The following is a 576,716-nucleotide window of genomic DNA, read 5'->3' as shown; positions in this document are numbered from 1 at the left end:
CATTCTACTTTTCTCAGTTAGAAAACCAATTAATTTACCTTAAATATTTCCACTTGTTAATTTTCTCCCTAAAAGATTTGATGTATAGGAAATATACTCGTGTATTTTTTTTGGTTATCACAAAGACTCAAAGTTTCAACAAAATTCCATTCCTTTGTAGAGGGCCAGTATGTATGCTGAAGGGGAAGCAGTGTTTGTTGTGGAATTTGAAATCCCAGCTAATGTAAAAGATTAATAGTAATTATTTGAGTCTTTTCTTGGTTCATCTTTTTCATATCATGAGAGCTCCTCTTACATACACACTATCCACGGGCACATTTATAAAATACTGTATATTTACAGAGTTTAAAAAGCAAGAGGAGTGCAGAGACACAATAGAAAGACTAGGAGATAACCAAGTGGAATAAATCCAGTTAAGTGTTCCCATCAATTCTCATGAATTTGAGAGCAGAATGGTCCAGTTTGGGATGCTTCCATGGTGGCAAATAAGCCAAAGTTCTATGGATAAAAAACAGTCTTATAAAAGTTCAAGAGCCTATGAGTAAAAGGCTAAAAACCTAGTGAAACCTTTCCATTTGCTCTTAATGCATTGGAAAGTTACAAGCCATCTGAAAGAAAAAAAAAAAGCTTACATTCACCATACACACAATAGTTTTCAATATGGTCTATTCCCCTCTAAATATCCCATGAGTTATACACAAGTAGGCAGCTAGGAAAGCTTAGCACTCATTCATACTTTTAATCAATATTTGGGCACCTCGTATTACACACACTCTGGCAAGTTCTGGGAAGACAGAGGGAATATCAGGATAAATAGGTAGTCTCTAATGAGGAATGCATGGCAGGTAAACTAATAATCATCACATAACATAATTTACTATCAAATGAGAAAGGAGAGTATGAGAGAGAGAGAGAATAGTTAACTGTTTCAGAAGAAGGGATGACATCCTAGAAGAAATACACTGAGTTGCACAAGAATGAGGATGCATTAAGGTAGGGAGTAAAAAATGATCACCCTGGGGTCACCCCTTGAATGAAGAGCAGAGAGATCTTAATGGCCACAGGAAATGAGGAGCTCTGTCTTTAACTTCTGGTCCAACAAATGCAGAGCTGAGAAATGGTGGTGACAAATAGATTTATAGACATGAGAGAAGAGTGGTGGCTTAGGATCTGGATGACAGGGCTATAGACTGCAGGGTCAGACAATACAAGTCCAGGCAAATTTGAGGTCGACAGTCTTCTTTGGCTTTCAGTAAAGCACGTGACCACTGTGACACACTGATTGCACTGGTGGTTTTAGCTTGGTGAGGATACAGAGCCCCTCCTCAAGACCTCACTCACTGTGCCCCATTTGGCACCAATAAAATGGTGGGGATGAACATTCCACATGCAGGTCTTTGTAATGATTTTATAAACTACAAAAAAGAAGAAATGAAAGGGAGACTTCACCCAATTGTTCATCCAAAACAATAATGAAATCTCTTTTAAGATCGTAAAATCTTCATAAATTTGATTTTGAAATTTTGCCTTCATCTTACAAGCTTTTGTCAGATTGCAAAACACCATAATATGACCCAATAATAATAACACTTCTACTGGAGTGTTCAGTGTTTATGGCAACATAATTTGTGATGATAAAACATTCAAAACAGCCAATATATAGGACAAATCAGAAATGTTAAAATAAATTATAACTAACTGCTGTCATTTAAAAATTATCTTAAAAATTATCTTACATTTAATGATATGGAAACTGCCCATAATATGAAAAGAATTAAAGTTTACATGCTATATATCTCTTTTGGTCCCACTTTGGTAATACGAAAAGAAAAAAAAAATTGGAAAGCAATTGCCTCGGGATCAACAGTGATTCTCTGTAATCAGTGCAATCAAAGATCAATTGATTTTTTTTCTTTACACTTTTCATCATTTTCTAATTTTTCTGCAATTAACACCTATTCACTTTATAGTCAGAGAAATACTTTGCATTTTTAATCAACTGGATAATAATCAGAGAAATACTTTATATTTTTAATTAACTGGATAAGAATAATTAACTGGATAATAATTAAGGAAAACATAGACGCTCAAAACTCTACTTGCAAAAGATGTCCTGGAATTGTAGCGACAAAAGTTCACTTTCTACACTGCTGAAGCATTCATGCCAGGTTTTGACAATAGTAGTGATTAGGGCATGTTATGTGCTATTAGGGGAAGATCCTCCTGTTGACCCATATGATGAGGAAACTCAGTAATCTATGGCTGACAATGATGTTGAGAAAGCAGAGATAGATGACCGTCCAACTAATGTCCCTAGAGTCATGGGGAACCATTATACTTGGACCAAGCAACATGAATTCCACGTACAAACCAAACTTAAATGCTTTAAAATGTTCCAATTTAATGAATTAGAAACCATCTCACAAAATTCAAGCAGTAGCCTCGGACCACCTAAAGGTCCCTAACCACAATAGCAAAACTGCTTCAGCAGCCTTTTTGGAACGGTACAACGGTATTCTAAGACTAATTTGACAAAAAAAAGCCTTAAGTATGAGGCTAAAGACCAATGAAGCACCACAGAGGGAATTATCTCTAAGTTGGGAATTGTTCAGGAAAGGGTATTAGAAAAATGAAGATACTATATTGCAAGAAGGGAGAAGAGGAGGAAGAGAGGAGAAAAGAGTAGATTATTCAAAATAGTGATTACTTGCATGGTGGAAAAAAAATCAACATGGGGAAAGAAATCTGAGTCAGACCCAGAAATGGGACCAGCAGAAACAGACACCAAGAGTAGGGAATCTAGATAGCTAGATGTTAAGTATGAGCAAAGAGTGGAATTTTTTTTCAGAAATCTACAAAAAGAGAGAGAGAGAACAAAATTCTATGCATTCAATTTCATTCATTAGCCTTTAAAATGCTCTGTCCAAAATAAAATTTATAGCACTTTCCAACTTCTAATGGTGTTCTGTAAGCCAAGCATGATCAAAGTTGGCTTTCTCCTAGTAGCTGGAAGCCAAGACCAGGTTCAGAGAATGACACAAAAGCTGAAAGCCTCCAGGCAGAAGAGGTGACCCCAGCTCTCTCCCTGAGAGGAGGTCAGACATCTGGCAGCCACAGCTGGCCCCGAGCGAGGCAGCAGAGAACGGTAGAACCATGTGCAGATGGTTACGAATGAACCTCCCAAGGAGAAGGGCAGTGAAACGGAGCAGAGAGGAGTATCTGGACAGACTGGTTTACAACTCTACAGCTCCGAGAGGTCCGAGGTGGCTGCAGCAGCTCCCAAAGAGGAAAAAAGGCCACAGCCTGAGAGTGGAAAAGGGCTCCTCGATCCTAAGAAATCTCATTTAGGAACTAAAATCTGACTCAACTGGTGGTCTTGTTTTAAACAAAACATGTATTTATCTTCCTCCACACACTTTTTAATGGTTTTTTCTTTCAAATACCAAAAAAGGACAATAAAAGACATTTGAATCTTTTTTTTTTTTTTTAAGTATTTTCCTGTGGTTTTAAACCAACCTTTTGAGTGAGTTTCCTGTCACTGTAGATGACGCTCCTGGTTCCCTCGCGTCCTGTGTTCCGCCCTCACCGGCACCAGCTCGGAAATCTGTGGTCTCTGTTTCCGGCGCTCGGAACCCCTAAGGTCCAGTGCTGGCAGGTGTAGTGTTGTTGCTCCAGGACTCCACCAGGGCTTACGGTCCACTGGTCTGCCTTCACCGTCCCTTTCTCACACCTCTCTTTAGAACCTAGAATCTAGGATTTGTCATTATGCACACCCCCTTGAATCTCTCCTCGCCCCTCTTGCCCCTGCTTCACCTTATACTCACCAGCTGCAGCGGGCGCTGTGGCCCACTACCCTTTAGAATGGAGACCATGGTCCCATAGCTGCCAGAATCACTGCTGCCTGAAGACTCACAGCTCACCTGCTTTCTGGGAATGGCTTTTGGCAATAGGGATTTGTCCTGTCCAATCGTCCAAAGCATCACTACCACCACCACCGCCCCTCTCCAAGGGCAGCTTGCATCCATGACAGGGGTGCAGAAGCCTGGCTCCCTAGCCTTGACCTCAGATAACACTGAACAAGCCCAGCTCCAGAGTCTGGTAGGACTGGCTGAGACCTTGGTTGCACCTGTGTCACAGTACCTTCACCCTCGGCCCCATCCTGCTTCACTTGCTTCTTTGTCAAAGGATTTCCCAATAAACCTTCTGCTCGCAAATGTTCTCTCAGAGTCTCCTTCCAGGGAACCAGACTTAACACCTAGCAAAGCCCAACTCTGCCTCATCAGTCAGGGTTCTAAAAACAAAAAATGTCCTCACATCCAAGAGGGGTGAAAAGTGAAAGTCAGTTTTACAAAGTCATGAGCAAGGTTGAATGGAACAAGGAGTGTTGTTGAAATGGGGGGTGGTATAGAAGAAAGAAAAGAATCTTCTTTAGTTCTTTAGCTATTGATTCTAAGTCTAAGTCAATCCCACTAAATAAAAAATGAACATTCATGACAGCAAGGCTTTACTTTGTTTTCCATTCCAGTTGTATGAAAAATCAATTAAATCCAAGAATATGTACTGAGCATCTACTATGTATCAGATAATATGCTAGGCACAGTGCAACACCAGAATAACCAGTTATTAGCAGAAAGAGTCAAACATTCAGCAAATCTGGGTACATGATACTCATTGATTTGAAAATTAAATGTACTGAATCAACACATTCTTTTGGAATCTGGTAAACAAAACCATAAAAATATAATTGGCACACCATTCTCCATACAAGATTAAATTTAATCACAAGGATAAAATTGTCTTGCAGACATTTCTTTAATCCACCAACAAATGTAAATATACCAGCCAGCCTATAAGAGAGAAAACTACCTCTCTCCACTGCCTTCACCTGTCATCAACTCTGCCTTTTGTTATGTTATACTGTGATGCTATATTCAACCCTTTACTTCTTAATTGATAAATAAAGCTCCTCACTATGTTCATGTTAAAGTTTGGGGGCTTGATTTTAGAGTCCAATAGTTGTGATTTTTTTTTTTTTTATTTTTTTTTTTTTTTAAATTTTTTTTTTTTTTCAACGTTTTTTATTTATTTTTGGGACAGAGAGAGACAGAGCATGAACGGGGGAGGGTCAGAGAGAGAGGGAGACACAGAATCAGAAACAGGCTCCAGGCTCTGAGCCATCAGCCCAGAGCCTGACGCGGGGCTCGAACTCACGGACCGCGAGATCGTGACCTGGCTGAAGTCGGACGCTTAACCGACTGCGCCACCCAGGCGCCCCGTAGTTGTGATTTTTAATGAAGACTTTATAGTTTCAGAGAAGCTGTAGTATTACTTAACAACGACTTGAGTGTTTTGGCAACATCCAATTCATTAATTTCATTAAAGATTTCAGTCCAGTGTCTAATGGGGATGTCCATTTTCATAAATTTGTTTTCTCAGTGTCACCATTTCACTGCTAGAGGATGCTCCTTACCTATTCACCATTCAATGAAGTAGAATTTCTTGAGTATCTGCCATACTCAAGACTGGGAGGGCACTGTGGGATGTCAATGAACTAGAATGATGGGACGATGACACGGACACTTAAATACTGAATGATAGTGACAAATCCTACACTTTGTACTAGGCTGCAACCCACTGGATGTCTCTTGCTTGTCAAAGGTAACTCACTGGAAACCACAGAAATGACCACATTTTTCTTGTATTCATTACTTGATTTCAGGAGAGATATTTGAAATCTGTGCCCTGGAGTCAACATTTTAAGGGGAAGCCCACCAATCTTTGTTAATTGCAAAATAAACATCTTTCTAACAGAAATAGAGCCCACATTGGCATTATCTGTTGGGCATACATGTTCACTCTAGCTAGACTCCATGCTAAGTTTAAAGAGGAGAGAGAAATTTGAAGTGAGATTTGAAAACAAAAAGTGCTCTGGAGGCTCATTAAAGATGCATATGTCATGCTAAAGCAAGTATCCGTAAATGGCATCGGACTGAAATCTGACCGCAATGGAATTAAATCAGAGATCAATAATATGATGCTTTTAGCAAAGATTGCTAGAAAACATCCAAGTATTTAGAGATTAATGACACATTTCTAAATAACAAATAGTTTTTTTTAAAGGAAAGAGTCATCAGAGACCTAGAAAGTATTCGCACTGAATGATAATAAAAACTCAGCATGTCAAAATTTGTATGTAGATGCAGCAAAAACAATCCTTAGAGAGAAAGGTGTTCTTTTAAATGCCTATATTAGAAAAGAAAAATGTTTAAAATCAGTGATTTAAGTGTCTACCTTAAGAAGCTAGAATAAGAAAGGACAAAGGAAAAGAAAGGAAAGAATATAGATAAAAATGGAAATCAAAGTAATAGAAAAAAAAAACAATACAGAAAATCAACAAAGCCAGATGCTGGTTTGTGGAAAGACTTACTTTAAAAAAAATGCTTCATCACACATATAGCACATGTCCACTCTTATGTTTTGTTCAGAGGGGAAAATTGCTCCAGAAAGATTAGCCATTAATATTTATTCCATTAAAAAAGCAGGAAAAAAATCATATTTATGCATGCAATAAATAGTTTGGTTTCATATGTCTGGTCAAATTGAGTAGCCCACAGAAAAAGACCTAAACCACATTTTAAATTGAAACACATACACATACACACCACATGTGGGAATTTGCCCAAAATATTGCTATTTTTATTAGAAAAAAAAAAATTAGATCCAAGGTTGCTTTTAAAAATAGAGGATTATTTCATTTCTATATTTTTTCATCTCATATATGAAATAGAGCTGTTTGAAATCATTTATAACTACAGTGTAGACACTTTTCTCTCCACCCTTCTGGTAGTTTTCATGCTGCATTATTTTTTAGTATAAAACTCTCTACATAACTAAGAAAACTTTCAGGGCTCCATTAATGGCACACTTGTCAGAAATAATGCACTAAATATATAATTTTTAAAAGCTATAGTTTAAGCTGCTTAGAATTCATCTTGATGAATTACTGCCTATATTCAGTAGGAACAGGAGATCTTGGTACACTAGGAAGCTTTCCAAAAATCCAGCCTAATTGTAGACGAGTGGCAATTGCTCAGCAACATGGGAGGTGATTGTCGTCACAGTGACTGGATGGGCGCCCCAGGCGGTAGAGCCTCCTAGGTTGTGGGCAGAGAGACCAAGAAGGGGAGGATGGGAGTGCCAGGAAGGCCAGCCGTGGCATAGATGAACAAAGAAACAACAGGTCACTGTGAAGACCAGGCTTCCCTGTGCCCTTCTGTCAGCGCTGAGGCCAGGAGAAGGCAACAGAAAGAGAAAACACCCAGGGGCCAGAGGAATTCAGGAACAAGTTTCAAGGCAAAGGTAGACTGGACCTGTCTTTACATGGACATGATGTGGGCAGGAACATCCAGGTTTTGACCAGTAACTCCAAATAAAGGACTGAGAAATGATTAGCTAGAAGGTTCTGTCGTGTTGCCAGTTTGCATGAGCTAGGAGAAACAGCAAGTTTACTTAAAACTATGCACAATAAATTCCCTTTTACATTTATTTATTCAATCAACAAATATTTATTGAAGGTCTTACATGTGCCAGCTCCCACACTAGGCATGGAGATAATTAGGACAAGCTTTTGTAAAGTTTACATTCTCGTGGTGGAGGCAGACAACAAAAAGAGAAAACAGATTAAAGGGATACTTTTGGAACATAATATTGCTATAAGAGACATAAAATAGGGTGATATGATATGGTGTGCCTTGCACAGTGTGTATGGAATGGGGCTATTTTAGATCTGGGATCTGAGCAGGTCCCTGAGACAATGCAGTCACATAGGACCCTATGTTCAAAGGGGCCCCCCCACTCTGAGATTAATACCCTGCAGTTGCCATATTAAAATTCTTGGTAATTCTATCTTTAGCTCTGTGTTTTGTAAGTGGCGTCTGATGGGTAATGGAGCATATGCTCGAGGATGGTTTCTCAGGGTCTGTGCCCAGCAAGGGCTGTGGCACCAGTGCAAGGAGGCGCGAGGTTAAGCGTGACCCCCAGGAGCCTGTGAGGGTCTGCACTTGGCCTACAACTTTCTTCATGCCCAAGGAAGCATGACATTAAATAGCAAATAGAAACCCCATGACGGTCAAAGAAGAGACCAGAAGAAGAAAGGTACAAGCTTGTTTCCTGCTTTTAAAACCAAGGGACTCACATTTTCATTTTGCACTGAACCCCACAAATTACATCCTTGGTCCTGCTCTGAGAAGGGGCATTTGGAGTAGAGGTTGGATTATTCCAAAGAGGGAGAGCTGCAAGTGCAGAGGTCCTGAGGTGGGCATAAGCTCAGTGTGTTCACAGAACAGAAAGCTGACAATGGCAGGAAACTCTGATCAAGGCAGAGGCTGGAATGAGGGACAAGAAGAAAAGGCACAACCAGGAGCTGAGGGAGGACTCCATGGGGTGGTCCAGGAGGAGTTTTCAGCTCTGGAGAGAGGGGACAGTGATGGGGAAAGGGAGTAGGGGAGGAGCTCAGGTGTAAAGATTGTCCACTTCACTTCCTGAATTGGCCCAAAAAGTCCCAGGGGGCCTCAACCTTCTGAGATCTGTCACCTTCCTGGGAAGCTGGGAATCCCATATTCTACACCCAAGCTGGCTTTGAGCTATGGGCTGCTTCAGTCGTCCACATTTGTCTCTCCATAACACACACTAAATGATGTGCCCCACCTCTGTGTCACAGCCTATGTTCCGTGTGCTGCTCTCCCCTGCCCCTGCCACTGGATCTTCATCCCAGGCTCCCAGGCTCCCAGGCTCCCAGGCCTTCTTTCCGTTTTCAGAAGGACTACGCTTAACCTTGCCCTGGGCTTGCCTCCACTCAATGACTTCTCCTCTCTGCCACACCCAGCCAATTCTGCTCCCCTCCTAAGACTCTGCATAAATGTCCCTTCGGAGTCCTTGTGCAAACCCCCAGCCTGGCTTGGGTCTCTGCACTGTTGGTCCACTTCTTCTGTAGCAGTTGTACATTTATTCATGTGGTCATTTGATTAGTATCTGTCTCTCCAAATGAACTGTGAGGTCTTTAACGGCAGGGAACAGGTCCCTTTTGCCTACACTGGAGTGCTTAGCACCCTGCCCAGGGGAGGCATATGCAGGCTGTCAGTCATGAAGGTCTAGAGGAGCATGGGGTGGGGAATGAGCCCTGCTGCAGAGCTGGTACTTTGAGTTGGGCTTTCAGAAATGCAAAGAAGGGAGTAAGGGATCTGCCTTAAAAAGGGATCTTAAAAAGGTCTGCCTAGTTTAGAATGTACTCAACTATGAAGGCAGAGAGGAGGGAAGAAATGGACAGGAGAAGACCTTTTCCCTATTGCATGCAAGGTCCTGGAATGTGAGAGGTGGCCCGCAGAGCAGCAGAGGCCTGCCAGCCAGGACAGTCGCCCATCCCTTCCTTCCTAGCCCTTTCAGATCTCCTCAGCAGACTTTCTGGTCCTGTCTTATTCACCGGCAAAAAGCAGTAAACCAGGTCTCTCCTTGGAACATTTGGGGTGAAAACCCAACACCCTGGGCTGCTCAGAAAAAAAGATTCATGGAGTGCCTTAGGTGGCTCAGTCAGTTGAGTGCTTGACACTTGTCAGCTCAGGTCATGATCTCACAGTTCATGGGTTCGAGCCCTATGTTGGGCTCTGTGCTAACAGATGGGAGCACATCCCATCTGTTAAAAAGATCCCTCTCAAAAATGAATAAACATTTTTTTAAAAAAAGAAAAAATGATTCATTGGAAAAGAAGCTTTAAGTATCATATCACTCTGATAAGAATATAAATTAAGGAGAAAATAGCTCTGTGTGGTAGGCAGCCTCTAACAGGTCCCTCGGAACCCCCACCTTCACATAGCGACACCCTGTGCAGCCCCCCTCCCCCTGAGTGTGGGCTAGACTTAATGAGTTGTTTCTAAAGACAGAATGACAGCAATGATCAGGTGACCAGTCTGGGATTCGGTTATAAAAAGATTTTGCCTTCTGCCTTACCTACCTTCTTTCTCATGCATTGCTTGCCCTGGGGAAATGAGGCAGCAGCCTCATGGAAAGGCCCATGTGGCAAGGGACCGAGGGCTGCCAGCAAACACCTGGGTGGGCTTCAGAGAAGGTGGCCCCCACAGACCTGACCTCAGCCCCAGGCAACAGATTCACAGCAACCTCATGAGAGATTTGCACCAGAGGCACCTAGTGATGCCAACTCAGATTACTAATCCACAGAAGCTATGAGACTAGAAATGTTTGTTGTGTTAGGCCATTAAGTTTTGCAGTAATTTGTCACACAACACTAGACGCCATACACTGCTATGCGTCATTTCTGAACTCTACACCTGTGCTGAGGTTTGAGACTTGAGCACCAGCAATGTGCTCGGCACACTGGCACGTGGCACAGTGCGAGTTGGAATTTCTGCCCAGTGGGGTTTAGCAAATAGCAAACACAAAAGGAACTATCTTGCTGAGGAGTTTTTATAGTGCTGGTTATGTGAGCAATGTTTAGAAATCCACAATCATTACCGATATCCTTTCCTTAAAAAGAAACTCATGAAAGAAAAAGGAATTTGGGAGTTTTGATTCCCTTTTTAAGAATATATTGAAGCATGTGTCCACAATATGTAATGCTCAGTGGACTGGGCCAGTTCTTTCTCATCCCAAATTCACATTGTGAACAATCCATTGCATACGTGGCCTTTGAAGGTCTTGCCTGTTCCCTCTCTCTCCTTCTCTCTCTCTCTTTTCCCTTCCTTCCTTGCCTCTCTGCCTTCCCTCCTTCCTTCCTTAATATTACAGGTAAAGCATTAGGAGCCCTTTGTCCATTAAATAAAGTATCCCTAAATTATGGCAGCCCTCAACCTAACTTTTTTAACTTGGGCATCTCTCCTAACCCACGTAGATAGAAAAAGTTTAATACAAACAAGGAAAGTTATTACAAATCATATGTTTAGTTTAGTACTAATCCGCCTCTGCAATGTAGTGAGCTCCTTAGAGTAGTGCTTCTCAAATCTTATTTATACAGATCACTTGGGGAATCCTGTTAAAACATAGTTCAGTAATTCTGGGAGGACCCGAGATTTTGCATTTCCAACAAGCTTCCAGTCAAAGCCCATGCTGCTGGTCCCTGGCTCACACTTGAAGGAGAAAGGCCACCCCAGATGGAGACATCTTCTTATTTCTGGGCCTGAGTAACTGCCACTGTCAGATGAAGGGTTGCGTTTACTGACCTCTTAAATCCTACGAACTCATGACACTCCCCTCGAGTCTGCCCTTCCTTCTCTTCCCCCGTGACCCCCGTTGCAGTATTTGGTGCCACCACCTACAGTGTCACTTTTCCCCTCTCAGGTTCCCCTCATCCCCCGGCACACCCACATCTGATCCACGTGCAAGCCCTGTCGCTTTTATGTCCTGTATCCTTCCTTACATCTCCACCTACCTGTCTTTACCTCCACTTCCAGCCTCTACTCCACCTGAGCCATTTGCCCTCCTACCCAAGCCAATGTCACCAACCCCCAGGGTCTTTGGATAAGGCTCATCTAACTACATCATCTCTCTGCTTAAACCCTTCAATAATTCCTTAAGGTGGCCTATGTGAAGTTCTTTTAATAACTCAAGATCTTTTCAGCTCAGAGGCCTCTGCACAGGCGATCCATTTGCCCTGAAAACACCGTTCCCCAAGTTTGTCATCCTGTGGGTGGGGCTCTTTTGAAAGGCCTGCCAGACCTTCAGAGTAACTGAGGTATCTTTATTATGCAGTCTTTCAACAGACTGTATTTTTCCTTCATAGCATGTATTACAATTAATTTATTAAATCTCACGTGAGTGTCTGGTCTGTGACCGGGCTGACATCCACACTCACTCTGGGTCGCTGATCTATCCTCAGTGTTCAGCACAGGAGTGGCACATGTGGGCACATGATCGAAATTCTTTGAATGAATAATTATCTCCCACCCACATTCAGAATTCCAGATAGATATCTCTATAGCGTATCTATTACGTTCTAATGGGAACTAAACATTAGTTAAAGATTTAATCTTGGCCTCGCAACATGGGGATGTTAGACATACTGCCTTATAATTATTGTACAGTTTCCTTTTTAGGAAGGCTGTGCATGCTGTGGCTAAGTGTGATAATAATTAGTGGATAGATGCGAGGGGCGTATGGCTCATATACTGAAGTTCCAAATAATTGACACAGGAATTCTAAATATTGACACGAACAAGGCATAGAGAACACGTGGTTTCCAGGCCTCCTCGTTTAGAACTTTAGTTTGCCTCTGCTTTTTTTTTTTTTTTTTTTAACAGTGAATTAAAGAAGTAAATCCCTTGTCTATCAAAACCCCGGACCAGTCGCAGACACAGACAAAATTCGTGGCCAAGGGGTGTCTATCTGGGAGGTCTGAGTAGAGGGCTGGGGAGCCCCCCCCCACAACGTGACCACAGTACCTTCCTAGTCACCTCAGTTCCACCAGAATAAATGTGTTTCTTTAGAATTTGAAGAGCCCTGTTAAAATGCAAATACCTTTTGGATAGCTGAGCCATCCAAGGTTAGAGAAACAGTTTCTCCTCAAGCCAGAGTTATGTGTACACAGACAAAATAGGTGCATTTTCCTAAAGTGTTTGTTTTTTCTACCCTAACAAACTCTAACGTAATTTATATTTTAAACCAAATACAGAAATATTATAGAATAATACCAAAATTTGCATGAATCTTCAAATGAAAGGAGAGATTCAAGGAAATGTTATGAGGAACACTAATTCAGGCCTGAGGTATTAAGGACCTGTCTTTGGCATACTTACAAAGCACAGACAAGAGTGTTCTCTAACCAAACCAGTCAGCCGGTGGGGTTGGTGGAGGGCGGCATGGGTTTGCAGGGAGGGTGTGTGCTGGGGACTGCTGTTATGTACTGTCCTTTCAGAGTAATAGATTCCTTATTTTATTTTATTTTATTTTATTTTATTTTATTTTATTTTATGTTTTATTTTAGAGAGAGAGAGAGAGAGCATGCAAGCAGGGGAGAGGGGCAGAGGGAAAAAGAGAGAGAATCTTCAGCAGGCTCCACACTCAGTGTAGAGCTTGACATGGGGCTTGATCCCGTGACCCTGGGATCATGACCTGAACCAAAATCAGAAGTCGGATGCTCAACTAACTGGGCCACCCAGGTGCCCCTACATCCCTCATTTTAACCTTGATCCGTCACCAGCCATGCCCAATTCTGGATTTCCCAGCCTCCTTTGCAGCTAAGCACGCTTCTGTGACTAAATTCTGGCCAAGGTAACAAAAGATGAATTGTGATGAGACAATTTCTGAAATTTTCCGTAAAGACAACTGGCAAATGGCCCATCTTTCTTTTCCCTTTGCCTTCCTTCTGGCTGACTGCCGATTTCCTGTGGGGCTGAGGCTGGAACAGCCAGACCTGGCAGTGGGAACTCCTTACACTGGATGAGTCAGACAGAAGGGGCAAGACTTGCATGCAGGCCCTGGACGGTCGGCCCCAGACTTTACAAAAAAGAGAAACAGAAGCCAATCCCTTGCTGAGGCCGCTGCTGTTGGGAAAAACAACAAAACCTGGAAACCTAAGCCTAATGAGTACAAAAAGTAAAAAGAATTACAAAGCAATTTATTACCCCACCTGGGACACTTTTGGAGGGAATTGGGCATTGAAACAATTAAAGTTATGTCATTTTGAACTATTTTTTATTGACTAGCATTGGTGTTACTATTTTGATGGATCTACAAAATAGTTCAAGAACTGTTTCCAGAAATAAACTTTTTAAAATAATAATTAATACATACCTGTGGAGTCAAACTTGAAAACTTCTTCATATTGATTATCTGAGTGCTGGAAAGTAACATAAGTAGCATTATTCTTGGTGCATAGCCCCTTGCTCTAATTAGTTTCTTAGCTAGCTCTCTCTTGAATGTCATGCCACTAATATTTTTGTCTGAAAAATATACTTTCTTCAATTTGGTTTTGGTATTACCTTTTATCTTTTTTATAAAACTGCCAGCAGTCTTCTTCAAAGTCACTTTTTGTGGTTAACAAGTCTTAAAGCATTAGCATCTTCAAGGCATCTCAATAGACCATAATATTTTTAATTGAGAAAACTTTTCTCTACACGTAAGTAGTATATAAATTCTGCTAGCCAGAGAATATTCTCAATTCTAATTTCTGTAATGGAAATGTGTAAATATTTCCACCCAAGCTTTTATAGTCTCTTTTTAACCTCTACTCAAAATAAAGTTTTACTGATTTCCACTTACCAAGGGGCAAGGAGCAATTGGAGAGCTAGTGGAGTGAATTTCACTGTTGCACATGGGAACATAAAGGAAACTTTTTTTCTAGAAGCACATCTTAATCCACAACTCCTACGTTGAAAGAATAAACCACTTAAGGTTTTCAAGGTGCTTTAACAGATAAGTCTTCCTCCAAAGGACCAGGTTGGCCTAACTGTCCTCTTATTTTTGTATCACATGGGCCATCTATTATTTGCAATAAATAACATACATGCAGGTAATTCTAAACCACAAATTGGCCCACAACATGTCTGTGCTTAAACTTTTTAGTCACTCTGCAGTGCCTGCAGAAGAAAATGTTAAAACTCCTTAAGCTGACTTCGTATGGAAGCCCCCCTAGCTTCAACCTCTTCTCTCTTCAACCCACTGCTCTTCTCTTACACAGTTGTGTTTTCTGCACTCTCCCTGCCTCAACATGCCCATCCTTAATCGTGCCCATGAGGCTAACTCCTCCCTGACCTTCAAGATTCAGGCCATGCTTTATTTCATCTTGAAAACAGCTTCCAACACCTCTTTCCCATCTCCAACCCCTCCCCAGTCTTTCTCCAGGCCCCCACCTGCTTGTTGTACATATGTTCACAGTCCTCAGGATGCAGATCTGTGTTAGGTGACTGTCGTGCTTGTCACCCCAGGGCCAGGAACCCCTTGAGGGCTGGCTATCAGGACTGTGTCCCTGGAAACAAACACAGCATCTGGCCAAAGGTGGAGACATTCATGGAGGGTTTGGTGGAGGAGAAAATCTCAATCATGGCTCTCAGCTGGCTTTGGATGCATTAAAGTTCAAAAAACTGAATTTATTCATCACAAGAATCACTTCTTATTTAACTTCAAGATCAAATTTCATTCAAGCTTGAAGCTGTATCTGCTGACATATTTCTTAGTTTAAACTATGGTTTTATAAATAGTCTTCAGGTCTCTAATCAATCAGTGTTGTCCAGCAACTAGAGGATCACCACACCAAATGCCTTCTATTCTCATGCCTTTGAATGTGTCTAAAATAGAGCAACTTGGGAAACAGGGATGAGGGACCGTTTCTTCCCTTTCCAGCAGAACTTTCTGAGCTTCTGTGTGCTATTGAAATGAGAGACACTGAGAGATGAGACCACAAACCAAAAGTTACACCCTTTTGGTCTGAAAGGTTTGGACAGACACTAGTGTTTCTGGAAGACAAAGAGAATCCGCAAACATGAGAATGTGGGAATGGATGTTTGCACACAAAGGAGGGCACGTTCTGGAAGCATATTTGTAGACCATGGTGTAAAAACACTTAAAACTCACCAGTAAGAATACATGTGAGACAAAGGGCTTTGACTATAGGGAAGGGGCTCGAGCGCACTCAGAAGAAGGCTAGCAGATTCATACTTCCACAGATGAGCAAAACAAAGTATAAAAGCGAAACTCCAATAGTCATTTTCCCTATACATTACATCCTGGTAGAATTCCCATCTCTTAAGAGGAAACCTCTGTGACCACATAAGAAAAAAACGTTTTTAATTTCATTCCAGTTTTTAAACGAGTCCAAACTAAAACAAAGATTTTATGACTCTCTCAGTCTGCCATGCGGATTTCCGCCTCTGACAAATGCCAGGAATCCTTGTGGCTACTTTAGATGTTCAAACCATTTATTAAGAGTAAAAGAGTGCCATGTCGGAAATCGGGCTCCAGAAAGGTAGCTGAGGCCACCACTTTGGACACCAGCCAGAAGAAGATTTCTTGGCAACCAAATGGGCAGTTTTAGGAATTTCACAATTGTTTAAACTCTCCTGTGCAGTTTAAGAACAGTGTTTTCAGTGGCAAGGAGGTGCCATAGAGCTGCGAATACAGATGGAAGTATTTTCTCCAGATCATTGTATTAAGCTGAAAATGAAAACTAAAACACAATAAAAATGCTGCCATTATCCACCAGAGGCTTCAAGAGGAGCCAATTCTGTTCTAAGAATTATTGGGCTATTGGATAAGCAGAAGAAGAAACCGAACACGAATTTTGAAAAACACAGACTTTGATTTTCAGTCGAATTGACACCAGAATTTTGGTGGGAGGGAAAGGTGTATACTGTACATTGGATACAGCTGTCTTTAAACCATGCAGTAACTGGACATTGAGAAAATTATCTCCTCTGGATCTATGTGAGTCCAGGATTGAATACCACTGGAATGCATTTGGATGTAGATATAAGGAGGCAGGAAAAGAAGTGAGATCATATGGTTAGCTGCCGGCTAGATGGAAGAAACACTTGGCAGTGATGGAGGCCATTCAGTTATCCAGACAGCCTCTGGAAGCAAGTCTACCACAGTGTCTGAAACGCACACACACGTTCACACACACGCATGCACAATAATGTCTCATTTGGTGAGAAGTAAGGCATATTTTCAAAAATGCAGGTGCAATCTGGTGAAAGCCAAATTAGGTCCGCACCTGACTTAATAGTATTGTATCAATGTCAGTTTCTTCGTTTTGCTAATGTACTCTGTTTCTGTAAGATATAATCACTAAGGGAAGTGCAGGAACTCTTTGTACTATTTTTTGCACTTCCTCTGAGTTTGAAACTATTTCAAAATAAAAAAGCTATATATATAAAAAAGTAAGGTGTAAGATACATTCTTGACATGCCACACGTTGAAGATGACAGTCTCCATCAGCTTAGGCCCAGGGTGGCTCTGCTCAGGAGGACTGTCCCACTGCCTCACTGACCAGCCTAGTACCATCATGTGAGTGAGAAATAACTTCCATATTGTTGCCATTACATATTTAGATATCTTTGTTACCACAGCCTAGCCTACCCAGATTGATACGGTCCCTCCTTCTCCCACTAGTCCATGACTGAGCTCCATCTATCAGAGTTCTAAAAGAAGAGAAGGAAGAAAGACAAACTTTCAAATGAACTAAGCTTGTGAAAAAACATTGAAGGCAATTTAAATGTCTTCCTTTAGTTATGTTCATGCAGCAAGAGCTGACTAGGCAGAGCTTTAGCTAGAGGAACTGCAGTTCAAAAGTTGTCTTCTAGGCAGAGGGGCGCCTGGGAGGCTGTCGGTTAAGTGTGCAACTCTTGATTTCGGCTCAGGTCACAATCTCATGGTTTGTGAGACTGAGCGCCGCATCAGGCTCTGCACTGGGCATGGAAACTGCTTGAGATTTTCTCTCTCTCTCTCTCTCTCTCTCTCTCTCTCTCTCTCCATCCCTCTCCCTAGATCAAAGCTCTTGTTTTCTCTTTGTCTCTCCCTCTTTCTCAAAAAAAAACAAAACAAAAACAAAAACTGTTGTCTTTTAGGTAAGGACAGGAAGACCCCCTTCAAGCAGGACAGAATAATGTGGTCATGGCTGTCTTGGTCATTCAAATTTAGGGAGTCCCAGCCCCCTTTGCCCTGGGAGGGAGCGTGATGGGGCTTTTGTGGCATGGCAGAGACTGCCTCTTCTCCTGTGGTTTGGAGACCTGAAAAACTGGTAAACTTGTACTGGAGACCAGGACAAAGAACTCAACCCCCACCTTATTGGATTTGGGATGTTCTCACTGATGTCTACAAGAAAAGCATGAAGGGCCTTACAAAAGAATATATCATGAGGGAGAGGAATGTGGCTGGAGATATGGGCTCACACCAAAGTCTGGGTGATCTTGAGAAGAGAACTCTTTCTGGGCCAAAGTATGGCTGAGCTCAGATGGACCTTCTGACCCAGCCACCCTGGTATTCAGACCACTTTGGACAGTGAATGGCTTAGGAGGATAAATCCAAAGATTCTTACCTTGGAAGACCAAGAATGGAGTATAATGCTTCGGGAGCCAGGACTGTCCATCTCAGAGGCACTGAACTAGCAGAAGCACCATCCCAGCAGTGCACAAGGGTAACAAACTGGTGTGGGAGCAAGTGGAGCTAGTGAGTAAATCAGATTCTCCAACAGTGTGTACACCAAACAAAATAGCACCCTGAACTGGCTAAAACCCTGGAAATCTTGAAAAACTGTCACCGGAAGATGGGTTAAGCAAGTATTCCAGAGGAACTGAGTATCCTGCTAATTTAATACATATTTGACTCTGAAAAGTAGCCATAAACTTTTTTTTTTGCAGTTCTAAGCTATGATGGATCATATCAACTTCGCTTGAAAAACATGTATAGAAGAAGTAGATCTTCCATGGAAACCTATATTGTAATGTTGATGGATGGCAAAAAGCAAGTATAAGTTTGTATTCTCTTTCAAAGACATTACTTTAGCAAAAAGAGTATTGGTTAGAGGGAATGGAACTCTGTAGCACTCTAAGATGAATTCTAGTCTTCTGATCCAGATAAATCATACGTGAGGCTAATGGTAGAATCAATGCCTAGCCATGACCTTGGAAAATAATGAAGACCAGGAGAGGGGCCAAAAGACAAGAAATGGGCAAATGCTATTTCAATTTCCAGAAAGAAGAAAAAGGCATATTCTGAATACCATATGATTTCAATCTCAGGCAAGCAACATGAACAGATTATTTAAAGACCAGTGTGATTGTTATGAGCTTTGATAGGCTCACTGAGAACAAGCCATTTTAGATTAACCTCATTTCCTTTTTTGAAATGGTTGTTAGACTAGTAGCTTAGAGAAATGTGGTTGATGCAGAAAATGTTGATATCAGAAAAAACATTTGACAAAATCATGATAAAATGTGGGCAATGTGGATGAATGGGGATAGTGATGAGTGGGTTGATGTATGACTGAATCAATTAATTCATTCGTTTCATTAGTGATACGTCACAAGATTCAGACCTGGGAATTGTCTTGTTCAATGGTTTTTATTTATTTTTAATTTTTTAAGTTTATTTATTTATCTTGAGAAAGAGAGAGAAAATGACAAAGAAAAAGGGAGAGAGAGAGAGAGAGAGAGAGAATTCCAAGCAGGCTCCACACTGTCAACACAGTGCCTGATGCAAGGCTCAAATTCACAAACCTCAAGGTCATGACCTGAGCCAAAATCCAAAGTCAGACACTTTAACCAACTGAGACACCCAGGTGTCCCTAACATTTTTTAATGATATAAATGAAAACATAGACTACGTATTTATTAAAATCTCAGATGATGGACAGACTATCAGAGTCCAAAATTATATCAAGTTGAATCAAAGGACCAACTAACAAGATAAGGATTTTAAAAATTATTCAATTTTCTTAATAATCAAGTTTCGATTCCTTTTTTCCCCTAAAAATAGTGAAAGCCAAAGCTAAAAATTTAAAACTGTTTTGTAAACTTAGTAAATCATTTCCAAATTATTCAGGTAAGGATATATTGCCCAGTGTACAACAGAACATAATAGGAAATGACATTCCTTTGAAAAGGCTAATTTCTTCTTAAATCTCTTCTAAATCAGTGCATTTCATTTCTTGGTAATTCATAAGAGCCAGAAGAACCCTGTATTTTCTTTTTCTTAATCCTCTCAGAAAAGATTCTTTAAATGAAAATTTTTGTGCTAAACCAGATGGATAATTTGTTTCCCAAATGAGTAATTTAGAGAACGCTTTTCCATGGAGCTTAATATGGATGGCAAGAATAAAGTGTTCCACAGGCCAATAGATTGGGAAACCTTGGGTCAAACTTGGCTGATGCATTTCACTTCTGCAGAGTTTTGCAGTCTTGGAATGTGGTTAACTATGCTAATATAAAAAGGAAAGCCCCACCAGAGGCTACAGCAGGATTCCAACCAATCCCATAGTTGGTCTTTCTAGTGACCAGTCCCATCCTGAAACCATCTAGGAGTAACCAGGATTGCCTCATTAGCATAACAAAACACTTAGCTGGGTGAATTCCAAGAGTTTTTGAAGCTCTGAGACAGGAAACAGGGAAAAACACTAGATATATTTGTTTATTATACTACATTCTGTATCCTATAAATTGATATATCAAATCTAGGCTTGACAAAATGTCAGGTTTGAATTTTTGGCAAAAATACTGCATAGGTGGTGTTTCATGCTTCTGTCAGGAGACACACATAATGTCTGGTGGCTGGAATGGGACATTTTAAAAACCAAAACTAGTAGTCCTATTAGCTACAGAGGAAAGCTTTCTTTCAGTCAAGGTACCAGAGGTTTGTCATCATATTCTCCATCCATGGTGCAGTACCTGCTAAGGACCTCTTACCACCTGTAACTCATTTCCTTTTCTTAGTTACATTTTGCTGTTACCATGTTCAGTTCCAAATTGTGTAGCAGGGGTGTGAGAAATAAGTCCATTGCCACAATCAAAGCGGGGACATGGAGACTCGGACACAGTGCAGCAAGGTTTTAATCAACGTTCCTGCAAGAGCAGGTGTCTCATGGACAGGCATACTCCAGGCCATTACAGCAGGCAATTTATCTCCTAGCATGAAGTCCCTCCCCTGGTTCCTCATTGGCTAAGTACTACAGAGGTTACAGCCTCATCCAGAAGTCACCTATGCCCACATAAGGCCAAAAAGTAGTCTGATTGGAACAAATGTACATTCCTCGAGGTGATGCAGACACTTCAGTTCTTTGGTGCCTACTCATTGCAAAGCCCGTGAAAAATAAGCCCAAGAAATGGAGAGGGGAAGAACCAGGAAGTGAAGTGTCTAAGGGTTTGGGACTCCATTGTGGGGGGGGGGGGATGGGTTCATACATCTTTCCAATAGGTTGTAAACCTACTATTAACTAGACAGACAGCACAGCTTTTATCCGGTATTTCTGAAAATGAATCATCTCACTTACATCTCACAAGGGATAAGTCTCTTTTAGCCCCTGCAGGAGAAACAGCTTATAATGAGAGAGGTGATCTACAGCTTTTCCACTCAGAATGTGTCCTCTTATTTCTTGGGGTTTCTGTATCCAGTCAGTCAGAAAAAGAAATGGATGCTTACATCTTGATAAACACCTCCTACCCATAAGTTGGTATCTTAGAGAAGATCTACACAAACGGTCTTTCAGACTAAGTGGAAATACAGGACAGTGCTGTTGAGGTGTCACTGAATGTGGGTCAGCATCAGCAGCAGGGTGGCAGCCTGATGGCACAGAAGACATCAGGAACTCAAGTCCTCTTGAGAAACATAACCAATCACTTGTTTTGAAAGAAGGAAATCAACCTCATCCTTCAATAGATGGTTGATCAATGGGCACTTAGAACCCCTTTGATTTCAGAGATTAGAGGAAATACAGTCTAAGACTGTGCTATTGAGGATAAAGTGTCTGCATTCCAGGTGCCTGGGTCACCGATGATGCTCAGTCGGTTAAGCATCCAACTTGGGCTCAGGTCATGATCTCACCATTAGTGAGTTTGAGCCCCACATCGTGCCCTATGCTGAGGGCTCAGAGCCTGGAACCTGCTTCGGATTCTGTGTCTCCTGCTCTCTCTGCTCCTTCCCTACTCATGCTCTGTCTCTCTAAATAAATAAATAAATAAATAAATATTAAAAAAAAAAAAAAAAAAAGAATGCCTGCATTCCAAACCAAGATGCCATTCAGGGAATCTAAGCAACAGTAAGTGGAGTAAATGAGATGGAAGTAAAATTCTTTTTCATTTTCCTCTAATGCAGGTGAGCCATATGGCCACCTGCATGATAAATAATAACCCCTTTTCCCAGACAAGGAAGCCAGAACGCAGATGCAGTCAGCAACAAACACCATGGGAAGTAGGAGGAAGCCAGTAAGGCAGGGGGAGCCCTGTGCAGAAACAGCGAGTTGAAATGCCATCTTGAGGACAGCTGCCACAGCCAGGGAAAGGGAATCCACGGATAAGCACAAGGCTGCAAAAAGCAGAGTCTGTCCCTGCATGTCTAATACTATTTCAGGGGCTGAGGGGTTCTTTCCCCAAAATACTCCTCTTAACACATTTAGTATCACCTGAAACTCCTTTCAAGAGGAATCATCCCAGAAGAAGACTTTTGAAAGTCACTGCTACGCACATATTACATGGCAGAGGTGTTACTACCACAGGTCTGACTAGAGCCATGGTGACCAGGCACTAACCTTGTGGACGTGTAAAGAAGAGAGTTCTTGGGACCAGTGCCTCCAGATCTCCTGACCGGCCCTCACCTTTTCCTCTTCTTTCTTTGTTCCCTCCCTTCTCAGCAGCAGAGGTGGTTTGGGAGGGAGAGAACCAGAGCTGAACTCATCTTCATACCCCCCCTTCTCCCATAGCGGCATCTGGGAGGCTGGGGTAACCCAGTGTCACTTCCTAGCCTGGGACTGGGATGGTGGAATTGCTGCAGTGAGCTGGTGCCATCCAGATCACAGGGCTCAGATGTTTATCCCTGACATTCAAACAGATTCCTCACACTGGTGTTGTGACTGCACTATGAATAGGAGAAGATCACTTATAAACCATCTGTAGGACTTTAGAGAGTCAGCACAAGAGTAAAGGCTGTGGCATTCCCAGCCTCAATGGAACAATTGTTTTCAGCAGAGAATACTACCCTCTGCTATAAGGCTAGTCTTTAGGAGCAATCTAGACTTTTCCAGTCTCATGGCTCCTCCCCAGTGTGTCCCCTACAATGCTTGGTCAAGTCTCCCTCCTACACATCCATGTGCATAAGCACACACACGCACACACTCCCACACACGCACGTGCTTGCATACACACTGCTAAAATACTCAGCTTCTCAGACTCCCAGGATGTCAAGTGAGCCATGAGATGTGGAGGTCCCTGGGATGGTCTTACCTTCCTGAATAAAATGTCAGTAGGAAACAACTCTTACTGGTCAGTCTGCCCCACCTTGTTCCGGCCTAGTGTTGCAGTAACAATCCCATGACCCTGAGGATAAAAACCACACACTAAAGACAGTGAAGCAGCAGACAGAAGGAAACCAGCTCCTGGGGCACATTTGATCACATTTGGCATCAGCCAATCAACTGCCTACCTACAGACTTCTGCTTATAAAAGAAAAAAGAATCCCTTTGTTGAACATATTCTTAACTGACAGTCCCCTGACACCCTGGATTTCACTGACGTGCACATTGGCATCATGTCCTTGGCTGTCATTGAGAGATGCACTAAGGAACTCTGCTGTAACTGTTGCTATTGATTCTATTGCACAATATAACTTGTCTCTGTGTCTGGTCTTGACCCCTCCAATCCACTCTCCATTCTGCGGTCAGGATGGCCTTTGTAAAATTCAAACTTGAGCATACCACGACCCTGTTAACAACTCTCCAGGGGCTTCCTGCAGCAGAAACAGCTGACTGTCCTCCAAATCCCACGCCCCCTTCCAGAGTGGGGAGATATTGCTGCCAAGTGGCTGCCCAGCCAGGGATTATCTTTCCACTCCCCCCTCCTCCGGCATGTAGGGGAGACTCTGGGACAACTTCTTACCACTTACCAGCGAATTATGTGGAAGCAATAGGAGTCATTTTCAAGGCCAAGGTGATTAAGACATACCTATGTTCTCACGACTTCCCTTTCACCCCCACTATCAGCCGAAGATGGAGGAGACACCCAATAGAGTCACCATCTGAGGTAAAACTGCCCATCTACCAGAAATACGGTGTCAGAGCACTATGAGGGTTCTAAGTACACTAGAGTGTGCACTGAGCCACCAACATCTTGGGTGTTATTCACTACAGCAGCTGACAGTACACTAATACACTTTACATAAACTGTAAGGCAAAGTCCAAAATCCTTAACATGGGCACAAGCCTTATCTCCACCTTACCTGGAAACTTCCTTACCTGCTCTTAGACCCCTGTGCCTCGCTGTTCTTCCACTTCTTTGGTACTCACTGCACATGTCAATATTTGCACCCAGTGGCAGACTGTGAGCACCAAAAGCACAGAGGCATTTCTCTCTGGCTTACAACTCTCTTCCTAATTGACTAGTACAGAGCCGGATAGGTACTAGGCAATCAGTGAATACCTGTTGAATGCATGAGTAAATGACCTCATATTGTTAGAACAACTTTAGTCTCCCTGTTTAGGGAGGTTGCTGGGAAACATCACTCATGTTGCAGGCATTGCTAGCAATTTTTAAAATTCTATTAACAATGTTATTCTTACATGATCATCTTTCCCTCTTTGCTCTTGCCACTAGCAAACTCAGAGACAGAATTACAGCCTACCTTTAGGAATTGCACAAGCCCTAAGCGTATGGCTTTACATATTTTCCCTTGATCTAGTTCCACATAGTAATTCAGTCTTATCTCTCTCACTATCCTGAGTTTATTATTCTTTACCTGCAAGTTCTTAAAGTACTTTTGTGGAGTCTCTGAATGCTTTTCTGTGCAGAGCGGCATGTAAAAATTTTTGTTTCATTCTTAATGAGAGGGTTGGCTTATAATTCCTCTATGCTTATGTTAACTTGGGAATAGTTAAAATTTATCTCTTCCTTTATTTTGCTGGTAAGTATTGAATCTTCCCTGATACAACTTAGCACAAAGTTGCCTAGAATGGATTTATATTACTTACCATAAAGGTCACTGTGACATAAGGCAGACGTTTAAAAGATATTCTTTATCAAAATCATAAAATGTAAAGATGATAGAGCTCAAAAAGCATGTAGGGACCATATAGTCTAATTCCTTCACATCATAAATGAGAAAAGCTAAAAGCCAGAGAGGTAAAATGACCCTCCAAAGGCCATACATACGGTTCTGGATCTGGGGCCCAACTCAAGTGAGCTGGATCCTAAATTGGTCTTCTTTTTACAGCAGCCCCCAAGCCTCCAGTTACTTTGAACAGGGAAGTGGGAGAATGAACAATGGCCCCCAAGATAGCCACATCCTAATCCTTGGAACCTGTAAATGTACTTACATGGCAAAAGAGACTTTGCATAAATGATTACGTTAAGCACCTTGAAATGGGGAGAGTATCCTCAGTTACCCAGGTGGGCACTAAATGCAATCACGGTGTCCTTGTAAGAGGAAGGCAGAGGGAGATGTACCTACAGAAGAGGAGAAGGCAAAGTGACAACAGAAGCAGGGACTGATGTGGCCACCAGCCAAGCCTGCTGCCATAGAATCCAGAAGAGAAGGGAACCTGAATCTCCCCTGGAGCTTTCAGGGTGAGTGCAGCCCTGCTGATATCTGACTCTAGCCTAGTGGTAGTGATTTCCTGCAGTGTGAGAGAAGAAAACTGTGTTGTTTATGTGCCACTAATCTGCAGTAATTCACTACAATGTTAAGAAAAGACTAATACACGAGAGTTGGCAAATGATGGCCAATGGACCAAATCTGGTCTGTTGCTTGTTTTTTGTAAATAAAGTTTTATTGGAACAGAACCTTGCCTATTCCTTTATGAAATGTTGCTGATTGTTTTTTGCTACCCTAGCAGAGTCAAGTGGTGTGACAGAGACCACATGGCCTGCAAATCTGAAGCTATTTACAACCTGGCCGTTTACAGAAAAAATTTACTGACCCTGCTTTCAGCTACAAATTATTTCCATCTTTTCTCATATTTTCATTGTCCTCTTGCACTGGAAATAATGCATGTTCATTATACAAAATTAAAACACTACAGAGTAATGTTTTACCTGGAAAGTAAATTTCCCCTGACAACTCTCATCAAAAGTGTGGGGCATGTTCCCCATTGGTTCACTTTCTCTACACATATGATAACCTTTACCATTACAATTGTGTTATCAGTGTTTGTTACATTGATATATATTCATAAATTACAAAGGACTAAAAACTTCAGAAAGATGATACAGTCGTGACATGTTTTAATACGTGAGCCAGCGGCAAAAAGAATAGCATAAATTTGACAGGTGCCAAAGGTCTGTGCTGGAGATCCACGTGTGATGTCCAACTGGGAGCAAGTGGAGTGAGTGGTTAATGGCTGAGACTTTTCATCTGCCAGACCCAGTCCAGATACCCTTTCCTCCTGTGGGGCTGCCCCTTTGCCTCTCTGTGTATCAACTGCCTCATGGATAAAATGGAGATAGTAAGATACATGGAGCAAGGTCATTAAGTAACAACTGTAAGAGATAATAATGTGAAGCACTCCACACAGTGCCTGGCACACAGTCAGCCTAGATACAAAATGTTGCCATAATGTAATAAATATTGCAATGTTTTGGTTTAAAATAGCTAAAGAAAATGATCTTTTAAAAATAACTGCACAGAAGCACCTGGCTGGCTCAGTCAGTACAGCATGCAGCTCTTGATGTCAGGGCTCTGGGTTCAAGCCCTATGTTGGATTTGAAGATTACTTAAAAATATAAGCTTAAAGGGGGGCCTGGGTGGCTCAGTCAGTTGGACAACCGACTCTTGATTCAGGCTCAGGTCATGATCTCACCATAGTGAGATCAAGCCCTGCAGTGGGCTAGGCGTGAAGCTTGCTTGAGATTCTCCCTCTGCCTCTCCCCCCAGCCCACCCAAATAAAAATTTTTTTAAAAACTGTCTTTTTAAATCAGTCACTCAATCAATCAATAAAATCTTTAAAAATAGATAAAATCTTAAATTAATAAATAAAATTCAAAAAAATAAAAATAACTGTGCAAAACTTTTCAAGTTTAGTTTTTTCTAACTATAAAATTATTATTGTAGATAATTTGACCATAAGTGAAATCACAGAAGCGTTAAAATTAATCTCATCACCCTAAAATTACTATGCTTACTATTTTATCATATTTCCTTCCAGTCTTTCTCCTGTGTCTACATATTTATGCTCATTTACAAAAAAAGTGAAATACCGTTATAGGTAACGTTTGTGCCTGGCTTTTTTCATTAAAACCATTTTTCTCCATGCCATTAGATGTTTTGGGAAAAAAGATTTTAAGACCCAAATACTGACTGAAGTGTTTTCCATGGGTGTATTTCAAGTATTTTAACCATAAGTATGTCCTAGGCACCTACCTATTCCATGTTAGCCTTTCTGGCTGATGTTGAAACATGAAAGAGGAATTAAATGTTTTGCCTGCCTTCAAGGAGCTTATAATTTTGCATATGCAAAAAATTTTTTAGAGAAGCAAGGACATTTGTAGCTCATAATACAAGATAGAATAAGGTAGATAAGCATGAATTTTAAAAATAACAGCACAATGGGCTCAGGGATGAGTACAAAGTAAAGTTTTTCTCCCCCTTTGAATTTTTAGCTACCTAGTTCCTCAGTCAGATTTGAAAAAAAAAAAAAAATAAGTTACCATCATTTGAGGGGTCACAGAGCTAGCAAGAACATTTTTTGCCAAGAAAGGAGAATGCTACCCCCCAGTGAGCACTCTCTGGGAGATATTTTGGAAAATGCCACAAGTTCTTTTAAAGAAAAGGAAATGAGGAGATTGTCATGTCTGTCTCACCTTAAATAATAAAAGCTGGGTCGGCATCAGAAATTAGAAACAAATTCTAGGAAACGTCTCTGAAGTTTCCACAAGGTGATCCAATTAAGATATGACTGGCAGCCATGAAAAGCTATGATATTGCCAAACCACAGCGAAACTGTAGATGTAGAAACACAAGAAATATCTTGCTGGATAACCAAATAGTTTTTAGAAGAGCCATATAGTATAGACTTAAACTTCCAAGACATCACTGACTATTTTTCTTGCCCTCCAGCCAAAGATAACCTAAGACAAGGGAAAACACTGGCTATCCCACGAAAGCCAGACAAGTAAACAGAAATTTGCAATGAATCTTTCTTACCCTCAGCAAAGGCCAGGCCTAAAATCCATCTTCAGCACATTAGAATGGAATCTCTTAGGTCAACTAACAAGACCCCCCTCCTTGCAGGGGTGCTGACATCGAACCACTCTGGAATCCCCTGTTCCACACACCTCCATCTGCTGTCATAAAGCGCTTTGTAAACTGGGCATCAGATATTCCGGGCATCTCAGAGAGCTACCAGCTCCCCCTGACTCCAGAGAAAAACCAGCTCCCAGCTCAAATAACATCTGGTCCCATATATAGTGAACGCATCAAGGCGGTATCCTTCGAATTGGATCATTCTAGATGACAGGTGATAGCACTAATGAAGGCCGGAAGAAGTAGACATCAAACCCACTCCACAAGCAGGGACATCAATTTTTAAAAAGTCAAAGTTCTCCTGATTCTTTCGTATTCTTGAATGGTCACACTGAAGACCAAGATAAGCAGGATAACCTGGAAACTTAGGAAAATCCCCCCAAAATAGGATACGCTAGTTGGTTGTATAATAAAATCCCATTTTTCTTAAAAATACATCATTTTTATATGATTTCAGTTGTACTCTTATTAAACTTGTCCCATCAGTTAGAACATTTTGAGATCATGAAACATTTTGAGATTATTTGTTGAGTGCCTTTTGAGAAGAATTAGATTCTTTCTGGAATGTGATCAATCAAGCAATACTATGAAGGGCTGGCCTGCTGTGAGTACACAGTAGGCTATTCATTGTGTATATAGGGAAATGGGGCAAAGAGTCTCTATCCTCAAGTTTAAGTTTCTGAGGAAAACAGAACAAACACAAATGTCACTGCAGCAGATATTTTTAATTGCCAACCCAATATCCATCAAGACTGCCATTTCCAGTCTTCTAACAGACATTGATTATGGCCAGGTGTAAACCCTACAGTATATGCCCATGACTTCAAGGAGAGTGGCCCAAGTACCACCCTCAGGGGAAGGGCCTGGTGAGTCTAACTCAACAATGACAGTCCCATTTCCCTTTGCATGTCAGGCCAATGAGATGGCCAAGTGAGGTTTGCTGAGTGGCTTCTGAGAAAGATCCTCTTGCTTAAAAAAAGAAAAAAGACAATAAGAAATGGATCTTCATGCTCTAGATTTTTCTTTCTTGATGTGATGCCTAGAGCAGCAGCAGCTGTCTTGAAACCATGAGGTACAACCATGAATAGGAATACTTACTACCTCAGGACAAAGCTGGTTGTGTTGAGAATCGCAGAAAAGGAAGACTTTGATGAATTATTGAGCTGGTAGTGTAACCCATTCTGGACATGTCTTCTCTGCAAACTTCTCGTAACATGAGATAATACATTTTTCTTAAAGAATATGCCATTCCAGGATGAATTTTTTAATACACACAGCTGAAAGCCTCCTGGGTGATACAGATACATAAACAAAGATGCTTTGTCAAAGCGTACTGTCAGCTGATGCAATGGAATAAGAATTCTGAAAAGAGCAACTTGGCCATAAAGGAGAGCATATGCAGAGATGTGTAACTCAGCTGTTAACAATCCAAGTGTTTTGGGGGACATTGTAAGAAATTCCTTTTCCTGTTTTTAGTTCCAGGTTACCAGTTAGGCAGGCCAAGCATCTTATCTAGACAGAAATATCTTTGGAGAAAGAAATTTAATAACAAATAAACTAAGAAATATTTCAATTTACACCAGTTAGAAGAATGTGTAAATTAAGGAAGTAGGTGAAGTGAGATGAGTAACTTCTTTAGGTTCTTCTGATAAAATGGAACCCAGTAAGTGAATTTTAAGAGCATTTTATATTTTAATTATTTTCCTTTTTTATTTTTATTTTTTTAACATTTATTTATTTTTGAGACAGAGAGAGAGAGAGCATGAACAGGGGAGGGTCAGAGACAGGGAGACACAGAATCCGAAGCAGGCTCAAGGCTCTGAGCTGTCAGCACAGAGCCTGACGCGGGGCTTGAACCCACAATCTGCGAGATCATGACCTGAGCCGAAGTCGGACGCTTAACCGACTGAGCCACCCAGGCGCCCCTATTTTCCTTTTTTAAAGCATGATTTATACAGTGTAGATGTGCTGATCTTACATGTACCATTCAGTTTTGAAAAATGCTTATCAAGACACAGAACATTTCTGTTGCCCCCAAAATGTATCCTCATGCTCCTTCTAACTTAAGTTATTTTTATGATCTGTGCTTTCTGTATCCTTTCCAATGCATTTTGCTTAGCCTGAAGTCATGAAGATATCCCTCTAGGTTTTCTTCTAGTAGATTTATTGTTTTAAACATTACATTGAGATATTACATCTATGTCAAGTTGATTGTTCTGCATAAAGTAGAACACACATAATAAGATACACACATAATAGGATATTCATATACGTATGAGTCTCATTGTTCCAGTACCGTTCCTTGAAGAGATTTTCCTTTCCCCATTAAATCACTTTAACATTCATATCAAAAACTATTTAGTCATATATTTGTGGATTTATCTCTGGATGCTCTATTCTGCCCCATGGATCTACATGTCCAGCCTGTCATCAATACTCTAATCTAATTAATAGTGTGGAAGTCAAGTAGCATGAGTCTACCAACTTGGTTCTTTTTCAAGATTTTTTGGGCTGTCCTTGGTCCTTTGCTTGTCCAAATAAATTTTATAATTGTCTTATTCAATTTCTGGATAAAAGTCTTCCAGCAATATATTAAAGGTGATGGAACAAGGCTTTGCTATGAGAAAGATGAAACAAACTTTGAGGTGAATATCCTGGTGGCAAGCATGTGCCTGGGGATAAAGGGAGCAAACAACATGTGTGTCAAGGGCAATTAGAAGCTTTTCTTGATTAAAATCTTTCACCATGAGCCAGAATGGGGACTGCTTAGACTGAATCATGTCCCTTCAAAAATCTGTATGTGGAAGCCCTTAACCCTCGGTGTGATGGTGTTTGGAAATAAGGCTTTTTTTTTTTAATGTTTTTATTTATTTTTGAGACAGGGAGAGACAGAGCATGAGCAGGGGAGGGTCAGAGAGAGAGGGAGACACAGAATCTGAAGCAGGATCCAGGCTCTGAGCTGTCAGCACTGAGACCGACACGGGGCTTGAACCACAAACTGGGAGATCATGACCTGAGCCGAAGTCTGACACTTAACCGACTGAGCCACCCAGGCGCCCCGGAAATAAGGCTTTTGAGAGCTAATTAGGTTTACATGAGGTCATGGAGGTAGGTCCCTTATGATGGGATCGGTGCCCTCATAAGAAAAGATACCAGAGAGTTGCTTCCTCTCTCTTTCTGCCATGTGAGGACCCAGTGAGAAAACAACTGTTTACAAGCCATGAAGAGATTCCTTCCCAGGGACCCAAATCACCTAACACCTTGATCTGGAACTTCCAGCCTGCAGAACCATGAGAAATAAATTCATTGTTTAAGCCCCCACCCAGTCTATGATATTTCATTATTGCAGTCTGGGCTGGCTGGCACAGAGATCTTAGGGGAAATTATCATGGTCCTTAAAGTTTCAGGTTTATTTTAAGTCAAGGGGCCATTAGAACTTACAAATGGCAGATTGATTGTATGTATTTATTGCCATTCCCTTCCAAACCCTACTAAAATGACAGGAAAGACAAATATCCAACCCATAAATGCTAGAAGAATGGGAGAGGAGATATGTCAATCAACTTTTTTAAGGTGGAAAGCTGATGGGGAATAACTGACCTAAACAGAGCAGAGGAAGCAGAAGCCGTTGAAACCAAGAGCCTACACTGAGGAGAAGCAAGTGATTTGTTGTGCACAGCCCAGAAAGGACTGGGAACTGGAAGCAATGGCTCCCATTAACACGTGGGGCTGAAACAGTAACAGTGTAGCCATGGGTCGCATCCCTGCAACCACAGAAGAACAGCTCTTCTGTGGAAATAGGAATATAATGCAAGCCACGGATGTGATTTCAAATTTTCCAGCAGCCACATTAAGAGAGGTAGAGCTAATCTTAATAATACATTTTACTTAACCCAATATGTTATTATTTCAATATGTAATCAGTATTTTTAAATGTGTAATGAGATATTTTAGTTTTTTTCATAAAGTCTTTCATGTTTGTGTTTTACTCTCACAGCACATGTCACTTCTGACCAGCCATTTTTCTGTGGCTTCATGGCCACATGTAGCAGGGGATGATGGTATTAGACAGCATGGGTCTAGAGCAATGGAACCAAAAACCCCTGAACTCAAAGACACAGGCACATGGCAGTCTCAGTTCCTGAACTGAACTGAACTGAACTGAACAGGAGTTTTAAATAAAAGTCTGCATTCCAGCTTCCTCTTGCCCCAAAACCAGAATATAAGCACCTGTCTCTTGGGGTGCCTGGGTGGCTCAGTCGGTTAAGCAGCCAACTTTGGCTGAGGTCATGATCTCACGGTTGGTGGGTTTGAGTCCTACATCAGGCTCTGTGCTGACAGCCTGGATCCTGCTTCAGTTTCTGTGTCTCTGTCTCTCCCTGCCCCTCCCTCACGCACGCTCAGGCTCTCTCTCAAAAATAAATAAACATTAAAAAATGTTTTTTCAATAAAAATAAAAAATAAGCGTTGGTCTCTTCTCTGGCCCCAATTCAAGAGATTGGGTCCTTCTTAGGGCCTTGGAAGAAACAAAAGCAATTTAGAGGGCTAAATAAAAACTTCAGAAATCACAAACCTCAGAGAACTACTAGAATATATTGCATCCATAAAGCAATACCAGGATACTGTAAATATTAATAAGAAAAGTATTTTGAAAATTAGAAAATATGGTAGCTAAGTAAAAATGTCCATGGAGAATTGGATAACAAAGACAAAGGAATCCCTTAGATGAGTGTAAAGATAAAGAGATGAACATGAGAAAAGATAAAGAATTTAGAGGATCAACCCAGGGGATTCAACATGCAAGGGAGTTCAAGAACAAGACAGGAAATTCACAAGGAAAATGAGGAAAAATTTCCCAGGAGATATTACTTTTTTTGTTATAAGCCGTGTGGTGCTATTTAACTTTCAGAAGTATGTACATATATAACTTTGATAAAAATTTAAAATCATTTTTAAAAAAACAAAAACTGTTATAAAAAGGAAAAAGGACTTTGCTTAGGATGGGTCTGACAGAATAATGAACTGTTCATGATGTTACTAGTACCTGATAAATATTACATGACCAGAGGCAACAAAACCATCAGAGAGGTGGCCTCCTCCCCACCCCATGCCTGGTTTTATAGCACTGTTTTAATGCAATAGCAACAACAAAGGTCTCTAGGCTTCAAACTGACGAAAATCTCAGGTGCCTGGCTGGCTCATTCAGCACAGCATGTGACTTTTGATCTCAGGGTTGTGAGTTCAAGCCCCACATTGGGCATAGAGCCTACTTAAAAAAAAAAAAAAAAAAAAAAAAAAAAAACCAAAAAAAAAAAAAACCTCTAAAAAAATAATTTAAAAAATTGCAGAAAATCTCATTTGAGCTTCAAGACATTTTCGTTTCTATTCAGAACTTGTGGTCTACACATTTCTGTGGCACTTGTCATCATCCTATCAGAGAAAACTCAAATGAAACAAAGGACAGAATATGCTTTGGCATCCCCTGGAAGGGTCTCTGCAGGAAGCGTCCACACCTTGACAGGCAGGGCCTGTCCCCAATGCTGACTGTGCCAAGGCTGCCAAGAATGAGGAAGGCAAAGTGGCAGCCAAGTTCCCATGTTCAGGGGGCCTCAAGGGGCGGGATTCAGGGGTTCAGGGGCGGGGAGCATCCACGAGTGCCCTCAAAGGGTCTCCATCTTTGAGAACCAGCCATATCAGAATATGGGGAGCAGGCTGTCAAAGCACAGATTCCTGGCCCCATCCTGGACCTGCTGGATTGATAGGTCTGGAGATGAGACTCAGGAACTGGGTTTAAAAGGACCCCCGTACCTCCAACGCTGCCCCCATTAATTTCCACGCATGCCAACCAAAATTAGAGAAACAGCATGCAACTGTGGGAACTCAGCATGGAAAAACCTAGCTTCAGGCTCTGAAGCTTACATTAACCTCAAACTGTGTCTCCATGAGGTCCTTCTGGTGGGCCTCTTGAAGAAAACATTTCAGATGAGATCTACAGGCCAGAGCAGCCATCTACTTCATAGGCTAGAAGAACTTGACATGGTCATCTGGGTCCAAATATCCAGATATATCCCAGGCAAACACTCACCCATTGCATCTACACTCATGAGTTTAAAAAAAAGCAAAAAGAAAAAAAGACATGTTGCGAATAGGGCTTGCCTTGGACTTAACTATCAAGTCAGGAACTTTTATCCCATTTCCTTCTTGTTGGGTGACCTTGAGCACATACTGCTGGGAGAGGAAGTATTTATTCTATCCATTTATTTAAACCATCTCTGCTGAGAAAATAGGCTCATCATATGCTTGGGACCTTCATGTCATGACGGTGGGTGGTACGGCCACATGTGTGAGGGTATGTGCGTGTTTATGCAAATGCCTCTCACACACAGCACTCGGGAATTGGAGCTAAGCCAAGGGCAGATATTAATGAGACACTTGATTAAGATCAAGCCCTGCCCACTCATTTGAAGTGTGTGTTAACAAAGCATCAAGAAAACGGGCCTGAGTGCCAGTTCTCCAAGAACATGTGGGGGGCAGCCCCAGTCTGTGTGTGTGCTGGCCGGGAGGCAAACATTCACATTTCCAGCTGCTGGGAACCAGATGAGAGAGTGGCCCGTGTCACACTGCTGCTGCTGCGGGTGAGGGAATGGGCCTCTTGAAGAAAACATTTCAGATAAGATCTACAGGCCAGAGCAACGCTCCCGGGAAGTTCAAAGGCCTGCGGAGAGAATGCAGCTCTCTCCAAAGGCGAGTGTTGGCCTTTGCCTCCCTGGGGCACTCTGGTTGAGGCTGTCAGCTCTGCATGGAGAACAGAGACTGAGAGGAATTATAAAAATGACCAGAATGAGGGTGCCCGTTGGTCTCCAAACAAGACAAAGCTGTCTGTGTCTAGGAGCTCTGGCTGCCCTCTTGCCTCCGGGAAGCAGGATGCACCAGAGGCTCTCAAACTTGGGCCTTAATTCATCCTTCCGTGTCTCCAGGGCTCTGAGTGTGAGCATCAGGCAAGACTGCGTGCAGAAAATCTTACACCTAGAACATGTGAGGACTCGGATCGTACTCAGGGATGTCTTGGGCGCTAAATATGATCTAAGCCCATCTTTGGCAAGGTTTGTTAATGAGCTCTCACATTCTTCTGAAAGAGATAAGTCTATCTGGGAAAGGTAGGTCAGATGATGAGAGATATACGTGGCATTTGGAGGGAGGGGACAGGTAAAAGTTTGCAAGACAGAAAGAGGGAGTGCAGTCTGACTATGATTAGAATTTTGCACCAAGGATATGTATCAAGATTAGACTTTTGCACCAAGGTGATGATGGTGACAATGACACTATTTTCTGAGCACTTCCTATGAACCAAGCCCTAAGTACTTTACCAATATTTACTTTGTTTATTGTTACAAAAGTCCTGGTACCACCTCCCTTTTTTTTTTTTTTTTTTTTTTTTTTTTTTTTTTTTTTTTTTTTTTTTTTTTTTGGATGAGGAAGCTGAGGCCCAGAGAGGTTTAATTACTCATCTAAGGCCACACAACTATTAGAACTGAAGTCGACCTCACACCAGTACCCCTGAGAGATACTATCACCACAGTTCTATCCACATGAAAGATAGCTTATTGTTTTCCAGTTTTGCTCTTTCTTGGAGAGAAGAATAAAAATGAAAAAACTTAGAATGGTTTTGAGAGAAATCTGGGAGGAGTTTAAATGCGATGAAAGAGTTCTGGATATGCTAAGAAGTGAGAATGATGCAGTGAATCTTACAGGCACTACCTTCCTGGTGAAGGAAAATATTGAGTCAGATTGCTCCAGGGCCTAAACCTCACTCTTGGGAGTAACATAAACCGTTTTGGAGTACTCAGATTAGCCAGAGGAACATCTTTTGCCTATGAGCCTAAGTGCCCTGAGACATCACCGCAGACTTCCAGGAGGGGTGTTCCATGCAGAGGCCTCAGCAGGATGACCGCAGTGGGCACCTTTCAGCCCAGTGATACATGACTGGAGGGTGTAAATGCTACTTTTCTCAAGGTTGTTTTGTGACACCGACTGTCTTCACTGCAGATTCCCACCCCCCCTTATTTTTTAAAAAAATTCTGCATGTATTTCTTTGTTATAGAATATCTATTTAAATATTATAGAAGTGCCCCATGGACCATATGCTGGTCTGGGTGCTGTTGGTGGTAACAAACATGAGACAGGCTCTTCCTTCAAGGATCTCACACTCCCATTTCTGAGACAGGATTGACTCACATCATGCAACCAGAGAATGAAATAAAGAGAGTTCTTCTAGCCCATCAGATGCTCTGTGCAAACTGGAAAACAGAGATGCTCCCTACTCCAAGGGGATTTACTCCTGCTCCCACTGCTTGTGAGCAGAGAGCATGGACTGAATTTTTGTCTCACTTCATCCTCTTAGCCAGGTGCCCTATGTGGAGTGAACAACTTACACAACCTTATATGAAGATAAGACCCAATAAATTAAATTTAATCAAATTTCACTATGCTGATTATCAATAGCTGAAAAGAAGATGACTAGGCTATAATTATCAAAGAGCATTCCACACTTTAACGTCTAAATCTACCAACGTCACTGTGCCTGCCTCTTATGCTCCACCTTCTTCCTGACTTTAATGTATGGATCATCTGGGCTTCTAACTTAAGGTGCAACTTCATTCTCTGTCACTGACTCAGAGACCACACACCTATACTCGAACAAGGGCCTAGCTCATCAGTTTCCTTTTTCTATTAAATAATTCCAATCAATAAACAAATACTGGGCTATCTTTCAGCTTAAAAAACAAAAGTTGACCTCATCTTTTTCAACTGTTGCCCCAATTCACTCTGCTCCACTTCTCAGCAAAACTCCTCAAAAAGTTGTCTAAACTCCATCTCCATTCTCCCCACCCCCATTTGATTGTTTTCCCCTTTGCAAGCCTGGAACAGACCATGTCCAACCCCTCACTTACAACATGGTGGTACCTGGCACTTACTGTATCCTCTATCCTTGGCCTTTGGGCTTTAGTCACAGCTGAGATAGAAAGAGTCCCAGTTTATCATCCTAATACAGGACTATCAAGGAGCTCTAAATCTGGGAAGCAATGAGACTCCCTGAGTTTTTCTTACAGCCTTCAAGGTTTTTATTCCTCTTTTCTTCTTTTGTATTTAAATATCTGTTAGATCAGTCTTTCCTTATCTTAAATGTCTTTCAGCAACTTTGAGTTTGAAGCATAGAAGCCCCTTAGGGCATGACTTGCGAATACCCACAGTGTCCAGGCAGGGGGCGTGAATGAATGAGACTTGCTAGGAAGAAGCAGGTAGTAGATAAAGAAGATAGACACTGGGCTTAGAGTTGGGGGTGCAATAAGGAGTAGTGAGACCACAGTCAACTGCAAGGGGACAGCCACTGTCCTATCCAAATGGGACAGCCACTCACTAGTTCAGACCAACTATTGCTCTGCTGCTTTGCTAATGTTGCTTCAAATTTTGATTTTTCAAAAGAAGTCGTAAATCTGCCTTTTTACGTGAAATCTCCAAGTATTTAGATACTGGCTACTAATTCAGATTGTCTACCCAATGCTGTGTGGACCAACCAACCAGAAGCCCATCAAAATACGTATGGGGACTGGAGCTGGCCTCCAGGTCTTCCGTTTGTAACCTCGATCTGATATTTTCATACTGAATTCAGCCTCTGGTTGATTATGTCTCTCAAGTTTCCCCACAGTTTTATTATTTCTTCCTCATTCTCTCAAGCTCTTTTCTTGGTTCTTGGAAATTAGAACCAGGAAATAGATGGACAGAAAGCAATGTTTTATCCCACACACCAAACGTAGAGCTTTGTTACTGATTCACATTATACTTGTGAGTCAAGATTTGTTGCCCTTTTTCTTTCTTTAGCTTATTTCTGTTCTCAATCAGAACACAAAGAATAAAGTTCCAGGGTGACCTACCAGATGACAGAACCACCCAATGGAAATCACTCCCATTGTGAGCTGAAAAGCCCCAAGCATAAGTCTGACTAGAAAATTAAAAGGCAAATGAGACAAGCTCTGGACCCAAAAGATGAGTGCCTAGCAGTTTTTCCCTCATTCAACGTATCACCAGTGAAACTTCCTTCTGTGTTGATTTCTTCTAAGAGTGATGGCTCTTCGAGCAAGGGTTGAGTACAGTGCAGCAAGCCATCCTTAACATGCATTCGCCTAAATTTCAGGGGCCTGGAAATGAAGAAAACTCCAATGTCAACCAGTAAAGCTAGAAAAAGACCTCTCCCTAATCCCTTAAGGTTAAGAAGTTTAGCCTTCCCTAAAATACAAAATTTCTGAGGCGCCTGGGTGGCTCACTCAATTGAACGTCTGACTCTTGATTTCAGCTCAGGTCATGATCCCAGGGTCTTAGGATCAAGCCCCATGTCAGGCACTGCGCTGGGCATGGAGGCTGCTTAAGATTCTCTCTCTCACCCTCTTCCCCTCCCCTACTCATGCTCTCTCTCTCTCTAAAATATTTTTTTTTAATTTTTAAAAAATATTATAGAATTCTTTAGGAAGAGGCCATGTTACTTTTGTATCTTAGTATCGAGTAGGTTTCAAACCGTTCCTGAAAGACTTATTGCAGAGGAGAAGTTTCACCAGGAGGTGAGAGGGACATTTACTGCAGACCTTTCAGAGTGCATTAGTGCTCACTGATATCCACATGTGCCTTCCTATTTCCCCTATTCCTTCACAGTTAAGTTGATTACATGACTAGTTTGGCCAATGAGCTAGCACTTCTGGTTGAAGTGATCAAGTATCTGGTATTCCTTTTATCTTCTCTCTTCTGCTCACATGACTAGAAGCATTTGGCCCAGACAGCAAAGTCACGCGATGATTTCAGAGTCACTGCTTTGGAGGACAGCTGCCATGGACTTCACAGAGTGAATAAGAAACAAACTAGTATTAAGCCACTGGAATCTGGGGATATTTGTTACAGCAGCTATCATTACTCTAACTAACACAAAGAGAAAACAGAAAGAATAGTGAAAATTTGCTGCTAACCATTTCAGTAGCCACTATGCTACTGGAGTTCTGGGAAAGAGAAGCTATTTACTATTCCACACATACAGGAAAAAGTGCAACTTATAACTCATTACCCAAGTTCTCAGACCAAGTTATGAGACAAGGTCCATCTTTTCTCTGGGATTGTGTTGTCCAGACTTGCAGGTCCTTGAGACCCATCTCAAATGTGGCTCTCTCCACTGAAAAGCTCATATGGTTACCACAGTTTTTCATTGTTGGAACTTTAACATTGTTTGTAAGCCCCATGCAGTTCTGCTGAGGTAAGTACAGCTCACATCAAGGTTGCCAGTGAGCTCAGGCAATGAAAAGTTGTTTTGAAAGAAAACTGTCTCTCCAAAGCCCAGGTGGAACAAAGGAAGATTCACGCCTGACTGCAAGAAAACTATGTCGTCTGCCATAGGTGATGGAAGAAAGAGAGAGACGCCATGACTTAGGTCCTTCAGCTTGTTTTGTTCAACTGGTTTGACATACTTTCAGCACTGGCTTCAATTCCAGAGAACCTGCTTCAGAATGACGAATTTGGTTTTCAGACTCCAGTTATGGAAGCTGAACCCCTCAAACTCTGATCATCCAGATATAAACAGAGACCCTTCCCTCAGCTAAATAGATACACTAGGACAAAGAACTGTAGCCTCAAACAAAAAAAGGCCCATCTTTGTCCATTAAAAGAAAGAAACAAAAAAGAAAAAGAGGAAAAGGAAGAATAGGAAGAAGAGGTTCATGCCCTATCTTCCTTATTTGACACAAATGCAGAAAGGCGTGTATATTTGGCCATGCCAGAATCCAGTATCCCATTATTTGTTGAGAGTTCTCCCAGTATTTCTAACTCATATTCTCCCTCAGTCCACCACTATTTGAGGATTAACTTGCTCCCCTCAGCTCACCAATTCAGGTAGGTAAGAAGAACTCTACTTCCTGCTAATTTAGCACCAGGCCAATAGGAAACATTAACTGTAGTCTTTCTCAGAGCCAAAATGAACAGGAACCATGGCTGCTGGGTGAGGGAGTGCATGTATCAGCTCCAACACATGTCCTCACTCGTGACACTGCTCCAGATTTGACACCTAACAGGGAGAATCCAGCCATCCCAGCTTGAACAACAAGCCCACCTCCTGGCTGGGGAGAGTGGGGCACTGTGATTGACAGTCTACCAACTCGGGTGAGCTAATTCCCTGGAATGCACAGAATGGGGATGAGGTAATTTCCTGGAAAGGAAATGGGGTGCTATTAGTATGAATGGGGAACAGCAAAAATAACAAATGTCCACCGCACCTCCTCCCTAAGTTAATATATTTGATTTTAACCCAAGGCTCCTGGAGACAGATTGACATCCGTGGAAAAGCAGGAAAGTGTCCCTTGGCTTCATCATAAAGGAGAGAGCACCATCCCATAAAACATCCCAACACTGGAAACTTACAAGGTGCCTGTATGTATATTTCCTCCTGGGAAATTATTAGTCTCCTATTTCACAAATGAAGAAAGGCAGGCAGGGAAGAGAGAAACCCTGCCCAAGATCATCAGCTAAGCAGAAAGCCTGCCTGCCATGCACCAAAGAACTCAGGCATCTCTCCCTATTGAAGGGAGAATTCATGGGTATCTCTGCAGAGCCCCTCACTACCATTGGAAAAATTTCCCAAGATACACATCCTCTTGGGGGTGGGGTGTGCAGCTGTAAGACAGGCCTCTATGTTGACTGTTACTGCAAGGGTTTGAGGGGTTAGGCAGCGGGTTGGGAGGGGAAGGGACCCAACATGAAAATTTTCAAAGGTGAAAATATTTTCCTGAAATACAGTGTCTGTGTGCAGTAGGTGTCAATATAACTGACCTTCTGTCTTGAGCTGGAGCTGGGAATGGATTTTTTTACAGGAAAAAGGAAATGCATGGGTGTGGAGCTGCCAGCAGCAAAGGAAGTTTCCAGGCGACCTGTCATGGCGCAATTTATAGACATAAGTCTCTGAAGGGCTGTAGCGAGGCTGTGGAGAGGGTGTGATTTGTTGGTTGTGGAGCCTGGCACCTGGCATCCGTCCATGCTGACTTAACTCAGCATGCACGTGTATCGCCCCTATGCACAGCAGTATCTGGGCAGTTAGAATGAAAGGAGCAGAAAGAAAACGCACTCATCCAGAGGGAAAATTTAAAATGGAACCCAGAAAGGAGCAAAAATCATGATTGTGGGGACGGGTTGCTGGAGGAAATGGCTGGAGGGTAATAAGCCTCCCATGGCCTGAGACTTGACTTAAAGCAGCAAATTCAACTTGCCTTTCCATCCCAAAAGACACATAGGACTGATGCTTCAAAGGTCTTCTGAAGAGAAGGCAAGTCCCTCTTAGCTGTTAAGTTGGGTCCACTGGGAAGTGAACAAATGAACAAAGGGACAGAACCAAATAACTTGACACCCATCACCACCCCCAAAGCTTCCCCACAGAACAAGGGAGTCCAGAAAGAAGCAGCCCGTAGCTCTTCAGCAAGAACCAATTAGGCAGTAAGGCATGACAGTCAACACACGTCCTGGGGGAGAGGCCATGCAGTGTTTACAGAGCCTGGCAGCTGGTGCCAGAGCTAACAACCCACACGCACGGCCCATCTGGGCAAGTTTGAAAAAGTAAACTCGTTTCCTCTGGGTCTCGATGGCTGCAGCTCAAAACATTCTGCACAGCCACATTTGCTTCCCGCCTCTCAGATTCCTTCCAGAAAACCCACACATCTGTATACACACTTTAAAATAAATATGCATAAAAGCAGAATCCAAGCTGAGGGGAGTTGGGGGGGGGGTGGTGGGAAGGGCCTCTGAGGTTCTTCTCTGGGTGGACCCTGACCCAAAGCTGCTTTCCTCCCCAAGGAGAGCCACCCTGGACAGGCTCTAATTGTAGCATTTTCGAGAAGTGTGAGAACTCGTTAGAATATCATACCTGCTTTGTGGTTCCCCATTTAACACAAATACAATTTTGAGGTCTGCAGCACAAATTTTCTCCCCCCAAAGACATCTACAAACTTCTGAACTCAGCTCAGAGGGTAAAAAAAGCCTGAGTTTCTCTTCAAGTTCATTGGAAACTCTCCAACCCAAGACCCATACCCACCCCATCCCCCCCACTTTGCCAAAGGTTTTTCTTCCCACTAAGACAGGAGAAGCCAAAGATCTGCTCCTGCTCTTTGAGAGCTTATTCTTGTCCATTGTCCAAATCCAGTCTGAGATTGACCCCACAGATCACAGGGATGGAAAATGCCGCCCCGAGTTGTGGAAGGCTGAGGATGAGTAGCTGCTCTTTTGATATATTGTGGACCCTAAGATTGCACTTGAGGGCAAGAGAAAGAATGAGGTTGGAGCCAAGCTAATTCAGGGCACAGCTGAACAATGAAAAGGTGCTACAGTTTGGTCAACGGGCAGAGAAAGTGGAGAATAATACTTAGCACATCTGCCAGCATATGGCAGTGTCTCCTGGAGGCTAAATTGTGGACCCATCACTTAACTTCTTCTTTCACTCAGGTCCCTATAAAAGGGCCAAGGTATTAGTTCTCACATTCATGAGGCTCAAAGTTATGGTAATGGGCATACTGGTGAAAATGTCAGGAGCTGGCTTCATGCCCATAAAACATCAGCCTCCCCAGGCTGGCAGCTGCCAAGGGCCCTCCTCCGCCTGGCAGACACCTTCCGCCATCTGTCTAGGTCCATCTCACACATCACTCCCTCTTAAAGCTCCACCCATCCGAGCAGATCTAGTTGCCCCTTGTCTGGCCCCCAAGAGCTGTGGCCTCCTAAGTTTTTGGTTTGCGTGCTCCCTAGAAGCGGTTTGAATATCCATACACCCTCTCACACAGTTTTAAGATGACATAAAAAACTTTTACTGGAAGTTTAAATAGTTCCAGAGGATGTCATTTCCTTAGTATTGTAAATATTAGCATTTTAAAATAAAATTATTACATTGCTCTTTAAATGTTGCCAAAGGGATCTAGGTATCCGAGCAATTCTACACTCCGAAACTTTATCAATTTTAAAAATACGTGAAAAGTCTTCGTTTTTATTATTTATTTATTTTCTTTATTTATTTTTAACCAATCTCTATGCCCAATGTGGAGTTGGAACTCATGACCCCAAGATCAAAAATCTCACACTCTTCTGACTGAGCCAGTCAGGCGTGCTCATGAAAAGTCTTCTTTATCAACTTATTGGTCCATTTTCTACTTGAACTCACATTTCCATTCTATTTACTCTTTGTACATTTTAGCAATTGTCGTATACTTTCATGTTGGAATGTTTTTTTTCACAAGTGATCGTTGTACCATTCTTTTCTGGAACAGAAAATGTAAATACATTGAAATTTTAATTTCATTATCACTGTAAATAAGTCTGTGAGTTTTAAGCAGCTTTTTCTACACCAACTTATAACTTCAATAATTATTTGTAAATAACCATTAAGCACAAAGGTAAATTTTATTAAAAATTCACATCTTAAAGAATTGAAATGGCACTTTTTTTAATCCAATTAGATGTATCCATGGATGAAAAACATTTATTACCAGGATGAGATAGGGTTCAGAGTCACTTCTATTCCTATTTAATATTTCTCGAGGCACTTCTGGCTGGCTCAGTCAGTTGAGCATCCGACTCTTGATTTCAGTTCAGGTCATCTCAGGGTCATAGGATAGAGCCCTGCATCAAGCTCCGCACTAAAAAATAATAAATAATAAAATAATAAAATTTAAAAAGTAACAATGGAAAAAAAAATTTCTAGAGAGGAAACTCTGAGAAACATTGTTCTCCCCAAAATAAGATATGAATGAGAAGTTTTATGATGCCAAAAATTCCATGACAATCTCTAAAGTTAGTAGTGACCTATCAGCTGACAAACCAGTTTGATCCTTAAATTTTGTTGAAAGAAAAGAATTAGAAACCATAAGAGCTGAAAATACATTTGTTACCCAGTCATTAGTCATTTGTTTTCCTGATTCTGGGAAATACACCAAAAAGACTGTACCCAAACTTCTCAGATGACTGCTAATTATACCTGCTACTCATTTACTTAGAGCCCTCTTGTTTAAACTGAAAGGGTTCAGAAAATTAAAATACTTGTTATTTCAATACAACTTTGCCAATACAATATTTTTTTTTTACTTTTGAAATTGAAATATAATTCGCATATTATAAAACTCATCCCTTTAAAGTGCACAACTTAGTGGGTTTTAGTGTCTTCACAAAGTAATGCAGTCATTGTCAGTATCTAATTCCAGAACATTTTCATCAACTCAATTAAGAACTCCTACACTTTATGAGTACTGTTCCTCATTGCCCATCCCCCAACTCCAGCCAAAACAATTTTTAATAAAATCACATGCTTTAAATATATTTGCTTCAAAAGCTTGGATTTTCAGATTTAGCTGATTCTGTTCAGGGAAATGTCTCCTATATAACCTGTCTAGCAAAGTAGTCCACACTGTCAAGCCAAGCAGCCAAACCAGATTTAGTTTCAGTTAGAAAAATGCTGATTTCAATTTCAAATATATGTGTTAATATGCATCCCTAGCCAACAACCTTATTTCTGAATTTGAATTCTGAAACAAGAGATCAATACATAGGCAAATAAATGGTAGACCAGTTGTCCAATCAAGAAGGCACGGCACCATGTCATGAATTATCTTGAGGAAATAGGCCTCTGTTATTGCTTATTGGTGCCCCCTTTACTTCATGTTTGAGACTCTTTCTTTAGGAGGTATATATCCTTTGATGTTATTTTGAGGATGGAAGAGGAGAAGTTGTTGAGCAGAAATCCTCATCACCCCCACTGCCTCACTCTACAAAACATCTAAATTCACAGGCCCAAATACTTCCTTTCTGAGCATCACATTTCACCCTTAGCAGAACTGCATACAACACAGCAAAAGTGTGGTAGACATAACGATGCACCATGAAGATCCCCTCTAAGGAAACCCTGGCTGCCCAAGTGTGGGAAGTGAGCCAGCAGATGACCTGCAACTGTCAGCTCCTTCAGGGTTGGCCTCAGCCTCAAGAAAGCCAGCCTTGTGTGCCTTTCCTGCCCAGTGAGGACCCATCTGGTGGCCAGTGTTTGCTCCAGAGCTCCCCAAGAGTTGCCAAGCCTTTGTCAGGCCTGCATCTCAGTTTGACTTCTGCCCAATCTTGTTTCTTCCCCTCTCCTATGGCAGGTGTTGATTCCTATAAATAGCTGGCATCCCAAACTCTGTTTCAGCTTCTGCTTCTGGAGAACTCAGCTTATAACACAAAGACACTAGGTTCTCTGCAGGTCAGTGGTGTCCAGTTACAGAAGGTTTGCCAACACCAATATGTTGAATCATAATTTTACTGCCCCAAAGACTTTTACACCCCTGTGCAAGACCCCATGGAGAGACTCATAATGAGTAAGAGCCCATACCTCTCTCTGGCCAGGTGAATTGGGAGTTGAGGAAGGTGATAGGCAGCCATTTTTTCAGCCAATGTGGAATTTGAGCATCTGAATTTGATTCCCTTAAAACCAGCTCAGCCCACATACACCCTGGAAGGCCTTTGGATTTGCAGTTCAAAACTCCTTCCTATACACGTTGTTTGCCCTAATAATCACACACTATATTTTAATTGATCCATGTGAACACCTTTCTTCTCCATTTCACAGAGAGCTTAATGGAAAGCACTGAGCTTCATTCATGCATTCATTCATTCATCCAGTCAATCAGTTACTCAATCAGTCACCAATAACTTTTTTTTCAAACAAACATGTCCTGAGTACTCTCTATGAACTGAGGGTCCATGGGTGAGTGACACCTGACATCTACCCGGTGTAGATGACCATGCTCCCAAGAAGCTCACAGTTTTGTAAGAGAAGGAGGGAAGAATGAGGGGAGTGTAAAGAAACCAATGACCCAGAGGCAGTGAGAGCGAAGGCAGACTCTAGACTCAGTCACACTGAAAAAGGGAAATGATGATTTTTATTACTTAACTCTTGAAATCTCAGTGTCTCCTTAGATAAAGTAAACATTGTCAGCTGTTTATCAAATAGAATTTTATTTAACTGAAGTAAATACTGGAGAAATATTGGAGCACTTAGATTTTCCCCCTTTAGTTTACACAGATTTGATTTGATGTGATGTGATTTGATTTGATTTGATTTGATTTTTAGATAGAGAAAGAGAGAGCATACATGCCCATGAGAGGGGGTAGAGGAAAGATTAGAGGGAGAGAGAGACTCAGCACAAAGCCCAACATGGGGATGGATCTCACAACACTGAAATCATCACCCAAGCCAAAACCAAGAGTCAGATGTTTAACTGACTGAGCCATCCAGGTTTCCCAAGCATAGATTTTAGTAAATGGTTAATTTACATGAACATTCAAGAGCTTTAGTCTTTAAGAGTTAGTAAAATATGGTCCAATTGACATTTAAATTTATCTCAAACTCCTGATTGTCAATGGTACTTTTCTCCTTTTTGCCAATTTTCACTTCAAATCTCAAAGTACTCTTAAAGAAAGGTAATATTACATAAAAACAATAGTAGCTAATGCTTATTGAAGCTTACTATGTTCAGACACTCAACTAAGTGGTTTTAACCTTCATCGTTATTTACTCCTTGAAATAATCCTATGACACACATACCATTATTGTCTCTACCAATGAGGAACCCAGGCTTGGAAAGTTCAAGATGCTGCTGGAGGGAGGTGCTCTGCAGCAGGTTAAGGGGAGAAGAGAGTCACACCCCCACCTGGCTGCGTGCCTCACCTGCCCCTGCCTGAGATGCTCTGTGCAGGTCTCAGGTGTCCAGAGTCTTTCTCTGGCTCTTCAAAGCATCAGGTCCATGCCGCCCCAACAGAATGAAAAGGCACAGGCCAATGTCACCCACAAAGTCCCAGGCTAAAAGGAACCTCATCTACAGGCAGATGATTGGAAGTAAAGTTGTCAGTAGCTCTTCAGCTATAGCTCTGTCTTGACAAACTCATTTCCAAAATAGCAGAAAATGTTCCCCAAGGTCCCCCTCTTCTCTGTGACTTCTCAATGCTGGAGGTGCACAGCTCTTCTCTCAATGACATCCATATGCTACAGGCTGGCCCTGGTACATCTCCAGCCTGAGCCTTGCCCCCAGTCTCCAATCATGTATATCCGCTCACCCTTTTGGACATTCTTACTTGGGTGTTTAAAAGGCTTCTCACACTTAACATGTCCAAAGGGGGTTCAGAGAGTCTCCCAAAATAACCTGTCCTTCCACAGACTTAGTTCATGGCAACCATCTTATGTTCTCTGGGGAGATTTTAGGTTCATTTTGACTTCTGCTTTCCCTCACACCCTACACAAAACCCATCAAGTCTATCAGAACCCAGTCACTGTGATCTCTCCTTTGATTAGTGCCCTGGCTCCCAGACTGTCTTCCTGTTTCTGCCCCTGCCTCTGTTGTGTCTCTTCTCAACACCAGCCAGTGATTATAGAGCACAGGACTCCACTGGTGAAACGCTTAACAGGTTCCCATTTCACTGAAAGGAAAAGCCAGACTCCTCTCAGATGGCCCTTGGACCCTGAACAATGGGCATCACTGCCCCACTCTGCCTCCATAGCCCTCCCCCCTCGGTCCCAGCAATGTGACCTCCTTCCTGTTCCCTCTGCTGGAATGTTCTACCCCAGGTACCTTCCCAGTTCATCCCTTGCTGTCTCCGTGACTTTACCGCATGGCATCCCCTTGGCAGCACCTCTCTGGCCACTCTGCTCCAAAATGCAACTCCTGCTCTTCCTGTCTGTCCTCCCACTTTCCTGCTCTTATTCCTCTTCACAGCACCTACCACCATGTGATACTCCACACTTTTACTTAAAAATCCTGCACCCTTGGGGTGCCTGGATGGCTCGGTCAGTTAAGCAGTCAAACATCTGACTTTCGCTCAGGTCATGATCTCACGGGTTCATGAGTTGGATCCCTACCTCGGACTCTCTGCTGCCAGCACAGGACCTGCTTCAGATTCTTTGTCCCCCCCTTTCTCTGCCCCTCCTCCACTCACTTTCTCTTGAAAATAAATAAATATTTTTTTTAAAATCCTGCATCCTTTGCCATTCGGACAGAGAGTTCTTGTCTGCTTTGGGCTCTACTCTTTCCAGATCCCAAGATATCAGGGCTGAGTAAGGAGTCACATGGCAGGAGAGCTGAGAAGGGCTGCCTGACCCCAGTGAGAGTTATAGGTGTGGAGTTTGTTCCCTTAAAGCCAGCACACCTTAACCCAACGCTTTGTGTTTGTTGAGCTTGCCCTTCCCTGAGAGGTGGCAAGTCAGTTACATACCTTCAGGCCACGGAATCACAACTGCTAATCGAGATGCTACCTTTCAAGTAGCTCCAATTCCCCAGCAAAGCTGTTTCATGAGCTCATAAGCTATAAAGGAGGTGAGAACAGGATTCTGCCAAGGGGTACACATACCCTTGGCTGGAGACCCAAACTGCCTGCACCTTGGTGCCATAGATGGGGAGAATGCCTACCTTGTCCACCCCAGGAAGTATTGTGGAATCAGATGGAATGAGGTCTAGGAAAGGATCTGAACTGTTCTCCACACTGTTAATACAGTGATAAGTTCACTTTGCCCCACAAGGTGTGTGTTCTTGCCTTTGAATCCAGAGTACAGTTTACCCCAGGAGCTCACCAAGGACTTTAGTAAGCTGCCTGACACTTCATGACCTTAGTGTGTGCCCCCATGAGCAAGGCAGGGAAAAACCATCACAGTTTTTCACTAGCTGAAGAGGAATCCATGCATCTCTTTCTCTCTCTCTCTCTGTCTGTCACACACACACACACACACACACACACACACACACACAGAGAGAAAGCAAAAATAAAAGAAAAACTGGCATCCTGTATTCTTGATTTCCTTCTTGATAATCTTTCCTTCTAACAACTCTTGCAGAAATTTCCTAGTGGATCAAATGGAACCTCTCCCAGGGAAGACCCTCTACTCACAGATGGCCACTGACGAAGCAGCCAAGAGCGATCTGCGGTGATTTTCCTTCCTCACACAGCCCAGCTCGCTCACCCCACTCCCAAACTCTGCCAACAGGAGATATAAAGAACCACCAAGCAAAGCTATTTATTTCAGACTCCCCACTTGGCTAAGACTCCTCCAATCACAGACTTCCTCTTTACCTTTGACAGTTCTCCCACCCAAGCTGTGGGTACAGATATTTTTCTCTTCCTGGTGTAATCCTGTCACCCTGGCACCTTATTGTGGCTACAGCTTTTGGGGGCCAACACCCACTGAGCATACCGCTTTCACTTCTCTCTTTTTAAACATCTCCAAATATCAGGAGGTCTCTAATCCTTCTTATTTAGGTTGGTGGCTTTCACGGGTAGAATGTTTTGGGTTTCTATATGAAAGGTGTTTAGGTTGGCACAGTCACAAATGGCACGCCAACAATGTCAATTCTAAAACCAGTTCTCCCCTTTTTGGGTGGCAATGGGGTCTATGAATTCAGACACTCCCTGAGATGCCAGACAGCCTCCACTGCTCCCTTCCAGTTAAATCTAGATAGCGAGAGATAAACACCTCCCCTCTCCCATGAGTATCTCCCCCTCATGTTAATACTGCCAAGGGAAATGCCTCTTAGAGCCAAAGCCTGGCCAGTGAAGGAAAGAAGAGACGATACTTGCTAACGACCAATGTCAAGACATGATCCCCAGGGAAGACTCTCATGGGCCCTGAATCACCCACTGACCTGGCAGGGATTTTTTTTTCTCTTCTGGAACTCATCTTTGTACCATCCAAGAGATGTGAACCAAACTCAGTGTCTTTGAAAGAGGAAACTGAGAGCAAGAAAGTTTCCCTGTTCTGTAAGTGAGTTTGTTTCCAGCATAGGAGCTCTTTTCAGGAATGGAGAGGTGGCCACCAAAAAAGCAAAAGTAAGCTGAGCAAAGCCAGAAACAGGCAGCCATGCTGTGGTATAAATTAAAATCCAGCAGCCCAGAACCCTGGTTCTAATCTTAGACCTTCAAAACAGCCTGCTCTCTGGCCTGCCTTTCAGCTAAATTATAACACAGAACAGAAGCCAAGTAAAATTCAAAAAAAAAAAAGTGTTTTAATCTTTAAAAGGCTTCCCAGAGCATAAATTAACAGGCCATGATAAAAATATGGGGTGAAGGAAGCAATTTAAGTGGCTGTTGAAAATTCCTGTCTGTATGATTCTGAGAGAGTCATCTCTCAGATAGAGCCTTGCTGGACACTGGGTTCCCATCTGCTTGGAGAAGGAGAGAGTTTAGTCTTTTCTGCCTTTGCTAATGAATTCTAATCCATTCACATATAATGTTGATGTGCTAGCAGTGCTGAGATTCTGAAAATTGCAGTGGTGAGATCTGACTCCCAGATCAAGCTGCAAAGCCTCTACACAGAGCTCAAGGAAAGGTTGGAGAGCAGGAAGGCCAGTTTTAGGGGCAGAGAAATGAATTCATTATAAGGCAGGTCACACCTCTGAACCACAACCCTAGATCCAAAGCAAGCAGTTAGAGTGTGTCTACTGGTTGGGAGACCTTGCTCTCAGATCCATAGAAAATGCTTGTGAGGGCATTTTGTGAGCTCAACAGCACTCTTTGAAATCCAGTTCTTATTTTGGGCTGTGAAAGAAGAACTCCTCTGGAGGCTTGAACCCTTGGAGTGTAAGCGGCTGATATTAAGCTTTGATTGCCAAGGCACCCATTTTAAAGACAACATCTCAAATAAATGTATTGCCAGCTGTGTGACACAGCTACTAGTGAAACAAGCAGATAAGGAGCCAGGCTGCCCCCACCTGTGAGGTTCCCTGTTTAGAAAGCCCTGGATGAACTAAATAGGAGATCACTTAAGGGACCCCACTCTTCCCTTCCCATGGCTTAATTCCACTCTTATGTTTTAAATTCACCAATGAACCTGCAAAACCCTAGACACCAACCCCTCAGCCCCAATAATGGCATAACCCCAGGTCTGCTCGCCCTCTTTCTCTCTCCCTCCCCCACTCCACCCCACACCTCACTGCCCCACAGGCATGCTATGTACCCTCCAGCACTCCCAGGCATTCCTAGTTGATAGCATCAGTATTTATAGGCAGAGACCAACAGGAAACAACCCTTCATGACATCTGGTCAGGTTCCTTCTGCCAAGAAGAGCTTCCGCCAAACATGACCACTCCCTTCAAAGTCCATCTCAATTTCCTATCCTTCATGAAGTGGTTTTCAGCTCCCAAAACATTTATCCTTTTCTGAATCCCCCATAGCCTTTTATATATTTTCAGTAGCATTCATATTCTGTCTTGCATCAGTCGTTTGTGCACTTATTGTGCCATTCAGTAAGGGTTTGTGTCTCTATGTCATTGAGTTATGCTGTTCAATCATTGTGGAAGTGGAGCAAATCAAACCCAGTGTTCTGTGATGGCAGGAGAAACTTGTAGCATGATAGGAACTTCCACTTTCAAAGGTGCTCAATTAATACAGAAGGAATGGCGTATGTCCTGGGGCAATATGCCTAAAGCAGGTTGGGGGCCTGGGGTGTCCAAGTTCCCTCCACATTGATTGTAAGAACTGAAAAACATTTTCTAGAAGTCCATTCCAATTGCTTTTAAAACTCCAGCATGGAGGCACCTGACTGACTTAGTTGGTAGCGCATACAACTCTTGATCTTGGGGTCATGAGTTCAAGTCCCTTGTTGGGCATAGAGTTTACTTAAAAACAAAACAAAACTGCAGCATGATCATTCACATGGAAATTTAGGATGTTGTCCACTTTCAAATTATAATCCTACATATCCGTTAAGAAGTACTTGTTAATTTGCTCACTCATTTGCATTTCTGAAAAACTAGAGAATCAGAAAATTTACAAACAGCGATTAATGGCAACGCTCTGTGGAACAGTAATTTTCTTTTTTTTTTTTTTTTTTTTAAATTTTTTTTTAACATTTATTTATTTTTGAGACAGAGAGAGACAGAGCATGAACGGGGGAGGGCCAGAGAGAGAGGGAGACACAGAATCGGAAGCAGGCTCCAGGCTCTGAGCCATCAACCCAGAGCCCGACGCGGGGCTCGAACTCACGGACCGCGAGATCTTGACCTGAGCTGAAGTCGGACGCTTAACCGACTGAGCCACCCAGGCGCCCCGGAACAGTAATTTTCCAAAGCTGTCAATCATGCAATTAGAGAATCTACCGACACCATGCCCTTGTAATAGGAGTCTTTTGTTTGTGCCTGCCCAATATCTATTATCCCTTCTTCTGATAATGACACCCAACGCAGTTCTCCTTAGGATTATCCCCCCAAGCCTCCTTCTGGTTCATGTGAGTTTACCAGTCCCTGGATGCAAGGTCAGACACGCGACCACAGCATGACAAACATAGTCAAATATTCTGGACACAATAATTGGAGTAGAGGTAGGAAGATAATATACCTAAATCATTCACATTAGAATAATATGTGAGATGCCTGGGTGGCTCAGTCAGTTAAGCATCTGACCTCGGCCTAGATCATGAAATAGTAATTTTTGAGTTCACGCTCCTTGTCGGGCTCTGTGCTGACAGCTTGGAGCCTGAAGCCTACCTCGGATTCTGTGTCTCCCTCTCTCTCTGCCCCTCCCCTGCTTATGCTCTGTCTCTCTCTCTCAAAAATAAATAAATGTTAACAAAATATTTTTTAAAAGAATAATATGCAAATATGCTAAGCAATTGGAAAACATGTCCTTTTTCTCCCAAGTTTGCTCAACTGTTAGAATATAAATATGGATCTATTGATGTCTATCTTTGCTCTCACTTGAATGAAGCCAGCTCAAAGGGAAGCAGCCTAAGAGGTGGAGAAAAAGAAAGACTGAGTTCTCATGAAAATCAGTTTGAGCATTTAGATTAAGTCATGCCTGAAATTCTAGACTTTACAGTTAGATAAACCAGTGAAGTCCCTTTTGCTTATGTCTTATTGTGAAAAGGTTGACGTCACTGTGACTATGAATCCCGACTAATGCAGCACAAATGATGATATGTTAATAGTAGCTACCATTTATTGAGGACATAGTATGTGCCAGGCAGATTAAACATATATTCTCTCTAAGGTTTAGAGCCATGTAAGATGGCCATTATAAGATTGGTTTTCCTGGTGAGGAAACTGAGGCTCAGAGAGATGAATGTTTTGTCCAAGATCACACCATTAGTTAGTAGGAGAAGTGAGATTCGAACTCAGGTTTTCCTGCCTCCAGAATCCATATTCTTTTCCCTACACCAGGCTGTCTCATCAAGGAAAGGATAATTTTTCACCAAATCTTTTGCTGTGTTGTGTGACTTCAATGCCCAACAAGGAACTCTGGCTGGTCTTACCATTCAGAAGGAAGGAAGGAAGGAAGGAAGGAAAGGTATGTGAGATCCAGACTCCAACACCCTCTGTTAGGCTGTGTGGTTTGGACTCTTGGAATATGAAGACTGGAGCTCTATTACACAGCCAAGGGAGAGGCGAAAATTTTACTCTGACACCAGATCAACTTGCCAGCTCCAGGGTCCCATCCATTCACTGGAGTCAGCACCAGAGGGAGACAGCTTGTACTTCAGCAGGCATCTGGCTGCCCAAACCTTGATGATGTATGAGTCAACCCGAGGACTGTCATCTTCAGTAGGGAGATTATCTGGGATTATCAGAGATTAAGGAGAAGGGAAAAAAGGGTACCTGTTTAATCCCATGGCTAATGAGTTGAGAAGGAATTCTCTGTTAAAACGAATCTGCCTGTTTTACAGACCACAAGTCTCTTTTCTCCCTATGGCCTGAGGCAAAGCCAGATTCGAATGCCAGCTATGGGATCACTTGCATAAAACTGGGTTGCCAGTGTCCCGGACTGTGCTCATCCTTTCCTCCAGAATGCCTTCTTTACTCCTTAGTGAAACCTAGATGTGTATGGAAAGGAAGATTCTTTAAGCCTTTACTATTTATTCTTCCTGTAGCAAACTGATCAAAGACACTTAAAAATGAGAGAGTAGAAGGAGGAAAAAGCCTGTGAGAAAGCAAGGGGCCACCAACTCTGGGGAAGGACTTCCCTACTTTACTAAGGCTGCTGCTGGCCCAAACCATAAGAGCAATGGGAACTTGGCAGAGCCTCCACCTGTTTTGTTTCGGAGTCAAAGACTGAAGTTACAGAACTGCAGCAAGAATCCTCTGCTCCTCAGTTATTCAGGGGATGGTCAATGCAGAGTTGTCAAAATAGCACCTCTCAACCAGTGATCATAGAATGAGCTGCTTTCTCTCTTTTAACCATCATTTTTAATTTAGTGTTTAATTGCAAAAATAACACACAAATCCACTCTACTTTTAACAATTAAAGTATTTGGATATTTCTCCAGTCCACCACTCCAATCCCACCCCCTGAGGTAGCCAGAGTTAGGAGCAACTCCTTCTAGATACTTGTGTGCACACACGTATACATGCACATGTGTGCACATATATGCTCTCAGAAACCTTATAGCATTTTTGTGTGAATTATATGTCTTTACATAAATGGTATGTTACCCTTCTATGATTTGTCTTTTTCACTCAGAGAAGCATCCTGGGGGTCCATCCATGTTGAAAGCCACTGTACCCTCCACCTGGACTTCTTGAAGCAGAGCCAAGTACCGTGACATTGCATGGCATTAGCTCATCCACTCACCATGTTCCTGCTCTTTCTTTCTCACTCAGGCCGGGTCAACACTGCTTCAACAGCATTACTTAATCCACATTGGGTCCCAGTTAAGTCCAGATAAAAGGACATGCCCACTGTGGCTCAGGAGTGTCCTCCAGCACCTTTCCACACCTGTGGATACCCACCAGTCTCTCTGCCAAGTGGCCTGAGGAGGTGGGCTTGGGGACACCACAGCCACTCCACAGGAGTCCTCTCTCACCGGCCCATTCCTACTATAGAAGATTCCCAGGGGCTGGGCCTTCCATGAAAGCCATCATAGAACAGCGAAAAGGACATGTATTTTAGAATTGGCAGATTTAGGTGTAGATGCTTTCACCCAGCCCATTTACTTACCAGCTGTGTGTTCTTGGGCATCTTATTTAACTTCCATAAGCCCCAGTTTCCATGTCTGGAAAATGCAGTTAATTCTAGCTACCTTGCAGGGTGTCTCCTTATACCAGTATCTGAGAAGAGTAAGCTGCTCTTTTGATGACATCATGAGCTGATGCATCTGCAGGGGGGCTCAAGTTATCCAGTTTAGGGGTCAACCCAGGAACTTTCCAGACCTTGACAGAGGGAACTTTGCAGGCAGAGTTGCAGATGCTTCACAGTTACATCAGGCCTGAGAATTCACCTAATAGGCACCAGGACCCCAATGAACCCCAAACTACCACCAGAGAAGCTTATTGGCCATGCAGCACCCACCACCCATGGCCTTCCAACCAGCCACACTATGGGGACGTATGGCCTTGGGTGCCACAGGCCTTCTCTGAAGCATCAGTAGCTCAGGCTTTCTGCCTTTAGCCTCTCTCTGCCCCTTGCCCCTCGCTCATACATTGGTGTCTCGAGGCAAGAAACTCAAGATGAAATGAATCACGCCCTTGGACTTGCCAGTTCAGAAAACAGCCTGAGCTGTGATAGAAAGAAGGCAAAAGTTTTCTTCCCAAATTTAAATTTTTTAATAAATCAGGGGTAGATTTTGGGTTGGGTTTGACAGGCATGGCAATACAGCAGAGTGGTAAAGAAGCCAGCTTTGGAGACTGAGCCGTGTGAGCTCCAACGCAAGCTTGAGCACAGTATCTCTGATCTGAGCCTCAATTTCCTCCTCCCTCACACCTCTACACACCAGCCCTGGGATTGGTGCATGGTCAGTGCTTGATAACTGGAATCTATTCTTCTTTTTCTCTAACACCCCTGACTCTTCAGTAACATGTGTGTCCATGAGCCGGCTGAACAACCAATTTCTTAAACCCTTTCCAAATGCTTTAATGTGAGTCAAAAGAAGAAAAGAAACAAAATGAACTCCAACCACAGGTTGTCATATTTCAAAATGAGGAGGACCACCTCGGAACCAAGATTTAATTCCACCAAAAAATAATGTTCTGCAAATTGTATGAGCACTTCAGAGTTAAACAGAAATCACAAGAGTGTGTCTTTGCCTGTGAAATTTCTAAAATCAATGTGAGAAGTGGCCTCACTATCCTCATACTGCTAGTATCTTCTCTTATTTACTGGGAATTCTAGTAACACCTTACTCGGTGACAAACCCACCATACACGTTTAATCTTTGGCACAACCTCTGAGATAGAAGTACTATTACCCCTGTTTAATGGATGGAGAATTGGGTGCCAACTCAGTGATTGGACCTCAAGCTCTCAGCCTCTATTTGGGGACTCTTTTCTTCACCAAGGTTCCTTCTCTGTCTCCTTAAGGTGTGTGTGTCCCACTGCCTCACAGCATTGGGACAACTTCATGACAGGAAATGGAGTCAGGGTGAACAGGTTGGGACTCCGCACCCAAAGGTCTGGCTTGTAGTCTATACCCAGCCTTTTGAGCATGAGTAAGCTCCCATCTCAGCCTCCATTTATTAATGTGTAAAATGGGCAAAACCATTCCCCACTGGGCCAGATGACATAATGCATGTAAATTATAGTTCACTCCACAAATATAATGCAAGGCATGTAAATTATCAACAGTCCACAAATGTAAAGCTGCCAAGGCCTTGGCAAGAAGTGAGATGAAAACTGGACATCACGAAGTATCTCATCAAACATTTACTGGACCCACCAGACCTGAATCAGAATCTCTGAGGGTGAGGATCAGCATGTGAACAATACCCGCAAGTGATTCTCATGCACGTTCAGGTTTGAGAGTTGCTAGTTCACAGGTGTCATGGCCTAGCATACTTTCTGTCAGTCACAAACAAGTAGATTATTAACACACCTCACCAAGATGCAGAAGAGTCTTTAGGTTAAAGTGGACTTAGGGCAAGGATGCGCCTGTGACCCGGGCAGCTGGAGATCACTCACCATGAGGAGCTGGGGTCTGAATTTAGCTTGAGAGAACAAAGGTAAGGAGAAATTAGTGGTGGGAGACAGCAGTGGGGGAAGCATGGGCCAAGGATGGAGCTACTGATTTGAGGGGTGGTCTCCCTTGATAAGACAGCTGTGACTGGCCTCCCAGCAGATTACATGAGGCTGAGTGTCGTTGCAAGAATCATGCAAGGTACTATATGTAAAGCACATGGCAGGTGTTCAGTTAGCTCCTGTGACCTTCATTGTGATTTCCACAACAGCCTCCACTATCCAGCACAGGCTGTGTCCATGCACATCTGTATGAGTCAACTTCTCCCCTTCGTGTGTACCCGTGTTGAGAAAGAGGTCAGGAAAGGGCATTTGCATGTTTTAAAACAGGCCCTTTGATCATTTGTAGAAACGCCTATCGTCAATAGGAACCTCAGAGGGAAATTGGGGTCCTGTTTTGTGCCCTCCAGGCCTCTGCTAAGAGTGACCCCATCATCAAAGGGATCGTGGTAAACCAACTGCAAACCAAACGAAACTGGTTTCTAAGAGGAGAAGTGATTCAGAGTGTGTAGCAGCTCATTAAAAAAAAAAAAAAAAAAAAAAAAGCATTTGCTAATGACTGCAGAAAATGCCAGTAAATGAGAAGGACCCCCTCCATTATGATGGTCTCAGGGTTGCTCAAACCTAATTTTGCAACAGCAAGGACAGAATAAAAGCACTGAGAGCCGGTTGTCCTCCGCTCAGAGACAGGATAATCTTGGAGAAACATTTTACGGTGTATCGCTTGAAGAAAAGTGCATTAGTCTTTCCTGAAAAAACATTTGGTTGACCTTGAAAATAAAAGCATTCATGAGAAGTATGAGCAGAAGTTTTCATTCTTCCTTAAGCCCTCGCTTCAGAGGGACAAAAAATTCCACCCTCCATTGCAACGCCACAATGCCAAGTTGCCAAGCAACTGATCTTTTATGGTGGATCGCCACGGAGACCGATGTAAACAAAATCATAAATCCCATTACCCTGCTAAATACTGGGTCTGGGTTAGAAAGGGAGCAAAAAAAAGCTGCTTTTCAGGTTAAAAGAGATCATATGAAACGGTGAGCAGCGAGATTTTAGTCAGAGTAAATTGTCATGGGTGAGACTGTAATTAATGTAGCTCTTTTTTTTCTTTCAATGGACAACAGCCCTTGATTCTCCTGTATCAAAGAAAGCAGTCATAGTTGGAAGAGTCATTTCCACCTGAAAAATTAACTCCACCACCCCCGGGGCCCAGGCCCAGCCATGGAAGAACCAGTCCATTGTGGCTCTTCCCAGATGGCCTCCAAGTGGACCTTCTCCAATACCCACTCAGATCAGCGGTCAGCCATGACACAGCTCCTTGAAGAAGGCTCTAGAAACTACACTGTGTACTTTGTACCTTTTCAAACAAAGGGAGAGACAAATGGCATTTATGGAGTGTGACTCTGGTAGACACTGTGGCGATGACCGGTTTGTGGGATTTCATTCATTCTTACGACCGTCCTGAGAGGTAGACAGTGCTATTCCTACTGAATCTACAGGAAGCCAGAGGCCCAGAGGTTGAGGACATCTTATCCCAGGTCACACAGTTAATGATCAGAAGAACGGAAATTCTAACTCTCAAGTTGAATTAAAGATTCCATGAGGCCCCCACCAGCTTGGACCTAAGGCCCTCTGTGTGCAGAGTTTTCTGCCTCAAACTGGGCAACAAATCTCACGTTGGGAATATTAATCCCTCTGAAGGCCACAGCTCGTGTCACATTTCCCATTAGAATGACATGGGGCTCTTTAGGGGTGTGCTGGTTAATGTCTAACAACAGGCTCCCTGGAGACACAGAGTGAGCTCTGGTCACTGCGGTGTAAATACTTCTACCACAGTCCATTTCAACAAAAGACACACCATGGGCTCTCCTGAGCTGTAAAAGCCTACTCTGGCACACACCAGCTGTCTTAAAAAATATCAGTACCCTGGGCCAACCCCAGACCAGTCAAACCAAAATCCCTGGGGATAAGGCCCAAATCTTGGTATTTTTAAAATGTTTATTTATTTGTTGTTTTTTTTTTTTTTATTAAAATTTTTTTTTTTCAACGTTTTTTATTTATTTTTGGGACAGAGAGAGACAGAGCATGAACGGGGGAGGGGCAGAGAGAGAGGGAGACACACAGAATTGGAAACAGGCTCCAGGCTCCGAGCCATCAGCCCAGAGCCTGACGCGGGGCTCGAACTCACAGACCGCGAGATCGTGACCTGGCTGAAGTCGGACGCTTAACCGACTGCGCCACCCAGGCGCCCCTATTTATTTGTTTTTGAGAGAAAGAGAGAGAAAGAGAGAGAGAGAGAGAGAGAGAGAGAGAGAGAGAGAATCCAAAGCAAGCTCCACTCTGTTAGCGCAGAGCCTCATGTGGGGCTCAAACTCACAGTGAGATCATGACCTGAGCCGAAGTTGGAGGCTTAACTGAATGAGCCACCCAGACACCCTGAAATATCTTGGTATTTTTAACAAGGCCAGGGGTTCAGAACCACTGGACTAGAACCTTCATACTCAAGGACCTGTTGGCCTTTTTGGCTTTGTTCAGTTAAGAAGGCACCAGGCTCCTGAAATAATCATAGTCCATGCATCACCTAACAGCAAGCCCAGAGCTCAGCAGCCCCAACATCACCATTCTGTCAGTGTGATTTAGCACAGGGCCATATGCCTTTGCCCCAAGTCTAGGACCCCGGCCATCTCTAGACAGGATCTCCTCAAGCCAAGGAAACCAACCAAACCAGGTCAGTGGAGATGTAGAAACCTGGAACACACAAGCCCCATCTGAAGGGGGCGGCAGCTGCTCAGTTAGGGTGGCTTGTTGGCATGATGAGAAAGTGCTGGCATCATCAGCTGCATCTTCCAACTTTTCCAGACGAGACACAAATGTGGACTTTTATGTGAACTCTTCTGGGTTTGGCAACTAAATCAAGTTCAAAAAATTACAGGCCAAACAAAATCATCCCATGGGCCAAGTCCAATCCAAGGGTTCTCTTCTGCAACCCCTGCATCTGGATCCTTAGGCTGTGCTTCCTGTCCCTTTGGCCTCCAGGAGAGGGGGTTTGCTCTTCTGTGTTCTCAGCAATGACACTGCAGGCCTGCAGGACAGCACAGGTCCTCATGTGCCTCTCTCACCCCTGCTCCTCAGGGTTTTCACTCAGCCAAAGATCTAACCCAGAGCAGCAGTGACCAAGAGGAGATAGCATGCTCTGCTGTCCTGAAACAGACCTCAAGAGAACGATTCCAGTGCTACTGTTTTACTTGGGAGGTAATTCCAAGAGATGCTGGTCGGAAAATGGGGAATCAGTAGAGGAGGCAGTAAAAGGTTTGCTTAAGCCATCTATTCCAGAAGGCAATCCCTGGGGGAACCTTGGAGGCAGTGTGGAGCATCCTCAGAATTATCCCAACCAAGAGGCAAGAAGCTAGGGCATTTATCCGATGCCTTGTCTGTCTTTTGGAACATCAACTTCACAGCACTTCTGGCCAGTCTTGAGCATCTCCCATGACCAGAAAAAGCTTTCACAGGTGTCTACTATGTGCAGCCTTGGTGCATGGAGATGAATGTCAAGGGGAAGTGGCTAGGGCACGGACAGCCTCTACTCTAAAAGGAAACCAAAACGTCAGTGTCAAAATCAGAAAGCTGGGTGAGGAGCTCACTCTGGGGTACAGAGAATAAGAAAGTGACCTTGACATCAAGTTTTAACTTACAAGATGGAGAATGAGGACCCCAGGCATGATAGAAGAGATAAGATCAGCGGGGTCAGGGTCAAGACCTGCTACACCTCCCCAGTCTGGTTGTGGGGTACAGCCTCTGTTTCCTGGCCCTGCCCTTCCTTAGCCTCTTGGGCGGGCTTCCAAGGGAGGCCAGGACGCAGCACCTGAGAGAGGAATCCTAAAAAAAAAGAAGGCCCCTAGAAATTTGTCAAGCAGCCGGATGAACCCTTGGGGCCTCTTTCTCTGCTTTCTTCTCTCCCTTTGGACACTCCAGCCCCTGCCTGCAGAATGCTCCAGCTGGGGCCAAAGCCGAGATGGCCAGAGACAACCACAAATTGTGGAGGAAGCGGCAGTTACCCCCTAAGAGGATGTAAGTACCTGTGTTGGTACAGGTCTGAGAAGCAGATGCCGAGACAGGATGAAACATGCAAGGATTTTGTTAGGGAAACGCCCAGAGAGAAAATTGAGCTGGAGGCGGCTGGGAGAACCAGCAGACGCAAGGCAAGGCGGACTGGTTAGAGAGGAAAGAGGGAAGGAGAGCTGGGTGGGAGCAGCCCCAGGGAGGCAAGGCCCTCGGGGAGTCTTCAAGCCAGTCAGCTGTCGGGCTCTCTCCAGACAGGTCTGCCCTGCAGAGTCCTGGAAGCCGCCTCAGCACAACCACTGTGATGGATTTCAGAGCCCAGAGGAGGAGGGTGGCCTTTGGCCAGTTAGCTCCCCCTTCTCCACTGCACACGCAGAATGCTGGGAATACTGAGAAGGGCACTGGATTCCCCCAATTCGAACTGATGAGGACCCAAGTAACTTTCACTCAGAGTTAAAGGAAAGAGGAAAGGATAATTAGGTATATAAAAAGGAACAATTATTATCTCTAAGTTGTGGGATAAATAATCATTTTTCCTTAACCTTCCCTATATTTGTCAATTCCCCTATAGTAAGAATTACTCCTGTAACTGGTGGTAGAAGGTATAGTAACTTGGATCCCATTCGTCAAGCCAGCACACCCACCCATCCCAGCCGTGTCCGCTAACAGCTTACAGCCTTCTCAGCCTGGACGCCAGCCGCTGGCCCTGGGTGTTCGCCCATCTTCCATCTATCTCCCCAGCAACTGACACAGGAGTGGGAAAGGGCGCCCCCTGCCTCAGTGGACCAGTGCTGCTGTGCAAGTCCAGCTCCAGAGTCCCCTGGGGCCGGGATCCTTCCCTGGGCCCTGCTTCCCTAGCCCCCCTCTCCTGAGACCGCCAGGAAACAGATCCCTTGCACAAGAATCTTTGGCTTGGGCTCTGCTTCTAGGAAACCCAAGCGAAGACAGGGAATTATTTGTTTCCATCCCCGCATAGACTCCAGTGAGGCGTTACTCTCAGGTTTACAGCCTTTGGTCTGCTGTACAATTTATTTGTGCTATGAAGCAATTGCTTTAATTTTCAAATTCCCATGCTTGCTTCTTGAAATGAAAGATGACTTTATCTCAAGAGTGGCAAAATACAAAATCCAGAAGGCAGCGAATGGCAGTACAGAAGGCCCCCCTGGTGGGGACTGAGATTGGCTGGAGAGTGATGGCCTCATCTCAAAGGGGCGCCCCTGGCTGCTGCCACACTGGAGTGTGGACTGGAATGCCTAGGCCTCCTGAATTGTTAGGACATTCCAAAATGCAGATATTTATGTGAAATCACCCGATTTTTAAATGTTGGCTCAGAGTTTTCTAAAAACCCAGTATAGGCCAAGCAAAACACATCTGCGACTGAGTTTGGCCTGAGAGCTGTCATTTCAAGTCCTTTGTTTTCTTGAACAAGTTGGGAAAAAGAAAAAAAATCCCCTCTGCCATGTACCCCCACATGCTTACTGAAAAGGGGATATTTCTTTGCCATTGTCCCTTGTCCTTTCCCCAAACCCAACCAGAAACCTCTCAGGGGAACCCCAGGAGACTCTGATCCATGTAAGAGGAATTCCAAACACACACTCCATCTGCATTTCTGAGCTGACTTGGGGGGTCCAGAGGCTTGCTGTCTCCCCATCTGCACTGAGATGTTTCTAGGGTGTTCACAGAGGCAAGAAATGAACTCATTCCTATTTCCTGATCATAAACTCAGGAAATACTAAAGGTTTCCCACACAATCTCCTCAAAATGCTTTTTCAGGTCAAACTTCCCAACCCTGGCCCTAAACTAGGGTTCTTTAGTGCAGAAGGCCCTGCTGCCTTCTAGAGGCTCTATGGGTCGGAGGAAGCCACACACACACCCCCCCAAGGGTAGCCCCCACCTCCGCTCTGTGCCTGATGAATACTTTCCCCGAAGTAGTCAAAATTGACTTCAGTGAAGGGATTTTACCACTTCCTTGGGACCCAGTGGCACCATATAATCAGCTTTCCTGTGAGAGCATTTTCCTTTGCTCAATTTCACCCCATTACATGTAGTTATATCCCTCTGAGTTCAGAGACCACCCAGGACCCTCCAGTTGTTTGGGCTAGTTTTTAAAGTACTCCAACTTTGACCAAATATTGTTCCCGTAAAATCAATCTAATTCTATTCATCCCTTTGACTCATTTTCTGCTGTCCCATGCCGAGGCGGCTCCCAGGAGGCCGGGAGGGGAGGTTCTTCACTGATTCAGTCAGCAAACACAGAGCCAGGCACTGAGCTAGGCTCCTGTGACCTCTTGGGTGTCACTTCCAGTCCTGGGCCCTTGTTCTCCCAGGTGCCCCAGGACTTCAAATTGCCCAGGACCCTTGAAGGGTCAGATTGGACAACGTTCCATCTCTCTATAAGCTGGGGTTACAGTGTCAGGGAAGGACTCTCTAAGCCTAGAAGAACTCAGGAAGTGGCCTTGGGAGACCCCAGGACTCGGCCTAGGGGCACCCCCAGCGTTGGGGGTGACAGCATCTGACTCCTGAGGAGGTTGGAAAATTAGATGAGACAGAGGAGAGGAAGCGCTTGGCACAGGTAAGTAGAGTGTCAACATCAGACTTGATGCTGACAGAGGCTGTGTGGGACAAGCTGGATCCATCCCCAGGGCAGAGTGTGACAAACAGGGTGGCGTTCACCAGAATACACTTTCCCTGAGCGTCTAGCTCATTCATTCATTTTACAGGTATTTATTGTGTCCCTTCTGCCCTGAGAATATGATTTTTGAGTGAAGACCTTCAAGAAGAAGCGAGGGAGCCACACTGAGTCCTGGGGAAGGAAAGGTATTCCCAGCAGCAGGAACAGCAAGCACAAAGACAAGGCATAGTCTGCGAGAAGCAAGGAGCCCAGCCAACTAAATGAAGTGAGCAAGGGGACGTGGGGACTTGCATATGTCAGAGCAGGAACTTTGTCTTTTGCTGTGAGTGAAATAGGAAGCCGAGGCACGACATATCTGACTTACATCCGAACGGAAACATTCTGTCCACTGTGTTGAGAATAGACTAACAGCGTCCAGGGTTTAAGCAGAGAGATGGTTAGTGGTTCATGGTGGCCTGAGCCAGTGATGTGACCTTGCTTGCAGTGAGAAGTGGTTGCATTCTGGGGCGCCTTGGTGGCTCAGACGATTAAGCGTCCGACTTCAACTCAGGTCATTTTCTCGTGGTTTGTGAGTTCAAGCCCCACGTCGGGCTCTGTGCTGACAGCTCAGAGCCTGGAGCCTGCTGCGGATTCTGTGTGTGTGTCTCTCTCTCTCTGCCCCTCCCCCGGTCGAACTCTGTCTCTCAAAAATAAATAAACAAAAAAAAAGCTATTTAAAAAAAAAGAAGTGGTTGCATTCTGGCTACGTGTTGAACAGAGTCCACATGATTTGTTAACAGATTGAACATAAAGGAGTGAAAGAATGAGAGAAATCAAAGTGGCTCTTTGGTTTCGGACTGAGCAATCAGAAGGATAAAATTTACTTTGAGACAGAGTGAGAAAGAGTGCACACACACAAGTGGGGCAGAGAGAGAGAGAGAGGGAGAGAGAGAGAGAACGAATCCCAAACAGTCTCTGTACCATCAGCACAGAGCCTGACGTGGGGCTCAAACTCATTAAACTGTGAGGTCATGACCTAAGCCAATATCAAGAGTCAAACACTTGACCAACTGAACCACCCAGGCGCCCCAAGGATGAAATTTCTATTCACAAGGATGGAAGAGGAACCAAGGATTCTTTTGGAAAATTAACATCAGTTCAATGTTGGGCATGCTTAGTGGGTGAGAACTATTATACTTATCAGTAAAGTCCTCAAATTAACAGTTGTATAGGACTGGAGTTCTGAGGACAGCCCTGACTGAAAACTGATATATTTCAATTTATCAGGTTCAAGATGGGATCTATAGACATGGAATTGAGTGGGATCACCCAGAGGGTGAATATGGAAAGAGAAATAGAGGCCCAGGCACAGAGGCCAAACATGTCGTCACAGGGTGGCTTTAAGAGGTTATTCAAATACCAGTTTACAAAAGAAGTAATCCTTTCTAACAAATCCACAGCCAGAGAGTGAAGAAAAGAAATCAACAAAAACAGCCCACATACACACACACAAACCATTCACTCCTCTCCCAGAAGGTAGTCTTGAGGAATTTAGTCCTGGAGAATATACATAAAATGTTCCTTTTTTTCTCTCAGTATTTTTTTCATGATTTTAGCTCAGCCGTGAACTTCACAGCCCCGTTCATGACTGCTACATTTCATTCCCTCTGGTCCTTGCCAGGCCAGCTTTCTTAGATGGCCATTGCTGAGCCTTAAAAGTTATCCATAAATTCTGTATTATCAGATCTCATCGTTTGCGTTTCTGCACGAACAGTTCTACTGCAGGCCTGATTGGGTCAACTGGAGACTCCTCCAAGCTACATGGTGAAGCTGTGGCGTGGGCATTCATGCTTTCTTGAGTTGTGTTAATGAAATAAAGGGCACAAATCTCATCTCTAACGACTCTGTGATATTTAACATTATGTGTCAGCTTGCCTGAGTTAAAGGATGCCCAGATAGCTGGTGAAACATCATATCTGGGTATGTCTGCTAGGGTGTTTCTAGAAGAGATTCGTATTTGAATTCATAGCCTGAGTGAAGAAGATGGCGCTTGCCAATACAGGTGGGCATCTTGCAATCCACTGAGGAAGGGGTGGAACAAAAAGGATGTGGAAGGGTAAGTTCGCTGTCTGCCTGAGCTGAGCTATCACTCTTCTCCTGCCTGTGGACATTGGTGCCCAGTTCTCAGTTCTTCAGTTTCAGACTGGAACCACAGTATCACGGACTTTCCAGAGCCTTCAGCTTGCAGACAGCCATGGTAGCAGGTCTCAGCCTTTATAATCACCCAAACCAATCCATCATAACAAACCATCTTCTATATATCGATATCTATATTGATATCGATATATAGATATAGATACAGATATATATATATCTTATTGGTTCTGTTTCTCTCAAGAACCTTGATAGACTGTATCTGTTAGCTTTCTCAGTGTCGCTGCAAAACAAAACGCCTCCAGCTGGTAGTTACAACAATAAGCATTTATTGTGCCTTCCAGCTCACATTTCTGTGGTCAGCCAGGCTTTGTGCTGAGCCTGAGTCCAGGCTGCAGATTCGCTTTGGTTCTGCTTCTCACATTTCCTTGTCTTTGGGGATGAACAAGATTTCCAGAACACATTATCATGGTGACAAAAGAAGCACCAGAGGACAGATCTAATCTCACAAGCACATTTCAAGTTTTTGGTTTGTTTGTATTATTATCTGCTAAATAGCCCACTAGCCAAGCAAGTCACGGGGCCAAACCCTACATCATTTGAGCAGGAGAACAGTCACCATGTCCAGTCAAAAGGAAAAAGACATACACAGAAGGAGAGGTTAAAAAAAAAAATGGGAACAATTCTGCAATCGGCCATATCGGCTTTTCTTTGACTCTACTCTATAGCAATGTCACATGGTGTCAGACATTTCACAGTTGAGAATACACATGCGTTCATAGTCTTTGCAAGTCAGTAACAACAAGATCGAATATGGCCGGGGAACTCTGTTCTTTGGAAGCAGAGCTGCTGCCTTGAACCTGACTTGCTAATGCACCCAGAACGTTTGTGAAGTTGAATAAAGAATTACATCTCCAGGGGCGTCGGGGTGGCTCAGTCCATTGAGTATCTGACTTCAGCTCAGGTCATGATCTCACGGTTCGTGGATTCAAGCCCTGCATCAGGTTTGCTGCTGTCAGCATAGAGCCTGCTTTGGATTCTCTGTCTCCATCTCTCTCTGCCCCTACTCAACTCATGCTCTCTCTCAAAAATAAATAAAACAATAATAATTAAAAAAAAAAAGAATTACATTTCCAGATGAGAAATCTGGGTCACAGAGGTAGACGAGTTTCTTACAGGATGGTTGGATTTCTGCAGTGTGCCGTAGAGGAGGCTGGGATAAGTGAAATAGGGAAACCACTCAAGGTATCCTGTTATGGTTATTAATATAACTTTTCTCACCCGGGTTTTACAAATAGAGGCCATAAGGAAATTGGCCCTGGACATTTCACACCCAAGTGTTTGCTGATTTGACCTTCTAACCACAGGATTAGCAAGACCCATTTACTCTGGCTAGTTCTGCAAATTCTTCCGGTTTCATAATTCAATCAAAGATAGTAGTAAAAGGGATGAAAGGCTGCTCATGGGAAAGCCAAATGCAGAGGGGGAACAAAAATAAGGGGAATCAAAGACTTAAATTTTATGGATGTCTTGAATTGGTTTGGCAACAAACCAAACAGAAAAAATTCCTTCCCCTCCTTAGCTGGCATATTTCCACATCACAAAAGCATTGTGCGGTCAGGTTCAGCTCTGAAGCTTCTTCTCACAGAAGCCCCAGCCTAAGGGAAAGCCCAGATGTGAAACACAACTTTCAGACTGCGGTGTGCAGGAAAACTGGTTGGTGGCTCGCTTCCTGCATCAGGGATATCCCGTCCCCAGATGAAGAGGCTCCCAGGAACCCACTAGTTAACAATTCAAAGAAAAACGATGTTGTTTATGTAAGATCTCCTCAAGTGTAATGGTCAAAAGCATGTGCTTTAGAATTAAGGAAACCTGGGTTCAAACCCTGAAACTGTGATGTTGGGCACGTTACTTAACCTCTCTGATCCCCAATTTTCTCGTCTGTACATTGGGGGAAATAATGGAACCTGCCTCATAGGGTTGTGGTAAAGATGAAAGGAAATGGTGCATGGACAGCATTCACACAGTGCCTGGGTACCTGGCAGTTATTATACCTAGGAAGTTCTGGAGGAAATTTCGTGCAATCACAAGTACTGCTGTCCAAGAATCCTTCCAATTTCCTATCTCCCCTGCTTTTATTGGAACTGAAAACAAAATACAGATCATCTTCATAAACCCTAAAGACATACAAGGGCAATATTCCACCTACCTGTGGAAATCTATCCAAATCAACCCAAAGAAAGCACCCTCAAGGCTGGCAGAAGAGGCAGGCCTGCAGCCAGTTGGGATAGACACCAAGCTGGACGCCAGTGGGTCCTGTGCCTCTCACACTTCAAAGGACTCGTTTGGCCCTTCTCTGACCACCCTGCGCCTCCCCGTCCTCCACATGGAGTGAAGAGGCCACGGGCTCAGGACAGGCCCACCTAGAGCCCAGATCTTCTTTTTCTAAACTACACTCTTGGTAACTGGGACCCCGGTTTCTCTGCCCAAAGAGTTTTCACGCCTGCTTCCGGGGCCTGTGGGTCTCTTTTCCTGATTTATCTCCCATGATGACTTTTGCTTCCTGTGCATACATGTTAAGCCCAAGAAATGACCACGAGGTGGCTGTTTGCAGGAGGCACAGATAAGGCTTGAATATGCCAACTGGCAGATTCACCCTCACACATTCAAAGCCCGTGTGGTGGGAACAGCTGCGCTGTGAAGCAAGCAGGGTTTGGGCTGAGGGCTGAGGACTGACTTGTTCTCCTCACTCAGGAACTCCCAGGAATCCCAAGAAATCCCAATTCAAATGTAACCTTCCAGGTTGTTATGAAGAGTATTTGACAAAAGGGCAAGGTAAGATATTTATTTAAGAATTAGTTCATAGGGCGCCTGGGTGGCGCAGTCGGTTAAGCATCTGACTTCAGCCAGGTCACGATCTCGCGGTCCGTGAGTTCGAGCCCCGCGTCAGGCTCTGGGCTGATGGCTCGGAGCCTGGAGCCTGTTTCTGATTCTGTGTCTCCCTCTCTCTCTGCCCCTCCCCCGTTCATGCTCTGTCTCTCTCTGTCCCAAAAATAAATAAAAAACGTTGAAAAAAAAAAAAAAGAATTAGTTCATAAATTTTATAAATACAATGTATGTATTTGTAAATTGTAAATGTTCAGACATCTGGTAGGTAGGCCACCATGTGTACATTTGCTTTGAGCCCTATAAATGTTAGGAGCGGGTCTATCACCTAATAAACCCCAGAAATTTGATGAATATTGACTGGAATCTGACGTTTCTTCCGTTTATTCACTTAGAGATCTCTGAAGCAGAACTCTCTGGTAGCTCACCCAAACCCCAAACACCTCCACACCACCCAGGAGCATAGGGAGCAGTCATAAATGGTGGTCTCATTTTGGCTGGCTAATTCCAGTAACAAATAATGCCAAGAGGCTCATGAGAGTTCCAGAGTTTGCAGAATCCCTGGAGTTGCACCCCACCCCATAGACCAGGGCCCAGTTAGGAGATGGTGGCACGTTACGTTTTCCAAAAATGGCTGTAACATTTTTTTCCTTTCTCATGCTTTTCTAGGACCTTGCAACTAACCCACCAAGAGATGGACAAGCCTTGAACCTGCTCACACTGGTAGAGTCTGTGGAAGTGATGCCCCTTGATTTCTAAAGTTAGATCATAAATGGTGACAGAGCATCTCTGGGGTCTCTCCTTCTGGGGATTTGCCTCTTAGGAGCCCTGAGCCTCTCTCTAAAAAGTCCCACCGCTCTGACATGGACATGCTAGAGAGTCCCCATGGAAAGACCTTGTAGAGATAGAGATGCTTAAGGAAAAGACCCACCCTTAGAGTACTGACATGCAACCCAAGATAGGGCTGCACAGATAGAGGCCAGTGCCAAAACCACAGGAACCTACAATCAGATTTTCTATATTTGCAGAGACTAAACAATTGTTCTGATGATCTTTGATGGTAGCCTGTCCTGAATTCAAGGTGGGAAGGTGAAGTCTATACAAGTGACTGTTGTCACTGGTTTCCATGGCAACTGAGTACTGTGATGCTACTAATAGGTATCCCCAAATCTGTACAAGACCCCCAGCCTGGCCCCCTCTCTGGACTTGTAGGCCCCAGGTCACACAGTGTCAGCATATTTCTCCAGCAGACAGCACCACCAAGCCTTGGCCCCAGGCCAGGCCCAGACCAGAGACTTCACACAAGGGCTGGCCTGTTGAGTCCTCAAGTGTCTCGGGCTTGGTCATGCAAGTCCGAGGGTCGGTCATGCGAGAAGGGCCCAGGATCAAAGTCCTGGCCCGTCCTAGGTTTGAGGGAGGATAGAAGGAACTACATATATGAAAATAATGGCAAGAGTTTTCAGTACTCTCACAAGCCAAGCATGTGCAGGTCATAGCTCTCTGGGGAGAAGTGGGGGAAAAAATCCATTTATATCTTATTTTTCTTTATGCCATTTTTCATGGGTACATCAGGTCAGCCATTACTTATGCACCCTGGGCTGGGAGTTGTGTGGTCTCAGGCAAGAATCACAAATGTAAGCACCCACCAGGGCCATGGCAGAAATGTGACCAAGTGCAGGAGACTGGAAAGAGCTAGTGAAGAACTGGAATATAATCCACTTCCAACAAGTGGAAATGTCAGCCTACTATTGCCAGCTGTTCACATTTCTTCTTCAAGAAACCAGAAATTTGGGGCCCCTGGGTGGCTCAATTTGTTAAGTGTCCGATTTCGGCTCAGGTCATGATCTCACAGCTTGTGAGTTCAAGCCCAGCACTGGGCTCTGTGCTGACAGTGCGAAGCCTGCTTCAGATCCTCTGTCTCTCTGTCTCTCTGCCCTTCACCCACTCTCTCTCTCTCCCTTAAATAAATAAACATTTAATGGGGAGCCTGGGCGGCTCAATTGGTTAAGCATCCAACTTCAGCTCAGGTCAGGGTCTCTTGGTCCGTGGGTTTGAGCCCCGAGTCGGACTCTGTGCTGACAGCTCGGAGCCTGGAGCCTGCTTCGGATTCTGTGTCTCCCTCTCTCTCTGCCCCTTCCCCTGTTCATGCTCTGTCTCTCTCTGTCTCAAAAATAAATAAACAATAAAAAAAATTTTAAATAAATAAACATTTAAAAAAAGAAAAAAAAGAAACCAGAAATTCATATTTTGCATAAAAGCTCTCATTTTTAAAATTTTGGCAACCAAAAAGAAACAGTGGGTGCTATGCTCAAATCCTAGGGCCTCACCATTTCAGTGTGTGCAAGTTGACTTCCCAGCTGCCAGTAACAGCATCTCTGGGCCTGGGAGTTTCTCTGAAGCACTGGAAGGCCCTGTTGTCTGTGTGCAGAGGCTGGAATTATCAGGGAGTTAATGTCCCAGGAGCAGGCCTCACCAGCTGATAGGACTTGGTGTATAAATGCCCCAGCTCCCTCTCTCTAGGCTGGGATAATTCCGAGGCCTGTATCCTACAGTGCTTCCCGGACTTTCCACCAGGAGAAAGGACCATCACTAAAAAGTTTGATCATGGACCTTAGTTGTCTTCTCAACTTTCTCTCTCTTATGTCCATAATCCTCTGCTGGCGTTTTCTGGAATCACCTCCCATATAAGCTTTATGCACTTGAATCTTGAAACCTACTAATGGTTTTTTTAATGCCCAGAGCCACTGTATAAGGTTGTACATCACGTCCATTTTTCAAGGACATCCATGAAGGGATAGAATGTGTGGAGGGTAAAATCCAGCCTAGCTTCTCCCACCAAGCCCACTTTAACAGCACTTGAGTGAGAGTGGTGTCAGCCAGAGACCAAAGCACCTTTCTGGAATTCACACATAGATGTCAAATGTACTGCCAGGAGCCAGAGAAACATGTCAGAGGCCAGAATGGCTCCTGGGTGACCAGTCTATACCTTCTGACATAGAGGATGCCTGAGTCTGCCTTTGCCATGGAACAGAGCCCAGTCCTCGTTGCCATAACCCATCCTGCCTCCTCTCCCATGGATGCCATGTACCTTCCAGAGTTTTCTTATTTTCTCCACTATTTCTCATCAAAATTCCATCTGAAGGAGGTAGTAAATTAATTCCTTTGCAGGTAGGTTTATATGATGAGCCAAGGTAGCACTATTGCCCAATGCAGAGGTATTTATGTTTTTTGGAAATGAAAAAGTCAACACAAAACATTCCTGTATTCCTTCATATAGTAAATATTTACTGAGCACCAGGCATTGTTCTATGTGCTTGGAAATAAGTGAGTGAAGAACATAGATAAGGGGGCATCTGAGTGGTTCAGGTGGTTGAGCATCCAGACTCTTGATTTTGGCTCGGGTCATGATCTCACAGTTCATGAGATCAAGCCCCACATTGGGCTCTGCACTGATGGTGTGGAGCCTGCTTGGAATTCTCTTCCTCCCCCTCTCTCTGCCCCTCCCCTGCACTCTCTCTCTCTCTCAAAATAAAGAAATAAACCTAAAAAAAAAAAGAAAACAGGTAAGGGTCCCTGTCCTCATGTCACTTAAATTCTTATTAGAGGAGGCAGTCAATAAACAAGCATACTTTATTTTACAGAGCTTTATTGAGATATAATGCACATACCAGAAAAATCCATTTAAAGTATACAGTTCAATGGTTTTTATTATACTGAGGTTTGTGCAGCCATCATTTTCTTCACCGCAGAAAGAAACCACATTCACATAAGCAGTCAGTCCCCATTCCACGACCCTCCCCCTCACTTCAGCCTCTGGCAACCACTAATCTGCTTTCTGTCCCTATGGATTTGCCTATTCTGAATATTTTGATATAAATGGAATCATGTGACATGGGACTTCCTGTGACTGGCTTCTTTCAACATTAGCCTAATGTTTTTAAGGTTTATCCATGTTGGGGTATATATCATTCATTCCTTTTTATAGTCAAATACTATTCCAATGTATGGATATACCACATTTGATTTATTCATTCACAAATTAATGTTTATTTGGATTGTTTACACCTTTGGGTTGTCATGAAGAGTGCTGCTGTAAACACTCATATACATGTATTTGTTTGGGGACCTATTTTCAATCCTTTTAGGTATATTCTTGGGTGTAGGATTGGTAACCCTGTGTTTCACTTTTTGAGGAACGACCAAACTGTTTTCCACAGTCACTGCACCAGTTTGCATTTCCACCAGCAATGCACGAGCACTCCTATTTCTCCATACCCTCGCCAACACTTACCTTCTTTTTTTTTCTGTTATTGCCATCTCGGTGGGTCAGAAGCAGTATCTCACTGGGATTCTAATTCCTATCTCTGCAATGACTAATGACATTGAGCATCTTTTTTACATGCTTGTTGGCCATTTGTACATCTTCTTTGGAGAAACGGCTCAAGTCCTTTCAGCGTTTTTGAATTGGGTCATTCGTCTTTTTGCTGCTGAGTTAAAAGAGTTCTGTATATAATCTGGATACTTCTCAGTTGTAGGATTTGATAAATATTTTCTTCAACTGTGTGGGTTGTCTTCCCACTTTCTAGATGGCATCTTTTGCAGTACAAGCTTTTTTCAATTTTGATGAAATGCAATTCATCTACTTTTCTTTTGCCATCTGTGCTTTTGGTATCAAATAAGAAAGCTTTGTTAGCCCGAAGTCACAAAGATTCACTGCTCTGCTTTCTTCCAAGAGTTTTATAGCTTTAGCGGTTACATGTAGGTAGAGGTTTAAGATGCATTTTGAGTTAATGTTTTGCATACTGTATAAGGTAAGGGTCCAACTTCAGTCTTTTGCCTGTGGATATTCAGTTGTCCCAGTACCACTTGTTGAAAAGATTTTTCTTTCATCATTTAATTGCTTTGGTACCCTTGTTGTAATCAATGGAGCATAAATAGAGGGGTTTATTTGTGGACTCTCAATTCTATCCCATGGATCTATACAGCAAAAAAAAAAGGGGGGGGGGCAGTTAAAATTCAGGTAGAGATTGTATTGTCTATAAATCAATTTGGGGACTATTTTCATCTTAACACTATGATGTCTTCCAGACAGGAACAAGAGATGCCTCTCCATTTAATTCTTTGAGTTCTATTTTCTGGCTTTCAGTGTACAAGTCTTGCACTTCTTTGTTAAATTCATTCTTAAGTATTCTATTTGTTTTGACACTAAGTAAGTGGAATTGTTTTTTTTAATTTCATTTTTGGATTGTCCAGTACAATTTTTTTTACTTTTTAAATTTAAATTCAAGTTAGGTAACAATAATTTTTTATATTGATCTTGTATCCCACAACCTCACTGAACTCATTTATTAGTTTTCATAGTTTTTTAGTGGATTTTCTGTATATCATGTCATCTGCAAATAGAGATAGTTTTACAACTTCCTTTACTATCTGGTTGCCTTTTGTTTTTTCCTTGCTTAATTGTTCTGGCAGACATAATTTTTATTTATTTTTATTTTTTTTTTTTATTCTTTACTTATTTTTGAGAGAGAGAGAGATACAGAGCGCAAGTAGGGGAGGAACAAAGAGAGAGGGAGACACAGAATCTGAAGCAGGCTCTAGGCTCTGAGCTGTCAGCATAGAGCCCAGCACGGAGCTCAAAGTCACAAACTGCAAGTTTATGACCTGAGCTGAAGTCAGACACTTAACCGACTGAGCCACCCAGCACCCCAAGCAGACATAATTTTTAAAAAGTAAACAACACAGTATGTTAGAAAGTGACATGTACAATGGAGAAAAGAAAAAGCAGGGGTGCCTGGGTGGCTCAGTCAGTTCAGCGTCTGGCTCTTGGTTTCAACTCAGGTCATAATCTCACAGTTCATGAGTTGGAGCCCCATGTCCGGCTCTGTGCTCAGAGTGCAGAGCCTGCTTGAAATTCTTTCTCTCCCTCTCTCTCTGCTCCTCTCTGTCTCTCTGTCTGTCTCTCTCTCTCTCTCAAAATAAATAAATAAACTTAAAGCAAAAGAAAAGGCATATCCAGATAAGGAGTATGGGGTTCCTGGGGGTTAGAGTTGTGATTTTTAATTGCCAGTGGATTTTAAATTGCCACAAATTTAATTTGTGATTTTTAATGTCAGTGAGGAGGTGACATTTGAACATTTGAAGAAAGACCTGAAGGAAGTGATGGAGTTGCAAGGGTTGAACATCCCGGCAGTGGGAACAGCCAGGGCAAAGAGCAGAGGCAAGAATGTGACAGGCAGGTTCTTAAGGAACAGCCAGAGCCACTGTGGCTGCAGCAGAATAGCAAGGACGTCCCACATAGAGTCTTGTGATCGGAGGGGCTGGAGCAGAAGAGTGGCCTCACCTGACTTACGGTTTGGAAAGGATTGCTGAGGTTGTTGTGCAGAGAACCTTCCAAAGGGGTAAAGAAAGAATCAGGGAGGTTAGCTGGGGGCTAATGCAGTAATCCTGAGAAAGGTGACAGTGGACCAGGGCAGTATCCAGGGTGATAGTGATATTGAATTCTACATATATTTTATTTTATTTATTTTTTTCAACGTTTTTTATTTATTTTTGGGACAGAGCGAGACAGAGCATGAACGGGGGAGGGGCAGAGAGAGAGGGAGACACAGAATTGGAAACAGGCTCCAGGCTCCGAGCCATCAGCCCAGAGCCTGACGCGGGGCTCGAACTCACGGACCGCGAGATCGTGACCTGGCTGAAGTCGGACGCTTAACCGACTGTGCCACCCAGGCACCCCAGAATTCTACATATATTTTAAAAACAGAGTTGACAAGATTCATTGACAGTGTAAAAAAGAGGAACCAAGATGAGCCCAAAGTTTTTGGCCTAAGCAAGTGAAAGGCTAGGGTTGTCATCAGCTCCCTGGTGACAGCTGCAGAAGGAACAAGTTGGGGAAAGACCAACAGTCACTTGACACGTTGAATTTGAAATGTCTATTCGACTTCCAAGTAGAGCTCTCGGGTAAAGAATTAGATAAACAAGTCTAGATTCCAGAGAAAAGCCTGAGTTTGAAATATAAATCGAGAATCTTTACCAACTAGATGGCATTTGAAGCCATGCAATGGAACATGAGCCCCAAGGGAGTGTGTCCATAGAGGAGACAGGAGGCCCGAGGTCTTAGGTGTGGAGTCTTCTGGTATCAACAGGTTGGGAAGAAGAGACTGAACCTGGAAATGAGGCTGAGACGGAGTTGCCAGTGAGGTAGGAGGGAAACCAGGACTGTGCAATGACCTGAAGACAGGCGAAGAAAGTGTGTGGAGGAAGACCAAGTGATCAATTGTATCAATCACTTCTAAAGGTCAAGAAAGATGAAGGCCAAGGTCTGACCGCTGGCAAATTGCCCAAGGAGGGAGCTTATCATTTTAGATATCACAACATGGAAAAAGAAGGCTTTTTTCTCTATATTCCTTATTGTTGCAGAGGGGCACAGGTGGGCAGGGCTATGGGACAAGGGTAAGGGCCATAACGAAGCATGCAGCCAGAGATAGTACCTGGTTCTCTGGGGTCTGTTTAGCTTCCTACTGCTGCATAACAAATTACACCCAGCTTAGTGGTTTGAAACAACCTTCTCATCTCAAAGTTTCTAAAAGTCACAAATCTGGGCATGGCTCAGTTGGGTCCAAGGTGTAAGAACTGTGGTCTTATCTGAAGGCTCACCTGGACGAAGGAGCTTGATTGCATGGTTGTCAGCAGGACTCAGTTCCCGCTGGCTGTTGGCCAGGAACAGAGAGCTGACAAGATGGAAGTCAGGCTTTTTGTTGCTTAATCACAAAAGTAACATCCCAGCACTTTTTGGTTTGTATGTCATTTTGTTTTTATGGGTTTTTTTTTTTTTTTTTTGACATTCCAGCATTTTTGCTGTATTCTCTTTGTTAGAAGCAAGTCACTAGGTTGAGCCCACACTCAAGGGGAGGGATTACACTGGAGCATAAGTACCAGGAGGCAGGGGGTCATTACAGGTCATGACAGAAACTGCCCACCACAAGCAGGTCCAGTGCTTCCAAATGGAATTGGGGGGAGGGGGGGTGGGAGCCCACACAACATTGACTGGCATTTCTTTAGTGCATATAAACAATGAAAAACAAGGAAGTTATTTCTACTCAGGAAATGAACTTATCAATGAAGCTCTTTGTCAATACTTTTCATGTAAATCCAGGTCTTAATATGTCAAAAAAACTTACCGGAAGGAAATGTCTATTCTATTGATGGTTTTATTCAACTTAAAGCAATGATGCTCATCACGAGCACCACAACTAAATGGAAAGTTCTTTGAGCACAAAGATAATCTTCTTACAACTCAACACCAGCACGCCACCTTGCATACAATTTGCATACATGAATGACACATTTTGCAATGTGGTAATTCTCAAAAACAAGAGTGGCAAATTATAGAAGAGGTAGGTTAGGTCATTCCTGTGAGTCCATGAGGTCAAATTTGGGCTCTGCCACTTATCACCCGTGTGATGTGGAGCAAGTCACTCCACTTCTCTGTGCGACAGGAGCTGCATATATAGAATGCAGGTACTAATCCCCATCCCCCAGACCACTATGTTGGTTAAATGTGATACTGCATGCAAAGATACCAAACACAGTCTTCGACATCTGGTCTACCACAAGTGCTTGATCAAAGAAGGTCATCATTATTACTGCTATTTTAATGAACATAAACTGTTTTTTTTTATTTTTTTAATGTTTATTGTTTATTTTTGAGACAGAGAGAGACAGGGGAGGGGCAGAGAGAGAAGGAGACAAAGCAGTCTCCAGGCTCTGAGCTGTCAACACAGAGCCCAATGTGGGACTCGAACCCACAAACCGTGAGATCATGACTTCAGCCAAAGTCTGATGCCTAACTGATTGAGCCACCCAGGTGCCCCTAATGAACATAAACTATAATAACTGAAGGCATTTGTATGGAATGAAATGACTAAATAAATTAAAGCATAAAAGTTCCTTTACAGGTATACAATGTATACCTGGCTCATAGCAAGTGTTTAATAAGTGGACATTAATATTATGACTATTAGCTTTAGGCTGAAAATGATAATTACTGAAGAAATTTGCATGCATGCATCCTCATTTACTCTTAACCATATCCATTCTTCAAGAACAGTCCTCAGCACACCTCTTCCTGGTATCCTTCCTGATTGGTCATATCTAGTTTCAGTGCCTTTAATAAAACTTTACCTATCACTTATCTGTAAGGAAAATTTGCCATGCTCTATGCCTATGTGCCCCCAGATGCTAAATGCTATTCTTAGGCCTGTTCTGGGCATGCCCTATTTCCCTCATTTGGTTGTGGCACCTCAAGAGCTGGAGCATGTTTTCCTCCCTCCACACAACCCCAGGACCTGGCCCTCTGTTGTATGCCCAGTCCTGAGCCACCCAATCCACGTGCCATACCGCCCCAGACACGGTCGTTCAGGGGCACAGCCAGATACTACTGCTGGGAGATCATTCGAGCAGGCTGCCCAGAGGGTGAACAGCAAGGCTGATGGAGGGCTTTGGAGAGGGCAGGAGATAGACGAAGAAACAGAAGGATGCCGCCAAAAGGGCAAAGGCAAGCTTCATGGTCACATTCATCCTTACAGAGAGTGGTGGCCATGGGTAACAGCTGCTCCTGTACCAAAGCCTCCCACATGGCCATGAAGTTGAATGATGGGGATTCAAACACGGCTCTGTCTCAGCCTGCTTCATGAGGTACAGTCATTCCATGGTGAGGGGAGCCTTTGAAAGTGAATTTGGTCAAAAGGAGAAGGAATGTTCTTGAATCAGCCAGCACAGCTCTGTCAGAACCTGTGTGGCTTTAAGCTAACTTAACCTCTCCGAGCCTCTCAGTTGTCATAACAGCTAATACTTACTAAGAAATTCCCGTGTACAAGGCACTGTTCTCAGCGTTTAATATCGTGATAAGCCAAGTAGATAAGTATCTATTTTAATGATGAGGAAACTGAGGCAAGGGGAGGTGAAAAACTTACCCTGGCTCATGTAGCTCAGAAGTGATGCAGGCAGGATTTGAATCCACATTCCCATTATGGTTCTAACTTCATGCACTAGTGAGGGTTCTCCAGAGAAACAGAACAAATGGGACATGCAAAAAGAGATTTATTATAAAGAATTGAGGCACACAATTAGGGAGACTGACAAGTCCCAAGATCTGCAGAGTGAGGTGGCAAGTTGGAGACTCAGAAGAGCTGTTAGTGTAGTTCTAGTTTGAAGGCCAACAAGCTCAAGATGCAGGAAGAACCAATGTTTCAGTTTAAGTCTGAAGGCTATAAAAAGCTGATGTCCCAGTTTGAAGGCTGTCAGGAAGAAAGAATTCTCTCTTACTTAGGGGAAGGTCAGCCTTTTTGTTCTATTCAGGTCTTCATGATTGGATGAGGCCCACCCCCATTAGGGAGAGTGATCTACTTTATTCAGTTTTAATTTAAATGTTAAACTCATTCAAAACCACCTTCACTGATACACCCAGAATGTTTGATTATATATATCTGGACAGCCCATGAGCGAGGCAAGTTGACCGTAAAGTTAACCATCAGGTCTCACACGTGCTACTTAAGAATTAAATGAGACACTATTTGCAAACGTTTAAAAAACGGGGGGGGGGGGGGGGGGGGAGGGGGGCTGGCAAACAGTGATCAGTAAATGGTAGCTTAAAAAGAAAAGAAAAGAAGGGAATGCAAGCTGGTGCAGCCACTCTGGCAAACAGTATGGAGGTTCCTCAAAAAACTAAAAATAGAACTACCCTACGACCCAGCAATCGCACTACTAGGCATTTATGCAAGGGATACAGGTGTGTTGTTTCAAAGGGACACATGCACCCCCATGTTTATAGCAGCACCATCAACAATAGCCAAAGTATGGAAAGAGCCCAAATGTCCATCGATGGATGAATGGATAAAGAAGATGTGGTATATATATATATATATATATACATATATATATATATACACAAATATATATACACAAATATATATATATACAAATATATATACACAAATATATGTGTATATATATATATATATATATATACACACACACACAATGGAGTACTACTCGGCAATCAAAAAGAATGAAATCTTGCCATTTGCAACTACGTGGATGGAACTGGAGGGTGTTATGCTAAGTGAAATTAGTCAATCAGAGAAAGACAAAAATCATATGACTTCACTCATATGAGGACTTTAAGAGACAAAACAGATGAACATAAGGGAAGGGAAACAAAAATAATATAAAAACAGGGAGGGGGACAAAACAGAAGAGACTCATAAATATGGAGAACAAACTAAGGGTTGCTGGAGGGGTTGTGGGAGGGGGGATGGCTAAATGGGTAAGGGGCATTAAGGAGTCTACTCCTGAAATCATTGCTTCACTATATGCTAACTAATTTGGATGTAAATTTTTAAAAATAAAAAATAAAGTTAAAAGAAAGTAAAAAAAAAAAAAGAAATGTAATGACTCTTAGGTACATCGAAAATATATGCATTCATGAGACTGTATGCACACACAACTTTGAGTTGTCCAATTATAAAATTTAAAAATATATATTATAATGTATGTGTATTATTAATTATGTATTATATAACTACAGATTTTACTCAACTTATAATGGGGATGCCTCACAATAAATAAGTGCATCATAAGTTGAAAATTAAAAAAAAAAGAAAAGAAGTTTAAAAAGAGGTGAGTGACTCAGCCTCATTATTAATAAGTAGGTTTGAGGTTCAGGGTTTGGCATGGGTTTTACTCATTTGTTATTAAATGTGCAGCCTGGGACGCCCTCCTAAACCAGAAAAATCCATACAGGGGACATTAGACTTCCAATATTTGGTACGAGAAGGCCATGAGAGAAGGGTCACCCATTCATTCAAACTAAGTTTCAGCAGGCATTTATTAAGTGCTTGCTGCTTGCCAGGCAATGTGCTGGAATCTCATCTGCTCACTTCCTGCAATCTTCACAGTGCCCCATGCACAAGTCGCCATCATTCCCACATGACAGACAGAGATAGAAGCACAGAGAGCTGGAGTGCCTTACTCAGGATCTCTGAGCTGATAAGTGATAGAGTCAACACTTGAGTTCAGATCCGCAAAATATGTCCCTTCATTTCTATGCCAAAGATGTCTACCTGGTTTCCAAGGATCTGGCAAATGCACCCCAAATCAGGGCTAAGATCTTGCCCTAAGACCTTCCACAAACTCACTTTGGTCAAGACGAAATAAATATGCATGGGCTCAGGTTTTAGTAATCGCCACTTTGGAACCTACTCAGTCGAGCAGAGGAAAAACATCAGTTATTTCAGTAAAAAACGTTTTTTTTATTCTAGTCCCTCAGTGTATCGTCCAAAGTTACAGAGGAAAAAAAACAACCTGAGGGAAGTTCTGTCCCCTTCCTGTATGCTTACTCTACTCCAGAATCAGATGGACGTGCTAGAGAGGTTGACTGTCATACCAGCTGTTTTTAATGGTAACTGCACTGCCTTGCTCCCCACCTAAGAGCTCTCTGTGGGAGAGAAGAAAACCTGAACTCAGAGCTTCTCTGCGAGGCAGCCCACAGCAGGAGTCAGGATTCTGCTCTGCAGAGGAGGACCCAAGGATAGAGAGGAAGAGACCTGTTCCAGGGCAGAAGGTGGACACAGGGGATCTCTAGAGGTGAGCCTTAGACCACAAGTATTTTAAAGAGATGGACCTTTCAAGGGAAGGGAGTGCAGATGGCCTGACCTATGACGGTGGCTTCCCACTCTTCCCTGTGCTGTGAAGCAGCCTCACTGGTGGGTCTCTGTAGCCCTCAGAAGCACATCAAAAGTGCCTGGGGTGAGTTTAAACATTTGGAAACTAAGATAAGAATCAGAGGCAAGCAGCCGATGCTTTTCTCTTCCTCTGGGGTCAGTTCCATTTTCAGAGCCCTCCTGGGTCCAGTGAATGACCTTTGACTGCCTCCAGAGAGGCCAAGACCAGGAGGGCAAGTGGTCTGGCAAAGGGCATGAACCGTCTCCAGAAGTCCTGGGCGTCTCTTGTTACTTTCACACAGCACATGGGGTTAACATTCCTACTGACTCAGGGAAGATTCTCCAAGGATAGTGAGTGCAATATGAAACAGGGCTTCCCCCTCTCCCCCCCCCCCCCCGCAACTGGGCTTGAAGGGGGGGAAACAGCAATCAGGACTCACTCAAGTTCCAGGCTTCTCCAAGGAGGGAAGAGCCCCCAGAAGTTTCATTTCTTTTGCTCAGTTTGGAGACATTTTCCCCCAAATCATTCTGTTCAGCCCATCTTCAGCCACAACTGGCAGAACCTACAACATGGTTTTCATGAGCTTTAGGAATCCAGCTTCCTAATTTTTTCCAATTCCAAATATAAAACAAACCAAAAAAGCATTAAAATAATTGTACTTCAAAGACTCTTTCTAATTCCTAGTGGCCACAATGAAATTAAATAAGAATCAGTCTCTCTCTTTCTCTCTTTCTCTCTCTCTCTCTCTCACTCCCTGTCTCAATCTCTCCCACTCTCTCTCTACTTTTTCTCCCATCTTTAAGGAAAGGAAAATAAAAGCTAAAGGACACAAGGCCCATGCAAGTCCAGGAAATACTTGCATGAAGCTTCTTTAGCTTCTAACTAGCATTTGTAACTGGGGATTAGCAGAGCAGCCTCTTGTAATTACTGCTGTTGCCCCATTTGTGGCTATCTCCGTGAGGCCAGTAAATCTTGAAATTACAGGCTGACCACCCTGGAGAACTGAGACAGAGTCAGCCACATCTCTCAAAGGCACTGCCCTGGGCGATTCCCACCCCCCTCAGCTGACTTGCTTGCCAGGGAGAGGGCCCCGCCTGGGAGTGACTCCCCAGACCTCACAGTGGCTTGGAAGTAAATAAAACCAGGGTGGGTGGCCCAGGAGGCCCTGCACCCCTTGTGAGTAGAACATGGGGCAGCTGGCTCCTAAGGTCCCCGTCACACTTCCATCACCCTGCCCCAGCTTGGACTCCTGGTTAGGGCCCCAGAGATGAACCAGGAGGACAGACACATAGAACTGAGAAGGGGAATGTAGAAATGCCTTGAAAAGGAGACTTTGTCTCTTGAAATACTGTTCCTCTCTATTGAGGAACATGGTACCTGCAGAGGACAATTAGGTTAACATTATCTGTCATTTTGTATAAATGGAGCTCAACATATGACTTGAGATTTAACCACAATCGTGACCATGACTTTTTTTTTAAATTTATTTATTTATTTTGAGAGACAGAGAATGTGCCTGTGCGTGGGGGATGAGCGGAGAGACCAGGAGAGAGCATTCTAAGCCGACCCTATACTGTCAGCCCAGAGCTGGACATGGGGCTTGAACCTATGAACCGTGAGACAAAACCAAGAGTTTTGGCTCTAAAAAAATGTCAAAGTATTCAAAATCAAATAGCCAAGACCTACTGACTGTTGTTCAGGATGCTGTCTGGGCTATTTTTGAAATGACACTCTTAGTTCACCTTACACCTTCACGAGGACAAAGATCAGGAATGACATTTACATTTTCTCTCTGCAGGTCCTTTAAAAGGAAATATTTTTTGTTATTTCCCCCTATAGTCTGAGGCCTTAAACACCACATTTAAATACATTAAGACAGGACCAGGATTAGGAGATGTTAAAGGCCCTCCCAATGCCAAGAGCCTATGATGATGAAAGGCAATCTCAGTGTTCTGCGCCTGGTGATTTTGCCCCCTTACATAACGCATTTCATTCAGCTTTTTCAGTTCGGTTACAGATACCTACGAAATCTACTTTACGACTGCCTCTTTCAATTCTGCCACTTACAAAAGCACAGTAGCATATTATTTTGTGTGAATTCGTATAAATAACACATGGAGGTATACATTAAAATAATATTTCCCAAGCCATTTAGCACTTAGTAGTGGCTGGCTGTGCAGATAATCTGTCTTATCTACTCTCAGCTGAGGTCTGCCAGACCCTGCACTCAACGTCCTAATTCCCCACCTACACTCCCTTCAGCATCTCAGAACAGGTGCCACTGGGGGCTCTGAGGAACCCTGCCTGACAAGGCATCCCGTAGGGCTTGAGCCTTTGCCTTCTTGCGAAGAGAATGACCCAGAGGTCAGGAGACTTGTCCAAAGCCACAGAACAAAAAAGCCTAAATAAATAAAATGCTTTCTTCCTACTGTCCCTTCTGCTGTCCTCAGAACACTGGAGGTCTGAGAAGCGCCTATTCAGACCTGGATACTGCTGGCTTTTCACTTCAGAGGGGAGATCCATCCACCACACTGATTGCCGCACTACACAAAAGACTTTCTGTACACAGACAACAGGAAGTTCTGAATTATGATTCTTACACAACGTTGCATTTTAAAAAATGACCGAAAACGAAAAAGAGAGAAAGAGACGAAACAGGGCAAGAGGGCGGAGAGAAATGTAGGAAGGGAGGAAGAAGAGCAGGGGAAGTCCCAGGAAGCTGTTTTGCAAAAGAGGTCACAGGGCAGTTGCTCCAGGAGCTGCTGGGAGGGAAAGGGTGGAAGCCCAAGAATTCCCTGCCGGCCGGGGATCACTTTGGAACTGTTTACCGCGAGAGCCCCCAGGGCGGGAGCAGTGCACCCTGCGGCGCAGACTTCAAAGTGCCGGCCGGACATTAACATACTGATCCTTCCGCCCCTGCCACCCCCAGCCTCGTGGAGCCTCGGGGGGTGGCAATCTGCCGCGGGGAAACTGAGGAAGAAAAAGGAGCCAGTGGAGAAAGTGGGGATAGCTCCGCGACTCTGCCAAGACCCATTACTAACACCAGCCATCAAAGGTTACTGCCCTTTGTCATCAGCCGCCGGCCTGCACGCCCCAGGGCTTGAAAGAGACAGTTCTCTCTGCGGCCAGAGATACAGGAAGTCCCAGGTGAATAATAAAAATCCAGTAGTTTCCAGGCCCCTTCCATTCAAGGCGGGCTGTCTCGGTGGCCCACTTTGATACCGACCCTTACTGAATTCCTAAGGACTGGCAACATCCCGGCATGCCCTCCCGCAGCCCCCCAAATATTTGCATCCATTCAATGCTTGGATTCCCTCTCCGCCTCCTACAGAGAAAAGGCTGCTGGAAACCCAGACGCCCCGTGGAGGGGACTGGTGCCAAGTCGTCTGGGGCCCCCTCCCCCGGGGAAGCAGGAAGCACAGCCAGCCTTGTCACCATGCCCTAAAGTAGGATGGATGGCCCCGGTAAGCCGATCCTCGCTAATGTAACCATAGGTGCTATTTCATATAAATACATCCACCCAGACATTTCCCATCAGCACAGCGCCTTTCCCCGAGGCCGGCTCTCCCGCCTCTGCCCCCTCCACAGCCTCCAACCACCCGGGTTAATGACATGCTCCGGGTGGGGACCCGAGTGTGTGAAGTGTCTTTGCAATGGCAAATAAGGGGCCCCCAAAGCCTTCCTTTTCTTCATTTATCATTTTCTATAATGTACCTATCACATCCCCTGCTCCTCTCGTCTTTGCCAAACTAAACAGCCTTAGTCGGGCTAATCTCTCCTCAGATGGAGACCAGGGCCATAAATCTAATCACTGTGCAAAGAAGGCCTTCCCTGACCATGCCTTGGGCGCTCGGCACAGCACATATTCTAACACACACAGCAGATAATGGTAGAGCCGCTGTCACAGGGCACATTATAAAATACAGATGTTGCAATAATGCCCCTGTTGTGAAGTTTCAGCTGTAAATTGGCCAGCCCACTAAAGGGATAAAGGCCATTTAATTTGCTCATCAACCCCACCCTCTCTCTCCTTTGTCCTTTGTCTCCTTTGGCACATTATGTTTGAATGAAATTTGGGGTGGAAACTGGAAAAAGAAGACTCGGCTCTGGCTGTGTGAGGATAACACGGAATTAAATCCTATTAGCGTCTTGAATTAATTTTAAAAGGTAATGACTTCAGTTAAACATGCTGTCTGGGTGCATTTTTTAAGAAACAGGATACCTTCTCAAGTCCCCAGATCTGATTTAACACTTCCCACACACCCGTGACGTGCGGAGGCATACTTCCCATTCACCTTTTTCTCCCAGTCATCCAGGCATTGACAAGGGATGTCGTGAACTTATTAATGTCTTTTTCAACAAATACTAAATTTTCCTGGTGTTCTGCTTTCAGAAAGTGAGAGGAAGGGCGACTTTTATACATCTTTAGAGAAGAGCAGCAGTGGGCTAAATCTCACAGAACATATCTAGGGATGCTAATGTAAGGTCTTCAAGGAAGGCAGGTTTACTGAGAGCTTCCCTGAGTCACCAAGGAAACCACATTCTCCTTTCATCTTTCTCCTCTCCCAATCCTCCTCAAAAGAGGCGAGTAGTTCCAAGAGATAGAAAGTACTGGAAAGAGGAAATATGAAGACTTTGTTACTTTTCATGCTTTAAATGTCTGCCTGGAGCAAAGAGCTGAGTTTGAGACTTGGGAGGAATGAGTTATGGGCCACCACCGGCGCCCAAGAAACAAATCACCTGGCTCAGCTTTCCCCACACAGGGCCATGGAACTGAAAAACCCCACTGTTTGTCTGGCTCTCATCTTGAACAGTAAATAGCCTGGAAAAGACCTAGGTCCCAAGTTACCTGATGACCCAGGATTCCCCAACAGGTCAAGGTGAGAAGCTGGGAACTACCAGAAAACCCTCAATTCTAAGAGTAAGTGTGGACCATCTTATCAAGCCATCAATTTATCTGATGGTAAGCACTTGAAAATATTAACGCATACCTTAATTTTCTGTAAATGTACACACCTAATGTATGTACCTAAAATATTATGCATATATTTATTTTGTATTAAATGTAAAATTCACATAAACCTTTATAGAGAGATGGAACAATGCAACAAATTTTGAACGTATCCCTTTAGAAGTCTCACAGCTGGCAGGTGCATCCCTTCCTCCAGAAGTCAAGTTTGAGAAGCATCTTAGTGGGCCATAGCCCATCCCCTAGAAACACAGAGCCAGGAAGGAGTTGGGGCCTAAAGAAGAAAATTAATGCTAATATTGCAGAGGCCTGGGTGGGGAGTAGCTGAGCAGCACAGGAAGCTGCTCAGAGGAACACAGGGTCCAGGATTGGAGTCCAGGTGTTCCAAGAATTATCCCGATGAGGTACAGGAGCCATAACAAGATAAATAGCAAGAGTCAGGACCTTTCTTGTAGTAGATCAGGGAATCTTCCTCTCTCTCTTAGTTTGAGCCCCCCCTCCCCCACTGCCCCAAGCACACCCTGAGATAAGAATTCAAACGCAAGCAGTTTACTTAGTAGGGGATCCTAGGAAACACCAATTGGGAGTGGAGAAGTGAGATGGAGTAAGATAGGCCATCCATTAGGCATGCATAGTCAAGCAAGCTACCACAGTGAACAACTGGAGCTTGATGTCTCTGGGGAATTCTGGAAGATACCATAGAACACATGATTCCACAGCATCTCACTTGACGTGCAAGGGCACTGGGGTACTTTACACACCAACTTCCAACAATCACTGGTTGGAGGCTGTTGGGGGTGAAGAGTGGTCATGAATTCCCTGCACTTGGGCCTGCTTGAGTAGAGCTCACTCCAGAAGACCAAAAAAAGCCCTCAGGCAAAGAGAGGCCAGGGCTGGCAGTTTGAGATGAACATGCACTGAAAAGGGTAAGGGTGAGGGGGTATGGGCAAGGTGGACACAGCAACTGCTGTAGCCTCTGCATGGAGGGCTCTGGTCCTCCTAATGATTGAGCATCATACACGGTGGCTGATCTTTAGATAAAATGATGTACTATCACCACCAAAAGCTTTTGTATCAGGCAATGTAGATGCTTTCTATTTGGTTCTCCCAACAAACCTATGGGAAGATGCTGTGATTACAGACAAGCTAATTGGCCATTACAGTTGAGGAGCTTCTGCAGAGTCCTGCCACGGGTAAAACTGGGATCTCAGCCTCAACTCTGTGGTTATAACCTCTGCATATGTGGCCAATATAGAATGCCTGCCCAGTCACACCTTCTTCTGCAGGTTACTGCCCTACCCATGGCCCTGCCAGGAGGCACAGTTAGGTTTTTGTAACATGTGCCTGAGCTTTCCCACCTTACCTGTCACTTGAGGTCCCTCATACAGTTGTAGCCAGCCTATAGCTGAAGCTAAGTTCATCTGAAATCTTCTCCACTCACCCGCATGGTGCCTGGTCTGAGATGGCTGAAAACGCTTGAGACTGGCTGGGCATCTCTCATTCTCTCTCTCTATGGCCTCTTCATATAGCTAGCTTGGGCTTCCTCACAGCATGGTGATCTTGGAGAAGTTGGAATTCTTCCATGGCTGCTGGTTTCTCCCAGAGTGAGTGTGCCAAAGCATTGCTTTCACTGTATTCTATTTCTCAAAAGCCACCAACCTGCTCAGACTCAAAGGATAGAATACCTTCCATCTCTCCATGAGGGGATGTATGCATACAGGGAAAGAGCAAATTGAGGGAGGGTAGCCATCTTGGAGACAAACCATCCCATAGCTACTGGCTTTTTACTTCAAGCACTGACAACTCTATTTGAGACATTACCTGCCTATGGCAGATGGCATTCCAGAGAGTTCACACTCCCAGGAGCAGTTCTTAACTGCAACTCAAAGGGAGTCTAAATGTTCCAACTTCCTCACACTTGACTGAGCTAAATCAGAGGTAGAATCTGCATAGTCCCCAGAGTGATTGAGCCACAATCACCCAGAGTAGACACCTGCTTCTTGCCATACCCACAGTGGTTGCCTTACCCTCTCCAACTCAATTCCCCACTGTTCTACCTGCACCTCCTGAGATCTCCTCTCCAAAAAAAACAACTTCACCAAAAAGACTATTAGAACTAGTACACAAATCCAATAAAGTTGCAGGATACAAAACTAATATACAGAAATCTGTTGCATTTCTGTACACTAATAACGAAGTAGCAGAAAGAAAAAATTAAGAAAACAATCCCATTTACAATTGCAGCAAAGGGGCGCCTGAGTGGTTCAGTTGGTTGAGTGTCCGACTTTGGCTCAGGTCATGATCTCAGGGTTTGTGGGTTAGAGCCCCATGTCAGGCTCTGTGCTGACAGCTCAGAGCCTGGGGCCTGCTTCAGATTCTGTGCCTCCCTGTCTCTGCCCCTCCCCCACTCACACTGTGTCTCTCTCTGTCTCTCAAAAATGAATTAAAAAATTACAAAAAATAAAAAAAATTACAATTGCAGCAAAAATAATACAATATTTAGGAATAAATTTAACCAAGGAGGTAAGATACGTGTACTCTGAAAACTATAGCACTGATGAAAGAAATTAAGAATGAGACAAACAAATGGAAAGATATTTCCACCCTTACGGATTGGAAGGACCAATATTGTTAAAATATACATACTACTAATGCAACCTACAGATTTAATGCAATCTCTATCAAAATACCAATAATACTTTTCACAGGACTAAAAAAAATAATCTGAAAATTTTTATGGAATCACAAAAGACCTGAATAGTCAAAGAAATCCTGAGAAAGAAGAACAAAGACAGAGATATCACAATCCCAATTTCAACATATACTACAAAGGTATTGTACTCAAAGCAATAAGGTATTGACACAAATATAGACACATAAATCAATGAAACTGGTTATAAAGTCCAGAAGTAAACCCATGCTTATATTGTCAATTAATCTTTGACAAAGGGGGCAAGAATATATGATGGAGAAAAGACAGTCTCTTCAATAAGTGGTGCTGGGAAAACTGGACAGCTACATGCACAAGAATAAAACTGGACCTTTTCCTCACACCATATATAAAAATAAATTCAAAATGGATTAAAACCCTAAATGTAAGACCTGAAACTATTAAATTCCTAAAAGGAAATACAAGCAGTAATCTCTTAGCAACTTTTTTCGGGATACCTCTTCCAAGGCAAGAGAAACAAAACCAAAAATAAACAAATAGGACCACACCAAAATAAAAACCTTTTGCACAGCAAAGGAAACCATCAACAAAACAAAAAGGCAACCTGATGAATGGGAAAATATTTGCAAATGATATATACAATAAAGGGTTAGTATACAAAATATATAAAGAGCTTATACTACTCAACACCAAAAAAAAAAAAAAAAAAAACAATGAAAACAAGCAGATGACATTTTAATAAATATACATTTTCCCAAAGGAAACATTCAGATGGCCAACAGACACGTGAAAAGATGTTCAAAACCACAACGAGACATCACCTCACACCAGTCAGAAAGGCTCGTATCAAAACGACAAGAAATAAGAAGTGTTGGCAAGGATAGGGAGAAAAGAGAACCCTCATGCACTATTGGCAGAAATCTAGACTGTGGTACAGCCTCTGTGGGAAACAATATTTGACTATTCGGGGTCTTTTGTGATTCTATAAAAATTTCAGAATATTTTTTCTAGTTCTATTAAAAATACTATTGGTATTTTGATAAGGATTGCCTTAAAACTGTAGGTTGCATTGGTAGTATGTATGTTTTAACAATATTGGTCCTTTCAATCCATGAGGGTTGAATACCTTTCCATTTGCTTGTCTCATCCTTAATTTCCTTCATCAAAAAATTACTAGAAAATACCATATAATCCAGTGATTCCACTACTGGGTATGTACCTAAAGAAAATTGAGAAAACACTAATTTGAAGAGATATATGCATCCCTGCATCTATTGCAGTATTATTTGCAGTAGGCAAGATATGGAAGCAACTTACATGTCCATAGATAAAGATGATGTGGTTTATATACACAATGGAATATTACACAGCCATAAAAAAGAACAAGATCTTGCCATTTGCAACAACATGTATGGACCTAGAGGGTATTATGCTAAGTAAAATACATCAGGCAGAGAAAGACAAATACTATATAAGTTTAAAAACAATTGAACAAACAAACAAACAAAAAAACCAAAATAGACTCATAAATACAGAGAACACACTGGTGGTTTCCAGAAGGAAGGGGACTGGGGGGATGGGCAAAACAGGTGAAGGGGATTAAGAGGTACAAACTTTCAACTGTAACATAAATAAGTAACAAGGATGAAAAGTACAGCAGAGAGACTATAGTCAATAATATTGTCATAAGGTTGTACAGTGACAGAGGGTAACTACACTTATCATGACGAGCATTAAGTAATGTATAGAACAGTCGAATCACTATATTGTACACCTGAAACACTGCATGTCAGCTATACTTCAATAAGAAAAATTAAAAAAAAAAACTTGCACCCAAATCCTTTTCTCAAAGTCTGCTTCTGAGAGAACCTACCAAACACATACCCCATATTCTCCCAAAATATTCCTTTCTTGGGTAAATTAACTATAGTTGCTTTCTTTTGCTTTCAAGCAAAGAACCATAAGTGATAGAGTGTAGAAAGGAGACAGAGAGAGAGTATGAGAGCCACAATTGTCTGAGTGCCAGCCGGCATCGTGGAGGGACATAACAGTGAAGCCACAGAGGAAGCTGCTCTGTGGAAGAGATTGGGGCAAGCCCATACAAAAAGAAATGCCTCTTCAGGGAGGCCATACTGCAGTTTTGTTCCACTTCTCACTTGTGACTCTCAGACTTTATGGACTGTCTTGCCCTTGGAATAAGAATGTGATTGGGTCGCCTGGGTAGCCCAGTTCGTTGGGCGTCTGACTCTTGATATCAGCTCAGGTCATGATCAGAGCCCGCTTGGGATTCTCTCTCTCTCTCTCTCTCTCTCTCTCTCTCTCTCTCTCTGCTCCTCCCCCTCAAAATAGGTAAATAAACATTAAAAAAAAATGTGACTCTGTCTCTTCTCTCCTGTCCCATCCCCTATAAGGATCGGCCTTATGTGTGAACTCTGTGACTTAAATAACAAATGGAATGTCCTCTTGTCCCAAACATCTCCACTAACAGGGACATAGGAGGATTAACAGAAATAAGGACATCTTGTCGCTTTCCTAAGGTATGTCTGGAGACAATAAAGTTGATAAAATTTGACCTTTAATGGGATATAGTGAGAGATTTAGTGAGGGCTGATGGAAGAGGTTATAGAAGCCCAGAGGACAATCTGGGGGACATTTTGGCACGATTTGTAGGATTTCTGGTCAGAATTAGATGGCAAAGGATTGTGTGGGTATCTAACCAAGGCTTCTATTCTACATTAGGTATTTATATCTGGGGACCCCAAAACTCTAAAAACACAGACATTCCTCTTCCATAGAGGAAAACATTGATTTGAAAAACGCAGGAAGCACCTGATATAGAAAGGTTCAGTGACTTATCCAAATAAATCCTATGAGACTGGGTTCATAGTAGAGTATCCAGACAATTTATCATCTAAACTGGAACACTTTTGAAAGTGAAACAGGGAACTATGAATAATTAAGCCAGGACAACTGGCACAAACCAGGATGTTCCAGGCAAATTGTGACATCAGTTTAGGAGCCCAGGGCACATTCTGCTTCCCCAACTGGAAGTCATATTTGGCTGCAAGTGAAAGTCTAGGATCTGCAGTTAAATAAAAGTGGTAAGTCCCATATTCCTGCTTGGTAGGTATGGAATAGTGGAAAATGTGGGAAATGCGCTGGTCTTAGAACTAAAAAGACCAGCATCCAAGTCCAACTCTACACCTCCTTAACTGACAGGACTTGGGCAGATCTCTTTACCTCAATTAACCCAATTTCCTCTTCTGTAAAATGGGGGTGATTCCCCACCATTCACAGGGGGTGTTGTGGAGATCAAAGACTGATGTAAGAGAAAGCACTTTGTAGGCTCTCGTCCAACAAATGGGTGGTGGTGTTGTTATTTGTCCATTCCGCAGCAAATCTGGGCAACCTCATTGCATGAAAAAGCTCAGATCTGATATGTGATTTCTAGCAAAGTTATGGGAAAAATTGCCCCCGTATTTCCATTCTGTTGACTTCATCTTGAGGCATGTCCTTTTTCAGACCACCAGGCCCCTCCTTTCACTCAATGTGAAGGCAGTTTTGACCCTTGAACTTTTAGCACCTTCCTCATTGGGGAGAAAGAACAGCTCCACATTTAAGTGAAAACGCATGTATATTCCTTGACTCTCTGCCTGACACCACTCACTTTCACCAAGAACAGGCAACAGGAGTAGCTTGTGTTCAGCACTTGGACGTCTGCGTGGCCAGCTTGAAGGGTAACATGGAAAAACTTATAGGGGCATGAGGAGAATAATATGGAGGTTTTCAGCTGTAAAAGAAGACCACACACATGGTCCCATGTGGATTGCGCCCTGGACCCTCTTCAAAAACATGGAAGTTGCACGCTCTGCAGCCATGCGTAGGCCTGGTTTAATTAACTGTAGGCCACAAACGGGCTGGCAAACACGACGTCGAAAGGCTGTCCATTTCTGTGGTAGAAATTTCCCATTGCTCTGTGTTCCCTGATAAGATAGTATGTGTGGAGAGTACAACCTGAATGTTTGGCAGATGGTTCCATCTGTTTTTCCATCATTTTGAATTTAGCAGGAAAACCCCAAGATGTGTTTTGACACAAGCATGCTTTTTTCCTTCTCCGAATTTTGAAATGGCTGTGTTTGGAGGCTAATTAAATCCATATGCTTCTGATTCATTTACACTTAACTCATCAAAATGTTGTTTTGTAATAGTCATTTGAAGTCCAAGGCGCCTCTCTTGAGCCTTTTTTTCTAAAAACCAGGAAGCTATGGTTTGCCAGCCAACAGCAGGGTTCTCATACCAAAAGGTTCAAATATGGTTCAAGACAAGACCCTACACCCTGGAGATTCTAGCGGTTAGGAATTGTCCTAAAACATCACCGTCAAGTGTAGGGTGTGACTGAATCTGCTGTTACTCTCCAAAGACACTGTTCAGAATGGTAGAACACAATTTGTGAGAGAAAAATTGTGCTAGAATCACTGGGCCCCATAGGGAAATTTAGTTTAAGTGGCAATTGGGTGGTTCTTCCATTTTTGAAGAAGAGTTTTCATTAAGCATCACTAAGATTTATAACTGCAGGTTTCATGCCAACCCGTTAATAGCCTCCCCACCGTTGATTTTTGCTATCAAATCTCACTTATGCTTCTTAAAAAAGTATCCATAATGAGGACTTAAAGCAAAATCATAACTCCTATTCTTTCAATGTCATAGCAGAGCATTATCTAACCAGCCCACCTGATTTCTGAAGTTGGTAGTCTATGTTTGACTCAATATTTACTACAGTTTGGGGCCTAGACTCTGTAAAGTAAGATATTAAGTTGTAGAGTTGAAAATTAGTGTTGTCCACTAAAAAAGCAAATATCTCTATCCAGGAAAAAAGATACCTGCAAAGCTTGCCATTTTGCTGGGCTGTAGGACATTAACCAGTTTCGTAGCTAACTTGGCAATATGATTTCAGCACTATTTTCTTTGACTGACTGTATACACCAGTCTTTCCTATCCTCCCTCAAACCTGCTTTACTATCTGCTTGGTTTTCTCATTAACACAAAGATTTATTTAATCACACTCAATGTGTGTAGGAGGGTCCTTTAACTCTTTGAAAATGATACTTTGAAATTTCCTAGGGCTCGATCCTGGCTCATCTCATAGACCCTTCCTTCTGCTGCTGCTAGTCGGATACCTATGTAAAGCAAATAAGCACTCAAAGAGTTGAAAGTTGAACAGATGCAGCACTAGAAAAGGCCCAGAAACTCAGTCTAGAAGGAGGGAAAGGAGAGGGTTTTGAACACTGAATGAGTTAACCTATGTGGTCTCCTTTCAGCCATGTAACAGCTCTGATGCAAAGGCATCAGCCCACTTTCTAGGTGAGAAAAGTGAGGCAGGGAGTGGTTAAGTAACTTACCCAGAATCACACAGCTTGTGGAAATGGCAACACCCAGGTTTGAACAGGGAGCTGTCAATTCCAAACCCACGTGTGCTCGTCCCTCCACATTTCCCTCTGCCATATTGTTAAAGACTTCAAGGGGTGAGGCTGTAAAAGAATCACTGAAGTGGAGAGGAGAAGCAGGCCCCACCAGGCCAGGATGGAGAGCAAGACAAGCGGGGCTTGTTCCACGGAGAAGTAAGTCATGCATGTTCACACTGACAGGAAGTATGCCCAAATCTCCCTGTGATTGGACAGTGGCTCAGAATAAATGTTGGTTTTTTTTAACGTTTATTTATTTTTGAGAGACAGAGCAAGACAGAGCCTGAGTAGGGGAGGGGCAGAGAGAGGGGGAGACACAGAATCCAAAGCAGGCTCCCAGCTGTCCGCACAGAGCCCGATACATGGCTAGATCTCAACCGCGAGATCATGACCGGAGCCAAAGTCCAAAGCCTAACGGACCAAGCCACCCAGGTGCCCCAGAATAAATGCTTTAAAAACAAAAACAGGGGCGCCTGGGTGGCTCAGTCGGTTAAGCGGCCGACTTCGGCTCAGGTCATGATCTCTCTGTCCCTGAGTTCGAGCCCCGCGTCAGGCTCTGTGCTTGTGGTGACAGCTCAGAGCCTGGAGCCTGTTTCAGATTCTGTGTCTCCCTCTCTCTCTGACCCTCCCCCGTTCATGCTCTCTCTCTGTCTCAAAAATAAATAAACGTTAAAAAAAAATTTTTAAATAAAAACAAAAACAAAAACAAAAAAAAGTCTTACAAACCTAAATGACAACCTGAGTTACCTCTTTTACATTATATAAATAAGTACAAGCATAAAACCAGGGACTCATCCATTAGCTTAACACTTGGGAGTCCCTGGCTCTGGTCTGGAAAGGGTTGGGGCGGGGGAGGGGAAAGGGTTGGTTGGTTGGGAAGAACTGGGCATGCTCAGTGCTGCCCCCCCATCTGCTGGAATTGAAGGTGTCTGCAGGGGCTGGGTTGCTGCTCTGCGGCATCTGTGATGCTGTCCAGCTGAGTCTAAGGCCAGGTGGCCAAGTTCCATTTTGGGGTGACATGTAACACATCCAGGCCACAACCTCCCATCTACCTTGTATCGTTACAGAGCTGACATTTTGATCATCTGTCTGACTCCTGCTTTATCTATACTTGTTAGGTTTTACTGGTGTGAATCACACCTCTCTTCCTCCACTGAGTTTGGAGTACTTGATGCTATAGGAATATGCTACACAAATTAACAAATTATACATAAAAATCTATAGAATTCAAGGTAGCAACACTAATTAACATGATGTGAGAGATGGATTCTGTTGTCTCCTAGACATTAAACCACTGGCGCTCTTGTTGGCATGGTCCCCTAGGGAGCCCCACCCACTCCATCATTCTCTTTCCTACCAATTTGACACTTTCCTTGAAAGGTACACCTTGGTATCATTTTGCCTTCATTGAGTACAAATTCATCATTAATAAGACTACCTCAATTCTTGCCCTATTAACTCAAGGTAATGAAAATTCTATTTGGCACTAATATGACCCCAAACATAAATGCAGACACAGGCCTATACATACACAGTAGTTCTTGGGTTATAAGGTGTTGACCTAGATCAGTGTTTCTCGAGTTTTTCATTATTACCCACTCAATGAGCTTCTTGAGACATATTTTTCTCCTAATCCCATCCATGAAATTTTAATACCACAGACATACGGTATATCCGTTATATGCCATATGTATAGTTAAAGATTTTAAAAGATTACAAATTTTTCATCACACTCCTCTAAGAATCAATTCTTACCCCCTAAGGAACAATATCATGCCCTTTGATAATGCATAATCTAAATCAGTGCTGCCCAACAGAAATCTAATACAAGCCGCATACTGCATATAATTTTTAAATTTTCTATTAGCCATATTAAGCAAATAAAAAGAGACAGGTAGAATTAATTTCATAATATATTTTATTTAATTCAGTATATCCAAAATGTTATCTTCCAGCAGATAACAAGTACGAAAACTTCCTAATGAGATATTTTATGTACTTATTTCTTACTCAGACTTTAAAATGTGTTTTACACTTCAATTACAATTCAATCTCTATTAACCACATTTCAAGTTCTCTATAGCCATATGCAGACAATGGCTACAGGCATTCACATAACTCGAAATGATCAACTCATCCAAAAGCCAGGCTTACTTTCAGAAAGCTTGCAAACTGCAGAAGATATGTGTGTGGACCTCCAGAGACCCATAGGTTGCAGTTTGGAGAAGCACTGACTTGGACAGTAAGAGTTTATAAGAACCCATCTAGTCAAACTTCAGTGAGCAAAGGAACCCTGCTCCTGCTGGTCAGCAATTGCAGCAGATCAAATGGTCAAGGGAGACTCTCAAAACCACTTGTCTCCTTACTCAGCTCCTGAGTCCCCACCGCTACTGTCTACTCTGTTCCTCGCGTCATACCCCATGCTCCTCTGCCTCATGGCTTCTCATTCTTGTCTTCCTTCCAAGTGTACCCTCCCCATACCCCCCGCCCTTCCACTGGCTGCCTCCAATTCCAGCTCTGATCTGACAGGAGCCGATTGGGTGGGGAGGTGGGCATCTCTCCAGGTTGTGGCACCTCTTCGAAGTGGAGCGCTCCCTCCACCACCTTGATGGAGGTCCCCTCATCAGAACGGGCTCCAGGCAGGAGGACAAAGTGAGGGAAGAGCCTGCCTACGTTGCCCACTCTAGACCCCCTTTTCTTGGAGCCCCAGCCAGCCTTCCTGGCTTTCCAGAGCTGAAGGTGTCTCCAGAGTCTTACCTCACCAGCCACACTGAGAGGAAAGAGAGAAGGGGGAGTAAGAGAACAAAGAGACAGCCACTATCCTCCTAAAGTTGCAACTCAAAACTTGCCACACACACACACACACACACACACACACACACACGCAGTGGTCCCATTTTTTATGATCTTCAGGACTCTACTTTGTCCTTGACCTGTTTTCAGAATGCCACTTGCTTGAACATGGGGCTGGGTGGAAGAAAGGAAGAGAATGGAAATAAGAGAACTTCCAACCATCTGGTTTTGGATTGCATCAGAGAGCTATTTTTGTGGCACAACCCCCTACACACACACACACACACACACACACACACGTACATATAGCTACCAGTCTTTGTGTTTAGGAGAACATTAAATGCAGTTTGCATTCCTTTAGGACAGTGATTGGACTCTCTGCTGCCCAAGAGGATATTTGCAATATCTGGGGACATTTTTGGCTGTCACGATTAGGGCTAAGCATGCTGGTAGCATGTAGTGGGGAGAGGTCAGGCATGCTAAGTATCCTGGAGTACACAGGACAGCTCCCCGTAGCAAAGAATTATCTGACCCAAATGTCAGTAGTGCCAAGGTTGAGAAACACTGAGCTTTAGGGAAAGAAAATTTGTTTCACTGGTGAGGGGTTAGGGAGACCTAAATGCAGAAGAGGGGGAGTAAAAGAATGAGGGGATCTCAAAGCATGTTGGACAACTGAGAGAGAGCAGCCTGCCATTGAAAACACAACCCCCATTTGTATGCTGGAGAGATGTTTTTGCTACGTTATTGCAATAGGGGGAAGACACGGGTCGCTAGGATGACCCAGAAATGGGATGGAATGTAAGCCTCTGAAAGTCTGGGTGCCACGCTTGGGCCAGAATCCAGAACTTGTTGAAAGATGAGAGCTTGTCTACTGCCCCTGATACTTCACAGAAGAAATGTAAAAAATACTGGCGTGAGTGGGGTGCCTGGGTGGGTCAGTCCGTTAAGCGTCTAATTATTGGTTTCAGCTCTGGTCATGATCTCATGATTCTTGAGATCAGACCCTGCGTCGGGCTCTTTGCTGGCAGTGTGGAGCCTGCTTGGGATTCTCTCTCTCTCTCTCTCTCTCTCTCTCTCTCAAGAGTGACCTCTCATCACACTCTCTCTCTGTCTCTCTCTCAAGATAGATAAACATTAAAATAAAATAAAATAAAATAAAATGATTAAAAAAAAAAAATACCAGGGTGAGAGATGGCCAGCCCATAAAAGAACACAATAGCTTGTGTTAAACTTCTGAACCAGTCAAGGGTAAATCTGAGGGGCTCTCCACCCTCTCTTCTCAGGGCACATCGCACATTGTGTACACACACAGAGCCTTGTGGAGATGGGACTTCATGATTCCTGGTAGTTTCCCCATTTGTTCTTCTATGAGTCCAGCCTTCCTCTAAACTCTTTTCAACATGCTGGGGAAGGCCCTACCGCCATCTTAATCTTGCAGGTGGGAAATCTAAGGCACAGAGAAGTTAGATCAGTGGCCCACGGCCATACAGCTGGTGAGACGTAGAGGCAGGATTCAAACTAGGCCTGTCTGATTTGATCTGTCCTGGCTTGACACTTGACCACCAGGCCATGATGCCGTTCGGCATGGAGATCTCAGTTAATGGAGGCTGACACCTTCAGATTATTAAAGCCAAGACAAGCAGATGTTTGAATCCACCGAGCATCTCCCCTAAACCATAGCACCGACAGTTCACTGGGCCCAGGGAGAGCACAAGAGGCCAAGCTCTCACAGACTGCCGTGTTCTTCCCCTTCCCCTCTCCCCTTGTGCCTACTAATTGGAAAGTCCAGGCACCACACTTTATCTGCACGATAGAAAGCAAATTTCAAGGCACAAGAAGGCAAGCTTGTTCCCAAGGACTCTCTCAGTAGTTTTAAGGAGTAATTGAAACTCGTAGTTGACCCCAAGCCTGTGGAGTTGGCACCAGGAGGAACACAAGCATTTTATAAATGCTCTTCCAGGAGGGGAGGTGAGCTCACTTCCTGAGGGAATTACTGCAGGGGGTGTCTGCGGGGGCCAGCCAGGCCCGGCTTTCAAACATCTGAAACGGCCCACGGTGTAATCAGGCATGAATATTGATTCAAATAAATTATGCATGTTTATACACTCGTTTATTATTTTATTCACACGCTCGGTCCATGTAGTTAGCCTGGGCAAGTGCCATGGGGCTAGTCAGCTCTTGGATGCTGTAAAAATCAGTTGCTTTGAAATATTTGGTGGCCAAAAGGAAATCCAAGTCGTTAGTGAAAATTATAAGCAAAATGACAGCAAATTTCTATCATCTGGAAGGGCCTTGGCAAGTCCAAGTCATCGGGGTCAGACATTGCCCTATTCCTTGGGCTTTCATGAGACCATGGAAGAGTGAATATGGACGGCTCCAGAGCATTCTAGCAATTATCATTTTAACAAATAGGGCTCTTTTCTAATATTCACATTCCTTTCGCATGGCCTCATGAAAACACAAACATTCACTCCATCCTCAAAAAATGCAGGCGCTCTGGGAGGAAAGAGCTACCCGCTCAGCCCCGAAGCCAAGCTGGAGGAACCAGAGATTGGTGTCAGGTCTTGGGTTATGAAGCTGATGGTTTGCGACTCAGTTGACAAACTAAACCATACCTCTGGGGGCATTGTCATGCCCTGCTCCAGGGGCCCTTCAAGAAAGAAGACATCTCTTCCAGAAGAGACCCTTGGAGGCACCCTTCCAGAAGCTTTGGCTTACGTGTTGGGTGACAGTAGTCGAGAGTGGGCAGACAGGCCTGTCTGCTCCCAGATGGGAAGTAAGGTCACCGGGGAGAGCCAAGACCCTGACAGTTCTGTGAGCCTAGATGCGCAGACTAAGACCTGAAGGAGACCCTCCACATGGGAGGCTGAGCTCTGATGGTCAGGGTCTGCCCTACAGATGGAGCTTTCCCCCAAGAAGCTGCCTTTAAAGCTATTCCCGAAGCCTTGTGTTTTGAGGACTAAAGCTGATACTGCCTTTTTCACCCTCATCTGATTTCTGGTGCTTTGTCATTCAGTTACCAGCCCAAAAGGGAAATAGAACAAAGAATTCCGCTTTCCTCAATACATGATACAAGGAAACTTATATGCTTCAACTTACTGAAAAGTCCCTGAAATCAACCTCAGTACACTATTTTTTCTCTTGATAATTATTTCAGAAGGTACTCACACCCCAGAAACTTGCATTATGGGTTATGAATGTTTAAATTAATACATGAATTTACGTCTGTACTTTTTATGGATTATTTTCAAATTTCATGGTCTGAGAGAATTGAAAGTAAAGTAGATAAAACCCAAGAACAACAAACTCATCTCTGAAAGAGATAAAAGTTTTCACTTTCTATGTTATGTGTTTCTACAGTTTTTTAAAACAATGAGGTGAATTATTTATGTAATAGGAAAAAAATTGTTTTTAAAGAAACAAAAAAGCAGCAACACTTAATTGTAAACACTTAGACTCTTGGAGAAAAGAAACAGTATCCCAAAGTTGGGAGGGAGAGAAGGAAGGAAGTTTAAAAATTGTGTCACTATAATCCCAAAGTAAAATTCTCAATAGTTTTTCACTGAAAAGATTGATCGCTCTGGTGTCATAATGGACCCAACCTCAGAGTTAGAATCCTAAGAGCCTGAGATGGAAAGTGGTCCTTAAGTAAGTGCCCTCAGCGGCACGTGGACTCAGCTGTGGCTTCCAGGCACTAAATATTAATGGAATGGGCATCTGGACATCTCCGGACACCAGCGGAAAGGAAATTTTCTAATGGAAAATTCTAGGTGCTAATGGAAGAGAAAATGGTAAATGTGAACCAAATTAAGAAAAAAGATCAGCATCGGGCTAGTTACATCAGTAGAGTGTATCTCTCTAATCACAGAAAACAGTGTGGCCAACAGGCCTTTGAAGCCAAATGTCCAAGCGACAGATTTGAATGAAATTAATCCCCAAAACTCATTGGCAAGCTACATGCTGCATAGTGTTTCCTCTGTAGCGATACCTCCTAGCGAGACATTTTTCTCAACCTTTTCTCACAAGGAGATCCTATATTGGCAGATTTATTAGTCGGTGTTATTATCCTTACAGAACGTTCTATACAGAAAGGGAAATACTTGTTCGTTAATTTCTTTGTACATTCTTGACTTGGAAATAGTTGTTAAAAGAGTGATGAAATGGAGTGAGTCCTAGAGCAACGTCCCTCTACTGCGTCATTCCTTGTGAGCCCTCCTTCCCCTGGACCCCCCCCCACACAAGTAGGCCAACACAGAGGAGGGGCTGGCATCCACACCCACACACACAGTGCGTGCATAGGCAGACCACACGTGTACATGCACCACACACACATACCACATACACATCACACATACTACACACACCACACACACACTACACACATACACACACACACACACACCACATACACACCACATATACCCACACCACACAAACTACACACACCACACGTACGCAGCCACACACACTACACTCACACTCCACAAACACATATACATCACACACACACACTACAAGCCACACACACACACACACACCACACACTACATACACTACACATACCACACACATACACACCACACACACCACATACACAGAAATACACCACATGCACTACACACACCACACATATAAACCACACACATACATACATAACACACACGTACCACATACACACATACACATCACACACACGCTACACATACCACACATACACATATACACCATAACACATACCACACAACACCACACATATACACACCCCACATAGATGCAACCACACACACCCCACACAGCACACATACGCAACCACACACACAATCCACGCACATATGCGTCACACACACACACTCCACACACCACACAGACACACCATACACACATATACACCACACACTAAACGCACAGCACATATACACGCACTGAACACATACCACATATACACACCACACACACACATACCACACACACAGACACACCACTTACATACACCACACACATATAAATACCACACACACCCCACACACACCACGTATACACATATACAGCAACACATATACACATAAGCACACACATACACATACCACACACACATTCACACACCACACACACACTACATGCCACATATACACGCCACACCACACCTACACACACACCGCACACACACACACAGGTACACACCACACATACCACGTGTCCACGTATACCACAGACCGCGCACACATACACACACTACACATACCACACATACACACATGTGCCCGTAAGCCCTGATTGCACAGGTAGCAACCCCACTGTGCCAGTCTGTGGTCAGTATCTGAAGAGTGAACAAGGGCTTAGCTAGTGCGGGGCCTAATTTCGGAGACCTTTGTGCCACTGGGTAGCCAAGTGTAACAACATCCTGTGCTACTTCCAAGAGCACAATAGGCTGGGCCTCTTTCAGCTGGGAGGGGTAAAGAGAAGGGGGAAGACATTGTGAGTCACGAATTTTACCAAAACAAAGTGGACTGCATTCCACATTCTAGAAAGTGTGAGCAGCACCGATTGTATGAGTGTGTGAAAAGGAGCAGGAAAGCCCAAAACAAGCTGAGCATTCTTCTCAAGCATTTTTAAAGCAAAATGAACACTTTTTTAGAGAGGCAAGCTGTGATTTGCCATTTTTCTGGGAAGTCCCTACGTTTCCATCATTAAAGGAAGAGTTAAAAGATGGTAAATACTATGAGCCCTTAAATAAAGTGAGATTCATCTCCAAAATCTAGTGTCCAGCAGGGAAAAAAAATCAAGTGACAAAACCATGCACAGATTATCATCCCACTTCTGAGGAAAGAGAACTTTATTCCATGGCCACATCTATGTGTGTGAATGCACAGAAAAATGACTTGAAGGATCCACCCCAAACTGCTAACAACTGTTATCTCTGAAAAAGGAAATGGAATCCCCAGTGAGGAGAAGCCAGTGATGAAGAGGCTTTTCACAGTATTCCTAATTCATTTGACTCTCCAAGAAAGAAAAATTCACTCTGGTATTACCTGCAAAATGACAAAGGCAAGAAAAAATAATAGAGGAGGGAAAAAAGAAATTGGATTTACACACATAAATAAGAATTACAACTTTTTTTTGAACGTCATGCCTCAGTCGGCAGGATGCCCTGGTATTTTGTGTGTTTTTAAGCCGAAGGCACTTTCAAGGTCACTAGTGGAAAGCAAAAGACTTATAAGACACCGGGAGCCTCATTGTAAGTCTCTTGTGGGTCCCTAAGCTCTGAGCCGAGTCTAGGAGCTCCAGGGGCTTGATGGCAGCAGACATCACTGTAGGCGGAAAGGTTCCAACTCCACCTTGGCCTCTTACCTGTTGGGTGGTCTGGGCTATTCCCTTCCCCTCTCTAAGCCTCGATTTCCCAGTCTGTAGAATGGAGTTAAAAATAGTATTTACCTCACCGGTTGAAAAGAGTGACAGAGATAAAATTCTATGATTCAGAGAGGCACTTAATGGGGCACTGAGGGTATACAATAGTTGTTCTAGAAATATTGACTACCGTTATTAAAGAAGCACCATGAGGCATTCCCACCAGAATGCATGATATCATCCCAAATCCAGAATGAACAAGAAGACTCCACTCACACACTCAGCCGTCTACAAGGAGTTATTGAGCACTTTCCATGCACCAAACGCTCCTGGTACTGCACTCCAGGAGTACTCACTCCAGGAAAGGAGCGGCAGTTCCAGCAGAAGGAAAGGTGCTAGGTGCCTCAGGAGCACATGGGTGTGGGTGGCGGAGAATTCAGGCCAGTCTTAAGAGAGGGGAATCAGGTCAGGATTCTCAGAGGAAGCAACATCTAAGACTGGAAAAAGTCAGGTAGAATGAGAATATGTCCCAGACAGAACTCAGGAGCAAAGCTTAGCCGTGCAAGCAACTCAGCAGGTAGCCAGTAACACAGATAGTTCAGGTGGAGCAGGCGATGCGAATGCAGGGGAGAAGCTCGGGAGGTAAGCAGAAATAAAAGATCGTGTATATCTAATAAATTCTCCTCCCTGGCACATTACACACCCAGTTATAGGTTTTCCCTGCTGGGCTGAACACTGCAGACTGGCTCATTGCTCTGTCAATGGAAAAACTATGTGTCAGGTCAGGGGAGGAGCCTTTACAGCAACAAAAAGGCAGGACCGGGTTGGGAGATATTGGGGGAAACTAATGCCCACAGGTAAGAAGAGACATCGTCGAGTGTTTGTGAGTGTCAGGTATGAGCCACAGACAGATGAGGGTAACTAAAACCTAAATGATATGAAACTCCCACCTTAGTGTCCCTTTGCAGACACTTGCAGGTCAAGATTTCCCAAGCCTCATCTCAGGGAGTTTCTAACGCAGTGTACTCAGCTGGGCCAACACAGTAGGAAAGTGCCAAAGTGACATGTAGTGGGGAACGGGTTCTGGCTCCTTCCAACAGAGCACTTATGGTGCCCAAGAGAAAATCAACAGACCTACACTTTGAGTTTGAGCAGATGAGCACGGGGAAGGGTGAATTCTTGGAACTAGAATGAAGCCCAGGAAAATGAAGAGGTTGATCTGATCCCAAATTCTCTAGGAATCGAGAATAAGGTCATCAGTATTCCTACCTTACCTTTTGCTCCCTTTTCGGTTAGGTTAGAAAACTATGGCCCACTGTCTAGTTTTCCTTTCTGTCATCAACACTGGTCTATGGATTGTTATGGACTCAGCTTCAAAGCAATAACAGGTTGAGGAATCCCAATGTCCAGTGCTGACACAGGACCCACTGTCTCCAAAGACCTAGGAGCCATATGTTGTATCACAGGCTCCCACCCCCACCATCCACATGATCGGACCTGGGTGTAGCCACTCCTTGGACTAGCCAAGTGAGAAGGAGCTGGGCCAGTGAGATTCTCTCACTCTTGCAAACTTTACTTGAGAGACAAGAGAATCCAAGCTGAGAACCCGAGCCAAAGGGATGCAGAGAGAGGAGACACATGAAGTACAGTAGAAGCCACAAGAGGCCATAAGCAAATTGAAGTTACAAGGAAGCCACGTTTTGAGGAAGAAGACAACATGAGCCGAATGGAGAGGAGCTGGTTGGTAAACAAAAGAGGAGCAAGAAGAGACCATTAGAAGGAAAGGCTGAGAGAAAGGCCACGAAGGAGAATGTAAAACACTCACGAAGAGATGCTGGTGCTCTCAGGAACAATGCTGCATCAGGGAAGGAGCCCCAAGTGTTTCCCAGATCGCTATCTTTCACCTCCCGAGAGGCTGGCTCCTTCACTAACATGGTGGGCTCAATACTTCTCACCTACCTCAGCCAGCCTGAATGCACTTCCTGTCCTGGGGTCCAAAGAACCTGGGAACACAGATGAGAGACTCCGAGAGGCCTGGAGGAAGACATACACCCTAAGGACTAGGAGAACATGGGTATTTTTCACTAAGTCTCTGCCACCAATTTCTGAGGAACTGTGAAACATAGGAGTAGTGCCAAAAATACAGACATAGAAAATCTTTGTCTGGGTTTTATGAGGGTGGGCAGGTCGTGGATCCTACCACCTTGTGAACTTTGACTCTATTTTGTGCAAGATTCTAGGGCAGAAAAATCAGACCAAAGGAGGTGGTCATAGGAGCCAGCAATGGCTTATGAAGAATTGTTTGTAGCAGATTTAACACATCTGCTTTTCTAAAACTGGAATGGAAATTCAAAGAGTTTCTGCTAGACTATGCTTTTAGAGGAGCTCACTTTTTCCACCTTTGCCCCCGTGTGGAAGCCATTCTTTAAAATACAGACTTTAAAATCAAACACATCCCAAAATGTGGTGAATTAGGCACTATGACTCCTCAGTCCTTGAACATTGTGTCCTTCAAGTTTGACTTTCTACATCCAATAACATGTGATTTGTCAGCCTTCCTAAATTCTTCCTAATTACCACTACTTTTGTTAATAAGAGAACATACCAAATATGTACCAGATAGCCAGATAGCCAAATTCATTAGTTTGCTAAGACTCTTCCTCCTGCAAGTTTTCTTTTTTTGAATAGTAAGCAGCTTTTATCAGTAATTTATTTCCAGAAGCCAAAAAGGCTGTATATCAACTTTCAACTACCTCCTGTCCCCAGAATCCCCCACTCTCACAAGCATAGAAAAACTAGTTTATCTTACTGTTTTCAAGGGGCCCAGCCCTGTCTGCCTTCTCCTTGGGCATCCCAACTATGAAACCTGGCAGCAATTCTGGTTTTTGCATCAGTGCCTGATGCAACTCTTCAGTGAAACTGGGTTAGGGTGGGAGGAGACATGTCAGAGCTCAGGTCTTATTGGAAGCTGAACCATGACTAAGACATAGGAAGTCAGGACTGAGGCTACCAAAGATCTCTCTCTTCTGTCTCAATAGCTTGGATCTTCACTGGTCTTATCGTTCTTTATGTTTCTAAATCCGATCGAGGATTTCCACTGCCGGCCACGGACCCAGCTGAGATGAGATGAGATCATCTCAATAAGATGAGCCAATAAACTTGAGCACATTCCTGGTTCAAAAGCTTGAAGTGATCAATAAGACATTTGCTACTGTCCCATCTATCTCATGGAATGAAATTTATGGAGCCATATTGGGATATATGGTGATATTTTCAAACCTGACATCAGACTCATCCTTGAGGAGATCATGGAGGTATTAATATTTTGAGCCATCAAGATCTTTCTTGGTTGAACTCCAGTTGAAATCAATCGTTGCCCACATAGTCTTGTTCTCTTCCTATCAGATGAGGAAATGCTAGTACTGCTTGAACCACTGCATCACAGCCTCAGCACTGGGGGCTCTGACACAATGGAATACAAGATTTTTTTAATTCTGTCACTGTATTTTTGGTCTCTGACTTATTTTTGTTGTTGTTGCTGTTTCTAAGGATTTCCATCTTTCCACTTGCACCTGTTCTTGCATACTGTCTACTTTATCCATTAGAGCCCTTAGTATAATTTTTTGAAATTCCCAGCTGGATAATTCCAACATCCCTTCCATATGTGCTACTGATGCTTGCACTATCTCTTATATTGTGTTTTTTGTCTTTTGCTATGCCTTGTAATTTGTTCTTGATAGCCTGACATGGTGTACTGGATGAAAGGAACTGCCATAAATAGGCCTTTAGTAACATGGTGGTGAGGCACAGGGGGTGGGGGTGGGGGGTGGGAGGGAAGCATTCTATAATTTTGTGCTTAGGTCTAAGCCTTTTAGTGACACTATGACCCTGGACTGTGAACTTCACAAGTGTTTCTCAGTTTTTTCTCCTTAGATGGGACAGGATGGCTACAGTGGGCTGGAGTTGGGTATTTCCTTCCCAGGGTCAGGCTCTGGTAAAATAGTTTCCACTGAGTGCAGGCCCTGTTAAGAAGAGCTAAGTGCTCTAGCCTATTTCAGAATGGCTCCTTTTCTTGTCCCCTGCTGGGCAAGGGAATTTTTCCCAGATATTTGATGTTTACTGTGAGGACCTGGTCAAGTTCCTGGAGGTAAATCTCACAAAATTGTGGAGAGTTCTCCCCCTGGAGAGTTTTTAACTCTTAGACTTGTCTACTCTGAGCCCCCCACCATTTACCAATTCCAGTTCCTGCTCTCCCAGGTGGCACTGGTTCCCATACAGCTTCTACTTGGCTCTGCTCTAGTTTGCCCTGTGTCCTCACTTCTCTTACAGATCCAAGAAGAGTTGTTGATTTTCCAGTCTGTTCAGGTTTTCACTTGTTCTTAGGATGGAGTGGTGGCCTCAAGCTCCTTCCATGAAGAGCTGGAAGCAGAAAGTCCCAAGAATTTTTTTAAATCCCCTTTGTCTCCACCATTATACCATGAAACAAGACAGGGAGCATGACTACCACCATCCACATTTTATGTTATCTTTGTTTTTAAGATGTACTTATTTGAAATGTATTGGGGAAGTTGCAGCGAGTGGGGAAAGCATGACTTTTAAAATTATAACAGCTTCATTACAAATAATTATCTCCATTACACTCAACATTTTTTTGAGTTTATTTATTTATTTTGAGAGAGAAAGAGACAGCACAAGTGGGAGAGGAACAGAGACTGAGAGAGAGAGAGAGAGAGAGAGAGAGAGAGAATCCCAAGCAGGTTCCATACTGCCAGCACAAAGCCCAAAGCAGAGCTTGAACTCTCAAAACCGTGAGATCATGACCTGAGTTGAAACAAAGAGTTGGATGCTTAACTGACTGAGCCACCCAGGCGCCCCTCCATTGCACCCAACGTTTTATGTTATCTTAGAGTACATTCTAGAAATATGCTTGAGAAATAAAAAATACCCTCTGATCCATGATCTGACCTAAATCAAAAAACCTAACAGAAATCAGGGAAAATAAAGGCCACTGAGCTAAAAGTAAGTGCTTGACCCTTTGGTGTCCAAGGGCCTTTCATGGAAAGTAGGGATCGTCAAAGTCTACTGGCTTTACATGGATGCTTAACTGGTGTGCTCTGTGCATAGTGACGCAACTGGTTCTGGCAGAGGGAATGCCTGAAAGGACAATGTTTGGGAAATGCAAGCAAGACCCAGGTAAACATTTCTTCTGAATGGAATTAGTGCTGGGAGGAGAACAGTGATCCGAGAAGACCGTTTCTTTTGGTCATTTTGTTAATTGTCTGCGGCAGATACTGCATATTATTTCAAACATCATCTCCTACTCTGTCTAGTACAGGTCCCTGCTCTATAGAGGCTTAAAAGGGGGAAATCCACCCTTCCCAGACTCCCTGAAGAAGCATTTGTTGCTCTCCAATTGGATCCGATTATTGTCTGCATTTTTATGGGAGTAAGCAAGCGTTCTAGATTATACCAAACAGATGCATCCATGAGAGACTTGGAAAGCGTCAGTGAGTGATGGAAGGCAGCACTCATGAGGGAAGAAGGATCTGTGGCAGCCATGGCCAAGGTCTCCTCTATGGTCCCAGCAGCATGTGGTCTGGTTAGTTGGCAGTGGGGGCAGTGAGGTTTCTGCTAGAAAAGTCTCATTGTGTGGTTGGTGTTTCTTCTGGTTGCTTATTCCTGACAATGTAGTGTCCAAGCTTAGCTCCCTGGTCCTACCAGAAATTCTGTACTAACTCTGTTTGAACTAGCTGGGTGGATTCTGTTGTTTGCCTTTGAGAAAACTTGGCCTCTTCATGGTTTCCAGGCAATGAGGTGGCAGGGAATGGCCGCACAATCCATTCATATCTTTCTCTCTTCTACAGTGCTTCCACATGACCAGATAAGGCTCTGAAAGATGAATCATCTGAAAGATGATTCTGATGGGCCAGCTAAGAGACCTGAACCTAATCTTTAAAATACACTAGAAAGACCAATGTGAAAAGTTCAGAATTTCCTCACAAACTCTATCCTGAAAACACTGCTGATATCTTTATGTTTGAAGGAACCTATCTTGAAGAAATTAATCATATCCTATATTTTATACAGGAAGCCCACTTCAATGAGCTTCATAATAGTTAAAATTTTTTTTAAGAAAAAGAACACTTAAAGGAAAATATGCAGTCCAATTCATTAGTGAAGAGTTTGATAAGTTGTTTTTCTTTCCCCTGTCACTTCTTTTACATCTCTGAATTCAGAACTTTTTATTAGGCTTTAACATAGGGTTTCCATGTTTCATTGAGGTTCTCCTCAAAAGATTTTTTTTAAGCAACTGCATTTATTCTGAGAACATATCTATCTCTGCTACCTTCCCTATTAGGGCAGCTTACCTTATTTAAAATCTGGAAGCTGACCTAGGGCTATAGGTTTACATAATAAAAAGAACTCATGGGGCATCTGGGTGGCTCGGTCAGTTAAACATCCAACTCTGGATTTTTGGCTCATATCATGATCTCATGGTTCGTGAGATCGAGCCTGTATCAGGCTCTACACTAGCAGTGTGGAGCCTGCTTGGGATTCTCTCTCTCTCCCACTCTCTCTGTCCCTTCCCTGCTTGCTCTCTACATCAAAATAAATAAATAAACTTAAAAAAAAAAAACTCATTCACTGAGTCACACGTGAAAACCATGACCCAGAAGCTCTGGGCACAGAGCACATAAATAGTAAATAAATAATAATTATGGAAGAAAGTATGAGTTTGTAAACAAAAACTAGATGTCTCTTATTTTGAGCCTGAGTATAGAACGATGTCAGGAGGATGGGGACGAGAAGGTTTTAAGCACTAGAAAAGGAATTTGATATCCATAAAAAAGATTTCACCATCTTAGGAAAGGATAGCTCCTCTCGCTCAGTTACCAATGGCAAAAACCTGGTAGTTATTCTCCACTCCCGTCCCTTTCTCACTTCTCATAGATGATCCATCACCCAACTTCTCCGTTCCAGCTCCAACATGTTTCTTGAATTCATCGATGTCTTTCCAAGTCTTCTGGCAACGTCAAAGTCCAGCTGAATATCATCTCTGGCCTGGACAACCGAAGCAGCCTCCTGACCAGCCTGCCTGCTTCCTTGCCAAGCCTCCTACCAGCCATTGTCTTCATAGTAGCCAGAGCCAACGTTAGCCACAGGGCAGCAGGCCACACCTGCCTCCACACCCTGCTTGGGTCCTGCCCACCTTGCCAGGTTCATCTCAGTACCATCCACCATGCTTCATCACGTTCCCCTTCCCATTAATTACAGGCCAACCTCCTTTTTTTCTCAGAGCCCACACAGGAGAACATCTTATCTGCCTGGAATGTCCTTCCCTGACTCTTTGTGGCATTCACTCAGCTCTGAGCTAACTGCCACTTTTCAAGCCAGGCTCTCTCCCACCCCCTCCCCCATATCCCCATACCTCATGGTATGTCCCACCCCACTGCCCCTTATACTCTCCCAGCACCTGTTCTTTTCCCACAGATTGTCTCAGAGTTTGTAATCATATATTTACTCGTATCTTATCCTGCTTATGTCACTTCCCCACTAGACTTTAAGCTTCTCAAAGACTGACCCTTCCCTATTTTATTCACCATTGTGTTCCTAGAATGTAACATTGTGCCTGGCACATAGCAGGTTCTTACGTGTATCCATTTTAACTTCTGGACAGATCAAAAAGCTGCTTAGGATATTAATTCAGAAGGATTTAGCAATAAGCAACAAAGGGGGAATTAAACTTAAATGAAGAAAACTCTGGTTGAAAAACGGATCTGGCCAGTACCTCCAGAAGCTGGGGGGAAGAAATGACAACTAATTACATATACTGCTCACTCTGTGTTGTTTCCACCTGCCAGTCTTCAAAAATATAGATAACGGTCCTTGAAATTGGAGTTGCAATAACCAGTTTGTAAAGCAGCTCACATTATCTACTAATGTTACAGATAAGTGTATCCAGAAATCCACTCTTACTGTATAAGCAACAGACGCATGTGCAGGAATGCAGGAATAATACTTAATTATTCATAACAGTCCTAAACTGGAAACCACCCGGTGACCACCAACAGTAGGCTAGATACATAAATTATGGTTTAGTCATGCAGTATAACACAACTATAAGGATGAATTTCACAAACTCAATGATGAGGAGGCAAAAAAAAAAAAAAGTCAGATGCTCAAGTCACAAACTATATGATTCCATTTATACAGAACTCAAAAAAACAGACAAAATTAAACTATGGTGTTTAGGGATACAAGCTTAAATGTAAATGTATTGATCCTATTGATCCTAAGAAAGAGCAAGAAAGTGATTGTCATAAAATCAGGGTACTAGTTACTTTTAGGGAGCAGTGGGGCCATGAGGGGGTCTCTAATTGCTGATAAAGTTCGATTTCTTGACCAGTGTGGTAGCTAAATAAGTGTTTGCTTTCGGGTAAATATTGAACGGTGTTTTAAAAAACTAAATATGCATAAGAATCACTTATTTTTGTTTTGGAATAGAGAGAATGAGAGAGACAGTGGGGAAGGGGCAGAGAGAGAGGAAGAGAAAGAGAGAGAATCCCAAGCAGCATGGAGCCCGATGTAGAGCTCAAACCCACGAACCCACAAACCGTGAGATCATGACCTGAGCCGAAGTCAGACGCTTAACTGACTGAGCCACCCAGGCGCCCCTAAAAATAACAATTCTCAAGCCCGAGACCCAGAGAGGATTCAAAGAGTATAACTCAGGCCCAGGAAGTTACACTTTTTTTTTTTTAATTTTTATTTATTTTTGAGAGACAGAGTGTGAGCAGGGGAGAAGCAGAGAGAGAGGGAGACACAGAATGCGAAGCAGGCTCTAGGCTCCGAGCTGTCAGCACAGAGCCGGACGCGGGGATCACTCACGAACTATGAGATCATGACCTGAGCCAAAGTCGGACACTCAACCGACTGAGCCACCCAGGTGCCCCCAGGAAGCTACACTTTTAACAAAGGACTTGAGAGATTCTAAGGCAGGTGGTCCTCAGGCCAGACTTGGGAAAATAAAGATTGACAACCTCAAAGTTGGAAAGGACTTTAAGGGACAGTCAGAAAGCTTACCCAGATTCCCAATTTATCGCTTTGGCATGAAGGGCTCGGGGGCTTCAAGATCCTTCCTTCAAGCCCTCCTTTGATCCAGGCATGGAGCCCATTGGTAGGGGACAGAAATACAAAGACCACTTGCAACCCAGCAACAGTTTAAGTAAACTTAGAAACAAAGTGAGGGAGAAGCTCAGAATTGTACTGCAGTGTCTCTAAGGTCACAGCTGTGTGTCTCATGAGAAAATTAACCATTGCAGAGTTTCTTCACTACATTTGATCACTTTTGTAGCTTTTAAAAGAGTGGCCTTATAATCATCACTGGGCTCAGCGTTGCTTATTTGTCAGGTGCGAAGGGCCATGATCTTGCGATGTGCGATATAGAAAACCAGGCCCGTCTTGGTGGAGGTGTTAAATCTGCAAGCACCCATGTCCAGTACAGCTGTGCCCTGCTGGAAAGACTGGTTTTCTAGGGAAATGCAGGCGGATGGAATGCGCAGACCCATTGTTTCCTTGTCTCTCTAACAGAGAACTTCCCAGAGCTTTCTCTCTGGGCAGCAGCTCCTGGGCCCCAGGCCTCTCCCAGGTGCCCTCCCCACCCCCACCTGCACCCGCAGGGCTCTGTGCCTCACAGAATGGTATGCAAGCAGTGGTGATAACAGGGAGGCTGCCGATCAACTCTGCTGGGCTGAAGTCACCATTGAAAACCACTCAGCCAGAACTAGCCAAATATACCCATTCATCAGAACCACTTGCCTCTTAAAGTTAGGTCCTAATCCCTAATGCTACTCACTGAAGAAGCCTGTGTTGTGTTGTGTTGTGTTGTGTTGTGTTGTGTTGTGCTTCAGTTCCCTGGAGACTTGTGATATCTGCACGCGGTGGGGTCTTCCCTTTATTTTTTGCCTGCTCCTCAACCCCTCTTCGGTTCTATGATTTTTCAAGGACCTGTGCTCAGGATTCCTCCAATGTTGACTGGAGCCAGACATGTCTGGGCACATCTGGAATCCCTATCTTTCCTTTCCTGGACCGAGCGGACAGCTTTCCCTGAAAACCCCCTTACTCTGATGATCCCACCTGCCACCTGGAGTCCTCTCACAGCCAGTCCCCAACCCCAAGCTTCCCAAGCCTTATTGTTGCCCGGATTGTTTCCCACCAGCCAGAGGAGTGTGTTCTGTGTTTCAACCTCATCCTCCCATCTATAACCCCATAAGCAAAGGGAAGCTGCCGGAAAGGGTGTATTCCTAAGCTGGAGAGTTACAATCAGGGTGGGCTTTGAGGAAAATGATCAGGGGGCAGTAAGCTTCCATTGCTTTATTGAATTTGGAAAGTCTGTGAAGGAAAAAGTATTATGCATATGCAAGCATAACCTCTTAACGCATTTTCCAAGGATCTCAAATGAAAAAATTTAATACACAAAATGGGAAGAACTGCAACTTTGTGGGTGGTATCCTGGAAAAAGCTTTGGGCCAGGACGAGAGAGAGAAGGATTCTCTTCTCACTTCTGCCAATAAATAGTTTGAGGCCTTACGCAAATTGCTTGGTCTTCGGTTTCCTTATTTCTACAAGGAAGCATTTGGATTTACCAACAATTTCTTCCAGCTCAGAAATTCTATAAATTTATGGGTACACATTATTCGTATTCTATTACATGTAAGGACTATGTGAGCAAAAACTGGACCTCAAGACTTAACTGTGCTACTTGTCTCCACCCATCTTTTCCCTCCCTGTCCCAAGTAATATTAAATTTCCAGCAATGCCTGCTGGGTCAGCGTCCCACCTGCGCACCACGCATGTATAGTCATTTGTGTCCTCAGTAATTAGCTTATTCTCTCCCACCTCATCCCTGGATTGCAAAAAAGAACAAGCTATACAGTATAACATAACATAATAGGAGCAATTAGGGTTGGGGCAATGTCAATAAGCCTTGAAACTCCCAACGAGAGAATAAGATATTCAAGTCCCATAAAGTTGTTATCGTTCCATCTCAGATTTGGCCCCAAACTTCCTGGAAGCCAAGGAGAAAAAGGAAGCCCCACAGATAGACAATTAGCACCTTAGAACAGAAAGTTCACAAACATATGAACCAGCGCTTTCAGGGATGTGCGGCTTCCCTATATCCTATTTCCAAAAGATCTCTGGGGCTTTTCATATGGGAACAAAAATCAACAAAGTGGATCCTGCACTCAGCAGCCGGCCCTCAGTGAAATCGGTGGGAGAGAGCATCTGGCTTATTTTTGTACCATTTCTCATAAAACCTGCAGTAGTCTGACTATAGCTACAAAGTCAGGTGATAACCAGTGCTATGCACGAAAAGGAAGAGGCTTAAGGGGGACAATGAGTGATGAAGTTGACCAGAACTGTTTTCACAGAATAGTTAGGCAAGTCCTTTCTGACTTGATGGCATCTGAGCAGAGATCTGGAGGAAGTAAGGGAGAGAGTCTCCAGAATCCCTGAAAAGAGCATTGCACGCACAGAGAGAGCAGCAAGTGTAAAGGCCCTGAGGAAAATACCAGCAGGAGGTCAGGGTGACTAGAGTCGGGTAGGTGCTGGGACTAGTGATGGGGAGATGGAAGGAATAAGGTCAGAGGCAGCGTGGAGGACAGATTGTGTGTGGCCAGCAGGGCTTTGGCTTTCACTGTAGGTGAAATGAGAAGACATTGGAGGCTTTCAAGCCCAGTGTGATTGATGTATGTAGCCAGAAATAACTGCAGCAGGGGCATCTGTGTGGCTCGGTTGCTTAAGCCTCCGACTTGATTTTGGCTCAGGTCATGATCTCCGGGTTCATAGACTCGAGCCCTGCATCAGGCTCTGTGCTGACAGCATGGAGCCCCTGAGGGATTCTATCCCTCTCTCTCTGCCTCTCCCTTGCTTGCACTCTTTCTTTCTCTCTCAAAATAAATAAGTAAACTTTTTTTTTTTTAAAAGAAATAACTGCTGCAGCTTCTTCCTCCTTCTGAAACCCCAGAAGCTACAGAGAGAGCCAGGACCCCTCCTCTGCCATTGATGGGATCTTCGCAATCCAACCTGAAGATTCAAGGTATGCATAGCCCTGAGAGTGAGCAGCTCCTTAAATTTTGCCTCACCCTGGTCCAGAACTTGGCTCCCAAGACCAGAACCCCAAGAGGGCTAAGACAGTAGTTTCCAATTGGTCTTTGTTCCTTGTATCCTGAGGGTTCTTCAGAGAGATAAACACCCACCCCTGCTTGCTTGAACAAGTAAGTTCTGTTTCCATCTGTGTCAGAGCTTCTGTTTTTTTGTTTTGTTTCGTTTTTAAGATTTTATTTTTAAGTAGTCTCTACACCCAATGTGGGACTTGAACTCACAACCCTGAGATCAAGAGTTGCAAGCTCTGGGGCGCCTGGGTGGCTTAGTCGGTTAAGCCTCCGACTTCAGCTCAGGTCATAATCTCGCGGTCCGTGAGTTCAAGCCCCGCGTCGGTCTCTGTGCTGACCGCTCAGAGCCTGGAGCCTGTTTCCGATTCTGTGTCTCCCTCTCTCTGACCCTCCCCCATTCATTCTCTGTCTCTCTCTGTCTCAAAAATAAATAAACGTTAAAAAAAAAAATTAAAAAAAAGAAAAAAGAGTTGCAAGATCTACCAACTGAACCAGCCAGGCGTCCCAGAGCTTATGTTCCCTGTCAGTCAGTTATTGCTTGCAAAAAAATCTGTCTGGGAAAAAGGATTGCAGGATATTCACCAGACTGTCCTTGGTTATCCGTGGTCATCATAGGTGGGTATGGGAGGGAGGATAGAGGAAGCCAGCAGGCAAGGGTAGAAGTTATTCTAAATTGTTGCAACTATGTACTATAACCAGGCATAAATTTTGTTCCTTTTAAGGGAACATGAGGGGCACCTGGGTGGTTCAGTCAGTTAGTGTCTGACTCTTGATTTCTGCTCAGGTCATAATCTCACAGTTCATGAGGTTGAGCTCCCGAATAGGGCTCTGCACTGACAGCGGGGAGCGTGCTTGGGATTCTCTCTTCCTCTCTCTCTCTGTGCCCCTCCACTGCTCATGTTCTTTCTCTCTCTTGCTCTCTCCTCTCTCTCAAAATAAATAAATAAAAATTTTTAAAAAATAAAGGAAACATGGTATGAAAAAACTAAAACCTGTAAAATTATTGGAAGATGCTGGGATATGACCATTCTGAGGTGGTCCTTCATGGGTGCTGTTCAGTCTGGATAAGGAAGAGAAAACTGGAAGGGAGAGAGGACGGGGAGTGCTTTGTCCTGGTGGGCACCCCAAAACTTTCTGGATTTAATAGTAATAAAAGGCTGAACTTGATGATTCCACAGGAAGCGTGTTGAATTGGATGGTTGTCTGCCACAGACACAACCAAACAAGAGGCAGGGTATTGAGAAAGCAAGCCTCTTTATTGGTATCCTCAGGCTACCTTAACAAATGCTGCAAACTAAGTGGATTAAAATAAGCAAGTTGTATCCTCTCATCTTTTGGAGGCTGGTGGTCTGAAATCAAGGTATTACTAGGGCTATGTTCCCTCCAAAGACTCATGGGGAAAAGCCTTCCTTGCCTCTTCCAGCTTCCCACAGCTCTGGACATTCCTTGGTTTGTGGTTCCAGTTTCGGCCTCTGGCTTCACATGGCCTCTTCTTCCTTTTCTCTAAGGTGTCTCTGATAAGGATCTTGTGTTGGACTTAGGGCCCACCCTAAACCTAGGATGATCTCCTCTGGACAGCCTTCATTTAGATATGACATTCCAAGATATGACATATCTTTTTGGGAGCCACAATTCATCCCATCCAAGGGACACTTCTAGAGACAACAGCCCACAATAAATGGTAGATGTTACAGCCTCCACCACCTGGGAGAAGCAGGAGTGCAGCCCGAGGGTGTTGCCAAGATAAAGTGAGATGTCGAGCACAAAGTAACTGCACATAGTAAGAATTCAACCCCCCACGTGTAAGAAGCAGGGGAGAAGCAGGAGAGAAACAGGAAGGGGCACGAAGCCAGAAAGCAAGCAGCTAAATGAAGGCTCTGAAGTCAGGCGAGCAGGTGTGACGGGATCAGCAGGTCAATGAGGTAGCTGGCACAGGGGACAACGTGATGACTGGGTGTGGCACAGCAGTTTGGGACCCTGGCTGCACTTTAGAATCACCTGGGAACTTCTTAAAAAAAATTAAAACTCAGTCCCCTCCCTCAAAGATTCTGATTTAATGGGGTTGAATTGGTGCCAGGGCATTCATACTTTTTAATGGTCCCCAGGGGATTCTAACGTGTGGCTCAAGTGGAGGAACACTGGTAGCTGATAGAGAAGTTGAGGGAAGTTGTCCAAGACCTGGGTTCTTCTCCAGGCTCTGATGCTCTCCTTGGACCAGTAAATTCACTTCTCCCTGGTGATGTGGTGTCGCTCAGAGAAAATAACTAAGGTTGCTTTTTTTGTGCTTGTTAAACACTCCCTCCACACGATCATCTTAGCTCTGCTCCTGCTGCCGGGCCAGTTTTGAGACCTTTCGTGAATGCATACTGCTCTGATTTTGCTTTCCATAGGCTTCTGCACAACTGGAGTGATTGCACTATGCTTCCGGACTCCAGCGTGGCCAGCTGCTCAAATTGTTACAAGATTTTAACGTCCATGTGATGTGTCTATCTAAGGAGACCCGTATTCTTTCAAAGCATTCCCCAAATGTCAGCCACGGTTATTTAAAGACCCCCTCCCCATCGACGGCAAAGCACCATGGCTCACTCCTTTGTCCCTCTATTCTGAGTACTCTTTCCTCTGGGGTCTGAGGAAACCTCTTTTTTTTTTTTTTAAATGTTTAAAAGAGAGACAGTGTGATCAGGGGAGGGCAGTGAGAATCCAAAGCAGGTCTATGCTCTGATATGTTAGCACATAGCCCATTATGGGGCTCAAACCCACAGACCTTGAGATCATGACCTGAGATGAAGTCAGACACTCAACCGACTGAGCCACCCAGGTGTCCCTAAAACAAAATCTTTCATTCTCATATCTAGCTTGAGCAAGAAAGAAGACACAAACTCACCAGAGCTCTTTGTATTGCAATACTTACTCATCTCTAGGCCTTAGAGTTTTATTACCCATGTAAAAGTGTTACGGGTGACCATACAATATCTTGAGATACTAAATTAAGTGTATTTTTTTTTAACCCTCTCCCCCATGCAAGAAAGTAACCAGGCCTGTGTTGATCCTCACAGTCATGCCCTGGATCCTCAGAGGGCAGCTCAAACAGAGCACAGTCTTGGGTGTGCCCTCTTGGGTGTGTTCCCCACGAGAAGCAAGCCCAATGAGCAACATCCAGCATCCTGGGCTCTGAGATAAACCCACTGAGTGTGGCCAAGGAGCTCTTCTATTCAGAAGGGGCCCTGCCATCCTGTTTAGACATTCTAGACACCACATCTGAACTGCAAAACTAAGCTACATTGGGAACAGGATAAATAATCTGTCAGGGATTGAGAACTAACATAAGGCTGAAAATAAAGATTAAATGAGCCCCTCCTGGGACAGAGAAGAGGTAGAGGTAGGAGTTTCCTGGGATTGGTATCAGCATAAGATTTGAGTGACTTTATTTTTTTTTTTTAATGTTCTGAAATTCCACAGTGAAATATCCAGGTTTAAAGATAATGCTAAGCCCTCATAAGAATGCAAGTAACAGAGACAGGAAACAAACAAATCTCCTAAGTTACTGTGCTGTGGTAGAAGAGCACTGAATTGGGAATTGATATAGTTGAGCCGGCCTTCAGTGCTACCTTGTCATTAACTACTTATGCGACCTTAGGTAAGATTCATAACCTTTCCAGGGCACATGTTTTCTCACCTACAAATGAGGAAGTTGAATTACGAATTATTAAAATGGCCTCCTAGGGCACCTGGGTTGCTCAGTCAGTTGAGCGTCCAACTCTTGGTGTCAACTCAGATCATGAGCTCATGGTTCGTGAGTTCAAACACTGTCAGTGCAGAGCTGGCGTAGAATTCTCTCTCTCCCTCTCTCTCTTTCTGCCCTCCCCCACTCACTCTCTCTTTCAAAACTAAACATTAAAAAAAAACTTTTAAAAAATAAAATAAAATGACTTTATACGGGCGCCTGGCTGGCTCAGTCAGTTGAGTACCCAACTCTTGATTTCAGTTCAGGTTATGATCTCATGGTTCATGAGATCAAGCCCCACATTGGGCTATGTGCTGACAGTGTGATGCCAGCTTGAGATTCTCTCTCCCCCTCTCTCTCTGCCCCTCCCCTACTTGCACGTATGCACTCTCTCTCAAAATAAATAAATAAACTTTGAAATAAAAAATAAAGTAAAATAAGCGCACCTGGGTACTCAGTCAGTTAAGCGTCCAACTTTGGCTCAGGTCATTGTTTCACAGTTCATGAGTTCAAGCCCTGCATTGGGCTCTTTGCTGTCAGCATGGAACCTGGAGCCTGCTTGAGATCCTCTGTCTCCCTCTCTCTCTCTCTCTCTGCCCCTACCCCACTTGCTCTTGCACACTATCTGTCTCTAAAAAATAAATAAACATTAATAATAGTAATAATAATAGATAAAATAAAATGGGTTTCTACATTTAGAGGTACAAACTTACTTTATTTACAAGGTAAATAAGTCATGGGGATGAAAAGTACAGTATAGAGATTATAATCAGTAAGATTGGAGTGGTGTTGTTTAATGACAGAAGATGACTACACTTATGGTGAGCGCTGAGTAATGTATAGAATTGTTGAGTCATTATGTTGTATACCTGAAACTAATATAATAATGTATGTTAATTATACTTCAATAAAAATGAATAAATAAGTAAAAGAATTATGTTAGACTCTTAACAATGATAGGTAGATACATACATACATAGAAAGATACATAGATACATAAATACATAAGTAAATAGATAAAATGGCTTTCTACATACACCATAATCCAAATCCATGGGAGTAAGCTAAAAATTAAAAGGGAATTATTATTTGTTTATAGTGAGGACCAGCATTGAGCTGGGTGTTCAGTGAGATCTGTTATCTCAATAAAATTTTACAAGCTATAATGACACAGGTGGTTGCCCCACTCTATATCCCTTCTACAGCCGAGAAAACTGAGGTTTCTTGGCTTAAGTAATTTTTCCCAAAGTCACACAACTTGTAAGAGGTGAAGTTTGGGATTGCCTAGCTAAGGTTTATTTGACTCCACAACTCGTTAAAACATGATTCTCTATACTTGCGATTTTGTTTGTGAGTTTTCATTGTTAGTTGGAGCCTAGCACAATCCATGAAACACAATCCATCCAAAAACATGGTTTTTGGGGAACGAATGTTGACTCTATAATCCGTAATCAAACTGGTTCACCAGAAACCCACAGCAGCTAGAATAGTGCTTAGCACACAGTAAATGGTCCATAAATATCTGTTGTTAGTAGACTACTCCCCCAGCATATTAGCCCAACATGCTGCTACAGCGAAAAGGACCAACAGGTTCAAATGTTTGGTCTAGAAGGATACCGGAAACCATGAATAAAGCAGAAATAGCATATCCTTAACACAACAGGCTATGTGCTATTCACCATGCGTTGTGGCTGGTCCTGCGAGGCTTTATCTCCCTCCACTCTCTGTACCTGCATAGAGAAGTGAAGGAACTGGAGAAAATTCAGAGTTGAAAGTGCTTTTGTGAGTGAACAACCTTAGACTATGGACTCTTCAGGGATCCTGGGTGGCTCAGGCAGTTAAGCGTCCGACTCTTGATTTCGGCTCAGGTCATGATCTCACGATGGTGGAATCAAGCCCCACATCAGGCTCCACGCTGGTCATGGAGCCTGCTTAAGAAACTCTATCTCTCCCTCTGCCCCTCTCCTCATTCACACTCTCCTTCTCTCCCCCCCACCAAAAAAAAAAAAAAAAAAAAAAGAGTATGGACTCTTCAGTCTCCAGTGCTCTCTTCTCAGTCATCATTGTCTCAGCCAATCAACAGAGTTGCTACTTTTTCAATCCGTGGTTTGTCTCTAGTCAGAAAGCTACCAGATGATCTCCAAGGCGATGTTTGTGTTCAAACATTCCAAAAAGCTAAGCTGAAAAAAGGCAATTGTGCTTGACATGACACTTACACTGATTCAAAGATATACTGAATTAGATCACCACAATCTAATTTTAGAATATTTCCAATGTCCCTCAAAGAAACCCTATACACATTTGGAGTCTTCCTGGTCCCTGCTTAGCCATCCCCTTCTCCAGGCATGGATTTGTATAGATGATAGCTAGCTAGCAAGCTAGATAGAGATTCATTTATTACATACATGTATTATGTATGTAATGTACTACATGTATATTTTGTTATGTATACACTACCTATATATTATATATTATATATTATATATTATATATTATATATATACACAGTTGACAAACAACATGGGGGTTAGGGGTACTCACCACCCACTCAATAAAAAAATCTGTGTATAACTTTTGACTCCCTCAAAACTTAACCACTGATAGCCTGTTGACCAAAAGCCTTACTGATAACATAAACAATTGATTAACACATATTTTATATATTATATATTATATACTGAATTCTTACACTAAAGTAAGCTAGAGAAAATAAAATGTTATTAGGAAAAGCATAAAGAAGAGAAAGTACATTTAGAGTACTATACTGTATTTATCGAAAAAAAATCCACGTGTGAGTGGATCTGCCCAATTCAATCTTGTGTTCTTCAAGGGTCAACTGTATATTTTCCAGAGAAACAAAGTCAATAGTATATATGGAATGATGTAGAATATATGATATTTACATATATAAGGATATATATTATATGGCATATACAAGGATATATATCCAACATATTGAGATATACATTATATGAAACATATATTAAGATATAGATGTTTCTCCAACTGGTAATATTTCTCTGAAGAACTCTGGCTAATATACCAATCTTTCCCCTGAACTGATTCACTGTCTGATTCCTGTGTCTTAGGCTGGATTTCTCAGGAAAGACTTCTGGGACTCAGATATATGTGGGCAAGTCAAGGAAGCAGCATACCTTGCTCAGGCAGCTTTCTTGGGCTGACATCAATTCCCAGAGAGCGACTTCCCTGTGAGTTGTTATCAGCAACATTCCTGGCAGCTTGGAGAATGAGTGCCCTGTCTTGAAGGGGGAAATTGGGCAGCATACGACAGCATCCACTCTACCTTAAATGTTCCCATGTTTGCCAAATCAATGTGAAATTTGAAGATGTTTTGACTAAATCAATCGAGAGATAAAAGTCATCCTTTGTAGTCTGTGAAGAGGTCTTCCTTAGCTGTCTAAGAGCTCTAGCAAGCAAAGCTGAACAAGAAACAAAGAAAATTCGTCCTTGCTAAGGGACAAAAGAATTGTACAGCAACTGGCAAGGGCATGGAGAAGCTAGTGTTTAGATATTAAAAGAAAATCTTTACTTACACAAAACACTGGCAGTCAAAATGGAGAGTCTCACACACAAACACAGGCAGGCTGACAGACTGACAGAAAGACCAGTCGTTCTCAAGGCAAACATCTTAAGTTACAGCAGCTCTTGGCTTATTTATTTTCCCCATTAGGTAGTGCATTCAAAGGACCTTCATGTGATACACTGAAGATCAAAGTACATTTTTTCAGAGGAGAGAAAAAAAAAAACCCAGAAAGGACCAACTATTCCAAATACACATATGTTCTGAGTTGTGAATATTTTCCATCCTTTGTTGTAGGAAAATAAGTTGAAGACAGGAAAGAACTAGGTGATAGAATCAATTGTGTACATATCTTTGTCAAGAGAGGACGACGCCAGATTCAGTACAATGTGAGCCTGTCTGGAAGCCGAAGCTTTCAGAATGTAAAATAATCAGTGACTCCCTTGCTGGCTATATCGTCTGCTGCTATTACATTTGAGACATTTGTAAAAGTCAATTTTCTTTTAAAGAAAAACAATAGCATATTGTGACTTCTAGATACCAAAGCATTTTCATGGTCTCAACCTTTTTTTTTTAGCCACAGACAAGAGCTTTTTCTTGCAGAAAGTCTTATTTCTCCTTCTATTTCAAATATAGTTTAGATTAAAGGGCCTCTTCTACATTACACTCGTGCTCCCACGAAAAGAAAAATCACACATTACATTCTTGAAAATTCCCCAATAGAAAAGTATTCTAATGTACATTTAGCAGCACAGTTCAACACATATTGATTATTGGCCTTCTGTGTGTCAGATATTACGGTAGGCACTGAGGCTATACTCATTGGCTAAGACACAGTTCTTTTACATATATATATATATATATATATATATACACACATACATTTATTTATTTATTTATTTATTTATTTAGAGGGTGGGGAGGGGCAGAGGAAGAGGGAGAAAATCCCAAGAAGTCTCCAAGCTGTCAGCGCAAAGCTCGACGCAGGGCTCAAACTCATGAACTGTGAGATCATGACCTAAGTCAAAATCAAGAGTCAGGCACTCAACGGACTGAGCCACCCAGGTGCCCCAAGATACAGTTCTTACTTTCAAAACATGAGGAAGACAGGCAGCCCCAATGCTTGGTGGGAAGTTTCAAGACAGCACATAAAGGACCGCTCTCATGACGCCGTGGAAGCCACCTGCCCGGTCCTGGGGAGGGAGTTAGAGGACAAGGTAAGGTTTCATGGAAGAAATGGCACATGAGCCTAGTCTTAGAGGCTGAGCAGCAGTGATGCATGGGATGCATGAAGCAGGGATGCATGAAGAATCCCGGGAAGGACCTTCTAGGTTTGGGGAATTGTAACCTCAGGCCCCTCCTTGTTATTGTCGTTCAAAGAAAGGACAGGGTGGGAGGAGGTGAACTGGAGATGTGGGCAGAAGACAATCGTGGAGAGCTTTGAATGCCACATTAAGGAGCTTAGAGTCATTAAAGAGGATCACAGCCAGATCTGCTTTTAAACTAGTCCTTCAGGCAGCCGCACGGAGGAATAATTTAAAGGATATAATACAGAATCAGAGAGACCAGCAAGGTAGTTCTTACAGTCCAGGCAAGAGATGGTGAGAGCCAACCAACTTCATTAGGCAGGGGCACTTGGGAGCCAGACAAAAGGGCAAATATGACAACAATTTTCGAAGCATTAGGAGGACTGGATTACTGACAGGTTTCAGGAGTGAGGGACAGGGAGAAATTAAGGGTGGTTCCCAGGTCTCCGGATTGGGCAACTGGGTGGAAGGATGGATGCACAGGCTGTTGGACAGTCAGAATTCAAGAGAGTAGATAGCAGAACAAAAGGATAAGGAGTTTGATTGTAGGTATCCTGAATTTGAAGAATAGTTAGATGTAGATGTGTCTAAATCTTTAAAGAGAAGTCTGAGCTGAGCATGAACTTGGGACTCATTCTCATTTTCAAGCATTTTAAGGGTATGGATTTTTGTCTATTGTTATGTGTTTTATTCACTGCTCTATATCCAGCCCCTGGACCAGTGCACACCATAAGTAACTATCAGGTGAACAGCAGTAAGTTTATGGGAGTGAGGGAATTGTTTAGGTAGAAATGCAGAATAAGAAGTTGCCAGAGGACACACAGTCACATTGAAACAGATACTCATTGGGCATCTCCACTTCTCACACTGCCAACACCAACTTTATATTTCAAGTTTAGTAGAAACTACAAAGGAATTGCCAGTTAAAATTACACATCACAATTTCAGTACTTACTGGGGCACCTGGGTGGCTCAGTCAGTTGGGCGTCCGACTCTTGATTTCAGCTCAGGTCATGATCCCAGGGTCATGGGATTCAGCCCCACATTGGGCTCATGGAGCCTGATTAAGATTCTCTCTCTCCCTCTCCTCTGCCCCTCCCCACATGCTCTCCTCTGCCCGCATAGGCACACACACTCTCTCTCAAAATTAAAATTAATAAAAATTTTAAAAAATAATTTCAGTACTTCCCGTCATGCAATTACCTCCAGAGTAATAAAGCACAAGAAAAGCATTTTCTTAATCTACAGTGGGGAGACAAATCCATTTTATGTATTTCAACTGATTTTTATGAGTTAACGTGGATATTACAAATGGATGAGAAATGCACACAAGCCCTTGCAAACACAAACTCCTAGTGTTTCATCTAATTTTTAAAAACTTGGAAAGAACAAATTATATAATAATAAAAATGAACAGTTTGGTCTCCAGATCTATGTATTCGTGCCAACTCAAGAAATCCACTTAGGTGGCACCTGGGTGGCTCAGTCGGTTAAGCGTCTGATTCTTGGTTTTGATCTCCATTTCGTGAGTTCGAGCCCCGCGTCAGGCTCTGTGCTGGCAGGGTAGGGCCTACTTGGGATTCTCTCTCTCCCTCTCTCTCAGCCCCTCCCCAACTTGTGTGCACACACTCTCTCTCTCTCTCAAAATAAATAAATAAACTTAAAAAAAAACCCTCCATTTAGAAGACTCAAATGCACTTCAAAATTATTATGTTGAAGAGCGAATTTATGATCTTGCCCCCAACTCCTGGTGAATGGCACCATCGTGCATGCAGAAACACAAGTCGGAAAACTGGGAGCCATCTCCCACACCTCCCTCCCTCCTGCTTGTCATAGCTACACTATCCCCAAGTCCTGTCAGCTTCACATCTTACCTACCTCTAGAGCCAAGTCACTTTCTCCCCCATCACTCCATGCTACTCCAAGGAACTGCCATCTGCCCCCTGGATTTCCCCCACAGCCTAGTAATTCTCCATCCCTCCCCGTATTGTCTCTGACCTTTCCTCCCTCCACCCCAGTGTATTTGGTGCCAATCTGAGTATTTCTGTTTTTTCAAAACACAAACCTGTCACATTTCCCTCCTATATGAAACCCTTCATTGGCTTCCCAAGGCTCACCCAATAAGGACAGATCTCCTTAAGTGACCTAGAAAGCCTTCAAAACACAGCCTCAGCCTCTCTCTCCAATCTCAACTGGCCCACTGCCCACACTTGCTCTGGGCTCAGACTTCCCTTCAGAATCTAATTACACCATCCCCCTCCTACCCCAGGGTCTTTGCACTTGCTATTCTCTCCATTTGGAACTATCTCAGCCCCCACTCTGTAACCTAACCCATTTGGGCCTTGGTAACCCTACTATCCTTCATGTCTCAGCACAAACATTCCTTCCTCAGCCTAGGTCAGATTCCACTATTAGGGGATTTCACGGAACTCTACTGCTATTCGTCAGAACACGTGTCACTTTATAACTATACACATTCTTCACTATATAATTATACATTCATTTGTTTAATTAAATAATATCTGTTGGACCGTAAGTCTTATGTCTGTTTCTATTTTTTTAATTTTTTTAAATGTTTATTTATTTTTGAGAGAGAGTGAGCATGTGAGCAGGGAAAGGGCAGAGAGAGAGACACAGAATCTGAAGCAGTCTCCAAGCTCTGAGCTGTCAGCACAGAGCCCCACGTGGGGCTTGAACCCACGGATCATGAGATCATGACCTGAGCCGAAGTCGGACATTTAACCAACTGAGCCACCCAGAAGCCTTCATATCAGTTTCTTGAACCCTATTATACACCCAGCTCCTAGGTCAGTGCTTGGTACATAGTAGCTGCTAATAAATATCCACTGAAGTAATAAATGCATGAATGAGTAGGTCTGTGCATTTTTCTCTACAATGTCTATTTTGGATATTTGGGAGGATTGGGAATTATTAACCAAAAAATATCTCCCAAAACATAAGTACCACATGTTTTTGCACCTACCTCAGTTATTATACAAGCTATGCCCACACCTACTCCTTGACAAAAACGTTTATTTATTGGTGATTCATCTGATTTAACCTTTCAAGTTGAAGTGAAAAACTAGATCAATACTCATGTAAAAATGTCAGAGTCCCTCCCCTTAAACATTCTGTCACTAAAAAGAAGGAATCAATGAGAAATGGCAAATCAAAAGCTAATTCATTCCCTCCTTACCATAATACATAATATGGACACTTTTTAAAGTCAAAATAAAAAAAAATATTTTTTAATGTTGCTTTGAACAATCCATATAACTTTATGGAAAGTTAATCAGGATATTGCTGGTTAAATATAGAATTTTAAAAGTGTTAGGCAAGCTTTGTAAATATATTTTAAAGAACCCATACCTATATACCTTAGTCAGTGTTTCACATGGTTGTTTTCTCAGCCATAGCGGGAGCAGGACTCACTGATCTTTTTATTGCCAAGGGCTCAGGCCCACATGCTCACCACCCACTAGCAATAAATGCTCCTGGAATAAATAACTGCCAGTTTCAAAACTTTCATTAAATGTTTCCTCTTTTTTCAAAAATAACTAGAAGGCATTCAGTTCAAAATAGTGTCCAGAGATTGAATCTTCAGTGTTTATATTTATTATTTTTCCTATCTTCCTCAAAAAAAAAAAAAAAAGATACTCTGTTTAATCAGAGAGAGAGTTGTGATGTTTTTCGCACCACCTTCTAAGGTCAAAGCTGCCTGACAACAGATAACTCTGTCGCAAGGTAAGAAGGATGGCAAATCGAACATCAAGAATTACTATGTCAAGAGAACAAATCTGGAAGAGATGGGTAGTCTTTTCACTGCAGCAGCCCCTGGAGAGTTGCCCTTTAGATCAGTTGTGCTAATTAAGAAGAAGAAAAAAAACAATTTATGACTCAATTGGTTAAAAGGCCTCAAATCCTGCTGGCAAGAAGGTTTCTTGTAGAAATTTTGGGACCTGGACCTGTCTAAATAGGCATAACTCAGTCCAACATTGACAACGAAAGTCTTTCCTCATGTTCAAGGTGAACGTCTTAATGTATGTTTCCCCAGAAGCAACTCTGAGGAAGGATTTGGGTACAAGTAGCTTATTTAGGAGTGGCAAGTGGAGAAGTGCAGTAGAGAGAAAAAGAAGGGAAGACAGCCAGCAAAAGGTCCATTATCAAGAAAGTCATCCCTGTGTTTTACTGGAACTCAGTCCCACTGGGGAATTCCAGAGCCAGGCAGAAGCATGGGATTCTAATTTATTCCAGTCAAAAGGCAGGAGATCTGGGGTATGTATATACCAGTCTGACCTTACTAGAAGGCTACCTCCAGAGTTGTTCATCCCTCAGCTTCTCCAGCCTGCTGTGAGGGCAACAGAGCTGGTTTGGTGGCCAGAGAAAGCCCTCTGGCAGAGATAATGCAGCTACCAACAGTTGGATTGGGCTAGCATGTTCTACTGGGGTAGGGACAGAGGATAGAGCAGGGGCACCCGTTCATAGCATCTGCCACGCTGATGAATGGTACAGAAATAATTCCTATGCCTTGAGTGCTTGCTCTGGGCAGAGTCCTTTACATTTATGATTTCGTTTTCCAAAGCACAGCAGCCCTGGGAGGTAGATATTATTATGATAATTTTACAACTAAAAGGAGAGGGTAGGAACGTCTCCAAGGTCATGCACTAATGTACCTCTCCAAAGTCTAAGTTCCGAACCACTACCCTATGCTGGAGGGATTATCCCTGCACCTCAATAAATATACACATACCACCCATTCCTACACCGTGGAATTCACGCAAGACCAGAGTAGCCTTCCTAACCGTCGGGCCATTGCACTCTTTGCCTTTACTGGTTCTTTCACGTTGGCATCGAGAGCTGTGCCAATTATTCAACAGTCAGTTGACCAAATACAGGACAACTTTGTGCAGGGTAGCAGAGCTCTATGGGCCTTTCACTGAAACTTCCAAATGAACATTCCGTGTGGCCAAGTGCTCAGCGAGAAAGAAGGTCTAATGAATCTGCATGGCGTATGACTAAAAGCAGCGCCTGAACCACCCAAGCTTGAATACAATTATAAGGGGGTCGTCCCAGTGCTCAGGGCACAAAGTAACTGTTATCTGAAGTTGGAAAGGAATTTCCTGAAATAGCTGGTAATTGTACAATGAATCACATCATAAATGCTTCCTATCCCCCAGTCCCTGATCATGACGACAAAATTGGACCAGTTAGGGCATTGATCTAGACCATGAAATTATTTTCAGAGGCTTTCCCTCCAACAGAGAAAAATCCATGTACCTAAAATAGCCTCCCTTTAATAGACTGTTACAGTAATAAAGGGGTTTATTTGATGGAACTTGCTGTGTATACTCAAAGTGAATTTGAACCAACCAAATTTCCATCCTCCTGAGAAAGTATGATAATAACTTCCTATGCATTTATGCATTAAAGTCATAGCATTTTTATTTTGTTTTGGGAAAAAAGTTGAATTATTCAGAAGTTATACTTCTAACTTCTCAGAATCCTCACTTTTTCTTTTATAATTGCTTAAAGAATCTCCCTAAATTCTTTGACTCTATGGAAAGCCCACTACTAAGAAAAAAATAATAATCTGTCCCATAATCCTTTTTAAAACTACAAAACTATTAAAAAACAACTAAAAAGGTAATCGCATCCAATACAAGATCAAATGTTTAGGAGAAGCAGGAGCTAGGAGCTCAGCTGACCCAAGGAATCTTCCAGGTTCTGCCAGATGCTGTTAACTTTCTCTGTCATGCAAAGTTTCTACCACAGTTTGCATTCTCAGGAGGCCAAAAAAAAAAAAAAAAAAAAAGTGTGAGCGGACCCCACTGTCTGTGACAATTAATTACTAGAAGTGTTACTGCAGAAAGGCATCTGGAACAACTTGAAAATCAAATTAGATCATGAAACATTAGGGTCTTCTGAATTCCAGCTGATAAGGAGTCCCCTGAGATCACCTCTTCTAGAGGGAATTTGGTTTGTTCTTTTAACATAGACGTTGTAAAAAGGCCAGTGTGTAGTAGCATGAAAGAACATTTTAGCTACCCTTGGGAGGAAACCACCAAAACGTGGCCTTAGAAATGACTGTTTCATAAATGCAGTGGTGGGGACTCCTGAGGTCTCTGTGATGTCCTCTCCCATTTAACCAAGGACCATCTCCTTTTCTCCCAGCCACAGCAGGCTTCCTTTAGAGACACACTCTTCTGAATACTAATTCAAACGCACTGTGGTTCATGCTCAAATGTAAAGGATGCCCTTTCTCTACTAAAATGTTCTCCTCCGTAAAGCAGTGGAATAGCTCTAATTTTGAGACGAACTGGTTAGACTTCACATGAAATAATAATTCCTAACTCATAAAACCTCAGTCAGAAAAATAAATGTGGATGAAGAGTTTGTGGTATGGGGAAAATCATGAGGTATTGGCATCGCCATCATCAATGTTGTCTTGATTGTGACTTGTGCCAGCCAAATACATCACCTGTGCATATCAGCACAGATGTGGCCATAAAAGCACTAGGCTGTGCTAAAAAAGATGCTAAGAAATAAGAGACTCATTTTTTTAAAAATGAGTGAGGGTAAAGCTGCAGTTTATCTCATACCTAAAGAAAAGCAATTCCCTATCTTCAAGCTCAGCAGATAAAAGATAATGCAAAACATTAGAAACTATGTACATTGATATGGAAAGGAATATTTAAAATTTTTTTAATGTACAAGATAGAGCAGCAGTTTGATACATTACCTTTTGTATAAAAAAGGGGCATATATGTATACAGGCTTAATTATATTTAAAAAAATCCGGAGCCCCTGGGTGGCTCAGTCAGTCACCTGACTTCAGCTCAGGTCATGATCTCACAGTTCATGGGTTCAAGCCCCACATTGGGCTCTGTGCTGACAGCTCAGAGACGGGAGCCTGCTTCAGATTCTGTGCCTCCCTTTCTCTATGCCCCTCCCCCGCTTGCGCGCGCTCTCTCTCTCTCTCTCTCTCTCTCTCTCTCTAAAAAGTAAGCATTAATAATAATAATAAAAATAAAAATAAAAAAATTTTAAGAGATAAAATCCTAAAATGACATCTGCCTCTGCAGGTAATTTGGAGAATTTGAAGTCAAGAGTAGAACAAGGACACTTTTCATTCTCTCTATATACCCTTTCATGCTGCTTGGCTTTTTATCATGTCCATATATCTCTTCTTTTTAAATACTGAATATTTGGAAATGCACAGCCTGTTTAGAAAGCAGGAGCAGAGGGGTGTCTGGGAGCATCGGTTGGTTAAGCATCCAACTCTTGATGTTGGCTCAGGTCATGATCTCATGGTTCGGTTCTTGAGTTCGAGCACTGAGTCGGGCTCTCTGATGACATCATGGAGATTGCTTGGGAATCTCTCTGCCCCTCCTCCCCCCCCTCAAAAATAGATAAACTTAAAAAAAAAAGAAATTCCTTATTATAAAAAAAAAAAGAAAGCAGGAGCAGAGAAGCAGAAAATCCAACCTCACACATGTTAGGGTTCCAAAAATTACACAGATTAGAAAGAATAAGTGGCATGGAATTAGTATTCATTTTAAGGAAAATTAAGACCTTGATAAGACACTAATTTGGGGGGGTTGGTGAGAGGCAGAATACTGGTTCCCCACATCCTAATCCTGAGATTAATTATTGATTAATATGTTACGTTACCTGGAAAAAAGAGACATTGCCAATGTAATTAAGTTAAAGGTCTGGAGATGGCGAATTTATCTCTTGGGTGGGTGAGTGATTGGAGAATGAAGCTTAACCCTGCAGGGAAACTCTGGGCACAAAACACAAGCCTCGGAATTATCCAACCCAAGCTGAAATAGCGGGGTGTTGATGCACCATCCTCCAGCATTCTGTCTGAAACAGACGCCGCTTTGATCTGCTACGTGGGTGGGGGTGAGGGTGGGGTTTGATTCCTGGGCCCTGTGGGGCAGTGTGGGTTTGGTTCCTGGGAGGGAGAAGAATCTTCAGGCACAGTACTATGATTTGTTTCTACTCACAACACTTCTGACACAAAATGTGTGCGGTTTCCCCACCAAGTAAGTCTCTCATTCTCCATGGACACTAACTGGGTGTCCTACAAGTTGATTCAATTTTGACCCTAACTACCCAGAATTAGCACAGATCCCACAGGTTAAGGGCTCAGCCCCACAGGATTGCCCCCCACTTCAGAAGCTAACCACAAGCAGTGGGTCCCCAGGTCATGCACACCTTTGTGTGGGGTTCCTACAGCCCTATCCTCAATTTGTTATAATGACTCTCAGGACCCAGGAAACTGTTTTACTTACTGTTTCCAATTTATTATAAAGAATAAAAATGAACAGCCAGGTGAAGAGGTACATATGGAAAGGTCCAGAAGGGTCTGGAGTACGGGCGTTTCTATTCCCATGGAGTTGACACATGGATATGTTCACCAACTCAGAAGCTCCCCAAACCCCCACACTTAGGGGTTTTGTAGAGCTTCCATCACATAGACACATTTGATTACATCATTGACCGTTGATGATTGAACTCAGTCCCCAGTCCCTCTCCTCTCCTCGCAGGCTGTAAAACGCTACTGATACAAATGAAGGCAGGGAGGCTGGTGGTCCAAAACTTCCAGCCTTCTGAACACAGGGTTGGTTCCTCTGGCAACCAGCCCCCTCCCTAATGCCCTCCTGGGGCCCACGAAGAGTCAGCTCATTAGCATAAACTCAGGTGTGACTGAAAGGGGCTTATTATAAGACATTCTTCTCACCACTGTCACTCAGAAAATTCCAAGCGTTCTAAAAGCTCTTGTGCAAAGTCCAAATATGCTCCAGTACAATATCACACGCAGAGATGCAGATTCTAGCAGCTGGAAACTGAAGAACACACTGATGAGTCATGGAGGTACGACAGAGCACTGCTGGCAACCACTCTTTAAAAAAAATTTTTTTAATGTTTATTTATTTTTGAGAGAGAGAGCGCACGCGTGCACTTTTGCGCACAAGCAGGGAAGAACAGAGAGAAAGGGAGACAGAGAATTCGAAGCAGGCTCCATATTGTCAGTACAAAGCTGGATGCGGGGCTCGAAACCACAAACCATGAGATCGTGACCTGAGTCGAAAGCAAGAGTTGAGCACTTAACGGACTGAGCCACCCAGCCTCCCCTCCTGGCATCCATTTCTGAGGTCAATGTAGTGACCTACCAACCATCACTGGGTGTCTCTGGCAGATACCTGTGGATGGTTCCTAACATTTCTGGGGCAGCATCTGACCAGGAGCTTTGTTTATGCTTTTACAAGTTGTGACAGCAGGATCCGTGGAAAGCAACACAGGAAATAAAAGAGTTAAAAAAAAGGGTGAATGTTGAGGCCAGAACAGCAGTGGCAAACACGAGGTCCCTGTGCTGTCATCCCACTCATAGAAAACACTACTGATCAGTTATGTCACTCTCCTCTTTGACCTGAACTGACTCAAAGTACTCTTCAACATCAGATGATTGGAAGCCACTCACAGACTATCAAACTTGGCTCTTAAATTTTTAGCTACAAACTTACCTAAAACAACACATACGTATTATTTTATTGTCTGTAGATTAGAAGTCTAACTCAAGTCTCACGGGGCTAAAATTTAGTGTCAGCAGGGTTGTGTTTCTTTCTCTAGACTCTGGAGAAAATCTGTTTACCTGCCTTTTCCAGCTCTTGGAAGCTGCCCATAATCCTTGACTTGTGGCCCCTTCCTCCAAAGCCAGCAATGGCAGGTGAGGTCCTTCCCAAATGGCATTTGACCTCTCTGTCCCCCTCTTCTGCTTTTAAAGACTCCAGTTTGGACCCACCCATCCAAAAAATCCAGGATAAACTCCCCATCTCAAGGCCCTAACTTAATTACATTAGCAATGTCTCTTTTTTCCAGGGAATGTAACATATTCACAAGTTCACAGAATTAGTATATGGACCTCTTCGGGGAACCAATAGTCTCCCACAACATCCCCTCCCCCCCAGTGGTGTTTTATCAGTGTCTTAAGTTTTCTTAAAATGAATCCAGATTCTATGCCATCTCACTTATTCTTTCTAATCTTCATAATTTTTGGAACTCTAACATTCACAAAGTGGCATAAAATTTTTACCAAAGCTGTTCTGGGTGAGTAGGCAGAAATACTCTAAAGGTTTGTTAGCTATACATTGTGAAGACTAATTCAAATCGTAAAGTCATCTAAGCGTTTGAAGTAGACAGAACTCCCTCAAATAATGCAAACTGGATCAGAATCTATCTTCTAAAATCAGTTTTATTATGGGGCGCCTGGGTGGCTCAGTTGGTTAAGCATCCGACTTCAGCTCAGGTCACGATCTTGCTTTTTGTGAGTTGGAGCCCCGTGCTGGGCTCTGGCTGACAGCTGCTGCTTCGGATTCTGTATCTCCCTGTGTCTCTGCCCCTCCCTTGCTCATGCTCTGTCTCTCTCTACCTCTCAAAAATAGATAAATGTTAAAAAAAAAATTTTTTAAGAAAATAAAATAAATAAAAAACAAAATTAGCTTTATTATGGAAGAACTGACACCAGCAAACACTGGCTCGACCAAAACTCATATTGATGAACATGTAAAATATCTTCGAGCGTACAAAGAGATATTTGCACACCCATGTTCATGTAAGTGTGGTCGGTAATAGCCCAAAGGTAGAAGCACCCCAAGTGTCCATCAATGGATGCATGGATAAACAAAATGTGGTAAATCCATACAACGGAATACCATTCAGCCTTAAAAAGGTATGAAATTATCACAGGTTACAACACAGATGAACCTTGAGGATATTACGTTAAGTGAGATAAGCCAGTCACAAAAGAACAAATACTGTTTGATTCCACTTAGATGGGATACCTAGAAGAGCCAAATTCGTAGAGACAAGAAGTCAAATGGTGGTACCTAGGGACTTGGAGGAGAGGGGATAAGGAGTTAGTGTTTCATGGGCACAGAGTTTCTGTTTCACAGATGAAAAGAGCTCTGGGGATGGATGGTGTGATGGTCGCGCGTCAGTGTGAATGTACTTCATGCCACTGAACCAAATGCTTAAAAACGGCTAAAATGGCACGTTTTAGGTTATGTGTACTTTACCACACTTTTAACAATGAAGATTTTTAAAAAGTGTTTAAATATCTGTAAGCCTAATTGTTTTAAAAATTGTTTACAAAACGGTTGCAAGGTTTCCCATGATAATATGAGAATACAGAAAAGTTCTTTCCTACGAGCAGACGCTTTTCAGCAACGCAGAAACTGGAGAGTGAGATTTACATACACTTCCAATGCTTAACAGTCTGGAGAAAAGCTATTACCGCATTGCCTCCACCAACTCCTTTGTCCTTTGCACAGGAAGTTACAAAGCCCCAGAAAGTCCTAGAGTTTTGTTTTATTTTGTTTTGTTTTAACCTACAGGCTCTGTGGCGCAATACCCAGGCAGCGATTATTGGTGTCTGGGCATGAGCACAGGTGAGAAAGTAGGTCACCCAGGGGAAGCACCTGGGGTTAGGGCTTCCAGTCAGTGAGCAGGCACTGAGTTAGACAAGGCTGTGGATGGACATTGACAGGAAGGTGCTGGCAGCTAGGCTGGGCATTCGCCTTCCTTCAGAAAGTGCTGGGACCGATTGAAGGTTTTTGGCATAGGGCTTGCTTGAAAAACCTGTGCCTGAGGAATGGGATTTTGTCATCATGCATGAGAACCAGCTGGAAGACTATAATAGTCGTGAGAGAAGTCCTGAGTGCCGGGGGGCCAAGAGGCACCTGTGAGGAAGAGAATGAGCATGAGCGAAAGGACAGCGGGAGGGGTGGTGGGGTGGAGGGAGCCGTGCGACTGCTTGAATGGGGGTAGGGAGTAAGCCGGCCAAGAGAAAAGAATAAAAACACGAGTGTACATAGAGTGCCAGGCATGGACAGACATTGATGCCTTTTGGGTGGGGGATGGGAGGGAGAGGAGCGATATTTTGGCTAGAGCATGACAACTGAGATAGAGATTATAAAAGTCCTGAGTTATAAAGGAATTGAAGGACCAGAACGTGTGGCCATACAGCACCCACACCCCTGCGTGACCAAACTCTGTCTGCTGGAACTCAGTAGCTGCCGGTCCTTCTGGACAGGACGCAGCAGTTTGCAACACTATCACTCCCTAGTGTTTCCCCTAGAGAAGCTTGTGTTTCTCTGGCCACTTAATTTATTATATTTTTTACCACTCAAAAACATTGAATTTTTTGGGTTAAAATACGTCTTTTTTTCCCCCCTCTTATTGACTGAATTTCCTACTTCTCTTAAAAGAGCTTCCTTGGGGCGCCTGGGTGGCTCAGTCGGTTAAGCACTGGACTTGAGCTCAGGTCATGATCTCATGGCTCAGGAGTTGAAGCCCGGCGTTGGGCTCTGTGCTAGTGTCCCTACCCACCAGCTCCTGGTAACCACTGTTCTGCTCTGTTTCTAGGAGTTCCACTTTTATTTATTTATTCTTTTAGATTCCACATATAAGTGTTACTATGCAGTTTTTGTCTTTCTTTGACTGTTTTACTTAGCATAATGCCTTCAAGATCTGCCCATGTCCCGCATAGCAAGATTTCTTTCTTCTTAATTTTTTTTTTTTTTTTTTTTTTTTTTTTTTTAGAGAGAGAGCATGAGTGGGGCTGGGGGTAGAAGGATAGAGAGACAGACAGACAGACAGACAGACAGAATCTCAAGCAGGCTCCATGCTCCGTGCAGACCCAGATGCAGGGCTCGATCCCACGACCTTGGGATCATGCAAGACCTGAGCAGAAATCAAGAGTAGGACACTCAACGGACTGAAACACCCAGGCACCACTTCTATTTTATTATTTTATTTTATTTTATTTTATTTTATTTTATTTTATTTTATGTAGAGAGAGATTTCCTTCTTTTTAAAAGCTGAATAATAATACTCCATTGCTTATATATACACCACATTTTCCTGATACATTCATCCATTAACAGATATTTAGGCTGTTTCCATACTTTGGCTATTGTGAATTATGCTGTAACAAACATGGGGATAGCACAGATGTCTCTTCAAGATAGTGATTTCATTTCCTTTGGACATATACCTAGAAGTAGGATTGCTGGATTATATGGTAGTTCTACCTTTAATTCCTTGAGGAATCCCCACACTGCTTTCCACAGTGGCTGCACTAGCTTGCATTCCCACCAACAGTGCCCGAAGGTTCCATTTTCTCCCCATCCTCTTCAGCACTTGTAATGTCTTGCCTTTTTGAAAATAGCCATCCCAACCCCTCACACATAGGTGATATCTCATTGTGGTTCCGATTTTCATTTCAACAGGTACAAATTTTACATGCTTAAAAAAATTTTTAATGTTTATTTTATTTATTTTGAGAGAGAAAGAGAGTGCACATACACAGGTGAGCAAGGTGGGGGTGGGCAGAGAGAGAGGGAGAGAGGACCCCAAGCATGCACGGCACTGTCTGCCGAGCCCGATGTAGGGCTTAAACTCAAGAACTGTGAGATCATGACCTGAGTCCAAATCAAGAGTCGGACACTTAACCGACTGAGCTACCTAGGTGCCCCTAAATTTTGCATGCTTAAAAAATGTTTTTAGGGGTGCCTGGGTGGCTCAGTCGGTTGAACATTCGACTTCGGCTCAGGTCATGATCTTGCGGATCGTGAGTTTGAGCCCCACATCAGGCTCTGTGCTGACAGCTCAGGGTCTGGAGCCTGCTTCACATTCTGTGTCTCCCTCTCTGCCCCTCCCCCACTTGCACTCTGTCTCTCTCTTTCTCCAAAATAAATAAACATTAACAAAAAAAATTTTTAACAGTTTTAAATTTCTGCCACTTGCTCATGCAAAGTTTTAAAACATGGTAACTAGGAAGAATTTTAAGAAATCATCATTTAAACATCTTGAAGAGACCATTATTTTAATCTTACTCAGAGTCATTTCAGGCATAAAAGCTGACATTAAAAGTGGTATTCATGGAAGGCAGTCCAGGTTTCTCAGTCAAACACTTGAAAAGTTTTCATTTGAAAGTTTTATACAAATTTCATATATAATGTTTTCCCTAAATTTTTATTTATTTATCTAGTTACTTATCTTTGTTATAATTGCATAACATAAAAAGATGTAAAAATTCCAAGCCCCCCACAGATAGGTGCCTTCACATCTCCGCCGGTTTATTCCATTGTGTTGTACCAATTCTTTCTATGTGCATCATGGCATGAAAACGTTGGAAAGCACTAGAAACACCAGAAGAGAGAGTATCAAGAAGTGATTGGTGGGGCCAGATAGAATTGTATGTCTGCAGAAGAGGTGGGGGGCAGGGATATGAGTGGAACACTCAGTGGTGGGTGGGCTGGTAGCCTGTTTCAAATCATGAAGGTTAAACAGAAGTGTTCACCTGTATAAGCAAATAATGAACTGCAATCCATAAGCTGCTTTCTCCTTGGCTTCCTCCAGGCCAATGCTTGTTTGTAACTGAATATTTCTTAAGCAGTCTGTCTGTCATTTTACCCATAGCTAAGTGACTTCTTAATAAAACATCCTATCAACATGCAAATTCACAAGGGAAGAGAGTTGAGGTCGCCATTTTATGGATTTTTACTATTACTCACATTTAGAACCCCTCATAGTGTTTATAGTAAATTAATAACATTGCCTTACATACAAAGAATAACTGAAATGTCATTGTAAGATGATCGCATCAAAGAGTTGGTTGACTTATATAATGCAGCGTTTTGGTTTTTTTTTAATCCAGGTTTGAGCCCATATAGTGCCATCAACTACACACATTTCCTGACTTTCAGCTTGTATAGCCTCATTCCCCTGGAAAAGATTGCTCGGGTTTCTAGTCTTTACCTAGGGTGTCATGTTGATACAGGAAAAGCATGAAGGTGGTAGCTCAGAGCTTAACCAAGTCGGGGTCCAGAAATAAGGACTTCTAAGAATAGGGTTTTCTTTCAGGTGCCTCTGGCTCTCCCCCTCCCCCACCCCCCAAGAATGCCCTTTTTCTCTTCCTTTGACCTGGTCAATAACCCTCTTCCTTTTCTCAGCATCCCCCTCCCTAGACCCTGCCCTCTCAGGAGACAGGGCTCAGACTCACATTCCCTGTGCTCCTGGGTCCTACACCAGTCATGTTATTCTACAGTTAATTGTTCTTCTTCATACCCTGTTCTGCTATGAGTTTGTCTAGGACCAGGATAATGTCTTTTTTTAAATGTTTTTATTATGAAATAGATCATGCATTCGAAAGTATATTTGTCACCTGTATGTACATTTTAAAGAACAATAATAAAATGAAATTTTTTTTACAATTTCTTTCAGTAGGCTACATGCCCAAGGTGGGACTTGAACTCACGACCCTGAGATCAAGAGTCATGTGCTCTACTGACTGAGGCAGGTAAGCACCCCAAAGTGAATCATTTTTGAAGCTTCCCAATCCCTTTGCCTCCTGCACCCCTAGAGGTAACCACTTCCCTGAGAGGGTTTGTCAAGCTCTTGCTTTTCTAGGTACTACCTGGTTTTGACCTTTGTATAAATGGAATTTATGTATGCATTTTTATGAGAATTGCATCTGACCTAGGTATTTCACCCAAGATAACATTTGTAAGATTCATCCTTGTTGCTCTAAGGTAGCTAGGTCTCGTTTATTTTCACCTCTTGGTAGAATTCCATTGTGTGATTTCTCCATAGTTTACCTTTTCTACTTTGATGGACATTTCAGTCATGTCCATTTTATGCTATTACAAACGATGATGCTATGAACGTTCTTGAATGCACCTCCAGGGCCTCATCTTTCTCGCATAGATATATCTAGGAATGGGATTCAACCTTTCCAGGGGATGCCAAATTATTTTCCAAAAGCAATTTTCCAGCCTGCACTCCAACCAGTGGTGCCCCAAAGTTCCCACTACTCACAGTCTTGGTTAAACTTGATATGGGCAGACTTTTAACTTTTTGGCCAATCTGATGGATATGAGATAGTATTTCATGGCATTTTTAAGGAAGATGGCTTTTTCATTCCCCAATTCCCAGCACCCAACAGAAGACTCTGCAGCAGGAGCTCACAAATCTGTTATCTGATGAATCAACAGCAACAATGCAAGGTGACAAGTGCCAGTAGAGACGAGAATGTTAAGAACATATTTGTAAATCTTTCTGCGTATCAGGATCACCCAGGTATCCTTTTATTTTCTCATTGACATTTTATATGAAAAACTTCAAACATACAGCAAAATTGGAAGGATTTTACAGTGAATACCCAACCTGGATCCTACCATTAGCATTTTACCACACTTTCTCTAAGGAGTTTCTTTTGAAGAATGTCAGTTCCCCAGGGCTGAGACTCTGATTCTATAGCTCTGGGATGGGAGCAAAGAATCTCGTTTTGTTTCTTCGTTTCTGTTTTTAAACTCCCCAGGTGATTCTGATGAGCAGCCAGCCTTAGAAACCACTGCCTGAAGGAACTTGCAGCAATAAATAAAGAAGACAGATTTATAATTAGCCTAACAGGGCTCATTCTTTGTGGGGGGATTAGAGTTCTGCTGCGTGCCTAAAGCCATTTTCTTAGACCACCAGCATTCCTCGGAAATGTGTCACCCCATGTCAGATTGGCGGAGGTGTGCACAGGTTCCTGGGAAGTGGTGGGTCAGGTCCTCCTCGCCCCAGAAGCCAAGAAGCACCCAGGTCCTGTCCACCCTGTTCCCCACTCTGATAGTTGCAGGAACTTGCCCTTCAGATCCAAGCCAGCTCCTTTCAACGTTTGGGTGTTTTTAGGGGCTGAACTATATACCCCCCAAATTCCTGTGTTGAAGCTCTAACCAGTACCCCAGAATGCGACTGTGTTTTGAGTTAAGGTCTTTAAAGAGGTAATTAAATTAAAATGAGGTCCCGTATGGTGGGTCCCAATCCAATATGACTGATGTCTTCACAAGAGGAAATTTGGGCACAGACACACACAGAGGGAAGTCTACGTGATGACCTAAGAAGATGCCAAAGAGAAAGGCCCCAAAGAAACCAACCTGGACAAGACCTTGATATTGGACTTCCAGCCTCTGGGACTGCGAGAAGATAAATCTGTTGTTTAAGCCACCCAGTCTGTGGTACTTGGTTATGGCAGCCCTAGCAATCTGATACAGGTGTAGATGGGAAGGCTCCAAGTGTGGGGTCAGATGGCAGGGCAGGCAGACCCAGGCTCCCACTCCCTTCTCCCACAAAACAGGCCTCCATCAACAACTGGTCATGGTTGCAGGAGAAGGTGCCACTGGCCCCAGGGCCCTCCCCACGGGGCTGCTGGGAAACAGAACGTACCTTCACTCCAGGCCCTTGTTCCTCAGAGGGGTCTACCCCACAAACACAAGGAGGAGAACTGTCTATACGTAGGAGGGGTCTTCAGAGCTACCAACAGTCCCGCCTGCGGCTGACTGGCCCCCCAGAGCACAGCACCGTGACAGGGCTCAAGAACGTTTCACCCCTTACACCTCAACCCTTCCCCCTAAAAGCTCACCCACACGGAGCCTTGATTCACACAAACTCTCTCACTCACAGCGTGAAAAATGAACTGTGGCTCATGCCCCCAGATTTTGAAGCACGTAGCTTAGGTAAATGCATTTCGGTTCTGTGCCTCTTCCCACCGGTCTCAGTCATGACAAATGATGAATTCTGAGTAGCAATAATGCCAATTGTGTAAAACAGCCCTTTGTGTCAGACAGAGGCTATTTGTTTGTTTGTTTGTTTGTTTTGTATATACCACATTTAATATCTCTTTTAGTCTTCCTAGGTACAATTAGAACCTCATGGTAACTTTTTGGACCTGCTTGATTGCAATCAGCTGTTTCTCCTGGCCCTGACCCATCAGCCACCACCGTCACCCTCCCCACCAGCCAGCCTGGCCACACCTGCCTCCCACAGCTTAAAAATCTCCTTTGGCAGTTCATTTCTTACCACATTCTCCCTTGGCAAGGCTTGTCCCCTGCAGGTCTTGTACATAGGGGACTGTCATCAGGAGTCCTAAGTGGACTCTCTACACGAGCCCTACATGAGCCTCTCCACTCAGTAATGGGGTCCCCTGGAGCCTTTGGTTTCACACTTTGCAGATCTCACCCCACCCCTTTTGTTTCTAAACTGTTTGTTTGGATTCTTCTATTCTACAATCCCGTTTTACTTCTTGTTGCTGTTTAAACAATTCTCCTTTTACTATTTCAGCATACTCAGCACTGCTATTCAATTGCTCACTCAGTCTCCTAATTCTAACCAACCACCTTTAAATATTCCTTACCCCTCCAGGCTTCAAAGCCCCCGCTCTTCAAGTTGGCTTGGCTGTGGGTATCTTCCTGACAGGAAGGAGGCAGAAGGTGGGGGTGGCTCATTTCAGAACTGGGATCCCTACACTGAACAAAATTGCTTTTTATGAGAGCTCGATCTGTCTATCCAGGATCAAAGAATGGCTGCACCTGAGGTGACTGTGCAGGAGTGGTGGATAGCTTCTTAGATGTGGACAAATGTTTCTTCTGAACCCTCAATCAGTCATCTGAAGCATTCCAGTCGCCGGAGGTTGCTCTGAGGGAGGGATTGAGTGAACATGTTTGGCACCCACTTTTAGCGGGAGCCAGGAAAGAGGGGAACACACAGTGAAGAATGTGTCTGGGAGCACCTGGGTGGCTCAGTTAAATGTCCTACTCTTGATTTGGACTCAGGTCATGATCTCAGTTTGTGCGATCGAGCCCTGTGTTGGGCTCTGCGCTGACAGCGTGGAGCCTGCTTGAGATTCTCTCTCTCCCTCTCACCCTGCCCCTCTCCTTCTCTCTCTCTCTCAAAATTAATAAATTTTTAAAAAGTTACAATGCAAGCATTAAAAACTAAAGAATTTGTCTGTGTGCATACATGTGTGTGTGTGTGTGTGTGTGTGTGTGTGTGTGTGTGTGTAAGTAACAAGGTTAACAACTTAATCTCAAGTGGCGACAGATAGTCACAAAGGCAGAGCCAGGGATGACCTTGCCCATCAACAGATTTGATTACGCCCATGTGATTTGTTTCAGACCTGTTTAAAGAAGTCCCTCTGTTATCTCCTCTTTTGATGTGTCCTTAATGTTCCCTCTGGTCCTGCCTTAATGCCCTCAAATCTCCAACTTTAGAATTACTTCTCTGGATATGGGACCACAAGTCCAAGTTAACTTGCAAAAATATTGCCTAGTAGCCTTGTCAACCATTAACACCTTGATGCCAATTGGCTTATCAGACTCACAGGCTAGAGCTGAACTCTGTTGCCTGGAAGCCTTGTCAGTCATTGACACCTCCATACCAAGTGGGTTATCAGACTGGACAGTGCTAGAGCTGGTTTTGCAGGAAGGGATGGGGCACAAACAACTTTAGAAGGGTGGAGGCAACTGTTTGGTGACAAAGAGCCTGCCCTGGTGGGGAGTCTCAGAGAAATGCCAGAAGGTAACAACATATGGGGCTCTGGGCCCTGCAGAACACACATATTTCAGACTTGATGATTTAACATTTCTAGCATCTAGGAGTAGAGGGAAGAGGGGGACAGCACCGAGATTATTTTCAAAGGCTGATTTCAGAGGAAGGAAAAGACGGCAGGGAGTTCTCCTGCTCTTGGGAGAAAGGATTTCCAGTGAGTTCCCCTCCTTGCTGACCTTTTAGGTTCCAACACCACAGGCTTTCTCTCCCTGTTTCTTTACATCACCACTGGCCAATTCGAACTATTTACACTCAAACTGTCTTTGCTCCAATTATAAAGCATTTGACTGAAATAGAACATAATATGAACACATTCAGTATTAACTAATGGATGTAAGACCACAAAATCTGGGTAGCTCTGTAATCTCCCTGTTCTGCACTATAAAGGGGGACAGGAGGCTCAGGCAGCTTCAGGGCTCTTCCCTGCACAGACCCCGTCCAAAGCCAAGGACTGTTTTTTTGTGTTTGTAATTTTGAGTCCCTAAAGAAGCACCCCCATCCCACACTGCATAAGCTCAGACCCCACAAAATGTGGATCCACCCCTGATTATCAGCCTTGGCCACATGCTCAAGGATCATGTGGCCAAGTGTGCTTGCTGAGGGTGGGGAGAGGGGCTCATTTTAATGAGGAAAGGCAAACTTCACAAGGTCTGCTGGAATTTCTCTGCAAAATTAGCATACCTAGTGACTTTATATTGTGGACCTTTTAAATATCCTTTGCTAAGCTGTTTCTCTTTTTTCTTATTCCCCCCCCCCCTTTCTCTTTCAAATTCTAGACTACTCTATTTGGAGACGTATTTATATCTTCCTCTTCCTCACCCCACCCAAGTTTATAGGAGGTTCTGAATAGAGTCTTTTGATATGACACCAAAATGTAGTGTTTCCGAGTGAAACGTTGGTGGGTTTGTTTTTCCAATTATTATGACTCTTGGGATTCCTGCTCAGCTTGGATAAATGGATAATATCTATTTAAGACCATTTTTTACTTAAGTCCATTGGTATGAAGTGACTTTCTGGACCAGCCTAATTCACAGGGCTGCCCAGCATTCCAATGCTTAATTACCTAGTGCGTCTCAAACATAAGCACTCTGGAAACTCAAATAACCCTGTTAAAGAATGGAATATCATCTTTGGGACAAGGAGACAAACTGTGACTCTTAGGTTGGTTGTATGCTTTTTTTTTTTTAAATAACACCACACACACACACACACACACACACACACACACACACACCTCCCTAATCACACTGTCAGCCCAGAATGATGTGAGAAAAGGCTGGTTTTACCTAAAGGGCAGCTAGTTAACTCTTTATATTTTCAAGAAATTATCTTACCCTCCCCCTCATCTGTAATTCATCTATATTCATAATGTGGACCATTTAAAATAGCACCTTTCATCTGTGTGTGAAACACAAGTGTAGCCTGCAGGTTTGAGCAGATGAAATGTTAAACACTGTAGCAGGGTCTCTCCGGAATAGGACTTTCCATTTAGGGCAAGAGGCTGAGAGCCCTTCCGCATGGAGGCACTTCCGTCTAACCCCATCACCCAAGCTTGCCTCGTTTGGGAAAGCAGCGTGGGTGGGAGCATTTGGGTGGCATACCCCAAAAACCACAGTAATTGGAAGGGAAAAAAAGCAAATATCAATTAGTAATTCCTCAGCCAGCTACCAATCTTGGTTTCCGAGGGACTCCACCTTGGGCTCTTCAGAAGCAGCAGCTTCCCAGGGACCTCGGACAGAAACGACGCGAATCTACATACATCTTGGTGCACTGAACATTTCCCCAAGGGAGGCTCTTGTTATCTGCCCGGCTTCCCTGGCTCTCTGCCTCCCTGTCAGCCTGTGGGCCTGTCAACCAGAATGATCCCAGCTTCTCAGGGCTTCCGTGGGAATGCGAGCAGGAAAGGGCTTTGAGAATTGAGGACAGGCAAGGTGGTGGTGTTCGGCCGCGCTCTGGGCACCCCGCACTTCCCGGAGCGCTGGGGATGCTGCAGTGAGCTTCCCCGCTCCCCTAGCAACCCCCGCCCCCGGGTTCGGGCAAGTGGCTAAAAGTTAGCAAATAAGGTGGGGGTGGGGACGGAGCACAAGGTGGGGTGGGGAAGGCGAGGTGGCGAGCCGAGACCCCCCGCCCAGCGGCCCCCCGCAGACAGGGCCGCGGGGGGCGGGGAGGGGGCGGCCGGGGCTCGCAGGAGCTCGCGCGGCTGGGCGCCTCCCAGGAAGGCGGGGAGGGGAGCGCCTGTTTACCCAGGAGGGCTGTGCTGATAGCACGTTCCTCGAGTTTACTTTGCTTTCCTTGAGTTTATTGTAAAGGGGTAAAGTTTTCGGATCTGTCACGTGACCCTGACAGGTCCTGCCTATGGCGCGGCAGACCACCCACGCCGAGGGCCATGGAACTGCTTAATAGAAACAGGCTTGTAATTGTGAGTCCGCGCTGCACTCCGCCGAAAGCCTCCAGCGGCCCAGCGCGCCGGGGTTTTTACACTTTCCGTTCCTTTTGTAAAGAAGGAGGAGGAGGAGAAGACGAAGACGAAGACGAAGAAAAAGACGACAGGGAAGACAAAGAGACCCGCAGCGACAAGGCTAGGGGGAGACGAGGGAAGACGGAGAGAAGACGGAGGAGCGGAGGACCAGGAAAGGGGGGCGAGGGGAAAAAAGGAATTGATGTGAAATCCAAGCCCAGCGTCCGCGCCATCGGCACCCGCGCTCCGGGCAGGGCTTGACGGCCGGCTATGGTGAGTGCAGCCGGCGCGGCCGCCGCCGCCACCGCCGCCTTGCCCTCGCGCCGCGTGCACCCCCGGGGCCGCGGGGTTGCGGGGCCGGGCGCCCCGCGCGGCGGACAGAGGGCCGGGCGCCGGGCGGGAAGGGGGGGGGGGTGCGGCGCGCCGGGGCCGCGGGGCTGGGTGGGCTGCGCCGCCGGGGCGCGGGAGCGCCGGCCCGCGTCTCCACGCTCGCTCGCTCGCTCCGGGCCCCCGCCCCCCGAGGCCGGCCCCGCGGAGCGGGGCGGGGGCCGACGGCGGCGGCGGGCCCGGCCGGGGAACGGCTCCGGGGGGAGTTCTCACGGAGGGGGTCGCCTGGGATCCCATTTTCACGCTTGAAAGGGTCGCCACCTTGGCTTCCGCTCCGCAGCCTGCTGGTGGCTCCCGACTCGCCAGCTGAGGCAGAGCTGGGTCGGAAGGGCTGGTGCGGAGAGTGACAGCGCCGGGGGGAGGGTGCGGGCCGGGAGCGCGCGCACCGGACCTAGTCCTCTCGTCTCGGAGGCGCTGGTGGAGACCTGCTGGAGGGCACGGGCGCACGCTCCCGCACCCACACCCGGACGCCTGGAGTGCGACACCCTGGGCTAGGAGAGAAGCACCTTAAAAGCCCGGAGCTCACACATTCCCCCCTCCTTCCGCCGTAGGTGGGAAAAAGGGCCAGAGGTGCTTTTCTGAGTTCAGGAAGGGGGCACGGGTGGGAGAGAGGTACGTGTTGACTCTTGCGCCCACGGAATCGGGCGTTCTGGTGCCTGCCACCCATTAGAGAGGTCGCCGGCTAGCCGGGTGCTGAGTGTGGCCTCAGGGGAGTCCTGAAGTGGGGTGGGCTGATTCAAACCCCTTTAGACCCGATGCCACACTGGGCCCACAGGACCTCCAGAGACTGTACCTCTGGGATGACATGTGCTATGCCTCCAGGTATTTAAGTTCATGCTAAAAATGACTCCTAGTGTGTGGATGAGCAATCAGTCCAAAGTTTTCAGATGTCAATTTACAACACCTAAGAAGAACCATATGGATTGTTGTCTATGGAAGACACCCAGAGACCAATCTTTTCCTAGACCTGGGAGAGAAGACTACTTTCTTCCGCTTTTATCCTCCCCGGGGAGGGGAAATCTAAAAGGACTAGACAGAAATAAAGACCCACAATGGGTGGCTCTAAATTTTAATAATTGTGTAACTGAGGTCTTGAAATACAATAGTGCTTTTTCAGGACTATTGCATTCTGTGTGTGTTCCGTTTTTGTTTTGTTTTTCCTCCAGTAGTTCAACATGCAATTAATTGCCTCCACAAAGAAAGACAATGCTTTTTGGTGTCATCCTTTGTTACTGTAACTTATTATTTCTGGGTGGTACCTCAGGATAAATTGTTGCCTCAGGTGCATTGTGCACCCATGTTGTAAAACAAGGGGCTTTCAATTGAGAGTTTGTGTGTGTTCCAGTTGTCACCCAGCTTCCTTCCACAAGGCTGTAAAATGCCTTTGAGTCCAAGTCCTTTTTATATTAAAATGTTGAATCAAGGTGGACACCAATAGACCCATTCTCAATTTGGGGTATTAGCTTCATTTCAAACTCACTGTGAGAAGTGTATCTAATTTCTGGTTATAATCTAGTCCTAATCTAACAAGCTATTTGAATAGGAGTTCACACCATTTGGAATGATTTGGGCGGGGGGGGGGGGGGGGGGGAGGCTGTTTTTACAAATTGTCTTCAACTTTCTACAGATAGCAAAACAATATGGATTAAAATATCTGTCTTCCCTGTTTTTATCCTCATTCCTCTCTCTCTCTCTCACACACACACACAAACACACATACACACCACACACACACACACACACACACACACACACACCTTTTATTTTCTCCCGCCTCTGCCACAGTGTATAAAGCCCTATTGAGACATGTAGGCGTGATGTGTAAACCGGATTAGCAGTATGAAAGAAAGACACACAATAAGCTGGAATTGTTTTACTTCCCTTTCATTTCTCATGCCTATATCTCTAATAAATTTGTTGCTCCAGCAGTGGGTCAAAGGGATCATGTTGCTCAGCTTCTTTTTCATGCAAGACCCAATGGCAGAGATCACTGAAATGAATGGTGTGCCTTCTGCCAAATGCAAAGCTTGATACAGATATATTAGATGGGGAGATAGAGATGAGGCAAGAGAGAGATGGAGGAAAAAATGTTCAAAGTCTGGGTCTTTCCAGAATACATCTCTATCCACTGGAGCAATGTGGGTAAGAAGATACTTGAGAAGGGGGGAATCAATACAAGGATCAATGCTGTGTTTTCTTTCAAGTTCATTGTAGGCTCTGGACATTTTCTCTGCTGCATAAAGTCTAATTCCCCTTTTCAAACTAGTATTTGAACCTGGAGTAATAAATGTGGAGATTTCTGGGATCTTCTCAGGATATCTCCCCTCTGCCACCCCACCCCAGGCTCACTACAGACTCAAAAAATGCCAGTGTTCCTGGGTTTGTGCTGTAGACCCCTCATTTACTCCTTTGTGGAATTGGGAGCAGCTTCCCATTAAAGGAGATCAGGGGTAATTAGCAGCATTATTTTGACAAGTTGGCTAGAGCTGTTCCCTTTCCTCCAGTCCTGGGGAGGGGGGAATAGGGGAGGAAACAGAAGGTAGAAGGGGAAGGGGAGGGGAGTCATACTTAGGGGTTTCACATTCTGTGGCTGCTGAGTCTTTTTTTTTCACTCCCACCCCTGAAACCTTTTAGACTCATTTTCTACCATCACCTTTTAAATAAATACAAAAGCTGCCAATGAGAAAATAATAAGGCATTCTTAGGGAGCCAAGATAATGTGGTGGATGGTGGCATACTTGCTCGAATAGAATAGACTAGTTATCCAAGGTACCTGCTTTGAACTGTTCAGGCTCTGGCCCATCACTCACATCTTGCACCCTGGGCTCCCCACCCAGAAACAGACATTACATCAAATCCCCAGTTCCTCTCCCCATCCCAGTCTCTCAACAGGCATACTGTGGGACTTAATATAATACTTGCACTTCTTTGCATTTGAAAAGAATATTAAACTCAGGCAAAATTATAACATGGCCCAGAGATCAATTGACTGGAATACATTTACCCCTTTATTCATTTCTACTCTGCAAAAACTAGCTAAATCACACTAGATTTTAAAGACCCATTTAGTCTCATCTGAGTAACCAGTGAAAAGTCAAATCTCACTATGGTTTCTCATTACTCAGCCAAGTCCACAATTGCTTATCATTGCAATGTCCAGATACAAAGGGCAGAGATTTCATTTCCCAGTGTTATCACTTGGATAATTGGATGTCAATTTTGAGATGTGTGTGGTGTGGCCATGGATATTTGAAGTATTGGAATGGAGAAGGGAAAATATATGAAGGATTCAGATTTTAAAAGTTTAAGAATATCTGTTTGAAAACTACAGACTCCTATGAAGTTTTGGATAATGATGGGGAGACCCAAATGACAATTGATAGAGACGATACATTCCCCCTTTACTTGGAAAGGGGAAAGACAGCACTCAACTGTTGCTCCAAAGAAGGCCAGCAACTCCTGCTGGTTGAAAAGGCCCCAAGCTCTCACTTATCTGGTAACTCTCAGGAGGGGAGCCACCCTGCAGAAAGGCCAAAAGGGACTGTCTTCCTAGCAGACACCTTCCCAGGCCTGGCTGCTTCAGCCAGCCTCATTTCAGGTCTGGAGAATCCTTATGGCTAGTTGAAGTTAACAAACCCGGTGTGGCACAGCAGTCCCCTGCACAGGGCATGCATATTAAAGCCGACAACGCTTACAAATGTAAATAAGGGCAGATTGATTAGGAACAACATTATCGCTGGGAATGTCGCACTCGCATGCATCAGCAATGAGGCAAATTGGGGGCAGCCTCAGCCCTGACCACCCAAGTCGAGCAGGCTTTTACACTGGCTCCTCTTCCCTTTCTTAAAACGTTACAGAAACAAGGCCAATTAGATCCTCAAAGTAATTCATCTCTGTGTATGAAAAAAGCAGACCACAGGGGAAGCGGCGGGTGGGGGTGGGGAGATTAAGATAGCGCTTGTTAGAGCCCAGGCTGGGGACTGCGTCCTGGAACCGATGGGTAGAATTTACAGGCCTGGACTATTGTCTGAGATGCTGAAAAGTTAACCTATCAAACAGCGGGTGAGGAGGCTGAGGGCGCTGAAAACCCGGGAGATCAATGTTCAAAACGTTTAGGAATTAAGTCAAACTGAGGGAAATGAGCCCGAGTGGAAGAGGCTTTACCATTGAAATGGTGCACATGTAGAAGCAGTCAGAACGAGAGGATATGCAGCTGCGTGCAGAGAGTAATAAGTAACCATGATGTGTACATAGCCTATAATTTCAGTTTAGAATTCCATAATCCAAGTGGCTATACTAAAATTGCTATAAATAAAAGATTAGGAGGCACAACTAATGTTCTGGTCTCAAACGCTGTAAAGGAATGTGAAAAGACAAACATAGCAATAGCAACCTATGGCTACATGATTACCTTGCTACATACATACAGCACGACTCAAATATCAAAAGACTGACATGTAAAACTAGGGGCACAACCCCCAATTCTCTGAAAAATAATTTCCAGCGGCAAGCACTTAAGAGTTTGACTTGAAACGTCTGCAGAACCAGTCAGTAAAAAAAGGTAGAATGAATCACCTTTCCTGCTTTATGTTCTTTATCAAACAGAATAAAGATCAGGATATCGCTTCAAGATTAAACTTGCTATGTGTCGAGCCCAATCTTCCTTTGATATTATATTTTAAGGTAGTGTCATTTTAATTGCACGGTGCTTGCCTTCCCTTCTGGATTTTAGCAGCCCTCCCAGAGCTGCGCACAAAATCACGTGCTCCTTCAGAGTTTTGAGTTTTGAATTTCCGCGCTAGCCGAGTGCTCCGGTCCTCCTGTTGATCTCGAAAACATCCTCAAGACACTTTTACTGTCTTTGTCTCTATTCTACGAGCCACCCTATTCCGCCCAGGGTCCCCCACACGTTCCGCCGGTTTGGGATTCAGGAGACAGGGCCTCCCACTGACACCAAGACGGAGAAAAAGCTAGAAGGAAGGTGGGGAGGCTGGGTAGGGAGGAGAAAGGGTTCACGTGAAAGAGGAAAAAGAAAGGAAAAGGGAAAGGAGGGAGGGGGAAACCGCCAAAGAGGAAGGAAGAGAGCGGGGAGGGCTGCCGACAAGCCCCCCGCAGGAACCGCGTGGGCCGCCCGGGTGGCCGGCGCGCCCCGCTGCAGTCCCCTTCGGGCAGGGGCCGCGGACGCCCGGCAGCTGAATGGGAAGGGAACCCGTGCGCTCGGCCATTGGCCGGCTGCAGGGAGGCCGCGCGGACATTGGGCAACGTAAGGGGGCCGGACCGCCTTCAGGAATGTACTACGGTGCGTTCGGCACGTCCGTCAGCGCCGGCGGGGTGCTAGCCTCGTCTGGGCTCCCGGGAGGCCGCGCTGGAGACTTGGAGTCCGCCCGGCTCGAGCCAAGCGCACCGACTTCCCTACCTGCTCCGCCTGGGCCGCGCGGGGAGTCCCGGAGCTCGGGTGCGCGCGCAGGCGGAGGCACGCGCGCGCCTAGGCCTCCCGGCAGCCGAGTGCGCGCCGCGCTGGCCCGGCCCTGAGTCACGTGGCCGCATGGGCTCCGCCTTCTCCCTGCTCCTCCCCCTTTCCCTCCATCTGGGTTTCTTTCTTTCCTTTCCTCTCCTTTCTTTCTTCTTTTTTTTCAATGAACACACACCGTGTGCATCTTAAAGCCACACTGCTCCAATTCACTGCTGCGGTCGGCTTCTAGCTGCCGCGGGGTCCCCCTCTGCAGTTCAACCACGTTTTTAAAAAAGAAAAATACTAAAAGGAAGCAGAATCGAATTTGCGGGGTCTGGCCCTATCTCAGGGAGGAATTTAATAACTTGCAAACTTAAGAAAAACAAATTACACTCCTCAAAAATTCTATTTTTCAATAAAAAGCGGAACTGTGTAGATAGTTTAATTTGTCTATGGCCCCAGGATCTACTTCAGAGGGTCGCGTGTTTTCCTCCCCAACGGGAAGCGAATCCCCGGGATGTCTCGGTGACACTGGCCGCAGTGTCCTGACAAGTCCTCGCAATCAGCGCACAATTTGTTTCGAATGAATCCAACATCAAAGCCTTTATTCTCCCCAACGTCACGCTATTATTAAATATAACAGGATGCGTACCAATTTTTGAAAAAAATAATAAAACTTTAAAAACAGACTTTAAGTAAACAAAGGCACATGAGTAATAAAAGGGGGGCGTCCAAACGAACCCCAAATAGGAAAACTTTTTTCTCTTAAGGAAACAGTTCCGTTGCTCCGGATTGTTAAAAAGATTCTGTTGTTTCTCTTTTGCATATGTCATATTAAAGATTCAAATAAAAACGCCTCTGCCTCCACAAGACTACTTCGGTGTCTGGATTCCACGTTTTTAAAACACTGACTCCTTCAAACGGCGACTGTGCTGCCGTGGGTTTTGGTGTGGGGTGGGGGGGAGGATTTTAAGAAAGGGTGGCTTTCCCCAACGTCCTTACTTTCCTCTTTAACTTTCCATTTTGTTTATCTTAATGCGAGGCGTTGTTCCCTGCGAGAGCCTAAGTCTTCTCTTTAGTTAGAAAAGAAAAGAGAGGAGAAAAAAAAAAAAAAAATCTGGCACACACTGGCGCACTATCCACCACCCTGTCATTATTGGTGCAGGCCTGGGAATTCAAGCCGGACCTCCCAGTATTTGCTGCAGCTTGAGGCCAAGGTGCCTCTGAAAGGGTTTTCTTTGAGGAATTTCAGAAATTGTTTAAGCGCTTAAAAAAATATTACATTTCCCCCCGTGTCTATCGCGAGGCAAATGCTCGTGGATGTGTGTGTGTGAGAGAGTGTGTGTGCGCGCGCAAAAGGCGTCTTACAAAAAGAAGACACTGTTGAAAAGAAAAGAAATAAGAAAGAAAAGGGAGGGGGGAGCATTCCTTAATGGAAGTATTGCATGCGAGAAGGTTGGCGCTCTCGGAGGCTCCCCCCGAAGCCGGGGATGCACACACTGGGGTTGCCTACCTGGGTGGTCTCTCTACTTTGGTGAGCTGTTGCTAAGCAGCTAATAATAGTCATGTTTGCTGAGTAATTTCTGCCCTCCGCGAGCCAATCGCGTCGCAGAAACCCAAGCCATCTGACAGCCCCGGGGGCGGGAGCTCCAGCCTTTTTCTCTTTCGCTCGGTCTCTCCCCCTCCACCCCCTCCCCTCCTCCTCCTCTTTCTCCAAATGGAGAGAGTTCTTTTTTTTCTTCTTCCATCTCATCTATTGAATCAAGGAGCTGCTGCGGCCGCTGCCCGCTGCACACACACAGAGCGGAGTCCCCAGGTCCCGGGAGCGAGAGAGGCGCGCTGCACTGGGGCAGAATGGTCCAGCGGGTCGGCGAGGAGCACAAGAAAGCAGAGTCCGGGACCGAACAGCCACCGCGAACCCAGCAGCCAGAGCCCGAGCAGCCCGAACAGCAGCTTCAGGAGCCGCCACCGCCAGCAGCAGCCGCCGCGGGAGCAGCGGCGACGGCGGCTGCCCCGGCCCGGCAGCGCTGAGACCCGCCGGGCACCCACGGACCCTGCGGCAGTGGCTCTGCGCTTACCCTCCGCGGCCGCTCGGGCGACCCGGGAGGCGCCGAGGGAGACTGCGAGGCCGGCGGGAGCGGCGGGGATTTGCTGGCGCTTTCTGCAGTGAAGGGGTCGCGGAGCGGGGCGGGGGGCGGGTAGGGGGAGTTGGGGACCGCGAGGAGCTCCGCGCGAGCGCCCGAAGGACAGGCTGGCTCCGCGCGCCGGCTCTCGCCTTCCCGAGAACTGGATGTGGGCAGCGGCGGCCGCAGGGACCTCGGGACCCCCGCGCAATGTGGCAATGGATGGCGCAGGGTCTGACTCCCCGGCAGCGGCTGCGGCCGCAGCGGCAGCAGCGCCCGCCGTGTGAGCAGCAGCGGCAACAGCAGCAGCAGCAGCAGCAGGTCTGTCAACCCCAGCCCGAACAGCCGGCGGCCAGCAGCGTCCTAGCCAGCCGAGCGCCCGGGCGCGCCGGGAGCCCGCAGCGGCGGCGGCAGCAGCGCGCCGGGCCGCCCGGGAAGCCTCGGTTCCCGCGGCGGCGGCGGCGGCGGCGGCGGCGGCGGCGGCAACATGGCCTCGGCTGGTAACGCCGCGGAGCCCCAGGACCGCGGCGGCGGCGGCAGCTGCAGCGGGGCCCCGGGCCGGCCGGCCGGCGGCGGGAGGCGCAGACGGACCGGGGGGCTGCGCCGCAACGCCGCGCTGGACCGGGACTATCTGCACCGGCCCAGCTACTGCGACGCCGCCTTCGCTCTGGAGCAGATTTCCAAGGTGCATTTCAGACTCTCTCCTCTCCTCCCACTCTCTCTTCCCTCCTCTTCCTCTTTGGGATCGCCCCCGCCACACACACACACACACACACACACACACACCTCTCCAGGAAAAGAAGCAGACAAGTGGGGATTGAAAAATTCAAACCCTCCCTCCGGTCCTAGGAGGAAAGGGCTGTCTGAGGTCCGCAGGGGGTGGAGGGTGTGTGTGTGTGTGTGTGTGTGTGTGTGTGTGTGTGTGTACGCGCCCTCCCCGGCAAGCCTTTTCCGGAGCACTGGAAAGCGGTCCACAGAGGACCACCTCGAGGGCGGCCTCAGCGCGGCACAGCCCAGTGCCCCCAGCCCCGTAGCCCCCTGCTCCCGCGCCCCTGCCCCTATTTGCAACCTAAACCCCTGTAATGCTGCCACATTTCTTAACATCTTGGAGGGGGAGGCGGAGTGGAGAGAGGCGGAGAGAGGAAGGGGGGGGGGAGGGAGCCGAAATAAAGGTGGTTTCCTCTTTTGGCAGCCGGTTTTGCTTTTGTTGAACATGAGATCTCTACCCTCTTAAAAATTATCCTTGGAAGAGGGCATCTCCCCTCTTCCTTTTTAGTTTTTGAGCCACCTCTTCTCAGAGCCTGAGGGGAAAGGGAAAGTTGTAAACAAATTGCCACCTTAAATCCGCGGTACTTGTCTGCCAAGCGGCCGGGTTCATTGTGTTTACGAGGCTCGCTGAAATGTGTGGAATCCAGGGAAGGCGAGCACCCAGACGGGGGCCCGCCGGGGCAGCGGCCAGCGCCGGGGAAACGCCGCCGCCGGGAGCAGCCAGCGCCCAGCCAGGACCCCCGCCTGCGCCGGCCTGGGCCCTTACCCTGTGCACTTGGCTACTTTTTACGTTTAACCAGATGGGAAGGGAGAGGAGGGAAAGATCCATGTGGCTGCCCTCTTCCGATCACAAATGTTGTCGTAAGTTGCAGATGGCTGCCCCACTTCCTAATTCAGCTCACACAGCGTCTCCCAACGCTATGGAAATGCGTCGCGAGTGAGCTCCGGCGGCCGCGCTCACCACGTGGATCCCCACTTACTACCACGCGGGGCGGGGGTCAGGCTCGGGGAGCCCGCAATACATTGTTCCCAGAGCGCGCTCGTCCCCCAGCCCCCATCCCTGCCGGGGCACCCCGAGAGGGGTAAAAGATGGGGCTTGACTTGCGGGGAAGGGACCCTTGGCTTCCTGGTTCTTAAATGGTGGGCTCCATCGCAGACATTGAGCAGCCCCTCCCTTCCCGGCTCCGGGGTGAATATTGCCTGTGATGAGTGATTTCTCTCCTCTCTGCCTCGGCTTCCCTTCCCCCTGTTCTTGCAGCCCTTCTCCCCAACGCCCCCAAGACACCTTCGGGGATGTTGCGCGGGTCGAGCGGGGGGTTGTCCCTGCTGTCGCCAAGGTGCAGCTCCCACGCTGCAGCCCCACTTTGATTTATGTCCAGGCGCCCCCCACGCCGCTCGCCTTACCCGGGGCCAGCCTGGGTTCCAGTCCCGAGGGCACCCCCCACCCACGGATGTCGCGGGATCCGCGGGCGGGTGCGCGCAAGCCGGCGTGGGCGCGCGGGCCGCGACTCCCCGGCGCTCACTCCTCCCTTCTGCTTCATCCTCAGGGGAAAGCTACTGGCCGGAAAGCGCCGCTGTGGCTGAGAGCGAAGTTTCAGAGACTCTTGTTTAAACTGGGTTGTTACATTCAAAAAAACTGCGGCAAGTTCTTGGTTGTGGGCCTCCTCATATTTGGGGCCTTCGCTGTGGGATTAAAGGCAGCTAATCTCGAGACCAACGTGGAAGAGCTGTGGGTGGAAGGTAAGAGACCTAGCGCCCGCCGCAGCGCCCTCTCGTCCCCCAGCCCAGGCCCCCTTCCCGTCCTCCTTCCAACTGATAAAGATATTTGCCAGCGTACACCTAGAGCCTTTCTGTGGCGAGCGAGAACCCCCTGCCCGCACCAGGGGGAATTGTTTATTGTTTGGGCGCCTGGCTGGGAGCCAGGCCCGCCCGACAAAGGCCGCGCTGTAATCTACTCGGGGCGCTGCGCTTTGCTAGGTGTTGTGGGAGAGAGTGGCGAGGGCGGGCCGGCGGGGGCGCCAGGCCCCTCCGCGGGACGGACCACTCCGCGCGGCCGGGGACCCCTGGGGCCTGCCGCCGCCGCTGCTCGCCTCCGCCGCGCCGGAGACGCGGTCGGAGGAAGGCCTCTCGGCTCCTGGCTCTCTTCCTCGGCGTCCTTCCCTCCCCCACCCCCACCCACCACGTCCAAAGAGAAAGAAGGGGGGGGCAGAGAGAGGCCACCCCTCCGGCTGGAGGGAGTGCGCGCGCCCCCGGCGGCCGTGGCCGCCGCGCCGCGGAGGGTGGGGGGCGGGCGTAGCGCGGGCCTGCGGAGGCGGCGGCGTGTGTGGTCCTGTTTTTGGACAGCTTTCAACTCTGGGGGAAAAAAACATTTGTCTCAAGGTACAAAAAAAAAAAAAAAAAAAAGTGGGGGTGGGGAGGAAAGGAGTTGAAAAAAAAACAGTAAAGCATAGACTGGAACGCATGTTTGCAAAGTAGATTAATGTTTCCTCGCGGGTGGGGGCTTTTTAAATGGTATGATTTGGGGGCAAGGCTGCGTTTTGCAGGCTGAAAGAAATGAGTTTTAAGAACGCGGGTTTGGAGGGCGGGGCCACGCGGGAGCTCTCCAAGGCTTTCTGCCAGTCTTTTATACACATTCCTCAATTTGGGGGTTCTCGAAGTGTCTTTTTTTAAGCAGTTGTAAATTTAAAATAGATCCTCCCACCCCCACCCCCACGACGGAAACATTTTACATTCTTTTGGTCGCACGGCTTTTTTGTTGGGGGGGGGGGTGTTATTGGTGGTTGTTTTTTAATTATTTTCTGGAAAGTAACAGATTTGCTATTTGGAAACATTTAACCCCTAAACACTGCCTTGGATATCTCTGACAATAGGATGGGAAGGAAGGATTGAGGTAATTATGCAGATTTTTCAAAACAGAATATCTTGAGCATTCCTAGGGAAAGCTACCTAACCCAAAATTTGGAAGCCTAAGAGTTATATGTGTAATTACGTGAATGATTCCTTTTAGGATGCTGAGAACTAACCTTGGAGAATATTTTGTTAACTATGCCTTGTTTATGAAGATTCAGCTCTGTGTTTTGCAAGCATATGGTGGAGTCTTTAATTGAGAAGTGACAATTAAAATAATAGTCCAAGTAATTAAGGCCAGAAAACATTCTTGCTTTAAGTAGCTTGATAATTAATACAAAAGTATTCTTTGGATTGAATCCATGGGGTAATTTACCTCAGTTGAGCACTTCAGCATCATTGGTAGATAAAAGAAGGGTTTTATTGAACACCTATGATATCTTAGCACCAAGCTTACTGAGCACCAATAATGTCCCCAGCACGTGTTAGGTACTGTAAGGGTCACTGAAGTCTGTGAGACACTCTCTGTGCACAAATCCACTCACTTACAAAATACTAGAGTTGAATGGGCTTGCAGTAAATTTGAGCTCACAGTTGAAGTGGGCCATGAAAGTCAAATGGGGAAAAAAAGCTTCTGCGGAAGTGAGGCAAATTAGGGTGACCTGGAGAGAGAGAGAAGGAAAGAGGGAGTTCTGCACAAGAGCTCAGAAAGGGGGTCAAGCAAAGCCCAAGTGAGTGGAGGCCCCTAGTGTAGTGGGAATAGGGTGCCATGGCTCATGTGTGCCCTGGAGCGCAGGGCTGTAGTTCAGAAATGATGTGATTGGCTAGGCTGTGGGGAGCTGGACGAAACAAGGGATGAGCAGAGGGGCCTCCCAGCTCTGTCCATATGTTCACACTGCACCACTCAGACCAGTGAATTTGCTCAGTATCAGTGACGATGACAAAAGATAATTTTTTGCTATTTTGAGCAAGACTTTTAGGTAGACCTTTAATACATGTAAAGAGAAGTGATGCGATTTATTTTCTTAACATTGTATATTTCTGGAAGCAACTGTGTTTCTGCATTACACACTTCATTGCAAGTCCTGAAAGAAGGAGGAACATGATTAGGGGCAGTCTCCCTGAGCTGCCGCTTAGTGAGAGAGTGTTAAGGAGTGATACCTCAGACACTCAGGACTCAGTTTGCCAACTTTGGGCCTCTGAGTTTTGGTATTTTCAGCGTGGCTCACAAGTTCTTTAAGCAAATGTTATTTTACTTAATGCTATCACTTGTTGAGCAACTGCCATTACTGTTTATTATCTATTATCACAAGCCTTACAACTCAATAAAGTAGCCATCTATTATATTTATTTTTATAACATGATAGTGTATGTGGTATTTCTACATGTAATAGCTGAATTCTTGTTCCATTTTACAATGGCAAAATGTCCACTTTGCCTACTAATGATTTAAGTCAACTTGGCCTCTTAATTTCTTGATTTGTCATCACTCATTCATTCATTCATTCATTGGGTATTAGATTCTTCCCGGTAGAAGAAGCAATAGTTTCATAAATGCAAGGAAACCCCACCAGGGATCCCATGAGGCCACCATACCATCTTATAATTTTAACATAAATTCAAAGAAGAGGTAACAGTGAGGAGGTCTTGTTTATGGTGTAGTGAGCTTGGTGTTCATATCAGCAATAAATAGTGTAAGCATTTGTTTTCAGGAGTTGGAATTTCCTGCTGTCCTACACTGTACCAGATTAAAATGAGCAGCAACTCAGAATTTAGGTTAATTTGTACTTTAATCTCTTTGATAAATTCTTCATCACTATGAGCACAAGAAGTCTGTTAGATGGTTGTTTTCTTAATGGAGACTGTAAATGTTCTGAACATAAACATGGGTGCTTACTACTCTAAATAAACCAAATGAATAGAGATTGCGTATTTCCCTAGTTAAAAAGCAACAGACTGAGAAAGCATAAGAGATTTTAAGGGGAGGGGAATGCTGAGGGACAGCTTGGAAAAAATGCTATTTCCCTTGTGATATTTAAAAATATGACCTACCACACACACTACATAGATAAATATACAAAGGCAACTAGAGATACATATATCTACATACCTACACACGAATACATATTATATACCAGGTGATTCCTGCACAATATGTGGGGTTAGGTGCGCCAACCCCTCCACAATTAAAAATCCATGTATAACTTTGACTCTCCAAAAACTTAACTACTAACAGCCTGTGTTGACTGGAAGCCTTACTAATAACATAAATAGTCAATCAACACATATTTTGAATGTTACACACATCATTTACTGTATTCTTACAATAAAATAAGTTAGAGAAAAGAAAATGTTATTACAAAAATCAAGAAGAAGAAAATATATAGATATGGTAGAGTATTTATATCCCCAAAAAATCTGCATATAAGTAGACCTGCACAGTTCAAACCTGTGTTGTTCATATATCTCCACTTAATATTTGTATTTGTGTGTACACATAGACTTACTACATCTATCTTTGTATCTGCCAAGATAATTGTTATCTTTTTAATATAGCTGGCAAATTAAAGGGATCCACTTGATAAGCTACATCACTGATTTGACTTTCATGCTTTTAACATGCTGGGGAAATGTGGCTTTATAAGGACAGTTTGAATACATTGGCCACAATGTGCAGACCAATATAAGCTAGATAAATAAGATTCTGTCCTATTTTTATCTCATTGGTGATAAGAATTTTTTGATTCTCTTGTTAAAATGTTCGTACAACGATTGCTGTCATCATTGTAACAGCAACCAGTTTCTTTTAAGAAACTCAATATACATTAGATGTTAGCTTAGGTCTCAGGGTTAGAGTATTTGCAAGTCAGAAATACCAAATTTAGCTCACTTGTGAATAGAGTCATGAGGTTTAGTAAAAGAATATGTGGAATGATGTTGTGGACATCTGCTGTTACTGAAGCACATGCCAGTGGTGGCAAGGTCTGGGAGAGACTAATTGTTATTTAAAAATAAAAATATTCGGGGCACCTGGGTGGCTCAGACAGTTGAGAGTCTAACTTTGGCTCAGGTCATGATCTCACCGCTTGTGAGTTTGAGCCCTGCATTGGACTCTGTGCTGACAGCTCAGAGCCTGGAGCCTGCCTCAGATTTTGTGTCTCCGTCTCTCTGTCGCTCCTCTCCCCCTCCTCCCCCAAATAAACAAACATTTAAAAAAAAAATTTTTGGGGCGCCTGGGTGGCGCAGTCGGTTAAGCGTCCGACTTCAGCCAGGTCACGATCTCGCGGTCTGTGAGTTCGAGCCCCGCGTCAGGCTCTGGGCTGATGGCTCGGAGCCTGGAGCCTGTTTCCGATTCTGTGTCTCCCTCTCTCTCTGCCCCTCCCCCGTTCATGCTCTGTCTCTCTCTGTCCCAAAAATAAATAAAAAACGTTGAAAAAAAAAAAAAATTAAAAAAAAAAATTTTTAGGGGCACCTGGGTGGCTCAGTCGGTTGAGTGTCCGACTTCGGCTCAGGTCATGATCTTACAGTCTGTGAGTTCGAGCTCCGAATCAGGCTCTGTGCTGACAACTCAGAGCCTGGAGCCTGTTTCGGATTCTGTGTCTCCCTCTCTCTCTGCCTCTCCCCCGCACATGCTCTGTCTCTCTCTGTCAATATTTGTTTTTAAAAAAAATTTTTTTAACTTTTTAAATAAATAAAAATATTCAGCACATGTTCTCCATGCCTGCTCTGTGCCAGGCATTGCATGAAGCTCCAGAGAGATGTTAGTGAAAGGCCACAGTCCCTGCCCTCAGGACCTCCACCCAGCAGGCACATAGACCACTGGCACTAGGGCAGGGACGCCTCCCAGGACAGCCCTGACAGGGGTCTGAGCCAGGCACAAGGGCTGGAGAGGTGGGGGTGCTGCTGGGACATTCCAGAACAGAGGAACAGCTCCTGCAAAGGCTCAGAGGCTGGGGGTGTGGCCTCCAGGAGAACTCCCAGTGCTTGACTCCAGTTGGGACATCGGTCTGAGGCAGCCTTGGGGCCTGGAAGGCCCAGCTGCATGGCAGAATGGTCTCTGCTGTGTGCAGGGCATTCGGCTGAGGGGCTACCAGCTCTTCCTTTTAGTCATTCTTTGCCTGTCTCATTATCTGTACTAGCATATTTGGCCTCTAGTGCCCTCCCGGGACTGGAGTGCTTCAGCTGGATTTCTCTCCTCTGGGCACAGAAGGGAAATACTTTATTTTTAATCTTGCCCATTTCTCTGTTGGCATTTCCTTTTTTGCTTAGCACCCATATCTTCCTGTCTCCCTTAATAGCTACTACCCCCCACTCCAACCCTCTCTCAGATGCAAGTTTGTTGTCACAACTCTCCAGTGGCAGAACATTCATTTATCTCTTTGAGATTTGTTTTTCCCCTCAAGCTTTGCCCAGCCCCTGGTGTCCTTTACTGCAAGGGGTTATAACAGCCTTGAAATGAATCCATATTGCGTTGTGTGTGGTTATTAACATCAAAGGAAGAAGGCACAAGTTGTGACTCTGATTTTTTTTTTTTTTTTTTTGTTAAGGAAAATTTAAAAAGATGTTCTTAATGCCTGCTTGATGCTTATAAGTGCTCTCAAGTTTGTTTCTTGCTGGTATGATGGTTTCATTGTTCTTGGCTTGAACTCAGGCAGTTGTAGGAGATAAATGAGCTCCACCACCTTTCTTTAAGTTTAGAGCAAGTTTTCTCACTCTTGACATTTTGCTGGATAATTCTGTGTTATGGGGGCTGCCCTAAGCACCCCAGGATGTTTAGCGGCATCTCTGAACTCTACCCACTAGATGCCAGTAGCAGCCTCCCAGTTGTGACAACCAAAGATGTTTCCAGTCGTTGCCAAATGTGGCGGGGCGGGGGGAGGGGGGGGGAGCTGCACAAAATCACCCCAATTGAGAAGCACTGGTTTAGATAATAGATTCCAATTGGAAGACTCATGCTGTGCAAATGGAGGGCTTTTATTATGATGACATTGTGGCTGCAAATGCATTGCCTTACATGCAAAGGAATTTTTTTTCTTTAAGATAATGTCCCCTCCCCATCTCCATATTTACTGATCTAGGTAACTAATTTTTTATGCTAATAATTTAAGTTTTTTGTTTTTCTTAGAATTACATTAAATATCAAATAAAATGCATGACAAGTTGACAGAGTGAGGGAGGTGGGGAAGACACTGTGTGGGTGGGGGCCAGCTATGCAAGGAAGAGAAAGCTTTATATTAGAATAGATTTTCTTCAGGTAACTTAATTTTGAAGACAGACCTTGTTGCATTTCAAGAAGCGTAGGATGAAAGTTTTATTTAGCATGAAGGTGACTTTGTAAAAAGCAGGAAAAGACACCACTAAACTTAGTTCATATTGAAATAAGAGCTCCTTTTGGAAGCCCGCTCAGTACATTAGCTCTTCGGTGGTCTAGCTCTCCTCCAGATGTTCCTATGACAAACTGCTTTTCCCCGGGTGCCCTTTTGCAGCAGAACCAAAGGGATAGTGAGGGGCTGAGACCTTGAGCCCATATGGGCAATATGAGCTCTGATTTTACTGCCAGTTTCTGCTCTGCAGGGCTGTCAGTTTGGGTGCATTTCACAAGGAACAAGGGACACAAGACCTAATGAAATGCAGCGTATTCTCCTTGGTCCCCTAAGCACTTTGAAAAATTAAGAATATGTTTATTAGCTAGGTATTGATTAGATTGCAATAGCAGGCGCACACATACAGGTGCAAGGAATTGTGGTTTTTCTTTTACATCAGGAGAAAAATAGTTGAAAAATTTACATCCAACAATAATTGCTTGAAAATACCAAATAGCCTCAGGTGCCTTCTCCCCAGGGCAGCTGACCCTGGGAATCTTCCGTGTCTCTTGACTGCCTGCCACTCTTGATCCTGCCAAGGAGTGTAGAAGCCAGGTTGGGCAATGGGGTGTTTCAGATCCACGGACCGCCGCTTGGAGGCTCCAGAAGATGACAGCTTCCAGATGTACGAACCGCCGGATCCGTTTGTTTGGATTATGCACCACAGCTGATGGCGAGATTAACGCTGGCTGGACAAGCTATGGGAGATTTGTCTGGTTTCCACAATGCTGTGTTTATATTTCATTGGGATTTCTCCTTCAAAGCTGACCTCCCCATGACCCCCAGAGCTCTGTCCACTCAGGCCAAGCTGTAACTTGTCTGCCCTTCTTCTCGTGTTGGGGGGTCACAATTGTGCAGCGGAAGGGGCTGCTTTCATGGTTTACCACCCCCCACCCAGCTCCATGCCAGCTGTTCACCCAGATTTAGCCCCAGAAAAGTACTCTTATTTTATGAGGGTAGGAGGTGGGGAGGTGGAGGGGGGTTTGATTTTAAAAGTCTTTTTGGCTTTTAAAACAAATATGGAAATGTTTTTAAATTACTTAAAATTTTTTTTAAATGTTTTATTTATTTTTGAGAGAGAGAGAGAGAGACCAAGTGCAAGTGGGGGAGGGGCAGAGAGAGGGAGGGAGACAATCCTTAGCAGTCTCCAAGCTGTCAGCAAAGAGCCTGACATGGGGCTCGAACTCACAAATCGTGGCATCATGACCTGAGCTGAAGTTGGCTGCTTAACTGACTGAGCCACCCAGGTGCCCCTAAACTTACTTTAAAGGACACCATATCTAATAGGGGCCGTTTTGCAGAAGTATAGTATTTGACTCAACACTAGTGTGATACTATTTTGAAAAAAAGACATCCCTAAATAATCGCCATACCTGTGTGATTCTGTTATTATAACACTATTTCCTTTGCCCCTCACTGGCTCCCAGAACCTCTTCTCCCAACCCCCCTTTGCTCCCTCCCACCCTTCTTTCCCCCCACAGACTCCTAAACTGCCCTAATCATTTCTTCCCAGTAGATCTCTGGAGTTACTAGTGTGAAATCTGAAATGGTAGTAAATCTGGTTAATCACAAACTGACAGGAGGGAATTAGAACATGTATTATTTCAAACCAGCTGTGGGAGATACCAAATCCCAAGCTGCCATTTACATCCTTGAGGTTCTTGTCTTGGTAATGGGTGGTACCCGGACCTTACTCTCTGATTGGGTCTTGTCAGCAGAAGATGTACTTCCCCTGTTGAAGAGTCATGGCATCCTATGGACTTTTGAAGTGCCTTAGAATTCATTGACAAATGGAGTGTTAAATAAGTCTTGGTCCCATGTGTTTTATGTGTTGTATGGAGTATGAAGAATTGGGCCCCTTAGCATTTCTTGAGATGGTAAGTGAAATGTAAGCCAATACATTCCAACCCAGGCACCATACTTCAGGCTTTCCATGGATGGAACCCTCACCAAAGGCAAAAGGAACATGGTGCTTGGGCATAGATGGAAGAGGACAGATTTCCTTATCCAAACTTTGGCCGACTCGGCAGCATTAGATGGTCCATCCCACATGAGAGGTCCCAGAGAGCAGAGGGTTTTGCTCGTGAAGGCACTTCCAGCAGTTCATATGGAGAAAGCTCCCTGGGATTTTCTTAGTGGGAAGCTTCCCTGACTACACAGATACCATCAGGGTCGTCAGGATATAAGCACTTTTATTACTTGTTCTCTGCTTTCGAACTTTGAGTTTGGGCCCTTCATCATAAGACCTATTTATTGGATTTGTTTCTCTTAAACTGGATTTAGGATTGTGTTTTTCTTTAAATGGCAGTTTGTTTTCCTACGTGTATGTATCTTTAGGTTTGACACAAATAATTTCATCTTCCAAAACAGTAGAATGCTGCATTGGGAAACTGCTTGACTGTCATAGAGATTTTTAGGAAAGATGCATCCTGTCCACAACCTTTCAAGACTCTGACTATTTTGTTGTATTTGGGTTCAGAGCATAGCTGGAAAAACAGCTGTCATGTGTTAGGGAAACTGTGTCGTTTGTGGGCAGTCAGGCACCTGCTCATGAGTGACAAGTTAGTTGTTGGGGAGATTTATAATGTGGATGTAGGGCCCTATTTCTAGAAACCCAGTTGTGAGTTGACCCAGATAGTCCACACTGCATGTGGGTCCCAGAACACCACTGGCTATGAAGGTGAGGCTAGTGAGAAGCAAGTCTCCGTACCACAGCACAAGCTTGATTTATTCTCGTTAGGATAAATGAAAAGAAGCAGTAGGTTTCCCCAATTTATCAACCAACATAGTTTTCAGTTATTGATGAAACACGTACAAAAGCAAGCAAAAGGAACTGGAAGTAGGCTTTGTTAAGTCAGTGTGCATGATTTTTTTCCCCTTAAATCATTGCTTAAGGGCTTCTGGCCCCTAGCTCAGGAATCCTGCCCAAAAATGCCAGATGTATTACACAGTCAAGTACTGCAATGTAAACACTGCTCTGTGCCATGAGGCAGGGTGGTCCATCTCCTATTAAAGAAGAGCGAGAGATTGAGAGGGAAAGAGAGGTAAGCCCTCTGCAGTGGCACAGTTGTGGTCGTGTTGTTTGTGTTTTTGGCTGCAGAGTCAAGATTTGGAAGTACAAAAACCTAGATGAATTAATACTTTTTACTGGCAAAGAAAAGCAGCTTGAATTGGGATGCCAAAGAGAGCACGATGTGGCTTGGATAATGTTGCTTCATTGGGTCAGATAAGTTTATAAAATGTTGAACCAAATGGGGAGGGGCTGATAGGAACGAAGCTGTTGTTTTCATAGCAGCATCTGTGAGCATCACCCTTTTCATCTGCTGTGAGCTCAATTGAAAGGTGAGTGAAGTAAGGCAGGGAGAGACCAGCTTCTTTCACCCCCCTCTCCCGTGTATAAGAAAGCCTCCTGGCTTGGTGCACCTTCTGTGTGTAAATCTAAGAGGTATAACAAAGCTTCTCTGGTGTTTTGTAGCACTGGGGGGGGGGGGGGGGGGTAGCCCAAGATCTATGTTGCAGAATAAATGGCCTTCCAGTTTGCTCCCAGTTCCTAGATTTCAGTAAAGCAGCTACTAATGATGTTCATTTGGAGGTAAGAAAGTAACTGGACACTTTGAGCCACCCCTCCAAGTACAACTTGTTTTACAGTGCTGCGGGCAACCCAAGGAAATTGGAACACCTAGGCATTAGCTGTACATCCAAATAATCTAATACTAAGCAGTCCTTAGCCTTACTAACTTTAGGATGTTTAAACATTAATATGAAGGTATTTTGGGAGTTAGGAGGAAATGGGGTTTCAGTTTGAATTTGGGGAGTTGTTAAAACAACTTGCAACCTGCAATAATATTATCCTGATTTTAGAAATCCATTCTGTAGAGTGATCTGAGAAAATTGCTTTTAGAAACAGGGATGGGAAACAGGCGTTTTGAGATTCAGGAAAATGCAGGCTTCTTGACTCTGGCTCTCCCCCCACCTCCCTCCAGCACTTTTTTTTTTTTCTGTTTTGAACTCTCCCATCTCCCCACCCCCATTCCCTGATTTCCTTTGCTCCTTTAGTGGGGAAACCAGGAAATTTCACAAAATAGACATAAATATCACACAGTGTCTTTTGAAATAAAAGCATTCTAAGAGAATAACAAAAGAATTTTCCCTAGTTGCCTAAGAAATTATTTCTTCTCTTACCTGACTTTTCTCCATGAGGTTCATACATTGTTGCACTAAGTTTAAAAATGATAAATATGATGCCATCATTTTAGGCTACACATGATCCAGAAAAAAAAATTGCACGTTTAATATGTTGCTTAATTGCAAACAAAGCTTGCAATTTGAGAGAATTGGGATTAGGGCTAAATATCTATTAACTGCTCTTTCTAGAGATTTGGGGAATAGGATGACCCTTTTTTTTTCTTTTTTTTTTTTTTTTAAATAGGCTACAGTTTCACATGGCTCCCAAAAGAAATCTCTCTCCCTTTTTGTTTCCCACACCAATTGATTTATCATTTTGCTTGCAAGCAGATCCAGAATGTTAGGGCAAGAACACACTCACTTTTTTCTCGTAACTTTTTTGTTGCGGACCGAAACCAGTTGACTTGAATAAATTTTTCTGAGGCCTGAATGTAGCCAGCAACGTGGAAAAATCTTGCCATTCAGGGCCGTCTGAATGTACATTTCAGCCACACAGTAAGCTGCATTGGTAGGCACTGGACTGCTAAATACAACCATTTTTCGCAGCAGCGAGTTAGACAGGTGATTAGCATAATTAGCACCGAGCAGCTATACATATGGTAATGCTGAGTGTGTAAATGCCAGCTGCGGTGTAAAATTTATGTCAGGGGTCGGCAGGGCTGTGCGAAAGTATTGTGTTCCAGCTGCAGGTCAGGGCCGCCAAAGCTTACCTCCTTTTCTCTTGTTGGTGAATACGCCAAACAGAAGAGAAAGACAGAAATATAACAGATACGGCTTTGATGGAACAGCCCAGTTCTGTGCAAGAAGGACTGTTCTATAAAACACACACATACACACACCCTTGCACACACTTGCAGAAATCCCGTTGCTTTCTCTACAAATCGTGTTTACTTCATGCAGGGTGCACGTAAGCGGCAGCCAGGATGCGGGTTTGGGGAGGTACAAGGACCAAGTGATTTTTCTGGGAGGAAAAGTTTCAGTCACTGAATTCTTACAAGGCGTTAAGAGTTGTTCTGTTTCTTTCCATCCTCTTGCTGACCGCCCCCCCCCCCACTCCTGCCCACATTGTTTTCCTTCAAATTAAATGGGAACACCCCTACCTCCCCCACCCCCACCCCATGGGATAGGACTGTAATATAAGGTTCCAACAGCAAGACTCTCTTCCCAAATTGCTTGACTGGTTTTAGCAAAGGACTAGAAGTTCCTTTGTGTTGTTTTTCTGGGGCAGCTCTGCTCACCACTTCACTGCCACTATCAGACCCATGACATCCTTTATAGATAAGAAAAGAATCAGTAGGGCTCTTGCTGGAAAGGAGGACAGTCTTGAATGGTTCACACCCTTGGGAATGCATGATGGGGGAATTTATGGCTGTGACGAGTTCATGAATTTTCTCTGCTGTCCCCTCCCCTTTTTTTCAGTTGGTGGCTATAAGGAGCAGTGGTGGTGACAGAATATAGTTCACACCATGCTGACCTGGTGATGAAACTTCCTCGAGGCACCAGGGGGTCCTTATGCATCAGTCCCTAATCCAGCTAATCCTGATGGCAACAAAATCATGAAAGTGGCCCCCAGGGAGGGTGTGGGAGATAAAGCAGGCCAGCGTGATGTTCCTCAGGGCCCTGGGAGCCTGCCTGTGGAGGTGGGGACTCACATTGTCTTCTCCCCTGTGCGTGCTCAAGTAGGAGGCCGGTGCCAAGAGGCCCAGGCCGTATAATGGCAAGAAGACTGTTGAGAGCAGAGAGGTGATGTCAGCCCCACAGAAGCTGAGAGAAGGGAGCTGGGGTTAATGTTATGCAGCAGCCCGAATGCTGGGGTAGAGAGCCCGCAGCCCGGGGAAGGCACTTGGCTTTTGTTGTCGTGGTTGTGTTGTGTTCTGTTTTTATTTTTTGAGTGAAGAATTTAGGAGGCCTTAACTAAGGACTTAAAACTTGATAACAACACTGTCTTTGGTCCCTGGGTTCTGCTTCTTGGTCCAGCTTTGCCTCTGAGCATGCTGCTCTGTGTCGAACCCTCCCAGGCTTGCTCAGCTCCTGCAAAAGGACAGGACTTGAGTTTGCATCTACTTGCTTATAGACTGGAGCATTCAGGTGAATCTTGGTAGCGCCTGGGACAGTTCCCAGTGGGGCAAGTGTGCAGTTAGGGATAGAGCAGATCTCCATCCCATTCCAGCCTGCCGGAAGCCAGGAACATTCTTGAGTCCACAGGCTGTGGCTTCACTCGGCCTGTCTTTGAGGGGGCGGGGGGGGGGGGGGGGTTTGACCGCAGCCCTCATTTGCCACAGCAGCAAGTGACCAAAGAAGAATGGGTCTCCTAACAGATGCAGTGTGATCTTGGGAGCTGCTGGCCCTGGAGAGAATACCAGGTGGGGGGAGCTGTGGCAGGCAGCAGGTCCAGTGTGGGCACAGTGCTGGGCTGACCTGATCGTGTCCGACAGGGTGAGCGGGCAGCTTCAGGGAAAGCCATTCAGAGAAGCAGCCTGGGCGGTAACAGATGGCACCACAAACAGCTGGTGTGGGGGCTTGTGGTGGGCACATGCTCAGGCCTGCTACCCCTTCTACCACGTTCCGCCCTCCTCACCACCACCACCCCCCTCAAGCTGTCCCTGGGGAGGTGTGGGGATGTGTCCTGCTCTTGTCTTGTTTTTGTGGTTTTCACTCACTGGGCTCACTTCATGAAGGCAAATTCTCTTTGGGCTATCTGATTCTAGCATTTTCCCATGGCAACACCCAAGGGCACAATCCCACGAGGAGAAAAACAGCCCTGAAGCTTAAGCAGCAGTTGGCTAGTCATGAATAAAAGAGATGGCTGGAAGACTGACTAAAACTCACAGCTCAGGAGTTTTCAGCCAATTGCCCAAATTACGGAATCTTCATTTTTTTCAATTTAGAAAACGAGCTGGTGCTAATAATTTTGCAGTTACACCCTTTGGAGATTTGTAGTTTTTCACCCTCACAATAACTAATCGCAACATTGAAAGAAGGACCTGAAGTAACTAAAGGGGAAGAAAAAAAAATCTCTCTAGAGGCTGTTAGATAATTCATGGGATTAATCAAATGCAAATGCTCCGCTTGCATATACACAGACCCCATTTTCCTAATTGGACTCTGAGTGGGTACTTTTCAGGCTGAAAGGGTCATTTGTTTTGACTGATTGACTTTTTGAGGCTTTGGGGAGAATTAATATCTTATACAGATGACTGCCTGTTCCCAAGGCTCTGTATTGAGGCTGTTCATTCATTTATTCCTCTGACACACTGAGTGTGCGCATGCGCCTGGTGTGCCGAGATAAGTGGGCAGCGGGCGGTGCCTCCCTGAAAGGACTTGGAATTTACTGGGAAAAATACTTCGTTTGGTCCCTCAGATCACCTTTATGTGGATCACAATAAGCTTTTGCTAAAAGTCTTGTGCATGAATGCTGCAGCCGTTTATTAAGCTCTGTGCAGGGGCCATGCTGAAGAATGGTACAAGGTGGGAGAGCATCATGAGGGGAACATCTCTTGTCTACCATGGAATGGAACAGCACTGGCCCAGAGGTATGGACCCCTGGGTGGAATGGTTTCTCACCTGTGCTGGCCCTTCTTCACCTTGGAAAACCATAATGGTTTGATTTAGGGAGGAAAGGATCAGCAGAGCTTGAGCAAGAACTTCTTTGGGGAAGTGATGCTTTTTACCCCAGCTCTTTCAAAGAATTGGTTTAAGCCTCAGATTTCTGGAGAATTTGCAGGTAAAGAGGCCTAAAGCTGTGTACCCTAGTCTCTCTAACCCCCTCCTCCAAATCAGGCCCCTCTGGGGACCCCAAGGAAAATGGGGGGCTGGTACTGCCACCCATGAGGTTCTACTGAAAAAACTATCTCCTCACAGTGGCAGTAAACACTGTGGGAAGCAATGGTGTCCTTTAAGCAAAAATGCCATCCGTTGTCCTGTGTAATACTCTGGTGCAGGTGCATTCTAAAAGCTCTAGCTATGAGCTTGACACAGTCTGGTATATGGAATTCAGGACTTCTAAACTCATATCCTCAACTAGTGCTCAGAAGCCACAAGGCTCTCTCCAGGCAGTTGGACTAGGGTTGAGGGTCGGTTCTACCTCCTCTCAGCTGGGGGACCTTGGGCAATTGCAGCTACTTTTCCTCTTCTGTAAAATAAGGGTTGATGATACATGCCCTGTGATGAATAAGCAACCGAATGAGTGGATGAGTTCAGGGTTTGGGAAATTTCACAACACATTGTTAACACTCACACCAATTTATGAGGTTAGTAGTATCATTTTCATCCCATTTCATAGAGAAGGTTACTGAAGCCCAATTATGTCACAGGGACTCGTCCCAAATCTCAGTGCTGCCTTTCTGGTCCTGGTTCCCACCACCTGACTGTCCAGTCAGCTTGCCCCAGCTTGATGAGGGAACAGCACCGCACTGAGCAAAATATTTATAACTAGGTAAAGAATGAGTGGGAAATGGGTTTGCAGATGAAAAACATACACAAATGTAAAAGGCTATTTCGTGTCCCAGGATCCTGAGATAACATTTTTCATGAGTCTTGTTCAAAGAGTTTGATTGTTATTTTATTGTTAAAAGTTATTGCATTTGGAAGAAGGAAAAGAATATAAGAGGACTTTAGAATTTAATGAATATGCATGTTTTGTTTTGTTTGCGTTGAGCTTTTTAATTCAGATCCCTACCAAGTAGCTTTCTTATTTTTCTCTTTTTGTCACATGGAAGTCTTTAATTATATGGGTTCTTTGCAGAAAAATTAAGAAGTAGTGATAACCCTCAAAAAGGGAAATGGGTAAATATTATCCATAAACCACCACACAGCAGTAGTGGCTGTTCACATGGCTGTCAGCATTCATACATCTACATCACAAATACTGGATCGTATGGTTCATTCTGCTCAGTAGTCGGAAATAATTATGCAGTATTTCATGAACAGATTGTTTTTTAAATAGAAAGGACCTTGACCTTGAACATGGGACAGAGAAGGGAGAAAAACCATCTCCCCCAGACTGCACCTGTAACTTTGGTCGCTTGAAATGGGGTCTGTGGGGCTTCCTGCTGATGGAGCATCACGCTGATGTGTGATGAGGAAGGCTCACAAGAAAAGGAACAGCTTTGGGCTGTCACCCCGTTGTGATTTAGGATAGGCATTTGCTAGGGTAGCAAAAATCAGGGGAGTCCATAAAGTTGCTCTGTCCAGAGAGGTTTCTGTTTCTGGTAGCTTGTTCCAGAGCACCTTGGGTGAATACTGATGTAAGACCATACGAACGCTGAGCAGCTTATGACACAGGTACACCCGAGAAGGAGCTAAGTCTACCAGTGCAACCAAATGAATGACATAATTATGGTCTCACCAAGCTCCAGCCACACTGGCCTCCTTTCTCTTCCTGCAGCAAGCCAGACATGAGGGCTTAACAGTTGCTGGTTCCTCTGCCCAGACACTGTCCCCCCCAGCTCATCACAGTCAGCTTAAATGTTACTTCCATTTAGGTCTCCCCAGGCTACTCCATTTGAAGGGGGCTTCCCCCTTCCCCACCACCCAGTAACTATCCTGGCATTACCATCTGTGTTTCCTCCAAGGCACTTGTCATCCCATGAGATTATCCTATTGATTTGTTTGTCTACTGCTTGTGTGCTTCACTGGCCAGCAAGCCTTTTGGAGAACGCACCGGTTCTCACCCCGCATAGCACCCCGCTGTGTAGCACACAGCAGGCACCTTCATATGCTCACTGGGTGAGTGTTAGGACTCTTTGTCAAGTAAAGTGGACGAAACTTTTTAAAAAGTTACCAAATAGTTTTGCAAAAACAATAGATGGAATGTTAAATAAAATATGGCCATGTCATATGTAAAACTGAATTGAACGCTACTGAAAAGTAGGATACAGCATAGGTGCTGGAGGCCATTCAGGGTTTTTGATCTCCAGTTGCTCAATCTACCTATGATGAGAGTCTTGTCTTGGTTGAAAATGATTGTCACATTAGCAAAATATTACATTTATCACTAGAGCAAAGAAATGAAGGAAGAAAAAAATATTTTCAGTTCCAGAGACATGATAGACACCTTTATTAAAAAATATACATCTTTAAATATACATTTTAAAACATCTAAAAAAGTGACACTATAAAGCCCTTGAGGTACGTTTTATATCTTGTAGGAAATAGCATCATTTTTGAAAACCCCTGTAATAAAATAATTGCTCTAATGTGAGGTTGGTCTGGAAGATGTAGATAGTTCTTTTCAGGAGCATGAACCTTGCATTTGATCTCTATTTTTGTGTGCACTCGTCTCTTGGATCCTCACCTTATGGTTTATAGTTAGAGGCAGCTGCTATAAAGCAGGAGAGGTGGGAGGGAGTGTCTGTGGTCCCACTCTGTTGATGTTTGTTTTTACCTCATGGTTGAATTCACCTGAAGCTCTAAGCGTCAGGAAAAATAAAGGAAGTAGGACTTTGTAAGCAGAATGAGGGATCGTGTGCTGTGCCAATGCTTCAGGAGCTGGTAGAAATATAAATGATTTATAGGTGTGGGGTATTGATGTCATATAGCCAGAAAAAAGGAAGGAGTTGAGCTTTTTTTCAAAAAGGCTATTTGGAGATCTTGGCATGGCAGTCTGTAGCTTTTCAGAAGTGACCTCTGGACTAATAATTGGCTTTTTAGCCTCAAACAGCCTTTTTATCTCCAGAGAATGTGGATTGAGTCTAATTCAGTTCTCTAGTTAATTGCTTGAAATAATACATTGTGATTCCTGCCAGAAGGAGCCAGACCCTGCCTGCAGGCAGCTTTATAAGAGCATCCTGAAAAGGCCTAGGACTTCATGTAAATTTATCCTTTGTTGCAAGTTTCCTATGTTTTCCTGTGGTCTTTCTTTAACTTCAAATTGATTGCAGTATCCTGGGCAATTCCCCAGGGCATTTGTCAAAGTTTTCCGCACAAGAAATCTTAATACTTTCTGTAACTGACTGATAATATCCTTCCCTCTGCCCCTCCCCATTTCTCCTTGCCCCTCCCCGCTCCTTCTTCCTCATCCTCCCCCTCCTCTCTCCTCTTGGACACACCCAACAGTATGTTGGGCCTCACCTCACAGTATTCCGCAGGGGCCTTGGCCATCTGCGTGGACCCACACACATGATCCTGCCAGTCTGTGAATCTGGACTAGCTTTCCTAATGAGGGCATTATTTGCTTTTTAGCCTGCCCCCTTGTTTATAAAATATGCCAAGAGAACTAAACAGCCCGCTGTTCCCAGTACTTCCTTACTTGCCCAAACCAAATGTTTATGTCCTTGAATGCTAAACTTGAAGAAAAAGGATTCCTCCTCGTGGGAAAGCTTACCATGATTGCTGAAGGCTCTTTCTACACTGTAGCTGAAGGCCTGTTTTCCAGTAAACATGCAACTTACCAGTGACTTTAGGAACTCTTCAGACTCACTGTTCAGACTCATCAGCTGGCCTTGGAGTGTGTGTGTGTGTGTGTGTGTGTAGGGAGGGGGAGAAGGGTAGGGGGTGCTGCTTGCTCTAGGATTGTCTCTCTGCTGTCCTCCTGGGCCCTTCTGGAACAGCCCCTTCCCTGTGACCATATTGGATCAAAGCATGCTCTCCAGAGCACTCCCAACTGCATCCCAGCACACCTACCCTGTTGGGAAGTGACACTCCCCCCCCCCCCCCCCCCATACCTCCCAGCCAGGTCCAGCATTCTGAGCTTGGCTTATTCTAAAGCCATAGTTGAAATATAACCTAAGACCTGAGAAACAAAACAAAAAGTGTACCTTGTTGCCCTCGCCTGTAGCATGCCCCACTGTGGCCAGCCTCCTGGAGAGCCCGGTGCTACTGGGGCAAGTCTTCTGGGCTTGCAGCAGGTTCAGGATCCCTGGGGAGCTTCTGGAACACAGGCTGCCTGCTCACAGGCAACTCAGAACCTGGTACCTTTGTTTCCGGATGCTGACCAGGTGAGTCTGATAGAGCCAGGATCCAGAGACTGGCTGTCCTGGCCACAGCTGAGACATTTGGTTCCTCTCAAGTACATCTGATGTAAATCACATTATTTATCTTCTCCTGGCAAGTTTTCTGCCGAGCACACATTTGCCACCTTTCTTTGTTTCTTTTTGAACGGGGAGAAACATTTCCTTGTTACCTTTACTAGATTACTTAGGAGAAGAGTGTAAATTGAAGCCATTTATCTTGAAATGTGCTGCAGGGGCACATTGTTTACACAAGTGAAAGAAATTGTAACAGGGGTATTTGGTCTGGTCTGCAAGGAAAAGGTGTCTCAAGTTTTCCTTCCCCTTCCCCCTTTATACATATGGCACATTAGTTAGAAGGTGCACAAAGCACGTATGCATTAGGTTTGCATATGCAACAGACAGGACAGTTGTTCATGGCCTTAGTATTTTTTCCGTGTTTTTTTTTTTTTTTAATTGGTGAAATGAACATTGCCAGTAATAATAAAGTGAATGTTATCCCCCAAACATCAGCCCTGCATTTTCATGACCAGAGATAATTTATCCTGTATCCTGCACCTCTTAGTGAGATAACAGAACATGAATTCACGGGGATATTTCTGTTCTAATTGAAACCTGTACATGTTTGTCAGTTGGTGGACGAGTAAGTCGCGAATTAAACTATACTCGCCAGAAGATTGGAGAGGAGGCTATGTTTAATCCTCAGCTCATGATTCAGACCCCGAAAGAAGAAGGTGCTAACGTCCTGACCACGGAAGCTCTCCGACAACACCTGGACTCCGCCCTCCAGGCCAGCAGAGTCCATGTATATATGTACAACAGGTAAGGTGGCGGGAAGAAGCGGCTGGTTTTACTAAATAAGGTTGTGCTGGAAATATGCTTCCAGTGTTCAAGTAGTTTTCTGATAAGTGGGATTTTCTTAAATCTTGAATTTCATTTCTAGAGTTTGGTAACAGATCAAATATGTTATAATGTATTTTCACTAAGTATCTTGGCACTATATACCCAAATGAGTATGAGTTTTCAAGCAGCCATTTGGGTGGCTATACAGCCATTCTGAGGATCTTTCCTGCTTAAGCTATTTTTGGAGCAGTTACATTTTGAATTGCCTTTAGTCAAAAAGACTGAGAAAAGAGGGGCATCTGGGTGGGGCTCAGTTGGTTAAGCGCCTGACTTCGGCTCAGGTCATGATCTTGTGGTTCGTGGGTTCAAGCCCTGCATCAGGCTCTATGCTGACAGCTCAGAGCCTGGAGCCTGCTTCGGATTCTGTCTCCTTCTCTCTCTGCCCCTATTCCACTCACGCTCTCTCTCTCAAAAATAAATAAACATGAAAAAAATTTGAAAAGAATGAGAAAAATGAAAGACTTTACGTATGGTTACTTTGTATTCACTACAGATATTGACAGCATGTGTCACAAAGCATATAGCGGTTGAGTCACTATGGTGATTTCTTACTGACGGGTAGGCAGATACGGTGGAATTATAATACAGCCTCACAAAATATTTCCCTTTAGCTTCAAAACTAACTTAACAGTGCTGTGGGTATAATAAAAGCATATGAAGAGTTCTGGAACAAAATTGACAGTCCTTCTCTATTTAAACAGTGCATTATTCAGGGCATGGACCACATCATGTCTGTTCTTCCACCCCCAGCATTTAGATCAGAATTTGTTGATTGACTAACTGCCTAGATTGATACATTTGAACTGGATCTTCTCCCTGAAGTATTGGGATGACTGTCACTAAACCCTGTTTTCAGGGGACTGCTTACTCAGTTGGCATTTGCCTAACCCCAACCTGTCCCTCACCTCTTAACTGACTGGTTGATGATACAGGTTTTCACAGGGGAGGTGAGGAAGTGCCACTGTATACCTATTCAGAGGCCAGGGAGAATGAGGGGAGAAAATAAAAGGAAAATCTGTACTTGTCCCTGCTACGGTAACCTCCACTCCCCATGGTCTTCACTGGATTGTCTCTAAGACCCATCTAGCTGGAGACAGCACCCTAAGGTCCAGCATGAGTCACATATCTTTGACATGCTCTTGTTTCCTCATCTGTAAAGTCAGTTACTGATCAAGTGTGGTCTATTATCCTCAGGAGGTTCTGAGAACGAGATATATAATGTATGAAAAGGAAAACGTAAGGAGGTATTCTAGCACTCTTGTCAAGCAAACTTGGCTAGTGAGCATATCCCTGATCTTATCAGCACATCCCTCCCATTCTGCAGTGGAAGCAACTCCCCAGGGCGGTTTTGCAGAACTTTCAAGTAGAGGCCCTGCTGGGAATTTGGAAATAAATAAGTTCCAGGGCCACTGAAAGCTGCTGTGACCCATTCTTAACACAATGGGACCCTACCTTGAAGGACTTGTCACTTAGACACTTAAGGAGAAGATGTGAGTGTCTGTACAATGAAATTATATTCTTAATCTGAGATGGAAGCAGAGAACTTTTATGTGTTGGAATGAGCTTTAAAGAACACCTAGTTAAACCCATCTCATTTTTTAGACAAGAAAACCAGGAATTAGATTAACTGGACCATTTGTCCAAGTTCATACAATTTTTAAACACTAGAGCCAGTTTTCAAACCCTTTCTTCTGGCTCCAAGCCCAGGGGCTTTTTTAAGGCACAGCCATGACCTCTCAAGCAAGTGTAAATGAGTTCACTGATCAAGTGATATTGACAACCTACTCAGGCTAGATGGTATGTGTTGATGCTATGTGGAGTTCAATATAAACATACACATAGATAATATGAGTAGGTGGGTGGGTGGATGGGTGGGTGAGTGGATGGAAGGATGGATGGATAACTTGGGCCCTGCATTAGGAGCCGATGGTCTAGTTAGAAAGAGGAAAGTATCACACCATAGATGGGCATGTACGAAGCCAAACACAGATACTCCCAAGTCCAGGTGCTCCACATATCAGACAGATCAGACCAGCAGTGTTCTGTGGTTCATGAGAAAGGGGTCATTTTCAATAGCCCTGGGCAAAAAAAAAAAAAGCCTAGTGGGAAGGTGTGGCATTTCAGTGAGGACCCTGAGGGATAGATGCGAAGGTTCCACAGGGAAGAGGGCTAAGTCCAGAACATTGCTTTGGGTGACCAATAAAAAAAAAGAAAAAGGAGATGAATAAATAAACTAGAGCAATTTAGAGAGACTCAAAAAAATTTTTTTCTCTTGGATTTCCCATCCCTATACTTTCCAAATTTCTTCTTTTTCAAGTTAAACTCCCTGATACACTTGGAAAGGCATGTGCTTATAGAGCATTTTTCTAGAGATGTCAGAGTTCTATAGTATTCTATAGATAGATGATAGATAATAGAGATAATTGGTGATCAGTATATTTAATAACATTTCTATAGAACAAGAATAAAAAACTGTAAAGTAGGAAATCTGTCTACCTGGCAATGCTGTTTACAGCATTCATGGTTCAGAGCAGAATTCATTTGGAACACTGTTAATAAGGACGTTAACTGCCAGTAAAAATAAGTCAGTTACGTTTTCCCACCTAAATATATGTTAATACATTATAAACCTTACTAATTAGTCTCCACGTATTTTGAAATTGTGATAATTCAACTGAATTATCTGCCCTGAAGTTGTGCAGTGTATGTAGAAAAGCAGATAATGGCGTAAACAAGATTATTGGGAGAACACTTAAGAAAACAGGACTTTTCAAGTACTTTGGTAGCATTCATTTACATAAACACCCACATGTTAATTACAATTGAGTATTATCTATTCATTAAATTAAGCTTGTTGAGTCTTTACTTGCCAAAAGTTGTGTTCGTTTTGACAGATAGCTAAAAGTGATCAAAATTGCAGTTCTTTCTATATGTTCTGTAGTCCTGATTTTGCATGGATTTCCATACTTTATTACAGTGAGAAATGTTTGTCTCTCCTTTCTATTTTAACAGGCAGTGGAAATTGGAACATTTGTGTTACAAATCTGGAGAACTTATCACAGAAACAGGTTACATGGATCAGGTATATTTTCTTTTTTTGCATATAATTCTCAAAAATTCCTCAATGGTATGCATTAGCCTAATATGTGGCCTGTTTTTGTTTTTGTTTTTTTTTTTAACTTTGACAGATAATAGAATATCTTTACCCTTGTTTAATTATCACACCTTTGGATTGCTTCTGGGAAGGGGCAAAGTTACAGTCTGGGACAGCGTACCTACTGTAAGTGTGTGATATCATTTTCTGATGTCTGATTTCTGAACTTTAGAAGGTTTCTGTGATGTTACTTCATCATTGTTTATTCTGTTTCAGTTTTGAACAAGAAATAAAAACATTGAGATTCCATGGGCATGTTTTGAGTGAATAGTTGGGGGAGAGGGGACTTTAGCAGAATGTTTTTCCTCTTTTCAAAAAAAAAAAAAAGTTCTGAAGGCATCATTAAATTTCATTCACTTTTACCAACCTATTTATATGCAAATAAAATGCAAATTATTTCAGAGTATGTATGATTTTTAACTCTTTAATAAGATATTTGCAGTTTTGCTGACCAAGCCCTTCCATAGGTTTAGTTTATTTTTTAAGCAGAGAATTTATTAGTGTGTGCATGTCAGAATTAAACATATTGAGTTAAAGTTCAAGATCTTCCTGTGAAGTAAAATACTAACCTTTCTTTGGATCACATTAATGGCATTTAAGGGGGAAATCCGCTATCTTTGAAGGCCATGGCAGGGGATGCTTCACAGTTTAGCAGTTGGATATTATACATACCACGTCATTTAAGGAATAATTGTTAATCAGTGTAGACATTTTCAGTTAATTATGCAAGAGTTCGTGCTTGGGTTATTGTTTCTGTCCTAGCTTGCACATATCTGCAAAAGCAATTTGCAGTGGCCATACCCTGACCTTCAGTGTACAGTTTTAGATGGGAAATAAGGGGTTTTGTGTTTTCTGGTTGGGAGATTCTGAATAATGACTTCAGCCTGGTTAAGCAGCTACAGTGTGGTTTGAACCACATAACAGGCAGCCAAAAGCCTTTCTGGTCTGTCAACAGCACAAATTCAAAAGTGAGTGTGGGGGGAAGTGGCCTTGATGGTGGTGATGGCAGAGGCAGTGGGGGGCTTTCGGGGTCGACTGCCAGGCTGTCAGAGAGAGCTCATAAGTGTGGGATTATTAAAGGTAATGGAGATCAAATATTTTGATTGATGACATTTACAAAGCATTTATTAGGCTGGCAAGTGCTAATTTGACATTGTGATTCCTTCTCCCACCCACCCCCCCACCCCCCTAATTTTGGATCTCAGTCTTTTGCTAGGAAGTGCCCTTTGGCTAATTCTGTAGTAGGTATTAAATATGACATATCAGCCAGTAAAGATTCTTTGATCGCTTCATTAATTTACAAGCTCTCTGCTTGGCATTTTTGTTCATGAATTACTTTCCTGACTCAGGTTTGCATACAGATACACTGGAAAGGAGCATTTATTTTGTATGCCAGGGTCCCAGAATTGCAGCACAACCAGAAAGCCTCATGCAATCCAGACACAATATATACAATATACGCCGTCTTGGAGGCTTGGGAAAGAGGCTTGGAAGCCTCCTTTCATGGTCTCGCCTCCTAATTTCTTTCACAGAGGTAAGCCTCCTTTGCAGTGGACAAACTTTGACCCTTTGGAATTCCTAGAAGAGTTAAAGAAAATAAACTATCAAGTGGACAGCTGGGAGGAAATGCTGAATAAGGCCCAAGTTGGTCATGGTTACATGGACCGGCCCTGCCTCAACCCGGCTGATCCAGACTGCCCTGCCACAGCTCCCAACAAAAATGCAACCAAAGTGAGTACAGTCCTCGATTCTTCCCTGAGAGAGAAAAACTTGATGTCTTTCCCCCATTTGGAGTTCTATTATTTTCATTTTTAAGATTTGATTCTCAACGACTTTTTTTGTCTATGGAGCTAAGTTTGTTTATAGAGCTAAATTTTGCTGTAAGATTTGCCATACGCCTCTCATTAGCCTTGTTATTAATGTTCTCTCTGAAACAAACAAGCCCTTAAAGCACTGGATTTTAACAAGGCATGTGACCTGCCTACTGATTCCCGTAATTATGTGGCTGTCTTTTTATTTTAGCCTCTTGATGTGGCCCTTGTTTTGAACGGTGGATGTCATGGATTATCCAGAAAGTATATGCACTGGCAGGAGGAACTGATTGTGGGTGGCACAGTCAAGAATAGCACTGGGAAGCTTGTCAGGTAATCCAACATATGGAGGAAAAATCCAAGCCGTCTATTTTTTGTCCTTTTCTCAGAAACCACTTCCCTTCTGACATCTGCAAGTGTATTTGCATTAATACCTAACTGTTATCCTAGCTAGCTGCCTGGTGTAATAGAATCTTAGGAAATATTACTGGACCAGACCAGCTTGAAAGAACACCTTGTGGGGAATTTTTCAAGAGGAGATTTGTTGTTTTCATTGAGACTCTAGTTAGTGACTACAGGTTTTTAGAAGACCTGTCAGGTAGAAGATCAGGACAAGTGTAAAGTGGGCAGAAAACATTGGTCATAGCCAGTGGGGTGAAATGCTGTGACAGCTAAACAAGAATGATCCTCTGTGCACTGGCGGACTCTGCTCCGGCAAGCGTCAGGCTCTCCGTCTGAGATCTGTCCCTTGGGAGAGCCGTCGTCTGGGATTTCTGCACAGGCAAGCACGCAGCGCTGAGCCCAGCATATCTGGTCAAGCTATCTACTCCCCGACCCTTCCTGTTTCACTGAATAGAAACTGAGAAAGGAAATTGCCTATTAATTTAATTTCGGGGTATATCTGTAAAAGGTTTTGTAAGGTTACACCTTTAATATGGTACATCAATCTATTAAATAAAATAACCATCAGGTCCTGTTTAATGGAAACATGTGCTCACATAGAAGGAGAGAATGGCCACAAGTGAGTTGGGGGTGCTTGTTTGTGATTCTAAGCAGTGAGAACTACTTCCTGGAAATGCTGATGTTGTGTCTTTACCACCCATCACAGTGCCCATGCCTTGCAGACCATGTTTCAGTTAATGACTCCCAAGCAAATGTACGAACACTTCAAGGGGTACGAGTATGTGTCACACATCAACTGGAACGAGGACAAGGCAGCAGCCATCCTGGAGGCTTGGCAGAGGACGTACGTGGAGGTAAATCGCCAGTATTCCGACGCCTACCTTTGAATCTGGGTACAAACCCCTTAGTTACTAAATACTTCATTGTAGTAATGTTTTAAAACATTTTTTTTTCATTAGAATTTATTTTCAAAGCAAATTGTCATTTTGGGTACTTGGTGGGATGGAAACTTTTCTTCCTTTCCTAGATAGACATTGAAAATCTTAATGTCTGGGTGATGCTAATTCTAATTGGGATGCCTGAAATATTCTGAGTAACCAGTTGTGAACTCCAGAACTAAGGCATAACAGTGTTTAAAACAACAACAACAACACTTGGTTAGCAAGAAAAGGTGTCTGGAAAACATTAGCAAGGCATAGAATCTATTCACAGCTGCAGTCCCCTTGGTTAGGTCATATGACAGGAGCTGGCCTTTGTTTCCCAAGCAGTGACCTCTGCTGAGCTGCATGTGACCTTTTAAAAGTGGCCAGCAAACAAAGTGGGGAGGAGTCACCACAGGAATGAGTTGTTTTAGATTAGTGGGGAGCCGAGGGGACCCACAGATCAGTTGTACAGTGGCAGAGAGGTGAATGGGTGGAGTAAATAAAGCTTGGAGTGGGCTTCAAGGATTCTGGCTCACCGCAGCACCAGATTCTCACCTGATTAGCAATGGCCTTCATTGTTCCAGGCCCAGGGTCATTTCATGTTAGTCCAAGTTCAAACCTGGATCATGTAGAACTCTTTAATGCATCAGAAAAAAGTGAGGGTTGAGTGGAGGGGGCATGTCCCCCAAGATCTGTGCTGTCAAAGCCCATTGAAGCTTTAATTCCGTGTCGGACTTTATCCTTATGTTGTGACCACAGGTAGTTCATCAAAGTGTCGCCCCGAACTCTACACAGAAGGTGCTTTCCTTTACCACGACGACCCTGGACGACATCCTCAAGTCCTTTTCTGATGTCAGTGTCATCCGAGTGGCCAGTGGCTACTTACTGATGGTAACAGTCAATTCAGTTCTCCTGGGGGATGGGGCGGTTGGTTTGGTTTTTAGTTTTTATCTTTCCATGACCGCTCCTGCTTTTTAACTGCTCTTAACACACACGTGCATCCAAGACGGAGAGAGCTCTGCTTCATAACGGTTTCAAAAGTGGTCGTGTAAAGCGTTTTCTCCCATTTGTAGTTTGCCCATCTCTGACTCATATCATTTCATGTGATGTCTGTAATGTAAATTTTTTGTTGTTGTTGGATTCAATAAGTTCTACTTTTTGATTTGGGGTGATGGGTGGGGGAAAACATTAGAATCCTTACACATTCTAATGTTTGGCTTTTGTTTTGTGTCTCCCCCCACCGCCCCCCATCCCCCCTTGTTCCTTCACCTGCCCCCCACCCTGTGGTTCTGCTCGCAGCTTGCCTATGCCTGTTTAACCATGCTGCGCTGGGACTGCTCCAAGTCCCAGGGTGCCGTGGGGCTGGCTGGCGTCCTGTTGGTTGCACTGTCAGTGGCTGCAGGATTGGGCCTGTGCTCATTGATCGGGATTTCCTTTAACGCTGCAACAACTCAGGTACTAAAGGAGCCATCCATCCACTGTTTATTGACAAACACCCCTCCCCAGGCTTAGCCCTGCGGCCTCCTATGTGTCCCTGTCACCTAAAGAGTCTTCCGTCCTTTGCCACCAAGATGCCACACTTCGGGGGAGGGGGCTGCTGCCTCAAAGTGGAGCTCTTGGCAGTGGGGGGTGGGGGGGTGGGTCTGAGTGGGCTTGTTGCTTGGTTGAGGCACTTCACTTATCAGTGAAATTAAGACCATTTATTAGAGCCGTGGTTCCCAAACTTAGGTGTTTGCTAGAGTCACCTGGAGGGCTTGGACAACTCAGATTGCCCGACTCCACCCCCAGAGTTTCCAATCATCACTTCTCAGTGATGCTGGTCCAGGGCTCATGCTCTGAGATCTGCTGCTTTCCATGAGTGAGATTCTTTCTCATTTATTAATTTTAAAAAATATAACGGAGCTTAGAAATAGAAATGCACAAGATCTCCTGTGCGCTAAAACAGCTCGATCTGGGGGATTTAAGCCTCAGAGAAAACTAGATTCAATGGTGTGAGCTGTCCTTTGGGGAGCTTGGGGGGGGGGGGGGCTCTGGGGGTAGTGTTTTCAAGGGCTCGGGAGTGGTCAGAATTGGGCTTCACGCATCTAATCTGCTGCCCTTTGTTTTTGCTGCAGGTTTTGCCATTTCTTGCTCTTGGTGTTGGTGTGGATGATGTTTTCCTTCTGGCACATGCATTTAGTGAAACAGGACAGAATAAAAGAATCCCTTTTGAGGTAATAGAAAAGAAAAAGAAGAAAGCTTTGGGGACAGCCAAACTCCCCTCTGTTCTTGAGTTTTTGTCCTCTAATTTTCTGTAATCTGGCCCAATAAACATTTCAGTCCCAAGTCAGTGATGTGGTACTGGCTCTAAATAAGTAAAAGAAGTTAGAAGAATCTCAGAACACTTATTCTAAGGCCCAAATTTGCTTTTCTGTTTTGTGTGTGTGTGTGTGTGTGTGTGTGTGTGTGTGTGTCTCACTTTGTCCCCATCACACCCTCCCCCACACCTTTTTTTTTTTTCAAGTTTATTTATTTTGAGAGAGAGCAATCGAGGGAGGGGCAGAGGGAGAGAAAGAGAGAAAGAACCCCAAGCAGGCTCCACACCTTCAGCACACGGCCCAGTGTGGGGCTCGAACTCATTAACCTTGAGATCATGACCTGAGCTGAAATCAAGTGAGGACATTTAACTGACTGACCCACCCAGGTGCCCCTCCCCCACACCTTTTAAATCTGAAAATTTTACTTAAATCATTATCTTGCAGCTCTGTGCTTTGGATGTCAGAGCCATGAACAACACATAACCACGTAGATAATCCTGAGAACTTTCTCAATGCCAGTGTTAGGGGGTAAGGCAGAGATCGCCCTTTCTTTCTTATACCCCAAAGTCAGCATTATCGACTCTCTGCTGTCTTACTTTGTCATGTATGTGAATTGTTCACATGGTCTGTGCTCTGAGGGCACCCTGCCCTGTGCAGTTTTCAGCACTGTGGTTTCTCATGCTCAGGACAGGACTGGGGAGTGCCTCAAGCGCACGGGAGCCAGCGTGGCCCTCACATCCATCAGCAACGTCACTGCCTTCTTCATGGCTGCATTGATCCCGATTCCCGCTCTGCGGGCGTTCTCTCTACAGGTGAGTCTCCAGTGATGAAACCTATGGTGAGCACCCCACGTTGACTTTTCTCCATTAACACGCCTCCAGTCCTACTGTAGCATATACCATATGGAGCTCGTGTGGGTGGGTGCTTCTTTAAGCCATAACCCTCACAGTCCCCCTAAAATACAGCCCAGGGTTCTTCCCTTCCTTTTAGTCCTGTAGCCCAGATGCCTGTGGCCTGGGTGTCCTCAAGACCTGGTGCCTTAGGGAGCGGCTCTTTCCTTTACAGTTAAACTAAAATGACACCAGAGCTGCTCCATATAGGATGCCAGGAAGCCCCTGCTCCAGATATCCAGAAGTCCTCTGGTCTCATCCACAGTGTGGCCAGCTTCTGGCCATCCCTGCTTCGAAATCCCACTCAGTTTCTGTGCTTACCCCAACATGCCACCCTCTGTCTATTTCCCTAAAGCAGCCTCAACACAAGGCAGTTGTACAGAACACACTTCATTGACTATGAAGACGAGCTTGCAGTATAGACCAGGCTAGGCGATCACTTAGAATTGAACACATGGGGGTTATAATGGGTGCAGATCCTCCCCCACTCCTGCAGTCCAATCTACACATAACATTTTTTTTTCTGAGAGAGAGAGAGGCAGAAGGAGAGGGGGAGAGAATCTTAAGCAAGCTGCACGTCCAGCACAGAACCCTTCATGGGGCTCAATCTCACAACCATGCAATCATGACCTGAGTCAAAATCAAGAGTCTGATGCTTAACCTGCTGAGCCACCGAGGTGCCCCTGCGTATAATTTTTGACTCTCCCCAAACTTAACTAATAGCGGCTATTGACTGGAAGCCTTACTGATAACATAAACAGTCAATTAACATATATTTTATGTTCCGTGTGTTATATACCGTATTCTTACAGTAAAGTAAACTAGGGAAGGAAATGTTATTAAAATCCTAAGGAAGAGAAAGTACTTTTACAGTGCTGTACTCTATTTATTGAAAATAGCCTCCAAGTGGACCTGTGTAGTTCCAACTTTAGTTGTTCAAGGGCCGGCTGTATTAGCTTCCACTGTGCAGATGTATTGGCCACCCTCTGCCTGCAGGGGGTTCATTGGTGGGCCCTTGCTTGCCACCTTTCTCCCTAGTTCCCCCACAGTCTCTTCTGTCCTCTCCTCTGCCTTCTTTTGGTCTCCTCGTCCCCTCTCAGGCTGCACAAAAAGACTCAGAATTCCTTTCCCTTCCTTATGCGGAGCAGTTTGGCTTCTGCATTGTTCTCCTTCCAAACTAGGCCCTTTCAAAGCACCAAGATATTTTTTGAACAAAGAGCCAGCTTATGTGAACGGTAGGAATGGAGAGCTCCCTGGGCTGGGGCCACAGCAATGGTCCATTCTATGCTTGGCCTGCAGTGCCGGTATCGCCCTTCAGCTGCTTGAAGCCCCCAGGGATCCGGAAATCGATCAGCACAGCAGGTGAAAGCTCACCGCCCAGTTTGAGATGTGGCCTTCCTGAGCCCGAGATGGTTTTGGGTTTTGATGTCTCAAAGACGTTATTGCAGTTTTGTGAATTAAATTCAAATTTTACCTTTCTTTTTCTCTTACAGTGTGATGCGTAATTTATGAGATGGCCAGGTTTTTAAAGGAAACTACCTTTGGTGTCACTTTTTAAGCCTTATTACATCCGTCTTCTTCATGTTGCTTTACTCTTGTAAATCACCAAAAGGTGATTGTGACCAGGAAGAGAAACGGACAGATGATAAATTATGTTTCTCTTTATACTTTGTCAACACGCTTCGCTCTTCTGTAGTCTTCATATTTGAATTTCACTTCACTAATGGCTAATAAAGACCTAAGCAAGTAATGATGCTACTGCATTTGGGATGCTAGACTTACTTAATATTTAGTGTAAGACAAGACATGAAAAAAATTTTTATACCAGTCACTATGACCACCACCCCCAAAAGAAAAAGGGTTTATTACAAAAATATATATAAAAATAGAAGCAGTAAGTGAATTAATGAATAAAGGTAAGCCTTTAATGACCAAAGCACAGGAAAATGAAAATATAAGTGCTCAGTAATGTGGAAGATCAGTGAACATTGCCACTAAATTATGGGTGCAACCAAAGTTCTAGAATGCCTTTTTGCATGGGCATCTGCGCCCCCGCATTTTGTCTCCCGTTCTTATTACATATAGAGCAGATTCTAGTATTGAAAAATTGTTGTACTCCTTGGACAGTGGGACCCTGTCTCCCACCTGTCTCCTTTTCTGCTTGCCTTTTTCTCACTGTTCTTTATTTCCGCTCTGCCTCACACTCCTTCTTTTCTTCTTGTGTGTGTCTCTCATTTTCTCCTCTCCTCTCTCAGTATACACTGATGATTCATCAGGACATACTCTCCTTTAATGATATCCTATGGTGTGGTGCTGAAAAGCTACATGAGTTTTCCTTACGTCTTTTAGAAAATCCAGTGCGCTAAATTCTCCCAAGGTAAGCACCTTACCAAGAAGAGAGGAGTACTGTGAGTTTTGCATTTCTATTCTGAGCCACTGGGGTACCACTTTAGAAAATTGAGGACTTCCAGGAGTCTTCATTTATTAAAGACTGGCTCTGCCATAGCACTGGCTCATGCTCTGTCAAAAAACTAACAAAAGCAAAGAAAAGGAAAGAAAGAAGAAGATAATGTAAAAAGAAAAGAGAGAGAATGTGTTTTGCAGTAGCCATCAGAAATTTACATTGGTTTCCTTTTAAATACACTGACATTCAAAATTGACCATTATGTAGCTTCTTCTCTTTCTTTTAGTGAATGACATTAAGTTGTGCCTCTGGGTATTCATTTGTGTTTATATTTTCAGGATACTACAGATTAAGCCTCAAAAGAGAGAGATCCACAGTGGTTCGGCCTAATAATAAGTCCATGTTAATTTAGGATTTTTCCCTATGGAAATTTTCCAACTGTCTAACTTTACACAAATAAATAGAAAAATTTTCCCCAAAGAAACCATCTTAGACTTCCTTGTCAATGTCCATCCATCTGTCCAAATACCACCTCTGTGCCAGAAAGCAGTGGCTTTGGTAACCAGTGCCCCGCACTGGGCTTTGCTGGTAACTGAGTGGTGTTTGTTCTTCAGTGAAAACTCCCAGAACAGAATGTCTTATTGTTCCAGACAGTATGAGGGTTTCAATGAGGGCCCCCCTAGGCAGGGCCCAGTTGTCTTCGTGTCGCAGCAGGGCCACCATGGGTGCGTTGCAGGGGGCAGGGTGGAACACAGAGGATGGGGACATTTCCCTTAAGCACCGGAATTAGAATTGATTGACAGTGCAGATCATCCCATCATCTTTTCAGATTTTCTACAATTTCTTAAACTCCCCTTTGCTCCAGCAATGACACATGTCCCTTGCTGAGAGACCTTGCAGTTATTTATTTATTTATTTATTTATTTTTACTATTTTAGTGCACTTGAACAGGGCATTGAAACTGTGTCATTTTCTTGTCAGAATATGTGCTCCCTATGTATGTAATATGCCACTTGACAGTAAGCATGGGCGAGATGCTACACTTTGGAGTTCTGGGGTTCTTCATTTCCCCCACAGACTCCTCCAGTGGATATGGCTGATACCAGATGTGTTCCACAGTCACTGTGGAAGCATCGGTGTCATTCAGCCCAGAGCACCTGGGCCACTTGCGTTCCTCATCCTCAGGAACTTCTGTCCAGAGTGAGGCCCAGAGTGTTCAATCTGCATTCCACCCCTGAATTCTGAACATGCTTATCATAGAAAGAAAAGCTGAAGGGATTCCACCTCTTGGACTGAATTTTCCTGAAAAATCTCCTTGAGAATCAAATCCGTTCTTCCCAGCACCCCTGTGGTCAGATTGGTCAGGAGTCCTAACCCCACCTACATTCATCCCCTCAGGAGGTGACCAGGTGACAACAACTCCCAGGTCTCAGGCTGAGGGCTTTGACATCAAGCCTGTATTTAAATTCTGTTTACTCCATAACCTGAGGCAGGTGACCATCCTCTGCACCTCGGACTCTCTGTTAAGTAATAGTGTCAACAGCAGTAATAATGGCTGACCTGGTTGCTGTGAAGACCAGATGAATCATGTGTTAATTCCCTGGTCTCTCATTACTCCCCCTTTTACTCCTTTCTCTTTCCCTCCACAGAATTTTACGTGTCCCCCCTCAGACACTGCTTGTCAGTTTCCTCCACGTGGTACATCCTTCCTCCTTGCCCCCCAGAGTCCTATTTTTGTCTTCTACACCTCCCAAGTACCTGCCTTGACCACCCTCTGCCCGCCATCCCCACACGCACCCGCACCTGCACGTTCTTTCCTCCTCTGAGCTGCTCTGAAACCCTGTGCAAGCTTTTACTACTGTATATATCAGCCTGAATCATAATTTGTTTAAAGGTCTGGCTGTGTCGGTCCTTGGAGAGCACCAGGATTTTGTCTTATTTCTCTTTTTGTCTTTAGTACCCAGCTCAGTACCTTGCCTTTTCTTTTGAAAGTATTTGCCTCTTGGATGAATCCTCCAGGCAAAATAGTGATTTGCTTATTAAAACAAGTCTGACCTTCCATACATTAGAGTGGTTAAGTCCACAGGTTTCATATGTTTTGAGTTGATGAGGAATCTCAAAGCAGACTAAGAAGAGAGAAGTTATGTAATTTTTAGCAGAAGACTTGATTATTTTTCAGTTTTGTAGACTTGACAGGGAATAAATTATTGAAGGTCCCTTTCCAGAACTTACACTTGCTCTCTCGCCTTGAGCATAAATTCACAATTACTATGAAAAGTTTTTTGCAAAGTTCTCTTCTAATTCTGTAAGGTATCAGTTATAATCAGTCAGGTTTTCTTTTCTCACCTGGAGATTTACCCAGTTGGAGAACGTTTTAGAACTAAGTAGTTCTTCAGAAAGCTTCCTAAGAATTTTTAATTTGCAAAAAATTTTCTGATGATTTCTTGGTTACTTAGCATTCCAGTTGCTTTTTTTCTTTATTGTGCCGCTTCTTTCCATGCTTTTCTGAAGGGGAGAGCCCTTTCAACTGTCCTCTGTTGACTTTCCCCTATTAACAGCCCAATTGTGTAATTTTTACTAGGTCAGCAGGAGATTTGCCAAAGCACTACAGAATCTAGCCCCATGTTTATTCTAGGTTATGGAGTGACTTTTGAATCTGTACTTATTTATTCTGCATACTATAATCACACGCAGGAATTTCTTTCTGCCTTACTCTCCTTGACCTTTTATGTTACTGTGCTCGCATACCCCACAGGCTGCTCCAGAGGCTATTTGGAATGTGCCTATTAAAAACCTCAGGGGATGTGTTTGAAATTTTATTTCATGTTTTAAAGGTGACATTTTGATATACCCAATCCACTTTACATATAAATATTCTAAGTATAAAATCAGAGTTGCGTGAAACTCTTAGAAATGTTCTGAAAGGGGAATGTTTGTTTTAAATTAAAACATCTCAAGTATATTCTGTATTCTGCCTTTGTAAATTTGGTTTGGTTAGGTTGCTACCAAGACACTCATTTCATTCCTGTGTTTGTACATCATGGGTTCGTGAAATTCTAAGAGATAGAAAGGATCAGAACGATGGGGCCTGTTCTAGTCAGATGGTCTCTTAATGATGGAAGAGAAGCAAAAGGATGAGAAACTCCAACATCTATTTCAACTTTCTTTCATTTCCTTACTGAAGTGTTTAAAGATGATGTTTAATTTTTTAAAATTTTTTTAATGTTTGTTTATTTTTGGGAGAGAGAGAGCATGAGCGGGGGAGGGGCAGAGAGCAAGGGAGACACAGAATCTGAAGCAGGCTCCAGGCTCTGAGCTGTCAGCACAGAGCCCAATGTGGGGCTCGAACTCACAAACCGTGAGATCATGACCTCAGCCGAGGTCGAATGCTTAACTGACTGAGCCACACAGGTCGCCCAGAAAGATGTTGTTTAAAACATCTTTATTTTCAGAGCAGTCCTCTGGCATATTGGTGACCTCTGCTTTTTTTTTTTCTTTTTTTTCCCCTGCTTCTAGGCGGCTGTAGTAGTGGTATTCAATTTTGCTATGGTTCTGCTAATTTTTCCTGCAATTCTCAGCATGGATTTGTATCGACGGGAAGACAGGAGATTGGATATTTTCTGCTGTTTTACAAGGTACAATTTCTGGCTGCTGTGACTTTTATTTGTTGGGTACAAAGTGGTAGGGTTTAGAGAGGTCTTTAGTCTGTGGACTTGGAAGAAAATGTAATCAACAGGGCTTGTACCAGCGTGATGGAGGCAGAGGAGATAATGGACGGAGGATGCTTTTTTAGGGATATCGAAAGACTGGGGCTCTCCCCGCCCCCCTCCGCCCCGCCCCTGCCAACAGAAGACGCAATCACAGCCCCAGGGTTGTGATGTGCATGGCCATTATTTCTCCTGTGGATCAGTTTTGCTGATTATCAGGAGTGTGTCATATCTGTATGGATTCAGGCAGAACAAAGTTTGAAAACCAACCATCCAGAAAAAATACAGCCCTTTGGGTGTTGTGGGATTGGGGGGGGTGTTTTGGGGCAGTTTTTAGGAATTATGCTTTGAAGGGGTTCATCAGCGTGTAACTTGATTTTGTCAGCCAAATTCAGGTTCAGCCATCCATTTGGCTTCCTTTGACTTACTAGTGTCTATGTCCAGATGGTTAAATCAGGTGACATGTGTGAAGTTGAGCAGTACGATATTTTCCTCCTAAATCAGAGCTATGTAAAATGGATCTTGTCAGTCATTGGCAAAAATGAAAGCACTTTGTTTCCCTGTTTCAGTTATACCACTACAACATATTTTTCCCTCTCAGCCCCTGCGTCAGCAGAGTGATTCAGGTTGAACCTCAGGCCTACACGGAGACTCACGATAACACCCGCTACAGCCCCCCGCCCCCCTACAGCAGCCACAGCTTCACCCACGAAACCCAGATCACCATGCAGTCCACAGTACAGCTTCGCACAGAGTACGACCCCCACACGCATGTGTACTATACCACTGCTGAACCACGCTCTGAGATCTCCGTGCAGCCCGTCACCATGACCCAGGATACCCTCAGTTGCCAGAGCCCCGAGAGCACCAGCTCCACGAGGGATCTGCTTTCCCAGTTCTCAGACTCCAGCCTTCACTGCCTTGAGCCCCCCTGCACCAAGTGGACACTTTCATCTTTTGCCGAGAAACACTATGCTCCTTTTCTCTTGAAACCAAAAGCCAAGGTAATCTACCAAAACAGAAGATTCTTGTCTTCAAGAAATGGCAAAACAGTCTCCTTTGGAATTCATCAGGTTGCTTCTTTGGGTGTCGCTTCTTTCAGGCCTTCTAAAGAGTCCATCCATTTAGCATGTGAGGCCATTTTAATGAGCTCATCTTCTACAGCAGTGAATCTCTATGCAGCAAGTGCTTCTGTGAATTTAGTTCAACTTCTTACATTATAAACATTTCATTCTTCATGAGCTTATTTTTAAAATATGCTTACTATGATTACTTGTTTTTCCCTGCGGGAGAATGACCCCTACATGCTGCATCCAGGCCATTGTGGTGATAAAAGTGGGGTCTGGGGTGCCTGGGTGGCTTGGTCAGTTAAGCGTCTGACTTCAGCTCAGGTCATGATCTCACACTCCGTGAGTTCGAGCCCCGCGTCAGGCTCTGTGCTGACAGCTCAGAGCCTGGAGCCTGTTTCAGATTCTGTGTCTCCCTCTCTCTCTGCCCCTCCCCTGTCCATGCTCTGTCTCTCTCCATCTCAAAAATAAATAAACGTTAAAAAAAAAAAAAATTAAAAATTAAAAAGTGAGGTCTAAACCAAACAGCTTGCTTTTGTTGAGGGAGAGTCGATCCCATCCTCTGACTCTGATCTTGTGCTTTTTACTGTGTTACAGGTCGTGGTGATCTTCCTTTTCCTGGGCTTGCTGGGGGTCAGCCTTTATGGGACCACCCGAGTGCGCGATGGGCTGGACCTTACAGACATTGTGCCTCGGGAAACCAGAGAATATGACTTTATTGCTGCACAGTTCAAATACTTTTCTTTCTACAACATGTATATAGTCACCCAGAAAGCAGACTACCCAAATATCCAGCACTTACTCTACGACCTTCACAAGAGTTTCAGCAGCGTGAAGTATGTCATGTTGGAAGAAAATAAACAGCTTCCCAAAATGTGGCTGCACTACTTCAGAGACTGGCTTCAAGGTAAGGTACTGCTAGAGGGCGTTCGCCCTTTGTAAACTCACCCTTTGGCCCTTGGTGTGTTCAGCGTCCACAAGTTCCCTTTGTTCGCTTAATTAAAGTGTTAGATTATAATGTAACACTGACGTGTTTCATTGACTCCTAAGTGTTGCTTAAAATTCTTATATAGACTGTTTCTGGGGCAGCCTCCCAAATCTGGCTTTCACCTATTAAATGATGCAAACAGTTCACACGGGTGACTCAGGAACTTCCGTAAGAATTTATGGGTGCACATTAGAAAATGGGAAAGTATGTTATAAAATAGGGAGCTGGGTGCTTCTAGTGCTCTTTTTTGGATGGTGGTCAGTTGGATGACCAAGTGAAACCAGAGTGATGGAATTTCTAGACTGACTTCTTGTCAGATTATGGCTTACTATACCAGCGGATTTTGCATCATTGGTGAATATAATGTAAAATTCCATATTTTGACCGTCTTTTGATTTGGTGTATGAAATAAACTTATCAGTGCTTAACCACATCTCACAGTACTTCTTACTGTAATAATGAGTCAAATTCTGCTGTAAAATGCCTTTCTTACTTCTTACCTTGTTCTTAGAAACATTTCTAGGAAACGGTAGTCAGCTGAAGAAAAAAAATGGCTTAAATATGCTCCTAACTGCTGACTGAATATGAATGTATTCAGTGATTCAAAGAACATCTGTTCATTTATTCCATGTTGACACATGCAAAGTGAAGTGGGGAATCAAGATAATTATCCACACAATTCAAGCAAAAATGCTTTTACTGAAATACCCAAATAATTATGGCCCCCAACATTTTTTGGCTTAAGTTATCCAAATGACTGTCTTAATTTCCCACTTAATTAGGCTTGTTTAAACACAGATTTGAGTGCCTTTTTTGGTCTTAAGTCAATACACTTGTATGTAAAGATTAGGCAGCCAATTTCCCTGTGAGTTTGCATGGAATGGTAAACAACTTGAGTTTGATTGAAAATTCTTCAGTACAGTTTTTCTGGCCTTGACTTCTGTTCTTACAGTTTTGTTCATACGTATATACCAGATTTGACCTCTTTTTTTGAGGAAGGCAAAGAGAACCACATGATCTTAATACTATTTTTTAACATGCTCTGAGATTAACTCAAATTTGTTCCAAGTCTTATTTTTGACAGTAGTTTGGGAGGTAGTGTTTTTCAGATAATGGGTCAAAACAGGACCAGACAGTTGAGAGATTCCCTGCTTTTCATTTTTCCTCCGTTGGCCAAAGACATGCAAATAGCTTGCCACGAATGACAAAAGAGTGCACTGCCAGTATCTGAGCAAAGGAGGCTTGTTGTAGAATTGATTTCAGTGTCTTCAGCCATTCCTTTGGAAGCTCAATATGGCATGTTAGGCGGAGCTTGGGAAGAGGGCAGAGGGGTCTGCAGGCAGTGCTGAGGGCTAACCTTTTTATAGCGTATTGTAAATTATCCCTATGCTTTCATCCATTTAAAGACCTAAAGCAGTTGGACTTGATAATCACACTTTTTTAAAGGTGCCATTGAATCATGTTCTGATTGCTAACTGAACAGCACCCACCTAAACCAAGTGAGACCTGTTCATGCTCCCAAGTCAGGGTCCCAGCCAGCTCTAGAACTCTGCTTGTGACTCTTAGGAGGTCTCGCAGAGAGCACTGGACACAGAATGGCCAGATAATGGGACACTTGGGTTGCCTAGATACTTTTCAGGCCTGTCAAGTGGTTGATTGGGTCTTTGGACACTTCCTGCAAGGAATCAGCTCTCCTTGAATCATTCAGAACTTACTGTGCGATTGTTAAGTGTTGGGAACCTTGTTGGTTTTTAGTGGAATTATCACTAAAAACCATGTCGTGCTGTTAATCTTTATCGACATTCCAGTAGTTTGGGAGGAGTAGTTAACTCATACAAAATACATAATGGTAATACCACATGTTATCTTTAAATGCACATGCAAGGAAGGCTAAGTTGCAGGTAAAAACCACACTGTACATCATGTCCAAGTGGTGTTCGTTTATATTTCACACTGAATTATGCAGATAAAATTTAAATTAATGTTTTCTTTTTAGGGTTCCATATCAAGGAGAAATTGACAATTGGGATAATTAGCTCAAAACTCTCACTAGAAAATGAAATTTAGTATAAAATTTAAAATGAGACAGGTTCTAGCTGAAACTTTTATGTTTTGCTATAAGATGGCAGTGGAGGCAAAAGCCGTGTGCCTCGTTTTGTGTATAGAATCATATGTTATACATGCATCTTAGGCCAACTCATTGTTACTCAAGCTTTTTAGTAATTAGTCAGAAAATAAAATAATCTGAGTATACAGACTTAACTTTTCTATGAGGTCAGTGACTAGTTCTCATTGGTGTTTGTACTCCCAAATAGAATGAATGGCATGGGGAGGCCGGCAGCATGGATGATGAGTTGAGCTGAGTTGCCGACAGGGTTGACCTCCCCAAATCCAATCTCTCTTACTTTGGTTCACTGTAGGGTGTCCCCAGATCCTTAGTGCATAAGTATCTTAAACTTACACTCAGATTTTTGGAACACCCTGTTTGCCACTAGACATCATCGGTGCCCACGATAACTCTGCTGATCTTATTCCTGCCTTTAGCAAATAACTTCCTGAGCACCTTACTGTGTTCAGGGCAATTTAGAGCATCCACGGTTGAAGCCAACCCTGGAACTCTGGATCCTGCTGCCTGGATCCAAAGCTTAGCTCCAGCCCTGGCCTGCTAGGTAGCCTTCATCAAGTTGCTTTCCAAGCCTCAGATGAGGAAACTGAGTGGAACCATAATGCTAACAGGGCTGTCTCATGAGGTGGTTGTAAGAATTACATGAGCAGTGATCAGTGTAAAATGCGAGACAGCTCAGTGCTCACTGAGCATGAGTGGCTCCCTAGGATTAAAGGATCAAGAGGGAAAGGGTTAAAGTACCACACAGGCCATGAAGTGATGAAATTTCTATTAAGGCAAGGAAAACAGACCAGGTCTCTTTTCTGGGGAGAGGAGGGGTTGATTTTCCTCTCCTGTTTATTTTTTTTCAAAAACAAAAAAAGGCTTTAGGTAATAAAATAACATCTGTTCCATACGGCTTGTTGTGTGCATGCCTCACTGTGAAAAACAGTCTGTGTGAGAGTTGGGAGCGCGGCTGCTCCGGTGGTCCCCCCCGCCCACCGCTCCTCCACACTGGGCCTTCTTTCACCACCGAGCCCACGGGCCTCATCCCCACATTGTTCATGTAAAAACAATGCCCACAGCAATGTCAGCAGGAAGGTTTAAAGAGAGAGACAAGGAGACAGGGTCCTGTGCCGCCCTCTCACCCTACTTCATACCCCAAGAGCTTAATTATTTTGAGCACTAAGGGAGCCAGTATTTTGGGGGGTGGTGTCTTTGAAGTCACTCGAGGCATGTCGTGAAATGAAAGGAACCCTTCTCCCTTCTTACTGGCTATGTCTAACCCGTGCATACGTAGCTTGTTCAAAAGATGTGGTTTCCTGAGCTGCCAGGGCTGGGGAGTTCTAGTTGGGAGGGGATTTGGGGAAAGCAGGGCAGTGGGAAGGGGGTGGGGTGTCAGGAGGGTGTGGTGGGGGGAGAGTGTGTGCACACGGGATCACTCAGCCCCTAAGGCCGGGTCACCAGGGCCCTGTTTTCTCTTCCAGCGCGCTTATCTCTTTACAGCTGTAGCCAAACCATCAGGTCTGTAATGATGGTTTTGATTACAGAGGCCAAGCACAGCTGTGTGTGGTGGGCTGGTGGGCTCGCCCATCCCCCACCCCCAGAAAGCCCTTTCCTTCCCCTCCCTGTGCTTGCGGTTTGTCATCTGTTCTCACAGAGCCCCCTTGTATTGGCCTGTGGCTTCCTGTTCTCAATCTGATCCAAATTTACCCCGTGAGGCATTTCCCTGCGCACACAGGCGCACCCGAGATCCCTCCCCTCCCCCTCCCCCACACCCCCCTTCTGAGGAAGGGTGGCAAAGAGGAACAGTCGAGAGTGAATAGGTGTTGGCTGTGATCTTTACACAACCTGGCAGCCGATCCCACAGCTTGTATTAGCTCCACAAGCCGAACAGATGGAACAAATTGACAGAATCGTGTTCACTCACCCTGAGCTCGAGAAGCAGCTGAGTTGCTGTTTGAAGTTGTGAGTTTGAATGCGTTTTTCCTTCTCTGAATGTACTGAAGAACCCACGGCTTCAGCACCTGACCGTGGCATGAAGTGGCCAATGAGCCCATGCGTCGTCCTCACCCAGCCAGCCGGCTCTCCCAAGCTCTCTCTCTCTCTCACTTTCTTTCCAAATAGCCATGGGGGAGAAGCAGGGGTTTCTTTTTTTATGTAAAGGTAAAACACGTATATTTGATTCCCAGAAATGACTATTCCCCTCTTCCGCCTTTGAAGCAGGGATTGTTAGCAACCTGAAGTTCACTCATGACAAGTCTAATAGTGTCACTTGAACTTGATATAGGAAAACAAGTAGAACAGAGAGTCTTTGAGGTTGACGTCAAGTACTTCCTTGTCCTGCTCAGCGTCCTCAGCCCATCCCGTGGATCGTTTTGGTTAAGAAGTGTAATGTGTTATACACGTTTGCCTTTTCTAGGACTTCAGGATGCATTTGACAGTGACTGGGAAACTGGGAAAATCATGCCAAACAATTACAAAAATGGATCCGATGATGGAGTCCTTGCCTACAAACTCCTGGTGCAAACCGGCAGCCGTGATAAACCCATCGACATCAGTCAGGTACTCTCATGGCCTGACACCCTGGGGGTTTCAGAGGGCATCGTTGAGCAGAGCTTTGGGGAAGCTGCTATACTGAAGACTGTTCGACAGCCTACCATCCCAGCCTGCGCTGTCTGGAGACCTGAGGCATCAGGGGCTGAGAGAATACTGAATTGGCTCTGATTCACTTCATCCCATCAGCTAACTGTGTGACCGCAGGCAGAGTGCCTCGCTCTGCTCCTCTGTCAAGTGGGGACAAGTGTGTTACCCTCCCTCGGGGGCAGTTGTTCTAACCAAGGACCCTCAAGGCAGTGCAGGCTCTTTTGGATCCTAGAAAAGCTGTGTTGTACTGTTCTCTTTTGAAAATAGTACTTGTTACCATGTTGGTCTTGATTATATTCCGACTTGGAGGGCTGGTAGCAGTCATTTGAATGAGCAGAATTTGGGGCGGATGTGTAAGTTAGGAGACCAGAGAGGTTACTAGAGGGGAGGATTGGTTGCATTCGACTCCTGGGGTCACCCTGGCCCAGCAGGTAGAGGAGGAGGCTAGGCATGTGGCTCTGTGGTGAGGCAAACAGAAATGACGGCTGTTGGACCCTGAGCGCACCCACTGCTCTGATCACCCCGCTAGCTAATAGGAGCTGTTTCAATTTGGCGATCGTATTCTGCAACTACATCTGCATCTTCGGCGATGCCTGCATCCCGGCATATCCCTTTTGATTCCTCGGGCGTGTTGGGAGTGTGTTCGGACCCTTCAGATTTCACATGAGTCCAGCATTACTACCGGCTCTCCCCGGATCCCATTCCCTCTGCTCCTTGCAGCTTACTTGCTTCCCTCAGGCAGAAAACCGTCATGCTAATGATCTTCCCAGCAGCTCTGTTTATTGTCTCCCCTTTTTTGCTGGCATTAAAGGTGACAGATTTACAAAGTACATTGTTCAGAGTTATTATGGAGTGTGAACTTGGTGCTTTATGGCCGCATGCAGCAGGCTGTCAGGTTTGACAAGGATGTGGGCAGAGGAGCCTGTCGGAGAGATAGCAGGGGGATGCCCAGGGGCTGGGCCAGGCTTTAGGGACCAGGGACAGGGAGGAGCAAACTTGATTGGGCCAGGCCCCCGGATATCACTTCCTCTGCCTGGGAGGGAGAAAAGCGTGCTGCGTGCACGGAGGCCATGAGCTGTGCTATGTAATTCCAGAGACGGCTTGAAGACATGCAGTTGTTACATATCCCGGGGATTAATTGAATCCAGACCCCTGAAATTTCGTTTTCTTGCTCTACTCTTTCTTCCTTCACTCTTTCTCTATTAACTGCTGTCACTGGTGTTTTTCATTTTGTTAAGAAGGCCCAAAGCATTGGAATCAGGCCTGCACCTAAAGTAAACAGGAACAATATATTTGTGTGTTTGTGTATGTGTGTCTCTCTCACAGTGTTTTCACCTAAGCAAAGCCCACAGGACCTAGTATTTGCCATGCCCGGGATGGGGCATGCTAAGCGTGACCACATCCCTCAGAAATCAGGTTACCCAGAAAGAGTGGAGCCGTGCACAACCCCTTCCACTCTCTGGCGATGGGCATTTTGTGAATACACAGGTCATAGGAGGCTAGTGTTAGCAAAATTTATACAGATGTTGTTTTATTTTTATAGCTCTCCTCCATTTACTGGGTGGCATTTCCTTCAGTGTTAACAGCAGAGGTTAACTGCACACAGACGTGTATGGGGATTCTTGCCAGGTTTTTTTTCCCCCTTCCCCTCCTATAAATATGTTTCTCCAGATTGTTCATTCTCTGCCTTGGCTGCAGACAGTCTTTTAGCATTCAGATTTAATTGGTTCAGTCAATTCCTGGACCATCTGCAGGACTGTGTGTGTGTTATAAACACACCGATTACTGCACCCTCTGATAAGTGCGTTTTGAAAGAAAGCAAAGGTGCTCTGATGGGATTTTGTACATGTTCAAAGAAGGGGCATTCTAGTCATTATTGCAAATGCTGGGGCAGGGTTCTGCTCCCCCCACCCCTCCAGGGAGGAGTATGTTTACCTCCAGCCCCATTCTGAAGGACCCCTGTTCTTCCCATTTCGCAGTTGACCAAACGGCGCCTGGTGGATGCAGACGGCATCATCAACCCCAGTGCTTTCTACATCTATCTGACCGCCTGGGTCAGCAATGACCCCGTGGCTTATGCCGCCTCCCAGGCCAACATCCGGCCTCACCGTCCTGAGTGGGTGCATGACAAAGCTGACTACATGCCGGAAACCAGGCTCAGAAGTAAGTAGCCCTCCAGTGGGGCCCGCCGGCAAAGGGCCTTACCCTGCTCTCCCAAGCTCTGTCATGGCCCTCATCTGCTGACGCTACCCAGGGTTCAAAAGTGTAAACAGAACAATATATTTCTTTGAGTTTAAAACTCTGGGAGACACAGGAGGATGTGTAATGGGATACAACCCGTGCTCTGTCACGTTGGGACGTGAGAGCCCCTAACCTCCGTTTGTAGCTTGCATTCTAGGATGTCCACCAGGCAGCTCTCTTTAATGCCAGCTGTTCCATGTGAAAGCTGGGGACGCCTCCAGGTTGAGTGGTATTTTACTATTGCAGAGTTTTATCGCTGGGGATTATATGTTTATCTTTACTTTGTCAACTCTGGCGTTGAAGGGATTTTTGGCAAGTTGGGTCATTCCTATAAGCCACCAAGCACCTGTATTCTGTCAAATCTGTTGAAACTGGAGCAGAATAGTTCTGTACACAGCAGCGTCCTCTTCCTTTCCTCTCTCAGCCCCGACCTGGAGAGGTGGTCCCATACGGATTTAATTTGCATTTATGTTTAGAGGCGTTAGTAGCTTATACCTTGGATATGAGGCCAAGGGAGGATGTGACAAAGAAGACCGGTCCCTTTGCAGACATGGCTGGAGAGGAAGCGGGTTGTGCTTCTCTGTATCTAAACCCCAGAGCCTTGTGGCAAGCAGCCAAGGCTTGTGTTAATGAAAATTTATAGTTGAGATTATAATAGGGCAAATCATGTTTAGCAAGTCAACTGAATGACCCCAAAGGGTCTGGAACACACAACGGCAGTAACTAAATGCTTGTTGTGTGAGGATTTCTTCCCCTGCTGCTGAAGACTTAGCATTGCATTAAAAAAGAAGCATGGAAGGTTTAAGTGTGTTAGATCACTAAAAGGATAAGAAAGTTAAGCGTTTTTCTCAGTAAAGCATGACTTTTGAGTTATTTTGTTCTCATAAGTGATTGAGTAAAACAGTTTGAACTTCGTATTTTCTCTTGTGTCAGTTGAACAAAAAAAATGCTCCCACCATTGAATTCTTACAAAAGTGACTGCTTCTAGAAGATTAAAATCAAAGGTTAAATAAATACACAGATCCTGGGCTCCTCCTCTCCCTAAGCAAATTAAAAAAAAAAAAAAATCAAATGTTGATTATTGAAACCTTTTTGAACCAAAGATTAAAACTGTAAAGGCCCGAAGACTGCCCTCGGTAGCTCGTTAGGGGAGAAGTGCAGTGAGGAACTCTGTTGCACAGTTCCCTGTCTATCCGTTGCCGTGGCGGAGAATGCGGGATACAGATCTGGGGATGGCCGCCAGCAGGGTTTGCCACGTCTCTTCCATGCCTGGGGCATGCCTGTTGACCAGAGCCTTCAGCCACAGCCCCTTCCCCCTGTCTTGTCTGTCCAGTCCCAGCAGCGGAGCCCATTGAATACGCTCAGTTCCCTTTCTACCTCAACGGCTTGCGGGACACCTCAGACTTCGTGGAAGCAATCGAAAAGGTCAGAACCATCTGCAACAACTACACGAGCCTGGGGCTCTCCAGCTACCCCAACGGCTACCCCTTCCTCTTCTGGGAGCAGTACATCGGCCTCCGCCACTGGCTCCTGCTATCCATCAGCGTGGTGCTGGCCTGCACGTTCCTCGTGTGCGCCGTCTTCCTCCTGAACCCCTGGACGGCCGGGATCATTGTGAGTTCATTCGGAGGGTTTTTGGGGAAGTCGGATTCCTTTCAGCCTAGCTCTTGCTGCAGCCGGGAAGTTGTGTTTATGTCTGGGCCTCTGGAGGAGGGTATAGATTGCATCATTCTTACTATATTTATTCTGCTGGAGGTGGTGAGGTTCGTGGTTAGGTAGTAGAGCCTTTAATGGCCTTCATCTTGTGTCCCTTCTCCTAAGACTTTAAACTTTCCATGTAAAGATAGGGGAGTTTTTAAACACATGTTCTATAGCAGCTCCTAGCATTTATTAAACACAAACACTCTGAGCATTTATTAAATACAAATGTAATTAATTTTTTTAATTTTTTTTTTTTTTTTTTTTTTTACTTAAAGGGCCTTTTTGTGACTACATCCCAGACCTAACATAGAGAAGATTCTTCTAAAACAGGGGAGGGGGAGTAATTAGAGAAATTAGGACCAGGGGTACAGAGGTAAAATGGGTTTTGAGATGGTTTTGTGGGTGGTATGTGTTTCAAACATTGAAGGATAATGATGAACTAGTATTGCTGACCAATTTTTTGGCATCCTTCTTCCAAGTATAATACTCTCAGATTTGAAGTAAGTTTCATAGAGAGTCTAATAAAATCATGGCAGTGTTTAAATTCCATGAACTGTGGTATAGACTTCAAAATGCCAAAATTATAAAAACAGAGACCAGGGCTGGTTTCTGTACCATAAGTCTGTGCAGCAGGTATGTTAAAAGGTAAATGTTTAGTCTGCAGGGGTTTTCATGGTACTTAAGCAATTGATGTTGTCCATCTTTCATTAGCTTACTAAAAGAAAGCAAAGGAAACTTTTATCGTACTTGCTCCCCACCCCCGCCACCACTGCCCACTGCCCCACCCCCAACAAGGAAAGACCATTCACTCCTTGTCTTCCGCCCGGGGAAAGTTTACCATTTTATTTGGATTTTCTCCCCTTTGACTCAAGAAACTCCAGTGTCTACCTCACAGATTTTCTTTCCATCTCTGTGCAAATTTTTACAAGGCAGATGGAAGGCAAATAAAAGCTTTTCCTTGGATTTAACTGTCTGCCGTGTCCACCCGCCTCTCTCCTCATTTCTTCAAAGTGAAGGCGCCTGTAACCTGACCCATGTCAGCTGACCAGAAGGTCCTCTTTTTCCCTAGCCATCCTCTCTTAACCCATGGGCTCTCCAAACAAAAGCAAGGCTGCCTTTGCGTAAAAGAACTTTTATTCACCCGTCCTGTCTACTTTCTTTAGGATGCAGGGTACAGAAACCCAAAACACTAACGTTTCAACTCTGTTGTAAGTTTGGAAGGACACTTTCTGATGATTAAGATCAAAACAGAAGGAAATACCTTGTTTTAAACTGTATTAGATTTGTAGCTAGTGACGAGTCCATGTTTGTGTAATTCTTATATGCCTAAAATGGAATAATTGTCATTTTTTTTTTCGCTTTCTAGAGCAGGTGTGTTGGAAAAACAATTCATGGTAGAATACTAAGCGTTGCCTCTATGTACTCCTTGTACAGGCTGATGTCCCAAAACTGTCCCAAAATCTCCCTTGTCAGCAGGGGCACGGTGAAGTAAAGGCAGGTGTCCAAGTTAAAGCAAGTCAGCGCCTGCCTTCTGTCTGGGTTCCGGGTGTTTGTCCATGCCCCACCTGCAGCGAGCCCCTCCCTCCTTTGTCTTCAGCACCTCCAGTGTGTGTGTGTGCCCATCCACTCATGCTGTGCATCTTCCTGAAGGTGACGGTCCTGGCTTTGATGACGGTCGAACTCTTTGGAATGATGGGCCTCATTGGAATCAAGCTGAGTGCTGTGCCTGTGGTCATCCTGATCGCTTCCGTGGGCATCGGAGTGGAGTTCACCGTTCACGTTGCTCTGGTATGGTGGACCTCTTCACTGAGAACTTTATGAAGAGGCAGCGTGTTTCCTCTTGCTCTCGTAGTCTCCCAAGTTGGAAACCTTTCCATTTTCTCCAGTGTCAAGGAACACACATAATGACATGTCCTAGTGAAGAGGCTTCAGAGCACAGGCAGTCCTGTGCTGGGACAGGCTGAAATCTAGGCGGTGTCCTTCCCCACTGGGAAGCGGGGAGGCCCACTAAGGAGAAGTGCACGGAAGGTGAAAGAATACTGGGCAGGGTCAGCGTGGGCCAGGAAGGATTCTGCTTATTTGGTGCCCTTAGTGTCAGGTCCATAAGTTGTCACCTTGGTTCCTAAGTTCCATGCTGTGAGAGAGAGAGAGAGAGAGAGAGAGAGAGAGAGAGAGAGAGAGCGCGCGTGCGCGCACGCACGCACACACACACACAAATATGCATGGGTAAAGTGAGACCACACTCATAGGCCTGGCAGGGATGGCGTGACTGAGGGTGAGGCAGGTCAGCAGCCAAGGAGATACCCTGGGGCCGATAAGGCAGAGGAACTCCTTCTCCCCGTTAAGCCCACCCAGTTCCTTCCACCTCCTGGCCTCCAAATTCATGAAAGCAGAAAGTAAGAGAACTGGGGTTGTTCTCAATGGCATTTCTCCCCACTCTCTCATTCTGTGCCTAGTCCCGTGAATGGTTTGTTGGAGGAAGTTAAACGTCAGGGTCTTTAATCCAAGAGGCAAACCAATTGTGTATATTTCTCAGAAAATGATTCAAAAGCCTCCTAGCAGTGTGTGAGTCCTGTGCACACTCGCACTTATTACACCCTCATCCTTGGGGTTATTGATAGGTGCTCAATAAATAGTTGCTGACTGAGTAAATACTCATGTTTGGAATGCCCTACCTAGGAAACCTAGCACTGAGCTTGGGTCAAAGTCCTTTTGGCCTTGCTTTCTCAGTCACTAGCATTGATTTTCTTTGGGCTCAACACGTGGCATATGCATGCGTATATGTGTGCGCATCTGCACATATGCTGTGTCTTGTACCTTCTTAGTTTCTCCACAGGAGTCTTTCAGGGCCATTTTTATGCACTTTGGAGACTGTAAACTTTTGTGTTTCAAAAAAAATGTTTTGTTGAGGTTGTTCTGTTTTTCCTCAGTGTATAAGGAACAGCTGATAATACAGAAGCAATATTCTCTAAATTTGGAGCGTACCCAAATTTTTTTCCTCCATTGATCTGAGAGGAGGGAGAGGGTATTTTTTTTTTTATGTAATGTTTATTTATTTATTTTTGAGAGAGAGAGAGACAGTGATAGAGAATGAACAGGGAAGGGGCAGAGAGAGGAAGACACAGAATCGGAAGCAGGCTCCAGGCTCTGATCTGTCAGCACAGAGCCTGACACAGGGCTCGAACCCACAAACCATGAGATCATGACCTGAGCTGAAGTCCGATGCTTAACAGACTGAGCCATCCAGGCACCCCTGAGAGGGGATTTTTTTTTTTAAAAAGAAGAGCCCACTAACCTAGAGCTTAGAATGTAAATAATTCTTAGTATCATTTCTTCAAAAAAGAGAAAACCTTGAGAGTTAAGAATCCACCAGTCATTTTATTCTGATGTGAATGAAAATCACCTTTTTAAAAAAACTTTGGTAGCTAGCAATGCAAATAAGAGCATTCTAGAACAGGTTGTTACAGTAAAAATGAAAACTGCAGCCTTCAAACTGTTGTGGCACCCTGGGCCTCACACGTGAGGTAGTGTGAACATAAATGTCCATACCGGTGCTGGGTAAACAATTGAGGAATGCTTCTACCAGTTGTATAGATTTAATTCCAAGAATTTAAGGACTCTCAAGAGCCAACTCAGCTTTGCGAGCAGTAACCCCCCACTCAGTGCTGGTAGCCCACACTTTCATTGAGACACTCTCTACACTCAGGATATGGTGTTCCTACCTGATCCTGTATGTGAAGATCTATTTAAAGCAGGCAGTTACTGCTCTTCCAAGGTGTGTAAAATGATGGAATAAGGTTGGTGAGGAGCACTCTTCAGGGAATCAGTGGTTCCTGTCAGCTAGCTATTCCCACAGCCTAAGTTGTACATGAGATGATAAAACCCTGCTTGACCCCTGTGGCCTCATGGCCCAAGTATGGCACAAAATAACATGGTTCCAAACCATCTTGTTGCTTTTCTCCCAAAAGAAGAAAGGTAATTGTGTTGACCCTAAAGTCAACCCCACTCTGAAAGAGCAGATACACTTTAGAGAAAGTATGGACACTCATAGCACATTTTTGTAAACGTTTCTTTCTCCATCTGCTCAGAAGAACAACCTTAGTGTTCTTCCACAGGCTACCCAAGGGATGGGAATGCCCCCAGTGTGTTATAGACCTTGATTTATTTTCTTTATTTTTTTTTTAAATTTTTTTTAACGTTTATTTATTTTTGAGACAGAGACAGAGCATGAACGGGGGAGGGGCAGAGAGAGAGGGAGACACAGAATTGGAAGCAGGCTCCAGGCTCTGAGCTGTCAGCACAGAGCCCGACGCGGGGCTCGAACTCATGGACTGAGAGATCGTGACCTGAGCTGAAGTCGGACGCTTAACCGACTGAGCCACCCAGGCGCCCCTAGACCTTGATTTTTAAGGGGCTGTGACCTGCAGTGTGCCCGAGCTATGTCATCTCGGCATGTCCCAGGGCAGCCCTTAACTTTCAGGCAAAAAATGGACTTGTGCCAGCCTCAGTCCTCTCTTTTGGGGCCCCGCTGAAAGGCCAGGCAGGGTATAACAGTAACTGACTCATGTTAAAATGGTCCTGGGTCACACTGTCAAGCCAATAGTCTGATTGGTGTCAACAGCATTCTTGACCTAGCAGAGCTTTAGGAAGGTAAAGGAGGTGGGGATATAACCACATGGAGTTAAAATAAGCTTGAATTTCTTTTTTTTTTTAATTTTTTTAATGTTTATTCATTTTTGAGAGAGAGAGAGAGAGAGAGAGTATGAGTGGGTGAGGGGCAGAGAGAGAGAGGGAGACACAGAACTTGAAGAAGGCTCCAGGCTCTGAGCTGTCAGCACAGAGCCCGACACGGGGCTCAAACCCACGAACTGCGAGATCATGGCCTGAGTTGAAGTCAGATGCTCAACCGACTGAGCCACACAGGCGCCCCAAAATAGGCTTGAATTTCAAGTCCTGTATTTTTCTTGTGATACTTCCATGGTGTTTAGAGAACACAGCAACAGAAATGCCACGTCATCCACGAGGAAATATGTACTTAGCACCCAGTTGCACGCAACCCTCAACTAAGCCTACTCGGAAGTAAGATCTTGACCTGCCACAAAATCAGAAAGAATGCTGTCATTCTCACACCACAGCTCTCCCATGTGAATGCTGTGTGCTCATTCAGGTTGGGGGGGGGCGGGGAACCCAAGGGGAGTAGCAGTGAATAAAGGGACATTTTGCTCCTTTTTGTATAGTTTTGGTTTGGTTTTTAATTTAAAGTAAATATGCTTTCTGTCTTTTTTTCTCATTGTTCAAGATTTGCGTCAATATCAAATATGATGCAATATCATGAACAGGTCATTTTAGCGTAAGCCTAGATTTAGGTACCAGAGCAGCCCTGATTAAATAGCCCAGGAGCTAAATGGGAAGCTGTGAGGAGGTCCGTACAGGTCCATACAGACCAATTAAAACAGCTTGTATGTAGCATGCTGGACCAAGCTGACCATGGACCAGGCCCAGTCCGGGCATCTGCTCACCCCACGTCTTCTCCTTGCACAGGCCTTCCTAACAGCCATTGGTGATAAGAACCGCAGGGCCGTGCTTGCCCTGGAGCACATGTTTGCACCTGTCCTGGATGGCGCTGTCTCCACTCTGCTGGGAGTGCTCATGCTGGCAGGATCTGAGTTTGATTTCATTGTCAGGTAAGCAGAAGGGGAGAGAATCCTTATTTTTAAGAATTGTTACCACTGTTAGGATCTCTGTTGCTTACTTCCTTGTGTGTCCAGTAGACAGCAGCATGTCTTCATTGTGACTCTACTCTCCTTCCCCCTAGACTGATGGAGGTATAACTGACAAATCAGAATCGTAGTGTCTAAGGTATACAGCATGATGTTTTGATATGCCAACCAGTACATTGTGAAATGATTACCACAGTCTGTGACTCCACTTTCTCTTGCGTTTATTAATTCAGAGATATGCTGAGAGGTATAAGGAAAAGGTCTTTTTTAGAGGCCTTTTAGGGAACATCTTGGGGAGAAGAGATGGAGAGTCTGTGGCCAGCAGCAAAGACAGCTCCACAGCTTGAAACCAGAGGGCCACCCAGCACCCCGGCGTTGACCTGGGTTCCCCTCAACTGCCCAATTTTGACCTTGACTTCTCTTCCGAAACTATAGAAAACTTAAAAATACCTGAAATTGTCACCTACATTTCATTCTTTCAAGAAGCAAAGGTGGCATGCCCAGATTTCACATTCAAGTTCTCACTAAGATTTAGGGAGTCTTGGGTATGTGACTCTGGTGCCATGTGTTTGAAATCCAGGCCTAGTTTGGATACTTCTCCTTGGAACCCAAGGCAGGCAGTTTCTGGTAGATTTATGAAGAATGCGAGTTTGTGAGGTAGAAAAGAAGGGCCAAGGTTTCCTTCTGAAAAAAACTTGACAACTGCAGGGAAAGACCATTTTCTTGTCTGAAGAGCCTCCACAGCATCGTAAAGTAGCTACTCTTGGATGTGACAGTGCTGCTCTGTGGAGGGACAAGGCCAGAATCATCAATAAGTGAAAGGCCAGAATTAGAACCAAATGTGAGACATGACTGCATTGTTTGGGATGCTTCAAATAATCTGGAGAGAGAATAGAAAAAGGCTTTCTTGGTGTGCATGCCTGTAATAGGTCTTTGATTTTCAAGTAAAAAGAAGAGGGTTTAAAGTTTCAGCCCAAGTTCCCTTATTACAGAAAAAAGATCTATCCATTGGTCTGTGGCATACCCCATAACCCGTTGGGCAGTTCGGCAACAGAGAGTTAGCCTTCCTTGAAGGAGTGCCGGAGTTTACTGTGTGTAGTTTAGTACAGGGTAAATGAAGAGGTAAAATAGCTCTTGCATCGTGGACCAGTACTTTTCACACCACAGAGTGCTTATGAATCATCCAAGGCTCTCTGCAAATGCAGGTCGGATTGCACTGGGTGCAGGGAGCGTGTAGGGTGGGATTGGCATTTCCAGCCAGCTCCCAGGTGATAACCCAGGCTGCCAGTCTTCTCTGCACACACTGTTAATCACCTGACAAGCCAATTAGTACATTCTTGTTTGCCAATACCAGGTAGATAGATGTATGCCTAAATTAGATCAAGGTTTTGGCCTGAGTTTTATTTTCAGCTCTTAACTTCACTTTGGCTTTTCCTTTATTTTCTTAGCACACACATATTCAGGCATTAGTAGATGTTTCTTTATGGTATAAAACCCCTGTGTCAAGCAGAGTTTCTTCTGTGTTTTTCCTCACTCGACACAATGCAGTTACAAGCACCTCAGTGCCATTTTACACAACGAATAATGTGGACCCCGACGGCCTCCATGTAGCTTACAGTCTCTGGGGGGAGAGAGAGTTCATGACACTTCAGAACCATGGGAAACACTGAGTGTGATGGGGTCTCAGAGGATCTAACTCAGCCCTGTGGGGACGCCAAGTGAGACACAGAGGGGAAACGTAGCCAGAATTAGAGCAACCAGCTGGGAACCATGATGGAGGGCAGAATCCCAGCTCTCATCCAACCCATAGCTTCCTGTTCTCTCCCAGAGATATCAGGGTTCTTGTTTCAAGCACTTAAAAGGGCTTCCCATTTTCTAGAACTGGATGGATTAACCTGATAAAGCCCTCACTGAGGTCAACTAAATGAGCAGACATTGTATACGCTAAGCCGTCAGAAATCTAATTGGTCTGTTTATTCTACAGTTAGATGGATGGGATGCAAATGTCTTAATGCCTGCTGCTGATATATGCTTCAGCCTAAAGTTCCAGCAGTTTACATTAGAGCAAGACATTGGCGGCTTGGTTTTTACTAATGCAGTTCAGAAGTTTCTAGTGTTTACAATAGCTGCAAGGTATTTGTGTTTTTATAGGGAATCTCTCTCCTTTCATCTAATGTCGAAACATATATAGTCATGGCAAAGTTTGGTGCCTGTTCTGTTTTATGATCAAGAGGACCCTTAACAGATAGATATCTTGCCCTCCCTCTTCCCAGAACATCCTGAGCTCTCCGCCCCCCACCGCAGCCCCTCCTTGCAGCAAAATCGCCCTACACTCAGTTCCAGAAATGCACGTTTGCGTGGAGCCCACTCCCTCCAGCTGTGTGGAGTGTCCTCCAGCAGCTCTCCCGGGCTGACAGGTTTACCTTGGTATTCATGAAGGATCCCAGACCTTAGCCCTCAATGGTGGGAAAGCAGGGCCACTTGCGCACTCTCCCCTTCTTCATGGTGCTGTGGCCTTTATGTTTGAATTGGCTGACGCAAAACAAGAGTATTCAGAGATGCTAAATTGTTCAACAAAAGCTTGGCCCACAGAGCAGCCCCCTCATTGAGGACCGCCCTCCCCCGCACAGAATGGGCAGCGTTTTCTCTGCAGAAAGCTGGTTCTTGTGTTCTAAAAAGGTTGCAATTGGAGCTGTTTGGTAAAACTGGAACTCACAGAATTCTAGGCAGAAAGTTGTGATTAATGAAAGCCCAGGGAAAGCCTTACCTGATACGCTAGAGACTTAATTAGAGATTCTGCTCTAAGATGCTGAAGCATTTCACAGTGGATTAGCTGCCTGCAGAAGTGGGCTGCTTTTCCTCCTGAGCTAAATTGTTTAAATTCTACACCCTTCACTTCATTTGTTTGCTTCTGCTGGGTTTTCACGGACGGGGCCCCTCTGCATTGTATTTGTGCTTCCAATCTGCTCAGCCATTCAGCTCACATTCCATATTTTTGTGTTTGTGTAACACATTCATAAATAACATTACATGCCAGGAGATTTCAGCAAATTAACAAACTAATTTTTCTCTCTTCCCTTCACGAACTAACACTTTGGGTTGTGGAATGTAGTCCTCGAGAGTCACAAGGTAAAAAGAGAAAAAAAACTAATGTCGTGCTGAACCACAGTCTTTTAAACTGTGGGTTTTGTTAATTTTGGGTTTTGACGCGCTGTGTAATATTTGGGCACGTGAAGGCTTGCTGCTCTTACTTTTGCCACAGTGAATGTTCCTGTGTCCCTTTTATCTTCAAGGTATTTCTTTGCTGTCCTGGCAATCCTAACAATCCTGGGTGTTCTCAATGGACTGGTTTTGCTTCCAGTCCTGCTGTCCTTCTTTGGACCGTATCCTGAGGTTAGTAATTATGCCGGGCTGTAATGGACAGTCCCCAGGCCACCTGAATGCTGTTTTTCCTTGTGTCACTGTTCGTTTAGATCTTTAGGCAGACCCACATTGCCAATTGTTTACTTTTTCAAAATATTTCAGTAATTATGAAGTTTTTCATAGAAAAACTATGGCTTTTTTCCTCTTCAATTTAATAGTTTGGGAGATGCAGGACTAGTTTTGTTTGGGTTTTTTAAACCAACTGATTGGCGGCCTGAGTCGTGTAGTTCAGTATCAGTGAAGCATTTTCCACTCAAGATGAATATCTGGGCTTGAATCAAAGGAAGAGGGGCACAGCTTGCCTTTCCAAAGTGTAAAAGCAGAGGGCAGCTCTTTTGCTCCAGCTGTCAGGCCTGATGGTCCTCGAGGTGGCAGAGTGGGGGAGGGGATAGCAGGAGAGGCTGGGGCAGTCGGGGGATGGGTGCAGAGACCCCTGAACAAATACTGTGCTTTGCACTTTAAGTGTGACCAGCAGGTAAATGGATGATCACACTTTTAACATGGAATCTCCTTCAATAGGTGTCTCCAGCCAATGGGCTGAACCGACTGCCCACCCCTTCCCCTGAGCCGCCCCCCAGCGTGGTCCGGTTTGCCATGCCCCCCGGTCATGCAAACAATGGGTCCGATTCCTCTGACTCAGAGTACAGTTCTCAGACGACAGTGTCGGGCATCAGCGAAGAGCTTCGGCACTACGAGACCCAGCAGGGCACCAGGGGCCCTGCCCACCAAGTGATCGTGGAAGCCACAGAAAACCCTGTGTTTGCCCGCTCTACAGTAAGTCACCCTAGAGGCCAGCCCCTGCCTCCTCTATGCAGCAAATCCCAGACGGATAGGATTTAAAAATAAAGTATAGGTTAGGTAGAATCCTATGAAATTGCCAATCTTTGACTCCAACTATAAAAACATGAGTTGCGTGTGGTTCTATCTCATATAGGTTAAAAAGGGCAGGGGTCAGTAACAGTAGCTACAAAAAGCATTGGTATGTGTCTTGTTTGGGCTAAGTATAATTTGAGTTTAAGGGCCAGAGGTAAAGCATGCTTTGCTTTTTTTTTTTTTTTTTTAAGCCGTATATCATTTTAGAATAATACTTTTTTTTTTTTTTAATGTAGTGGTATTTTTATTGCCAACAGAATGATTTTCTTTTCCTCTCACTTCTGTTACTTTTAATTGCCCTTGGTACAAAATTATTTCAATTATTAATGTCCAAGATTTTACCAGAAGGAGCTGGAGGGAGCAGAGAAGCTTAGCCTTCAGTAATTCAGGACAGCCATAAGCAGCCTGGGAGCCCCTTCTCAGAGGCTCTAAGAGCTGCAGCCATGCTCCCTAGGATGTCCTTAGCCCCCCAGGCCTAGAGCACAGCACACAAAACCCGAGGAAGGTTCTAAGGCGCGTGCTGCTCCAACTCAGGGCCTCCTGCTGTCCCTCCAGGAAATGGGTATTCCAGTCCCAGGCCAGAGCAGCCCTTCCATGAAAGAGAGAGAGGCCAACCAAATAACCTAAATTTTCCTCCTCTTACCCCCCGTGACGATGCCTGCTGAGCTGCAGTGTGAATCTGGTTTTGTTCAGCGGGAGCCTAAAAATAGGTACAAGCTGAACGACTTTGAAGTTGGTCACGGTCCTTTTGATTGATGTGGCCACTGTGTTGCTCCATGCTTTGTATAGAGACCCAGAAACCAGATTCCTAACAACCAGACAGAGCAGCACTGCCCCATGGAACTTTCTGCGATGATGGAAACGCTCCCTCTGTGCTTGCCAGTATAGTAGCCACTCACCACATGTGGCTGTTGAGCACTTGAGATGTGGCTAGTGCCACGAAGGGACTGAATTTGGAATTGTTCTTAATTTAAATGCAAATAGGCATATGCTCCTAATGGCTACCGCCCTCAACAGCATAGGTATAGACAGTCCTGCCGACGTGCTGCATTTGCGCGAGCCGGAGCCAGATGCTCAGCAGTTCACAAAGAGGACGAGCTTGGGATCTGACTGTGCGGCACAGGGTGGAGTGGCAAACCGAGAGGGGGGCAGCCCGGGTGCTCTCCAACCACAGCCCTGCATTTATGGGCAGCAGCTGTATGTGTCTGGCCAGCTGTGCTACAGAAAGCCTAGACATAGGGTCCAAATAAGGCCTCTGCCACGTCGTGGAGGTTCTAAAAGAACAAGTTTTTCTTTTGTGGGTGGAAGGCCCAGTTGGCTCCCGGGGGCCTCTCCCAGCCATTTGTGGGGCTGACTGAGCACTTGGTGAAGAGCTGTGTGTGGGTGGCCGGCGGGAACTGGAGCCAAGAAGGGAAGGCTGGGAGCGGCGGGGGGCAATGCCCTGCCTAGGGTTAGCACCCCGCCTGTTTTAACCTGCCCTCGCCCTCTGCAGGTGGTCCATCCCGAAGCGAGACATCACCCACCCTCAAACCCTCGACAGCAGCCCCACCTGGACTCAGAGTCCCTGCCTCCAGGACGGCCAGGCCAGCAACCCCGGAGAGAACCCCCCAGAGAAGGCTCACGGCCACCCCCCTACAGACCGCGCAGAGACGCTTTTGAAATTTCTACTGACGGGCATTCTGGCCCTAGCAATAGGGACCGTGCGGGCCCCCGGGGAGCCCGTTCTAACAACCCTCGGCACCCAGCATTCACTGCCATGGGCAGCTCTGCGCCCAGCTACTGCCAGCCCATCACCACTGTGACGGCCTCGGCGTCCGTGACTGTTGCCGTGCACCCGCCGCCTGCCCCCGGGCCCGGGTCCGGTCGGAACCCCCGAGGGGGTCTCTGCCCGGGCTACGGGGACTACTCTGAGACTGACCACGGGCTGTTTGAGGACCCCCACGTGCCTTTTAACGTCCGGTGCGAGAGGAGGGATTCCAAGGTGGAAGTCATAGAGCTGCAGGACGTGGAATGTGAGGAGAGGCCCCGGGGCAGGAGCTCCAACTGAGGTATGTGCGGCCGGTGGGTGGGCCTCGGCAGCAATGGAGGGGCACCCAGGGGCACGGAGGGCAGAGCTCCCTGGGGGTTCTTTAGGCTGCATCCTTGGTGAGCCCCTCGGCATTGGCATGTCCCACACTGAGCCCCAGGGACCTCTCATCTCCCTGGCAAGGATGCCACGTCCAAGCTTTGCCATCCTCGGGGAACCCATGGAGCCCCAAACTGGGTGTCTCACCTCACTGCTCACCTGTTGAGGGTTAGTGCAAGTTAACAAAGACGCTAACAGCTGCACCTTTCACCTGGTTTTCAGGCTTTATAAAGCCCCGCCACAGGTATGTATGCCACACATACAGCTCGATGCGTCGGTTACACAGTGAACACATCCGTGTCGCCAGGCCCCAGATCAGCCTCTCATGCCCTCCACCCAGCACCCCCAGCCTGAGTTCTAACACCACTGAGCAGTTTGCCTACTTCTGTGCTTTCTGAATATACAGACTCGTATAGCCATTGCTTAGTTTGACTTCCTTTTTTTTCTTTCAAAGGGTGAGTAAAATCTGAAGCAAAGAGGCCAAAGATTGGAAGCCCCCCCCCAACCCCCCCGAACTGCTTGAAGAGAACTGCTAAGAGTTATACAGATGTGCGCACCGGGAGAGCAGTTCAGTGTTACTGTAACCGACTGTATTATTTTGTGAAATAGTTCTATAAATATTTAAGAGGTGTACACATATGTAATATACGAAGGAACCGATGTAAAGTAGTGAGATCTGGGCTCTCTCCACTCCTACCCCCCGAGTGGGCGGTGGGGAGGCCACAGCGGGGCCCCTCCTGATTTGTACATTGGTCTCTGTGCCACAACCAAGCTTAACTTAGTCTTAAATTTCAGCATATGTTGCTGCTGCTTAAATATTGTATAATTTACCTGTATAATTCTATGCAAATATTGCTTATGAAATAGGATTATTTTGTAAAGGTTTCTGTTTAAAATATTTTAAATTTGCATATCACAACCCTGTGGTAGTATGAAATGTTACTGTTAACTTTCAAACACGCTATGCGTGATAATTTTGTTGTTTAATGAGCAGATATGAAGAAAGTACGTTAACCCCGGTGGCTTCTCCAGGTGTAGTTGGATGCGATTCTGTTTGGCTGTGCGTGTGAACACGTGTGTGGTTTCCCAATGTACTGTACTGTGATTTTTTTTTTCTTTTTTTGTTTCTTTTTACTGTCTGTAACCCTTCGTGGGCTCCGCCCTAGTTAGGCTGGAAGAGTCAGGATATCTTTATAGCTTGGTGCTGGTGGAAAGCTAGCCCTGAATGTCGCCTTATCCCTCTGCCCGACTTGCTTCAGGTACGGGGCGTCTCTTACGATCATTGGCTGCTATCCAGACACTCCTAGTTCATGCCTCAGAGGAGATGGGCTCCGCTGTGTGGGTCATTGTGGTGGACGTTGGAACCTCAGGGTTTAGAGCTAACATCTGTTCATCTTCATTGATGTTAAAGAGTTCTAGAACGTGCTTAGTGGTGAGCCTCACCTGAGCCATGAATGTTACTCTAGAGTAGGCAGCATCATTGTACCTCTCGTGACACACACACACACACACACACACACACACACACACACGCTCACACACCCTCAAATGTTCAAGAGCAGATTGGAAATCTTTTGGAGACAATGATCCTGCTATGAGTGGAAAAACCTGTTGATTCTGGGTCCACAATAAACCTGGAGGTGATGTTTTGAGTTCCTACAATTTAAACTCCCCTCTTCCTAAATTGCACAGTTGGTGGGGCTTTCTAGATCTCTTTGTATCTTCTTTAAAAATAAGTAGTGAGCATCCAGTGTGGTGGTATGGAGTTAGAAGTTCTACAGGATGAGAGCTTCAGAAGGATCCTTCTCAGTGCGTTAATGTTAACATTATGAGTACATGCTTCCTAAATAAACTGTGTCCCTCCTCTCAACCTTATTAGTGTTCTTTCAATGTGACATTGATCGAAGAGCAGGGAGATGTTAATTGCATACACCCCACTGAAGAATGTATATGGAGGCAGATCTATCAACCAGGCATTATTTTTAAAGATTTGCTTCTGTATCGATTCTGTTGTCTTGCTTTGAGGTTTGGTCTTCCTCAGCTCTTAGCCAGAAACCAGCAACTGTCGGGGAAGCAGTGGATACCCGGACTAAGCTACTGTAGGAGCACAAAAATGGCAGCTTCCATTGTGCCCTCCTGTTTTACACGGAAAATCTCAGTCAAAAGTCAATGGGCTCCCAGTAGTACCGAGCAGTATAGTGACCTCAGACCCTAAAACTTGCCACAAAACTGTAAGATACTAATTGTAAGCCACCTGTGGCCGCCAGGTGTGTGTGTTAATGTGCCAGGGGCCCCGACGGGCCCACGTCTACTGTTTGGTGCCTCTGTCAGCCACACTGTCTGTCCACCTAATAGCCAGCTCTGCTCAGAAAACTTAGGTCCTGCGTTCAGGAGAGAGATGATGCAAAATTCTGAGGTCTGCTTCCCTCTGGCTCGTGGCATGCCCTCCTCGCTCCTTTCCTGAGCCCAGCTTGTGTGGCGCATGACAGTTTGCACAGCCCTGCTTTCTGCACAGTGTAGAACTTTCTCCCGTAGTCACATTGGCAAAGGGAGAACTCGGGGGCTGGCAGGCAACTAGAATTTCTCTCTCTCTCTCTCTCTCTCTCTCTCTCTCTTTAAAATAGTTTTATTTTGTCTGTCTTGTTTGTTCATTTGGATGTTTTAATTTTTTTTAAATCTTTGCTGATATTTATAATTTTGTATCATAAGAATGTTTTCCTACAGTATTTGTCATGCCAGTTTATAACAAAAAATGCAGGGATTTTATTTCTATTGGAAACACTATTACAGCTATGTTTTACTTTTGAACAGAATTTTTATTTGTATAGAGTGCTTACTAATGTTAAATAGTTCAGAGTATATAACATCTTCATTAAAGACTCATGGTAGGTTTTAGTGTAAGGAGTTTAAAGGAAATAAATATTCAAACTGGGTCTCATTGTCTGCCAATTTTGGCAGAAATGGGTTTGTGTCATTTCAATTACAAAGATAAAAGTATGCCATATAATTTATTTATATGAAAATTTATTTTTGTAGTGTACATAGTAGTCATCAAGTCTTTTGACAGAAGTATATTTTTAAAGAATTTATATGTGATGAATCCATGATGTCTGGAACTTTGCTGAGACATGAGTGGGGCACGCTTTTCATTGTAAAGTACAGCAAGGAAAAGAAAATGCTTAACAGTGTTAAGAGAGTGAGATGGAGTAAATATTCATGCAATTGTGTATTAGTTACCATTTGTGACCTAGTGTGGTTCTCATTTTAAACCTTGGAAGGCAAAAATGTACAAACTCTCTAAATATTAATGTTCAAACACTGATAGAAATTCTAACATGAATAAAAAATAATATAACTTGTTGGTTATGTCTTTGTTCATGGAATGTTTTTTATTACAGTGTTTTATGTAGGCAGCACGTCAGACCATCATAAACTTTGTTGATTTGTCTTAGTAACATTGCTAAAGAATCCTTTCCTGTTCTACCTCATGGAGGCATTGTTGATGTATGAAAAGTTCTAGGTTTTTATTTTCTGACACCGAGAAAGTTCCTCAATTACCATTCAAAGTGATCCCCTCCTCATCACTTAACATCTTTGTGATGCCTAATAATTAGAGGGAACATTTATAAAGATAAATTTGATGACTATTAAAATAAATGGAGGTGCCATACTTAAATAGGAGGGCTGACGATACGGGACTGATTGAACCTGATCTAGAATGTTTTCTTCTGAATGTTTATATGATTACATCCCATCTTTACTAGAGCCATGGAGAAAAATAAGACCAGGAATATCGTAGCGATCTGAAAGCAAAGAGCGGTGGGGAAGAACTCAAGACCCAAACTGTTACAAACACATGGTGAGAGGTCGGCAAACTGCAGTCCATGGGCTTCCTCCTGTTTTTGTAAAAATTTATTAGAAGACAGACACACCCATTGACATACAGATTGTCTGCCTATGGCCTCTTTCCAGCTACAGTAGCAGAGTTGAGTAGTTGTGACAAGTGTACAGCCTACAAAGCCTAAAATAATTTACCGAGTGGCCCTTGGGAAAGAGTTTGCCGATCCATTTTAAGATAGGGTCGTCCTAGGCCGATGATACTCAAGTGGGGCTCATGGATCAGCAGCATTGGAGTGTCTTGGAAGTTTTCTAGAAAAGCAGAACTTTCACTGCCACCCCAGACCTACTGAGTCCTGGGAGTGAGGCCAGGAATTGTGCTTTAACCAGCTGTCCATAGTTCTGATGAACGAGCAGAGGCAATCCCTAAATTCCTTCCAGCTGAATGTGACCATGGTTCTATTATTCGACTCAGGCTACACAGCCAATGCAGGCCAGATCTGAAAACAGCATAGACATCCCAACTCCTCTGGGTGGTCTTTCTGCAAAAACGCATGTTCATCCCTGGGAAACAGTGGAGGAGACCTGTCAACTGCATTTGTGTCTGGGAGGCCAGAGAGAGGAATTCCTTTTTGGTGCTCTACTACTGCTGTGGGGCAGGACCTCAGTGGAGGGTGTAGGCCTCAGACCCTCATCCACCCTTCCTGCTGAGAGGGTTACGTACAGGTGACCAACTCTGACTTGGGCAATTCTCTTGAAACCCTGGAGCTTCTTTTTCCTCATCCGTATATAAACTAAAGATAACGCATATCCTTTACAGACATCTGAAGGTCAAAAGCTGTGATGGTTGTGATGAGGTCTGGCCCAGAGGGGACAGTAAGAGTCAACTGCAAGAATTGGAACCTCTGTGGACCCTACACTGAATAAGATGCTTGGGTAATATAATGTCTTCCTTGATAGATGCTTTATCTAAAAAAAAAAAAAGTCATAAAGTGTTAAGCAGGGTTTTCTATCTTCCTGCCTTTCTATCTTTCATCTTTCATCTTTCTATCTTTCTATCTTTCATCTTCCTACCATGGGTCTAATCAGCAATCTGTTCCTAAAGCCCTTCAGTGGTAAATTTCATACATAATGCTCATTTGGTTCATTCAAAAGTCATGAGGAGTTGGTACTCCCTAAAACTGGCATGGAAAATATTAATTGCATTAATTGGAATTCAAATTGAGAGATGCTTTCTTTTAGACATGTTTTATACCACCAAATGACCATTCATTACCATCCAATTTTATATTCTTTTAAAATTACATATACCTAACTAAGTAAGCTAATTTAGTTTTTCATGTTGGCCTAGGGAGAAGTTTTTAATCAGATTTGTGTCCCAAAATCCACCATATTTATTCAGGACTTAGGTAAACATAAGGCCCCATTATTTTTGGCACGATGGGCGTATTTAACAGCTTTGGGAATGCTGCATGCTGCTAAATTTCGGGCAGCAGCCACGTTGATGTAAAGGCAGGTGTTTCATTTTTGGTAACTGGCATCTGACCTCCCAAAAGGAGAAGAGGAGATGGCCTATTAATCATCCAAAAAGAATATTTGCCAAGTTTTAATTACTTTTAATGAAGGTTGCACCTAATGAGAACACGCCTAGAACATGAATCTGTTTAATCGTTCACATCAGAGCCTGTTGGATGCCATTTTCTGCCTCAGTTCCCTGCCGGGAAATTACAACAACTGCCATTACAGGGGTCTTGAAGGGACATTCCGGTGTGTTAGGAACTCGGTAGACCTCAGGAAAATGGAGGGACCCAGGGGTCTCTGTTCCATGAAGAAGTGATCAGTAGAGATGACCCAAATTAAGTTTGGCCTGGCCAAAGCATGGGCGTTCTACATGGCAGGGTGTTTTTTATCATTGATTCCCACCAACTCATTAGGAATTTCTTTTCTTGGGGCAAAGAGAACAAGCTTTTCAACTGAGAGGGAGCCTGTGCCCTGACAATGAGACACCCCCCCACCACCCCCCCCCCCACTGCCTAGGAAGCAGTGTAATCTAGAAGAGGCAACCACAGCCATATCTTTCTCAAAGTCGACCAAACCCCTTTACATTCCTTTTTCCTGGAGTGTGTTCTCTTCATTCATCTGCTTCCTATTTACAGGACTCAAGACTGAGGGCATAGGAGTGTGATGTAAGTTATCGATGAGGGCAAAAAGGAAAAAAAAAAAAAAGGCAAAATAAGAGTTCACACTAAAACAAGCCCAGAAAATACCTCTGTCAATAGTACCATCTTTGTACACAGTGGACAACAGCTTGTGTTCTCGTGGAAAAGGGGGTGGGGGGTAAGAACCGGTTTTATTTTTATAAAGAGAAAAATCATGTAGATGGAGGGGAAATTGATGAGCAAGTTCTGACTGGTGAGTTATTATTATAGGAGGATTGCAGCCTGAAGCCTACACTAAGATGCCAAAAGAATAATCTTTGTAATTACAAATTTCAATCAGCAGCAGCAGTGGGTAGCCTCCTGGTGAGAGCCTCTTTTGCAGCAAGAGGAGAAGCAAGATGAGGCAGGAATGGAGAAAGGCAGGAGGCCCTCTGCTTCGCACTGGGAGAGAAAACAGCTATCTATCAGAGGGCACGTGGCCAGATGTCCAGAGTGAGGCCAATACCGTGGAAAAGGCCAAAGTGCCGCCCAAACTAGGAAAAGACCGTCAAAATGAGGAAGGGGCATGACAAAAGAGAGGAATAGAACACCGAGATACGAAGATCTTCTTCAAAACGTCCACGGGCTGCAAGGGCACTTGCCAGCCCATAATACTTCCATTGTGACCAAAGCGTCAATGAACACACCTGGCCCTTTCATCCAATGGATGCTTTTTCTTTTTTTATTCAGCTCCCACCTTATGTGGAATCATGGAAGGTTATCATGAATCATGACAATTTGTCATGGATCATGGAAGGCTAAAGCCATAGGAGTCCTCACCCTCTGGGACTGGACAAATCTGGAGAAGTGATATGACATTCTTAACATTAGCCAATGCCTTCAGTAGTCAAGTCAGGCTTCGGCCCTAGATCTGGTGCGGTCTGATGTTCTTATTCTCTCCCATTGCCTTCATTTCCCAGCCATTTGTTTTACGTGTTATTTTCAAAGGTATGGGTGACTGCTACACAACTACTACAGCAGAAGAGCTTCTGGACACCTCGGCTCCCATGTGTGTGCCCGATCCTGTGCACAGAGAGTGTATGTCTGCACTGAAGGCAAACAGCTGCAATGGACGAAGCAATTAGCAAATCTCTGAATTATCCTTCTGATTACACTTAAATTCCAAAAGCTAATTGGCTAAAGTGTTCTTCCTTAATTAGAAGCAATTAATATGTGAAGCTAGGTTTGCATTTCACAAGAGAGTTTGCGTTTCATGATTGAAATCTCATAGTTCATTTACTAATGGTCTCTAATGGCTCGTAATCATAAGGTACACACAATTAGGGTGGGATTTTCAAAGTGTAAGTAAGGGAGGATGGCTGGATTTATGACCTATTCTTCCACTGCTCAGGACATAGCCCACATCCACCTGGGACTACAAAACACACATCATGCCTGCACACGCTAGCCCAAACACACCCACACATGTAACAAGTCCCGACCTGCCAACTTTGACCCCTTCCGAATTTCCTCCCCTCTCTCTTGTCCTCTCTCCCCTGAGAAGGCTTGTCTTCTCTCCCTTACTTGGTCAAGTCAGACTCTCAACAGTAACGCCAAGAGAAGTCTGGATAGAGTACAGATAGTTGCTACTGATGGAGGCCCAGCCTGGGGAGCAGTAATACTGGTATTCTTGCTCGGCATGTGTCAGGCCATTGGTTATTTCACTGAACAAACCCGATACACATGACATCGACAGAGACTCCAAGTGCACAATGAAATAGGGGAAATAGAGAAGGAAGAGATAAAGCAGGGAGCTGAGGAGGGAATGAAGCCACAGAGACATGAGGAATGACTGTGGTGAGTTAAGAAAGAGAAGACAGAGGGGCGCCTGGGTGGTTCAGTCATCATCTCACGGTTCCTGAGTTTGAGCCCTGCATCGGGCTCCATGCTGACAGAGCCTGGAGCCTGCTTCGGATTCCGTGTCTCCCTCTCTGTCCGCCCCTCCCTAGCTTGTTCTCTCTCTCTCTCTCTCTCTCTCTCAAAAATAAATAAACATTTAAAAAAGAAAGAAAGAAAGAAAGAGAAGACAGAGGCAAAGCCTGAGTCAGAAGAATCATCTGAGGAGTCGAGGCCATGATAGGAGTCCCTCACCCACACCAAAGTAATTTCTTGAGAATAGTGGTGAATCTGAAACCAAGAGAGAAGACAGAGAATAAAAGAACAGTTCCTTTGTTGTATGTGTTCGTTGTTTCCTCTTCCTTTTACTTTCCAAAATCTTAGAGTGAGAGATGTAGTGTAGGCCAACTACAGCCTATAGGCCAAATGCAGACTGTCACTTGTCTTTGTAAGTAAAGTTTTATTGGAACACAGACATGTTCATTCACTTTTGTATTGTCTATGGCTACTTTCATGCCACAGTGGCAGAGCTAAGCAGTTGTCACGGAGACCATAGAGCCTATGAAGCCTAAAGTATTTCCTATGTGGCCATTTAGAAAAAGCTTGCCACTCCTGATTTAGAATATAATGCCTCCATATCAAATCAGGTGTCCACTCTGACCACTGTACAGACAATGATGTCAATCCTTGCTATTCCTCAAACAGGCCAGGCACTATTTTGCTTCAGGACATTTGCACTTACTCTTCATCCCACCAGGACTGGACATTTTGTCTCCCAGACGCAGGCTCAGTCCCTCATCGAATTCAGTCTTTGTTGAAACGTCACCTTCTCAGGGGGTCCCTGCCATCCACTTTAAAACTGCAAATACACTCCGCACCTCCCCCCCAGCACACCTCTCTCCCTCTTGTGCCTAATTTTCTCCACACCATTATTTCCTAATATCATCTATATTTTGCCAACTTATCTGTTTATTGTCTTTCTTACCCTAATAGAATGTTAGCTCTTTGAGGACAGGGATGTTTGGCTCTGGTGTTTCCTACTGTATCCCTGAAGGCTAGAACCATGCAAGTACAGTATTTGTTAAGAGAATGAACCCTACAAAGTACCTACTATAATTATTCCCATTTTATGGATGAGAAAACTAAGTCCCTATGGGGTTACGAGACTTGCTAGAAATTGTAATGCAAGTAATGGATTTCTGAGCCTCCAGGCTTAAGTATGACCAGTGGGAACTCTTTCCATTGCTACTTTTCGCCTCTACTGTGCATTCTTGCCACGACTAGTGACTGAGCCTAGTACCCTATCTAGATTCAGGCACCATTCCAGATTCTGGGTAGGATAAAAAGAGTAACAGGGCCACAGTCCCTGATACAAAGAACCTTAAACTCTATTTCTATTTCCCTACGAATATATATAAATATAATGACACATATACGTGCATTTTTGTTTTGTTTTAGTGTACTTTTTATTACAGGAAATGTCAAGTACAAAAATAATAGCATAGGATAATGAACCCCCATGTATCCAGTTCCAACAACTGGCAACATTTCTCCAGTTCCGTTTTGTCTGTCCTCCTCCAGTTTCTCATTGTTTACTGGAGTACTTTAACACAAATCCCAGACATCATCCCATTTCACCTACAGATACTTCATTACGTATCTCTAACCAAGAAGGATTTTTTTTATTATTGAAGTGTAGTTGACACGCAACGTTACATCAATTTCAGGTGTACAAAACAGTGATTTGACAACTGTATATATTATGCTATGCTCACTACTTGCTAGCTACCGTCTGTCACCATACAACTGTATTACAATACCACTGACTCTATTCCCTATGCTGTACCTTTCATCCATGTGACTTATTCATTCCATAACTGAAAGCCCATACCTCCCACCCCACCAGTTTTACCCAACCCCCTCCCTCTCTCCTTCTCTGGCAAACTAACCACCCTGCTATTATTACACCAAACAGAATTGCCAATAATTCCTTTAAGTCACAGAATACCCAATTCATACTAGAGCCCCCTGATTGTCCCAAAGTTGACTTGTGCGTGTGTGTGTGTGTGTGTGTGTGTGTATTTATTTTCTCATATGTTTTCATGCAAACCTTCCTATAATTATTCAAAATAAAACAAAAAAAGGTGGAGTGCCTGGCTGGCTCAGTCAGTAGAGCATGCATATGGCTCTTGATCTTGGGGTCACAAGTTTGAGCTCCATGCTGGGTGTAGATATTACTTAAATAAATAAACTTTAAAAAAAAACAAAAAAAGGAAACAAATGTTTTTTTTTTTTTTAATTTTAGAATGAAATATGTTAGATAAATGAAGAGAGATATACAACCAAATATAATATATAATATGATACATCATTTTTAAAAAAGGAATAAATCAAGCAAAATGGGACCCAAGGGATGAATAGATCAGGAAAGATGTCATGAAGGAGATGGCATTCAAATTTGCCCTTGAGAGATAAGATTTCAGTAGGTAGAGATTGCGGGAATGACATTATCAATAAAAGAAACAGGCTGAGCTAAGTCCCAGAAGATAAGAAATTGAGGGTGTGTCTGAAAAATGAGAGGTCGATTTTGTTGGAGCAGATGTCGTCCATGAGCTATGGTTCTCAGAGTGTTGTCCTAGGACTAGTGGCTTCAACATGACCTGGGAAATTGCTGGAAATGTAAACTCACAACAAACCCCCACCCCCACCCCAAGCTCCACTAAATCATAATCTTTGGGTTGGAGACCCAGGAATCAGTTTTAAGAAGCTGTCCAGGTGATCCTTTCTTTCTTTTTCTTTCTTTCTTCTTTCTTTCTTTCTTTTTTATTTTAAAGTTGTATTTCTTTAAGTAATCTCTATACCCAACTTGGGGCTTGAACTCACAACTCTGAGATCAATGGTTGTGCTCTTTCAACTAAGCCAGACAGGCGCCCCTTTCCAGGTGATTCTTAAGCTCCCAAAGGTTTAGGAAGGGCACATGTAGGACACATGGGAAGAAAGTGACCTTAAAAGCTAGCCTACAGATAATGGCCTTATCTGTTTGCCCTCTGGAAAACTGTTAAACAGTTACCTGATTGTGCCTGTGTTTCAAAGCTCTGAAGGATGGGTGAGAGGTACAGAAATAGAACCTTGAAGCAGGAAAAGCATAGGAAGCTATTGCAGTGGCTGTAAAATGGAATTACAGCAGCAATCCATTGTTTGTGTCTCCCACCATCCATTTACTCGTTGGGTTCCCATAACCCAATTTTCATCTGGAGGAACCATCCCTTTCCCGACCCTCAGCCTACTCACTGCAGGTACAGTTGTCCAAGGTCCAGGGTTTATCATTGACTCAGACTATCCAATACGTGCATAATTACTTGGCCACAGTGGTTGGTTCAAGGACGGGAGCAGGAACCAATTAGGATCTGTTAGATGTTGTGAGACTTCATCTGAAACTTGTAAGAGTAGATGTGCTTTGAGAAGATGTGCTACCCAATGGGAAACATGCACCTGTCTTGTGAGTGGTGTGGAAGACTGCGTTTCTGAGAAAGGAGCCAGTACAGTGGAAGAAGGCACAGTCAAGGAAATAAGGGGATGAAGTCAAAACTGCTTCCATCATTTGAACCCTGGATCAAGCTGTACCTAAAGCTCAACATTTTCAGTTCTGAAAGGCTTTGTGGTCTGGCCAACTGGAGGCAGGGTTTTTTGTCCTGAATGACCTAAACTTAGCATGGCATTGGGCTTGATGAAGGGAGCCACAGATTCACAGGACAGTGACTTGGGATTGTCGCTAAGAGAAGAGATTGAGGAAGCCAAACGTGATTGACATTGTTGCAGGTTGGATTCCATGAGAAGCAGACTCTGAGAAGGACATGTGTGGGGGGCGGAGGGTAGGGGGGAATGTTCACTGGAGACAGTGAAAGAAGCAACACTGAGCAGAGGGAGAAGTCGAACTGCCACACAGCTGGTCCTATGGGGACTGAGATGGCCCTTCAGAGTTGGATCAAATTATAGCAAGGAGGCCAGAGCTCTACACTCTCACATTGACCAGTCACTGGGTATAGGCTGCCTCCAGAAAAGGGGCATAATATTGGGCCAGGTGTCTTTCTTCCACCAAGTGCAACTCCCAAAGAGAGACTGAGCCGAGCCATCAGCCACCAACAACCCCACAGCTGGGGAAGAGTGCTGAATCTGGGTGCGGAAGGAGCAGCCCAGCATTCATGACATCCAGGTTTCCTGCCCTAGTGCACAGCTGTGAGGACAGGAATGCCTGCAGTTGAAATGAGGGAGGGAGGAGGAGTTGATGCATCTGGGAGAGGGTGGAGGCAGTTTTGAACTGGTTTAAACCTCTGTTTAAACATTTAAGGAGATGTTCCCAGAGGTCCAGACTGACATCTATCTAGGGAGCACTGGAATAGAAAGCAGAGTTGACAAGCACCTGCCAAGAGAGATTGGAGGTGGAAAGGGAGGAGGATGGAGACTGAGGAGTTCCCCATTTAGGGAGAAAGGAGAAGAAAAAGAAACTATGAAGGGAGAAATGAGGAGCAGTTAAAGAGGTAGCAGATTCAGGCAGTGCTGCAAATTCCAAGATAGTCATACTAATAGCAAATACAAATATTCCCTCTGTGCCAGGCTGTGATCATTTGTGGGCAAGGAACTTAAGGTGGTGGCAGACGAGTTGGGTGGGGGTTAATCAGTTGATGAGCAGTTAAATTAAGGAAAGAATCTGGAATCTGGGCATAAGACAAGTGTACTTGAAGCATGTGTATTGGCTGACTAAAACATAAAAGTCGTCAGAAACAAGAGTATGCTTTCTGCATAAATTTCCTCTCTACTCTGTTTTCATTTAATAACTTTATTGGGATAGAATTCACATACCGTCCAATTCGCTCATTTAAAGTGTACAAGTCAATGGTTTTTAGTGTATTCACAGAGTTGCACAACCATCACCATGGCCAACTTTAGCACATTTTTGCCTCCTTCTAGCTGTGACTCCTCTAGAGCCTTCCCATCCCCCTCAGCCCTGAGTAACCATTAACGTATTGTCTGCTCTGTTTTGAACATTTCATATGAATGGAATCATATAGCATGTGGTCTTTTGTGGCTGGCTTCTTTCACTTAGCGTAGTGTTTTCAAGGTTCCTCTGGGTATTAGTAATCTTCACTCCTTTTTATGGTCAAATAAGATTCCACTGCATGGCTATACCATGTTTGTTTGTTTGTTTGTTTGTTTGTTTGTTTTTATCATCAGCCAGCTGATGGACATTTGCGTCCTATTCATTATCTCCTAAAAATATTCATGTACCAATTTTTGTATGGACATCTTTTTTCATTTCTCCTGGGTACTGCTGGGTCATGCGGGATATCTGTTTGTTTCATCATTTGAGGAGACATTTACAGGAAGATTGGGAGTGTTTCCCATCCAAAAATGCATGATAATAATAAAACCAAACAAATGACCATCCTAAGGAATGACAACCTCTCAGATTCCAAATCTTCAGTCCTAAAGAGATAACCCCATTTGGTCACAGGGTAGCCATGAATTTAGCTGTATCCCCACCCTTTCCTGTCACCACCTGTTCTTGGGGGTGGGATGAGTAAAAGAAGAATAGAACAGGTCCTTTGATCCTAATAATGTACATATTTTACTTGCAAAGAGTATTATGCTGCTTATGATAGAACCTGGAGTTGGAGTCAATCTATCCAGTAGATGCCATAATCTTTTTAAGTTCCTCTGTGGGAGCTGGGAGGGAGTAAATGATGCATGATACTGTGTATCAGATGAGAAAGGATACTAAATGGCAGGTCAGGTTAAACTTCGGGAAGAGGTAAGCAGAACCTAGAAATTCAGAAGCATGAAGTGTTATTGTGAACTGGCAGGGTCATTTTGGTATTTCTGCCGGAGGCAGGACTGGTTTTTGAGGTCACCGATCTGGCAGAGCTATTGGCACCCTATGAATAAATGTTCAGATCAGATGGGAGTAGAGAGAGTGTCCAAAATAGAGCGGACATATTTGCCAGGTGCTGGGCTTTACATTCCCTCTCTTAGGTAACCCTTAGAGCCAGCCTAGTGTGAAACCGTAAGTCCAATCACGCAATTAATTATACTAAGGCTCAGAGAGTCTGTCAGTTAGGGTCCAACAAGAGAGGCAGAGCCAATAAAAGACATGACAGATAGATGATAGATAGATGGGTAGTTAGATAGGTAGAGACACAGCCGGATTTACTACAAGAAATTGGCTTATGCGGTTGTGGGGACTGGCTAAGCAAGTCCAAGGTCCTCCTTAGGGAGGACAGGAAGGGAAGATAGTGATCAGGCTGGAACCCCAGACGCACAAGCTGAAGAGAATCTCTAAACTCAAGGAAAGCCTGTACCTTCTGTGGAAGGCCTTGCAACTGATGGGTCAGGCCCACTCATGATAATCTCCTTTTTAATCAACTTAAAGGTGATCGATTAGGCATTGTAATCACAGCTGTAATATTCCTTCACAGCCGCACCCACGTTAGTGTTTCATTAAATACTAAGAGAAGGTGCGTGCATGTTACAAAAAGGCCACTGCTTCCTTTCCAACCCCCCAATTCTCAAAGGAGAATAACCCAAGCAGAAACTAATGAAAGAGAATGCTGGGGACTGTAGTTGAGCCTTTACAAGGAGACACATCAGAAGTCACCACAGAAAGGTTAAGGAACTCTGTTGTCTCCATTATGAAGAACAGAAACCATTCTTACTGGTTTAAGCCAAAAGAGATTTCCTACAAGGTAACAAATGATTGAGAATAGGAACAATTACTTAAAAGGCTGGAGAAAAAAACTGGGAGCTGTGTTCTGAGAAGCACTGCCAAAGCCACAGAGGCAGACTACCAAGAGGGTTTCTGCCTCTTTTAGGATCAAGAAGCTGGGGCACCTGGGTGGCTCAGTTGGTAAGCATCCAATTCTTGACTTCTGCTCAGGTCATGTTCTCACAGGTTCATGAGTGTGAGCCCGCATCTGGCTCCTCCCCACATATGACTGTGCAGAGCCTGCTTGGAATTCTCTCTCCCTCTCTCTCTGCCCCTCCTGCACATGATCTCTCTCACAAAATAAACACATAAACTTAAAAAAAAAAAAAAACAAAAAAACGGTTTTAAATAAGATCAAGAAGCCACCAGTGAAACCAGCCAGTTCTTGACAGCTCTTGACTGAAGCCGCCACAACCATGCTGCCCAGGAAAAACACCAGAAGCAACACAAATATGTCCCCAGACTCACTTCTGCTTTCTGTCTTCTTTGCACCAGATGGGTGAGACTAAATCAGATCCTAACTCCTGGCTGCGGGGGGGCCTGGGAAATGCTTTCAGTGCCTCACCTCTGAGATGTAAGATGGATGTTAGGCATCAATCCACCACAATAATATACAAGGTCCTCCAGCCATTAGAGAGCAAAGCCAGTATCCATGACAGGCTCTTAACCCCCACAGTACACTTCCCATGATCCAGAATGGTCTTTCCTCCCTTTTCAGATTTGGGACTTTTTTTCTGGGCCTTGTCTAGAGATATTCCTGGTCTTTACTATCTAAATTTGCATTCACCTATTATAGACAGTTTTCGTTGTTGTCATTGGCTTCAGACTTCTCTGAAACCACCTATCCAGGAGCAAATAAAAACAACCCACTGGGTTTCTACCTGCTCACATGGCCTCAGGCACTGGGTGGAGGCTGCGATTATGTGGAACCCTCTCTTCCTGAGCCAGTCACTCCAAAATCTTCTGTTTATGGAAGCTAGCAAAGGGGTCACTGGGCAATTAAACCTAGTGGTCTTAGTGATACTTGGAATGAGAAGAAGCATTTGGGAAACAAACAAACAAACAAAAACCCTTCTGGCAACAGTGTAAGGAGAATCAGGTCTTCTTGGATCTTCTATTTGTGTCCTGGTCACATCACCCCTGCACCCCAAAACTCCTGAGTAAATCCCAGTGAACACACCTAGGCTAGCTAGGTGGGCAGTTCATGAATGAGGAAAGATTTACACATGGGTCAGTATGAAATTTAGTTCCTTTGCAGCCATGAGGAATTCAGAAATAGACATTTTAAGGTCTCTAGAGAGAACCAAATCAGCATTCCTGGCAAATATCCCCAATATCAAAGTTCTAGGTAAATGATACATAACTCCATAAATCTAAGCAAAGAGATTTTTCTGGCACAATTGTACAACTTCTTTCTGGGGAGGAATCTCCACAGTAAGTCTTTGTTTAAGGGAAATAACCTTGCTTCATGTGGCTTGTTCAGTAAATACCACACGTATATAATTTGGCTGTATACATATGAGGACTGATAAGTCACACAGCAAGACCTATGTACATATTTATTTGGAACAAGTTGATTTTCTGTAAGATCAGAAAAATCCTTGTGGGTCTGAAGAGATTATATGTTTACTGACACTGGAAAAAGTTCATGGTCAGTTAAAAAGCAGATTACTGGGGCGCCTGAGTGACTCGGTTGGTTAAGACCTGACTTTGGCTCAGGTCATGATCCTGAGTTTGAGCCCCTCATCGGACTCTGTGCTGACAGTGTGGAGTCTGCTTGGGATTCTCTCTCTCTCCCTTTCTCCCTGTCCCTGCCAGCTGCCCCCCCCCCCCCCCCCCGCCGCTCTCTGAAAATAAACAACAAATAAACTTAAAAAAAAAAAAAGGAGATTACAGGGGCGCCTGGGTGACTCAGTTGGTTAAGCGCCGGACTTCAGCTCAGGTCATGATCTCACCATTCCTGAGTTCAAGCCTTGCGTCGGGCTCTGTGCTGACAGCTCAGAGCCTGGAGCCTGTTTCAGATTCTGGGTGTCCCTCTTGCACTTTGCCCCTCCCCCGCTCACACTTTTTCTCTCTCTCTCTCAAAAATAATAAAATAAACATTAAAAAATTTTTTTAATAAAAAAGATTACAAAAAAGTATGTACATTATAATCCTTTTTCTGAAAAAAATTATCTTGACAGCAGAGGCAAAGTCAGAGAGAGAGTACGTTTTCATGATGTGATTCTTACAAATAGTTTTCAATATTATTTCTTGATATTAATGTAATATTATTTAATAATTATTATGTCATTACTTAATGTGTTGCCTTATTCACTGTTTCTTCTGTTATGTCACTTCAGTGTATCATTGTTTCAGGTGATTTTATGTTTCGTGTGAATCTGTATGTCTTAATTACTCTGCAAAAAACAGCTTTCATGTTATGAAGAGAGACTTTATTATTTTCCTTCCTCCCTTGCTTTCCCTCTTCTGTCCCTCTCCCCCACCCACCCATCTTTCCTCTTTTCCCCTTTCAAACTAGCATTTTGAAAACTAGCTTTCTTCAGGGATTGCTCACAAGCACCCATGGATCATCATGGAAGCAAGGAGCCTCCTAGAACTTCGTGATGACCACAGACATGCTCTGGGAGAAACGAAGGCAGCCTGGTCCCTGGGAGATGCTGTGAGGCAGGGCCGGGCTGGGGTCTGCCATCAGACAAAGGGACCGCAGCACATGGGAGGCGAGCAGATGCCAACAGACAGCTTTTGTGAGTCCCTTCATGTTAATTAACTTTTGTGAGAACTTTCATGTTAATTAACTTTGCTTGAGCTTTCCCTGGACTTAAAAGCTTTGGAGTGGTTTGTTTTTGCAAAATGCTTTGACTCCAGGGAGAGCCGCTTCAAGAGAGAAAAAAGGAAAAACAAAAAGAAAGAAAGGGAAAATTTTTAAGTGGGGTTTTACTTACCAGGAAATTTCTACCCTTGGCTCCGTCTCTCCCCTCCCCCTGCAAGGACTGACTCAACCATCAGAGAGAATTTTAATGGCCTTTTTTCTTTCCCTAAAAAATAAACCAGAACCAGACTTCCATGCAGTAAGAACTAGCTTTGCCTCACCCAGGCGAAGACAGGTGTGTGTGTGTGTGTGTGTGTTAAAGGAAGCAATTTCAAAGTATGAAGAACTTTGGCCTAATTTATTTCAAGCTAGAGAAAAAGGAAAACAGAGCTAGATTTGTGAAGGCCAGTTCTGTAGGTGAATAACTTGCCCATCCACAAAGTGGCAGGACCCAGGTGAGAGACAGGTGGTGGTTTCATTCCTGGTGTTTCCAAGATTTTATGTGACAGAATGGGATGGTAGAAGCTAACAGGGGCCAAGTAAAAAGAGAAAGTGTTGGAAAGTGGAAGATCTAGTCAGCTGTCTAGTTACTAATAAAGTCTACACAACATCAAACTACTGACTTACTTTTCTTCCTTCCTTTTATTATGAACATGTTCAAACATATAGAAAAACAAAGTTGAAAGAATCAGATACTCATGATCTATATTCTATAATGAAAATTTTGCTCTATTTGCTTTTTTTTTTTAAGAGAGAGAGGGAGAGGAAAGGAGAATCTCAAGGAGGCTCCAAGCCCAGTGCGGAGTCAGACGCGGGGCTCCACACAGGGCTCGATCTCACAACCCACAGTGACATGGTGAGATCATGACCTGAGCCAAAATCAAGAGTCAGACACTTAACTGAGCCACCCAAATGCCTCTGTTCCATCTGCTTTTATCATGTATGAAATCACCCATCCATCCCTCTCACATGTCCATCAGGCCATCTTATTCTATAAGATTCTGAAGTTGCTGACATTGGTATTCTTTACCCATAAGCACTTCAGTGTGCACCTATTAATTAGAATTCAGTATTTGTTTATGGTTTGTGGAATTTTTTAGATAAAATTTACATACGGAGGAATGAATACATCTTAAGTGGACCTTTTGATGAATTTTAACCAACGCATAAAATTTGTCTTTTTTAAAAAAGTGATTTCAAATTTTAAAAAAAAGTTGCAAGAATAATACAAAGACCTCTCATTTGCCCTTTTCCCAAATTCACTACTTATTTTTTAACTAGTCACGAGTAAGTTGTATATGTCATGTACCCTTGCTTAATAATTTTGTGTACATTTCCTAAGAGCAAGTCTATTCTTTTATTTAGGAAGTTTGACTTTGATATTACACTTTTAATCTAAACTACAGTCCATATTCCAATTTTGACAGTGATCCCAATTCTTCCTAGCATTTTCCCCTCTAATACAGGTTCCATTCCTCTGTGAATTATGGTTTTAAATTTATTGTGACTTTCTTTATCTTGCTTAATGTTTTTTGGCTTAAATTCTACTTTGTTTTAAATCATAGTGATGATCCTTGAATTCTTATTGTTTCCATTAGCCTGGTAAATCTTTGTCCATCTCTGTATTTTTACTCTTTTTGGTTCACTGTGTTTTAGGTCCTTTGTCTCAAGAGTCAGACACCCAACTGAGCCACCCAGGCGCCCCTAGGTGTGTTTTTTGATCACAGCATGGAGTTGGGTTTTGTTATATAAGCCAATTTGAAGATATTTTCATATATAGACAAGTTAAACCTATTCACATTTAACAAGATGACCTATGTTTGGTCTCAACTTTGTCATATTTTTAAAGTTGTATTTTTAAAGTTGTATTTGCTATGCTTCTTTCTCTATTAAGTCTATGATCTATATTAATTTTAAAGGTTTTTTGGTATTTAAGAATTTTTGTTCTAACCTTTTTTTTTAAGTCGGCTCTATGCGCAATGTGGGGCTTGAACTCACGACTGAGAGTTCCATGCTCTACTGACAGATCCAGCCAGGTGCCCCAAAGAATTTTTTATTCTAGTTATTACCTTTGTAGTTATACATTTTATAGTTTCCCTAACTCCATTTTTTTTTTTTGCTTATTCTCTTATTATGTGACTCCTCAGTGGTATCTTCTTACTCCCACTCACCACCATACATAACGATTTTATGCTGCTTTCCCCCTCTTTGACCTGTCTCCTTGCATTTTTAGTTGTTTTCTTTCTACTTTGTCAGAATATATAATATTTATGCTTTCCACCCATATTTGCTCTCTAATTTACTCCCAGATCTGCAATTAACTATATTAAGTGTTCATCATCGGTTATTTGGCTTAAGTTTCCTCTGTTACCACTTAGTTGGATGAAGTTCATTCTCTGCTATACTCTTCAGGAAGGGCATATGCAACAGTATTTATTCCACAGTTTGGATAGTCTAGGTGAGTATAAAATCTTTGACTAGCATTTTCTGTCCTTGAGCGTCATGAAAATGCTGTTTCACTATTGCCTTACTTCGTACATGGCTCATGAGAAGCCAATACCCTGCCTGATTTTCTAACCTGTAAGTAATTGGATCTTTTTGCCCGGAGGCTCTGAGGATGTCTTCTGTTTTTGTTTTTGTTTGTTTCTTTCTTTTGTTGTCTTAAAGTCTAATGGTTTTACTAGGATATGTCTTGGAGATAATTATCTCATATCAGTTTTCAAAGTTACACTGTGGTTGTATATGTAGACTGAAATGTTCTTTTATTTCCAGAAAATTGTCTTGGATGATAAATTTAAATACTAGTTCCATTACAATGTTTTGTTTGTTTCTTCAGAGACCACATTATCCATGCATTGGACCTTTGTTATCTGCCTTCCATTTTAGCCACTTTGTCTCAGGTCTTTTTAACCTCTTTATCTCATTTTAATTCTCTTGATTGTCTATTCCTTTTTGATATTCCTTAATAAGTTTCCACTGAAATTTATTTTCCACTGGGATTGTAATTTATTCTTTTTTTTTGTAATTTGTTCTTAATTTCCCAATAATTGCATTTTTTTCTTCAGTATCTTTCAATTAATTCATGTTGCCCTTCTTGTTTTACAACCATTTCTATTCTTAGGGTTTTTTTTTTTTTTTCTTTAATTTTATGATTCGAGGATTTAAAAAAATCTATCTCTGGGGCACCTGGGTGGCTCAGTCGGTTAAGCTTCTGACTCTTGACTTTAGCTCAGGTCATGATCTCACAGTTGTGAGACTGAGCCTCATGTTGGGCTCTGCTCTGGGTGTGGAGCCTGCTTGGGATTCTCTCTCTCCCTCTACCCTCTGCCCCTCCCCTGTTCACATTCTGTCTTTCTCTCCCTCAAATAAATAAATAAATAAATAAATAAATAAATAAATAAAATTTAAAAATCTATCTCCATGTACGTGTATTTGCTTTAGGATGCTTAATTCAGTTTAGAGAGTAGTGTTAAGTTTTCTTCTGCTTTGTGAATAGTTTTTGTGAGGAGAATTTTCATTAGCTCAAATGTGATGATTAACATGCTCTGTTTTCTTTTTATAACTAACTGTCTCATAGGAAGTCTGCTTGATTTTTTTCAATTTCTAACTACTTGGGGGCAGTTATTTTATTCCAATTTACTAAAGTGTATCTTCTTTAATAGATGATATTGACAATTGTGGTGGTGGCGGGGTGGGGTGGAGAACTGATTGGTGCAATAGTGTAGTGATAAATGTTTAACAACCAGATCTCCAGTGGGAGAAATAGTCTGAATTCTAACAGTTGCCAGTTTCTGTGGTGCATGTCCTCCCTCCATGGTGGATTTCAAACTACCAAAGGGATGTTGCTGAACACAGACTTGGGAAGAGATGCTGTCAGTCTTTGTGAGCCATTATATCTCCTGAACATCTTGTTTCTCTTTTATTTTTGCGTGATCTTTAACTTCCCCTCTCATTTCCTTCTTGTCCTTCTTGGCAACATCTTCAGGCACAATTCTCATTTTTCTGTTTGATTTTTTCCATGGAAGCAGCAATGTTTCTTCAATGATGCCACTTCTGGTGCTGCTTATCTTAAGTTCCTCTGCTATAGCTGGTGCTTTGAATTATGATGTCCCAGACATGTGTTCAGTATTTTGACACTTATTGTTGGACTCCTCTGGAGTGATTTTGCCTATGCTTCAACTGCATTTTTTCCCTCTTTTATTTTTTATGGGTCACTTAAGTCTTCTTCTTTCTAACCACCACAGCAGTGGTGGGAGTATCCCGGAACTTGGTATTTATTTCTTTGTTTACATGTAATTTGAAGGTCAAGGAATTCTCTGTGTGTTAGTAATGCTGAGAGAGTGGGTCATGCATGGTTTTATTTGCACTTCTTAGTAAGTTTATGTTTTGGGAAATAGATGTATAAGGATAGAAAGAGAGATTTGGATTCAGGCAGCCATCATTACCTCTCAGACATGAAGACTCTTTGGGCTTGAGTTTTCATTACCAAATTCATTGACTCTTTCAAAGTCATGTTGATATAAAATGTGAGTTTTTCACTTTACCTCACTTCAGGTGAGTTTGGCCCCTTAGACTAAGTCTGTGTGTCCCAGTAAGTAAACCATGATTTTAATAATCAGGCAGAATGTGAGTGGTGGAATCATCCCTACAATTCTGGGTCAGTGGGACTTGAAAATTGATCCAGCCAAAACTTCAGATCAAGTCTCGTCCAGCTGCTCATGTCAGCCTGACCCCAATGTGTACCAAGTAGGCAGAAATGCTTGACCTTTGATGGCACTAATAGAGGGGGAGAGAGTGAAATATGTCAAAATAATAGTAATTTACAACTATTTTGGGGGCGCCTGGGTGGTTCAGTCAGTTGAGCGTCAGACTCTTGATTTCGGCTCAGGTCATGATCTCAAGGTTCATGGGTTCAAGCTCCACATGGGGCTCTGCGCTGACAGTACAGAGCCTGCTTCAAATTCTCTCTCTCTCCTCCTCCCCCCGCATGTACGTGCACATGCATGCACTCTCTCTCTCTCACACACAAAAATAAACATTTTTTAAAAAGCGCTATTTTTAATTTTGGTGTACAATGGAGTAAGGTAAGTCTTCAATTACAAGCTGTTCAATGTCCCCATGGCTCTCAGTATTCACAAATGCATTTAATGTTCATTTGTTATTTAATCTCATCGCAACGTGTTCCACACATGAAGATTTATCCATCTTTGTGTTTACAATCTCTGTAAAAAAAAAAAAAGTCTGTGTGCACGGATCCATGAGTAAAGTTGTTGATTTGTTGACTTTATATTTTAAAAAGTTTTTTTGTTTTTGAGTGAGTGCCACACAGTCATAAAATCAGTGACTCAGCAAAACACATAGGCTACACCAAACAATCTATAGCACAGCCTGCAACTCAATGTGCTCGTACACTAATTCACTCATTCATTCATTCAGTCCATCAACAAACATATTCTGAGCACAAGCTCAGGAACGGTTCTAAGGACTATAGGAAGAGGAAGTGACTCTGACATAGGCTCTAACCCGAGATAGCTGGACACTCAGTTCCTTGCTGCCTTTCTGCCTCCAATTTCTATTTCAACTGTGGGCACTTACTGTGTCTATATAGCATTCAAGGACTTGAATAAAAAGATGGAAATTCTGAAACTGAAAGAGGGCAACACAAATAGGATGTCCATCCAAGGGATTTTTAAATGTATATATACATCTCCTTTGGATCTTCAACAATGTGATTTTCTTTGCAGAGATTGTCTTGCACATGATATAGGCCACTCTCGGTAAGCAGCTTGCTCTGAAGCAATCCATCATGCTCAACTCCTTCAATCTTGTAATTTTTCTTGCTCATCATACATTTACCAACAGAGCCCCTTAATTATACATGCCACTGCAGGGTCTTATTATGCAGCTCCAGCTTCCTTCACTGACTGGGTGAGGTAGACCCCATTCGATTTCCTAGTTTCATTGAAGTGGAGAAATGCTTCACTACCCCTCATCTTAAATGTACAGCTACAAAGCTCCCTTGCTTGAGTTGTATTTAAAAGTTTAAAAAGAAGCAAAATGATTAAAGCTGGAAGGGGTCCACTGGCTTTTGAGATTATGGATGATTTTTTTATACTTCTCCACATTTTCTAATTTTTTTTAGTGCATGTGTATTGCTTTGTTCAAAACTGCACAAATTTATTTTAAATGCACACACACTAAAAATTGCAAGGAAATATACCAAAATTATACAGTTGGAGAAATTTTTATATTCTGCATGCTTTTAGTATTTTTTTAATATTATTTTTAAAAATAGAACAATTATATACAAAAAGGAGCCCATGAACTACTTTAAAAATTTTTCTTTATGAAAGTCAATGAGCTAAATTATAAAGCATACAATCTAGCATTTAGATTCTCATTGTTTACATACTCTATTTCAGATAACCCTTCTTGATGAATGTAAAGATTTAATTTAAGACCTTCCCAGCCTTATTGACAGTTTTAATATTTTCAATACACCAGACTATTCACTGCATCCCTGAGGCTTTTGAAAAGCAAGCCTATCTCCCCTTCCCTCCAACACACACACGCACATGCACACACACACACACACACACAGGCCACAGTGGTGATCTCTAGGTAGTAGAAATAAGATTTTGGTTTGTTTTTGGTTTTTGTTTATCTCTATTTTCTATTTTCTTTCGTGTTGCTTCCATATTAATAAACAGTTAAAAAAATAAATTGATCATGTAAATAACTGCCTCCCAGGCAATTAAATAAAACATTGCTCCATTTTCTTACCAACATTTAATATTATCAGAAGTTTCCATTTCTAGAAATCTGGTGGGTAAGTAGTATTACCCAGAGTGATATTAATTTGCATTTCCTGATTATTAATAAAACAACCATAGGTATATTTGTCTAGCTCTGCACAAAGTTTACACTGTCATAATTACACCACTAAAAAAATAAATTTATGATATATGGTAGAGTAGCGTATCTAACCTTGATCTAAATCTGCACTTAAATACAGTAGCCCTTGGGGCACCTTGGTGGCTTGGTGGGTTAGGCGACCTACTACAGCTCAGGTCATGATCTCGTGGTCTGTGAGTTCAGCCCGCGTCAGGCTTTGTGCTGACAGCTCAGAGCCTGGAGCCTGCTTCGGATTCTGTGTCTCCCTCTCTCTCTGCCCCTTCCCTGCTTGCTCTCTGTCTCTCTCTCTCTCTGTCTGTCTCTCTCTCAAAAATAATAAACATTAAGAAAAAGAACGGTAGCCTTTGAAACGTGTCTAGTTCAAATTGAGATGTGCTTTAAGTCTAAAATACACTTAAGTACAAATCTTGGTACCAAAGAAGAATGAAAAACATTTGTTAATAATTGTTATATTGATTACATGTTGATATGGTAATATTTTGAATATATGGATTAAATAAATTACATTATTAAAATTAATCATACCTGTTTCTTTTTACTTTTTTAAGTGTGACTACTAGAAAATTTCAAATTACACAGATAGCTCACATTCTCTGGCTCATGTTATATTTCTCTTGGACAGCACTATTCTAGAACAGTCAATTTTTTTCTATTTTTTTAATATCAAAATTAATGTTATACATTTTCTAGAAACATTTCTACCTTGTAGTTTTCAAATGTATTAATGTAGAGTTGTTCATAATATTCTTTTATAATCTTATTTATTTATTTATTTATTATTTATTTTTGAGAATGAGAGAGAGAGAGAGCACAAACACACAAGAGCAGGGGAGGGGCAGAGGGAGAGGGAGAGAGAGAATCTTAAGCAGGCTCCCAACACAGAGCCTGACACAGGGCTCCACATGAGGCTCGATCACATCACTGTGAGATCACAATCTGAGCTGAAGTCAAGAGTTGATGCTTAACCGCCTGGGCCCCCCGGCACCCCTATAATCTTTTTCATGTCTACAGCATCTGTAGAGATGTTTCTTCATAAAATTCCTGATTTTTGTTATTTGTGCCTTCTGTCTTTTTTTCTTAAGCAGTCATGCCAGGGATTTGTAAATTATCAATCTTTTAAAAAAACCAACTTTTGATCTTATTGATCCTCATTTTATATGTCTATTTTGCATTTCACTAACTTCTGCTCCTATATTTATGTCTTTCTTCATGCAAGCCTCTTCATGTTTACTTCACTGTTCTTTTTCAACTTCTTGAGAACATACTTCAGTTGTTTTTTTAGACTTTTTTCTATTTTAATATGTTTTACATTCCCTATGTTTTAATATGTATTATTTTGTTCAGCTTACATATTTCCTAATTTCCACTGTTGTTTCTTATTTGACTCAATACATTTAGGAGTCTTTATCATCATTTCCAACCAAAGAGAAATTCTTTCTTTTTTTTTTTAATTTTTTTAATGTTTATTTATTTTTGACAGTGTGAGACAGAGCATGAGTGGGGGAGGGGCAGAGAGAGAGGGAGACACAGAATCCCAATCAGGCTCCAGGCTCTGAGTTGTCAGCACAGAGCCCAACTCGGAGCTTGAACTCACAGACTGCAAGATCATGACCTGAGCCGAAGTCAGACACTCAACCAACTGAGCCACCCAGGTGCCCCTAGAAATTATTTCTTTTAATTATTGATTTAACTTTTAGTGACCAATCTCCAACATAATTTCATTGTGGTCAAAGAATATTCCTCTGTAAAATTTATTGAGACTTGTTTTTATGCCCTACTAGATTGTCAATTTTTGTATGTCTCAAATTTGCTTGAAAAAGACTGTGTACTCTGCAGTTGCTGGGGACAGATTCCATATATAATTTAGGTTGAGTTTGTTGATCATGCTCAAATCTTATTTTTTTAAGATTTTACGTTTAAGTAATCTTTACACCCATCTTGGGGCTCAAACTTACAACCCTGGAATCAAGAGTTGCATGTTGTACTGACTGAGACAGCCCTTTGCTCAAATATTCTATAGGGTGATTTTTTTTCATCTGCTGAGAGATATGTTTTTAAATTTCCTCCCATGATTATGAGTGTGTACATTTCTTATTTCAGTTGCTAAATTTTAGTTAAATATATTGAGTCTATACTATTAAGCATTTATAAATTTAAAATTATTATTCTTATAAGTCTAGTCTGTATCATTAGGAACTGGCTCCTCATCTTTCAGAGTGCCCTTTGCCTCAAAGTCCATTTTTTCTAATATTCATAAAGCTACACCAGCTTTCTTTGGTTAATACTTGTATGGTATATGTTTTTCCATTCTTTATATGTGTCTCTCTTAAACAGCATATAGTTGAGTGTTTGTTTTAATATACGACAGACTGACAATTTTTTTCTCTTATCTGAAGAATTTAGTTCATTTATATTTATTATAATTATTGGCATATTTTCACTTAAATATACAACCTTATCATGTGTGTTCTGTTTATCCCACTTTTTCCTGCATATTTTACTGAACTTTCTTCCATGTTTTTCTCATGGACTATTTTTATATCCCTCTCATTTTTCTTCTTTTGCTAGCTTAGACGTTATAGATGTTTCTATTTTATAGTTATATAAAAAATTACAATGAGCGTATTTAATTGATGAAAGATAAAGTTAATAAATACTATTCCAAGCTTTCTCCAGTGTTCCCGGTCTCAGTTAATGATAACTTCCATTTTCCAATTGTGCAGGCCTAAAACCTTGATCAGGGTTGGCTTCACAGGTTTGTGACCTATGTAGTCACACAGGGCCCCACAATAAAAGAGCAGTGAGATTGGTTTAGTGCCTGCTGTGGCTGTCTTGAAATTCTTTTATAAATTTTGAAGAGGGGGCCCTGAATTTTTATTTTTCCCTGAGCCCTGAAAATTGTGTAACTAGTCATGACTTTAATATGTACTTGACTCCTCTTTTTCTTCATGCTTTACATCTATTCCATTATCAATTCCTATTGACTTCACCACCTAAATATATCCACAACTTGACAATTTCTCTCCACCCTCCTTCCCACTACCACCATCCTAATCCAAGTCACAATCATCTTTTGACTGAACTAAGTAATCCTAAGCAACTAAGTAGTCCTCCTCAAACTCAAGTCAGATCACGTCAAACTCTCTGAAGCCTCCTTCTTACTCAGGGTAAACCTTACCAAGTCTTTATCATGACATAAAAGGCCCTACAGGATCTGATTTCCTATTTCTTTTCTCACTTCATTTCCTACTACTTTCCCTCTCTATTCAGATCCAGCCATGCTAGCATCCTTCTTGATCTTTGAGCACTCTAGGCATGTTCCCAATTCAGAGCTTTTGCAGCTTTTCTTCTTTCTACATGGAATGCTCTATTCCTCTATCCACCATCCTCACATACTCACCCCACCCCACACCCCAGATATCCACATAGCTTGCTTCTCAATTCTTTCAGATTGACTCAGCAGTCACCTCCTTTGTGCAAATTTACCTAGCTATCCCATCTGTAATTTAAAAGCCAAGACCCAATATTTTATATTCCTCTGTTCTGCTTTAGTTACTCCTATGCATATCACTTTACAAGACGAATTTTTTGCTTTTATTTCTTTTTCATTTTCCTTGTTCTAACTAGAGTGTAAGTAAGCTCTATAAAGGTAAGGGATTTGTCTGTTGATCATTACATTCCCAGTGCCGAGAACACTGCCAGATACATAAAAGAAGCTCAAAAACTTTTGTTGATCGAATGAATGAATGAATGAATGATAAGACCATCTTTGAACACTCTGACTTCAGGAATTACTCCAATATATTATTGTTGCCTTATATTTTATTCTATTTATTCTTTTTAAAAAGTAGACATTATTGTTGTTTCTTTACCATCAGAATCCATTTAAATTTGCCTATATTTTTACCACTTTCTTTGCTCTTCATTCTCTCTTGCATTTTACACCTACCATCTGTGATCAATTTCCTTATGCCTGAAATATATCCCTTAGAATTAAAGTTAATAAGTGTGTGCTTGTTATAAGATTTCTCAATTCTTTTCTCTAAGATTGTTTTTTTTCCCCTAGGTAATAGTTACCTTCTTTCAGCACATCAAAAGTGTCATTTCTCTGACTTCTGACTTTCATTATTGCAGATGATTTCTCAGTCTAACTATTAATCCATTGAAAGAAATTGTCTTGATTATTTAGTATGTGTTGTAGGTGGAAAATCACCCCCAAAAACATGTCCATGTCTTAATCTCTGGAATGTGCCCTGTTACTTTATTTGGAAAAAGAATATTTGCATATGTAGTTAAATGAAGGATCTTGAGATGAGAAGATTGTCCTGGATTATTGGGTGGGCCCTAAATGCCACCACAAATTTTCTCATAAGAGAATGGCAAAGGGAGATTTGACATACACACAGGAGAGGAGGCAATCTGACTATGGAGACAGTGATTGAACTGATTTGTCTATCAGCCAAAGATCAACGAGTGGTGGTAGCCATCAAAAGCTAGAAGACTCAAGAAATAGCTTCTCCCCCATAGCCTCAAGAGGGAGCAGCCCCACTGACACCTTCATTTCAAACTTTTGGTCTCCAGAAATGTGAGATAATAAACTTTTGTTGTTTTATTATTTTTTAATTATAATTTATTGTCAAATTGACTAATATACAGTGTGTAAAGTGTGCTCTTGGTTTTTGGGGTCAATTCCCATGGTTCATTGCTTACAATACCCAGTGCTCATCCCAACAAGTGCCCTCCTCAATGCCCATCACCCATTTTCCCCTCTCCGCCATCCCGCATCAACCCTCAGTTTATTCTGTTTTTAAGAGTCTTTTATACTTTGCCTCCCTCCCTCTCTGTTTGTAGCTATTTTTCCCCTTCTCTTCCCCCATGGTCTTCTGTTAAGTTTCTCAAGATCCACATATGAATGAAAATATATATCTGTCTTTCTCTAACTTATTTCACTCAGCATAATACCTTCCAGTTCCATCCACGTTGCTGCAAATGGCATGATTTTATTCTTTCTCATTGCCAAGTAGTATTCCATTGTATATATAAACCACATCTTCTTTATGCATTCATCAGTTGATGGAGATTTAGGCTGTCTCATTAATTTGGCTATTGTTGAAAGTGCTGCTATAAACATTGGGGTACCTGTGGCCCTATACATCAGTAATCTTGTATCCTTTGGATAAATTCCTAATAGTTCTATTCCCAGGTCATAGAGTAGTTCTATTTTTAATTTTTTGAGGAACCTCCACACTGCTTTCCAGAGCGGTTGCACCAGTTTGCATTCCCACCAACAGTGCAAAAATTTCCCGTTTCTCCACATCCTCGCCAGCACCTGTTGCTTCCTGATTTGTTCATTTTAGCCACTCTGACCAATGTGAGGTGGTATCTCAGTGTGGTTTTGATTTGTATTTCCATGATGATGAGTGACATTGAGCATCTTTTCATGTGCCTGTTGGCCATCTGGATGTCTTCCTTGGAAAAGTGTCTATTCATGTCTTCTGCTCATCTTCACTGGATTATTTGTTTTTCAGGTATTGAGTTCAGTAAGTTCTTCAGGGATTTTGGATACTAGCCCTTTATCCAATATGTCATTTGCAAATATTTCTTCCCAACCCGTCAGTTGCCTTTTAGTTTTGTTGATTGTTTCCTTTGCAGTGAAGAAGCTTTTTATCTTGATAGGTCCCAATAGTTCATTTTTGCTTTTAATTCCCTTGCTTTTGGAGATGTGTCAAGCAAGAAATTGCCTGCTTTCTCCTCTAGAGTTTTGATGGTTTTCTGTCTCACATTTAGGTCTTTCATCCACTTTGAGTTTATTTTGTGTATGGTGTAAAAAAGTGGTCTAGTTTCATTCTTCTGCATGTTGCTGTCCAGTTCTCCCAGGACCATTTGCTAAAGAGGCTGTCTTCTTCCATTGAACACTCTTTTCTGCTTTGTCAAAGATTAGTTGGCCAGACTTTTGTGGGTCTAATTCTGGGGTTTCTATTCTATTCCATTGGTCTATGTGTCTGTTTTTTGTGCAAATACCATGCTGTCTTGATGATTACAGCATTGTAGTAGAGGCTAAAGTCTGGGATTGTGATGCCTCCCACTGTGATTTTCTTCTTCAATATTACTTTGGCTATTTAAGGTCTTTTGTGGTTCCATACAAATTTTAGGATTGTTTGTTCTAGCTTTGAGAAGAATGCCGGTGCAATTTTGATTGGGATTGCATTGAATGTGTAGATTGCTTTGGGTAGTATTGACATTTTAACAATATTTATTCTTCCAATCCATGAGCATGGGGTGTTTTTCCATTTCTTTGTGACTTCTTCAATTTCCTTCATAAGTTTTCTATAGTTTTTAGCATACAGATATTTTATATCTATTCCTAGGTATTTTATGGTTCTTGGTGCAATTGTAAGTGGGATCCGTTTATTTTCTTTCTGTTGCTTCATTATTGGTATATAAAAATGCAACCAATTTCTGAACATTGATTTTGTACCCTGTGACTTTGCTGAATTCATGTATCAGTTCTAGCAGCCCTTCAGTGGAGTCTTTTTGGGTTTTCCATGTAGAGTATCATGTCATCTGCCAAAAATGAAAGTTTGACTTCTTCTTTGACATTTTTTATGTCTTTTATTTCATTTTGTTGTCTGATTGCTGATTCTAGGACTTCCAACACTATGTTAAACAACAGTGGTGAGAATGGACATCCCTGTCATGTTCGTGATCTCAGGGGGAAAGATCTCAGTTTTTCCCCATTGAGGATGATATTAGCTGTGGGCTCTTCATATATGGCTTTTATGATGTTTAAGTATGTTCCTTCTACCCTGACTTTCTTGAGGGTTTTTATTAAGAAAGGATGCTGTACTTTGTCAAATGATTTTTCTGCATCTATTGACAGAATCATACAGTTCTTATCCTTTCTTTTACTAATGTGTTGTATCACATTGATTGATTTGTGAATATTGAATCAGCCTTGCAGCCCAGGAATGAATCCCGCTTGATCATGGGGAATAATTCTCTTTATATGCTGTTGAATTTGATTTGCTAGTATCTTGTTCAGAATATTTGCATCCATGTTCATCAGAGCTTTTGGCCTGTAGTTCTCCTTTTTTGTGGGTCTCTGTCTGGTTTGGGAATCAAGGTAATGCTGGCTTCATAGAATGAGTCCAGAAGTTTCCCTTCCATTTCTATTTTTTGGGGACAGCTTGAGAAGGTTAGGTATGAACTCTGCTTTAAATGTCTGGTAGAATTCCCCCAAGGAAGCCATCTGGTCCAGGACTCTTATTTGTTGGGAGATTTTTGATAACTGATTCAATTTCTTTACTAGTTATGGGTATGTTCAAATTTTCCATTCCTTCTCGTCTGAGTTTTGGTGGTGTGTGGATGTTTAGGAATTTGTCCATTTCTTCCAGGTTGTCCAGTTTGTTGGCATATAATTTTTCATAGTATTCCCTGATAATTGCTTGTATTTCTGAGGGCTTGGTTGTATTAAATACAGTTTCATTCATGATTTTATCTATTTGGGTCCTCTCTTTCTTTTTGAGAAGCCTGGCTAGAGGTTTATCAATTTTGTTTATTTTTTCAAAAAACCAACTCTGAGTTTTATTGATCTGCTCTACTGTTTTGTTTTGTTTTCTTTTCTTTTCTTTTTTTTTTTTTTTTTGGAGGCTATATTGTTTATTTCTGCTCTGATCTTTATTATTTCTCTTTATTATTCCTTCTGCTGGGTTTGGAGTTTCTTTGCTGTTCTGCTTCTAGTTGCTTTAGGTGTGCTGTTAGATTTTATATTGGGGATTTTTCTTGTTTTTTTGAAATAGGCCTGGATTGCAACGTATTTTCCTCTTAGGACTGCATTTGCTGCATCCCAAAGGGTTTAGACTGTTGTGTTTTCATTTTCATTTGTTTCCATATATTTTTAATTTCTTCTTTAATTGCCTGGTTGACCCATTCAATTCGTTCTTTAGTAAGATGTTCTTTAAACCTCCATGAATTTGGAGGTTTTCCAAACTTTTTATTGTGGTTGATTTCAAGTTTCATGGCATTGTGATCTGAAAGTGTGCATGGTATGCTCTCAATTCTTTTATATTTATTGAGAGATGTTTTGTGACCCAGTATGTGATCTATCTTGTAGAATGTTCCATGTGCTCTTGAGAAGAATGTATATTCTGCTGCTTTAGGATGAAAAGTTCTAAATACATCTGTCAAGTCCATCTGGTCCAGTATATCATTCAGGGCCATTGTTCTTTATTGATTCTCTGTCTAGATGATCTGTCGATTGTTGTAAGTGGAGTATTAAAGTCCCCTGCCGTTACCACATTCTTACCAATAAATTGCTTATGTTTGTGATTCCTTGCTTTATATATTTAGGTACTCCTGAATTCGGTGCATAAACATTATAATCGTTAGCTCTTCTTGATGGATAGACCCAATAATTATGATATAATGCCCTTCTTCATCTCTTGTTATAGCCTTTAGTTTAAAATCTAGTTTGTCTGATGTAAGTATGGCTACTCCAGCTTTCTTTTGACCTCCAGTAGCATGATAGTTCTCCATCCCCTCAATTTCAATCTGAAGGTGTCCTCAGGTCTAAAATGGGTCTCTTGTAGAGAGCAAATAGATGGGTCTTTTTTTTATATATATATCCATTTTGATACCCTATGTCTTTTGATTGGAGCACTTAGTCTATTTATATTCAGTGTTATTATTGAAAGATATGGATTTAGAGTCATTGTGTTATCTGTAGGCTTCATGCTTGTAGTGATGTCTCTGGTCCTTTGTGGTCTCTTTGCAACATTCCACTCACAGAGTCTCCTTTAGGATCTCTTGTAGGTCTGCTTTAGTGGTGATGAACTTCTTCAGATTTTGTTTGGGAAAACCTTTATCTCTTCTCCTATTCTGAATGATAGGCTTGCTGGAAAAAGGATTCTTGGCTGCATGTTTTTCTTATTCAGCACACTGAAACTTTCCTGCCACTCCTTTCTGGCCTGAAGAGAGTCAATAGATAGGTCTGCTACTACCCTTATGTGTCTACACTTGTAGGTTAAGGCCCCGTTTGCCCCTAGCTGCTTTCATAATACACTCATTCTGCCAGTTTCACTATGATATGTCATGTAGATCAATTCAAGTTATGTCTGAAGGGAGTTCTCTGTGCCTCCTAGATTTCAATGTCTGTTTCCTTGACCAGATTGGGGAAGTTCTCAGCTATGATTTGTTCAAGTACACCTTCAGCCCCTTTCCCTCTCTCTTCTTCTTCTGGAACTCCTATGATACAGATATTATTTCATTTCATTGAATCACTTAGTTCTCTAATTCTCCCCTTGTGGTCCAGAATTTTTTTATCTCTCTTTTTCTCAGCTTTATCTTTTTCCATAATTTTATCTTCTATTTCACTTATTCTCCTCTCTGCCTCTTCAATCCTCACTGTCACTGCCTTTAGTTTATTTTGAACCTTATTTACAACATTTTAAAATTCATATGACTATTTTTTAGTTCCTTGATCTCTGCAGCAATTGATTCTTTTCTGTCTTCTATGCTTTTTTCAAGCCCAGAGATTAATCTTAGGACTATTATTCTAAATTCTTGTTCAGTTATATATTTTTTTTATCTGTTTTGATCAATTCTCTAGCTGTCATTTATTCCTGGAATTTCTTTTAAGGAGAATTCTTCTGTTTCATCACTTTGGCTAGTTTTCTGTCCCTTAGTGTTTTAAAAGCTTGTTATGTGTCCTGCAACTGTGAGCACTACTATATAAAGGGGGGTCATACACTGTCCAGGGCCTGGCCCTTCAGGATGTGTTTTTTGCAGTGTGTTACTTGCTCTCTGTTGTTGTGTCTCTGGTTGGTTGCTTTATCTCCCTACTTGTAGTGATGTTTTGGACCCTCTGCCAGATGTGCTTTGATTTGTTCATTGAAGTAACCCTGGAAAGGAAAACAAACAAGCAAACAAAAACAAAAACAAACACACAAACAAAAAAACCCAAAAACAAAAAACCAGAAACACCAGCTGCAGCAAAACAACAGGGTGGAGGTGTTGTTGATGGAAGAGGCCTTATATGATACAAAAAGAGAAATGACAGGGGCAGGGAAAAAGAAAAGAAAAGAAAATTGAGCAGGCAAAGAAACTCTATCCAGAGAGTTAATGGCTTAATCCAGAGAAAGAGAGAGGAAAATAAAGAAGGAGATATAGAACAGGTATAAAGGGAATAGATTAAATATATCTGCTTAAACAAACCAACAACCAGAATAACCAGACTAGAGGAGGAAAGAAATATAAAAGAGAAAAGGAAGGGAAAAAAATATATATATACATATATACATATATACACACATATATATATGTATATACATAATATAATAAGAATTGTCCAGGAATTAAATCCAGAAAATGCAAAACCACTGGGTGCCTTGGAACCAGTGACAAAGCTGTTTGGGAGGAGAGGCTGTCTGGTTCATTAGCATCAATTCCTCTCCAGTAGATACCAGGCACAGAGGGGCGTGGTTTGGTGTAGGCAGGTCCTGCCTTCCCTGTGGGCCTGCTGTCCATCCCTGAGGCCCCACCTGGTGACATCCCAGTCTCTCCTCCACTAACCAGGTGTCCCAAACCACTCTGTTCAGTCTGTCCTCACTGTGCCGCAGGCTCGAATGAGGAGTTTTTCCCCGCTCCACGGACTCCCACACCTCCCTAGTGTTTGGCTGGGATTTAAACCCCGATGTCTTTAAGGGTCCTGCTCCATGTGCCCTGGTTGGGGGAAGTGCCATTCCTCGTCCATAAATGGTCTCCGGCTGGTGGGCACAGCAGTCTTTGTCTTTTGAACAGTTACATACCTCTTCCCACAGCACTCCAGTGAGGGGATCGCTTTCTCCCACTGTGGACTGCGCCTCTGAACTACTGAGCCCAGGGCTGGATCCCCTACTCCCCAGGTGTGTGAACTGGGCAGCTGGCCCCAGTCCAGAGGAAACCCCACAGTTAGAGATTGGATCTTTCTCCATCCTGGTCCGTGGCTTTTCTCTTGTCCAAATACAGCCCTACACTTCCCCAGCCTCTTTTTCTCTTCCCTTTGTCTCTCCGCAGAAGGGGATCCCTTCCCTCCATTCATACCTGGCCCATTTTATCTCTCCCAGTTCGCACTCACCCAAGGCCTGCCAGCTTGTCCCGGTGAGTCCCTGGAGGCGTCTCTGTCACTCTTGGAATTCAAAGTCCTTTGGCAACACTGCTGTGTTTGAGAGACAAGGGAACTTTGGGTCCCCCTACTACTCTGCCATGTTGGGTCCCCCTCCTTTGTTATTGTTTTAAGCCACTATATTAGTGATAATTTCTTACAGCAGCCACAGAAAATGAATACAGCATGTTTGAGGTTCAGTGTGCCTCTTAAATATGTGAATACATATCTTTAGTCAGTTCTAGAAAATTCTTATATGTCAGATTTTTCTCAGTACATTAAGCTCTTACCTTCTTTTCTATATTTTCCATTTTCATATTGTTTCTTTATGCTACATTTTGGATAATTTGTTCTGTTCTGTACTGCAGTTCATGGATTCTGTCTTCTAAAACAAGTATTTTATTTACTGATTTTATTAAAGCATTTTTTACTTCAACAAGTTTTGTTAGACTCATTTTTTACCTCAATATTTATTTATTTTTGACAGAGAGAGAGAGAGAGAGAGAGAGAGGGAAGGAGGGGCAGAGAGAGAGGGAGACAGAGGATTTGAAGTAGGCTCCATGCTGACAGCAGAGAGCCTGATCTGTGGCTTGAACTCACCAACCATGAGATCATGACCTGAGCCAAAGTTGGGCAGTTTAACCAATAGAGCCACCCAGGTGCACCAACTCATTTTTGTATGTGTAACATGTTTCCCATGTTTTATAACTTCCTGTTCCATGCAGACAAATAAGTTGGCATCTAGAAGACCCTTTAAGCTAGATAACAGAGTTCCTAGGAGCCCAAAGGGTGCATGGTTCCACAACAGTTTGATGCGCCTAATTAACAATAATTAACTCCAGAGAGAAAGAAGTACCTCAAAAAGAACTGTGTTGTGACTTTTGCCACGGAGTGGAATGAAATACATAGAAATCTATAGTGCTTTTAAATTCATATTGGTTAAAGTGATGCCAGCTCAGACTAAAAGAGGAGATTGATGTTATGATCCTCATTTTCATAACAGGTTGTAAGATTTTAACTGGTACTGATGGTCCTCTCCCCACACCAATTCCACTATTCAGTCTATGTTTCCTTTTAATGGAGAGCTCACTTTCCAGGGTTCTTTATCCAATGGACTGACCCAAATCTTTACTAACAGAAATTTAAGCCTTTTGTCTCACTGCACAGGGTTTCTGTGGTCTTCCACTAATTTTTTACCATTGAACATGGTCAAACCAGTAGATGGGTCTTCTGACTTTCACTCACACTCTTCCCTATTCCTGTTGTGTGACATAAACCCTATTCCCCTGGAAAATCAGAATAAATCAACCCATCCAATGCTTAATCTAACTTTTTCTTGATTACTTAGTGGTTATAGTAGCCTCAAATGATCAAGATGAAAGTCGTAGCTAACAATTAAGTGGTTGTGTACCCATTGGAAGCATTCCTTTCTTCAATATTAAGATTCTAAATCAAGAGACCCTAAAGTAGCAAAGCCAATAAACAAACTTTGCAAGTGACAATAAGGAAAAAAAATGAAGTGGGTGATAAATATAATAGTGAGAGGTGTCATGCTTTCTTCAACTCATTAATTCTGGCAATGGGAAAAACCACACTATTGGTCATTGATTCCGAGTATATAATGTATCCCTTAAGACAACATGCCAACCTCATAAGATGTTGGCAACACACTCAATCTTTAATTGGCTATTTTGTTGTAAAGTGAAATGCTTTTGAATATGTGGGAAGTGAAACCTATTTCATTTTTCCATTGCCTTACTTCTTTATGGAGTGAGCTTCTTTGTCAAAAGCACAAAGATGCATAAGGAATTCAGTAAGACCATGAATGCAATTGCTAGAAGAAACATGGTAGTTGGGAAGCAAATCCAAACCCAAAGTATGTATTTATTTAGACTCATCAATTGTAACAAATGTACTCCTGTGATGGGGAATGCTATTTATGGGGGAGCTATGCTTCTGTGGAGGCAAGGAATACCTGAGAAATAGCTGTATCTTCTGCTCAATTTTGCTGTGATCCTGAAACTGAGCTAAAAAATAAAGTCTATTAAAAAAAAAAAAAAAAAGGTATCTACTTCATGATCATGCCCCCTTCTCTGTAACCAACTTGCCATGGGTCAGGCTGGCTTGTCCTCCCAGGCATAATTGACTGTTTGTTATTGGGAAGGCTTCTAGTCATCAGCAGGCTATTAGTAGTTACATTTTCTGGAAATCAAAAGGAATGCAACATGGATGAATCTTAAAAATATTATGCTCAGTGAAAGAAGCCAGATTTCCAAAAACACTTTATATATAAAATTCTAGAACTGGCAAAACATACTCAATTTATTGTGATTGAAATTAAATCAGTGGTTACTTTGAGAGTGTGGGGTGGGATAAACTAGGTAGCAGAACAAGGGAGCTTTCTGGTGGATAGAAACTTATTTATTTATTTACATTTATTTTAAGTTTATTTATTTTGAGAGAGAGAAAGCACAAGTGAGGCAGGGGAAAAGAGAGAGGGAGAGAGAATCCCAAGCAGGCCCCCCATTGTCAGTGTGGATCCTGATGTGGGGCTTGAACTCACAAATGTGAGATCATGACCTGAGCCGAATTTAGACACTTAACTGACTGAGCCACCCAGGCACCCCAAGGATAGATACTTTCTATATCTTACTCAGAGATATTAATTTGTTAAGTCCTGTGGAGAAATAAAGTTAAGATCTGTGCTTTTTACTGGATGTAAGTGACATCTCAATAAACTTAACACATGATATATGTATGTGTATGTATACAAATATATGTGTGTATGTGTATACGTATATCTGTTCTTTGTCCCACTCCTTTCCATTCCTCCTTTGAGAAGATATAAGATCTAGGATCTAGATAATACAATCCCAGAGAAAGGAAATTCCAAGGCCCAGATGGAGAATGGAGGTCTGCAGGAGGGAATTCTCTAACTAAATAATGGAACAGATAGATCCCTTCACAAGGAAGGCTTAGGACTTCTTGTGGAAAGTTGTACTGAGAGGCAGGTGTGGGAAAGAAAACTAAGGAAAAGAAAATGAAAGGCACTTCATTTCTTCAAACTTCAAAAAGGAAAAATAAGGAAACTACCATGATCAGAGTACTCTATAATACTCAGCTGAGGGTATGGGGCACCTGGGTGGCTCAGTTGGTTAAGCATCCGACTTTGGCTCAGGTCATGATCTTGTGGTTTGTGAGTTCAAGCCCCGCATTGGGCTCTGTGCTGACAGCTTGGAGCCTGGAGCCCACTTTGGAATCTGTGACTCCCTCTCTCTCTGCCCCTCCCCTGCTAATGCTCTGTCTCTCAAAAAATAAATAAACATTAAAAATTTTTTTTAAAAATACTCAGTTGATGATAATATTTACATAATCATAATAATGTAAATACAACATATTAACCAATCCTAAAATTTGTAACATAATTATATTGGGGGACAGAGGAGGGAAGGCTGAAGGGATGGATCCGCTACAGTAATATGAGGTGAGTAGATAAGATGGATGAATGAAAAGTAGGGTACACACATTAGAATTACATACATGTAAATGCCAGGAAAAAATAGCTTAAAAAGTTGAAACTAGTTGCTCGGAGGAAAGGAATGGAGTATGAAGAAAGCAGGAAACACCGTGCTTTGGCACAAACTATTGACTATTATTTCTCTTTATGAATATTATACACATGCCACATTGATAAAATAATAATTACCTAAAAACTGTTGTGGACTTTAAATTGTATTTACAAGGTAACAGCCTTTCCAACTATAGAGTTCAACCTTCTAAGGATGTTTCTAGAGCAACTTAAAAACAAATCTGAAACCATTTACTAAGTAAGGTAGTTTATTAATTCAAGAGGCTCTGGAGACACACATAACAGACACTGCAATTTATCTTTACTCATTTATTTGTTTACTTGTTTCAGAGATTCAAACTGAAACCATATAAACAAACAAACAAACAAACAAACAAAAACATTGAAAGCAGCTCAGCAGGAAGGAAGAAATGGGAACACTTAACCTCCCTGCTGTGAGTGGGAGTAAGGACACTCTCTCCTTAGGCAATTTGCAGACTGGAAGATCCCTTTACCACCATCAACCAGTCGATTAAATAGGGTACTTCCTCAATTCTAAGATCATCCATTCTGATACCCAATATTAATTTAATAACAACTTTGAATCAGGCAGAGGAGGGGTGACTGGCAAGCCTAGTTTGGCATGAATTGCAAGATGCATGCCAGGTTCAGAAATATTAATATATGAAGACTGTGCATCTTTCAACTGAGGGAAACTTTAAATACCTTGTTTCTTGATTTTCCACATGTCCCATCTGGGGCCTATTGGTTTCAATATATACATATTTTTAAAATTTTATTTGAGAGAGAGAGAGAGAGCGAGAGAGAGAGAGCATGTATGAGCAGGGGAGAGGGGCAGGGGGAGAGAGAGAGAGTCCCAAGCAGGCACCATGCTCAGCATGGAGCCGAATGCAAGGTTCCATCCCACGACCCTGGGATCATGACCTGAGCCAAAATCAAAAGTCAGACGTTCAACCAACTGAGCCAGCCAGGTGCCCCTGGTTTCAGTATTTTTATACAGCTGTTTTACTGAAAGCAGTCTCCAGGGTCTGAGGACCTTGCTCCCTCAGCTGTACTGTCAGCTGCCAACAGCTCTTGACAGAGTCCTTTCCTATGGTTTGCCTTTGGCTTAGAAGAGACATTTTCCCCAAGTTCATGCCCCCTCCCCAGAACAGCTTGCATGGAAGAATGGTGGGGGAGGGGTGTGAAAGGCCTTTGAGCCCCAGAGCTGCCTGGGAGTTGGCTGAGGCCTTTGTTGAGACTGCCGGGCACCTCAGCTTCTCCCTCTGCCCAATCCTGCCTGGGGGATCCCCTCCATGCATGTAAATCCTGAGAACACTCCCCAACAGAGCACCAGTATGCAAATCCCTCAGAGACAGCTTCCTGGGAGGCCAACCTGGAACAAAGTCGAAGTCTAATTTCAGATTTTGGCCTCCTTTCATGCCGAAGGTAAGATTCTCTTGGCATGTAAGGTTTTTAGGCCTGAGGACATCATCCCTCTCAGTGTGAAAATGAAAGCATCATACCTGAAGCCTTGATTTACTTCCTAAGGCCCAGGGCTGGTGCTTTTCTGAGCCAAAGCCATTCTCTTAAGTTCCTGAAGATGTGACTCAGAGGCAGGCTACCATCCTGCTGTACCACTGAAGTGACAGAATCTGACTTCTGAAAATTACTGTCCCTGAGCCTTCATGTCCTTTTGTGTAAACTGAGGGTAAAAGAAAGAATTGCTGGAAAGCATTTAGCACAGGCTAGTGTGTGGCAAGGGCTCACAGAGCATTCTTTCCCATTCCCAGTCATCCGCCCTCACCCATGAGGGCGATTTGCTCTCAACATCCTACATAAGGTCAGGGAAATGGGCTTAGCCTGGCTCAGAGAGGATGCCGCTTGGGGCCTTCAGTGAGGGATAGAATCAACCGGACAAGCCTTCCAAGGTGCAGCAGGCCACGGAGGGTGCTGCCTGGGGTCTCACCCCAGCCCCAGGGAAAAGGCCACTGCATTCAATGACCCAAGAGGCATTGAGGAGAGAGCTTAGGCTGCCTCTGGTTCCCTTGGGAACTGGAGGGGGTGTCTGGATGTGTCCCCTTTCTGCGTTCAGCTGGGAATGAGCTGGTGGAGTATTTTCCCCTCCAAGCAGAGAATTATCTGTTCCTCCCCCGCCCCTCCCCCACCTCCTGCCCCATCCACTCGTAGCTCACTGGTTCTCTGGGCAACCCCAGTTAGCAGTTTGGGCCTTTCTTCCTGCACACAATTGACATGGAGCTCCCGAATCTGGTCCATTCAAACATCACATGGAACACTCCGTTTTTGTCACTGAGCTTCTAGAAACGTGATCTTATCCAACCCAGGCAAAATGGAACTGGCTTGTCCTCTCCCAGTGACAGTGTGTTTCCTCCCATGGCATGGCATTTTCTGTAATTTTTAGATTTAACATTTCAAATTATTTTTAATGGGGGCTCCGATAGATGCTAGCTTCTGGTTATTTTTTTTCCCCAAATGCTGAAAGGTTTGATTCTTCCATCTATCCATCAACAAATCTCATTGAATGACGGTGCTCAGTGACCCAGGATGCCACCGGAGACAAAACAGACCATACATATTTTCTGGTCTCCCTGGAAAATTAGTGCAAACACTTTCATCACTGCAGAGAAGGAAAATATGCACGGGGAGGTGAAGATTTGCTTTTGTTTTGTCTTGTTTTGTTTTCCTAAGAAGAGACTTCCCCCTCATCCAAACAGTGAAATTCATATTGTTCTTATTTGTCTGCAAATTAACCAGTTAACTAGAATCCCTACATTCTCTCATTTTTGCAAGCCAAGGCCCTTTTTTCTCTCCACCTCCTAGTCACACTTATTCTAGGATCACCGTCTTTCTCCCCTCCAGGACTGTTTGGAATTCATTCTGGTTTTGCCCTGCCGTGTTAAAAGTAACATTTAAAATATTTTAATTTGATTTCTTATCCCATCTGTCTTCCTTTTTTAACCCCATTTTAAAGAATCCCCTTTACTCTACGAACAGCCTGCTTTTAATTCGGTAGAAAACTGGTTGGATTGCACAGTCCCTTTTCTCTCTCCTGTTAGATTTTCCGTTTTATGAAAAGATACAATCTAACCCTCTGGAAATGAAGCAGGAAGAGAAGCAGGGGCTCCTGGCCTCACTGCAGCCCTCACGTTGTGCTGTCTGGGAAGTCGTCCCCTCTGTTAGGTGGAGAGGACAATTAATCTCTTCCTACATGGAAATGGTGCCTGAATGCTTTAAGATGAAAATGTTTGTGTACAGGGTGGTCTATTTAAAACAGTTCCCATATGATGCAATGCAACTTGAAAAGGAAACCCTTTCAGATGACTCACCCATTTAACAATAATAATTAGCATTGGAGAATCTTGTTTAGAACACTCAGAAGAAGAATAGTTTATGATTTCTTAAGAGTTCACACACTCCCTGGAGCTTCAATCAAGGCAGCGTATTAAAGCCTGACATTCATTTTCATTTGTAAAAATTTGGAGAAGGGGAGACCAGGTTTACCAACAATTTAAGAGAAAAGGACTTAGGGAATTTAGGAGACTTCAAATCCAGCTAAGCCATTAGGGCAACCTAGTTATTCAAACAGCCAATAAGATGTTGGGATGCATTAATAAAAGCATAACGAATGTCTCAAACAACAGAGGTGATGATCCCCTTGTACTCTTTAATGGTCAGGCCATATTTGGGGTATTTTTTCAGTTATAGGTGATGAATTTTAAAATAGATATCAATAAACCAGAAAGCAGCCAAAGAGGACAGCCTGAAAAATGAAAGATCTAGAAACCGTACAAAATAATCATTCCTAGATTAGCTAGGAGAACAGGGTTCAGAGTTAAACAGAATTGGGTTACAGGCCCAGCTCTATAAATTACCAGTTGTGACCTTGGACAACTCACTTAACCTTGCCTCTGTATTATCATCTCTAAAAATGGGTATAATAATACCCAGGAATAAGATCATTCATGTATACCTGATGCCCGGTGCCTGGCATATAACATGTGCTCAATAAGTATTAGTATTATTGTTAACACTGACAACAAAAATCATCATTATGCTATTACTTTCTAGTTGTGTAACAATTTATATGTAACACATAAATTGACTTTGTATTATCATGTTTTCTAACATACACATGTAATATGAGTTGGGCACTGCTGTTCTCATTTTCAGAAGTAGAGAACCTCCTTGGCCCCAAGGATCCTTTCTTTTATGCTCAGCTGCCAAGCACCAATCTCCTATGCCGCTGCCATAAAGTCCTCACAGCTGGCACCAGCAGCTGACAAAGTGAAGCCACCCTAAGTCTGAGGAGGGGCTGTGGACAGCCCCAGATGGAGAGTCACTGTGATCACAGAGCCTCTAGTCAACCTGGTCCTAAATGTCCACTGATGGATGAGTGGACAAAACAAATGTGGTATATACGTACAGTGGAATATTATTCAGCCTTAAAATTTAAGGAAATCCTGTAATATGTGACAACATTGGATGAACCTAGAACATAATGCTAAGAGAAATAAGCCAGTCACAGACAAATATGCATGATTACCTAAATTAATCAAACTCATGGAAGCAAAGAATAGAACTGTGGTTGCCAGGTGCTGAGAGGGGGGTGAAAATGGAGTTGCCAATCAATAGGTATACAATTTCAGTTATGTAAGATGAATGAGTTCTAGAGATGTACCATACAATAATTGGGCCTATAGGTAACAATGCTGTATGGTACACTTAAAAAAAAACAGGTTAAGAGGGTCCATCTCATCTTAAATATTCTTACCACAAAAAATATATAGAGAGAGGGAGAGGTCTAGCCAGCAAGAAAAGGCAACTTCTTAAAGTGATATGTGTGTGTATGTGTGTGTGCACCCATGCACATATGACAGAAAGAGAAAGAGAGAGATGAACTGATGTATCAGTTCAAATTATACCAGCATCCTTTTAGGTTGACCGAGGTCATATCAACACTCTGCCTTAAAATAGAACAAATAGGAGCACTGGGGTGGCTCAGTTGGTTAAACGTCCAACTCTTGATTTTGGCTCAGGTCATGATCTCACGGTTTGTGAGTTCTAGCCTTGAGTCAGGCTCACACTGACAGTGTGAAGCCTGCTTAGGATTCTCTCTCTCTCCCTCTCTCTCTCTTTCTCTTTGCTCCTCCCCTGCTTGCTCTCTCTCTCTCTCTCTCAAAATAAATAAATAAACTTAAAAAAATAAAATAAAATCAAGCAAACAGTATGGCAATGCCAGGAATAAAAATAGAGGCATTGAGAGTTAACCAACTGTTTTTTAAAAAAGTATTGTGTATGTGAGTGTGTGTGTTCATGTTTGAAAGGAAAAATATTTTAGGGTTAATACTGGTTCTCTCTACTTAATAGATTAAAGGTATTTTTTCTGTTTGATCTCAACTGCACTTTCCAATTTTTAATTTTTTTACAACGACTTTGTCTTACTGAATAATAAAGGACAAGTAAGACTTTCATGACAGTCTTGGCTATACTCGTTCACAGAAACTAGAAATGCCCCAATTTCCAAAAGATGGCGAGTTGACAGAGCCTACGAGTGTCCATCCAATATCCATTCTCTCCTTGTCCCTTACCATCAGCCTGAGACTTTACATGCGGCAGCACTGGGCCCAGAAATCACTCACTTTCCTTTGCATCCTGGGCTGGTCACACAACCCACTTCTAATAAGATGTGAGCAGAAGTCACTGGGTGGGTTTTAACTTTATTCGCCTGTAGCAATAGGAAGAGTTTGTATGAAACATGAATTCATGCATTTCTCCTACCTAAGAAAACTAAGACAGAACTAAAGATCGTGAAAGCCAGGTGGGCAAACACCTGGAAATAGCATATTGGACAGAATCCTTAATAAGGTACAACCCCCCTTTGCCTTCATTGCAAAAATGTAGAACTGCGGCTAGACTCCACCATTTTGGGGGTCTTTTCAACTAATCTAGACAAAGCAGTGGTAGAAACCAAGGTAAAGGAGGCAGGTGAGGTGTGAGTCTTTTCCTCTCCTAAATTTGGTAATTCTGAATGTCACAAAGGTCCTTTGTTTCAGAATACTGTGTGTTCCAAGCAATTCCCGGAATTTTTTAAATGGCTTCCATTTTCCTGGAGGAGTAGCTTGTAATGATCTGCTTGGCTCTCTGCCTTTAACAGCCCTCTACTGGAGTCACTTAACCCCCAATTTGTAGATTCAGCCCTGCTCCCAACCCTGTCCTCAGGCAGAGGGAAGGTATGTCCACCCAGCCTCTCCTGCCTGTTTTTACTGGTCACCAGCTCATCTATGAAGAGCAAGGATCCCTGTTAGTCTCTGGCAGAGACGGGCATTTACTCCTGGCTAGGAATGAAAAACAAAAGATGTATTTATTTTTAAATGTCTGTTTGTAAATGTAAAACAAAGGTGAAATCTTAGAAAAATAAGTACTCCCAAACACTTGGCAAGTATCAGCCCTCCTAGGTGGTCAAGGCGTTTAGTGCATGGGGACTTTCTGCTTCCAATTGGTCACAGGAGGCTTAGGGGATCCTTTAGGATTTATTCTAATTTTCCAGGAAATATCCCACTTAAAGGGAGAAAAAAAATACTAAAAAAATAATCCCATGAAGCCTCCATTATACAAGCCTTAACATACAGCCTCTTCCTTTAAAAACTTGCACATTTCCATACTATCCTATTTTTATTCAGCACAGTCAAAACTGTGCTGCTTTTTTTTTTTTATAATTTAAAGAAAGTAATTTGATGAAATTTAACAGCCCTAATGAATTAAGCTGAGGAAAATGCAGAAGGCTTTAATAACAGCAAACCTATTGAAATGAAAGAGCCTATACATTGTTCTACTGACAGACTTACTAGCAGAGCAAACCAGATGTAGGTTGCCAAGGGAAGTTCAGCTTGTAAATTGTAAGAAAAGAATATATTGCCAGGCTCTGCTGGGCTCTGTTATTTCTTCATTAAAATGCACTGTCAATCAGGTTGAAAAGAAATGTCTAATTAACACCATAGGGCACCAAAAAATTTAGTGTCAGAAACTCAGCTGCTATCCCCCTTTACAACTGTATCTCTCTAAGCAACTCCATTCCTCTCTTTCAACCCTCCCCCAACAACAGAACCCCTCCCCCATATCCTACTTGCTTATGATCAAAAGCGTCAGAGAAATTGCAAAATGCATTGCATTACACAATTCCCTCTTTATAGCTGTGAACCAGCTAGAACTAAAGTTTCCAGCAACTTCTCTTCTTTGTATGCCCGGTATCCATGCAAAGACTCAAATACAATGGAACATAACGAAAACCAACGGTCCATCTTGAGATCTCTTCTTCCAAGATATGGAAGAATTAAAAGAGTTCTAGCCTGGCAGAGTCTAGTCCTGGCTTTACTACGAAGCCACTTGTGGGTCTTGGGGGATGTTCCTTCATAGTACTGAGCCTCAGTTTCACCATTCATAAAACAGAGGTAAGTAATAAAAGGTCTTGTCAGTCCATGTCAAGGATTGCTTCAAGGATCAAATGAGACAAGGTGTATACAAGGGCTTTGTAATATTTAACACACGATTATTATTACCCAAGTGTCAGCAGAGTTGTCTGAAGTCCATATGTGTTTGGTTAGTTGGAGGCTTACTGCCTCCAGAAGGGTCATGGTCCCTCAGCTCTCCTCTGCTCACACATTGCTCATGCCCAGTGATGGGCACTCTTAGAGACTGAGTGGAAGCTGAGTTTGGAGGAAGTTCTAGAAGAAGGAAATACAAGATGTTAATTAGAGACTCTGAAGTTTAGACTAGAATCCTCTCCACTCCCTCAACATCCAGGCACCAAATACTGTTGGTTTCTCCATCATAATGCCTCTCTCTCTTCCACACATTCTTTCCATTTTCATCTTTCTTAGGATCACACACTGGCATTCCTGCCATGGACTTGCTGATCGATTTTTGTGCCACCTTCTCCCTCTAGTCTCTTCTGCACATAGCTATCAGATTAGTCCTAGTTATTAAACCCCACTCAGCATACATCAGTCTCACTTCTGCAGATTTCAGCGATTCAGTTGGGTCTCTATACAAAGGACCACGTTCTTCACCTGGCATTTGAGGCTCCCACATATGTCAGTATGTGCATCACAGGCTCACCTCCCATCACTTCCTTTCTAAGTCTGTCTGGTCATTTTTAAGACTTTTGTTCTTTACTCATACTTTTAATAGCCCTTTTTATTTCTTCAAATATAATCCAACATAGTTATTGTATATTCTGTGTGTGATCATTCTAATGTTTGATGTCTTCTCTGGTCTGGTTCTACTGTTTGCTGTTTTGCAGACTCTCATTCATGGTACCTTGTTTACTTACATGTTTTCTGATTTTAAAAAAAATGAAACATTATCAATAATAACCAAACTATGGAAAGAGCCCAAATGTCCATTGACTGATGAGTGGGTAAAGAAGATGTGATACACACACACACACACACACACACACACACACACACACTGGAATATTACTTAGCCATCAAAAAGACTGAAATCTTGCCATTTGCAACAATGTGGATGGAGCTAGAGTGTATTATGCTAAGTGAAATAAGTCAGTCAGAGAAAGACAAATACCATATGATTTCACCCATGTGTGGAATTTAAGAAACAAAACAAATGAACATATGGGAAGTGAAAAAAAAAGAGAAAGAGAGAGAGAAGAAAACAAACATAAGAGACTCAACAATAGAGAACAAACAGCATTGATGGAGGGAGGGAGGTGGAGGATGGGCTAGATGGGTGATGGATATTAAAATGGGTACATTTTATGATGAGAACTGGGTGTTATATGTAAGGGATGAATCACTATATTCTGCTCCTGAAACTAATACTGTACTCTATGTTAACTAACTGGAATTGATATAAAAATCTGAAAAGAAATTGACTCACATTCTCTATAATTTTACCTAAAAAATTATTTGAGGACTGAATTTAAGGTACATTCTTCCAGAGAGAATTTTAGTTTGCATCTGCCACGCATCTGTGCATTTGGTTCACTTTGAACTAAATTCTTGGCTTCAGGTTTAACTCTCAGCAACTTAGGAATGCTTGACTGGCTCAGTCAGTAGATCATGTAACTCTTGGTCTCAGGGTTGTGAGTTTATGCCCCACATTGGGCATGGAGTTTACTTTAAAGGAAAAAAAACAGTAATAACAAACCTGCAGCATGTTAGGAATACAAGGAACTTCCATGATTTGGTAAAAATATCTACAAAAAAAGCAACAAATAACATCATATTCTATAGTGAAGTTCATAACAGTTTCCCTCTAAGATCACAAACGAGACAAAGATGACAGTTCATACCCATCTTATTCAGCATAGTACCATAAGTGCTAGCCACTGCAATAAGACAAGAAAATGAAATAAAAGGTGTACAGAATGGAAAGGAAGAAACTGTTACTGTTTGCAGATGATATAATTGGCTATGTAGCCCAAGGTATCTATAAAAATCTCCTAAAACTGATAAGTGAGTTCAGCAAAGTTGTAAAATGCAAGAGCAATATATAAATATCAATCATAGGTTAACAATGAACCTATGAAAAATGATATTATGCAGTATCAATTATAATCACTGCAAATAAAGCACAGTATCATTTATAATCATTGAAAATAAAACAAAATACTTAGGTATATGCGTCATAAAGCATGTGCAGAATTTGTATGTTGGAAATTACAAAATACTGATGAAAGAAATCAAAACAAACCTAAATATATGTAGATACATACTATATTCGTGAATTGCTCCCAATTGAAAAATATAGTAAAGATGTCATTTCTCCTTGAATTAATCTATAGGCTTAATGAAATACTATTAAAATCTTCATGAGACTTTTTGTAGACACAGACAAGTTTGTCATAAAAATTATATGGAAAGGCACAAGCCCTAGAATAACTAAAACAACCTTGACAAATGAATAAAGTGGGTAGATTTACTCTATTTGAGGCTTACCATAGTAGCTACAGTAAGACCATGTGATATTGGCAGAGGCACAAACACAGAGATGAAGAAAACAGAATAGAGAGCTAGACCCACACAAATATGCTCAACTGATTTTTGACAAAGGTACAGAAGCAATTCAATGGAGGGAGGATAGCTTTTTCAACAGGGTGCTGAAGCCCTTGTGCATAGACATAAACCTTATAACTGATGCAAAAACCAACCCAAAATGGATCACGGAATTAAATGAAAAATGTAAAACAATAAAACTTTGGGGAAAAATATAGAAAATCTTTAGGATCTAGAGGTAGACATAGAACTGTTAGATTTGATTGTAAAAGCACAGTACACTAAAGGACAATTTGATCATTTGGACATTATCAAAATCAAAACCTTTTTTTCTGTGAAAGTCCTTGTGAAGAACATGAAAAGACAAGTTACAGACTGGGCGAAAATATTTGCAAATCACCTATCTGACAAAGGACAAGTACCTAGAGTATATAGAAGTCTCAAAACTCAACAATAAAATAAATAAATGAAAAAATAAACAAATAAATGAATCCAATTGAAAATAAGCAAAAGATACAGATATTTTGCCCAAAAAGGATATACAGGTAGCACATGAAATAAGCATATGAAAAGATGCTCAACATCCTTAGCCATCAAGGAAATGCAAACATTTTAAATACAATGAAATATTATTATACACCTATAAGATTGGCTAAATAAAAAATAATGAGAATACCAAATACTGGTAAGGATGTGGAGAAACTGAATCACCCATACATTTCTGGTAGGAAGGTAAAATTTTACAGCAGCTTTAGAAAACAAATTGGTAGTTTCTTACAAAATTGAACATGCTACCACTGTATGACCCAACAATTGCACTGTTGGACATTTTATTTACACACAACTTATACATAAACGTAGGTAGCCCCTATATTTGTAAGAGCCAGGGTGTGGGTGGTTAAACAAACTTTGCTGCATCTATATCATGAAAAACTGCTCGGCAACAGGAAGGAACTATTGATACAGGCAACATGCAACAAGTTGGATGAATGCCCAGGGAATTATGCTGAGTAAAAAAAAACCCCACAACAATCCCCAATGGTCAAGGAGGGTGGAGAGGTCACATGGTGTGCTACGAAAAGGCAACAGAAGAGATCCTTGTGGTGGTAGAACTGTTCTGTATCTTGACTGTATCAACATCAATATCTTGGCTGTGATACTGTACATAGTTTCTAAAGATGTTACCATTGAGGGAAACTGGATAAACACTATACAGATCTCCCTGTATTATTTCTTATAAGTATATGCAAATCTACAATTATCTCAAAATTTAAAAGCTTAATTAAATTTAAAAATATTTGTGCACACATGGTAATAGGAGACAGAAATGTACATAGAGGAAGGAATGTAATTCTTCCAGTGTTAAGCAGGGAATTAGGAAAGTTTTCATGGATAATATGGCCTTTGGCCTGATTCTGGCAAGGTGAGTGAATGTTCTCCAGATGGACAAAGAAAGAGAGAAAGAGCATTGAATCAGAGGAAGTATTCCTCCCAGATGGGTAGACAAATTTGTCCACTGTGGGGGAAAAAATATTTCATGATGTGTTCCCTTTTTTTTTTTTTTTTTTTAGTTTATTTATTTATTTTGAGAAAGAGGCAGAGAATGGAGAGAGAGAATTCTAAGCAGGCTCCACACTGTTAGCACAGAGCCCACTGTGGATCTCAAACTCACAAAACTGAGATCATGACCTGAGCTGAAGTCAAGAGTAGGATGCTTAACCAACTGAGCCACCCAGGTACCTTTGTATTATTTTTTTAATTGGTATTTCCAGGGATGCGTAAAATCCTCCAAAAGAAATCATCCAAGAGCAGAAGTAATCAGGTCAATTTAGCTTAAATGAAACTGTGTCTCTTCTAATCCATTTTAGTAAAATAAATTAACTTGCTGATAAAGAATTCGAAATTTGGAGGTAACTTCTGAGTTATGATCAATGTAATTATTGTGTTGATTAAATTATTTGTTTAAGTTTATTTATTTTGAGAGAGAGAGAGAGAATGAGTGCACAAGCTTGCACAAGCAGGGGAGGGGCAGAGAAAAAGGGAGAAAGACAGAATCCCAAGCACGCCCCACACTGTCAGAGCAAAGCCCAATGCAGGGCTCCAACTCAAAACTGTGAGATCATGACCTGAACCGAAACCAAGAGTCGGACGCTTAACTGACTGAGCCACCCAGGAGCCCCGAAATCATTTTTCCTCAAATATAATTAGGATAAATAAATGGGTCAATGCTTTCATTTGAGACTCTGTGACACAAGAGATTTCTACAATAGTGTATTTATTATAGGGTTATTTTATTTATTTTTAGCAAAGTAACGATGCTTTTGAGGGCGTCTTGCCCCTCTGTTCTGCCTGAACTCTCCATAGGGAGGTCTGAGATTCCAAAACACATCATCATTTTGAAACACAGGTTAATACAAAGATGGGATTAAGATAAACAAATTACCTTAATATCCACTTTGGAATGCAAGTCTTCCAAACAGTGGAATATTTCTCTGCTTACTGTGATCTCATCATCTCATGAATTAATCGGCCTAGAGAAGAGCCTCCCTGACTACCACGTAACTGGAGATAGATTTTAAACCACAGAATCTGATGACACTCCAAAACTAGTTCATGAGACTCCTCTGAGCATATCCGATTATCTACGAATAAAGGAAATATTTGCATTGTTAGGTGGAAAATCTGCAAGTTATTTCATCAGCTCTTAATACATCCATGAGCAAAGCAATGCCAGCAATCCGAAGCTGGCAAGGATGCAGACCTCAGCAGGCCGGCAACTGCAATACTTTACCCAGGGCTGGGGGCATCTTTTTAAATGTTATTCAGTTATTTTTTTGGTTTTCGGTCATCTAGAATGCTTCATTTATTATCAGACCCCAGACGGAAACTAGCTTGTTGAGGTTTATCAGGGCTGACTGGCCCTAGGAAAATGGAGAGAGAGACACAAGCCTCGTGTGTGGCCTCCATCCCCTCTTCCAACTGGTTATTTTTTTCCCTTCACCTTTCTTTAAACTCCCCACGCTCTGGGACACCCCTCCCAATCCACCTGCCTTCTCCTAGAGATCTCCTGGAAATATGGATTTGGAGTGTCACCAGCCTGACCAAGGCAGAGCATCTGCAATACAGTTGAGTTGTAGATGACCTTTTGTTTTATTCTTATTTTTTACATATTTATTTACTTCAAGTAGGCTTCACGCCCCCTAACCTCTGAACTCAAGACCCTGAGAACAAGACCTGCGCTGAGATCAAGAGTCAGGACACTTAACTGATTGAGCCACCCAGGCACCCCAGTGAGCTTTTGTTTTAAATCAGCTTTGAGAAAAGGCACAAGGCAACATGTGTGGGGCCTGGAGAGATCATTGATTTGGTGGCTATATGATGATCCAATGTGGCTGATTCCCAATTGTCAAACAGCGTGGTGGTGTTCTTCCAACACACAAGAAGACTTGAATAGGCATCTGCCCTGTTCCGGAGGCTCTGCTAGGTACTGGGGACAACAAGAAGATGTAATCCATGCCCTCAGGTGGCTCAAGTTCTACGAAGAACACAGGGACTAACGGAAACAATTAGAACACACAATGAGTTGCTCCACCTTCTAGTTTCCACCGCACTAGGCACAAACGTCTGTTGGCACTTACCTCACACCATGGCTTCTCCAGCTTCTAACAGTGTCAGCCACATAGCAGGCTCTCAGAAGTACCTGATGAAATAATGAATGAATAAACAAATGAACAAGCAAAACATTATTCAAGTTACCAACACAGAATGTGGTAGAAGCAATTAACTGGCTGGAGGAAAAGGGAAGTTTTATAAGAGATGGTGATTTGAATTGAGACTTAAAGCACATACACAGTGTCTGACCTTGAATGAGCTTATAAGCAAAGATAGTTTGATTAAGTGGAAGTTCAAGTGGAGAACAGGCATTTGGAGGCAAGTGGAGAAGGTTTCAGGCAGAAGTACCTTCAGTAACTAGCTTAGGATCTGGCACATGGTAGGAACACAAGAAGTATTTATCGAAAGAACGCATGAGTGAATGAATGAATTGATGAACATAACAAATAGCATAGACAAAGTCACCAGTATTGTAAAAAAGTCAGCATATTTAGGGAATGGTATATTTGGAAAATTATATAATCATAGAAGAGAGAAAGAAGACAGGTGGTTAGAACAAAAATAATGGAGGATACAAGAAAAGCATAATGCAAAGAGCAGAGCTTCTTGGAAAGAGAGGAATTGGACAGGGAGAAAAGAAATTTTTAAAATGAGAACATGGGAATAGTTCAGGTACTACAGAACCAGAGGTCTGGTTGTTGTGAGAAATGAACTTAACGATTGTATATCACGAGTCAAAAGAGCTTTCAGGCAACAGGACTCTGAAAAGGAATAGAGGTACATAATTAAGAAAAGGCGAAACCTAACAATCATGGTCCAGAAGGAGCTGACCCATAGGAAAATAAAAATAAGAAGAGTCAGGAGAAAATTGATTGTCTTTAAGCCAAGGCAAACCTGAGCGCGCTTTCTTAGACTGTGTATTAGCTGCTGCATAACAAATTAACTCAAAAGTTAGTGGATTTAAACAGAAATAAACATTTACTACCTCACACAGCTTCTGTTCATCAAGAAGTTTAGTTGGTGGTTCTGGCCCCAAGTCTCTCATGAGGTCGCAGTGAAGGTGTTGGCTGGGGCTGATGTCATCTGAAGGCTCTACTGAGGCCAGAGAGTAATCTGCCATGTATTTGTGGGAGTCCTCAGTTTCACCCTTCAGGGGAGTCTCCACAAAGCCACTGATGTCCTTAGAAAATCAAGCTGGCTTCTCTCCAAGCAAGTATCCCAAGCAAGAGGGCAAAGTGGAAGCTGCAATATCTTTGATGACTGAGTTTTGGAATTCGAATTCCCATTATTTCTGTAATATCTTATTCATTACACAGATCAGCTCTATTCAAAGTAGAGCCTCCACAAGGGTGAATAATCATCCAGGGACTATCTAAGAGACTTTCTTGGAGGCTGGATTGGAGGCTGGTTATCACAAATTACACTCTATACCTAATCTGATGTTCTCTAGATTTCTCAGGTAGGTTCGATGGCAGGTGACAAAAGTGGCCTTCTACAGATCTGAGATTATGACATCTTTCTCATGGCTGGTAATCCTCTAAAAGGAAAATATTGGTTCCTAATCGTTCTAGCCAGGCTTTCAAAGATGGGACTCATTGGCCTGGCTTGAATCCAATAAGCAACTATGAATCAAATCACCATGATGGGGTGGAGGTGAGGTGTCCACACAGGAAATTCCATCTGTACTGCATATATTGAGCATGACGATCTACCAGCAGTGTGGCAGGAGCTAACTCTGGTCAGTTCTGGTTCTGGCCTGGTTCCCCCCAAAAGAAAAGATGCAGATCAATTAATGAAAAAGGTGGCAGATGCTCTCTATAACCTCAATGTTAAAAAAGACTCACTCTGCTAGGTCTAAGGTCTTCATTGGCTGGCATAACATCACACATGTATCTCCTTGTCTCTTTTTCATCATCATATTTTTACCATCTAAGCATATTGAAAATATAGGTATATCATTTAGCAAAATTGTGCAAGACTTATACACTGAGAACTATGAAACATGGTTAAGAGAATTAAATAAAAACTTTAAAAAATACAGAGATATACTATGTTCATAGATTGGAAGACAGAAGATGGTTAAAATGACAGTTATTCCCAAATTGATCTGTAGAGTCAATACAATACAAATCAAAATCCCAGAACATACTTTTTTGCTGTTCAGATTGATAAGGGGATTATAAAATTCATATGGAAATGCTCAAGACCTAGAATAGCCAAAACAACAGTAAAAAAGAACAAAATAGAGAACTTATATTACCTAACTTCATAAAGCTACAGTAATTTACACAATGTCTTATTAACATTAAGATAGACAAATATATTAATGGAAGAAAATAGAGTCCAGACATAGATAGATAGATATAATCAGATGACTTTCAACAAAAGTACAAAGGTGATTCCATAGATAAGGATTGTCTTGTCAATAAATGGTGCTGTAACAGTTGGCTATGGATATGTTAAAGAAGGAAATTCAATCTATATCTTACACAATATATAAAAATAAAATGGATCACACACTGAAATTTAAATCCTAAAACTATAAACGTTCTAGAATAAAATCTTTGAAACTTTGGGTTGATCAAAGCTTTTATAAAACAGCAAAAGAATAACACATTTTTTATTTTATTTTGTTATTTATTTATTTTTACATTTTCAAGTTAATTTTTATTAGTTCCTATAAAAAATAGAGAGCACAAGGCAGGGAGGGACAGAGAGAGAGGGAGACACAGAATCCAAAGCAGGCTCCAGGCCCTGAGCTGTCAGCACAGAGCCCGATGCCAGGCTTGAACTCACAAACCATGAGATCATGACCTGAGCCAAAGGCCGACACTCAACCAACTGAGTCACCCAAGTGCATAATACATTTTTTTTTAAATGATGCTAGACTTCATCAAATTAAGATCTTCTACTCTTCAAAAGACAGGTTAAGAAAGTGAAAAGATATGCCACAAAATGGGACAAAGCATTTGCAAATTATATGTTGATAAAGGATTTGTATCCAGAATATGAAAAAAAAACCTCTCAAAACTAAGAAAACAATCCATTCTTCAAAAGTCATCAAAAGATTTGAACAGACTAATGAAAATATTCAGATGGCAAATAAGCCCATGAAAAGATGGTCAACATATTAGTCTTTAGGAAAATGCAAATTAAAATCACAAGATACTAATACATACCAACAAGTGTTGGTGAGGAGCAACTGAAACTCTCCTACCTTTCTGGTGGGCATATAAAATGCACAGCCAATTTTGGAAGACAGTTTGGCAGTTTCTCACAGAGTTAAGCAGATACCTACTGTAAGACCCAGCCATTTGATTTCTAGGGATTAAGATCTAAATTTCTTGGAATTTATTCAGAGGACATAAAAGCATAAAAGGAGTTGTACATGAATATGCATAGCAGCTTTATTTATAATAATCCCAAACTGAAAACAATGGAAATAAAAATCAATAGATGAATGAATTAAAAAATTGTGATGCTATTTCATGGAATATTATATATATATATATATATATAAAATGCCATGGAATATTATTCAGGGATAAAAAAAAGGCATGAACTATTGATATAATACAACATGGATGAAGTTCAAAATAATTATGTTGAGTGTACACCCTCTATGATTCCATTTTTATAAAATTCTAGGAAATTCAAACTAACCTATAGTGTTAAAAATACCATTGGTTACTTGGGAATGGGGGAGAGGCATAGGGAGGACCAGGAGGGAGGAATGACCAAAGGGCAGGAAGACTTTTTTGGGGTGATGGATATGTTCATTGTCTTGATTGTAGCGATGGTTTCACAAGTATATATATATGTGTAATTTCTTTTAAGTCAGTTATAACTCAAGCTGTAAAAAAAAATTATAAGATCTTAATTTACCTCCCATTTTTCCCACTTCCACCCTCTGCTTTTGACAACCACTATTCTGTTCTCTGTATCTATGAGGTTGTTTCTTTTCTTTTCTTATTTCTCTTTTCTTTTCTTTTCTTTTCCACATTGACTTTGTTCATTGTTTATTTAATTTACATTTTTCAAACACATGGTAAGCTGCTCTATACTAGGGGACTACAAAAATAGCTGTTAGGGGAAGAAGATAGCAATAGAAGCCATCAGAGCTCAGAGGAAAAGTATTGGCGAGTTCGGAAAAAGGTGTTATTAACATTTTCAAGGAAGAAATACCTGAAGAAGGTTGGAAAGACAGTCTTGAACTGATGCTTGAAGAATGAATATGAAGCTTTTTAATGTTATGATATTTTATCGTCTATTAAATTATAAGCAATTCAAGACAAGCACCGTGCCTTATATTTCTCAGCTCCCCTTATACCTGCCAGCCTTGCATGGAATGAGTAATGAATATGTATTTGTGAATTAATAAATTCATATCGATGGACAGATACCCAGACTTCTCAACTTAGAATTTCCATTTATACTGAGCAATTCCCACAGTTATCATTAAGCTTTGCAAATTTGTGTTCTTTGACACACACTGAGATAATCTAATTTTTTGAGAATGTGATGGTGACGTTGCCAAAATAAAAATGGGAGCATCTTAGACAATATGGAGATAACAGCTGCCCTTCTGTTATATTAAAATGTTAATCTTGTTTCCTTTAAACATTTTCAATCTGAGGGCAGAAAACATTCATTAAAATGTGAATGGAGTCATATGCCACTAAGGTGTGAAATATTTCAGGTTCACCTTTCAAAACCAAAGTCCACAGTGACCGTGTGGGGCAGGTCATTACTGTTAACAAATAACTTATGGGTGTCCACCTGCTGTATTCCAGCAGCTACACCTCAACCGGGAACACCATGAGTCCACTAATTACATGCTTGTGATAGCATCAAGTACCAAGTCAATGAAAGAAAAAAGTGTTAGCAAATCTGTTAACAAATCTGTAAGACACAAATCATAAATTCTGCTTTTTTGTGTGGGTGACTGCCTCACATACCTACTTGTTATTTTTACCTCTGGGTGTTTCCTGAATCAAGAGAAAGAGAAAGAAATATAGGGATTGAGGGTGTTGCATGTTTAAATGGTAACACCACACCCCTAAGTGACCCCAGGTGGTGAGTAGGAAAGAAGTTACTGGCCTGTGGAATAAAAACCAGGTTGATACTGGTTATATAACTCTATTTCAACATGGAGAGACAGTAAATCATATATAAACTATTAGCAATGGTTTGCCCCAGACCCTGTGGGTTCTGGGAAGCTAAAACAACGTAAATAACATCTGAAATTTGGAACTGGCATAAAGTGCTCCATGTCATTCAATTCTTTTAAAATTGATACCAATTTTATTTACAAATTGAAGCAGACAAATTCCCTCCCTTGATGTTTAAGAACTTACTGGATTTCAATTTTAAATAACCAATTCTATCTGGCTCCTAGCTACTTGAACCTGTTCCAAGTAAGAATTTTTTCCTTGCTGCTGTCAATGTATGCAAATATATTAAGTACAAAATAATTCTCCAGGCTCATTCTGCCCACACATATTTTGAATTCTCACTCTTCACACAATGAGATGCCAGAAGTACCATAAACAAAATTGGCATGCTGTCAAAACGTGGTTATTCAGAAAGGACAAGTGCACTTGTCAGATGGAGACACTGTAAATGTGGTTGGGAAAGATGATTACAAAGTGTTTCCCAGCATTTCCGCCTGGTCATCGAGAAGAGATTCACTCTCAGGCCCTCTGACTCCGCTAGCACAACTTCTTGCCCCGGTGATTTTCTAGCCTGGTCTCAAAGTGGTGGTGTGCAGGGGGTGGAGTACATGGCCTCCAGAGTAGATCTCCACATCTCATGCTGAGTTTCCACAATCAGGAAAGTGACAGAGTGCATCTTGTTGACATAGGATGTGGACATATTTATGTAGGGCTCCATTAGACCCACAGCTTGCCAGCCTGGCTAACTGCCCAGGCATTTCCTCTCAGAGGAAAATTTCCAGAGGAAGTGGACAGGGTTGGGCACACTGGGATATAGGTATGGAGAGATTCATGTGGCTCCAGGTGTGAGGAAAGGGATGCCAGAAAACATTATCAAGCCCTGAACTTTTGGAAACACTGGAGTCTGCAGAAGGTGAGGAAAGTAGGTTTTTATTTCATTACTTGTAGAAATATCAAGATATAGCCTCCAAAAGTGTTCTCATAATGAATTCAGGAAACACTTATTGGGTCCAATTGAACCAGAAGCTGTGTGAGGTGCTGGGATCACGAAGATGTTTCTCTTTGGCAAAAGTTAAGCAGATACAAAATTACTGAGGAAACATTGATGGATATACAAGTAACTGATGCAGGTTTATGTATCAGCTAGGATGCTTCTGGCTGGAAATAACAGAAAGCCTGATTCAAACAGGCTTCAATGATCACTGAAATATCCTGGCTCAAAGAACTGAAAAGTCTATAAGCAGGGCTATCTTAAGGCTTGATCCAGAAGCTAAGTCATGTTACCAAGGCCTCAGCTTCTTTCTCATTCTCAAAGCTGAACACCCTTCACTGCTTTCCCCTGAGATTTGGTCCTCTCATGGTTCCAAGATGGCTGCCACCAGATTCTAGGGCTACAGTTTGTCTACATCCAGCAGGAAAAAAAGAGTGGTATTGTTACACCTTTCCCCTCAATGTCCTGAGCACAATGCTGACTGAACCAACACGGATCGTAAGACCTCCTGCCGCCATGCAACAATTACTGTGGCTAGGAGACGAAATGTATTATCTGAATTAACCTCTAGATCACATGTCAACCACAAGGGTAGGAAAATAGTTCAATTTATCAAACACTTGGTTGGAGATGCTGGTGCAAAGGATGGGCCGGGTGGTGGGGGGGAGAGATGGACTTCTGATTCTGCCTGAGGAAGGGTAGGTGTGAGTGGGAAAGACGAGGTTGGGGAATCCTTCTCCAAAGAGGAGATGACAGATGGGACCAGAATGTGAAGAACCTTGAATGTCAAGTTAAGAAATTTGGACCTTCAAACTATGAGCAAAGAAGTTGGTAAACCAAATCCATAGCATAAGTCAGATGGACTTACCAGTGTCAAAGCATAATTTTCAGTAAGTTAAAACACGACTCTCACATAAATATAGGATAAGAACATGTCAAAAAGTCTATTCAGTTCATTAATTAATGAGGAATCCACTAATAGTGTAAAGAGTATCAAACTGGTTTGAAGAGCATCTGAGGGACAAGGGTTTATATAGCTCATCAGGAGAGGCATTTAAAAAAATAAAAAGGATATTAAAAGAACAGTACTTGATTAGAAATGAAACTTGTTAATGTGTTTTGGGACAATGAAATCATAACCCTTGGGGTTATCTTCTCCACCTGAGAGAAATGACTTGCCTGTCTACTGGACAGGACACAAGTTAATACTTAAGTCTGCATAGAGTCTGAGTCTTTAAAAAAAAAAGATAGTAGCAAGCAGGGGCAGCTGGGTGGCTCAGTCAGCTGAGCATCTGATTCTTGATCTCAGCAGAGGTCGTGATCTCAGGGTTGTGAGTTCAAGCCCTGCGTTGGGCTCTGTGCTGGGTGTGAAGCCTACTTAAAAAACAAAACAAAACAAAACAGTAGCAAGAAAAGTAAAATAATAGTACAACCTCCTAGACCTAGAGAATTAAATAGTCCTTAGGTGGGCCTGTTAAAGAATGCTTTAGTATGATATTAAAAAGATGGCTATCTTCTTGGCTTTCTTTCTAAGTTTTCAATAATGTTTTTCTTAACAATCTATTTAAGACAGTTTGAGATTTCTCTAGGTGGACTTGAACCTTATAGAACTTGCATACCAGTGAATACTGCTAATTACAACCGGTTTTAATTAGTCATTAGAAGAGGTTTGAGGAAATCTATTCAAAGAAAGACATTTTGACTGATTTCTGGAGGGGAAGGTAAATCAATTCAGCCACCCTTCACTGGAAGGGGAGGTCCCCTGCTACTGTCAGACAAGAGAAGAAACAAGAGAAGCCAGTAGAAAGCAGAAGGCCTGGGCCTCCAGCACCCACAGAGATGACTTTTCCAGGGGGTTATTCAGAAAGCAGCTGGAGTGGAAATCAGGGCCTATTTCAACACTGCCAGTCAAAGAAACATCACTTCTGAACCCATGTTAGCCTGCAATAATCCCACCTCCTGGTCCCTTTCTCACCCATAATGTGTTTTGGTTAAAAAGGAAAGACATTCTATACATTCAGTAATTAAGTACGGCCAAGCTAAGCCATGTTTAGACCCACATTTTTGAATAACAGATTTATTAATGATCTGGTTGAGAGAATCGAACCATTTGGTGTTTGGAAAAACTGGAAATGTTTAAAATAAATATCTGACATCCTTATTCTCTGACTGCTACAATATGTCCAGTTATTTTTAGGGGTAAAATGTCCATACTGAAGATGAATTTAATAGAAATTACATAGCAGTTTTCCACTAAAAATATGGCACATAGTATTAAAAGGATAATATCCATTTTTACAAAATGGAAACCATTTATTTCAAAAGCAGTTCACCAGTGCAAAAATAATTTTTTTTTTTTATTGCTAGAGTCTTTTGTGTAATATTTATCATGCCGTAGAAGATACACTCTATTAATGTTCCCTAAAAACAGGGTTGCTACATTTAGGAAATAAAAATACAATATGCCCAGTGAATTTGAATGTCAGAAAAATACTGAATCATTTTTTAGTATAAGTATGTCCCATGAATATTTGGGACATACTTGTGATTGAAAAATGGTCCATGAAGATGTCCACATTCTAATCTCTGGAACCTGTGAGTGTGTTACCTTACATAGCAAAAGGGATTTTGCAAATGTGATCAAGGTAAGACTCTTCAAATGGGGAGATTATCCTGGATTATCCGGGAGGGCCCAAGGCAATCATAAACGTCTTTGTAAGAGACAGGCAGGAGGGTCAGAGACTGAAAGAGATTGGAAAATGCTACAATGTCAGTTGTGAAGATAGAAGGATTCCCAAGCCGAAGATTGCAAGTGGATGCTAGAAGTTGGAATAGGCAAGGAAACAGTATCTCCTTTAGAGACTTCAGAAGGAACACAGCTCTGCCAACAGCTTGACCTTAGCTCAGTAAGACCCAGTGGAATCTCTGATGTACAGAATTGTCAGGTAATAAATTTGCTGGAGTGCCTGCGTGGCTCAGTTGGTTAAGTGTCCAACTTCAGCTCAGGCCATGATCTCACAGCCCACGAGTTCGAGCCCCGTGTCAGGCTCTGTGCTAAAAGCTCAGGGCCTGGAGCTTGCTTTGGACTCTGTTTCCCTCTCTCTCTGCCCCTCCCCCACTCATGCTCTTGTCTCTCAAAAATAAATAAAGGTTAAAAATTTTTAAATAAATATGTTGTGCTTTTAGTCACTGAGTTTGTGGTAATTTGTTACAGGAACAATAGGGAAAGTCATACAAAACTTATACTAGAAGATTATTTGTCATTAATTTGACATTCAAATTTTATTTGAGTGTTCTGTGTCGTATCTGGCAATTTAACTAGACATTGAAGCAGTGGGGTGTGGCAGAAAGCACTCTCAGAGGAGACAGGTGACTACAGGGATAAAATTCTTAACTTTGGGCCTGATTCCTCAGGTATAAAATGAGGGGTTTGACCTAGCTGATCACTGTGGTTCCCTTATAGTCCATGATTCCTCTGAAGAAATATTCTATTGTCAATACAAAATAAAATGAACAAATTTTTAAATGTTCATAGTTCAACACCAATAATGAAGAAGCAGAAAGAGAAATCAAGGAATCAATCCCATTTAAAATTGCACCAAAAACCATAAAATAGAATGAATGTAACTGAAGAAGTAAAAGATCTATATGCTTGAAACTATAGAAAACTAATGAAAGAAATTGAAGAAGACACAAAGAAATGAAAAAACATTCCATGCTCATGAATTGGAAGAATAAATATTGTTAAAATGTCTACACTATCCAAAGCAATCTACACATTCAATGCAATCCCTATCAAAATAACACCAGCAGTCTTCACAGAGCTAGAACAAACAATTCCAAAATTTGTATGCAACAGAAAAGACCCAAATAGCCATAGCCATGTTGAAAAAGAAAACCAAAGTTGGAGGCATCACAATCCCGGACTTCAAGCTGTATTATAAAGCAGCTTGTAATCATCAAGACAGTATGGTACTGGTCCAAAAACAGACACATACATCAATGGAACAGAATAGAGAACCCAGAAATGGACCCACAAGTGTATGGTCAACTAATCTTTGACAAAGCAGGAAAGAGTATCTAATGGAAAAAAGACAGTCTCTTCAGCAAATGGTGTCGGGAAAACTGGACAGCAACATGCAGAAGAATGAACTTGGGCCACTTTCTTACACCACATACAAAAATAAACTCAAAATGGATGAAAGACCTAAATTTAAGACAGGAAACCATCAAAAAAAAAAAAATCCTAAAGGAAAAAACAGGCAACAACCTCTTTGACCTTGGACATCTTTGACCACAGCAACATCTTACTTGACATGTCTCCAGAGACAAGGGAAACAAAAGCAAAAATGAACTATTGGGACCGCATCAAGATAAACAGCTTCTGCACAGCAAAGGAAACAATCAACAAAACTAAAAGCAGCCCACAGAACAAGAGAAGATATTTGCAAACAACATATTGGATAAAGGGTTAGTATCCAAAATCTATAAAGAACTTATCAAACTCAGAACCCAGAAAAACAAATAATCCTGTGAATAAATGGGCAAAAGAAATGAACAGACATTTCCAAAGAGTACATTCAGATGGCTCACAGACACATGGTTCAACATCACTCATCACCAGGAAAATACAAATCAAAACCACAATGAGATACCAACTCACACTTGTCAGAATGGCTAAAATTAACAACTCAGGAAACAACAGATGTTGGCGAGGATGTAGAGAAAGGGAATCCCTTTTGAATTGTTGGTGAGAATGCAAACTGGTGTAGCCACTCTGGAGAACAGTATTGACTTTCCTATACCCCATACCCTATACCCCAGAATTGCACTACTAAGTATTTATCCAAAGGATACAGAAATGTGGATTTGAAGGGGCACATAAACCCCAGTGTTTATAGCAGTACTATCAATAATAGCCGAATTATGAAAAGATCCCAAATGTTCATCCACTGATGAATGGATAAAGAAGATGTGGCATATATACACAATGGAATACTACTTGGTGATCAAAAAGAATGAAATCTTGCCATTTGCAACAACATGGATGGAACTAGAATGTATTATGCTAACTGCAGTAACTCAGAGAAAGATAAATACCATATGATTTCACTCATATATGGAATTTAAGAAACAAAACAGATGAACACAGGGGAAGGGAAGGAAAAATAAGATAAAAACAGAGAGGGAGGCAAACCATAAGAGACTCTTAAATTCAGAGAACAAACAGGGTGGCTAGGAGAGATCAGTGGGGGGGGGGATGTGCTAAATGGGTGGAGGGCATTAAGGACAGCACTTGTTGGGATGAGCACTGGGTGTTATATGTGAGTGATGAATCACTGAATTTTATTCCTGAAACCATTATTACACTATACATTAACTAACCTGTATTTAAATAAAAAAATTTTTTTAATTAAAAAAAATGTTCATAGTTCAGGATAATTGTCTTCAGTTGCTGAATGCATTTGTGTTCTGTCTTCTTGATCTTTAACCACTCACCCTAAAATGACCTACCCTTTGAGCTGTCTGTGTGTGTTACATGACCAGAGCATGGTCCTTCCACGGCACTATGTTCTCATACTTCTTTCTGTCTCCTCACTGCAGCCCTCTTCACCCCTTCTCCTTCTGAGCTCTGTGGCAGACAACACTATTAGATACTGTATTAGTATTCTATGACTGCTGTAGCAAATGACTCCAAATTTAGTGGCTTCAAACACCACAAGTTTATGTTATAGTTTTGAAAGTCAGAATTTCAAAGTATGTTTCACTGGGCTGCAATCAAAGTGTCACAAAGCTGCATTCATTCTGGAGACTCTAGAAAATCCATTTCCTTGCCCTTCGCTACTTCCAATAGCTGACCACGTTCCTTGGCTTGTGGCCCCACATCACTTGGACTTGTTTCATCCTCACATCTCCTTCTCTGACTCTGACCTTCCTGCCTCCCTCTTCTAAGCACCCCTGTGACTATATTGGGTCCACCCAGATAAACCAGGAAAATTTCCCCATCTGAAAAGCCTCAACTTAATCACATATGCAGAGTTCCTTTAATCATGTAAGGTAACATAATCACAGATTCCAAAGATTAGGACACAGACATCTTTAGGGAGCCATTATTCTGCATACCACATCTACCCAATCTCCATTCTCTCCTAATTCCTTTCTGACAGAGTATATATTTGTTCATGGAGACGATAAGATTGGCTTCAAAATTTATTTCAATCTCTTGAAGCTACATATGTGACATAGTCTGGCCAATGAGATGTTAGCAGTCTACTGGCCAATGAGAAGTAACATTCTGGCTTCCAAGAAAGCTGTTATTTTCTTGATTAAAAGAAGAAGATTCAGCTGGTGTGTACCTTTTGCCCTCTGCCATTAACTCTTCATTCCGCTTGGAAAATCAACATGATACCCAGAAGGACAGCCACTATATTTTGAACATGGGAATGAAAATCACACATGAAAGATAGTGAAGCCCAAACAGTCAAAGGATCTGAGACTCCTGATGGCATCGTGGAAATGCCACATTAGCCTGAGCTTGCCAATCTATAGACTTGTTACCTGAGAAAAAGGCACCCTTAATTGTTGGTGCCAGAATAATCAGTTTATGCAACTGAATCTGGTTCTAATAGACACAAGTTCTATCCAAATAATCACTAATCAAAATGTGCCCCATGGACCAGCAGCAAGGATATCACCTGCCAGTGTTGGAATGTAGAATCTATGGCCCTTTTGCAGATCAGCTGAACCAGAATCTGCATTTTAACAAGAAAGTTAGGCACTTTCATTTTCTAGGAGTGATATGTATGCACTTTAAAGTTGGAGAAGCACTGCCCTGAAACTCACAGAGGTCAGAGAGGGAAATGGCCCTGAGCGCTTCTGTCCTAGGCTGGAAGATACGGTCTGTCTGGAAACAATGCTACCTTTGGGATTTACTGGGATAAATTTCAAACACTGGAAGGTTGGTGCAAAATTGTATATACACAGTCATTAAGTATGTTTCTCACACACCACCCCCCCACCAGTTACCTTGATTACTTTCTTTCCTTGTTTCTACTATAAAGTTATATTTCCTTACTAGTCAACCTAAGACCCTACATGTATTTTATTTAATCAAGACCAAGTTGATAAGGAATTGAAGGCAGGGTGAAATCAGGAAAAGGAGGAAGATTACCTTGTCAGTTAAATTTTAATTAGTTTAAATTTTAATTAATATTTAAATTAATCTTTAAATTTTTATTAATTTAACTTTCTTTTAAATTTTAATTAATCTTTAAATTTTAATTAATATTTTAAATAGGTAAATCCAAAAGATACAAACGAGTATACAGTAAAAAATCCCTCCCTTCTTCAATCCTTCTGTCCAGCTGTGAAATTTTTCTCCCTTAAGGCAACCACTATGACCAGTTTCTTGGGAATTCTACCACATGGGACCTTTGCACGTTAGAAGAGGCAAAGAAATGCAGCTAAAAATCAAAAGTGAAGGTAGATTGCTCTGAATTGTACTTGCAAGCATACATTAAGATTAATCTTTCTCATTATCCAACTGCTTTCTGTTAAGATCTTTGCTGGCATTTTAGTTTTCTCTGTCATAAATAAAATATCTGTCAAGGAAAGATCAAGGATCTTAGCACCCACTCATCCCAGAGGATTAAGGAGATAGCATTTATAAAAACTTTGAGAGTCTCAGAGGAAAGCTGAGTGGTTGTTAAAGCTGTAGCCCCTTTTATCTGATTTGCATTTTATAATTGTCTCCTCATCCCCAAGCCTACCACACACTCCCCTCCACCCTGTCCCCAACACCTTCTAAGGGTGAGAGGTTCATAAGAAAGGATGATTGACATAGGGCAAGGTTACATAGAATGTTTATGTAGAATGAGGACTTTTGTTTTGTTTGCCTAAAGCTTCCCAACTCACTTGTTCTCTAAGAAACCTGGAATTTCTTCCAAAAGAGAGACACCTAATTGCAAACTTCATAGTTTTCTGGCTTTATTTAATAATTCAAATAATTTAAGACTATTTTCTATTCTTTTTAAAAATAGTTTAATAATTCATATTCTTTCTTCTTTCACTTAGTAATATATTATGGGCCTCACTGTTCTGAACAGCTGCATTGCATGGCATTTGAAACTAAGAATGCCTCCTGTGTTCAAAGACACATACAAGGAGACTCGGTTCACATTTACACAGTCCAATCAATATGTTTTTGAGGGCCTACTGTGTGCTGAAAATAAAGTGTATACTGAAGAGACCCAGGGTGTTTTCCTGTCCCAGTACAAAGCCTGTAGTGACAAGTGTGAAATTGAAAGATTCAGGGGGAGTTCTCTGGGACCTGAGAAATGAGAAATGCTTAAATTGCAGTGGTTTGGGAAGACTTCTTGACTTTGTCCCGGATCATTTTGAGTACCCAAGTAGACTTACAGACAGATGGCTAGACTTTTCTAATCATAAACAACTAAAGTAGACAGAAATTAATAGACCTATGTCCTTTTAAAACACAAGACCTTTAATTATAGCACTGTTGGGCAGAATGCTGAATGATGGTTTAAACCATCTGATGGGCCAATGTACAAAACAATAATTGCCATGTACATTCCAAATTAAAGGGCATAGCCCATAAAGATAGTATTAAGAGTTTATATTTCCTTCTCCTTAATCTTGTACTATAGTTAACCTCTTAGACCCAAGACATTTCTAGCAATTAATGATTGGTTGAGGTTAATAGTTCTGACAAAGCTTTGGTTCATTGATCCTCCTCAGATGGTCATTAACCTCTAGAATCTGGTCATTAACCTCTAGAAACAGCTAAGTAGGATGCAAAAAAGCATTTTACCTGTATTCTTTAAAAGGTTGTATAATTGTTTCATACACATAGTTCGAATGCAAGAAAATGTCTCTCTTTTATTGTCTAAGTATATACATGATGGATTGAAGTTTTTCTACATTTTTATTTCTGGGATTTTCTTCCAAAACAAAAGAATAATTTGACATAAATATACTACCTTATGTAGAGAAAACTATTACCAAGATCTGGCATCCTAAAATGTTTATATTGGCCCAAAGAAAAAAGGGTGTAAAATTCACTTTAAAAAATGGAAGTGATTGTTTTTGTCTTTAATACTGGGAATGATTTTATTAAAAGTTACAGTGAGATGAAAATTGGATTGTACGTGGGTGTCCCTTGAAAATGGTGTCATATGTGTCCCATGTTCTTAAACGAACAGAGTATAAAGTGTAGTTGAAACATTACAAACATAGGACAGTATATTATTGTAACCACAAATTATATTTTTACAATAATTTGTTCTGATACAGGAGTTTTCATAAGGAAAGATACAAAGTCTCAGTGGATCACAATGTTGCTCACTCCCAATTCAACATTTAATAGGCTGTCTGCTGATTTTTACATCCTGAGTCCATAAAGCTTATTAAATGACACTTCAAAATTTCTTTCGATGGTGGAAGCTCTGGTTAAGTGAAAAAGCCTGTTGGGGTTTTCCCCCTGTAGTTTCCTAATTAGGGCTTCCTTATTACATCACAAACATTAATCACCACATTATCCAGTAACAGATCAGACTTACCCTATCTTTCAGATCCTCATTAATCTACCAGTAAAGTTATGAGCTCCATTAATATGGTTACATTTAGAATGTCTCCCTGAAGCACAGTCTATTCATTACTGGGCTGAATAACTGAAAAGCCATACATATCCTCCAGGCTGAAGATGTTTCTAAAATGTCAGCTCTGGGCAGACCAGCCTTCCCCACACACTCCACATTAAGATTCCTACAGAATGTTTGCTTTATTTACTGCTTTGCTTCCTATCTTAGTAGGAGGAAAATTCTCTGAGCAGGGTAAGTGTGCATCTTGCAAAGACCAAACCATGTGTTGCTGTCCAGAGTTTGACTGTTTTCCACTTGGAATGCAGAGCTAGCCCCACTTGAGAAAAAAAAACGTGAGATCTTCCTACAGTGGGATCACCCCATCAAGCAGAGGGAGCACTGCCAGTTCCTCACAATCCTAAACCGGCCAGAGCTTCCTGAATACAAATTTCCTTGGATGAATGACAGTGCAAATGGCAGAGCATGGAGTTCACCTGGCCACAGTCACATTGCTGAATGTGGCCAGTTCAGATGCAGAGCCTTATGTGGTCCTACAAGAGTGCCAGTCATAGAAATGAAAGACTCTCCAACCGTTCACAGTCTGTGGGGCTCCCATAAATGTCTATCATTTTATTGGGAGTGTGGGATTTTCTTTAGGAACATGACAGGAAGAAGTCTCTGAGTCTCTCAAGTTGCCTTAGAGTTCAACTCGCTGCATCCCTGGCTGGATTCAGCAGTTACTTTTTGCATTTTTATTTTCTGTAGAGCAGTGTATGGATTAAAGCATGCCTTTGCCAACTAGGGGATGTAAAAATGAATAAGTAGTTAAGATATATCCTATATGCATATGGTGTTTATCATAAGACTCATCCCAGAGAGCTTAAATAAATATAAAGATACTCTCAAGCAATTTTAGAATATTAGAAAATATTTTTCTGAAAAGAAAATAGTGAGGTCAATAAATATTTTGTCCAAAACGTCACATGGGTAAGACAAAACTCAAAGACAGACAAGGTGAAAGAAGGAAAATATCAGTAAAGGCAGAAGTCTATTAAAACAACTCAGCGATCACTTTTTTAAAGACTACATGTCAGGGGTGCCTGCGTGGCTGTCTGTTAAGCATCCGACTTCAGCTGAGGCCATAATATGCTTTGTGGGTTTGAGCCCTGCATCAGGCTCTCTGCTGTCCGCACAGAGCCCGCTTTGGATCCTCTGTCTCCCTCTTTCTCTGCCTCTCCTCTGCTTGTTCTCTCTCTCTCTCTCTCTCTCTCTCTCTCTCTCTCTCACACACACACACACACACACACACACACTCTCTCTCTCTCTCTCAAAAATAAATAAGTAAACTTAAAAAAATCTTTGAGGACTAAATTTCAAAGACCAGAAATTATAGTTTTGTGAGCAGAATAATGTGAATATCAAAAATGTCAGCAAAATAATCTAGTCCCGAAATTTGGGGGGCTCATTTCATCCTGGAGATCAAGGAGACTCCTGTATTATTTAGTGAGGTACAATGAAAGGTGAGGAAAAATTAAACAGGTCTGGAAATAAATGAACAGTTTCCGGGTTTCAGACAGGCATTTCTCAAAGTCTGTCGCAATTTTCTTGTGGAATATGGGGAAAACTAAGGCCTGGATAATGGTTTGGTGGATTCATAGCTGAAGCAAAGGAGCAATGTATTAATATTACATGGAAAGGAAGGTCTGTAAAGGAGAGGTCTAGGGTTCTGTATTTGACCTTGCACCAGAGAAGTGTGCCTCTCAGATTTGTAAAGTATGTAAAACTCAGGATTCAAAAAGATCTCTCAAGATTATACAGCTGGTCAGAAATCAACAAAATGAAACGTAATGCAAACAATGAAACTAAAAACCTGCATTTAGGCTGAAAAATGCCACTGTAAAGTACACAAACTAGCATAAGAATTTTATATGAAAAAAATGTACATGCACATGTGCAAACACACTCTAGATGTTTTAGTTGATTTCAAGGAGAAAATGAGCCAAAAGTGTGAGCTGGCAAATGAACTACCTAATGAGATCTTAATTTATATTAACAGAAGCGTCCAGATCAAGGGAAATAATCATCCCAATAGGTGGGTCTCTGGTCAGTCCACATCTGGAGTTGCAATTCTGTGTGCCACCCTGGGGAGGCCAGGCTGGGCCGAAGGGTAATGGAGAACAGGCAGAGGTCAGCTATGAGGGAGGTCGAGGGGATGATTAGGGGGGATGCTGAGAGAAGCAGGCTAATGAGAATCTAAGTCTTTGAAAACTTGGGAATTTCCCATAACAGGAGACCAGACTTATTTTTTCCAGAATGAAAGTGGAATGTTAAAGGGGCTAAGAGAAAATTTAAAATAAAGGAAATTCACTATTATATAGTTCTACCACTCCAATGCAAGTTCAACAGCACCCTGATGTAGTAATTAAGAGGCTCCTTCAACAAATAAGTGACCTGAGAAAGAGAAGAGAAATGGATGTTTTAAAAGAGCCTTAAGATGGGGCACCTGGGCAGCTCAGTCCGTTAAGCATCTGACTTCGGTTCAGGTTTATGATCTCAAGGTTTGTGGGTTTGAGCCCCGTGTTGGGCTCTGTGCTAACAGCTCAGAGCCTGCTTCAGATTCTGTGTCTCCCTGTCTCTCTGCCCCTCCCCCACGCTCTCTCTTTCTCAAAAATAAAATACTAAAAATAATAATTATTAAATAAATAAATAAATAAATAAGGCTGAAGAGATTTATCAGCCAACCAAATCATGTGGATCTTGTTAGATCTTGATTCCAACAACTACCTGGTAAATCAAAGAATTTTGAGATATTTAGGGAAATTATTATTGTGTTTTAATTTATTTTTTAAGGTTTTTTAAAATTTTGTTTTTTGAGACAGAGAGAGAGAGAGAGTATGAGGGTGGTGGGCAGAGAGAGAGGGAGACACAGAATCTGAAGCAGGCTCCAGGCTCAGAGCTGTCAGCCAGAGACTGATGTGGGGCTGGAACTCGTGAATGAGAGATCATGACCTGAGCCGAATTTAGTCACTCAACCGACTGAGCCACCCAGGCACTCCTAGGGAAATTATTTTTCAATAATAGCTCTACTGAGATATAACTCACATGCCAGAAAATTTACACTTTAAAAGTGTAAAATTCAGTGATTTTCAGTATAGTCAGTATATTGTATACCACTCACCCCTATTTAATTCCAGAACTTTTTATCACCCCCCAAAAAACATCCCATAGTCATTAAGAGTCACTGGCCATTTCCCCATTATCCCAACCCATAGTAAAATTAATCTATTTTCTCTCTATATGGATTTGCCTTTTCTGGACACTTCATATAAATGGAATCATACAATACGTGGTCTTTTGTGTCTGGCTTCTTTCATTTAACATAGTGCTTTCAAGGTTCATTTATGTAACATGGTATCAGTACTTTATTTGTTTTTTATGGTTGAATAATATTCCTTTGTACGGATTATACCACCTTTGTTCATCCATTCAGCAGCTGACAGACATTTGGGTTGTTTCCACTTTTTGACTATTATGAATAACACTACCATGAACATTCATGTCTAAGTTTTTATATGGCCATATATTATCAGTTCTTTAAGGTATATAACTAAAAATGGAATTGCTGGGTCATATGGCACGTTCATTTTAACATTTTGAGGAACTACCAAACTGTCTTTCCAAAGTGGCTGTACATTATACATCCCATCAATAATGTGAAAAGATTCAAATTTCTCCACATACTCACCAACATTTGATGTTATACCTTTTTATTACAGACATCCTAGTAACTATGAAGTGGTATCTTATTGTGGTTTGGATTTGCATTTCCCTAATAATCAATGATATTGAGAATTTTTTCATGCACTCATTGGATGTTTGTATATCTTCTTTAGAGAAATGCCTATTCAAATAATTTGCTGATTTTTATATTACTTTATTTATCTGTTTTTGAGTTGTAACAATTCTTTGTACATTCGAGATACAAGTCCCTCACAGCCATATCATGTGAAAAGATTTTCTCCCGTTATGTCAGAGTTGATTTTTCTCTTTCTTGATGATATCACTTGGCATAGCGTTTTAATTCTTGATAAAGTCTCATTTATATAATTTTTCTTTCCCCAGTTGTATGTTTCTCTGTGTTTCTATAATTGGATTTTAAAAATAACTTTTCCAGGGGTGCCTGGGTAGCTCAGCAAGTTGAGCATGGGACCCTTGATTTCAGCTCATGTCACGATCCCAGGGTTGTAGGATTGAGCCCCATGTCCAACTCCACACAGAGTGTGGAGCCTGATTAAGATTTTCTCTCTCTCTCTCTTCCTCTCCACCACTCATGCTCTCTCTCTAAAAACAAAAAAATTTTCCACCAATTAATTTCATGTAGTGAATTAAATAAGTTATTAAAAACATGAAACAATTGTGTTGTAGTTGTGGAGATGTTAAATGCAACACATTTGATTTTATAATGGTAACTTATGAGACTGCTTTTCATGATAAAGGTGTATACCTAGTCAACTTCAGTTTTTAAATCCACATTATGTCAGCAGTTCAATTATCACAATGATTTAGTCAAATCTGAAAGGGAACGGACTCCTCTGAAAATCACCATAAATAGTAACACACTCATATCATTTGACAATTGTTTCCCTTGCCCCAAATTTCACAGAACAGTTGTTCATGAATAAGGAGGGGAGGGAACATCACTTCTAAAATTATCCTGAACCTAGTAATATCAACCTGGGAAGGTCACCTCTCCTTCCTCCCACCCCCAGAAGGGGGAACTAATTAGAATCAGGAAAAGTGAGAAAATGTGATTTGAAGTACTTTATATTTGAAAATAAAAATAAAATCTTAGTTTTATAATTCAAAATATAAAAGATGCAGTTTAACAAATATCTTCTAGGCTCTTAAGAGAAACATTGCAGAGGGGGGATGGATGAAGTAGGAGAAGGGGATTAAGAATGCACAAGGTGATGAGTTCTGAGTAAGGTGTAACATTGGTGAATCATATTGCACATCTGAAACTAATATAACACTGTATGTTAATTATACTCGAATAATAAAAAAGAAAAGGAAATTCATCAGAAATGGCAAGGATGGGGGGAAATGGTGAGTTTTATATTTGTCCAAAAGAGATGTGAGTTTTAAAATGTTGGGAAACAGGGGCACCTGGGTGGCTCAGTTGGTTAAGCTTCCGATTTGGACTCAGGTCATGATCTTACAGTTCTGTGAGTTCAAACCCCACAGCAGGCTCTGTGCTGACAGCTTGGAGCCTGGAGCCAGTTTCAGATTCTGTGTCTCCCTCTTTCTCTGCCCCTCCCCTGCCTGTGTTCTGTCTCTCTCTCAAAAATAAAATAAAACATTTTAAAAAAATGTTGGGAAATAGTGACCCAGTGGAATGAAGGATTGTTGTAAAGGGTCAAATCACAATGCTTCCACCCATCATTTAACCATGTTTAAATGTCTTTAAAGAGTAGATACGTAAGATAAACTAAAAGATAGTATTGTATAAAAAATATATATGGAGTAAAACTTGGTTCTATTCAATAATCAGTGTCCTCACATTAACTCAATTCCATAATCCCTGGGTCATTATATATAACTATGTGCTAAAAATTACATACCTTAAATACAGATATTAATTTTAATTAAGTCAGTGATTCATCTTCATAAAACGAGCAGGTTTTTTTCGAGCAGTTTTTTATAATAACTACAACCAACTGCTCTAGTTTAACCTTGTCCTATGGCTGATTCTTATTTTCACCAAAAACTGAAATTCACATGGATCATAATCTTATGATTATGTCTGGTGTCCAAACTATACCTATTTTCTAGAAGTCGTGTCAACTGTACATTTTAATTAGTTTTCAAAGAGATGGGAAATCTGAAAAATGACCCTTCAAAGAAAAATGAAATTTTTACATAAATATTATTTATATGGGACATAATTAAATATGGTGATTAATACATTTTCATTTTTGCCTCCTCTCAAAACCCCACTAAAACAGGGCAAAATAAATTAAGCAGGCATGAACCCAGAAGAATAAAGAAAGCAGCAATAGGTAACAAAGGCGAGATCTCCACAAAACTTTGGAAGCCCGAAAGCAAATCGGTGGATGGCACCTGTCATAGTAAACCAGAAAGTAAAATCTCCGCCTGCTGGGAGGATCAGCAATGAACAAGTTTGCACTGGTAAACCCTGGGATGGCTCAGGAATCGGAGGTGCTAGGTACTTCAGAAGCATGAATGCAGAGCAGGGCTAAAAGTGGAAAGAAAGTTGGTGGTGTTTCTGAGAAATAGACCCTCAAGCGGCGCTGCATCCCCTGCCCCCCACGCAGGCAGAGAATCACCCCCGCTCCTTCGCTGGCAGAAGACAAAGAGCGGTTTCACCACATGGACTCTGATATTGGGGACACACCATCCAACCTAGGGCAGGGATAAAGTTTGTCCTGAAAAACGCAGGTGTAAATGTACACACGGAACTGAGAGACCCCCAGCCCCCTATCCCCTGCTCACGTCCCCTAAAACTGGCAGCCAGGGGTATGCTCCCAGGCAAGAGCTAAGCTTATTACAGTCTGCTGGGAAAATAGCCAGCCCCCTTTTCCCAATTCTGTAGATACTGATATTTGAGGTTCCCCTATGGAAAGGACAGGTTGACACCTATCAGGACCCACTGGGGTCCACTCACTAATAGGTTCCACCCAGGTATGTGGAGTTTCCTATAAGCCCTAGTGCCTCAGTCTTAAATATGAATAGACAAAGTTTGTCATAAATTTGAAACGATCTTTTGGTATGGAAAATAAAAACAAAAACAGAAATGCAGAGAAAACAGCTAATTCAAGAAAACTTCAAAATAAGAAGGTATTATATCCATGATACGAACAGATTATAAACATGGGATGTTTGGAAAACAAGAAAGCATTTGACAATAATATATGATGGCAGAAATGTAAATTTTAACATAATATTCAAAACTAAAGTTGAAGAAGTATCCCAGTAATTAAAAGGAAAAAAGACAATTAGAAAATTAGAAGAAAAATTATAAGACAAGTAGAGCATCATTCATTCATTCAGTCAGTCAACCAATACTCATTGAATGTCTGCTTTGTGCCAGACACTGGTCCAGATATTCAGGCTACAGCAGTAAACAAACCAGTAGAAGATCTCTGCCCTCTAAGGTTTCACATGTTAGTTGGAGGAGTCATAAAATAAACAATAAACATAATAAATAATTAAATTATATTTTGGGAGACAATCCATGCTTTGGTCAAAACAAAAAAAATAGAGCAGGGTAGGGTATTGGGAGCATGGAAGGGTTTTTTGCTGTTTCTTGTTTTCATTTTAAATAAGACGATCAGTGCATATCTGATTAAGAAGGAACATTTGAGCAAAGACAGGAAAGGGGCGAGAGGAACAAGAAGCAACAGCTAGTACAAAGGTTCTATGGTGGGACCTTCCGTGGCATGTTGAAGGAAGAGAAAAAGACCAGTGTGCTGGAGTACAGCAAGCTAAGAGGGGTTTAATAGGGGCTAGTGGCAGAGCAAGAGCAAGAATTCACACCCTAAGGGCCCTTGTGGGCCAAGCTTTGACTCTTTTATTTGAATAAATATAGGGTACCACTGGAGGAGGTCCGGTAGAGGAATGCCCACTTTGGCTTTTAACATGACTATGTGGGGCACCTGGGTGGCTCAACTGGTTAAGTGACAACTTTGGCTCAGGTCATGATCTCAAGGTTTTTGAGTTTGAGCCCTGCAATCAGGCTCTGTGCTGACAGCTCAGAGACTGGAGCCTGCTTCAGATTCTGTGTGTATGTCTCTCTCTCTGCCCTCTTCTGCTGACTCTCTGTTTCTCTCTCTCTCAAAAATAAACATTTAAAAGCTTTTATTAAAATAAATAAATAAATAAATAAAATGACCATGTGGCTGCGGGGCATTTGGGTGGCTCAGTTGGTTAAGCGTCTGACTTCAGCTCAGGTCATGATCACATGGCTCAGCTTGTGAGTTCGAGCCCCGCGTTGGTACTTGTGGTTGTACCACAAGTACAACCACTGCTGAGCAAAAATATTGTATAACTGAAATAGCAGAAGAAATCTCAGAGCATCCAATGGAAAGCAGGAACAGAGAACAGAGTTCATGGATTCAGGCATATAGAACAGAGCTTTGGGGTGTCTGGGTGGCTCAGTCAGTTAGGCGTCCGACTTCGGCTCAGGTCACGATCTCATGGTTCATGAGTTCGAGCCCCAGGTCGGGCTCTGTGCTGACAGCTCCAAGCCTGGAGCCTGTTTCAGATTCTGTGTCTCCCTCTCTCTCTGTCCTTTCCCTGCTCATACTGTCTCTCTCCACCTCTCAAAAAATGAAGAAATGCTAAAAAAAAAAAAAAAAAAAAGAACAGAGCTTTGAATTTGTTGAATTTATTTTTATTTATTTCTGACTAGTCTATATTTCCTCAAATAAACCCATATTACTTTTTAAATGTTAAAGAGCTTGCTTTTGCTCTTAGGGTCAGGTCCTGTTGTGAGTCACTTTGGAAAACTGGACGTGAACCTGAGAACTACCTCACCTGCCCAGAGTTCGGCATATAGTAGCAGAACGGGGGTTGAGGGGAGGGAGTGGTTAAAGCGAGAAGGAAGGAGGAGGAGGCCCACCTCTGTGATCTTGCTCATTAACTGGTTCTGCAGACCTTACTCAAAGTTTCCCTCCCCGAGGTGCTCCCAGCACAGAGCTGGCTCAGTGCTTCCCGAAAACAAGGCGGAACGCCCAGAACAGGGGCCACAGACTCAAATACTTTTGGGGTCAGCCAAGTAACAGATGTGGCAAGGTTGAAACTGTTCAGTCATATTATAACTCAGGAGGGCGGAGAAAATGCACGTCTTAGGTTGGTTATCCAGAAACAGGCCTGGTGTGTAAGTGATTTACTAAGGAGGCCCCTCAAGAAACCAGGGAGGGGATGGAGGATGGACAGGAGAGGGGAAGAAACCAAGCAAAGGTTCAACGTCAGAGTCTGCACCTGCAGGTGAGGTAGCTCCTGGAGCCCACGTCCAGTTTCCAAAGCAAATCACTGCAGGGCCTGACTTTTAACACAAAAGCAGAGAAGCGAAAAGAGGTAATGAGCGCTCCTGCAATTTCTTTGAGTCTACTTAATAAGATCTCCTTCATGATTCCCTACCCATTGGTTTGTGGTGGGGGTACAGAGCAGAGAAAGAGTTTAAAAAAAAAAAGGAACTGTTAGTTCTATCTGGCTTAAAGGTTCTCATCTGTTCACTTGGTGTAGTCAGTCTTTTTAGGTGGGCTTGGCCTTCTCAGATAGAAATATTTACTTGTTCACTTGCCCCACCCCTCCCCCCTTGCTTCTCTTCTTAAGGTGGTATCTTGAACTGTAGGGGGTCGAGTATGCTTTCTACAACTCCTATGACAGAGAAGGGCTGGGGGCTCCAGTTGAGGAGTCCTTTGACTTCTCTGGCCTCTGGGATGACGGCTCTTAGTCCCTCTGTAACTCCCCCAGATGTCATTCATCCCTGGTTTGGTCTCTGTCAGTTTGATCACAGTCTGGGGTGATTCCCTCCTGACTTGGTGTCAATCACACTGGCCTCCACCAGCTGTAGATCCTGGGGTCTGTGCCATGTTGTCCTTCCATCTTTTGGGCTCAGCAGCCGCAGGCTTATTTACTGCTTACTTACTATCCACTCATTCAAGTCTTAACTCACCCCACACTGGTGTGGGGAGCACCAGAGGCAAAAAATGTGTTGTGGCAAAAAACAATTTTTATTGTGGTAAAATTATATATAACTTGAAATTTGTCGTTTAAACCATTTTAAATGTCAAATTCAGTAGCATTAATTCAATTCACTGTATTATACAACCATGACCACTATTTCCAAAACTTTTTCAACGTCCCTAATAGAAATTCTGATTTCCCCTTTCCCCCAGCCCCTGGTCATCTCCCACCTACTTTCTATCTCTCTGAATAGAGATATTCTAGATATTTCTTGTTAGTAGAGTCATACAATATTTGTTCTTTTGTGTGTCTGGCTTATTTCACTTAGCACAACGTCCTCAAGTTTCATCCATGTTGCAGCATGTGTTGGAACTTTATTCCTTTTTATGATTGGATTATGTTCTGTTGTATGTATATACCTCATGTGGTTTATGCATTCATCTCTTGGTGGACACTTGGGTTGTTTCCACCTTTGGCTATTGAGAATAATTCTGCAGTGAACACTGGTGTACATGTATCTGATTGAGTCCCCATTTTCAATTCTCTGGGGTAAGAATTCTTTGGGGTAGTAGCAGATTTTTGGGTCACATGGTCATTCTCTGTTTGAGGAACTAACTGCTAAACCGTTTTCCACAGCAGCTGCATCATTTTATATTCTTTTTTTTTTTTTTTTTTTTTTTTGAGAGAGAGAGACCACACACACACATACATGCAGGCAGGGGAGGGGCAGAGAGAGAAGAAGAGGGAATCCTAAGCAGGCTCCATGCTCAGGGCTAAATCCTGATGCGGGGCACCATCCCACGGCCCTGGGGTCATCATTAAAACTGAAATCAAGAGTTGGACGCTCGAACAACTGAGCCACCCAGGAACCCCGATTTATATTCTTACCAACAATTTATGAGAATTCCAATTTCTCCACATCAACACTTGTTATTTTGTTTGTTTTTGTAATTTTTTTTTAAATAAGAGCCATCTTAGTAGGTATGAAGAGGTTTTGATTTGTATTTCCCTACTGACTGATGAAGTTGAACACCTTCTCAAGTGCTTATTGGCGATTTGTGGATCTTCTTTGGAGAAATGTCTATTCAAGTTCTTTGCCCATTTTTAAGTCATGTTGCCTGTCCTTTTGTTACAGGCAGATTTTAAGAGAAGTATGAGGACAAGAGACCCTTGTGCCTTCTGTGAGGGCCTTACAGAGTCCAGACGGCTCACATCCCGGACTGAGTGTCTCTCATGTCTCTGTATTCTTTCCTCAGTTCTCGGTGCTAAAAAAGGTTGTGCTTTTCTATTCATTTTCCTATAATATACTCTCTTTCTGACATTAAGAGTGATAGGTAAATTCCATAGGTAAATTGGGTTTTCCTGGCCTAAGCCAAGTTACCGCATTTTTTTCATTTGGATATTCTTTGCTATTTTAAAACTCTTTCTATCCATGTAGAAGAATGCCTCTGATTCTGCACTTAGACAGGCAAAAGAGAATGGCATGTTAATAATGTTCAAAGTATTATTTCCATGACACATAAATGAGTTAGGCCTGGCCTTAGTGGGGTGTGTGTGTGTGTGTGTGTGTGTGTGTGTGTGTGAGTGCACACGTGTGATGGTAGCTATAAACTCCATCTAAAGCAGTACTTCTCAAATTTTAATATATATTAAAATCACCTGGGTATGATCCTTGGTTTACAAGACCTTTAACAAGCTTCCAGTTGACAGTAATGCTGCGGGTCTGTGGTTTATCCATTGATGAGCAAGGTTTTAGAGGATAACTTACACATTAGAAACTTTTTGTGAATATGCCCTCAAGTAGTTCATGGACCAAATATGGGTTTAACAAACAGTTTCCATGCTTGAAAAATGAAGGGATATGCTAGATCACTAAAGATTTCCACAAGGTACCTAGTACAGGAATCTCAAACTCAAGTGCTTATAGGCATCAGTCTGGGTTCAATGGAGACCATTAGGCTGGAGAATTTCTGCGTGTGGACAGTGCACTCTGCTCTTGAACTCTAGCTGATGGTTCCCAGGCAGAAATGCTGGCACAGAGTGTCCATACTGTCCAATTTCTTAAAGAGAATTGGGATATAGAAATTTTTGTGTGTGAAATCCTCTAACTTCTATATTTTCCATTAATTTTTTTCCAAGCATCCTTCAAGCTAAAATAAGTCTGTTGGCCAGATGCGAACTTCGGGGTGCTTGCTTACTCTCTCTGGTCCAGTGTTTTGCCAGACCCTGGAGAGATGTTTTAAAAAAGGACCTGGTTTCAGCTACTAAGATAAGTGTGGCCTTGTTGAGAGCTAAGACGGATGCATATGAGACAGCCAGGAAGCAATGCAAAGATGTGTGTCTGCAAGTGTGAGGAAAAAAAGATCTAAGCCGCTTAAGGAGGCTATGAAACCAAGCCCCAGTCAGACCTCAGAAACTATCCCAGAGCTGAATCTTATGATTTGTAGAAATGTCCTATGGATGGAAAATAGCTATTTATTTTGTCTTAATGGGTTAATTAGTGCTGATGGATAGACAGTGGAGCTATTACTGTTCAGTACCAACTTTGATAGTTAAGTAGGTAACAGTGACTTGAGGCAATTCTGGTTTATGAAATAAGGGGGGCTGCAGGGCAGCTGGGTGGCTCACTCGGTTGGGCATCTGACTTAGGCCTAGGTCATGATCTCGCTGGTCCTGAGTTCTAGCCCCAGGTTGGGTTCTGTGCTGACAGTGTGGAGCCTGGAACCTGTTTCAGATTCTGTGTCTCCCCCTCTCTCTCTGCTCCTCCCCCACTCACACTCTCTTTCTCTCAAAAATAAATAAACATTAAAAAAAGAAAGAAAGAAAGAAAGAAAGAAAGAAAGAAAGAAAGAGTGCTGGGTGGCTTATCTGGTTAAGTGTCCAACTCTTGGTTTTAGCTCAGGTCATGATCTCATGGGTTTGTGAGTTTGAGGCCCACGGTGGGCTCTGTGCTGACAGCTGTGGAGCCTGCTTGGGATTCTCTGTCTGTCTGCCTCTCTCTCTCTGCCCCTTCCCCTCTGACACTCTGTTTCTCTCTCAAAATAAACAAATAAATGTTAAAAAAAATAGATTCATCTGCAAATATTAGTGGAATCTGTCATGAACACTACAAGAAACAGAGTCTTGCAGAAAGAAAAAGATTTTCTAAATATTGTATGGTTTGCAACTGTCTTCAGTATTATGGAAACATACAAATGGTATTATGATCATTATCTGAAAAATGGAGTCACAAAACTTCATTTGAATAAACAGATGGGGTGTGGTAGGCTGAAAAATGCATCCCCCCCCAAAGGTGTCCTTGTCCCAGTTCCTGGAAATTGTGGATGTGTTAACTTATATGGTAAGTAGGACTTTGCTGGCATGATTAAGTTAAGGATTTTGAGGTGGGAAGATTATCCTGCATTATCTAGGTGGTACAATGTAGTCATAAAGGTCTTTATAAGAGGGAAGCAGGAGGATCAGAGTCAGAAAGGGAGAACTGGAGGACGAGGCCATGAGCCTAGCAGTGCAGGCAGTCTCCGGAAGCTAGAAAAGACAAGGAAACAGATTTTCCCCTAGGACCCCAAAAAGGACATAACCCTGCTGACACCTTGTTTTTAGTCCATTGAGATTACTTGGGACTCCTGACCTCCAGAAGCCCAACATAATAAATTTGTATTGTTTTGAACCATTAAGTTTGTGGTAATTTATTATAGCAGCAATAGGAAATTAATACAGATGACAAAGAGATACAGAAGACATGAAGTATGAAAGTTTCTGAAATTTTTTAAGTCTCAAACATAAACAGAGGAAAGTGGTTTTCTATTTATGATACTCTTGTCACTTGCTGTCTAGAATATTTTTTATAGTTAAAATGATTTCTTGTGATATACCAAATCTCTATTGACTTGCATGCAAAATAGGAGTGACATTTTTAATACACTGCCATGTGATGAAATTATGTCAGAGAAACTAAATCAAAAGAGACAATAAATGTTAATGTGGTTAGCAAAATGCCTTATAGCAAGTGCTCATTAAATGTTAGTTCCCTTCTATTTGTCCTTACAGAGCTTAGATCTTGAGTAATAAAAGCATAATATTTATACATGTTGTTGTCATGCTTGAAGTTTGTTTTTTTTTATCATACAGCAGTTTTTTTAGCTTGAGATACGTAAAACATTGTGTAAGTTTAAAGTAACAACGTGATGATGTGATACATATGTATATTGCAAAATGATTACTACACACAATAGGGTTAGTTAACACCTCCATCACCTCACATAATTACCTTTTCTCTTTTTTTATTTCTTTGGTGAGAATATTTCAGATTTATCCTAGCAGTTTTCAAGTATATAAAACAGTATTGTTAAATATCATCACCAAGCTGTACATTAGATCTCTAGAACTTACTCATCTTACAAGTGGAAGTTTGTACCCTTTGACTAACATCTCATTACCTCTACCCCATGCAATTGTTTAATTGTATGGCATGAATGTACTGAAATCTTAATTTACTACATCAATAAATAGAAAGATGAAGTTAGCTAGTCTTGTTGGAAAACACTAGGCAATTAAAGGTTCAGTCTGAAACAGACAAAAGAATGGGATGAAACTTACTTATTTTTGACTTAATAGTTGCCAGAATTAATCGAATCATAAATGTGCATAATTTCTTTTCATTTGGAATTTTAAAGCACCTATTCTTAGCAGTTCTTTAATATTAATTTCATGTTAAATGAATCATTATGAAATATGAGGAAAAATATTTTCAAGCCATGTGCTCATTTAAAAATATAATTTATTACTTTCTGCAGGCAATAAAAATATGCTATATTAGTTACAACATACCATGATGGGTGGGAATGCATGTTCCATATAGGAATGCATTTTTACTGAACTAAAGAAAATCAGATTAACACTGCCTTAATATGTGTATACTTTTTGAAACACAATGTATCATTGCTCAATGAAAAAAAGATTTTTGTTTTCTGGGAATTCTGTGTCAGAGATTGTACAATGATAACGTCATTTCCCCATTCTACAATGTTGACAGAATTTAAGCAAGTGGTTATGAGAGTCCCTTGCCTTCCTCTCTCTTGGTGTGGTTTAGGTCCCCTCCCCTACCTTTATTTGAAATGTGCTATTCTCTTGAGTTAATCTCATTTTAACAAATATATGTCTATTGACCTATGCTGCTGGAAAACAAGGTGTTGATTAATTAAAGGCAGACTCTCTTCCCTAGAATAAACTTCACAAGACCAGAGAATATATATATATTTTTCACCATGTTAATCCCAGACCCTGCTATAGTGCCTCAGCTGAGTTCAGCTACAAGCAACAGAGATCTAAAATAATGCTAGTGGAAACAGATTTATTTTTCTTTATTGTAAAAGAGCTCAGTTTTAGGCAAACTAGGTGACTCCCATGATTACTGGGGACCCAGAATCCTTCTACTTCTTGTGCCCTGCCATCCTTACTCCATGACTATCATCCTTGAGGATACCTTATGTTCCAACACTGCTGGAACTCCAGCCATCTTGCCTGACATTAGTTAGGAAACAGCTGAAAGGGGAAAAGCGCTAAAATGAAAAAGCTCTTTGCCCTTTTCTACCTTTCAAGAAGACTTTCTGAAGGTCTCCAACCGTTTCCCTGTATCTTTCACTGGCTACAATTTAGTTACATGGCCTCCTAATAGCAAGGGCGTCTGGGAAATGTAGTTTTGTTTTGTTTTTAAACTGGGCACCTTGCCTTGCTAAGTAGTGTTCTCATACCAACAAGGGGAGGAAGTGGTAAAATGAGATCAATAAGGACAATGTAATAATTTTTTTGTGAAGCAAATTTATTGAATTAACAAGAATATTCCTTGATACTTATACCCCCCTTTTCTTAAATTTAAAATGTTTTTTAAAAACTGAAATGATGGTAATTTTCTTTTTCCCTCCTAAAGTCTTTACTTGACCAGATAAAAAGTTGTTAACTGTTAGTCTTCTAGTATTGTTGACATTTTACTGGTCCAAGAAATTAAAAATCTACGGAATTCCTGGGACTGTATAGGTGACCTAGATTTCTGGGTTCCAAGATACTCAGATGGATCTGTCTTCAACATAGCCTATGTGCTTCATGCCTTCTGCTTAGAAGTTCTCACTAGTGCTTAATTTATGAAGTAGCCTCAGCCAGTGCTAATGCTTAGAGACAGAGGAGCTGCCACCTCCAGGTCCTTAGGGATTTCTTTTGTGAAACTGAATAAACGTCATTTAAAATGGAGTCGGGGGTGCCTGGGTGGCTCAGTTGGTTAGACGTCTGACTTTAGCTCAGGTCATGATCTAGCTATCCATGAGTTCAAGCCCCATGTAGGGCTCTGTGCTGACAGCTCAGAGCCTGGAACCTGCTTCAAATTGTGTCTCCCTCTCTCTCTGCCCCTTCCCTGCTTGCACTTTGTCTCCCTCTCAAAAATAAACATTAAAAAAAAAAAAAAGGACTTAAAATGGAATCAGTAGGTTAGAAGGGGGAGCTCTCACCCTACCATTTGTCCTCTATTGCAGACCCCAACAGAACTAAGCCTATAGTTTCTTACCTCAACAGGAGGAAGATTTTCTCCTGTCCCAGCAACAATCCAGCCAATGAGAGACTGTCGCAACTCAACCAATGAAAAGTGACTACACTTGGAACTCCCACTTTGGACTTTTTATTTATAACAGCACCTCCTAATTCCCCCTCCCTCCTTTCTTCTATGAAAGAGTCTTTCTCTCCTTTGTTCTTCAGATTTGCCTATGGTTTTGCAGAAGCTTGCATGTTTCAAATTGCAGTTCTCTGCTGTTTCCAAATAAACTTTTTTTTTTCTGGTCAAATAACTGACAGTTTTATTTTTAACGTTAACACTCTGCAGCAAGTGAGAGAAACTCTTTGAAAGATTAAAGGAGTAATTGTTGTGAGGATATGGGGGAATCTCGTGGAGAGCTATGCACAGAAAAATAGTCAGTTCGCCTTACAATTGGGCTTTAAAAAAGTTAGCAATGGAAGCTACCTGTATTTCTCATGGCATGATGTGGCCTTTCAACTTTTTTTGCTTTTCTTGGTGAACCAACTTTCTTTACTCCTTACATATTTTTTCTTCCCCCAGTAAGTTTGGTTGGCATGGGGGTTTGGCTCCTGTGGTATAGAAGAGGTACAGTCTCTCAGTTCTGCCATTCCAAATTCCCCAGCAATAGCTTCATTGAATCAGTGTGGGTCGGGTTAGCATTCCATTGCAAGGAGTGAGGCAATTAGTACAAATGCGTCCTCCTAAGGTGCAGTCTTTCAGCAGCCCCTAGAGAGTGAGCATGTGAGGGGAGGGAGATGTACCCGCAATAGTTAAAATACATTTCCATTTTTCCATTAATTTCCACCTCTGGCTGCCCTCTGTTTCCTGATCTCAGGTGCTTTTCCCCTATCAGGGTGGGGGATCAAAGACCTTCACTATTACTTGCACCATTTCTTAAAGCATTTTGTGCACATTCTTATTGTTTCCTTCTAATTCCATGTACATTTTCGAAAACAGAATGCTTTAAGAGGAAAGCAATGTGGTGATTACCATATATAAGCCTCCAGGGTCACATCATCTCCTCCCCCACTTCTGCTCCACCAAGAACTTAGAAAAGTGCTCTAGTTCTCAGCCTGGGGCATAAGCAAGAACACAGCAAGTGGTAATAAGCAAAGCACCAGAGTAAATCTATCTGGATCTGAAGGTGCAACACCTGCTAGTAGAGTAGCAGGAAGTAGAGCTCTGCATCAGGGAAATTGGAATACTACCTACCACATAAGATCACGGTAATAAGAAAATAATCACCCTAAGGAATCAGCCCAGTGCCTGGGACTTAATAAACACTCATTAAATATTCACAGTTGAAATACCAGAGGCAAGTATCAGAGCAGGGGACAATACAGTGTCGAGGCATCAAACGAAAGTTGAAAACTAGGTGCGTGTCTGGACTAACCCTGGAAATATGAGTCTTACTACAATAGCTACAATCCAAGACAGTTGATTCTATTTGTTGTTGAATTTTAAAGATTTGATATCAAGAACTTTATTTCTTTAAAGTTTATTTGGGGCGCCTGGGTGGCTCAGTCGGTTGAGCGCCGACTTCGGCTCAGGTCACGATCTCGCGGTCCGTGAGTTTGAGCCCCTCGTCGGGCCCCTGTGCTGACAGCTCAGAGCCCGGAGCCTGTTTCAGATTCTGTGTCTCCCTCTCTCTGACCCTCCCCCGTTCATGCTCTGTCTCTCTCTGTCTCAAAAATAAATAAATGTTAAAAAAATAAATAAATAAAAGAGCTAAAGTTTATTTATTTTGAGGGAGAGAGCGCGAACACACGTAGGGGAGGGGGACAGAGGGGGAGAGGATCCCAAGCAGGCTCTATGCTGTCAGCAGGGCTCACTGACAAACCATGGGAGTATGAACTGAGCAGAAATCAAGACTCGGGTGTTTAACCAACTGAGCCACCAGGTGCCTCTGATATAAGGAACTTTGCAGCACTCAGCTGTGATGTTTTCCCCTCCAGAATATAAAGATTCTAATGGATAGATCCCATTAGAATAAATTCTAATTATTTCTAGGAATGAAGTAATTTTCACCTACACATGATATTTTTCATTTTTGCCACATTATTTATGATTAGACTCTGTACTAATTGTTTCTAGACCCAAACAATTGGGTTTCTAGAGGTACACACACTCAATTTTGTGTGCCAATTAAAACTAGGATTTTTATTTAGGTATTTGTTTCTCAGGAAACTTTTCAGGCATTTTACAAAAAGTTCATTTCATTACTGCTTAAAGTATTTGGATAGTTCTATGCATACGGATGCCAAATAAAATGAGTATTTATAAGTCTCCATAAATTTACATTTATGTATTTATACATGTTACTAATTTAGGTCTAAACTAGGCCTAAACATGACATCTTTTCATCTACTGTAAAGTTGAATTAGTCTAGCAACGCTTTATTAACCACTGAATCAAAACCACATATAACTGCAATATGGCAAGACTTCAATTATTAATACTATAAATACTAGAAAAGGACCTGAATACCACAATAGATATTTTCTCTAAAGAAATAAATGGCTTGTTTCCCTTGCCAGTAGAAGCAAGTCTTTAAACATTAACTTGCTCACATTTGTCCCCACAAACACAAGGACTTTCTTCTTATGGCCAAGGTAGCATGATTAGTGTCATTCAAGCATGTATCTAACACAGGCTCTGCTTTGGATTTACCCACAAAGAACTATGCACATTAGTATAGCACAGACCTCTTTAGCGGGAAGGGTATATTTTCAAGAATGAATTCCTTAATACAGTTGCAGATCCTGCCAATTTTGTCTCAAATTCCCAATTGGGTTCCTTTTGGATCTCCCTTTATGGGAGGGGAAAAAAAAAAGATTGTTGCTACTGATGAGGCTTTTGGGGTGATAGTGGGGTTCATGGGGTCTGGAGCTGATGGCCAAGAAGGAATTCTTGCGACGTCTTTGGTGCAAAAATGGTGATTTTACTAAAGCACAGAGACAGGACCCATGGGCAGGAAGAGCTGCCCTGGACCCTGCAAAGAGACAGGTTACATTTAGGAGTTGGGGAGGTAAAGTCAAGGGGAACTTTCCAATGAGATTTTCATATGCTAAAGAAGACTCACAGGATACTGGAGGCCTAGCTTATTGCCAAGCCAAGGTTGTTCTTCCCTCTAGCAAAGCATTAAGACAGTAGGGAGTTCCTGGAGAAACATTTCGCTCTGCCTGCCTCAAGTATTCGTCAGAGCTGCAGGTTATAAATAAATTTAATTTTATCTACCATTTCCTTCTGCTTTTGTTTCCCACATCACTACCACTAACCTACAGGCTAACTTTGTCACTTACAACTTGTGTAAACTTGCTAAATTACCTAATCCCTGTATTCAATTTATTCTTAGGTAAAATGGGTATTCCTTCATCATAGAAGGCTGGAAGTGCTTGAGTATTTTCATTACATGCATACACTGCTTTGCAGTAAGTTGTTTTGAAAGCAACTATTAAATTGTAGTTTTAAGATTATAAAGCACTGATTTAAAAAAAAAATCTAAAGCTTAAGGTTAGATCCCTGATTATTTCTTCTTACAATTTAAACACCTATGAAAAACCTCCATACACTTCTAAGTTAAAGAATGAAAAGAAAAAAATTCACCAAGACGAGGTAACATTAAGAGGAATGAAGTTTACCGAAAATGTTTTTATTTAAGTGGTTTCGTTGAACTGATCTGAAAACAAACACACTGTATGGAATTGATTGGGAGGGGATGGGTAGGATTATTAAGCCCCCCAAAGATTCCTTATTTCTGTATGACCACAGCTAGCAAACCATATTCTAGTCCGTGTTTAGAGGTTTTACCCCTGGACAAAGACTCAGTTTCTCTTTTAAAAAAACGATTCCCATTTTACCTCTTCCGCATTTTGGGCTGAGTCTTGCAATACCTGGGCAGCAACCTGATTAATAACCCCAAGTTTTTCCTCCCCGGTCCTTCCTGCCGTCTGGTTCTCGGCCGTGAACCCAACAGCGATCCCGCGAAAACTAAGGCATCCGCCTCTCCCCCCACAGGTCCTGCAGCGTGCTCGGCTAACTTCCGGCCGAGCCGGGGCTGGCCCCCGCCCCGCCCCCACAAGCGCGAGATTCGTCGCAATTTTCCCGCGATGCCGCGGGGGCGCGCGGCACCGCTCGCCAGGCCCCAGAGTGCACTGCGGGGAAGAGCGCGTGCGCGCGGCTCCACTGCCGAGCGACCGCGGGAAAATTCCAAAAAAGTCAAACAAAACAAAAAACCAGTACGGGGCAAAGCCAAACTTGCAAGCCACAGAACCCGGGCGGAGGCGTCCTTTCTGCCACTGCCCAAACTGCTGAAGCAGCTCTGGCTGGCGCAGACCACCCGGTAAGCGAGAGGCCGCAGAACGAGAGCAAAGACGGCTGATTCCCTCGGGGGTCTGGCCGACACGTCAGCCGAAGGGTGGAGGTAGGGTAGGGGGAGGGTAGGGAGGGAAGACTCGCGAGAACGTTCGCCGCGCTTTGCGCATCTACTTAGGTGAGCTGAGCCCCGGCCGTGTGCAGGGGCTGAGGGGAGGAGGTGGGTAGGGGCTTGAGGTGGCGCCAGCCCGCGGAGGGGCGGAGCGGCGGGCGAGGGGCGTGGCCAAAGAGTGGGCAGGCCTGGGGGTGGGTCCGGCGTAGGGGTCACGCGGAAGAGAGCCCCCGGAACGGTGAGAACTGGGAATAGGCGCTTTGGTTCTTTTGGTTCATTGAGTGCTGGCAGCTATGTCTACTTAAAAGGAGAGGAGCAAAGGTGAATTTCTTCGCCCCGGATCCGTGGGAGCTGTGAAAAGCTCTCCTCTTCTACCCCATCACCCTCTACAGCTGGCCGCTTGCTCTCCGTCGCCCTGCCTCTAGGGCGTTGGGAGGGGGCGAGCCTGTAACCCCTCTTGCCTTCCAGGTCTTTTGTCGCTGAAGGGCAGGAAGGTTCTCATGGGTGATTGTCTCCTTGCAACTTTCTTTCTTTGACCGCCAGGCCAAATCACGTCCAAAGCCCTGATATTTTGGGGGGTTGTTGTTTGTTGGCTTGCTTTTTTGTATTTACGTGGGCGCTTTTACAACCGTGAACCCTCTCTGGTCATCGTGTATGGACTAAAGGTTTGGAGGGCAAAAGATTAGGAGTTTTTGAAACATGACAAATTTGGGACCAGAATTTCGAAAGAGGCCGAGGAATTTTCCAGCAAAGACCCCCATGTGCCAGTGATTTTGTCCTAATCTGAAACTCCCGTGCTCCAGCTTTCATTTGTAACTTCTGTCCCATTTAGTGCATCTTAACTGTGATATGATTGACTTACCATTTATCACATGAGCAGGGCACTTTTGGGCCACCCAACTTCAGCTATTTATGGATGTCACTCACCCTCAGTGATGTGCAGCTCAGAACCTTTTCTCACTATCCTCTTCAGGAGGGGAGGAAAGGTTGTTACAAATGGTAGAATTCATACCATGTGTTGGGATCATTTATTACATAAACATATAGAAAACATGTTCATTGTGACTTTATCCATTAAACTTAAATTGATGTTTCAAAATAATGGGTTGTGCCAGATTCACATGGAAATAAGCATTCATATGTGTATACAAGACCGCATCAAAACAATTTGCTTTTCCTAGTTTTATCAGAGGCCTTTTCCTGTAAAAGTTAGGTCCTGCTTCTTTAGAATTGGACTAATTATACTTTAGTATATATTACACTTTAATTCATTTTTTCATTATTCAGTCCTATTCTTGTTTTCTTGAAAAACATTTACCAGAAGTCCAGAAAAGAAAGGCAAACTCTATATTGGAATTTTTTGTTCTCTAATAAAAAGCATTAACTTGATTGATTGGCTGGGTGTGGAAGATGTGTTGCTGCATGTATGTGAAACTGTGCATGTACATTTTTAAATAAATGGTATTTTAAACCAGTTCCATATTTCAGCAAGTAGTTCCAGTAACAATTATACAAATTTTGTATTTATGAAAACCAGCTACAAGGAGGCCAGCCTGGCCAGTAGAAAGTTGGATTGATTACCTAGGCCACAGAGAGCACCAGAGAAATCTCACATGGCGTGGCAGTTCCAAGTGGTGGAGCCTCATATCAGGCTGGAAATCAGTACCAAATGGATTTGTAAAATTTTAGTCTGGGGTATGAATATTCTCTGTTCTTGTTTATGGATCCTGACTGACTGACATTTTTTTTTTTCAATTTTATTTATTTTGAGAGAAAGAGAGTGCAAATAAGGAAGGGACTGAGAGAGAGGGAGATAGAATGCCAAGCACTGGCAGCATGGAGCTGGATGTGGGCTTGAACTCACAAACCCTGATATCATGTGAGCCGAAACCTAGAGTGGGACACTTAACCAACTGAACCACCCAGGCGCCCCTGAATGACTGATTTTAATATGAAAGAGCACCTATGGGAGAAGTACATTGAGTTTGCAGTGTTTTAATAAAAATGTAGTAGAAATTGAGAAGAAAAAAACTTAAAAATTCATCAGAAAAGTTAGATAACACTACAAGTCTTGAGCATTTTATTTTCTAAATATCAATTATTATTATTTTTTTGTGTTCTGGAAGAGACCTTGCAAGTTTTCTGGTCCATTCTCTTAGACTCTTCATAAGTCCTGCTGAGCGTGTAGAAATTTCTCTGTTAAGATCAGTGATACAGGAACATCTATAATCTTGGTACCTTTCTCTAGTTATAGGAAGGCAGAGTTTTAAAGGAAATTACCTTTTTTGAAACTGTATACTATGTAGACTCTGTTTTCTAAAGAATTCAGTGGCTTTTAGTAAATTTAGTAGATTTTTAGAATTGTGCAGTGATTAGTACAATTCATTTTTAGAACATTTGCATCACCCTAGCAGCTTTGCACGTGCAAATTCATAGTCAATCCTAACTCTGGCTTTCAGCCTCAGGCAACCATTGATTTGCTTTCTTGTCTCTATAGACTAGCCTTTTGGGGGCATTTCATATAAATAGATTCATAAAAGTGCTGTCTTTTGGTTTCTTTCACTTAGCATGATGTTTTTGAGATTCATCCATTTTGTAGCATGTATCGATAGTTTGTTCCTGTTTATTGCTGAATAATATCCCATTGTATGTCTCTACCACATTTTGTTTATCTGTTCATCAGTTGGTGGACACGAGTTGCTTCTACTTTTTGGTTATGAATAATGCTCTGTGAGTATTCATATGTAAGTCTTTGGACATATGCTTTTATTATTTTTGGGGGGTGTTTATGAGTGGAATTGCTGAGTTGTATAGTAAGTTCATGTTTAACTTTTTAAGAAAGTGTCAGACTTTTCCAATGTGGCTATACCATATTATATTCCCACCAGCAGTGTATGGGGGTTTTAATTTTTCCACGACTTCATTTGTTAATTGTGTCTCTTTAAATAGCCATCCCAGTGGGTGTGAAAGTGGTATCATTGTGGTTTTAATTTGCACTTCCCTATTGGCAAACGATGTTGACTATATTTTCATGTACTTATTAGCAATTTCTAGGTCACTTTTGAAATGTCGAAACATTTTGTCCATTTTTTAATTGGATTATGTCAGCCTTTTAAAAGTAAAAGGTTTAAGAAGTAAAAGGTGATTCAGGCAGCAAAATCAGGTTTACTCATGAACAGCAGAGGAATTGCAATTCTGGACAAGCAAACTATGGTGAACCTTAGGCGAGTCCTGAGAACAAAGCAGGAGAGTGTCCTTTTATAGAGGAAAGGAGTTTGAGAGGGTCTGTTTTGAACAAAAGTTCATTGGAAGAAAATGAGAATTTGAAGTGGTGGTGGCTTCTAATTGGTTGTAGGTGAGGGCAGCTTACTGTTGCTGGGCAGAAAGGAAACCTTCCTTCTTCCTGCTGGGAGTATGCAAGTTGGGATGAATGATATGTGTATTAGTCATCTCTTCATGGTTTCCAAACTCCAGTTTTCAGTTAGGGTTCCTTATCATATTTTCACACTTTTCTTCCAATCAACTCTTCACCAATCAAGAGTTGGGTCATCTGTTCCTCGTTAGAATTGTTTTTGTCTTTCAGTGTCAGGAAGGACACTTCCTGAATGTCATGTCCCACATCAGAGGGAAGTGCACAGATTGGAAATCATGGAAGCCACGTTTGAGTAACAAGAAACAGTGGGAGGGGGAACTCTCAGGTATTTTACATCCGAAATCTGTATCCATTCAAGGTTATAAGCTAAAAGGAGCAAAGGACCCTACCTAGATCTTCAGGTGGAATTTATTGTAGTCAGTGTGCTTGTTCCCTAATTTTACGTGATTGGGTTTCTACTTTGGAGGGTTTGTCCATGTGCAACAGGTGGTGTTTGCTATTGTATAAATGCTTCGTTTGGCAAGTAGGTAATCAAAGGCTATATGCATATCTTGAAGATATTGTGGGTTCAGTTCCAGAACACTGCAATAAAGTGAATATTACTGTAAAATAAATATTGCAGTAAGGTGAGTCAGATGGATGTTTTGGTTTCCCAGTGCATATAAATATGTTTATATTGTACTGCAGTCTATTACGTGTACGATAGCATTATGTCTAAAAAAAAATATATCTTAATTAAAAAGTACTTTATTGCTAAAAAACGGCTAACTATCTGAACTTTCAGCAAGTTGTAATAACTGATCACAGATCATTGTAACAAATATAATAATGAAAGAGCATGAAGTAGCATATTACTAGAATGTGACACAGAGACACAAAATGAGCAAATGCTGTTGAAAAAATGGCACTGATTGACTTGTTTGACAAAGGGTTGCCACAAACCTTCAGTTTGTAATAAAAGAATATAATATCTGTGAAGCACATTAAAGTGAAGCACAATTAAATGAGGTATACTTGTACTTTAGCCAGTGAGTTAAGTGTTGTTGGGCTGCCGTTGCCTTAGGGCTGGGGTTGGCAAGTTTTCCCAATTCCAGAGGGAGATTTCTAATCATTTGTTCGTTGTCATGAAAGTCCACAAAAGGGGTAACAGCCGTTCTGATGGAGGCAAATCCAGAGTCACATATGCCTCCTGGGAATTATCTTTTAATGTGGTGATGAAGTTTTAATGGGGAGAACCTGAAAGACTTTAGATTTATTGTGGATGTCCCTGGGGACAGTTAGAACTCCTAGTATGCATTGTCTTACAATCCCCCAGTGGTCTAAACATTCACAGGACCAGTGATTCACCACAGAGAAAGATAAAACCAGGTAGTGCATACATACATACATAATAATCCTGCTAGGGTTTGATCACTAATAATGATGTTAATTGGGATTATTTAATTGGCCCCTTTGAACCAAGGGTCAGAGGTGTTTAGGGAATAATTAGGGAGAAACCATCTTGTTCTGTGGACTTGGTTCTTGAAGGCTGTACAAAGGGGGGTTATTTTGCTGCAGTAGGTAGACCTAAGGTAGTAGTAAGAATGAGGAACTGTGTAGATGGAATGGGTATGATTAGTTGCATTGAGAGTTATGACAGGACAGGTCAAAGCAAGGTACAGGAAAACCTGGTTGTAGAAGTTTGACTCAGAAATCTCCCAAGGGATGGTGGCATTGGAGATGAGGGAGAAGTTTGCTACAGGGAAGACTAAAGGTTCACAGCTGTCAGGGACAGATCAGGGTTTCTGAGGACAGATCTAACAGAAATGTTTCTTCCTTTGGCCAAGGATTGGGAAATCTATGGTGTGTCTCACATGATCAGATGGGGCCCCTAAAATGTGGGGCCACCCGATGGGGTGGAAGCTGGCTGTGTAGGCAATGGAAAGATTCACCTGAGGCGTAACAAAGGAGACATTTATTGAATACATTGCAAGGGAGCATCGGGCAGGCAGGATAGCAAAGGAGAGATTGTCTGCTATGAGGTAGTGGATGCAGGCTGTTTTTAAAGGGGGGTGGTGAGAAGTTATGAGCAGATGGAATTTTCCCAAATTTATTACCTGTGCCTTATTGTAAGTATCCCATTGGTCAGTTAGGGCTTATGGGTATTATGGATATTATGTTGGCGTAAAGGGCCTGTCTGTATTTAGCCAGGTGGTTGCTGTGGGCCCTTGTGCCTTGATTGTTTCCATTGTTCAAGTCTGTTGTCTAAAAGTGACCTCTACAAAATGCAAACAAGGTCATTGTCTCTCCAGCATAGAGAAGAAGAAAATAAATTGAGAAAAAGCAGAAAGGGGAGAATATACAGGTCTAACCTCATCATCTTGGGAAAACTGTTTCAGCTGTTGTTTGATTCAGTTCCTGGAAATCTTTAATTTTAGGTCACTGTTGGTGTGCAGGTTTAGGCAGCATTTGGGCCTTCCTTTAGATGAGACACATGGGTCCAGGAGTCAACTCTGGAGTTTTGATGGCACAAGAATTGGTCAGGAATATGCCTTTCCAGTGTGGTTGAAGAGAGTCTTTTTGAAGACGTCCTTTCCAATGGATGAAATCTTCAGGTTACAGGGTGTGGTGCTTGGGGTCTTCATTTCCTGGGAATGTGCCATGAAAACATTGCCCTATAAGCGCATGATTACTTTCAAGGGATGTAATGAGACCTTTGCAATACTGAAATATACCTTTTTTTTTTAAGTTTATTTATTTATTTTGAGAGAAAGAGAGAGAAAGCATGAGCAGGACAGGGGGAGAGAGAAAGGGAGAGAAAGAGAATACCAAGCAGGCTCTGCACTGTCTGCACAGAGCCCGATGCTGGGATCCAGCCCATGAACTGCAAGATCATGACCTGAGCCAAAACCAAGAGTCAGATGCTGAACTGACTGAGCCACCCAGGCGCCCCTGAAATATACCTTCTTTTATTAGCTGTAGGTCAAAAAAGAATGAAGCTGGATGCATGGGGTACTCAATAATTATATCAAAGGTGCAAACTTGTGGGTTCCAAAGGGGGTGGATCTGAGATTAGGATGGACAAGGCAGTTCTTTTGGCCAGGGTGTTTGGAGGTTTTCAACAAATTTTGCCAATTGAGTTTTGATAGTGCTGTTGATTTGTTCAGCTAGTCTTGAAGACCGAGGATGAGTGAAGGATGATAAGTGACAGTGAAAATGCTACAGAACTGGTCATACAGCATAGACTCACCATAATAATCCGCCAATAAAATGAATTTCTTGGTCACTATGGAGCTAAGAAGGGTTTCTCCAGTAGGTATGATTTTTTTTTTTTCCCCAAGCAGGATTTTAGCTACTGAAGAGGCAAGTAGCTTGTCTACAAGGAAAGGCTTTGACCCAGTGGGAAGAAGTGAATCACTGCCAGGACATATTTGTATCCATGAGATGGGGGTAGCTGAATAAAGCCAATTTTCCAAATCTCGAATGGTCCGTTAGGCAATTTAAAGTACCCAGTAGCAGTGAGGATAGGTTTCCTTGGATTGTATTTTGGGCAGGTGGGATGATCAGAGTAGACATTTTTTTGTGGTTTTCTTACTATTCTCCCCACTAGTATTCAGAAACCTTATCGTTTTATCCATAGACCAGTTGTTTAATGCATGTACAGTGGTCAATAATGGGAACTTTAAAAATAAAAAAAATTGAGGGCACCTGGGTAGCTCATTTGGTTAAATATCTGACTCTTGATTTTGGCTCAGGTCATGGTCACAGGGTTGTGGGATTGGAGCCTCACATTTATGTTGTCATTGCAGAGCCTGCTTGGGATTCTCTTGCTGTCTCTGCCCCTCTCCTGCTTGTGTGTGCCCGTGCACGTGCACTCTCTCAAAATAAATAAACATTAAAAAAAGTCAAACTCAAAATGGATTAAAGACCTAAATGTGAGACCTGAAACCATAAAATTCCTAGAAGAAAACAGGCAGTAATTTCTTTGACATTGGCCATAGAAACATTTTTCTAGGTATGTCTCCTGAGGCAAGGAAAACAAAAACAAAAATAAACTATTGGGACTACATCAAAATAAAAAGCTTTTCTACAGCGAAGGAAAGCATCAACAAAACAAAAGGTACCCTACTGAATGGGAGAACATATTTGCAAATGGCATATCCAATAAGGGGTTAATATCCAAAATATATACAGAACTTACACAACTCAACACCAAAAATAATCCAATAAAAAATGAGCAGAGGACTTGAATAGACATTCCTCCAAAGAAGACCTATAGATGGACAACAGATACATGAAAAGATGCCCAACCATCAAGGAAATGCAAGTCAAAACCACCATATGATAGCACCTCAAACCTGTCAGAACGGCTGAAATCAAAAAGATGAGAAATAACAAGTGTTGATGAGGATGTGGAGAAAAAGGAACCCTTATGCATTGTTGATGGGAATGTAGATTGGTGTAACCATTGTGGAAAACAGTATGGAGTTTCCTCAAAGTATTAAAAATAGAATTATCACTTGATCCAGTAATCCCACTACTGTTATTTACCTAAAGAAAATGAGAATACTAATTTGAAAAGATATATGCACCCTATGTTTATTGCAGCATTATTTACAATAGTCAAGATATGGAAGCAGCCTGTGTCCACTGATAGATGAATGGATGAAGACGATATATTTGTGTGCATACATACACACACACAATGGAATATTACTCAGCCATAAAAAAGAAGAGATCTTGCCATTTGCAACAACATGGACATACCTAGAGGGTACCTAGAGGGTATAATGCTAAGTGAAATAAATCAGGCAGAGAAAAGACATACCATATAATTTTACTCTTATGTGGAGTTTAAGAAACAAAAACAAATGAACAAAGAAAAAAAGACAAACAGACTCCTAAGTACAGAGAACAAACTGGTGGTTTCCACAGGGGAGGTGGATGGAGGGTGGGTGAAATAAAGAGCGAGATTAAGAGTATGTTTTAAAGTTGTGGTGCTTGGGTGACTCTGTTGAGCGTCATACTTTGGCTCAGGTTATGATCTTGCAATTCATGAGTTTGAGCCCCGCATTGGGCTCACTGCTGTCAGTGATCCTTGGTCCCTCTCTCTCTCTCCACCTTCCCCACTTGTGCTCTGTCTCAAAAATAAACATTTAAAAAGGAGTAAACTTCTCTTGATGAATACTTAATAATGTCTAGAAGTGTTGAAGTATTATATTGTACCTGAAACTAATAAAACACTGTATGTTAATTGTACTTTAATTAAAAAGGGGAATAAAAATGAGAATTAAAGAATTTCTGGTGGAACTGGGTTTTTATTTGGTCTTGAACATGTTTCTCTTTTTATCCTATCAACAACCATTTGTTTGTCAATATTGTTTTTCCTTTTCTGGTGGAGATTGTTGTGTGTCTCTAGTTAGTTTCTCCAGACAACCATCTGGAGGTGAGTTCCTTTGGACTGTAACAGAGGTTTCACTTTTGGACCTTTTGAAGGCAGCATTTTTTTGTGGACATGTCAGTGAAGCGATTTCCTTTACCTTCAAGTGAATGAAGCTTAGAATGCTCCTGGACTTTAATAATAGCCAAAGCAGCAGGTAAGAATATGGCATCCAATAATTACTGAAAGTAAGGGCTGTTTTTAATGTTATCTCTGCTGGAAGTAAAAAAAAGCCAGGTTGTTTATGTAACATTCCAAAATCATGAGCCACTCCAAAGGCATGTCAGTGCAAATGTTGCAGTTTTGCCCTTGGCTAGGATATAGGCCGGTAACGGTGCATATAATTTGGTCTGTTGGGCTGAAGTAACCAAAAGCAAAGGTGCTGCTTCAATTATTTCAGAGGTCAATATTGCATATCCAGCACAATATTTACTATTTTCATCTTTCCAATATGAACCATCAGTGAACTATGAAAAATCAACATCTGAAGTTTTATGTAAATAATCACATGGATCAGAAGGTGATCTGTCAGTATTTAGCAGTTGTGGGGGCTTTCATAAGTAGAGGAGGGGAGAAGAGTAGCAAGTTAAGGTTATTACAACAAGCAAGAGTGACATAAGGGGCATTTAACAGGGCAATGTCCTAGGAAGTGAAAGGGCTTAATGAAAGATACTGAGTATGATGAAAGTTAAGAAGAGCTTTGGCAACATGTGGCACAGAGATGGTTAAAGGGGATCCCATGATCATTCTTTCAGTGGCTTTACAGGACGGACAGTAGCAGGTATAGCTATAAGGGGGGGTGGATATCTCTGGGCTATGGGATTTAGTTGTTGTCTCTAATATCCTGCGGGTCAGTGGTGATCTCCATGCTCTTGGGTGAGTACCTCAAGGGCATTCCCTTTTCCATATACAAAAAAGAAAGGGTGTTGATAATTGGGGTGTCTAAGGGTGGGGGGTTGTTATTAAACCAGATCTTTTAAGATCTGAAAAGCCATGTCATCTCAGTCTTCATTGATTAATACATTTTTAACAAGGTCTATTAAGGTTAGGCCATAAGGGAAAAGTTTGGGATCCATCTGCAACAATATCCTGCCACTGTGAGAAAACCTCTCAGGGGACATTGGTTTTGTTTGGGCTTTGAGAAGTTTAGGATGCCATGAAGCCTGTCTAGATCTAGATGCAGTCTTTGTTGTAAGATTAGATATCCTAAGTATCAAACTTGAGTTTGAACAAATTGTAATTTTTTTTTTGTTTTTATTCATTTTAGAGAGAGAAAGCGAGCACACGTAAGTGGGGAAGGGGCAGAGAGCAAGGGGGACAGAGGATCCAAAGTGGGCTCTGTATGGACAGCAGAGAGCCCAATGTGGGGCTCAGACCCACAAACCATGAGATCATGACATGAGCTGAAGGCAGACTCTTAACCCATTGAGTCACCCAGGTGCCCCTGAACAAACTAATTTTTTAAAGAGATTTTATATCCCTTTTTGGCTTGGAATTATAGCAAATGGATGCTATCTTCTTGTGAGGAGGCTTGGGAAGTGGAGCAGAGAAGTCATCTGCATATTATATTAAAGTGGAGCATCCAGGGAACTTGATATAATCTGGATCAGCCTTTAAAGTTTGTGAGGAAATAAGAAGGGCTTTCTGTTAGGATGTCCTTGGAACCACAGTAGAGGGGACCGCCATCTTGCCAGTGCAACCCAATGAAAAGCCCCTAGCGGCGCATCAGAATGAATTGAAGGTCAACCAATCACCAAGGGCCAGCGCAACCCAACGGAAAGCCCCGAGTAGCGCGCCAGAATGAATTGGAGGTCAACCAATCACCGAGCGACAGCACGACCTGATGCGAAAAAGGCCCACTGGGACCTAAACCCGGAACCGCTGCAGCTTAAAAACCCCACCCCACCACACCTGGGCGCGACTTCCCTGACTCCTCTCTCTCTCTCTCCCCCTGAGTCACGGAACCTAGCCTGAGACCTTAGTTCCCAATAAAGCCTTTGCTAAAATTTTAGTTCTTGACTCTTACCTTTACCCTAGCCTACGCCTGACCCTAACACTTTGCATGAAACCCTGGGGCATTACTGTCCAGGTTAATTGCTGTTCTTTCCAAGTAAAGGCAAAAAGATATTGACTAGTTTTAATCTACTGGGATACTGAAGAAAACACTACATGAATCAGTCATGAAAGACAATTTGCTCTCAGTACGGATGAAGGTTACTAAGGTGAATTGGGGACAACAGAGTGGCAAAGCAATGACAATATTGTTTATGACTCAGAGGTCTGATGAGCCTCCATCTGTGGCTATTTGGTTTCTTCACAGGTAAAATGGTGTTGCAGGGGATAATGAGGCCCTGGGTCTTAAAATCTTCTATTATTGACTTAATGACATGAAGGGCCTCTTTATTTATAGGGTACTGGTTAATTCTGGGGAGAATTTTTGAGGAATCTGTGGATCTTTAACAGGCGGGGCACTGTGGATTCTGCAAGTATCAGTTGAGGGTTTTGCCCACAGGGACGGTGATAGCTGACCCATCAGGGACAAATGATTAGTGTCCTTGGAATTAGCTATATTGGTGTCAGAGACAGAGCAAATAAGATGTTGAAGCATCATTTGATTTATCTAGTTGGCTATTTTGGTTGCTGTTATCAAATTCTAGAATTATTTCCCCCTTTTGGGAGAGAACTCCCAGCATGATATTTTTCTAAGAAATGTTGGCCCAATAAATGAATAGGGTCAGAGAAACTTCAAGGAGAAAAGGGTGGGTATCTTGAAATGCCTAAGCAAAAAGGGATAGGGTTAGAGATAGGAACCCATTGAGATTTATTAGAGACTCCCACTATTTGAACTGTTTTAGTACTCTGAGGTAGAGGATGTTTAATGGTAGTGGAGTTGAGCACTGGGAATGTAGCTCTAGAATCACTAAGGACAGAGAGAGCTCGGTTCCTAATCTGGAGAGTGGTTTCACCAAGTCAACTAAAGGAAAGGACTGGGTAAAGTCTTGAAGTTCATTGGAGTCCCTTCACTGGGGTTAGGAGGACATTGGAAAGGCTGGTTAGGGGGCTGCATGAAGGTGCCTGGAGCACTTGAGCTTATAGCAGTCTTTCTTCCAATGTTTTGGCTTTTTGCAATAATGGCAGAGACCAGGAGGATTTTAGTTTTGTTTAGGAGACTTCATTTGTTGGGGTTCAAATGAAAGGTTTTTGTGCTTTTCCTTTTATTTGAATCATCTAGGATGTAGGTGACCTTGTTTACTAAATTAATTCAGTCTGGAGTAGACATAGTTTTTCATTCCATCCTGATCCTTTTAATTAGAATAAAAAGATCCCAGTTCAGCCTGTTAATGAACATAGCGTTAAAGGCTATCCAGGTGAACTCAACATCCAAAGGAAGACCAGAATTTTCTTTAAAGATAATTTGGAGCTGGCATAATATATAATAGTCATGCATGGGCTCATTGGGCTTCTGGGTACAAGCCTGAGTCTTACTCCAGTCAGCTCGCTTTGGGAAAGTTCCTGAGAATTACCAAAAGGAGTCACTTGGCAGTTCCTCAAGTCTGATTATGTAATAAGGCAGCAAGGGTTTCTTTGTCCCCATGTTGTAATTCTAGACTTCTTGGAATCATTCCGTTTGGTAGTTTTCATCCAGTGTTGGGCTTTGCCTTCGCTAACAAGCATATAGACTAGCTGATACAAACCAGAGAAACCAGGTTGATAAGTTTGAACAACTGCACTAAATTCCTCAGCAAATCTATGGGGATCCTCAGTTACTTTGGGAAAATCTTTGACTATGGCTTGTAGTTCAACTTTAGCCCAGGTAACATAAGAAATTAAAGGTTTAGCATTTGGATTGGCACGAGATCTGATTTTAAAGGGGCAGGTTTTAATAGGTTCAGGGCAGAAGGTTGTGGGGAGAGGTTTGGAGAAAAAGGAAAGTTCAGTGAAGGGATCAGAATGAGAAAGCCGAGGATATAAAGGAGGTGGGGATAGTGCAGAAGGGAAAGAAGCTGTCACCAGAGACAAAGAGCACAAGGGAGGGGGAAGAAGAGGCCTTAGAAACTTTTTTGACTTTTCTTTCAGTTGTTTGCTTACCTTACTTAGTTAATGTGGAAATGGTATTTTGTAAAAAGGTGATTTTAGAATCTTGGATACATTTGGAAGCCTCCAGGTATCAATTAAAATAGGCACCCCATTCAGTCTGTTTAATTTCAAAGCTGTGGTCTTCTAATTTGGTTCTAAAAAATACAAGTTTGGGTGGTTGAAGGTTCCCCATGATGGCGTTTGGAGTTCTAAGTTATCTTTGGCCAAGTTGTTACACTTAGTTAAGGATGAACAAGAGGAGGGACTGTAGTTTTTTTTAACATAAAACTGGCCGGGATCCCAGAAGGAGGACTTGTCTTGAGAGAATTTAGAGGATTGAATCTCAGAGAAGACTTATCAAACTGAAAGGGAGAAGACAACTCACAGGAGCACAAATTGGTGCCACACATAGTACTAGGGGTTGTTAGTTCCTTGCGGGTTCATTGCCTTTGAATCCCACTTTTGACACCATGAAATGTCAGTTTTTTTTAAAGGAAAAATATAAATGATAACCAGCAAAATCAAGTTTATTTGGTAATAGCAGAGGAATTGAAACTCAAGAAAACTACGTTCATGAACCATAGGCAAATCTTGAGAACAAAGGAGGAGAGCATCCTTTTATAGAGGGAAAGAGGTTGGAGGGGTTGTTTTGAACAATGTCCATTGGAAGAAAATGAGAGTTCAAAATGTTGATGGCTTCTAATTGGCTGTAGGTGAGTGAAGTGGTGACAGCCTCTCATTGGCCACAGGGGAGAATGGTTGCTGTTGGGTGCCTGCAGCTTATTGCTATGCAGAGAGGAAATCTTCATTTTTCTTGCTGGACTAAGCAAGCTGTAATGAATGATATGTATGTGAGAGCCCTCCCTTCATGACTTCCCAGTTCCGATTTTGACTTGGGTTTCCTTAACACATTTTCACAGTAGTTTGCCTTATTATTGGATTGTAAACATTCTTTGTATATTTTGAATAGAAGCCCATTATCAGACATGTGTTTTGCAAATAATTCTTTCCACTTGTCTTCATTTCCTTCATGGTATTTTTTGAAGTACATAAATTTTAATTTTGAGAAAGTCCAATGTATCAATTTTTTTTTCCTTTTTTTTTTTGATCTTAGGTTTATGATCAGTTTCCATGAACTTTTGTGTGTGGTATGAGATCCAAATTCATCTTCTTTCCTGTATGTGTATATGCACTTGTGCCAGCTTTGTTTGTTGGGAAAAAAAAAAAAAAAACTTTTCCCTGCTTTTGTCAAAACTCAATTGGCCATAAATTATTCCTAGACTCACTTTTGTTTCAGTGATCTGAACACCTATTCTTATACCAGCACTACACTGTCTTAATTATGGTAGCTTTATAGTAAAGTTTGAAATTGAGTAGAAGCTGTCTGGTATTCTTATTCTTTTTCAAATTGTTTTGGCTATTCCGATTTCCTTACATTTCCATGCAAGTTTTAGTATCATCTTGTCATTTTTTTTTTTTTTTTTTTTTGAAAAAAGCCTGCTGTGATGGATTTTAGTAGAAATTGCATTGACTCAGTAGGTCTCTTTTGAGGGAGAAATAAAATTGTAATGTCAACATGGAATGTCTTTTCATTTGTTTAGATCTTTATTTGAGCATTGTTTTGTAATTTTCATTGTACAAGTCTTGTCCTTTTGTTATCTTTATTTTATAGTGTTTCCTTTTTGATGCTTTTGTGTATAAATTTTTTTTTCATATCCCATTTTTAGGTTTCTCATTGCCAGTATATGAAAATAAAATTGTTTTTTATATATTGGTCTTGTACCATGCAACTTTGATTATTACTTCAAGCAGGTTTTTTTGTGAATTGCCTAGAATTTTCTACATATACTGTTATGTTATCTGTCAATATAAGCAATTTTATTTTTTCCTTTGCATTTGGATGCTTTTTTTGCCCCTTAAAACTTACAGTACATTGCTGAATGGAAGTGGGGAGAGTAGACATTCTTGACTTGTTTCTGATCTTAAAGGGGAAAGCATCTAATCTTTTACCAATAGGTCTGATGTTAGATGTAAATTTTTCATTAATGGTCTTTATCAGGTTGAAGAACTTTCCTTCCTATACTGTTGAGAGTTCTTATTATGATTAAATGTTGGATACACAAAATAAAGAGATGTAAAAAGGATATCAAAATATAAAATGTTGGGAGAGGTAGTAAAAATGAGAGTTTTAAAAAGCATTTACACTTAAGTTGCTACCAACATAAAATATACTATCAATATATGTATATAGAGAGGCTGTTAATGTGAACTTCATGGTAACCAGAAAGCAAAAACTTGTAGTATATGTACAAAAGATAATGAGAAATGAATGTAAATATGATACTATGGATAAAGTCATCAAACCACAAGGGAAGAGAGCAAGAGAAGAAGGAAGGAAGAGAGAGGAACTACAAAACAGCCAGAAAGCAGTTAACAAAATGGCAATAAGTGCATACTTATTGATAGTTACCTTAAATATAGGTGGATTAAATTCTCCAATCAAAAGGTATAGAGTGGCTGAATGGATTAAAAAAACCAACAAGACTCATCTATGTATATTGCTTACAAAAGACTCACTTCACATCTAAACAAATGTACAGACTGAAAGTAGAGGGATGGACAAAGATATTCCATGTAAATGCAAACAAAAAGAAACTATTTTACCTAAACTCCTATCACACAAAGTAGATTTTAAAAACAAACTGTGATAAAAAAAACAGAGAAGGGCATTGCATAGTGATGAAGGAGTCAATTTAAGAAGAAGATTTGGGGTGCCTGGTGGTAGCTCAGTTGGTGAAGCATCTGACTTCCACTCAGGTCATGATCTCATGAGTTTGTGAGTTTGAGCCCCATATCTGGCTCACTGCTGTCAGCACAGAGCCTGCTTGGGATCCTCAGTCCCCCTCCCTCTCTGCCCTTCCCTTGCCCTCAAAAATAAATAAATAAAACATTAAGAAAGAAAAGAAGATATAACATTTGTAAATATTTGTGTACTCAACATAGGAGTTGAGCTGAGCAAATATTAATAGACTTCAGGGGAGAAATGGACAGCAATGCATTAATAGTAGGGAACTTTAATGCCCTACTTATATCCATGCATAGATTATCCAGCTCCCCTAAAAAAACCAGGAAGAAAACATTGGGCTTAAATGACCCATCAGATCAGATGAACATAATACGTATATACAGAACATTCTATCCAAAGCAACAGAAAACACATTTTTCTCCAGTGCACAATTCTCAAGATAGGTCACATTTTAGGCCACAAAACAAATCTCAAAATTTAGGAAGATTGGAATCCTATCAAGCATCTTTTCTGACCACAGTAGTATAAAACTAGAAATAAGTTACAAGAAAAAAATTGGAAACAATACCAAAATGTGGAGATTAAACAGTCTGCTAATGAACAACCATTAGCTCAACAAAGAAATCTAAAGGGAAATTAGAAAATACCTTGGAACAAATAAAAACAGAAATAGAACATTGCAAAATCTGTGGGATGCAGCAAAAGCAGTTTTATTTATTTTTTAACTTTTATTTATTTTTGAGAGAGCGAGCGAGCACATACAAGCAGGGAGGGGCAGAAAGAGAGGGAGAGAGAGGATCTGAAGCAGGCTCCATGCTGTCAGCAGAGAACCCAATGTGGGGCTCGAACCCACGAACCATGAGATCATGACCTAAGCTGAAGGTGGATGCTTAACTGACTGAGCCACCCAGGCGCCCCACAAAAGCGGTTTTAAAAGGGAAGTTTATTTACAGGCCTACCTCAAGAAACAAAAAATATCAAACAATCTAACTTTTCACTTAAAGGAATTTGAGAAAGAAGAGTAAAAGTTAAGCCCTAACAAAACCCAAAGTTAGTTGAAAGGATGAAATAATAAAGATCAGAGCAGAGATAAATGAAATAGAGACTAAAGAAAAAAATAGAAAATATCAGTGAGACTAAGAACTGGTTCTTTTTTTTTTAAAGACGAGTTAAACCACTTGAGTTCATTTTTTAAAAGTTTATTTATATTGAGAGAAAGAGTGAAGAGGGGAGGGACAGAGAGACAGAAAAAGAGGGAATCCCAAGCAGGCTTTGTGTTGTCAGCACAGAGCCTGATGAGGGGCTTGATCGCATGAACCATGAGTTCATGACCTAAGCTAAGATCAAGAGTCAGATGCTTAATCAACTGAGCCACCCAGGTGCTCCTAGTTTGTTTTTTTTTTTAAGTTTGAGAGAGTGTGCACACACATGCAAATGGGGGAGGGGCAGAGAGAGAGAGGGAGAGAGAGAATCCCAAGCAGGCTTCACACTGTCAGCCTGGAACCTGACAACGTGGAGCTTGATCCCATGACCATGAGATCATAACCTGAGCTGATATCAAGAGTCGGACACTTGACTGAGCTACCCAGATGCCCCAAGAACTAGTTCTTTGAAAAGATAAACCAAATCGCCAAACCCTAGCTAGACTCACCAAGAAAAAATAGAGGGCTCAAATAGATAAAATCAGAAATGAAAGAGAAGTTACAGTTAATACCACAGAAATACAAAGGATCATAAAAGACTGCTGTGAACAATTATGTACCAATAATCTGGACAACCTAGAAGAAATGGATAAATTCCTAGCAACATAATTTTCCAGGACTGAATCATGAAAAAATAAAAAATCTGAATAAATTTATTATTAGTAAGGAGATTGAATCTCTAAACGAAGCACTCCCAACAAAGGCCCAGGACCAGATAGCTTCACTGGTGAATTACCAAATATTCAGAGTAGATTTAATACCTGTCCTTCTCAGACTCAAAAAATTGAAGATTTGGAAAAATGTTTCCAATCTTATGAGGGGAGGAGTTAGATGGTGGAGTAATAGGGGGACCCTGGGCTTGCCTTGTCCATTGAAAATAGCTAGATCAACATCAAATCATTTTGAACATCTAGGAAGTTGATTGAAGGATTAAGAGAACAATCTGCATGTTTTGAGGGAGAAAACTTGGCAGGTACAGGTATGGAAACTTGAATTGGGAGAGAGAAAAGCCTCAGTACTGCAGAAGGGAGGGAGCCTTTTTTGTGGAGAGGAAAAGGAAGAGGGGGGAAGAGAGCAGGATGTTGGGTTCACACAAGAGAAGCACTCCCCCAAAACCATTGACTGGGGAATCAGGAGGAACTATCACAAGTTTTTGCAAATGGTGGAGCTCAAATCTGGAGGTTTTGAAAGTCTGTACCATTAGCTGAAGTCAATCTGGGTGGGCAGCTGTGCTTCTCGGGAGAAGGGCAGGGCCCTGGGAGTGGACAGCAGATAGCGTGGTGTTGGGGTCCCCTGGGTTGCACTGGGAGAGAATGTTCCCCTTCCCAGAGTGCATTTGGAAAAGGGTGTATTGCTTCTCCAATGATTAAAGACCCAGCTGGTGCCTTTGAGCAGCCGTTCAACAGCAAGGGACAGAGGCACATGTAGAGGGCAGATAATCTGGTTGCAGCTTTCTGTTGTCATTCACCGTAAACTCCAGGCAGCTCTGTGGCTGTGTGACTACTTTTCTGGGACAGAATGGTGCTAAGCACAGTGCTGCAAGGCTCTCTTCTGGAGGGGGGCAGCAGTCTGCCTTTAACTCCTTTAAGATTTGGAGTTTTGAATCCTGGCTGCCCACCAGAGATAAAACACAGGAGAGCTGTGGCTGTGTGTGTGTCGGTGGCTCAGGCACAGAAGGGTTGAGGGCAGGGTTCTGATGGAAGTCTGGGACACAGGAGGAGAGATCATTTGCTTGTCTGGACTCCCTGAACAGTGGCAGGTGCAAGCTACCCTCCCTAGGGATAGGAGAGTGGGGTGATGCCATCTTCCCTTCCTGCACCAGCGCAGGTGGACTTCAGTGAGCAACATAGTGCCCTCAGTGGAGGCTGCAGCCTCTTACACCAAACCCCACCCCCCTGCACCCTGCTAGGGCAAGTCTGACTGTGTGAGCCAGTGCAGCTGGCCTCTGCCCCAGAGGACCAACACAGCCCCCACTGCCGACATGCACCAAGTCTACTGATCATAGAGTGCTTAGTTCTGGTGGAAATAGGACCAAACTCATTTTATAAGGCCATCATTACATTGATATTAAAACCAGACAAAAACAAGATGAAAAGAAAATCCTAGGTTAATATTTGTGATGAACTTACATTAAAAATTCTCAACAAATGTTAGCAAACCAAATTGAAAAAGGATCATACACCATGATCAAAGGAGCTTTATTCCAGGGGTGCAAGTGTGGTTCAGTGGCCATAAGTCAATCAATGTGATACACCGTGTTAACAAAATGAAGTATAAAAATCAGATAATCATTTCAATACATGCAGAAAAAGGACTTGACAAAATTCAACGTCCATTTATGATAAACTCTCAACAAAGTGGGAATAGAGGGTGGTTATGTATCTCAACATAAATAATGCCATATATGACAAACTCACAGCTAACGTCATACTCAACAGTGAAAAGCTGAAAGTTTTTCCTCTAAGATAGGAACAAAGACAAAGATTCCCACTCTTGCCACTTTTATTCAACATAGAATAGAAGTCACAGCCACAGCAATTAGGCAAGAAAAAGAACTAAAAGACATCTAAGTTGGAAAGGAGTTAAGTAAAATGTCACTGTTTGCAGGTGCTGTGACACTGTATAGAAAACCCTAAAGGTTCACCAAAAAAACTGTTAGAACCAGTAAATGAATTCAGTAAAATTTCACAATACAAAATTAAAATGCAGAAATCTGTTGTTTCTATACACTAATAATGAAGTAGCAGAAAGAGAAGAAATCCCATTTACAATTGCAAATAAAAGAAATACCTATGAAAAAATTCAATAAGGTGAAATATCTGTACAATGTAGACTATAAGATATCAATGAAAGAAATTGAAGAACATACAAATAATGGGAAGATATTCCATGATCATGGATTGGAAGAATTAATATTGTTAAAAGTGTTCATACAACCCAAAGTAATCTACAGATTTAGTGCAGTCCCTATCAAAATTTCCATGGCATTTTTCACAGAAATAGAACAAATAATTTAAAGATGTGTATGGGCCTCAAAAGACCCTGAATAGCTAACTCAATCTTAGAAGAACAAAGTTAGAGGTATCATGCTTTCTGATTTCAAACTATACTACAAAGCTATAGTAATTAAAACAGTATGTTATTAGCATAAAATCAGTCATTGATGGGATAGAATATAAACTTACACATATATGGTGAATTAATTTCTGAAAAGGAGCCAAGAGTTGCAACTGGGTAAGTCTTTTCAATAAATGGTTTTGGAAATGGACAGCCACATGCAAAAGAATGAAACTAGACCCCTATCCTGTACCATACATAAAAATGAACTCAAAATAGTTTAAAGACTTGAATGTAAGATCTGAAACCATAAAACTCCTAGAAGAAAACATAGGTGGTAAGCTCCTTGACATTGGTCTTAACATTTAATTTTTGGATTTGATTTCAAAAACAAAAATAAACAAATGGGACTACATCAAACTAAAAGAGCTTCTGCACAGCAAAGAAAACCATCAACAAAATGAAAAGACAGTCTACTGAATGGGGGAAAATATTTGCAAATCATCCATCTCATAAGGGGATAACATTGAAAATAAATAACTCAAGCAAGTCAATAGCAAAAAAGCCATACATTCTGATTAAAAAATGGGTAGAGTATCTGAATAGACATATTTCCAAAGAAGACCAGCAGGCACGTGAAAAGATGTTCTACATCACTAATCAGTGAAATTCAGATCAAAACCACAGTGATATATTACTTCACACTTGTTAGAATGGCTATTATCAAAAAAAGTTTTTGAGGATGTGGAGAAAGAGAACCCTTATGCACTGCTGTTGGGAATGTACATTGGTGCATCCACTAAGGAAAATAGTATGGAAGTTCCTTACAAAATTGGAAATAGAACTGCCATATGATCTATTACCTGAAGAAAATGAAAACACTATCAGAAATATATTGTACCCCTGTGTTCATTGTAGTTCTTATTTACAGTAGTCAAAATATGGAAACAACTAAAATATTCAATAGGTAAATGAATAAAGAATATGTGGTATAGGGGCGCCTGGGTGGCGCAGTCGGTTAAGCGTCCGACTTCAGCCAGGTCACGATCTCGCGGTCCATGAGTTCGAGCCCCGCGTCGGGCTCTGGGCTGATGGCTCAGAGCCTGGAGCCTGATTCCGATTCTGTGTCTCCCTCTCTCTCTGCCCCTCCCCCGTTCATGCTCTGTCTCTCTCTGTCCCAAAAATAAATAAAAAACGTTGAAAAAAAAATTAAAAAAAAAAAAAAAATCACAGCCCACAGAAGGTAGATAGGCAATTGTGGTTTGGACCTACTTGGGCCAGTTCCCCATTATTAAAAAAAAAAAAAAAAAAAAAAAAAAAAAAAAAAAAAGAATATGTGGTATATATACAATGGAATACTACTTGGCCATAAAAAAGAATGAAATTGTGCCATTTGCAGCAACATCGATGGATCTGAGGGTATTATGCTAAGTGAAATAAGTCAGTCAGAGAAAGACAAGTACATGATTCCATTTATATATGGAATCCAAAAAAATGAAATAAAAACCTCATAGATATGGAAAATTGGTGGTTATTAGAGGGGAAGACGGTAGTGGGGTGGATGAAATGGGTGAACAGGGCAATTTTATGGTGCTGGATGGTAGCAGACTTACTGTGGTGATCACTTTGTAGTGTATACAAATAGCAAATCATGTTGTATACCTGAAGCTAATATAACATTACATACCAATTTTACTTCAAGGAAAAAAAAAGCGAACCTTGTGGAATATATTAACATAAGTCATAGTATGATTGAAGCATTAAAAAAAAAGTCACCAGGGGTGCCTGGGTGGCTCTGTCAGTTTAGCATCTTACTCTTGATTTCATCTCAGGTCATGATCCAGGTGGTGGGATCGAGCACCATGTCAAGTCCTGTGCTGAGCATGGAGCCTGCTTGAGATTTTCTCTCTCTCCCTCTGCCTCTCTTGCACATGCTGCTCATAAAAATAATAATAATAAAAAAAAGTCACCAAAGTTCGTGTCTACCTTGTAATGGTATTTTAAGTAAATCCATATAAAACATGGTGGAGATGATAAGGCAGAGAGCATATCTGCTTTGCATTTAAGTTTTGTGTGGCTTGCTTGATGTTTAAGATTTTTTGAGTCATTTACAAACATTTAAACCCTAAGCAATTTCACCTTTAAAAATCCGTATTTTCTGGGTTTCTATTAAGGCAGTCTGGCAACTACATCTGACTTCTCTTGGCAGCAGCTGGTAGGAGCTAAGTTCTGGCTATCTTCTTTGGATGGTGCTCTTGTCTTCCAGTAGCCTCAAGCCCATCTGATTGCTTTACTCATTTAACTTACCCATTCTGGTTATTTTAATTTATGACCTTTGTCTGAAGTAATTTAGTAACACTTGAATCATTTTGAAATGCATTCAGTTGTCAAAGTAATACCTAGGGGGGAAAATGGGTAATTCTGAACAAATTTATCATACTTATTGTGGAAATTGCTACAATAATCTTTGTTCTCTGGTAAGTTCAAGGTTCATACTGTAGAAACTTTATTATTCCTGAACAATAATATGCTATATATCCTTCAGAAATCAGAGCTTTTGTCCTATTGGCTTTTAAAAAAATTAATTGATTTTATAAGCATGGATTTTTTTTTTTTAATTTCTTTTGGTTTCTTGGTTCATTTGTAGTAGTACTTTGGTCATAAGCCCTGTTCAATGTGTTTTGCACTTTCCAAATTATTCTCATACAGATTGTATTTGATTCTGATAGTAACCACATGTGCCAAGGTAAGAGAAGCATTAAAAAAAGAAGAAAAATAGAGTGGAGGCTTCTCAAAAAAATTAATTTGGACCAGGATTAGAAGTTCCTGAGAGATGACCCAAAAAGAGGATAGTGCTGAAGAACTTCTGGGGTTACTTCTGTTTTTGTGATTTTTGAATATGTCTTAGTTATTACAGCATGATAACCTTTTCAGTTTCTAAAGGAGCCGAGCATTTCTGGTTACCCATACTGAACTTATTTTAGCAGAAAACATTCACCTTCAATAATAACTTCTCTTTGAAATGTTTACAGAGAAGGAAACTGAGGTTAGTGGCAAAGCTGTTGATCATTACCCCCAGAAACTGACTCTGGTCTGGTGCTCTTCTCATTGCATCGGCAGCCCCATGGCCAAGGATTGCTGATGCTCCCTATTGGAATATTCTTGAGCCAAGTCTTTGGCAGACTTTTTTTGTTGCATCTTTCTCCTGTGTAAATAAAAGTATTAGAAGAAATGTAGTTTTTTGAATACTGCCCAACCAGTTTCTGCTTGGTAACTTGCCCTGAGACCCTGTGAATGCCAGCAAGTAAATTAGATCCACAGTGTATTTGATATGCATATTTTCTCCCCAAACAAAATTTGAATTCCACAAACACAAATTGAGTCATTTTCTAAATGTTTGTATATGAATGGAAGTTTCTGTCCTATCCTTCTGTAATACCATAAAACTTCTTAAGGTCTATGATGCATTTGTTGTACAATGTTAATCCAAAACAAAACTTTATTCTGACTAAATTTGTAGCTATAGAGAGATACCAAACTCATTTCCATTGATCAGTACAACATGTTTGTACCAACCAGATCTAAAAAATCTGTAAAGGAGTGCCATGCTGTAAAGATCTTATTATAGTTGTAAACACAAGTGCAGCTGTTACAAATCTAGCAAAACCTCAGATTAAACAATTTAAAATTTACTGAAGATGACATTCCAGAGCCATTTTTCATAATATAAACACTCTGGGACATGCCTTTGAAATGAGTGGGATTGTCATTAATATTAATGCCACTGAATTCAAGGCTGGGAAGTCATTTCTTTTTGAGCTTTATTTTCACTCCTAGTTTTGGAATAGAATATGTTTTTAACCTGAAGTGTGGCATGTTTATTCACACCCTGAAAAAACTTGATCCTATTGCTTTTAAATTGTAGGAATGCAAAAATACGGTATAAGTATTTTATTCTTTATTTAAGGTCTCTTAAATTAGTTTGTTAGAATTAAGTTTGGCAAAAATTAGCTGTTAATGGAATCCAATTGCCTTAGTCAATTAAAAAAAGTAAAAGGAGTTGGTATTTTAGAATTATATCAGTTTGACAATTTAGAATGCTGTATTTAAGGGAAGAATTTTATTCTAAATGATTTTGAGCATGTTTCTTGTAGTCTTGTCTTTCAGCTAGACTGCGGTAGGACAAGTTTTCAAAATCTGCACTGCTCTAATTTGTTTTTCTCCTTATTTTCCACTTAAGTGTGGTTACTGGTGGGGTATCAGTTGAGCAATATAGTATTTTCTAGAGCTACGTTCTGTGCTTTGATTTCTTATGAAATCTGGTATGATTTTTTTGTGTCAAATTTAAGAGTATACAAGAGTCCACTGGAAGCTTTTTGAATGAACTGGGTCAAATAGTTCTGGGAGTGTGTGTGATTGTTTTGCTTTTGTTTGCTTATTTATTGATGACTGCGTTTTAAAATTCCATTTGCCTTTACTGAATTACTCTACTGGACTGTTGAGGAAGCCTCTAATTTGGGTAATAGAACAGTTAAATGATTATTGCTAAACTATCCTTAGTCCTTGATTAAAAAGAGGCAACATTTTTATCAAGAGGAGGCAGTTGACTCTCCCTTATTTACATTAGTTCTTCAATTTTTGTTAAACATTTTCTGATCTGAAGAATTGAAGCCAACCATTGTCAAATACCATGTTGTAACCTAAAGTTGGTAACTGGAAGCGCAGAGCTGATCAGAAGAACTGGCTTTTTCTATCAGTATAGAAGACTGGTGTATACCTCAATGATTGCTGTTGCTTTTGTCTCCTCCTTTCTTTTTTCTTTCCCTTTTTTTTTTCTTTTTAATTTAAGAGTTTGTGGAGGTTTCTTTGAATTCTTTCAGCATTTACATAAAATTCTGCATTTTGGGAAGGAAATCTGGGCAGATACAAAAGCTTCTTTTCCTGTTTTAAAACTTTTCTCAGTAATTCTAGGATTTTCCTTTATTATCATCTATTCTTCTATCCTTTCTCTGATACCACATCTTCTTGTTTCTCTTTCTAGGTTTATTCCCTGCTTTTGGTGGTGGATATCCTCTAGTATCTTCTTAAATGGTGTGTGAAAGGTGAGTTATTTACTGGTCACTGCCTATTGAATGTATCATTATTCTAGTCACATTTGATTGATAGTTTGATGAATATAGAATTCCATGTTGGAAACAATTTTCCTTCAAAATTGTGAAGGCATTGTTGCATTTCCATTTACCTTCCAATGTTTTTACAATTTTATGTGGTGTGCTATGGTGTGCTATGATGTTCCTTTCATCCAATGTATTGGGTACTTGGTTTGCCCTTTAAATCTGGAGACTCTTGTCTTTTAGTTCTGAGAAAATTTGTTTTCACTGTATCCTCTCCTCCATTTTCTTTGGAGCTCCTTTGTTTGGAATTTGATCTCCAGGACTGATCCTCTGATTTTCTTATCTTTCTCCTGTTTTCTCTCACATTGTCTTTTTGCTCTACTTATGAGAAATTTTTTCAAATTTAAATTCTTTCTTTTCTTTTAACAAATTTTTTTTAATGTGTATTCATTTTTTTGAGAGAGAGCGCGTGCATATGCATGCGTGCCAGTGGGGGCAGGGGGGGCAGAGAGAGAGGGAGACATAGAATCTGAAGCTGGCTCCAGGCTCTGAACTGTTAGCACAGAGCCTGACGCAGGGCTCGAACTCATGAACCAGGAGATCATGACTTGGCCGAAGCCAGACACTTAACCACCTGAGCCACCCAGGCTCCCCTAAATTCTTTTTTTTCTATTGAGTTTTTCATTTCTACTATGGTATGTTTAATTTCCAGAATCATTCTCTGAATGTTCTTTTGTTAATATTCTGTCCTTATGTCATGGGTATAGTGTTATTTCTTCTGTATTCTGAAAATGTTAACGTTAAGACTTTTGGAAAAAGATCTTAAAGTCTTTTTCCTTTCTCCCACCCCCACTTGTGACTTCCATGTTGCTTTTTATCTGTATATTTTGGTTTCCTCTTTTATGTTAGAGGTTTCTTCAGATGTCTGGTAATCAGTCCTTGGTTGTATGCTTATATTTGCAACAGGGAACTACAAATCTCATTCTGAGTGCATGGGAGACACTTAACTGACTTAGATTCCCATTGAGATGGTCAGGTTTGGCCAAGTTTTGGGGAACTCTCACATATCAGTAGGCATATCAGAGTTGCTTGTCAACTGTAAGTCAGATTGAGTGGGGTAGGAAATTTGGGGAGGGGGCAGATTTCAGCATTCAGTATCCCAGTTTACATGTTTTTATGTAACTCCTAACCCTGTACCTCTACCCCACCCCATTCACTGCCCCCATTTGTTGAATTGTAGCTCTGCTCTCAACTGTGGCTATTGACTCCTGGTCCAGAGACCCTACGTTTTATCATCTCCAGAAAATAAATCACCTCTTTTTGGTCAGGTTGGGGCTGGACTGCCAAGAGTTGGAATGATGTGGAAATGTGGATATCTAACTGCCTCTTAGATAGACTTCAAACCAGTTGACTTTATTTTTGGTGTCCTTCATCCCTATTTCCAGATGTCCCAGATTTCTTTATTTCCTGATCTTGTTAGTGGTCCAGCAGTATAAAATGGGGTGTACAATGAGCTGGTTTTAGCTTTCTTGTTGTCCCTCTGGGATTCTGTTTTTTCCAGTCTATTAAGTCAGTCACCACTTGTCTATCTGCTTTCTAGCTTGTGAAATTCTATTACTGTTTTCTCCTTTTCTATTTTCTTCATCCATGTAAGTTTATGCCTAAAAAAAAAAAAAAGAAAGAAAGAAGAAAGAAAGAAAAAGAAAAGTAAATTTCTTTATTGTCATCTTTATAGGGTTTCAGGAAGGATTGAAACCTGTGTTTATTAGTCTGGCCATCTATATCTGGACGTTCCTCCAGCAAACACCTCTCTTTTTTCTTAAATATATGTTTTCTGTATATATTTTCTCCCTAAAATGGCTTGCTTGTTATTCCAAACTGTGTTTTGAAAATTCTGATTCATATATAACTAATAAATTGGGATTACCGGTAGTGACATTTCTATATGCAGCCATGCTACCAGCAAGGTGTTCCATTCTGTTTGCTGCAGGTCTGATAGATGGATGATGATATTAATTTATTGAATGAATATTTATTAAATATCTGGTCTGTGCATAGCTTTGCACCAGGCTCTACTATAATAGTGAACTACTAAATAAGAACAGGGTAGGCTGTAATACCAAAAAGACATGTTAAAGAAAGAATTCAGAGTCTTCTAGAACTTAGGATTGCTATGATATAGTAGCTGTAGACATATCAATTGAACTGTAAAGCAAACAGACCTAGATGATCTTTTTGAACACACATGTTAAGAAGAATATCAGTCTGAGTGATTGGTAGGCTCCATAGATATATTTGTCCTCTAAGTGGTTGGAAGTAAGATTCTGGGGCTTAGGACAGGTGATAGAGCTGAACTTAAAGGTGAATGGATCATCGGTAGAAGCTCATGTTATGAAAGTAAATGGAATCGTTTGTGGAAAGTGAGATGAAAGAGGCCAGAAGATGGAACCCCCTGGATCACTAACATTTATGGGTATTTGGAGGAAGAAGTTTACAGGCAGATAGAGTGCTCTGTAGCTTCTTCCCTTGTAGAAAGATCAAGTAAAATGAGGCTGAACATGGAGAAGTGCTTGGGAACACTATTTTTACTAAAAGATTTAGGAAACAAACAGTTTTATATTAAGAAAAAAACCCCGCCCCTATCTCTTAGAGAATATTCACCCCAGTTATAGAAGCCCTGATATATAGAGAGGTGATGATCATCTTAGCCTGATTGTGATAATTGTAGAAAATGGACTGGATAAGGCCAGGGCTGAAAGAATTATGGGTTGGAGTGGAACCTGGGAAGATTAACATATAGGTATATGGAGTTCTTTTAGTAGGGATAGATGTTTGGTGATGTGAGTTAAGAAAGTGCATTGATTGAAGTGTTAGAGGTCTTCCAGACTACTCCAGCTTTGATGATTCACTAGGAAGACTTCATAGAATTCAGCATGTAGTTGTCCTCATGATTATGATTGATTACAGGGAAAGGACACGAAGCAAGATCAGCGATGGGAAAAGATGGATGGGATGAAGTCCGGAGGAAACCAGGCACAAGCTTCTAAAGAGTCTTTTCCCTTTGTAGTCAGACAGGACATATTTCCTCCAGCAGAATTGTGACAACGTGTATAATGTCATCCCTCAGGGAAGCTCATTAGAGAGAATCAGTGCCCAAGGTTCTTACTGGGGGCTGATCACATAGTCATCCTCTGCCTAGCAGGTACCAAATTCCAGACCCTTAGTAGGAAAGTAGATGTTCAGCATAAATCACATTGTCTGTACAGCTTAGGCACTGTGAGTCCCTCTTAATAGTTAGGGAGGTGGGAACTCTTTCAGTATCCAAGTTCCCAGAGTCTAGCCGAGTGCCAGTGTTACAAACACTCCTTTCTGAGGAGATGAGTTTTAGGCCTGCTGTGTTAATTCTTTTTTGCACAGTCATTTTAGGAGTTAAGCCATTTGGAGGGTCCAAGTTAAGTTTTAACCTTGGTAAATTGCAAAGGTGTCTGATGGCAGGGTTAGAGTCCTGCACAGGTGTAAACTGGTGGTGTGGTAAGTGCAGGCAAACGACTAATAACCTTCTAGAAGATTATGAATTCAGGGTGAGAAATATATTCCACGAATATTAGAACTCATGATAAAAAAGGTAATTATGGGTGAGTGGAAGGTTATGCTACGGACTGAATTTTGCCTCCATCTATTCCCTGCCGATTCATATGTTGAAGCCCTGATGTGACTGTGTTTGGAGATCAGGCCTTTAGAGGCAGTAATTAAGCTTAAATGAGGTCATAAGGGTGGGGTCAGAATCTGGATTAGTGCTTTAAAGGAAGGGGAAGGGAGATCTCTTTCTCTGCATGTGCACAAACAAGAGGTCATGTGAGCATACAGAGACGGTGGCCATCCACAAGCCAGGAAGAGGAACCTCACCAGGAACCGAGTCATCCAGAACCTTGATCATGAGCTTGCCAGCTTCTAAAACTAAGAAAATAAACAGTGTTGCCACGCTGTTTTTGTTATGGTAGCCTGAGCAGCGTAAGGCAGATTGGGATCAGATGAGGACCTCAGCTTTATCAAGGTGAACTCTGTGTGGAGCAGGAGAATATTAACATGGCACTGGGTTTCTGTTTCTGTTGATTTTTGGTGATTTGCTGGATACTTTTTTTGTCTGTTTGCTTTTTACTTAGCTAACTCATCCCCATACCACCCTTTTTGAATTAGCATAAGTTATTAAACCAGGGTTCTGGATCTGTGCCTTCCAGTATCATAGTCAGTAGCCACATTTGCTTCTGTAAATTTAAATTCAAAATTCATTGGAATAAAATAAAATAAAAAATTCATTTCTTCACTTGTACCTGCCACATTTCATGTGTTCAGTAGCCACATGTGGCTAGTGGCTATCTTAGTGGATAACATAGACATGGATAGAATATTACCATCATTGCATACAGTCTTGCTGGGCAGCACTTTTCTAGATTGTTGCTTCACAACAATTCTCTCTTCTTTATTTTCTGTCTTGGTGGTTCTGAGCTTTTCCAGGTTCAAGGCATACTTCTGACTACTAAGATTTTTGATGGGTTTCTGAAAAATTTTAAAACAACACTAAGAAATGAACAATAGTTGCAGTGCAAATTCGGCTAAAGCACAATATGTCAAGCAGAGTCTATAACAGTATCTGCGATTATCATGCTATTCATTTGGTCACTTTTCTGCAGTATGTGCCTTTAAAAGAGATGTTTTCTATCTCTAATGGGTTTGCTTATATATCCATAGGACAAAGAACTTGGATAAGCACACATTTGTTCTCTGATACCTGTTTTCCTCTTTTTCTCCTGGAAGTGATAAACAGGAAGCATCAGTAACCAGGCTGATTTGCTGTGAGCACTGGTTAGTCTGAGGAATCCTAGGCCAAGGGTAGGTCAGTGAAAGCTGCAAATGATCTGGCATTGTTTGGAACAGATTGTTTCATGAGATAGTAAGTAAAATAATGGTCAGAAGCCTCTTAATTCTCCATGGTACCCCATTCTACCAGTCCATGTCGTATATGGGAGCTGTTCTTGAGAATCCTCAGAACAACCCTGTGAGGTAGGTATTATTTCATTTCTGAAGCCAAGTGAAGGCAGCATTCAGAAATTTCATATAATTTGCCCTGGGTCACCAAGCTAGTAAACAGAGATGCTGGATTCAAACCTTTCCGTTGGTCTTCACAGCTTGTGTTTTTTCCACCATAATGCAGCTGGACTTGGCCAGGGGCCCCATCTCCCCACTGGGTGGGAAATAGCTCTCTCAAAGCTGTGTTCTTTATAAAAGGGGTTCTTTGTAAATTCCGAACACATTTAACTCCAGGTAAAGACTGAATGACCTAGAAAGGGATATTTATCCTTTTATTTTAAGGGATCATTGTTGTTTTTATTTTAATTACATTGAAAACAGAGAAACTTTTTTTTTTTTTTTAAAGGAGAAGAATCACTCATTATACCAGCACTTATTTTGGAATCATTTTCCCCTGCTTATACAGACACATATCATGTATTATACATATTTGTCTGCAGCTTCCTCATTTGACTTAGGAAGTTAGGATGAACATCTCTCTAAGTCGGTCAGGAATAGTCATTTTGTAGTTAACTGCTCTGTTACTTGAAAAATGTATTTTGTTTTTTAAATGGTTATTGTTATACCCACTTTAACTACTCTTCTCCATTTTAGCCTCTAGGTCTGTTTTTTCTTTGTATGGGGTTAGTGAGAAACAATTGCAAGACAGGAACAAAGTCTTAAATTTGGTGGCACTCAGCACCAAATAATTCCAGATGTTTGCTTTTCCCTGCATATAGAAAGAACTCAGTCTGATGCTGTGTTTGTTCTTCTCATCCTCCCTTGTCTTTATTTCTCTTCCATTTCATTTAATTTTAACCTCAATACCAGACTTGTTTTGTGCAGTCCTTGGCCTGCTGCTGTGCTGTCTTTGCCACTGGCTCTCCCTCCAGCCCCCAGTCACTGATGTGTTTCTTGGCAGGGAACAGAAATGATGGTGGTCCTCTCGGTTGACTCCGGAGCACCCCAAGTCAGCAGTAATACTTGGCATAACAAGTACCAGGGTGGGATAACCACACATCCCTGGCCTGGGATTTAAAAGTTGTTAGTTGTCCTGTGAGCTGTGGTTTAGCGATCTACTTAAGGGAGAGATTGAATTTATTTCTTACAGGCTTCTTTTTCTTGGTCATCGTCTGGTATTATTGCCTTATTATTATTTTATTCCCTTTTATTATCTTTGGCTCAAATTTTCCTTTTAGCCATTTTTCTTTGATCATTTTTTCTTATCTTCCCCTTTGTGATTCTTTAGACTTCTCTATTTTATTTATTAAAAAAATTTTTTTAATGTTTATTTATCTTTGAGACAGACATAGAGCATGAGCTGGGGAGGAGCAGAGAGAGAGGGAGACACAGAATTCAAAGCAGGCTCCAGGCTCTGAGCTGTCAGCACAGAGCCCAATGCGGGGCTCAAACTCATGAACTGCGAGATCATGACCTGAGCCCAACTTGGACATTTAGCTGATGGAACCACCCAGGCGCCCCTGGACTTCTCTTTTTTAAATCAGCCTTATGCTAATCTGATTTTCCTTCTGCTTGAATCTAATCTGATTTTTCATTGGCTCGGGACAGGGAGGGTAAGGTGAGGAAGGTGGAGGTAAATACTCCACCTGAGAATTGTTTAATACAAAACGAAGTATTTGATTCCTTGTGTTTGAGAGACCATAGAATAAGCTAGCCACTAATATCAAATGGTTTTTGAATGCAGTCTTACAAAAAGAAGACTGATAAGTCCCTACCTCCTAGGAGTTCAGGATGCATTGTGGGAGAGAGGAGCAGGCCACGTAGGAAGTGTAAGAAAAATATGTCAGCAAAGGTAAACCAACATGTGAGGGAGAAACTGTACTAGGAGATGCATTGTGAATGGCTGATAGAGAAAAATGGAAAGGCTTTCAGAAGCAGATAAGTTTTCAGCATATAGAGATGTTTTATGTTGGTGATAAATAGAGCTATACTGTTAACTTTTATTTGAAGAAAGGTTAAATATTGACTACGGGAAAGAACCTATTCTGGGGCTTGGAAAACAAGGTTTTGTACTCAGAAGACAATTAAATATAGCTAACAACTTTAGTACTGAACTGCATAAGTTTTTACTTTTTTTAATTTTTAAAATGTGGCTGGAATATTGTTATTTATTATATGTAACATATCTAGCAATAGAATAATTATTAGTGAAGCATTTAAAGAGATATACAGATGAATCAGAATTTCTTAAAATAACATATTTTTCTTCTTTGGGGAAATCCTAGTTAAAACTGGAAAAACTTCAAGCTTTATTATAGCTCATTGCAAATTTTGGGAATTTTGATATTGTCCAGCGAAAACTTCAGTAGATTTTAGAAACTAGTTATTAATTGACCTCAGTTCTGCACATTTTTGTTGTTTTGCAAGAGTACCCTTAAGGTTTAAATCAAGTTAAAAGTAGGGTAAATGGTGTGTGCCTGTAAGGTCAGACTAAAACTATATTTTTTCCTGTCAGCACCTGAGTAGAAAAAAACTAGTTTAAGAACTTGACTATAGTTTAGAATCTTACACAAAACCACATATACTATAGTACTTTTAAAACCTGGATCCAAAATGTAGAATCATTTTGTTTTATAGAACTTAAAACTACATCTGATATTACTATGTCTGTGCTGTCCTGATACAGTTTTGGATTGCATTAGTGGTACAAGAATGATTCCTGTATTTAAGTAGCATACACTGCACAGATGGTATCAGTTTTGAATCTACTAAGTAAAAGAAAACTAGAACAACAATGATTTGCCAGTTCATTTTTACTGATTTTTATTTATTTTGGATGACTGTAGTCACTGTAAAGGTGGCAGACTGAACCTGGAAACTAGAGCCAAGAACAGAGTGGGTGGGCGCCCCTCCTGTTCTCTACCACATGTCTGCTAATTTTTCCCGGGAGAACTAGTGTGAGTTCTCTCGGGGTCTAAGACTTTGCTCCTTAACATAATACTGCCATGATTAACCCCCTCTCCCCTCCTTGTTTCTTCAATTAAGTGTCTACAGGTCAATTAAACCCTCCGTAGTTCTTACATCCCTATTGTCCTTTGCCTAGCCTTTTTTTCTTATCATCCCTGGATTATGTCATCCATTTCCATGGCTTTCATTACTTTCTATGTGTGGATGGTTCCCACATCTATGTCTTTAGCTCAGATCTGTCTCCTATAGGCCATTGCTTGTTGGACATTTTCGTTTGGAGGTCCCAAGTATCTTGTACTCAATATGTCCTAAACTGAACTCATCTTTCTATCCAAGCAAATCCTTACTCCTCTGTTCCCTCCTTCAGTGCATGATGGTACTGTACACCTAGTTCTCTAATCAGAAACTTGAGCACCATCCTTAATTCCTCCGTATACTTTTTTTGCTGTGTTCAGTCAGACACTAAATATTGCATTACCCTACATCTTAAGTGTTTCTTGGGGTGCCTGGGTGGCTCAGTTGGTTAAGTGTCCGACTTCAACTCAGGTCATGATCTCGTGGTCCGTGAATTCAAGCCCCACATTGGGCTCTGTGTGGACAGCTCAGAGCCTGGAGCCTGCTTCGGATTCTGGGTCTCCCTCTCTCTCTGCCCCTCTCCCGCTTGCACTCTGTCTCTCCCTCTCAAAAATAAATAAACATTTAAAAAATGTTTTTATAAGTGTCTCTCATATCTAGGCACTTTTCTCCATTTTTTCATGCCATTCAGCTAGGCCTTGGGTAACTAGAAGATAGGTCTTTCTGTTTCCCCTTCTAGCCCATTTTCTACACTGCTTCTGTGTGATCTTTCTAAAACACAAATCTGATTATATCACTTTGGTGCTAAACTTTCTTCAGTTGCTCTTACAGGAGCATTCCTATTGCTCTTACAGGAAAATCCAAGGTCCTTACCACATCTTATAAGGTCCTTTCAAATTCATCTGCTTACCTGAGCAAGGTGACAACCTTGATTAGATTTGCTTTTCAGGCACTTGGGTGGCTCTGTTGAATGTCAAACTCTTGATTTCAGCCCAGGTCATGATCCCAGGGTCGTGGGATGGAGTCCCTCATCAGGCTCCATGCTGAGGTTAGGGTCTGCTTCGGATTCTCTCTCTCTCTCTCTCTCTTTCTCTTTCTCTCTCTGCTCCTCTCCCTTGCTCGCAATCTCTCTCTCCCTCTCTCTCTTTCAAGTTAAAAAAAAAAAATTGCTTTTATAGTCTGAAGTCCCTCTAACACCATTCATGAAATTTTATTGTGATCTATTGTCCCTTAGTAAGCCCCTGTCAGATCTGTGCACCCTTCTTCCTAAAGATAAATCATGCATATTGCAGCAGGTAGTTGTAATGTTGACAGATTCCTCTGAGAAGTCTCCATCTAGAAGTTATGCTTGATATGCTGTTTTTATTACAAACTATAGAGAATCTATCTGCTGATCATGACTGAGATAAAGTAATGGAGGTGATTAGATGTCACCACAGCCTGTCATTTTTCCCCAGAAGTAATAAAAGAGTTAACCATCTGCTACTTGTGAAGCAGGTTTTCAAACAGGCCAACAGAGGTTGACTGTAGGAAAGGTACATTATTTCTCGCCCAAGAGAATGGGATTCCTGAAAGTCTTGGGAAGAAAAGAAGGAAGGAACAAAGGAACGAATGTCACCAGTAGAGGGATAAATATGGTGAGGTCATAGTACAAAAGCATTAATAGAGTAGTCCTTCTGCTGGTCTCTATCTTGAGATGCCCTAAAATGTTTGTTTTCATTATTAAAAAAGAAGTCAGTGTAGGCGTCTCCCAGAGAAGGGAGCAATCTCTGGTTTTGGCAAGACTGTAAAACAACTGCATTATGTCTTATTAATCTATGCTTTGTCTGAAGACAGGTCCTCTTACCTCAGTCTTTTACAAATGCTCTTCCCTCTGCTTGGAACATTCTACCTACTGTTTGAACACCTGTATATGGTACAGGTCTCTTTCCCTATAAACCTTGCTTGACACCCCAAGTTTAGGTTAAGTGCTCTGCTGAGTGTCCTGTGCCATAGAATGCTTCTTATACTGCAGCTTTAGTTTATGGTTTAAGTTCACTGATATGACTAATTTTATTATTTGAGATGAAAGGGGTTTCAGGAATGTTTTCCAGAGGATTGACTAGAATCATGAGACATTTCTCCACTCCACCACTAAAGCCATGAATTTTCTTTAAACTTAATTACAATTTTGAAATATTTGTGATATACCATACTATCAGATATTCTGTGAATGAGAGCCAGCCAATCTGAGTCCAGTTGTGAATGTCTTGAATGTGAATGCCAGTATTCACATTTGATATTCTTTTTTTCTTACGTTTATGTATTTATTTTTGAGATGGGGGGGAGGAGCAGAGAGAGAGGGAGAGAGAATCCCAACAGGCTTTGTGCTGTCAGAGCAGAGCCTGTCACTGGGTCAAACCTGTGAACGGTGAGATTGTGACCTGAGCCGAAATCAAGAGTTGAATGCTTAACCACCTGAGCCACCCAGGAACCCAAATAGTTCTTTCAAATGTGATTTTCTTTTCTACTTACTTTACCAAAGCCGTCTTTGTCATCCAGAGGACATCTGGCTCTTTGTTATTTTCCTAGAAATGAAGCCTCCTCATACATTAAATCAGTATATTTTTATTGTTGTATCATTTTAAATAGGAATTAATATAGAGAGGTTTTAATATACAGCAGACTCTTGATATTTTCAGATTTACCTCATGCAGTTTTGACGGTTTGCAATTGATCTAAAAAATTGATGACATACACTAAGTTGTGATTTTGCTAAGTCTCATATTTGAGTAGTAGGTATGATAAGACAGATTTGGGGGCATGGGACATTGAGATAGTCAGTAAGCCTACCATACCCCTCAGAGTCTGCCTCTCGGGGTACCTTTGCTGTATACACATAATCAGAGCTTATACATTAGTTCTTATGAAACAATAAAGCATTTTTTCATGGTTTCATAAAGCCAACTGCTAGTCCTTTGATGAAAGAGAAGAAATAACATTAAGATCTAAGGAAATGTTGGTTCTTGGTGTGAACAGTAAAGTTTTGGGTAAATTGAAGACTAGGATGTCTAATTAAGTTGTGGTTGTGAACTAAAATGACAGTGAGTCCATGATAGTCATCAAGTTGGTGAACCTGTTTCAGTGAGTACCCTAACTAGTGTCAAAATTGCTCAAGTGAGTGGGAGAATGTGGAAGTTGGGTAGGTGATTCATTTGTGCTCTGAGGATATGAAGAATTTCATTATTCTTTATGTAAATATCTTTCTGTAGAAAGTCAGGGCTGGATAACAGACGCAAAATATCCAGTATTGAAGGTACTTGTCAGTTCCTGAAATAAATTTTAATGTGAGTACAGTTTGATTTCATTATTTTAAGACATGATTTGATTTTCTTTGTGTAACACAGATTTAATGTGAAGCATCAATCCATCATAGTGCTAGGGACAATTTTCCTTTTGCATTCTAGAAGATGAAAATGTTATAGTCTGGAAATGTGCTCCGCACAGATGACAAAGGTGGAGACAAAGACAGTGATGAAGAACATGAGTAAGCTATGTGTGATGTCCATAACTCTAGTGAAGTAGTCTAATATTAGAAGTTGCTAACTGACATGTTCATCACTTGTGATATATTAATGAAGTGGAGTTTTAAGAATGCCTCAGTGGGGGTGCCTGGGTGGCTCAGTCGGTTAAGCATCTGATTGTTGATTTCAGTTGAACAGTTTGTGAGTTCCAGCCCCATGCACTGACAGTATGGAGCTGCTTGGGATTCCTTCTCTCTCCCTCTCTGTCTGCCCCTTCCCTGCTCACTTGCTCTCTCTCTCAAAGTAAATAAACTTAGGTTTATAACATGCATCAATAAAAGAAAGGACAAGAACCATATGATCCTCTCAACAGATGCAGAGAAAGCATTTGACAAAATACAGCATCCTTTCTTGATAAAAACCCTCAAGAAGGTAGGGATAGAAGGATCATACCTCGAGATCATAAAAGCCATATATGAACGACCCAATGCTAATATCATCCTCAATGGGGAAAAACTGAGAGCTTTCCCCCTAAGGTCAGGAACAAGACAGGGATGTCCACTCTCGCCACTGTTATCCAACATAGTATTGGAAGTCTTAGCCTCTGCAATCAGACAACACAAAGAAGTAAAAGGCATCCATATTGGCCAGGAGGAGGTCAAACTTTCACTCTTCGCAGATGACATGATACTCTATATGGAAAACCTAAAAGATTCCACCAAAAAACTGCTAGAACTGATTCATGAATTCAGCAAAGTTGCAGGATATAAAATCGATGCACAGAAATCAGTTGCATTCCTATACACCAAGAATGAAGCCACAGAAAGAGAAATCAAGGAATCAATCCCACTTACAATTGCACCAAAAACCATAATATAACCTAGGAATATAACCAAATCTAACCAAAGAGGTGAAAAATCTATACACTGAAAGCCACAGAAAGCTTATGAAAGGGGTGCCTGGGTGGCTCAGTCGGTTAAGCGTCCGACTTCAGCTCAGGTCACGATCTCGCCGTCCATGAGTTCGAGCCCCGCGTCGGGCTCTGGGCTGATGGCTCAGAGCCTGGAGCCTGCTTCCAATTCTGTGTCTCCCTCTCTCTCTGCCCCTCCCCCGTTCATGCTCTGTCTCTGTCTGTCTCAAAAATAAATAAACGTTAAAAAAAATTTTTTTAACAACAAAAAAAAAGAAATCTTATGAAAGAAATTGAAGACGACACAAAAAATTGGTAAAAAGATTCCATGCTCCTGGATAGGAAGAACAAATATTGTTAAAATGTTGATACTACCCAAAGCAATCTACATATTCAGTGCAATCCCTATCAAAATAACACCAGCATTCTTCACAGAGCTAGAACAAATAATCCTAAAATTGATATGGAATCAGGAAAGACCCCAAATAGCCAAAGCAATCTTGACAAAGAAAACCAAAGCAGGAGGCATCACAATCCCAGACTTCAAGCTATACTGCAAAGCTGTAATCATCAAGACAGTATGGTACTGGCACAAGAACAGACACTCAGATCAATGGAACAGAATAGAGAACCCAGAAATGGACCCAGAACTTATGGCCAACTAATCTTTGACAAAGCAGGAAAGAATATCCAATGGAATAAAGACAGTCTCTTCAGCAAGTGGTGCTGGAAAAACTGGACAGCGACATGCAGAAGAATGATCCTGGACCTCTTTCTTACACCATACACAAAAATAAACTCAAAATGGATGAAAGACCTAAGTGTACGACAAGAAGCCATTAAAATCCTCGAGGAGAAAGCAGGCAAAAACCTCTTTGATCTTGGCCGCAGCAACTTCTTACTCAACACGTCTCTGGAGGCAAGGGAAACAAAAGCAAAAATAAACTACTGGGACCTCATCAAAATAAAAAGCTTCTGCACAGCGAAGGAAACAATCAGCAAAACTAAAAGGCAACCGACAGAATGGGAGAAGATATTTGCAAATGACATATCAGATAAAGGGTTAGTATCCAAAATCTACCAAGAACTTATCAAACTCAACACCCAAAAAACAAATAATCCAGCGAAGAAATGGGCAAAAGACATGAGCAGACACTTGTCCACATGAGAAAATGCTCCACATCAGTCATCATCAGGGAAGTACAAATCAAAACCACAATGAGATACCACCTTATACCTGTCAAAATGGCTAACATGAACAACTCAGGCAACAACAGATGTTGGCGAGGATGGGGAGAAAGAGGATCTCTTTTGCATTGTTGGTGGGAATGCAAGCTGGTGCAGCCACTCTGGAAAACAGTATGGAGGTTCCTTAAAAAAACTAAAAATAGAAGTACCCTAGGACCCAGCAATTGCACTACTAGGCATTTATCCACAGGATACAGGTGTGCTGTTTTGAAGGGAGACATGCACCCCCATGTTTATCGCAGCACTATCAACAATAGCCAAAGTATGGAAAGAGCCCAAATGTCCATCGATGGATGAATGGACAAAGAAGATGTGGTATATATATACAATGGAGTATTACTCGGCGATCAAAAAGAATGAAATCTTGCCATTTGCAACTGCGTGGATGGAACTGGAGGGTATTATGCTAAATGAAATTAGTCAGAGAAAGACAAAAATCATATGACTTCACTCATATGAGGACTTTAAGAGACAAAACAGATGAACCTAAGGAAGGGAAACAAAATAATATGAAAACAGGGAGGGGGACAAAACAGAAGAGACTCATAAATATGGAGAACAAACTGAGGGTTAATGGAGGGGTTTTGGGAGGGGGGATGGGTAAATGGGTGAGGAGCATTAAGGAATCTACTCCAGAAATCATTGTTGCACTAGATGCTAACTAATTTGGATGTAAATTTAAAAAAATAAAATTAAGAGTTTATAGCATGCTCTTTTGGATGTTTCATCTTGGGTGCAGCCATAAAGCATGAATAGTAATGTAAAGCACTGTCATTCATCATTTAGAATCACTTTGATACCTCTTAGTTCAGTAAATGGATGCTCCATGCTTCTGTAGTAATGATGTTATGTAACATTGAGTTGATTTTAATGGCAGAATTTTATATGACTTGGCTTTTTTTTTTAATGTTTATTTAATTTTGAGAGAGGGAGAGATTGTGAACAGGGGAGGGTCAGAGAGAGAGGGAGACAACAGAATCTGAAGCAAGCTCTAGGCTCTGCTTCAGATCGAGCCCGAGGCAGGCCCCAAACACACGAACCTTGAGATCATGACCTGAACTGAAGTCATAGGCTAACCAACTGAGTCACCCAGGTGCCCCTGAAAAAACAATAAAAAAAAAACCCTTCTTGAAATGGATACCTAACTGATTAATTTTACAATATTATTATAAAATATACATAAACACAGAAGTTACCATTTTAATCATTTTTAAGTGTACCTTTCAGCGGTATTAGGTACATTCACATTGCTATATAACCATCACTACCATCCATTTTCAGAAACTTTCATCTTCCCCTAGTGACACTGAACCCATAAAATAACAGCTCTTCTTTACCTCATCCCCCTGCCAAGCCCCTGGCAACCACCACTCTACTGTATGAATTTGACTATTCTAGCTACCTCTAAGAAGTGGAATCATAATATACTTGTCCTTTTGTGTCTGGTTTATTTCACTTAGCATATCTTATCTTCAAGGTCCATCCCTGTGGTAGCATGAATCAGAATTTCATTTCTTTTTAAAACTGAATAATTTTCGTGTGTGTGTGTGTTCACTATGTGTGTCAGTTCATTCGTTGATGGACATTTGTATTGTTTCCACCTTTTGGGTTTTGTGAATAATGCTGCTGTGAGCATGGGTGTACATGTTTCAGTCCCTGCTTTCAGTTCTTTTGGATATACATTCAGAGGTATTTCCAGTTTCCACAGTGGCTGCACCATTTTACATTACCTCCAGCAGTGCCTACAGGTTCCAATTTCTGTAAAACTGCCAGCACTTGTTATTTTTTGTTTTATTTGTTTTGATGGTAGCCGTCCTAATGGGTGTGCAGTAGTATCTCGTTGTGGTTTTGATTTTCATTTCTCTAATGATTAGTGTTGCTGAGCATTTTTCATGTGCTTATTTGCCATTTGTATATCTTGTTGGGGTTATATCTATTCAAGACCTTTACCTATTTTTAAATTGTTTATTGTTGTTGCTTGAGTCATAGGAGTTTTTAAAAATCTATTCTGGTTATTAACTCATCAGATACATTATTTCCAAATATTTTTCTCATTCTGTTTGTTTTTTCACTACATAGTGTCCTTTGATGCACAAACGTTTTTAATTTCTATGAAGTCCAGTTTCTTTTTGTTTTGTTCCCTGTATATTTGATGTTAGAGCTAAGAAAATTGTTTGCCAAATCCAGTGTCGTGCAGCTTTTCCCCTATGTTTTCTTCTAAGAGTTTTATAGTTTTTGTCCTTATATTAAGGTTTTGATCCATTTTGAGTTAATTTTTTTATTAATAGTTTTAAATGTTTATTTTTGAGAGAGATTGAGACAGAGTGTGAGCAGGGGAGGGGCAGAGAAAGGGGAAGTCACAGAATCTGAAGCAGGCTTCAGGCTCTGAGCTGTCAGCACAGAGCCCAACATGGGGCATGAACCCACAAACTGTGAGATCATGACCTGAGCTGAAGAGGGAGCCCAACCGACTGAGCCACCCAAGCACCTCTCCGTTAGTCTATTTGTATTTAACATGACTGGTGATACCATTGGATTTAAGCGTGCTTTTTATTTCCTTTTTTCTTTAACTCCAACTATTCTACATTTCATTTTCTTTCCTTTCTTGTATCTTTTGATGATTTTAAAAAGCCATTCCATAGTTTATTTCTTAGTTTCAAAATTATATACTCTCTTTTTTATTTTTAATTTTTTAAATGTTTATTTTTGAGAGACAAGAGTGAGAGCAGGGTAGGGGCATAGAGAGAGGAAAACACAGCATCTGAAGCAGGCTCCAGGCTCTGGGCTGTCAGCACAGAGCCCCACATGGAGCTTGAACCCACGAACTGAGATCATGACCTGAGCCAAAGTTGGACGCTTAATCAACTGAGCCACCCAGGCACCCCTATGCTATGTTCTCTTTCATGGTTATCCTAGAAATTGCAGCATGCATGTGTAATTTACCAAAGTTTACCTTTCCTTTTCTCTCAGACCATATAAACACTTTATAGCAATTCACCTGCTAGCTTATGTGCTATTGCTGTTGTCAGTTTTCTACATTGTATACATGATTGCTTTCTTCTTTGTTACATCTTCTGCCTTCTGCCTTCCTCCTGGGGTAATTTTCCTTCTACCTAAAGAACATTCCTCAGAATTTTCTTTGCAGGAGTGAACTTTCCCACTTTTAAAATCTACCTGTTAATGTCTCCATTGCATCTTTACCCTTAAAAAATATTTTTGCTGTGTATAGAATTGTAGGTCACCAGTTTCATCCAGAATATTGAAACTTCCTGCTTTTAGGATTTCCTCTTTGCCTTTAGTTTTCTGCAGTTTTACTATATATTTTGTTTCTAAGGAGTGTGTTTGGTACCATTTCCCACAGAATGCTCTTAGACTGAGCCCAAGTTACCCACCCTGGTGTTGGCTTAATAACTCTTTCTTTATTAGCTCCCTTTTTCTTCCATCACTTCTCTACTTCCCTAACAGTTGTCACCTTCCAAATAAATGACCTCTACTGAAATCTTTTTCTCAACATCTGCTTCGAGGGAACCCAAAATAAGACATTTATCTTTCTAGGGATTAATTAAGCTTCCAGGATCTGTGGATTAGTGTGTGTATTGGGTGACACAAAGATATACTTGGGAGATGTTCAGTTTCCTTAATGGTGAAAGATTTTGGAAACCTGTGGATCAAGATAGAGCATACTTGATCCCAGACAGATATGTAGATTTCTCAGTTCCCCCAGAGTTTCCCAAATGGTGGATCTACCATGCATGAGAAGCGCTGCCCCCACCCCCAGCTGTTTTCATGAGGTTTTATACATTTTTGGCCATCCTCCCCACCCCTTGCTTGAGTGTTAGTGCTCTGGAACCCAGTAATATGCCTGCCCACTCAGGCGGTTGGAGTAACTGATGAACAGCAATCCCCAGACATTCTTCAGAGTTTACTGCAAGACTGGGTACACATGAAGACTAGTTTTCTGGGAGCAGTGTCTTAGCAGGCCTAACCTTCAGGCATGTTCAGGCTCCATTCTGAAATATGGAATATCCTACAGTTAAGGTTAAAATGAAAAAAAAAATTTAATTTGAAAGAACAGAGAATTTATGAATATTGGGGGTTTATATGAGTTTTGTAGAGAGGAATGATTTATGAATTTTAGCATGATCATAAGCTTTAAGTTAACTTATCGGTGTTAATGCATGAAATTATTATTCCCCTCTGAAAGACAACTGCCTTTCTGTAGAGTGCTGTTTTTATAGTATACTCATGAGTATTTCTTCAAGGTTCCATTGGGTAGTTTTTCGGTTCCCACTCCTAACCCAGTGGGTATGCAGATATATAGTGATGATGTGAAAACCTTACTTGTTAATTTATGTATACTTCACCGTCAGTAGACAGATAATGCTATATGTAAGAATTACATACGCTTCTGAGCATTTACCTCGCCAGATATTTTAAAGGTTCAGGAAATTTATTTATTTATTTATTTTTTTTAAATTTTGTTTTTCAACGTTTTTTATTTATTTTTTGGGACAGAGAGAGACAGAGCATGAACAGGGGAGGGGCAGAGAGAGAGGGAGACACAGAATCGGAAACAGGCTCCAGGCTCCGAGCCATCAGCCCAGAGCCTGACGCGGGGCTCGAACTCACGGACCGCGAGATCGTGACCTGGCTGAAGTCGGACGCTTAACCGACAGCGCCACCCAGGCGCCCCAAAGGTTCAGGAAATTTAAAAAAAAGAAGAGCTGAAGTACCTGCGAGAAACTTTAGGAGACACACTGATAACATAAAAGGAGAAACCATAGATTGAAATAAAACTTTTAGATGAACAGAGAACAGTGAAGAGAAGTACAACTGAAAATAAGAAAAAGAATGAAAAGTTATAGGACTAATCAGATGGAGGCAGGAGATGTAAATACTCAACAAACTGTACTCAGGGTGGAAGAGCATAGAAATGTATGTCATGGCAAGAGCTTGGTAATTCAAGCTATCAGGGACCAGACTTAAACACGTTGAATCCATGTGCTAAATACTGTAACTATTACCTATTATGAGAACATGCAAAAGGAAATTTATGGAAAACACAAAACCATAAATGCCTGCATGAAAGTACAACTTGCCAGTGGAGTTTGGATCAGTGCACGCTAAGATTAAGTCACCACCTTGAAATGGTCCAGTGGTTTTTAAGTACGTGGGCAGATAAAATACTTCTGGAACAAAATTACCCTAGCCATAGTAAGTTGAATTTTCTTCTATATATGGTCTTAGTAAAGACAGATTATCTTATGTAAAGAAGACATGATCAGCATGGACAATGAAATTGTAAACAAAACACTACTTTACAAATTGTACTTTTTTGCTGGAGCATTAGTCTGTGTTTTAGAGAAAGCAAGAATGTTTTTAGAGAAAAAGAAATGGGGTGCCTGGGTGGCTCAGTCGGTTAAGACTCTGACTCTTGAATTTGCCATGGTCATGGGTTCAAGCCCCATGCTGGGCTCCGTGCTGGGTGTGAGCCTACTTAGGATTCTCTCTCTGCTCCTCCCCTCCCCCTGCTTGCATGCATGCTTATGTACACTCTTTATCTCTCTCAAAAAAAATAATTTCTGGGGCGCCTGGGTGGCGCAGTCGGTTGAGCGTCCGACTTCAGCCAGGTCACGATCTCGCGGTCCGTGAGTTCGAGCCCCGCGTCAGGCTCTGGGCTGATGGCTCGGAGCCTGGAGCCTGTTTCCGATTCTGTGTCTCCCTCTCTCTCTGCCCCTCCCCCGTTCATGCTCTGTCTCTCTCTGTCCCAAAAATAAATTAAAAAAAAAAAATAATAATAATAATTTCTTATCCCATTTATTTATTTTTTATGTTTATTTAGTTTTTGAGAGAGAGAGACAGAGCACGAGTGGTAGAGGGGCAGAGAGAGAGGGAGACACATAATCAGAAGCAGGCGCCAGGTTCCGAGCTGTCAGCACAGAGCCTGATGTGGGGCTTGAACCCACAGACCATGAGATCATGACCTGAGCCAGAGTCGGACGTTCAACCGACTGAGCCACCAGGCGCCCCTTATCCCATCTATTAATATTAAATGCTAAGCATTGGTATTGTTTGATATCCCTTTTCTAATATATAGATTATTAAGAATTTGGAACATGAATCTTTTCAGCTGAGAATTAAAATTTCAGAGGTCTTGAGAGAAATTTTGAATTGAACTTGGGTGAATGAGGGAAACTTAATCAGCTGGAAAAACTGATTTTACTACTATATGGCAATGGGAGAGAAAAATCTATGCCAAACCCTTATTTTGGATATCTATCTTGAATTTTTATACAAGGGGAATAGAAATAAATTCTTATTCAGGAAAAAAAGAGCATATTGCAGATATGTGTCTCTTATTTACAATTGCCTGCTTTTTTGTTGTCAACAAAAAAGAAAAAAAATTCTAGTTTAACTCCTTGAAAATTTGAATGATTTCCATTTTGGAAATTATGCAATTTCATATTAAATAGTGAATGGTAAGGTAGTGAGATGGAAGTGTTCTGTTCATCTAGCATCATTGGATTGATTTGACAAATGGAATTCTTTTAAACTGTGTGGAAAACACTTTGCTCCCTTTATCCTTTGGCAGAGGCAGACATTGTGGTTTCCCTATTGAAGTTTGGGTGGGTAAACTTGGGATGTGTAAACAGAAACAGTAGACAGAGATAGCCTCTGACTGTTGGAAGGTCCCACTGAGATCTTAGCAGGAGACTGCGCTGAGGAGGGGGGATGAGATGGGATGGGATGGGGTGGGATGGGGCTGTTAGAGAGACTTAAGGGAGGAATTAAGCAATGTGGACACAAGTGAGGAATGCAAATGCTCATAATAAAATGATAGTTCCTTCTCAAGCAAGAAAAGAAGCCAAATATTCTGAAGAATTCTGCTTTTGACACGAATAAAAACAAACAAAAGTTACTCTTCATGTTGAACCTTCATTTCTTTTTGTGACAAGTTATTCCATCATAACATCCTACTGGCTATAGATTTCACCTTTGATATTGAATGAGAAATAAATTATTTCTTTCCAGATTCCTTCATCTTCTTTAGTTTATGTCTGTGACTCCTACCCATACTTCTTTGCTTTGGCAACATAACATTTTATTGATTTTCACATTCTTCCAGGTATAAAATCTATATAGAAAGAATTTAAAATTATTTTTTTACTTCTTGGCTTAGATTTTTTTCTTTTTTACTGTAATCGTGTGTGTGTGTGTGTGTGTGTGTGTGTGTGTGTGTGATTGACTAAATGACATTTTCCTGTTTATTAATGGTAATAATTACTATTTACTATTAACATTTTTCTCATTTAATCTCTTTTGGTTCTATGAGATTAGTATCAATACCCCTTTCTTTTATAGAGAGATGAAATATTTTGGGCCACACAGCTAATAGTGGTTGAGTTGAGATTGGAACCTAGTTTGTTAGTGATGTGTTTGGATTTCACATTATAAACTGTACTGTGTTTGGTCTTGCATGTAGAAAGAAGGTGAGCTGAGGTTCCCAAGTTATGTTGAAATTTATAATTTATTTAAATTTGGTTCTTGTTCTCAAGTAGACTCTTCTCCCTATTTGCAGCTAGAAAAATAAAAGACCTCAAATATAATTTAATAAACCAATAAGAACCATAGCACTTTTGTAGTAATTTTTGTTGTAAACTAATGTTTATACAACCCATGACTTGACAGCTGACCAAACCATCTTATATTTCCATATTTTGAATGTAGCAGGAACTGGCTTAGCAAAGTCTTGAAACCTCTGACTCTAATATTTGTGGTACAATAAAATAAACAATTTTGGGGCATTCAGGTTTGTATGGCACACAGCCTGTCCAGGATATTGATGCTTATGCTCATTGTTGACTCCCTTGCTTTCATGAGCAGTTTTGCTGACATTTAGGCTTGACGAGATATTATTTCTACCTAGTGGAGAAATTTTGGAGAAACCATCAGCTGCTTTTTATTAGAAATGATAATATCTAACATTGCTTGAATGTTTACAGTGTGCCAGGCACAGATCCAAGTCCTTCTCTATATCGACCCATTTTAAAATTCACAGTAGCCCTGGGGAGCCTGGGTGGCTTAGTTGGTTAAGCATCTGACTTTGGCTCAGGTCATGATCTCACGGTTTGTGAGCATGAGCCCCATGTTGGGCTCTGCACTGACAGCTCGGACCCTGGACCCTGCTTCAGAGTCTGTGTCTCCTTCACTCTGTACCCTTCCCCTGTTTGCACTCTGTCTCTGTCTCAAAAATAAATAAACATTAAAAAAAAATTCACAGTAGTCGTATTAGGTTTTTTCCTATCTTTCAGATCCCAAAACTAAAGAACAGACAGGTTAAATAACTTCTCAAGGTCACAGGGCTAGTATATGGCAGAGTGGGGATTCAGACCTTGGCCGTCTACCTCCAGAGTCAGCCTCCTTCATCATTCTGTTATACTGGCATTTATTAGATGGAAAGAAGGAGGCATAGGTGACTCATAAATAGCTGTTCACGTTTTTGGAAAGGTTTGACTTTATGCCTAGTAGCAGCTCAAAATAGTTAAGTAATTACCATTCATTAAATTCTTAACTCATATAGGATGAGTTGTCTTGTATCTAATCTTATGGTGGAACATAATGAATAAATCATATTTTTTGTGTTTATATAAATTTAGGTAAGCTTGCATTTCCAGTAAACAAAATGACCTACTAGAAAGATAGTGTTTAAAACAAAACTTTGAAGAGTGGATTCAGAATCATAGTAATAGTCACAGAATAATCAAGCAGTGTAGACCATGCCTTATTGGTCTTGCACTCCATCCTTATCACTGAATATTTCAGAAGTGGCAGGCTGAATATTTTGAAATTGCCCAGGTTGGCTATAGGCAGAATTTGTCTTTGACACCTTCTCATTTCACCCACCACTGGCACGTTGGTCTGTTCTGCCTTTCCCATTACTGGGTAGGGTACCCCACCATCTTTACTCACTGTCAGTAAGTCCCTTCTAAGATATTCATATTAATGTTTAAAAGTATGGGACGCCCTTTCTTAGGGCATTTACATTTAACAAAAAAAAAATCAAAGGCCAGGCTATAGGGTTACTTTTGAGATTTGCTTCTTCACTCCTTCCTGAAGCTCAGGAGATTTTTCCTTCTCATCCTTGTCTGTCTGTCATCATTCTGTCTTGTTCTCTTGCCAAGTCTAGTTCCAAGAAGGAGGAGTCTTGGCCCAACTTACCACCAGTGACATGCTAATAATGATAATGGTGAATGATTGGAAGTGATTCATTGTAGACCGCTGTTTTGATCTCACCTTCCCCTTCTTCCCATGGTTGAAATCTAGTGAGTAGTTTATCATCTTTGGGCATTTAATATTACCCTGTGTCCTGTACCAGTCCTCCTCATTGTCATCAAAACTACTGAGGTAAACGAGTTAGATTAAAGTGAAAATTCCAACCCAGTTTTTGAAAATAGCGGATTGTGCAGTTTTGCCAGTTTGCCAGTCTGTTGCTTAAAGTGGCCCTTGGTCAGATAATAATTGGTCAGTTCGGGTGTGGTACAATTGATTCTCCATTTGTTCCCAAGGCAGTAGTGTGTGGTGTAATCAGGTGTCACTAGCAGGCCTGGGGGAGAATATGGAGTTAGGATCATAAGTAACACGTAGAGGGTAGAGGGATCCAGAGACATAAATCTCTCCCTATTCTTTGTCTTTTGCAGAGGCGTCTCTTAATATCCCTTTTGGTCTTAGAATTAGAGCTTTTGCTTTGGTAATGGTTAAGGTCATTCTTCCAGGGCAAGGACATGGAGAGAATGTCAGCCTAAGTTTTTAAAATGGCATGGTGATAGGCTTTTGTGGTATGTTGTGTGTGTAGAGGTGGGATGTTTTACACAGTTGAAGATCTGCAAGGACAGAGAATCAGTCCTGACAAACATGTTTTGTGTGATGGCCAGAGGAAGAAGAGCCCTCAGAAGGACTGACTTAGAAGGAGCTGTTGGAGAAAGGAAGAGTGGTGTTCATGAAACCGAGGGAGGAGGGCCCGTGTAGGGCAAGTACTAAGCTCTTTGTTGCTGCAGAGAAGGCAAACAAGGTAAGGCCTGAACAGTTAATACCGGACTTGTCCCAGGAGGTTTAGTAACACAGAGTTGCTGTTGATCTTTGTTCACAAATCTTCAACATGATGGTGGGAGCAGAAGTCATTTCTGGAAACTGAGGAACAATTACTGAGGAAATGGAGACAGCAGTGAGTGAGTGTAGACTGTTCTTTCAAGAAGCTTGACTGTGAAGGAAAAGAAGGAAGTAGGAAGTAGGATGACATGATCAAAGAAAAGGTTTTCGCTTTATTCTTTTTAGGATGGGGAAAGAAAAGTTTATAATAGGCCAAGAGAAAAGGAGATGATGGATAGGGAGAAAAGTCTTAAAAGAGATGGGAAGGAAAAGATAGGAGTAGTAGAGCATGGGTGGGAAAAGACAGGGGTCTCAGAGCCCTCAGGGAAGGGTGCAGTTTCAGCTGACAATGAGGCAAGTGTGGGGAAGTTGACATTCTAGACAGTTCAAAGGGTGGAGAAACTGCCTCTGACTGAGTAGAATACAGTGAATACAAAAATACACGTAATTGGGGCGCCTGGGTGGCTCAGTCGGTTAAGCGTCCGACTTCAGCTCAGGTCATGATCTCACGGTCCATGAGTTCGAGCCCCATGTCAGCCTCTGTGCTGACAGCTCAGAGCCTTGAGCTTGTTTCAGATTCTGTGTCTTCCTCTCTCTCTGACCCTCCCCCGTTCATGCTCCGTCTCTGTCTGTCTCAAAAATAAATAAATGTTAAAAAAAATACACATAATAGAGTTTCAAAAGATTCTGCAATAAAAATGCATGGAATTTAAGATTATACATTTAAAGTTTCTTCTGAATTATCTTTTTAATTATTCCTAATGCACAGTTGATTAAAATGATGTAAAAATTTTACAAATTTTGAAAATAATCTGTTAAACGTAAAAATAAAATTTTATGTGAACTGCAGCTCTTGATGGATGGGATGGTGGTGATATTTTCCTTGAGAAATGTGTCAGTGCTAATCTTTTGAGTGGTCCCTGTTTGGAGCCCTGGTTTTGACATCTTAGCACTATTATGTACCTCAGGGAGAGTCAGGTGGAGTAATAGGAATGGCTTCTGTAAAGGGAAGACACATTTCCCTTCCTTTACCTCTCCTCTGCTGTTAATACTGTACTCACAGAATACTTTATTTCACTTCTCACACTCTAGGCACCAAAGGTGTAGGGGTTTCCCCACACCAAGCAATTCTCAGGCACCAGCTGGAGATAGTGTCAGATCGCACAGGTTAAGAGCTGGCTCCTACAAGATTGCCCTTCCTCCTCACCCTTCGGACAGATTACAAGTCCAGGTTGTCACCCACACTTCTGACCTACCAGCTGTAAATTGAAGGTTCCCATCACCCCCTCCTTGGGTTTGATTCATTTGCTAGAGCAGATTATAGGATTCAGGAAAACAAGTTTACTTGCCATATTACTAGTTTATTACAAAGTATATAACAAGAAACAGATGAATAGCCAGATGAAGAGACAAGCAGGGTCCAGAGGGTGCCTAGTACAGGAGTTTCAGTCTCTGTGGAGTTTGGTGTATACCACCCTCCGGCACGTGGATGCATTCTTCTTTACCAACACGGAAGCTCTCCTAAACCCCAAAGTTCAGGGATTTTTATGGAGGCTTTGTTATGGAGGCATGATTGATGAAATCATTGGCCATTGGTGATTGATTCATCCTCCAGCCCCTCTCTCCTCCTTGGAGGTATGTGTGGAGGGGTGAGGCTGAAAGTTCCAACCCGTGAATCATGATTGGTTTCCCTGGCAACCAGCCTCTATCCTCAGGAGCTTTCCAAAAGCATTAACATAAACTCAAGTATGGTTGAATGTGGCTTATTATAAATAACAAGACGCCCATTTCACCTTTATGTCTGTGAAGCTATTTCAGTAACCAAGAACTAGAGACCAAATAGAACAGAAGATGTTCCCATTACTCTTATCACTTAGGAAATTCCAAGGGTTTGGGAGTTGTGAGCCAGGAACATTGGATAAAGACCAAAAAACATATTTCTTACTTCACAGTATAGCATCACAACTTTCTTCTGCAAAGTAGGAGAGAAATGATTATGACAGGAGAGGGAGGAAAACAGGGGCTTAGACTTCACTTGTTCTTGCAGAGTTTTTAGGAAAGAGAATGATGCCAAATTCATATTTTGAAACTTTATCCCCAAAGTGATGGTATTTGGAGGTAAGGTTTTGAGAGGTGATTAGGTCATGAAGATGGAGCATTTATGAGTAGAATTACTCCCTTATAAAAGAGGACCCAGAGAGCCACATAGTCCCTTCTAATGTGTGAGTCCACAGCAAAAAGATGGCTGTCTGTGAACTAGGAAGTAAGCCCACGCTAGACACTGAATCTATGGTGTCTTGAACTTGGACTTCTCAGCCTTCAGAACTGTAAGAAATACATTTCTGTTATTTATAAGCCACCCCATTTGCGGTATTTTTTTAACAGTCACCTGAACAGAGTAACAGTACGTAAGAAAGGTGAAGAACTAGAAGTTGGTCTTAAAACTAATTGTGCCTGTGTATTCCTTAGAAAATCTCTGTAGATCCCCAGTGGAGGTGTACCTCAAATTTAAGGCAGTAGCATAGAATAAAGACTGGAAGTGTGGCAATGACAGGGCTGGGTCAAGGTCATCTCCCTCTCTTCAGTGTGTTTTTATTGCTCTATAATACGTGGCATTAAAAATTTTTTTTTCTTAACGTTTATTTATCTTAGAAAAGAGACAGAACACAAGTGGGGGAGGGGCAGAGAGAGAGGGAGATACAGAATCTGAAGCAGGCTCCAGGCTCTGAGCTGTCAGCACAGAGCCTGATGCGGGGCTCAAACTCATGAACCACAAGATCATGACCTGAGCCAAAGTTAAACACAACTTACTGAGCCACCCAGGTGCCCCTACAATACATGGCTTTTGACTGTCCTTAAATCATTCTAGGTTTAGTTGGGTACGTGACTGATACAGGGTCCGAGTCTCCTCATTTGTGAACCTGGGAATTTGAGTTTAGTCAATCCCTAAAGTTGCTTCCAGTTCAAAAACTATGATTTTATGACCTAATTATTTGTATAGGCCACCCTTGAATTTGGTAATACATAAAGATTGAGACAGTTTCATCTCCTTTCCTTTATTTTATTTTTTTTTTAATGTTTATTTATTGAGAGACTGAGAGAGAGAGCATGAGCATGGGAGGGGCAGAGAGAGGAGGAGACACAGAATCTGAAGCAGGGTCCAGGCTCTGAGCTGTCAGCACAGAGCCCAACATGGGTTCAAACTCACAAACTGGGAGATCATGACCTGAGCTGAAGTCGGCCACTTAACCGACTGAGCCACCCAGGCACCCCTCCTTTCTTTTTTTTTTTTTTTTTTTTTTTTACTTTTATTTATTTTTGAGAGACGGAGAAACAGAGCACACATGAGAAGGGGCAGAGAGAGAAGGAGACAGAATCTAAAGCAGGCTCCAGGCTCTGAGCTGTCAGCACAGAGCCCGATGCAGGGCTTGAGCTCGCAAACCACGAGATCGTGACCTGAGCCCAAGTCGGCCGCTTAACCAACTGAGCCACCCAGGCACCCCTCCTTTTTTTAATGAAATGTAAATCTGGTTAGTTTTTGCCTTCTATACTATGATATGTTGAAAATTATTATTTGATTGTTTGAACTCTGGAGTCTGTTCTTAAAATATATTGGTAAAAAGGTCATCTCTCAAGATATTAAAAGTTAAGTTATATTCCTTGTATATAAGAAATGCTGACAGATTCTCTTTTTTTTCCATTTGCTCTTGGTATGCCACGTATTTAGCTGTTGATTGTGGATGACATTTTGTTAGGGAACTAATGTTTTCAATTAATGATAACCCAGGTTCATAGACCAGTGTCCAATTTGATGTCACAGTGATGGTCATTTCTCTGAGTTTTAAGACTCCCTCTTCTCTCCCATCTACAAGTACAATGAAAGAAACTAAAGAGTCTGAGCCAAGGAGCAAGGCGGGGTGGGGGGAGCAAAAAGCAAAAAAATAGAATAACTCCTACAGAGAGGAAAAAAATATTTTGATATCTAGGAGAAAGCGAAATAAATGGAAAGACTTGTTGGCCAAAGATAAAAAAAATGTGAGAATGAGTGATAGGTATTTACTCAGTAACCAAACATTCTGGAGAGAAATCATTTTTAAAAAATTTAAATAGGTTTCAGATACACAGCTATATAATTCAACATTGTGTACACTACAAAATGATCACTGAAAGTCTAGTACCATCCATCACTATACAGTTGACCCCCTCCACCCATTTTGCCTACTGTCTTCCCTTCTGGTAACCATTAGTCTATTCTCTGTATCTATGAGTTTTTGTCTTGTTTTGTTTCTTAGATGTTTTAGATTTCACATATGAGTGAAATCATATGGTGTTTATCTTTCTTTGTCTGACTTACTTGGCTTAGTGTAATAATACCCTTGGGGTCAAATTGTCGCATATGGCAAGATTTCATTTTTTTTTTTTTTTATGGCTGAGTAGTATTCCATTGTATAAATGTGCCCCATCTTCCTTATCCATTCATGTATCAGTGGACACTTAATGTTGCTTTCATATCTTGGCTATTATAAATAATGCTACAATGAACATAGGAGAGAGTATAACTTTTTGAATTAGTGTTTTTTATTCTTTGGAAAAGTATGCAGAAGTAGAATACCTGGGTCATATGGCAGTTCTAAATTTTTGTAGGAATGTTTTACATAGTGGCTGCACCAATTTACAGTCCCACCAATAGTGTATCAGCCTTCCCTTTTCTCCAAATCCTTGTCACCACTGGTTATTGTTTTTTTTTTTGTTGTTGTTGTTTTGTTTTTGATAATAGGCATTTTAACAGACGTTAGTGATATCTCACTATGGTTTTGATTTGCATTTTCTTTAAAAAAAAATTTTTTTTAATGTTTATTTTTGAGACAGAGGGAGACAGAGCGCAAGCAGGGGAGGGGCAGAGAGAGAGGGAGATACAGAATCTGAAACAGGCTCCAGGCTCTGAGCTGTTACCACAGAGCCCAATGCGGGGCTCGAACCCATGAACCGTGAGATCATGACCTGAGCCGAAGTCAGATGCCTCACCAACTAAGCCACCCAGGCGCCCCTGATTTGCATTTTCTTAACAATTAGTCATGTTGAGCATATTTTCATGTGCCCATTGCCCATCTGTATGTTGTCTTTGGGGAAATGTCTATTCAGATCCTCTGCCCATTTTTAAAATCAGGTTTTTTTCTTGTTGAATTATATGAGTTATTTACATATTTTGCATATTAACTCCTTATTGGTTATATGGTTTGCAAATATTTTCTCCCATTCAGTAGGTTGCCTTTTTGTCTTGGTGATGGTTTCCTTGGCTGTGCAGAAGCTTTTTAGTTTGATGTAGTCTCATCTGTTTATTTTTGCTTTTGTTTCCCTTGCCTTTGGAGTCAGATATATCACTCAGACTGATGTCAAAGAGCTTATTGCCTACATTTTCTTCTAGGAATTTTATAGTTTCAGCTCTCACATTCACGTTTTTAATACATTTTGAGTTAACTTTTATGTATAGTATAAGACAGTGGTTGAGTTTCATTATTTTGCACATGCTCTCCAGTTTTCCCTGAACCAGTTATTGAAGAGACTGTCCTTTCTCCATCATATGTTCTTGGCTCCATTGTCATTGATTATCTATATATGTGTGTCTTTATTTCTGGATTCTCAATTCTGTTTCATTGATTTCTATGTTTGTTTTTGTTTCAATACCATACAATTTTGATTACTGTAGCTCTGTAGTATAGTTTGAAATCAGGGAGCATGGTACCTCCAGCTTTGTTCTTTTTCAAGATTACTTGATTATTCAGAATCTCTTATTCTATACGAATTTTAGAATTATTTGTGCTAGTTCTGTGAAGTATGCCATTTAAATTTTGATAGGGATTGCATTGAATCTATAGGTTGTTTTGGGTGGTTGTGGACATTTTAATAGTATTCTAATCCATGAGCATGAAATATATTTCTGTTTATTTGTATCTTTTTCAGTTTCTTTCTTCATTGTCTTATAGTTTTAGGTCTTTTGTGTAGTTTGTATAGTTTTACGTCTTCTAGTATATAGGTCGTTTGCCTTTTTGTTTAATTTATTCATAGATATTTCATTTTGTTGAATGCAATTGTAAATGGGATTGATGTCTGTATATTGATTCATTTTTAACTTTTTAAAATGTTTTTATTTGTTTTTGAGAGACAGAGAGAGACAGATCTCGAGTAGGGGAGGGGCAGGGAGAGTGGGACACACAGAATCTGAAGCAGGCCGCAGTCTCTGAGTTGTCAGCACAGAGCCTGATGCGGGGCCTGAACTCACAAATTGCAAGATCATGACCTGAGCCAAAGTCAGACACTTAACCAACTGAACCACCCAGGTGCCCATGTATATTGATTTTTCATCCTGCAACTTTACTGAATTCATTTATTTGTTCTAACAGTTTTTTTGGTGGAATATTCAAGGTTTTCTGTATATATCATCTCATCTCATCTGCAAACAGTGACATTTTACTTAGTCCTTTCCAATTTGGATGCCTTTTATTTCTTTTCCTTGCCTAATTGCTGTGGCTTGGACTTTGAATACTATGCTTAATAAAAGTGGTAAGAGTAAGGGCATCCTTGTTTTGCTTCTATTCTTAGAGGAGACATTTTCAACTTTTCATTATTGAGTATGATGTTAGCTGTGGGTTTGTCATATGTGGCCTATATTATGTTGAGGTATGTTCCCTCTATCCCCACTTTGTAGAGAGTTTTTATCACAAATGGATGTTGAATTTTGTCAAGTGGTTTTTTTCACCTATTAAATGATCATATAATTTTCATCTTTAATTTTGTAATGTGATGTATCATGTTGATTGATTTGTGAATGTTGTGCCATCCTTTCATTCCTGGCATAAATTCCAACATGATTGTGATGATGATCCTTCAAATATATTGTTGCACTGGGTTTGCTAATATTTTGTTGAGGGTTTTTGCATCTGTATTCATTAAGGATATTGGCTATAATTTTCTTTTTCTGTGGTGTCTGACTGTGGTTTTAGTATCAGGGTAATTCTGGCCTAAAATGTGTTCAGAAATTTTCTCTCCTCTTCAGGTTTTTGGAAGAGTTTGAGAAGGACAGGTATTAAATCTGCCTTGAATGTTTGTTAAAATGTTTCACCTGAGTGAAACAGGTTCTGGAGTTTTGTTTGTTGGGAATTCTTTGATACTGTTTCAGTCTCCTTACAGTCTATTCAGATTTTCTATTCCTTCATGATTAGTCATGGAAGATTATATGTTTCTAGGAATTTATCCATTCCTTATAGATTGTCGAGCTTGTTGGCATGTAATTGTTCATAGTAGTCTTTTATGATCCTTTGTATTTTTGTGGTATCAGTTGTAATTTCTCTTTCATTCTATGATTTTCCTTATTTGAGCTCTATTTTTCTTGGTAACTCTAGCATAGAGTTTGGCAATTTTGTTTATCTTCTCAGAAACGAACTGTTAGTTTCATTCAACTTTTCTGTTTTTTTTTTTTTTTGTCTCTATTTCATTTTTCACTCTGATCTTTATTTAATTTCCTTTCTTCTAGTAATTTTGGGTTTTGTTCTTCTCTTTGGCATAAAGTTGAGATTTTTCTTGTTTAAAAAGATTTTTTTAATGTTTATTTAGTTTTGAGAGAGAGAGAGAACGCAAACTGGAGAAGGGCAGAGAGAGAGGGAGACAGAGCATCTGCACTATCAGCTCAGAGCCCCATGTGTGGCTTGAGCTAAAAAACTGTGAGATCATGACCTGAGCCAAAGTTGGATATTTAACCGACTGAGCCACCCAGGTACCATGAGATTTTTCTTGTTTCTTGAGGTAGGCCTGTTATTGCTGCTAACTTCCCTCTTAGAATCACATTTGTTGTATTCCATAGATATCATATTTCTGTTTTCATTTTTGTCATATTTGTTATGTCATATTTCTATTTTCATTTGTCTCTAGGCATTTTTTACTTTTCTTTTGATTTCTTCAGTGACCCATTGGTTATTGAGTAGTGTGCTGTTTAATATCCATGTTTTTTGGTTTTTCCCATTTTTTGCTTGTAATTAAATTCCAGTTTCATACCATTGTGATCAGGAAAGATACTTGATATGATTCAGTTTTATTGAATTTATTGAGACTTGTTTTGTGGCCCATAATGTGATCTATCTTGCAGAATGTTTCACATTCATTTGAGAAGAATGTGTATTTTGTTGCTTTGGATGGATTGTTCTAAATATATCTCATAAGTCCGTCTGGTCTAATATGTTGTTTAAGGCCCACTTTTCCATATTGATTTTTTTTTTTTTTTTTTTGTCTGAATGATCTATCCATCAATAAACGGAGGGTATTAAGGTCTTCTCTGTTGCTTTCAGTTCCTCCTGTTAGGTCTGTTAATATACACTTCCTATTTTTAGGTGCATCCCTGCTGGGTACATGTGTAAGTATTGTGTCTTCTTGCTGGATTGATCTCTTTATCACTATGTAATGCCCTCCTTTTTCTTTTATTACAATATTTGTTTTAAAGTCTATTTTGTGGGGCCACCTGGGTGGCTCAGTTGGTTAAGCAGCTGACTCTTGGTTTTGGCTCAGGTCATGATCTTGCAGTTCCATGAGTTTGAGCTCCACACTGGGCTCCTTGCTGATGGTGTGGAGCCTGCTTGGGATTCTCTTTTTCAAAATAAATAAATAAACTTAAAAAAAATAGTCTATTTTGTCTGATGTGATTATAGCTCTCTTTCAGTTTTACTTGCACAGAATATTTTTTCCTATCCCTTCACTTTCAGTCTATGTTTGTTCTTACTTCTGATGTGAGTCTCTTACAGGCGGCATATAGGTGGATCTTTTTTTAAATCCATTCAGCCTTTCTAATGTCTTTTGATTGGTGAATTTAGTCCATTTACTTTTAAAGTAATTATTAGTAAGCATGTACTTATTACTATTTTGTTAATTGTTTTCTGGCCTTTTTAAAAAAAATTCCTCTCTGTTCCCTTTCTTCTTTTCTTTGTGTTTTGATGGCTTTGATGTTATGTTTAGATTCCTGTCTCATTTTTCTTTTTGTATTTACTTTAACTTTTTTTCCTGTGGTTACTCTGAGGTTCACTTAAAATAGCCTGTGTAAATAACAGTCTATTTTAGTTGATGGCAGTGTAATTTTATTATTTATTTATTTATTTATTTATTTATTTATTTATTTATTTATTTTTTAACTTGTTTTATTTTTTGTTTTTTTAAATTTATATCCAAATTAGTTAGCATCTAGTACAATGATTTCAGGAGTAGATTCCTTAGTGCCCCTCACGCATTTAGCCCATCCCCTCCTCCCAAACCCTCCTGTAACCTTCAGTTTGTTCTCCATATTTATGAGTCTCTTCTGTTTTGTCCCCCTCCCTGTTTTCATATTATTTTGTTTCCCTTCCTTAGGTTCATCTGTTTTGTCTCTTAAAGTCCTCATATGAGTGAAGTCATATGATTTTTGTCTTTCTCTGACTAATTTCATTTAGCATAATACCCTCCAGTTCCATCCACGCAGTTGCAAATGGCAAGATTTCATTCTTTTTGATCGCCGAGTAATACTCCATTGTATATATATACCACATCTTCTTTGTCCATTCATCCATCGATGGACATTTGGGCTCTTTCCATACTTTGGCTATTGTTGATAGTGCTGCGATAAACATGGGGGTGCATGTCTCCCTTCAAAACAGCACACCTGTATCCTGTGGATAAATGCCTAGTAGTGCAATTGCTGGGTCCTAGGGTACTTCTATTTTTAGTTTTTTTAAGGAACCTTCATACTGTTTTCCAGAGTGGCTGCACCAGCTTGCATTCCCACCAACAATGCAAAAGAGATCCTCTTTCTCCCCATCCTCGCCAACATCTGTTGTTGCCTGAGTTGTTCATGTTAGCCATTTTGACAGGTATAAGGTGGTATCTCATTGTGGTTTTGATTTGTACTTCCCTGATGATGACTGATGTGGAGCATTTTCTCATGTGGACAAGTGTCTGCTCATGTCTTTTGCCCATTTCTTCGCTGGATTATTTGTTTTTTGGGTGTTGAGTTTGATAAGTTCTTGGTAGATTTTGGATACTAACCCTTTATCTGATATGTCATTTGCAAATATCTTCTCCCATTCTGTCGGTTGCCTTTTAGTTTTGCTGATTGTTTCCTTCGCTGTGCAGAAGCTTTTTATTTTGATGAGGTCCCAGTAGTTTATTTTTGCTTTTGTTTCCCTTGCCTCCAGAGACGTGTTGAGTAAGAAGTTGCTGCGGCCAAGATCAAAGAGGTTTTTGCCTGCTTTCTCCTCGAGGATTTTAATGGCTTCTTGTCGTACACTTAGGTCTTTCATCCATTTTGAGTTTATTTTTGTGTATGGTGTAAGAAAGAGGTCCAGGATCATTCTTCTGCATGTCGCTGTCCAGTTTTTCCAGCACCACTTGCTGAAGAGACTGTCTTTATTCCATTGGATATTCTTTCCTGCTTTGTCAAAGATTAGTTGGCCATAAGTTCTGGGTCCATTTCTGGGTTCTCTATTCTGTTCCATTGATCTGAGTGTCTGTTCTTGTGCCAGTACCATACTGTCTTGATGATTACAGCTTTGCAGTATAGCTTGAAGTCTGGGATTGTGATGCCTCCTGCTTTGGTTTTCTTTGTCAAGATTGCTTTGGCTATTTGGGGTCTTTCCTGATTCCATATCAATTTTAGGATTATTTGTTCTAGCTCTGTGAAGAATGCTGGTGTTATTTTGATAGGGATTGCACTGAATATGTAGATTGCTTTGGGTAGTATCAACATTTTAACAATATTTGTTCTTCCTATCCAGGAGCATGGAATCTTTTTACCAATTTTTTGTGTCGTCTTCAATTTCTTTCATAAGATTTCTTTTTTTTTGTTGTTAAAAAAATTTTTTTTAACGTTTATTTATTTTTGAGACAGACAGAGACAGAGCATGAACGGGGGAGGGGCAGAGAGAGAGGGAGACACAGAATTGGAAGCAGGCTCCAGGCTCTGAGCCATCAGCCCAGAGCCCGACGCGGGGCTCGAACTCATGGACGGCGAGATCGTGACCTGAGCTGAAGTCGGACGCTTAACCGACTGAGCCACCCAGGCGCCCCTTTCATAAGCTTTCTGTGGCTTTCAGTGTATAGATTTTTCACCTCTTTGGTTAGATTTGGTTATATTCCTAGGTTATATTATGGTTTTTGGTGCAATTGTAAGTGGGATTGATTCCTTGATTTCTCTTTCTGTGGCTTCATTCTTGGTGTATAGGAATGCAACTGATTTCTGTGCATCGATTTTATATCCTGCAACTTTGCTGAATTCATGAATCAGTTCTAGCAGTTTTTTGGTGGAATCTTTTAGGTTTTCCATATAGAGTATCATGTCATCTGCGAAGAGTGAAAGTTTGACCTCCTCCTGGCCAATATGGATGCCTTTTACTTCTTTGTGTTGTCTGATTGCAGAGGCTAAGACTTCCAATACTATGTTGGATAACAGTGGCGAGAGTGGACATCCCTGTCTTGTTCCTGACCTTAGGGGGAAAGCTCTCAGTTTTTCCCCATTGAGGATGATATTAGCATTGGGTCGTTCATATATGGCTTTTATGATCTCGAGGTATGATCCTTCTATCCCTACCTTCTTGAGGGTTTTTATCAAGAAAGGATGCTGTATTTTGTCAAATGCTTTCTCTGCATCTATTGAGAGGATCATATGGTTCTTGTCCTTTCTTTTATTGATGTGATGAATCACGTTAATTGTTTTGCAGATTTTGAATGAGCCCTGCATCTCAGGTATAAATCCCACTTGGTCGTGGTGAATAATTTTTTTTAATATGTTGTTGGATCCGGTTGTCTAATATCTTGTTGAGGATTTTTGCGTCCATGTTCATCAGGGAAATTGGTCTATAGATCTCCTTTTTAGTGGGGTCTCCGTCTGGTTTTGGAGTCAAGGTAATGCTGGCTTCATAGAAAGAGTTTGGAAGTTTTCCTTCCATTTCTATTTTTTGGAACAGTTTCAAGAAGATAGGTGTTAACTCTTCCTTAAATGTTTGGTAGAATTCCCCTGGAAAGCCATCTGGCCCTGGACTCTTGTTTTATGGCAGATTTTTGATTAGTAATTTGATTTTCTTACTGGTTATGGGTCTGTTCAAATTTTCTATTTCTTCCTGTTTCAGTTTTGGTAGTGTATATGTTGCTAGGAATTTGTCCATTTCTTCCAGATTGCCCATTTTATTGGCATATAATTGCTCATAATATTCTCTTATTATTGTTTTTATTTCTGCTGTGTTGGTTGTGATCTCTCCTCTTTCATTCTTTATTTTATTTATTTGGGTCCTTTCCTTTTTCATTTTGATCAAACTGGCTAGTGGTTTATCAATTTTGTTAATTCTTTCAAAGAACCAGCTTCTGGTTTCATTGATCTGTTCTACTGTTTTTTTTTTTTTTGGTTTTGATAACATTAATTTCTGCTCTATTCTTTATCATTTCCTGTCTTCTGCTGGTTTTGGGTTGTATTTGCTATTCTTTTTCCAGCTCCTTAAGGCGTAAGGTTAGGTTGTGTATCTGAGATCTTTCTTCCTTTAGGAAGGCCTGGATTGCTATATACTTTCCTCTTATGACCGCCTTTGCTGCATCCCAGAGGTTTTGTGTTGTGGTGTTATCATTTTCATTGGCTTCCATATATTTTTTAATTTCCTCTTTAACTTCTTGGTTAGCCCATTTATTCTTTAGTAGGATGTTCTCTAGTCTCCAAGTATTTGTTACCTTTCCAAATTTTTTCTTGTGGGTGATTTCGAGTTTCATAGCATTGTGGTCTGAAAATATACATGGTATGATCTCAGTCTTTTTGTACTTAGGGCTGATGTGTGTCCCAGTATATGGTCTATTCTAGAGAACGTTCCGTGTGCACTGGAGAAGAATGTGTATTCTGGTGCTTTAGGATGAAATGTTCTGAATATATCTGTTAAGTCCATCTGGTCCAGTGTCATTCAAAGCCATTGTTTCCTTGTTGATTTTTTTATTAGATGATCTGTCCATTGCTGAGTGGGGTGTTGAAGTCTCCTACTATTATGGTATTACTATCGATGAGTTTCTTTATGTTTGTGATTAATTGATTTATATATTTTGGTGCCTCCACATTTGGCACATAAATGTTTACAATTGTTAGGTCTTCTTGGTGGATAGACCCCTTGATAATGATATAATTCCCTTCTCCATCTCTTGATACAGTCTTTATTTTAAAGTCTAGATTGTCTGATATAAGTATGGCTACTCTGGCTTTCTTTTGTTGACCATTGGCATGATAGATGGTTCTCCATCCCCTTATTTTCAATCTGAAGGTGTCTTTAGGTCTAAAATGGGTCTCTTATAAACAGCTTATAGATGGATCTTTTTTTCTTATCTATTCTGTTACCCTATGTCTTTTGATTGGAGCATTGAGTCCATTGACATTTAGAGTGAGTATTGAGAGATATGAATTTATTGCCATTATGATGCTTGTAGAGTTGGAATTTCTGGTGGTGTTCTCTGGTCCTTTCTAATCTTTGTTGCTTTTGGTGTGTGTGTATATATATGTATATATACATATATAGGGCTGGTTTAGCGGTCACAAACTCTTTTAATTTTTGTTTGTCTGGGAAACTTTTTCTCTCTCCTATTTTGAATGACAGCCTTGCTGAATAAATAATTCTTGGCTGCATATTTTTCTGATTCAGCACATTGAACATATCCTGCCACTCCTTCCTGGCCTGCCAAGTTTCTGTGGATAGGTCTGCTGCAAACCTGATATGTCTTCCCTTGTAGGTTAGGAACTTATTTTCCCTTGCTGCTTTCATGATTCTCTCCTTGCCTGAGTATTTTGTGAATTTGACTATCATATGCCTTGTTGATCGTTGGTTTTTGTTGAATCTAATGGAGTCCTCTGTGCTTCCCGGATTTTGATGTCTGTGTCTTTCCCCAAGTGAGGAAAGTTTTCGGCTATGATTTGCTGACATAACTCTTCTACACCTATTTCTCTCTCTTCCTCTCCTGGGACCCCTATAATTCTGATGTTGTTCCTTTTTAATGAGTCACTGATTTCTCTCATTCTTAAATCGTGCTCTTTTGCCTTAATCTCCCTCTTTTTTTATGCTTTATTATTCTTCATAAGTTTGTCCTCGATATCACTGATTCTCTGTTCTGCCTCATCCATCCTTACTGCTGCAGCATCCATTGGAAATTGCAGCTCAGTTACAGCATTTTTTATTTCATCCTGACTAGCTTTTACTTCTTTTATCTCCGCAGAAAGGGGTTCTAATCTATTTTGGGGGCGTCTGGGTGGCTCAGTCGGTTAAGCAGCCGACTTCAGCTCAGGTCATGATCTCTTGGTCCGTGAGTTCGAGCCCTGTGTTGGGCTCTGTGCTGACAGCTCAGAGCCTGGAGCCTGTTTCAGATTCTGTGTCTCCCTCTCTCTGACCCTCCCGTGTTCATGCTCTGTGTCTCCCTGTCTCAAAAATAAATAAAACGTTAAAAAAAATTAATCTATTTTGGACTCCAGCTAGTATTCTTTTTTTTTTTTAATTTTTTTAAATGTTTATTTATTTCTGAGACAGAGAGAGACAGAGCATGAGTGGGGTAGAGGCAGAGAGAGAAGGAGACACAAAATCAGAAGCAGGCTTCAGGCTCTGAGCTGTCAGCACAGAGCCCGATGTGGGGCTCGAACTCAAACCGTGAGATCATGACCTGAGCTGAAGTCGGTCGCCCAACCGACTGAGCCACCCAGGTGCCCCTTTTTTTTTTAATTTTTTAATGTTTATTTATTTCTGAGACAGAGCACGAGTGGGGGAGGGGCAGAGAGAGAGGGAGACACAGAATAAGTAGCAGGCTAGACTCTAGCTAGTATTCTAATCATGGTTCTAAATTCTGGTTCAGACATCTTGCTTGTATCTGTGTTGGTTAAGTCCTTGGCTGTCGTTTCTTCCTGCTCTTTCTTTTGGGACGAATTCCTTCGTTTTGTCATTTTGAAGGGAGAAAGGAATTAATGAGGTAGAAAAATTAAAATTAAAAAAATATTAAAATTAAAAAATTAAAAACAAACACACACACAAAATCGAATAAATGATGCTAGATCCTAGGTGTGTTTTTGTCTGGGTGTTGAAGGTGGCTTGATAGATTAGAGGAAAAAGGAGGGGGAAGAACAAGGGAAATTGTTTGAAAATTTGAAAAAAATACTGAAGTAGACTAAAATGAAATGATGGAAGTAAAATAGAATTTGAAAAAAGTTACACAAAAGTAAAAAGTATAGTAGAAAAAATAAAGAAAATATTTTTAATAAAAATTGAAAATAAAAATGAATTTTTTCTTTCTTTATTCAAGAAAAAGAAAAGAAACAAAAAAGAGAAAAAGAAAAAGAGAAAGAAAAAGAAAGAAAGAAAGAAGGAAAGAAAGAAAAAATAGAATAGTTGGACCAGCTAACATTCTGAAATACGACTGAAATTACTTCGATTTCACCTAGAAGTCAAACTATTAAGTGCTTTATAGTCTATAAACTAAGCAGGCAGTGAGACTTGTGTTCTTGAAGAGTGAGGTTGACACAGTTGGGCAGGTTTAGTGTAACAGCTCCGTTCTCCACCCGATGGCGCTGCTACCCTACTGCGGTGGATTGTTGTGGCACTTGTAGGTGCCTATGTGCATGCGCAGAAACGGTGAAAATGGTGTCACCCAGCTACCCAGTCTCTAGTAATGGAACTCCGTTATCCCCTATCAGCAATTGCACACCCGTCCTTCATCTTTGGCTTCTGCCCACTCCCCACTTCCACACTGTCTGTGACCACGCCCCAGGCAGCACCCCCTTCCCAAGTTTTGTCTCAGATGCAGCTGCCTTCCCTGGCCCCTCACTTCTGAGGGACTGTGGCTTTGACCTACTCTGCCCCTTACTGAGCAATGGCCAGGTGCCAGCTGCACCCAAAAATGCTTGTGGGACCGCACTGCTGTGGGTGCCCAGAGACTGCGGCCAGGTGCCAGCCCGCCCCAGAAAAAGTTCATGAGATAGTGTAGCAGCAGCCCTCAGGGATTATGGAAAATCACAGCACACATCTGGCACCAGGCTTCACCCCCAACGACCTTGTTCCAGCACCAGTGACTGTGGCTGTTCTTTGGGGTCTGCTGGGCCCAGGTGGCCTCAAAGCCTCCACCAAATGTCCTTCCAGCAGTGGAACCACTTCTCCCCGTGTGGCCTGAGAACCTCCTGGACCCCACTCTGCTCCTGGGGATTCGCCCTTCCCACCAGAGCACCAGGAGGTATTGAGCTGTGGAGATTCCAGACTCTGTGCTCCCCCTGTTCACAGTCTTAATGGAATTTAAACCCTCTGCTTTCTCCTTTCTCCCTTTTTAGTTCAGTCCCTGTGGCTGTTTCCACTTTTCCACTTTCTTTGCAGCTGCTTTTGGGGGGGGGCGGTGCTTTTCCTGAACTCTCTCCCCATCTCTGTCCTCTGTCCACAAGCAAAACATCTCCCTGTCCTCAGTGACTTCTCTCTCCCCAAGTTCACCTCTCCAAGCTGTGTACCTGCTGAATTCTGTGGTTCAGGTTGTGCAGATTGTTGTGTTAATCCTCAGATCAGTTTTCTAGGTGTTCAGGATGGTTTAGTGTTGGTCTGGTTGTATTTCATGGACGCACGACACACAAAATACTTCCATGTTGTCCCACCATCTCAGCTCCTCCTCTCCTCATTGGTTTTAATATAGGCATTTACAGCTATAAATATTCCTCTGAGTTCTGTTTTAGTTGCATCCCATAGATTTTGATATATTGTGTCTTCATTTTCATTATCTCAAATCATTTTCTAATTTCCCTTTTGATTTTTTTGACCCATTGGTTATTTACCATTGTGTTAATTTCCACGTATTTTTGATTACTCCAAATTTTTCCTGCTACTGATTTCTTATTTCTTTGTGGTCACAGAACATTCTTTATATTACCTATCCATTTATAAATATATTAAGGTGTGTGTGTGTGTGTGTGTGTGTGTGTGTGTGTGTGTGTGTCTTTTGTTAGAGAGGTATATTTCCTAGCATGTGGTCTGTCCTGGAGAATGTTCCATGTGACCTTCAGAAGTATATATCCTTTGGGTGGGTGAAGTGCTCTATAACTGGCTCTTAGTCTAGTTGGTTTATAGTGTTATTTTAGTGTTTCCTTAATGATCTTCTGTCTAGTTATTCTATGTATTACTGAATGTGAAGCTTTGAAGTCTTCAACTATTAACATTAAAGTATCTATTTCTCCCTTCATATCTGTCAGTTTTTGCTTTATGAGCTTTGGTGCTCTGTTAGCTGCACATGTTTATACTTGTTATATATTTCTCATGAATTGATACATTAATCGTTATAAATATCTTTTTTTATCTCTATTAACATTTTTAAGTTTTAAAGTCTGTTTTGTAGGGTGCCTGTCTGGCTTAGTTGTTAGCACATGCAACTCTTGATCTCAGGATTGTAAGTTTGAGCCCCACAGTGGATGCATAGATTACTTAAAAAATAGAATCTTAAAAAAAAAGTCTATTTTCTTTAATATCAGTGTGGTCATGCCACCTTTCTTGTTTTTGCATGTTTTCATGATACATCTTTTCCATTTTTTTTTTTTACTCCCAATCTACTTGTATCTTTGAATCTATAAAGTATGTCTTCTGTAGGCTGCATATAGATTTTTTATGTGTTTTTGTACAGTCTGATAATCTCAGACTTTTGGTTGGATTGTTTATTCCATTCACATTCAGTGATGTTACCCATATATAGTTGACCTTGAATTACATGGGTCCACTTATAGGTGTGTTTTTTATAAATACAGTACAATACTGTAAATGTATTTTCTCTTATGATTTTTAATAACCTTTTTTCTTGCTTTATTATAAGAATACAGTAGATAACACATATAGCGTATAAAATATGTGTTAATCAACTGCTTATGCTGTCTATAAGGCCTCTGGTCAATGGTAGTTTTGGGGGAGTCAGAAGTTATATGCAGATTTTCAACTGCATGTGTTATCCCTTCTCCCCCTATGTTGTTCATGGGTCAACCATAGCTGGATTTATTTTTGACACATTTACTTTGTATTCTCTGTATGTCTCCTGTCCTTTTTATTTGTCCTTTATTGCATTTTTTTTCCCTTAAGTGAATATTTTTAAATATAGCCTTTTAACTTTTTTAAATGATGTTTTCACTATACTTTTTGAGTATTTTTATTAGTGGTTTTCTAGGGCTTACCATATATATCTTATCAAAATCAGCTTCCAATTTATACCAGATTAATTCCTATTCAGCAGTATATAGACGTATTATTCCTGTATAGCACTGCTCCCTTCTCCTCCAACACAAAAAGTTATACACATTGCATCTTTTAATGTTATAAACCCAAAAATGTATTGTTATAGATACTACTTTACCATATGTAGTAATTTCTTTGGCCTCATACAACTGTGTTCCTATATACCTCATTTGCACTGGTATTGGCAAATATATCACATATATCTTATTTTTGTATGTTACTGGCCTAATGACATGTACATAGTGTTTCATACAGTTGATACTTATGTCAGTTATGATATCCAGGAAGAATATGCATTTATAATGACTTTTACTGGTGTTCTTGTTTTATTATGTGGATTCATATTACCTTCTGTGGTTACTAGCTTTTAGTCTTAAGAACTTACTTTCTTATTTTTTGTAAGGTACGTCTTTTAGGAGCAAGTTATCTCAGTCTTTGTTTATCTAGGAAAGTCTTTTTTTCATATAAAGTTTTGAAAGATAACTTGGCTGGATATGAAATTTTTGGTTGACAGATTTTCCTTCGAATATTTTGAATGTGTTATCCCATTCTTTTTTGACTTGTATCATTTCTGCTGAGAAGTCTGTTGTTAATCTTATTGGAGTTCCCTTGTAAGTAATGGGTTATATTTCTCTTGCTCCTTTTAAGACTTTTTTCTTGTCCTTGACTTTCTTCGTTTTTATTATGACATGTCCATTTGTAAATCTCTTTGTATTTATAATGCTTGGAGTTTGTCGATCTTCTTGGATTTTTTTTTTTTTTTTTTCAGTAAATTTGATAAGGTTTAACCATTTCTTTGAATGATTTTTTTTTCCTCTTCTTTCTATCCGCTCCTTGTGGTACTCATTACAAGTATGTTGGTGCATTTAATGATGTCATACATTCCTCTGAGGCTTTCTTCATCTTTCTTCATTCTTTTTACTCTGTTATCTCTGTCTTGATTTCTATATCTTGAAATTTGCTTATTCTTCTGTCAATTCAAATCTGTCGAAGCACTCTAAAGAGATTTTTTTGTTTTTTTCTGTTACTGTATTTTTTCAACCCCACAATTTCCATTTGGCTCTTTTTTGTAACTTCTATCTGTTTATTGATATAATTTATTTGATGCAATATTGTCATCATACCTTCCTTCTTTAACTATTGTTTTCTGTAGTTTTGAGAATATGTTCATAATCATTGTTTTGAAATCTTTTTCTGATAAATCAACATCTTATTATTCTCACAAGCTGTTTCTGTTGCTTGCTTTTTTTCCCTGGGTATGGGTCATGCTTTCTTGTTTGTTTGCATGCCTCATAATTTTTTGGTGGGAAATTGGACATTTCATGTAATATACTGTACCAGTCCTGGGCACTGGTTGTCCTTTACTGCTCCCTTTCAGGACTTGTTATGTTATTTGTTTGTTTATTTATTTATTAACTGGCTAGTCTATTTCACTTCCTACAGTGTTAAGTCTCTTATGTTGCTCCTCAGCGGCTTTGGATATGTCCATAGTTGCCCTGGGATGATAGTGATAATGGTAGGGCTTTCCTAAACTCTTTCTCTGACTTCACCCAGTTGTTGCGCTCCACTGATAGCTGGATAATTACCCTATTGTTTTTAATAATGCTTGGAGATATAAATTGCTCTATAAATGAATCCTGTCAAATTGTGTCTTCTTTGAAGGAATCATTTCTAAGGTCAGTGTTTGATATTTGTTCCAACCCCAGGAGGGCTTCTCAACTTATTTCCAGTTCTTTCCTGCAAACTAGCTGGCCTGCAGTTTAGCGTGTATCTTGAATCTCCTCCCAGTTGCCTTTCACCACAGTCTTTACTGTTTTGCAAACACACTTAGGCTTGAACTTCTCTACACTTTGTTGCAAATGAAATAAGTTCCTTTGGGTAGGGTTTAGAAGCTATCTGTTATGGCCTGCTTCCCCCTTCTGGCAAAGTCTCTGAGCCAGGGCTCTGGAGCTGGGGTGGTGATAATGAAAAGCTTCTCTCTGAGTGACCTTCTTGCTCCAGGAGGTGAATGCTTAGTGTAGGTGCAGTAGCCTGAGGTCTAGTCAGCTGCCAGTCCTGATGTGGAACCACGGGGGCAGGAGTGTTTAGGGCCTCATTATTTTCAGTGTGACACACTCAAGTTAGAGCTGTCATTTCACAAGTGGGGTCTGGGTGGAAGAAGGGAGCCTCCACCTAATAGTCATTCTCCTTTGGGACTTAGCCTCAGTAACAGGTGGCTGGCAGTAGTTCCCCTGAAAGAAAGCCCTTCTGGCTAGTAGCTGGAGGGAGAGGGAGCTGTTCTGGCTGTTGTAGTGTGGAGTGGCCTCTTGCTGAACTGAGAGGAGAGAGGTAGGAAGTGTTCTTGGTTCAAATATCACAGACTTTTTATCAAATTTTCATTGATTTTCTTGAATAGATACATTTTTTTCATTTGCTGTTTGTCCTTGGACCATTTCCAGAAACTTTAAATAGTTGTTGTTTTAACAGTTTTCATCAGTTTCGGTGGGAGCAGGTCAGCAGAACTCCTCACACTGTCATGCTGGAAGTAGATCCTTTTTTCCATAGGTTTTTAGTGTGAAGTGATAATGTGTTTAGGCTCAAAAAAGTTTGGGGAATGTTCTTTGATGTTCCCATAGTATCCTCTACTTACTCTTTTGTAAAATACATTATATTATCATTTCTTGTGTAATATAGTTCTTCTGCTAGAGCAGAGTTTTTAAAAATTTTTCAATTATGTTCCATAAGGAATATACATATATCCTATCTTGAACACATACATATATGTATTATTTTTTTACAAAAGTTTCACCAAGCACACTTGCTGTTTCTATGGATGATATACTGTAGTATTTTCTGTTCTGTCTTTTACTTCATTAAAAAAATTGCTTGGTTGCTATTAATTGATCTCACAACTTGCAATTTAAAAAACAGTCTCTAGACTAAGACTCCTTGAGGCAAAGGACTATGTTTAGGATTGAGATTTTATCACTAATTTCTGGCACAGTGCCTGGCACATGGTATCCACTTAACAAATGTTTCTTGAATGACCGTGTGAATGCTGGACTTCTCAGAGTTAAGTTAAGTTAAGTGTCCTGAGATGCCCTAAGAGAGGTTACAGCATAGAATTAGAACCCTCGCTTGACCCCTGAATCTCTTGACTAAGGAGTCCCTATAAATATCTCTCAGAAATGGTGCTTGGGAATTGTTTTAGCTGAATGAGAGTATGGTTTGGTAAATTTCTTTTTCCAATGCAAATAAAGGGTAAAACCCAGGAAAATACCATGTAAACATTTTGTACTTTCATTGGATCTTTTCTTCCCAGATACTTAAAGGAGGAAATCTGTACTATATGGAAGGAAGCATAGAAACGAGAAAATGTAGACAAAATTATGTGTGGACTAGTTTATTCTCAAAACTTAACTTTAGTTAACCAAATGTTACAATTATGCTATTTTAGCTAGCATAGATTTGTCAACATCTTTCCTCACAGTTAGTAGGCAAAGTAACTCATACTGTTTCTTAGTTATTTTTTTGAAATCCCCCCCAAGTGGATATAGTTAAACCTTTTGAAGATTGCCAGACCAAGTATAGTTCTTGGGGTATAACAAGGAATGAGCAGTAGAACTTTATTAAGACTTAGGCTATGTATATACATACATACATAATCAAGCTGTTACTTAAGATTACCTTGCCCCTAAATGAGTGGTCTTGAAGATGATGCAGGGTAGGGTAAGAGAAAGACCAGGTTCCCTGTGACAGAAAGAGAAGCATCTATTAGAGGAAAAGTTTAAAGAAAAGTCAGCTTGTGGAATTAATAATGCCGGAGGCCATATGGTACTGTTAGATTATCTGATAGTCTAAGTCAAGATGAGAACTTCTTTAAGAACAAACAAACAAAGCAACAAAAAAAACTTCATATGTTAGATGTGAGAGGAGATCTCCCCTCTGAAATTCTTAGTTGACATTGAAAATTGCATATTACTTGGGGGTAGAGTTAGGGGGAGAACCAATAAAAACTTTTGTATTTAATTTCCTGGTGGTTGAAGAGTTCACATTCTAGACTTGGAAGGAGATAATACCTCACAGTGCAACCTCTGTGAATTATCCTGTCTAGAGAAACCAAGCATCTGGCTGTATGAAATTGGAACTCAGAGAACTGATTAATTTTATTATATAGGGTGTGAGGGCTGTGGCTCCTGCCAGCTGTAGTTGAGATCTTTCTCAGTCTCCTCCTGATATTTCTGTTCTTTATGCCCACAGAGTTTAGAGTAGTTTTGAATTTTGTTGGTCCAGAGTAGCCCTGCCACCATGGCCTTTTTAAATACCCTTTTCTTACAGATGGGAGTGAGTGTGGTGGGTTTAGGTTTACAACCAAATTAAGCAGGAAGTACAGAGTTCCTATATATCCTGTCCCCCTCACATGTATAACTTCCCCACTGACATCCTGTACCAGACTAGTACATTTGTTGCAATTGATGAATCTACATTGACACATCATAATTATCCAAAGTGCATCGTTTGCCTTAAGGTCTTGAAGTGGTAACTCTATAGGTTTAGACAAATGAATAATGACATGTACCTATCATTATAGAATACAGATTGGTTTCACTGTCCTAAATATCCTCTGTACTCTTCCTGTTCATCCTCCCCTCCACCTCTGTGAGCCTTTTGCTTTTATTTTTAAAATTACTTATGGAACCAGTTCTGTTATAATTTCACTACTGTGTTGAACTGTAGAACTATATGTACTTTGACCATAATGTAGTTCAAAGAGTTGGTCCTTAACGTAAGGACTGCTGATATCTTCCTTTTATTCCTTTCTCTCCATTCTTTCTCCAAATGGTAGCATGTCAGCGTATATTGTATAAAAGAGATATGCTTTTATTTCCTGAGATTTCCTTGATGGTCTGCTAGTTAGAGGTACTTCTGGACAAGTGATAAAGTCTGATAATACAGCCCTAAGTAGCAAGGTTTTGCTCTAGCCCCATAGAGCTAGAAGAAAATTTAAAAATGGTTCCTGTTCTCTGTTTACAGGTTACAGTCACTTCTTGTACAGATCTCAAATACAGAAATGGTATGTTCTTCCTACATAACCTTACCTAAAAGAGCTATATATTTCTTGGGTACCTTAATGTACATGTTTATCATTTCCTCCCTGCTGCACCCCTTTTTGAAGAATCTGCCCAGACTTTACTACCCATTGATCACCAATCTTTGCCAGATGAGCAAGTGATCTGGTGGAAACCAATCTAGAGATTCCATTGGCTGAATTGAGCCCATTAGATTCTCTTCCCTGAAAATGGGGACCTTGAGATACTGAGTTAATGAAATGATGATGAATCTTTGTGCTGAAAGATCACCTAGAGCTGTGACCAGGCTCCAAACTATACCATAAACTTACATAACTTAACAACATGTGCAAACCAGGGGGATCAAAAGTCATGAGTCAGTAGAGGAAGGTGGTCTACACAGAGGAGCTGACAGTGGAGGACACATGTGAAGACCCATGAGCAATAGTGACAGGAGTTTCTAGTCCCAATTTTCATTTGGTCCAGCTTAACTTTGTTTTCTTTCCTTGAGTATCCTTGAGATCTTTTGTTGTAGCATTTTCATAACATTTCCCTTCCCCATTTGACTCAATCTCATTGTGTGGGTTTTTGTTTTACAACTGAGATGTAGTGCCAGTAGTAAAATAGATTCTTATAGAATTAAAATCTTGAAGACTCTGGATTGTAAGACACAAAGAGAGATAGAAAACCAAGGTTTGATTATCAGTGCAAAGTAAGTGTATATGGAGTAGCCTTTTGTCAATGTTTTCTTTACCTGCTGGCGTTTATTAACTCATTCACTACTCTTCCATTTTCTAGGCTAAAGAATGCCTATATCATTTCATCTTTTCTCAAAACAGTAAAAATTTCTGTCCTTTTCTGCCTCTTGAGTTATCACAGTTTTCTTTAGTTTCTTTATATAACCTCAGGGAGATTGCTGAAGTAGGTGCTAGGAGACCTGGATTCTGTTCTTGCTGGGACTCCAACCAAATGGAGATAGTCTTAAGAAAGTACTTCAACGCTCTGCACCCTATTACCTCTTCTATGAAATGAAAGGGTTGGGCTGGATCACTGATTTCTACCTATAGCTCCTGGACTTCTTAAGGGTAATATTCATAGGCTGTGGGGCTTAGGACAGGGATGTAAATTTTGGGCATCACTATTTAGCCTACTACAAATGAGATGGCATAGTTAAAACCAGTTTTTAAACCTTTTTGTTCCATAGGATCACAAGAATACTTCCATTCTTTATCTGAAACATAATGTGGAAATACTATCTTATAGTGATTTACTTAGTGTGCTGTAGCATGAATCACTGCTTTAACCCAATCAGAAACCATTTTTGTCTCCCCAAAATCTGCTGGCTAGAAAATTACAAGTCTTGTTAGGAAGCAAGAAGGTAGATAATGGGTGCTAGACAGGTAACCACAAATGTCTACTACACCTAAAATTCTAATAAGGACCAAAAATGGGTCAAACCTGGCAGGCTTGCTAAATTTTGCTAGATCTCTGTTAGTGTATTCTAATATTATGGTCTTTTACCCAATATTATGCTTTAAAAAAAAAAATCCTAAGGGGCCATGAATCCCAAGTTGTTGGTTTTGTTGTTGTTGTTGTTTGCTATATTAATGCCAACTTACCAGTTGCTCCTTATCTTAGAATTTTTGTCCCTGCATAACTTCATTCTTTTTCAATAGGTCTCTTCCCTGAGATTTTCACATTCAGTAGATTTATCCTCCTTGCAACGCTCTTGGTTGCCCCTTGCCATGGGGCATTAGCAAACACACAGAGTAGTACAAACTGCATTTAGCATCGCTGTTTATGCACTAGAGAACTGTGACTGGAGTTTTTATAAGTGTTTTTACCCCCTTGTGAGGTAATTGAAATAGAATACAGACATTTATTTTGTTTCGAAGTTTCTGTGATTTACATATGAACAAATCTATACTTCTGTAGGTATCAGATGACTGGTATTTTGGGGGGTATATGTTTTTCTTCCTTGACTGTGCTGTGTAGAGAGATCTTTTCCCTATTTTCATGAGAGTGCTCTGGGTGTAATGGAAACCCTCACTAGGACTGGATGAGAGGGTGTGCAACATGATTGGGAATAAACACAAGCTGCTGCTTTTTTTTTTTTTTTTTTTTTAAATTTTTTCTAATGTTTATTTATTTTTGAGACAGAGAGAGACAGAGCATGAACAGGGGAGGAGCAGAGAGAGAGGGAGACACAGAATCTGAAACAGGCTCCAGGCTCTGAGCTGTCAGCACAGAGCCCGACGTGGGGCTTGAACTCACGGACCGTGAGATCGTGACCTGAGCCGAAGTCGGACGCTTAACCGACCGAGCCACCCAGGCTCCCCAAGCTGCTGCTTTTTTATTACAGCTAAGGCATAGTAGAGGTCATGCATATAATGGCTCATAAATAGAGTGCCCTCCAGCAGATCGATAAAGTATAACAAAGCGAATGACATACAGGCTAGAATTTATACGAATTGTTCAAGTCAGTCTATGTCAGCGTTCTTGTAATTGGCAATACCTTGGTGTTTCACACAAGCCATAAAGGGCTCTAGAAGGAACTCTTGGTTTTTTTTTTGTTTGTTTGTTTGTTTGGTTTTTCTTTTTTGCCATGGTTTTAGTTGTATTCTATATGTGTACAGCATAGCAGAAACAATCCACTCTACCCTGAGTGTTACTTATCCCATAAATCATCTTCCCTACATACTATTTCCTGTTTACTAATAGATTATTTGGCCGCCAGCTTTGCTGGTGTAGAACCTTTATGTTCATCTTAAACTCCTTCAGGGTGTGTGGGGGGGTACTATATTATAACCATCTTTGAGTGAATTGAAAAAGCACAATTCCCCATTTGGGCTTAAAATGAAAGACTTAACTGAGGGACTTGACTTTACATATATCCTTCCCAGATCTGTTAGAACTACTGCAGCTTCTCCCCTTGAGTTCTTCTCAGCCTCTTGGAAAACCAGTAGGGGACAAGATCTAGAAGTAGCAGTATTCACTAAGATAACTGAAGATGCATAGGAGGGAAAAGAGGACATTGTACTGGAAAGATTTGTTTTACTATGGTTATTAAAGCAAAAATGGGAGGAGCAAGGAGAAGGCATACTGTTTCTTTCTGAGGAGGTTAAAGTTTTAAGAGAAAGAGACAGCCAGTTATATTGAAATAATTTGACATCCATCCCTCCATGGTCATATTTTTTTGAAGCCAGGGTAGACAGTTGGGTAGAGGTAGGTATATATAACCCTTTTTTTAAACAAATGGACTAACCCTTTTAACCCTTGGAACTATTTCAGTAGGTGGTGCTCTTGTGCCATAACGTAACATAGTTTTTAGAGAGGTTCTGAGACCACGGTGGGTAGTTCTAGGGCCCTTGTCCCTGTTGATCCTGTGGGTCACTGCCAAGTGCATCACTTGGATAGCAGCATATGGGTGCTTTTTGTGAGAGATTTTTCCTTTGTCTGGAAATGAGGTGAATTCAGGTCTGTACCTTCTCTAAAGCTACCTGAGCTCTGCTTTCCAGGAGAACCTAACTGAGGGGTTTACTAACCTTTCAAAAATGTTGTGCCTCTAGTTTTTATTCAAACAGCCATGATATGTGTTGTGTTACCAGTTTTCTATGACCATTTTTTTTTAATTGTAAATCATCGGTGACTTCCACATCAAGTTCCTTTCCAGATAACTCAGGCTATCATTCTTGTTTCTTTGTTTTCCTTTCCTTTAGCTTCAGTAAAGGAAGTTTATTAAATTTAAATAGTTAAATTTAAATGTAAAATTAAATGCAATAAAATTTAATATGTGGTAGAGAAATTTGTAATTGATGAAGAAATATGGATGAAAAACATTGAGTTCAAATAGCAGCCAGTGATAACTATAGCTGAGAGTGAACCTGGTTGGCATCAGTCCTTTGCCTCACTTCTTTTGCTTATATATTGAGATCTTTTGTTCGGAGTTGGTTGCAATATCATGATGGTGAGCAAGGTATCCAGTAAAGTCCACATTTGGTGCTGCTGGCAGAAGTGTAGTGGGCAAGGAAGAGAAATTTAAATCCAGCTATCCAAGCAGGACAAATCTCTTATTGCCAGTAGTTGCCAAAAATATTTAGGGTTCTGCTTTTTCAGGAAGTTTCTTGGGGTTGTCTCTAAAAGTGAAAAACAGTTGCTTCACCTTATGTTTACCAGCCATTAAGTAAGAGGCAAATGCTTGCTGGGTGTGCTCATCTGAGCTGCTGGTTCCTGTTGTCTCCCCATTGAACTTAGCTGGCCCTGACTGCAGTGCTGGCAGCCAGCCTCTTGAGATTCATGACCCAGCAGATCCAATGGTTGTTCAGGACACTCTCTTGTAGCTTTTGAGATTTTCTTTTTATAATTAATACTTTAACTTGTGTAGATTTGTTAATGACTTATTTAGTTATCTGCTTGTTTTTTAAAATTATCTTAGTATTCAGAATGTGCTTTTAATCTGAGAACTCAGGTATTTCTTGAACATTCTTAGCTTTTATCTCTAAATATTGCTTCTCTTCTGAACTCTCTTCACTTTCTTTTTCTGTGACACGTCTTAGGTGTTTGTGGAGCTATCACTCAGGTTTCTTAACTGCTTTTCATTTTTTCTCTTTTTTTTTCTGGGCTGCATTCTGAGTGAATTCCTTAATATTATCTTCAGATTGACCAAGTCTTTCTTCAATTCTGTTCAGTCTGAGGTATCTTGTTTACTGAGTTTTTAAACTTTTATGACTAATCCTTCACATAATTTCTAATTGATTCTTTTTAACCATCTCTTATTTTAATTCTGCCTTTTTGTTTTATAATTTTTAATTATTTTTCAATTAGCTTTCTAAAAGCATCTTAAATATACTTATTTTATTGGACTATTTTGTAATATTAATTTCATCTGAAGTGAATTAGTGGCCTGATGACTCATTTTGTTAGTTGCCTTTATTAGCATTAGATTTCTTCATGTACTTTAGAACTTTGGTTGAAGGGCATGATTTGTTTGAGATCTCTTTTGTATTGTTTTTATTCATTTACTTATTTTCCATTTTTTTCTTCTTTTCTCACTCTTTGTAGCTATTTTGGAGTTGTCTTGGGTGGCTTCTACAGAGCCCCAGTCTAGACCTGCAGTGGTGGTTTATACTTGGGCAATCACAGGCTGTTTCATTGGGTTCCTGATCGCTGGCTGGCCTGTGTTCTCCTTCCTCCTTATGTCACTGCTCCATATGAAACAAGGAGCTGCCAACCTTCTTTCAGGAATGGAGGGGTCTCCTCCTCCAGTTATCACTTTGACTGTGCTGTCACACAGCGATGCTAGGTCTGACTCTTTCTTTTGTGGATTATGTTTGGCCTCAGAACTGTGTAGGATTCATATTTCCAGTTTTAGTGCCTGAATTGTGACCTTAGAAGGCTCAAGCCTTTCAGCTCGAGGACTTTCCTCTTTGAGTTTCTGCCCCATGTCTTTTTTACAGCAATAGTTATATTGTTTGTTAGCTTGCCTGCATCCTTTTGGTTTTCCCTTCTTATGTTTCCCCTCTCTGTGCTATATGTTTGGAGTAGAGAGGATCCATCAGAGTAAATTTACTGTGCCATCTTAACTGGAAGTCATGTGGGCTGAGGGATTAAAGGAAATAAAGTGAGATATTTGGTTTTACATAGCACTAAAAGCTACCCACAAAAATGCTTTTTTGTGTGAGTTCAGTGACCCATAGCATACGGTTATTTAAACTTCTCCTTCAGAGCCTTGTAGACCCCAAAAGATGAGTAGGATTAAGCAGGTGGGATTTATTAGGATTCTATGTTTCTCTGCAAGGATTTCACCTTTTATTTTTCATTTGGATGGTAATTTAAAAATCCAATTGTTCCCAAACACCTAAATGCCCACAATTCTAACTAAATAGTGTCTTAAGATGTCAGTGCCTGCAGCTGTGTTTGTAGTGGCACTAAATAGCACTACTTTTAGATATTGAAAACAAACAGAGGTAAAAAGGTAAATAATACGTTCGAGCTGAGTGAGAGATTGCTGTTTCACAGTAGTTCAAAAAGAGAAAAGGGCGAATTTAGGCATCCCCACATATGGTAGGACCAGCAAATAACAGAAGCTGCTGGTAGCTTTTGGTAGCCAGTACCAAGTTTACATGACCAGTCCAAGTGAGATTCAGTAACCTGAATCATTGATCACATTGGATTCATTTTGTTGATTGAAATTTTATTCATTTTGTAGATTTGTTGGTAATTGTGCGTGTAAAGATTTTGTAGATGTATAAGAGCTATATAAGCATAATGGTTTTACTAGTTTTGTACTTATTAGTACAGGATAAAAATTCTTTTTCAGTTAGCTTTTTAAAAGTATCTTTAAATTAGCTTTTATTTTATTTTATTTATATATATATATATATATATATATATATATATATATATTTAACATTTATTTATTCTCGAGACAGAGAGAGACAGAGCATGAACGGGGGAGGGGCAGAGAGAGAGGGAGACACAGAATCGGAAGCAGGCTCCAGGCTCTGAGCCATCAGCCCAGAGCCTGACGCGGGGCTCTGGGCTCGAACCCACGGACCGTGAGATCGTGACCTGAGCCGAAGTCGGACGCTCAACCGACTGAGCCACCCAGGCACCCTTAAATTAGCTTTTAAAAAGCATCTTTTAAAAGCCGTCTAAAACAGCTCTGAGAGCCCCCAGCAGTTTTTTTCTTCAAGTTTGAGAAACAGGCATCAGGGGTAACTTAACTCTTCCTATGCAGTGTAGGAACATCCTGTGTTTGGTTTTTATGTTTTTGCCTGGCTCACCCCTGCTCATACTTCATGGTTTTACTTAGCTTAGGCATCCTTTCTACCTGGAAGCGTCTGACACCCCCGTGCCAGGTGAAATGCCCCTACTCAATGTTCCTTGTAGCACCCTGTTTCCTTTTTCCCAGCCCTTCCCCTAAGGGATTATGTTTTTTCTGTTTATAGATCCTGATTTTCTCATTAGCAACAGGTTGCTTGAGAGCAACGAATTATACTGCCATCTTTTTACTTTCAATGTTTTTGAGAGTTTCTGTCATAAAGTTGTCTCCCAATAAATTTGTGGGATTTTTTGTTTTTGTTTATTTAGTAATAAATTATGAGTACAACCAAGGGTGGGAAGAGGCAGAATAACTTAGAGCTGAGTCACCAGTGACAAAGGTAAGAAGATTTCTAATATTTTAATATCTAATGTGCCCCTCAGCCCATTTTTTAAACTTGTGGTCTCATTGAACACCACAGTCTTGCTGTAAGATAAGACAGTTGAGGACAAGAATGCAAGGAAAGGAAATAACCACTATTTATTCCTAACAGAATGTATGTGGGAAGACTGGCATTTAAAAAAATTTTTTTTTAATGTTTTTTGTTTTATTTTTGAGAGAGCGAGACAGAGCACAAGTGGGAAGGGGCACAGAGAGAGGGAGACATAGAATCAGAAGCAGGCTCCAGGCTCTGAGCTGTCAGAACAGAGACCGATGTGAGGCTTGAACTCATGAACTGCGTGATCATGACCTAAGCTGAAGTCAGATGCTTAACTGACTGAGCCCCCCAGGTGCCCCAAGACTGGTATTTTTTTGAGTCCCATTCGTTGCTCTTTGGTGCTCTGATGGAGAACAAAGTCAGGGGTCTCTGTCTTAGTAGATCCAAAAAACACACACTATCATGAAGGGGTGTTTCTCCTTGGAAGCTAGGTCCAGAGAGCAGCTCTTTTCTTCACATGACTGGGGACATGGGCTGGAGAACGGACCTCCATAAATCCCTAGACAGTTATCTGCTAGATTAAATTTCCTTAATTCTTTGCAAAGTCATCTGAGGAGTGCGTACACTCTGCACCTGGATTGCAGTTGACTCCTCTGATTCCTTAGACCTAGATTTTGTTTATGACTGAGGTTTGTTTGAAATTATCTGCAAATTTCACGTCTGTGTTTCTGATTAGACCATCTCGAGGAGAAACACTGCTGACTCAACAGAGAAAAAGCCAGCTCCTCCTAGTGGAACTTTTCTTAAAACCTCATTGTTTTTAGAGGGAAAATATCATTTCTTACTTAAGCCCTTCATGTGGAAACAAGAATATATTATTGTGATTTTTTAAAAGTTACAAACACAGGGGCAAATTGATCACTCTTACTTAGTGAAGCAAAGAAACATTACTTTTTAGTAAATTAAAAATACTGGTATCAGGCTTTCAGTAAGGCAGAGGAAGAATGTTGTCAACCTTAAGCATAGTTGAACATAAATTTCTTAATTTTAGATTTGATTATATTCCTGGAGGTTTTAAATATTTCCTGATAAGGGCATTGTGCCCCTAGTTGATGACATTAATTGAAGGCTAGGTATTTAATTTGTCTTTTTCTTCTTTCATAAAGTGTATTTTGTAGCATTCTGTCCTTAAATCTGTTTGGTGCTTACTTCATGGGAGAAGTGACTTCAGTTGATTCATGCTCAGAGGAAATGGAAAAAAAGTAGTGTTTTTTTTTTTGTTTTTTTTTTTTTAATCAGGTTGCTACTTTGATTATGGGCCATATTTGGCATGTATAGACTTAACCTCTCATACCTCTGGCTTGGAGATGGGACAGACCAAAGGAAAGCAGTTTCTAACTTTTTTGGCCCCTGACAGGTATGATACACATCCATTTTGATACCACAAGGTTTTAAATGAGCTTTGTTTGAAATGTTGACAATCTGGGAGCTACACGGGCTTCCATCAACACAAAATCAGTTCAAATATTATCTTAGTCTCTCCTCTGCAGTAGCCTTAGTGGGTTTATATTCACACATTTGTTAAATATTTATTGAGTTTCTGTGTGCCAGGTACTGTGTACAGCAGTGCTTTTCGGAACTCCTAGGTTCTGAGGAGATATACCAGTTAAGATGTGTTTGACCGCAAGTAACAGAAAACCCAACAAAAGGTGGCTTAAACCAAAAGGAAAATAAAATTCCAAGGTTGACTACTTTATTGCCTCAGCTGTGCTCTCAGGCTTACTTACTGCTGGGTCCCAAGGCAACTACTGCCATTCTAAGTGTCACATGGAGACCACAGTGTCTACTATGAAAAAAATGTGAATTTATTCTAGGTTGAGAAAGACTCTGTCAGAAACCTTCCAGCCCGAAGCTCAGTTCTCATTGTTCTATGTAGACTAACATTGGCTGTTCCTGCAGTTGGTAGGAGGGCAAATGGAAATGCCATGACTGGTCTGCATACACCAGCCATTCTCAAAATGTGACTCAGGAAACCTTGGGTATCCCTGATTCCCTTTCACGAGGATCATAGGACAAAACTATTTTCATAATAATGTTAAGACATTATTTGCATTATCCACTCTCATTTTCTCACTAATCGACCGTGGAGTCAAAGGTTACATGACGTATGATGATCTCATTGCTCTAGCAGCTAATGGAATGTATGTGTGTATAGTTTTGGGTCTTAAATTTTTTTTTCAGGTTTAATTTCTAATGTGGTAAATATTGATAAATATAACCCACATTAACAAAAGCCTCTCAGTAATGTCCTTAGTAATGTTTAAGGATATCAAAGGATCCTGAAAATGTTTTTGATTTGCTGGTCTACATTAATCAAGATGTTCACCCACGGCGTTGGGGCACATCCCAGCTTCCCCAAGACTCATGCTGTGAGATTCCTCAATAAACTGATTCTGTTAACAAAGAAGCAGTTGGAAGGGTTAGGGCTGTCAGGTAGACAACCAGCATTGTGTGCAGGACTATTCTGAGGAGGGGCTTGGAGAAGAGGACATGGCAGGGACATAGGATATACTCCAGGCCCTGCTTTGACCAGAGCCACTCCAAGTCTGTGTTTATTTTTGTAATTGTAGCACAATATACGTGGCATAAAATTTACCCTTTTAACTGTTTTTTAAATATATAGTTTAGCAGCATTAATTATATTCATAGTGTTCTGCAACTATCACCACCATCCATCTCCAGAACCTTTTCATCTTCCCAAACAGAAACTCCGTATCCATTAAATAATAATTCCCCACCCAGCACCTGACAGCCACCATTCTGTTTTCTGCTTCTGTGAGTTTGACTACTCTGGGTATCTCCTATAAGTGAAATGATATAATACTTGTCCTTTCATGTCTGGGTTATTTCTCTTAGCATAATGTTTTCAAGGCTCATGCATGTATGTATCAGAATTTTCTTCCTTTTAAGGTTGAATAATATTCCATTATATTTATTTTGTGTATTTATTCATCTCTTAATGGACATTTGTGTTGTTTCCACCTTTTGGCTGTTGTGAATAATGCCAATATGAACATGGGTATGCAAATACCCATTTGAGTTCCTATTTTCAAATCTTGTGTGTGTGTGTGTGTGTGTGTGTGTGTGTGTGTGTAAGTGTATAAAGAGAAAGAGAGAGGTGGAATTGCTGGGTCCTTTGGTAATTCAGTGTTTAACTGTTTAGGATCCGCCATACTGTTTTCCACAGCAGCTACACTATTTAGTATTCCCACCAGCAATGTGCAGGGGTTTGGTTTTTCTATACTCTCACCATTACTTGCTATTTTTTGTATTTTCTAAGTAAGTCACCCTAATGGGTGTAAAATAGTATCTCATTGTGGTTTCGATTTGCATTTCTATAATGATTAATGATTTGAGCATCTTTTCATATGTTTCCTGGCCATTTTATCTTCGAGAGATACCTATTTAAGTCCTTAGTCCAGTTTTTTAAAACTGGGGGTTTCTTTCTTCCTTTGTTTCTTTCTGTCATTGCATTGTGGGAGTTCTTCATATATTCTGGATATTGATCTCTTCTTTCATATATGATTTCCAGAGGTCTGTCCATTTTATATGTTGAACTTTTATGGAAGGTTTCATTTTAGGGGTGCCTGAGTGGCTCAGTTGGTTAGGCATCTGACTGTTGATCTCAGCTTAGGTCTTGATAGCAGGGTCATGAGTTCAACCCCTGCATTGGGCTCCACACTGGGTATGGAGCATACTTAAAACAAAAAGAAAACAAAAAAACCCCAAGGTTTCCTTTTACTAAAGATTTTTTTAAAAAGCTTTAAAGCTCTGTGCCATTGTTGCCATTCTCACTTTTGTGACCTCATCCTAGATGTTTACCTGCTATACTGGTTTAGAAGATATGGATGGTAGGACTTGGATAATTACCTCATATTATAAATTACTTGGTAATTTATAAGAACTACTTTTGAATTTCTCACACTATTCAAAATGTAGCCCTGGCTACTCTTACTTGTGTACATGGCTTTATAGGTTACCAACTATTTGCCATGGAAGAAAACAATGATGATTCAGACTAAATGATTTTTAAAATATTTTTCCTTTACATCTGTGGCAATCGTAGCCTTTGACAGGACTTTACAGGCACCAGATTCCTCACCATATCAGCTGATTAAGGAGTCTTTTTAGACTCTTCATAAAATCTAAAAACAGTTGAATTCTAAGTTGTCTCTAGATGGGACAGCCTTTTGAGACACAGAAGTGCCTTCAACAGCAGTACTAATGGAGGATCAGAAAATTGCAGGTTAAATTATAGAAGGGATTTTTCCATCCTGAAACTTCGTAAATTAGGAGAGGATAATAATGTCACATAATGTCAAATGAGAGGCTGGAGTTGCTGGCTCATGTATTACTGGTCACTTCCAGTGCTGTGGTAGACTGGACATCTTGCATGGGCCTGCCTGGGCCTGCAGGGTTTACTCTTTGAAGTCAGGGCTGCTTAAATGTTCAGTGTCAACATGGAACTTTGGGAACCCACCTTGCTTTCTGAAAGTTAATTTGAGAACCACTGGTCTAGGGGCTGTCCCTTGCTAGGGGCTGTTGTCTTAACAGTTGATTTCTAAAGTAAGGGAAATGGGGGGCTCACGGGTCGCTCAGTCAGTTAAGCATCTGACTTCAGCTGGGGTCATGATCTCACAGCTTGTGAGTTTGAGCCGCGCATCGGGCTCTGTGTTGACAGCTCAGGCCCTGGAGCCTGCTTTGGATTCTGTGTCTCCTTCTCTTTCTCCCCCTCCCCTGCTCGCTCTCTCTCTCTCTCTGTCTCTCTCTCTCAAAAGTAAATAAACATTAAAAAAATTTTAAAAAAATTAAGAGAAATGGTGTTGTTTTGTTTTTCAGTGAATTCAGATACTTTGCCGCAGTTTGTAATGACAGGCTTGTTTCTTTCTTCTTAATTATTTTCTTCAGACACTGCTCAAGTGTTGTTGTGATACTTTTATTTCCTTTATCACCTCTCATGAATTGTGCTTGGTAAACTCCATGTTCTTTGTGAAGCACATTTCCATGAAGTTTTTGAATATCCTTTTCCCAAAGAATGTAAATCACCAAAATGGGGAACCTTTTAGCACTGAAGCATTACCTTTTTCACCCGCTGTACTGTGAATCCAAGCCATGCTATCCTAGCAACTCAGACTGTGAACTCTCATGGACAGTGGTGTATCTTTGTGCCAAGGTGATTTGAGTTCATAAAACAGTACTTGCAAGCAGTAGAGTAACTTTCAAGCAATTTAAAAATGACAGAAGAGGGGAGAGACAGTGATTCTAAGCAGACACAATTTTGAACCAGCCCTGTTTCAGTGTCTCTGATTGCTAGCTCTGATGGCTGGATTTCCCTGCCACTTCATCCCCCTTCCTTCTGCCTCCTTCTGTAGGATCTCCTCTAATAGCGGGAAACAAGGATGTGAACAAGCACATGGGCATCCTTCACTGGATAGTGGTTTGCACGCAGGTTTAGGACATTTTTTATGTTTTCTCTATGGCAATTTCTGAAGACCATTTTATTTTCTCCTGGAAATATACAGTGAGGGGACTAAGACCTTTTGTTATTTTTAGTCTGTATATGTGGAGAACATGAAATCCTGGTTTTGATTCCTTGGGACTGGGTAAATGTGCCAAAAGAGAAATAACTCAAGAAATGGAAAATGGGGATTTCCTTCCAACTTTCCATGCCATTTGCTTTTGCTACATTAATATATACAGTTTGTGTACAAAATGCTTGTTAAAATCCCAAGTTTTAAGGAAATAATGTGATTGACATCCACCTTTTTTTAAATGCTCTTAAAAGATGCTTAAACAGTATTTCTCTAGTTGCTCCTCTGAAATGGATATGGGCATAGACATCCATGTGAGGGCATGCACACTAAGCAGAGTCCTAAGAAAGTCAAGGATTTGGTATCAATCAAAAAATGTATAGTCAGATCTCAGTTGTCTAATAAGTGTGCAGATGAACTAGGATAAAGAAATTAATGCATTTGTGGGGCGCCTGGGTGGCGCAGTCGGTTGAGCGTCCGACTTCGGCCAGGTCACGATCTCGCAGTCTGTGAGTTCGAGCCCCGCGTCAGGCTCTGGGCTGATGGCTCAGAGCCTGGAGCCTGTTTCCGATTCTGTGTCTCCCTCTCTCTCTGCCCCTCCCCCGTTCATGCTCTGTCTCTCTCTGTCCCAAAAATAAATAAAAAACGTTGAAAAAAAATTAAAAAAAAAAAAAAAAAGAAATTTATGCATTTGTGAAAAAAGTTAAAATCGCCATCAATCTGAAGAATCCTGTCTTTTTTATGAGGCATGCTTTTTTTTTTTTTTTAAAGCTGCCTGGACACCGCCTTATTTTATCTGCTTGAGTACAGACCTCTCACTAGTTATCCTTCCCTGAGTGATGAATTGGATGTCTCTTCCTCCTTATGACAATAGCCCTCTCAGGGCAAAGCAGTAGCCACATAGCTTGGGGAAAGTGGGAGCAGATAGAGAAGCCTGTGGATTTACTTCTCCTAGGAGCCGGGGCTAGGAAGATGGAGCCGTTATTTGAGGATGGGAAGGAAGAAGAGAAAACAAACCCTAGGTTTGTATTGCTGGCTAGTTCTGATAGTTGTAATATTTTCAGAGACTCAGCTAGAAAATAGAAAATACTTACAGAATTTTTTGGTAATTAAAATTTTTAATTGTATTCATCAAGTATTTTATGTATTGATTAGCATTTATAAGCCATGACAGCTTTTATTTTTTCTTTTGAGGTAATATGTGTGTGGTAAATGTATATCTAGAAGTTAGAGAATTTGTGTGTGTGTGTGTGTAATGGAAAATAATACATACAGGAAAGCACATAAACATGACTTACAGTTTTTTAATTATTAAAATGTTAACACACACGTTAGTGGCATCCAGGTCAAGAAATAGAATATTGCCAGCATCTTGAGAGCCCTTCATGTATACCTTCCCGATAGTACTTCTTCTCTTCTTCTAAAGGTAATAGGTTTCCTGACTTTTCAGAGTAATCACTACACTTTAGTTTTACCTGATTTTGAACTTTATGTAAATGAATCACATCTTATATATTCTTATGGGTTGGTTTCTTTTTCTCAACATTATGATTGAAAATTCATCTCTATGCCTGTGGTAGGTCCTGCATTGTCATTGCTGCATAGAGTTCCCTTATATGAATATATCACATTTAGTTTATTCATTCTACTCTTGACTGGCATATGGGTTCTTTTCAATTTGGGTCTGTTATGAATAATGCTGCAGTGAACATTCTGCTAGTGTTCATAAACACTTAACAAGCTTGGAGTGTTCTTTGAGGGAGAGTTTGTAATTTGTGGATTTTTGTATGATTATGATTTACTGAGAGAGATGTGTGAAAATTCCCAGTATGAATGGAATACTTTATTTTTATAGTTACATCAATTTCTGTGTTATATTTTGAGCTTTATAGTTTGTTTTATATTTCCATATTACTGGAGCATACAAATTTACAATTGTTTAATCTTCCTGGTGAATTGAACACTTTATCATTATGAAGTGACCCTCTTTACCTCTGGTAATTCTTTTTGCCCCAAAGTGTATTTGAATTGATATTGTTTTTTTATTTGATTCCTTTGGTTAGGTTTGTATGTTGTTGTTGTTGTTGTTGTTGTTTTCCTATTTTCCTTTTAGCCTCTCTGAATCACTATATTCTTATGTTTTAGATGTGTGTTTTATAACATGTAGTTGTTTCTTTTTTTAATTCAAAACTGATATCGTTGTCTATAATGGCCCAGTTATGGAAACAGCCCAAGTGCCCATCAATTGATGAATGGATAAAGAAGATGTGATACACACACACACGCACGCACGCACACACACGCACATGCACACACTGGAATATTACTCAGCCATGAAAAAGAATGAACTCTTGCCATTTGCAGGCTAGAGAGTATTATGCTAAGCAAAATAAGTCAGAGAAAGATAAATACCATATGATTTCACTCATATGTGGAATCTCAGAAACAAAACAAATGAGCAAAGGGGAAAAAAACAGAGACACAGACTGAGAAACATACTCTTAACTACAGGGAACAAACGGATGGTTACTAGAGGGGAGGTGGGTTGAGGATGGGTTAAATAGGTGACATGATTAAGGAGTACACTTATGCTGAGCACCAGCTGATGTACAGAAGTGTTGAATCACTGTATTGGACACCTGAAACTAATTATTTCCCTGTATGTTAACTGACTGGAATTTAAATAAAATCTTAAATAAAATAAAAAAAAATAAAAAATAAATAAAAAATAAATTTAAAAAGTGAAAAACCTGATAATCTTTGGGATGTACTTGGGAATTTAAGTCATTGGCATATTGTATAATTACTGATATATTTTAGTTTAAATCAACCATCTTACTGTGCACTTTTTTTAAATTCTTTTTAAAGTTTATTTACTTATTTTTTCAGAGAACACGTGAGTGGGGAGGGGCAGAGACAAAGTGAGAGAGAGAATCCCAAACAGGCTCTGCACAGACAGTCCCAGTGTGGGTCTCTAACCCACCAACTGTGAGATCATGACCTGAGCCAAAATCAGGAGTCAGATGCTTAACCAACTGAGCCACCCAGGCACCCCTGTGGTTTTTTAAATCTTGTCCATTCTGTATTCCTTTTTCTCTCCAATCTTGCCATTTTTTTACTATAAATTTTTCTCCTTTGATAATTTGGAAATTATATACTACCTGTTGATATTCTATTAGTGGATATCCTAGAAATTATAGTATGCATACTTGAATTATTTAGCACTTTTATCTTCCTTTTCCTGGAAAATGCAGGGACTTTAGAACTCTGACTCTATTTTTCTCCAAGTATGCTATTGCTTTTATATATTTTAATTTCTGTATATATTTAAAAACCCCAATGACACTATTCTTATTTTATATCATAAATGTTAATTTAAATTTTTTCATGTATCTACCATTTTTGTTGTTTTTCATTTGTTCTTATGCCTGCAGAATTCTGTCTGGGATCATTTTCCATTTTCCTGAAGAGCATCCTTTAGTTAGATTAGGCTTACTGGCATCAAACTCTCTCAATGTGTCAAAAGATTTTATTTCACTTTATCTTGAAGAATATTTTAGTTAGGTATAGTATTCTAGGTTGGCCATTTTTTTTCCCCTTTGTATTGAAGGTATGTTTTCTGGCCATCTTGCTGTATTTTTATGTATCTTACCCATTCTTCTGTGTTTTCCATTGTTTTTACTTTCCATGTGAATTCTGGGTAGTTTCTTCTGATGTATCTTCCAAGTCCATTAATTCTATTTCCAATTGGGTCTGATCAGCTATTAAACCCATGTGTTGAATTCTTTTTTTAAAGTTTATTCATCTATTTTTAAGAGAAAGAGTGAGCGGGAGAGGGGCAGAGAGAGGGAAAGAGAGAATCCCAAGCAGGCTCCATGCTGTCAGTGTGGAACCTGATGTGGAGCTCAAACCCATGAACCATGAGATCATGACCTGAGCTGAAATCAAGAGTCAGTCGCTTAACCGACCAAGCCACCCAGGCGCCTCTTCATCTGTTGAATTCTTAATTTCAGTTCCTTTTTTCTTTTCTTCCAGTTTTAGAACTTCTACTGTATTCTTTGTTTTGTTTTGTTATCCTCCATTGGGGTTCTTTCTTGAGTGTTCTTTTCTTCCTGTGTGCTTGATTGTCTTTCATTATATAATTTTTGTTGTATTTGAAACATTATTTTTGGGGGGCACCTGGGTGGCTCAGTGGGTTATGCATCTGACTCTTGGTTTCAGCTCAGGTCATGATCTCAAGGTTTTGTGGGTTTGAGCCCCGCATAGGACTCTGTGCTGGCAGTATGGAGCCTGCTTGAGATTCTCTGTCTCCTCTCTCTCTGACGCTCCCCCACATCTGCCATTTCTGTCTCTCAAAACAAGTAAATAAAACTTGAAAAATTATTTTTAGAAATAGTTAGAAATAGTTAGAAACCTTGAAGTTATTTTCCTTCAGAGAGGATTTTTGTTTGCATCTTCCAGGCACCTGGCAGCAGACCTAGAAACCAGGGACCACCTTAGTTTAGCTTTAGTTTCATAGTTAGACTGTAGTATACGCAGGTTGGTTCATTTCTGGTTTCACCTATTCTCCCAGGGTGTACCCTCATAGGCACCAACTCTAAGTGTGGGGTGGTTTACTAGGACCTCACTTTGGTAGGCCTGGGCTCCTACTTTTACTTTCTGGCAAGGCTGCAAAAAAAGCTTTTTAACTTTTGCCTTTAACCACCTCTTCAGGATCAGAAATGCCTTCCTAGGCCTGTATAACCCCATGTGTCAAGATCTTTCTCAAATAATTTAACACTGTCTTTCTGATTCTTTGTTGATCTTTAAAAATTTTTTTAAAATGTTTATTAATTTTTGAGAGAGAGAGAGATGCAGAATCTGAAGCAGGCTCCAGGCTGTGAGTTGTCAGCATAGAGCCCGACGTGGAGCTTGAACTCATGAATTGTGAGATTATGACCTGAGCCGAAGTCAGATGCTTAACTGACTGAGCCACCTAGGTGCCTCTTGATGATTTTTTTATTACACTTCCATACTTCATGTAACCATATAAAATAGTGTTCATCAGGAAGGTTGGTTTCAATTACAGAGTCTACCGTTATCTGAAGTAGAACTGAAATTGGATGCAATTTTACTAAGTATGTTTACACTTAAATATATTCTGTACTTTTGTTTACCTCACCCATCCTGGTTAATCAAGAAAACTTACATAGACTTTTACTTCCAGCTTTTTAGAGTGGCTAGAAGAACCAGATAAAACATTTTTTGAAGCCATGGGAAAACTGCAGAGATGCCCAGTACTCAAGGGGTTAAGACCCTGGCAGTGAAGGGAAGTGCAGAGCACTGAGTAGACATTCTTTAGCAGCTTTTCACCCTTAGGGCAATTTGCCATTTCTGGAGAAGCTAGGGGAGACCCAAGAACTTGCAAGAGGGCCTATGCTACTGAGTCAGTGAAGTTAGCAACTCTTTTGGCAGTTTCACGGGGTTGGGCAGACATACATTGGATTTCCATAGGAAAAGATTGTTATTCCTACTACCTACAACTGTAAGGGTTCTATACATCTAGAAATATCATAAAAATAAGCCAATGGATAAAATTAGAAAATCACTATTTTTCAACCCCTAATGCATCTAAAATGATCATCAGTGGATCCTAAGACCATTCAGGAAAGAGTTGATAGTGAAAGGAAAGTATAATGGATGGATTAGGTTGACAGTACCTGAAACAGCTGATCTGTTTAATTCAAAGGACACACCACTACAAATGAAGTATTCTTGGAAAAAGATTGACCCTGAATCTAAAAAAACCTCTAAATTGTGCTCTCAGTTTGTACGCAGTATAGGGGAGAGCAAAACAAGCTAACACCACAGGAATGCAATCAGCCAAATACACAAGTATGAAACGTTCTATTAGTCAATACAATGGATTCTATTAGCCTTTTCGATTGCTTGGTTTTTTTTTCAGGGGATAAATGATATGAAAAGATTAAAAAATAAAAGAGGGGCAATTGTTACAGATTAAGGGAGACTTATTTTTACATTATTTTGTTACAGATTAAAGGAGAAATATCAATACTGGCCATATGTAATGTGTGGATCTTGTTTGGATTGTAATATAAACAGCCCATTATGAAGGAAAATTTTAAAGAAATTTGAACATAGATGGGCCATTGGATGATATTTATTGTGTTTATTTGGCTGGATTTATTAGGTGTGAAAGAGTGTACTCGGGTTTCTTTTTTTTTTTAAATCCTTAGAAAAAAGAGAAATCAAAGTATTTTGGATAAAGTGGTGTGATGTCTGTGATGTGCTTTAAAATGGAAATTTTTTATAATTGTTTGGACTAGTTAATGGATACACAGGAGTTCATTTGGCTGTTTTGTCTACTTTTTTGGTAAATTTAAAAATACTCATTAAATAGTTATGAGAAAGAAACATCATAAACAAAATTCGCTTATAACATAGCCTGTGCTTTAAGTGAGACCATCATAAGCTGTTCTCTCTATTGGGTAAAAGTCTGCTGTGTATGAGTGGTGTCAGAAAAAGAGACAAACTTCATTTTATTTGCACAGCATTCTTTCCTGTTAGTCTTATCTGTTAGACCTGTGTGGACACCTTGATCCATAGTCTCAGACTGTATGGAAAGGAAGAAGGAAAAGGAAGAAGCAAAAGTAGGGTGAGCTCATATTGAAGGAACAGGAAAAGGGTGCTAGGTGGGCAAAAACCACAGAACTCCACTACCTTTCACTTGTTGGTTACTCAGTACACTCAGACCTACTGCTTTCTACACAAAGAATTTTTAAAACACTTCCAACTAACATAATTTAGCTTTTCCTTCGAAAAGGGAGATAATCTGAAGTAATGCCTGGTTGATGCTTCTGACTTCAGGTCCAGGAATTCTGGATAATGTCAGTGCCTCTTCCTATCTCTGTTATAGTCTGTCAATTATAGACTTTGGAAAATTTATCTACTAATGATATACTCTCTAGGTTCACTAGTAGGAGAGGGAAAAATGAAAGGGAAGGGAATTTAAAAAACAGTATATGACACAGAAAGCAAGACATACAGATAGCATTCAAAAACCTCACTTGTGCATTTTGCCCAAGCAGGCATAATTTGCACATTATGATGGAGTGCTGCTGGGCACACCCGGCTTTGTGGCTTGAGCGATCAGTCCAAGTCACTGAGGCCTGCTGTAGGCTCTTCACAGAATCCAGATCTTCACACACACTTGAGGCAGCATTGGATCTGCTGGGTCATATGTGCTTAGTGGCAGAGCGCTTCAGCATGGACCAGCTGTACAGTGATTCTTGCTCTGGGCCCTTCCCATATTTTCTCATTGCCTGACAAGTAGGTAAAAGCAGATAAACAGTCTAAAGCCCAGACAGTTTATGTTCAGAATCCCAAATATATCAGCCAAATGTTTTGCCTCTTAGCAGGTGTGAGGTATAGCAATTATTCACTTTCTTTTTTGTTTGCTCGTGGTTACAATTTTGAGTCAGTAATTAGTATACATAGAATTAAATTGAAAAGGTGCAAAAAGGTGTATGGCAAAACCCAAGTTTCTTTTCTGCACCTGTCTTTCAGCTACCCAGGTCTCCACATCGGAGGCAACCACTGGCACTAGTCTGTTGTTTATCATTATTTTAAAGGGCATATCCTGACTTGGCACGGACCATTGGATCACAGGAGACTTCCTGAAATGGCAGGCCCTGTATGTTTATGGGATTTATATCCCACCATCTGGAATACATGTAAGGTACCTATGTCTCCTTAGTTTCCAGGTTCTGTTAGCAGCTAACTTCACTGTGGTAGACCAGTGTAGTAACACCGTGTCCTGAGTTGATACCTCCAAGGGAGGTAAAAGTGAACTGCTTTCTCATATCTTCTGGTTATCTTTATGGAGAAATACATTTACTGCCAGCTTCATAACTGCATTCTAGGTGACTAGGGTGGTTTTAATTTGATCCAGTTGGGATCCATATCTGAAAGTGCAGTTTGAGCTGGAGTCACCATTTGAGTATGTTTATGATAGCCTAATATCGTTGACTAAGACTCACTGGTCCCTTGGTTGGAGAAGTGGGGTTTTCTGCAAATCACCAGACATTGTTTTTTGATAATCCAGTGGCTTTCGCTTGGGTTCACTTTATACTAGAAGAGTATAATGAGGTAGTGGCCCTGATCATAGGCAATACCTCATTGATCTACATTACCTTCTTGTTCCATGGACTTCTGGTTTCCAATACCCTAATATGAACAGAAGTTTCCCTGCCATTTTCCATGATTTGGGCCAGTAACCAGTTCTAAATTCTCCTTCTTTCTTCAAAGTTTTGCTGCCTGCAGCCCACTATCTGGTTTGTATTAGATATTGTATCAGTATATATTAGACGATATTAATTTGTGAGTTTTTTTTTAAATCACAGAAGTCAATGGTGGTTAATTTAAGAAAAAATAAAAAAAAGGATTTTGTGGCAAGCCCCTGGGTAGTGGACAGAATTAAAGAGAGAGCTGAAGGGTGCCTGGCTGGTTCAGTTGGTGGAGCAGGTGACTCTTGATCTCGGGGTCATGAGTTGGAGCCCTCTGTTGGGTGTAGAGATTACTTAAAAATAAAATCTCAAAAAAAAAAAAAAAAAAGAGCTTAAAACTATACCTTGTTAAGGACGTGATGTAGGGTAGCCTTAGGGATCTAGACTAAGAGAGTCTTTGGAATGACTTAGTTCCATCCTTATGTCCATATATTCAAGACTCAGATTCCCAGCACAGAGTCTGGTTTGCCTAACTTGAATCACCGCCTCACCTCTTGGCTGATGCCACAACGTGCCTTGATTAATAGACTCATCAAGACTTGTAGAAGGGAGGAGAGGTTCTTTCCTCAAGGGAAAGAAGGGAGGAGGAATACGCAACCAGCCAATCAACAGATGCCCCATTCCAGAGTGTTCAGATTAGGTCAGCAGCAGTAGGGTTGTCATTGGCCTTTGGGGGAAGACCATTTCTCTTCGTGAGCTGCTGTCCCAGAGTATTGCAGTATGTTCAGCATCCCTGGCTTCTAGGCACTAAATGTCAGCAGCACCCCCACTGCTAGCCTTCACAATCAGGGCACCACTTGTTTCCCAGCTATCACCATCTCCCCACTAGACATGCTGTGGAACAGCCCATCAGGACCACTGCACTACATGATCTCTAAAACTGTTTGCATTTAAAACAATCAGATGCATCCCCATTGCTAGGCAAAATGTTGTTTGTAATTTGGCTATAATAAAATAATGTTTGTTTCCTGTCACCTCTACCAAAAAGGTCTTCAGTTTAGTGCCCCCAAATATCTAAACAGACCTGCATCTAGAACTGTATGAAATATATAAGAAATTCATTAATTTGTTTCTTCAGTTTATTTCTTTGATTAAGGGCACAGACTTTAGAGCCAGATTCTCTAAATTCAAATCCCACAACCTGTAGCTCTGCTATTTACTAGCAGTTACTTCCTTTGGGCTTTTACATAATCTTACTTTGAGCAATTACATAATCTCTCTGTGCCTCTGTAAAATGAGGACAATAATAGTACCCATTTCATAGGGTTGCTATGAGGATTAACATAGCTAATGTGCATAAAGCATTTAATATATTGTCAAGAGCATAGTAAGTGTATGTATGTAAAAGCTATTACTATATTTATAAAATGGGATATTAGTAATTAAGTTTCCCATAGATATGCCTTTAAAATTTTTTTTCTGGGGAAGTTATCTTTTAAAAAGTTAATTGCTCTATCTGGAAAAGCATTTTGTTATTTTGTTATAGCAGTTTAGAACTATACTTTGAAAAATATCAGTGAATTATTCATTTCTTTACTCAGTATTTATTGTTTGCCAGGCATGTGTTAAATCTTTTTTTTTTTTGTAAGTTTGTTTATTTTGAGGTGGTTGGGGGGGGGGGGTGAGGGAGAGAAGAGGGAGAAGGGAGAGAAGATCCCAATCAGGCTCTGAGCTGGATTCGAGGCTTGAACTCATGAACTGTGAGATCATGACTAGAGCTGAAACTAAGAGTTGGACGCTTAATTGACTGAGCCACCCAGGTGCCCCAGGCCCATGTTAAATTCTAAGAGACAGGGAGTTTATATACTGGTGGAAGAAGCAGTAACTAAATGAGCAAATAAATGTCCAGGATAATTACTGATGTGATAAGAGCTGTGGAGGAATCAACAGAAAACCCCGGAAACAGGGAAGGATTCCCTGTGTTGGTGGAACAGAGGAGAGGCCTGGACTGGACAGTGAGCAGCAGAGGAGAGGCAGCATGGGAAATGGGAGGGTGTGGGCCATGTTTTTGCAGGACTTTAGAGACTCCAACAAGGAGCTGGGGTCTTTTCTACAGGGAGTTGGGATTTCTTTCAAGGAGCTATTGAAGTTGGGGTGGGAAGGTTTTAAGCAGGAGCGTGCTGGGTCTGATTTCCTTTTGGGAAAGTTGGTTTTGTTGACTGTAGACAATAAATTACAGAGGGCCAGGTGGGACCAGGTAGAAGCCTCTAGGGAAGAAATGAATGGGGATGGGGATGGGATGGGATATGATAGGATGGCAGCAGTGGAGCTGGAAAGAAGTGGATGAAGCTGAGTGAGATCATGTATTTATTTTGGAGGTAGAATTGACAGGTGTTGATGGCTTAGATCAGGAAGTCAGTGAGAGAAAGGGAGGAATCAGGGAGAAGGCCTAGATTCATGGCTATTATGTGCCGTTTGTCACTATTGCTAAACCTTTTTTTTTTTTTTTACCTCATGGTCCTTTATAAAACTAAATTTTTAGTACCATTTAGTACAATTTTTTTAGTACTTGGTCTCAAATTTTTTGCACTGCAACCAAATTTTATGATCTCTTTAAATTTTTTTGCTTTCTTATTTAGTAATGAAACTCCCTTTGTTGATGTTTTTGGCACTTAATTGGGACCATTTTATCTGTTAATTACTGCTGCTGAGAATTTGAACTCACTCACCATTTGCAGAGCTGTCTTTTGAAATCAGAAAACTGAGTATCACCCCTACCCCTAGAAAGTAGGAGAACTTGTAAAAGCCTGCACCTGATGAGAAGCAGCCCTCCCTTCTTTGCCGGGTGTGGTTCTTATAGGTGAGGACGGTGAGGAGCTGGGATGGTGGGGGGGCACCTGCGGTTTCTTTACCTAGCTCTGCCTGAGGTGCCTGCTCACTTCACAACTCCACTCTTCTTTTTAACATGTACTTCCCATGTGGTAGGTCAAGTTTATGAGCTATTTTCTGTCATGTAGGACTAGTACACCTCCTCAATAATTGCATTTTTTCATATTTCACTAAAGTATTTCTTCTCGTGAAAGAATTGAGATCAAGCATAAACACTAGTCTTTAATGAAATAGATTGTTCAAATTGATCCATATGGAATGAATTATTTTACTCTTTTCTAAAAAATGAAGAGAAACTGGGAAGAAATGTCAGTGGACAGTAATGCATAGAGATTTTTTTTTAACACGTAAATGAGAAGCCAGAAATGCATATAAAACATGGGAACTTCAAAAACATTTTTTAGACATAGACTATTATTAACACACATGGATGTTTTTGATTTCCCATTACATTAAAATATCCAAATGAACTTCATGTTCAGAACATTTAAAAATAGCTCTATCTTGAAAAGAAGATATAAAGTATTATCAGCTGTGCTTTTTGTGCATAATTAGCATGTGTCTGTGAAAGTATAATGACTTCTAGTGTAATATCACTCTGATAAAAAATTCAGATGGTAAAAATTGGAGCTACAGCTGGGTGACACATTTTAAAATAATTCAAAGGTGACTCCATAAAATCACGCTACTTTAGTCCCTTGTACTCCCCCTTTCACTTGTCAGTAGAACATGAAGTCACCAATAAAAATCCCTTAAATAATGTTTCATTTTTCCCCTCTCTTATAGATTTGATGTGTGCCCACTGTTTCCTTCAGTGCTTGGCGGGCTGCTGTGAAGATACATCACCTTTTCCCTTTTTCCAAGATGGCTCAAGATTCAGTAGGCTTTTCTTCTGATTACCAATTTTGGATGCAGAAACTTTCATTGTGGGACCAGGCCTCCACTTTGGAAACCCAGAAAGACACCTGCCTTCATCTGCCTCGATTTCAGGAATTCCTGAGGCAGATGTATGAAGTCTTGAAAGAGATGGTAGGTAGTAGACCAAAATAATGAATCTCTACTACATTTCACCAAGCTTGAATGTTATCTAGGGTCAGGAACTTGTAGTATTGACCTGATGGATTAGAAAGACAAATTACCTGTAAGTGATATGGACAGGATGGTTTCCTTATCTCTGATTTCTTATGATTTCAGTCTTTTCTTCTTGATTAATTACATTGTCACATGAGACTTCCTGACCAGTAAAGTTGTTTTTTTTTAAAAAAAAAACAAGACTGTGACAATCGTTGTCAGGTAAGAATTGGGATTCTTTTAAAGACCTTTGCATCTATTAAATATTGAAAAGTTTTCTGAAATGCTTCTTTATGTTGTTCTTTAATGCTGTCCTAGATAAGGTTCTACTAAGAGGTAATAGGTATTAAGATCTCTTCTTATGAATATTTTAAGTGGTCTTTTCTGGTGAATATTAAGATTTTGAGTATCTTCACTATTGTTGTATAATGTATTGTTCAAAATTTGATATATTTTCATTTTGACATGATTTCTCATTTTTACTTCAGTGGATATTTTTATGAATTAACATGCTTTCATATTATGAAAATATTATTTGTTTTACACCTACTTTGTAATTTCAAAATGAGAAGCAAAATTGTCATTTAATGTAAGTGTTCTTGTGTTACGTTTTTCTTCTCTTAATCTAAGAAGCAAGTCAGAAATTTTAAGAATTATTCATGTTGATGATATGAGTTCATATGTCTTTAGCAACTAGAAGGAAAGATATGGTCTGTGTGATCAACCAAAGCTAACTTTTAAAATTGTTTCTCTATAATTCGACTTCTGCAGCTTGGCTTTAAATTGGTCCCAGAAAGTCTAGGGCTGGCCTTGATGCTAAGACAAATGTGAAGAATTTATTGGTACAGCAGCTTACATTTCAGCTTATGTACATGTTACCTCATTTAGGTCTTATTTTTGAACTTTCTTGAGAGGTAAAGAAGTGGGGAGAGGGCCAGTTGTATAACAGCATGTACATTTTTTAATCTTAAGCTGTTTTCTATTTGGTTGATCTTTTTCATCTCAGGTTTTAGGTTGTTGTAGATTAAGTATGATGTCATTAAGCATGTAGCAACTGAAATGGTAATGAACAGAGATATATATCTTTATGCTTGGGCTGCTTTTATTTCTTTTTACAAGTTCCAGAGTTCTTGTCCTCCCAAACCTTCTTTGAAATAGCCCTAGTGAAGCTGAGTTAGGAATCTCTCTTATGTTAGAGTGAAAAACCAGGTTGAAAACATGGGATCATAGAACTATTAATTGCTCACAATATTTTGTTCACTGTTATGCAGTCTTTGTTATTTTTAAACAAATTGACCTTTCCTAAGTATGAGTAAAATAAAGTTAATTTGTATCAAGATTTTACATAAATGTGCTGTACATTTTAGTTTTGGTGATGTGGTTTAAGGATGAAATAAGATGGTTACTTGTTAAATTTTATTTGAATCTCCTACTTTTCCAAAATACATACTAAACATTCAAACTCCCTCAACCTGTAGTGTCAGTTCAACCTTTCTAAGTTGCATATTGTCTTTTTATTGACCAAAACGTAACTTTCTTTTACAGGATTCAAATATGATCATTGAAAGATTTCCCACAATAGGTCAACTGTTGGCAAAAACTTGTTGGAATCCTTTTATTTTAGCATTTGGTAAGAATCCAAAGCCTGTCCTCTCAAAATATAAACTTCTAATGATAATTTTAATCTTTGCATTGTTTAACAAAATACAGAGTTTCAAATTATAAATTTTCTCCTATTTTTTATGAAACAGCTATTCAAATGTATTCATTGTTCCATTAGAAAGATAGCATCCTTTTCTTGTCTATATATGTTTGGATAGATAATCACACACACGCGCACACACACACACACACACACACAGATCTGTAAGAAAATAGGACTCCTTATATTATAGAGTAGACTCTTCGAGATGATTATCATAACTTCATTTTTAATTCAGTATAAAATGGTTATAATAATGAAATAATTTCTTGTTTCACAATTTCACATTAACTTGCACACTACTGTTTTCCATGTGTAAAGTCATTCTTTAATATCTGAATCCTCCTATGGCCCTGACATTATTTAGGGGTAACATTTTGGTTTTACCTAAGGTGAAGAGGAACCTGGGGACACATTGGGGGAGGTGTTCTTTCCCTGACCTCCTGTCTACCTGTCCAGCCTCATTTCCTATATAATCCTCTGCAACCACACCACACACATGGTAGCCAGGTCAAGTTACTAACAGTGCCTTGAAAGCACATGATATCAGGGCCTGCAACATGTGATTCCTTTGTTTGGAGCTCTGTTCTCATCTCCTGTCCTCTTAAACTTTCTTTGAAATAGTCTTGCTTGGGGCTGCTTTAGGAGCTTCTTTAAGTCTCTTCGTAGCTGATAACATCCCCCTTAACCATAAAACTTACTATACTGTTTTGTAATTATTGGTTTGCCTGTCTGATGTCCTGGAAGACTGAATGCCTCTCAAGAGCAGGAACTGTGGTTTTAGTTCTTTTTGTCATCCTAGGGCCTACAACAGGGTGGAGGAGGCACATCTGAAGGTGTACAGTTGAGGTTTATTGCCTTGACTTGGCTAGTTTAATATTTACTTTTCATATTGTTTAAAGTCAAAGACTAATTGCATAATATAATGAGATGAGAATAAAAAAACAAAGTCAGTATTACCCTATGATATTTTAAAGAATTGTACAATTTCTCTTTCCTAGCCTATTATAAATAATTATAAGAAACATGAATTCAGTGGGGAAGAGACAGGGCTGCATTAGGTCCCGGGAGCATATATACATGGATGCACTACACAAACTCACTCACTCTGTCCCAACCCTCATCTGTCCCTCTTCCTCTCCACTTAGTCCTCTTGCTTCCCTTCCCCTTTGAGTGGACGCTTCCTCCCCTACCCTTCCCCAGCTTGTTGAAGTTCTTGATCTAATATGGCCAAGTCATCACTGTATTTGCCCACCAGGGCCATACATACCTGCCCTAAGTTCATATATTTTGACTAGGCCAGTGTTTCTCAAATATCCTTGACCAGAAATACATTTTCTGTACATGTATACATGTATATACGCATACATACATACACACAGACGTGTATACACACACACATTTCATGAAAGGATGCTTGTTTTGATTTTGTGTAGCCACATTCACTATACTATTTTAAAAATAGTCTTCATGACCCCAAATTATTTTTACAACCCCCCGGATGGGTCATGACCAGAAATGTGAAAAACACTGAGCTAGACCAATGATATTAATGGCAGGAGAAAGGAAAAGAAGTTGTTGACTTTCCTCCATTTAAAGGCACCATCCATTGTGAGATACTTCACACATTGAATAGCCACTTTTTAGAAAAATAAATACTACATCCTTTAAGTGTATATGGTGAATGTAGAATACAACTCTAATTCAGAAATGTTAAGATGTGGGAAAGTTTGTGCTATACAATAAAGAAGTGGAATGAGAGGCATTGCTGATGTTGTGCTAGGCACTGTTCTCTGTGGATTGCAGAGTGGATCTGAGTCCTTGATAGTTTTGTGTATTTATTTTGAGACAGAGTGTGAGGTGGGGAGGGGCAGAGAGAGAGAGACAGACAGACAGACACAGAGAATTCCAAGCAGGCTCTGCAGAGTCAGCACAGAGCTGAATGTGGCTCTCGAACTCAGGAAACCATGGGATCATGACCTGAACCGAAATCAAGAGTCAGACGCTTAACCCACTGAGCCACCCAGGTGCCCCGAGTCCTTGATAGTTTTGCAGGATAGGCAATTATGGATTAGAGTAAGTAAATCACTTTCCCCATAATGTAAAACTGATAAAAGCCAGGATCCCACCCCTCTAAAGCCTGCATTGTTGTGATGATCTGGCCTGTGGATCACACCATTGTGGTTGAAGTAGTCTAGTTCTGGCTTTAACACTAGCCAGCCTCACATGAAGTATATATTCACTGGGCAGATATTTGCTAAGCTTTTTTTTTTTTTTTGTTCCCCAATATGCCAGGCCTAGGAAAACACGGCTCATAATTTCTGCCCACTGGAAGCATCCAGTCAGAAAAGAGACCTCAGCGAATCAGCCTGACTCAGGCATGGCTTGTGTTGTGGAGCCATGAACAAAGAGCTAAAAGAAAAAGGAGTTTGAGTTGGGGCCAACTCTTAGGGGACAGTAAATGAGATGGGATTTTTCTGAGACAAGCTGCCAGACTTGCTAGGTTTCAGATTCCTTATTTGTAAAAGTGAGAGGCTAGACTGATTTATCCCTATGGCCTTAAACTTGTAAGTGTCTGTGGTCTTTCCTTAGCACCTATCCTCATTACATTGGGCCCCTCTGACAACCAGAAACAAATTCTCCATCTCTTTTTGTTTCAAAGCTTGTGTTACGTTTTGAACTTTGAGCTTCCTGCTTGAGGTGTGCCTTTGGTTCTGAGCTTAGTGGAGACTGACAGGCAACAGAACTCCATGGTGAATCAAGTCTTGCCTATGTTGCTACTTTTGTTTTGCTAGTTGGACATTGTCCAGGAAAGGATCTTTTCTTATGGTTTTAAATTTTATCAAAATCACTTTTTAAATACAGGAAATGTGACAGTTTCTATCAAAGAAAGAAGTAAACCTCTGGTAATGTTAAATGAGAATTGGATCAGAGATAAAGACAATAAGGAAGGAGGAAATTTGGAAATGTAAAGACACCACAAAGAGACCAGAAAAAACATAATAGAAAGGGAGGGTACACCTTTTATTCAGGGTTGTTCTCTGCATAAAATTACAGATTTCACCTTCTTGGAATTCTGGCCAGTTGTTTCTAGTTCTGCCCTCACAATTAAGCATGTAACAGTTATAACCTCACTATTTGCTATTTATTGCTATATAACAATTTGCACCTAAGCTTGGCAGCTTAAAATAATAAATATTTATTGTCTTAAAAATGCTACCTTCACACTTTTAAATTACAGATATAAAGTTTACAGAATTAATTTAGCTTTTCATTTGGAATTTTAATTCAAGATATCAAAAAATAGGGGCGCCTGGGTGGCTCAGTCGGGATAAGCATCCAACTCTCTGTTTTGGCTCAGGTCATGATCAGGTCACGGTTTTGTGAGGTCAAGCCCTGCATGGGCTCTGTGCTGAGAGCATGGAGCCTACTTGGGATTCTCTCTCTGCCCCTCCCCCACTCATGCTGTCTCTGTCTTTCTCAAAATAAATAAACTTAAGTAAAATAAAATATTAGGTGGCAAATGTATGTTGGTATATTGTTTTCCCTTCCACTCATTTTTAGAATCCAAATTTGCACGAAGATCTGCTGTCAGTGACTGCTTGCATGATGAATCCCAGGCATTTTCCCATTTCATTTAACTGCCCTGCAGGATGTCCACTCTGGATCTAGGGGAGGAGCCTGACAGATGCCTTCTCCCCTGTAGTGAGTGTTGGAGGCACTCAGGAATAGCAAGTGATGGCTTGCACCTACCTGTAAATACCTAAAGCAAAGTAAACTCATTAGCAGTACATTTCAGTGAATTTCAGTACTTTGAGCAAAGTAAGACACCTCCTAAAGATTGGGTGAACATTTCTCTGGCTGCTCTCTTTCTTTTTTGTTTTTGTGAGAAAAATTAAAAAATGATACATTTGTTGAACTAAATGTGCAGACTCAACTCAACACCTAGGGAAAACTTCCATTTTTAGATTCTATTAGATTTAAGTTCCATAAAATAACATTTTCTTTCTTTGTCTTCTCCTTCTCCTCTCCCTCCTCCTCCTCCTCCTCCTCTCCCTCCTCCTCCTCCTCTCTTAGAGGTGAGTGTCTGCTTTTTGGAAATGCTCCCCATTGGGTTGCATTTTTTCTAACAGGGGAAGCCTTATGTAGTAAGCATATCATGGGATCTGCCCAATACCCTGTGACATGAAGATAATTAGAATTTATTCTAATATTTAAAGCATTGGAAGTACAACAGTCACAGTTTTAATCAGTGACATTGGTTCAACCTCAAGAATCCTAGGACCTTCAAAAGTTAAATTACATGATTTGTGAGATAAACTTAAAATAGGCAAGCCAGTGATGTATTTGAGCTAATAAAAACTAGGAAAAAGAAAAATGAATGTCCCTCAGAATAATGCCTGATAAAGTTTGTTCAGAGGTATTACCAGAAGAGCACAAACTTATGATGTTTATGGTGAAAAAAATGGGTTTAAAAATTACTATTAATGTCCTTTGGTGTGTGGTTCAAAGTGCAGAGGTAGCTTGCTGTAGTTTGTATTTTCCTTATTTCTTGTTAATGTAACCCTTAGAAATGCTGTGTTTATGAGATTGCAGAAGGTAAGAAGGTCAAGGGCAGCAGGTGATTCTGCAGTGGATTGAGTCCAGGTGCTTGGTTTCCTCAGCTTCTTCTACTCAATGGCTGTCCAATAAAGGCCATAGTTTCTTGGCTCTAGTTTAGGTACTGACATCTTCCATTTGAGGCATCATTCTTGCTTCCCAGTTGTGTTGTGAAATCTCCAATTGGAATGGACTCAGTTACCAAAAGAGGAAAAAGAAAATGGCTCACTGAGTAAATATTCTTGCCAAGTATAAGATTTCCAAGTTCAGTGTTTTCAATACATATTTGGTAACGTTTTCAATTTTAGAGTAAAGAATGAGGAACATGTAAGAGGCTTCTATTTTATCCAAGCCATTTAGTGCTAAACAGAATATATTTTAAAATGATCATTTTGTTAAATTTTTTTCTAACAAGTGAGGGTATTTTGGGAAATTAGAAAATTAAAAGAGTAAGACAGAAATGTAGACTACTATCTGTAACAGTTGTATTGCCTTAAAAAGGTTGAAATTACTAATGGTTTGAAATATGCTTTGATAGAAATGATCTTGAGAAAAGCCCAGTTCTTTTAGTTATTTCCATCATTCTTTTCTGGCTTTATCAGAAAGGGATTGACCACACAAGAGCTAAGCATAAGTGATCCCAAAACCACAAGAATAAAAAACCCCTGCAAAGTAAAGTTTCACACATGGTCCTGGATGCTTGTTCAGTAACTTTAGTAGTTTGATATTTTCATAAAATATGATAAATATATTTCCTTTAGTATAATGTTTAAAAATTTTTTATACTGATTATCTTTTTGTATTTGCTAAAACCTAATTTTAGTTTTTCTTTTTGCAGATGAAAGCCAAAAAATTCTACTATGGTGCTTATGTTGTCTGATTAATAAAGAACCACAGAATTCTGAAGAACTGAAACTGAACTCCTGGACACGGGTAAGAGTAAATCTTGTCCTGCACTGCTTTGCATTAAATTGATTGTTTAAATGTGCTGCTTTACTAGTGCAGTTCTGTGACATTTTAGAAAATTTTTCAAATACAGGCTTCACTGTCCCATTATCTTGCTGGGTGTAAAGTTATTCAAGAGATTTCATTTTTGCTTGATTGTTAATTCCAGAAGATAGTGGACTTTAAGGTGAACTTTCCCTTGCCTGGAAGACCTAACTAATGTGTGATTTTGTAAAGTTACTTTCAGGTAATTAAAAGAATGTTCTCTCTTTCCTTTAAGCAACTGGTATACTTCAAAAATTGTTTTTCCCTACTAACCTAGTTTATTTATTTATTTATTTTTCCTACTAACCTAGTTTAAATACTTACATAATTTCTAAGTACTTCTCTGCATCTCTTGGAATCTAATCTGTAGTAAAACAAAAATTCAGAAAATTCAGTTGCTGCCTTTATGTCCTGAAGTTGGTATCCAGGCCAGGGTGCTCAGACTAGCACCTGGTGCTTGTTGGCTACCGCTGCTTACACCGTCAAATCGGTCAGTCAGATGTGCTAGTGCATGTAGCTGACAGCTTCCTGCACCCCCCTGTCTGTTTCTGCTGTCTCTTGAAGGGCAGGCACAAGTTGGCGAATGTTGTAGGGCTGGGCTGTGGCTGCCCTCACCACTAGCAAGCTGCCTGATTTTTTTCTCATGCCCCCCACTGTCCTGCTGTAACAACCCTAAGGACTTGCTGATGCCTGTCAGACTCCACTTAGTATGCATATGGTTCAGATTAGCTGCTTAGTATTATGAAATCACCCACCCAGGTGCATATGGTTTTGTCTATCAGTCTGACTGGTGATATCATTCCATTCACTGCTTTTTACTATTCCTTTGTTTTATACAAAATTGCCGACTGAGCTGACAAAGACAGTGTTTGTATTTTACTGTTAGATTGAAAGAAGAATTGAAGGGACAGTAGAAGTGAAAAGGTTTGAATCAGGGAAGGAAAGTGTGCAGACTTTAACTGGAAGGTAAGTTACTGTAAAGAACTGAAGAAAGGTGATTTAAGTAGAATTAGGGAAGAAAAGCTATGAAAAACAAGGCTGTATCAACAGAATAACGTATTTAGTCTTTAATCTTTTTAATTGTTGCTTTTATAGTTGATGTTTCAATGATTATTTAGAATATATGTTTGTATTCGCTAGCTTATGAAGTTCTGAAATAAGCCATCTAATAAAGTGTTTTTAGGGTGATCGGACTAACTTTCTTCATTTAAACTCATGACTTTATTAGCCTATTTTAAAATTTTTACCTTATATTTTATTCTGTGGATTTCCCTTAATACTGCATCCATTTATCAATAGGTACATATCAAAGTATAGCAGAGGAAGGTTAAATTAGACTTAATTCCTGCTGCATCAGGGAATTCATAGACTGGTAACCAGAGTTATATATAGGTGTGATGGTGACACAGAGGACACTTGCTCAGACTTTGGGGTTTGGAGATGTGTCCTGCAGGAGGTAATATATCAACTGAATTTTGAAGGATGACTAGGAGAGCAGGAATAGAGCTTTAGGAAAGGATATTCTTGTCAGCAGAAAGAGCATGCACAAAGATGGTGGCAAGAAAGCCAATGTCATATTCAGGGAACTACAGGTACTTAGATGTGCTTGAGCTTGGGATTTTGTAAGGCTGGTGATGAAGCATGAAACCTTATGTATAATAATAAGTTTTTCTTCTATTTTGAGTCAGTGGGGAAACCAAAGTATTTTAAACAGAGAAATCATCTGGCCAGGTGTGAATTTTAGAAGCTTAACAGCAAAGGGAAGTTGATTTGGAAGGAGCAGGGATAGCATTTTGGAAGCTATAGTAGTGATCAAGTGAGAAATCATGCAGGCCTGAATGAAATGGAGAAGAGGGGCCAGATTTATAATATGAATGAGGTAAATATTCAAAAGGTGTAATGGCAGGCTAAGTGCAGATCGCTTAAGTGTAGGTGGAGTCGAGCATACCCTTCTTAGGAGAAGAGCTGATTTATACTTAGAAGGTTGACAGTCTTCAGGGTATGGGAACAGTGGAGCCTTGGGTGAGGGTGAGGTTGCCCAGGGCAATGGGAAAGGGAAAAGGCCTGGGACAACCCTGGGAGACACTGGCATTCAGGGAGTGAGTGGAAGAATAAGCTACCCTGTAGGTTAAAAACAGGGAGTCAAAGAAGTAAAGGAGAGAAGCAGCAGTGTTTTGAGAAGGAATGAGTGGTCATTCATATCTGATGCTATGGTGCAGCAATGTCCAATGCAAATAAAATACATACTACATGGATAATTTAAATTTTCCAGTAGCTGCTTTAAGAAACAAAAAGAAATAAATGAAATTAATTTTAATAATATTTTATGCAACTCAGTATTTCCAAAATACTATCATTTCAACATATAATCTATAAAAATTATTAACGAGATTATTTTATAATCTTTTTGCACTAAGTCATGGAAATCCAGTGTGTGTGTTACACTTACATTTTACATCTACATGTTACATCCTAATTTTCACTGGGAGTTTTTTTAATGCTTGTCTATTTATTTTGCAAGAGACAGTGTACCACTATGAGTACTGGTACTCATGAGGGAGAGGCAGAGAGAGAGAGGGAGAGAGAGAATCCCATGCAGGCTCTGAGCTCTCAGCACAGAGCCCAACATGGGGCTTGATCCCACCACTGTGAGATCATGACCTGAGCTGAAATCAAGAGTTGGACACTTAACCTACTGAGCCACCAGGTGCCCCTCCCTGGAAATTCTTGATCTGTATTTCAGTTTCACAAAATTTACAGTTGAAAGAGTAGGTTCATATACCCAAATTGTTACAGAGAAACTTATGACTGAACCAAGTGTCAGTTTTTAAATTTAAATTTAATTAAAATTTAAAAAATTAAAAACTTCCTTCCTTCATCGTACTCACTACATTTGAAGTGTTCAGGAGCTACGTGTGGCTAGTGGTCACTGTATTGGACAGGGCAGCTTAGAGCATAAAGCAAGGTAAGGATTGAAAAGCAGTGCTTGGATTTAGCCTCTAGGAGGAATGACCTGGGTGGGAATGGGTTGAGTGGGAGGTGCAAGGAAGTTGCCAGATTGCTATAGTTTGAGGAATGAAGGTAGTAAGGTAAGGAAGTGGAGATGATAAACTTTGGTTACTTTTTGAAGAAACTTAGCCCTGAAGGAGGGAGATAGGAGGTGGTAGCCAGACCAGATCATACAGTTGACTTTATTGAAATTGAGAAGTCCTGAATATGCTTTACCCTGAAGAGAAAATGCTAGTAGGGAGGGGTCGAGGGCATATGAAATTGGGAAAAGTTTCCCTCCTCAATGTATTAGGCATGCCTGTAATATTACCTGATAAAAACATGTATAAGAATAATACTGTTTAACTTTTAACAGTCTAAAGCTAATTGCATATACCTATGACAAATCAGTACCCACACAGTTGTATATTTTTTGGCCATAATTGCAGTAAGACAGAAGATGTTTGTTGGTTTATGAATCAGTTGTACTTGTCTTGGATATACATTTATCTTAGAAGTGACATTTTCTTCCTAAAAGTTTTAGAAGGACATATTATACATTAAGTATATGTAACTTGTCATCCAATATCCTTCTGAAAATTATACAAGTCATATATATTTTTTTGATTTTCTATACCTTTATTTGCTTTCTTTTTTTTAATATGAAATTTATTGTCAAATTGGTTTCCAGACAACACCCAGTGCTCCTCCCAACAGGTGCCCTCCTCAATGCCCATCACCCACCCCCCCACTCCCCATCAACCCTCAGTTAATTCTCAGTTTTTAAGTCATATTTTAATAACATTTGTTAGTTCACTCAATGAGCATTTATTTATCTCGTGCCTGCTACATGTGCTAAGCAGTTCTAATTGTGGTAATAAAATCTTGGGTCATTCTGTATTCCTGGAGCATCACAAGTGTGATTGAAACAGCCTAAGTCAAAAAGTAAGAATTTCTTCCGTAAACTCTAAACTTTAGTAAAATTCAGATTATTAAATTTGAAAATGTTAGATTGAGTTGTATAAGTTGTATTTTTAGAGCAGAGATGAAATAAGGGGCGCCTGGCTGGCTTAGCTGGTGGAGCGTGTGACTCTTATCTTGGGGTTGTCCTTTCAAGCCCCATATTGTACTTACAACAATAAAATCTTTAAAAAAAAAAAAAAAAGAACAGATGAAATTAAAATTACTTGCTGGCCGTATGCTAGCATATGTTAACATGTTATGTTGGAAATATATTAATACAATGTGGGGTGTTTTTTTTTGAAGTTTTACTGGTAACCTCAAATGTACCATCAAATAACTACCTCAGTGGCTATTCTTAAAATTTAGAGATTTATTGAAGTCACAGGACTCTTTTACATCTTTTCAGAATACTTGATTCTTGTAAAACTTAGTTTTACTGGTGAATCAATTGAACAGATATTTTTTGAGCACCTACTGTTTGTAACAGAAGCTGAGGATACAGTAGTGGATTTAAAGATAGTCTGTTCTGAGAGTTTATAACCCAAGGGGCAGATCTCCAGGCCTGCCACATTTAGGAGATACCTGTCCTTCTGGGCAAGACCATACCTCTGTAATTTTTATTTTGAAGAGAAGAAAACAACAGAATACCAGGGGTAAGTTCAGTTAAAAGGGTTTTACTTTGTCTTTTTTCCCTTTCAAAGTGTAATGCTAAGCAGTATCCAGATGCTACATGTATTGCTTTAGTCTTCTACTTCATCCCTCTTAAAAAAAAAAAAAAAAAAAAAAAACCCACATAACTTTTAATTTTTTTTTTTAACATTTATTTATTTTTGAGAGACAGAGAGGGACAGAGCATGAGCAGGGGAGGGGCAGAAAGAGGGAGACACAGAATCTGAAGCAGGCTTCAGGCTCCAAGCTGTCAGCACAGAGCCCAGCGTGGGGCTCGAACTGACGAATGGGGAGATCATGACCCAGGCCGAAGTTGGACACTCAACCGACTGAGCCACCAAGGTGCCCCCACATAACTTTTAAATTTTAAAATCTAACACATGTGCAGAAAAGTGCATCAAGCATAAATGCCAAGCTTAAAAATCATTGCAAAATAAATACCTTTGTAACTACCACCTAGGTCCGGAAATAGAGCATTACCTGCCTCTTATAAGCTCCCTGCCCCCAGGTGCTCCTTCCTGCTTCTGTGCTCCTCTCTCCCCCTCTGGTGGTAACCACTAGTCTAGCTTTTATTTACATTGCTTTATGGTTTTACCACTTAATTATGGAGTTTGGCTTAAGATTATAACTTGATATAAATGAAATAATATGCAATATATTGTTATGTGCTTAACTTACTTTGTTCAGTATGATGTTTGTAGGGTTCACCCATGATCTTGGATGTATTTGTCACTTGTTCATTTTCACTACTGTAGAGTATTCCATTTTATCAATGCACTATAGTGTGTTTATCCATTCTACCTTTGATGGGAATTTGTTTCTGGTTGGGGAGAATTAGGAACAGAGTTGCTGTAATATTCTTTCCTGTATATCCAAGTTTCAAAGCATGTATTTTTTTTTTAATGTTTATTTATTTTTGAGAGAGAGAGACACACACAGAAAGCACAAGCCTGGGGCGGGGGGTGGGGGGGGGGTGGTGGGGAAGCAGAGAGAGAAGGAGACACAGAATCTGAAGCAGGCTCCAGGCTCTGAGCTCTCAGCACAGAGCCTGATGCAGTGCTCAAACCCATGAACCGTGAGATCATGATCTGAGCCAAAGTCGGCGCTTACCCAAGTGAGCCACCCAGGTGCCCCTGTTTTTTGTTTTGTTTTGTTTTTTAGAGAGAGAAAGAGAGAGAGAGAGAGAGAGAGCATGCACAAGCAGGGGGAGGGGCAGAGGGACAGGCAGAGAGAGAGAATCTTAAGCAGACTCCACACTCAACATGGAGCCCAATGTGGAGTTTGATCTCACAACTGTGAGATTATGATCATGAGATCATGACCTGAGCTGAAATCAAGAGCCAGATGTTTAACCGACTGAGCCTCCTAGGCACCCCACAAAGCATGTATTTTATAAAAAACTACAGAGGAAAAGAAGAGCAGCTGGAGAAGGAAAGGATGTGTTTTGTACATAACTTCAAACAAATACTTGTGAACATGCCTTGCACATGCCCTGTTGTGTCAAAATAAAGAGCATGCAAAAAAAAAAAAAAAAGTGGAATTGTAGGTTATTTAATATGTATATCTTTAATTGTATTAGCTCATACTAAGTTGTTTTCCACAGTGGTAGTACCAGTTTAAATTGCTATGATGAATGTGTAAGAGTTCCGTAGCTTCCTGGTCACTTGGCATTGTCAGACTGTTAAAGTTCAGTTATTCTAGTAGATGCATGTGGTAGTGTCTATTATGGTTTTAATATTTCCCTGAAGTATTTCCCTGAAGTTGAGCACATGTTTGTGGAATTCCTGTTCAGATTTCTTAATAACTTTTCTACTTGGTTGTCTTTCTTACTGATTTGTAGAAATTCTGTAGATGTACTGAATCTAAGCACTTTTTTAATTTATATTTATTGTGACTATTTTTTTCCACCTTGTGGTTTGTGTTTACATTTCTTTATTTTCTTTTAAGGAAGACATTTTAAATTTTATTGTAGTCAAATTTATCAATCTTTCCCTTTGTGGTTAATAATTTTGTATTTTGCTTAAGAAAATTTTCCCCACTGCAAGGTCATGAAGACCTTCCATATTATTTTCTAAAAGTGTATTGATTTGCCTTTCCCATTTAGGTCTGTGGTCCACCTGTAACTGTTCCTTTGTATGGTCTAAATAGGCATCCATTTTCACTTTGCTTCCACACGGATACCCACTGTCCCAACACCATTATTGAGTTCTCTCCTTGCCGGTAGATGGTGCTACCTTTGTCATAAGTCAAGCATCTTTGTATTTGCACATATTCTAAATCTCTCCATTGGTCTCATTGATCTGTGATGATTAATTTTGTGTCAACTTGACTGGGCCGTGGGGTACCCAGATATTTCATCAGACATTATTCTGGGTTTTTCTGTGATGTATTTTTGAATGTGATTAACATTTAAATAGATTAAGTAAAGTAGATCATTCTCCCTAATGTGTGTGGGTATCTCATCCAATTAGCCAAAAAGGCTAAACCCTCCTCTGAGGGTTTTCTTTGTATTGGAATCTAATAAACAGTGTTTTTTAAGTGAACCCCAAATTGTATGTTTTGTTATTTTTGGTGTAACACATCATTGTCAAGGCATTCTACAGTCCTGACTTTTTAGAAAACTAGTGGTTTCAGAGATGCTGGTATTGTATATAGCAAGTTGCAAGACAGGTAAGGGGCTTAGAGGAGAAAGTAGGTTTGGAACAAGTGCACTTGGGACTGGCCAGCCAGGGGACAGACACTGGTACTTGGGAAATGTGATTGTGTCTACATTGTAGATAATTTCTATTATTATTCATTTTTGTGTTGTTTGGGATTTGAAAATGCTAGCTTGGCTCAGTTCAGATGTTGAAACCTCGGGAAAGAATTATTGCCCAAGTTTTAAATGGCAATTTAAAAGGGAAAATATCATATTTCTTGAGGTCAGTTAGTAAGACAATAGAGGCAAGGTAAAATTCAGGGACAAGGCTGGAGATGCTGGAGATTTCTCTTCCATACCTCTACTCTGGAAAAACATTGGCAATCCTGTATGACTGTGATCTCTTTTGTTTTGGTTTTACTTTCAAAGTAACAAACATAGAACTAGTATCTTTTTCTTTGAATTTTTGTATTCACACATACAGTGGACAGTAATTAATTGCTTTCCCAGTATCTACCTCTGTCCTTTCTTACCTTCTTCTTTTTTTTTTAATGTTTTTATTTATTTTTGAGACAGAGACAGAGAATGAACAGGGGAGGGGCAGAGAGAGAGGGAGACACAGAATCTGAAACAGGCTCCAGGCTCCGAGCTGTCAGCACAGAGCCTGACGTGGGGCTTGAACTCACAGACTGTGAGATCATGACCTGAGCTAAAGTCGGACGCCCAACCAACTGAGCCACCCAGGCGCCCCTCCTTTCTTACCTTCTTCTAGTACCCTGCATTTCTCAGCTGTGCACTGTGCATCTGAGGTGAGACTCACTGCACCAAGGTCTTAAGGTTAGTCTTACCTTGCTTAACCAAGACCACCCTTCCCCTTTCCCTGGCCACAGTGATTGATCAAGATGGACTTATAGCCCACATTGGAAAGACAGTCCTACACCTTTTGTTTCAATGGTTGGGGAATTAGATTTTTATCTTTACTGCTGAACATGAATTAGGTAGCACATAGTCCCTGAAGTTGCTGTCAGTCATTGTGGGACCACGAGGACAAAGCCTGCCTAGGAAAAGAGTTAGTCCTGAGGAAACACAGCTGAAAAAAGGAGAAAGAGGGTCGCGTTCGGGTTGGTTTTGTTTGGGCCCAGGACCAAGCCACTCCTGGACTTCAGTGCTCTAATACATTCCCTTTCCTGTCGAAGCCAGTTTGGTTTAGAGGTTTGTTTTGTTTTGTTTTTCTCTAGCAGCCAACAACATCCTAATGTAGAAAACAGACTTGTTTGGGGTCTTCATAAACTATTTTTTTGAAGGGTTTCGAAACTCAGGTATATGTGTACGCAGTTGTAAAAGAAAAAAAATCTTATTTCCTCAAAGGATACTATGAATAAATAGTGAATTTGACAAAATATTTACAGCTGCTTAAAAGTTGCTTTAATTCATACTTGGCTCAGAGTCGTTTTCCACCACCACTGATTATGAAGATTTGTGTTAAAGAAGTCATCCTGGGAGAAGATGGCAGCATCATGGCAGCATAAGATGTTCTTGTTTTTGTTCCTGCTAATCATTTAAAATTCGACATTTTTCCGTGAACAGAAATGCCTGTGTGGGAGCTGTGAGATCCAGTAGCATATGCCAAGGGACCCAAGTGGAGTCTCATCCACTTTTGTATCAGGTAATAGGACAGACAGACCCCAGTTTGGGCTGTGGACCTGGCTGGAGCCTGTGAACTGGCTTCAGCCCCACAGCAGAGGCACCTGGAAAACGCTGACTTAAGCAGATACCCACAGATGCCAGAGCCTTGTACAAGTCCAAGTTTCTCTCCCAACTAGGTTACAAGGCCCATGTGAGTAGAGACTTTGTTCTAAAAGTGTAGAACAGTATCTGCCGCGTAGTAAATATTCAGTGATTATTTGCTGAATAAGTGAATAAATGAGTATGATTTTAGATGGTAAATGCTAGTGGTGGTGGGGTTCCACTTGGAAAGAAGATAGTGAACAGACAGAAGGTTGGGTATAGTCGAAAAAGAATGATTATTCCACTTAAGCTTGGGAAGAAAAAAAAAGCTTAGGGAGAAAAGCAGAAATTAAGGTTAGAAAAAAAACAGTTTGGGAAAAATTTTGGAAGGCCATGAATGCCAGTTTGTGAGCTCCTTCATAAATTAGCATAGGGCAATGGAAGGAGCTACTGAAAGTATTTTAACTGTGGCATTGGGAGAGGGGCATTTGTTGTGATTCATATGCTTCCCTGTTTTCTCCCTTGCTCTCCTCTAGTCTTTCGCAATCCTTCATTCATTTATTCCATAAATATATCCTGAGTGCCTACTGTGTACAAGCAGATATTGGGATATGAAGGCCTTGCCTTGAAAGATCATGTGGTTTTGTTGTAATGTAACAAGTGAAGGAGTAGACGAACAGCATATGGAAGGTACTGTAGTAGCCCAAAGAAAAGGAGAAAAACCCTTGTTGGGAGCTGGGGAGGTTTATAGGGCTGGCCAAGAAGGCTTTCAGAAGATGACAGTTGAGGCCAGGGGCATACATGGAACTGGAAGAACTGAGAGTGATATGAGATGCATGTAGGAGAGGCGGCAAAGAAAAAGCTAGAAAAGGTCTTCCTGGTAATGATAATAAGAACGGGCTATCCCATGTGTCATATACTGACTAGGCATGAGAGTTAGGGCTAGATCCTGAGGGCTCAAGTGGCCCACAGTAAAGAATGTCTGTCCTTAATCTGGGAAGCAAGGATTTTAATTGGAGGGGTTTAAATTGGGAGTGAGGGACACTTATATGAATATGAATTAGATAGTGACTTAAATGCTGAAAATACATTTGAGAGTATAGGAGGGCAGGACTTGGTACTGATTGGTTGTTAAGGAATGGATAGAGGAGCAGTTAAGGATAATGTTGAGATTTTAAGGGAGTAATAAATAACACTTCCATCTTCTGAGTTAGGAACTAGTTGAGATACATCAGAGTTAGGTAGTTGGTTATGAAACATTAGTCCCTTAACTCTTAAAACAGATTTAAGAATGTAGCTTATGTCTATGGTTCAGTCGGGCCCATCTACCTATGGTAGCCAAGTCAGCTAGTCACAGCTAAGATGGACCACAATAGACCTACGTGGCAGGGAATGAGCCTTCCTGGCTAAGCATGGTGCAGCAGTAGACCAGAACACATACTTTGTGCAGGTAAGGCAAGTTGGAAAGACAGAGAGTCGGGAGAGGAATGTGTGGTGCTGGGCATTTTTAGTTTCTTCTCCCAAATTGACCAACTAGTTCAGTTCTTTTGGGGAGAAGAGAGTGACAGGACTGAGAGATGATGTCATAGGTTGGGCTTTCTGGAAATCTGGCCTTGAGATGGAGAGTGCAGGGGGTAATAGCTGTGGAGGGGAAAGGAGGGATGCAGGATTGTGCAGAGGAAAAAAATTCAGCTATAGTGCAGTCTCAGTGGAGACCTCCCCTGTGACTACAGGGACAGAGATAGGAGACCCTTCAGAGCTTGCCTGCTTTTGGGACAGGAGGGCTGGGCCTTAATGCCTCTGCTTCCATCAATCATTCGAATGTGGCCATTGTGGGAAGGAGGTGTGACCTTGGGCAAGGCAGAGATGGCTAAGAATGATATGGATGTGACATCACAACATCCTTCGCAGATACCCAAACTGTTCCTAAAGCTTTTTGCACCTAAGGAGTGAGGTGGACATTCTTTCTTCTCTGGAAACATGAGGATGGGCAATTTGTTTCCCTCTAATCTAACAGAGAACTCCTAGGTTTTTGACTTGAACATCGTGGTGGATGGTATGACCATTAACTGAGAAATATAAGGGAAAGATGTGGCAGAATCCCTAAAATAAGCCAACTAAGAATGTACAAGAGGGAGGAGGAGGAGATCTGGTAGCCCAGCAGCTGTTGCATATTCCTGTCCTGTACCATCTTCCAGGACCATGGCATGCAGAGGCCCTGTTTTCTCTCTTGCCTTCCTCACTGTCATTTGGTTTCCCTTTACCTCTTGGGACTTACATAATGCAGAGACTGTAATACAAATTGAGTCCTCTTCCTTTTCCTGTTATTCAGTAGAACTGGCTGGGAACACGCAACTGAAAAAGGGAAAGCGTGGAAAATTTCTTTATAGCTTTGTAAATGTGTTTTCCCCAGGGCTTTTGGAAACCACTGAAGCTGTCTGCCATACTGTGTTAGGGCAGTGATATCTAGTAGTAGGTACTGGCAGCAGGTACTTCAGTAACTCCATGAAATAGCATCTGGCTTATTAAATATCATGTTCTTATTTAGTCTGATAAAGTTTCCTCAGCATTTCATGGTTTTGCAATATAAATATGGTATTTAGCATCTTGCAGCATTCTGGAAACTGTGCAAACCCTGCTATTGTTATTCCCAAGTATTTTACATCCATTCGATGTGATCAGCTGTTCATTCCACACACACACGAAGTTGAATTGTCAGTGTTTATCTTTCTGTATTTTAGGGAGTGGTAACTGTCTCCTGAATCATTAATGTGAAGACACTGAACTTCCTGGAATAAAAATTTGCTTCCTCTGAGAGGGCAAAATGAGATACCATTTGTGTTCTTGGCTAGGTTTTTCTTTCTCATTTCATTTAGGTGGATTTCTAATTCTAAATTGTAGCAGATTGTTTTTTAGTAAGATGCTGCTGCTCAAATAGGCCAGATCAAGACATTTATTGCCAATTAGGAACAGGATGTTTGAGATGTTTGGTGATGTTCTCCGGATGACCTGTTTTATGTTTTCTGTTTATTTTGTTTTATTTTTGTTTTATGATCATGTTGGCTTTTCCATTAAACTATAACTTTAATTGACTTGGCTTGGTTAATAGAACATTGACCAGATCCCCTTCTGTAACTCCCAGCCTTCTCCCTATTACAACCCCCTCACCCAGTTCTCCTGTTGTGCCCCAACCTCAGTCTGGAGTAAAAGGGGAATTTTTAGGTCTGTGTGTTACAGGTATAATATATGTTTCTAAGATATAGGCTCACTGTGTTTCAATCTAAATTTTCTGGATAGTGCTCCTTGGGCTATTTTGGGATAAATCCCTATGAAAAGTAAATTTAAACAGTAATGTCTATAGTAGAGTTATTTCTTAGTGAATAGCCACCATTGAGGGCCATGTGGATGTCTGCACTACATGTGGCGACATGATCTGTACATCTGTTTTGAAGTTCAGTTGTTTCCCAGACCACATGTGCATTTCTTTAGGAGGCTGACATCTATCCCTCCCAAGATCCAGGCATTGTAAGCTGGTAACTATAACTGGCTTACTCTCTTTGACCTAGAGATTGTTACACTTTATCTTAGTTTGACTGTTGTTCCTATCAGATCTGGTTCTGTTTAATATTGACAACATTGGAGTTTCTATAAATTAGCAGCATAGCAAAAGAACCAGGCATATTTAAATCCATAAATCTTGATTTCCAGGTATTTTAAAGGCTTTGTGGTTTAAGTAGTCCTTCACTCAATGGTAGACGTAAGCAGTACTTACAAAAATGCTGGCTATCAGGCAGCTTTTGTAGCTCAACTGGAACTAAAAAATAACCTCACATGAGTCACTCTTTTAAGAATCAGGAAATCCAGATCTCTTCTGGCTCTGCTAGTGAAATATTACATAAATTATATACCTTGTTTCCATATCTTAAAAAAGGAGAATACTACATGATTCTACTTACATGGGGGTATATCTAAAGTAGTCAAATGGATGGAAACAGAGTAGAACATGGGAGTTTCTAACATAGTCATATTCATGGAAACGGGATGGAAAAGGGAAAAGGGATTTGCTTAATGGGTATAGAATTTAGTTTTGCAAGAAGAAAAGTTCTGGAGATCTGTTGCACAATAATGTGAATATACTTAACACTGTTGAACTATATATTTGAAAATGGTTAAGATGGTAAATTTCATGTTACGTGTTTTTTATCACAATTTAAAATTTTTTTAAGAAACTTTAATGGATAGTGTTACTGTTAGTTGAGTGCTTAGTATGTGTTTTAGATGAATTATGTTACTAAATGTTCACAACTCCATGAAGACCGGTATCATTACCCTTTGTTATAGACAAGAGAGTTTAGATTTAGAGAAGTAACTTACTGGCTAATGAGTGGCAGACCATTTTGGAGCTAGGTCTGACTCTAAAGCCACTCAAAAAATACATTGCCGCCACCTAAACTTAAGCCAGCCTATCTCTAAGGCTTTTTAGCTCTGGAATCTATGATTCTATGATTCTGAGATGTCTTAGGGACCCTGCAGAGATCCTTCAAGTGAGGAAAAAGAAAGTTCAAATGTTTAGGTGTTCAAAAATCACCCGTTTACCATTTATAGTGAACTAAAATTTCATGTTGGGGGGTGCCTGGGTGGCTCAGTCAGTTAAGTGTCTGACTTCAGCTCAGGTCATGATCTCACAGTTTGTGAGTTCAAGCCCCATGTCGGGCTCTGTGCTGATAGCTTGGAGCCTGAAGCCAGCTTCTGATTCTGTGTCTCTCTCTCTCCCTCTCTCCCCATCCATCATTCGCGTTCTGTCTCTCTTAGAAATAAGTAAACATATTAAAACAAAATTAAAAAAAAATTCATGCTGGATTTAGTCTTTGGTACATCAGTAACACCAAATGCTGTTTATGAGAGGCCAAGTTGGTCTTCAAATGTTAGAATAGTTAAGGGGTTAATAGCGATTACTCGTGTGGAAAGTAGAGACTGAGAAGAGCCTTTACTGTTTTGTTATATTTTTTTCTGCTTTTTGAGTTTTTAGTAACAAGTATAACTTCTGTTTTGGGTTGAATTGTGTTCCCCCAAAATTCATGTACATTCAAGTCTTAAATCTCAGAACCTTAGAATGTGATCTTTGTAAATAAGATCTTTGCAGGTGAATTGATTAGTTAAGATGAAGTCAGCTGAAGTAGGGTGGGCCCCTAATCCAGTGTGACTGGTGTCCTTATAAGAAGGGAAAATTTGGACACAGACATGCACAAAGGCAGAATGCCATGTGAATATGAAAACAGAGATTGGGGTGCTAGCCAAGGAATACCAAAAATTGTCAGGAAACTACCAACATTGATGTCACCTTGATCTCAGAACTCTAGCATCCAGAACTGTGAGGCAATAAATTTCTGTGGTTTAAGCCACTCAGTTTGTGGTATTTTGTTACAGCAGCCCTAGCCAACTAATACAAAATTTGACAAGTGAAAAAGAAAAAAAAGTTAGCCATGACTCCTGGGAGTTTATCCCAAACAGTATGCAAATTAAGAAAAGAAGTTTATACATGACGTTCATTTTAATAATTTTTATATTTGGAAAAAAATGAGAAGCAATGTACATGTCTAAAGATTAGTGGATAACTAAATTATAGCATATCTTTTGAAGAAATACTATGTTGTCATTTTGTATAGCCTAAGAAATAATGTGAAAAATGTGTATTGTAAAATTAAATGTTGGATGTCAAATTATTTATACAAAACAATAATAGCTGTGCAAAATATATATGCATTGACTAAGATTACAAGCAGAAATGAAAAAGCTTTGTAAGGATAATGGGATATGGGTGGATTTTTCCTTTTAATATTTCTTTTAATTTGTTGCTTTTATTTCATTGAATTATGATAATGTATTGTGGTTATAATATTATCTTAAAAATTGACATTATTGTGGCAAACTTTACATACAATAAAATGTATCCTTTTAAAGTATACAGTTTGCTAGTTTTTATAAATGTATATACATCCCTCTGACCACCACCACAATCAAGAATTAAAACATTTCTGTCATCACAAAAAATTCTCTATTGCCCATTTACAATCAATCACTCTTCAACCCTGGCCTTAGTCAATTACTGATCTTTTTTCTATCACCACAGATTTGCTTTTTTCCTATTATTTCATATAAACAGAGTAATACAGTATTTATTCTTTTGTCTGGCTTTTTTCTTTCAGCATAATGTTTTTCAGATTTTTTCTATGTTGTAGTTTATCTGAGTAGTTGATTCCTTTTTATTGTCTAGTATTCCCTCGTATCAGTACACCATTTTGTTTATCCATTTATGTGTTGATAGCAGTTTGGATTGTTTCTAATTTTTGGCTATTATGAATAAGGTGCTATGAACATACTTGTATAAGTGTTGCATAGTCATGTTTTAATTTCTCATGGATAAATGCTTAGGATTGGAATTGCTGGCTTGTGTGTGATACACATATACATAATGGCATAAGAAGCTGCCACATGGTTCACATTCTTTTTCCAGCACTGCATGAGAGTTCCAATAGCTCCACATATTCAACATACACTTAGTATATGTATACTTAATATACTCAGCAACACAGTATACTCAGTTTGTGTTTGTTTTAGTCATTGTCATGGTTGTATAGTGGTCTCCTTTTGTGCTTGTAATATGCATTTCCCTGATGACTTGATGTTAAAACATCTTTTCATGTGCACATGATTCTTTTGTGAAGCGTCTATTCAAATATTTTGCCTAAGAAAAAATTGCCTTAAGTGTAAGCATGCTTTAAAAAATGTTTGTTTGTTTGTTTTGTTTGTTCAGAGAAAATGAAACTCAAGCAGGCTCTACATTCAGTGTGGAGCCCAATGCGAGGCTCATCTCACAACCGCAAGATCATGACCTGAGCCGAAAAGAGTTGGTTGTTTAACTGACTGAGCCACCCAGGCACCTCAGCGTGCTTTTATTTATTTATTTTTTTAATGTTTATTTTAATTTATTTTGAGAGAGAGAGAAAGAGTGAGTGAGAGAGAGAGTGCACCAGCATGGGGAGAGGCAGAGAAAGAGGGGGGAGGGGGGGAGAGAGAGAGAGAGAGAGAGAGAGAGAGAGAGAGAGAGAGAGAGAGAGAGAGAAAATCCTAAGCAGGCTGTGCACCATCAGCATGAAGACCGACTCAGGGCTTGATCCCACGAACCTGTAAGATCATGATCTGAACCGAAATCAAAGAGCTGGGGGCCCAAATGACTGAGCTTTTGAAAAAATATTTTAGATACTGTTTCTTTGTCAGATGTATATATATATCTATACATACACACACATATATATAGACATATCTATATGTGTGTGTATATATGTATAGACATATCTATGTGTGCATATATATGTATAGACATATCTATGTGTATAGACATATACATATGTATATATATCTATATGTATAGACATATATGTCTCATATATATAGATATATATACGAGAGAAAAAGAATATTCACTTCATCTGTGGCTTGCCTTTTCATTTTCTTTTTTTTTCTTTTTTCTTTTTTTTTTTAACGTTTATTTATTTTTGAGACAGAGAGAGACAGAGCATGAACGGGGGAGGGTCAGAGAGAGGGAGACACAGAATCTGAAACAGGCTCCAGGCTCTGAGCTGTCAGCCCAGAGCCCGACGCGGGGCTCGAACTCACGGACCATGAGATCGTGACCTGAGCCGAAGTTGGCCACTCAACCGACTGAGCCACCCAGGCGCCCCTCATTTTCTTAATAATACACTACAAAGTCCATAAGTTTTAAATTTTGGTGAAATCTATATTTGTCTATTTTTTTTATGAATCTTAACTTTTTGTGTCCTCAGAAATTTTAGCCTGTACTAAGTTTATAAAGATTTTTCTCTTGTTTTCTTCCAAAAGTTTTATAGTGTTAGCTTTTATTTATATTTAGATGTATAATCTACTTTGAGTTAACTTAAAAAAAATTTTTTTAATGTTTTATTTATTTTTTTGAGAGAAACGGAGCATGAGCAAGGGAAGGGCAGAGAGAGAGGGAAACAGTATCTGAAGCAGGGTCCGGACTCTGAGCTGTCTGCATAGAGCCCAACGTGGCACTCAAACTCATGAACTGTGAGATCATGACCTGAACTGAAGTTGTATGCTTAACCAACTGAGCCACCCAGGTGCCCCAAGTTAACTTTTTCATATGGATGTGAGGTAGAGGTAGAGATTTATTTTCTAAATTGATATCTAGTTATTCCAGATATATTTATTAACAATTTTTTCAAAAATGCTTCAGAAGATTCTGATTGGAATCTATAAATCAATTTGAGGAGAATTGACATCTTAATATTAAGTGTTTCAACAGAGTAGCATGCTATAGCTGTCTATTTGTATTTCTTTAATTTCTCTCATCAGTATTTTGTAGCTTATAGTATGTCTTTTTTAGTTAAAAAAATGTATTATTATTTTCTAATTCCAGTGTAGTTAACATACAGTGTTCTATTAGTGTCAAGTGTACAATACAGTGATTCAAAAATTATATGCATTACTCAGTGCTCATCATAAGTATATTCTTTTTTTTTTTTTTAAAGTGTTTATTTTGAGGGAAAAGGAGAACACCAGCATGGGGAGAGAGAGGGTAGAGAGAAGGGAGAGAGAATCCCAAGCAGGCCCATTGTCAGCATGGAGCCCAATGCAGGCTCAATCCCATGAACCCGTGAGATTGTGACCTGAGCCCAAATCAAGAGTCGGATGCTTAACTGACTGAGCCACCTAGGTGGCTATATATATTTTCTATCTCTATCTCTATCTCTATCTCTATCTCTATCTCTATCTCTATCTCTATCTCTATCTCTATCTCTATCTTGTCTATCCCCTTGCTTTCAAAGGGCATGTGTCTTTAAGTCTGAAAGGAGTCTCTTATAAAGACAGTGTAGAGGTGCCTGGGTGGCTCAGTTGGTTAAGCGTCCAACTTCAGCTCAGATCATGATCTTGCAGTTTGTGAGTTCAAGCCCCATGTTGGGCTCTGTGCTGACAGCTCAGCTGGAGCCTGCCTCAGATTCTTTGTCTCCCGCTCTCTCTGCCCTTCCCCCACTATGCTCTCTCTGTCTCTATCAAAAATAAACATTAAATTTTTTTTTAAGTATTAGAAAAAAATAAAGGGAGTATATAGACATGTCTTGATTTTTATCCATTCTGTCAGTCTGTGTCTTTTGATTGGAGCATTTAATCCATTTACATTCAAGTAATTATTGATAGGTATGTAGCTATTGACATTTTGTTACTTGTTTAGGGTTTTTTTTGTTTTTGTTTTTGTTTTGTAGTTCTTCTCTGTACCTTTCTTCTCTTGCTCTCTTCTCTCATGGTTTGCTGGCTATTACCAGTGTTTGATTTGTGGTTACCATTAAGTTTTTATATCAAAACCTCTTATGCAAATAACAGTTTATATTAAGTTGATGGTAGCTTAAGTTTGAATCTATTCTTTGCTCCTCCCACACTCCACGTTTTAGGTATATAGTGTCATATTTTACATCTTTTTATTATGTGAATCCTTTCACTGATTTTTATATACATACTTGATTTTACTGGTTTTGTGCTTTCTATTCTTCTTACTCCTACTTACGGTCTTTTTTCCCCACTCAAAGAGTCCCTTTTAACATTTCTGTAGGGCTAGTTTAATGGTCATGAATTTCTTTAACATTTTTTGTCCGGTGAACTCTTTATCACTCCTTCTTTTCTGAATGATAGCCTTGCTGGATAGACTATTCTTAGTTGCAGGGTTTTTTTTTCAGGATTTTGAATAAATCATGTCACTTTGTTCTGTCTTCCAACATTTCTGCTGAAGAACCAGCTGATGGTCTTATAGAGTTTCTCTTGTATGTAACTTTCTTATGCTTCTTTTAAAATTCTCTTTGTCACTACTTTTTGCCATTTTAATTACTGTGTGTCTTGATATGGACCTTCTTTGGTTGATTTTGTTAGGGGTTCTCTGTGCATCCAGATCTAGATTTCTTTTTCTTTCCCCAGATTTGAGAAGTCTTTAGCTATTATTTCTTGAAATATATTTTATTCACCCTTTCTCTCTTTTCTCCTTTAAGGATCCTTGTAATTGAAATGTTAATACATTTGGTGGTATCTCTGAATTCTCCTTGTCTGTTGTTATTTATTATTATTATTTTTTCTAGCTCCTGTTCAGCTTGATTGCTTTCCAGTTTTCTGTCCTCCATGTGACAGATTTGTTCCTCTGCTTCATTTAGTCTACTATTTATTCTATCCAGTCTATATTTAATTTCAGTTATTTAGTTCTTCATCTATGATTGGTTCTTTTTCATGTTTTTAGTCTCTTTGTTAAAGGTCTTCCTTAGGTCCTCCACTCTTTTGTCAAATCCAGTGAGTATCTTTATGACTATTTGTTTAAATTCTCTATCAGGCATATTACTTATTTCCATTTCATTTAGGTCTCTTATGATTTTTGTCTTTATGACCATTTGTTTAAATTCCCTATCAGGCATTTTTCCATTTCAGGCACTTATTTCCATTTCATTTAGGTCTCTTACGATTTTTGTCTTTTTTTTTTTTTTTTCATTTGTGACATATTCCTCTGTCTCCTCTTTCTGTTTAACTCTCTGTTTCTATGTCTTCTGTTCTTGAAAGTAGCAACCTTATGATGAAGAAGAGGTCCTGTATTGCCCTGCAATGCATTGTTCCCTGTTTACCAGAACCTGGCATTTCAGGGGTATATGCTATGTGTGTTGCATGCACCCTGTTGTTTTGGCTGAGCTGCATTTATTTGCCTTCATTCCAGTCATCTGCAGCAGCTCTCTTTGCCTGTTGTGGACAGGGTTTGATCCTTGTGTTAATGGCCAGTCTGGGGTTGCCTTGGGCTTGAGTTTAATCATACTATGTATTTGTCAGAGATGCAAACTGCAGGGTGCTCTCCCTGTGTTGTCCTTATTTTCTTTTTTCAAATGTTTATTTATTTATTTTTGAGAAAGAGAGTGCAAGCAGGGGAGGGCAGAGAGAGGGGTGGGGGGGGAGACAGAGAAACCGAAGCAGGCTCCAGGCTCTGATCTGTCAGCACAGAGCCCGATGCAGGGCTGGAACCCATGAACTGTCAGATCATTATGTGAGCTGGAGTCCGATGCTTAACTGAATGAACCACACAGGTGCCCCCCTGTGTTGTCCTTTGAAAAGCTTTCATTGGCAGGCAGAGCCTACAGTCAGATCTGATACCTGCCTGCAGCCCACTCCTGGACTGCAGTTGGACTGGTGTGTGTTATTATTTTCCCCTCTTCTTGGAACAGGAGTCACTTTGTGGTGGTGCTGGCCACTGCTTGATCACTGCCAGGCTTGTGGCACTGCCTTGGATAGGCTCTGGCCAAGGGCATATTGGTGCAGGTTCATAGGAAAACACAGGGACAGAATATTAGGTGCTAGCAAGGTCAGTCTGGTTTTTTGTGGGAGGGGACCTACAGCTGCCTGGGAAAGATCCTGCCAAGACCTGGCAGGTTGGGGTGAGTAGGTTCATAGGAGAATGTGGTGTGGTGGTGGGGGAGGGGGTATCAACAAGGTCGTGATGGTCCACTGTGGGGGTAGGGGACCTGCAGTCACTAAGAAAAACTCTTACTATGGCCATGATGGAAAAAGTCCAAAGAGGAGTATGGGGACTGGGCTCACTGTTAGCAAGCTAGGTAGAGAGTGTTGGTGCTGTGCTGGTTCTCACAGGTTTCCATATATCTAGACTGGGGGCAGGCCAGGGAAATGGTACCCACTAGCTCTTTTAATCTTGCACAGGTCTTTCAGAGATCCCTTCCTTCCAGTACACACTTCAAGATTGGTAAATAAATCTCCTTCCTGTATACTCCATGTATTTTTCAAACTGCTGCTTCTATGCTGTATTTCAGTGGGGATGTTTGTTGTACTATCTCTTTAAGCAAGAACTCTGCCCTCCTGGATCTCCCAGAGTCAAACCTAGTGAATTTTAAAGTTCAGCTGTTAAGTCCCACTGCTTGTTAAGCCCCTCTGGTTTTCAAAGCCAAATGATACAGGGATTCATCTTTCCCGTGTGGGACCCCTTTGCCTGCTATTCTTGGCATGGGGATCTGCTCCTCTCCCCACACTGTGCCCATTGTGTCCCTCCTGCAGACATCCCATGCATATCTTTGTCTCCTAACTGCTTCTCTGCTCTTCCTACCCTCTTCAATATGGCTTCTTCACTACATTTAGCTGTGGAGAGTGTTCTGCCAGTCTTTGGGTTGCCTTCTGGGTTAATTACACAGACATGGGTGTTATCTAGTTGTGTACTTTGGACAAGGTGAGCTTAGGGTCCTCCTATTCTGCCATCTTTCCCGGAAGTCTATACTGTACATTTCTTGCACATATTTTGTTAAATTTATATCTAAGTTTTGTATTTTTGGATGCTTATTTATTTTATTTTACAGTTTTCTGTGGCCAGTACATAGAAATATACTTTTGTTTATTGATTTAGTATCCTGGGGCCTGGCTAAACTTACCAGCTTTTCATAGACTTCAAGATTTTGTACGTAGATAGTCATATTTTAATTTTTACTTCCCCGTCTATATGCCCTTAATTTTTTTTCTTATGTAATTGAACTTGAAAAATCCTTCAGTATAATGTTGAATACATACTTTGAGAGTAGACACCTGGCCTGTTTCCTGATCTTAGGGGGAAGCATTCAGCCTTTTAACATTAACATGACCTTAACAGTGAGTTTTTCATAGATGTTCTTCATCAACTTGAGAGAATTCCCTTGTATTTATAACTTACTGAAAGTTTTATGATAAATGAATGTTGAATGTTTTTTATTTTTTCTTTTACTTAATTTGCAAAAATTGTAGTAAAATACACATAACAAAGTTTACCATTTTAACAAGTGTACATTTCAGTTGCATAAATATGCTTACATTGTGCAACCATCACTACCATTCCTCTTCAGAAAATTTTTTATCTTGCAAAACTGAAACTTTATATCCATTGAATAATAATAGCATGTTCCCCACCCACCCAGCTCCAGGTAACCACCATTCTACTTTCTGTCTTTATGAATTTGACTACTCTAGGTTTCTCATAGAAGTGGAATCATACAATGTTTTTTTGTGACTGGTTTATTTCATTCAGCATAATGTCTTTAAGGTTGTATCATATGTTAGAATTTCCTTCCTTTTCAAGGGTGAATAATATTCCTTTGTATGTATATATCACATTTTGTTTATCCTCTGATCTGTCAAGAGGCATTTGGGTTGCTTTTACCTTTGTATTTTGTGAATAACGCTGCTGTGAACATGGGTGTAGAAATATTTGTGAATCTCATTTCAATTCTTTTGTATATATACCCAGAAATGGAACTGTTGGATCATGTAGTAACACTCTAATTTTTTTGAGGAACTGCCATACGGTTTTTTATATTGACTGGAATAATTTATATTTGCATATATTTGCATTGTATGAGGATTCCACTTTCTCTAGAGCCTCCCCAACACTTATTTTCTGTTTGCTTCTTTTTAACAATAACCATCCTAGTGGGTAAAATGTCATTTCTCATTGTAGTTTTGATTTTCAGTTCCCTAATAATTAGTGATGTTGAAGACCTTTTCATGTGCTTATTGGCCATCTATAAATCTTTAAACAAATGTCTGTTCAAATTCTTTGCCCACTTTTTTAACTTGGTTGTTTGTATTGTTGTTACTTAGTTGTAAGAATTTTTTATATATTCTGAATGTTAACCCTTTTTCAGATATATGATTTCCAGACATTTTCTCCTATTATGTGGTTGCATTTTACTATATTGAGAGTGTAATTTGACACACATAAGCTTTAAATTTTTTAGTGAGGCACACATCATGTATTTTGTTGTTGTCTGTGTTTTTAGTGTCATATTAAGAAATCATTGCCAAATGCAATGTCATGAAACTTTTCCTCAACGTTTTCTTCTAATAGTTTTGTAGTTTTGGTTCTTAAATTTAGAATTTTGATCATTTTCAGTAAACTTATGTTATGGAATAAGGGTCCAGCTTCAGTTTTTGTGGGTTTTGTTTTGTTTTGTTGTTTTTGCATGTGGATATCCAATTCTCCCAGCACCATTTGTGGAAAAGATTGCCCTTTCCCCATCGAATGTACTTCACACTCCTCTTGAAAATCATTTGAACATATATGTGAGAGTTTATTTCTGGGCTTTCTAGTCTGTGCCATTAGTCTGTTCCATAGCACCATAGTTTGGTTAATGCATAGTTGTAGTAGCTTTTGTAATCAGGAAGCAGGAGACCTCTACTTTGTTCTTCATTTTCAAGATTATGTTGGATATTTAGATACCTTTGAGAGTCCATTTGAATTGTGAGTAGATTTTCTAGTTTTGTGAAAACTAGATTGGGATTTTGATAGAGATTACATTGAATTTGTAGATTGCTCTGGGTAGTATTGACAATAATATTAAATCTTCCAACTCATGAATAAAGGATGCCTTTTCATTTATTGGAAGCTTTAATTTCTTCCAGCACTGTCTTGTAGTTTTCAGTTTAGAAGTTTTTCTTCTTTTTGGCTAAGGTTATTCCTAAATATTTTATTCTTTTTGATGCTATTGTAGATGGCATTGTTTTCTTAATTCCTTTTTGGGTGATTATTGTTCATGTCATGAGAAACACAATTGATTTTGTGTGTTGACTTTGTATCCTGCAACTTTGCTGAATTCATTTATTCTAACAGGGTTTGTTTTTCTTTATTTTTTTCTTTTTCTTTCTTTCTATCTTTTTTTTTTTTTTTTTGGTGGAATCTTAAGGGTTTTCTATATATTACATCATGTCATCTGTGAACAGAAATAATTTTACTACTCCAAGTTTGGATTGCTTTTATTTCTCTCTATTACCTAATTGCCCTGGCTACAGCTTTCAGTTCTATGTTGAATAGAGGTGGCAAAAGAGGACATTTTTGCTTTTTTCCTGAGATTAGAAGGAAAGCTTTCAGTTTTTCATCTTTGAGTATGATGCTAGTTGTGGACTTTTCACATATGGTCTTTATTATGAGATAGTATTCTTGTATTTCTAGTTTGTTGAGTGTTTTTATCATTCAGAGATACTGAATTTTATCATACAGGTTTCCTCTATCAATTCACATGATCATGGGGTTTTTTTTCCCCCTTCATTCTGTTAATATGGTTTATTTCATTAATTGATTTTTGTATGATGAATCATCTTTGCATTTGAGGAGTAAATTCTACTTGGTCTTGGTGTGTAATCTTTTAATGTGTTGCAGTTTGGTTTGCTAGTATTTTGTTGAAGATCATTGCATCAGTGTTCATCAGAGATGTTGATCTGTAGTTTCCAAATTTCTACTTTTTTTTTTTTTGCTTATTTAAAAAATGTTGTTTTTTTTTTTTAACATTTATTGGAGAGAGACAGAGCACGAGCAGGGGAGGGGCAGAGAAAGAGGGAGACAGAATCAGAAGCAGACTCCAGGCTCTGAGCTGTGAACACAGATCCTGGCGAGGGGCTTGAACCCACGAACTGCAAGATCATGACCTGAGCTAAAGTTGGACACTTAACTGACTGAGCCACCGAGTCACCCCATTTGTTTGCTTGTTTTTAAGTAGGCTTCATGCTTAGCACAGAGTGTAAAGTGGGGTTTAAACTCCTGACCCTGAGATCGAGACCTGAGCTGAGATCAAGAGTCAGACACGCAACTGACTAAGCCACCCAGGTGCCCCAAATATTTTATTTATTTATTTTTTAAGCAATTGCTACACCCAGCATGAGGCTAAGCTCACAACCCTAAGATCAAGAGTCACATGCTCTACTGACAGAGCCAGCCAGGCACCCCTATAGTTTTGTTGTTGTTGCTGTTGTTGTTGTGGTTGTTGTTGTTGTTGTTGTTGTTGTTTTATAGTGTCTTTATCTGGATTTGGTGTCAAGATAATACTGGTCCTCATAGAATGAAGTTGATAGGTTTTGTTGTTGTAGGGATTTGTTTGTATTATCGAAATTATCCAATTTGTTGGTATACAGTTGTTTAGAGCACTCTTTTATAATCCTATTTATATAAAATGTCTTCTATTTCATATCTGATTGTGTTGAGTCTTCTCTCCGTCTCTGTCTCTGTCTCTTTCTTATTCAAGCAGGGTAAACATTTGTCAGATTTTGTTCTTTTTGTGTTCTTTTCATAGAGCAAACTCTAGATTTCATTGATTTTTGTCTGTTGTTTTTCTATTTTTTGTTTATCTCTACTCTAATGTTTATTGTTTACTTCCTTCTGGCAACTTTGAGTTAGTTCCTCTTTTTCTGGTTTCTTAAAGTTTAAAGTTAGGTTGTTAATATACTTCCCTTTTTAAAATATAAACACTTACATCTATAAATTTCCCTCTTACCACTTCTTTTGCTATATCCTGTACGTTTTCATATGTTTTGTTTTTATTTTCATCTGTCTCAAAATGTTTTCTAATTTCCTTGTGATTTGTTCTTTGAACTAATGATTGTATGAGAGTGTTGTTAAAAAAAAGAGTATGTTGTTTAATTTCCACATTATTTGTGGATTTTCTAGTTTTTCTTCTACCATTATCATCTAATTTTGTCTCATTGTGATTGGAAAAAATAGTATGATCTCAGTCTTTTAAAACTTATTAAGATTTGTTTTGTAGTCTAACAGGTGGTCTATCCTGGAAAATATTGTATGAACATTTGAGAAAAAGTGTATTCTATTACTGGGAAGAATGTTTTGTATATGTCTCTTAGGTCCAATTAGTCTATAGTGTTTTTTTAAGTCCTGTGTTTCCTTATTGCTTTTCTGTTTGGTTAATCTGTACATTATTGGAAGTAGGATATTGGGGTCTCCTACTCTTATTTTAAGCTATTTTTCCCTTAAATTCTGTCAGTGTTTGCTTGCTTTATAATTTTAGGAGCTTTGATGTTTGGTGCATCAAACATCATATTTATAGTTGTTATGTTTTTGGTGAGTTGGCACATTCATCATTATATCATGTCCTTTGACTCTTGTATTAGTTTTTGACTTAAAGTCTATATTGTCTAATGTGGTATTTCTACTTTTCCTTATTGTTTGCATGAAATTATTTTTTTCATTCTTTTGCTTTCAAACTATGCCTGTCCTTAGGTCTAGAGTGAGTCCCTTTTAGACAGCATATAGTTGGATCCCATTGTTTTTGTTTCTGTTTTTTAACCCATTCTTCCAATCTATGTCTTTAGACATAGTTTAACCCATTTACATTTATAGTAATTACAGGAAGGACTTACTGTTGTCATTATGTTTTTGTTGTATGTCATAAGTTTTTGTTCCTTATTTCCTTCCTTATTTCCTCTTTTGTGTTTAGTTGATTTTTTATAGTGATGTGTTTTGATTCCCCTCTTATCTCCTTTGGTTCAGATTCTATAGGTATTTTCTTTGTTGAGTCTTTTGTAAACTGATACCAGCTTAACTTCAGTCACATACAAAAATTCCTTTATAACTCTGCCTCTTCACTTTATGATATAGATATCACAAATTACATTTTTATACATTGTGTGCCCATTAACTTTGATTTATTTTCTATGCTTCTTTCAAATTTTCTGAAAGAATTAAAGTGTATATACATATCTAAATTTCAATAATACATGATTTTATGCTTGTCAATGTATTTAACTTTATTGTAGAACTTTGTATTTTCATATGGTTTTCAGTTTCTGTCTAGCATCTTTTCGTTTTAACTTGAAGAACTCTCTGTAGCATTTCTTGTATAGTAGGTCTCGAAACGAATTCCCCTCACTTTTGTTTATCTGGAAAGGTCTTAATTTTCCTTTGGTTTTGAAGGATATTTGTGCCAGATATAGTAATCTTTGTTAGCAGCTTTTTCTTCAGCACTTTGAATATATCACCCACTCCCTTCTGGCATGTAATATTTCTCCTGAGTATCCCATTGATAATTTTATGGGAGCTTCCTTATTTGTGGTTAGTTCCTTTTTCCCCTGCTGCTGTCAAGATTCTCTGTGTTTAACTTTCAACAATTTGATTATATGTCTCACTGTGGACCTCTTTTGGTTCATCCTAGCTGGAGTCCTTTATGTTTCTTGAATTTGGATCTCCAATTCCTTCCGCTGGGAAATTTTTGACCTTTATATATATTATCTGTGCCTGTTTCTCTCTCTCATCTCCTTCTGGGACTCCCCTAACGCATATATTGGTTTACTTGATGGTATTCCATAGGCTTTCTTTACTTTCTTCATTCTTTTGTTGTTATTGTTCCTCTGACTCAATAATTTCAAATGACCTCTCCTTAAATTCCTGATTTTTTATTCTGCTTGTTTCATCTGCTATTGAATCCCTTCAGCAAATTTTTCAATTCTGTTCTGTTTTTCATGTCTAGAGCTTCTACTTTGTGGTTTTTAATGAGATATTTATCTCTATAGTGATATTCTCATTTTGTTCATTTGCAATTTTTCTGATTTTCTTTAGTTTTGTTGTTTTTCCTTAACTTCTTGAGCATATTGAACACAGCTTTTATGTCTTCTTTTAGGAAGTCCAAAGTCTGTGTTTTCTTAGGATCAGTCTGGAGATTTATATTGTTCCTTTAAATAGGCCATATTTCCCTTTTTCTTTGCATGCATGGTTATGTTTGTTGGAATTTTGTCATTTCAAAAAGCCAGTTTTCTTAATCTTAACAGATTTGCTGTGCGTGAGAGAAAACCTTCACTAGTTAGCCTGGCATGAAGGCTTAAGGTTTTCTTAGGCCTTTTCTGGATGCATTTTTTCTGGGCCTGTACATTTCCTTTTTCCAAGTTTTCTATATACATGGCTTCTTTAAAATGTCTTAGTATTTTTATGATTCTCATTCCTGCTTCAGTATAGGATGTTGGACATTCTACTGTTTTTCTTTTCCTACAATCTTACCTCTAGGTGTCTGTAGGTCTCCCATCTTCTGTAGTTTTTACAGGTTGTAGTAAAAACTGCCTTCTGTGATTTTAAACCTGAAATCCAAACTGTACCACCATTTGCATCTGAGCTCTGAGTCAGGCAATAGAGAAAGCAATCCCTCGGACAGGCCACAGGCAGGCCTTAATATTACGAACAAGTTTCACTCTTTTTCTGTTGTTGTGAAGGAGGAAACTAGAAATTGGATCACTTCCTTCTCAGCTGCATCAGGGAGAGGGTGGGACAAGGGCAAGCAAAAACATCATGAAATTTCCTACTGTTTTGAGTGTGGCTTTTCCTTGATTGTGTATTTGTTTGGTGCTGCAAATCCTTGACTGCTTTTCAAGAGTTCCCACAAAGTTGTTTTAGTCAGTCGGTAACTATTTTCTTGATATTAACATTGGGGGAGATGAGGGCCTGGAACTTTCTAGTCTGCTGTTTTGATGGCATTACTCCATCAAATCTTGAATATTGTAAAAAATGCTTTTTATTATCAATTCAGATAACCATATGATTTTTCTTCTTTATACTATCAATGCTAATATAGCGAATATTGCATTATTGCAATTTTTTTCTTGTTTTTTAAAGTTTATTTATTTTGAGAGTGAGTAAGTGGGGGAGGGGCAGAGAGAGAGGAAGACAAAATCCCAAGGAGGGTCCCTGCCATTAGCACAGAGCCTGAGGTGGAGCTTGAACCCAGGAGCCACAAGATATGACCTGAGCCAAAACCAAGAGTTGGATGTTCAACTGACTGAACCATGAACCACCCAGGCACCTCGCATCATTGCAGTTTAGATTGTTAACTTCACCTCTCATTACTGGGATAAACCCCATTTAGTGATGTAATGTTTTCCTTTTTATATATTGTTGCTTTCTACTGCTAAAATTTTGTTAAAGATTTTTGCATCTATGTTCACGTGCATTATTTGTCTCTCATTTTCCAATAATGTGTTCATTGGCTTTGATACCACAGAAATTCACCTTTATTTTCTAAGTGAATGTAGAATTTTTTCTTAAATGTTTGCTTAATATCAGTATTGAAACTATCTGGTCCTGAGATATTTTTTTCTGGGAAGTTTTTATTTATCTTTTTAAAGTTTATTTATTTTGAGAGAGAGTGAGCGAGTGGGGGAGGGACAGAGAGAGAGGGAGAAAGACAATTCCAAGCAGGATCTATGCTGTCAGCACAGAGCCCAGCATGGAACTTGAACTTATGAACCATGAGATCATGACCTGAGCCAAAATCAAGAGTTGGACACTTAACCAACTGAGCCACCCAGGCGCCCCTTTTCTGGGTGGGAAGTTTTTAAATTTTGAGTTCAGTTTCTTTACTAGGTAAATTCTGTTAAGGTTTTCAATTTCATCTTGAGTCAGTAACTTTTGTCTTTTAAAGAATTTATCCATTGCACCTTTCTTGACATGATTTTTTTTTATATATAATGTTTTTTTAATATCTATAGGATATGCAGTGGTCTTCTCTCACTTTCACTTCTGACATTAGAACTTGCATCTTTTTTTGTTTGTTTTGTTTTACAACTTGCAACCTCTCCCTTTTTTTCCCATGACTAGAGTTTAACAAATTTACTAAGTTTTTAAAAAGAACCAGTCTTGGGCCTCACTGATTTTTATCTCTTGTTTGTATATTTTTTAAATTTCTTTTATTTCTGCCTTTGTATTTCTTATTTCCTTTCTTCTTATTTTGGATTTACTTTGATCTTTTCTTTCTAACTGTTAAGCTGAAACTTAAATGGGACCTTTCTTCATTTGAAACCTAAATCTTAAAGCTATAAATTACCCTGTAATCACTGCTTTACTTCTCTTGAGTTTGGGGACATTGTGTTTTCATTTTAATTTTCCTCAAAATATGTACTAATTTCTCTCATAACTTTCCTTGACTCTGGTTATTTTGAAATGTTTTGTTTAATTTTCAAAGATATGAGGATATTTCAGATTTCTTTCTTTTTAAAAAAGTTTCTTAAACTTTATTTAAGAGAGAGAGAGAGTGTGTGTGAGTAGGGCAGGGGCAGAGAGGAAGGGCGACACAGAATCCGAAGCAGGCTTCAGGCTCTGAGCTGTCAGCGCAGAACCCATTGCGGGGCTCAAAGCCGTGAACCATGAGATCATGACCTGAGCTGAAGTTGAATGCTTAATTAACTGAGCCACGCAGGCGCCCCCAGATTTCTTTCTTTTAGTAATGTATAATTTAATTCTGTTGTGTCTGAGAAAGTATTGGTATTATTTTAGTTATTTTTAATGCTCTGGGATGTGTTTTATGGTTCTGGATTTGGTGTGTTGTGGTTACTTCTATGTAAAGTTCATAGTAACATTGGATGGCGTATTCTGTAGATGTCAGTTGGGTCAAGGTGGTTGATAGTTGTTGAAGACTGTGAAAGTCTGAGATTTTTTTTCCTCCTTGAATCCTAAGAAGTTAGTCTGTCACTTTTAAAAAAAAATTTTTTTTTTTTTTAATGTCTGTTTATTCTTGAGAGATAGAGACAGCATAAGCAGAGGAGGGACAGAGAGAGAGGGAGGAGACACAGAATCAGAAGCAGGCTCCAGGCTCTGAACTGTCAGCACAGAGCCTCGACACGGGGCTCAAACCCACGAAGTGCGAGATCATGACCTGAGCTGCAGTCAGATGCTCAATCGACTGAGCCACCCAGGCGCCCCAGTCTGTCACTTTTTAATGCCTGTTGGTAGAAACAAAGAGCTATATTACTCCTAACAAAGAATATGACTTTGATGTATGTGTCTATTCTCTTTGTCCCCTGTGTTCTCTGATGGGGGGGATGAAGAGTTCCAGGTACATACTGTTCATATATATGGATATGAGTCAGAGCTGAGAAACCTTCAGCTTGTGAAGGTGAAATCTTCTGTAATAGGCTGCACATAAACTTCCTTTTACCCTGGAGGGAGATATTATTTTAGAAGTAAACAAACCTGCCCTTTGCTTCTGATTAAGACCCTACCTCTTTTCTTCCAAAGCTGTTTGCTTCCTTGAAAAGATTGTATAGCACAAAGGCAGTCACTGCTTTGGCTTACAAAATGTGCAGAGATGCAAGAAACTTAAGGAGCATTGTCTCCCAATAACACTGTTATTCAAATCTTTTGTAGCCTTACTGATTTTCTGTTTTCTGCCAGTTACTAAGAGATGATGTTGAAGTCTCCAGTTATAATTGTGAGTTATTTCTATTTTCAATTTTGTCATTTTTTTTGGTTTCATTTATTTTGAAGCTTTGTGATTGGGTATAAGCACATTTAGAATTGTGACATCTTTGATGAATCAACCCTTTTATTATAATGAAATGTCTTTTTTTTCTGGTAATAATTTTTGTTCTGAAGTATACTTTGATTTTAGAGAGAAAAACAGAAAACACACTTTGTTTCTTTTGATTGGTGTTTGCATGGTATATCCTTTTCCATCATATTATTTTTAGCCTATTTGTGCCTTTATAAAGTGGGTTTTTTGTAGGTAACATATAGTTGGTTCTTGGTTTTTATCCAATCTGACAATTGCTGCCTTTTCATGGAATGTTTAAATATTTCTCCTGATTATTGGTGTGCTGGGCTTAAATCTTTTGTATTTGTTGTTGTTGTTAAGTCCCAAACCATCCCAAAATTAATAGCAAAAAATAGTAATCATTTTAATTCCTTTTTGTTTTCTATCAGTCAGGAACTCAGAGAGGACACAATGGGGATGGCTTTCTCCACTTCTCAATGTCAGGGGCCTCAGGTGGGGAGATTTGAATGCTGCTAGTAACTGAATTGAATGACTTGGGGTGGAATCATCTCAAAGCTTACCCTGTTAATTAATGGTGGTTGATGATGGCTGTTAGCTAGTACTCAACTGGGGCTATTGGCTGGAAACCATCTACACACAGCCACTGTATAGGGCATCTTGGCTTCCGCACACCATGGTGACTGGGTTTCAAGAAAATATCTCCAAAAGAACCATGTAGAAGCTGCCTGTTCTCTGTAACTTCCTCTCAAAAATCACACAATGGCACTTTCACTTCAATCTCTTAGTAGCAGGTACAAGCCCCTACCAGATTCAAGGGAAGAAGACAGAAACCCCACTTCTCAATGTGAAGAGTATCAAAGATGTTTAGGGCTGTGTTTGAAGACTGCCATGTCTAGTATCTTGCTTCTTGTTTTCTTTTTCTCATTTGATCTTCATCACTTTTTCCTATACTCCTAACTTTAAAAAATATTATTTTTGCTATTCCATTTCATCTCTACTATTAGCTTAATGGCTATACCTTTTTATTTTATCTTGTAGTGGTTGCTCTAACACAGCACTGTTTATTAGAAATATAATGTGAATCACAATTATGTACTCTATATGTAAATTTAATTTTTCAATAGCCACATTAAAAATTAGAGATGAAATTAATTATAAAAATATTATATTTAACATAATACAACCAGATTATTATTTCAACATGTAATCCATATTTACAAACAAGATATTTCATTTTTTTCTCTATACTAATTCATGAAAATTCAGAATGTAGCTTATTTGTAACAAATCTCAATTCAGACAAGTCATGTTTTAAGTTTCAATTTGCTACAGGTGGCAATACAGTGGCTACTGTATTGGGCAGCACAGCTCCAGGATTTATAATATTTTGTATCATATAAGTATTTATTTTATTTGAAAGTATAATATATACATATAGTATATATGTGTATATTAGAACCTTACAGCAATTTACATCCATTTCTTCTAGATTTTGTTGATCGTTATGGTAGATTTTACTTATGAAAATTTTATGAACCCAGAATACATTGTCATTAATTTTGCTTTAAGCAGTCAATTATTTTTTTAACAAAAGTGAAAACTAAAGAAAAAATCTTTTAGGAGTGCCTGGGTGGTTCAGCCGGTCAAGCAACCTGACCCTTGATTTCCGCTTAGGTCATGATCTCACAGTTAGTGAGTTTGAGCCCCACATTGGGCTCCACACTGACAGTGAGGAGCCTGCTTGGGATTCTCTCTCTCCCTCTCTCTCTGCCCCTCCTGTGTGTGTGCTCTGTCTCTCTCTCTCTCTCTCAAAATAAGTAAATAAACTTAAAAAAATCTTTTCTATTAATACACATATTTGCCACTTTCAGCACTCTGTTTCTTTGTGTAGATGCTCATTTTCATTTGATAACTTTTTTTTTTTTTTTTTAAACTTAATGTTGCTTGGAGCGTATGTCTGCTATTGAGAATTCTCTCCATTTTTGTTTGTCTGAAAAAGATGTCATTTCATCTTCATTCTTGAATGACATTTTCACTGAATATACAATTCTGTTTTGGTAGGCTGTTTGTCCTTTTATTTTAAAGATGTAATTTGATTGACTTCTGTCTTGCATAGTTTCTGAGAAAGCTATTGACATTCTTATCTTTTTGTTTATCTATGTCTTTTTCTGTCCTGGCTGCTTTTAAGATTTTTTTCTTTTATCACAGGTTTTCAGAAAATTTATTATGATGTATCATGGTATGGTTTTCTTTGTGTTTATCCTAGTTGGGATGTTTTGAGCTTCCTGTATTTGTGCATTTATAGTTTTTATCAAATTTGAAAGAAGTTCAGCCATCATTTCTTTAAATGCTTACTGTATCTTTTCCTTCTTTTCTAGGACTCTAGATACATTATACATTAATGTACTTGATATTTTCCCAAAGGTCATTGAGATTCTTGTCATGAGTTATCCTATCTTCTCTCTGTGTCTGCTTCATTTTGGATAGTTCCAGTTGCTGTGTCTTTTAGTTTAGGGATCTCCCTTTTGCAATATTTAATCTGCTTTAACTCAATTCAGTGTATTTTTCAGTTCAGGTATTGAAGCTCTAGAAGAATACCTCATTTTGCTGCATTTTGCTTTGTTATGCTTCACAGATACTGCATTTAAAAAAACAAAACAAATTAAAGGTTTGTGGCAACTCTGCATCAAACAAGTCTGTCAGCACCATTTTTTCAGTAATACTTGCTTACTTTGTGGGTTTTTTTGGCCACATTTGGTAATTCTTGCAAGATTTTATACATTTTCATTGTTACTGTATTTGTTATGGAGATCTGTGATCGTTAACCTTTGATGTTACTATTGTAATTGTTTGGGGGCTCCCTGAACCATGCCCATATAATATACTGAACTTCCACTGGTGCTGGTGCTCCGCTAGCCAGCCGTTCCTCATCTTTCCTCCTCACCTTAGACCTCCCAACAACACAACAATATTGAAATTAGGCCAATTAATAACCCTACTTACAGGCTTGTAAGTGTGCAAGAGTCACAGGTCTTTCACTTTAAATCAAAACCCAGAAATGATTAAGCTTAGTGAGGAAAACATATCAAAACCTGAGATAAACCCAGAGCTATGCCTTTTGCACCTGACAGTTAGCCAAGTTGTGAATGCAAGGTAAAAATTCTTGAAGGAAATTAAAAGTGCCAGTCCAGTGACCAACACACAAATGATAAGAAAGTGAAACAGCCTTATTGTTGATATGGAGAAAGTTTTACTGGTCTGGATAGAAGATCAAACTAGCCACAACATTTCCTTAAGCCAAAGCCCAATACAGAGCAAGGAAGGCCCTAACTCTCTTTAATTCTATGAAGGCTGAGAGAGGTGAGGAAGCAAAAGGAGGAAAGTTTGAAACTAACAGAGGTTGGTTGGTTCGTAAGGTTTAAAGAAAGATGCCATAGCCATAACTTAAAAGTATAAGCTAAAGCAGCAAGGGCTGATATAGAAGCTGCAGCAAGTTATCTAGAAGATCCAGCAAAGATAAAATATCGAAGGTAGCTACATTTAACAGATTTTCAGTGTAGACAGAACGGCTTTCTATTGGATGCAAATGTCATCTAGGACTTTCATAACTAGAGAGAAGTCCTGGCTTCAAAGGACAGACTTGAAACTCTTGTTAAGGGCAGCTGGTGACTTGAAGTTGAAGCCGGTACTCATTTAGCATTCCAAAAAAGTCATAAGCCCTTAAGAATTATGCTAAATCTACTCTGTGCTCTAAATGGAACAACAAAGCCTGGTGATAGCACATCTGTTTATAGTATGGTTTACTAAATATTTTAAGCCCACTGTTGAGAACTACTCCTTAGGAAAAAAAATCCTTTCAAAATATTACTGATCATTAAAAATGCACCTGTTCACCCAAGAGCCCTGATGGAGATGTACAGTGAGATTAATGTTTTTTCTTAATGCCTGCTAACATAATATCCATTCTGTAGCCATGGATCAAGGAGTAATTCCAATTTTCAAGTCTTCCTCAGATGGGTCTGGACAAAGTCCATTGAAAACCTTCTGGAAAGAATTCACCGTTCTAGATGTCATTACGAATATTCATGATTTATGAGAAGAGATCAAAATATCAACATTAACAGGAGTTTGGAAGAAGTTGATTCCAACCCTCATGGATGATTTTGAGGGGTTCAGGCCTTCAGTGGAGGAATTAACAACAGATGTGATAGAAGTAGCAAGGGAACTAGAATTAGAAGTGGAGGATGAAGGGGGGCCTGGGTGGCTCAGTTGGTTACGTGTGTGACTTTGGCTCAGGTCATGATCTCGCAGTTTGTGAGTTCAAGCCCTGCGTCAGGCTCTGTGCTGACAGCTCAGAGCCTGGAGCCTGCTTCAGATTCTGTGTCTCCCTCTCTCTCTGCCCCTCCCCACTTGGCTCTGTCTCTCTCTCTCAAAAATAAATAAACATCAAAAAAAAATTTTTTTTTAAGTGGAGTCTGAAGATGTGACTGAATGGCTGCAATTTCATGATAAAATTTGAAGGGAAGAGGGGGTGCACCTTACAGAGGAGGAGCAAAGAAAGTCGTTTCTTGAGATCTAATCTGCTCCTGGTGAACATGCTGTGAAGATTGTTGAAGTGACCACAAAGGATTTTGAATATTATATAAACTTGCTTGATAAAGCAGAGGATGGACTCCAATTTTGAAAATTCTGCTGTGAGCAAAATGCTATCAAGCAGCATCACATGCTACAGAGAAATTGTTCATGAAAGCAATAGTACGTTGATGCGACAAACTTTATTGCTGTCTTTTTTAAGAAATTGGAATAGCCACCCCTGCCTTCCGCATCTGCCACCCTGATCAGTCGGCAGCCGTCAACATCATCAAGGCAAAACCTTGCACTAGCAAAAAGATTCCAGCTTGGTGAAAACTCAGATGGTGGTTAGCATTTTTTGGCAATAAGGTGTTTTAAAATTAAGGTATGTACATTATTTTTTTAGACATAATGGTATTGCACATTTAATAGACTACAGCATAGTATAAACATAATTTTTATAGGCACTTGGGAATCAGAAAATTAATTTGACACACTATATTGTGGTATTTTCTTTATTGCACTGGTCTGGAACCAAACTCACAATATCTCCAAGATATGTCTTGGTTTTGTTGTTGTTGTTTTTAAAGTAAGCTCTGTGCCCAATGTGGGGCTCAAACTCACTACCCCAACATCAAGAGTTGCATGCTCTACTTGACTGAGCCAGTCAGGCGTCCTGGTATGCCTGTGTTTTTTAACCACCAATTTCTCCCTTTATGATGTTCATAATTTTCTTTAACATCTATAATTGTAATATATGCAAATACCTGCTAAGGTCTTTGCTTGCTAATTGCATCATCTCTGTCATTTTCAACCTCTTTATTTAGACTGATTTTCTTCTTGGTTATGTGTCATACTTTGTTGCTTCTAGGCATATCTAGTAACCTCTTATTTGATGCCAGATATTGTGAATGTTACACTGTTGCATGTTTTGATTATGTTGTCTTCTTTTTAGTTTAGTTTTGTTTTGTTTTGACAGACATTTATGTTCCTTGAAGATTAGGTCAGTCCTTCCCAGGCTTCATTTTATTTAAACTGTATTGCGGTGGATCTGTAGTAACCTTCCTCCAGGGCTAATTTTAGCCTACTATTAAGATGGGACCCTTTCTGAGTGTCTAATGATTGCCTGAACACAGAATTCCAATGTCTCCCAGTCTTATGTGATATCTGGGAATTGTTTATCTTATTGTTATGGAACCTGGTTTGGATCACCTGGTGGAAGAACCCAGGGGCACTCAGAGATCTTGGAAGGCAGGAGGTTTATTTCACACTGGCGGTCTCATAGGAGATCACTCTCCAAAGGTCTGAGTTCCGAACTCAAGCACGGAGGACAATTTATAGTCTGTTACTTCCACATTAGTAGTAGTTTGGCGTGCGCTGGGCAAGTGGGGTAGGAAGAAGAACCTGGAAGGGGGAGTCTTTGGGCGGGGACTGGAATCCCCTGATCAGTCCTGTCAGCCACCTTATAACATAATTTTTCCCTATCATTATCACTCCCTGGCAGTTTTTTGTTTGCCCTTATTGATTTTCACCTGTATATACATGAATTATTGTTCAACCAAAGGTACAACTTCCATGTTGATTTCTGGAGTTTTTTCTCTGTCTGGCTCCCTTCTTTGGAAACACAAAGGCAGCTGGAATTTTAGGGCAAAGTCCATTATCAGTCTCCTTAACTTAGGCTTCTGTGCTCTGCTTGAAATGGCTCTCCCTGCTCCATGCTTCAGAAAGTGCATCCAGGCAGAAAGCCAGCCAATCATAGGACTTACCTCATTGGTTTTTCTACTTTCAGGGATCAGGCAGCCTGTTGCTTCCTCTTGTCAAATGTCTGAAAACATTTTGTCCAGTTTCCTTTTTTTTTTTTTTTTTTTTTGGTAAAAGGAAGAGAATAAATGCAATAGCTGCCTAGGATTAGAAGTCCGGAAGATAACTGGAGTACTTTAAAAACCTTGAACAAATTTGTAAGAGTTTAGGAAATTGACAAGTCAGTTTTACAGATTAGTGTATGTATTAATATGCTACTTGCTGTCTGTGTAGTTAACATTTTCAGGTTACAGAGCTCTATTGTAACCTGTTCATTAGCATATGAATTGTAGGAGTTTACAGAATGTGCAGGAAATACTTTAAGAGTCTTTGTTTTTGTTCTGTAATCATTGTCCTTCCTTAAGGTTGTGAAATTAAAAAAAAAAAATTGTTGGGCCTCTAGATCAGATCAAACAGGAATTACAACGTTTTGCGACTGTGTAATGCGGAATGATTATGCACAGGCACTCTGCAACAGACTCCCTGGGTTTAAATCCTGGATCTACCACTTACTAGTTTGGTATTACCTGAGACAAGTCACAGAACTTCTCAGAAGTACAGTTTCCCATCTACATGCAAAAACAATTTTGCTACCTTATAATATTGTTAGGAGGATTAAACTATTATATATGGTGAGTATATGTGTGTAAAGTTTTAAGAGCAATGCTTGACGTTAAGTGCTCAACAAATGTGAGTTATTATTTCATTGTTATAATTGTTGTACTAAGTTTCTGATTAGATTAAGATTTATTCCTTTAAAGCTCAGAATTTTTTTCACCATTTTAATTGGAACATCCCTTGTTTTTTTTTAACATGTACATTGTAGAATTTAAAGAATAATGAATACTTGTATCTGCCATTCAGCATTAGCAAAAGAATATTATTATGTTCAAAGTCATCCATACAATTCAACTCCCATTATCTCTTACCTTGAATTTTCTTTTTATGATTGCCTTGCTTTATAAAACATAATTTGACTGCATATTGAGTCATAAAGAACATATAATTTTTCATGCTTTTTTAATTTTATGTAAATATAATGACATGTATTCTTCCACTAGTTTTGCTCAGTGTTTTTTCATTTTTGTTTTTTGAGATTCATCTGTACTGGTGTACATCAAGCTATAGTGCCTTCATTTTCACTGCTGTATAGTATTTTCCTTATTTCTAGGTTTTTGCTGTAACCCGCAGTTAGCTCTAAGTATGTCTGTACAGGCCTCCTGAGTTAGAGATTCTTTAAGTACATGTCTAGAAACAGAAATTTCAGGTTGTAATCTTCAGCTGGCTGCCTGTGGGAGCAGATCAGAGTGGAAGTAAGTTGTTGCAGTATTCTAGGCAAAGGATTATAGGGGCTTGAACCAAAATGGTTGTTAAGTGATGGAGGAAAGCAGGTGTATTTCAGATTCATTTTGGAAATATAATCAACAGGTGTTGACATTTCATTTCACAATAGTGGGAGCAGGGTGAGGAAGAGGGAACATCAAGGATGACTCCCAGAATTTTTTAAAAAGTTTTATTTATTTGAGAGAGAGAGAGAGAGTGTGGGAGTGGGGGGAGGGGCAGAGAGCAGAAGAGAGAGAATCCCAAGCAGAGGTTGGGAGAGAGAGTATCCCAAGCAGGCTCTGCACCGCCAGCACAGAGCCAGACTTGGGGCTCGAACTCACAAGACTGTGAGATCATGACCTGAGCCAAAACCAACAGTTGGATGCTTAACTCACTGAGCCACCCAGGTGCCCCGACTCCCAAAATTTTAAGTGGAGGTGTATTTACTGAAATGGGTACTGCTCCCAACAGATAAGGCATTTTATTTTGTTTTAATTCATACATGGGTATTTCTTTTTTCCTTTTTTTATGGTTATCTCATTAGCTGCCATTCCTAATGTCACGGTGCTTGCCTGTAGAATGCATTATTCTGTTTCCAATATGCTGCTTTAGATCTGATCTAAACATAGTAAGAACTAAGTAGTTTGTAGTTATATGTAATGACACTGAATAAAGACTCAAAAGGCTCTCAGGAATATCCTAACATTTGGACTTGTTATCTCTTGAATACATCTAGTACTGAACGGTGTTGGTGGAAGTTGTTAATAGTTAGCTAAGTTTCAGATAGGTGAAGTATGATCCCATTAAGGTCTTTTATTCATACTTAAGTAATTTTAAATGCATTGACACTTAGTGGTGCCTGGGTGGCTCAGTAAGTCAAGTATCTGACTTTGGCTCAGATCATAATCTCATGGTTTGTGGGTTCGAGCCCTACGTCCAGCTCTGCACTGACAGGTCAGAGCCTGGAGCCTGCTTCGGATTCTGTGTCTCCTCTCTCTCTCTGCCCCTCCCCGTCTCATACTCGGTCTGTCTCTCAAAAATAAATAAACATAAATTTTTTTTTAAGTTTTAAATGCATTGACATTTAGAGGTAGAAAACAATAATTTATATGCCAAGGGACATGGTAAGTACCAAGTCTGAAGCTGTGGACTTGAATCTTGGCCCTAGTGCAAATGAGCTACATAGTAGTTTCCTATTGCTTCTTTAGCAAATTACTGCAAATTTAGTGGCTTAAATGATACATTTTCATCTTGCAGTTCAGAAATCTAGGTAAGTCTCGCTGGACTAAATTCAGGTGTGGGCAGAGCTATGTTTCTTTTGCAAGCTCTAGGAAAGACTCCATTTCCTTGCCTTTTCTACCTTCTAAAGGCTACCCCACTTTCTTTGGCTTATGGCCCCTTCTTCCACCTTCAGAGCCAACAAGTCCTTCTCAGACTGCCGTCTCTCTGATTCTCCCGCTTCTGCCTCCTATTTCTACTTTTAAGGACCCTTATGATTATACAGAGCCCATCTGGTAATTTAGGATAATCTTATCATTAGCACCTTAAATTCCATCTGCAACCTCAGTTCCCTTTTGCCTTGTAAAGAAACGTATTATAGACTCCAGGGAATAGGACACATGTGTGCATGTACACACATACCTGCCACAAACTTGGTGCTCACAGGTGAGTCACACGGGCAACTTGAGTAGCTTTCTTATCTATGAAACAACAACAGTAATGATGATGAGATGATGATGATGATGATAATGCCACCAGTATCACCTCCAGATTTAAGTGTACAGGTGGGGTTTTTTGGGGGGGCAGTACTTGTTTAAAAAGTAAACAATTTGCAAATGTAGCAGGTATTATTTTTGTTATAGTTTATACTGAAGCCAGTATATAATTCAAGAAAACACTTAAAGGCTCATAATACACTTTAACCTTTTATCTCTGTGTCCATAAATCAGGCACTTTAAAATTCAGGAGATATGTATGGATTTTAGTGTATTCTGTATAATGTGTATAAATGACATATTTAAAGTATGCATAAGCTCTAATCCCCATTTTATTTATTTAAAAAAAATTTTTTTAAGTTTATTTATTTTGAGAGACAGAGTGCAAGTAGGGGAGGGGGAGAGAAAGAGGGAGAATCTCAAGCAGGCTCCACACTGTCAGCACAGAGTCCATGCAGGGCTTGAACTCCTGAAACTATAAGATCATGTCCTGAGCTGAAATCAAGAGTCAGATGCTTAACAGACAGAGCCATCCAGGTGCCCCCCCATTTTATTTTTATTTTTTAAGCTAAGTAGGGTGGGAACAATAACTTTATGAGCCCAAGACCAGTGGCTCTATTGCAAACTTCTTAAATTTGAAATTGTATCAGATTTATCAAAAGGAAAGAAAACAGCTTCCATATTAGAAGGCATGTAGTAAAGAATATATATGGATGATTTTTATCTTAAAATGCTGTGGGTTAGCACGAGTCATTTAAAGAGTTTAATGCTTTGCTCCTCTCTGAATCCCTTCCCTCTTCCCTGAAAAGTTTAGTAGAAGGTGGAGATGAAGAGCCTGACTGCAATCAGAGCTGTTTGTGTCCTACTTATAAATGTAGTCTAATCTATTAGTAAAGTTCTAAAATAACATTGAAAAGGAACTGTGAATCAGCCTGAGGCATTTAACTCAAGTGCATAATTTTATGAACATATATATGTATATTTTTTTCTCCATTCATTGGAACAGGGTAAATTTTGTTACATTAAGCCTCTAAACATAAACTGCTTTATGGTTGTTAAGGTCAATGCATAGCTCACACAGCTTTGTGTCATTTTTTACTTTGTAGCATTTTGCCAAAGATAAAGCATATAATGAAGTAGGGGAAGGTTGTAACACCGTGAAAGAGATACTTGGGACCACCCCTTCTTGTCCCTGACCCAGCACTGAGTAATGGAGCCATCTGCAATTCACGGGAGCATACGTCCAGGAGAGAGATGGAAATGTTAAGGCTCCTGGAGTCCAGCACAGTTCAAAGTTGGTTTTCTCAGTCTCGGGCTTGTGGTTTTGGGAGATTTTATGGCTTTCTGAGGTATGTTTGGGAAAGAAGGATCCTCATTCCTTGCTTAACCTATGCAAATAATCTTCAAGGACTTTGATCACTAGGAAGAGGGAGACTGTCATCTGTCTTCCAGATGAAAGGCTTGTCTTGGCAGGAACGTTACAGAGATGGGTCACAATTTTTTGGTTGTTTTGATTTTATGCTTCTAGAAAGGATCTTGAAAAAAATTCTTATGGTTGTTTTGTTTTCTTTAATTCTTCTTGGTTTCTTTCCTTTTTAGTGATGGAAGCCACTGCTAGCTCTCTGTGTGAGCTCACTCACACACCCCTTCCTTCCAAGGGCCAGGGCCCTGATGTAGATGAGTTTAGGTGGAGGTTTGGAGGTCTTACTTACCCGCCTTTGGGGCAGGCCTACCTGCCAGTTTCTGGTAGAGCCGACTTGTCCTTTTTATTTATTTTCTTTTTTTTATTATTTTTTTTTAATTTTTTTTTTGACGTTTATTTTTGAGACAGAGAGAGACAGAGCATGAACGGGGGAGGGGCAGAGAGAGAGGGAGACACAGAATCGGAAGCAGGCTCCAGGCTCTGAGCTGTCAGCACAGAGCCCGACGCAGGGCTTGAACTCACGGACTGCGAGATATGACCTGAGCCGAAGTCGGACACCCAACCGACTGAGCCACCCAGGCGCCCCCGACTTGTCCTTTTTAAAAAAAGACTTTTAGGAAAAACTTTGTATTGCCTTACTCCTACAGAGAAGACCTGCCATTCCTAGGTGACAGCTCCCTCAGTGAGGGTGGGAGGGTGGGGTCAGGTAGGTTGGTGAGCCAGGATTTGGGTGTACTCCCATCCTTTTCTGAATGCCTGTTCTTGGATGTCCTGACTGATATTTAAGCACCACCTGGGAATAACACTCCTCGAAAAGCATGTGTTTAAAGCCATGTTACTGTTGTAAACACAATTACACAGAATGGAAAGCAAATTTTTGATAGAAAACAAAAGTTTGGGGTAAATAGAGTTTTATACCTGTATCCCTTAGTATTCTTTTGTGTGTTTAATCATTGGACAGAAGTAAGGATAAGTTGTTCCTTAGTATATGTTTAACCTACATCTTAGCTACTTATTAAGGAATTTAACTTGGGCTGTTTATCTTCTTTAAGAGGATTGAAAGGGAATTTGGTGTGGCATATCTGTTTTCATGGTAGTGTTAGATGTATGGTTAGTTGAACCATTTTTGTGAAAGTTGAAATTGTAATATTAAAAGTATCCAGTTTTCTAGCCGTTTGTGCACATTAAAAATAACTTGCTATTCATGTTCAGTGGTTTTCTTGTTAGACAATGTAGGGGACTTGCCACAACACATGCAACAGATTATAAAAAGACTGCAAATTTAATAATTACAACATGGCGCAGACTGTTCTGGCAGATACTGGAGTACAGCACTCTCTTTAATCACGGTGCTTCCCATAGTGTGGGTGGTCACGGTCCGCAGACCTTTCAGGCAGCCCAGTCCCCTTTCGAGAGGGATTGTGAGGCAGAGCTCAAGTAAACAGCATTCCACAGGCTTTTCAGGATTTTCGTTTTGAGAAAGGATAGCATTTCTTTTTAGCTTGCTTTTTCCTCTCTCTTCTCCTTTTCTAGACTCCTCCTCTAAATGTTTGTTGCTTAAATTGTTTGCTTTTATCAGAGGAGGCAGATGCTATTGCTTTCCTTGTCCAGTGACTTAAATTTTTTTTTCAAAATTATATGTTTTACACTTCAAAATTTTCTTTCAGCACAAAAGCTGAAAATGACCTGTAGGATATGGTGATCATTACAAGTTAGCAACTTCTACTAGAAAGCATTGGTAAATGAATTTAATCAGTTTATTTCCTTATTTTATTTTTAAAACATTCAATGTCTCTCCCTTGTTTCCTTTGATGTTTGTTTGAATGAAAATCGGAATCATTTGCAAAGTTTTTTCTTCCTTATTAAAACATGTTGTCCTTGCTGGCCTGTTTTGATATTTAGTAATCCATTTCCCCCTTTTATAAGCTTTTATTACCTAGCCCTTAGTGTTTATGAATTATTAACAAAAGAAGCAAGTGATGGAAATGCAAAGTCATTAGTTTTTGTCCATGAGAATTAGGAGTTTATTAAAGCTTTGGTCAGTTTTCCTGGGGAAGAGTTATTTTTAATGATAAAGTGTATAAATGGTAATGTATTATATGAAGCTTTAACATTTTCTTCCTAAAAGAGTGATTTTTAAAAGAAAGCCTTGGAAAAATAGATATGTTAATAGGAGACCAGTTAATATTACAAATGTATACCCTTACCTCCTCACCCCTATTGATTTCCTTAAGGGGATAATGTCTTATGGCTTAAAATTATAAACAGCTGTTCCTAGTCTTCAGTTTGTTTTTTATAAAACAAGACTTTATACTATTTTATATTAGCATACATAATTAAGTAATATAAAGGAGATTTTTAAAAAACCAGAAAATAGTTTGCAATTGTATTTCATAAGATATAGTCCCTAATAAAGTCATACTGTACTTTTTTCCATAAACTGATTATAAATAAATTGCCTACAATTATAATTGTTAATGACATTGTCAAAACCAACTTAAAGAGAAAGCAGAATGATTATACACTTTAGAAGGAATATCTTCCTTTTAAAGTCATACCTGTAAAAAATCCATTGCTATAGTAGTTTTTTGGAGAATTTAATTGTTTTTCATGAAAGCACTTATAAAATACTTCAGTCATTTTCATTTATGATAAAGCTAATCTAATTCTCTGTTCTGATGCTACTAGCCAAGCTTTAGATCACCACGGCTTAATTTAAGAAAAAAATTGCTGGCTAATCCCCTTTGGTATTTTGAAGCTATTTTGGGCACCCTTTGTTCTGTGGTACGTTACAGTCTGTATATGGGGAGCCATCCTGTGTTTGATGTGGGACCCTCTGGCAGAGGGGATTGGAACTTGAGAGTCTGGGTGCAACTGGGACAAGTTAACGATGCTGAATTTAACTTTCTTTTGGAATTGTCTTTCATCTATAAATTGAAGGATTACGTTTAATTTTAAATGGAGTACGGGTGAGGCAGGTTGGTTTTGGTTTGAGAAATTACCATTTGGAGCTTAGTAACTATATCAAAAGCAGGGATGTTGACATTTTTTATTTTAATAGTACTGGTTAACATATACTTAAGACTGAGTGTTCAGTCTCCCTTTCCCTGAGCTTCCTGATGGGTCTCAGAATTTGCCTTAGGACACCAGGGTAAACCCTCCTCTGCAGAAAATGTGCCGTAGAGTTCTTAATGCCTCATTTCAGGCACATGTTGTGGTTCCCACGGAGTGGCCTGTTTGAGACCCAATGAAGGTTCAGCAGGTTTCTATTCATAGATGTGCTTTCAGAACATTTCCCTAGTTACCAGTATGTAATTAAGCTGATAATGTCCTCATAGCAGAGATTCATGGGTATATATAGATGTACCCCTTGAATGCCTTTCATAAAAAAGATGCTTAGCAATATGAGAGACAGAAGTAATATGAAGACTAAAAGACTGGATGTACTATATACTTTTTGGGGTTTCTTGAATGAAATTAAAGTGAATATATTAAATGAATTTAGATTACTATTCTTGAAATTAATTTCCTTTCCTGGTCTTTGGTCTATAAAGAACATACTGACATAGTACAACATGGTGTTTAATATGCTCCCAGTGATGTTTGCAGTTCTGTGTTACCCTTACTCCACCATAAGTGTAAGTATTCATCATTGTGTTTTGTGTTATTGATTAGTGTCTCTCAAAGTGTGGTCCAATGATGCTTTGGTCTCTAAGAGATCTGCCATAGCATTCCTTTTCTAGCTATGTATCTTTGTGATGCTGAATTTTTTTCAAATATTGAGCCAAAGGAACGTATCACAACAGATTGAATGCAGCAGCAGATATGAGAATACAGGTGTTGTCTTTAAGCTAGACATTAAAAAGATTTGCAAAAAATGTGAAACTGTGTCACTCAACTCAGAATTATTTTGTTTTGGAAGATATAGTATTTTCATAAGCAATATTGTTACATGTAAAGGGTTTTATTATCTCTAATGAATTAATAGATAACATTGTAAATATTTCTGAGATTTATTTTCCAATAGGGTAAATATTAATAGATAAAACCTATGTAAACAAAATCTCTTTGGGGATCATAGGACCAAAAAATTTAAGAACTGCTATTATAGATATTGGGACTATTGGTGTGGCTCTCAAATTAATACTCTGTTGGTTTTTCTGAGAGTCTGATCCAAGTGAGCCTGTAAAGCATATGAAATTAGCCCATAGCCATGAGGTATTAACTGTCCACTTTACACTTTCAGGACATTTTCATGACGTGTCTTTTTATAAATGAAATATCTATCAAGTAAAACTTCCAGCGTCCTCTTATAAATTTAAGAAGGAGCTATAGGTAACATAGTTATGATCCCTTTCACGTATTTAACTGATAATTCATTCTAGTTTGACGTCATCTGTACCCATTTGTATTTTAATACATGGCTTTTATTTTAACAAACATAGATTGCCATCTTTCATGACAATTCTTTGGCAATCATAGAATCTATAGCAATTGAAATAAGTGTAGAATACATCAGTCTTAGATGTAGTTGGGATATTTCTAACCACATTTGTCTCAGTTACCTGAATTTTTTAAAATTTTTCTATTGATTTCCAGTTTAGGGATGTAAAAGAAAAAGAAAGTAACTGGCAAAATAGCCATTATTTTTGCTTTTATTCTTACTTTAAACCTTCTCTTTTCAGTTTATCTTGCTTTGTAAATGAATCCTTTAGAATGTGATTACTTTTGACTTGGGAGGGGCTAACTGCCCCATGGAGCAAACTTCTGTATTGAAAATGGAGATAGGTAAGATTTCGCATGGTTCCATTGCCTCTATTTAGAATTGCCATAAATCTTTAGAACAAGTGATTGCTTATCTTCCAAGTTATCTTCCAGAAACAGACTATGCCTTGGAAAATTATGGCAGGGTGGATTCACTATTTGTGTAGGAAGTTGTGAAAAATTCTGACCCATACCGGGAGAGCTGGCTCTTTCTTCAGACCAGCCTTTCTCCAATTAACCCCCTGTCCTCTGTGCTCAGAAATCCCCACTTCTACTGGGTAGATTTCCCCAATTCTCCTCATAGCCAGCAGCACCCCTGAAGTCTTCCATTGAGTCTCCAGTCACATGGTTGGGGAGGAAGTTTTCCTCTTTCTCTGAGCTTAATACAGCAGTTTTATATATTTGGCATTTTAGGTGATTTGCATGATAATGAGCTTACTATGCTGTTTATTGAGTTCTGCCAAATATCTAATTAATTTTTTCAGTTTTCTTCCAAGATTATAGTAGTCAAGAGACATCTGTCTTCTGTATTACATAGTGCAGCTGCAAATGCTTCTTTAAGCAGAATGTAGGTGTGTATCTTATAGAAAGCAATGCAACATTGCTAATCTGAGGTTTGGAGTATATTAAGGGACTTGGTTTCTGGAAATCTTTTTAAACTTGGAAACCTTTAAACCTGCTATTACCTATCATTTAAAAAGGAATCTACAACTGTCTAAGCAGGTGGCCTTCTGTGTCTTGGCTGGTATTAGAGTGTGGTGTTTCTTAGGCAAAGGGAACAAATTTAAATCACTAGGTGCTAAACCAACAGATTTCAGTGTGGATTAGTTAAGAACTATTGTAGTTCTTGTTATGTGGTGGCATAAATGTGGTTTTGTTCCACATTTAATTTATATAGAATCTGTCTTTGTTCCTTCTTCCTTCCTCCTTTCCTTTCCTCCTTTCTTTTTTTTTTTTTTTTTTAACTGAAAACAGAAATAGCAATTTTGTTAGTGGATTGCTTTGAAGGAAAATGCAGAAGGAAGGACAGAACTGACTGGGCCTGTGATTACATTTTGTGAGTGTGGATAAGCACAGGCTTTAGGGCTTGCCAGGCCTCCAGTTATTTGGCTTGGTTTTTTTTTTTTTTTTCCTTAACATTTCCAAAGGTTTTGTTAGTGACTTTCAAATGGAACTTCAGGCCTTGGAACAGTTCCATTAAAAAGTTGTGTGGTCTCAGCCACAGTAGCAGCACAGTTTATTTTTCCTGTACTAGTTTCACAGAGGTTAACTGAGCTGGAATTGATGAGAGACTAGCAGCGCAGAGGGGACAAATGTGTTATATGTAGCTTTTTCCCTCTTGACTTATTTAAAAAAATGCATTAGCAGAGTTAACATTTGCCTCTTGCTGAAAAAGGAAACAAATCAAACAACTCTAAAATGCTTAATACTATACTTATACTACTAAAGTTTAAAGCTTTCAAAAATGACCTCTCTTTTGCTAATTGTATTTAAAATTTTTTTTTAACGTTTATTTATTTTTGAGACAGAGAGAGACAGAGCTGAATGGGGGAGGGTCAGAGAGAGGGAGACACAGAATCTGAAACAAGCTCCAGGCTCTGAGCTGTCAGCACAGAGCCTGACACGGGGCTTGAACTCATGGACTGTGAGATCATGACCTGAGCCGAAGTTGGACACTTAACCGACTGAGCCACACAGGCGCCCCAACTAATTTTATTTTTATATTACAGAGTACTAGATTGCATTATATGGATTTGCTTTCTTGTTGGGAGAAGTACTATACTTTACAATTTGGCATCATCTCAGGTGACTTGTTCTAGAGAGTACATTTTGAATGTCTAAATCCAGAAGAACACTTGACTATTACATTCATGATTGAAGCAGGCTTATTCTTCAGGTGGCTTTTATTCCTTAGATTGTTGTATGTTTTAAGAAAAAGTTATCTTGGGGCACCTGGGTAGCTCGCTTAAGCATCTGACTCTTGATTTCGGCTCAGGTCATGATCTCACGGTTTGTGGGATTGAGCCCTGAATTGGGTTCTGTGCTGACAGCATGGAGCCTGCTTGGGATTCTCTCACTCCATCTCTCTGCACCTTCCCCACTTGTGCACTTGCTCTATTTCTCAAAATAAATAAGTAAAAACTTTTTAAAATGACACAATAATCTATTTATATGTGATCTGCTTATTATACATGTATGTTACTTGAGAAATCACTAGATTCTAATAAAAATAACTTAATACTTTAGATTTTGATGCTGTTTTGTAGATTTCAAAGCAAATCCACATCTCCTTTAATTCTCAGGACAACCCTATGATACCTGCAGGACATGTAAAATTATCTCCATATTTTAGATGAGATAAGACATGTAAGGAATTTGCCTGAACTCCTCCCCCTCCCCCCATTTGGTGTGTGAAAGTACTCCACTAAACATCTTACTGTGCTTCTATGAAAGTGAAACAGCCAGTCTGGCTTCTGGGTACACCTCCTTTGTATTTTATAAGATGTCATGTGGATGAACAACAGGGCTATTTTTTATAATGCACATTTTTTGACTGTTTACAAAGTAACACACACTTTGAGATAATGTCTAAGATTCAGGATTCCTAACCGCTGTACTATATTAGCTCTCGATAGTGACTCATTTGCACAGGTATTCAAATACCAAATATTCACTGATATTTCTGATAGCATCTGTTTGCATTTGTCTGTAATTTTGAAGATTTGACAATGAAAATTTAGAAATAAGAGATTTTATCCTTTAGATTTATACCAAAATAAAGAAAAACAGTTTTAAATGCTATTATCAGTAGCTATACTACATGGAGTAGATAGATGTCAACTAGTATAAACCATCCTAAAAATAAAACAGGTGTTTCCTAAGGAAAAAAGAAAGCTCATATGAGCTGTGAGAACTTTTCACCTAATAGATGACCATTTTCTTGTATAGAAGGTTCTTATAATATAAAACTTTGCAGGGAAAGTAAAATATGGAAAGATCTCATCTAAACAAGAGTCACTGTATCAAGGTGAATGTGCACCTTTCAAAACCTGGAAGTAAATGCTCATTCTTTTTTTCTTTTTCTTTTTTCTTTAAGTAGGCTACATGCCCAATGTGGGGCTCAAACTCATGACCCTGAGATCAAGAGTCAGACGCTCTACCCACTGAACCATAGCAAGGCACCCCTATAAATGCTCATTCTTAGAATGGAAACCAGGGACCAGTGTTTTTCCCCTCCTTCATTCTCCAAATGGTATGCCTATGGACACTAGGCCCTACCTGTGCTATGCTGAACACACAGTGGCACTCAAACTGATCCAGGCACTGCCCTGTGGAGCATATTGTCCAGGGCACAGATTGCCATCAGTTAGTGCTGACTCAGACCCAGCGACCCTGTAATCTACCATAGTAGTAAGCAAAGGAAGGGGTGGTGCCCGGCTGGCCCAGTAGATGAAGTATGTGACTCTTGATCTCAGGATTGTAGGTTCAAGCCCCATGTTGGGTGTAGAGATTACTTAAAAAATAAAATATTTTGGAGAGCCTGGGTGGCTCAGTCAATTGAGTGTCCAACTTTGGGTCAGGTCATGATCTCACACTTTATGAGTTCAAGCCCTGCATTGGCCTCTGTGCTGACAGCTTAGAGCCTGGAGCCTGCTTCAGATTCTGTGTCTCCCTCCCTCTCTGCCCCTCCCCTGCTCACATTCTGTCTCTCTCTCTCTCTCTCTCTCTCTCTCTCTTTCTCAAAAATAAGCGTTAAAAAAAATAAAATAAAATCTTTTAAGAAAAAACAAGGAAAAATCATATTATCATATGATAAATCATTATTATGTCCATTAACACAGCAAAAAGCATTTGATTAAATCTAACACCCATTCATTACAAAAACTTCTCAATGAGTTAAAAATAGAGGGGAATTACCTTAACTTGATAAAGAGCATCTACCAGATATCTAAACTAAGAGCGTCATATTTAATGGTGAAAAGTTGAATGTTTTCCCCCTTTTTTCTCATAGCACTGGAGGTTCTAGCCACTGTTACCAGGCAAGAAAAAGAAATAAAAACCCTACATACTGGAAAGGGATATATTTTTTTTAATGTTTATTTTATTTTTGAGAGAGGGAGAGAGCACGTGCTAGCGGGGGAGGGGTAGAGAGAGAGGGAGACAGAGGATCCGAAGCTGCTCTGCTCTGACAGCAGAGAGCCTGATGCCAGGCTCGAACCCATGAACTGTGAGATCATGATCAGAGAGGAAGTCAGATGCTTAACTTACTAAGCCAACCAGGCACCCCACTGGAAAGGGATCTTAAGGACTGTGGGGACTTTGAAAGTGTGGCCTGAATGAAGTATTGTTTTAAGGACGGTGGTACATAGCAGAATTCTCAACACTTTTAGACTCAATGCCAGTTTTTTAGAAGACATTTTATAATGTCTCCTTAGCTATCCTGAAGTGAAATTCATACTCTTCCAAAACAAAGCAAAACAAAACAAAAACAAAAAAAACCCACACAGTATGTCACCTTTACTATAAAATGTATGAAATAATATACATTTCAAAATGTAAGTGCTTTGACATGACCTTAGAAGACATAATAAATAATCTGAGGTATGTATCTACACACACACATATGAGAATGTAACCACCACAAACGTAGACTGATATAAGAGAGTGATGTGGCAGTGGGGAAAATACAACGAGTGGTCTTGCCTTCTGCAGGGTGATTTTCCAAAATGACAGACAACTCCTGACAAAGCTCTGACTAAAATGCACTAAAACCTCCCCTGATAGACATTGGAAGTTAATTTTTTGAGAAGTAAGAGGATGTCAAAACATGCAAAAAATGCTTTGTGTTTATATGTAAAATAAATTTAGGCTCTAAGGGTAGGTATTACATACCTGAAAGTACAGTGGGACATATGAAAGTTGTGTCTGACAGTTCACTGTTACAAGACATATTTCTAATCCTCCTTGACTAGTAAATACCAGTAGAGCCACAAATTTGGGAGTGGAAAAAAGGTGGGTTTTGATTGGCCCCATTGAGAACCACTGTTCTGGTCTACAGCCCTTTTCTGCCTAATATCTACAGTATTTAATGCCAGTCAAGTGTGGTAGTGTTTTAGAAATTCCATCATCCCTAGCTCCTGCTGGGTCATGAAGCATGTCTTACTGCTGTGAGTGCTGGCTTTGGGTACCTTTAGTCCATCTGTAGACCTACAAAGCTATGGCTATTGCATCTGGCCTGAAGCCTTGTGCCCATTCTAGGGGTCTGAGTCTCAAACCTCTGATTATATTTTTGCTTGTAGGCCATCTACCTTCCTGAGGTTGGCCTCTCCTTTAGGGACTCCAGAAATTGGTCATTGTTGCCCACTTCACTATAATTTTGGGGTCCTATGGCAACCTCTGCTGTTTTGTTCCACCTACCAGGAAGGTCTCTTTGGATGGCTCCGCCAGTTTGTTTGTTTGTTTGTTTATTTATTTTAATGTTTATTTTTGAGAGAGAGAGTCAGAGAGCAAGTGGGAGAAGGAACAGAAAGAGAGGGAGACACAGAACCTGAAGCAGGCTCCAGGTTCTGAGCTGTTAGCACAGAGCGCAACGAGGGGCTTGAATTCATGAACTGTGAGATCATGACCTGAGCTGAAGTCAGACACTTAACCGACTGAGCCACCCAGGCGCCCCATGGATGGCTCCATCAGTTTAAAATGTGCCCAGATTTACACATTGTTTTCTGGCCTCTGCATAGTAGCTCCTTTATGTTGACTCAGGGTTCAGCGTTACATCAGCAGTGGTAGCAGTAGAAAGTTCTCCTGTCCATGCACCACTGGTTTTCCTAAGGAGCCAGCCCAGCACTTTCAGTACCAACAAGCCATGCTTCCTGCAGAGACTATGAGTGTGTGCAAAAATAAGCACGATTGTAGGGCTGTTAGCATAATGCCTAACACAAAATGGTCAGTACCTGTGGACTCTGATTAGCATGCAGTTCCTTTTTCTTTTTACTATATTTGGCTTTTTAACTTGAGAACTTTGAACCTGGGAGTTCACAGATGGGCTTCAGAAGGTCAGCAAATTCCATGAAATTGTATTAAAAGGTTATTGGTATGGATAGCTTTCCTGGAAGTGTGTTCACAACTTTCATCAGATATTCAGAATAGGTCATATGGAACTTCTGTTTCTAGCTATTGCAAACTCAAAAACTCTCCTCCTGAGAATGAGAAAGCCTGGACAATATATTAAAAACATGCCTGAAGGCATGGAAAAGCCCATAAAATAGTAAAGGCTTACCATATCAGGATCCAAGTAAGGACAGAGGCCAAGGGAGGTGAACCCATTGTTTGGGGCTGAAGGTGTCCACAAATTCCAGAGGAATCAACTTAATAAGGAGCAAGATACTTTTAACAGCATTGTGGGGTGAGGAGGATACGAATTAGAGTCCATGGGCTACCAGTGAGGAAGCCTGTGGAGCCCTTCACTTTAGGTTGGGACCTTGAGAGTAAGTATGAACTGAAGTAGACAGGTCCTCACAAGGAGTGCAGCTTTGCTTCAGATCATCTTAGTTTGCTGAAATTGGATTAAGATGATCCTGAATTGCTCGTGCTTCAGGTCTAGTAGAAGCCTCCTTGGAAGAAGCTCATATCATCTTGGTACCTCAAATTATTTCTACCAAGATTTAGTAAATGTAATAATTGGCACAAAATAAAAATAACTAGGCACACAAAGAGTCACAACAGCAAAATTGAATCCATAGATACAACAAGACAGCAACACGGACACATAGGAATTTTAGATACTGGCATTATAAGTCTCAGACTTTAAAATACCTATACTTGGGGTACCTGGGTGGCTCAGTTGGTTGAGCATCTGACTTCAGCTCAGATCATGATCTCACTTATGTGTTTGAGCCCCACATCAGGCCCTGTGCTGACAGCTCAGAGCCTGGAGCCTGCTTTGGATTCTGTGTCTCCCTCTCTCTCTGCCCCTCCCCTACTCACACTCTGTCTCTCTCTCAAAAATAAATAAACATTAAAAATTTTTTTTAAATGCTTATACTAAATCAATGTGCTATACCATTTTAATAAGCAAAAGAAGACAAATCATGTTTTCATATCAATTGATGCAAGTTAAAAACATTTGAGGAGATCTAGTACCCTTTTATGACAGAAATCTCTCAGTGAGTTAGGAATAGAGGGGAATTAACTTAATACAGAGCATCTACCAGACACCTACAACTAATAACATCATACTTGATGGTGAAAAATTGAATGCTTTCCCCCTCTGATCAGTGACAAAGCAAGGGTGTTTATTTTCATAGCACTGGAAGTTTTAACCACTATTATAAGGCAAGAGAAAGAAATAAAAGGCCTATATTGAAAAGGAGAAATAAAACTATCCCTATTTGCAAATGATATTACTGTCAATGTAGAAAACCCCAAGGAACCTACCAAACAAAAACAAAGGAAAAGAAAAAAGGAAACAACTCTTAGAACTGATAAGTAAGTTCAGCAGAATTGCCAAATAAAAGATCAACACACAAAAGTCAACTACATATCCATATACTAACAATGAACATGTGGGAACTGAAATTAAAAACAATATCACTTATAGTCACCCCTAAAGAAAATGAAATGCTTAGTTATATACTTAACAAAAACAGGTCTGTATAATCTAAAAATGATAAAAATAATACAATGCTGATTAAATTAATTTAAAAAGACCTAAATCCACAGAAAGACATATAGTATTCATGCAGTGAAAGACTCAACATAATAAAGATGTCAGTTTTCTTCAAATTGATCTGTAAGTTTAAAGCACTTCCCAGCAAGGTTTTTTGTACACATAGACTTATCCTAAAACTTATATGGAAAGGCCCAGGCCCTAGAATAGGTAGGTATAACAATCTTGACAAAGAAGAATAAAGTGGGAGTAATCACTCTTTTCAATCATAAGGCTTCCTATAATAGCTACAGTAATTATATCAGGTGTTGTTGGCAGAGGCATAAACACATAGATGATTGAAACAGGATAGACTCCAGAAATACAGCCGCACAAATAGGCTCAACTCATTTTTAATAAGTACAGAAGCAACTCAGTGGAGGAATTTCAACAAGTGGTGCTGGTGTACTTGGACATCAGCCTAAACATTACAACTTACACAAAAATTAATTCAAAATGGATCAGGAACCTAAACATAAAATGTAAAATTATAAAACTTTTGGGAAAAAATAGAAGATCCTTAGAAACTGGAGCTAGGCAAGGAGTTCTTAGACTTACTACCGAAAGTACAGTACATGAAGGGAACAAAAGTCTCAAAACTCAACAGTAAAAGCACAAGCAATTCAATTAGAAAATGGGCAGAAGACATGAACAGACATTTCACAAAAAGGAAGTACAGATGGTAAATTAAACACATGAAAAGATGTTCAAATCATTAGCCATCAGAGAAATGCAAAAAATAAAATCACAATGAGATATCACCACACACCTGTCCAAATGACTCAAAAATAGAGCAGTTAATGCTCGTGAGGATGACGAGGAAGTGGATCACTCATATGTTGCTGGGTAGGAACATGGCAGTGGATCCAGTTTCACACTAAAAGCAAGTGCCTTACCTCTGTCACTGTGGTACCGGCTTTGACAATTAGACTGACTACTGACTTCTCAGAGAAGTCATGAAGGCTAGAAGACGGTGTAATGAGATCTTCAAATGCTGAGGGTGGGGGTGAAAAGGCTGTCATTCTTTTCAGAATTAGATATTTTCAGACAAAAAGCAAGAGAATTTATCACCAAACAAAATCAATTCTGGTTTTATACTCTGTTTGGGCCAGTGAGTTTCAGCCTTGGCTGCACATCAGAATCACTGGTGGGATTTTTAAAAAATAGTTTCCATGTCCTTCTTCAGGGGGTTTGATGTGTGGCCTGGTGTCTGATGATACTGATGCCCAGCCTTGGGTAAGGAACAACTAGTGTTGTTGGGCTGGAATAATACAGTGAGGTAGCAGAGTGGTAACTGTAGAATGAGAAGCAAGTGGTATCATGGCTAAAATTGAATCTTTCCTTTACCTGGGCCTCTGCCTTTATACTTCGTGTGTCTTGGTTGAAAACTTCCCCACAGTTCCTCCTCTTCTCTTTCATTCAGACCAAGTCCTGTGCATCCCACCTGTGTGGTATGTCTCCCTTTCATCCTTTCTTTTCAGTCCTTTGTTATCAGGGCACTTCAGGCACTTGCTGCCTTTTGACTTTACGTGATACTTGGCTGTTAACGGCAACCTCCAACGTCTTCTTCCTCTTCTAGTATGCCTTGCATAGTGTTGCCAACCCAGTCTTCATAAAGCATTGCTTATGCCAATACCCTCCTCAGAAACATTTTCATTGCTCTTCATTAGCTGCAAAATAAAGCTTAAATTTAATAGTTTTAAAAATATAAATCAGATCATTTTCATTCTAAATACCCTTTAGTTTCATCCTGTTATGCTTGAAATGACATCCCCAGCTCCTGTTACCACAGCCTTCAGGATCCTATGTGATTGGAACCCTGTTTTACCTCCATCCTATAGCATCCCATTCTACCCCCTCCTCACACGGCCTGGCAACACTGGCCTTCTTGGGGGTTCTACAGTGTACTTTCTTATTTGCCATTGATCTGAACTTGCTGATTACTGGCCTGAAATGCTATTTCTTCCTTTTCTTTAAGGCCTTGGTCTCATGCTCAGCCTTCAGAGTTGCCTCCCTTCCTTATATACAGTAAGCCTACTCTTTCTCCCCTTTTTTCTAGTCACAGCATCCTGATCATCATCTCTTATCATTGTGTATTTTATTTATCCATTCCTTCCTACTTCTCTCCTCACTGGAAGGTAAACTCCATGAGTGCAACAACTTAAACTGGCTTGTTGACTGTTACATCTCCAAAGTGAGGTACATAGTAGGTGCTCAGTGCCCTCTAACTTATTTTGAATATGGATACATTATGGTAGAGTTTTAATGGTAAAGCAACTCTCTCACAAGAGACTCTTGTTTTTCCACTGGTGTTAACAATATATGAATTTATGGTTATTTACTGAAATCCATTCTCACATGTAACCTTTGGATGAGGGGAGGCCAGGGAGTGTGGTGGAAAATGAAACTGTGTAGGAAAAGACTGACATCTGGGGGGAAACAAGCTGGGAATAGAATTCTGTATTTAGGGCAGTTCCAAGAATCTTCACTTTGTGTGCATAGTTGTGTATCTCTGAAATTTCCATAATGATCTTTACTCTGTCACTTCTGTAATTGTTAGTAATAAAAAGTTCAGTTGCATCAAAAGTATTTTTTGCTTAAAGGGCATGTCAAAGGGGGTTATGTTAAAAACTCACATTTGTGTGGTGTTCTACAGTTTGGTCATACATAAATGCATTTAACAATCCCTTGTGACAAATATATCTTCATTTTGAAAATGAGAAAGCAAGGCTCTAAATGTTAAGAAACATTTAGAAAGCTGACTGGGTTGGAAAACCAGGACTTGGGTCTTTGGACGTGTAGTCCACTTTCTGTTTTATTACTGGGTTTCCCATTATTGGGTGTCAAGTTTCAACTCAAAATATCTACGGCAGGAACTAGAGAGTGAACAGACTTTCTTGTCCTTGAATCCTGGAGTAAGTGAAGGTGACTACTGCCAGGTCAATGCTCTGAACCACGTGATGGCTACCTAGTGATTTCCTCCTGTTGTTAGCTCCAGGAAGCGAACTGTTTACCTAGGTTTAGCTGAACCACAGTGGTAACTGAGCTTCTGATTTTCACATTCTAGGGGCTGATCTCATTGTTCCCTGGATCTCCATTCCATTAGGAAACCAGTCTCATCAAAACTGTTACTGCATTCAAAACTCACAGAATTTCTCGCTATAATATTGTTTTGCCCCTGAGAAGACTATATCCTGACACCCCTTCTTGCTGCCTTATGGAAAATGGATCTGGGGGGAGGAGGCAAGAATAAAAAGAGGGAAAGCAGGTAGCAGGCTATGACAGCATCTAGGTGAGAGATCATAGTGGACGGGATCAGAGTGAAAGCAATGGTACTAGATGGGGCGCCTGGGTGGCTCAGTCAGTTGAGGTCCGACTCTGGGTTTCAGCTCAGGTCATGATCTTACGGTTTTTGTGAGTCTGAGCCCCACATCAGGCTCCATGCTGACAGTGTGGAGTCTGCTTGGGATTCTCTCTTTCTTCCTCTGTGTCTCGCTGTCCCTCCCTGGCTTGCGTTCTCTCTCCCTCCCTCCCTCCCTCTCTCCCTCCCTCCCTCCCTCTCTCCCTCTCTCTCTCTCTCTCTCTCTCTCTCTCTCTGTCTCTTGAAAAATAAATAAACATTAAAAGAAAGAAAGAAAAGAAAGAAAGAAAGAAAGAAAGAAAGAAAGAAAGAAAGAAAGAAATGGTACTAGAGAGAAGGACACCAGGACAGCTGATAGATCAGATATGGAGGGTGAGGGAAAGGGTATGAAGGATGAATCAAAGGTAACAGCTAAAATTTTGACTTGAACAACCGTGTGGATGGTGACATTTACTCAGATGACAAAGACGAAAAAGTGGTTTGGGGAAGGTTGGAATAATAGTAGTCTTAGACTTGTTAAATTTGAGAGATCTGTTCCACATTCAAAGACATCAAGTAAGCCAGTTGCATATATGAATCTGGAGCATAGGAGAGGGAGCAGGGCTGGAGCTAGAATTTTGGAATGTGTTGCAGTCACCCAACAAGAGTGAGAGGGACCTCCTGACGCCCTCCCTAAATTTGGTTCTGATGTAGAGATCAGTGGCTCACACTTAAACCAAGAGGGCACTGCACACATACTAAGAGGGTTTGAAAAGATTTAGTACTCATATAATGGGGCTTTCTAAGGAGATGAGAGCTGGCTCCACAGCTGTTCCAGAAATGACTTGAGAGAGGAAGAAAGGAGAATGGTTTGACTTTTATGGTGGTTAGAGGATGGACTTGGGCAGGAGTTGCCATGTGTAAGCCACAGGAAAGAGCACCGAGGCTTTCTTATCAGCTTCCTTGTTAGCTGTTGAGATATAGAGCAGAAGGGGAAAGGGAGCAGTGGGACTTGAAAGCTCATAGCAATCTGATATCAAAAGTGGATTTAAACTCTTTATAACAGAAGACTTCAGTAGTAAACGGTGTCTAAAATGATAGAACTAGAAAAGATCTCCTGGAGGTTCACAATGAGCTCTGAGGGCTCCAAAACTTAAAAATCAGGTTGAGGAAAAAGTACCAGCAAATTAGACTGGATGAAGAGAGAAACGTGTATAGTGTAGTATGCCACCAGCTAAAACAAAAATGTTTCAAGTGAATGGAAGCCGGGGACACAGTGTGCCCACACCGGCTGTGTGCCCCACCCCACTGTGGCATGTGCTGGGTGTGTGTAGAAGGTGGTGGCTCTGGGAGAAGAGCCAACACCTAGGATGCTGCTGAGGAGGTGAGCAGTCTAAGGATAGAGGTGGGTCCGTTGGTTTGCATCATGGAGTTTGGATAAGTGAAATGGTAGAAGCCAGGTTAGAGAAGACCGGGGAAGAAATGTGAGGTGGGGAAATAGAGAAGGCAAGTTTAGACAGCTTCCTCAGGAGACTGCTAAACAAGGAGCAAGAAATAGGCAGTAATTAGGAGGGAGATGTTGGATTAAGGAGAATTTTTTTTTAAGTTAGATCTTAGAGCATGTTTATGAACTGATGTGAACAGTCCAGTGATGATTCCAGAGAGCATGAGGATCACTGCTATAGAGAGTCCTGGCGAAGAAGGTAGTAGGGGGTCAGAGCCCACTTGGACACCTGTACTTTGTAGGAACAGAGACACACTTCTCCCCTTCAGAATACGGGGAAAGACAGAAAACGGGGCTGTTCGTATAGGTAAGTTTATGAACTGGTTGGTGACGATATGAGAGAGTTCCAGGCTAATTGCTGTTTTCTCAACTATGAGACGAGGTCCTTAGCCAGGAGTTGTGGAAAGGGGGCAGTGGTGTGATGAGAGAGGAGGAGATATGAAATAATTGCTCAGAAAGTTGTGGAGCAAATTGACCACAAGCATAGGAGGGCTGTGAGGCAATGCTGAGCCCATTCGTGGTGTGTGGTGATGAAATCAGAGCCAGAGCAGGTGGCTCAGGTGTCTGATGTTCTCACCAGTATCGGGTGTGTGGGGTCTGGTGGAGACAAGGTAGAGATGGGTTCACAGGGTTGGGATTTTACAAGGCAAGTACTTCACGTCAGGGTGAGGGTGGCAAGCAGGGAACTGAGGGTGCTTGCAAAGGAGTGATCATTTAAGCTTGGCAACATGGTTATTAAACACGTGACCTGCTTACAGTAAGTATAAAGCGTACGTTTCTATGTCTCCCTACCTATGTCTTTCTATAGTATGTGATTATAGATATATTTCAATGCCATTGTTTGAATCATTCATACTGCTATTTTAGTTCAGGCTTATTTTCTAAAGCCTTTTGATTTTGGTTTTTGGAAAACCAACTGTATTTCTCCCCCTGCCTCCCCTCCCCCCGCAGTGAGCAAGCAAGAGGTTCTGTAAGCAAAAGTAAAAGTTGAAGACTTTGTTATGATTGGACCTGTGTTTGGAAATTCTGTGAATTGTGTTATGTCAGCATCCTGCTCATGGAATAGGCTATGTAAACAATGGGTGTTGGGCGGTTCTATGAATGAGCAGCCTTCCTTCTCACTTAACACACTTAACCACTGCAATTCTCCAGATTTCTGAGTGTTTATTTCATAGTAAAAAGGGCTCTAAAAATACCAGGCCAGTTAGGTTTTTATTGTAGATCATTTCATTGAAACTGCAGTGGGACGTATAAATTTTAAAAAGAAAAAAAAAAAAAAACCCTGAAAACAGGATTTTGAAGGAAAAGCTACAGAAATCTGTCTGTAGTAATTTGTTTTGGCTATGGATGTGAAAGTGTAAAAGAGATGTGGGTAACTTTGCTTCATCTTAATTGAGATCAATTGGTACGTTTAATTGATCTACAAAGGATTTGAATAATAGCACACCAGAATGTCCAAATACTATGCAATCATGACAGTGTTGCATATACCAAGTTTTAAATTAAAAGAAATTCTCTTTTAGAAGTTGATTTTCAATTTATTTATAACATTATTTTTTTAATTGTAGAGGCATGTCAGACCATAGTTTTGAGTGTTCAGAATGAAATGAGAAAAGGATTAGGGTGGATTAAGCATTAGGACAAGGGACCAGGACCACAAGTCATACCAGGAAAGATTATTAGTTGGGGTATGCAAGCTAGACATGAGACCCGGGAGCACCACAGGGAGTAGAAGTTAGTAGGAAACAAAGGATAACCTGTAGAGAAAACAGACTCAAACATTTCATTGTTTCATACTGCCAGATAACAACAGGGATAATAAGTTGTATTGATTATGAAGATTAAAAGTATGGACAGGAATACAAAATACAACGAAAACTAACATTTTCCTTTCACTGGGCAGGAATTTTTGCCTTCCAGGAACCCTGACCTTCTTCACTGGCCCTGTGGACTCTCTGACAATGTCCTCTCCCCAGAAGCAAGGACAGCTGAGGTGGGAGGGAGGGTATTTTGAAAATGAAGTCATGATAGGAGGGAGGTGGGGCAAGAGCCAATGAGAATTTTTTATGGAGAGGCCTGCATGAAAAATACCAGCTTGCGTGCATCCTGAAGCTGTGGCCACAGTGACACCACACTTGCTTTCCTGGGAACCCCAGAAGACAGACCTTAGGGAGAGAGAGTGCAAATCATGTCTCTAATTTGGAGACATTGAAAATATTTAAGTTTGATAGAAGCAATTGTTAATGTTTGATTTGTAGGCAGATCATGAAACAGAATGCATCAAAGACTCCTCTCTCTCTCAGTCTCTGTCTCTGTCTCTTCCTAAAATGGGCAACTTGTAGATATTCGGTCTGTCTCAAAGAAATTGGGTCAGCCCTGGCACTGAACCATGAGAATTAACATTTATTTAGCACCTACTATGAGCCAGATCTCTAGCCGGGTGATTTTCCTACCTGATTTCTTTCAGTCCTCCTAACCTTGAGAGGTATTATTTTCTCCATTTCAAAGATATCTTAGAAACTGAAGCTTAGTGACAGTAAATGATTTTCTCCATTGAGCAACAGAGCTGCTAGGTGAACCTAAGTGTGTCTGACTCCAAGTTCCGCTCTGGGATATTTCCACTCTGAACGTATTCTCATTCAGCTGCTTGAGTAATCTTACTACATGGGATGGTGTAAGGCTTGTTTGGATCGTTGTTAGAATAGATTTTGGATCAGAGAAGGATTAACTCCAGCAAAGGTAGGGAGGTGATAGGAAGATGTGGGCTTCTGTCTATTGTCTCAATTTTCCCCCCAGTGCATAAAAGATAAATACACAGGTGTTCAGGTTGTGGTCAGCTGCTAGAGTGGTGATCCTTAAACTTCACAGTGCAGTGAGGTGGGTGGTGGTCCTCTTGGAGAAGCTCTATACCCAGAGGTTTTGATTCAGTGGAATGTCTACATGGTATTGAGAACCAGATGATTCTGATTGAAGTGTCTTCACATCACACCAGGAGAAACACTGAGGTAGGCGACCTCATTTTCACTGGTTCTTCCTCGGTCTCTTCATCTGTTTCTTATTTGATTATGAGATGATAAACCTGAAGATGATAGCCCCACTGTCAGATGAATGTATGCAAGACCCAGCATTGTGATGATTCAGAGGGCAAAAGGCGGACCTTGACCATGATAATGAAGACAGAGAAGGTTAAAGATACCCCAAACCCAAGAACTGGGTTACTTGACTGTCTGTTATATTCCATCGTAACTCAAACTGAGATTTACGACAGAGCAGCTACCAATGATCAGGGATGTGCTATGAGCCCAACACTCTGTGCTGGCTGCTTCCCATGCATGTACCTATCTTAATTTTGTAACAAATGTATACAATCAACTTTATCATCTGCATTTAATAGAAATGGGAACTGGGGAGGCTATTTAAAAAAAAATTACCCCAAGATCATATAGCTAGAATCAAAATCAAAGTCTTCCTTTTTCCTTCCTTTCCTTTTAAAATTATACAAATAATACATCAGTGTAAATGTCTCACAGACCAAAAAAAAAACCAAACAAACAAACAGAAAACAATTCAAACATAGGAGCCTTCATATCCCTCCACAGAAGAAATATCTGGTATCAACTGACTGTACAGATAGTCCCCAACTTACAAGGGTTCAACTGACAATTTTTGACTTTATGATGGTATAAAAATGATCACATTCAGGAGAGACCATACTTTGAATTTTGAACTTTAATCTTTTCCGAGGGTATCAGTGGGTGATCGATCCTTGTGATGCTGGGCAGTGGCAGCTCCCAGTCAGCCAGCAATTGTGAGGGTGAACAACCCCGTACACTGACCAACATTCTCTACCCACATGGACAACCATTCTGTTTTTTCCTTTCAGTACAGCACTCCATAAATTATATAAGATAGTCAACTTTTAATTATAAAATAGGCTTTGGGTTAGGTGATTTACCCCAACTGTGGGCTAATGTAAGTGTTCTGAACACATTTAAGGTAGCTCTGGCTAAGCTGTGATGTTGGGTAGGTTAGGGGTATTACATGCGCTTTTCGTCTTATGATATACTTAATGGGACATAATGCTATTGTAAGTCATGGAAGATCTATAGGTCCTTCTAGTCTTTGCATTTATATATGAAAATACATTATTTTTTTATGTTTCTTTTCACATAAATGGAAGTATGCTGCATGTGTTATTCTGCAACTTACTTTCTTCACATAATACTAACTTCTTTAATTCTTCCATATCAAGTACAAAGTCTGCTTTATATTTTCAATAACCCCATGAAGGGGCTAGATCAGTACATAGTTTCTCAGCACTAACCTTTACTTAAAAGAGTGCTGAGTAATAAATCCATTAGTTTTAAATGGTAGAATTTCAAGTTTTCTCAGGAAAAAAGCAATTGTACTCTATCCTCTTCCCTGATTTGGAGTCATATTTGAACTTTAATACCTCACAGTGTATGGTTTATGAGAATGGCAAAATAATCAATGACTACTTATTGAATCTTGCTTCCTAGTTTCTTGAACCATACTTCCCCATGTAATAGGGAAAGGTGTTTCTCAGTACCTGTTTTGTATGATTAATTTTCTTTCATAGTAAATTGCTCACTAAATTAGACTTTGTCCACTTTGGCTTAAGTAGATACTCATTCTAGAAAATTAAAAATCATTTAATAGTTTCAATATTGAATTGAAATAAAAGGAACTATGGTAATTGCAGATCTATTAGATTGAACCTTTCATACCCAAATGAGACTAATAAGACTGTTAACTGTTGGAAACAAATTGTCGTGTTCCAAGTTGGATACTGGCATTGTTTAGGTTAATTTATTCAGACTAGTGTTTTGGGTTGAAAGAAATAATGTAGTAAGTTCTTTATTTTTAAAACTTTACTTTTATTCTAAAGGAATAGTTTTGTGTGTGTGTATGTGTGTGTGTGTGTGTGTGTGTGTGTGTGTGTGTGTGTTGAAGTTTATTTATTTATTTTGAGAGAGAGAGAGTGCACATGTGGAGGAGGGGCAGAAAGAAAGGAGTGAGAGAGAATCCCAAATAGGCTCCACACTGTCAGCTGGGAGCCTGATATGGGGCTCAATCCCACAAACTGTGAGATCAGACCTGAGCCAAAACCAAGTCAGGAGCCTAACCAACTGAAGCACCCAAGTGCCCCTCAAAATTATGTTAAATTAAACATCTGATTTTTAGAAAGAACATACTAGAAATAAATCCATATCTTTAACTTAGGACTCATTTCTTCTTGATTTGGATTATAAATTACGCTAGTATCTGATGGTATGACAGTTACGTGTGCCAGTTGCATTTTGAAATATTTTTTAATTCTTAATTTATAGAAATAACAAAAAAATACTGTGGAAGCTTGTAAAGTGTTTTTAATTTACAGAATTCTAAATAACTTCAAGCATTTGTATCTTATTTCTTTCTAGTTTTATCAACAACAGTGGGTATGCATTATATCATAATATGAAAACAGTCTGCCTTATAATTTTAGATAAGGATTTCAGATTTTAGAAAAGTTAGCAGTGAAACTACATCACCACAATGATATTTTTTCCCTGAGAAATCTCAGTATTATGGGTGCTTCAGACAAACAGGCACAGAATCATTACAATGGTGTAAAATATTTAATTCGCTTTATCTCACTTTGTCTCTTAGAACCTTTATCCAGAAGTAATTTGCAGAATTTGTAGTTCTGCCCCTTGTGTATGTGTCTCTGAATAGCACCTTGTTTAGTGTACCTGCTTTTGAACTTCATGGAAATGGAGTCATGCTGTGTGTTTCTGTAATTTTATTCTTTTCCTTAGCATATGTTTGAATACTTGCTTTTCTCTGTGAGTTTTAGACAAGCTTCAGAAGTTCCACCAAACAAAAACCTATTTAGGATTGTTAATGGCACTCCATTGAGTTTGTATGAGAATTTACTTCTTCATGACATTGAATTTTTCTTGCTGAGGCTATAAGTATATCTTTCCATTTAGGCAGGTCTTTAATATATGCTTTTTAAAGTTTTGTAACATTTATCTTCTTTGTTGTTTTGTCGTGTAGTACTATGCACAGAACACTGCTGGTCCATTTTACTTTATAGAGGATTTTTCTTCTTTTTCAGTGAAGTAATATATTTAGGTGGTGCTTAGATGTTAGTCCAGATTCTAGACTGTGTTTCTTGTCAGGGGGCAATGATAATTTAAGATTGTGTTATTAAGAAAATTAGCCAGTTTTCACTATGGTATCTAATTTAGGAAACTAAATCACTTGCAATGATATAATTAATTGGGAATTTTAATATTATTTAAGTATAACAAACAGGATAATAACATAAATGTTTTACTAGATATTTACATAAAATGCCATGGGAATATAAAAAAAAAGTGACTAATTCAGTATTTGGGCACATGTATTTTTATACAATAAAGGAACCTGCCAAGTATTCAAAATGGTAGCAGTTCTATTGGCCGACAACTGATAGACCAGATGCTTTGGTAAAGGCTTGAGAGAAGATAAGATTAAACATGTTGTGCTATACCTTGAGGATTAAATTTTTTGGTCAAAATTTATTATTTTATCCTGTAATGAGGTCACAGAGGAATCCCGCAGTGATTATATTGTTCAGTAACTGTAAATGAGCAATTCATTCTATTTATTTTTATTAAGCTAGTGTTTATTTTTATTTTTTTTTCTTAATTTTTTTTATGTCTTTATTTTATTTTGAGAGAGAGACAAAGTGCAAGCAGAGAAGGGGCAGAATGAGAGGGAGACAGAATCTGAAGCAGGCTCCAGGCTCTGAGCTGTCAGCACAGAGCCCAAGGTGGTGAACCCACAGAAGTCTGACGCTTAACCTACTGAGCCACCCAGGCGCCCCAGGCTAGTGTTTATTGAATGCCTATTATGTGCAATGTAGTGGGCTAGCTTTTGCTCTAAGGAATATAAAGATAGTAAGACTGTCCCTTTCTTGGGGAGCCGGTGGGCTAATGAGTAGAAGAGGAAACAGGTAACTATGGTGCAAGGCAGAACTTGGTAGGCACTGTCAGAGAACTACAAATAGGATACCATGGAGGTTTCAGGAGAGTACGATTTCATCCTGTCAGGCACTGGAACAGGAGTTTGGAGAAAGATGGGTTTTTGAAAAATATGTGTAATTTTGGCAGCTAGAAATGTGTGGAGGTTGTTGGATTTCTCAGGATAAGGAAATGGTATGGAGGTGGGAAAGGGGAGGATGAATGTGGTGACCAGCAGGGAGCCTGCTGTCACCAGAATGCAGAGATCAAAGAGAAAGACCAGGAGAAGTAAGTTTGGCCAGGTGAGCTGAAGCCCTGTGTGGTGCAGGGGCGGGAGAGGTAGGGGGTGAGCTGTGCTGAGGCATCCAGCAAGGGCTGGGAGCAGGAGGATTGACAGGAGTATTTGCCATGTGTCTTTGCTCTGCCTACTATGGCCTTTCCCATAGTTCTTTCCCACCAGTTCTCTCTCTCTTTCCCTAGTTGTTTTCTCTGTCCGTCCCATTACACAGCCTATCTTCTCTCTTTCCCTGCCTCCTTCCCCTCACTCTTGCTGTCCTTACCCAGCTATCAGAATCAGCCCAGAAGTCATCATCTCTGGGAGCACTCTGAAACCCTACAGTTGGAATTAATCATTACTTCCTCTGTTCCCACAGTGATTGTCTTACCCCCTCGTTGTAGCACTTACTGCATTCTGTCTTCTATTACCGCTGTTTCCATCTCCGTCTCCCTTCCATGGGCTGCAGGGGCTTCATTTCCCAATACCGTAGGAGAGTGGCTTGAATACAGATCATACTCAAAATGTTTGTTGAATGAATAAGGGATCTTTGTTTAAACAGTTTTTTATTTATAGTATGTATAAAGAGCTAGATGCAATAGAGACCAAAGTGATGGAAATTCTAAACGACTTTAATGATCAGATGAAGAAATTGTTTGGAGAAGCATGAAATATGTGCTCTGTCTCAGTTCAAGAAGATTGACCACAGTTTGGCTCTCCTAACCCTCTGCCTGAGCAGAAACCACAGCCCTTCTTCCACAACCCAACAGTGAGCCAAACCACAGCCTCATTGGTCCAACTTTCCTAACCCGCTTGTGAATGTGCTGCCTGTTCAAGATAGAGCAGATACAGTGAGGTGAGGACAAAAAGAGCACCTGAAAACAAGGGCAGTGGATTTTCCTCTGGTTTATTTAAAATGTCTCTCCTTAATGAAAGTTCACCATAAATGGTATAAGCATTTTTAAAATGGCTTTTTAAATACTAGCAGAGTTCTTAAAACTCCTGCATGAATCAAAATTGGACTTCAGATGTTTTGCCCACAGCTGTGTTCATTACTGCACCTTCCACCCTTGAAGGATCTTAGACCACAGCCAGGATGATTGAATGATTTGCACTTTTTCTTTAAGCCCTTCAAGTCAGAGCCTGTTTGTTTACATTCATGTCCTTTTTGTTGATATTGATTCCTGTATTCAGAAACCCAGTTCTTCATAAGTTCATTAGTAAAATGAAAAGATTGAAATAGAGAATCTCCAAGACTGCTCTGTTGGCATTTACAAAAGAATCAATTATCATACGACTGTAGGAATGAATTTTTGTCCAGGCGTTAGATGCCTCCAGAATCTTGAATGGTTTTGTGTTTAATGGTTTTCTGGTAGCCACTAGGTGGCAGTAAAAAAAATTCTTAACAATGAGAAGTGCTTGTCAGTTTTTAAGTTTACTTTAAAGAAGAGATTTGAAGGTCTAAAGTTTGAGGTGTCTGGAAGTTATGTAACCATAGCCAGACCTCAGTATGCTGTTTCTCAGGACCTATGCTTATTTTATCCAGGAATAAAACTCTCTTGGCCCTCCATAGCAGTTTGTATTAGGGAATTATGGGAAAAACAGACATTAAGTTAAAGCATGTAATTTTATTTTATTTTTTAAATTTTTTTACATTTATTTATTTTTGAGAGACAGAGTGAGACAAAGTGAGAGTGGGGGAGAGGCAGAGAGAGAGGGAGACACAGGATTGGAAGCAGGCTCCAGGCTCTGAGCTGTCAGCACAGAGCCCGACGCTGGCCTTGAACCCACAGACCATGAGATCATGACCTGAGTCGAAGTTGGACGCTCAAGAGACTGAGCCACCCAGGCGCCCCGCATGTCATTTTATTTTACAAAACATTTTTTATGATAAAAAGTAAGCCGTAGAGGATCTTAAGCTGAAGACCAATCAGATTTGCATTGTTATGATAAAAAAAACTATTCAAGCTGCCTCATGCAGAGTGGATATAGGGAGGTTCCTTATATAAGTTTTGGCCATAGAGTAAGTAACCCCAGCTTTGGTAATAGTAGAAACTTTGGAAATGCAGATAGTTTAAAGAAGAAATTTTAAATCGCTACTAGAAAAAAATCCGTTTTAACTATTTGTTACATTTCTTCCTAGCATTTTTTTTCCATACAAAATTAAAATCACATCAAACACAGTTTGACACCTTGCTTTTTAAATTGTTACATTGTCTTTTCCTGGGTCATTAAATATCTTTTTACAACATAATTCACACTGTTGGATAAACCATGATGAATTCAACCAGTTCAGTGTTGTGTGGAGTACTTTTGTTGCTTGCAGTTTTTCACTGTTATGAGTAATCCTGCTTATGAACCTAAAACATTCATTAAGATATATTCTTGGAAATTAAATAACTGGGTTAAAGGATATGAATTTTAAGGTTTTGGCTACATAACATCAAGTGACTTCCCAGAAAGGCTTTATAAATTTGTGCTCCCAACAACAGCAGAGTACCCCTCTCACCACATCCTTGCCAACACTGAATATTACAGTATGGGTTTTTTTGTTTGTTTTTATTTTTTAAACAGGTCAAGCAGCGGGGTGGGGAACTAATATTTATAGCATTTGATTTTTTAAAAATCAGTTTCTACCTATATCATTTTGGGAATTTAGGCCAGGACAGGTCTGACAATTAGGTTGTTTTCATTTTTCCAAGACCTTAGGTGTTGCATAATACAGGCATTGTGAATACTATCTAGGGAACTGTTTATGGCTACTTTAAACATTCTCAGGAATTAGTTACAATCCTTGGTCACCCCCTCTGAATCTATTGAATGTCCTAGATTTTTTTTTTTTTTTAAACTTTCATTGGCTCAGCTACCAAAGTAACTCCTGCACTTTTGGGAAGCCAGCCTCCACTCATTGGTCCAAGGCCCAGGATGTGAGTGCTTCTGGGAGGCACTGGATTTATAGGGGAAAGCCTTGGCATGGTTTTCCTTAGGATCTACAGTCGTAACTGATTCTTAACTGTTGCAGCCTTGAAATCAGTTTCCTTCTATTGTACATACACTGCATTACTTTTTATGCCAACTAGGTCTGTAGTACTTTGTGCTTTAACTTTTTAAGGGTCAATCGTGTGAATTATAATGATAGTAGCCACCTGTTTATAGGTGGCTTAATTGAAACTTGCTTAATTGAATTTTTATTAAAAATTTGATTTATGGGATTTTAACTGAGATGCCATACTTAGAGAACTTAGCACAATATTTCACACATGGAAAGCACTCAGTAAATTTTAGTTGTCTTAACTGTTAGAATTCCCTCAAGAAGTGACATTTAAACAGGTCTGGAAGAACCTTCATGGCAGAGAGAGTAGGACATCGTAAAGTCCTGAGGGGCCAAAGAGCCTACAGCCCTATGTAGCTTCAAACAAGCCAGTGAGGGAGAGTCAGCCTTTGGTGTTTTTGATGCTTATTAAGTGTGATGGTAGGTGAAATTTATTATATTATTTTATTTCCCTAGGTTTAGTCCTATCTAAGTATATGTGTATGGACTCACAAATTTAGATGCACATACACAAGTTTATTTTATCTTGTAATGTGTATTTACAGAATGCAGTGCAGGAGTTAAGAAAAAAAATAAAGTGGCTTATTTCCCTGTGAATATATGAAAAACCACTGAGTTGCATACTTTAAAGAGTAGACTTAATAGTATATGAATTATATCTCAATAAAGCTACTACTAAAAAACAAAATGTTTCCAAGTATAACACTTTTTCAAAAAGTAAATTTTTTTTCCTGAGTATAAAAATAGTACACATACATGCATAGGAAACTGGAAAATATACCAAAGTAGAAAGAAGGAAAAATATAGGGGTGCCTGGGTGGCTCAGTGGGTTGAGCGTCAGACTCTTGGTTTTGGCTCAGACTGTGATCCCAGCGTTGTGGGATCAAGCCCTGTGTCGGGCTCCGTGCTGACCGTGAAGCCTGCTTGAGATATTCTCTCTCTTTCTCTCTCTCTGTCTCTCTCCGTCCCTCTGCCCCTCTTCCTGCTTGCACTCTCTCCCTCTCTTAAAGGAACAAAAAAAAAAAAAAAAAAAAAAAAAGGAAAGAAAGAAAGAAAAAATATATGTCCATAATAGTACGATCACAGAGACTATTAATATTTGATGATAGTTTCTTCATTATTTTTTCATTTCCATGTATGGTGTGGATTATTTTTAAATTGATGAGATTGTTTCTGTGTATTAAAATTTGCATCTTCCTTTCTTCATTTAAAATTGTAGTATAACCATTTAAAATGCTCTCATAAATTCTTTATGAACATTTTAATGGTTTACAATGAGCCACTGAATGAGGGTATGATAAATTAGTCTCTGCTGTTAGACATTTTTCACTGAGAAAGAACATTGTAGTGAACATCTTTTGAGTATAATCCCCATCGTCATATTTAGGTTTATTTCCTTAAATGTGTGCCAGGTACATTAAAACTTCTGAATGCTTTTAAAAAACCTTTAATATATATTTTCAAGTTGATCTCTATAAGGCAGGCCTCTATTAATCTATAAGGCGCCTTTGTTCAGGTTATAAACCTCTGGGCAGACATAGCCCTGGCAGTCCAAGCTTGGGGTGGGTTATAGGCTGTGTTATACCCACTCACACTCTCTGGGGGTGCCTCAGTGTGGTTCACAGCAGCAGGATATATGGATACCCATTTATATTTTAATAGCTCACATAGAGTACCTGTTTCAGAGAACCCAGATGAGCATTTGGTATTTAGGTCTGTAAAAATCTTTAATTCATTAAGTGAAAAATGGTATGTTAATGCTTAAATTTACCCTTTGAGTTTATGAGGGTGAAGAATTTATCCATGTGTTTCTTGCACGTTCGTATTTTGTCTTATGAATTATCTGTTCATACTCATTTTTTATGTATGTTCTTAGTGTTTGTCATATGATATTTTGCACAAGAATTTGACTACTTATGGTTATATGTTATTGTTAAAATTCTTCCTAGGTTTTGCTTATATTATTTTCTGAAGACACAAGATTTTATTTCTATTTAGAACAACCAATGATTTGCTCTCTTAATTTTCAGTTTACAAAGTTCTTCCCCATTCATTTTTTAAAAAAAATTTTTTTGATGTTTATTTATTTTTGAGACAGTGTGACACAGCATGAGCAGGGGAGGGGCAGAGAGAGAGGGAGACACAGAATCTGAGCAGGCTCCAGGCTCTGAGCTGTCAGCACAGAGCCCGACGCGGGACTTGAACTCAACAAACCATGAGATCATGACCTGAGCCGAAGTCAGACCCTTAACCAGCTGAACCACCCAGGCACCCCTTACTTCATTTTTACATTGATCCCTTTAATTTACATTAAGTTCAGGTATATTTTAATGAATGACATAAGGTACAAATCTAATTTTTTAAAATATTTTTCCCAGAGCACCATTTATTAATTCATAATCTTTCCCTAGTAATTTGTGGTGTGTTCCTTGTCATGTGTTAAATTATTGTATCTACTTTGATAAAAATATTTTGCTGAGTTAAAAACAATAAAGATCACATTCTTAATATGGGTAAGCATTGTTCATTCATTATTTTTGCTTCACTGTTAACATTTGTTTAAAATGATCTATTTTGGGGACACCTGAGTGGCTCAGTTGGTTGATCATCCAACTCTTGATCTCTTGATCTTGAGCCCGTGTTGAGCTCTGCCCTGAGCATGGAGCCTGTTTGAGATTCTCCCTCTCCCTCTCTGGCTCTCCCTCTCTTTGGCTGTCTCTCTCTCTCCTTCCATCCCCCCCTCTCCTTCTCTCTGTCTCTCCCTCTTTCCCCACCCCCCCAGATGTTCTCCCCCACCTGTGTGCTCTCTCTTGCTCTCTATAAAAATAAAGAGAAAAAATAGAATAGTAAAATAAATGACCTATTTTAATATGATAATTTTAAGGCCAACTTATTTCTTTATATCTTGAATCCATATGAACTGGGTATTTGGACAAACTAAGGTTACTCCTTTCATAGAGATCACCGCATTTACAGAGGACATGGGTTCTAGGCATTATATGTAATAAGCACATGCCACTTGCACTCACTTTTAATAACTTTTTCTGTTTATGTTTTTAAGGGCTTGCTATCTCATGTACTGTCAGCATTCAAATTTGATACAAAAGAAGTTGGTCTTTTTATTCAAGGTCTTGGATATGCACCTGCAGATTACTATTCTGGTTTGCTTAAAAATGTGAGTATTTTTAATGTATTGAAATTTTTGTTGCTTAATGTACCATCTGCAAAAAGGGTAAATGGAAATATTTCACTCTTCCAGGAGAGATGTTTAACTTTTCTCTGTTTATCTCTTCTTACCTTGGGCAGACTTATAGCCATATAAGGAAGAAACCTGAGGTGGGAGATTCTGAGAAAAAAGAGGGAAACCAGGAGAGGTTATTCTAAATCACCCAACCCCTTTCTTCTCTTAACAGATCTCATTTATTCTCTCAAAGATTTTTGGAAGAAGAGATTTCCTTAAACAATGTAAACACACCCTTTTACTGTTGGACGCATTTTGTATTTAAAATTCCTGATAGGAATTTATGTTAAAGCAAAAAATTCAATAAATGACAGTGTTGTAAATAGTGTTATATATTCTCATCTTAGTATTAAAGCTATGTTTTCTTCTGCCTTGAATTTTAGCCAAATTCAAGAAATTTTAATTTATGATCTTAACATAACTCTTCTAAATAATGTTTGTTAACTTTTCTGGTCTTTTGGAAACTTTATACATAAATAGAATTTTTAAAAGATAAAGTACTAAATTAGGCAAGAAAAAATAAGCTAACTTTAATGTGGTTTTTTTTTAACGGGTTTGGTTTTCTTAGGAAATTAATGATCTATTGTTCATTTGCTTACATTGGAATGCAGAATAACAGACATTAAAAATAAAATCCAGGTTATTTGTAAATGTGACTTGGCACTGCTTTCTTTTCATTTTGACAAAGTAAAACAAGGAGAGGACGGGTAGGGGAGAGTAGGGAATCTCAACGGAAATATCACTCACACCAAGAAAAATAGAACTGATGTAATCCTGTTTTGCAGTGTGAGTTAACCTGCAACTGATTTTGTTTTACAGATGGTTTTATCATTAGTGTCTGAACTCCGAGAGAATCATCTTAATGGATTTAACACTCAAAGGCGGTAGGTGTTAAACTAAACATCCCCCTTCTCAAGTTTCAAAATGTATCAGTTTGGTTATGAGAGAAAAAATTTATAATTCTTAGGAAAATCATGTCATAGTTACAGTTATATTCTGTGTGAAGAGATTATTTATACATGGCAAATTTGTGAATTTTATGAAACTTTCTTTTTTAAATCACTATTCTTTCAGCTTTTTAGGGCAGTAAGTCATGCAACGTCCCTTGTGACCCTGAGTAAAAATCCCTACACATACAGTAAGGGATACACAAACAAAGGAAGGACTCAGTTCAGAGAGTGTGTGTATGTGTTTGTGTTATACATACAGTATACATACACACACAAACAGTATTTCCAAGGCCACAGATAGTTGATGTGCATATATGACTTAATACAGCATCCTTTCTTAATAAAAACCCTCAAGAAAGTTGGGATAGAAGGAACATACTTAAGCATCATAAAAGCCATTTATGAAAAGCTGACAGCTAATATCATCCTCAATGGGGAAAAACTGAGAGCTTTGCCCCTGAGATCAGGAACAGGACAGGGATATCCTCTCTCATCACTGTTGTTTACCAGAGTGTTGGAAGTCCTAACATCAGCAATCAGCCAACAAAATGAAATAAAAGGCATCAAAATTGGCAAAGAAGAAGTCAAACTTTCACTTTTCACAGATGACGTGATACTCTACATAGAAAACCCGACAGACTCCACCAAAAGTCTGCTAGAACTGATACATGAATTCAGCAAAGTCACAGGGTACAAAATCAATGTACAGAAATCAATTGCATTTTTATACACCAATAATGAAGCAACAGAGAAATAAAGAAACTGATCCCATTTACAATTGCACCAAGAACCATAAAATACCTAGGAGTAAACCTAACCAAAGATGTAAAAGATCTGTATGCTGAAAACTACAGAAAGCTTATGAAGGAAATTGAAGAAGACACAAATGGAAAAACATTCCATTCTCATGGATTGGAAGAATAAATATTGTTAAAATGTCAATACTACCCAAAGCAATCTACACATTCAATGCAATCCCAATCAAAATTGCACCGGCATTCTTCTCAAAGCTAGAACAAACAACCCTAAAATTTGTATGGAACCACAAAAGATCCTGAAAAGCCAAAGTAATATTGAAAAAGAAAGCCAAAGTGGGAGGCATCACAATCCCAGACGTTCGCCTCTACTACAAAGCTGTAATCCTCAAGACAGTATGGTATTGGCACAAAAACAGACACATAGACCAATGGAATAGAATAGAGAACCTAGAATTGAGCCCACAAATGTATGGCCAACTAATCTTTGACAAAACAGGAAAGAATATCCAGTGAAAAGAAGACAGTCTCTTTAACAAATGGTGCTGGGAGAACTGGACAGCAACATGCAGAAGAATGAAACTAGACCAGTTTCTTATAGCGTACACAAAAATAAACTCAAAATGGATGAAGGACCTGAATGTGAGATAGAAAATCATGAAAACCCTAGAGGAGAAAGACAACAACCTCTTTCACCTCAGCCGTAGCAATTTCTTTACTTGACACATCTCCAAAGGCAAGGGAATTAAAAGCAAAAATGAACTATTGGGACCTCATCAAGATAAAAAGCTTCTGCACTGCAAAGGAAACAATCAACAAAACTAAAAGGCAACCGATGGAGTGGGAAAAGATATTTGCAAATGACATATTGGATAAAGGGCCAATATCCAAAATCTATAAAGAACTCACCAAACTCCACACCCGAAAAACAAATAATCCAGTGAAGAAATGGGCAGAAGACATGAATAGACACTTTTCCAGAGAAGATATCCAGATGGCCAACAGGCACATGAAATGATACGCAATGTCACTCATCAGCCAGAAAACAGAAATCAAAGCCACGCTGAGATATCACCTCATGCCTGCCAGAGTGGCTACAATGAACAAATCAGGAGACTATAGATGCTGGTGATGATGTGGAGAAATGGGAACCCTCTTGCACTGTTGGTGGGAATGCAAACTGGTGCAGCCGCTCTGGAAAACAGTGTGGAGGTTCTTCAAAAAATTAAAAATAGAACTACCCTGTGACCCAGCAATAGCACTGCTAGGGATTTACCCAAGGGATACAGGAGTGCTGATGCATAGGGGCACATGTACCCCAATGTTTATAGCAGCACTTTCAACAATAGCCAAATTATGGAAAGATCCTAAATGTCCATCAACTGACAAATGGATAAGGAAGATGTGGTTTATATATACAATGGAATACTACTTGGCAATGAGAAAGAATGAAATCTGGCCATTTGCAGCAATGTGGATGGTACTAGAGCTAAGTGAAATAAGCCCGGCAGAAAAAGACAGACACCATATGTTTTCATTCATATGTGGATCTTGAGAAACTTAACAGAAGACCATGGGGGAGGGAAAGGGAAAAAAAAGTTACAAACAGAGAGGGAAGAAGGCAAGCCATAAGAGATTCATAAAACTGAGAACAAACTGAGGGTTGATAAGCGGTGGGGGAGAGGGAAAAGTGGGTGATGGGCATTGAGGAGGGCACTTGTTGGGATGAGCACTGGGTGTTGTATGGAAGCCAATTTGACAATAAATTATATTTAAAAAAAAAGAAACATAATATTCCAAAATCTAGACTAAACAAATCAAATAGATTCAAACAAATTAAAAGGCAACTAATCACATTACAAAATGTTCTTCACTGTGTAAGAGAATTCAAAGTTGTCTTCATTGGTGAGCATTTCATTTTTAACGAATTATTAACTAAGAGAAGCTGGGAACAAGGGACTTTTGTCCCTTTTTGTTTTTGTAAAGCTATTGCCAATTAAAGCTATATCACAAATTGTCTTTGCCTTCAGCTTATAGAATCCTTTGGATCTGAACTTTAAACTATAAAACTCTTAAACAAAAACACTGGAGAAAATCTTAATGACATTAGGTTTGGCAGTGATTTTTTTTTTTTTTTTTTTTTTTTTTTTTTGGATAATGACCCCATAAACATAAGCAACCAAGAAAAAGTAGATAAATTGGACTTCATTAAAATTAAGAATTTTTATGAATTTACAGGATATTATCAAGAATGCAAAAAGGCAACCTAGTGAATGAGTGAAAACTTTTGTTATGTATCCAATAAAGGATTAAAAAATCTAGAGTATATAAAGAACTGAAACTCAACAATAACAAAAAGCTCAATTCAAAAATGGGCAATAATTTGACAATAAAATATATTATAAAAAACAAAACAAAACAAAAACCCCAAATGGTCAGTAGAGTTGTTTAAACACGTCTCAAAAGATGATATAGAGCTGGCCAATAAGCACATGAAATAATGTTCAACATAACTAGTTATTAGGGAAATGCAAATCAAAGGCACAATGGGTACCACATCACATGTACCAGAGTGGTCTATCATTTAAAAAACAAACAAACAAAAAAGACAAATAATAAATGTTGGCAAGTAAGTTAAAAATGTAGAGCCCTGTGCATTGTTGGTGGGAATGTAACAAACTATAAAGATGATTCCTGAAAGAATAGTCTTGCTGATGGGAATGTAAAATGGTACAGCCATTGTGGAAAAGCTTGGCAGTTCCTCAAAAAATTAAACATAGACTTAAAATAAGACCCAACAATTCCACTCTTAGGCATATATTCAAAAGAAATGAAAGAAGGGACTTGAACAAATATCTCTCCATACACCAGTGTTCATGGCACCATTATTCACAATAGCCAAAAGGTGGGAACACTTCAAGTTCCCATCAATGAAACATGAAGTGGAGAAACAAAACAAGGTATATAAGTACAATAGAAAATACTATTCAGCTATAAAAGGGAATAAAATTTTTGTGTATGCAAGAATATGGATGGACATTGAAAACACCATGCTTAGTGAAATAAGCCAGACACAGAGGGGCAAATATTGTGTAATTCTATTTATATGAAGTACCTAGAAGAGGCAAACTCAATAGAGACAGAAAGCAGAACAGAGGTTATCAGGGGCTGGAGGGAATGGAGTTACTGTTTAATGGGTCTATAGTTTATGTTAAGGATACTGAAAAGCTTTGGGTATGGATCATGGTGACAGGTACACAGCATGTGAGTGTATTTAATGGCACTGAATGGTTACCAAATACAAATGATTAAAATGATAACAATTATGTATGTTTTACTACAATCAAATAATTAAGCAAGAAAAAACCCCAAAAATGATACCAAGTGTATCTCCCTCAAATGACTAAAATTGGGAACACTTACATCAATATGTGTTGGAGAAGATCTAGAACCACTGGATCTCTCATCTGCTGTCTGTGAGAATGTGAAGTGGTATGACCACTTGGTAAACAGTGTAGCAGTTTATTATAAAGTTAAATATACACTTGTCATATGACCCACCACTCTATTCTTGAGTATTTACTCACTACAAATGAAAACATAGGTAGTCACAAATATTGCTATACAAATATTTCTTTAAAAAAATTGTTTTAACGTTTATTTATTTTTGAGAGAGCGAGAGAGAATGCGAGCAGGGAAGGGGCAGAGAGAGAGGGAGACACAGAATCCCAAGCAGGCTCCAGGCTCTGAGCTGTCAGCACAGAGCGCGACACAGGGCTTGAACTCATGAACGGTGAGATCATGACCTGAGCCAAAGTCAGGCACTTAACCAATTGAGCCACCCAAGCACCCCTCTATACAAATGTTTGTATACAAATGTTCATACAAATATTAATTTTGTAATAGTTCAAAACCAGAAATGATCCAAAGGTCCACCTTAACTGGATGGATTAAACAAATAAGTATTGTCTGTTACCACCATTTAAAAAATGAAAAGGCAAGTTATAAACTGTGAGAAAGTAATTTCAAATTATGCATCTGATAAAGGGTTCCTATCCGGAATATATGAAAAACTCAGTAATAAGACAACCCAGTTAAAACAATAGGCAGGGGCACCTGGGTGTCTCAGTTAGTTGAGCATCTGACTTTGGCTCAGGTCATGATCTCCCTGTTTGTGAGTTCAAGCCCCGTACCGGGCTCTGTGCTGACAGCTCAGAGCCTGGAGCCTGCTTTAGATTCTGTGTCTCCCTCTTTCTCTGCCCCTTCCCGGCTCTCACTCTGCCTCTCTCTCTCTCTCTCTCAAAAATAAGTAAACATTAAAATTTTTTTTTAAATAGGCAAAAGATTGGAATACATGCCATCAGAAAATATATACAAATGGCTAATAAGCATGTGAACACTTGTATACAGATATTCATATCATTATTCATAATAAACAAAAAGTGGAAGCAACCCAAATACCCATCAACTCATGAATGGATAAACAAAATATGTTATGTCCACACAGTAGAATACCGTTCCTCAGTAAGAAAGGAACAATCTATTGATTCACACTGCAACATGTGTGAACCTCAAAACATTATGCTTAGTGAAAGAAGCTGGTCACAGAAGACCATATATTATATGATTTCATTTTTACCAAGTGTCCAGAATAGGCAAATCTATAGAGACAGAGTAGATTAGTTGTTGCCTGGGGCTAAAGATAGGAACAGAGATTTACTGCAGATGAGCCCAAAAGATCTTGAAGTGATGGAAAAGTCCTAAAAGTGGATCATTAGTGGTAATAGTTGTCCATATATAAATTATACCTAAAAAGTAATAAGAAGAATTCAAAGGGGGACATAGAAAACATTTACAGTCATTTATTTACATGTCGGGTGCAGACTTTGATTTTACCTTGAGATGAATGTTGAATAATAGAAATTTATTAAGAGGGGTACCTAGGTGGCTCAGTCAGTTAAGCATCTGACTTTGGCTTAGGTCATGGTCTCACAAGTGGGTTTGAGCCCCATGTCAGGCTCTGCACTGATAGCTCAGAGCCTGGAGCCTGCTTTAGATTCTGTGTCTCCCTCTCTCTCTGTCCCTCCCCTGCTTGTGCTCTCTCTCTCTCTCAAAAATAAAATAAAATAAACATTGAAAAAAATAATTAAAAAATTGAAAAATTTTCTTTAAAAACAAATTTAGTAAGAGACTTAAAACATCAGTAAGAGGCAATGTGTATGTACTCTATACCATCCTCCCAAAATATGTCAAGTTGACGATTTTTTTAAAAACTCAACTAAGAACAAACAAACAATAAAACAAAAACACTGTTAAGTGGAAAACATCAGCCACAGAATTGGGAGATAATTTGCAACCTGTAAAACAGATAAAGGATTAGTATACAAAGTATAGTAAGCCTCCTGCAAATCAGTCATAAAGAGGCATACACTCCAGTATAGAGATAGACAAGAATGATGCCTGAGTGGCTCAGTGAGTTAAGTATCTGACATGGTCATGATGTCACAGTTCGTGAGTTCGAGCCCTTCATCTCTGTGCTGACAGCTCAGAGCTTTAAGCCTGCTTTTAAAAATTTTTTATAATGTTTATTTTTGACAGAGAGAGAGACAGAGCATGAGGGGGGAAGGGGAGAGAGAGGGGGAGACACAGAATCCAAAGCAGGCTCCAGGCTCTGAGCTGTCAGCACAGAGCCCCACACGGGGCCCAAACTCACAGACTGTGAGATCATGACCTGAGCCGAAGTCGGATGCTCAACCGACTGAGCCACCCAGGTGCCCCAATAAAAAAATGTTTTTAAAGGAATGGACAAGAAATATAAGCAAGTTATTACCAAAAGAGGAAAACTAAACAAATAAACATTTAAAAAATTCAAGAGTGAGGTCAGCAAGACAGAATAGGAAGCTCCAGTTCTTGTTTCCCTTTGAAAACTCCAGAAACCAATTAAGAAGTTACAATACTCCAGGCAAGCTCAAAGTCAAAAATGGCCATATTGAAATGGGTAAGAAAGCCATTTTATACCAACCACTGTAGCCCTTCCCCTAAGCTGGCTCAGCTTGGTGGGACTGGGAGGAAAATTCTAGCTTGCAGCTTGTCCCTTGAGGGAGAAAGAAAAGAATGGAATATGTTCAGTGTTCTTGCTTTTGGGGGGGCTGCCTGAGGGACTGCCTCAGGTAACTTACCTGACTCTGACCACTGATGGGGAATGAGCAGACTTTCAATACCTGGAGAGCGTGAATGTTAGAGAGCCCTACGCTGCTTTTTGTAGCCCCAGGGAGCTGGCAGTGCTGCAGATGGAGGTTGGTGTAAGGAGAAAACACCCAACTCACAGCTTCTGTCTGGGTGGGTTGGGGGGTGGGAAAGAAGAGTAGAATGTGTATCTAATGTTCCAGCTTCTGAAGGGGCTACCCTAGGGATTGGTTTTTGTCTCCCCTGACTTGAAGCAGCCCACTTTGAAGGTCAGAGGGGCTGCAGAGAACAAAAACTTAGTGGCTTGTTGTGGCACCAGAGAACCTGCAGTACCACAGACAAACACCAGAGGGAGGAAGAGATTGCAAACTCCTGAAAAACTGGCAAGCTCTCTGGGAAATTACATAAGCCCAGAGAAGACACATCCCCAGAAAAGATTCAAAGGACCCCCAGATTCTCTCACCAGGTTGATTAGTGAAAGTTCCCCCGTACAAAGCCAGTGCATAAAGACTAGAAGAAGTGGCTTTCTTCAATTGCATAAAACACAACAAAAAATAAGGCACACAAAGAAACAGGTAAACATGGCCCAAAGGAACAAAATTAATTTGCACAAACCTACCCTAAAGAAATGGAGAGCTATGGATGAACCACCTGACAATTAAAAATAATCGTCCTAAAGGAACTCAATGCACTACAGTAGAATACAGATAAACAACTAAATTAAATCAGAAAAATGTGTAAACAAAATGAGAATATCAACAGATACAAATTATTAAAAACAACCAAACAGATATTCTGGAGCTGAAGAAAAAAATAACTGAATTGAAAAATTCACTAGAGAGGTTCAACAATAGACTGATCAAGCAGTTAACTTGAAGACATGTCACTTGAAATTATCAAATCAAGGAATAAAAAGAAAAAAGAATGAAACGTTAATTAAACCATAGAGCTTATGAAACATCATCAAGTGGACCAATTGTATGTGTTGTGGGAGTCACAGAGGAAGTGAGAGAGAAAAAGACAGAGAACTATCAAATCTGAAGAAGGAATTAGACATCCAAATTCAAGAAGCTCAAACTCCCAACTAAAATAAACCCAAAAAGACCCATGGCAAGTTATGTTGTAATTAAACTGTCAAGAGACAGAGAATGTTGACAGTAGCAAGAATACAAGCACATATAAGGAAACTCCAGATTGTCAGTGGATTACTTAGCAGAAACATTAAGGCCAGAAGGGAGTGAGATGACATAGCAAAGTGCTAAAACAAAAACCTGCCAATCAAGATTATTATATGCTGCAAAGTATCCTTCACAAATGAAGGAGAGGGGTGCCTGGGTGGCTAAGTCAGTTGGGTGTCTGACTTTGGCCCAGGTCATGATCTCACAGTTTGTGGGTTTGAGCCCCGCATCAGGCTCTGTGCTGACAGCTAAGAGCCAGGAGCCTACTTCAAATTCTCTCTCTCCCTCTCTGCCCCTCCCGCTCTCACTCTGTCTCTCTCTCTGTGTCTCAAAAATGAATAAACATTAAAAAACTTGAAAAAAAATAAAAGGAAAGTGGAAAATTCACAAATATGTGCAAATTATACAACACATTTTTGAACAATGAGTCAAAGAAGAAATCACAAGGGAAATTAGAAAATATGTTCAGACAAATGAAAACACAGTATATCAAAATGTATAAGATGAGGGAAAAGCAGTACTAAGAGGAAAGTACATAGCAGTAAACATCTTGTTTAAAAAAGATGATCTTGGGGCATCTGGGTGGCTCAGTTGGTTAAGCGCCTGACTTTGGCTCAGGTCATGATCTCATGGTTTGTGAATTTGAGCCCTGCATCGGGCGGCTTCGGTTCCTCTGTCTTCCTCTCTCTCTGTCCCTCCCCCGCTTGTGCGTGCATTCTCTCTCTCTCTCTCTCTCTCTCTCTCAAAAATAAACGTTTAAAAAAATAAAGATAAAAGATCTCAAATCAGCAACCTAGCTTTATACTTCAAGGAAGTAGAAAAAGGAGAATAAACTAAACCCACAGATAGCAAAAACAATGAAATAGTAAAGGTTACAGGAGAAATAAACTAAAGAGAGAATGGGAAAAAAACAAAGAATTCGATTTTTTAAAAGATCAAGAAAACTGTCAAACCCTTAACTAGACTAAGAAAATCAGCAAGAAGACTAAAATAACAAATATCAAATGAAAGAGAAGGCATTACAACTCATTGCAGAAAAATAAAAAGAGACTACTATGAACAATTATATTGCAACAAATTGGATAATCTAGAAGAAATGGATAAATTTTTTATAAACATACCAAGAGTGACTCATAAATTTAAAAATCTGAACAGATCTACAACAGGAAGGAGAAAGCTCAGAAAAGCCCAGAACTGGATGGTTTCACTAGAGAATTCTACCAAATATTTAAAGAATTAATACCAGTCCTTCTCAAACTCTTTCAAGAAATTGAAGAGGAGGGAACACTTCAAAACTCATTTTATGAGGCCAGCATTACACTGATACCAAAATCAGATAAATACACTACAAGAAAAAAAAACTGCAAGCAATATTCCTGATGAATATTCATGTGTAAAAATCCTCAGCAATATACAAGTCAACCAAACTCAGCAATTAAAAAGATTCTGCATCATGGTCAAGTGGGATTTATTCCTAGCATGCAAAGTTGGTTCAACATTCAAAAACCAATTGGTGTAGTACACCATATTAACAGAATGATGGACAAAAACAAATGATAATTTCAATTAAAGCAGAAAAAACTATTTGATAAAATTCAACATCCTTTGATGATAAGAACATTCAGTAGAGTAGGAATACAGGGAACATACTTCAACAAAATAAAGACAATGTGTGAAAAGCCCACAGCTAACATCACACTCCATGGTGAAAGACTGAAATTTTTTCCTTCTAAAATCATGAACAAAGCAAGGATACCCTCTCTCACCACTTCTTTTTAACACAGTACTAGAAGCACTGGAGCCATTAGGCAAGACAAAGAAACAAAAGGCATCCAAATTTTAAAGAACCTCTTATTCTGCTTATACATGACATGATGTTATATGCAGAAGACCCTAAAGATTCCACAGAAAAACTATTAAAACTAGTAAATTAACTCAGTAAAGTTACAGGATACAAAATAAATACTCAAATATCACTTGTGTTTTATACACTAGTGAGCAGTTTTACAAAGAGATTTTTTTTATATATAAAAAGCCCATTTACAGTAGCATCAAAAAGAATAAAATGTTGAGGAATAAACTTAAGGAAATGAAAGACTTATATGCCGGAAGCTACAAAATGTTGCTGAAAGAAATTAAACATGACACAAATACATAAGAGGCATTCCGTGTTGAGGGACTGGAAGACTTAATATTGTTAAAATGTCCATACTACCCCAAGCAGCCCATAGATACAATGCAGTCCTATTAAAATCCGAATGGCATTTTTCTTTTGCAGAAATAGATTTTTAAAAAAGTCCTAAAATTCATATAGAATCTCAGAAGACCCCAAATAGTCAACAACCTTGAAAAGAGAAACAAAACTAGAGGCCTCACCCTTCCTGATTTCAAAACATATTACAAAGCTAGTCATTAAGCCACTTTGGTACTTGTATAAAGCCAGACACAAAGACCCACAGAACAGAATAGCAAGGAAGTGGCAAAAAGATACCCGTAATGTCATCATTACATAAAGTTTTAAAACACTCAAAACAATACACACATATAAAGTAAAAGTGTTAAAACTAGACAGAAAGAGGGCGCCTGGGTGGCTAAGTCTGTTGAGTGACTCTTGATTTAAGTTCAGGTCATGATCTCATAATTCCTGAGATCAAGCTCCACATCACGCTCTGAACTGACAGCTCAGAACCTGCTGGAGATTCATTCTCATTCTCATTCTCTCTCTCTCTCTCTCTCTCTCTCTCTCTCTCTCTCTCTCTCTCTCTCTCTCAAAAATAAACATAAAAAAAAAAAAAAAAACTAGACAGAGAGGACTCCCATCGTTAGGGGAGTGCTAACTCCTAGGAAGGGGAAGAGAAAATGAGACAGGAGAGGGTGTTTCAACTGTAACTGAAACATTTTTATTTCTTTAAAACGTCAACTAGAAATATCACTAAAATGTTAGCATTGTGAAATCATGGCAATGAGTGCACAGTTGATGTTATAGTAATTCCCTATGTTCTTCTATACATAATTTTATAATTAGACTTTTTAAAAATGAAAATACAGTGCTAGCTGGCAAAATACCAAAACTTAAAAGAGAATATTCATAATAAAGGAATAATTTCCTGCCACAGGGTCTTATTTCCAAAATGGCAGTTGTAGTTCATGAAAAAAAATCATTTTTAATCAGCCTTAGATTGCTTAATATTGATTCCTCTCTGCACTCTGCAGTATTTTTTCTCCTTTACAGTGTCTTTCTGCACTGTACCCATTATTTGACTATACTGGTCTTTCAGATTCTTTCTTCAGAATGTGTACTTTTCATTTTCTCACCCTCAGGACAGAAGAGGACAGCAGTTCAGAAAGGCATCTAAACTCCATTGACCACAATTAGGAAAGCCTGCTGGAAACTATTAGCTAATATACTCTTTACATCTGAGAAATTTCCATTTGTGCCAGATTGGCTCATTTTGTGGGGCAGGTTAATTCCCGAGTTTATGATTGCTTCTTCAGTAAGGATGTATGTTTTTAAAAAAAATAATATGCACATTCCCTGGCGCAGAGCAGTTTTCTGAAGGATGTCCATGCTGGCACCCAGCTGGCAGTAGCAGCAAGGATAACATGGTGATTAATTTGGTAATAGTTTAAAAACATTTTTAGTCAAAGCAAATCATTGATGTAATTAGTAGAACTCTTAACTGAATTTACCAAGAATATGAGGTGCATATGCTAGTAGAATGTCCTTTGGACACTGATACATCTGATACATTCCTAATTTGCTCTTTTGAATGGTGTTTACTATGGAGTCTTAATTTTTAGAATGAATTTTAGAATTCAACAAGAAATTTTTGCAGGTATTTTTTTGAATGTGTTGAATTTTTAGAGAAATTAAATTAAGTTCATTTATAATTATCAGAAGATTGAATTTAAAAAAGCAATTTGATGCTCAGCATTCTTTTTGAGTCTCTTTATGAGCGTTTAAAGTTCTACTTTTAAGACCTGAAGCCAGGAAGTTCTGTTCTCCATCCATAAAAGAACCTGGATCCCTTAAAGCTTATGTGAGACTCAGAACTCCACATCTACAGCTCTCTAGTGAATTATAAATCCAACCAAGTGTGTTCTCTTGTCTCAGTTAGAAACTGATTTCATGAAATCAGGTAGTGAAATGCCATCATGATAACATTTGAAAGAGCTGCCAAACATGCTGGAGCCATTATATTTGTTGCTGTCATAACTTATAATAATAACTAGAATATGCGTCATAACAATATAAATTTGCTATATATATATGAAGTTATCTGTGCATTTCTAAGATTTAAAAATCAAAAAAGTTGAATAAGAATATAGCATAGTGGGCAAACTACTTTCCAGTACACTTGAATGCAGATATTCCCATTATTTATGAAACTTGAATTTTATCATTACTTACCTTCTGCTTGGAAGACTTGAAATGTTCAAGTCGCCAAGGGCCTCTCAAACTTAAACACCATACAAACAATGCTATTCTGTTTTTCTCTGTTTTTTTTTTTTTAAAGAGGGCATCTGTACATTTTTTTCACTTTTTGCTACTTGAATGTTTCAAGTTCATTTCAAAAGACTCAAAAGTCTCTTAGAAAATATAAAAATCTCATAACTTTGATGCATAAAATGTCAGAGGAACAAAAAACATAGGAAAATCTGTTTGGTTTCCTTTTGCATTCTTTTTAGACGCCTGATAAATGGTCTTGTCATAGCATTTTAAATAGAATTTCACTTGCCACCAACTAAAATCAACAATTCAATGACAGAATGTTTAAATTCTCTCCTGTTCTTTGCTATAAACCGTCTAGAAGGAATGACATTCTGGACTTTCTGAGCATCATCAGTTTATCTTGTAGTTAGTTCTGTGGTTTGCTGCAGATGGTTTGGAAACTTCAACATAGCCACATGAGAATGATGTTTCTAGCAGTATATGGTTACTGTTGAACCTTCTGCAGTTGAATTCTTGTGCAAAGATCATTTGGAAGTGTTGCTCTGGCAATTAATCAAGACATAATACTTAGTGTACTCCAGTCTGGAAAGTGTTGCCTAACTCTAGTTGAAGTTGGATTTCCACACTCTGGCAAGCTCAAGACCAAAAGAGGGAGCCATGAAGGCTTGGAGCACCTTGAAGCCTTTCAGAACATTATCAGTTGACCTGCATTTAGGTAGGTCAACTGACAAGCTACTGAAATTTATATGAAACTTTAGGGTTTTTTTTTAAAGTAGGCTCATGCCCAGCATGGAGCCTAATGCAGGGCTTGAACTCACAACCCTGAGATCAAAACCTGAGCGAGGTCAAGAGTCAGATGCTTAACCAACTAAGCCACCGAAGCACCCCAAAAGACTTTAGAAATTTTCACAAAATTCTCTTGGACCTTTTCAGCCTGATTGGGAGATACAGTCTGCATCCCATAAATTTCAGTGCTTAATAAATGCCCTTGTTGCCAGGATTGTCTTTTCCATACCCCTAGTAGCCAGTGATAGTCTCTGAGCCCTCTCTTCTAAAGTAATGAGAGAATGGTAAAAATTTTAAGATAATGAGGGAAAAGTTGGACTTAACCGGTTCTTCCAGAGAGGATTGCTGAAGGGCAAGATCAACACCTCCCTGCTTCATTCAGAGTTCTAGATTTATTGAGTACATGTAACTATTTTTCCATTTCTCAGATACACATCAGGCTCTTAATACTCTATGCAAAATATTCTGCTAGATTCTGTGCAAAATATACATGAAAAACAGTCCACATTACAGACATACAACAACTCTTCCCTTCTCCAATCCCACCCAATAAGTTCATAAATTCCAAAACTTTATGGTATTTACAACTCAAGCCAAATATGTCTTTTCATTAAAATTAGATAATGGACTCAAAAACACAATTATTTTTAAATCTAAAACCACCTTGGTGGTTAGAGAAAGACAGTAAAGCATAGTGGAAGATACCTGTGGTTGAAGAGACCTCAGTCATTTAGGAAAGTGGTAAAGAACAAGAAGTGAATTTTGCAAAAGGTAATTATTTGAGGAGAAAAGACAAACTGCACACAAGAAATCATTAGTGTAGTTTGACAAAAAATTTATCTCTGAGAATTTTATTGTTGATTATCAAGAAAATATAGCTAAACTAAAACAAAAAAGACAAAACAGAAAATCTAAAACATAGTTCTATCATGTCTATTAAAGTATTCAGATTGTTACTAGAGATTGATAATCATCTAGTTCTCGGGACTGCTACTGAAGAAGTAGTGTGGAGCAGTGTTTCTCAAATTACAGTAGGCATAAGAATCACCTGATGTTAAGATGTTAAGGAACAGATTTCTTGGCCCCATTCATAGGGGTGCTGTTGCTGGTGATTCTGAGGACCATATTTTGAGTAGCTCTAATGTAGAGAACTTGGCCAGATCCTAAAGATTAAAGTGCAAGAGAGTAAGATGAAAATGTAATATAAGAGACAAAATCAAGTGGTGAACTAAATTCATGCATGGCCTAGCATTCACTTTATCCTCCCAACTCTTAGCAATGATGGAGAAATTTTAACAAATATATAAATACTAATAAATACTAATAAATAAATACTAAATAAATACTAATAAATAAGGCATTTGATGACCCACAAGTTACAAGAAAGACTTCAAGTGGCAGGTTATGGGATATTTTTGAAGGAAAATATCACAGCCCAAAAAGCTTGCAAGAGAAAACTACTGCAAAAGGTAAAAGTAACATTGGAGTGGATTCATGGAGCAGGAGGTACCTGGCAGCCAACAAGACAGCCTGTTGCACTGCCTCAATTTACAGAAGCCAGCTAAGGGCTAGGCCCTCATGCAGTCCTTATCTGCTGTCTTCCAACAAGAGACAACAGAAGTGTCCTGTTTCCGTCAGGAAGGAGGGAGAAGATTTGGAGGAGGAATGAGCATCAAATGGCTATTAATTCCCAGCCATTCTGGGGGTGCTGCAATGCCCAGAGTACAATTTATTGGCAACCCCAACCAGGAATACATCCTGACCCTCTCCGCAAGTACCAGAGGAGGCTGTGGTAAAAAGCAGTCATGGAGAGGCTAGTGGGAAATCCCAAATTCCAGAGAGGGGAAACAAAAATCCCTAGATATTCATGGAAAACCAACACCATAAGGAAAGATGAACTAAATGCCACAAAACAGAAGATACATTACCTAAGACAAGCAAATGGTTAAAAAAGGGGGGGATGATAATTAATGTCTTAAAAATAAGAGAAACTATCAAATCCTTGAAATAGAAATAAATTGGTTATGTTTTTAAAAGAGGGGACTCATAGACGAAAAAAAAAAAAAGTAAAAGACTGAATAGGAAATACAGCTGAATAGCAAGTAATGACTTCAAAGATTGAGCCAAATAGTTCTCCTAGGTTAAAATACAAAAGGGCAGAGTAGTAGAAAGTAAGAAGGTGAGGGGTTGTTTTTGTTTTTCTTTTTCTTAATAGAAGAGATCAGAAGGGGATGTCAGGGAAGATGATGGAGGAGGAAGTACCAGGAATCCATCCTTTACTTAGACAAAAATTTTACTGACAGACTGTGTCTGATGTAACTGTTCTGGAACTCTGAAGTCTGTTTGAAGGCTTACAGCTTTTGGGGGAAGTCTTGGCCAGTAAATTGTTCATTTCAGCTATTACCATGGTAGAGACTACCCATAACCAATCCCCTAGACCCGTGGTGGACAGTTGTACCTGCATTTCTAGACAGGCTTGCAGTAGCCGGGGTGGACAGTGCTTGAGTTTTGATCTTGTATCAAAAGATAATACACACATATGAAGCAGCCATTATAATACTCCTGCCTTGTGGGGCAACTGGGTGGCTCAGTCAGTTAAGTGTCTGATTCTTGATTTCGTCTCAGGTCATGATCTCATGGTTTGTGAGTTTGAGCCATGTTGGGCTCCATGTTGACAGTGTGGAGACTGCTTGGGATTTTCTGTCTCTCCCTCTCTCCCTGCCCCTTCTGAACTCACTCTCGCATGCTCTCGCTCAAAAAAAATAAACTTAAAAAAATTTTTTTTAATGTTCTTGTAAATTAATCATGAGAGATTTGTCATGAAAAACTTAATAAAAGGAGTGGAAGATAAATTTGAAAAGTTCTTTTAAATCTAGAGTAAAAAGACCAAGAGATGAAAAATAAGAAAGAAAACAGCAAAGTGTCCAGGAAATTCAATATCCAGAATCATTGGAGTTCTCATAGAAAACAGATTGAAAAATGGATAGGAAATTGTCAAAGAAACAATCTAATAGAACTTTTCTTATTTAAGATCCACTGAGTGCTGACCACAATGAATAAAAATAAATCCATACCAAAACATATCAGTGTAAAATTTCAAAGAGGATTTCCAAAAGCCTCCAGGGAGTGAAAACAGGACTTATATAAAGGATGAAAATTCATAATAGCATGGAGCTTCTCAGAAACAACACTGGAGGAAGCTAGAAGGCATTAGAACCACACCCTTACAATTTTGTTGGAAAATTACAAGATTTCTATACTCAGCCAAAGTGTTAATCAAGTGTGAGAGTAAAATAAAGATATTTCCAGACATGCAAGGTCTCAAGTACTTTATCACTCATGTACCTTTTTCCACATAAGAAGAATGAACCAAGAAAGAAAAAGATATGGGGTTCAGGAGAGAAGTGAAGGAAATCCCCATGACAGAGACCAAGGTGTTAACTGTACAGAGGGAATAAAAAGCAATCTGCCTGGATTGGAACAGGTCAGAGGGTTCTAGGAAAAATTTCTTTAATATGATGAAAATGGTAGTATGTCAGATGTATTTGAATGTATCGCAAGGAGATTATGCACTTGGGTTGGAGTTTGGGGAAAAGTAAACTGGTAGTCTCTTGGAATGCAGTTAATATACAAATACTCACACAGGGTCACTGATAGACATATGCATAGATACCACTGCAGCAGTGTTTTTAGTAATAAACTATAGCAGTAATAGTAACAGTAATTCTCAGCAGTAATACTGAAAAATTGGAAATAACCTAAATGCCTATAAATAGAGGCTTTGTTAAATTATAGAACACACATTTAAAAAAATTTTTTTAACGTTTATTTATTTTTGACAGAGAGACAGAAAGCGCGAACGGGGGAGGTGCAGAAAGAGAGGGAGACACAGAATTCGAACGAGGCAGGCTCTAGACTCTAAGCTGTCAGCACAGAGCCTGATGCAGGCTCGAACTCATGAATCATGAGATCATGACCTGAGCTAAGTTGGACATTTAACCTGAGCCATCCAGGCGCCCCTAGAACATACATTTTTTAATATGAGGCAGCAAGTAAAAAAAAAAGTGAGGGACCGCTTTATGTTCTCTGCTATGGTTCCATTTGTGTTTCAAAAAGCACATGCTAAATTTCTAGATTTATATATAAATATAGCTAGGAAAAGCTCTAATAGCGTACATCTCAAACTTTCATTTTATTGATCTCTAGTTGATTTATTCATGTAACATCTATTTCTTGAGCATATGGTATGTGTAAGGAATCATTTCCTGTATGCTAGAAGCGGAGCAGAGATCAAAATAGAAAAAAGTATCTGTCCTTATAAAGCTGATATCCTAACAGGAAGAAACAGATGATGAACAATAAATAAATAAATACATTATAGGTCAGGTGATGAAAAGTACTCTGAAGAAAAGTAAAACAGGGTAAGTGAGATCAGAGATACACATTGGGGTGAGATGGCATTTTCTCTATTAAGCTCTGCTGTCCACTGGGGCTTCCTGGAGTTGTGGACAAGTTCTGGAAATTTGCAGTGTTCAGTACCATCAGCCACTAGCCTCATGTACCGGTTGAACATTTGTTATGTGGCTGGTGCAACTGAGAACAGGAATTTTGAATTTTCTTTCATTTAAATTAAATTGCCACATGTAGCTGATTGCTACCATATTGGTAAGTACATTTAAATGGGATGGTCAGGGATGCCGTCACATAAAGCAGCATTTGAGCTGAGATTGATATGGAATGAAGGAGCTAGCTAGCCATGAGTTCTGGGCAGAATGAACAACAGGACCCACCTGGAGTAGTTAGAGGCCTAGAGGACTGGAGTAGGATGAGCAAGGGAAAAAGTAGAAGGAGATGAAGCCAGAGAAACAGAAGGGGCCCTGTCATGGAAGGCCTCAGCAGCCAGTATAAGACTTTCCTAGTTCTCTGAGGTGGGAAGCCATTGCAAAGCTTTGAGCAGACAGGTGAAGTGATCTGAATTTTTAAAGAGTTTCTGGAATTGTTTTAATGATAAACAGTGGGAGTGAAGACAGAAGCAGGGAGAACTTAGAAGGCTCCCACGGTAACCTAGGCTGGAGGTGATGGTGAATTAGGGGGTAGTGATGCGCATGTAGAGAAGTTGTCAGATGAATTGACGGTATTTACTGTTGGATTAGGTAAGGGGCATGAGAAAGGGGGGAATCAAGGATGGCCTTCAAAGCCTGAGGAAATGAGATTGTCAGGACTGGGGAAAGAATGTTTGGGGAAGGAATTCAAGAGTTCTGTTTTGGGCATGGTAAATTGGAGGTGCCTCTAGATAGTTATGCCAAAGTCTTGAGAATAAGTGGTGTTAAAATGGGACTAAAGGATTTCTTCTAGAGAATGGAGTAAGAGAAGAATTCATAGATGGTGTTAGGGTAGCCCCCTTTATGTGAGGGACAAAGCAAGTAACTTGTCAATCTTAGCATGAAGATTTTCTAAGATTTGGATAATTATTTGTTATTCATTCCATAGAATGGCTCCTGAAAAGATAAGGTTCCTGTCGCGAGTTTGTGTACCACTTGTAACTCTGCCAGATATCCAACCACTGGTGGAGGCTCTGCTCACCTACCATGGACATGAACCTCAGGAGGTGCTCTGGCCTGAATTCTTTGATGCTGTGAATGAGGCCTTCTTGCTGTAAGTGATACCATTTACTCTCTCATCCAGCATTGTTTTTCCTTTTCTTAGAATACTTCAGCATATTGGAAATGCGGTTTTCAAACTTTGGTTCCAGTACCACTCTATGATCATAGAGATTATTGAGGATCCCAGTGAGTTCTTTTTTTAAAAAATGTGCATTGTATTTATCAATATTTTATCATATTTGAAAATAAAACAGATATTCTAAAAGTATTCATTTTCAAATAATAAATTGATTACATGTTCACATAAATAGCATATTTTTATTAAAAAGTGATCTTTTCCAAGAAAATATGTATACCAGAAGCAGCATTATTTTACATTTTTGCAAATCTCTTTATTGTCTGATGGAAGACAGCTGGGCTCTCATACATGTTTCTGTGTGCAGCCTGGTACAGCCTGGTATGTTGTTTCCATTGAAGTGTAGAAAATTCAGCCTCATAGAGATATATTGGAACAGACAGGAATACTGCAGTAGCCATCTCAGATAATTGTGGATTTTCAAAATGTTTTGAAAATGGTAGTGTTGTAAGGTTAGTTGCTATGCTGAATCTGAGATTATAACAATGAGCTTTTCATACTGTTACATTAAAACCCATTGGATGTCTGTGGTATACTTTTAAAAGCTCTTTTGCCCAAGCAGGATCTTGTAGCCTTATGCATGGTTCATTTGGAAAATACTGGTTTATTAAGTTATGTAGACCTTTTCAACCTTGACATATTTCATTTTATAGTATCAAAACTTACATTCATTCTTGTCAGCACCAAGCCCATCAGAAATGTGTTCAGGTGTTGGGGAGCTGTCAAGCTCCCACTGACAGGAGTGAATTTTCCAGGATTCAAAGTCTGCTTAAACACTCACATTTATCATTGGCTACAAAATACTGTCATTTGTTTTCCTTGAAGTACAAGGGTCATTTCACTAATTTTTGAGAAAATGTGTGCCAAATACTCAACTCTGAGCAGCCACTGTTTGCCATTCTTCCATGTAAATTTCCATGACAAAAAGGTGGTAGTTGATCTTGCAGCTCTTACACTTGCAAGTGCTTTTCCTGGGGACAACCATCCGGATTTGTCATGCAGCAGAAGGGCATTATGCATGCTTTCCTTTTCCCCACACACAATGTTTTTTTTAATCAAAAGTATTCGGCAGTGTAAGATTCAGTGAAATTAATATTTGACGCTGCTTCATCAAACACAGTTTTGTGTGAAACTGGCAGTGTTACTACTGTACACAGAGTGAAGAACACAGTGACCGTTTCCCTGCTTGACTCGTGCTGGGCACGGTGGTTTTGCTCACTAGTGCTGCTGCACTTCGAGTGCAAATGTCAACACGGCTGTCCCAGGAAAAGCCACGAGCTTCGGAATAGTTATTCAACACTTTGATATTTCTCTACCACATGTGCGTACTGCCCGGTTCTCTTAACAGAACTCCTGTTGATACCTGTTGTTGTTGATACCAGATGAATACTAGCAACACAGCAAGGTCTTCCATCTCTAGAGATTCAGTTTTAAGGCAGCAGTGTAATCCTCTTGATGAAATATTAACGTGTTACATCTATGTTTGAATTATTTAATTCCTCTTTTTTAGACTCTGAATGATTGGTCTCAAATTGGTGCCACAGTTAACTAGTACTACAACAGTAATTTGGAAGCATTCTATTGAATATGGCACAATGAGGTAAATTATTAACCTCTCTGAAGCCAGGGGAAGAATCACTTTCCTCATATTTGCTTTCATTTATAGTTTAGTCCAGTTGCTTTGGAGTAGTTGTCTCCCTGTCATGAGTCAAAAGAAATACCTGATGTAGTGGTTTCATCTTTTCACAAACAGCTGGAGATGAGAAAGCAAACATTTTAATTCTCCTTCATAAAGTCAATGATCCATTCTTAAGTGTAACAAAATATATTATAGGGGTGCCTGGATGGCTCAGTCGGTTAAGCATCCGACTTCAACTCAGGTCATGGTCTCACAGTTTTCTGAGTTCAAGCCCCGCATCGGGTTCTGTGCTGACAGCTTAGAGCCTGGGGCCTGCCTCAGATTCTGTGTCTCCCTCTCCCCCACTCATGCTCTGTCTCTCTCTCTCTCTCTCTCTCTCTCTCTCTCAAGAATAAATGTTTAAAAATAAAAAGAAAATATATTATGAATGAATTTTATTTTTGAATAAGATAACAAATTATGAGAAAATCTAAAAATGTCATATTTATATATTTCTGAAGAATATCTAAGTATATGTACACCTAAAATAATTTAGATAAAATTTAGAAGAGTTTTCCAAAAATGTTTAAGTATTATTGCAAAACTAGACAATAAAGTGTACTTGCTTCCTGTTATGTTTCCATGTAGGTACAAGAGGAAATATCAGTTTGTTTAGTTATTTATCTACTTAATTATTTACTTACTTACATCCCCTCCACCCCCCCGCTTTATTGAAATATAATTGACATATAACATTGTGTAAACTTAAGATGTACAAGTTAATTTGATACACTTTTTATGTTATAAAATCATTACCACCATAGCTGAGCTAACACGTTCATCATGTCACACACTCACCATTTCTTTTTGGTGGCAAGAACATTTAAGATCTACTCTCTTAGCAACTTTAAATATTGTTTCAACTAAAATTATATCAACTATAATCACTATAATGTACATTAGATCCCCAGAATTTATTCATCTTCTAACTGGAAGTTTATACTCTTTGACCAACATGTCCCCATTTCACCACACCCTAGTTCCTGGCAACCGTCTTTCTAGTCGCTGTTTCTGTGAGTTCAGCTCTTTTAGATTCTGCATAAAGTGATATCATACAGTATTTGTGCTTCTCTGTCTTATTTCACTTAATGCCTTCAGGTCCATCCGTGTCACAAATTGCAGGATTTCTGTCTTTCTCATGGCCGAATAATATTCCACTACATAAATATACCACATCTTCTTTATTAATTCATCGACTGATAGACACTTAGGTTGTTTCCATATCTTGACTAATGTGAATGCTGCAGTACACATGGGAGAACAGATATCTTTTTGAGATACATTTTCATTTCCTTTGGCTATATTCCCACTAATGGGATTGCTGGATCATAGAGTCATTTTAATTTTAATTTTTGAGGTATATCTGTTCTGATGAGTTGTAGAAATTCTTTATATATTTTGAATATTAGCCCCTTCTCAGATATATCATTTGCAAGTATCTTCTATTCAGCAGGTTGTGTTTTCATTTTGCTGTGCAAAAGCTTTTTATTTTGGTATAGTCTCAATAGCTTATTTTTGCTTTTGTTTCCCTTGTCCAATGGAACATACCCATGAAAATGTGCCTAAGGCTAATGTCCAAGAGATGACTGCCTATGTTTTCTTTTAGGAGTTTTGTGGGTTTTGGTCTCACAGTTAGATCTTTAATTCATTTTGAGTTTATTTTTGTGTATGGTATAAGAAAGTGATCCAGTTTCATTCTTTTGCATGCAGCTGTTCAGTTTTCCCAGCACCATTTATTGAAGGGACTGTCTTTTCTTATTGTATATTCTTGTCTCCTTTGTCAGATTAAAGGACCATATAAGCATAGGTTTATTTCTGGTCTCTCTATTCTATTCCATTGATCTATGTCTCTGTTTATGTGCCAGTACCGTAGTGTTTTGATTACTACAGCTTTATAGTATATCTTGAAATCTGGGATTGTGATACCTGTAGCTTTGGTGTTCTTTCTCATGATTGCTTTGGCTATTCAGGTTCTTTTGTGGTTCCATACAAATTTTAGTATTATTTTTCGTGTTCTTTCCCAGCTTCATTTATTGATGAGACTGTCCTTTCTCCATTTTATATTTTTGGCTCCTTTGTCATAAAATGCATATATGCATAGATATATTTTTCAGTTCTCTGTTCTATCACATTAATCTGTATGCCTGTAAGAGACTGTTAAAAACTGAGAACAAACTGAGGGTTGATGGGGGGTGGGAGGGAGGGCAGGGTGGGTGATGGGTATTGAGGAGGGCACCTTTTGGGATGAGCACTGGGTGTTGTATGGAAACCAATTTGACAGTAAATTTCATATATTAAAAAATAAAAAAAATTAAAAAAATTAAAAAAAGTAAAAAAAAAAAAAATCTGTATGCCTGTTTTTATGCTAATACCATACTGTTTTAATCACTATAGCTTTGTAAAATAGTTTGAAATCAGGGAGCATGATGTCTCCAGCTTTGCTCTTTCTCGAGATTGCTATGGCTATTTGGGGACTTTCAGAGATACATATAAATTTTAGGATTGTTTGTTCTGTTTCTATAAACTACCATTGGAATTTTGATAGTTGATGCATTGAATTTGTAGATTGCTTTGGGTATATGGACATTTTAACAGTATTAATTCTTGTTAGGTTTTTATAGATATTCTTTATCAGTTTGTGAAAATTGTCCTCTGTTCCTAGTTTACTGAGTTTTTGTATTGAATGGGTTTGGATTTTAGCAAATACTTTTTCTGCATCTATTGATATGATCACATGATTTGTCTTTTTTAGCCTGTTGATGTGATTGATTACATTAATTCATTCTCAAAAGTTAAAACAGCCATGCATACCTGTGACAAATTCCACTTGGTTGTGATGCAGAATTCTTTTTGCACTGTTAGATTAAGTTTGCTAATATTTAGTTGAGGATTTTTGTTTCTATGTTAAGGAGAGATATTGGTCTCTAAGTTTATCAAATTTATCCCCATAGAGTTGCTCATAGAGTTCCTTTATTATTCTCTTAATGCCCATAGTGATGTAGTGATGTCTTCTCTTTCATGTCTGACGTTAGCAATTTATGTTCTCTTTATGGAGACTTAAATTGATTGTATTGATCTATTCCAAAAACCAAGAAAATCATTGATTTTCTCTATTGCTTTCCTGTTTTCCGTGTTGTTATTATTTCTTCTGTTTACTTTGCTCTTCTTTATCTTAATTAAGAGCTTAATTTGCTCTTCTTTATCTATACAGCTCCCTGAGGTAGAAACTTAGGTTGTTGATCTTAGATATTGCTTATTTTCTGAATATGCATTTAGTGCTATAAATTTTCCTCTAACCACTACTTTTGTTGCATACCACAAATTTTGATGAATTGTGTTTTCATTTTCACTTAGTTCAAGATAATTTTAAATTTCTCTTGAGGTTTCTTACTTGAGCCATGGGTTACTTAGAAGTGTGTTGTTGAATCTCTACATAATTTGGGATTTTCAAGTTATGTTTCTGTTACTGATTTCTGGTTTATAATTCCTTTTTGGTCTTAGAGCAGATACTGTATGATTTCTATTAATTTAAATTTGGAAAGGGGTGTTTTATAGCCAGAATGTGGTGTATCTTGGTGAACATTCCTTGTGAACTTAAGAAGGATGTGTGTTCTGCTCTGGTTGGATGAAGTCGACTACAAATGGCAATATATATAGTTGATTGATGGGTTTTTTTGAGTTCAACTATGTCCTTACAGATTTTCTGTCAACTGGATCAGTCCATTTCTGATAGAATGATGTTGACATATCTTCAGCTATGATAGTAGATTCATCTCCTTGCAATTCTGTTATTTTTTACTCATATAATTTTATACTCCATTATTAGGCACATACCAGTTAAAGATTGTTATATCTTCTTGGAGAATTTATGCCTTTATCAATATGTAATGAACTTCTATATTCCTGATAACTTTGCTTGCTTTGAAGCCAGCTCTAAAATTAGTATATCTATTCCTGCTTTCTTTTGATTAGTGTTAGTTATATTTTTCTCCATCCATTAGTTTTAATCTGTATGTTTCTTTATATTTAAAGCTGGTTTCTTGTAGACAAGGTATATATAGTTGAGTCTTGTTTTTTGATCCACTCTGTCAGTCTGTATCTTTAAATTGGTGCAGTTAGACCACTGAGGTTCAACGTGATTATTGACATAGTTGGATTAATATCAATTATATTCCTTACTGCTTTATATTTGTTGCTCTTGTTATTTGTTGCTCTTTTCGTCTTCCATTCTTTTACTGCCTTTTGTGTCTGAAATATACATTTATAGCTAATCTAAATCCACTTTCACATAACACTACACCACTTCACAGATAGTGTGAGTACTATTCAATAATAAAATAATCCTAACTCCCCCTTTTTGTCTCTTGTATCATTATCATACATTTCACTTATACATAGCATACATAAGTGCACACACACACACACACACATAATTGAGTACCTTGTTCTATTTAATATTATTTGAACAATTTGTTTTCTGTTACATCAGCTAAGAATAGGAAAAATAGGGTTACCCATGTGGCTCAGTTAAGCGTCTGACCCTGGATTGCGGCTCAGGTCATGATCACATGGTTGTGAGATCAAGCCCTGCATCATGCTCTATGCTGGGTGTGAAGTGTGCTTGGGATTCTCTCTCTCCCTCTTTCTCTGTCCCTACCCTGCTCACAATCTCTCTAACTAGATAGATAGATAGATAAAATAAATAAATAAATAAATAAATAAATAAATAAATAAATAAATAAATAAAATATTGAAAATAGGAAAATAAGTTCTTATTTTGCCTTCATTATTTTTTCTTTGATGCTCTTTATGTAGATCTGAATATCTGATCTATATTATTTTTCTTCTCTCTTTTTTATGTCTTTATTTAATTAATTAAATTTTTTAAAATTTACATCCAAGTTAGTTAGCATATGGTGCAACAATGATTTCAGGAGTAGATTCCTTAATGCCCCTTACCCATTTAGCCCATCCCCCCTCTCACAACCCCTCCAATAACCCTCTGTTTGTTCTCCATATTTAAGAGTCTCTTATGTTTTGACCCCCTCCCTGTTTTTATATTATTTTTGCTTCCCTTCCCTATGTTCATCTGTTTTGTATCTTACAGTCCTCATATGAGTGTAATCATATGGTATTTGTCTTTTTGTCTTTCTCTGACTAATTTCGCTTAGCATAATACCTTCTAGTTCCATCCACGTAGTTGCAAATGGCAAGATTTCATTCTCTTTGATTTCTGGGTAATACTCCATTGTGTGTGTGTGTGTGTGTGTGTGTATGCGTATATATATGTATATATGTATGTATATATATATATACATATATATACACACTATATACACACCACATCTTCTTTATCCATTCATCCATGGATGGACATTTGGTCTCTCTCCACACTTTGGCTATTGTTGATAGTGCTGCTATAAACATTGGGATGCATGTGTCCCTTCGAAGCAGCATACCTGTATCCCTTGGATAAATACTTAGTAGTGCAATTGCTGGGTCTTAGGGTAGTTCTATTTTTAATTTTTTGAGGAACCTCCATAGTGTTTTCCAGAGTGGCTGCACCAGTTTGCATTCCCACCAGCAGTGCAAAAGAGATCCTCTTTCTCCACATCCTCATCAAGATCTCTTGTTGCCTGAGTTGTTAATGTTAGCCATTCTAACAGGTATGAGGTGGTATCTTATTGTGGTTTTGATTTGTATTTCCATGATGATACGTAATGTTGAGCATTTTTTCATGTATCTGTTGGCCATCTGGATGTCTTCTTTGGAGAAGAGTCTGTTCATGTCTTTTGCCTATTTCTTCACTGGATTATTTGTTTCACTGGATTACTATGTGTTGAGTTTGATAAGTCCTTTGTAGATTTTGGATACTAACCCTTTATCTGATACGTCGTTTGCAAATATCTTCTCCCATTCTGTCGGTTGCCTTTTAGTTTTGCTGATTATTTCCTTCGCTGTGCGAAACTTTTTATTTTGATGAGGTCCCAGTAGTTCATTTTTGCTTTTGGTTCCCTTGCCTCCGGAGATGTGTTGAGTAAGAAGTTGCTGCGGGCAAGATCAAAGAGTTTTTTGCCTGTTTTTTCCTCGAGGATTTTGATGGCTTCCTGTCTTACATTGAGGTCTTTCATCCATTTTGAGTTTATTTTTGTGTATGGTTTAAGAAAGTGGTCCAGGTTCATTCTTCATGTCTCTGTCCAGTTTTCCCAGTACCACTTGCTGAAGAGACTGTCTTTATTCCATCGGATAGTCTTTCTGCTTTGTCAAAAATTAGTTGGCCATATGTTTGTGGGTCCATTTCTGGATTTTTTATTCTGTTCCATTGATCTGAGCATCTGTTTTTGTGTCATGTCATTCATTCACTCATTCATACAGAGGGAGAGGGTGGGAGCAGGGGAGGGGCGGAGAGGGACAGGGAGACAGAGAGAGAATGAATCCCAAGCAGGCTCTACACTGTCAGTACAGAGCCCGATGTGAGGTTTGAACTCACAAACCACAAGATCATGACCTGAGCCAAAATCAACAGTTGGTCACTCAACCAACTGAGCCATCCAGGTGCCCCTCTCCTTCACTTTTTTTTTTTTTTAAATTTTTTTTTTTTTAACGTTTTTATTTATTTTTGAGACAGAGAGAGACAGAGCATGAACAGGGGAGGGTCAGAGAGAGGGAGACACAGAATCTGAAACAGGCTCCAGGCTCTGAGCTGTCAGCATGGAACCCGATGTGGGGCTCGAACTCACGGACCGCGAGATCATGACCTGAGCCGAAGTCGGCCACTTAACCGACTGAGCCACCCAGGCGCCCCTCTCCTTCACTTTTAAAGAATAATTTCACAGGGTACAGAATTTTAGATTGTGTTTTTTTTTTTTTTTTTTCTCACAACCCTTTAAATATTTCAGTCTACTCTTCTTGCTTGCATGGTTTCTGAGAAGTTGGATATAATCCTATCTGTTTTCTCTATAGTTAAGATGTATTTTCCCTCTGGCTTCTTTCAGGACGTTTTATCTTTGATTTTTTTTTTTCTTTTTTTTCTTTTTTTTTTTTTTGTAGTTTCAAAGTGATATGCTTAGGAGCAGTTTTTGGCATTTATCCCACTTGGTATTCTCTGGGCTTCCTGGAATGGTGATTTGGTATCTGACATTAATTTGGGAAATTTCTCCATCATTTTTCAAAATTTTTTTGTTTTTCTCTCTCCCTCTTTTCCTTCTAGTACATCAATTACACATATATTTTTTGTAGTTGTCCCACATTCTTTGAATATTCTGTTCTGTTTTTTTCAATCTTTGTTTCTTGTTTTTTCGGGTATTTTTGTTGTTGTTTTTGGTTTTTTGGGGTTTTTTTTTGTTTTTAAGGTTCCCATGGATATATCCTCTAGCTCAGACATTTTTTCCTCAGCCAGTCCACTATTTAGCCCACCAAAAGCATTCTTCATCTCTGTTAGTGTTTTCATTTCTGTTAGTGATTTCTAATACTACTTTTTTTTAAAGATTCCCTTCTCTCTGCTTACATTGCCCATCTGTTCTTACATGCTGTCTATACATTAGTGCTCTTAGCATATTAATCATAGTTGCTTTTAATTCCCAGTCTAATAATTCTAACATCTCTGCATGTCTGGTTATAATTATTGCCTTGTCTCTTAAACTGTGTTGTTGTTGTTGTTTTCCTTTTGCTATGCCTTGTAATTGTTTTCTTGATAGCTAGATATGCTAGGTAATAGTAACTGCTGTGAATAGGCTTTTGTATTTTGGTGGTGAGATATGAGAGGAGGGGAAGTGTTCTATAGTCTTTTAATTAGGTCTCAGTCTTTTAGTGAGCTTATGCCTCTGGACTGTGAACTTCATGAGATTCCTCAGGTTTTTTTCTCCGTGTAACTTAGATGTCCAGAGCTGACTGGAATTGGTTATTTGCCTTCCCCTAGGTCTGTTAGGTTCTGATAATACCATATGAGGTTAGGCTCTGATTAACTAGTTTCCCTTGAAGGCAGGCCTTGTTAAGAACGGAGTGCTCTAGGGGTGCCCGGGGTTGCTCAGTCAGTTGAGCGTCCGACTTCAGCTCAGGTCATGATCTCACAGTTCGTGGGTTCAAGCCCCACATTGGGCTCTGTGCTAACACTCAGAGCCTGGAACCTGCTTCAGATTATGTGTCTCCCTCTCTCTGCCCCTTCCCCACTCATGCTCTGTCTCTGTCTCTCAAAAATGAATAAACGTTAAAAGAAAACAATTTAAGAATGGAGTGCTCTATTGTATTCAAAACCTAAAGTAGAAGTGGAATTACTCCCACTGTTTACTGTGAGGACCTGGTTAAGCTCCTAAATTTCATAATTTTGTGGGACCCTTCCATAACTGGATCCCACTGGAATTTTTAACTCTCGAGTTATCCACACTGGGCCTCCAACCACTCACTAATTACAACTCAGGTTTTCCTACCTGGGCACTGGTTCCCATGGCAGTTACCACTTGTGGATCTCTACTCCAGTAAGTCACAATTTCCTGTATTTGCTTATCTGTCTTTCCAGTCTTGGGGGCCAAGATTTGTCCTGTGTCCTGACCCTCTCTTAAGGATGCAAGAAGAGTTGTTGATTTTTCAGTCTGTTTTGCTTTGTACTTGTTGTTAAGACAGAGCGGTCACTTCCAAGGTCCTTTCATGCACAACAGGAGATTGGAAGTCTCCATATGCCGTATATGAAAATCTATATAACTACAATACCATTATTATATTTAAAAATTGATACTAATTCCATAGCACCATTATGTATTTATTTTAAAATTTTTTTTAACATTTATTTATTTTTTGAGAGAGGGAGGGAGGGAGACAGAAAGAGAGAGAGAGAGAGAATGTGAGTGGGGGAGGGACAGAGAGAGAGGGAGACACAGAATCTGAAGCAGGCTCCAGGCTCTGAGCTGTCAGCACAGAGTCCAACTCAGGGCTCCAACTCACAAACCATGAGATCATGACCTGAATTAAGTCGGGTGCTTAACCGGCTGAGCCAACCAGGCGCCCCTAGCACCATCATGTATTTAGTCAGACAGTAAACTCTCTTGATTGTCCCCCATTTTTTTTTTACAGTTGATTCTTTTGGAATCAGAGGTCAAAGCTGAATTTGGCTGATAGGTTCAAAAATCTCTTTCAATCTGTAGGTTCCCAATTTCTCTTTGTTTTTGTTTTGTAAAGTATTTGTTGAAATAATATGGTTACTTTTCCCCACTGTCAGATTATAGAGCATTCTGCCGTCTCCAGTGTAATAAAAGATGCAAACTACTCTCTCCCTTAATCATACATTCAATTTCTGTGTGCATTTGGGCCTATTTTGTTATTTTCTATTCTCTCCCTCTTTTTTTTTTTTTTTTTTTTTTTTTGGCCTGTAGTATATTCACACACCAGTACCACTTTGTTTTAATGGTGGAGCCTTTCTAATATACCTAATATAAAATAGGGCTAGTTCTCCATTTCTCTTACTTTTCAGGATTTTTCTGACAATTCTTGCTTGTTTTATCTTTTAAATAAACTTTGAAACCAGTGTGCCTAGCTTTAGGAAAGATAGCTAATGTTATTTGGGGGAGGCGTATGTTAAATATATAGGTTAACTGAGGGACGACTGACATCTTTGGCTTTCGTCTACCTATCCAAGAACACTTATGTCTTTTGGTTTGTTCAGATTTACTTTTTGATCTTAAAAGAGTGTTTTAAATATTTTCCACATATATAAGTGTTAGGCATTTTTTACTCCCAAGGTTTTATTGAGTTTTGGGGCTTGGGGGGATTTTTTTGCTCTATATAAGTGTATCTTCTTTCCAACTTTAAATTGATTTTTATTATATCATCATATTTGGAAAATAACACCTCAAAACCATCATCATTCTTTCAGTTAACCCAAAGGAAGTAGTTACCAGTGGAGTATATGCTGTTTTTCATGTATCACTCTTAAAAATTAATGTAAGAATATAAGTTTTAATTTCATTTTACATGAAATGTTATAGTACAGGAATTTGTTAAGGTAATATCTTAGAAAAAGAGATAGAAGGTTAAATTATTTGATGTTGAAAAATAAGTCAAAACATAATTCTCATGGTTAAAATATGCAGTCTTTTTTTCTATCTACTCTAAACCTCTGTCAAAATGTACCCAAAAAGTGAGTTTCCTTAAGGAGTCTGATCAGTTATCTTTGTTATTTATGTAAAAGACTGAGTAATAATCAGTTTAAAAGCTTGTATAATGTGATAAATGTGCTCCACATGTGTGTGCCCTTCATACCATTTCATACTTCAGTCTCCAATGGCTTACCCCACCAGCTTTCATTTTCCAAAGCAGTTTTTCAAAGTATTTATTTTTAAGTAAAATGCTCTTTGTCTTTCACCATGGCAGCTCTATTTCTGATTTATTTAGTAATACATTTCATCAAATTATAGGGTCTTAGCAACCTATACTTTCAGCCTTTTTCAGCAAGAATTTAATTAAAGGGAAATGGGAGGAGAATGCCCCTAGGTATTCCCTGTGAAATCTCTCAAAGCTGTTTCAGAAATTACTGGTGAGGAAGAGACGTGCTCAGAAAATAGCTACTTTTGCTCCACCCACAGTGCTCAGATGGAAAGCTGAGGGCAGTGGCTTCATGAGTGGGCCTGAACTCCTTTGCTGTTTATTTTACTTCTGATAGCATGTTCTCCCTCAGCAACTAATAAAATTTATTTGGTTTGGAAAATTGTGTCTGCTAATCCAAAGGGGACAGACAGTCCAGAAATGCTGGGTGGCCTTCAACTTGTCCAATTCCTATGGCTTCAGCTCAGCAAGTTCCCCAAGCAGTGGCGTAAGGGCTGGAGCCTTTCCATGGACACTTTCCCATGGACTGAGCATCCCAGCCACATGTTGCCATGGGGAGGCTGATTCAATCAGTCAGTGCAGATTACCACCCCCACACCCAACTCTTCTCCCCCTCCCTGCCCCTTGAACAGTTCCCCACATGTGCTGTGTGGTCATTTAGAAACTACATACTTTCTTTGACCAGTGCACCCTGCCCTATGTTTAGACTTCCAACTATTTGCCTACCACAGTACACCAGTGGAATTTCATGTTTTACCATTGGCCGGGTGTCTTTGGCCTTGGCTTCCAAATACAGTCATGTATTTTCAGAAATGGGCTGCCTGTGTTCTTTTAAACAGCAGATGCTTGTCCCTCTCTGTGGTTTAGATAACCTAGAAGAAATTTCTTATTCTTAGCCTAAAAATCAAACCTAACTTCTCAAGTCTATCCCTGGTGTTGCTATCACAGCCCCCTGCCGGCTGCAGGTTGCAAAAAACCTTTCTGGGAGAGCTGCTGAAATCCTTCCATAAGTCTGTGGAGTGTAAGTAATTCAGCATGACCTGACGTCTCAGGTAAATCTAAATCCATTGCTTCAAAAATATTGAGAAGTTTGATGACTGGATGGAGAGTTTTTTCCTACATGATAGAATGAATGAATCAATTGAACAAATCAAAGGAAGAATGGATGCAGGACTGACGAACCAACTGGCCTCACGGTGCGACTGTGAATGTGCTTTTTTAGCTCAGATAAGAAAACTCAGGCTTTCAGTGTTGTCGAATAATATAGGCGAATGTATATAAATGAAAGGCTAGTGTAATACCATGGACAGAAAGGTAGCAAAGAAGTATAGTAATAACTAAAACTCCCATTTCTATTTATTTATTTATTTATTTATTTATTATTTTTTTTTTTTTTTGAGAAGCCAACTGGGGCTAGCAACCGTCTTTATTTATTTATTTTTTTTTAATATATGAGATTTACTGTCAAATTGGTTTCCATACAACACCCAGTGTTCATTCCAAAAGGTGCCCTCCTCAATACCCATCACCCACCCTGCCCTCCCTCCCACCCCCCATCAACCCTCAGTTTGTTCTCAGTTTTTAACAGTCTCTTATGCTTTGGCTCTCTCCCACTCTAACCTCTTTTTTTTTTTTTTTTTTTTTCCTTCCCCTCCCCCATGGGTTTCTGTTACGTTTCTCAGGATCCACATAAGAGTGAAACCATATGGTATCTGTCTTTCTCTGTGTGGCTTATTTCACTTAGCATCACACTCTCCAGTTCCATCCATGTTGCTACAAAAGGCCATATTTCATTTTTTCTCATTGCCACGTAGTATTCCATTGTGTATATAAACCACAATTTCTTTATCCATTCATCAGTTGATGGACATTTAGGCTCTTTCCATAATTTGGCTATTGTTGAGAGTGCTGCTATAAACATTGGGGTACAAGTGCCCCTATGCATCAGTACTCCTGTATCCCTTGGATAAATTCCTAGCAGTGCTATTGCTGGGTCATAGGGTAGGTCTATTTTTAATTTTCTGAGGAACCTCCACACTGCTTTCCAGAGCGGCTGCACCAATTTGCATTCCCACCAACAGTGCAAGAGGGTTCCTGTTTCTCCACATCCTCTCCAGCATCTATAGTCTCCTGATTTCTTCATTTTGGCCACTCTGACTGGCGTGAGGTGGTATCTGAGTGTGGTTTTGATTTGTATTTCCCTGATAAGGAGCGACGTTGAACATCTTTTCATGTGCCTGTTGGCCATCCGGATGTCTTCTTTAGAGAAGTGTCTATTCATGTTTTCTGCCCATTTCTTCACTGGGTTATTTGTTTTTCGGGTGTGGAGTTTGATGAGCTCTTTATAGATTTTGGATACTAGCCCTTTGTCCGATGTGTCATTTGCAAATATCTTTTCCCATTCCGTTGGTTGCCTTTTAGTTTTGTTGGTTGTTTCCTTTGCTGTGCAGAAGCTTTTTATCTTCATAAGGTCCCAGTAATTCACTTTTGCTTTTAATTCCCTTGCCTTTGGGGATGTGCCGAGTAAGAGATTGCTACGGCTGAGGTCAGAGAGGTCTTTTCCTGCTTTCTCCTCTAAGGTTTTGATGGTTTCCTGTCTCACATTCAGGTCCTTTATCCATTTTGAGTTTATTTTTGTGAATGGTGTGAGAAAGTGGTCTAGTTTCAACTTTCTGCATGTTGCTGTCCAGTTTTCCCAGCACCATTTGTTAAAGAGACTGTCTTTTTTCCATTGGATGTTCTTTCCTGCTTTGTCAAAGATGAGTTGGCCATACGTTTGTGGGTCTAGTTCTGGGGTTTCTATTCTATTCCATTGGTCTATGTGTCTGTTTTTATGCCAATACCATGCTGTCTTGATGATTACAGCTTTGTAGTAGAGGCTAAAGTCTGGGATTGTGATGCCTCCTGCTTTGGTCTTCTTCTTCAAAATGACTTTGGCTATTCGGGGCCTTTTGTGGTTCCATATGAATTTTAGGATTGCTTGTTCTAGTTTTGAGAAGAATGCTGGTGCAATTTTGATTGGGATTGCATTGAATGTGTAGATAGCTTTGGGTAGTATTGACATTTTGACAATATTTATTCTTCCAATCCATGAGCAGGGAATGTCTTTCCATTTCTTTATATCTTCTTCAATTACCTGCATAAGCTTTCTATAGTTTTCAGCATACAGATCTTTTACATCTTTGGTTAGATTTATTCCTAGGTATTTTATGCTTCTTGGTGCAATTGTGAATGGGATCAGTTTCTTCATTTGTCTTTCTGTTGCTTCATTGTTAGTGTATAAGAATGCAACTGATTTCTGCACATTGATTTTGTATCCTGCAACTTTGCTGAATTCATGTATCAGTTCTAGCAGACTTTTGGTGGAGTCTATCGGATTTTCCATGTATAATATCATGTCATCTGCAAAAAGCGAAAGCTTGACTTCATCTTTGCCAATTTTGATGCCTTTGATTTCCTTTTGTTGTCTGATTGCTGATGCTAGAACTTCCAGCACTATATTAAACAGCAGCAGTGAGAGTGGGCATCCCTGTTGTGTTCCTGATCTCAGGGAAAAAGCTCTCAGTTTTTCCCCGTTGAGGATGATGTTAGCTGTGGGCTTTTCATAAATGGCCTTTATGATCTTTAAGTATGTTCCTTCTATCCCGACTTTTTCAAGGGTTTTTATTAAGAAAGGGTGCTGGATTTTGTCAAAGGCCTTTTCTGCATCGATTGACAGGATCATATGGTTCTTCTCTTTTTTTTTGTTAATGTGATGTATCACGTTGATTGATTTGCGAATGTTGAACCAGCCCTGCATCCCAGGAATGAATCCCACTTGATCATGGTGAATAATTCTTTTTATATGCTGTTGAATTCGATTTGCTAGTATCTTATTGAGAATTTTTGCATCCATATTCATCAGAGATATTGGCCTGTAGTTCTCTTTTTTTACTGGGTCTCTGTCTGGTTTAGGAATCAAAGTAATACTGGCTTCATAGAATGAGTCTGGAAGTTTTCCTTCCCTTTCTATTTCTTGGAATAGCTTGAGAAGGATAGGTATTATCTCTGCTTTAAACGTCTGGTAGAACTCCCCTGGGAAGCCATCTGGTCCTGGACTCTTATTTGTTGGGAGATTTTTGATAACCGATTCAATTTCTTCGCTGGTTATGGGTCTGTTCAAGCTTTCTCTTTCCTCCTGATTGAGTTTTGGAAGAGTGTGGGTGTTTAGGAATTTGTCCATTTCTTCCAGGTTGTTCAATTTGTTGGCATATAATTTTTCATAGTATTCCCTGATAATTGTTTGTATCTCTGAGGGATTGGTTGTAATCATTCCATTTTCATTCATGATTTTATCTATTTGGGTCATCTCCCTTTTCTTTTTGAGAAGCCTGGCTAGAGGTTTGTCAATTTTGTTTATTTTTTCAAAAAGCCAACTCTTGGTTTCGTTGATCTGCTCTACCATTTTTTTAGATTCTATATTGTTTATTTCTGCTCTGATCTTTATTATTTCTCTTCTTCTGCTGGGTTTAGGCTGCCTTTGCTGTTCTGCTTCTATTTCCTTTAGGTGTGCTGTTAGATTTTGTATTTGGGATTTTTCTTGTTTCTTGAGATAGGCCTGGATTGCAATGTATTTTCCTCTCAGGACTGCCTTCGCTGCGTCCCAAAGCATTTGGATTGTTGTATTTTCATTTTCGTTTGTTTCCATATATTTTTTAATTTCTTCTCTAATTGCCTGGTTGACCCACTCATTCGTTAGTAGGGTGTTCTTTAACCTCCATGCTTTTGGAGGTTTTCCAGACTTTTTCCTGTGGTTGATTTCAAGCTTCATAGCATTGTGGTCTGAAAGTATGCATGGTATAATTTCAATTCTTGTAAACTTATGAAGGGCTGTTTTGTGACCCAGTATATGATCTATCTTGGAGAATGTTCCATGTGCACTCGAGAAGAAAGTATATTCTGTTGCTTTGGGATGCAGAGTTCTAAATATATCTGTCAAGTCCATCTGATCCAATGTATCATTCAGGGCCCTTGTTTCTTTATTGACTGTGTGTCTAGATGATCTATCCATTTCTGTAAGTGGGGTGTTAAAGTCCCCTGCAATTACCACATTCTTATCAATAAGGTTGCTTATGTTTATGAGTAATTGTTTTATATATTTGGGGGCTCCGGTATTTGGCGCATAGACATTTATAATAGTTAGCTCTTCCTGATGGATAGACCCTGTGATTATTATATAATGCCCTTCTTCATCTCTTGTTACAGCCTTTAATTTAAAGTCTAGTTTGTCTGATATAAGTATGGCTACTCCAGCTTTCTTTTGGCTTCCAGTAGCATGATAAATAGTTCTCCATCCCCTCACTCTCAATCTAAAGGTGTCCTCAGATTTAAAATGAGTCTCTTGTAGACGGCAAATAGATGGGTCTTGTTTTTTTATCCATTCTGATACCCTATGTCTTTTAGTTGGCGCATTTAATCCATTTACATTCAGTGTTATTATAGAAAGATACGGGTTTAGAGTCATTGTGATGTCTGTATGTTTTATGCTTGTAGTGATGTCTCTGGTACTTTGTCTCACAGGATCCCCCTTAGGATTTCTTGTAGGGCTGGTTTCGTGGTGACAAATTCCTTCAGTTTTTGTTTGTTTGGGAAGACCTTTATCTCTCCTTCTATTCTAAATGACAGACTTGCTGGATAAAGGATTCTCGGCTGCATATTTTTTCTGTTTAGCACACTGTAGATATCGTGCCAAGCCTTTCTGGCCTGCCAAGTTTCAAAGGAGAGATCAGTCACGAGTCTTATAGGTCTCCCTTTATATGTGAGGGCACGTTTATCCCTTGCTGCTTTCAGAATTTTCTTTCTCCTTGTATTTTGCCAGTTTCACTATGATATGTCGTGCAGAAGATCGATTCAAGTTACGTCTGAAGGGAGTTCTCTGTGCCTCTTGGATTTCAATGCCTTTTTCCTTCCCCAGTTCAGGGAAGTTCTCAGCTATAATTTCTTCAAGTACCCCTTCAGCACCTTTCCCTCTCTCTTCCTCCTCTGGGATACCAATTATGCGTATATTATTTCTTTTTAGTGTATCACTTAGTTCTCTAATTTTCCCCTCATACTCCTGGATTTTTTTATCTCTCTTTCTTTCAGCTTCCTCTTTCTCCATAACTTTATCTTCTAGTTCACCTATTCTCTCCTCTGCCTCTTCAAGCTGAGCCGTCGTGGTTTCCATTTTGTTTTGCATTTCGTTTAAAGCGTTTTTCAGCTCCTCGTGACTGTTCCTTAGTCCCTTGATCTCAGTGGCAAGAGATTCTCTGCTGTCCTGTATACTGTTTTCAAGCCCAGCGATTAATTTTATGACTATTATTCTAAATTCACTTTCTGTTATATTATTTAAATCCTTTTTGATCAGTTCATTAGCTGTTGTTATTTCCTGGAGATTCTTCTGAGGGGAATTCTTCCGTTTGGTCATTTTGGATAGTCCCTGGAGTGGTGAGGACCCGCAGGGCACTTCCCCTGTGCTGTGGTGTATAACTGGAGTCGGTGGGCGGGGCCGCAGTCCGACCTGATGTCTGCCCCCAGCCCACCGCTGGGGCCACAGTCAGACTGGTGTGTGCCTTCTCTTCCCCTCTCCTAGGGGCGGGATTCACCGTGGGGTGGCGTGGCCCGTCTGGGCTACTTGCACACTGCCAGGCTTGTGGTGCTGGGGATCTGGCGTATTAGCTGGGGTGGGTAGGCAAGGTGCACGGGGGCTGGAGGGGCAGGCTTAGCTCGCTTCTCCTTAGGTGATCCACTTCAGGAGGGGCCCTGTGGCAGCGGGAGGGAGTCAGATCCGCTGCCGGAGGTTTGGCTCCGCAGAAGCACAGAGTTGGGTTTTTGCGCTGCGCGAGCAAGTTCCCTGGCAGGAACTGGTTCCCTTTGGGATTTTGGCTGGGGGATGGGCGGGGGAGATGGCGCTGGCGAGCGCCTTTGTTCCCCGCCAAGCTGAGCTCTGCCGTCCGGGGGCTCAGCAGCTCTCCCTCCCTTTGTCCTCCAGCCTTCCCGCTTTCTGAGCAGAGCTGTTAACTTATGACCTCCCAGATGCTAAGTCGCGCTTGCTGTCGGAACACACTCCATCCGGCCCCTCCGCTTTTGCCAGCCAGACTCGGGGGCTCTGCTTGGCCGGCGAGCCGCCCCTCCGCCCCGGCTCCCTCCCGCCAGTCCGTGGAGTGCGCACCGCCTCGCTGCCCTTCCTACCCTCTTCCGTGGGCCTCTCGTCTGCGCTTGGCTCCGGAGACTCCGTTCTGCTAATCCTCTGGCGGTTTTCTGGGTTCTTTAGGCAGGTGTAGGTAGAATCTAAGTGATCAGCAGGAGGCGCGGTGAGCCCAGCGTCCTCCTACGCCGCCATCTTCCGGAACCTCCCATTTCTATTTATTTATTGAGACTCCCTGAGAGCCTCTTTTTTTTTTTACATTAATAGGATAACAAAATTAGTCATTGAAAAAGTTGACTTTTCAAATAAAAACCTGCTGATAACTGATTTATAATAGACATTACAGTGTGTTTGGGTTTGTGTTTGGGTTTGTGTTTGCTTAGTGTTGCTGCTGTTTGCTTTGAAAAGTAATCTCTCTGCACATGTAAGTGGTGATGATGACACAGTCCTCAAATTTGGCATGCTTCTTAGATCAAGTTTTCATGGAAATACACCTTTGGGAAAGAATACATTCTAGTGCCTTGGAATTAAGTAGTTATCCAGAAAAGCTGACCCCAATTTTTGTGGGCTTCTCTGGCAACCCAAATGGCCCTGATCTCTTTCTGGTTTGGAAAGGTGAATACTGCCTGTGTTTGTCTTGAGTGAGGAAGCTTCTTCCTTCCCTTTGCCTCTCTGGCATTCCCTACCGACAGGCACTGCCCTCATTAGGAACTGTTCTTGAAGAGAATTGAATTCCGCGTTCTATTTTTATTACAGCTATTAAAAAACATTTGGAGCCAAAATTATTTAATAAGCACCTGAACTAATTTCTTTATTATACCGCCTCTTTTTGGAAAAGATGGGGCAAACAACAGTCTCAGTATTTTGGAGAGACAAAGTACAGTTTTCTAAATGCCAAGGGGCCATCTATCTAGAAGACTCTAATAGCAGAAGATGTTGGACACAGCAGAGTGCCCTGTCAGGCTTCCCTTCTTTGTGTCAGAAGTTGTTACTAAGGCTCAGATGTTCTACATGAAAGCACTGACTGGGAGCCTCTTCCTCGTATTTTAAATGAGAAAATTATAATGTACCACACATAAGTCCCAAACACCCAATCTCATTTTCCTAAAACATAGCTATAATGCAGAAAACTTCCCATGATTAGCTAGAAGTCTGAGAGAGCCAAGTTTTTAGCTTATCATGTTTTTCTTGAATCCATTATTTTGATCAGTATCCAGGCTAGATACTGATATTGGCTTCTTAAATTTCCATAGAAACGTATATTCATTTTATCTGGTCAGACAATATAGTACAGATGTGTATGCAGAAAACTTTAGTTATCCCCTCATTATCACCCTCTAGTACTTCTGATAACCATACCTTATACTCTTGGAGACATAGACATCTGTATAAAACAATTTTTCTCTTTTTTTAAGTAGTTAATTAAACAAAAAACAAAAACAGCATCACACCCTACACATGACTCTGGAACCTGTTTTTTAACCAATATATCTTGGATAACCTTCAAGGGATATAGATCCAGCTCATTTTTATAAAATAGGAACATATTCCCTGATATGAATGGACCTTAATTTATTCAGCTGCTTGTCAACGGATGCATTCAAACTATTTTTAATTTTGTTTTTATAGTACTGCTGCAGTGAATATCCTCCCAGTGATGCTTTTATTTCTGCCAGGCAGAGTCACAAAAGTATGGTTATGAAGGCCAGGAAGATGTCTGTTTCACAGTTCATTATGTGGTATGACACAACCAAATGAACAAAACCATTCCCTGTCTCACCTCTGAGAACATATGTCCCCTGTACCTACTTCAGCATGGATGTCATTCTTTGAAACTTTACTGATGTGTGAGGATGAAAATGATAGCTATGTTAGTTTACCTTTCTTTACTATTAACAAGGTTGAAATCTCCGTATTTTTATTGGCCTTTTGCATTTCTTCTTTGGTAATTTGCCTTTCCCCCCTGGTTTTATTGAGATATAATTGACATATAATGTAATTTGCCTTTTTTATTTCAAAACCAACCTGGTACACTTTTAGAACATTTTATGTAATCTGAATATGTTGGTCCAGTCAAATTCTGTTATGCAAATATATTAAGATCATATTGATTTGGTGATTTCTGCAACCAGTATTGATTATAAAAAGTTATTTTCTGGTGTTTGGGGGGCAAAATAGATTGTTTTCATTCAAATATTAAACATGGGTCCATAAATTTAATAATTCACAGCAAATAATCGAGTGTAGTCTGAATCAGAGGCAATAAAAGATAATTGTTAACATACACATTTTTTAAACTGTGAGAATAGAACAAAAGCATTATGTATTTGCTGACTTGAATGTGTAATTTTGCAGATCTTATATAAATTTTTAAGCAATGTCTTTTATTTCAGATATTTGGTGGAACTACCATTTTACCCTAGTTTCCTTGTTACATGTGTTCATGTTTATCTACTGCTCATTCCCAACAGCTCCTACCTTTGTGCTGCCAGGCATCACTCAGCCACTGTGACCTGATGGTAAAAATCACATTTAATGCACACAGCTGCTCTGAGAGCCTAGGAATGGTGCTGCCTGAAAACTGTCACTGAAGTGAGAAACTTCTCTAGTGATGTACATAATTATTTCATATGGATCCTGAAAAAAGATAACATGTGGTGAATGCAGGTCAAAAGACATCCCTGCTGTTTGGGAAGGGAGGAGCCACTGAGCAGCCATATTCCCTCTGCACCTCAGAGTTTCCTGCCTCTTGGGGGCTTCCTGGCTCCATGACAGAGGCTACAGATACCCTTAGCCCCTGCCCAGTAGTGTTCTACTTTAGAAAGCTGGATGGAAACCGCTCCCAAGGGTCTACTAATGTGACTAAAACTGGCTGACAGCCTAGACTTTGAAAAGACTTCCCTAAATACTGGAGGGAGTGAACACAGGGTCCAGGCATCTGGGCATCTGGCTTACATGGGAAGTCCATCTGCTTGCTCCCCTGGGCCCGGGCCCCTGTTCCAAGCAGCACCTCCACTCTTCAGTTTGCAGAGTGGAGAGGCTCGTGTATAACCTTAGGTAGACAACCAGCTCCAGCATCAGACCTCCTGGGTTCAGATTGTAGCTGTGAGTCCTTGGTCTCTCTCCAACTTCAGTAGCCTTTTCTGTAAAATAAGGATAATAATGGTACCTGTTTTGTAGGATTAAACTACAGTTAACATGCTTAGCATGGTTTCAGGTGAATGCTTAATAAATGGTGGCTACCAGTCTTTAAGCCTCTCCTGTTCCTCTGCATCTGGCTTACCAGTCAGCTCTGCTGTCCCGCACACTACACCTCTGTGCAGCCTCCTGGTGTTGCTTCTGTCACAGCTGTCCCTCTGAAGACCTGTCGCCAGTAATGGCTGCACTTCCATCCTCTCTCATTGACTGCTCTTGGCTTCTATCAAAACCATGACCTTGGGGAAGTCAGAGGGGGCCTGTCCAGTGCAATGCGTGTGGTTCCCTCCCCTCCCATGTCCTCAGTCTCAGCAGTGCTGATCAGAGCCAGACCTTCCTTCTCTTCCTGGATGACATTATTCTCTGCTTGTGTATCTCCTACCTCCTCCGTCTCCAACTCCTCCTTATCTACCTGTTGTCACTGCTCAGGGCACAGACCTGGGCCCTCTTCTTCCCCGATGGAGTTCCCCAATGGGCCCTTGGAGTTCTCCACTCTTGTGTCACTCCATGCTGGCTGACGGTTCCTTAATATGTATCTTCAGCCCAGATAGCTCCCCAGAACTTTGAACTTGGATATTCAAGGGCCTACTTTATCCCTCTTTTTTGAGCGCTCCTCAGATATTCTAAATTCTATTAAAAAATAAATTTAAAAAAATGGGGCACCTGGGTGGCTCAGTCAGTTAAGCATCCGACTTTAGCTCAGGTCATGATCTCCCAGTTGGCGAGTTCAAGCCCAATGTCGGGTTCTGTGCTGACAGCTTGGACCCTGGAGCCTGCTTCAGATTCTGTGTCTCCCTCTCTTTCAGCCCCTCCCCTGCTCATGCTCTCTCTCTCTCTCTCCCTCAAAAATAAACATTTAAAAAACAAGTAAATTCGTACACCCCAAACTGAGCTCTTAATAAATCCTTCACAAATCTTCTCTTTCCTTCTTTCCATTGGAGTAATGCTAGATCCATCCAGCTCGTTGCTCAGGAAACCTGGGACAACTTTGATTCCTACCTCACCTTCACCACCTCTCATCAAATTCATTGCCAGTTCCTCTTGATGTTACTGCTAAAATACATTCCAGATACTCTTCACTTCTCCACTGCCACCTGGGTCACGCCAGCTACCAGCTCCCCCTGGGCTCCCTGCACCCATTCTAGTCCCACACTCCGTTCTCTGTGCTGCAGCTGGAGTGATCTTTGATTGTAACTCACATCCTGGCACTCCTCTGTGTAAAGTCCTTCAGGCCAGAATAATCACTAAATAGAATCCCAGAGCCTTCCTTCCTTTGGTACCGCCTCATCACAGGCCACCTCACCTTTGCACTCTGGGGTTTCTCTCTTCTTCTGACCTTGCTCTTCCCTGTCTCGGGACCATCACAGCTGCCATTCCCCCAGCTGGAATGCCCTTCCGGCTATTCTTCACCTAGCTAATCTCAGCTCAGCTGGAGAGGCGATCCCTGACCACCCAATCTAAATTGGGACACTTCTCTTATTCTGTTTTACCTCAGCCTGTCCTTTTTCTTAATGCCTTTTTCTCAGTTTTGGTGTGTGTATGTGATGTGTACCTCCCACCGGGCCCCAAAACAGACCTAGTCTGTTTTGTTCCCAGTTTTCTGGCCTGTACCTGGCACACAGAAGTGTTCCGTCATCTTCCTTGAGTGAATGACCACCATCTCCTTGCCATTGAGTATAACAGGGGAGGTGGCATGGGAATTGCAACCTAGAGCACCGGTGGCATCCATGATGTGGCCCCCAGATGTGCCAGGTGATGCAGGGGTGGGGGCACCATGGCAGTTGTTCTTTGCCAGGCGTGGGGAGATGGGGGAAAGGGGTCCAGCGGGACTTCCCAGAAGAGTTGAAGCTCAGGGTGAGAATGTGAGATCAGAGAGTCAGAGGGGGGCCTTTATCCTGCCCTCTGTTTGCTTCTGTGAGACTCGTTCCAACTCATCAGCTTTGTCTAGCCTTGCCCCAGAGTTAATCCAGGACAGAGGTCTGCAGGAGTTATGCTGAGGGAGAAGAAAAAAGAGAAATCACGAGAAATTGCACCGTGACTCCGCCTATTCATTTCCTGCTCCTGCACCCATTCCCTGGGCTTCACGCCAGCTCCTGCAGAGAAATGGCCCAGAAGCCATGGTGAAGGGAAAGCCCTGAAGGGGTTTTTGGGTAATAAGGAGGCTTTGTGCCCTCAGCTTTTGTTTTTCTTACTAAAGGCAGTAAACATCTTTGGCAGAACCTGGAAAGCACTCTGCTGTCTGTGGTGCTGCAGGTGAAGAGGCAGGAGGCCTTCCTTGGGAAAGTAGGGCTGAAAGAAGAAAGAGAAGTCTCACCAGGCCAGAACAGGCCCACTGTTCACAGGGAGGGCCCTGTGGGGACGGCCACCAGTGGCTCAGAGTTAGACAGGTGTCTCCTCACTCTACCTCCCAGGAGGTAGAACCCCTGATTCACCGACCTGACACAGGAGGAACCTCCACATACCTTCTTCTATGGAAACACAGCTCCACAAAATGTTCAGGGCACAGAGTACCATGGTAGGGATCAACTCTGGATCTACCAGGTCATAACCACCATATATGAAATTGTTACTAAAGGAAAAAATTTTTTTAACTTTCAAGCAACAGATTTGCAAATACAGTTACTGAACGTTTACTAGATGTCAAGCATTGTGCTAATCTTCGTACATGTATAATTACTGCATTCATTTGATACCTCTGAGAACACTATGAGGGAGATAGGCCCATTTTACAGATGAGTAAGCTGAGGTTTGGAAGTTAAATAATTTTCTCAAAAGCCATCCAGTTAGTCGGTGGTAGCTCTGGGACTCAAACCCAGGTCTGATTACACATATTAAATCTTTATGATGTACTTTAAAACATAATTTTTTTTTTTTAATTTACATCCAAGTTCATTGGCATATAGTGCAATAATGATTCAGGAGTAGAATCCAGTGATTCATCCCCTACGTATAACACCCAGTGCTCATCCCAACAAATGTCTTCCAAACATAACTTTTTTTTTAAATTAGGGATGTATACCTCAAGGCCTTTTTCCATCTTATTTTTTATCACTTTCTTCCATCACTGATATTTGTTTATCCTTTTTGAAAGCATTTTTTTTCCTTTGAGCATTTCTCTGATTTCTTGAGTTGAATTGGAAGCAAATTCACATTATTTTGCAAATGGACACTTGGTGAATTTCATGGATACTATAAATATTAACTGCTGCTGACCATGATGAAAAGATTCACAAGCTGGATTCGTGACTGCATTTTGATCTCTCTCAGTCTTGTTTTCTCAGTAACCCTTTTCTGTTTAAAATTTTGTTTGTTTTTTGCTGAAAGGAAGAAGATTTCTCTCCCCACATCAGCTGTCATCTGCCTCTGGCTTCGGCACCTTCCCAGCCTTGAAAAAGCAACACTGCATCTTTTTGAAAAGCTAATCTCCAGTGAGAGAAATTTCCTGAGAAGGATCGAATGCTTTTTGAAAGATTCATTGCTGGTACGTGCTGGGCTTTGATTAGGAGAAAACTCCTTAAAGAGGATGCTGGGTATCATCTCTTTTTCTCAAAGCAAGGGGAAATGTAAACAGAATTTTAATGTATCTGCATTTTGTTGTAGAAATACCAGTGGCCGGGCTTTTCTGCATACTTGGAGCATGTATTGAAAATGGGGGCTTCTAGATTTACTTGACTGATGCACCTTCTATTGCATATTCACAAGAATTGATATTAGAGCACACTGTTTTCAAACGATATTTCTTATTTCCATATGAAAAGTTAGTTTTAAAAAATGAAGATCTTATGAATGAGAGGAGGAATAAAACAAAACCCTAGAAGAAATATTAAAGCAACAAAAACAAGGAAGAATTCTGTAAGTTTTCTTTTGGTATAAGCCTTCCAGCCTTGAACCCTCCTCCCCCGATGTGGCTCGCCTATCCTCCCTTGTACCTGGGACTTCTTGGGCCTGGGAATTTGGGGGCTCAGTGGGCCAAATGGAATGGCCTCATTGCCTAATCCAGTGTTAGGTGGCAGGGTTCACAGGCAGCCCCCAGAACCTGAGGGGTGGGGCTGTTTTCTTTTTGTAGGAGGCAACTCTGTGGAATTTATGTGCATTTTTGTAAGAGCAGGAATAAAGACCAATGCTGCCTGAAAAAACCAGTCAAAAACTAAGGGAGGTGCTTTGCTCCCTGTGCCTCTGTTTTACCAGAACCCCTGTGGTTTCTAACATGCTTTCTCATTAGCTGTCATAACCTGGGGAAGATAGGGCGCAGAGATTTTCTTCCTGCTGTACAGACGGAGAAAATTAGTTCAGAGATGGGGAAGTCAGATCTTCAGTTGGGGGTAAGAAAACTGGCAGGAGAGTGTATTCACCTCCCCACTTGAGCTGAGACTTCGGAAGGGGGAAGCTCTGAGGTTGGCTCAGTTTCCACAATGCCACCTCCCAGACACCTTCTATTTTTTATAATTCAGTTGGAACGTCCTGTTTTCTTTCTCTTTCAAATTGGAGGCTGTGTTAGGGAATCCTAATTGAAACAGTTGCCTTCTTCCTATGTCCATTGTTCCTTGTAGGTACCCCCCAGCTCTTATATGTAACTGTCCAGGCTTTCTCTCTTACTCCATAGGCTTCTTTCTGCCTTCACGTTCTGGGGCCTCCCAGGTGACTGTGGATGGTGCTATAGTCACCGTTGGCCATGGACCTGTAAGTTAAGTGGCACAAACTGAACCCAGCTGATTTGAAGTTTGCAGTGTTTGACAGGAAAAAAAAAGTAAGGAAGGGAGGAAGGAAGGAAGATAGGGACAGAAGACTAAGAGAGCAGCAGAGAGGTTTTTTGTTTTTAGGAAAATGACTGCTTGACCTCACCATTCAAAAGAGTTGCATAGTACCTTACTAGGTGAGAAATAAGAATGCACCTTACATAATAATAATTATAGTAAAATTCAAAATGAACAAAGGTGTTTGTTTATATAGCCCATTTCAAACATTACTTTTATTATCAGGTAAATCTCTATTTCTATTTTTAACGTAAATGTGATGGTATAATTTAATTTTCTCTAGTCCTTTTTCCGTGGCAAAATATAGTACCTGAGTTATTTCCTTGCTGTCAGGGTCCTTATTAAATTGTCTTTAGATCCTCTCCCTGTAGATAAATTCCAGTTCTATCGACATTCTGAGTTGGTTTGATTCTGTGGCCCTTCATTGGTCCTGTGGTTCTTCTCTGAACCTCCCCCATGTCCTTTTTACCTGGGCCCTCAGGCTTGAGAGCCAGGAAGCAGGCACCCCCACAAGACAGTGCCCTTACACAGCCTTCAAGTCTCCAACTTTTATAGTTTGATCTCCCCTAGGCAGACAGCTTCGAAGGCCGTTGATCTACAAAAGTATTTATCAGGATCATGTGTGTAGATTTCAGAGCTTCCATTATGGTCAGAGGAGGATTCCAGAGGGTGTTATTTGGTTTAATTTATTGTGGCATTGGCAGGATGTGACCTCTGTATGCTTTATCGTTCAAGGAGGTAATTACAGTGCAGAGTTGCAAGTCCCTGGTTGGCGTGGGCTGTTCTCCTCAGGCATCCTGGGGCTGCAGTGCTAGAAAACCAGGCAGGCTGGAAGATGGCTATGACGTGACTGAGTGATTAGAAGGGTAACCTGAAGAACCTGCTTCCTAATTGCATCATCTCATTCGTTTATCACAGCATGTATCTCCATGCAGTGACAAGGCCATGCAGAAGTATCAGAGAGATCTCCTAGACTCTGCTAGCAGGGTCCTGCTGTGTTTGCCTCCAGAAGAAACTTGATGCCTATTACATTAGGGTTGGATTCTGAGAGTAATTAAAGTGTGATGGTCTACGTAACTTGTATTTTATATGGAGCACTGTTAATTATGTTTCCATCTTTTGGGACTGTCCAGAAATAGCCCTGGAAATTCTATAGTTACAAGATGTTGCAAAAACAAAAGATAAAAGTGTGGTACAGGTTGTACAAAGGGAAATGATCTCCCCAAATGTTCTTTGGCCTCTCGGTGACTTGAAAGCTTGGTATTTTCTTTTCTCCTTTTTTTTTTTTTTTTTTGGTAGTTCATTTTTTATTATTTTAAGTTTTTATTAAAAAAAATTTTTTTTTAATGTTTGTTTATTTCCAAGAGAGAGAGACAGAGTACGAGTGAGGGAGGGGCAGAGAGAGAGGGAGACACAGAATCCAAAGCAGGCTCCAGGCCCAGAGCTGTCAGCCCAGAGCCCGATGTGGAGCTCAAACCCACGAACTGCGAGATCACGACCTGTGCCAAAGCTGGAGGCTTAACCAACTGAACCACCCAGGTGCTCAAGTTTCTACTTTAATGCTAGGTAGTTAATAGACAGTATTAATATTAGTTTCAGGTGTACAATATAATGATTCAACACTTCCATATATCACCCTGTGCTCATCACAAGTATACTCCTTAATCCCTATCACCTCTTTAACTCATCCCCCACCCACCTCCCCTCTGGTAGTCATCAGTTCTCTAGAGTTAAGAGTCTGTTTTTTAATTTTTTTTCTCATTCTCTCATTTTTTTCCCTCTTTGCTTGTTTGGTTTCTGAAATCCACATATGAGTGCAATTATATGTTATTTGTCTTTCTCTGACATTATACATTAAGCATTATTCTATCTCCATCCATGCCATTGCAAAGGCAAGATTTCATTCTTTTTTATGGCTGAATGGAATATATTCCATTGTATATATATATGTGTGTGTGTGTGTGTGTGTGTGTGTAATTGTGTGTATATATGTATATACGTATATATATATATATTTTTTTGAATTGGTGTTTTTTTTTTTTTTAATTGGTATTTGGGTAAATACCCAGTAGTGTGATTGCTGGATCATAAGGTAGTTCTATTTTTAACTTTTTGAGGAATCTCTATACTGTTTTCCATAGTGGCTGTACCAGTTTGCATACCCCCCAACAATGCCCAAGGCTTCCTTTTTCTCTACATTCTTACCAACACCTGTTGTTTCTTATGTCGCTGAGTTTAGCCATTTGACAGGTGTGAGGTGTTTGATTTGTTTTTCTCTGATGAGTATCTTTTCATGTGTCTGTTGGCCATCTGTATTTCTTTAGAGAAATGTCAGTTCATGTCGTCAGCCCATTTTTTAATTGGATTATTCATTTTGGAGTATTGACTTTTATATGTTCTTTATAAATTGGATACTAACTCTTTATCAGTTATGTCATTTGCAAATATCTTCTCCCATTCCATAGGCTGCCTTTTAGTTTTGTTGATTGTTTCCTTTGCTGTTCAAAAGCCTTTTATTTTGATGTAGTCCAGGTAGTTTATTTTTGCTTTTATTTCCCTTGCCTCAGGAGACATCTAGAAAGAAGTTGCATGTCTAGAAGTTGCTGTAGTCAATGTCAAAGAAGTTACTGCCTGTACTCTCTCCTAGAATTTTTATGTTTTCAGGTTTCAGATTTAATTATTTAATCCATTTTGAATTTATTTTTGTGTGTGGTGTAAGAAAGTGGTCCAGTTTCATTCTTCTGCATGTAGCTGTCCAGTTTTCCCAACACCATTTATAGAAGAGACCATCTTTTTCCCATTGGTTTTATTCTTTACTTCTTTGTCAAAGATTAATTGACCATATAATTGTGGGTTTATTTCTGAATTTTCTGTTCTGTTCCATTGACCTATGTGTCTGTTTTTGTGCCAGTACCATATTGTTTTGATCACTACAGCTTTGTAATATAATGTGAAGTCCAGAATTGTGATACCTCTAGCTTTGCTTTGCTTTGCTTTTTCAAGATTGCTTTGACTATTCCGGATCTTTTGTGGATCCATACACGTTTTAGAATTGTTTGTTCTAGTACTGTGAAAAATGCTATTGGTATTTTGATAGGGATTGCATTAAGTTTGTATATTGGAAAGCCTGCTATTTTCCATTAAGACAGGCACCAACCTAATATTACCTGAATTCTAAATGCATATATATCTTTTTGACTTCCAAAACAAAAACAAGTTTTCAAAACCTGCTTACTTTTGAGACTCACCCTTTGGCTTCCATGGGCTGGGCTGGCCCCAAGTTCATGGCCACCTGCTACATGTGGTGGCTCCTAAATAAATTGCAGTATTAACCTCAGTTTGTCATTTACTGTGCAGACTGACACCTTTCAAAGCAGATGGTCTTGTGTTTTCCTTGACAGAATACACACTTCAAGACCATAATCTATAGCTTCAGACCTACCTTAAAAACTAATGTCACCAAAAGCAGTGAAAACTACTTGCTAATTATACAGGGGGTTTTTTTTTTGACACTGGTTTCCCAAGGCTGACCCAAATCAGAAGGATGTTATGTTTTCTAGTTACAATTCTGTCTGTGGAGCCCAGAAAGCTATTGTTTATATTCCACATTTGAATGAAAAGTGCTGGCTGGGTGGCACAGTGGCACTGTGCTTGGCTGCCCTGCTGCATGCCAGGGCCGGGATGTACCCTCGTTCCCATGCCCTTTCATTCTACTCCTCTGTTGGCTGACCCCACATGCCGCCTGCCCCTCCAGCTGGGTCCAGAGGAGCTGGTCCCTCATCTTCACAGATAGATTTGCCCATGAAAGAAAGGGAGGAGAGGGGGAAGGGAGACTGGGTTCATTTTGTTTTTGTTTATTCGGATTTTAAATCTGAAAATACTCCTCATATTCTCTCCTACCCAAAAGTCTTCACAGCTCAGTTAAAATTCTTTATCTTGTCAAGTATGCCTCAATAAAGCTGGGGGGAAAATTAATTCTTAATCTAATAACAACTTAAGAATAAAAAACATGAAGGTATCTCAGTGTCCTTGTTAACCTCCCTGATGTGAGATAGAATATGTTCTTGTCTTCATCCTCCAAAGAGCAGTTGTAGCCACTTCAAAAAGAAAAACTTCCTTTACACAAAATTCCAAGCACAGTTCCCCATTAATAAAAGATTATACTAAAGAATTAACTCCAGATCCCAGATGATGTCAGTTTTCTGTACTTGAATAACTTCTTACCAACGTTCTAGGGTTTTCTTTTCCATATTTTTCATTAGCAGTTTTTTAAGCATTTCTTTTTTGAGTGCTTTAATGTGGCGCATGAATTTAGCAGTGATCGAATTGAAAGTGTGGTGGCTTATGCTTGTAACAGAAAAGTAAAGAATCTGCATCTCGTACAGTAGTTGCACTTCCCATCATTGACCTCTGGGGGGCACCAGACCCCGCTACCCCCCCACCCCCCGCCAGCATTGTCTCTGCAAAGGAGGCCCAGATTGCAAGTGCTGCTTTACTGTTGGGGGGTTCAGGACTTTGCAATGGACCAGTCAAATGAAGGGAGAGAAAAAACAAAAAAAAGCACAGTGTTAGACCTGGGGTTTTAGTGCCACTTAGTCACTGAGCCAAGAAGCAGCTCTCAGGTTGAGGGACCATCTTCCTGCTCAAGCTGCACAAGCTAACTATATAGAGTCCACTGGGCGAGGCTACAAAGAACTTCAGGTTTTATGGATCTTGTTCAACATCCAGAGCTGGCATCCCTTTGTCTTAACGCCCTTGGAGAGCATGGGTAAATTTAAAATTTTAAAAACTTAAGTTTTTCTTTAAGCCCAGAAATGATACATTTATCACTAATTAAACAATAATTACATTATGGAATATGGAAAAAAGTTGCTTGTAGTATAAACAACATCTGGTAAAGATTTAAAAGAAAGAAAAATTTTTCCAGGCTCAAATTTATTGAAAGAAACTTGAGTGTTTTGAAGCAAAATGGGTCCTGAAATGTAAAAGGGATATTTGCAGTCTTCTTTTTAGCATTTTGGAAGTAGAAAAGAAGAAAATGGCATCATAAAACATACATATTTATAAAGGTGCCTTATTTTACACAATAGATACGAAGATTTTATATAAGTAGATATTTTAAAAACCAAATTGTTTTTCAACTCAATAAAGGAGCTTACTATTGAAATGAATCTTATGAAGAATCCCCTTTTTAAAAGAGCAAAGTTATTTTTTGATAAATACAGTCACCCTTTAATTATATACATATATTAACACAAGGGTTCCCACCTATCAGGGTTTGGAGGCTGCTGGGTCAACTCAAGGGGGATCTTCTAATCAGCCACTTCTTTTTAAAAGAATGACCATTCCTAAGTAAAAATAGTTAACTATATTAAAATAGACCATGAAAGAGAATCTGTTCCAGGCTTCCTGTACTTCATTTGACCTCTCACCTGCAGTTTGCCCACTTTATTTTTTAGATAAAAATATCTATGAAGGATGATAAATGAAAAAGTCTTCAGAATTTTTGGTTTCCTCACTGCCCTTTTCTTAAGAGGCATTCACTTTTGTCTGTGAATTACCTCAAATCATATTATAATATCCCTTTTTGGTTTATATTCTCTTTTTCCCCTCCTCCCCATACTCTGTCTAACACACACAAGGAATCAGAAAATGATAGAAAAGAGGAAAGATTTCTTCCATGAGAGTTATGTTCTTCCATGTTCTCAGGCCTCTCTTAAGTGACAAGTGGCTTGTAATAATCCTCGATAAATTGGGATGGAAATAACAGATTGGACATCAAGGATAGTTGGCCTCTCCCTCACCTTCCCCCCACGACACAGGACTAGAACACACCACCGCCACACATTTCTTCTGTGTGGACTTTGTCATCCCTTGTTTTGTTGAGGGATGGGAATGGGCTGTCCTAGGCAGAGAGGAGATACACAGGGCATTTTGGAATCGCTGTGGGAGATGGGAAGGGGATAGACACCCAACAGAACAATCTGGTCCGTAGGAAGAGGAAGTCAGAGTCTGGAGCCCTCCATCATCATCCTCTGTTAGTCCTCTGACATTCACTGAAAGGATTGGGGTGGTGTGAGGGGAAGAGAGAAGGGCAAAACACATGTTATTGATGGCCTCTTGGTGACATAGTTTCCCTAGATTTGAAATAATCTGAACATGGAAATCATTAGGCCAGTTGGAGAAGAGCAAGCAGAGCTTGAGAAGGAACAGATTTTGGTAGGATGGAGAAAAACAGATAAACAGATGGAACCCAAGAAAGTTTTTCTTTCCCTCATTTTTACAGGAAAGATAATCCCCTGGATTGTAGGGCTTCAGAGCTAGGGTTCGAGCTAGGTTGCAGAGTGGCCTGTGGTGTGTTTACTGTAGGATCCCCTTCCACAAATAAGCCAGGACACAGAAGGGTTAAATGTTTGCCTCTTCCCTCACAAGGATGCTGTAAAGATTCAGAAGGGAAATTTATGGCTTCCAAAGAAGCATAAATTAAGACTTTAATTCTATTTGGAGGATTCTCTTGATAGGAAAAGCAGCTTAAGTTTGCTTTTGTGATTTGATGTCACTGGGACACATGCCTGGCCTGTGAGCACTCCAGGCTTCATGAGGGGACTCACTGACCCTGAAATTATGTGCTCGGGAAGTGTAAAGAGTCTTGTTTTAAAAACCATCCATAAGGGCTGAGGATGAGAAAGAGCTGTTCACGGCTCTGGAACAGCAAGGAAGACTGCTTTTTAAATCAAAATCTCTGCCACTGCTGTTTCAGCAAGGCTTCCCTGCCTCCTGGCATCTTATCTGTTGTAAAAGCTGAAATGGGTTGTAGAAGCAGGTTGAGAGCAACCAAAAGTCTGAAATATTTAGACAGAAGGAACTCTAAGAGAGTCCATTGGCATGGAGAGAGCAGGCAGCTCTCTCCACACATTCTGGAGACATTTAAAACATTGGATTGAGTGGTTTTGATAGAAAACACTGCATAAAATAGAAGTATGTCCAGGGGCGCCTGGGTGGCGCAGTCGGTTAAGCGTCTGACTTCAGCCAGGTCACGATCTCGCGGTCCGTGAGTTCGAGCCCCGCGTCAGGCTCTGGGCTGATGGCTCGGAGCCTGGAGCCTGTTTCTGATTCTGTGTCTCCCTCTCTCTCTGCCCCTCCCCCGTTCATGCTCTGTCTCTCTCTGTCCCAAAAATAAATAAAAAACGTTGAAAAAAAAAAAATAGAAGTATGTCCAAACTCGAATTCTCTTTTAATAAATTGAGTTACAGCGTCCTTTCTTCTCCCCCTTGAGTTTCATAGTAGCCCTGTTCTACACAGTGGATCATCCTCTCCTTTGCCATTTAGAAATCTGTGATCAGTGTTGAATGATTTTCTACTAGCATCAAATGTATAGAGTGGCTCTAGATTCGTTAGACCATTCTCAAAAGGAATGGTTCTGTTTACCATTTCTAGTTTTGGTTTTCTATCAGTGCATTTTCAGGCTCTGTGTATCTGTCTGCCTGTGGGCATTTGACAGTATTTGGTCTTAAACACTTAAGAGGCATATTGTCCATCTACGAAAGTTTGAAAAATTTTTGGCGAATTTGATGAATCACTTGAAGACATACAGTGTGCGGGGGTGCCTGGGTGGTTCAGTTGGTTAAGCATCCGACTTCAGCCCAGGTCATGATCTCATGGTTCATGAGTTTGAGCCCCACATCAGGCTCTGTGCTGAGAGCTCAGAGCATGGAGCCTTCTTCAGATTCTGTGTCTCCCTCTCTCTCTGCACCTCCCCCACTCGCTCGCTCTCTCTCTCTCTCTCTCTCTCAAAAATAAATAAACATTTAAAAAAAAGACATACAGTGTGCTTTTCCCTTCTTGTTTGATTTTTCCATTATGAATACGTAGAAACTTTTATGGTATTTTCTGGGCATTTATCCAGTGACCTGTTCGTAACTGTTATTATTTACAGTGGGTCTGAGACTCCAGGAGATTAACAGACTTGCCTGAGATCAAAGCCAAGAAATAACTTGCATCTCTTCTGTTGAACTGTGGCCCTGCCAGACTATTTTTTGAGTACATAATGGATTTACCTATGAGAATTTTTAGTTGGTCTCTTTTAGATAAAAATTCACATCAGTGAAGGATGAGGGAGCATGGGTTACTCTACCTAGAGAGTAGAGATTTGTAACTTACAAATCACAAATCTCTCTCTTCCAATAATTAAAAGGAAGTTATCCCATCATTTTAATAAGTGGTGGTGCTCTTGCCTGGAGCCTTCTGTGGCAGGCTGTAGTGACGGTGTATGAACACTAGATGGCACACGTTCAATGTTACAACTCAAAATGCCCAGCTCAAACCAGAGAGTAGAAAAGAAAATCTGTGGAGATAGGTTCCATTCTTTCTTCAGCGTGGTCCAGAAAACTTGAGAAGCAAAGCATATCCTTTCTTCTTTTTTTGTTGAGGGGGCTTTGAAAAAATGTTTGCCAAAGCTGGTCATATCAAGTGCGGTATGACTCAAAGAAATTCCTTAATTCACTCACATTTGGATGCTACTGTAAAATATGTGTTTGTTTCACAAATGGCATTTTTCATCTGGCTAACTCTCATGCTTTGAGCTCTGGCTGAAAAGACAGGGAACCTGAGTCAGGCCCATTAAAGCCCTACCTAAGCTATGGTGGGTCAACTTCTGCAGGCTTGAACCATCAGAACCATCACAAAAATATTCATAGAATAAATTAGATCACTTCCCTTGTTCAAGATGATGATATCTATATTTTGTGTTCATTAACCCCTTTTCCATTGTAAATAATAGAAGCTGCTAAATTCTTTTCTTTTTAATTTTTTTTTGTTTTATTTATTTTTGAGAGACAGAATGTGAGCAGGGCAGAGGCAGAGAGAGAGGGAGACACAGAATGTGAAGCAGGCTCCAGGCTCTGAGCTGTCAGCACAGAGCCCAACGCATTGCTCGAACCCATGGACTGTGAGATCGTGACCTGAACTGAAGTTAGACGCTCAACTGACTGAGCCACCCAGGCACCCCACTAAATTCATATATAGTTCCGGATGGTGGTAGTCCCTGCTTTCCTTATAATAATCCTCAATTACTATGTTGTCACTGCTCAGTAAGGAGGAATGAAAAGATAGCAGGCCCAGACCTGACCTTGAGGCACTTCTAGGCCATGGGAGGTGGTCAGACCCATGGGCACTTTGTGTAAAACTGGCAACGCACACAAGCTCTGCCTTCACTACAACATGCTGGTGAAAGGCATTTTTAAATTTCCCATGATACTTATTGACCATGATACTTATTGACTCTTTTTTTGGATCGTATGGGCTTATTGTGGAAAATGTGGAACATACAGGAGTATAACGAGGAAATAAAGCTTGTCCATGATCTCTTTGCCTCAAGAGAACCCATTTGCTCCATGCACTTGGATTTTTTTTTTTCTAACCCAAAGAAATATGCCCATTTTCTAGACACGAGCAGTTCTAGACAACTCATCTCCCCGATAATAACCTAGTCATTATGTTATCAGTGAAATGCTTCTGATATTTTACTTTTGGTCTCTTTTACAGCCTGAAGCAGCCTGCTACCCTGCCATATTCAGAATTGTTGATGAAATGTTCAGGTAAATAGTGTGCTATTTCTGCTAATAATTGGCCTAGAAATGCTCAGTTTCCAAATATGAATAAAAGAATTTGTGGTAGTCTCTGGCTATACCATGGGGAAGTTAGTTTCTGATTCTGTCTTACCCATCCAAGCTCTTTGGTAAAACCCAAATGCCAGTGTATATTTAAAAGCCAATGCCTAAGAATTAAGATAACTTTCTTTTTTTTAACCATTTAAAATTCTAGTAATGGTAGAAAGGCAGAATTGAATTCGATATTAAATCATTAAATATTCATGTAGGATTTTTCTCAGCTCAAAATAAAGTGTAGCAGTGTACTCCCTTCACCACATGAGGGCTGACCAATCTTTTTAAAAGATTTTAAAGCTAAGAAAAACCAAGAAAAATAAGTAAGGCAATTCTTAAGAGAGCTCTTCTGAAAGGCAAAATCAACTATGCGTGTTATCCTCTGACACATTAATTTTGCAAATGTGAGTACTTCTTGGGAAGTACGTTGGATTTATAGATGATGAGAGGTGAGAGCCCAGTGGATACCAGGCCGTGGATACCATGGCTGGCAGTTAGTGGGAGCTTGTTACCCAGAGAGGGTTTCTGTCCTCTTTCGTGGGTACTGGTGCAGCCCTGGTACTCACCCTCCCCCACCCGTCCCCCTTGGCATTCACCAGTAGAGCCTCCAGGGCAGACAGTAACCCTGGGGAAAGGAATTTTTACAGCAGCCCTTAAGTTGGTCTTAAAACATACCAGCTTCAAGCTAAATGAGCATAGGAATAAGTCACAATGCGGTTTTTAGTTTAAAGCGGGCAAGGTTTGAGTTGATTTCTTTTGTTTCAATATAAAGTTAGTTTCATGAAAATGCGCAGAAACCAATCCAGGTACACACAGATTCTTCCACCGTTTACTGGGTAGATTTGACCCTGACAGTTTACCCCCTTGGAGCTCTTTCTCCACTTGAAAAAGAAAACGGTCTGTTGATTTTGCATGCCTGGGCATACAGTGTACAAATACTTCTAGAGAGCACTCAGGCCTATATGGAAGGGATGTGCAGTGCTTCATAATTTAAAAACCAAGCAAGGAAGCTTTGCAGATTGCTACTTTAAAGAAAGTATTTCGGAAAGGAGTGACGCACAAGGACCGAAATCTAATGAGCTAGGATACTGCTGAAGCTTATGGCACACACAAAAAATGTTTCCACTCTTCCCTTTTACAGTTCAGAGTCACATGTTTGCCAGATTAATCATTAAACGTGTGTAATCTGGCTTTGCATTGCTCAGGTATGCACTCCTGGAAACCGATGGAGCCCCAGAAGTACTAGCCGCTATTCAAGTGTTTACATGGTGCTTTGTGGAAGCTCTGGAAAAACAAAACAAGCAGGTTTGTTATATTGCACATATTAGTCATTTCCCCCAAGCGGGGTAGAGGGGGGAAGGCTGTTAAGAGTATCTGGCTAATCACCAGAAAGGAGCACTTAATTTTTAGTGATTTTGATAGACTGTTTTGCTTATGAAGAAAGCTTCCAAATGAATGCCCCAGCAAAGGTAAAACCATTTTAATTGAAAATGAATCCAGATAGTTCTTGTCTGCCCTACGCCCTGGTACCCGGAAGCATTTATCTACTGTTGTGTAAGAAAACTGGCATGCCAGCATGTGCCACCCTGGAGGATGCATTTTCCAGGCCCTGTGTTGTATGCTGTCTGCTGAGCGGGACTCTGCCCTTGTCAGGCCAGCAGTAGTGTATGTGGCATGTGCTAAGAAGGAAATGCCACAGAGTACAGAGCAGTGCTGGACATTCTTAATCATCAGAGTTTCCCTGCCTGGGAGGAACCCAAATGTGAACTGGGTTCCAGGAGAGAAAGGAGCCAGTGAGAATGATGAGGAGAGATTTGAATGATTATAGAGAAGCAGCTAGGAATGACAATGACCAAGAGGTGTGAGGTGGTCACAGTCAGTAAGAAGCCACGCGTGGGGGGCTGCAGGAAGGCTTGTACTGCAGGGCCCCCTCAGCAGACACCAGGCAGCTGCTGCCAAGGGCCAGTGACCGACTAGAGGGACCTTATGAAACAGCGTTTCTACCAGAGCTTTCGCTTTGGGATATTTTAACTGACCTTTACTGTGTGTGGGTCCACTGCAGCTCCCCAGGAGGTGGGCCATGGTCCCCTCGTGGTGGCTTTCTACAGCCTCACATAGGAGAACAGTGCTGTGCGATGCTTGGCCCTGCTGCAATCCCACACATCCCTACACCAAAGAAATCTCTCAGGTTTTAGCAGATGTTCTGCTTTTTAAGACAATCATAAATATTTATGATTTTCTCTCATCCTTTTTCCCTAGAGAGGTTAACTAGACTGTAGCAAACCGCATTTCAATACCCAGCCTAGAATATGGGAGGAGAGCTCTGCTGAAAAGCACTTGTTGGCCCTCACACCTATTTTGAGGCATAACTATAAACATCTTTTATCCTCCCTATACATTCTCTGTAATTCAGTTAGGAACCAACCTCTAAAAAACCTGCCCCTTTGAGTCCTGAAGACACCTAGGTTAGGGCAGATGACACTGGTTAAAGCATTAGCTTAAGGGTGTTTTTCTTATCAGCCTTGCTCCTGACTGTTGGCCTTGGGCACTGTGGATTTGGACTAGAGTTACAGTTGCTTTTAATTAATTTGTTAAAATTATTATTTTTTTAATGTTTACTTATTTATTTTGAGGGAGAGAGTGCACGGGTAAGCGGAGAGAGGAGTAGGGGCAGAGAGAGAGGGAGAGAGAGAATCCTAAGCAGGCTCTGCACTGTAAACACAGAACCTGATGCAGGACTCCATCTCATGACCACAAGATCATGAGTCGTATGCTTACCTGACTGACCCATCCAGGCACCCCTTAATTGATTTGTTTGTTCTTATTTTTTTCAGTCTTTTTTTTTTTTTATTGAGGTATGATTAACAAATACTAGTTTCAGGTGTACAACATAATGATTTGATATTTATATATATTGTGAAATGATCACGATAAGTCCAGTTAACATCTGTAACTAGAGTTACAAAACTTCTTGTGATGAGAACTATTAAGATACACTCTCTTAGCAGCATTTCAATATGCAATACAGTATTATTAACTGTATACCATACCATACATTACAGCCCCAAGACTTACTTATTTGTTAACTAGAGGTTTATACCTTTTGATCACTTTCATCCATTCCGCCCACTCCCCAGCCTGCCTCTGGCAACCACCAATCTGTTCTCTGTATCTGTGAGCTCAAGTGGTGTATTGCTTTGTTTTGTTTTTTTGATTCTACATGTAAGTGAGATTATATGGTATTTATCTTTCTCCGTCTGACTTATTTCATTTAGTAATGAAATAAGTTCTCAAGTTCTATCCATGTTACAAATGGCAAGATAGCACTTTTTTTTTTTTAAGGCTGAATGTGTAGAACACATTTTCTTTATCCATTCATCCGTCCGTGGACACTTAGGTTGTTTTCATGTCTTTGCTGTTGTAAACAATGCTACAGTGAATGTGGGGGGTGCAGATACCTTTTTGAATTAATGTTTTCATTTTTCCTGGGTAGATACCTAGTAGTGGGATTATTGGATCATATGGTATTTCTGATTTTTTGAGGAACCTCCATACTGTTTTCCACAGTGGCTACACCAGTTTACATTTTCACTAACAGTGCACAAGGGTTCCATTTTCTCCACATCCTTGCCAGCTTGTCTTTTTGAAAATAGCCACTCTAACAGGTGTGAGGTGATATCTCATGGTGGTTTCGATTTGCATTTCCCTGATGATTAGTGATGCTGAACACCCTTTCATGTACTTGTTGGCCACCTGTATGCCTTCTTTGGAAAAATGTCTATTCATATCTTCTGCCCATTTTTTGATCAGATTGGGGTTTTTTTTTTTTGCTATTGAATTTTATTAATTCTTTATATATTTTGGATATTAACCTCTGATCCAGATATATGATTTGCAAATATTTTCTCCCATTTAGTAGGTTGCCTTTTCATTCTGTTGGTGATTTCCTTTGCTGCACAGAAGTTTGGTTTTTCTTTAAGTTTATTTATTTATTTAGAGAGAATGCACATGTGTGAGTAGGAGAAGGGGCAGAGAGAGAGGAAGAGAGAGAATCGAAAACAGGCTCAGTACTGTCAGCACAGAGCCCTACACGGAGCTCAATTCCACAAACCGTGAGATTATAACCTGAGCCAAAGTCAAGAGTCGAATGCTCAACTGACTGAACCACCCAGGCTCCCCTGTGCAGAAGTTTTTTTAGTTTGATGTAGTTCACTTACTTAGTTTTTCTTTTGTTCCCTTTGTTTTTGTGGAGTCAGAACCAAAAGTCGTCGCCAAGACCATTGTTGAGGAACTTACCACCTCTGTTTTCTTCTAGGAACTTTATGGTTCCAGGTCCTAACATTCCAGTTTCTAATCCATTTTGAGTTTAGTTTTTGTATATGTTGTTAAGATAGTGGTCCAGTTTCATTCTTTTGCATGTGGCAATCCAGTGTTCCCAGCACCATTTATTAAAGAGACTGTCCTTTCCCCTTTGTATATTCTTGGCTCCTTGACCATATATGTGTGGGTTTATTTCTGGGCTCTATTTTGTTCTATTGATCTGTGGGTCTGTTTTTATGCCAGTACTATACTGTTTTGATTACTGTAGGTTTGTAATAAAGTTTGAAATCAGAGAGTATGCTGACTCCAGCTTTGTTCTTTCTCAAGATTGCTTTGGCTATTCAAGGTCTTTTGTGGTTCCATACAAATTCTAAGATTATTTCCTCTGTTTCTGTTGCTTTTCTGTTTCCCTTTCCTCTCCTCTCCTCTCCTCTCCTCTCCTCTCCTCTCCTCTCCTCTCCTCTCCTCTCTTGCTTTTTCTCTTCTCTGTTGCTTTTCATTTAGAATATTACCCTGCTCAGGGTACATGGGTTTAGTGGTGTGGAGGGGCACATACTGAGTCCCAGTGGAAAGCAGGGCAGAGATCAAAAAAAAAGAATTCATTGCCCTGACTTTGGACTCAGAATAAGAAGGCAATAACCTCTTACCTTTGCACAGGGCTTCATATACGTATATTATATCACTTCCCTTTCTAGGGCTGTTCCTAATTGTCTGCCTTTTTAATTGATGGCCGTTTCTCATCACTGATCCCCTGCCTTCTCAAGTGCCCATTTTAGATTAGTCATAATCCTTGATGCATAACACCCTGTGTCCTGTGTGATCCATGCGTAACGCTCTTTCCTTTCTGTGTTTTATTCATTCATTCATGTATTTATTCTTAATAAAATGAATATGAATCCAATATCCAAACAAGACCTGGACTGGTAATAACAACTTAATATGTATCCATGTAGCCCATCTCTGTTTTATAGCCCTGCCTTTCTCCTCCACTTTAGCCATAAATGTTTTGAATTTATGTCTGTCATTCCTTTGCTTTTTCTGAAAATAGTATGATCACATATATATGATTTCCCAAACCATGCTTTCTTTGCTTTTTTGCACTTGAGAAAACAAACAACAAACAAGAGTAGTATACTGTATGCAGTCTTTTGAATCTTGCTTTTTCCACTCCCTGTGATCACTCTGTGTTGTGTGTGGCCATGGTGGGGTGGTGCCATGTAATACTTTGTTGGGAAAGTGGTGGTAAGCATCCAGATTTTGTTTTCCTTTAGAAATGGTGTCGTTCTGGACATTCTGGGATATGTTTAGGAGTGGAAGTGCTGGTTATTAGGTATGAGAAGATTCAGCTTCTGTAGATGGTGCCAAATTGTTTTCAGATGTGGTTGTGTCAGTTTATACTCCCCCCAGCAGTTCGTGAGAAATCCCCTTCATCCATGTTCTTTCCCATTGTCAGAAATGTTTATCTTCAGTCCTTCTCCTTCTCTTTTTGTCCCTTCCTCGCGCCTGTCGTATTTGATGAGTGCGGTGCAGCTCCGTCAATGTGCCCAGTTGAACTAGTGTTGCCACGACAAACCACTTTTTTGTCAACTTGCAAAATGGCTCAGTACAAACAGCAAATCACTTCAGGTTCTGGTTCCAGCAGTGGCCGAGTCTGATAATGTATTAGACTAAATTTCCAAAAGAAAATTATAGTCTGATCAAGATATATTTAAAAACTATTTGAAGGTACTAGAGAACAACCAAAAAAGCAGATAGAAACTACAGGAGATTTAAGCTTTGAAAAAGGAAACCACATTGGGGTCTCTGTTAACTGTCTCCTTAGGTTGCTCGTGTGAGGAGTGGGAGGGGGTTGTGTGGGGCCAGGGGTGCCCAGAACTGAAGGCACAATCTGATTGACTTGAGGTGTCAACAGACAGGGCCGTGAGCTGCCAGAGGAACAGAAACAAAAACAAAACAAAACAAAAAGGACTAACATCAAAAAAAGAAAACTAACGTCAAAAGATAGACTTAAACACAAACATACTAACAGTATGTTAATGGCAAAAATTAAATAAAAATTAGCTAAATATGCTAGTACAAAGGTGCAGATGTCAGAGTAGATAAAAACCAAGATCCAACTGTATGTTATTTTCAAGAGACTCATTCTAATGATAAAATCGTAGATTGAAGTAAAAGAAAGGAGAGCTAGGTTGTGCAAATAATAAGCTGGATGGCACTACTAGCAGCCAATGGCATAGACTTCACAGCAAGGGGTATGACCAGAGACAGAGAGGGACATTTTCTAATGCCACAGAATGGTCAGGTCATCAGGAGAAATAGCAATTAACGATGGATATGTGCTTAATAACAGTTTCAAAATACATGAATTGTATTCATGAATACATGAATTGACAGAAGTAAGAAGAGAAAGACAAATGCACAGTGACCTGTAAAATACTAAGAAGTAAATTTAACGACAAGTGCATAAGACCTCTACATTGCAAACTATAAAACATTGCTTAAAGAAACTTGAATATGTAAGGAGAGAACCCATATAGTTCCAGAACAACGGAACAACTTTGAAAAACAAATGCAATAAAAAAAAAGAAAGGAAAGAGCAAAATCAGAGGACTCACACTACCTGATTTCAAGACTTTAAGCTACAAGCCAGTGAGGTATTGGCAACAGGATAGATTGGTGGAAGTGAAAAGTCCAGAGAGATATATCCATACAAAGTTCATACGTGTGTGTGTGTGTGTGTGTGTGTGTGTGTATGTGTGTATGTGTGTAGTAAATTGATCTTTGAGAGTGACACCAAGGCAATTCAATAGGGAAAGTTTTGAATAGTTGTGCTGAAACAGCCAATTATCTAAATGAGAAAAAAAATGAACCTCTTAACTCACCAACACAAAAATTAATTTGAGGTGGATCATGGACTTCAGCGTAAATGCTAAAACTATAAAGCTCCTAGAAGAAAACATAGGAGAGTATCTTTTTTATATTGGAACGATCTAAGATTTCTTAGGAGGGATGCAAAAAGAGCACAAACCATCCAAAAAAAATGGGTAAATTATAGATTTCATCAGAATTAAAATCTTCTGTTCTCTGATAGACATTGTTAAGAAAGTGAAGAGGCAAGCACTAACTGAGAGAAATTCTTTTCTTTTTTTTTTTAATGTTTATTTTTGAGAGAGAGAGCGCACGTGAGCACGCGAGTGGGGGAGGGGTAGTGAGAGGGGGACAGAGGATCTGAAGCTGGCTCTGCACTGACAGGCTGACAGCAGTGAGCTTGACCTGGGGCTCAAACTCACAAACTCTGAGATCATGACCCGAGCTGAAGTTGGACACCCAACCGACTGAGCCACCCAGGCTCCCCAAGAAATTATTTTTAATACATATATTTGACAGAGAATTTGTGTCCAGAATAAAAATCTCTTAGTCCCTAAGAAACAACTCAGTTTTGTGAAATGGACAAAAGAGATGAATACACACTTCAAAAAACATATATAAGTTGGCAATAAACACATGAAAATTGTTCTACATCATTTGCCATCAAGTAAATGCATAGTAAACCCATAAAGTAGTGACAGTTCATACCCACTGGAATAGCTGAAGTTAGTAAGATTGAAAATATCAAATGTTTGCAGTGTGTGGAGCAACTGGAATTCTCATAAATTGCTGGTAGGGGTGTGAGATGGTACAAGCCGTTCTAGAAAACTACATGGCAGTTTCTTATAAAGTTAAACAGCGTGTACTCCATGATCCAGTAATTCCATTCCTGTGGTATTTACCCAAGAAAAAGCACATGTCCACAAAAAGACATAAATATGAATGTTAATTTGCAGCTTTATTCATAATAACCTCACACTGGAAACAACCCAGGTACCCATCAATAGGAGAATGAATAAACATTATGGTATATTCATAAAATGATTATGTCAACAATAAAAAAAGAATGAACTACTTATGCACATTAACATGGATGAATCTAAAAAAAAAAAAAAAAAAAAGTTTGAGCCAAACCAGACACAAAAGAATACATACTCTATGATTCTATTCATATGAAATCCAAGAATAAGCAAAACAAATCTCTTTTGTGGAAATCACAGTATTGGTTGCCAGGGAGTGGTGGGACCACAAAGGAACTTTTTGGGGTGATAGAAATGTTCTCTATTTTGACTGGGGTGATGGTCACATGGATTTACAGATTTACCAAAACTCATCAAAGCCTATGCACTTCACTGTTTCTAGATTTTCCCTCAATTTCTTACAAAGTACTTGAAAGCCTCTGTGCCTTCTGAAGGCGTAAATAACTATAGCTCTTTGGCCCTCAAAGTATAGTGAGCACCATTGTTGTTTCATGCTTATTTTTGTTGTTAAAAAATCATGCTGGAATATCTAATATCACAACTGCCTTGGAAACTCTCACTTAAATGGATTTATGTGCATAATCTGGTTCATTTGAGGTAAAGACCTGCTGTGAAGACATCAGGAGGATAACTCTATTTTTCTTAAGCTCCAGAAGGTGATTTCAAAAAGGTTCATTTTTCTAGAACATATTTACAAGTTTATTGGAAAAAAAAATTTTTTTTTCTTTTAATTTTTTTTTTTTTAAAGTTTATTTATTTTTGAGACAGGGAGAGACAGAGCATGAACAGGGGAGGGTCAGAGAGAGGGAGACACAGAATCTGAAGCAGGCTCCAGGCTCTGAGCTGTCAGCACAGAGCCCGACGCGGGGCTCAAACTCACAGACTGCGAGATCATGACCTGAGTTGAAGTCAGCTGCTTAACCGACTGAGCCACCCAGGCGCCCCCCCAAAAAAAATTTTTTTAAATAAATGTTTAAGAAAACATTCTGACCATGTTAGTACTAAGCAGTCATTTTGGGGCAGATGATGTAAGATTTTGTTCTTTCTTAATACCCCTTTCAACCCTAACATTCATTTGGTTTTGAATTATTGTAGCTGAAGTTTACACTCAAGACCTACTTTCCTTATGCTTCTCCATCTCTTGTTATGGTGCTGCTTCAACACCCAAAAGGTATGTGAAAGTCAATTCTGCCTATATTAAAATAATTTCTGAGAAAGAGGGCTGACAAATCATAACCCTTCCCTACCAGTTCCTTCTCTGTAAAACAAGGGAGATGGAATCAGTCATCTCTAACATCCTTTTAAGCTCCCAGGGTCTCACATCTGTGGGATTTTGATATGAGAATTTGCTGGACTTCCCAGTTACCATTACTTACCAAAAGAAAGAAAAAAAAAAAATGTCCTCTTGTTAGGTTTTGATAGCCTGCTCAGGATAACCCAGGCTTATGCTGGTGCCAGCTAGATCCACCTGAATGCCAAGAACAGGCTAAGACTTGGCTGAGGTAGGTTAAAACAGTACATTTATTTGTATTTCATTCTTTCCGCTCTGTGCCCCTTGTTACAGAAGAAAAGATAAAACGATGAACAAAGCCAAGGAAATTTAGGGGAAATTTCTCCTAACCAAGCCAAAGGAAAAAGACTTTTGAAAGAATTCAGTAAGTGTATTAAATCATGGCCTTCTCTGGTCTCATTTGCCAGCCTTCCATTGGCCACATCCAGTTGGGAAATTGATGATCCCATCTTTAATCCAACTGGCATTGGTCTGTTAACATGTCTGAGAACTTGTGTTTAGGAAACATTTCAGGCATAGAGAATAAAGGTGTCCTTCCCCTTCCACTAAAGCCTAGAATCTGAAGGAAAGGCAGCACTGACACAGCACTGGCTCTGTGCCAGAGAAGAAGGCATTTTAACTGTGGAAGGAAAGAGGGAAAGAGCCAGTGATATTTCCTTTTTCATGCCATTTTTACTTGCCTTTTTCCTGAGTAGATTGATTCATTCGAGAAAAGTTTCAAGAGTATTTTATAAGAGTATTTCAAGTTTCAGAGTATTTTACAAAATTCAAATTCCTCTTCATTTTCTTTTAAATATTTATTATATTATATTTTATTTTATTTTATTTTATTTTATTTTATTTTATTTTATTTTATTTTATTTTAGAGAGAGAGCAAGCAGGGAGAGGGGCAGAGAGAGAGAGAATCTTAAGCAGGCTTTAGTCTTCAGCTTGGAGCCCAATGTGGGGCTCAATCCCACAACCCCAGGATCATGACTTGACCTGAAATCAAGAGTTGGACGCTCAACTGACTGAGCCACTCAGGCACCCCTTCTCTTTGTTTTTCTAAAAGATGTAGGTTTTTACCCAGAATGACCCATCTGACACTGTCCTCTCAGATGCTAGTGGTGGAGGTGGTAGTGAGGCTGCTGGGACCTCTGATCAACAGTTTGGTGAAATTTAACCTGTGGGAACACAGTGGGAAAACTTGGATAACAAATTTCTCTTTCTAGAAGTACACTTTACAGCTTAGGTCAGATTAGAGAAGCCTGAGGTCAGCCTACGTGAGAACTGAATGAGCTCCAGAAGAAATATTGGAGTTATTATTTTGTAAGTTGGGAAACCTATAAACACAAGACTAAGGGGGTACCTTGGGCATGGAACTCACCTATTTACTACCTTTTCCTTTGTGTGATGGTCTTAGATTTGTGTCCAAAAATAAATAAGTAAATTTAAGCAGAAGTTGCTCCTATGCTACTTTTCAGCCTATTCTTTTTGGAAAAAATGAATGTTTAATTCACAAATTGAAGTATTTTTTAATAGTAGAATCTTCTATTCATCAGAAATTGATTGGGGCCCTGTGGGACATAAAAGTAAAGTCCTGTGGGGCATAAAAGATAGATCACTTACAAGTCCTGACTATCCAAGAGCTACAAGTGGGGGGACATGAAATAAGTATCTAAATAATTAATACAAAGAAGAAAATGAAAAATGCTTTCAAAGGCTACAAATCAAGAGTAATGGGCATTCAGAGGAGGGAAAGATGATCTTTTCATCTGTAACACTTACGGGGTAGTTACAGTAGCTGCCTTATCACTTACATTATCTTCTCGTGTATTTAATTATAGAATCTATCACTGTATGGATATGTGGTAACTTTTTCAGATATTACTTAGAACTGCAGATACGTGCGTATCTAAAACCTTGGGATAATTATGAAACCAGAAAAACTAACTAAGAAAAGACATTTGTTCACATGATACCCATGTATTATTTTTCTGGCCCATTCTTCCCTATAAACCTGTAATCATATTCTGAATTCAGCACAGTCATAGAAAAACAATTGAGCAGCCTCTCCTTAGTTCCTTGTTGACTTTTATTACCATCTCCATGTACTTTGAAATCACAAATTGTCAGTGATAAGGAGTGAGGGGTTGGGTAGAAAAGAAAAAACGTGAGGTATCTGCAACGTAACATTTTCAGTCCTAGGGTGGGCTGCTTATGGAGTTTGTCTACTTCTGTGTACCTGAGTTAAAGAGCCTTTGAAGTTTAGTTCTGTGTAACACTGAGGATCTTCCCAGGCCTAAAGGGTGGATGCTGGCTGGGAACAGCGGGAGACCAGTGGTATGGGTCCCATGGGCCAGGAAAAATATAGCCTTTTTCCAAAGCTCTTTTGGTCTTAGCTGCAGACGATCCTAATAGGTTTTACTTTTCTTCAGCTCCCTCTGGTTTGTCTCTCCACCCACAGATATCCCACAAAAACTGTGGCACCAGCCACTGAAACATATTTCTGAAATGCTCAGAGAAATAGTTGAAGACCAGACTCATGGGTAAGCAAATCCTAATGATGCCTAGGTCCGTCTCACAGTGGTTTCTCTTGATCCTTATCATCTGTTTGAGGAGGGCCAAGGGGAAGGCATTACTGGTCTGTGACCACGCCCAAACAGGTAAGCACCTTGCTGAGTGAGAAGTGGAAGAAGCACATAGCTGCACGTGTGTCACTCTGAGCAGCTCAGCAGCAGTGCATGTGTAAATACCTTGTATAGAAACTGTCCTGAGTAGTATTGGTATTGGATCTTGAGATGTACAAGCATAACGAGAAGAAGAGCAGACCCTAGGAAAACAGCAGAGCCCGCATGCTGCCACCACCCCCAGCCATGCAGAGGACCGTGCTCTCTGGGTCCCTTGGTCTTCTCCCTTCCTCTGTGCTCTCTAGGGAAGGAAATTCTAAATTTCTCCTGCACAGTAGGGTAAAATGTCCCTTTTTCCTCCTCTTTTTAATAAATATTTGTTTAGGGGCGCCTGGGTGGCTCAGTCGGTTGAGTGTCTGACTTTGGCTCAGGTCATGATCTCGTGGTCCGTGAGTTGGAGCCCTGCATCGTGTGCTGTGCTGACAGCTCAGAGCCTGGAGCCTGCTTTGGATTCTGTGTCTCCCTCTCTCTGCCTCTCCCTGACTGATGTTCTGTCTCTCTCTCCCTGTCAAAAATAAACTTAAAAAAAAAATTTTAAATAGAAATTTGTCTAAAATTAGAATTATATTCTAACATAAATTAGTTTCTAACATGATATTAAGTACTCTCATGCGTTAATTTTCCTAAAAGCAATCCCATTTAGGCTTTACTAACTTCTTTGTGACATAACACCCTGCACCTTCCTCTTGATTTACTTTTTTTTTTAGAGTACAAATATTTTATTTGTTGTCTGTACTAACTTACTAAGACCATCTCTATTTGTTCCTTTTGCCACTATTCCCTCTTGAAATTCTCTGTAATCTGCTCGCTGAGCCATCACATATTACGGTTGGTGCTCCTTATGTTCATGATCACTGATGTACATTTGGTGCCGGTTACTCACCACCCCGCACTCAAGATTCTTACCAATAAAGGAGGCAAAAAGAACTGGCAGCCAAGTGGGGTTCAGAGTATCAGCATGGTAATGGCCTGTAACACCTGTCAGTCCCATGTGCATGCTTTCAGGTTGTCTCTGGTGAAGAGCAGGACCTCAACGCAAAGCCTCATGGGACTCTTACCTAACTTAGATCTGCCTTAACTAGATTTCTGGGTCCACCTGCAGGGAGGGGCCAGTGAACAGGTTCCGGTGCTTTCTTAGCCAGCCACTAGGACTGCCTCACATACTCAGTTACTGTAGAAAAGAGGAAAAAGAACCCGGCCCATTTCTGCAAGGTAGGCCCTGTAGCCTCTGTCCAGGGAGTGTGAGAGAGCCCCGCTGCTCAGCTTATAGTGAGGTCTGTAGGGAAGATCCTCTGTGGAACCCATTCCTGGCTTTTCAGCCATCATAACCCAGCAGATCGCTAATGTGGCCCACAGAGCACCAGTTCTTCCTCTTATGGGACAAGTAAGATTAATACTCACTCCCCTTTCTTCTTCTCTCCACTGTTCCACAAGCTAGATGTTAAAACATTTAATCACTTGCTCTCAGAACAGACATAGCAGACCCAGATCCAACCAAGAGGGGCCCAGAGCTCTCCTGTTCCAGGAACCTCCCCGGTTCAGAAGAGAAGTTCTGATCTTAGGCCAGTCCCACTCCATTTTCCCCAGGGGAGATGTTAAGCTGCTGACACTGTCACTGTGCATATTAATAGGTCCTTTCCTTGAACAGAGTCTATCTTTTAAATAGCCAGTGTGCCTGTCCATTCCCAGCATGGCAAAAGGATAGCTTCATAAAAGCTTCTAACTTTTCAGCTTCCCATACATGACAGGAAAGAATATACAGTATGCAGCCCATTCAAAGTTCATCATTGCCAAAATACTGACCAGAACCTTGTGTTTTGTCAGAAAGGAAATAACATATGTTTTTGTCTGCATCCCTTCCTGGTCTCCATCTGGACCCCAGGGAGCCCCCTCATTTCTTGCTCTGGAGCTACCTGGGTGGCTGCCTCAGGGCTGGGAGGCCCCCTCTTCACAGCAGCCCAGCTGTACAGGCCTTGCAGAAAGCAGAGGGGGCCTGAAAGCTCTCATCTTGTAGCATCCCTGTTGGTCATGGCCCAGAACCTTTCTTTGTCGAAGCCTGTAGCCACTCGTGGTCCTTGGATATAAAGATTTAAGTGTCTAAAGTCCTCGGGACACATGGGATTTTGAAAGACCTGCCTTTGAAGGTCCTGTGATGGGTTCAGAATGGCATTGTGAGCTATTTTTTAAATCTAACTTGTATTCCTTGCAAGATGTACCTCAGTGGATAAGAACAATTTAAGCCAACCATTCGCAGACATTACAGCTGCTCTAAGAACCGAAAAGAGAAAGAAGTCAAGTTGCCCAGCTGCCATGTGTTTTGGTTCTGTTCCAGGTCCTACGGAGGCCCCTTTGAGTGCTGGTTTTTGTTCATTCACTTTGGAGGATGGGCTGACATCGCGGCTGAGCAGTTAGTGATGTCAGAAGCTGAACCCCCGGAAGCCCTGCTGTGGCTCTTGGCCTTTAGCCACAGTCCACGTGACAGGAGTCAGCAGCGAGCACAGACCATGGTGGGTGGCAGGACGTGCTGTGTGTGGTGCTCTGGGTTCGTCTCTTGGGATCAGAAAAGATGCTGCAGGAAGGGGCCTGTGGTGGGTTTGGCCTCCAGTAACCCCCAGGCACCTAAGCACTGGCTGTTCACTGTGCTCACGTGTGGTAGCATGTACACATCCACCCAGATGGGTGAGTGCACGCATGCTAGGTTTGTGGTTGGAGACGTCTTCTTGCCTCACAGAGTTGACTAGACATGGGAAACTGCCACTCTGCTTTCCTGGGAAGCACCACAGAGATGAGGCATAGCCCTTCTGTCCCCCACATTGTTTTATCTGTTCTTGCTCAGCTGCCACCAATGCCCTTGTTTACAGTCAGCCCTGGCCCAGGGGCCAAGTCCTCTAGCATTTGCCGTGCAGAATCTGACCGCTCCTCTAAGGAGCACTGTCCTCTCTCTGATCAGCAGCCTGTCCCTGTCTGCTTCCGTCTTGACTTACTGCTTTCTTGGATCAGACAACAAATCCTCACATTACAGGCTTTGTTTAGCACTCTTACTAAAGTAATCTGATATTAACCCCTTAGCTTCTGAAAAAGGACTTGGGCATTCCCTAAATAACAGAGCAGCTAATACAGGACTGGCTGTCTATGGCAAATCGAGTTTTTATTTTATGCAGAGTATAATGACTACAGGAAGCAGTGCTTTGATTAAAGGCATTGGCACCTCCCTTGCAAATGTTTATTTGCCGGTTTTTAAAACTTTAGCTGCTAACACTTTTTGCTAATTTTAATAATTAAAGGGAGCAAGTTTCTTTATGTAGAGAGTAAGTTTCCTATTTGCTTCATGTTTTCTGTTTGAAAAAAACAGAGACTAGTACAGATATGTCTGTATATTTTTCTTATTTAAAGACTCGCATGGCATGGGGTGCCTGGGTGGCTCGGTTGGTTAAGTGTCCGACTCTTGATTTTGGCTCAGGTCTTGATCTCACGGTTTGTGGTTTTGAGCCCCATGTCATGCTTGAAATTCTCTGTCTCCATCTCTCTCTCTGCCCCTCCCCTGCATACACTGTCTCTGTCTCTGTCTGTCTGTCTCTCTCTCTCTCTCTCCCAGAAATGGATAAACATTTAAAAAAATGAACGAATACTTGCATGGCAAAGGAAAGAAAGAGTTTTAGATTTTAAAAAGTTGAAATTTGGTGATAATTTATTTTGGATCAAAAATACGTTTTTAAGAAATTATCATAATCCACGTATGTTTTGAGGGTTGCTTTATGACTAAGAAGAAAGCTTTCTATCTCCCTTTTAAAATATCACATTAAACTTAAACTTATTAAGAGAAATCCTAATTATGTTTTCATTATCTTATTTTTAGTGATAATAGTTAAAATGTATATAGCACTAATGATTTTCAAAGCCCTGTTATATATACTTTATATTTGATTCCTTATAAGCTAAGTTGGTAAGTTATATGTTAAATTCCTGATCAATCATTGAAACGGACAGAGATTCACTTTTGAAAGGTAGAGAAATAAATTGTCCAAAAGAAAGGTAATTTCTAGAAAGTTCTGCATTGGCATGTCTAATACTTACCTTGGCTTTTTTTTTTTTTTTTTTTTTTTTTTAATCTGTACATAGTTCTTACTGCAGGGATGCTGTAGCATACTGGATAAAAATAGATCAGTTCACTCAGAGTAGTTTAGCACCAGCATGTTCGCTTCCTTCTTAGCTATCCTGTGAGAGGGGCTATCTGTCTTGTGACTGAAGACACGTTTCATGTTTGTGAGCCTAAAGCCTCTTCCTCCTTGGTGCCCAACCTGAGGCACTGGTGTGTATGACATCCTGGGGAGGAAGTGGGCCCAGTTTTCCTAGTTTAGTAATACATACCTCTTTCTCTCCTGGGTTTTGTGAACTTTAAATCCCTTTGATGGTCTGTTGGGTGACTTGAGAAACAAACTGTGAGCTGCCTTTGAACGCATGTTTATTGTGAGATTTGAATGAGCCTGACAACATCTGTGCCCTTTCCTCAAAAGGTGTCATTAAATCCTGGTTAATCGCTCAGCCCTGACAGCATATTGTGGGCCAGCCTCCACTGGCCATCCTTGAGGTTCAGTAACGGGGGAGCAAGGGCGACTGCCGCACAAAGACGCGCCCTTCTCTCTGCAGACCCTGTTTGCTGCCAGCCAGTGTTCATCTTCTTTTGCTAACTTTGAATTTAATCATGATAAAAACACAAAATGCCTGTGTTTGAATACCCATAAGAATTAAGCCAGGGTTCGTACTCTGACTTTGTTATTCCACCTCTAGGAATTATCCTAGGGAAGTAATTAGAGATCCATACAAAGATTTATGTATAAGAATATCATTACAGCATTGTTGTAATTGCAGATGTTAGAAATGGCCTAAACTTTCAATGGTATGGAACTGACTAAATAAATTGTGACATATTCTAACCATGGACTAACATTCTACCATGAAAAATCATGTTCTCAAAGACTTTATGTCATAGATACATGAAATTACTTACAGTGCATTGTGAGAACTGTAAGCAAACATGGCGCATAGTGAGCTCTGGGTTCACAAGGCCTGGGGAACAAATGAGAAGGTTGTGAACCTGGTTTCCTCCATCTCCCCTGGAGAAAATGGAGCAAGACCAGCCTGAGATTAAGTTAGATCAGATCTTTCATTTGGATGGTGGAGGTACATCATACCTTGTTGTTCAGACTTTCTAGTGAACATATGTAAATTTTCATAATGCAGGATAAAAAGTAATCCTTAGAAAAGAAAGCTTATCTCTTTTACTAAAAACAAATTAAAAAGCATTTAAAGTTTTGGCATGTCAGGTGAAAGCTTATGGATGTGGAAGGCATTTGAAGGGAAAGATGGTCTGGGATGAAGACAACCAGTCTTAGGGAGTACTGAACAAGGGTAGAAAATCAAATGCCAGTCAAGAAGAAAATGGATATGAAGGCATAGCTTCCTAAGCCCTGACATTTTTGCAGACCTTTTAGATGGTAAGATGGTCTTGGGCTCCCATAGATGCCATCAGATGAGGGCAGGCTGGGCCCAGCTGACAGAGGAGGTGGTGAGAGAGTAGCCCTCTCCTGTTGGAACGCTGCCATTCTCCGTGGAAGAGCCCCATGGTACAGTTTCTCACGGTCTTGGATTGTGGTCAGAATAGCTCACACAGCACTCCTAGTGTATTGGAGTTTATGACAGACTTCATTGAATGAGGCTTTAACTTCCAGGGGAAAAAAAAGACGACTCACACAAAATCCATAAAATTGGTCATGGGAATTCTCAGAATAGGCCTAAGTACTCTTTCGAAAATGATGGAACATAGCTGTTCATGAGTTCCATGTGGCATTTTGGATCTATGGCTTTCAGTTTTTCTTTGTTTTCAACGTCACATCTTGATGTACTATTCTTATAGCAAGCAGAAGTCTCAGCATGAAATAAGTATTTTTTATGCAAAAACAACCCACAGACCTATAACAATCACATTATGTGAATTCTACAGACTTGTGACCTCTGCTTATGCTTTCAACATGTATGAACACTGTCCCAGTGTCTAAAACAAAACAAATGTGGTGTGTGTGTGTATGTGTGTGTTTCTTCCCCTCAGAGATAACAAAAGGCAAAAGGCAAACCTCATTCTTATCAGAACATTGGCTCAGTGGAGGTCCAATTGCATGGGGCTTTAATTGATTTGTGGCTATGATAGAGAGCGAGTCTTCAAGGAGCCTTTTGTTCCTTTTCCCACAATATAAAAATCTGACTACATTCTGCTGAGGATTTTTCTCCGTCTCTTTTCTTACAAAAAAAAAAAAAAGGTCAATTCCTGGCGTGGTGCCTTGGCTGCTTAGCAAGACGAAAGAAAGTCAAGAAATTTCCATTACGCCCATTTGGGTTTGTGTGGAACAGAGTATAAGCTCAGACATGAGTCGCCTCTGTCTGCCTTCCCTAGGTCGCCAGTCCTCTCCTCTTTCTAGGGCTTGCTTCAAAGTCCCAAATAAATCCTAGAACCATACAGGTCCTGACTCTTCCCTAATCTCTCACCTTTGAAATTATACTTCCCAGGTAGAGGTAAAGGCAGTGCTCAGCCACCTCAAGAAGCTGCTCAGAAGTCCAACTCTCTCAGCCAGGGATCTACAGGCAGCAGCTGCAGAGAGCCAAGACAGAGACCCCAGACCACCTTCATGTCAACAGCTGATCAGGCACCTCCTCCTGAACTTCCTGCTATGGGCTCCTGGAGGCCATGCGATTGCTCGAGAAGTCATCACCCTTGTAAGTCTCCCCTTTAATAGTGTGCTAATTCTCATTTGCATTCCAGGTATGAGGATTGCCTGGCCTTTGACAAGTATGTGTACCAGGGTGCTATCCAAACATGGATGGACAGGCAATGAAGTTGAAAGTTGGGATGGACCCCAGAGCCTGCCCCTTGTGACACCTTTATAATAAGGAAGAAAATGGAGGCTCTGAAAAAAGAGGTCACAATTACTGTCAGAGTCCATAGTAAAGCTAGGTCTTCTGTCTTCCCATGTAGTTACTCTTTCAGTTACATTCGTCATGAAGATGGACAAGACTTCAGTGAGAAGTGTTCACTATAGCAATCCAAAAAATTTTGTTTGTTAATTAAAAACAGTGTTTGCTAATTACAAAGAATTCTTTCTGAAACCCAGATGACATGAGGGATAAAAGTCAAAAGTCCAAGTCAAAAGTGAGTATCATTCATGGCATTGGGTTAGGCAATGACTTCTTGGATAATGTCCCCAGAGGCACAGGCACCACCAACAAAAAATAAATAAACTGAAATTCATCAAAATTAAAACATGTTGTTCATCAAAGATACAAGCAAGACAGTGAAAAGACAAACTCAGGAATGGGAAGAAAATATTTGGAAATCACGTATCTGACAAAGGGGTTAGTATCCAGAATATATTGGGAATTCTTACAACTCAACAACAGCAAAAACCCAATTCAAAAATGGACAACAGATCATAAATAGCTAATAACCACCTGAAAAAATGCTCAACATTATTAGCCATTAGGGAGGTGCAAATTAAAACCCATGATGAGGTAACATTCCACACCCTCTAGGATGGCTATTACAAACAAAATGGAAATAACAAGTGTTGGTGAGGATGTAGAGAAATTGGAACACTCCTATATTTCCAGTTGGGAATGCTAAAATGGTACAGCCACTGTGGAAGAGTTTGATAGTTCCTGAAAAAGTTAAACATAGAATTACTATATGATCTGGCAATTCTACTTCTGTGTAAAAGAATTAATAGAATTAAACACTTGGCCACCCTGTTCATAACAGCATTATTCACAATAGCCAAAAGGTAGAAACAACCCAAGTGTCCATCAACAGATAAATGGATAAATAAAATATGGTCTGTATATACAATGGGAGCCTTAAAAAAGAATGAAATTCTGATATATGCTACCACATGGATGAACTTTGAGGACATTATTCTAAGTAAACTAAGCCAGACACAAAAGGACACATGCTATATGATTCACTTTTATGAGGTACCTAGAATATGCAAATTTATAGAGACAAAATGTAGAATAGAGGTTACCAGGAGCTGGGCAGGTGAGAGGAATGGAGAGTTGTTTTGGATAATGAAAAAAAGTTCTAGAAATGGATAGTAGTGATGGTTGTACAATATTGTGAATTTACTTCATGCCAATGAACTGTCCACTTCAAAAGGGTTAAAAGACCAAATTTAAAAAGCGTCCACATGCTAGCTTTTGGAATTTTTATTTGCTTTTGTTTTTATTTTTTACTGACATATAATATACATACAGAAAACATACAGCTTGATTAATGTTCATAAACCATAAATAACCATGCAGCCAGCAACCAAATCAGGAATGTTCTCAGCATCCAGAGAGCCCCTTCTTGCTCCTTTCCCTGGGCAGGTTCTGTTTGAATGTGAATATGGAGAGAGTCCCAGTGATAAGTAGGACTGCCAAGAACCTCAGAAACTAGCACCCAGGAGGTTCTCCTCAGTCCTGGTAAAACAGTCAGCATGGAGCAGGCAGGCCACAGCAGCCAGCCTGTTAGTCCTGCCTCTCATGTTCAGACAGAAGGCTAAGAGCTGAAAAAATGTCCATGTGTCCATAGACCTTGATATCAACCAACATTACCTCTGGCCAGCTATAAGTAATAATAGTCACTTTTCAGCCACTATCTCAGCCAAGTGATCAAGGTCAACATGACAGTCATAAGACATGTTGACTATAAGTACCCTTAATATAATGTGATGAAAATGGCACTTCTGTGATCTTCCTCCCCTAAACTTTTATAATCCCAGTCTAATAATGAGAAAAACAAATGACAAAAATACCTATGTAGCACTCTTCAAAACTGTCCAGGCCATCATTGAAAGGAAAGTGTTAGAAACTGTCAAAGCCAAGAGGAGCATAAGGAGACATGAAAACTAAATATAATGTAGTATTTTAGATATTATCCTGGAACAGAAAAAGGACATTATGGAAAAACTGGGGAGATCAGAAAAAGTCTGTCCTTTGGTTAATAAAATGTATCCATATCAGTTTATTAATTGTGATAAATGTACTAATTTAAGATGTTAATGGAAAACCAGATGTCGGAGATATGGGATCTTTCTGTATTATCTTTTCAGTAAACTAGAAGTCTAAAACTGTTCTAAAATTAAAAGCTATTTCAAAAAGTCAACAGCAGTGGCGCCTGGGTGGCTCAGTGGGTTAAGCGTCCGACTTCAGCCTGGGTCACGATCTCGCAGTCCGTGAGTTTGAGCCCCGCGTCAGGCTCTGGGCTGATGGCTCAGAGCCTGGAGCCTGCTTCCGGTTCTGTCTCCCTCCCTCTCTGCCCCTCCCCCATTCATGCTCTGTCTCTCTCTGTCTCAAAAATAAATAAACGTTAAAAAAAAAAAAATTAAAAAAACAAAAAAAAAAACAAAAAGTCAACAGCAGGTGCTTTTGAATCATGAAGGTATTAGAGCCATTTTTGTCACCTGAAACAAATGAAATACTATGAGACAAATGAAAATGGAAACAACTTTCCAGAATTTATGACACACAGCAAAAGCAGTTGTAATAGGGAAGTTCATAGCAATACAGCTCCTAAGATCCAGGAACAAGGCAAGGATGCCTACTCTCACCACTTTTATTCAGCGTAGTACTAGAGGCCCTGCCCATAGCAATCAGACAAGATAAAGAAAAGACATCGAAATTGGTAAGGAAGAAATAAAACTGTCACTATTTGCAGATGACATGATACTATATTTAAGAAACCCTAAAGACTCCACCAAAAAACTATTAAGACTAATAAATGAATTCAGTAAAGTCACAGGATACAAAATTACCCTACAGAAATGAAACATCAAAAAGTGAACAGTCCCATTTACAATTGCATCAAAAAGACTAAAATACATAGGAATAAATTTAACCAAAGAGATGAAAGGCCTGTACTCTGAAAACTATAACATACTGATGAAAGAAATTGAAGACAGTACAAATAAATAGAAAGATATTCCATATTCATTGATTGGAAGAATTAATATTGTTACAGTTCTTACCCAAAGCAATCTGCGGATTCATTGCAATCCCCATTAAAATACCAATGGCATTTTTCACAGAACTAGAACAAACAATCCTAAATTTCGTATGGAACCACAAAAGATCCCAAATAGCCAAAGCAGTTTTGAGAAAGAACAAAACTAGAGGTATCACATGCCCTGATTTCAAACTATACTACAAAGCTTTAGTAATTACAATAGTATGGAACTGGCACAAACAGACATATAGATCAATGGAATAGAGAGTTCAGAAATAAATCCACATATATACAGTTAGTTAATCTACAAAAATGGAGGCAAGAATATACAATGGGGAAAAGACACTCAATAAATGGTGTTGGGAATACTGGACCACTATCTTATACCATATGTAAAAATAAATTCAAAATGGATTAAAGACTTGAATGTAAGACCTGAAACCATATAACTCCTAGAAGAAAAAACATAGGCAGTAAGCTCTTTGACATCATTCTTAGTGGTATTTTTTTGGACCAGTTTCCTCAGGCAAGGGCAACAAAAGCTAAAATAAAACAAATGGGATTATGTCAAACTTAAAAAAGCCTTTTCATGGTGAGGGAAACCATCAACAAAATGAAAAAGTAACCTACTGAATGGGAGAAGATATTTGCAAATCATACATCTGCTAAGGGGTTAATATCCAAAATATATAAAGAACTTTCACAACTTTAAAAAAATTGATTAAAATTGGGCAGAGGACTTTTTAAAAAGACATTTTTCCAAAGAAATACAGATGGCCAAGAGACACTTGAAAAGATGCTCATCATCACTAGCCCTCAGGGAAATGCAAATCAAAACTACAATGGGATATCACCTCACACCTATCAGATAGGCTGTCATCAAAAGGACAAAAAGGAAGAGTTGACAGGGATATGGAGAAAAGAGAACATTATATACCCTGTAGGTAAGAATGTAAATTGGTGCAGCCACTGTAGAAAACAATATGGAAGTCACTCAGAAATTTAAAAATACAACTACCATACCATCAAGGAATTCTACTTCCAGGTATTTATCTGAAGAAAATGAAAACATCTATTCAAAGAGATAACACGCACCCCTATGTTCATTGTAGCGTTATTTACAATAGCCCAGATATGGAAGCAACCTAAGTGTCCATCAATAGATGAATGTATAAAAAGGTTATATATGGTATGTATATGGACTGTTATTACTCAGCCATAAAAAAATGAAAAAAAATGAAATCTTGCCATTTGCAAACACATGGGTAGACCTTGAGGGTATTGTGCTAAGTGAAATAATAAAGAGAAAGACTAAAAAATAATAATAAAAGAGAAAGATAAATACCAGATGATTTCACTTATATGTGGAACCTAAAAAACAAAACAGGCACCTGGATGGCTCAGCTGGCAGAGCATGTAACTCTTGATCTCAGGGTCATGAGTTCAAGCCCTACACAGAGCTTACCTTAGATAGATAGATAGATAGATAGATAGATAGATAGATAGATAGATAAAATGTCTTTAAGAAAAAAGTAAAAATTAAAAAGAAAACAAATGAATAAGAAAAAATGGAAACAGACTCATAGATACAAAGAACAAACTGATAGTTACCAGAATGGTGGTTAGGGAGTGTGTGTGTGGGGTAGGGGGGGGCAAAGTAGATGAAGGGGATTAAGAAGTACAAACTTACAATTATAAAATAAGTAAGTCATAAATTCTGGTTCAAGATGGCAATGTAGGAAGACACCTATTCCACAGACATACCAAACCTATGCCTATTTATAGAGCAATTCCTCCTGAAAAACTGAAGGCTGACTGAAAAGCTTCTGCACAACAAAAGATAGGCCATAGAGAATGGCAAGAGAGATGGAGACATGGTAAGAAAGGGAACACACACTGCAAACTACAGTGGAGAGGGTCCCTCAGTACCATAAGTAGATTCATCTGCCCTGGGGCACAGAAAAAAAAAGTCATGGTTTAAAAGGCTAACTAAAATATAGAGGAATTAGCCCTAGACCCCTGCCAAATGGTGGGGGAGCTGCTGGAATTCTTTGGGTTTGAGAGGCTGGTGAGCACCATGATTTACGTTCTCCCTTCATCTTCATAGCATAGACTGGCCAGTATTTAGGCACCACAGCCAGCCTGCCACCTCAGCAAGCCCCATGCCTCTAGCCCACACAGCACCAGACACCTGTGGAATAGGAAAAAACAAAAACAAAAACCAAAAACCTGTGGTTTAAAAGAACAATTAGAACATAAAGCCTCCAGCTCTAGAACCCTGCCAGTGTGTGTGTTTGGGGGGGGGGGGGGTGAGGGGTGGTCTGGTGGAACTCTCTGGATCAAAGGGCCTGGCAAGTGCCATGGTTTACACTCCCCCTCCACCTTGGTAGCATGGATGGGAGCAGGGTCCAGGTGCCCCAGCCAGCCTATCACCGCAGTGAGCCTGGGTCCCTAGCCCATACTAACCCAAGCCTTCCCACCAAGGTGGCCTCAGCACAGTGCCGACAAGGGTACCCCTGGTCAGCATTCACTGTAGCTCTAGCCATCTCACCAAGGTGACACAGATGCAGGACAGCACTACTTTGGTTCCAGACAGTTTGCTAAGATACCCCCAGTGCAGGGCATCCTGGGCCCTCCCAGCCTATTCCCACCTTGGCCTCTGCTGCCCCATCAGGAGCCCCTTGTACTGAGCATCTTGGGACTGCAACCTACCTAGACACAGATCTAAGCAGCCAGCCAAAGTCACCAGGCCTACATTGTCTACACAGAAGATGGCCATTCTTTCAGGTTGAGGAGAATTAACTGTTTAACTGAATTCATCAAAATATAGGCCAGGCAAAATGAAGAGATGGAAAAATATGCTCCAAACAAAATAACAAGCACAAAACTCAGGAAAAAAGCTAAATGAAATGGAGATTACCAGTCTTCCTGATAAGGAGTTCAAAGTAATGATCCTAGAGATACTCACCAGAATGGAGAGAAAATTCAGTTAATTTACTGAGAACTTTAACAAAGACATAGATAATATAAAAAAGAATGAATCAGAGGCACCTGAGTGACTTAGTTGTTTAAGTGTCCAACTCTTGGTTTTAGCTCAGGTCACAATCTCACGGTTCATGGGTTAGGGCTCCATGCTGACATTGCAGAGCCTGCTTGGGATTCTCTCTCTGTCTCTCAAAAATAAATAAAGAAACTTAAAGAATGAATCAATGAAAAATAAATAAATGAAAAATACATTAGAGGAAATCAACAGTAGATTAGAAGAATGGATCAGTGATCTGGAAGACAGGGTAATAGAACAACACCCAAGATGAACAGAAGACTTTTTTTAAATGAGGTTAAGGGCTGTCTTGGATAACATCAAGTGAACAAACAGAAGAGAGAAAGGGGCAGAAAATTTATCTGAAGAAATCATAGCTGAAAACTTCCCTAAAGTGGGGAAAGAAACAGACATCCGGGTTAAGGAAGTACAAAGAATTTCAAACAAGATGAACCAAAGGAAGTCCACACCATGACCATACTAATTTAAAATGTTAAAGATTAAAGATGAAGAGAGAATTTTAAAAGTAAGAAGAGAGAGACAACTAGTAACATAAAGGGAAACTCCATAAGGCTTTCAGCTGACTTTTCAGCAGAGACTTTGCCAGGTCAGAAGGGAGTGGCAGCATGATAGATTCAAAAGGATGAAAGGGAAAAGAAAAAAAAAAAAAAACATACAAGCAAGAATACTCTCTTGGAAGATTATCATTCAGAATTGAAAGAGAGTTTCCCAGACAAAAGTCAAAGTAGTTCATCATCACTAAACCAGCCTTACAAAAAAATGTTAAAGGGAATTCTTTAAGTGGAAAATAAAAGGCCATAATCAGAAATAAGAAAATTATAAAAGGAAAAAATTTCATGAGTAAAAGGAAACACATAGTAAAGATAGTAGAACAATAACTTATAACTTGAAGGTTATGAGACAAAAGTAGCAAAAAGTAGTAGTACATATATAACCTTGGATGGGATGGTAAAAAGGAAGTTCTTTTAGAATGTGTTCAAACTAAAGGACTATCAATTTAATATAGATTGCTATATAACTAGGATGTTATGCATGAACCTCATCGTACTCATTAACTAAAAACCTATAGTAGATACACAAAAAATAAAGAGAAAGAAAGCCAAGCATAACACTAAAGAAAGCTGTCAATCATAAGGAAAGAGAAGGAGAGATGAAAGAAATAGAGAACTACAAAAACAACAGAAAACAATGAACAAAATGGCAATATATACATACCTATCAATAATTACTTTAAATGTAAATGGTCTAAATGCTCCAATTAAAAGGCAATAGGTGATGAAGTGGATTTAAAAATACTCAAGACCCTCATCTACATGCTGCCTACAAGAGACTCATTTCAGACCTAAAGACACAGACTGAAAGTGAAGGAATGGAAAAAGATATTTCATGCAAATGGAAACAAAAAAAAGAAGAAAAGTGAGGTAATAATACTCATATGAGACAAAATAGGTTTTAAAACAAAGACTGTAACAAGAGACAACGGCATTATGTAATGGTAAAGGGATTAATCTACCAAGAGGGTATAATAATTATAAATATCTATGTACCCAACACTGAAGCATCTAAATACATAAAGCAAATATTAACAGACATAAAGGGAGAAATTGCTAATAATAGTAGGGGACTTTAATATCCCACTTATTCCAATAACTAGATCATCCAGGCAGAAAGTCAATAAGGAAACAGTGTCTTTGAATGACCCTCTAGACCAGATGGACTTACATATATACAGAACATCACACCCCAAAATACCAGAATACACAATCTTTTCAAGTGCACATAGAACATTATCCAAGATAAATCACTCGTTAGGCCACAAAACAGGTCTCAGTAAATTTAAGAAGATTGAAATCATACCATGCATCTTTCCCAACAACCATGGTATGAAACTAGAAATCAATAACAAGAAAAAATGAAAAGAAAAATAAGAAACAAATGTGGAGGCTAAACAACCTGCTGTTAAACAACCAATGGGTCAATGAAGAAAATCAGAGAGGCTATCAGAAAAATACACAGAGACAAAATGCAAACACAATGGTCCAAAATCTTTCAGATGCTGTGAAAGTAGTTCTAAGAGGGAAGTTTATAGCAATACAGATCTACTGTAAGAAACAAAAAAAAAATCTCAAACCATCTAAACTTACACCTAAAGGAACTTGAAAGAGAACAAAGCCCAAAGTTAGTGTAAGGAAAGAAATAATGACGATCAGAGCAGAAATAAATGAAATTGAGAGTAAAAAAAAAAAAAAAAAGGAAAGGAAAGGAAAAAAAAGATCAGTGAACCCAAGAGCTAGTTTTTTAAAAAGTTAGACAAAATTGGTAAACCTTTAGGCAGAAAAAGAAAAAACTGAAATAAAAAAAAATCAGAAATGAAAGAGGACAGGGCAGCTGGGTGGCTCAGTTGGTTAAGCACCCAACTTTGGCCCAGGTCATGATCTCGTGATTTGTGAGTTTGAGCCCCTGTCAGGCTCTATGCTGACAGAACCTGCTTTTGATTCTGTGTCTCCCTCTCTCATTGCCCCTGCCCCACTCATGCTCTGTCTCTCTCTCAGAAATAAAAAAATAAATAAACATTAGAAATGAAAGAGGAGAAGTAACAATCAGAACCACCGAAATACAAAGGATTATAAGAGACTATTATGAAAAATTACATGCCAACAAATTGAACAATCTAGAATAAATAAATTCCCAGAAACATAATCTTCCCAAATTGAATCAGGAAGAAATAGAAAATATGAACATACTAATTACTATAATGAAATTGAATCAGTTTTCAGAAAACTTTCAGCAAACAAAAATCTATGACCAAATGGATTCACTGGTGAATTCTTCCAAACATTTAAAGAAAAGTTAATACCTGTTCTCTTCAAACCATTCCAAAAATATGGAAGAGGAAGGAAAACTTCCAAATACATTCTATGAGGCCATTACCCTCATACCAAAACCAAAGGCACAAAAAAAAGAAAATTACAGGCCAATATTATTGATGAACATAGATTCAAAAATCCTCAGCAAAATATTAGCAAATTGAATTGAATTTTCAGTTTCACATGGAACATTGTCCAGATCACACATCAGGCCATAAAACAGAATTAAAAGTACAGTTTCCCATGGGGTGCCTGGGTGGCTCAGTCATGGCAAACTCAGTCAAAGCCATGACTTTGGCTCAGGTCATGATCTTGAGTGGTTTGTGAGTTTGAGCCCCGCGTCAGGCTCTGTGCTGACAGCTCGGAGCCTGGAGCCTGCTCCAGATTCTTTATCTCTCTCTTTGCCCCTCTCCCCCTCATTCTCTCTCTCTCTCTGGCTCTCTCTGTCTCTCTGTCTCTCTCTCTCCCTCTCTCTCTCCCTCTCCCTTTCCCTCTCCCTCTCTCAAAAATAAATATTAAAAACAAATTTTTTAAAGTACAATCCCCATGATCAAGTGGGATATATGCCATGGATGCAAGCATAGTTCAATACTTGTAAATCAATCAATGTGATATACCACATTAACAGAATAAAGCATAATAATCATAGTCATTTTAATGTTTGCAGAAAAAGCACCTGACAAAATTAAGCACCCATTTATGATAAAAACTCTCAACAGAATAGGTTTAAATGGAAGGTATCTCAGTAAATGACAAACCCACAACTAACATCATACTCAATAGAGAAAGTTAAACTGAGAGCTTTTCCTCTAAGATTGGGAACAAAACAAGGACATCTACTGTTGCCAGTGTTATTCAAAATAGTACTGGAAGTCCTATCTACAGCAGTCAGACAAGAAAAAGAAATAAAATGCATCCATATTGATAAGGAAGAAGTAAACTGTCACAGTTTGCACATATGACATGATGCCATACATAGAAAACCATGGACTCTACCAGCAAAACTATTAGAATTAATAAATGAGGGGTGCCTGGGTGGTCTCTTAAGTATCAGGTCAGATCATGATCTCATAGTTTGTGAGTTTGAGCCCTGCATCAATCAGGCTGTCTTCTGTCAGCACAGAGCCCATTTTGGATCCTCTGTCCTCCTCTCTCTCTGCCACTCCTCTGCTCGTGCTCTCTGTCTCAAAAATAAATAAACATTTTTTAAAAAGTAAAATTAAAGAATAAATGAATTCCATAAAGTTTCAGGATACAAAATTAATATGCAGAAATCTGTTGCATTTCTATATACTAACAAGAAAGTAGCAGAAAGAAAAAGAAGATAACTCCATTTACAGTTGCACAAAAGAGATTAAATACCCAGGAATAAACTTAACCAAGAAGTTGAAAGACCTATACTCTGAAAACTACTTTCATCAATGAAAGATCTCAAACAATCTAACAGTACTACTTTGATGAAAGAAATTGAAGATGACACAAACTAAAAAATATACCATGCTCATAGCCTGGAAGAATTAGTGTCCATATTACCCAAAGCAGTCTGTAGATTCAGTGCTATTCCTATCAAAATATCAATAGTATTTTTCACAGAACTACAACAAATAAACTGAACGTTTGTATGGAACCACAAAAGACACTGAATAACCAAAGTAATCTTGCGAAAGAACAAAGCCCAGTCCCAGATTTCAAGATATACTACAAAACTATAATAATCAAAACACTATGGTACTGGCTCAAAAATAGACACACAGATAATTGGAACAGAGCAGAGATCCCAGAAATAAACCCATACTTACATGGTCAACTAATCTATGACAAAGGCAAGAATCTACAATGGGAAAAAGACAGTCTCTTCACTAAATAGTGCTGGGAAAACTGGACAACTACATGCAAAAGAATGAAACTGTACCACCGTCCTACACCATACACAAAAAAAAAGACCCAAAATGGATCAAAAACTTAAATATGAGACCTACAACCATAAAACTCCCAGAAGAAAATATAGGTAGTAATTCCTTTGACATTGATCTCAGCAACATTTTTCTAGATATGTCTCCTCACACAAGGGAAACAAAAGCAAAAATAGACAATTGGGATTATACCAAAGTAAAAAGCTTTCAGAGTGAAGGAAACCATTAACAAAATGAAAAAGTAATCTAAATGGAAGAAGATATTTGCAAATGATATCTGATAAAAAGCTAATATCCACAATATATAAAGAACTTACACAAGTCAACACCAAAAATGCAAATTATCCAATTAAAATGGGTAGAGGACCTGAATAGACATTTTTCCTAAGAAGGACATACAGATGGCCAACAGACATGAGGAGATGCTCAGTATCCCTAATCATCAGGGAAGTGTGAATCCAAATCACGGTGAGATGCCACCTTAGACCTTGTCTGAATGGCTAAAATTAAGACAAAACCAAGTGTTAGTGAGGATGTGGAGAAAAAGGAAACCTCGTGCACTGTTTTTGGGAATATAGATTGGTGCAGCCACTGTGGAAAAGAGTATGAAGGTTCCTCAAAAATTTCAAAATAGAATTATTTTACAATCCAGTAATTCCATTACTGGTTGTTTACCTAAAGAAAACAAAAACACTAATTTGAAAAGATACATGCACCTGTATGTTTTTTGCAGCATTATGTACAATAGCCAAGATATGGAAATACCCTAAGAGTCCATCAGTAGATGAATGGATAAAGAAGTGATATATGTACACAATGGAATATTATTCAGTCATAGAAAAGAATGAGATCTTGCCATTTGTGACAACATGTGTAGACCTAGAGGGTATAATGCTAAGTGAAATATGTCACACAGAGAAAGACAAATATCATACAACTTCACTTATATGGGGAATCTAAAAAATAAAACAAATGAATAAAGTCCATGAGGCTGTCATGTACAGCATGGGAAATATAGTCAATATTATTGTAATAACTTTGATGATAGATGATAACTAGATACCACATCATTTCATAATGTATAAAAATATTAAATCACTATGATGTAAACCTGAAACTGATAGGATATTAGTTTTCAACTAATTATTTTTCAACATTCTAAGTCAACAGCAGGCACTTTTGAATCATGAAAGCATTGGTGGCATTTTTTGTCACCTGATCTCTGACCTTCTGTCCTTGTCCTCAATACCTGTGGATGGAACCACAGCCCTGAGGGGAGCCTTCTCAAGCCTGGCAGCTGGGACTCAAACCCTTCCTCCCGGAGCCTGTGCCCTTCTTCTCCCTGGGGAACTCCTGTTCTGCTCGTCTCCAATTCTGTCACCTTGGGAATGGAGAAGCAGACCCTTGCTGGAGTTTGCCTTGCTTTACAGGCCAGAGAGATGATGGTGGGCCTGGCCTTGCTCATGGGGTGTGAAAGGAAGAAAGTGGCCCAGAGAATGCTCCTCAGAGATACCCAGTTATTCCAGTCACATATTCACCCATTCTGGGGAAACAGTCACATTCAGAATGGACCACCTTTAAGTCTCTCCCACAGAGAAGCTACTGTGAATAAGGAGCTAGAGTATTTCACAAATTCAGGTTGTGCAGTGCATTCTCACAAAATAGTCCAGCTGCAGACCTGTGCGTGAGGCTGAGGGAAGTTTGAAAACCCGGTGAATCTTCATAAAGTATCGTAAGTCAGCTCAGGTGAAAAAAAAAAAAAAAATCATTGAAGGAAAAGCACCAATGTTCCTCTTTACACATTGGCCTCTTAGCAGATGCTAGCTGTCTGGGCACCTTGGAGCCCATCATGGCCGAGAGAGCCTCCTAGACACTGTCTTTGCAGGTGTTTTGAAACTATTTTTAGTAACATACCACACTTCTTAACTGGAAGGCTTCCTGCAGTGGCCCCATGACAGGTTGAAGACAGCCTGGCTAATGCAGCTACAAACAGAACAGAGGGCAGGAGTCCTCCACACGGTGCCAGCTTCTCATGGGTTTCTCCTCGTCCCCCCATCTCATCAGTTCCTCTCTCTGGAAGCACCCTGGCAGGAGCCCTGGGCCAGGCTGCTTGGCCGGGAGCAGGCAGTGGCCAGATGGTAGAAGTGTTGGCTTTGGTAGGACAGCCTTTCTCTTCCAGCTGCCCTGAGGACCCCACCCCTGACCCAGCTTTGATGTGAACTCAGGCCCGAGCAGAGCAGTTCCTGGGCCTGTGCCCTATCTTATCCCTCTTCTCCCAGCACCAGCTTTGGGGAGCACTCTATGCTGTGGACAGAGGGGGCTGCGTGTCTGAGCCCTGTCTCTTGAGGCCTCCATATGTTCCTATGCCCCAGCCTCTGCCGTAGGGCACTCCCTACGAACCACTTCCTTTGCCTCCCGCACAGGCCCCAGCGATCAGCTTCTGCCTGCCTTGGGCTTCTGAGAATTTCCACTGAACTCAATCTTCAGAAGCCCTGCCTCTTCTCATGCAGTCTTCTCCTCCTCTGGCTCCTACGTTTCTTGTCCCACTCACTTGTTTGCCATCTTCACGTGCTCCCTTCCTCTGCACCTCTTTGACCCGGATGAGGCACAAGCAGCTCAGGCGGTGTTCGGTTTCTTCCTGCCCCTGAGGCTTGCTCTCTCTGCCTCTGTCCTGCTCTGAGCTCATGTTTCTCCCTCCTCCTCCTTCTGTCTTTGTTGCTGGACCACAGCAGTCACAGGTAAAAAGTTAGCTAGCATCTGAAACGCAGAGGTAAGTTCTGTAGTTGTTGAACTCAGATGAACTTAAATTCAGCCAACAATGCAGATTGCCTACTTCAGCTGCAGGGAGGTGGACACGTGTGACTAGAGACCATGAGTGGAACAGTATGGAGGTTGAGCTGTCTCATAAAGATGACACGAGGTCCAAGCGGCCGGCCTCCACAGTCAGCTGTCATGGCTGTGCCACTGCGGTGCTTCCAGCCCAATGGAGGCCCTGGGATCAATGGCATTCTCTCTGCACTTGGGGTCTAGGAAATACATTAACTCTTTTAAGGTGTCTCAGGTAGGCTTATGCAGTTTCATCCACAGAGACAGACTGTGTCTGACAGAGGTTACCCACAGCATCTGTGATTCTGAGTAAAAACCATGCAGTGGTAATATGGACACCAAGAGCCACAGCGAACCCCACCTAGGCTGGTGGCCTGCCCCCCACCCCCCAGCAGAGCCCCTCCCAGCTGAGGTTGAAGAGAGCTAATGCCATCAAGGTATGCCCCACGGTATCCTGTGCTGCCTGAGCATGTGCTTTGACTGCCGGTCAGAGGTGGTGGCCCTGGATTGAAGGGTATCCAGGGCCACGCGATAGTCCGAGGGCGGTTGGTCACCCTACCAGAAGGCCCTCTGTGGCGACGGAGAGGAAGCTGACCTTTGGCTGCTGTGGCTAATCAAATATTTGGTCTATAGAAACTGTCACACACAAAATGAATATGTAGATTACTGTCAAAATCAGGGCTTCTTAATGTGCTTGTGTCTAAAAAAATCACAGCAAACTCAACACAATTCAGTTGTGAGATTCCCACCCTTCCCTTTTTGCTGAGCTGAAATTCTTAGGAAAATACACCTAAGAATGCCTTGAGGCTGTATTTAGCAGAACTAACAATTCCTGTGTTTCCTGCTTCCCTTGAGAATCAGGTGTTAAAACCTTAGATGTCTATTAAAAAGCAAGTGGGCCCAGGTTGCTAGCCCAAGAATGCCATTTATAAAGCTGTTTGTGTGAAAGCAGGTGGCATTTTCCTTTCAGCACTTTCCAGTTCTCATATTCGTGTGAGCCTTTTGCAGACAGTCAGGCTGCAGCACGGCTTGCCTCTGCTTCCCCACAGCAAATACTCGCACAGCCTGTGACTGGCATTCCAGGAAATGTGGGGCTTATTTGTAGCCTTTGTGAGTCTGGGGCCATTCTGTCAGAAGAGGGTGATCATTAGGAAATGACTCTGCTCCCTGGATGGCCAACCTCTGAGAACAGACTGGCTTTGCTCATCACCTTGAAAACAAAACGAGAGTCATTGAAAGCTAACAGGAATGCAGCTGCTTTTCGGGGAAGGACGGGTCCAGTTGGTCCACTGGACAAAGAGATGAATCTGTCTAGTTAGTGTTTTAGTTTTCTTTCTCCTCTCTACTCATTGCAGATGGCTCCAACCGATGAGCTAAGCCACGAGATTGCTGGCTTTCTTGACCAGACCTTGTACAGATGGGATCGCCTCTGCCTGGAAGCCCCTAGGTCAAGAAAACTGGCCCGAGAGCTCCTGGCTGAGCTGCATGCTCACATCCAGCATCGGCCGGCTGCACATGGAGCTGCTGTGCATGCAGCAGGCTCCCCGAGATCTCGTGACGAAACAATGAGACTGATTCGTCGTGGAACGAGTAGTGAGGATGAGCCATAGACATCTTGGTGAGAGCTGCTAGAACATATTTTATGAAGTCAGAAGACAAATTCCTTAGCCCAAACTCAGTCTGGCTTATTAGTTCATGACTAGATTGTGCCTTGAGCATTCCCTACCTGCTCAGTCCAGCTGTCAGAGAATCACTGAAGAAAAGCCTTGAATAGGAGAACACTTTCATTTCCCTTTTTCCTCATATCAAATGAAGATACACAACTATTACTTGAGTGGTTCAAAGTCTTTGGACCGAGAAATTGGTTATGAACCACTGATCAGTTTAGAAGTAACTTAGTCCTTTTCCACAGATCTCTTTTTTCAGAAATCAGGCTACTGTTATTGGTGTTTCTTTTAATCCACAGGGCTTTGAGATAAAGCCACACTCTTGCTTCCCTAAGAAATTCTTCACTAAGGAGTCTCTCGGGCACCTCCGAGGAGAAGCAGAGGCCATCAGGCCCAGTAGCAAGTGGTAGTGACTGGGGCCACTGCTGTGGTGGGCAGTCAAGCCAGCTCGGCTGTGGAGAACAGCACTGCTTAGCAATGAAATAAAGCCGGTTCCAATGCTAACTCTTTTTGCTTTCTGTTTGCTAAACACTCCCACCAAGGGAGGTCACGTTGCCTCAGAGAGGACTGATGTGAGAATATAGGATATGTTCTGGAAGAAGACATCATATTTCAGTTGTCTAATTAACTGAGGTGGGAATTAGAAATTCCTAATAAAGAACAGGTAACCCCAGGGGCGCCTGGGTGGCTCAATTGGTTGAGCATCCGACTTCAGCTCGGGTCATGATCTCACGGTTTGTGGGTTAGCGAGCCCCGCGTTGGGCTCTGTGCTGACAGCTTGGAGCCTGGAGCCTGCTTCTGATTCTGTGTCTCCCTCTCTCTCTGCCCCTCCCCTGCACATGCTCTTTCTCTGTCTCTCAAAAATAAATAAATATTAAAAAAAAAAAAAAGAATAGGTAACCCTAATATTTATTTCACATCAATTGAAAATTTTTTTCCCCTTCCAAGTTTGTTTTTTTTTCTTACATGAACTAAAATCCTCCCAGGACCTCACTTTTTTTTTTTTTTTTTTTTTTTTTTTAAAGTTTAATCTGTGAGTGAGCAAGCAGGAGAGGGGCAGAGGGAGAGGGAGAGAATCCCAAGCAGGCACTATCAGTGCAGAGTCCAACGTGGGGCTCAAATTCAACAAACCATGAGATCATGACCTGAGCGGAGATCAAGACACCCAGGTGCTCCTCAAGTTTATTCTTCATATGCACTGATTGTGTACTCTTTTGTGTGTACACACTCTTTTGTGTGGGTCGAATCAGTCAGGACTTTTATGGCTACTTTGATTTATGTGTTAGTAATCTCTGAGTCTCCTGCAATTTGAGCTCCTATTTGAGGTGTGAGTAGCGTTTTGTTGTATTAGAGGTCGTGGTTTTAGGGGAGTTTCCGTTTCGGTATATGGATCTACCTAAAGATCTGAAAAATTCAAGAACTTTTAACTTTTGAGAAATACTGCAGTTTGAACAGTGCACTGATAAAATACTTTAGTCATGACTACCAGCATTCTTACTTTCATATAAAAAGTCTTCCTCAAAATGTGTAGTAGTTTTGATAAAGGAGTTTTAGGCTTCATTTAGAGTCAAGGATATCTCTCCTATGTTGTTTGCCATGGAAGCTGTGACCAGCCTTTGGGGGCATGAAGAAGGGAATCTGCTTAGTGGCTGTGAATAGTCCCTAAAGTTTGATTCCCACCAGGAATCAAATTCTCTTGTGGGTGTGCTCCCACTAGAAATCCAGTCATGCTGTATTCCACAGCAAACAATATAAACAAGACCTGTTACCCACCTCAGACTGTTGAAGCTGCATTTCTGGAAGGTTCCTTCCTGTCCTGACCTTACCTCAGCCTGTTTGTAGTATCTTCAGTTCCTTTACAAAGCCTCTAAGTTCTCTCAAGCCTTGGACATGTGAGTCAGCACCTGACCAGACTATCTGATCTGGCAGCCAAGCGGTTCTTGGGTCTCAAGTGAACCTTCATTGTCTGTGGAGGCTTTCATGAAGGGAATAGCAGGCACTGGTTTGTGTACTGATTTTGTTTTCTCTCCTTGCCCTTTCCCACTAACAAGAGGGAGAATGCTCCACGGGGGAAACCAAGGAAAATAGGACTGCTCCGCAAACTGGAGGGGCAGCTGCAAAGCCTCACAGGCGGTCAGGCCCTGGTCATCACCTTAGAAGGGGTTACCCCATCATTCCATTCACTTCTCTGAGGGGGAGGGAGCCTCCCAAAGGGCAGATGGAGGGGCGCACAGGGCAGAAAGGTGGGAAGTGACACCCTCCACTTGACAACCCCAGAAGACAGACACCTTGTGCTCCCTCCACTCCCGAGCAAGCCCATACCCAGCTACCAGTAAGGAAACCCAGTCAGGGCAGAGAAAGCCAGGGGCAGGCTGGAAACTCCACCTCCTCATTCAGTTGCCTTGGATTTGGGGGGGAAAGTCTGGAGACATGGGTGTTCTTCAGTTTCTTGAAAGAAGATCTCGCTAGAAAAGGGCTCTGGTGAGAATGCACATCAAGGCAGGTGGCATGAGCGAAGCGAAGGCCCTGTAGGCCACTGAGCCTTGTCCCCCCTCCCCCCGTTGGAGAGCCAGGAGCACAGAGGCCTACGGCGTGCATTATGCAGCAGGGCTGAGGCCCAGAGGCTGTATGTGGGGTTGACCAGACTGGGTTTCTTTCCAGCACAGGGTCTGTGCCAGGCACGTGCCTTTGGCTTCCGCCAGCAGAATATCCAGTGAAGAGTGGCTTAAACAGGCAAGACACCTGATGGTGTCAGACACACAAAACCCAGAGAGGTGGCTAATTCAGCCACTCAACAATGTCATGGCTGCAGATCAGCTTCACTGGAGTTCTGGCTTTTCTCTCCAAGTTCAAGAAAGCTGCCAAGCCCAGGCCTTTCTGACAGCCTCCAAGAAGGCTCTCGTGTCTCTGCTCGCAAGCCCACACGAGACCCTCATGTCATTGGCAGACCCAGCCGCCGCAGAATGGGGCTTGCTGCCACCCTGTTGCTAAGATTTATCGGGACACTAATGAGGCTTGAGCTTCAGGGCCTTGCACCACCTGGCCCCTCCCCAGGCCCTGGGAGAGGCCCTGGCATTGTGCTCCCATGGTCGTCTGTTTTGTAAAATTTGTAAAGAAACGTTAACTGCAACTGGCAAAAATGTCTCCGTGTGCTCCTACTGTCCCCCCTGCCCCTGGGCAGTGTGCACCTTCTGCGATCCAGCTGAGGGAAGCCAAGTTGGTTCGGCACCACTTTGGGGCACAGTGAAGTTACTGTGGAGGACCAGCTTCCAAGAATGCCAGCACCAGCCCGACCAGTTCAGCTGGTGCTGGCCCAGGGGCCTTGGCACAGCAGAAGGGTGGCCTGTGCCACCACAGGCCCGCAGGTGCACAGGAGCAACAATGAGGGAAGTGTGAAGAGTCCTTCCAAGACCTCTGGCTTGGGTCTGGGGCGAACTTGATAGAGGTTTTCGGAGACCTGACAACAGCTCTACAATTCTGTGTTCCCCACAGCAAGCCAGGAAGCTGAGTAGAGCTTTCTAAAGTCTTAGTAATGAAGTTTTAGGTAAGCGTGCTGGAGAGACTGTGGGAATGTATAAAATCACTGTGCCAACAAGAGGTGATCAGAGAGGACAGAGCTGCCAAAAACTGGAGAGGAAAGGCATGACTGGCCACGTATTAATGCAAAGGCTGTCACCCACTGGTACTTCATGGCTTGTGGCATGTTAGCTCTTTTAAATCTGTAATTTATTTTTTCATTATAAATAAAAAGTCACAATACATGTGAGTTTGTATTCACTAAAGAGTACAGTCTTTCTTAGAAAAAAGCTTCCCTTCTCTCCTCAATTATGGAAGCTCAGGCTACACAAAACCTGTATAGACCTGCCCTTAGAAAAGACCAATTTGGCATAGCCTTTGGGCCTGAGAATCTTGCCGTCAGATACCTACAAACTGGGGTCCCACAGCCAGGGAAGAAGGGAGGGAGCTGCAGGGAGGCAGTTGGCAGGGGCTGCTGAAACAAAATGACGTGCACTGTACATGTCTTTCTCTTCTGTAAGCCAGCCTCCCATACTACCACCTAGTGTAAATGGAACTGGCCTGTATACATTGTTCTTCCCCGATTCTAAAGATGGAGCTCGTCCGACAAAGCACAGCCCACACCCGCTGTGCGCACCACTGTTTCACAGACTTGTGACCCT

General features: G+C 40.9%; 2 protein-coding genes across 11 annotated transcripts; both read left to right on the top strand.

The window, feature by feature from the left end:
* Nucleotides 1–146,421: 146,421 nt before the first annotated feature.
* PTCH1 (patched 1) lies at nucleotides 146,422–218,081 on the top strand. 6 transcript variants are annotated; one of them, XM_060609879.3, is made up of 24 exons: nucleotides 146,422–146,535; nucleotides 156,540–156,732; nucleotides 175,969–176,158; nucleotides 179,252–179,321; nucleotides 179,428–179,519; nucleotides 180,926–181,124; nucleotides 181,416–181,537; nucleotides 182,313–182,460; nucleotides 183,289–183,420; nucleotides 183,829–183,984; nucleotides 184,644–184,742; nucleotides 185,513–185,638; nucleotides 191,637–191,755; nucleotides 192,429–192,831; nucleotides 193,492–193,801; nucleotides 198,409–198,551; nucleotides 200,612–200,795; nucleotides 202,207–202,487; nucleotides 204,225–204,362; nucleotides 208,116–208,258; nucleotides 211,588–211,687; nucleotides 212,237–212,491; nucleotides 214,083–214,638; nucleotides 215,170–218,081. In XM_060609879.3, exons 1-23 carry the CDS (start codon nucleotides 146,533–146,535, stop codon nucleotides 214,635–214,637), a joined length of 4,161 nt encoding a protein of 1,386 aa, XP_060465862.2. In that variant the 5' UTR covers nucleotides 146,422–146,532; the 3' UTR covers nucleotide 214,638; nucleotides 215,170–218,081. The 6 variants fall into 6 exon arrangements, with proteins under 6 accessions (XP_060465862.2, XP_060465866.1, XP_060465860.2 ...); XM_060609877.3 differs by lacking the exon at nucleotides 146,422–146,535 and adding an exon at nucleotides 154,589–154,909; XM_060609882.3 differs by lacking the exon at nucleotides 146,422–146,535 and adding an exon at nucleotides 155,622–155,853.
* An 85,545-nt stretch (nucleotides 218,082–303,626) lies between these two features.
* Nucleotides 303,627–576,299, top strand: FANCC (FA complementation group C). 5 transcript variants are annotated; one of them, XM_060609886.2, is made up of 17 exons: nucleotides 303,627–303,806; nucleotides 328,866–328,926; nucleotides 400,817–401,059; nucleotides 402,647–402,731; nucleotides 408,241–408,335; nucleotides 481,052–481,165; nucleotides 482,051–482,115; nucleotides 501,030–501,194; nucleotides 526,955–527,111; nucleotides 537,928–537,980; nucleotides 539,252–539,351; nucleotides 547,310–547,385; nucleotides 549,952–550,033; nucleotides 552,507–552,681; nucleotides 556,736–556,942; nucleotides 572,227–572,489; nucleotides 572,838–576,299. In XM_060609886.2, exons 3-16 carry the CDS (start codon nucleotides 400,895–400,897, stop codon nucleotides 572,479–572,481), a joined length of 1,794 nt encoding a protein of 597 aa, XP_060465869.2. In that variant the 5' UTR covers nucleotides 303,627–303,806; nucleotides 328,866–328,926; nucleotides 400,817–400,894; the 3' UTR covers nucleotides 572,482–572,489; nucleotides 572,838–576,299. The 5 variants fall into 5 exon arrangements, with proteins under 5 accessions (XP_060465869.2, XP_060465867.2, XP_060465868.2 ...); XM_060609884.2 differs by having other exon boundaries at nucleotides 572,227–576,299; XM_060609885.2 differs by lacking the exon at nucleotides 328,866–328,926 and having other exon boundaries at nucleotides 572,227–576,299.
* The last annotated feature ends 417 nt before the right edge of the window (nucleotides 576,300–576,716 follow it).

Source organism: Panthera onca, chromosome D4 (genome assembly GCF_046562875.1).
Source record: "Panthera onca isolate mPanOnc1 chromosome D4, mPanOnc1 haplotype 2, whole genome shotgun sequence".
NCBI lineage: Eukaryota > Metazoa > Chordata > Mammalia > Carnivora > Felidae > Panthera > Panthera onca.
This window is presented reverse-complemented; position numbering and strand designations above follow the sequence as displayed.

Coding starts and splice junctions, on each gene's coding strand:
- FANCC (XM_060609885.2), top strand. CDS start 400,895: ATGGCTCAAGATTCAGTAGGCTTTTCTTCTGATTACCAATTTTGGATG. Junction 481,166..482,050: donor ATTCTGGTTTGCTTAAAAAT/GTGAGTATTTTT, acceptor TTTGTTTTACAG/ATGGTTTTATCATTAGTGTC. Junction 537,981..539,251: donor ATTGTTGATGAAATGTTCAG/GTAAATAGTGTG, acceptor TGCATTGCTCAG/GTATGCACTCCTGGAAACCG.
- PTCH1 (XM_060609877.3), top strand. CDS start 154,712: ATGGCCTCGGCTGGTAACGCCGCGGAGCCCCAGGACCGCGGCGGCGGC. Junction 182,461..183,288: donor GGCAGAGGACGTACGTGGAG/GTAAATCGCCAG, acceptor TTGTGACCACAG/GTAGTTCATCAAAGTGTCGC. Junction 183,421..183,828: donor CCAGTGGCTACTTACTGATG/GTAACAGTCAAT, acceptor TTCTGCTCGCAG/CTTGCCTATGCCTGTTTAAC.